Below are 559,668 nucleotides of genomic sequence, written 5' to 3'. Positions count from 1 at the left end.
TGGTGGCGGACGCCTGTAATATCAGCTACTCGGGAGGCTGAGGCAGGAGAATCCCTTGAACCCGGGAGGCAGAGGTTACAGTGAGCCAAGAAGCTGAGATTGCGAGAATCTGTCTCAAAAAAAAAAAAAAAAATTGGCTTTACTGTGGATACCTTGCAGTTTCCAATAACACAGAGAGACAAGTGGTAAAAAAAATCTGCACAGGACGGCCTGGCATGGTGGTTCACACCTGTAATCCCAGCACTTTGGGAGGCGGAGGCAGGAGAATGGCTTGAACCCAAGAGTTCAAGATCAGCCTGGGCAACATAGTGAGACCTTGTCTGTACAAAAAATAAACAAAATTAACCAGGCATGGTGGTCCACACCTGTGATCCCAGCTACTCAGGAGGCTGAGGTATGAGGATCACTTGAGCACCCGGAGATCAAGGCTGCAGTGAGATCATGCCACTGCACTCCAGCCTGGGCAACACAGCAGGACCCTGTACCCAAAGAGGGAAAAAAAAAAAAAAAAAAAAAAAAGAAGATAGTTAACAGAAAAACCAAACTCCGTAAAATGTTTCAAAGAGGTTTATTCTGAGCCCGTAGGAGTGACTGTAGCCTGGGGTAACAGTCTCGAGAAGTCTTGAGAAAGTGCACCAGAAGTGGTTGGGCTACATAGAGTTGGATTTTTTTTTTTTTTTTCTGAGACAGAGTCTCGTTCTGTCACCCAGGATGAGTGCAGTGACATGATCTCAGCTCACTGAAACTTTTGCCTCCCAGGTTCAAGTGATTCTCCTGCCTCAGCCTCCCGAGTAGCTGGGATTACAGGCACGTGCCACCACACCCAGCTGATATTTTATATTTTTGGTAGAGATGGGGTTTCACCATGTTGGACAGGTTGGTCTAGAACTACTAACCTCAAGTGATCCACCCGCCTCGGCCTCCCAAAATTCTGGGATTACAGGCGTGAGCCACTGCGCCTGGCCTACAGTTTGATTTTTTTTTTTTTTTTTTTTTTTTTTTGAGGTGGAGTCTCGCTCTGTCGCCCAGGCTGGAGTGCAGTGGCCAGATCTCAGCTCACTGCAAGCTCCGCCTCCCGGGTTCCCACCATTCTCCTGCCTCAGCCTCCCGCGTAGCTGGGACTACAGGCGCCCGCCACCTCGCCCGGCTAATTTTTTTGTATTTTTAGTAGAGACGGGGTTTCACTGTGTTAGCCAGGATGGTCTCGATCTCCTGACTTCGTGATCTGCCCGTCTCGGCCTCCCAAAGTGCTGGGATTACAAGCTTGAGCCACCGCGCCCGGCCTACAGTTTGATTTTATACATGGAAGGTATACATTGGTTTCATCTGAAAAGGTGGGATACCTTGAAGTAGGGGCTTACAAATCGTAAATAGATTCAGAGGTTTTTTTTTTTTTTTTTTTTTTTTTTTTTTTTTTTTTTGAGGCAGAGTCTTTCTGTCACCCAGCCTGGAATGCAGTGGCACAATCATAGCTCACGGCAACCTTGATTTCCTATGCTCAAGCAACCCTGTCTCAGCCTCCCAAGTAGCTGAGGCTATAGGAGCATGTCACCACACCCAGCTAATTTTTAAATTTTTTGTAGAGATGCGGTCTTGCCATGTTGTCCTGGCTGGTCTCCAACTCTTCAGCTCAAGCGATTTTCCTACCTTGGCCTCCCAAAGTACTAGGATTATAGGTGTGAGCCACCTTGTCTAGCCTGAGATTCTTTTTTCTTTCTTTTTTCTTTCTTTTTTTTTTTTTTTTTTTATGACGGAGTCTCACTCTGTCACCCAGGCTGGAGTGCAGTGATACGATCTCAGCTCACTGCAACCTCCACCTCCCGGGTTCAAGCGATTCTCCTGCCTCAGCCTCCCTAGTAACTGGGACCACAGGCACACACCACCACTCCTGGCTAATTTTTGTATTTTTAGTAGAGATGGGGTTTCACCCTGTTGGCCAGGCTGGTCTCAAACTCCTGACCTCAAGTGATCTGCCTACTCTGCCTCCCAAAGTACTGGAATTACAGGCGTGAGCCACCACACCTGGCCTACTCAGAGATTCTTTAATCTGCAATCGGTTAAAGGAACAAAACTTGGTCTAAAACCTTGGAGTTAGCAAAGGCCAGGCACAGTGGCTCACACCTGTAATCCCAGCACTGTAAGGGAGGCCGAGGAGAGTGGATCACTTGAGGTCAGGAGTTTGAGACCAGCCTGGTCAAAATGGTGAAAGCCTGTCTCTACTCAAAATACAAAAATTAGCTGGGGCGTGGTGGCGAACGCCTGTAGTCCCAGCTACTTAGGAGGCTGAGGCGAGAGGATCACTTAAACCTGGGAGGTGGAGCTTGCAGTGAGCTAAAATCACACCACTGCACTCCAGCCTGGATGACAGGGCAAGACTCTATCTCAATAAATATAAATAAATAAATAAATAACTTGGAGTTAGCAGAAAGGAATGTTTAAGCAGAGTCAGCCACAATATGACCTGTACAATATGATCAGGTTACAACGTGCTGGATGGCCCACAGGCATGACTTAGCCCTAGCCTGCCATAGCCTTATATCTTGTTTATAATTTGGTGTCTTATTGCTACAGAGTCTGTTTTATCAGCCTCCTGATCTCTATTTTATTGTTAATGCTGGTAAGTTGTGGCTCCGAAAGAGAGGAGATATAACAAGGTGTGTCCGACCTCCCTTCCCATGATGGCCAGGAACTCCATTTTACTTATTTATTTATTTATTTATTTATTTATTTATTTATTTAAGACAGAGTCTCGCTCTGTCACTCAGGCTGGAGTGCAGTGGTGGGATCTCAGCTCACTGCAGCCTCCACCTCCCAGGTTCAAGCGATTCTGCTGCCTCAGTCTCCTGAGCGGCTGGGATTACAGGCACCTGACACCATGCCCAGCTAATTTTTGTATTTTTAGGAGAGAGAGGGTTTCACCACGTTGGCCAGACTGGTCTCAAACTCCTGACCTCAAGTGATCTGCCCACCTCAGCCTCCCAAAGTGTTGGGATTACACTTGTGAGCCATCACGCATGGCCAGGAACTCAATTTTAAAGGTTTCTCTGGCGTCCTCTTCACCAAGTGGGGGTCTGCTCATTTGGTGGGGGGCTTAGGGTTTTTAGTTTACAGTGTCATATGCTTAATTCAACTTCTGAAATTATAGTTCGTTCGACTGTATTTAGTAAGCACCTGGCCAAAGGCTCTGTGGAGAGGTAACAGAACACAAGTGCAGGGCAAGGATGCCCATTTTGGAGCTGGCTGTGCCGCCCACCTGTCCTCTCAGGCAGGTCCCCATCTCTCTGAGCTTGGTTCCTGAGCCGTCACATGAGGATACGAATCCATTCCCTAACTGGGAAGATCAAGTAAGGATATACTTGAAAGGACTCTGAAAAGTCAGATTCTACAAACTGCTGTCTTATTCTACAGGGCAAGGCTGTGGGAGGAGACTTACTTTCACTCAGAAGCACAGCAACAGAAATTGCCTGGGGCACACAAAATTCCAGGGAGAGGATAGAGCCCAAACCTGAACTTGACCAAGCTGACCCAAGTCCTCACAGCAGTTTCGCTGACTCACCCTTCATGTGGGTCATGTAATTTAACCTTCTCTGCGTCGTATCTTCACATAATAACAGGAATAAGGGCCAGGCGCAGTGGCTCATGCCTGTGATCCCAGCACTTTGGGAGGCCAAGGCAGGTGGATCACCTGAGGTCGGGAGTTCAAGACCAGCCTGACCAACATGGAGAAACCCCATCTCTACTAAAAATACAAAATTAGCCGGGCATGGTGGCGCATGCCTGTAATCCCAGCTACTTGGGAGACTGAGGTGGGAGAATGGCTTGAACCCAGGAGGCAGAGGTTGTGGTGAGCCAAGATCAGGCCATTGCACTCCAGTCTGGGCAACAAGAGCGAAATTCCATCTCAAAAAAAAAAAAAAAAACAAAAAAACAAAAAACCGGGTAAGATTTGTTTCTTGCGTTTGGGGTAAGGTGTTTTATTTATTTATTTTTTTATTTTTTTTTTTTTGAGACAGAGTTTCACTCTTTTTTTTGCCCAGGCTGGAGTGCAATGGCGCGATCTCGGCTCACCGCAACCTCCGCCTCCCGGGTTCAAGCGATTCTCCTGCCTCAGCCTCCCAAGTAGCTAGGATTACAGGCATGTGCCACCACCGCGGCTAATTTTTTTTTGTATTTTTAGTAGAGACGGGGTTTCTCCATGTTGGTCAGGCTGGTCTTGAACTCCAGACCTCAGGTGATCCACCTGCCTCGGCCTCCCAAAGTGCTGGGATTACAAGCGTGAGCCACCGCACCCGGCCAAGGGTAAGGTGTTTTAGCAAGGATGAAGCACTCTGCCAAAGTGGGTAGTATTTCTTCACATCTGGCTAGGTGTGGTGGCTCATGCCTGTAATCCCAGCACTTTGAGAGGCCGAGGCTGGTGAATCGCTTGAGGTCAGGAGTTCAAGATCAGCCTAGCCAACATGGTGAAACCCCATCTCTACTAAAAAAAAAAAAATTAGCCAGGCATGGTGGCATACGCCTGTAGTCCCACTGCACTCCACCCTGGGTCAGAGTGAAACCCTGTCTCAAAAAAAGGTAAAAAAGGCCCAGGCACAGTGGCTCATGCCTGTAATCCCAGCACTTTGCAAGGCTGAGGCAGGCAGATCACTAGAGGCCAGGAGTTTAAGACCAACCTGTCCAAAACGTTAAATTCTGTCCCTACTAAAAATACAAAAAATTAGCCGGGAGTGGTGGCAGGCACTTGTAATCCCTGCTACTCAGGAGGCTGAGGCAGGAGAATCGCTTAAACCCAAGAGGCGGAGGCTGCAGTGAGCCGAGATCGCAACATTGCACTCTAGCCTGGGCAACAAGAACAAAACTCTGTCTCAAGAAAAAAAAGAGAGACACAGAGAAGTATTTCCTCGTGTCTCACCTAGTCAAAACCCAGGGCCCACATACCCTATCCCATGAGTGTGAGACGCTCACCCTGTCAACATAAGCATCACCTTAGTATCACCTCATTACCAATAGCAGCACAAGTCAAGTTAGAGGTGAAGCTCAGTTCACCAATCAGGTTATTCTAATTTGGATCAGTTAGAAGTTAGAAGGAAAGGCAGGAGAGGCCCAATATCTTGAAAACAATGCTCATTTGCATACATAAATACTTAATGGCCCAGCGTGAGTTCCATCAATACAGAGGTAGTGTGCATTCACTCCCCACAGTGTTCTGTGAATAGCTCTTCTCTTGGTGCTCTAAATTACGTTTCTCACGTTAACAAAAAGGACAGATGTGTAGAACAATCTATCAGAGGCAGTCATAAAAGTCTTTAAAGCCTCTGTCGCCAAAAAAGTGGTCCCTATCCAAACCCTAAGGGAGGGTTCCTGGATCTTACGCAGGAAGGAATTCAAGGCAAGTCACAGAGTGCAGTGAGAAGAGATCATTGGCCGGGCGCAGTGGCTCACACCTGTCATCCCAGCACTTTGGGAGGCCGAGGCGGGTGGATCACAAGGTCAGCAGTTCAAGACCAGCCTGGCCGACATGGTGAAACCCTGTCTCTAATAAAAATACAAAAATTAGCCGGGTGTGGTGGCAGGCGCCTGTAATACCAGCTTCTCAGGAGGCTGAGGCAGGATAATCACTTGAACCCAGGAGGCAGAGGTTGCAGTGAGCCAAGATTATACCACTGCACTCCAGCCTAGGTGACAGAGCAAGACTGCATCTCAAAAAAAAAAAAAAAAGGACACAGACAGAGAGAGATTATCTTTGAAAGCTACTCATTTTGCAAGTAAGCCTTACGATATAAAAAATAAAACTAATTTTTTTTTAAATAAATAAGTAAAGCTACTCAGTTAAGCAGGGTGTGGCGGCTCACATCTGTAATCCCAGGACTTTGGGAGGCTGAGATAGGGAGATCCCTGAAGCCCAGGAGTTTAAGACCAGCCTGGGCTACACAGCAAAACCCCATCTCCACAAAAAAATACAAAAAAAAATAGCTGGGCATTACTGTAACTACCCAATGGGCTCACCTTGCCCACGGCCTAGACAGAGCCAATTTATCAAGACAGGGGAACTGCAATACAGACAGTGTAATTCAGGCAGAGCTGGCTGTGCAGGAGACCGAAGTTTTATTATTACTCAGATCAGTCTCCCTGAGCATTCTGGGACCACAGTTTTTAATTCAGGATAATTTGGTGGGTGGGGGAAGGCCATTGAGTCAAGAGTGCTGACTGCTGGGTCAGAGATGAAATCATGCAGAACTGAAGCTGTCCTTTTGTGCTGGGGTCAATTCCCAGGTCAGGGGCCACAAGATCAGATGGGCCAGTTTACGGATCTGGGTGGTGCCAGATGACCCATCAAGTGCCGGGTCTGCAAAGTATCTCAAGCACTGATTTTAGGAGCAGTTTAAGGAGGGTCAGAATCTTGTATCCTCCAGCTGCATGACTCCTAAACCATAATTTCTAATCTCGTGGCTAATTTGTTAGTCTTACAAAGGCAGTCTAGTCTCCAGGCAAGAAGGAGCTTTGTTTTGGGAAAGGGGTGTTATCGTTATTGTTTTAAACTATAAACCAAGTTCCTTCCAAACTTAGTTCGGTCCTCGCCCAGGAATGAACAAGAACAGCTTGGAGATTCGAAGCAAGACGGAGTTGGTTAGGTCGGATCTCTTTCACTGTCTCAGCTATAATTTTGCCATGGCAGTTTCAATCTCTCGCTTTGGGTTTTTTGTTTGTTTGATTTGTCAGAGTCTCGCTCTGTCGTCCAGGCTGGAGTGCAGTGGCTCGATCTCGGCTTATTGCAACCTCTGTCTCCTGGCTCAGTCTCTCGAGTGGCTGGGACTACAGGCGCCCGCCACCACGCCCGACTAATTTTTTGTATTTTTAGTAGAGACAGAGTTTCACCATGTCAGCCAGGATGGTCTCAATCTCCTGACCTCGCTTTGGGTTTTATAACACCTTACTCTTAAGGTGTTGGCTAATGAGTATGGAAAAAGGGTAAAGACCGCTCTAACTTCTTCCTGCTGACCATGGGTGTGGTGGGGGTAGGTGTTGACCCCAGGGTGAGAGGAGTGGAACTCCTTTGCAATTGTCCAAGTGTACTCATGCAGTAGCTGGGATTATATAGGTGCGTGCCACCATGCCCAGCTAATTTTTGTATTTTTAGTAGATAGAGGGTTTCACCATGTTGGCCAGGCTGGTCTCGAACTCCTGACCTAAAGTGATCCGCTCACCTTAACCTCCCAAAGTGTTAAGCATGAGCCACTGTGCCCAGCCCAGTAATTGTCTCAGAGACATTTGAAACCAGAGTGACTCTATCTTGAATAGGGGGTGGGTAAAATGAGGCCAAGACCTACTGGGCTGCATTCCCAGGAGGTCAGGCATTCTTAGTCACAGGATGAGACAGGAGGTTGGCGGGGCTGGTATCACAAGATATAGGTCATAAAGACCCTGCTGATAAAAACAGGATGCAGTAAAGAAGCCAGCCAAACCCACCAAAACCAATGATGGGAACTAAAGTGACCTCTGGGCCAGACACAGTGGCTCACACCTGTAATCCCAGCACTTTGGGAAGCCGAGGCGGGTGGATCACCTGAGGTCAGGAGTTTGAGACCAGCCTGGTCAACATGGTGAAATCCTGTCTCTAGTAAAAATACAAAATTAGCCAGGGATGGCTATAATCCCAGCTACTGGGGAGCCTGAGAGAGAATTGCTTGAACCCGGGAGGCAGAAGTTGCAGTGAGCTGAATTGCGCCACTGCACTACAGCCTGGGTGACACAGCGAGACTCCATCTCAAAAAAAAAAAAAAAAAAAAAAAAAAAAAAAATTGACCTCTGGTAATTCTCACCGCTCATTATATGCTAATTATAATACATTAGCATGCTAAAAGACACTTCCACCAGCACCATGACAGTTTACAAATGCCATGGCAACATCCAGAAGTTACCCTATATGGTCTAAAAAGGGGAGGAACCCCCAATTCCAGGAATTGCTTACTCTTTTCCCGAAAACCAGAACTAATCCACCCCTTGTTTAGCATGCGATCAGGAAGTAACCATAAAAATGCTGCTCTGAGCCGGGTGCAGCTGCGCACCCTGTAATCCCAGCACTTTAGGAGGCTGAGGCCAGCGGATCACCTGAGGTCAGGAAATCGAGACCAGCCTGACCAACATAGTGAAACCCCATCTCTTCTAAAAATACAAAAACAATTAGCTGGGCATCATGGTGGGCGCCTCTAATCCCAGCTGCTCGGGAAGCTGAGGCAGGAGAATTGCTTGAACCCGGGAGGTGGAAGTTGCAGAGAGCTGAGATCGTGCCATTGCACTCCAGCCTGGGTGACAGAGCAAGACTCCGTCTCAAAAAAAAAAAAAAAAAAAAAAAATGCTGCTCTGCCTATACAGTTGCTATTATTTCCTTTTCTTCCTTCTTTCTTTTTTTTTTTTTTTTTCTTTTTTTGAGACTGTCTTGCTCTGTGCCCCTGGCTAGGAGTGCAGGCCATGCTCTCAGGTCACTGCAACCTCTGCCTCCTGGGCTCAAAGCTGGAACCACAGGTGCATGCTACCAAGCTTGGCTAATTTTTTAAGTGTTTTGTAGAGACAGGGTTTTGCCACGTTGGCCAGGCTGGTCTCGAACTCCAGGCCTCAAGTGATCCACTCTCCTCGGCCGCCCGAAGTGCTGGGATTACAGACATGAGGCACCACACTCGGCTGGAGTAGCCATTCTTTTATTCCTTTTTTTTTTTTTTTTTTTTGAGACGGTCTCCCTCTGTTGCTCAGGTTGAAGTGCAGTGTGCGATCTTGGCTCAAGTAGCTAGGATCACAGGCACGCGCTGCTGCGCCCAGCTGATTTTTATATTTTTGGTAGAGATGGGGTTTCACCATGTTGCCCAGGCTGGTCTTGAACTCCTGGCGTCAGGCGATCTGCCCACCTTGGCCTCCCAAAGTGCTAGGAATACAGGTGTGAGCCACCACACCCGGTCTGAGTTTGGTATTAATACAGGGATAAATACAGGAAATTCTAAGCATACCCTCTACACTGAAACATAGAAACACATCTTTTTTTTTTTTTTTTTTTTTTTTTTTTTTGAGACGGAGTCTCGCTCTGTCGCCCAGGCTGGAGTGCAGTGGCCGGATCTCAGCTCACTGCAAGCTCCACCTCCCGGGTTCACGCCATTCTCCTGCCTCAGCCTCCCGAGTAGCTGAGACTACAGGCGCCCGCCACCTCGCCCAGCTAGTTTTTGTATTTTTTTAGTAGAGACGGGGTTTCACAGGGTTAGCCAGGATGGTCTCGATCTCCTGACCTCGTGATCCGCCCATCTCAGCCTCCCAAAGTGCTGGGATTACAGGCTTGAGCCACCGCACCCGGCCAGAAACACATCTTAAGGTTATTTTACTGCAGTCAATCAGTTCTGTAGCAGCAAGAAAAGTGTATAGACAGCTATGCACTGCCCTCACTGTTCTGTAGCCAGAAAACAAATAATAATGTACCATTAAAGGGCTTTTTCAAACAGGTTATTATGTGTGTCATTTTCTTTCTTGAAAAAAAGATTAATAGCAACAACAATCCATTGCGAGTTGGCTATTTCCCACAGACAAATGGCCCCACCGATATAGAGAGACTACAGCACAAAGGAGAAGGCTGTTTAATTGGAAAGGATTTCATAGGTGACCATTACGAAGCCAATCCTTCCCTCCGTGCCATTTTAAGTGATTTCTTACTGGACACGTAAGCCAGCTTTTGGACTTGTTACCTCCCTTAAGGATACCACTTCAGTACTAGCTCTAAGAAAACCCTTTTAGCCAGCTACTTAGCAAAAAGAGAAAACAGAAAAACCAAAGGCTAAACCGGGCGCAGTGGCTCACACCTGTAATCCCATCATTTTGGGAGGCTGAGACAGGTGGATCACTTGATGCCAGGAGTTCGAGACCAGTCTGGTCAATATAGTGAAACTCGTCTCTACTAAAAATACAAAATGAGCCAGGAGTGGTGGTGGGTGCCTGTAATCCCAGCTACTTCGGAGGCTGAAGCAAGAGAATCACTTGAATCCAGGAGGTGGAGGTTGTGGTGAGCTGAGATTGTACCACAGTACTTCAGCCTGGGTGATGGAGGGAGACTCGATCTCAAAAAAGAAAAAAAAAAAAAAAAGGAAAGAAAAGGCTATAGGAGTGGCTGGAATAGCAAGAAGAAATGCAGGAGAAGTCATGGGGAAAGGGGGTATGAGATGATGCATCTGATCAGATAAAAAAACATGCTGGAGTTTCCTTTCCCCCAGTAGAAGATTTAGGTGACTTAAGTTTTAAGCTTTGGGCAAGCTTGGGGTGGGAACAAGGTGGGAGAAGAAAAATGCTTTGCAATAATGTTTAGGACACAGAGGTGTAATTCTGCAATATAATTAGGAACCAGGAGCCCAGCGCAGTGGCTCACGCCTGTAATTGCAGCACTTTGGGAGGCCAAGGTGGGTGGATCACTTGAGGTCAGGAAACCCCGTCTCTACTAAAAAGACAAAAAATTAGCCGGGTGCAGTGGCACACACCTGTAATCCCAGCTACTCAGGAGGCCAAGGCAGGAGAACTGCTTGAATCCAGGAGGGCAGAGGTTGCAGTGAGCCGACATGGCATCACTGCACTCCAGCCTAGGTGACAGTGCAAGACTCTGTCTCAAAAATAATAATGAGGCAGGGTGTGGTGGTTTACACCTGTAATCCCAGCACTTTGGGAGGCCGAGGCATGTGGATCACTTGAGGTCGGGAGTTCGAGACCAGCCTGGCCAACATGGTGAAAGTCCATCTCTACTAAAAACACAAAAATTAGCCCGGCATTGTGCTGAGCACCTATAATCCCAGCTACTTGGGAGAATGAGGCACGAGAGTTGCTTGAACTGGGATGCAGGGGTTACAGTGAGCCAAGATCATGACACTATACTCTAGCCTGAGTGACAGAGTGAGACTTTGTCTCAAGAGTTCCCTAAGTTTTAAATGTCCTCCAAGGTTCCTTCTGTGTCTGCATCTTATGATTCTGAATCTATTGCATTTCCGGTTTTTGGTTTTTTTTTTTTTTGAGATGGAGTTTCATTCTTGTTGCCCAGGCTGGAGTGCACCAGTGCAATCTCAGCTCACTGCAACCTCTGCCTCCTGGGTTCAAGCAATTCTCCCGTCTCAGCCTCTCGAGTAGCTGGGATTACAGGCATGTGCCACCATGCCTGGCTAGTTTTGTGGTTTTTGTAGAGACAGTTTTGCCATGTTGGTCAGGCTGGTCTCAAACTCCTGACCTCAGGTGATCCTCCTGCCTCAGCCTCCCAAAGCGCTGGGATTACAGGCATGAGCCACCGTGCCCAGCCTCGAATTCTTTCTTGTGTGAAATCCAAGAACCCTCTTTTGGGGTCTGCATCAGGATCCCTTTCTGCTAATGGTAGTCTTGTGGGACTGAGCCCTTACTTAACCTGTGGGGTCTGTGCTAACTCCCGGTAGTGTCAGGATTGAACTGAATTGTTGGACACCCAGCTGGTGTTGCAGAGTTGGCTGGTGTGGAAGGAAAACCCTCAGAGACTTGGTGTTGGAAGTCATCAGACTAGTCAATGTAGAGGATATTAGACTGTAGACTGTATGATGTAGACTGTAAATGACAGTCCTTCCCCCCCAAGAGTTAATGTAGTTGTGAGAACAAGAAAAATGTGGGTGGGGGGGAAGGAAGCAATGCAAGACGAGGCGTGATTCGGCCTGTGGGAACTTCAGTAAAGTCAGGTAAAAGCTGCTGTGGTCCAAAAACCACATAGGGAGGTGGGACTTATGCCAGGTCCTGAAGATAAATAGGATTTGGATAGAAGGAAGGAGAAAGAGAGGTCATTCCACAAAGAAATACAATATGAGCAAAGGCAGAGACGTTGAAACGAGAATACAGTAAATGTGTCTACAGAAAAGGGTATGTTTCGGAGACTAGCATGGTTTTGCAGTCTTGAAGTTTTGGTTTTGCATGGAGCAGGTATGGTTTTGCAGGATGAGGTTTTAGGAATTGTTCAGCGTCAGGCAAAGAAGTATGGGCCTGATCAGCCTGGTGCAATGACTCACGCCTGTAATCCCAGCACTTTGGGAGGCCGAGGCGGGTGGATCATGAGGACAGGAGATCGAGACCATCCTGGCTAACACAGTGAAACCGCGTCTCTACTAAAAATACAAAAAAATTAGCCGGGCGTGGTGGCGGGCGCCTGTAGTCCCAGCTACTAGGGAGGCGGAGGCAGGAGAATGGCGTGAACCCGGGAGGTGGAGCTTGCAGTGAGCTGAAATCGGGCCACTGCACTCTAGCCTGGGGGACAGAGCGAGACTCCATCTCAAAAAAAAAAAAAAAAAAAAAGGAAGTATGGGCCTGATCTGGTGGGAAATTAGAAAGCAACACCATTTCCTGAACGGAGAAATTTAATCAAAATTACAACATCCCTCATCTTCCACCTACTGTCAACATCATAATAGATGTGTAGCCATCCCAGTCATCCCTGAGATACCAAAACCCACAGATGCTCAAGTCCTTGATATAAAATAGCATAGTATTTGCATATAACCTACACACATCTTCCTGTATACTTTATAATTGTTTTTTTGGAGATGGAATCTCATTTTGTCACCCAGGCTGGAGTGCAGTGGTGCAATCTCAGCTCAATGCAAACTCCATCTCCCAGGTTCAAGCAATTCTCCTGCCTCAGCCTCCCAAGTAGTTGGGATTACAGGCTCACGCCACTACGTCTGGCTAATTTTTTATTATTATTATTATTATTTTTTAAATTTTTTTGGTAGAGACGGGTTTGGTAGAGAGCATTGCCATGTTGGCCATGCTAGTCTTGAACTCCTGACCCCAGGTGATCCGCCCACCTAAGACTCCTGAAGTGCTGGGATTACAGGCATGAGCCTGTAATTATTATAACTCTAGATTACTTACAATACCTAATACAACGTAAATGCTATGTAAATAGTTGTTATACGCTAGTTTAAGGACTCATAAGAAAAAAAGTCTGCACATGTTCAGTACAGATACAATTTTTTTCCCCATATTTTTGATCTGTGATTGTTTGAATCCACAATACAAAATAGTTATGGAGGAGTGACTGTGGTTAAGGGTATATTTTCGGCCAGGCGCGGTGGCTCACATTTGTAATCCCAACACCCTGGGAGGCCAAGGCAGGTGGATCATGAGGTCAGGAGTTTGAGACCAGCCTGGCTGGGATGGCGAAACCCCGTCTCTACTAAAAATACAAAAAAAAATTAGCTTGGCGTGGTGACGGGCACTTGTAATCCCAGCCACTCGGGAGGCTGAGGCAGGAGAATCGCTTGAACCTGGGAGGCGGAAGTTGCAGTGAGCCGAGATCGTGCCACTGCACTCCAGCCTGAGCGACAGAGTGAGACTCCGTTTCAAAAAAAAAGTACATTTTCTTCAGATGATTTTTTTTTTTTTTTTGAGACAGAGTCTTGCTCTTGTCCAGGCTGAAGCGCAATGGCGTGATCTTGGCTCACTGCAACCTCCGCTTACCAAGTTCAAGTGACTCTCCTGCCTCAGCCTCCCAAATAGCTAGGATCACTGGTGCATGCCACCACGCCTGGCTAATTTTTTTTTTTCTTTGAGACGGAGTCTCGCTCTTTCACCCAGGCTGGAGTGCAGTGGCGTGATCTTGGCTCACTGCACCCTCTGCCTCCTGGGTTCTAGCGATTCTCCTGCCTCAGTCTTCTGAGTGGCTGGGATTACAGGCGCATGCCACCACGCCCGGCTAATTTTTTAGTAGAGATGGGGTTTTGCCATGTTGGACAGGCTGGTCTCGAACTCCTGATCTTGGGATCCACCCGCCTCGGCCTCCTACAAGTGCTGGGATTACAAGCGTGAGCCACCACACCTGGACATAACTTTTGTATTTTTAGTAGAGACGGGGTTTCACCATGTTGGCCAGGCTGGTCTCGAACTCCTGACCTCAGGTAACCCACCCACCTCAGCCTCCCAAAGTGCTGGGATTACAGGTGTGAGCCACTGCGCCCAGCCCAGATGAGATTTTTTAAAAATCCATCTCTCCTTGTATTAGCCTGCTATTGCTGCTGTAGCAAATTCTCACACTGAGTGGCTTAAAGGCAACACAAATTTATTATCTTACACTTCTGGAGGTCCGAAGTCCAAGATGGGTCTGCTGGTGCTAAAAGTAAGGTGTCAGCAAGGCTGCTGCATTGCTCCTGGAGGCTCTAGGGGAGAAGCTGTTCCTTTGCCTCTTCCAGCTCCTAGTGGCCACCTAGATTCCATGGCTTATGGTCCCTTCCTTTGTCTTGAAAGCCAGCAGCAGTGACTGAATCTTTGTCCCACTGCATCACTTTGACTCTGACCCTGACCCTCCTGCCTCCATCTTCCACTTGTAAGGACCTGACATTATATTGGGCCCATTCAGGTAATTCCAGAGAATCTCCCCATCTCAAGGTGAGCTGATTAGCAGCCTTAATTGCACCTGCAACCTCAATCCGCCCCCCTTACCATGGAACTAACATATTAACAGGTTCCAGCAATTAGGACATGGACAAATTTAGGGGGGTCCTTATTCTGCACTTACCAGCTCTGCCATCTTGGACATGTTACTTGATCTCTCTGTGCCTTGGTTTTCTCATCTATAAAATGGGTATAAGGGTTTCTAGCTGATAATTACTTGTAACGTGCTTTAAAGAGAGCCTGGAAAAGAAAAGAAAAGAAAACTAAAAGAATGCCTAGACTGGGGACGGTGGCTCATGCCTGTAATCCTAACACTTCAGGAGGCTGAGATGGGCAAATCACTTGAAATCAGGAGCTCGAGACCAGCCTGGACAACATGATGAAACCCCCTCTCTACTAAAAATACACAAATTAGCTGGGCGTGGTGATGCACGCCTGTAATCCCAGCTACTCAAGAGGCTGAGGGAAGAGAATCGCTTGAACCCTAGAGGCGGAGGTTGCAGTGAGCCAAGATAGTTCCACTGCACTTCAGCCTGGCCAATAGAGTGAGACTGTCTCAAAAAAAAAAAAAAGAGTGCCTGGTATATAGGTAAGCACTCAATATATATTAGTGACGTCTCTAGCAGAGAAAATTCGCTTTGGAAGGTCAGGCCGTGGAGGGCACCATGGCACTGTATGAAATGTGCTGGGCTCATCTAGCATATTAAGGATTCAGTGTTGAACAGATGTGAATGCCCTGCACAGGACTATTCTTCTTTCACTGGTTTCAATGGTTTCTGATCCAGAAAGGTATAAAATGAAAGAGCTGATCTTTCGGGGTTGAGGGGAAAGAAAGAAAGAAAAGAAAAAACAAGCAAAAAACCAAAAACCAGCTGTACAGCAAACCCAAGGCACTTCATTCTGCAAAATAATGGGACAGGCCAAAATGGTTCCTAAGTCAAAGGGTTTGCCAGTGCCAAGGCAATGCTCTTTAGTGGAAAGCAAGCTCAGGCTGCCAAACAAATCATTTCCTGCAGAATAGGGTACAGCTTGGGGGGCAGCCACCTGTGGGAGGACAGCCAGCCCAGACAACCCGTGCGGCTCCCCCACGGCACACGGATTCAGCAGGCTACCTCCCCAGCGCGCCAACCACAGACATCACTCTGCTCCTCTTTCATTTGAATGGCTGTAACCACAAACAAAGAAGTAGAGAAGAAAACATCTGTCTTTTTCCTCAACATGTTCTCACAGTGTCTACAATATGAGTCATCAAACTGCTTTCGGTTCAGTCACAATTATCCCAAAAGATCCCTTTCTAAGATATAAAATTGAGAGAACTAAACCAATTAAAAAAAAAGTTAAACAGGCTTAGAATGTAAACAAAAAAGATGGAAGAATTGGAAATATCTGACAACATTTTCAGGAAGAAAAAGAAGGAGGACCTGTGAATTGAAACGAAGTCAAAAACAAATGCTCAAAGAAGCCTCCTCTGGACTAGACTTCTCTAAAGCTGCAATCTGCTTGTTATCTAAATTATCACACAGAAATAGGGCAGAACTACTCTTGATAAGAACATCAAAACTTTCAGATTTAATAGCAGCTCAGAAAACCAGTAAGTTAGCCCGATGCTGCAGGGAGGTGTCCATGGCACATTCAGACTATTTGCACACAAAGTTAAAAAGAAGGTCAAGTTTGATCTTCTACCTTAACACAAACACACAACCTAGTATTAAGATTTAGTATATTGCTGATCAAGAACCAAAAAACCCACAAAACACACAAAATGTCGAGTTAGAATGTTTCTTTTTTTTTTTTGAGATGGAGTCTGGCTCTGTCGCCCAGGCTGGAGTGCAATGGCACGATCTCGGCTCACTGCAACCTCCGCCTCCTGGGTTCAAGGAATTCTCCTGCCTCTGCCTCCCGAGGAGCTGGGACTACAGGCGTGCGCCACCACGCCTGGCTAATTTTTGTATTTTTAGTAGAGATGGGGTTTCACCATTTTGGCCAGGATGGTTTCAATCTCTTGACCTCATGATCCGCCTGCCTCGGCCTCCCAATGTGCTAGGATTTACAGGCGTGAGCCACCGTGCCCGGCAGAGTTAGAGTATTTATAGGGAGTATGTTTCCAATATCTATCAAGAAATATGAGTTATAGGCTGGGCGCTGTGGCTCATGCCTGTAATCCCAGCACTTTGGGAAGCTGAGGCAAGTGAATTGCTTGAGCCCAGGAGTTCAAGACCAGTGTGGCCAACACGGCAAAACCTGTGGTGGGTATGGCGGCGCGCACCTGTAATTCCAGCTATTCAGCTATTGAGGCACGAGAATCACTTGAACCCAGGAGGCAGAGGTTGCAGGCAGAGTTGTGATCACACCACTGCCCTCCAGCCTGGGCAACAGAGTGAGACGGTGTCTCAAAAAAAAAAAAAAAAAGAAAAAAAAGAAATATGAAGCCGAGCATGGTGGCTTATGCCTGAGGTCAGGAATTTGAGACAAGACTGGCCAACATGGTGAAACCCTGTCTCTACTAAAAACACAAAAATTAGCCAGGCATGGTGGCTCACACGTCAGGAGGCTGAGCCAGGAGGATCACTTGAACCCAGGAGGCAGAGGTTGTAGTGAGTCAAGGAGCCAAGATCACGCCACTGTACTCCAGCCTGGGCAACAGAGTGAGACTCTGTCTCAAAAAAAAAAAAAAGAAAAAAAGAAAGAAATACGAGTTTTAGAGAAAGGAGTTGTCTAATTATTTTACATGCTGGAAACCCAACCAAAATAACCCAAACGAACAAGCCAAAGTAATTATGTTACATTTTAATGAGAAATTAACTTTTCAAAGTTAACTATCTCTTAACCAATAAACATAATCCATATTCACAACCATGTTGATGAACAAAACCAAACCCTGTAAGATATTTAAAGAGGTTCATTCTGAGCCAGTATGAGTGACCATGGCTGGGAGAACAATCTCAAGAGGTCCTGAGAAAGTGTGGTCAGTTACAGCTTGGTTTCACACATTTAGGGAGACAAAAGTTGCAGGTCAAGATATAAATCAATACGTTAGAGTGGTAGTTAGGCAGAACTGGGCAGGGCAGGAGAGGGCCCCTACCAGGTCGTCAGGCAACCATCAGATGATGGTCAGGCAGTTGTTAAACTGTGTCTCTAAAATGATAATTGGTTGCAGCTGGTTCCAGGGACCCGCAGTCTCCCAGTAGATAGAAAATACCTGGAGCTAGTGATCAGCAGCTTCCTGATAAGATCTCAGGCGCTGGGCGAATCGGTTCACACATGTGCACTAAGAGGCAAAATGGGAGTTGAACTGGTATATGACCTTCCTCTGGGAATGTTCGACTGGTAAGAAAAAAATGCCTCAAATGAGCATACACACAACTTCAGTAAACACACTGCACATACGGTCCCTCCCAAGTGCTGGCAGGTCCCTGTGCACACAGACAGCCTGCCCCAAGGGGAAAATCAAGGGAGGAAAAACACAAACCCTGGAACCATGCCAATGTATAAAACCCCAAGTCCAAGGCTGAACAGGGCACTTGGATCCTCATGTTGCCCACTTGACCCTCTTCCAAGTGTACTTTCTTCCTTTCATTCCTGCTCTAAAACTTTTTCATTTTTCATTTTTAATTTTTTTGAGATGAAGTCTCTGTCCCCCAGGCTGGAGTGCAATGGTGTGATCTCGGCTCACGGCAACCTCCGCCCTCTGGGTTCAAGCGATTCTCCTGCTTCAGACTCCCCAGTAGCTGGGGTTACAGGCGTGCATTACTAGGCCCAGCTAATTTTTCTATTTTTAGTAGAGATGGGGTTTCACCATGTTGGCCAGGCTGGTCTTGAACTTCCGACCTCAGGTGATGCACCCGCCTCAGCCTCCCAAAATGCTGGGCTTACAGGCGTGAGCCACCATGTCCGATCTTATTTATTGATTGATTTATTGATTGAGACGGAGTCTCGCCCTGTCACCCAGGCTGGAGAGCAGTGGTGCAATCCTCTTCCCGGGTTCAAGTGATTACCCTGCCTCAGCCTCCCAAGTAGCTGGGACTACAGGTGCGTGCCACCATGCCTGGCTAATTGTTTTCTTGTTTTTAGTAGAGATGGGGTTTTGCCATGTTGGCCAGGCTGGTCTCGAACTACTGACCTCATGATCCACCCGCCTCGGCCTCCCAAAGTGCTGAGATTACAGGCATGAGCCACCACGCCCGGCCAGGAGTAAGAGTTTATTAAAAAGTTTGGCCAGGTGCGGTGGCTCATGCCTGTAATCCCAGCACTTTGGGAGGCAGAGGCAGGTGGATCACCTGAGATCAGGAGTTCGAGACCAGCCTGGTCAACATGGTGAAACCCCGTCTCTACTAAAAATACAAAAATTAGCCGGGCATGGTGGTGGGCGCCTGTAATCCCAACTACTCGGGAGGCTGAGGCAGAATAATTGCTTGAACCCGGGAGGCAGGGGTTGCAGGGAGCCGAGATCATGCCACTGCATTCCAGCCTGGGTGACACAGTAAGACTCTCAAAACAACAACAACAACAACAAAATATATACATATATATTTTGGGCTGGGCATGGTGTCTCATACCTATAATCCTAGCATTTTGGGAGGCTGAGGTGGTTGGATTGCCTGAGCTCAGCAGTTTGAAACCAGCCTGGACAACATGACAACACCCCATCTCTACTAAAAATACAAAAAATTAGCCAGGTGTGGTGGCATGCAACTGTAAACCTAGCTACACAGGAGGCTGAAGCATGAGAACCTCTTGAACCCAGGAGGTGGAGCTTGCAGTGAGCCAAGATCATGCCGCTGCATTCCAGCCTGGTGACAAGCCACTTCACTCCACTCTGTCTCAAAAAAAAAAAAAAAAAAAAACACGTATTTGGGGGTAAAATATTTGTATTTCCTTCAGGTCTCCCATCTGTCATGTGATGCTATACCAGAGTCAGGCTGGAACTTGTTATCTTATTGCTACAGAGTCTGTTCTGTCAGTCTTATGATTTCTGTTTTAATGTTAATACTAGTCAGTCGTGCCTAAACTCTGAAAAAGGTGGGTATAATAAGGCGGCTGACCTTCTTTCCCTGTCATGGCTGGGAACTGTTTTTCAGGTTTCTCCAGCATCCTCTGGACCCATTACGGGGTCTGTTCAGTCTGTTTGGGGTTGGGGGGTTAGGGTTTTATTTTTGGTTTTCATATCATTTCACTGCTGATTATATAACAAAACCTCATAGTATTATATTTACCCAACCATATGGCTGAAATTTGATCCAGCTTGACCAAGTCTTTCATTTTCTTAGAGGACCAAAAGTAACAGAACTAGACACTTAGGCCATACTGCAAAGAATATTTTCTTTCAATTACATAATGAATCTCTCAGTTTGAGAAAATAAGGAAGGATGTCCACATTCTACTGAAATCACTCACATCCAGTTGGGCATGGTGACTCACACCTGTAATCCTAGCACTTTGGGAGGCCAAGGTAGGTGGACCACCTGAGGTCAGGAGTTCAAGACAAGCCAGGCCAATATGGTGAAACCCCATCTCTACTAAACATACAAAAAATTAGCTGGGCGTGGTGGCGGGCACCTGTAATCCCAGCTACTCAGAAGGCTGAGGCAGGAAAATCGCTTGAACCCGGGAGGCGGAGGTTGCAGTGAGTCGAGATCACACCACTGCACTTCAGCCTGGGCAACGAGTGAAACTTCATCTCAAAAAAAAAGAAAAAAAAAGAAATCACTCACATCCTGTTATCCTTTGATACCTGTTATCCTTTGATATCTGTTTCTGGGAGTCATGCCTAGAAATAGGGGTTTGAGAGACATGAGAACCCTTGAGAATAATTTTGTTGTATTGATACAAAGCCTTCATGGGAAGATGTAGGATGGGGGAAACTAGAGATTCTCACCTATTAAAGTCATATACATAGCTTTCAAGAACAAGACAGAACAAATTTAAGAATTTGTGGCTCTAAAGGAAATGCCCTACAAAAATAAAACCAGGGCTAATGTCAAGGCTTTTTCCTCTATAGGATTTCCTCCATCATTTGTGATAGGAGGAAGTAATCTAACCTTGTTTATAAGCCCATTACGTAACACCAATTTGGCATCGTGCAGAAAAAAAGGTTAATACCACAGAAAAAATGGTTAATATCTATTGTTTGCAAGGTTGGTCCTGGGCTAGCCTCTGGGCTCAGAGTACTCCTCATCAACAGCTCACTGATAAGAGGGCTCAGTTTGCCTAGACTAGATAGTAAACACTGTGGCTAGCGGCCCGCACAGCCTGCACGGTGGTTCACACCTGTAATCCCAGCACTTTGGGAGGCCGAGGAGGGTGGATCATCTGAGGTCAGGAGTTTGGGACTGCCTGGCCAACATGGTGAAACCCCATCTCTACTAAAAACACAAAAATTAGCCCAGTGTGGTGGTGCGCCTATAAATCCCAGCTACTCGGGAGGCTGAGGTGGGAGAACTGCTTGAACCCGGGAGGCAGGGGCTGCAGTGAGCCAATATCGTGCCACTGTACTCCAGCCTGGGTGACAGAGTGAGACTCTGTGTCAGAAAACAAAAATACAAAAAACACTGTGGCTAATGCTAAATTAACACCTGCTTTCCTTCTGGAGTATGGAATTTTGGTACCAGCCAGGCAGAGGCTGCCTATGTGACCAGACTTCAGTAAAAACCTTTGGTGCTGTGTCTCTAGTGGGCCTTCCTGGACAGAAACATGGCATACACACACGTTTCTGCATCTTTGTTGCTGGGGGAAGAGTGTGTTCTGTGTGACTCCTCGGATTGGAGAGGGCATAGGAAGCCTGTGCCTGGATTCCTGCAGGCTCTGCTGAGTCCTTTTCCTTAATATCCAGCTGTGCATTCTGACTGCATCACTGTGAGTTCAACACGTGCTGAGACTTGTGAGTCCTAGTGAATCCCCAAGTTAAGAGGGGGTCCTTGGCCAGGCGCGGTGGCTTATGCCTGTAATCCCAGCACTTTGGGAAGCTGAGGTGGGCAGATCACTTGAGGTCAGTTCGAGACCAGCCTGGCCAACATGGCAAAACCCTGTATCTATTAAAAATACAAAAGTTAGCCGGGCATGGTGGTGCATGTCTGTAATTCCAGCTACTTAGGAAGGCTGAGGCAGGAGAATTGCTTGAATCCAGGAGGCGGAGGTTGCAGTGAGCTCAGATCGTGCCACTGTACTCCAGCCTGGGTGACAGAGCAACACTCTGTCTCAAAACAAAACAAAAAAAAAGCCAGGCGTGGTGGCTCACACCTGTAATCCCAGCACTTTGGAAGGCTGAGATGGGTGGATCACGAGGTCAGGAGATGGAGACCATTCTGGCTAACACGGTGAAACCCCGTCTCTACTAAAAATACAAAAATTAGCCGGGCGCAGTGGCAGGCGCCTGTAGTCCCAGCTACACGGGAGGTTGAGGCAGGAGAATGGCGTGAACCCGGGAGGCGGAGCTTGCAGTGAGTGGGGATCGTGCCACTGCACTCCAGCCTGGGTGACAGAGCGAGACTCCGTCTCAAAAAAAAAAAAAAACATGGAAGACCTCCAGGAGTGCTTGTGTCTCAAGGAACACCTTTTTTTTTTTTTTTTTTTGAGACGGAGTCTTGCTCTGTTGCCTATGCTGGAGTGCACTGGCTCAATCTCGGCTCACTGCAACCTCTGCCTTCCTGGTAAAAGCGATACTCATGCCTCAGCCTCCCGAGTAGGATTACAGGTGCCCACCACCACACGCAGCTAATTTTTGTATTTTTAGGAGACGGTATTTTACCATGTTGGCCAGGCTGGTCTCAAACTCCTGACCTCAGGTGATCCACCTGCCTTGGCCTCCCAAAGTGCTGGGATTACAGGCACGAGTCACCATGCCTAGCTGTTGTGATAAAATACTCATAAAATTTACCATCTTAACCATTTTGAAGTGTACAGTTCAGTGGCATTAAATACATTACAATGCTGTGCAACCATGACCACCGCCCATCTCCAGAACTCATCTTGCACAACAGAAACTTTGCACTCATTAAACACTAGGCTGGGCGCAGTGGCTCATGTCTGCAATCCCAGCACTTTGGGAGGCCGAGGTGGGTGGATCACTTGAGTCTAGGAGTTCAAGACTCCTAGGTCAGTTCGAGACCAGCCTGGCCAACATGGCGAAACCCTGTCTCTACTAAAAATACAAAAATTAGCCTGGCAACATGGTGAAACCCTGTCTTTACAAAAAATACAAAAAAATTACCTGGGTGTGGTGGGATGCGCCTGTGGTCCCAAGCTACTCAGGAGGCTGAGGTGGGAGGACTGCTTGAGGCCAGAAGTTGGAGGTAGAAGTGAGCTATGTTTGTGCCACTGCACTTCAGCCTGGGTGACAGAGCAAGACCCTGCCTCAAAAATAAAAAATGAAGACAATAAACACTACCTCCTCACTTTTCCGCCCCCACCAGCCCACCATTCTACATCTAACTCCATGGATTTGTCTACTCTAGGTACCTCATATAAATGAAATCAAGCAGTATTTGTCTTTGTGTGACTGGCTTATCTCACGCAGCACAATAATGTCCTCAAGGTCCATCTATGCTATAACATGTGCCCAAATTTCCTTCCTTTGAAGGCTGAATCATACTTCATTGTATGGACATACATTTGGTTCCATCCACTGACGAATATTTAGTTTCTTCCCACTGTTAGGTAATTGTGAATACTACTGCAGTGACTGTGGGTGAAAAAATATCTCTGAGACCCTTTCAACTATTTTGTGTATATGCCCAGAGTGAAACTGCTGGATCATATGTAATTCTATTTTTAGTTTGTTGAGAATAACTCTTTTTTTTTTTTTTGAGACGGAGTCTCACTCTGTTGCCCAGGCTGGAGTGCAGTGGTATGATCTCTGCTCGATATAACTTCTGTCTCCTGGGTTCCAGTGATTCTCCTGCCTCAGTCTCCTGATTAGCTGGGATTACAGGCACATGACACCACACGCAACTAATTTTTATATTTTTAGTAGAGACGGGGTTACACCATGTTGGCCAGCCAGACTGGTCTCGAACTCCTGACCTCAAGTGATCCACCTGCCTCAGCCTCCCAAAGTGTTGGAATTACAGGCGTGAGCCACCATACCCGACTTGAGGATAACTGTCTTCTACGGCTGAATACTATTCCATCATATGGAGAAATCACAGTTTGTTTATCCATTCTTTTTTTTTTTTTTGAGATGGAGTCTCACTCTGTCACCAGGCTGGAGTGCAGTGGCATGATCTCAGCTCACTGCAACCTCTGCCTCCCAGGTTCAAGCGATTCTCCTGCCTCAGCCTCCCAAATAGCTGGGACTACAGGCGTGCGCCACCATGCCCAGCTAATTTTTGTATTTTTAGTAGAGATGGGGTTTCACTGTGTTGGCCAGGATGGTCTCGATCTCTTAACCTCATGATCTGCCTGCCTTGGCCTCCCAAAGTGCTGGGATTGCAGGCGTGAGCCACCATGCCTGGCCTGTTTATCCATTCTTCTACAGATGAATAACTTGAGTTGTTTTGACATTTTGGCTATTGTGAATAATGCAGCTATGAATATGGGTGTACAAATATCACCTCAAGTCTGCTTTTAACTCTTTTATGTATATACTCAGAAGTGAAATTATTGGATCACACGGTATTTCTAATTTTTTGAGGAACTGCCATACTGTTTTCCCAGTGGCTTCACCATTGTACATTTCCACACACAGTGCACGAGGGTTTCAGTTTCTCCACATCCTTGCCAACACCTTTCTTTTTTCTTTTCTTTTTTTTTTTTTTTTTTTGGATAGCAGCCATCCCAATGGGTGTGAGGATACAAAAAACTTGACTATTAACGGAGACTTATTTGTACTTTTATGAACTTAAAAACTCCCAAGGGAATCGGGCATGGGAGCTCACACCTGTAATCCCAGCACTTTGGGAGGCCAAGGTGGGCAGATCACGTGAGCTCAGGAGTTCGAGACCAGCCTGGCCAACATGGTGAAATCTCATCTCTACTAAAAATACAAAAAATAAGTTAGCTGGGCATGGTGGCAGGCATCTGTAATCCCAGCTACTCGGGAGTCTGAGGCAGGAGAATCGTTTGTACCCAGGAGGCAGAGGTTGCAGTGAGCCGAGACTGTGCCATTGCACTCCAGCCTGGGCAACAAGAGTGAAACTCCATCTCAAAAAACAAAAGACTCCCAAGGGACTTACTATAAGTCAACAAACAACAAACCAACCAACCAACAAAAATTCCTAGAGGAAAGAAATCCTTTGTGTGGGCAGCCGAAGCCCAGGTTTAAAGGCCTTCAAGTTGGGGTATGGGAAAACTGGGGAGGGGAGGGGGAATGTTTTCATACTCACAGAGAAAAAACACCTGTGGTTCAATAAACGTTACTCAAGGTCTAAGCCAAATCTAAATATAGACAATACAAAACTTGCAGTAAAAGAGCAGGACATCCACACACACAAACAAGCACACACCCAATATGAAATTTGCAATAAAAGAGCAGGGCATCCACACACACAAACAACTACCGCATTTACTTAGCTACAAGCATGAAGACAAAAGTTTTGAACAGCATATATAAGACAAGCATAAAAATTAAACTATTTCATTGTCACATTTCGTCTTTTTAAAATTTTTTTTGAGCTGGAGTGCAGTGGCATGATCTTGGCTCACTGCAACCTCCACCTCATGGGTTCAAGCAATTCTCCTGCCTCAGCTTCCCGAGTAGTTGGGATTACAGGCGCCTGCCACCACGCGGCTAATTTTTGTATTCTTAGTAGAGATGGGGTTTCACCATGTTGGCCAGGCTGGTCTCGAACTCTTGACCTTGTGATCTGCCTGCCTCGGCCTCCCAAAGTGCTACGATTACAAGTGTGAGCCACCGTGCCTGGCCCCACATTTCATCTTTAACTCAAATAATGCAAAGAATTTAAAAGATGACCTTAATGTTATACAGTCATCTAAAGAGTTAACTAAGATCAAAACTATAGATATAAGAACTGAATAAAAGCAGCTGGGCGCGGTGGCTCACACCTGTAATCACGGCACTTTGGGAAGCTGAGGTGGGAGAATCATGAGGTCAAGAGTTCAAAATCAGCCTGGCCAACATGGTGAAGCCCTGTCTCTACTAAAAAATACAAAAATTAGCCAGGCATGGTGGTGTGCACCTGTAGTCCCAGCTACTCGGAAGGCTGAGGCAGCAGAATTGCTTGAACCCGGGATGTGGAGGTTGCAGTGAGCCGAGTTCATACCACTGCACTCCAGCCTGGACAACAGAGCGAGACTCTGTCTCAAAAAAAAAAAAAAAAAAAAGGCTGGGCGCAGTGGCTCAAGCCTGTAATTCCAGCACTTTGGGAGGCCGAAGTGGGCGGATCACCTGAGGTCAGGAGTTCAAGACCAGCCTGACCAACATGGAGAAACCCCATCTCTACTAAAAATACAGAATTAGCTGGGCGTGGTGGCACATGCCTGTAGTCCCAGCTACTTGGGAAGTTGAGGCAGGAGAATCGCTTGAACCTGGGAGGCAGAGGTTGCAGTGAGCTGAGTTCGTGCCATTGCATTCCAGCCTGGGCAACAAGAGTGAAACTCCGTCTCAAAAAAAAAAAAAAAAGAACTGAATAAAAGCAAAACAAACTCCCCACAGGGGGAAAAGAAAAAATAAAAAAGAAAGCATAGTAGCTCATTCCTGTAATCCCAGCACTTTGGAAGGCCGAGGCAGGAGGATCACTGGAGCCCAGGATTTCGAGGCCAGCCTGGGCAAGATAAGAAGACACTGTCTTTACAAAAAATAAAAAAAATTACCCAGGCATGGTGGTACATGCCTGTGGTCCTAGCTACTTGGGAGGCTGAGGCAGGAGTATTGCTTGAGCCCAGGAGGTCAAAACTGCAGTGAGTCATGATTCTGCCACTGTGATCCAGCCTGGGCAACAAAGTGAGACGCTGTCTCTAACAAAAAAGTGAGTACAAAACTGAAAATGAATACTACAGCACAAAGCAAGTAGGAGGCAACCTAGGAAAAGTTGCGTTCCTGCCATACTGCATACAGCACTTCACTCCATTTCCTTTCCCTGTTGACAATAATCACCAGGAATCCTAGGGGTGACAAGATGCCATGGCTTCCTCAGATTAAAATTCTCAGTGTCATTAACAGAGGTGGCTTCACCTCCTTCTGCCAGCAGGATTGTACAGATCCATTATGAGCAAACAGAACAAGGGCCTGGAGAATGCAGGGCTTGGGAAAAAGGACCCAGTTGTCACCTTCCATGTAAGTCTCATTGTGACAGGTGGCAAGGTGGGCAGCCTTGTAAGATGCTCCCCACCAATGCCCTCCCCTGAGGATAGGCTGGAACTAGTGACTGGCACCGAACAGACAGAGTGCAGCGGTGATGAAGTTATAAGAGACTGCAGCTTTTGTCCTGCTCTGCTCTCTCCGGCTGTCCTTGCTTGTGTCCTTTGATGGAGACAGCTGCCATGTTGTGGGCTGCCCTGAAGACTACTCCGTAGCAAGACGAAGGGCAGAGGGCAGTCTTTAGCCAATAGCCATAAGAAACCAAGACCCTTGGCCTGACAGCCTGTGAGGAACTGACTCCTGCAACAACTACATGAGTGAGCAGAGAAGCAGGCCCTCCCCCAGGGAAGCCTGGAACACACCTTCACTGCAGCCTGGAGGGACACTGCGCCCAGGACTCAGCTCAGCCATGCCCAGATTCCCGACCCACAGAAACTGTGATGAAATAGATGTGTGTTATTTTAAGTGGCTACGTTTTGCGGTAATTTGTTATGGCACATTAGAAAACTAATACACCTTGATAAATAATGTGCTTAAAGAGATAATAAATCACTACTTTTAAGTCTAAAAGGGCATTTGTAAATTATTTATATAGGATCGACTAAGCCAATGGAGGTTATATCAACTTCAAAAAGGAAAACCAGAATTTCAACATCTGGAACCACCGGGCGCAGTGGCTCATGCCTGTAATCCCAGCACTTTGGGAGGCTGAGGCAGGTGGATCGTGAGGTCAGGAGTTCGAGACCAGCCTGACCAACATGGTGAAACCCCATCTCTACTAAAAATACAAAAATTAGCCAGGTGTGGTGGCGCATGCCTGTAATCCCAGATACTCAGGAGGCTGAGACAGGAGAATCGAACCTGGGAGGTGGAGGCTGCAGTGAGCCGAGATTGCACCACTGCACTCTAGCCTGGATGACAGAGTGAGACGCTGTCTCAAAAAACAAACACACACACTCACACACACACACACACACACACACACACACCCCAGCCAAAAAAACAACAAAAAAAAGTGAGCTCTTGCTAGGTACAGTGGCTCTTGCTTATAATCCCCCCAGCACTTTGGGAGGCCATGGTGAGAGGATCACTTAAGCCCAGGAGTTCAAGATCAGCCTGAGCAACATAGGGAGACTGTCTCTACTAAGATTTTGAAAAAACAAAAAACTGAGCTCTCTCATTTACATGAAATGTTCAGAATAGGCAAATCTATAGAGACAGAAAGTAGATTCGTGGTTGCCATGCCAGATGAGAAGGAATGACTGCTGACAGGCAGCGACCGCTTTTTGGGGTAATAAAATGTCCTGGAATTAGATCATTGTGGTGGTTATGCAACCTTGTGAATGTACACTTTAAAATGGGACATTTTTACGGTTTCTGGATTTGATTTCAATGTAAAAAAAAAAAATTAAGTGAACTCTTTTTTTTTTTTTTTGAGACGGAGTCTCACTCTGTCGCCCAGGCTGGAGTGCAGTGGCCAGATCTCCGCTCACTGCAAGCTCCGCCTCCCGGGTTCACGCCATTCTCCTGCCTCAGCCTCCCGAGTAGCTGGGACTACAGGCGCCTGCCACCTCGCCCGGCTAGTTTTTATTTTTTAGTAGAGACGGGGTTTCACCGTGTTAGCCAGGATGGTCTCGATCTCCTGACCTCGTGATCCGCCCGTCTCGGCCTCCCAAAGTGCTGGGATTACAGGCTTGAGCCACCGAGCCCGGCCTAAGTGAACTCTTATGGAGGGAAGCTAACACTTCCATTTCAACATCTCCCCAAATAGTTATGCTCCATTCCCGCACACAAGATGATAGACTGGCACTGATCGAGGGGGACACATAAATGATGGCGTGACATTGGCCTGATGACACAGCTCAGATCTCACTCCAGGTTTGTTTGGGGGTTTCTGCATTGCATCTTTCCAGGAAAATTGCTAGCAAAAGTCCTCCCCCAGTAAATACATTTGTCTTTTTCAATGTTTTTGTTGTTATAGATGTTACATTCCTGTCCTTAAGACTTAAAGGACCGGGCGTGGTGGCTCACCCCTGTAATCCCAGCACTTTGGGAGGCGGAGGCAGGTGGATTGTGAGGTCAGGAGTTCGAGACCAGCCTGGCCAACATAGTGAAACACCATCTCTACTAAAAATACAAAAATTAGCCAGGTGTGGTAGCACCCACCTGTAATCCTAGCTAGCTGGGAGGCTGAAGCACGAGAATTGCTTGAACCCGGGAGGCAGAGGTTGCAATGAGCTGAGATTGCGCCACTGCACTCTAGCCTGGGCAAACAGAGTGAGACTCTGTCTCTAAATAAATAAATAAATAAATAAATAAAAATTTTAAAAAAGACTTAAGACAATTTTTACCTTATTTCATAATACTTAATTGGCCACTCCTTGCTATGAGCTGCAAGGTAAGAAAACTTATCAAACAAAACATTTACAGAGGAAGACATATTTTCAAAATCAAGATTTCATTTCAGCATCTTATTTGTTTTTCATTATTTTAAAAAATTATCATTATTATTCTTTTCTGTTTTTTTTTTCTTTTCTTTTCTTTTGAGATGGAGTTTCGCTCTTGTCACCCAGGCTGGAGTGCAATGGCACGATCTCAGCTCACTGCAACCTCTGCCTCCCAGGTACAAGCGAATTCTCTTACCTCAGCCTTCCTAGTAGCTAGGATTACAGGCATGCACCACCAAACCCAACAAATTTTTGTATTTTTAGTAGAGATGAGATTTCACCATGTTGGCCAGGCTGGTCTCAAACTCCTGACCAAAGGTGATCCACCCACCTCAGCCTCCCAAAGTGTTGGGATTATACGCATGAGCTACTGTGCCCGGCCTATTATTATTTTCAAGACAGGGTCTCACTCTGTTGCCCAGCCTGGAGTGCAGTGGTGTGATCATAGCTCACTACAGCCTCAAACTGCTAGGCTGAAGTGATCCTTCTGTCTCAGCTTCAAACTCCTGGGCTGAAGTGATCCTTCTGTCTCAGCCTCCCCAGCAGCTGGGAGTATAAGTGTGCACCACCACACCCAGCTTTGCTATTTATTTAAATGTCATTCCCCAACACATATCAGGAGTAACATATGCTTCCCATGATTACATAGCAAAACATACTCCATAGCCAGAAAAAATATTTATATGACATACGGCCTAGTATTCTAAATCAAGGCAGGATCTTCCAACACGAGCAGGAGGGAAAAGAAAACATGTACATTCTATAACATGATTATAAGAATTGAGATAGATGAAATGAAAAACAACATCTTTGAACAATTACAGTTGACAGAACAGCTTTCCCTTATTCCACTTGCTTTAAATAACTCATATCTGTAAACTTGAACACCAACTCTGGCTGATTGAACAGTCTTAATCCCTTGATTTTCCATACTGAACATCACCCAATATATAGTGAAGATCAAAGGCGACTTCTTCCACCAAGTTCTGTGTCCAGCTGTGTTTCTGAGGTCACACGTGTCCCCTCATGGACACCAGATCAGATACTTCGGTAGTCAGAGCCGCGGGCTACAAAGGCGGCAGCTTCCCATTCCACAGTGAAGAATGAAATTGTTCCAAAAAACCCAAATATCACCATGACCAGGAGTTGCCAGTGAAGAAGAAGGTAGTTGCTGTAGAAAAATGCCACGGCTGCGCAAATAGACTAAGAACAAACAAAACAAATCACAACAGGCACACCGGGGGCCATGCTGAGCCACAATTAGCCCCTAGCCCCACTCCTATCCGGCCCCAAGGACACCTGGAACTGGCAGTGCTTTCTATTCTTTCTGCATCTAGGTATGACTTCCTCAGTCACTGACTCACAAACATGCACCATAAATTCCTGCTACAATCCCTGGTATTTAAAACAGCATTTTGGCCAGGTGTGGTGGTTCATGCCACCCAACACTTTGGGAGGCCAAGGTGGGAGAAATGCTTGAGCCCGGAAGTTCAAGACCAGCCTGCACAACATGGCAAGACCCCATCTCTATAAAATAAAATAAAATGAAAAAAACCAGCATTTTGTGGAAAATTGGAGTAACAAGAATGTACAGAGTAAGAAATACACTTGTCTGTATTACGAGTGAATAGAATTCTGGTATCTAAGGAAGGAAATCTCTAATCAGAGCCATAGAGACCAGAACATAAAATCTGTTACACAAAAAATCTTACTGCTCATGGTTTCCTAATTCTATTCAAAAATCCTTTTAAATCCCCAACTTTTGTTTAAAAAACATAAGACAAAAGCAAAAAAAAAAAAGAAAAAAAAAGAAGAAACAAAAAAAATAAAATAAAATAAAATAAGAAACACAATCTAGCCAGGGCGGTGGCTCATGTTTATAATCCCAGGACTTTGCAGGGCCCAAGCGGGCGGATCACTTGAGGCCAGTAGTTTACGACCAGCCTGGCCAAAATGGCGAAACCTCATCTCTACCAAAAATATAAAAACTTAGCTGAACGTGGTAGTGCATGCCTGTAATCCCAGCTACTTGGGAGGCAGAGATTGCACTGAGCCAAGATCGTGCCACTGCACTCCAGTCTGGACTACAGAGTGAGACTGTTTTTTTTTTTTTTTTTTTTTTTTTTTTGAGACGGAGTCTCGCTCTGTCATCCAGGCTGAAGTGCAGTAGCTTGATCTCAGCTCACTGCAAGCTCCGCCTCCTGGGTTCACACCATTCTCCTGCCTCAGCCATCCGAGTAGCTGGGACTACAGGCACGTGCCACCACGCCCAGCTAATTTTTTTTATATTTTTAGTAGAGATGAGGTTTCACCATATTAGCCAGGATGGTCTCAATCTTGTGACCTTGTGATCTGCCCGCCTTGGCCTCCCAAAGTGCTGGGATTACAGGCTTGAGCCGTGGTGCCCGGCCGACTTTGTTTTAAAAAAAAAAAAAAAAAAAAAAACAGGCCACGTGCAGTGGCTCACATATATAATCCCCAGCACTTTGGCAGGCCAAGGCGGGTGGATCACCTGAGGTCAGAAGTTCAAGACCAGCCTGATCAACATGGTGAAACCCCACCTCTGCTAAAAAGAAAAAAAAAACCACAAAAATTAGCCAGGCGTGGTGGTGTGTGCCTGTAATCTCAGCTACTCGGGAGGTTAAGGCAGGAGAATTGCTTGAACCTGGAAGGCGGAGAATGCAGGGAGTCAAGATTGCGCTACTGCACTCCAGCCTGAGTGACAGAGAGAGACTATCAAAAAAATAAAAGGAAATAAAAATTAAAACCACGATACAAATAACCAAGAAAAACAAGGTAATACACAAAGGAAAGAGCCCTACGTCAAACACAGTCGCAATCTGAAGAGGTTACCTGAACAAACTTGAAGATGGCAAATGCTGGGGCACTGTCTTCAGAATACAGAAAGCCCAAGATACTAAGCAGCTGGGTATTAAAGCAGCTGTCTCCAAGGCCCAACAGAAAACTGCAGAGAATGGCAACTTCTTTGCTGAAGAAAACAAAAATCAATTTAGTATGAGCAATATCTGCTAGAGCCATTTAAAATATACAAGCAACCCACCCACAAAAGCATTCTACCTGCAAGTTTTAAATCCTATGAAACAAAAATAAAGACAAAGCTGGCGCAGTGGCTCATGCCTGGAATCCCAGCACTTTGGGAGGCTGAGGTGGGCAGATCACTTGAGGACAGGAGTTAGAGACCAGCCTGGCCAAGATGGCAAAACCCCACCTCTACTAAAAATACAAAAATTAGCTGAGCATAGTGGCGCGTGCCTGTAATGCCAACTACTCGGGAGGCTGAGGCAGAAGAATCACTTGAACCCCGGAGGCGGAAGTTGCAGTGAGTGGAGATCGCGCCACCTCAGGAGGCTGAGGCACCAGAATTGCTTGAACCTCAGAGGCGGAGGTTGCAGTGAGTGGAGATCACGCCACTTGCATTCTAGGCTTGCAGACAGAGTGGGACTCTGTCTCAAAAAAGATAATAAATAAATAAATAAATAAATAAAGACTAGAATTTATAAGGTAAGAATTTGTGCTCAAATGCACACACCTTTACATTCTAACAAACTCTGGTCTCACCCATTTGTGAAGAAAACGCAGGTTGAGTATCCCTTATCAAGACCAGAAGTGTTTCAAATCTTCTTTTCAGGTTTTGGAACACCTGCATTATACTGACCAGTTAGGTAATTTTAATCTGATAATCTGTAATCTGAAATGTTCTAATAAGCACCTCCCTTTGAGCATCATGTTGGCCCTCGAAAAGTTTCGGATTTTGGAGCATGTTGGATTTCAGATTTTCAGATGCGACATACTCAGTTTGTATAGTTTTGTGGGCTGGGCTCCCCTTGGATTTGTGGAGCTGGACACAAATGTCTGCATTTATAATGAACTTGAGAGTTGAGTGTACTAAACCAATATCCTCAAACGTTATATAAACTGCTCTGGAAGGACTGAATGGCCTCCCCAGTTGCCAGGTTTTCCCTCGCTCCTCTTTGATCTTCCTCCAGGCCCTAATATCTGGATATTTCACTGCTCAAGAAGCAGAGATAAAAAATTCAAATCAGATACTCATGTGCTCCTTCAAGGATCAAGAAAAACATTTAGTGGGGGAAGAGGTTACAACCAACCATTACAAAAATAACTTAGGATTCTCTAAGGATTCCTATTTAAACTCAGTCTGACTCCATGAACACTTGACAGATGACCTTAGAGAGACACCAGGCTCTCTGAAGAGGATTAACTGCTCCACTTTCAATATCTAGCCATCCGTTACCTCCCACCCGTCCTCAAGTGACTAGAGAAATGACAGCCACTATACCTGGATTTGATGTAAGCACTGCTGTCAGTTCCTTTAACAGGAGCAATCGGGGCATCTCCAGGCATGTTGAGAAATATTAGATAAAAAGCTATAAAGTGCACCAGGATGCCCAACAGCACAACTGGATTTCTACCAAAACGATTGTTCTTGCTCAGCAGGCCGAAGAGGCTTCCACCTACAAGTCAAGACGGCAGAAACATCACTAACGTTGCTGAAACATTACACACCCAGGCCTGAGCTATCCACCAAGGAGCCAAGGAATAAACATTCTCACTTGTTAAATTTCTTCAAAAAATCCAACACCTCAGCACTTGCAGACAATGATAATGATGACCAAGCATCAACGATTAGAACAAAAAAGTAAGGTATCAAAATGACTTGCATTTCTATCCAGGAACATTCTTGTATTTCTTCTCTGTGAATTATTGTACCCCGCAAGCTATCCCCTCTGACCTGTAGCTTATAACAGAAATAAAATAAGGACACAACTTGTCATTACGACCATGTTTTTGTTGTAATCATAGCCAAACAAGCCAAGGTATCACACTGAAAGGCAGTCATTATGGATTCTGAGAATTATGTGTGAGCTCCGAAGAGGAGTCGGAGAGGCCTTGGAAGACTCAGCAGCCAGAACAGCTAAGGATGTCTCAAGAGCTGACAGGAGAGTCCTCAACAGTGAGAAGGGAAGAACTCTGTAACTGAAAGGAGGAAGACTATGGGGCATGACCTTTACAATTTTTAAGTGATTTCTACCCCAGAAATCTATACCAGCAAACCTATATATCAAAAGTGAAGGATGGCTGGGTGCAGGGTCTCATGCCTGTAATCCCAGCATTTTGGGAGGCCAAGGTAGGAGAACTGCTTGAGACCAGGAGTTCCAAACCAGCCTCAGCAACACAGCAAGACTCTTTTATAAAAAAATAAAGAAAACATTGTATATATATTTTAAAAAGTGGGCCAGGTGTGGTGGCTCACACCTGTAATCCCAGCACTTTGGGAGGCCAAGGCGGGCAGATCACCTGAGGTCAGGAGTTCGAGACCAGCCTGGCCAACATGGTGAAACCCTGTCTCTACTAAAAATACAAAAATTAGCCAGGTGTGGTGGCACATGCCTGTAGTCCCAGCTACTTAAGAGGTGGAGGCAGGAGAATCACTTGAACCCGGGGGGCAGAGGTTGCAGTGAACCGAGATCACGCCATTGCACTCCAGCATGGACGCCACAGTGAGACTGTCTTAAAAAAATAAAAAAAATTTTAAAAATGAAAAAAGTTGCTGGGCGCAGTGGCTCATGCCTGTAATCCCAGCACTTTGGGAGGCCAAGGTGGGCAGATCATGAGGTCAAGAGATCGAGACCAGCCTGACCAACATGGTGAAACCTTGCCTCTACTAAAAATATAAAAATTAGCTGGGCGTGGTGGCATGCGCCTGTAGTCCCAGCCACTCAGGAGGCTGAGGCAGGAGAATCGCTTGAACTCAGGAGGCAGAAGCTGCAGTGAGCCAAGATTGCGCCACTGCACTCCAGCCTGGCAACCGAGCGAGACTCCGTCTGGGGGGAAAAAAAAAAATTAAAAAGTGAAGGTGAACAGCAAAAACAAAACAAAACAAAAAAACCCTGCCTAGAAAATGGGCAAAAGATATGCACATACATGTCACCAAAGGAGATATAAAGAGGATAAATAAACACATTAAAAGATGTTCAACATCATTACCCATTAAAGAAAGTAAAACCACAATGAAACATGACTACACATCTATCACAATCGCTAACATCAAAAATAGTGATAACACCAAATGCTGGCAAGGATTCAGAAAAACAGAACCACTCATACATTGCTGGTACAGCCACTCTGGAAAATATTTGGCAGTTCCTCTCAAGAGTAGGCAACAGAGGGAGAAAGAACCCAGGCGGAGCCCAGCAGCCTCCATGGATTGAAGAGACGGGGATGTGAATCTAGGGATATCAGGGTAACTAGAGTTCACAGACAACGGTATCAGAAAGGAGAGCGACACAGAAAAACAATTCCAGAGAGCTGCAGACAGTCCCCCTGACTCTTCAGCTGAGGACTGATCAGCACATAAAGGGAGCAAATTAGCAGAAGCCAGGGAAAGAACCAGCCAAGAGGATTAGTGGTACTAGGGCTCCGCCCTCGGCTGGGTATAGTGTCTGGCCCACCAGCCACTTAAAAGCTTATGATTCACAGGAACTGGGTGGAGCACACAGAAGGGTCTTCCCTTAGAAGCAGGAAATAATTAGCCCTAGACTGAGTAATGCTGCAGTCTTGCCCAACAAATCTTAAAAGGTATGTTGTTTTCAATGAAATGAACTACATCTAAGAACAAAGCTCAAAAATACTGACAGGAGGGCCGGGCGCGGTGGCTCATGCCTGTAATCCCAGCACTTTGGGAGGCCAAGGTGGGTGGATCAAGAGGTCAGGAGATCAAGACCAGCCTGGCCAACATGGTGAAACCCCATCTCTACCACAAATACAAAAATTAGCCAGGTGTGGTGGCGGGTGCCTGTAGTCCCAGCTACTTGGGAGGCTGAGGCAGGAGAATTGCTTGAACCCGGGAGGCGAAGGTTGCCGTGAGCCGAGACCGAGCCACTGTACTCTAGCCTGGGTGACAGAGCAAGACTCTGTCTTTAAAAAAAAAAGAAAAAGTAAAGAAGGGAAAGTGTTAACAATAGGTGAATCCTGTTAAAGGATATTCAGATGTTCTTTGCACTATTCTTATTTTTGCAATTTCTTTTTTTGTTTTGGTTTTTTGACTTTTTTGAGACAAAGTCTTGCTCTGTCGCCCAGGCTGGAGTGCAGTGGTGTGATCTGGGCTCACTGCAACCTCCCATTTCAGCCTCCCAAGTAGCTGGGACTACAGGAATACGCCACTACACCTGGCTAATTTTTGTACTTTTTTTGTAGAGATGGGGTTTTGCCATGTTGCCCAGGTTGGTCTCAAACTCCTGAGCTCAAGCAATCTGCCCACCTCAGCTTCCCAAAGCGCTAGGATTACAGGTGTGAGCACTGCACCTGGCCTATTTTTGCAATTTCTTATCAATTTGAAATTATTTTTTCAAAAAGGCAGGCAGCCTACAGAAAGTGAGTTTCTTCCCAGGTGGTCTACAGGCAGACACTAAACAAGCACTTACCAGACAGACTACCCTGCACCGACTCACCATGGCTAAGCTTCGTCTGCCATTTATATACCCTTAACTCCCAACATCAGTCTCCGGCCCACGAGTCCCTCCTGAGCATCAGCCTGCATTTCCCACTGGACACTTCTCTATTTGGGTGCCTCTCTGGTACTTAGAGGTGTTCAAAATCCCACTCAGCAGATCTCCCCAAACCCCATCTCCTACAGCATTTTCTCTGCCCAGGTTACTCTCATCAACCTGGTCATCATTCTAGACAACTCTCCTCACCCCGCCATGCAACCGGTGACTAAGTTCTGCTGAAACCATGTTCTCATTATTCATTCAACACATTTAACTCATCTATTGGATGCCCAATAATATAGACCTTGTCCTGCTCCAGGTGTTGGCAATAAGGCAGGGACCAAAAAACAAAAACAAACAAACCCTCCAAAGTCCACTTGACCCACGGTGCTTACCACTGCCTGACATGCAAAGTCTTCTGTTTTTATTGTCTGTGTTCTTCCTGAGTAGCATATAAGCTCTACGTGGGCAGGTGTTTTTGTCTGTTTTGTTGACATGACAGATTACAATAAATCTTTGTTGAAGTTCCTCATAGCTAACACAATATTCAATATACTGCAAGTGCTGAACAAATCTTTGTTGAATAAGAGTAACTAGTGGAGCATAATAAAAATATTTATTTGGTCTTTGCTGCTAGTTCTTGGCACAGAAATCCTAAAAGGTCTGGAATTTCCTCAGTGATATGAGGGACATTAGTTATTCAGAAGGAGCCACTTTCAATCATACCGAAGTTTATGTTAAGGGGGCAACTCTTGGGGACAGAGGGGTTGGCCTGCGATAGAGCTTCAGGATGGGGCTGGTTCCCAGAAAGACCAAGCCCTAAGCGCTGGAACTTCTAGGCCCCTTTCACTCCCCCTTCAGGGAGGGAAGGCTGGAGATTACATCAATCACCAATGGCCAATGATTGTTTTTTGTTGTTGTTGTTAAGAGACAGGGTCTCCTTATGTTGTCCAGGCTGGTCTCGAACTCCTGGGCTCAAGCAATCCTCCTACCTCGGCCTCCCAAAGTGCATGAGCCACTGCACCAGGCCATGTGGCCAATGATTTAATCAATCATGCCTATGTAACAGGATCTGCATAAATCCCCCTAAAAAGGGTTAGAGGAGCTTCTGGAGTGGTGAACCCAAAATCCATGGAGACAGAGGCTCCTGCACTTAGGGACCCTTTCAGACCCCACCCTTTGCACCTCCTCATCAGGCTGCTCATCTGTATCCTTTATAATAAACTCTAATAGTCAGGAGAGCATTTTCCTGAGTTCTGTGAGTTGCTCTAGGAAATTATCAAACCTGAAGGGGGAAGAGGGCTGTGGGAACCTCCAAATTTGTACCCAAGTCAGAGAGATGTGCCTGAGAGGCCTATGGACCCATGACTGTCTGTCTGTCTGTCTGTAGGACTGAACCCTTAAACCTGTGGAATCTGACGCTAACTCTGGATAGTTAAGTGTTAGAACAGGACTGAGCTGTTGGACACCCAGTTGGTGTCAGGGAATCAGAGAATCAGAGTCAGGAATTCCAAGACATTCTAAATATTTTAAGAGGAAAAGTGGGGAGACACTGTGTGTTTTCTAACACAGGGTTTCCATCTGTGAATTATTTTGCAAATGTTTCATAATTTAGTCATATTAGAATAGCAGTAATAGGCCGGGAGCGGTGGCTCACGCCTGTAATCCCAATACTTTGGGAGGCCGAGGAGGGCAGATCACGAGGTCAGGAGATAGAGACCATCCTGGCTAACACAGCGAAACCCCGTTTCTACTTAAAATACAAAAACAAAATTAGCCGGGCATGGTGGCAGGCACCTGTAGTCCCAGCTACTTGGGAGGCTGAGGCAGGAGAATGGCGTGAACCTGGGAGGCAGAGCTTGCAGTGAGCCGAGATCGCGCCACTGCAATCCAACTCTAGCCTAGGCGACAGAGTGAGACTCCGTCTCAAAAAAAGAAGAATAGCAATAATAGAAAAATAAAAACATACATGTTTGGGTAAAAATAAGTAGAAAAAAACAGAAATTCAAGGACAACGGTGAGGGGCACTTAAAATTTCTATTTTACCCATAATAAACCAATATTTTTTAATGCTTTTTTTTAAAAACCAACCTAAAATTTCTCCAATGCCGATGAAAATGCCAGAAAGTCCAATAAGGCTTTTCTCTTCTGCTCCAAATTTATTTATAGCACCAATACAGGTTCCATATACACCAGAGAAGAAAGTTAATTCCAGACCTTCAGTTAAAAAAAAAAAAGATGTAATTTATACATTCACATTTTTGTTTATCTTCCCATCTAGTAGTATCTGACAAAAGAATACTTGAGTAGTAAAACACACAAAACAAAACTCATAGAGACTGAAATATTAATCCCCAAGCAGAGCATAATTTGATGGATGTAACTGATGAAATGGAATTAGCTTCATGCTATGGACTAAATGTTTGTGTCCTCCGGAACTGTGAGAAATAAATGTCTGTTGTTTAAGCCACACAGTCTATGGAAATTTGTTATAGCAGCTAAAATTAAGATACCACAAGACGGCATCTGCCATATATTTCAGATAAAAGTATATAACTCAAATGAACAGATATCCTTATGTTAAAACCTATTACTCTCCATACAGATGGAGATGGGCAGAGGTGATAATTAACATAACTTTGTAATAGTGAAGACTAACGTGCTCATTAACCTTGTTAGTAGCTTTCCAAAGAAACATGAACATTCCTATTTTTTTCTGAGAGAGGGTCTCACTCTGTTGCCCAGGCTGGAGTGTAGTGGCGCTATCTCAGCTTACTGCAACCTCTGCCTCCCAGGTTCAAGCAATTCTCCCTGCCTCAGCCTCCCAAGTAGCTGGGATTACAGGCGTGCACCACCACACCAGGGTAATTTTTCCATTTTTAGGCATTTCACCGTGTTGGCCAGGCTGGTCTTGAACTCCTGACCCCATGTGATCTGCCCACCTCAGCCTCCCAAAGTGCTGGGATTACAGACATGAGCCACTGTGCCCGGCCCCTATTGGATTATATTCACACTGTAATGGAAAGCCAATACATACTATACAATGTGTCTTAAAAGCACCATAATGTTTTAATTAAACCCTTTTTTCTAGGAAAAGAAAATTCCTAAGATTAAAAAATTAGAGTAAATCAGTAGGGGACCTTGATTCCCTAATGCTACAAAACCTTAACTGTTAAAGATGTTTAATGTTTATTCTATTTCACCTAAAAATATGTTGCACATAAAAGGAAAAGAGCAAATTACAGCATTTTTAAAAAGAAAACAAATTTCCTTATCATTCTTGACTTACGGGTACTCCACCTGTTATCATACCACATTATGACATGCTTCTATTTCATTAGAAATTATTTTTATTTTATTTATTTTTTTTATTTTTTGAGACAGAGGTCTTACTCCCGTGGCCCAGGCTGGAGTATAGTGGTGCTATCTCAGATCATGCAACCTTGACTTCCTGAGCTCAGGTGATCCTCTGATCTCGGCCTCCTGAGTGGCCGGGGCTACAGGCATGCACCACCACACTTGGCTAATTTTTTGTATTTTTAGTAGATATGGGGTTTCGCCATGTTGCCCAGGCTGGTCTTGAACTCCTGGGCTCAAGCAATCCACCCACCTCAGCCTCCCAAAGTGCTGGGATTACAGGCATGAGCCACTACACCTGTCCAGAAATGATTTTAATCCATATAAAGTTACAGATTTCTTCATGGTGCTTTTCTGTAGTGCTCTGTGTTGCCCTAAAACCACTGGTCCCAATGAGCCATGTGTCTTGGTTTTTCTGAACCTTGTGCGGAATCCTTCCACATTGAATTTGGGCCAACCCTGTGATTTGCTGTCACCAACAGAATCCACTAGAAGTGATGTTGGGCTAGACTGCAGCCTGAGCTTTAAGAAAGTCTGGTATTCTTTCCCATTGCCTTTTTTGGAGCTATCAGTCCATTAACTAAGGTGTCTGGCTATACTGCCGGGTCACAAGGTGATCTTATAGAGGGGGTCGTGTAGATGGAGAGCAGCTCTGAGACTACACAAAAAGAGAGATACTCAGCCTTTCATCTGACCACAGTGAAGGCGACATGTGAAGGAAACCAGCCACAAGAGACCCCAAGTGACACCATTAGAAGAACCATTCACTGAGCCCAGTTAATGCACAGAATTGTGAGAAATAATAACGTGGCTATTGTCTTCAACCCCTTATTATCATTATGAAGCAAGAGAAAACAAGAAGAGTAATTCCATTACCTGTATAAGCAGTTGTGATACTAAGAAGGAGCATCTCCTTGGTGACACATAACTTAAAAGACTTTTCTGTAAAGAAAAAAATTTAAGAGTACTTAATTAGATTTTAGTTAATAAAACAAACATTCTAAAACAGTCCTTCAACCAAAACACCCCTTGTCAATAATGCCAGTAAACGAACACTTTGGGATAGAAGTTTCAGATTAAAATGCTTAAGGCATGCACTAAATTTGCCCTATAAATAAAATGCTTATTTCTTTTTTTTTTTTTTGAGACGGAGTCTTGCTCTGTCACCCAGGCTGGAGTGCAGTGGCCGGATCTCAGCTCACTGCAAGCTCCACCTCCCGGGTTCACGCCATTCTCCTGCCTCAGCCTCCCAAGTAGCTGGGACTACAGACGCCCGCCACCTCGCCCGGCTAGTTTTTCTGTATTTTTAGTAGAGACGGGGTTTCACCGTGTTAGCCAGGATGGTCTCGATCTCCTGACCTCGTGATCCGCCCGTCTCGGCCTCCCAAAGTGCTGGGATTACAGGCTTGAGCCACCGCGCCCGGCAAGTGCTTAAATATATTCTACAGTTGCATTTCCTCAGCACATTTTCCAGCTCGTATAACAAAAACATGAAAAGGAGGGAAAAAAAATAGAATCAAACAAAACAACAAAGTACTTCAAAAGGCATGATTAACTGTTAGGCTCTTGAGACAACCAACAATCAGCAAAGCACTGACTTCCCTAAAGAATTATCACGGAACAGCTTTAAGGTTGGACTCAAGATCAGAATCACAGGGCAGGTTTTTGGCCATACAGAAGCTGGGCACCACTTCCCAAGATTCTGACTCTGTAGCTCTGAGGGCTGAAACTTGCGTTGTGCATATTTGTTTCTAGTCACTTTAGTGTTTGTTTTTTACACTGTTTATTTAGTAGAAATCTGCAATGGATAATGCATTTCTAAAAACTCTGCATTTACCTGACTTTTTTGGAACCTATTCACATTTCATAATTTAAGGACCACTACTCTAGTACACAAAACTAACAGTGGATCCAGATTTTAATTGTGATTTATCTGCTGGCCACGAAACTTACCTAAATCACAAACACTGTCCTAAATCTCTGCATATGTAAGAAAGGATACTTTTTTCTCTAATTTCACTGAACTATACTAAGAATAAACATAAGAAGACATTTTTGACCAATCACTTTCAAGTATTTCCAGGAAAAAAATACACGACCAGTGCAAAGTTTAAAACAATACTTTTAACTTAAAAAACTGCACTAGCAAAGCATGTTCATTTTACTTTATTTATTTATTTAGTTTTTGTTTGTTTGTTTTGAGACAGTCTCACTTTGTCACCCAGGCTGGAGTACAGTGGCGCGATCTTGGCTCACTGCAGCCTCTTCCTCTAGGGTTAAAGCGATTCTCCTGCCTCAGCCTCCAGAGCAGCTGGGATTATAGGCGCATACCACCACGTCCAGCTAATTTTTTTGTACTTTTAGTAGAGACGGGGTTCTGCCATGTTGGCCAGGCTGGTCTCAAACTTCTGACCTCAGGTGATCCACCCACCTCGGCCTCCCAAAGTGCTAGGATCACAGGCGTGAGCCACCGCTCCTGGCCACATGTTCATTTAAGAATAATCAGAAGACTTAGTTAACACAAAGAAATTCTAAGAGATTATCTAGTATGATCCTATTATGACATATGCATGTCATTATATATTTGTACAAACCCATAAAACGTACCACACCAAGAGTGAATCCTAATGTAAACCATGGTCTTTATGTGATAACGACATATCAGTATTGGCTCATTATAACAAATGTGCTCTGGTGGGGAACATTAATAACAGAGGGAAGTTACGTATGTGTGGTATAGGGGCCACATAGGAACTCTATACTTTCTGCTCAGTCTAGCTATGAATTGTAAAACGATTTAAAACATAAAGTCTATTAAAAAAACCATCAATCTATTTGCAGAAATAGATTGATCCTAAAATTCATGGCCAGACCTGGTGGCTCATGCCTATAATCCCAACAATTTGGGAGGCTGACTTGGGAGAATCGCTTAGCTTTGGCAACATGGTGAAACTCTGTCTCTACAAAAAACTACAAAAATTAGCCAGGCATGGTGGTTCACACCTATAGTTCTAGCTACTTAGGAGACTGAGACGGGAGGATCGCTTGAGCCTGGGAGGTTGAGGCTGCAGTGAGCTCTGATCACGACACTGTACTCCACCCTGGGCGGCAGAGCAAGACTCTGTCTCAAAAAAAAAAAAAAAAAAAAAAAGGAAATCCAAGGGACCCACAACAGCCAAAATAATCTTGACAAATAACAAAGTTGGAGGATTCACACTTTCTGATTTCAAAACATACAGTAATCAGCACAGCATGGTACTGGCATAAGGATATATCTATCTATCTAGAGATAAACATTTATATTTATAGTCAATTGATTTTTGACAAGAGAGACCAAAAAACAGACTTTTCAGCAAACTGCGCAACTACAACAGGATACTGACGTGCAAAAGAATAAAGCTGGAGTCCTATCTCAAACCATATGTAAAAATTAACTGAAAATGAATCACAGACCCAAATGGAAGAGCTAAAACTAAAAAAACTCTTAGAAGAAAATATAGGAGTAAATTTTCAGGACCTGGGGTGAAGCAAAATCTTAGGACATCAAAAGCACACACAACAAGAGAAAAACTAAACAAACGGACTACATCAAAATTAAAAACTTTATCAAAGCCACAGTAAGACATCCCCTCACACCTGTTGGGATGGCTATTATCAAAAAGACAAAAGATAACAAGTGTTGGTGAGGATGTGGAGGAAAGAGAACCCTTGTCTGCTACTGGTGAGAATGTAAATTGGTACAGCGAATATGGAAAACAATATGGAAGGTCCTGAAAAAAACTAAAAACATGTTATGATTCAGCAATTCTACTTCTGGGCATATATCCAAAGGAAATGAAAGCAGTATCTCAAAGTGATAGCTGCACTCCCATGTTCATTACAGCACCATTATAGGTGTGTGTGTGTGTGTATTAATTATGTAGCAAAGACATGGAAACAACTAAGTGTCCTTAAACAGACGAATAAAGAAAATGTGGTATATACAATGGTATATTATTCAGCCTTATAAAAGGAAATCCTGCCATTTAGGGCAACATGGATGAACCTGGAGAGCATTACACTAAGTGAAATAAACCAGACACAGAAAGACCAATACTGCATGATCTTACTTAGATGTGGAATATTAAAAAGTTGAACTCATAGAAGCAGAGAGTAGCATAGTGGTTGCTGGGGCTGGAGGGTGGGGGAAATAGGGAGATGTTGATTAAAGAGTACAAAGTTTCCTTTAGGCAGGATGAGTGAGTTCTGAGGATCTAGTGTACAACTTGGTGTTGACAGTTAATAACACTCTATTGTACACTTGAAATTTGGTTGGAAAGTAGATCTTAAATATTCTCATTACACATGCAAAAAAAAAAAAAAAAAAGATAACCATGTGAGGTGATGGATATGTTAACAAACTTGAGTGTGACCATAATGTCACAATGTATACATATATCCAAACATGTTATGTTCTGGCGCCTGGCCAGAACTTTTATCTAGAGTATATAAAGAACTCTTACAACTCATTAATAAAAACAGAATCCAACTTAAAAACGGGCAAAGGATCTAACTAGGGCCGGGCGCAGCGGCTCAAGCCTGTAATCCCAGCACTTTGGGAGGCCGAGGCAGGTGGATCACTTGAGATCAGGAATTGAAGACCAGCCAGGCCAACATGGTGAAACCCCGTCTCTACTAAAAATACAAAAGTTAGGCAGGAGGGGTAGCACGCACCTGTAATCCCAGCTACTTGGGAGGCTGAGGCAGGAGAATCACTTCAACCTGGGAGGTGGAGGTTGCAGTGAGTTGAGATTGTGCCACTGCACTCCAGCCTGGGTGGCAGAGCAATACTCCATCTCAAAAAAAAAAAAAAAAAAAACCCACCGGAAAACAACTGCAGGCAGGTGGAAACAGTGGCAAACTCATCCTCTGCTAGTAGAAATGTAAAGTTGTGTAACAATCTGGCAGTTCCCCCACAGGCTAAGCAGTGAAATACCACATGAAGCAGCAATTCCACCATTCCTAGGTGTGCATCAAAGAGATCTGAAAACACATCCACACAAAAACCTGTACACGAACTTTATGTATTACTCACTGTGGGAGTCCAGTCAGGATGGAGAGGAAAATTATAAGACGCAAACCTTCTTGGAAGGCCTGGGGCATTTGCATAAGCTCCAGTAATAAACTTAGCTGAAGGAGCCTTGTCCCCTTAGTTAAATAAATTAGAGTAGAAACAAAGGAATGTGGGGAGTTTAAAAAAAAAAAAAAAAAAAGGAATGTGGGGAGTTTATCTAACTAGCTTGTTTACTCATGTGGTCCTAAGACTAACCTTTGATTTACCAGGGGTGCTTAATTGTTTTCTACTGGGGCAGTCCAACTGTTTTTCTTTTTTCTTTTTTCTTTTTTTTTTGGAGACAGTCTGGCTCAGTCGCCCAGGCTGCAGTGCTCACTGCAAGCTCCGCCTCCTTGGTTCACACCATTCTCCTGCCTCAGCCTCCCGAGTAGCTGGGACTTAGCTGGGACTACAGGTGCCCGCCACTAGGCCAGGCTAATTTTTTTGTATTTTTAGTAGAGACGGAGTTTCACCGTGTTAGCCAGGATGGTCTCCATCTCCAACTGTTTACAGCACTCTGTGTGGAGTCTCGTAAGCTGCCCGGATGCTCAAACTGGTAAAGCAGAATATCTGTGTGTCAGTGTACTTTATTCATCCGTTGTTGGGTCAGGGTCGGCAAGACAGACCCCTGAAACTCATAATACATAAAATATAGAAATGACTCAAATTTTATAATATATTGTGACATGAATGAGCCTTGAAACCATTATGTTAAAAGAAACCAGGCACAAAAGACCACATGTGGTATGATTCTATTTACATAAAATGTCCAGAATAGGCAAATCTATAGACAGAAAGTAGAGGAATGGTTGCAACAGTAGTGAAAGGGGAGAAAGTGGGAGTGCCTTAGGGCAGTTGGATTAGGAGGCTGGAATGAGAAGTGACTCTAACGTGCATAGGGAAAATGCTCTAAAATTGAGTAAAGTAATGGCTACGCAACTCTGAATATAATAACTCGTACTGAATTTGCAATGGATTCTTTAAATTGATTAAATGGGTGAACCATATGGTACATGGATTATATCTCAATTTAAAAAAGCAGAATCCAACACCTTAATGAGTCTCCTTCCAGACTTTTTCTATGCATTTTTCACAAAAACAAATTCTACTATATATACTCTATTTTATCATTTGTTTTCACATAACATACAGCAGAATTTTTTGAACATTCACAGAGATAATTTTTATGGCTGCCGGGCGCGGTGGCTCAAGCCTGTAATCCCAGCACTTTGGGAGGCCGAGACGGGCGGATCACGAGGTCAGGAGATCGAGACCATCCTGGCTAACACGGTGAAACCCCGTCTCTACTAAAAATACAAGAAAATTAGCCGGGCGAGGTGGCGGGCGCCTGTAGTCCCAGCTACTCAGGAGGCTGAGGCAGGAGAATGGCGTGAACCCGGGGGGGCGGAGCTTGCAGTGAGCCGAGATCGCGCAACTGCACTCCAGCCTGGGCGACAGAGCGAGACTCCATCTCAAAAAAAAAAAAAAAAAAAAAAAAAAAAAATTTTATGGCTAGGGTAATCTATTATACAGATATACTAATGTCTAACAGTTGAATACTTAAATTATTTCCAGTATCTCACTACTATAAACATCTTAGTAGCTAGATCTTACCACAATATTTAATTATTTCCTGAGGATAATCTTATTAGTGAAATTGGTTATTCCACTGGGGCAAAGGTTATAAATATTTTTATCGCTTTTGATACCTAATGACAAATCACTTTTTTATAAAGTAATACAAGTATATATCAGCAATGTAGTCTTCCCTGAGACGGAGTCTTGCTCTTGTCACCCAGGATGGAGTGCAATAGCATGATCTCAGCTCACTGCAACCTCTGCCTCCCAGGTTCAAGTGATTCTCCTGCCTCAGCCTCCTGAGTAGCTGGGATTACAGGTGTAAACCACCATGCCTGGCTAATTTTTGTATTTTTAATAGAGATGGGGTTTTGTCATGTTGGCCAGGCTGGTATCAAACTCCTGACCTCATGATCCGCCCACCTCAGCCTCTCAAAGTGCTGGGATTACAGGCGTGAGTCACTGTGCCCGGCCAACAATGTAGTCTTATGCATGTAATTACCTGTCCCCCCACCCATAATATTGAGAATTATGTTTTATCTTTTGAAATCCAATAGAAACGGTTTCTGGCCAGGCACAGTGGCTCACCACCATAATCCCAGCACTTTGGGAGGCAAAGGCGAGCAGATCACCTGAGGTCAGGAGTTCAAGACTAGCCTGGCCAACATGACAAAACCCCATTTCTACTAAAAATACAAAAATTAGCCAGGTGTGGTGGCGTTCACCTGTAATCTCAGCTACTCAGGAGCCTGAGGCAGGAGAATCCCTTGAACCCAAGAGGCGGAGGTTGCAGTAAGCCGAGATTGCACCACTGCATTCCAGCCTGGGTGACAAGAGCGAAACTCCCAAGACTCCGTTTTAAAAAAAAAAAAGAGAAAGAAAACTGTTTCTAATTTGCACTTTACTTACACAGTTGACCCTTGAACAACATAAGTTTGAACTTCAGGGATCCACTTCTGTGCAGACTTTCTTCTACCTCTGCCAACCCAGACAGCAAGACCAACCCCCTCCCTCCTCCTCCTTCTCAATGTGATGATGAAGATCCAGATGATCCACTTCCACTCAACAAAGAGTAAATATAGTTTCTCTTCCTTACAATTTTTTTCTTTTTTTTTTTTTTTGGAGACAGAGTTTTGCTCTTTTGCCCAGGCTGGAGGGAAGTGGCATGGCTCACTGCAACCTCTGCCCCGCCACCACCCCCACCCCAGGGTTCAAGCAATTCTCCTGCCTCAGCCTCCCAAGTAGCTGAGATTACAGGCACCCACCACCACGACCAGTTAATTTTTTTGTATTTTTATTAGAGATGGGGTTTCACCATCCTGGCCAGGTTGGTCTTGAACGCCTGACCTCATGATCCACCCGGGATTACAGGCATGAGCCACCACGCCTGGCCTGAGAACATTTTTTTGGCTGTTTTCAGACATTCATCCTAGCCGATGAACTTCAGCATTGCTTCCTCAAGATCAAAAAATAAATGTTTAAAAACTTTGCGAACATATTTCAGAAGCACACTAAACGTATAAATTCAGTTCGGAAATTAAGTGCTTTTAGATAGTATGTAGGAACCTTCTCTGTACAACATCCATCGTAGCCCCAACCACAAGAATGTCATGATTAATTAATAAATGAAGCACTAGCCACACACAGGTCACGTGAAGCCTTGCCATTCATTCTCCCTCTCTCCCTGTGCCTCTGGCTCCCTTGTTACCTCATGACCTCCTGTTGTGCCCCAATTGCCCAGGAACTGGCTCCTGAATCTACTTTCCCTGCAGCACCCTATGTGCCATACCTCATTTGGCTGCTGCCTTCCTTCTCCCTATTCAAACCCGACAGAACGATATCCTATGACAAATCAATCCTATCAAGTAACTGACCAGCTCCGTAATGCAAAGCGTGTGGCCCAAAATGTGTCAGTGCCTCCTTTTACAGACAAAATTGAGGCAAAGTCTGTCCAACTGTCTAGGTGAGATGTCCTGAATCTGGTGAACATTAAAGACAGCCAGAGGTGGAGCTATGATGGAGCAGCCTCACCATGGCTGGGGACACTATCCCATAAGCCAGGTCATCTACCTCCCTTTAATGACTCCGAGCTCACCAAGTAAGCCAATGTGGCTTTCTAGCCTGCTGACAACAAGAAGGAAATATCCATGAAAGGGCTCACTAAAAAATGTCAAGTGCCATCAAAAATGGTTAAATTGCCATTTCTATGAGTTTAGCTTGAGTCCTTTTCCCCTCCGGCCTCTGCGATCAATAATGGGTATTTTTTTTTTTTTTTTTTTTTTTTTTTTTTTCCCTGAGACGGAGTCTCACTCTGTCACCCAGGGTGGAGCGCAGCGGCACAATCTCGACTTACTGCAACCTCTGCCTCTCAGGCTCAAGCGATTCTCTAGCCTCAGCCTCCTGAGTAGCTGGGATTACAGGCACCCGCCACCATGCCTGGCTATTTTTGTATTTTCAGTAGAGACGGGGTTTCACCATGCTGGCCAGGCTGGTCTCGAATGTTGGACCTCAAGTGATCCTCCCACCTCAGCCTCCCAAAGTGATGGGATTACAGGCATGAGCCACTGCACCCAGCCTAATAATGGGTATTCTAACAGACAAGTTTCTAGGCCTGCAAAGATGAAAGCCAAACTTTTGACAGCGATTGACCTCGTATCTTGCTAAGGGAGTCAGAGTACAGTCCTTTTAATTATAATGTGTGACTCAATTTATAATTATAAATGTATTCCCGAGCTGGGTGTGGTGGCTTATGCCTATAATCCCAGCACTCTGGGAGGCCGAGGCGGGCGGATCACTTGAGGTCAGGAGTTTGAGACCAGCTGGCCAAAATGGAGAAACACTGTCTCTACTAACAAATACAAAACTTAGCTGGGCGTCGTGGCATGTGCCTATAGTCCCAGCTACTTGGGAGGTTGAGGCAGGAGAATCACTTGAACCCAGGAGGCAGAGGTTGCAGTGAGCCAAGATCATGCCAGTGCACTCCAGCCTGGGCAACAGAGCATGACTCTGTCTCAAAAAAAAAAAAAAAAAAAAAAAAGGCAGGGTACAGTGGCTCATGCCTGTAATCCCAGCAATTTGGGAGGCTGAGGCAGGTGGATCATCTGAGGTCGGGAGTTCAAGACCAGCCTGACCAAAACGGAGAAACCCCATCTCTACTAAAAGTACAAAAATTAGCCAGGTGTGGTGGCACATGCCTGTAATCCCAGCTACTTGGGAGGCTGAGGCAGGAGAATCGCTTGAAGCCAGGAGGTGGGGGTTGCGGTGAGCCAAGATCACACCATTGCACTCCAGCCTGGGCAACAAGAGCAAAACTTCATCTTAAAAAAAAATATATATATATATATACACACACACACACACACACACACGTACATATACATACATATACACATACATACATACATATATATAAAAAACTATGAATATATTCCTGAAACAATATACTATGTATAGAAGGCTCAGACTCTCATGCCCATAGACCCTTTCTAAAAAAAGAAGCTACAGGCATTCCTGGCCAAGAGTTAACATGCTTTGTGTCATCTGAGCCAGGCCATGGCTGATTAGATCAACAATTTGCACTTCAGCCCAAGGCAACCTAGAAACTAATCATAAGTGCTCAAGGGCCATAAGGGCCATATGTCATTAAGATCCTGTGGCCTACAATAGGCTTAATGAATACACATGGCCCCAAAAGGCTGCTCCCTTCTTGAGAATAACTGCCCCAGTCAGATTCCCTCTCCTGGGAAGACAAAGAAGCTGAGAGAGCCATAGGCAGAAGCAAAATGGACTCACTGGAAGTTTCTGAAGGAAATTATGAGAATCTGGCTCAAATCCCAACTCAGCCACCTACTAACTGGTTGACCTTGGGTAAATTATTTAATTTTTTCTTTTTTTTTTTTTTTTGAGACAGTCTCACAGCTGCCCAGGCTGGAGTGCAGTGGCGTGATCTCAGCTCAGGGCAACCTCCACTTCCTGGGTTCAGGCGATTCTCTTGCCTCAGTCTCCTGAATAGCTGGGACCACAGGCGTATGCCACCACACCTGACTAATTTTGTATTTTTAGTAGAGACAGGGTTTCGCCATGTTGGCCAGGCTGGTCTTGAACTCCTGACCTCAAGTGATCCACCCACCATGGCCTCCCAAAGTGCTGGGATTACAGGTGTGAGCTACTGTGCCTGGCCCCTAAATTACTTAATTTCTCTAAGCCTCAGTTTTCTGTTCTGTTAAACTGAGCCAATGATAGGTGTGTATTATATAATATATAACAGAATTGTGAAAATCACATAGAGTAAAAAACAAAGAATTCAGCAGAGTCTTTGGCCAGGAAGACTTCTCAATGCATGAACATGATTATTCGTACTACCTTCCGGGTCACTGGAGCTACTGCTTCGCTCCAACTAGCAAGCAATCTGCCTTTTTGTTGTTGTTTGTTTTTTGAGATGGAGTCTCCCTCTGTCACCCAGGCTGAAGTACAGTGGGGCAATCTCGGCTCAGTACAACCTCCACCTCCCAGGTTCAAGCGATTCTCCTGCCTCAGCCTCCTGAGTATCTGGGACTATAGGTGCACCCCACCACGCCCGGCTAATTTTTTACATTTTTAGTAGAGAAGGAGTTTCGCCATGTTGGCCAGACTGGTCTCGAACTCCTGACCTCAAGTGATCTGCCTGCCTTGGACTCCCAAAGTGCTGAGATAACAGGTGTGAGTCACTGCGCCCAGCCACAATCTGCTCTTAATTACCCTGCAAAAATCCCAGGAGATGCTTAACTCCAGGGAGAACCTGAGTGCTGTGCAGCCTCTTTCCACTTCCTTCACACACCTGGGCAGGTGGGCAGTCATACCATCATCCATCCCTCACAGCCCCCATGTTAGAGAGATGTTGATAAGGAAGATTAATATATTTCAGAGCAGCATACCTGGAAAAATGCAAACCCTGGGGTGTCATCAATCCAAAGTTACCAGGGAAATGGGGAAAGGCAAATGCGGAAGTTGTTCCTGAACAGTTCTTGCATTTCGGATACAGAAAATACTTACTAAAAGCATCTACCGCCTTTGTCAGATTGTTCTGGGCAGACCTGAGAAAATAAAATTTAAAAAAGTTTTTTCTTTTTGAAAATAAAACAACAAAAATACAATCACATTTTCATTTGTTTGTAAAAGCCCTGTCCTCTACCAGGTCTGAGATGCATTTCCAGTGACCTGAATGCTCCTTGCCCCAGGGTGTCCCTCATGGCCACGCCCTCGTTCCAGGTGTTTAAAGTCCCACCTGGGCACCTTTCTGTTAACTATGGAAGATGATTCTTTCAGATTACACTTACTGTACATGTTTATGCACGTCTTTCTCAGAAATCATACTTCAAGCAGTACAGAAATACTTTCTATTCTCTTACTTCCATTTTCTTTTTTTTTTTTTTTTTTGAGACAGGGTCGCACTCCGTCTCCCAGGCTGGAGGGCTGTGATGCAATCTCGGCTCACTGCAACCCCCACCTCACAGGCTCAGGTGATCCTCCCGCCATCGATCCTCCCACCTCAGCCTCCTGAGTAGCTGGGATTACAGGTGGGTCCCACCACACCCAGCTAATTTTTTGTAGTTTTGGTAGAGATGGGGTCTCACCATGTTGCCCAGGCTGGTCTTGAACTTCTGAGTTCAAGAGACCCACCTGCCTCAGCATCCTAAAGTGCTGGGATTACAGGCGTGAGCCACCACACCCGACCTATCCTGTTACCTTCAAACTGTGAAAATATCTGTGAGTATTCAATTTTCCATTGCCCTTACTATGAAAAATAAGTTCTTTGGCATTAAAACCCGTCAGAGACTTTTGTTATTTTCTGCATTCTGAGAGGTGGTTGCTTTGGATGTGGTATCATGAAGGCTTTCTTGAAGTTAGCTTTCATTCATCTCCTTGCTGCTATGACTGTTTGGGGATCGAGAACCAAGAGGCTTTGACAGGTACTGTACTCTCAATTGGCTTCACATCAAAATTCAAGCACTGACAGGTGACGACTGCTATGTGCTTTTTGATGAAGCATTTTTGGGAACTGGATGTCCTATAACCAACGTGTGTCAAGATTTTTCTTTTTTTAAATATGGAACACTTCACGAATTTGCACGTCATCCTTGTGCAGGGGCCATGCTAATCTCTGTATTGTTCCAATTTTAGTATTTGTGCTGCCAAAGTGACCACAAAATTTTTATATGTTATATGTTTCTATACCAACAGTGGCATCAAATCTCAGCTTTTAAAAGGGAAGGTTATTTTAAAATCTATACTAATATTTACCTCAGGAACATTACCAAGGCAAGGATTCATGCCTATCTCCTGTCCTGCTGAGAGAGGTGGGTCTTCACTGTAATCTGCAATTTCATTTATCCATACAAGGCAGGCCAAATCACAGACTTGGGCAGGGCTCAGTGGCTCACGCCTGGAATCCCACCACTTTGGGAGGCCAAGGCGGGCTGATCGCTTGAGGTCAGGAGTTTCAGATCAGCCTGGCCAAAATTGCAAAACCCTATCTCTACTAAAAATACAAAAAAATTTAGCAGGGTGTGGTGGTGCACCCCTGTAATCCCAGCTACTCAGGAGGCTGAGACATGAGAATCACTTGAACCCAGGAGGCGGAGGTTGCAGTGAACCGAGATCATGCCACTGCACTCCAGCGTGGGCAACAGAACAAGACTCCATCTCAAAACAAACAAAAAAAAAATCCCTGACTTTTCCAGTTTACCAAGACTACTGCCAAAACACTACTGTGTGCTTGAAATCACGCTCCAAAGCTTAAAACGCATTTTTCTTATTCATCCACCAAGATTGATGAAGTCAAGGAAGTGCCTAACATTAGATCATGTACATCCTATGCCTCATTTTCTCTTCAATGGGAAATGCAAGTGGGTTATATAAGGTGATATACAGAACAACTGCAGCTGTCTGAGGACTGAGCAACAACATGCCTAAGCTATAATACTGAGGATGGCAGAGTTCTTATTGATACCATTATCAATTTCATTAATCTGCAATGTTCATAAAGCAGACATTTCCTTCTATGAGTCCTTTGGAGAAATAAGTTTTTAATTATACTAGAATCATATTCAATAACACTCTTCAAAACCATGAATGCCCTCCTTGTGTCATGGCTGGGATGCACAATGATCTACTGGTTGAAACAAGGGCTTTCAGAGGCCTGGCTTTACCACTAATTAGTTGTGTGATTTTAGACAAGACAAGTGACTTCATTTCTCCAAGTATTATTTCCTCATTCATCAAATAGGGATGCTACGACTTACCTGTGAGAATTAAATAAGATGATGCAAGTTAAATATAATTGTTAATAAGATTACAAGAAAGTTTTTAAAAATATTTTTTCCTTAAATTTTTTTTTTTTTTTTTTTTTTTTTTGAGACAGAGTCTTGCTCCGTCGCCCAGGCTGGAGTGCAGTGGCGTGATCTCAGCTCACTGCAAGCTCCGCCTCCTGGGTTCATGCCATTCTCCTGCCTCAGCCTCCCCAGCATCTGGGACTACAGGCGCCCGCCATCACGCCCGGCTAATTTTTTTGTATTTTTAGTAGAGACAGGGTTTCACCGTGTTAGCCAGGATGGTCTTGATCTCCTGACCTTGTGATCCGCACGCCTCGGCCTCCCAAAGTGCTGGGATTACAGGTGTGAGCCACCGTGCCCGGCCTCCTTAAATTTTTAAAGATTTTCCTTTTTTTTTTTTTTGAGACCGAGTCTTGCTCTGTCATCCAGGCTGGAATGCTGGAATGCGCTGGCACAATCATGGCTCAATGTAGCCTTGACCTCCTGGGCTCAAGTGATCCTTCTGCCTCAGCCTCCCGAGTAACTGGGACTACAGGCATGCATTACCATGCCTGGCTAATTTTTAAATTTTTGCAGAGATAGCGCTCCACGAGGTTGCCAGGCTGCTCTGGAACTCTGGGCTCAGTGATCCTCTGACTTCAGCCTCCCAAAGTGTTGGGATTACAGGCGTGAACCACCACACCCCGCCTAGAAACTTTTTTTTTTTTTTTTGAGATGGAGTCTCCCTCTGTCGCCCAGGCTGGAGTGCAGTGGCGTGATCTCAGCTCACTGCAACCTCCACCTCAGGTTCATGACATTCTCCTGCCTCAGCCTCCCAAGTAGCTAGGACTACAGGTGCCCACCACCACGCCTGGCTAATTTTTTTTGTATTTTTAGTAGAGACGGGGTTTCACCATGTTAGCCAGGATGGTCTCGATCTCCTGACCTCATGATCTGCCTGCCTAAGCCTCCCAAAGTGCTGGGATTACAGGCATGAATCAATGTGCCCAGCCAAAAGATTTTTAAAAGATTACATTTCTCACCTGTAATCCCAGCACTCTGGGAGGCCAAGGCGGGTGGATCACTTGAGGTAAGGAGTTTGAGACCAGCCTGGCCAACATGGTGAAACCCCATCTCTACTAAAAATACAGAAATTAGCCAGGCGTGGCAGGCATCTGTAATCCCAGCTACCTGGGAGGCTGAGGCAGGAGAATCACTTGAACATGAGAGGTGGAGGTTGCAGAGAGCCAAGATCGTGACACTGCACTCCAGCCTGTGTGACAGAGCAAGACTCTGTATCAAAAAAAAAAAAAAAGATTACATTTCCTATTCTAACAGTCAAGTCTACTCCTGTATCTCTAAATGGCATTTTTACCAAAAAAATGAATGCAAAGGAGATCTCGTTAACTTAAGAAATAAAAGGAATCTAATGGTGATCCAATTAAGTTAAAAAATTACTAACGCACCGCCGGGCACGGTGGCTTATGCCTGTAATCCCAGCACTTTGGGAGGCTGAGGCAGGTGGATCACGAGGTCAGGAGATCGAGGCCATCCTGGCTAACATGGTGAAGGCATGTAGTAGGCACCTGTAGTCCCAGCTACTTGGGAGGCTGAGGCAGGAGAATGGCGTGAACCTGGAAGGTGGAGTTTGCAGTGAGCCGAGTTCGCGCCACTGCACTACAGCCTGGGTGACAGAGTGAGACTCCATCTCAAAAAAAAAAAAAAAAAAAAAATTACTAACACACAAAAAAATGGTATGCTCTAACCAGCAAGAAAACTTGTTTCCTCATCATAAAACTCACGCCTTCCCTGGAAGCAAATACTATTTAGATGACATTAATTGGTAGTACCCTCATTTTACACTTGGATAGGATTCCATGTAGGATTCTAATATTTTACCCTTCAGGCCCCAATTAACTGATTTATACTCTACAGACCACTAAAATACAATAATTCAGCTGCAAGTCACTTCCAATTTAATTCAGTGAGTTGTTTACCATTTAAGTTAGATCACTGTCAGTCCTCTCTCAAACCCTCCAATGGCTTACCATCCCACTCCAGGTAAAAGCCACACCTGGCTCACCTCTTTCAGGCCCTGGCTTAAATGTTACTTTCTCAGCCTTCCCAACTCTATAACTGCAACAACTCCCCTTCCACCCCCCTACTCTCATATTTCTCTATTACTTCTCTGCTTTTGGTTTTTGGTTTTTTTTTTTTGAGATGGAGTCTTGCTCTGTCACCCAGGCTAGAGTGCTGTGGCGCAATCTTGGCTCACTGCAACCTCTGACTCCCTGGTTCAAGCGATTCTCCTACCTCAGCCTCCTGAGTAGCTGGGATTACAGACACATGCCACCACACCCAGCTAATTTTTGTATTTTTAGTAGACATGGAGTTTCACCACGTTGGCCAGAATGGTCTCAATCTCCTGACCTCATGATCTGCCCGCCTCGGCCTCCCAAAGTGCTGGACTTACAGGCGTAAGCCACCGTGCCCAGCCTGCTTTATTTTTTTTATTTAAAGAAGCAGATGGAGATCAGCTACAGCATACATTGTTCCTTCTTTTTTTTTTTTTTTTTTTTTTTTTAGGCAGGGTCTCCCCCCGTCACCCAGGCTGGAGCGCGGTGGTATGATCATCTCGGCTCACTGCAACCTCCGCCTCCTGGGCTTATGTGATTCTCCCACCTCAGTCTCTCAAGTAGCTGGGAGAACAGATATGTGCCACCATGCCTGATTAATTTTTGTTTTTTTTTTTTTTTTGGTAGAGATGGTGTTTCACCATGTTGCTCAGGCTAATCTCAAATTCCTGGGCTCAAGCAATCCGTCCGTCTCGGCCTCCCAAAGTGCTATGATTTTTATTACCTGGAACAGGAACCACAGGACAAGCGTGGGCCATCGCATCCTTCCTGTGGCTCCTTTTTGGGGTAATAAAAGTATTCAAAAAATATTCTAAAATTGGTTTCAATGATGGATGCACAACTCTGTGAATATACTAAAAAGCACTGAAGTGTATACTTTAGATGGGTGAATTATACAGTATATGAGTTATATCTCAATAAAGCTATTTTTAAAACCTGCCTGTTTCTTTTCTCTCTGTCACCAACTAGAAAGTAAGCTCCATGAATGCATAAACTTCTGTTTTGTTTAGCACAATGCTTTGAATATCAGAGAACCTCAAATATAGGGAAAGGAAGAAAAGAAGGGAGAGAGGGAAGGGAAAGAAAGGATGAATGGAGGAAGGTAAGAAATGAAAGGATAGAGGGAGGAAAGAAGAGACGAAGAGAGGAAGGAAAGAATACAGGGAGGGAGGGGAGAAGGAGGATAGAGGTAACTGCCAATGAAGAAACACCTAGAGATCACCCAGCTAACAGGTCCTCAGAAATGTAAATTATGCACTTGAGACAGACGACAGTTTTTCTTTTCTTTTTTTTTTAAAGACAGGGTCTTGCTCTGTTGCCCAGGCTGGAGTGCAGCGGCGTCATCACAGCTCACTGAAGCCCTGAATCCCTTTGCTGAAGCTTCCCCCTACTCAGCCTCTCAAGTAGCTGGGACTACAGGCATGTACCACCACACCTGGCTCTTTTTTTTTTTAAGTAGAGACTAGGTCTTGCTGTGTTGCCCAGGCTGATTTCAACCCCCAGGGCTCAAGCAATCGTCTTGCCTCAGCCTCCCAAGGTGCTGGGATTACAGGCAGGAGCCACTGTGCCCAGCCAGAAGACAGACAGAGCTGTCTCTTTGGAGCTCTTCAAATCTTTCAAGTCTTCAAATCTTTTCCTGTGAGGCCTTTAGGTGGGAACCTTTAAAAGAGAATTCTACTTATACCCTCAACAGCTTCTAATCACACTAAGAAGAAAATGCAAACCTCCTTATCTTGGCTTACATAATCCGACCCTGCCTACTGCTTCCACTTTTTCCTTCTTGGAGCCCAGAGCCCACCACACCCTTCCCACTGCCTGGCTCTGGCAAAGGCCACCCGCTGACCTTCATGTCTCACCAGGCAGGTCTCCGGGAGCTATCCCACTCTCTACCCTCCTCCTCTCCATTCTTCCCCCCTTCCCTCCACTCTCCCCCTCTTTCACAGTCTTCCTAACGCTCACTTTGCTATTTTCTTACATGTGTATTGTCTACCACCCCCTCTAAAATTAAGTCCCATAAGAACAAGGACTTATCTGTCTTGTTCACGCCTATATCCCTCCGGCATAGAAGAGGGCTGCCACAAGTCTGTGCTATTTGTAGAACAAAGACACGGAAGTTCCAAATTTAGGAGACGATTCAGGAAGAGAGAATGCTACAAAGGCTGAGCAGTATTTCTAGAAGAGCACCTGCTCACAGTTACAGAACCCCTCACCCACCTCCCCAACTTGGCAGTTCCTTGAAAACAGGGATGGGCAGCATTTATCCTCTAGGACCAACACCAAACATGTGCTGACTGAATGGGGGGTCAGTTTTTGTTGAATTTGTGATATTCATCTTCACAGACTCCTTCTCTAATAACTACTGGTGTGTGCTTTAAAACAAAATGTTTTGCCAGGCACGGTGGCTCACTCCTGTAATTCCAGAACTTTGGGAGGCCAAGGCGGGTGGATCACGAGGTCAGGAGTTCGAGACCAGCCTGGTCAACATAGTGAAGCCCCATCTCTACTAAAAATACAAAAATTAGCCAGGTGTGGTGGCATGCGCCTGTAGTCCCAGCTACTCGGGAGGCTGAGGCGGGAGAAACGCTTGAACCTGGGAGGCAGAGGTTGCAGTGAGCCAAGACCACACCACTGCACTCCAGTCTGGAAGACAGAGTGAGACTCCATCTCAAAAAAAAAAAAAAAAGTTTCACCATGTTGCCCAGTCTGGTCTCAAACTCCTAAGCCCAAACAATCCACCTGCTTCGGCCTCCCAAAGTGCTCGAATTACAGGCGTGAGTGACTGTACCCAGCCCCAGGCACAGATGTTCTTAATGTGACCTACCCAGAATGATGACTCCTTCTCAAAAGGTTTACAATTTACTTTGCTTAGATCTGAAGAATCATTATCTATGGCAGCTATATCCTCAAGAAATGTAATTCTTAAATAATAAGATTTGAAAGTTGAAATTAGCCAGGCATGGTGGCACACGCCTGTAATCCCAGTTACTGAGGAAGCTGAGGCAGAAGACTCTCTTGAACCTGGGAGGCAGAGGTTGCAGTGAGCCGAGATCCCGCCACTGCACTACAGCCTGGGTGACAGAGCAAGACTTTGTCTCAAAAAAGCAAAAGCTGAAATTACTCCTTGATCCAGGGGCTGCAGAACAAATGTTGTTAGAAGGCATGAAAACAACATTCATCTGCTTGTACACCTCCAACAAAGCACTTGGCTGATCAGGTACATCGTCAATAAGCAGTAATATTTTGAGAAGAATCTTCTCTTCTGAGCAGTAGGTCTCAACAGTGGGCTTAAAATAGTCAATGAGCCATGCCGTAAACAAATGCGCTATCATCCAGGCTTTGTCATTCCATTTCTAGGGTCCAGGCAGATTTAGCATGATTCTTGAGGGCCACAGGGTTTCTGGAATGGTAAATGAGCACTGGCTTCCACTTCAAGTCGTTAGCTGTGTTAGCCAATAACAAGACTCGGCCTGTTCTTTGAAGGTTTAAAGCCAGGCATTAACTTCTCTCTAGCTATAAAATTCCTAGATGGCATCTTCTAATGTAAGACTGTTTGGTCTACATCGAAAACCTGTTGTTCAGTGCAGCTACCTTTGTCAATTATAATAATCAGATCTTCTGGATAACTTGCTGCAGCTTCTCCATCAGCACTTGCTGTTTCACTTGCACTTTGATGTCATGGAGATGTTTTCTTTCCTTGATTCTCACGAACCAACCTCTGCTAGCTTCACATTTTTCCTCTAAAGATTCTTCACGTCTCTCAGCCTTCACAGAATTGAAGAGAGGGCCTTGCTCTGGATTAGGCTTCAGAGAATGTTGTGGCTGGTTTGATCTTCTATCCAGACCACTAAAACTTTCTCCGTATCAGCAACAAGGCTGTTTCACTTTCTTATCATGAGTGTGTTCCCTGGCGTAGCTCTTTTGAGTCCCTTCAAAAACTTTTCCTTTGCATTCAGAACTTGGCTGTTTGGTACAAGAGGCATAGCTTTCAGCCTATCTCAGCTTTCTTCATGTCTTCCTTGCTAAGCTTAGTCATTTCTTTATTAGTCATTAGCCGGGTGTGGTGGTGCATGCCTGTAATCCCAGCTACTTGGCAGGCTGAGGAAGGAGAATTGCGTGAACCCGGGTGGCAGAGGTTGCAGTGAGCCGAGATCGTGCCACTGCGCTCCAGCCTGGGTGACAGAGCGAGACTCCATCTCAAAATAAATAAATAAGTAAATAAAGTGAGAGACATGCATCTCTTCCTTTCACTTTAACACATAGAGGCTATTGTAGGGTCATTAACTGGTCTAATTTCAATATTGCTGTGTCTCAGGAGAAGAGGGAGGGAGATGGGGGAATGGCCTGCAGTGGAACAGTCAGAATACACACAACACTGATCAGTTAAGTTCACCACCTTATATGGATCCGGATTGTGGTGCCCCAAAATAATTGCAATAGCAACATCAAAGATTACTGATCACATCTTGTAACAGATGTTATAAGATTATAACAGATGTCATAACGACGAAATGTTTGAAGTATTGTGAGAATTACCAAAATGTAACAGAGAGACACAAAGTGACCACACGCTGTTGGAAAAGTGGCATGGATAGAAAGACTTGCTCGATGCAGGGTTGCCACAAGCCTTCAATTTGTAAAAAAAAAAAACCCAGTGTTTGTGAAGCACAGTAAAGAGTAAGAAGGCAGGGCATGGCAACATATCCAGACCAAAGCACTGCCTTGCTTCTGCTTTACGCAAACTTACTGCAAATCTGGAGCATCTAATGCTCCTATGACCGGACAATTTTAGGCCCTTTCTGGATTACAAAGTCAGCATGGGATGCTCAATGCAAAAGTTTTAACAACAGATAAAATGCTGTAAGGCAATCTTAACAATTTATCAATTCACAAAGCAAAACAAAGGTGACAGATTAATTTCTCATCTCTCCTTCCTCAAATCTAAATGATACTGCAGATCACTAGCCTGTCATGCTTAAATAGTGTCACCTGCAACTGAAATGTGCTTAGGTAATTTACAATTTTTACAAAACACAGGGTTGTATACTTATTCCCCCATTTGGACTACTCTAGGGAAAACCACCCATGTAAGTTAGTGCAAGAGCCGGATACTATAAGCAAGAGCCTAGCGATAACTAAGGTTCATCTGTGACAACCATCACTGGCCCTGCCACTCACTCATACCACAAGAACAGGAAAACTTTAGAGCTGGATCACAGAAACAGTAACCAAGGTCAACACTGCCTTCTATTTTCTTGCCCATGAAAACATACTGATTGAGTGAGAAAGCTCAGGCCTGGAGACAGGTTAGGAATTGCTGCCACTGTCCAGGATCACATACACATCAGTGGCAAGGCCAGGAATAGACTCAAAATTCCCTGTGCACCTTTTCACCACCTCCCTTCCTCTGGTGACCTTTTTTTCCTTCCTCCCTCGCAGCTCCTCCTTTATTTTCTTCCTTTTCTTGCCTGTGGTAACATACAGAGAGTACTGGATATCACTTAGGGCTAAACAGGTGGGTAATCTCTAGACTAGATCTACTCAAAATCTATTTTAAAATAAAATGGAATGTTCCCAACATCTTACTCGTTGACTTCCATGTCCTGGTCATCAGAAGACTCATCTTCTCCTAGGACATTTTCAGAATCTGGTTTCCGAATGAGAAAGAACAGAACTGTCCCCACAAGGCTAATTACCGTCAGCGCAATAAACACTGTTCTTCGGTCACTCTCTAAGGAGAAAAAAGAAGAAACTAGATAGTATCGACCAAACAATTCCAGAATTAGTATCATGGTACAAGGGTTGCTTATAACTGTCAACACACTTTCTCGTTACATTTTTACTTTAATGCATCAGTAAAAACTTAGGAAAAGGAGATAAATAGGATACCTTCACCTTTGTCTTTCAGTTAGGGAAATACGAATAAGCAAAGAAAAACAGCACAAGAGCTTAATCGCCTTCTTTTAATCAAAGAAGGGTCCAGAGAAAACAACTGAGCATTCAGAAGTCTTCTGAGAACCATATACTCGTGCACAGTATTCTCGTATGCTTGTGCAGAGCATAACCTCCCCTTAGACCCTGAGATGCCACTTAAAGCATAGTCATAACCTATAATCCTAGTTTAATAATAGAAACCAAGCTGGGAGCGGTGGCTCAGGCCTGTAATACCAGCACTTTGGGAGGGTGAGGAGGGCAGATCACCTGAGGTCAGGAGTTTGAGACCAGCCTGACCAACGTGGAAAAACCGTCTCTACTGAAAATACAAAATTAGCTGGGAGTGGTGATGCAGGCCTGTAATCCTAGCCACTTGGGAGGCTGAGGCAGGAGAATTGCTTGAACCCAGGAGGCAGAGGTTGCAGTGAGCCAAGATAGCGCCATTGCACTCCAGCCTGGGTAGCAAGAGTGAAACTCTGTCTTAAAAATAATAATAATGAATAATATAAACCAAGGAAAAGGCTTACTAAAAGCTAAAATCTGCAAGAACTTGAGGTGTCAGGGTTCATGAGAACAATGCTTGAATAAAGCAATAATGGGTATTTCTGTATAACTCTTATTATGCTTTGAACATATCTGAATAAAGCAATGTGGATAAAACAAACCTGATATCTGAGTTTTCCCTTGCCAGGCAAAATATATGTAGAGATTTCCAAAGAACAAGCTGGGGGAAGAAAAGGGAGGATAGGATGTTGGGAAATTATTTTAATATTTATGGTTTTTTAAAAATAATTATTCCCATTATTTGTTGTAAGAGAGGGAGAGCCAAGGACATCATTTTTAAAGTATCTACCTGTCCTGGATCATTTAAAAGTATCAACTTCATCTGGACTCTGATAAACTTAATTGCCCCAGATGGAATTCAGACTCCTTCCATGTGACAGTAACCTGATTCAGAGGCACCCCTCAAAGAAGAATTGACTCACTTTGAAACATGTGATTTACTGCAACTCTGGAAATGAGTCCCTGGAAATAAGCTTAAGCTAAATTTTAAAGAATCTGTTTCCAAAAATCCATGATTTAGTTATCTGCATCTAATCAGATACTTTCTTTAGCATACTTTCCTGAAGAATCATTCACTTACACACTAGTTTCTTAATATATAACCGTTTAAAATGTAACATTTGCATTTGTTAAGCCTTGTCAAGGCCAAAATTTTAGGCACGGTTCATGAGGGTAATTCCTCAGGAGAGATTCCAGAAATCCAACAGTCAAGAGCAGAATAGCCATTTTGCTTTCTTCTTAAGAAAACATTAAGGCCAAACGTGGTGGTTCACGCCTGTAATCCCAACACTTTGGGAGCCCAAGGCGGGCGGATTACAAGGTCAGGAGTTCGAGACCAGCCCGGCCAACATAGTGAAACCCCGTCTCTACTAAAAATACAAAAAAAAAATTAGCCGGGTGTGGTGGCGGGCACCTATAATCCCAGCTACTCAGGAGGCTAAGGCAGGAGAATTGCTTGAGCCTGGGACGCAGAGGTTGCAGTGAGCCGAGATCACACCATTGCACTCCAGCCCAGGTGACAGTGTCAGACACCGTCTCATTAAAAAAAAAAAAAAAAAAATGGGCCGGGCACGGTGGCTCAAGCCTGTAATCCCAGCACTTTGGGAGGCCGAGATGGGCAGATCACGAGGTCAGGAGATCAAGACCATCCTGGCTAACATGGTGAAACCCCGTCTCTACTAAAAAACACAAAAAACTAGCCAGGCGAGGTGGCGGGCGCCTGTAGTCCCAGCTACTCGGGAGGCTGAGGCAGGAGAATGTCGTACACCCGGGCGGCGGAGCTTGCAGTGAGCTGAGATCCGGCCACTGCACTCCAGCCTGGGCGACAGATCGAGACTCCGTCTCAAAAAAAAAATTTTAGTATGCTATATTCAGTATTGGTATAAATAATCCTGAGTAGCTAGTGAGCCAGCATACTCAGCCATCATTACAAGCAATTCTATAAAATTGGAATCATGTCACATTTAGCTAGAACTTAAGTCACGTAACATGGAAGATCCAAATTGTCAAAGACCTAAAAAATGGTATGACAAAAAAAAAGAAGAAAGAAAGGAAAGACTGAACTTCAAAAGGGGAATTACCTAGACTGCAGAAGTGCCCAGAAAATTCCACTGTTTCTCCCAATGGTGTGCTCATCCGAATTTATTGTCAGGCAGTTTCCTTGTGCTGTCCAAAGCACTAAAATTCAACCCAAAAGTTTATCAAGAGAAAGAAATTCACTTAGAGTTACATACTAAACACATAAATAATACCCTTAGATAGGCCCCAGAAAAGAAAGCAGATAAGTTAAAAATCAAAATGCTTACCAGCAGCAGCAATTCCAATGAAAACAGAGGCTGTGTAGAAGGACCATGGGAAAGGCTGGATAAAAACGGCAATGTACATGCTAAAATATAACAGGTCAAGGTATTATAGTCAAACGATACCTGAAATAGAGTGCCAATTATGCCTTCTAGGAATCAGTTCTGACATTCTCTTCTTTTAAAACTCAACCTATAAAGGATCGCTCCAGTTTTGAAAAACGGAACACAATCAAGTTTCTCATTTCTTATTTAATTAATTTTTTTGAGACAGGGTCTCACTCTATTGCCTAGGCTGGAGTGCAGGGGCACCATCACAGCTCACTGCAACCTCCACCTCCTGGGCTCAAGTCATCCTCCCACCTCAGCCTCAAAAGTAGCTGGGACTACAGGCATGTGCCACCACACCCGGCTAATTTTTTTTTTATTTTGGTAGAGACGGGGTTTCACCATGTTGCCCAGGCTGGTCTCGAACTCCTGGACTCAAGTGATCCTTGGCTCAAGCAATACCTTGGCCTCCCAAAGTGTTGGGATTTACAGGTGGGAGCCACTGTGCCTGGCCCATAATTTATTATTTCAAATTTGTAAAATCAGACATTTTGCAGGTTTGCAGTGTTCTTTGCCAAGAGCTTAGCACATCATGGAACTATAGTTCTAGAGTTCAGAGAAACATTTAGTTATTTCATTTGAATCCCCACTTATTTTCAGTCAACTGACAGAAAATAAGATTATTTCATAGACGGTTCTTTTCAACCCTCATAGAAAGAGACTTTTGGATACTATTTTTATTAACAGTGAAACAAAAGCAGATATAGATACATCCTATCACATTAGAATATGATATCCCTCAGCAACAAGTGCTGAGCCAAAATTCCTAAAACACCACTTATATTTTATTCAGTCCAAGTCTATAAATTACTGTGAAAAGTTTACTATCTACTTGAAAGATCCTGAAAAGTGTTCTAATTAAATAAGTGCAAGATTACACTACTCACCTGTAAAATAAACCACTGGCAAACATAGAGAGTTGAGGTCCTACAATGGCAACCACTGACGGTGTAATCAAATTTGAAGCAGAGAACACTCCATAGATAATAGCCATGCTGCACATATAATACACAAATCGAAAAAAAAAAAAAGAACAAAGCCCTTGTACACTGTCACTTTTTAAAATCCATCTGAGTTTACAGATTTTACAATAAACACTCATATTCTTTAGTCAGAATTTATGATAGTCATATCATTAAATTCAATACCATATAAAAGTTTTCATTTGTACAAAATATTGAAGCCCCCCAACTGTGCCTTGGGATCAGTTTGCCTACAACAATACATTTTTTACATACTGGTAAGTCATAGTAATAGGAACTGTGCCAAGTACCTTATACATATTTTCTCTTTTAATCCTAGCAGCACTACAAAGAAGATATTGTTATTATCCTCATGTTAAAGAACAGAAAAAGGAAATACAGTGGGGTTAAGTAATTTGCCAAAAGTCCAGCTTTGTGGCTGGTGAATGTCCAGCCAGGATTGCACGATTCCAGAGGCCCTAGTCCACCAATCTACCCTACAAACTTAGCCTAGAACTCCTGGCAGCTTCATGACATTTCTCTGCTATAAATAACAGCACAGAGTTACAACTTGCTTGAGCCAGAATTTATTTAACTCAACCTAATGGTCTCACTTGAACATTACTCAGTTACTACTGACCCAGCCCTAGTACATACGTCTTGAATGAAGTGTGACTAAAACCATTTCAAAGGCCCTGAATTCATTTACTAGACACTATTCATAAATCCAAAGTAAATTATTCTTTGGTTTTTATGAATCTCTCAAATATCAAATGTGTTTTTGCATTTGTTCTTTAGAACACACATGAAGACAAAGAAGTACAAAAAGCTGTGCTACTAATCACTTAGAAAAACGGACAGTAACATCCCTTCATTCTCAAATATGACATACAAGGCTTAGGATAGGGATAAAGAACCAAGTATAAGTTATGGATTTGTTGGGAGTTGAGGGGGGTGCCATGATCCAATCTCTAACTCTAGAGAAATTAGGAACCTGTTTCTATAGCTCAATGTAGCCATTCCATGGCACGTATTTCAAAACGTGTTCTGCACAACAAATAATATGCAATTTTCATTTGTCAATTAAAAAATCTAATTTTAAAAAAGAAAAACCTGTTTGTGCATATATATCGGTACATATTACATTCCCAGCTCCAATCACAAGGTTCTAGTGACTTATGAAGATCTTTTCATTTTACCCATCTGTAAAATTGGGACTAAACACCTTAACGAAAATCTAAAAGCTCCTGACATACATATATTAATCGTTATGAAATTACAAAACCAGAAGAACCAAATGTTCAAGAATCACAACATCTTCTGTTCAGGACTAGGAATTCTAATCATGACAATACTAGAGTGCTTATTCAATGCCACGCACTGTGCCCAGAGACGCATTGTCTGAGCTAGGAAATTGGGCTCGTGGAAACACTTGCCTAAGATAACAGTGCAATAAATACCTTGTAAAGTCAGGATTTCAAAACTAGTGTCTAATTCCACAGGAAACCTAAACTCATCAACTTTATTCTCTCAGTCTAGGTACGGAGAAGAGAAAATGCAATCACCACTAATTCAATCGCAATATTCTATTGCTGGTGATTCTGATCAGATTTAAGCAACTACTGTTAAATATAAAACAAAATCAATCATACGGTACAATACCTGGTATATCCACTGCCGTGAAAATCTGTGCTATTTAAACTCCTGATGACAGTTTGCTGTGTGGAAGATAAAACTCATCAACGAAAACGTTTTCCAGTCTCCCTCCCCCACTTCGGAAGTGTGACTCCAAGTACTCAGCAAGAGAATAAAGTAAAAGTTCATAATGTACCTAACACTGAAGTCCATTATGAGAAAAGAAAAAGGACAACATAACTGGAGAAGGCAAACCAATGACAGGGACGGGGGAGGACAACCAGCTGTAACTACGCCTGGGTTTCCTTCCTTAACCATCCAAGTACTAAGGAAGAACTTAATGCAGACAAGAAATAAAATAGGTTAACATCCAAACCCCTAATCAAATCAGATAAACGGTAATGCTTAACTCCCCCATATAAGAGAATGTCTGACACAAGAAATCAAACCTAATCATAACAAATGAGGAAGCCTGGGTGGGAAAAATAAAAGATGCAATTAAAGCGCGCTATTAGATATAATTAACGTTTATTATCATTTCTGTAATGCATTATGATGGGCACTTCAAAGGAGGGAGGACAGATTCCAACTCACCGCCACATTTCCACAAGTTTGAAAGGCAGTGAACATAAACATAAAGGCAACTCCTAAAATAATGATGTTGAAAAGCTTTTTAGATTCCGGGGACATTTTGGCTCAGCTCTGCCGGAGGCAGCAGCCCAGGGCAGTCAGCTCTCCTCGGGGCGAAGCCACTGACAATCCTGGAGAAAGAAATGAGATGGTGAGTGGAGAAGGCAGATGCAGGAGCCAGGCGGCCAAGCTGTCAACTTCCAGTTCCTGGATCAGAATCCCAGGTTTAAGGCGCAGTTCTCCCCACCGGCAGTTAGAATATTCCTAAGAAGCGATCCGAGTACGGAAGAGCACAACCCCCGGCGAAGCCCCAAGAACGTGGCCGCTCCAGTTTGAGGGGCCCACGAAGGGGATTAAAGGGCCAAGGGCGAGCCCCAGCAGCCGGCGCGGCCCCGCCCTCCCGGCCTCACTCACTGCGGTCAGGCGACCGGGTCACCTGACCGCAGCATCGGCGCCGTCCGCTCGGCCCGCTGGGAAACGTAGTCCCGGATGGCCTGGCACGCGCAGGCGCTCCGCGAGGACTCCCCACCGCCAGGACGCAGAGCCGACTGAGCTCGCGGGCTCTGGCGAAAGGGAATTGGGAAGCAGACCCCGGCGAAGAGTAGTCAGGAGCTGTTGGACGGGGCCGAGAGACGACGTAGCGGAGTCTGAAGGGGCCGGGGTCACAGGGAGAGGCATATGAGGGCAGAAGCACCCTTCTCACAGACGGGGCTGACGGCTGAGCAAAAAAGGGGCGTGAACTTTGAGTATTGGCATGAAAAGAAGGTGGAGCCCAGATGGGGAGCACCTCCTCTTCCTCCTGCCCGAGCGGGTCGTTCGGCCTCCCAGGCGGAAAAAGCGTTTCGCGGGCTTTCCAACTGCCCGCTAATTCCCCTCCCCCTCCCTCCAGCCGTGACTCCGCGCTTTTTGGCCCGCCCGCCGGGCTGTGCGCAGGCGCTTCGGGTAGGGGCGGGGCGCGCGTCATGGACGTTACGGGGGGGGCACGGCAGGCCAATCAGAGGATTTCATTTCCGGGTGGCGCGGGCGCCATTTTGTGAGGAGCGATATAAACGGGCGCTGGGGCCGGCCACCCGCTCAGTTGTTGCTCAGGTGCGCTGGCTGGCGGAGCTTGTCAGCCCTGTTTTCCTGCAAGGCCTTTCCCAGCGTCCCCACGCGGAAAGCAACTGCCTAAGAGGCGCGGCGTCGCACCGCCCAGAGCTGAGGAAGTCGGCGCCAGTTCGTGGGGCTCCGGGCCGCCAGTCAGAGCCATGAGCTACGGTCGCCCCCCTCCCGATGTGGAGGGTATGACCTCCCTCAAGGTGGACAACCTGACCTACCGCACCTCGCCCGACACGCTGAGGCGCGTCTTCGAGAAGTACGGGCGCGTTGGCGACGTGTACATCCCGCGGGACCGCTACACCAAGGAGTCCCGCGGCTTCGCCTTCGTCCGCTTCCACGACAAGCGGGACGCCGAGGACGCTATGGATGCCATGGACGGAGCCGTGCTGGACGGCCGCGAGCTGCGGGTGCAAATGGCGCGCTACGGCCGCCCCCCGGACTCACACCACAGCCGCCGGGGACCGCCACCCCGCAGGTATGGGGGCGGTGGCTACGGACGCCGGAGCCGCAGGTAAACGGGGCTGAGGGGACCGCGGGAGGCGGGGCGGGGCGCGCGGGAGACCCGGGCGGCCTCACAAAGGTCCGCGGCGAAGCACGTGGTGCGGGCCCGGACGGGGCGGGGGCTGCACGCCGCGTCTCGGACCCTGCGGCCGCCCCGCGAGCTTCCGCCGTCTGCGACCCGGGAGTGGCCGGGGTGTGGGCGGCGCGGGGCGGAGGACCCCGCCTCGCGACTGGGGAAATGGCGTCTGGCGGCGAGATAATGGCGGCCTGGGCGGGAGCGCGCGGGCGGGGCCGGCCCCGCTGCCTGGAATTAACCCCGCTGTGCTTGCTCGTCCCGCCTGCAGCCCTAGGCGGCGTCGCCGCAGCCGATCCCGGAGTCGGAGCCGTTCCAGGTCCCGCAGCCGATCTCGCTACAGCCGCTCGAAGTCTCGGTCCCGCACTCGCTCTCGCTCTCGGTCGACCTCCAAGTCCAGATCCGCGCGAAGGTCCAAGTCCAAGTCCTCCTCGGTCTCCAGATCTCGCTCGCGGTCCAGGTCCCGATCTCGGTCCAGGAGTCCTCCGCCGGTGTCCAAGAGAGAATCCAAATCCAGGTCGCGATCGAAGAGTCCTCCTAAGAGTCCTGAAGAGGAAGGAGCGGTGTCCTCTTAAGAAAATGGTAATGTCTGGGAATCCGAGACACATAACCCTAATTCATAAATGGGATTTGGGGTAGGTCTTTTTGAGCCGTGTTAATGTAAGAATGACTCCTATCGTTAGGAGTGCTGCTCGGAGGTTACTCACCTTTGGGAGTAATACTGAAGAGAGGGGTCTGCAGAAAGGATGTGTATGAAGCTTAGATAATAATGGCTGTTTCATAAACTGTTTGAGACCTATTAATGAAAATGACTATTTCTTGCTGTTTTTATCCAACGTCTGCATTTTCCCCCTTTAAAGCTGCGGTCTCCTGTTTGATAAAAGAATATTGGCCAGTATTGCAGATTTTAACTGATTTGGCTGATCCTCCAGGGACCAGTTTCTGTGGGCGTGTATTGGAGCAGGTTTGTCTTTAAATGTTAAAGATGCACTATCCTCTTAGAGAAACAATCAGTTCAACTATTGTTGTACTGACTGGGACTTCATATTCTAATGGATGTGGCAAACGAATTGCAATAACAAGCAGTGAACATTTGGAACCCCAAAAGAAAGTTACAGGTATTGCACTGGGTGGGGAAAGGATAGTGTGTCTTTAACTCTTAAATTGTTTGGTCCTATTTTTTAAAAAGGAAAGGGCCCTAAGTAGCTCAGATATTAAAGTAGTATTCTCAATTACCAATGTTTCATTTGAAACAATTTATCTTAATGAAATATAGACCAATTCTCTGATTTCGAGTTGTTTTTGTTTGGATACAGCCCTTTTTTTTTTTTCTTTTTTTTTTTTTCTTTTTTTTTTTTTTTTCTTCCCCTTACCTTTCTTCACCTTGGTTATTTGGCCAGGAATATGTAAATTCAAACTTGTACATGCTGATGGTAGCCTTTGTGAAATTTTCCTAATTGGGCCTTTAAAAAACATGGCTGGGTGGAACATTTCTGTACCCTACTGGTTTCACCAGAGCCTTAGTAAGTACATGCCTGAAACTGAAACCATGTGCACTTTAATGGAAGGTGAGCTGAACTTCTTTGTTTTCAAACCTAGATGTATCGGCAAGCAGTGTAAACGGAGGACTTGGGGAAAAAGGACCACATACTCAGTCCATCGAAGAAGAGTCCTTGGAACAAGCAACTGGCTATTGAAAAGGTTATTTTGTAACATTTGTCTAACTTTTTACTTGTTTAAGCTTTGCCTCAGTTGGCAAACTTCATTTTATGTGCCATTTTGTTGCTGTTATTCAAATTTCTTGTAATTTAGTGAGGTGAACGACTTCAGATTTCATTATTGGATTTGGATATTTGAGGTAAAATTTCATTTTGTTACATAGTGCTGACTTTTTTTGTTTGAAATTAAACAGATTGGTAACCTAATTTGTGGCCTCCTGACTTTTAAGGAAAACGTGTGCAGCCATTACACACAGCCTAAAGCTGTCGAGAGATTGACTCAGCATTGCCTTCATTCCTTAAAATTAAAAACCTACAAAAGTTGGTGTAAATTTGTATATGTTATTTACCTTCAGATCTAAATGGTAATCTGAACCCAAATTTGTATAAAGACTTTTCAGGTGAAAAGACTTGATTTTTTGAAAGGATTGTTTATCAAACAGAATTCTAATCTCTTCTCTTATGTATTTTTGTGCACTAGGCGCAGTTGTGTAGCAGTTGAGTAATGCTGGTTAGCTGTTAAGGTGGCGTGTTGCAGTGCAGAGTGCTTGGCTGTTTCCTGTTTTCTCCCGATTGCTCCTGTGTAAAGATGCCTTGTCGTGCAGAAACAAATGGCTGTCCAGTTTATTAAAATGCCTGACAACTGCACTTCCAGTCACCCGGGCCTTGCATATAAATAACGGAGCATACAGTGAGCACATCTAGCTGATGATAAATACACCTTTTTTCCCTCTTACCCCTAAAAATGGTAAATCTGATCATATCTACATGTATGAACTTAACATGGAAAATGTTAAGGAAGCAAATGGTTGTAACTTTGTAAGTACTTATAACATGGTGTATCTTTTTGCTGATGAATATTCTGTATTATAACCATTGTTTCTGTAGTTTAATTAAAACATTTTCTTGGTGTTAGCTTTTCTCAGAATATGTCCTGGTCTTTTCTTCCCCCATTTATTTGAAGGAACTATGCAATTTTGTGATTGTTGCTGACTGCATAGTATGGAAGTGGACTGTTTAGTGCCTATCATTTCCTAAGTTAAAGTGGAAATGCCAGTTGAACACCTAAAAGCAATGCTTTAATGTGGCACTTTTCTTGAGGTTGTGATACCTCCTTCTCAACCTAATTTATATCCTATTTAATGACAAAGGAACAATCCAAGTACTTGTAATATGTATTTTAATTTTTGTTTCATATGAGTTAAAGTGTTGTCTAGGTGACATCAAAATCTGATGCAAACAGACTTGACCATCTTCAGACCCACTGCATTCTCAAGCTGAAGTGGTCTGCTCATAGTTTGTGTGCCAGGTTGCTCATCAGTACTGATATTGTCCCAGAACAGGTTGTAGGTGTAATTCAGAGACTGTCCTTTGCAAAGGAAATGACCAGCATTTCAACTGTATGTCTTCCTGGAAGGGCAGATTCTGCTATATCTTCTTTGTCTGCATCAAAAGATTCCAGAGGAATATGGACACATTTCATATCCCATTTGTAGAGTAAAGCTTCAAGTGACCAGTCAGCACTTAAAAAAAAAAAATAAATGGTTTTTTTAAAGTCATGCCTTTTCTGTTTTGCTTCAGATATATTTTATTAAATTATACATTGCATGGGTAGAGTAGAGTAAGGCTTAAGTTACATACAAAAAGTAAGCTAGGGTTTTCCATACTTGCCTTCTAACTTGATAAGTAGACCACAATTGGACCTTGGGGTTCTTGTGCATCAAAAAATATATTGTAGTTAAAATGTCTTCAAAATCTGAGAAGAAAGGATTTATGAATAGACTTTCATACAGCATCACTGGCCAAATGTACTATTGAGCCAAAAAAGTTTACCTTCTGGTTCAAAGAACACATCAGATGCAAGGATAATATCTTGTGGTGGTAGAGCCAGAAGATCCCAAGATACATGACCCCATGTTAGTCCTACCACCTGCAGCTGTGGCAGGTTATTCATTTGGCAGCTTTGCCGACAGACTTCCAGACAGTGAGGCAGTTCTGAGCTGTCTGACAGTATTACTTCTGCACCACATTTGGCAGCCAAAATTCCTGGAAGGCTCACTCCAGCTCCAATCTAGTAAGTTAGAAAAGATGGCATTTAACAATTATACTTGGAACTGCAAAAAATTGGGAATCTTAGTACTTTTTCATTCTTTCATTTTTAAGTAAGCATAGTCAATCTTTCTGGGTTTCTTTCTGTAAAATGTGTACCATAACTGAACATTACTATAAACATGGCAAAAGTGCATTCCTTATGAATCGACTGTGCTAAAGGGTAAAAGCTGAACCCTTCAATTTTAACATTAAAGGGCCATGTATCATAACTGGCAGTTAATTGTTACGCACACAGTAGTTTTGGGGCACTTGATTCCTCTGCCATGATTTCCAATTTTTGGTTTTTTTTGTTTTTCGTTTTTGAGTCTTGCTCTGTTTTTGTTTGTTTTGTTTTTGTTTGTTTTGTTTTTTGTTTTTGAGTCTTGCTCTGTTCCCCAGGCTGGAGTGCAGTGGTGCAATTTCAGCTCACCGCAACCTCTACTTTCCGGGTTCCAGTGATTCTCCTGCCTCAGCCTGCTGAGTAGCTGTCTACCAAGCCCAGCTAATTTTTTTTTTTTTTTTTTTTTTTTTTTTGAGACAAGTGTTTCATTCTTGTTGCCCAGGCTGGAGTTCAATCTTGGCTCGCTGCAATCTCCGCCTCCTGTGTTTGAGCAATTCTCCTGCCTCAGCCTCCCAAGTAGCTGGGATTACAGGCGTGCACCAAGCCCAGCTAATTTTACATTTCTTTAGTAGAGATGGGGTTTCTCCATGTTGGTCAGGCTGGTCTCGAACTCCAAACCTCAGGTGATCCACCTGTCTTGGCCTCCCAAAGAGCTGGGATTACAGGCGTGAGCCACCATGGCCAGCCACCCAGCTAGTATTTTATATTTTTTAGTAGAGACAGGGTTTCACCATGTTGGCCAGGCTGGTCTTGAACGCCTGACCTCAAGTGATCTGCCAGCCTCAGTCTCCCAAAGTGCTGGGATTACAGGCATAAGCCACAGCACTCGGCCTAGTTTTCACTTCTGTTAGCATGTTCTATAGTTGATTGCTCTTCTGTAGCTAAAACCTAACAGATCTGTAACATGGCTTTCTAGTAAAGATTTTCCAGTTGGGCCTTGAAAGTGGCAAGACGCTTTGTAGACACTAAGAAATAATACCAGAGAATGCCTTCATAAGTATTAGCATAAACAGAAGCTTCCCATTTTCCAGTTCAAGGAAGGACATAGAGATTAATTCTGAGTGCCTAGCAATTACAACTAGGGCCAGAGGTGTGTGCCAAATCCTACCCCTAATTTCATTTACTTGGTGTAGTAAAAGTTAAGAGTGGGATGTTAAGCTTCTGGTTTGTCTATTTAGCCTTTGGTCTTAAGTATGGTGTGAAAGTCTATTTCTGCAAATGTGGTAAAATTGGTTTTTCCAAGCCTTCACCAGTCTGAGGCCAGATAGGTTAGAAAGAGAATGGGATACATTTTTTACACTAATCTCAACATTTCCAAAAACAGAAAGGGCTATACTACGGTCTGAACGTTTGTGTTCACCCAAAATTCCTATGTTCAAATCCTAATTACCCATCTGATGTGAGCCTTGGGGGGCAATTACATAAAGGCAGAGTTCTCATGATTAGTGCCCCTATAAAAGGCCCTGGAGAGTTGCCTTGCTTCTTAAGGCACTTAAGAACACAGAGGGTACTGAACTAGAATTCTGGCCCTCACCAGACACTGAACCTGTAAGGACTTTGATCCTGGGACTTCACTGCCTCCAGAACTGAGACACAAATGTCTTTATTTTTAGATTTTTGAGATGCAGTCTTGCTCTGTCGCCCAGGCTGGAGTGCAGCGGCATGATCTCAGCTCACTCCAACTTCCACCTCCCGGGTTCAAGCGGTTCTCCTACCTCAGCTTCCTGAGTAGCTGGGACTACAGGCATGTGCCACCAGGCCTGGCTAATTTTTTCTATTTATAGTAAAAATGGGGTTTCACCATGTCGGCCAGGCTGGTCTTGAACTCCTGACCTCAGCTGATCTGCCCACATTGGCCTCCCAAATTGCTGGGATTACAGGCATGAGCCACGGTGCCCGGCCAGAGACATAAATTTCTGTTATTTATAAGCTACCCAGTTTATGGTATTTTGTTACAGCAACCTGAATGTAAAAAACCTGCATGACACTGCTGGGACACCTAAAACAATGGCCTTAAAGACTGCCACAGCCGTGGAAGGGATTCAGGGGCTTCATCTAGAATAGCGGTCAGCAAACTAAAGGGCTAGAGAGTAAATATTTTAGGTTTTGTGGTCCACCTATAGTCTCTAACACTTCTTTCTTTTTTCTTAGAGACAGGGTTTCACTATGTTGACCAGGGTGGTATCAAAATCCTGGGCTCAAGAGATCTTCCCACCTCAACCTTCCAAAGTACCAGGATTACAGGTGTGAGCCATCACACCCAGTGTCTTTTTTAAAAAACCACTTCTTTTTTTTTTTTTTTGAGATGGAGTCTTGCTCTGTTGCCCAGGCTGAAGGGCAATGGTGCGATCTTTGCTCACTGCAACCTCTGCCTCCAGGGTTCAAGCAATTCTCCTGTTTCAGCCTCCCAAGTAGCTGGGATTACAGGCATGCACCACTGTGCCTGGCTAATTTTTGTATTTTTAGTAGAGAAAGGGTTTCACCATGTTGGCCGGGCTGGTCTCAAACTCCTGACCTCAAATGATGCCCCCGCCTCGGCCTCCCAAAATGCTGGGATTACAGGCGTGAGCCACCGTGCCCAGCCAAAAAAACCACTTTTTAAATGAAAAAAGTTCCAGGATTATCTCTGTACCTTAAGACAAAAACAAAACATTCTTAGCTCACAGACCTTACAAACTAGTTAAATTACCCAATTTAAAAATACTTAACAAAAGCTAATAACAAGCAATATACACATGTAAACTTAACACATCTGAACATAACCCAGAACTCTGGAAACTTCAGGGGCATCTGTACCTCTAAGATGGCCTTGCCTGGCAGAGATCTTCTGTGAAACCAAAGGTACTGGGCCAGGACCACAGCACAGGGCCAAACATACATTCCATACTGGAGATGCAGGACCTGAAAAGAATGTTTTTGTGTGCCATAAATAATTTAGCTGCTGGAAGTTGGAATCATTTATACAGCAATTTCTGTCAGGCATTGGCATCCATTACAAAAATGGCAACCCTGTTCACCAATCCATGACCTTTGGGAATATAAAACTGCAATGCAATGTGATAGAAACTCTTGATAGCATTCTTCATTCAACAAGTGCTTCTAGTGTCAGAGTATCAGGGACCATTCTTAGACTGGGGATGTAGCTCTCCCTGAGCACATACCATACTGTAGAGAGACAGGCAACGAGCAAGCAAATAAGATAGTTTTAGTCAGGGGCCGGATGCGGTGGCTCACGCCTGTGATCCCAGCACTTTGGGAGGCTGAGGCAGGCGGATCACCTGAGGTCAGGAGTTTGAGACCAGCCAAATTAACACAGACCCCCCGTCTCTACTAAAAATACAAAAAAATTCGCCGGGCCTGGTGGCACGTGCCTGTAATCCCAGCGACTCGGGAGGCTGAGGCGGGAAAATCGCTTGAACACCGGAGGCGGAGGTTGCAATGAGCCGAGATTGCGCCACTGCACTCCAGCCTGGGAAACAGTGACACTACGTTTCAAAAAAAAAAAAAACACAGGCCGGGCGCGGTGGGTCACGCCTGTAATCCCAGCACTTTGGGAAGCCGAGGCGGGCGGATCATGAGGTCAGGAGATCGAGACCATCCTGGCTAACACGGTGAAACCCCGTCTCTACTAAAAAATACAAAAAAAATTAGCCGGGCGTGGTGGTGGGCGCCTGTAGTCCCAGCTACTCCGGAAGCTGAGGCAGGAGAATGGCGTGAACCCGGGAGGCGGAGCTTGCGGTGAGCCGAGATCATGCCACTGCACTCCAGTTTGGGTGACAGAGCAAGACTCCAACTCCAAAAAAAAAAAAAAAGAAAAGAGGCTTCTATTCTCACAGGCAGTACCATCACCCCCTACATTTAGGAGGAAATGCAAGTGTATTTAAACGTGAAGCCAGCCGGGCACGGTGGCTCACGCCTGTAATCCCAGCACTTTGGAAGGCCGAGGGGGGTGGATCACCTGAGGTCAGGAGTTCAAGACCAGCTTGGCCAACGTGGCAAAACCCCGTCTCTACTAAAAATACAAAAATTAGCCAGGCATGGTGGCGGGCGCCTGTAATCCCAGCTACTCGAGAGGCTGAGGCAGGAGAATCACTTGAACCCGGGAGGCGGAGGTTGCAGTGAGCCGAGATCGTGCCATTGCACTGCAGTCTGGGAGACAGAGCAAGACTCCGTCTCCAAAAAAAGAAAAGAAAAAAAAAATCCCTGAAGCCAGATTAGGTGTGGTGGCCGACGCCTGTAGTCTGTTACTTGAAAGGCTGAGGTGGGAGGATCACTTGAGCCCGAGGTTGAGGTTGCAGTGAGCCCACCACTGCACTCCAGGGCAAGAGAGCCAGCGTCTGGGTCAAAAACAATAAAACGTGAAGCTGTTTGGAGACAATCAGAAATAGCCTCCACTCCAATCTTTTGTTTTTTTCCCTCTTTTTGACAAGGTCTTGCTCTGTAGCTCATGCCTGAGTGCAGTGGCCTGATCGTAGCTCACAGCAGCCTTGACCTCTCTGGCTCAAGCAATCCTCCCACCTCAGCCTCCGGAATAGCTGGAACTACAGGCACACGCCACCATGCCTGACTAATTTTTCTATTTTTTGTAGAGACGTAGTATCACTATATCGCCCAGGCTGGTCTCAAACTCCTGGTCCCAAGCGATCCTCCCGCCTCTGCCTGCCATTTAACTTCTCTAAAGCTGTTTCTTTAGCATGGGACATGCCTCACAAGCTGCTGTTAAAACCAAATGAAATACAGCAACGTGAAAGTGCTTTGAAAAACCGAAGACAGGCAGGGCATGGTGGCTCACTCCTGTAATCCCAGCACTTAGGCAGGCGGGAGGATCACTTGAACCCAGGAGTTGGAGGTTGCAGTGAGCTGTGATCGCGCCACTGTGCTCCAGCCTGGGCGCCAGAGCGAGACAGTGTCTCAAAAAAAAGAAAATAAAAAGAATTATCATTGAGAGTTTTGTGGAGCTGTGAGTTTAGAGAAAGAAGCGAGGTCCAACCGAAAAAACTATTAGGGCACCAAATAAAACTGGAAACCCTGGTCCCAAAACTCACACAAAAGTGAGAGAGAAGGATGAATCAAGAAACCCTTGAACAAGATCAAAAGAAGCATTAGAGGTCAGTCAAGAATGTCACTTTCCTGGAAAGAGAGATTCGATGTGGAGAAAGCCGGCCCGGCGCGGAAGCTAACGCCTGTAATCCTAGCACTGTGGGAGGTCGAGGCGGGAGGATCACTTAAGCTTACAGTTCGAGACCAGCCTGACCAACATAGTGACCAGGGTCACTTCTTGGCAGTGTCTCCAAAATTCTTACTGAGAGACATTTAATGCACCGAAGGGACTCATATCCGACGTTTTCGCTCCGGGGGCCAACCTAAAGCAGGAAGCTGCGCAGCTGAGCGTCCGCATCCCGCCGTCCCTCAGGACCCCCGCCAAGTCAGCAGAGAACCGCTCTTGCCCTCAGGCGCCTCCCGGCGGGTGCTGCTGCACGCACCTGCGGGACATGGACCTCCAGGACGGCCCCGTCGGCTCCCGGGCCCGGCTCCTCCGAGAATCGAAAGCGCTGGGCCCGGACCCCCTGTCCTCGGAAATCGTGCTCGCTCAGGGGGGCATCGTTGGGCCCCGGGTGGGCGGGGGACCGTGGAAGGCTCCGGGCTGCCAGGCTGCGCAAGCGGGAAGCCCCCGGCCACGTGGCTCTAGCACCTGACTGCAAGAAAGGGAAAGCACGGCGCTGGTGATAACCCTGCCGCGCTGCAAGCGAAGAAACCCCGGAGCAAGGCGAAAGAGACACAGATTCGCAGGACTGGCAACCGGCGGCTGGCGCGACCGGAAGTGATGCGCACAGCGGACGCGCGGGAGGGGCGGGGCGGGGCGGGGCAGTGACGCAGCCGACGTGACCTTCCCAACATGGCGAAGGCCCGCCGTGTGTGAGGGCGGACCCCAGGGGCGCCGAAGCCAATGGCAGACCGCGAGAGGCGTGGGGGCGGGGAAGACAGCGGCCGCTTGCCCAACCCGAGACTCGGGAGGTGGCTGGGGAGTGAATTTTCTGGAAGGCGATTTTAAAGGCGCCGGGACTGAGCGAAGGGCGTTTTGGTGCTGCCGCCGTCGCCGCCGCCCAGGCCGGGGAGGGGTGCGTTAGTGGCAGGAAGCGGGCTGCGCCGAGGTCGTAGCGGAACCAGCTGGCGACCCCGCAGAATGAACCACAAGAGCAAGAAGCGCATCCGCGAGGCCAAGCGGAGTGCGCGGCCGGAGCTCAAGGACTCGCTGGATTGGACCCGGCACAACTACTACGAGAGCTTCTCGCTGAGCCCGGCGGCCGTGGCGGTGAGCGGGTCGGGCGGGGGTGGCCAGGCCGGGCATCGGCACCTCCAGCCGCTGCGCACTTTTCTCTGGGCCCGGGGCTGCCGTCGCCCCGAGCGCGGCACCCGGGACCTTGTAGAGGCTCAGCCGCACCCCGCGGAGTTTGGGGTCCCCGAGGCGCGGATTCCGGGGCGGGCCTGATTCCTTCCATGCTGTGGCCGCTCGTCTGCTCCGGCGGACGACGGGAGTCCCATGCCTGTGGCGCTCTCAACTAGAAGGCCGGTCGTCCCTGACTCCTTTGGGCGGCGGGTCCTCTCGGGGACCTGGCTGTCAAGGCTCTCGAGGGGGTGGCTGTAGGAACGACGTGGCCTCACGCACGCGCCGTCCCCCCACCCCGGAGGAGCCAGATGAGAGTCAACTTCCTTCGGTTTGCCATTACCAATTAGCCTTGGGGACACCTTTATCTGCCACTGGACTTCTTTTTTTTTTTTTTAACTGGACAGGTCTTTTCTAATTCCCTCAGGATAACGTGGAAAGGGCAGATGCTTTACAGCTGTCTGTGGAAGAGTTTGTGGAGCGGTATGAAAGACCTTACAAGCCCGTGGTTTTGTTGAATGCACAAGAGGGCTGGTCTGCGCAGGAGAAATGGACTCTGGAGCGCCTGAAAAGGAAATATCGGAACCAGAAGTTCAAGTGTGGTGAGGATAACGATGGCTACTCAGTGAAGATGAAGATGAAATACTACATTGAGTACATGGAGAGCACTCGAGATGACAGTCCCCTTTACATCTTTGACAGCAGCTATGGTGAACACCCTAAAAGAAGGAAACTTTTGGAAGACTACAAGGTGCCCAAGTTTTTCACTGATGACCTTTTCCAGTATGCTGGGGAGAAGCGCAGGCCTCCTTACAGGTAAAGTATTCTGCAGCTAAGTGGTTAAAATCTTTTTTTTTGAGACGGAGTTTCACTCTTGTTGCCCAGACTGCAGTGCAGTGTTGCGATCTCGGCTCCCGGCAATCTCCATCTCCCGGGTTCAAGCAATTATCCTGCCTCAGCCTCCTGAGTAATTGGGATTACAGGCATGCCCCACCAAGCCCAGTTAATTTTGTATTTTTAGTAGATACAGGGTTTCACCATGTTGGTCAGGCTGGTCTCGAACTCCTGACTTCAGGTGATCCGCCCGCCTCAGCCTCCCAAAGTGGTGCGATTGCAGGTGTGAGCTACGCGCCCGGCCTGTGGTTAAAATCTTATCTACAACAGCATTTGCTCACTGAGTTCAGTTGGTAATCTTTTTTCGAAACAGTGAGTACTCCCTCGGCTGTACATTGAACTCACTTAGGGAGCTCCTGAGGCCTGTCTGGGCCCTGCTGGGGAGACTGGTTTAATTCGGGTGATGCCTGGGCATCAGAATTTCTGAAAGCTCTTCAGAATTTCTGAAAACTCTTCAGGTGACCTGAATGTGCAGCTAAAGTTGAATCACTGATCTCTTTTTTTTTTTTTTTTTTTTTTTTTTTTTTGATATGGAGTCTTGCTCTATCGCCCAGGCTGGAGTGCAGTGGCGCGATCTCGGCTCATTGCAAGCTCCGCCTCCTGGGTTGACGCCATTCTCCTGCCTCAGCCTCTGGAGTAGCTGGGACTACAGGTGCCCGCCACCACACCCGGCTAATTTTTTTTTTTTTTTGTATTTTTAGTAGAGACGGGGTTTCACCATGTTAGCCAGGATGGTCTCGATCTCCTGACCTCGTGATCCGCCCGCCTCGGCCTCCCAAAGTGCTGGGATTACAGGCTTGAGCCACTGCGCCCAGCTGAACCACTGATCTCTAAGGGAAATTTTAATGAAGTCCAGCAATAAACCACATTAGTGATTTTTCTTTTTTTTTTTTTTTTTTTTTTTTGAGACGGACTCTCGCTCTGTCACCCAGGCTGGAGTGCAGTGGCCAGATCTCAGCTCACTGCAAGCTCCGCCTCCCGGGTTTATGCCATTCTCCTGCCTCAGCCTCCCCAGTAGGTGGGACTACAGGCGCCCACCACCTCGCCTGGCTAGTTTTTTTGTATTTTTTAGTAGAGAGGGGGTTTCACCGTGTTAGCCAGGATGGTCTCAATCTCCTGACCTCGTGATCTACCCGTCTCGGCCTCCCAAAGTGCTGGGATTACAGGCTTGAGCCACCGCGCCCGGCCTCTTTTCTTTTTTCTTTTTTTTTCTTTATTGAGATGGAGTCTCCCTCTGTCGCCCAGGCTGGAGTGCAGTGGCACGATCTTGGCTCACTGCAGCCTCCGCCCCCCGGGTTCAAGCAATCCTTCTGTCTCAGCCTCCTGAGTAGTTGGGGTTACAGGTGCCCACCACCACACCCAGCTAATTTTTGTATTTTTAGTAGAGATGGGGTTTCACCATATTGGTCAGCCTGGTCTCGAACTCCTGACCTCAGGTGATGCACCTGCCTCGGCCTCCCAAAGTGCTGGGATTATAGGCGTGAGCTACCGCCCCAGCTGATTTTTCTTATTTTGTTAGGAATCAGTCCATGAAAAATGCACTCAGTGTTGCTGCGTACCAGAATTTATATAATCTCTGAAATAAAGATGATATAATATATCACAAAATTAAAACCTGGCCAGGTGCCATGGCTCAACCCTGTTATTCCAGCACTTTGGGAGCCCAAGGTGGTTGATCACTTGAGGCCAGGAGTTCGAGACCAGCCTGACCAACATGGTGAAACCCTGCCTCTACTAAAAATACAAAAATTAGCCAGGCATGGTGGCATGCGCCTCTAATCCCAGCTACTCAGGAGGCAAAGGCAGGAGAATTGCATGAACCTGGGGAAGCAGAGGTTGCTGTCAGCCAAGATCACACCACTGCATTCCAGCCTGAGTGATAGAGCAAGACTCTCTCAAAAAAAAGAAAAACTAAAAACTTACTGTTTTGTGTGGTATATGTGTAACTAAATTACACTTCACATCTTGGATATCTCCATTCTGTAGGTGGTTTGTGATGGGGCCACCACGCTCTGGAACTGGGATTCACATCGACCCTCTGGGAACCAGTGCCTGGAATGCCTTAGTTCAGGGCCACAAGCGCTGGTGCCTGTTTCCTACTAGCACTCCCAGGGAACTCATCAAGGTGACCCGAGAGGAAGGAGGGAACCAGCAAGACGAAGCCATTACCTGGTTTAATGTTATTTATCCCCGAACACAGCTTCCAACCTGGCCACCTGAATTCAAACCCCTGGAAATCTTACAAAAACCAGGAGAGACTGTCTTTGTACCAGGTATAGATGAACTGGAAGAAAGTACATTCTTTGATTTCAATATTTTGTCATTTTGGAGCAGAACTGTTAGAGAGTGAGTCCAAAAAATCCTTTGGATGCTGCCTGGTAAATGAACTGGTACTTACCTCTGACAGTAATGTATCTATAGCGTCACATACTTGGGGAGCTCTTGTTCACATTTTACACGGCTGTAAAACTCTTGATAAACTATGTAGGCTGGTTGCGGTGGCTCACGCCTGTAATATCAGCACTTTGGGAGGCCGAAGTGGGTGGATCACTTGAGGTCAGGAGTTTAAGACCAGACTGGCCAACATGGTGAAACCCTGTCTCTACTAATAATACAGAAATTAACAAGGCGTGGTGGTGGGCGCCTGGTTAATCCCAGCTACTCAGGAGGCTGAGGCAGGAGAATCACTTGAACCCAGGAAGCGGAGGCTGCAGTGAGCTCAGATTGTGCCACTGCACTCCAGCCTGGGTGACAGAGCAAAACTCCGTCTCAAAAAACAAGTTGTATGTAAAGATACAACTTTATCTGCAGTAGTCACCTATTGTCTTTGTATATGGGTAGCGACTTGTTTGTGTTTCTGTAAATTGGGGTTTAATTCCTTTTTTTTTTTGAGATGGAGTCTCGCTCTGTCACCCAGGTTGGAGTGCAATGACACAATCTCGGCTCGCTGCAACCTCCGCCTGACAGGTTCAAGCGATTCTCTTGTCTCAGCCTCCCAAGTAGCTGGGAATACAGGCACATGCCTCCACGCCCAGCTAATTTTTTGTATTTTAGTAGAGATGGGGTTTCATCATGTTGCCCAGGCTGGTTTTGAACTCTTGAGCTCAGGCAATCCACCCACCTCAGCCTCCCAAAGTGCTAGGATTACAGGTGTGAGCCACCACCCCCAGCCAGGGTTTAATTCTGTAAATTGAGTTGGAGGTCTCACTGTTATCCAGGCTGGCCTCCTTGGTGCAAGCAAGCCTCCTGCCTCAGCCTCCCAAAGTGCTGCGATTATATGTGTGAACCACTAAGCCCAGCCTAAATTGGGTTTTTGATGCACTGTAGCACTGTCCAGGTTGAGTCAGGAAATCCCACACCAGACAACTGCACTTTGCTAAGTGAAGGAAAGTGAGCATATTTAAAGTAGGTGTCCTCTTCCTAGAAGCTGAAGAACTTTATGCTTTTGCACTTTTGGTCACAGCTTTGGATTAACAGGAGTGAACAAACTTTTTCTATAAAGGGCCAGGGAGTCAATATTTTAGGTGAGCCAGACTGTCACAACTACTTACCTCTGCCCTTGTAGCTGGAAAGCAGCCCTAGACAATCCGTCACCAGATGGGCATGGCTGTGCTCCAGTACAACTTGATTTACACAAACAAGTGATTTGCAATCCCTGGATCAGAAGGAACATTTACTACCCTGTATGTCTCTGTAGGCTCTCCCTTATGGATAGGAGTTCCCAATTTCTGGTGTGTGTGTTACACAGTAATTAGATAGGATCAAACCTTGTTTAACTGTTTTTATTTGTTGGATTTCAGGAGGGTGGTGGCATGTTGTCCTCAATCTCGACACTACTATCGCCATCACCCAAAATTTTGCCAGCAGCACCAACTTCCCTGTGGTATGGCACAAGACGGTAAGAGGGAGACCAAAGTTATCAAGGAAATGGTATAGGTGAGAGTCATTTTGTTGTTATTTCTGCTTGGTTTCAATTTCCACCCCAGAGATAAAATGGCGAGTCCACTGCTGCGATGTTGTGTGCGCATTGCAGACAGGCCTGGGCAGAGCTGGGGCTGCCGATCTTCTGGGTAGAGGAGAGAGGGGCCAAGGTCAGGACGAGTCCTCAGGGTGTTTGCCAGCCTCGAGGTGGCAGGGTGAGACTCTGCATGTTGAATCCAAGCCAGTCAGTCAAAACGTCATAATTGGGATTGTTTCTCATTTTGTTTTGTTTTTTGTTTTTCAAAGCTAGCGCTAGCTAATTTTATTTGGGTTTTATTTGGGTTATTTATTTTTCTTACCCAGAAGCATTTTTCCCATTTGAACTTAATACCTTGAGTTCTTATGAGTGAGGTGACTGCCCTGGAGACTTAGCTCCTCTGTTTATCCACAGAACAGATACAGCACGGGCAGCGGCAGTGCAAGCCACCCACAGCCACCCCGTGCCACTGTGTCCCAACCCTGACCTGGAGGGACCAGCTCTCGGGGTAAGAGAGGGATTCTGGCTTGTTCTGTGCTCAGCCTCCCTGCTGAGAGGGCCAGTAAGGGTGGTGGCTTCTGTTCTCCCTGGACTCTTGGGCATCTGAGGCCCACTTACCCCGCCCCATAGGCCACTGCGTGCTGCGATCTGGTCACACCGCAGGCCTTATCATACAACAGGCCTTTTGTCACTGGTTACAGTGGATGCCAGACAAGGTTTCTGAAGGGGAGGGCTGCTGCTCTTCAGTTTTACGATCCCAGTGAGGGGGGACCATCTCTGTTATTTGACACCTCGTATTTCTTACAAATCTAATTGTTTCTGCTCTTAGAAATAGAATCTAACCAATGCAGCTCTGATCATTATGTGCCGTGCTGTGGAAAGGAAAGATTTTTTAAAAATCAGCTGGGAGGGCCGGGCGCGGTGGCTCAAGCCTGTAATCCCAGCACTTTGGGAGGCCGAGATGGGCGGATCACGAGGTCAGGAGATCAAGACCATCCTGGCTAACACGGTGAAACCCCATCTCTACTAAAAAATACAAAAAACTAGCCGGGCAAGGTGGCAGGCGCCTGTAGTCCCAGCTACTCGGGAGGCTGAGGCAGGAGAATGGCGTGAACCTGGGAGGCGGAGCTTGCAGTGAGCTGAGATCCAGCCACTGCACTCCAGCCTGGGCGACAGAGCCAGACTCCGTCTCAAAAAAAAAAAAAAAAAAAAAAAAAAAATCAGCTGGGAAAGGTTCAGGAAATAAAACTAGGAAGAGAAACTTTTTCTCCCAGGGGAATAAAACTAAGACTAAAGGAAAATTGTGCCTCGTGTGTTGGTGGCATGGCTGGCTCATTTGTGCAGGTGGTAGTATATTGTGTGTAGTTAGCATAGTTTTCCTTGCAGAAAAACTCGGGCACCGTATTGGGTTTCTCTTGTTCCCAGCCTGGGGTTTTGTCCTCACCATTATACAGTACCCATTCTGAATGGACACACCTGGCATTCCCAGGTGTTTCTGAGAGACACAGGCCTCAACTCTAACTGAGTCTTTGTGAGTGGGTATGGCTGTCAGTGCACTGAGAACAACACTTCTTGCTTCTCAGGATCTTGAAGCAAGAGCACCCCGAGTTGGCAGTCCTGGCAGACTCGGTTGACCTTCAGGAGTCCACAGGGATAGCCTCCGACAGCTCCAGCGACTCTTCCAGCTCCTCCAGCTCCAGCTCGTCAGACTCCGACTCAGAGGTGAGGCCTTGCTCGCTCGCTGGCTGGCTCCTGGAGCCTCCAAGGCTCATGTCACTCAGTCACAACCAGGTGTGACTCTTCCTCCTCCTATCCAGGAGAAGGATATAGAAGTTTTTCCACCTTGTTCTAAGGGTTACAGTTGTCACCATTCCTGCTGAGTGGTGTATCTTGCCCATTTTACAGCTTCGCACATGTGCATGAATTATTTGTTTGTTTGTTTGTTTTGAGACTGAGTTTCGCCCTTGTTGCCCAGGGTGGAGTGCAATGGCGCGATCTCGGCTCACTGCAATCTCTGCCTCCCAAGTTCAAGTGATTCTCCTGCCTCAGCCTCCCTGGTAGCTGGGATTACAGGCGCGTGCCACCACACCCACTTTATTTTTTGTAATTTTAGTAGAGACTATAAACTCTATATACTTTAGGGCTGGGTGCGGTGGCTCAAGCCTGTAATCCCAGCACTTTGGGAGGCCGAGACGGGCGGATCACGAGGTCAGGAGATCAAGACCATCCTGGCTAACACGGTGAAACCCCGTCTCTACTAAAAAATACAAAAAACTAGCCGGGCGAGGTGGCGGGCGCCTGTAGTCCCAGCTACTTGGGAGGCTGAGGCAGGAGAATGGCGTGAACCCGGGAGGCGGAGCTTGCAGTGAGCCGAGATCCGGCCACTGCACTCCAGCCTGGGCGACAGAGCAAGACTCCGTCTCAAAAAAAAAAAAAAAAAAAAAAAAAACTCTATATACTTTAGTAGGGTTTCGCTATGTTGGCCAGGCCGGTCTCAAACTCCTGACCTCAGGTGATATCCGCCTCAGCCTCCCAAAGTGGTGGGATTACAGGCGTGAGCCACCATGCCCAGCTAAGAACTGTTAAAACAGCCTCGAGGTATCGGGTGTTTGGGGATTTAGTGAAGTAAATGGCTTAAGATGAAGTAGCAGTGTCAGATTTCAAACTCATCCTTCTGACCTCAAAGCTCATATGAAGAGTTTCCCCCATGGATGGTGAATTGTAAGCCTAGAAATTCAGCAAATCCAGTGACCTTAAACTTGAAGCTGACAGTAATACTGGGTGAGAGGGCCCTGCACCTCGAACAGGTGAAATTTCTATCTCAGCCTGGCACGGTAGCTCACGCCTGTCATCCTAGCATTTTGGGAGGCCAAAGTGGGTAGATTACTTGAGGTCAGGAGTTCAAGACCAGCCTGGCCAACATGATGAAATCCCATATCTACTAAAAATACAAAAATTAGTTGGGCATGGTGGTACACACCTATAATCCCAGCTACTCAGGAGGCTGAGGCGGGAGAATCGCTTGAACCCAGGAGATGAAGGCTACAGTGAACCAAGATCACACCACTGCACTCCAGCCTGGGCGACAGAGTGAGACTTTGTCTCAAAAAAAAAAAATTCTGTCTTTTCACACAGTCTACTGATTGAGTCTTTTCTCGTCAGGCGGGAAACGGGCTCTGGGAATGTTCAGTGCTGTACCTACTTCCTTTCATGCATCAGGCTCTGCTGGTAGAGTGAAATCTCATAATGCACTTTCAGAATTCTGACTAAAAGATTTTTACAATGGGTATCGTATTCAGACAAATAACTGCACCGTTAAGAGAACAGTGGGCCGGGCGCGGTGGCTCAAGCCTGTAATCCCAGCACTTTGGGAGGCCGAGGCGGGCGGATCACGAGGTCAGGAGATCGAGACCATCCTGGCTAACACGGTGAAACCCCGTCTCTACTAAAATACAAAAAACTAGCCGGGCGAGGTGGCGGGCGCCTGTAGTCCCAGCTACTCAGGAGGCTGAGGCAGGAGAATGGCGTAAACCCGGGAGGTGGAGCTTGCAGTGAGCTGAGATCTGGCCACTGCACTCCAGCCTGGGCGACAGAGCGAGACTCCGTCTCAAAAAAAAAAAAAAAAAAAGAGAACAGTGGAGGGATACTTGGCCTCTGAGGGAAGTTTGAAATTCTTAGGGAGCCAGGAACATCCAAAGAGGTGGCTATGAAGGCTGCATTGTGGAGCTCCCATAACGAGTGCTTTGCATCTGGGAGAAAGTGACCAATATCTGTGCTGTCTCCCGAGGTCAGAGGTTTGTTTAATGAAGAAGTGGGTTGCGTCCAGGTTGACTCCTTGTTTTCTGTCCTCCTGTGTCCAGTGCGAGTCTGGATCCGAGGGCGATGGGACAGTGCACCGCAGGAAGAAGAGGAGGACGTGTAGCATGGTGGGAAACGGGGACACCACCTCCCAGGACGACTGTGTCAGCAAAGAGCGCAGCTCCTCCAGGTGACCCAGCAAGGCTATTGTCTGTATGGAAGGACACGCTCGCGGCAAGGGCAGGGCCTGGGGAGGGCGGCCTGTCTAGTCCTGCAGACAAGGGGAGGCCTGACAGAGCCTGAGAATGAGGACGCCCTCGGCACGGGAACCCATTCACTTAGCGTTTGCTCCAGTAGCTTTCCCTCTGCTACCGACGCAGATAAACGCGGCTTGTTTTACTCAGAAAGGCAAGAGAATGTGAATGGTGCCAAAAAAACCCTTTATTTAATAAAAATTGAATCCATTTTCTATCTTGGAAATGTTTTCCTTTGAGAATACCAGAGCATTCCCTTATTGCTCTTCTCTTGATGGTCTTGAGGGAAAGCAGTGACTGCTGCTGCGCCTCCTTGACTGTGGAGTCGTCGTCCCAGCAGTGAAGGGAGAGCCATTGGAAAAGTCACCCGGCATCTTCTGCAGAACCTGAGGCATGGCCTCTTGCGTTTTCTCCCAGTTTGCCATTGCTGCTTGAGTGCTCAGCCAAATCAGACAGCAGCAGAGAACTCTGATATATCAAATCTTTCTGTTCTTTTTTTTTTTTTTTTTTTTTTTGAGACAGGGTCTCGCTCTGTTGCCCATGCTGGAGTGCAGTGGCATGACCATGGCTCACTGCAGCCTCAACCTTCCAGGCTCAAGCGATCCTCTTGCCTCAGCCTCCCAAGTAGCTGACTATAGATTCACCCCACCACACCCAGCTAATTTATTTATTTATTTATTTATTTATTTTGAGACAGAGTCTCGCTCTGTCGTCCGGGCTGGAGTGCAGTGGCGCGATCTCGGCTCACTGCAACCTCCACCTCCCAGGTTCAAGCAATTCTCCTGCCTCAGCCTCCTGAGTAGCTGGGATTACAGGCATGCGCCACCACGCCCGGCTAATTTTTTTTTTTATTTTTAGTAGAGGCAGAGTTTCACCATATTGGCCAGGCTGATCTCAAACTTCTGACCTTGTGATCCACCCACCTCGGCCTCCCAAAGTCCTAGGATTACAGATGTGAGCCACCGCGCCCGGCCAGCTAATTTTTATTACTATTTTTAGTAGTGACGAAGTCTCTCTGTGTTGCCCAGGTTGGTCTTGAATTCCTCGCCTCAAGTGATCCCCCCACCTCAGCCCCCCAAAGCAGTAGGATTATTACAAGCATGAGCCACCTCACACAGCTTTTATAAAAACTTAATCACATCTCCAAGTACAAGATTGGATCTAAATAAGTTAAAACTTAAACATCTATTTGCAAGCACCTGGGCATGTAACAGGTTCATAATGAAATTTGTTCACTCTCTGCATTTGTCTGCGGTCTTTAAATGCTACAGGTCTTTGATGTGCTGGTTGAAGTGTTAAGAGAGATTGTTGGAAGATAGTAAAATACTGAAGTTGAAGCTGGGCATGGTAGCTCAAGCCTGTAATCCCAGCACTTTGGGAGGCCAAGGCAGGAGGATTGCTTGAGCTCAGGAGTTCAAGACCACCTTGGAGAATACAGTGATACCCTGTCTTTAAAAAATATATATATATATATATATGTTTTAATACTGACGTTCACAGGATTTTGAATGTCTGAAGCCCTTGACTGCTGAAGGTGACATTCCTGTTACATTCTCTCCCCCAGCAGCCGAGTCTTTCTTAAATGCATTAGGGAAGTGCAGGACCCACAGTCCCTCCTATCGTGTATTCTCTATTCTCTGTGGGTTAGCTGAAATTCAACGGGGAAATTCAAGTGACTTAATCAAACTAGAATGTGCATTTCTCAACCTTTGATGTCCTTTCACAGCCATACTTAGACTCTTTTTGCCTTTTTAAATTGTTTCTATTATTATAGATTTATATCTGCACTTGATCTGTGACTTTGTAATTTGTAAGAAAACTCTGTAGAAAGCCCTGCCATGACTTCCACGTGGGGTCCCGGGGGTCCTGCTTTTAACATTGCCTTCCAGCTTTGCACCCAGCATGCTGTCTACGTGCTGATTACAGGCAGTTGTACTTTCCTTGGCAGGATTAGGGACACTTGTGGAGGCCGGGCTCACCCCTGAGCAGATAAAGAGACTCTCCCTGAGGTGGCTTCAGCGTAAGCTTTTGGCAGCCACCCAACTCAGTTCTCACGTCTTCTACTCCTACCTTCTCTGTCTTTGAATTTGGATATTCCTTCCCTGGTCCAAGCTCCTATCTTCAGTCAAATGCTGTTTTTACTGCTTCCTAAGGATAGATTATCAAGAAGTTTAACAGCTCGGCCAGCTCAGTGAAACACTGAAGCTAATGGGATGTTGGGTAAGAAGGTTCTGTGCCGTCTCATTGAAAACCGAGCCAGTCAACCACAAGGCTGGCGGGGTGTGATCCTTGTAACGTCTTGTTGTGTCTGTTACTCACGGATGTCGGTAAGGAGCTTCCACAGAGCCAGCTGTGTACCACAGAGACACTGAGAGTGGTGAGTGGACTTTGTGTGTGAGCCAATTATGTGTCGGAAGGACTTGGAGTCCGCCCTCCTTCCAGTATGTCACCATCAGCCCACAAATGCATTCAGTGGCAGTGACCCAGCACCATCACCCACTGCTCAGTCTGTCTTAGGATTCCTTATCTTTTTCTCCATCATCATAGAGACTGAAATTTCAGGGGTGTTTTTGTGTAGTATATTTTTTTGGGGGGGTGATACATTGGGATTTTTTGTTTGCATAGAGTGGGAATGGTGTGCAGTGTGCTCTTACCACAGAACTTAAAGTATGAATAGGCTCCATTCTTCCCCACCACGGGATCCCTAAGAAGCGCTCACTTTGCAAGGTACTCTGAGATTGGCGTTCCTCATTTGTTTGACCTACAGACGTTAAGTGGGTGGCTTGTGTTACACATGGGGAGTAAATTGGAGATGGCAGCTCTAGTCTTTGCGGTCTGTTGATACTTCTAAGTAACTGGATGACTTTTTGGGGATTGACCAGCAGGTGCCATCTCTTGCCCTCTTGATTCACCTGCTTGCCTTAATTTGTCCCTAAATTCAACTAAACTTAAATAAAAAATAAGAGGGGTTGTCAAGGCCATGGTGCCCACTTGGAAGCACTGCCTGGGCTGGAGCGTTGGAGGCATTGGCAGGCAGGTGGGAAGGAGCTCTCACTGCAGTGTTCACAGGCAGGGAGGCTGCGTGTGGATGCGTTAGAATTGTGTGCTGTTGCCTCTCAAAATATCCACTAGAAACAGGTGTAACCAGGAAAATACAGGTCTCTGCCCACTGTTATTAACAGACTGTCATTTCCTGACATTGGGTCATGTGGCTTTAGGAGGCTGGTTCTCTATTTTTGTCTTAGTTCAATTTTTTGCATCCTAAAATGCCAAACCCAGTATGTGGCTGGGTAGGTAGAACTGTGCTGCCTGCCTGCCATGGGGGCTGCTCTCCCGCCTTACCCTCACGCCCACAGCTCGCTTGGTTCCGTGGTGGGCACAAGATGTGTTTGGCTATAAAGTCAAACTCTGAATGTATAATCTCTTGGTAGTAACATCTGAGTGGTGTTGCTCCTCCTGCTTTTTAAAAAGACTTTTCTTGCCATCTACAAAAAGCTTTTTTCTTTTTCCCAGTATTGCTCCTGTGCTGCCATATTTGCCCTTTTTCCTTACCTTCCTCTCAATTTTCTATCAACCACTCCTCTAAACTTCAGTTTAAAATTAAAATAAAGTGGCCGGGCGCGGTGGCTCAAGCCTGTAATCCCAGCACTTTGGGAGGCCGAGACGGGCGGATCACGAGGTCAGGAGATCGAGACCATCCTGGCTAACACAGTGAAACCCCGTCTCTACTAAAAATACAAAAAACTTAGCCGGGCGAGGTGGCAGGCGCCTGTAGTCCCAGCTACTCGGGAGGCTGAGGCAGGAGAATGGCGTAAACCCGGGAGGCGGAGCTTGCGGTGAGCTGAGATCCGGCCACTGCATTCCAGCCTGGGTGACAGAGCGAGACTCCGTCTCAAAAAAAAAAAAATAAATAAATAAAATAAAATAAAATAAAGCCCAAAAAGGCTATTTGCCACCAGGGGGCGTGGTAGGACATGTTGCCAGTGGTCTGGCTTGTAGAGCAGAAATTTTGAATTTTAAAAATTAGCCACCCAGGCCAGGTGCAGTGGCTCACACCTGTAATCCCAACACTTTGGGAAGCTGAGGCAGGGGGATCGCTTGAGTCCAGGAGTTCAAGACCAGTCTGGGCAACATGGTGAGATCCCATCTCTCAAAAAAATAATCTAGAAAATAAAGATTAGCCACCCGGTTTTCCTTCTCCAGATGCTAAAGGTGATTCCTGTTTGGTAACAGTATTCCAGAAATGAGGGGAATAACATACCTGATAGGCCCAAGTCAGCTCTGGATAGTACATTGTCTGGATAGTACAGATTATGTGCTCCTGGGACATGCTTTGTTTATTCCTGCCAGGCCAGAAATTCAGCAGCCCTACCCCCTACCCTGCTTACTGTCACTGTGGGCTAGCCAGGCTCTCTGTTATGTAAGCACAGCAGGGGCAAGGTGGGGAAACCGTGTGTGAGAAAGGAGTGGCGTGGTGGCAGGTGGCCAGTGTAGGGTAGGAAGAGTGGGTACCCAGAGACCACTTGTTCAGAAGTTAACTCTTCTTCCCATCTGGCGTGAGTTACTCCATTGAAGGGTGCCAACAACAGTAAAGTGAAGGAGATAATGTTAGATTATTTTCAGGGATGATTCTCCAAGGTGACAGCAGATCTTAAAACCAAAGAGCTGGGTCCTGGAAGAAGGGGTCTTAGACTATTAACTTCTGATGGAAGGACCAGGGTGGGAGAGACATGAGTTGGGGACTGAGAACATCAGGAGGACCCTGGGTATGAGGACCTTTGGGGATGAGGCTTCACCATCAGCTGGAAGAATCCATGCTGTACACATGTACGTGCCTCTGCAGTTAGTGGTACTGGGATGTTTAGTGTGACATCCTTGAGGGGAGAGCCACTGAAAAGAGGAACATTATTCACATTTTGCTGTATCCTTGTAGCTGTCCGTGTCTTAATAATTCAAGCGTTGAATAGATGTTTGAGGGCCAGGCACTGCTCTTGAGGTGCTGGAGATGTGGTGACAAGCCCAGATCCCTGACAAGCTTAATGGACAGTGAATGTGCAGCTGTTCACAAGGCCGCTGGTGAGGGCAGGTAGAAGGAAGTGCAGACCTTCTTAAATGCAGGTGTACGGGCTCTACATGAAAGAGCGTAATTAACACCACTGTATACTTAAGGTAGTAACAGCTTCTTCGTAAAGTAGCAAAACTAAGGATCTGTGGAAAAGTTGCTGGTGCAAGTGCTTTACAAACTTACTAGAGACTCAGCCTTGGATTTAGGACTTTAAACAAGAGAATAGGATGGAACAAAATTTTTGCAGTAAATGTAAAAAATGCTGTGTAGGAGGTAGGCGTATAAGGATGCCCCAGCTGTAGGTTCTTTAGATTGTCTTTAGTATTTCCACAAGTAAGTTGTTTTTGATGCGTGTACTGGTATTGCTGGTAGATTTGAAGTGGAGTCTGGCAGCTTCTTCCACACTCCCCTCCCACTAGCTTGTGTCAAGGTGTGACATCCTATACAGCAAAACTAGATGAACTTATGCCCCCAGGCGGTGGCTCTCAACTTTCATTGTTAGTTTAGAAATTTTGGTCAGGTGCAGTAGCTCGCCCCTGTAATCCCAGCACTTTGGGAGGCCATGGCGGGTGGATCACTTGAGGTCAGGAGTTCAAGACCAGCCAGGCCAACATGGGGAAACCCCGTCTCTACTAAAAATACAAAAATTAGCCAGGCGTGGTGGCATGTGCCTGTAGTCCCAGCTACTCGGTCGGCTGAAGCAGGAGAATCACTTGAACCTGGGAGGCAGAGGTTGCAGTGAGCTGAGATCACACCACTGCACTCCAGCCTGGGCAACAGAGCGAGACTCTGTCTTTAAAAAAAAAAAAATTCATCTAAGCCCCAGTGAACCTCCTGGAAGGAGAGCTAGCCCTGGCCAGCTGTCTCCAAGGTGACTGGATGCTACAGAAGAACTGGGACTGTCTTCTGCGGACTCATGCCTCCTGGAGTTGTCAGAACACTGTCCTGTGTCTGTCTAGCCATGGGGTCTGCCATGAAATGCCTGTGGATCTGTCACTGGGTTGGTATTTTTAACTTTCACTTGGGTGAAACTTGTTCATCATTTTAAATAAAGCAACATGATTTGGAGTTGTGTTTTTGGCATTGTTTTGTCCTTATTTTCTTTCTTACTCATTTGAAAGTCAATAGAATGTACTTTGTCAGCAGAACAGGACTTTTTAAAAATGTATTTATACTTTAAAACAAAGAATGGGGCACAAAAGTAAGACCCTGGGCCAGAAGCGTAGACGCACACCTATAATCCCAGCTGCCCGAGAGGCTGAGGCCAGAGTGTCACTGGAGCCCAGGATTTCGAGGCTGCAGAAAGCTATGATCATGCCTGTGGATAGCCACTGCACTCCAGCCTGAGCAACATAGTGAGACCCTGTCTTTTTTAAAAAAAAGAAAAAAAAAAAGACCCAGTCTCTTTAAAAAAAAAGGAAAGAAAGAAAGAAAGGTCAGCTGGGCGCGAAAGCTCATGCCTGTAATCCCAGCATTTTGGGAGGCTGAGGCGGGCAGATTGCCTGAGGTCAGGAGTTCGAAACCAGTTGGACCAACATGGTGAAACCCTGTCTACTAAAAATAGAAAAAAAGTAGCCGGGCGTGGTGGTATGTACCTGTAATCCCAGCTACTCAGGCAGGAGTATCACTCGAACCCGGGAGGCGGAGGTTGCAATGAGCCAAGATCGTGCCACTGCACTCCAGCCTGGGCAACAGAGTAAGATCCATCTCAAATAAAAAAGAAAAGAAAGAAAAAAATAGTAAGGCCCATACACTGACTGAAAGTTCCACAGTGGTCAAAAGCTAGTTGCCCATAAATAAAGCCTATTTCACTTTTTTTTTTTTTTTTTTTTTTTGAGACGGAGTCTTGCTCTGTCTCCCAGGCTGGAGTGCAGTGGCGGATCTCGGCTTACTGCAAGCTCCGCCTCCCGGGTTCACGCCATTCTCCTGCCTCAGCCTCCCGAGTAGCTGGGACTACAGGCGCCCGCCACCGCGCCCGGCTAATTTTTTGTATTTTTAGTAGAGACAGGGTTTCACCGTGGTCTCGATCTCCTGACCTTGTGATCCGCCCACCTCGGCCTCCCAAAGTGCTGGGATTACAGGCGTGAGCCACCACGCCCGGCCACATTTTATAGTTGGGGGCTCTTTTCATCAACCACCACTAAAAGGAAATGCATGGCCCTTTTAATATCATGCAGTGCAGCAGAATTCAGCTCTCCCTGTTGCTGGGGGGTCTTGTTTGTATATCTTCATTTAAAAAGAAGCACTTCATCTCACATCTTGGTTTGTATCACAGATCAGCTCAGGCACTGTAATTTTCCCAAAAAAGTATTAAATGCATCCTCAGCAAAAACTGGAACCGTGTTTTTTTAACATTAGGCCTTATGTTTGGCATGATACCTGACATGCCCGTCTTGTGTTTATTTAAAATAACTAAAGAGTGGGTGGGGCGTGGTAGGAAAATATGTTTTTGGTTACAACGTGTTTATCTCAAAATCCACTGTTCAGCAACAGAGGCCTGGGAGGACCTGGAGAAACAAAAACAATAGCCTTCATTTCCTTCACTGCACCCTCCCACCCTGCATGCATTCTGGAATTGTGCAAAGAAGAAAGTCCGGTAGGAGGAATAGCGTTGACCAAGGACCTGCAGCTGAATTTCAGGTCTAGGGGCGGGGGAGCCATGTTATGTTACAGGGAGGCCTGTGTTGAAGACTGCTGGCCTCAGCGCCGAAGGGAGCATTCACTGGCTGGGATCTGGAGATGTCCTCTGTGAAAGTGCATTAAGGCAACCCTAAGGATTAAAAGCAACTCCTGACATGCCTATAAAAACGGCAGTGGCTAAACGTAATCCGGCTTTTCATTGTTTTACAAGGCAATCCAGGCTGCTGTTTCCATGAATCTTCCCGGGTTTGCTTGTCTCTCTGCATTCCCCAACTAGCACTGATATTTCCAAAATGCTCTAAGACGAACTGCTGTACCAAGGCCAAAGATGACAACCTCAGGGCACATCATACAGTATTTCAAATTGAACCTGAGTTAAATGTGCCCCAAAGCGTCAAGGCTGCCCAGGCTGGGCAGGGGTTGGCTCTCCTGTGCCTCCCAGGGGGTCAGGGCTCTGCCCCCCTACACCCCAGCTTACAGCCTGTGCGTCACCACCGGGGGCCGGAGGATGCCATGGGCGGGGCGCGGGCGACGGGGGCTCCGCCCCGGGGCGGGGCGCGGCGACCGGGCGCGGCGGGCTCCCTCGGGGTCCCAGCGGGCCGGCACTCGGCGGCCGCGGCGCAATGGAGGCGCCGGCCGAGCTACTGGCCGCGCTGCCTGCGCTGGCCACCGCGCTGGCCCTTCTGCTCGCCTGGCTGCTGGTGCGACGTGGGGCGACCGCGAGCCCGGAGCCTGCCTGCACGCCCCCGGAACCCGCGCCCCCGGCCGAGGCCACCAGGGCCCCAGCGCCGTCCCGCCCCTGCGCCCCCGAGCCGGCGGCCGCGTCCGCGGGGCCGGAGGAGCCTGGGGAGCCCGCGGGGCCGGGGGAGCCCGGGGAGCCTGCGGGACCCGGGGAGCCCGAAGGGCCAGGGGATCCCGCGGTGGCGTCAGCGGAGGCGGAGGAGCAGGCGGCGGAGGCGAGGCAGGTACGCACCGCGGCCCCCGCGGCCCTCTCCCCACCCCCGGGGCTCCAGCCGCCGCTGCCGTTCCCCGCCGAGCCAGGGAGCGGGACCGCAGCCTCCAGCCCAGGCTGCCCCCGGGAAGCGCAGAACCCTCGGCCCACAGGAAATGCAGGTCCCGCCATGCTAAGCCGCAGGCCCGCAAAGTCGCCGCCCTCCCCCAGAAAGTGTGGCGAGGGGCGACCCCGAAGGAGTTTGTTTGGAGGTGTTTTGCTCTCCCCTCACCTCGGCCTCTCCCAGCCCAGGGCGTGCTCCGCAGCTGCTGGCTCCCAGGCCTCGCGACGGGACTTGGAATTTTGCTCCACACCCACCTCTGACCCCTCCCGCCCACCGGTTCCCAAATCCACGTGCCTATGGCTTATTTCAAGGCCTGCCATGAGAGTTATCTTGATGTTTAAAAAGTAGTACTTTCGGGGGGCGAGGGAGGAAAGCTGGCTTTTCTTTTTCAGTCAGCTTGAAGTCAAGATTTCAGAGTCAGTGCTGTGGTGTTTTGTGAAGCCCGTAGGCTGAGACTGAAAGAAAAGGCACCCGAGCCCAGCAGTTCTTTTTATTGTCGTTTTAAGCTACACATCTCCTAACACCCTCCTACCCCCACTCCCCCGGGTTGTAGGTAAGCTGGGCCTGGAGTGAAGATGCAGGATAAAGCCCTCCTGGAACACCAGGGAGCACCCCAAAGCGGCCCTCCCTGCCTCTGCCCCAGGCCTCCCACCATGCTGTCCGTCAGCTCGGGCCCTGGCCACCCTGTCTTGCCTGTGGATATCAGGAGAGGAATCGGATTTCCCTCATCCACTCATCCTAGTCCCTACACTCTAGACTGGAAACCTGTGTGCTCATGTTCCCAGGAGTTCACCACGCTTGGCTGGTCCAGGCCACCGCCATGGTCTCCAGTCGGATTGTAATCCCTTGTTCTTACCCCTGAGCTCCTTTTCTTGGAAGGGAGGAGAGCCGGGATGCGCGTTGTCTGCGTGCCTACGTGCCCACTCTGTCCTGTGCTGGACACAATGGTTTACCCTGGAGAGAAGCCCTTCGGGGGAGGAGGAGGCAGCCAGGCTGTGCTCAGAGGCATTTCTCTTTGCTGAGTAAGTGCGCCAGACCCCATCTGAGCAGGCGCTTTGCTTGACAAGTGGGTGACTAATTGTGTCATTAGAGAGGATTCTAACCAGCCCGTTTAATGGGGTGGGGGATCGGGGGGCAAGCCCTGCCGTTCTTGCTTGAGGTGGGCTTGCAGACCTCAGGGGGTGATGGGGGAGGGGGGCGGTTCGGACATGTGCTGACCTGTTGTGTTTGCTCCCATATTTGGGATTCCTGCCTCCGTCGAGGTCTCGCGGGAGCAGGAGAGGCCTTTAGACAGTTCTGGAGCCGTCATGCACCCTCAGTCAGTCAGCCCTGGCCTTACAGGGCTGTCCCTTTATCACCCACACCAGGCTCTGGACTGAAGTGCAGAATGTCCTTTAGCAGCGCCCTGTCTTATCTCAATCCTGTGGGGCACGACGCTTGAAGAACTTTTTACAAGGCTTTCAGCTCTCAGCACATGATACCTACAGGAATAGGTTCATTGGTGTTTAAATAGGGCCCCTCGCATAATTTTCCTCTGTCTGGGCGAATGCACGTCCTCTGAGGCTGAATGGGTGCTCTGAAGGACAAGGCAGTACAGGGGTTCACATGCCAGCCAGCCCCCATAACATAGGTGCCAGTGAGGATGACTTGAGGCTTGTGTTTGTCCTCCCGGTAAAGCATCCTCCAGAGGGAACCCACCCAACAGGAGAATTCGACTGAAGTTAGTGTCCTTCCCCTTTGGGCTCCAGTCCCCAGGCCTTCCTGAGCTGGCCAAAGCTCCCCCAAAACTCCTGCCTGCAAACATTAAGCCAGGTGCTGTGGGGACACAGATACTGTGTCATCCCACCCACTCCCAGTGGTGGCATTACTTAAGAAGCTGCTTAGAAATTGTCTTAATGAGCTTCAAGTCAGTGACAAGTAAAAAAAAAAAAAAAAGGAAAAGAAATTGTCCTGAAGTGTACTCCAGCATTTCCAAGAGCTTCCAGTGCTTTCTTCTGATGATCACACTGCTGGGGCTTGGAGGACAGATCAGGAAAAAGGCCCCCTGGGGAAGACAACTCAAATCGGGGTTGGGAAGTAGGGTGATACCCTCTGCCAGCCTCCTTCTTCCTCCCTCCCTCCCTCCCTAAGCAAACCCCATCAACAGCAAGGGAGGAGGGTAACACCACCTGCTGTTAGCTCGGAAGTCACTGCCCTGGGGAGCAGCGTGTAACTCACCTCTCCCCTCCCTCTTCATTTTCCATTAACTGCTTCCTTTCTAATCCAGTCCTCTCCCTTCCCAAGGATGCCTGGGCTGGCTGGGGCAGCTGCTGCCACCGACTACAAAGCTGATTATTGAGAGGATCTCTCACCCCGGGAAGCAGCCTTCAGCTGCTGTTGGGGATCACTCAGGAGCGTCCCCTAGGTGCACGGTACCCTCTTTGGCCAAGGACAAAGTAGTGGGGAGGGGCCACTGTAGGCTGAGACCCTGAAAATGGACCAAAGAAATGGGGATGAGATCAGTGCAGCCTCCCCAGGGCAGCACGGGCCAGGGCAGGGAGGCTGAGAAGAAGCAGAAAGATACTGCTAGAACCTCTTTTTCTTTCTCTCCTAAGGATTAGCGAGGGGTGGGCTGTGAGGAAGCATTACAGGCAAGTCCTGTTCACACAAAGAATCATGAGCCAACGAAGTCAAGAACAAGAGCTGGCCTCTTTTCAGGCCAGGACTCAGGGCTTTCTTGGTGCTCTTGTGTAGGTTGGGGTTTTAGGATTGCCAGGCCTCTTACCTAATGGAGTTGTGGATTCGAGCAAGGCTGGATGGTTGGATTCCCAAACAGTGGTCATTGGCAAAGCGTCAAGGGTCATTTGAATAGCACTAGAGTTAAATCTCTTGTCTGTGCCAGGACTCAAGTATCTCGGCACTTGGGGCCTATCTCTGCTCAAAGACAGACTAGAGGCCAGGCACGATGGCTGAAGCCCGTAATCCCAACATTTTGGGAGGCTGAGGTGGGAGGATCACCTGAGGTCAGGAGTTCGAGACCAGCCTGGCCAACATGGCAAAACCCTGTCTCTACTAAAAATACAGAAATTAGCCAGGCATGGTGGGGGGCGCCTGTAATCCCAGCTACTCAGGAAGCTGAGGCAGGAGAATCACTTGAACCCAGGAGGCTGTGGTTGCAGTTGAGCCAAGATTGTGCCATTGCACTCCAGCCTGGGTGACAGAGCAAGACTCTGTCTCAAAAAAAAAAAAAAAAAGACAGAGTAGGGACTTCCTGCAAGGCAGTGGGCCGGTGTCATGCACAGAGAGACTCTTCTAGATTTAATTGGGATTTAGGAGATTAAAGCAATATGACACATAAATACAATCTTGATCCTTGATTGGATTCTCGATCAGGGATGGGAGTAGGGAGCTATAAAAGACACACTGGAGATAATTGAGACATTTTTTAAATAAATGGGTGTGTTAGGTAAGCTTATTGAATCAACGCTGAATATTTTGTGTACAATACCGGCAGATGGCTGTGTAAACAATGGCCTTATCCTTAGGAAGATGCATGCTGAAACATTTTGGGATGTGGGTGTGTATGGAGAGAGAGAGAATGCAAAGATGGCAAAATGTTAACAACTGGTGAATCTAGGTGAAGGGTGTGTGGTATTCATTGTATTATTCTTTCAACTTTTCTGTAGGTTTGGAATTTTTCAAAAGAGAATGTTGAAACAAAGAAGCCCAGTGGGAAATTTCTTGGGAAAGGGGTTGATTTTTTAGCCACTCTGGTGGTGGTGGTCTGAGTGGGTAGCACAGCCTCCATCTGTCTGTCTTCACCATGTGACTTGGGCCTGGTCCCCTGAAGTCATCCTGCTGTCAGGTCCACCTGTGTCCTCTGCCCTCACCAACCTGTTCACCATAGGTGTGGGCTCTGGAAGCTGCGGAGACCCCAGCCTTCCCAGAATGACCCAGGAGCGGGTGAACTTCCCCATCATCTGTCCTGCGTTTGTGATGGCAGTGTGGGCCTTTGTGATGGCAGTGTGGTCCTACTTTCTGTTCTCTTAGCAAAATCTCAGAAGCCAAGTAGTGGAGGGCCAAGCAGATATTTGCCAGTTGTTTATATCACTTTAGGTCCTTGTCTTTAAGCAGCTTAGGCTGATATATCAAAATACCACAGACTGGGTTGCTTAAACAACAGGCATTATTGCCTACACTTTTGGAGGCTGGGAAGTCCAAGATGAGGTATTGGCAGATTCTGGTTTTGGTGAGGGCTCTCTTTTTGACTTGCAGACAGCCACCTTCTTGCTGTACTTTCACATGCCAGAGGGAGAGGAATGTCTCTTCCTCTTCTTATCAGGGCCCTCATAGCATTGTAGGGGCGCCACCATCGTGACCTCATCTAAATCTCATCTCCCAAAGGCCCCCACCTCCAAATACCATCACACTGGGGGTTAAGGCTTCAACAGATGGATTTGCAGGGGACACAAATATTTAGTCCAGAACAGGCCCAGTGACTTACTGGGGAAAAAAACTAGAAATAATCCAGATGTTCATTAATTAGCACATTGGATTCATTAGCAAATTAGTATGAAATAAGTAAAAAGGTAGAACGTAAAATATTGCATTCACAATAATTATAATGATATAGAGCAACTGAATAGAAGATGCCTTGGAGGGCTGTCAGTGGACTTCTATATTCAGTAGTTCCAGTGGGTATTTTTTTGTAAAGTTGTTTGAGCGCATAACTTAATTTTTTTCCACATATGAAAGAAGTCCAGGGGCTTTCCTAATAGCTAAACTTTGTTCTTTCCGAGAGAAAGAGTCTTGGTTACAGACTCATGTCAGCTAGAATTTTCTGCTTAGCAAGGAGTACGTTTTTAAAGAATATGTCTTGAGAAAAAAGCCACCTAGCTTTGGAGAGCTAGAAATGAAATGGTGAGCATGCAAACAGTTTCTGTTTTGTAGCCCTGCTCTTTCCCAGTCAGTCCAAACCACAGTGTGGGAGGAGGGAGACCAGCCTGGGCCTCTGGTGGACAGTCTTCCGGAGAAATGCCAGATCCCTGATGGTTAGGAGTATTTCTGAAACAACCTGCATTTGGCCACACTGGGCTTGCCACTGTTAAGGACAGATGTATGGAACAGGACGAGGAGATCAGGTTCAGAAGCCCCTTCTCTAAGGGGGCCTCATGCAAAGCTCTTTCCAGCATTCTTTTTTTGTTTTTGAAATGGAGTTTTGCTCTTGTCACAAAGGAGTGCAGTGGCGCAATCTCAGTTCACTGCAACCTCCACCTCCCGGGTTCCAGCAATATTCCTGCCTCAGCCTCATGAGTAGCTGGCATTACAGGCATGCACCACTATGTTTGGCTAATTTTTGTATTTTTAGTAGAGATGAGGTTTTACCATGTTGGCCAGGCTGGTCTTGAACTCCTGGCCTCAATGATCCTCCTGCTTCGGCCTCCCAAAGTGCTGGGATTACAGGCGGGAGTCATCACGCCCAGCCCTGTTTTCGGCATTCTTACTGCTTGCTGCTTGGTCAAAAGACTGGAAAGGGCCAAGCGCAGTAGCACTTTGGGAGGCCAAGGCGGGAGGATCACTTGAGTTATGAAAGTAGAGCCTGCAGTGAGCTGTGAAAGCACCACTGCACTCCAGTCTGGGTAGCAAGACCCTGTCTCAAAAAAAAGAAAAAAAAAGAAAAAACTGAAAAGGAAGCTGGAGGGTGCTGCAGCAGTCATTCTAGTCATTGTGTCCCTTGCTGCGGGGCAGTAGAAGCAATGCTGTTTTCTTTTTCTTTTTTTTTGGAGACAGAGTTTCCCTCTGTTACCCAGGCTGGAGTGCAGTGGTGCAATCTCAGCTCACTGCAACCTCTGCCTCCTGGGTTCAAGTGATCCTCCTGCTTGCCTCAGCCTCCTGAGTAGCTGGGATTACAGGTGGCCACCACCACGCCCGGCTATGATGCTGTTTTCTGGAGACAGGGTTACATTGGCTAAAAAATGGCTACATGAGATTTAATGGCTCAGAGAAAACCCATTGCAGGACTTATGGAACTTGTTTGTCTTCAACTGTTGCCTCTGAATTGCCGTAGGACTTACAGAAGTGATTGTCCACTTTCCAGGCATCAGCTCCAGTTTTTCTGTTTGTTTTTTTCAATGTGTCCTTTTTTTTTTTTTTTTTTTTTTTGACCTAGGGCCTCGGCTGGTGCAATGGTGTTGGGTTATCAGAATTTGTTGACATTAGTGTCACTAAACTTGATATACAACCCCCTACTGCTAAAGTTAACTGGCTTTAAAAAAAAAAAAAAAAAAAAACAGGTTCTCACTCTGTCACCCAGGCTGGAGTGCAGTGGCACAGTGTCAGTTCACTGCAACCTCTGCCTGCTAGGCTCAAGCCATCCTCCTACCTCAGCCTCCCGAGTAGCTGGGACCACAGGCACGCACCACTACACCTGGATAAATTTTGTATTTTTTGTAGAGATGGGGTTTTGCCATGTTGCCCAGGTTGGTCTCAAAGTGCTGAGCTCAAGCAATCTGCCAACCGCTGCCTCCCAAAGTGCTGGGATTACAGGTGCGAGCCACTGCGCTCAACCCTTCAGCTCCAGTTTTGTGGCCTGTGTATGTGTGTATTTAATGTTTTCAAGTGAGAACTCCTTGCACACATTTATAACCCGCTGACCAACCTGACGTCTGGGTGAGACAACCCTGGCAGATTCTCAGCAAGGACCTTCTTGTGTGATGACCTTGGTATTAATCGCTTTTCTCCTGGCCTGATTCTTATTTGCTGAGGACTCAGAGTCTGAGATAAATCTTGCTGTTTTGAAACAAGGTCTGGTTCTGTCACCCAGGCTGCAGTGCCGTGGTGCAATCTCAGCTCACTGCAACCTCCACCTCCTGGGCTCAAGCCGTCCTCCCACCTTAAGAGAAGAAAATGCCACCAGCCCAGTGGGGTTCTGCTGGAGATCTACTATGGAGTAGCAAACGCTACTCCATAGTCAAGTCAGCCATTAGCCTTTCATGAAGTTATTCCTATGGTAAGGGCTCCTCAAGATATATGTGTGTGTGTGTGTGTGTGTGTGTGTGTGTGTGTGTATGTGTGTGTGTGTGTGTGTGTGTTTTAAGAGGGAGTGTCGCTCTGTCACCCTGGCTGGAGTGCAGTGGCGCAGTCTCAGCTCACTACAACCTACCCCTCCCAGGTTCCAGCGATTCTCCTGCCTCAGGCTCCCAAGTAGCTGGGATTACAGGCGCCTACCACCACATCCAGCTAATTTTTGTATTTTTAGTAGACACAAGGTTTCGCGGGTTACAGGCCAGGCTGGCCTCAAACTCCTGCCCTCAAGCGATGCACTTGCCTTGGCCTCCCAAAGTGCTGGGATTACAGGCGTGAGCCACTGCACCCGGCCCTCAAGAGATTTTAAAAACTGACCACCTGCCTTCTTCTTCTTTTATTTGTTTATTTAGAGAACCAGGCTGGGGTGCATTGGCGCAATCATAGCTCACTGCAGCCTTGACCTCTTGGGCTCAAGGGGTCCTCATGCCTCAGCCTCCTGAATAGCTGGGACTGCAGGTGCACACCACCACACCCAGCTAATTTTTTAACTTTTTGTAGAGATGGTGTCTTGCTGTGTTGCCCAGGCCTGGTCTTGAACTCCTGGCCTCAGTCCAGCCTCCTGCCTCTGCCTCCTGAGGCTCTGGGATTACAGATGTGAACTGCTGTGCCCAACCCTTATCTTCTGTTACTATATTTAAAGCTGGTCGTGGTCAAAATTGTTCAACCTGGTTTTCCCCAATAAGATTATGCCATTTTCTCCAACCCTCTTCCATCGGATTTTATTCATCTCTTAGTTTTCTTCTCTGTCATATATTTTCTCTATCCCAAAATGTAGCGCCTAGAATTCGACCTGATATTCCCTGACAGGGGTTGCGGAGAGTACAGATTGCTGCCCAAGAGTGTTTTGTCTTTTTTTTTTTTTTTTTTTTTTTTTCCTTTTTGTGGAGAACGGGGTGTCGCTATATTACCCAGGCAGGTCTCGAACTCCTGGGCTCAAGCTGTCCTCACCGCGCCCGGCCCCAAGGGCGTTTTGTTGTTGTTGTTTTCCTTTTTTGTTTTTTAAATGAAGCTTTTGATGTCCTCTAAATCCTCTTTGTAGGAACTTGCCAAAAACTGTTAATCTGATAGGATTGAATCTGGCATGCTCCAGTCATCTGAGCAAGAGAGTTTGTTTAGGGCTTGTGAATGTGCCCTTGATTGGGATGTGAGGTTGGAATGCAGGACGACGCTTTTAGTCTGGACATTGGAACACAGCGGTGGGCCCTAGGCGGGGGTGGGGCCCGGATGGGGTCATGCTCCTTGCAGAAACAGTGATCCGGTCTCTCCCCAGACACCCCCACCTGCAACATACTCCCTCCTTGTCAGCTGCTTCCCCAGCACACTCCCTCTGCTCTTTGCCCTGCTAGAAGAGCTCATGCCCATACTATCCACTGCAGGACTCCTGGACCAGGCCCGCCTTGCTGCCTTCAGAACACACCTGCCGCCCCATCCTCCTGATCAACAGCTGATGGTGCCCACATCTATACGCCCAGCTCTCGCCTCCCCTGATCTCCCTGGCCCCTGGCTTGTGTATGTGCACCTCAGCCCAGCACGCTGACCAGTGCCTCATTTCTGCTGCCCCCACCCGGCATTCCTCATCTCACCCCGGATCCACCCCCAACGCTCAGCTGCTCAGACCAAAGGCCCAGGCTCGTCCTTGTCGTCCTGCCTCCCTCTCGCCCTGAAGACCTGCTGTCTGCAGTTCTGGTCACCTCTCTCCAGAGTGTGTCCCGAGAGCAGCCCTCCCTCCTCCCATCTTTCTGGCGCCTGCTTCCGTGGCTGTTTGGTGACCTCCTCACTGGTCTCCCTGTTTCCCATCCTCCCCACCCCTGCCAGGCTCTCCCAACAACCAGCATGACCTTCCTAGCACAGCACCCCCAACAGCCCCTGCTCACAGCCCTCCACGTGCAATTCCAAACGTCCCACAGCCCCAGGCCCAGGAACACCCTGCCTACTCGGGCTCTACTCCCAGCCCTCTGCGGCCACAGATTCCTTTCTGGTGCTTAGACCTGCCAGCCCTGCATCCACGTCAGGACCCTGCCCAGCACACCCCTCCCTGCCTGAGCCTCCACGCAGTCAGTCCTCACCTCTCTCCGTGTCCTTGCCCCAGTGAGCGGATGTAAAGTACCCCGCCCCGCCCCCCTGCCCGCCCACTCTCTCTCCAGTGCATCGTCGCGTTGGGCTTTCTTCATAGCCCTTCGTCCGGTCTGAGGTCATCTTTTATTTCAGTGCGCGTTGTCTGCCGCAGTGGAACGCCTGCTCCGGAGAGCAGGGCCCTTGCCCGCCACGTCCCAGCTCCTGCAACAGGCCCGCACGCAGTAGGCACCTGTTGAGTAAATACACCGCATGCCACAAAAAAGAAAGAACGGAAATCGCTGTGGGCTCCTGCCTAGAGGCAGGGCCTGTCTCTTTGTCTCCCACCTGGGGCAGCAGGAAGGCATCTTGCTTCTCTCCCTGCCCAGGCCTCTAGCCCAGTGCTCTGCACAGCCGCCTGCAGTTCTTGCCCTCGAGCTGTGTGTTACGCCTCAGAGAGGAAGACTGCTCGGTAAGGTAGTGAGTTCCCTGTGCCGGAAGTGTTCAAACAGAGATGGATACCAGCAGTTCATCCCAGGTTCCCTCAGCAAGTGTTTTTCCTTAGGCGAAAGCCACATTAGGTCAGTGGTTTTCCAACATTTTGTAAAACACTGGATCCTGGCCGTGTCTGGTGGCTCATGCCTGTAATCCCAGCACTTTGGGAGGCTGAGGCGAGCAGATCACCTGAAGTCAGGAGTTCGAGACCAGCCTGGCCAACATGGCAAAACCCAGTCTGTACTAAAAATACAAAAAGCCAGGTGTGGTGGCACATGCCTGTAATCCCTACTTGGGACTAATCAGCTACTTGGGAGGCTGAGGCGGGAAAATCGCTTGAACCCAGGAGGTAGAGGTTGCAGTGAGCCGAGATTGTGCCACTGCACTCCAGCCTGGGTGACGGCGTGAGACTCCGTCTCAAAAGTAAATAAATAAATAATAATAATAAAACACTGGATCCCTTCTTGCCTCTTCAGTGTCACATGGAAGCCCAGGACATAAAGCAAAAACAGAGCTGCTCTGGGTGGCAGTCTAGGCTCCTTTTACTCTGTCTGCTCCTCCTTGCAGCAGTCTCTGCAAACCTAGAGTAGAGTTAAAGGGCCTCCAAATCAGGTCCTGTGACCTTGGGGGACCCCTGCCCAGACAGAGGAAGGAGAAGGGTGCAGAGGTGAATGTGGAACGACAGATCACGTTCTTGAGGCCATGGTGCAAACAGCACCCCGAGTCCCAGCCCACCACCCCCACCTAGTGGCACCCCCGGTTCTTAGCCATCAAGGAGAGAGACCTCACCCAATCTGATGGCAGGAGAATCTGAAAGTAGAACTTGGAGAAACAGAGATTATTATATTGAAATTGAACAAGGTTGGGCAATGTAGGCAGGTGGCATGGGTTTTGAGCAGGAAAAGCATTATGAAGCTAGCATTTGAAGATATTCTTAAAGCTGGATGAGGGCTGGGTGTGGTGGCTCATGCCTGTAATCCCAGCACTTTGGGAAGTTGAGGCAGGAGAATGGCTTGAGCCCAGGAGTTTGAGACCACCCTGAGCAACATAGTGAGACCCAATCTCTTCAAAAAATAAGAAAACTAGCTGGGAGTTGTGGCACATGCCTGTGATCCCAGCTACTTAGGAGGCTGATGGTGGAGGATTGCTTAAGCCCAGGGAGGTTGAGGCTGCAGTGAGCCATGATTGAAACACTGCATTCCAGCCTGGGATACAGAATGAGACCATCTCCCAAAAAAGGATGAATTGGAGGAGAGCAGATGTAGGTGCCACATGAAGTCATCGAGTAGTTGTAGCAGGAGAACAGAGAATAAAGGGGTGAAGCCAGAAGCCTGTTGGAGTGAAGGGGAGACTCTAGAATTCAGAATAGAAGGGAAGTCAGTGCCCGGTACGGTGACTCATGCCTGTAATCCCAGCACTTTGGGAGGCCGAGGCGGGCGGATCACTTGAGGTCAAGAGTTTGAGACCAGCCTGGCCAATATGGCAAAGCCCTGTCTACTAAAAATACAAAAATTAGCTAGGGGTGGTGGCATGCACCTGTAATTCCAGCTACTCGGGAGGCTAAGGCAGGAGAATCTCTTGAACCCGGGAGGCAGAGGTTGCAGTGAGCAGAGATCGCACCATTGCATCCCTGCCTGGGCAACAGAGCGAAACTCTATCTCAAAAGAAAGAAAAAAAAAAGGAAGGAGATCAGGTTGGAATCAACATTCCCAGGCCATGTTAAGGTATCAGAGATGCTGTGGCTGCCAAGAAAAACTGGACAAGTGAGGGGGTCAGTTTGAGACTTGGGTTTCTAGGTTCTGGACAGAAGTTCCTGGGACATGTCTCATCCAGGTGCAAATACGGATTTAGAGAGTGGAGCCTGTGTGTCCCCAGCCTGGAGTTGTAGTTTGGAGGAGGAGATGGCTGAGTTGTTTTGCTAGGTGTGGAGGAACAGTGGTGACCCCTGCCCCAGCCTGTCCTCCCTGCCCACCACCAAGCCCCCAGAGCTGATGCCAGCTGGGCTTTGCTGCTCGCCCTGCAGCTGATGCTCCCCCCACCCCCATTGCAAAAGATGAGCAGCCGATTGGCTAATGGAGTCCTTCTGGAAGGAGTGAGAGCATTGTCAGGCACTCTGGAGGCAGCCCTGGGCCTGGCCCATTCTGGGGTGGGGGAGGCCTTTTGTCGCCTTCCTGTTATTTCTGTCCTTGCCTGCCGCAGGCAGGGGAGGGACAGATGCCCTCTCGGGAGTTAGGAATGGCCTGCCTCCTGGAGCCACTGTCCTCTAAAGTCATTCTGGATTAGCCAGCGGGATTGGTGCAGCACAGCAGGCAGCAGCTCTGGTGGCCACAGGGCCACAACAGACCCTCTTTGCACTGCCCCATAGCAGAACCATCTCCTTGGGTAGCTGACACACAGACAGAAATCTGTCTCTATCACTGTCTGTCTCTCTGTTGTGTTTCTGTCTCTCCCCCGCCTCCCTTCTCTTATCTAGCCCTCTCTTCTCTCACCTCCCACCTCCCCTCTCTCCCTCTCCCGACTTCAGCACTTTGCATCACGCTTGAATCAGTTTGAATCAGCCAGGGCAGCCATAAATGGCAGCGTGCAGCCTGCAGGGCATGAGCTTGGTTCACTGTCTCTCCCAGCTACTGCAGCCTGGCCGGGCCCCTCAGCTTGGCCTCCGGGGCACCCTGGTCCTAGGCTCCTGGCACTGGGGAGGCCGTCAGGAGGCACGTCCCCTTTGCCTTCCCCCTCCTGCCTCCATCTCCTCCATGGGAGGGAAAAGCTGAGTTAGAAAATTATCCCAGAACATGACATTAAAACATGGTCTCTATTCAGTCATAAAATGCTGAGGCTCTGGTCAGTGAAGTGATGGAGCTTGGGCTCAGCCCAGCCTGCCCTGGGGACCAACCAGCTGCCTGTCTCAGTTCACTCTTTCCATGAAATTGATTGACTTTCATCAGAAACATGATGTATTCGTTTGCCAGAGCTGCTACAACAAAACGCCACAAACTGGGCACCTCCAGCAACAGACGTTTCTTTTCCCAGAATTCTGCAGACTGGAGGGCCAAGTTCAAGGTGGCCGCAGGTTTGGGTCCTCCTAAGCCCTGTCTCCCTGGCTTGCAGTTGGCCTCCTTCTCTGCCTCCTCACATGGTCTTTCCTCCGTGCACTCACAACCCTTGTGTCTGTGTGTGTGTTCAAGTTTCCTCTTATAAGGAAGCAGTCCTTGGGTGAGGCCCACCCTGATGGCCTCATTCTAACCTAATCACCTCTTTAAAGGCCGTGTTTCCCAATAGAATCAAGCTGAGAGGTAGCTGGGGCTAAGTCTTCAGCATATGAATTGGGGCGTGGAACACAGTTCAGCCCATGAGCCGAGTAGCCTGAACACTCCTGGGACCAAGGGCATGGACAGGAACTCCGCAGTGATGAGGGCCTTGGGTGAGGTTTGAGTCAGCGCTCGAGCAGCTGCTCAGTTCCGTTTCCTTTAAGACCCCAGGAAGAATCAGCTGCATACTCTGTTGGAAAGGATCCTGGTTGCGCCCAGCATGGCACAGCTGCCTCATGGTGGGAAGGACTCAGACCATGAGACCCTGGAGAGATTGCCTTTGGCCGGCCACACCTTTACTGATTCATTCAGCACTGAGCTGAAGACCAGATGCCTTTAGCATCACAGTGTGGGCCTTTACCGTCTCTCCCCTGAGCCCCGTACCCTCTTCTCATAGTTCCTCCTGCCTCTTCTCTTGCCCCTATTGCGATCCTCCCACCTCAGTCTCCCAGGTGCGCTCTCATTCTGTTTGTCCCTATTTATTTTTTTGTTTGTTAAAAAATTTTGTATTGATACCTGTTTTTTATTTTTATTTATTTTTTTTAGAGGCAGGGTCTCCCTCTGTCACTCAGTTGGAGTGCAGTAACACCGTCATAGCTCACTGCAGCCTTAAACTCCTGGACTCAAGCAATCTTCCCACCTCAGCCTCCCAAGTGCCTGGGGCTACAAGCACATGCCACCACCCCGGCTAATTTAACTTTTTGTAGAGTTGGGGGGTCTCACTTCATTACCCAGGTTGGTCTCGAACTCCTGGCCTCAAGCAACCCTCCCACCTCGGCCTCCTAAAGTACTGGCATTACAGGTGTGAGCCACCACGCCTAGCCTTGTCTGTCCCTGTTTGAAAGCTTCAGGTGGTTTCTCACTTCCTGAAGAATGAAACCAAATGCTTTAGTGTCCTGTATATGATCTCTGTGGTTGCAGACCCTGCATTTCTGTGCAGTTTCTTTCTTTCTTTCTTTCTTTCTGTCTGTCTGTCTGTCTGTCTGTCTGTCTTTCTGTATTTTTAGTAGAGACGGGGTTTCATTGTGTTAGCCGGGATGGTCTCGATCTCCTGACCTCGTGATCCACCCACCTCGGCCTCCCAAAGTGCTGGGATTACAGGCAAGAGCCACCGCACCTGACCTCTTCCTTTTTTCTTTTTGAGACAGAGTTACACTCTGTCACCCAGGCTGGAATGCAGTGGCACAATCTCGGCTTACTGCAACCTCTGCCTCCCGGGTTAAAGAGATTCTCCTGCCTCAGCCTCCCGAGTAGCTGGGATTACAGGCAGGCACCACCACGCCCCGCTAATTTTTTATTTTTTTAGTAGGGGGGGGGTCTCACCATGTTGGCCAAGCTGGTCTCGAACTCCTGGCCTCAAATGATCCACCTGCCTTAGTCTCCCAAAGTGCTGGGATTACAGGCAATAAGCCACCACACCTAGCCTCTGCACACTATTTCTGACCATGTCACACCCACCCTGCAATCATACCCAAGTCTGTGGAGTCATTGGAAGAGCCGAGGTGTTCCGTGCCTCCATGCCTTTACATGGGCTGTACACTCTGCCCAGATGCCCTTCTCTCTGCATCTGCCTGGCAAGCCCATCTTGGACCCAGTATGACTTTCTCATCCACTCTAAGGCCTTGCCTGCTCCCCGCAGACACAGCTGAGCTCCCTTTCCTCCAGGCCCCCACCGTGCACATTCCTGAAAACATAGCTGCAAACTTGAATGTGCCAAAGCGGAAGGAAAGACAGACATGCCATGAGGGAAGCACGAAGGTGAAATCCTTAGTGCCAGCTCTCTGTTGGGCACAGCCTTAGACAATGGAGCTCTGGTATTTCACATGAGGTTTTGCTTTATCCCTTCCCATCCCGTTGCACACACACCTGAGGCTGAAGAGCCACCTCTTGCGGAAGGGTTTGTGTCTTTGTCTCCATTGCACTGTGTCTGAAACTGGCACTTCTTACTACTGGAGTTAGCACTTTCACTTTTCTGTTGTGTACACACTTTTATAAAATCAGGGCAAAATGAAATCGACACTGGTGGTTTTTTTGTTTTGTTTTTGAGATGGAGTTTCACTCTTGTCGCCCAGGCTGGAATGCAATGGCGTGATCTTGGCTCACTGCAACCCCCGCCTCCCAGGTTCAAGCGATTCTCCTGACTCAGCTTCCCAAGTAGCTGGGATTACAGGCGCCTGCCACCACACCCAGCTAATTTTTTAGTAGACACAGGGTTTCACTTTGTTGGCCAGGCTGGTCTCGAACTCCTAACCTCAGGCAATCCATCCACCTCAGCCTCCCAAAGTGCTGGGATTACAGGCATGAGCCACCGTACCTGGCCCCCATTATTTTTTTTAAAAGTAAAACACAGCCGAGAGCAGGGAGGCTGAGGCAGGCGGATCCCTTGGGCCCAGGAGTTCAAGACCAGCCTGGGCAACATGGCAAAACTTCATCTATACCAAAAATAAACAAATTAGCCAAGCCTCATGGCCTGTGTCTGTAGTCCCGGGTACTAGGAAAGCTGTGGTAGGAGGATTGACGGAGCCTGGAAGGTCAAGGATGCAGTGAGCCGAGATGGCATCACTGTAACCCCAGCCTGGGTGACAGTAAGACCCGGTCTCAGTAATAACAATAATAATAATTGGAATTCGTTCAGTTATTATTAGTATATTCTCTAAAAGCCTAACAAGTTACCCAGGTAAAAGAATGTTATTTCCAGTAGAAGCCCAGGTGTGAGGCTCTGGGATGCCTCCATGGGGTACAGTTTGATAACTACTCTGAAAAAAACGTTCCATGGCTATCCAACCCTTGACCTCGGTGGAGCTGAAATTTGATGCAGGCAAATTTGAGATGTTCTTGGCCTGCAAAGGGTGAATATGGTGAGTGGTGGACAGGAGAGGTGTCAGTGGATGGTGGACACGGTGGTCCAGGGGCTGTGGGAGTTGGAATGGAGCGGCTCTTAGGCAGGATGGAACGGCCTCAAGACAAGCACACGGTGGGAAGGGGCCTCTCCAATGAGACTCTCCACCCGGGCCCACTCTAGGCCACTCACTGCTCTGGGCCCAGAGGGTCCTTGTCCCCCAAGCAGAAATTGGGCTCCTGGGCCTGTGCCCTTGCCCATCCAGATAAGTAGATGGAAGGGGGAGGGTTTGGCTGCCCCAGCTGGGGCCACAGGATTCAAGGGGCAATTTCCAAAAGAATAGGGGATTTCTGCAGAGACAAAAAACAAACTAAATGGCCCATTCAGCAGTGTTTTCAAACTTTTTTTTTATTAGGTGTCACTATAAGAAAGAAATTTTAAATTACCTCGTGTATATAAAGTCACACAACTACACCAGAAGTTTTTTGTTGTGTTGTTATTTTGTTTTCTTTTGTTTGAGATAGGCTTTCACTCTTTCACCTAGGCTGGAGTGCAGTGGTGTGATCTCGGCTCACTACAGCCTTGACCTCCTGGGCTCAAGTGATCCTCCCACCTCAGCCTCAGCTGGGACCACAGACACATCCCACCATGCCCAGCTAATTTTTGTAGAAATGAGGTTTTGGCCAGGCGCAGTGGCTCACGCCTGTAATCCCAGCACTTTGGGAGGCCGAGGCGGGCGGATCACAAGGTCAGGAGATTGAGACCATCCTGGCTAACACAGTGAAACCCCGTCTCTACTAAAAATACAAAAAAAAAAAATAACCAGATGTGGTGGTGGGCGCCTGTAGTCCCAGCTACTCAGGAGGCTGAGGTGTGAACCCGGGAGGCGGAGCTTGCGGTGAGCCCAGGTTGCGCCACTACACTCCAGCCTGGGCGACAGAGCAAGACTCCATCTCAAAAAAGGAGAAATGAGGTTTTGACATGTTGCCCAGGGCAGTCTCAAACTCCTGTGCTCAAGCAGTCCACTTACCTTAGCCTCCCAAAGTGCTGGGATTACAGGCATGAGCCACAGCGCCCAGCCTCGGCTTCCGTTTCATTCTGGGATACAGGGGTGTCCCCAGAATCTTAGTGCAGTTTTAATAACTTCAGACGTTTAAATGTACAAACCTACAAAACATCAGTTGAATATTTACTTATTTAAATTTCTTTTCCACTTAGTTTCCTGACAGTCAAGTGCTAGATTTTTCATTTTAATTCTCTGCATGTGCCAGTGTCTGGATGGACAGGCAGGCAAAGGAGCCCTTACCTGGGTTAATTGACCTCCCTTGAGGTCAGTGGCCTGATTGTCACCTCCCTTGAGGTCACATGTGCACCAAATCCAGTTCTTTAGAACATGGTGAGGCTGGAATCACCAGTGTTACCTTTTCTTGTTGCTGACCAACAGTCGATAAAAGGTTTTTCGAAGTTTGAAAACCAACTAGAGCCATGTATCGCACTGGGGGGGTATTGTAAGAATCTGAGTAAGAAATATCAAGGTATTTTAAATGTAAATAACCTTTCAAATGTCATTTTTTTGTACATTTGTAGTATCTATACTCCTAAAGTTATTAAAGCTTCAAACTTCACCAAGACTTTGGTAGCCCATTTTTTTTTTTTTTCCACAATACTAATAAGGCCTTCTCATTTGCTTTCCTGACCCAGCAATGGGTCACGACCACAGCTTTTTAAAAATCAGACTTCCAGGCCAGGCGTGGTGGCTCACACCTATAATCCCAGCACTTTGGGAGGCCGAGACGGGCGGATCACCTGAGGTTGGGAGTTCAAGACCAGCCTGACCAACACGGAGAAACCCCATCTCTACTAAAAACACAAAAATTAACTGGGTGTGGTGGCGCATGCCTGTAGTCCCAGCTACTCGGGAGGCTGAAGCTGGAGAATTGCTTGAACCCGGGAGGTGGAGGTTGCAGTGAGCCAAGATTGCGTCATTGCGCTCCAACCTGGGCAGCAAGAGCGAAACTCCATCTCAAAAAAGAAAAAAAAAATCAGACTTCCAAAGTGAAGTACAGTTTCATGTGTGTGTGTGTGTGTGTGCATGCGCACGTGTATGCGTGCGTGTGTGTGAGACAGGGTCTCATTCTTGCCCAGGCTGGAGTGCAGTGGCACCCCCATGGCTTACTACAGCCTCAACCTCTTAGGCCCCAGCGACCCTCCTGCCTTGGCCTCTCAAAGTGCTGTGATTACAGGTATGAGCCCCTGTGCCTGGCCCAAAATCTAAATGTATACCAGCCTCTCTCTGGTCAGGAGGGCTTGGGCACGTCAGCTGATACCGGGTCCTCTGGGGATACGGATCTGCCCCGGCTCATGGACTCCTCGCCCTGGAGTGCAATTATTTGTTTGTCTTTCCTACTGGACTACGAGCTCCATAAGGCAGGGACTGTGCTCATTGTTGCTGTTGTTTATCATTTAATCTTTGTGTCCCTTGCACATAATAGGAGAACTGGCCTTCTGTCTATTCTTGATATTGGGCTTATTTCTGGGGCCCTGCCCTGAATAGGTCAGTGGCTGTTTGTCAGTCATTAAAGAAAGACATCAACCATGAGAAAAACCAACTGTTTTTCTGTTCATGCACGTAACACTCCACAGAACCCTTCACTTCTGATACCGAATATGCAGGCAGCCTCACCCCTACAAGCAGCGCATTCTCCAGCCACCCAGATGCCAAGTGTGTGTCCTCCACTTCAACCCTGACCCTAACTCCCCGGAATCAGGGCAGACCCCACAGGTCAGGGCCCAGTCCCACAGACTGCCCCCCACTTCAGGGGCCCATCACACGTATCAGGTGCCCTCGTTCCTCACACTTTGGTCCTACTTGGGTACAACTCAGGGGTTCCATGAACCCCTCCTCAAGTTCAGTACTTGCTATGGCGTACCACAGAGCTCAGGGAAACACTTACGTTAACTGGTTTATTAGAAAGGAAATGATAAAGGCTACAGATGAACAGCCAGATGGAGGTACCTAAGTAGAGTGAGGTCCAGTAGGTCCTGGATGCAGCAGCTTCTGTCCCCATGGAGTTGGGGTATGCCACTCTCCGTGCACGGGAATGCATTCAGCAGCCTGGAAGCTCTCCAAACCCTATAGGGATGTTGACGGAGGCCTCATCACATAGGCGTCATTGATTCTTAACTCAGTCTCCAGCTCCTCTCCAGTCTCTGGAGGAAGCTGGGTGGGGGCGGGGCTGAAAGTTCCAAGCTTCTCATTGCAGCTTGATCTGTCTGGTGATCAGCCCACCCAGGAGCCCACCCGGAGTCACCTCATTAGAACAAAAGACACTCCTATCACCCAGGAAATTCCAACGGATTTAGGAGCTCTGTGCCAGGGACTGAGATCAAAACCAAATGTTAAAACAAAACATGCTCCTAGCACCCCTGTAACTTAGGAAATTCAAGGGATTTAGGAGCTCAGTGTCAGGGCTGGGCATGGTGGCATGCACCTGTGATCCCACTCCAGAGGCAGAGGCAGGAGGATCGCTTGAGCCCTGGAGGTCGAGACTGCAGTAAGCTGTGATTGCACCACTGCACTCCAGTCTGGGTGACAGAGCAAGACCCTGTCTCAAAAGACAAACAGACAAAATAAAAACTGTGTCAATAACTGGGGGCAGAAATATATATATTTAGGATGTTACGGTCGTTCTTTCTACTTTTTTTTTTTCCAAGTGATCCTTCTGCCTCAGCCTCCTGAATAGGTGGGATCACAGGGGCGTGCCACCTATGCACGGCTAATTTTTAAATTTTTAGTAGAGGCGAGGTGTGTACTATGTTACCAGGCTGGTCTCGAACTTCTGGGCTTAAGCCGCCCTCCCACCTCAGCCTCCCAAAGTGCTGAGATTGCAGGCATGAGCCCCCACACCTGGCCTCTTACTTTTTCTTTTTTTTCCCTCTTTTTTAGAATATATAAGAAAATAAAGAAAAAATGGGGTCTTTGGATCTCACTGTCCAAAGATGCCATTAGCATTTAAAAAATATATTCAGTCATTCATGCATATTAATGGAAAGTCCAAATTATACTGAAATGTGTAAGATGGAAAGGAAAAGCTGCCCCCCAGTCTCCTCTCCCGAGAGGTAGCCACTGCTGACGGTTTCTCGTGGGCCCTTCCAGAAAACAAACCTCTTCTCTGCATTTTCAAGCACATGCATCCCCTTCCACTTTGCCACTTACAGCAAGATGACTATGCTGCTCACGTGGGGCTGCTGCTTGCATTTTTCCCTCAGTGTATCTTGATGCACTTTTCACATCAGTACCTATCAACGCCTCCTTTTTTCTTCTTTTATTAAGATGGAGTCTTGCTGTGTCACCCAGACTGGAGTGCAGTGGCACGATCTCGGCTCACTGCAACCTCTGCCTCCTGGATTTAAGTGATTCTCCTGCCTCAACCTCCCGAGTAGCTGGAGTTAAAGGCACCTGCCACAATACCTGGCTAATTTTTTTGTGTTTTCAGTAGAAACAGGGTTTTGCCCTGTTGGCCAGGCTGGTCTCGAACTCCCAACCTCAGGTGATCCACCCACCTCGGCCTCCCAAAGTTCTGGGATTACAGGTGTGAACCACTGTGCCCAGCCCCCAATTCTGTCTTTTCAACTGCACGCTGTCAGAGTCATTATATAAAAATCCTGATGGACATTTCTCCAGTCTGGAGCAGATGCCTAGAAGTGAGTTTGCTGTGTCAAATGGAGTGGCTCCTCTTCCTGCCCTCTGAAGAGGCCTGCCTATCCCAACCTTAGCCACAAAGATACTTTGCTGTGCAAAATTTGGGAAATATCAGGACACCCAAGCACCGCTTCGCCATAGATAGCACTGAGTCTTTGTGTACAAACTGCGAAACGGGGAAGAGACCCTGTCACCTGTGCAGCTCCCCCCAGGTGGCATTTTGTGTAGTCAAGAGAGTGGCACAGTGGCTCACTCCTGTAATCCCAACACTTTGGGAGACCGAGGCAGGTGAATCACCTGAGGTCAGGGGTTCGAGACCAGCCTGGCAAACATGGCGACACGCCATCTCTACTAAAAACACAAAAAAATAAGCAGGGCGTGGGTGGCGGGCGCCCGTAATCCCAGCTACTTGGGAGGCTGAGGCAGGAGAATCGCTTAAACCCAGGAGGCAGAGGTTGCAGTGAGCTGAGATCGCGCCACTGCACGCTAGCCTGGGCAACAAGAGCCAAAACTCTGTCTCAAAAAAAAACTCAGAAAAAAACAAAAAACAAACAAAAAGTCACTCAGAGGAGCTCAAGGTCCCTCTGGGTTTGCCACTTCCGACCCGCCATGGGGCTTGTAAAACCTTTGCCTCCCAGCACAGCTCCATGTTTTGTCAGGAGCCTCCCCGTGAGCTGCCAGCGCTGGCTGGGCTCCATGGATCAGCTGGGGCTACCCATTCATTCATTTCCATATCTACCCACTGGGCTTCCAAGTTGAAGTTCCTGGGGCCGCGTGTCCCCTCCCCACGACCTTCAATCCCACAGAGCCCATGGGCACGGCACGTCGCTCTCATCCTCTGACATTCCTGCATGCTGAAGTCACTTCTTCCTTCCACCAAGGCCATCCCGGGCCATTCCTCCGATCATCTGTTTATTGTGTCTCTGTGTGGGAGAGAACTGGCTGAAGAGGTGGGGCTCCAGTTTTGGAACATGGACACTGAGAGAGTTGGGGATGGAAAACAACATAGAAGGAAGCAAAGGCAGAGGCTGCGATGGCCATGATGCCTGGCCCTGGTCCCAGATACCCCAGCCAGCTTTTCTCTTGCACCCTTTGTCTACTCACCGCAGCGACACAGTGGGAGTCCCGGGCCCACTTCTCCAAATGGCACACAGATGCCTCAAAAGGCACCCACCTGGGAAAGGCCAAGGCCGAGGGCTTGGGGTCACAGTCAAGAACACGCCTCAGCTCAGCATTTGTGAGCCGAGTCACCTTGGTCCATCATTTGTGCACAGCCCCCACCTGCTGGTTGACCATGACCACAGGGCAGGCACTGCTGCAGGGCATGGACAGGCTGGACCTTCGAGGCCCTCGTCTGTCTCCCCTACCTTCTGCCCCCTCCCCCACCACTTCCCATCACCCAGTCTGTGCCAAGGGCACTGACCCTGTCCTTGTCTTGCAGAAAGAGGAGCAGGACTTGGATGGTGAGACGGGGCCATCATCGGCAGGGCCTGAGGAGGACGACGGTGAGTGGGACCTCTGTGCTCATGAGGGGGCCTGACCATGTCGGGGGTGGCCTGTGCCCTGCTGGGGATCCCAGGAGCTGGGGTTCAAGTGCCAGGGGGAGGGATGGGGTGGGACAGTGGCCTGAGTGGGGCACTGAGAGGTGGAGTTGCACCATGGATGTCCTGCCCTGGCCTGCCTGGACTTTGGGGCCCCCTCACACTCCCTTGGACTTTGGGGTTTGGCTTTCCCATCCCAGGGGCCCCTCTTGAGAACACACTACGTGCCCTGCCCGGCTCTGTCCCGCGCTGCCTCCTAACTCCCCTCTTGTGACCACACTGTACATTTCACGATTCTCTCCAAACATCTCTGACCTATTTTACTGAGACGAAAACCACTCACACGGCCTCCCCCGTGCCTTCTTCGTAATGAAGGCCCCGGGAGGGGACACGCCTGCTTTCTGAGCAGCTCTGGCTGACTGGCCACAGGCCTCAGCCATGAGACTGAGAGGAGAAAGGGAGTGGCCGAGAACAGGGGAGACACGGCCAGATCTGACCCGGCCAGGACAGAGACAGAACAAAACGCGGAGTGGCTTCTGCTGGGTCTGTCCGCTGATTTCTCTAGAAAAGAAAGCGGAGGCAGACATGCAAGATGTCAGCGTTTGTTGCCTCTGTATGGCAAGCACAGGGAGGATTAGTGCTTTCTGCATTTTTGTATGTTTGAAATATTTCATAATTTTAAAAAAGCAAGACTGTTGCCGTGACCTTAAGTCGGCTGCTGGCAGGAGCAGTGGAAAGAGAGAGTTTCAGGAATGCAGGAACCAGCTCCTGCGGGCAGGCTGGGCTGGGGTGCAGAGCTGCCCCTGAGGCCGTGCCTTGGTTTCATCAGCACAGCCTGGAGCAGGAGGGGAGACTGAAGCTTGGGTGCAGGCGGTGGACTGCAGGTGGGGACATTAGTCCCTTACCAGGAAGTACCCTTGCTCCCTGCTTTTGGGGACGGGGGACTCACTGCAGCCGTGGCCCTGGCATCTGTCCCTGCCACGTGGCCTGAGACAGCTGAAGGGATGCAGGGATCCTGTTAGTGACTTGGGGACACGGGAAGGAGGCTCGCAGACCCCTCTCCCTGGTGTAGCTGCCAGAGGGCCCAGCCCCCCAGGGCTGTCACCAGCCTCCCTCCTTATCTGCACTGCTGCGCCTGCACATCCCCCACCCCCAGCGCCTCCTGCCACCTTAGCCTCCTGCCATCTCTAGCTAGGCAGGGAAAGGAAAGGTTTATGGCTCCAGCTGTTGGAAGACTGTGTGAGCAGCCCCCAGCCCCTCTGCAGTACGAGGCAGCCTCAGAGGCTAATTGATTAGTGTCGCTAAAATGACTTCCCTGAGCGACTCGTGGATTCACAGGAGACTGGAGGAAGAAACCTCCCCCGTCCCTCAGAGGCTGTCACATTGAACCCTCCTGGCCTAGGAAAATTGGATGTGCTGCCTGGTGCACTGCCTGGGATTGAGTGAAATCCTTTTCAAGCCGTTTGTTCTGTCTGGCTCAGAAAACAAAACTAATCAGACTTGCTCCATAAATTGAAACCTAAGACTGGGGCCAGGCTGGCAGGATTTTGTATGTTTTCTTTTTGGGAGGGATATTGGGGGGATACTGGAGTCTCACTCTGTTGCCCAGGCTGGAGTGCAATGGCACGATCTTGGCTCACTGCAACCTCCGCCTCCGAGGTTCAAGCTGTTCTCCTGCCTCAGCCTCCTGAGTGGCTGGGATTACAGGCATGCGCCACCACGCCCAGCTAATTTTTGTATTTTTAAAAGAGACAGGGTTTCACCATGTTGCCCAGGCTGGTCTTGAATTCCTGGCCTCAAGTGATCCACCTGCCTCGGCCTCCCAAAGTGCTGGGATTACCGGCGTGAGCCAGTGCACCCAGCCAGATGTTTGGGTTCTGAATTCACATCTAGAACCTTCTTCCTCTCACCCTGAGAGCCCTTCGTCTCCCCATCGGTCTGCATCAGCCTATCTGGTAGCATGAGGGCTGCAAGCTAGAGGGGAGGGGCCTGGCTTTTCAGGCTGTTGGACAGGATGTGGAGGGACAGAGAGGGCAGCACTTCCACAATAGCAGCTGAGGAGCTCTCTACACCTCCCTCACTGGGTCCTTTAGTTAGTGGAGGTCGATAAGAGGCCAGCCAGCTCTGCCCGATACTTGTGGATTCAGGAACCAAGAGGTTGCTCCCCCACGAGGCTTTTCCCTCTGGGAGGTCAGCTTTTCTCTCCTCACCATGGCTCATGCGCCCGGAGCCTGTGTCCACTCCAGGCCACAGGTCCTGGCTTACTCTGTGCCCACCACCTACTTGTCCATGTGCCCTCTTCAGGCCTCAAGATCTGCCTCTTTTTTGCAGTCAGTGATGGGGTGTCTGCCCTCGGGGACTGGCAAATCAGGCTCTGCCTCTTCAGCAGTACACAAGTCAAACCCGCCGTGGCAAATCCCGCATCCCTGGCCTGGCCACTGTGGGCTGCCTGAATGCGTGTTTTCTGATTATCAATAGCCACAGGGGTTGGGGGGACGACACAAGCCTCCCCACACCCAGGCAAGCGCGGTGTGTGTTCCGAGATGAGCTGTGCTCTGCTTGCCGGAGCTGTTGCCTGTGAGCTCAGTATCCGAGAGGACCCGGCAGGGCCAGGGCAGACAGAGCACTGCAGATGCCGGGAGGGAGGGACGCGGTGTCTGGAGACAGCCGTGGACCAGGAGCGGGACCGCTTTCTCTCTGGCTGTCTCGTTGTAGGATTTAAGGGAAAGCTATGGAATGAGAGGGGGTATAGGCGCTGGGGTGAGAAGATGCTCTGACAGCCGGATGCGGCCTCTGCCTGAGGTCTTCCTTTTTAAACCTAGGGAAAGGGGGCCGGGGTTTGTGGGGGCCCAGCCTCTACAGCACTCCCTGGCACTGACCGGGTCCCCTCTCCGCAGGAGAAGGCTTCTCCTTCAAATACAGCCCCGGGAAGCTGAGGGGAAACCAGTACAAGAAGATGATGACCAAAGAGGAGCTGGAGGAGGAGCAGAGGTAGGCTGCAGCCCCTTTGCTGGTGCCTGGCGGGCTCTTAGGGGAGGGGGGTGCTCCTCTGAGCCCTTCATGTTCTGCCTCTTGGCAGAAGGGCGCAGAAAGGAGGTGGGGCTCCTACAAACTCTGCCCAACCACTGCCCCACCTTCGCAGTTTAGTTCTTTCCTGCCCTGATCAGCCAGGCTCGTGCGCCCCAGAACCCCTACCTGGCACTGACCAGGAGAAGGTCACTGGTGATGGGGGACACAGAGCCCATTTACTGAACCCCCCACCCCCTCCACACCGCACTGCTCCCGTCTAAAGAAATCAGACGCCAGGAAAGAGCCTGGAGCAGACCTGGCTGCCACTCACACACGGAGTCCCCAGCAGAGCTGATTTCTTGATTTCTCCTTCGGGACACAGCGGGTTCTTGGTGCCCCTCATTCAGCGGCCTCCCAGGCTGGGGCCTGCAGCAGCGCCTCGTCGCTCCGGGCGGTGCAGCTGTGGCTTCTCGTTGTTGGAACTGGCTCCCCCTTCCCATCTGGACACCCCCTGCACACCCACTGGGCTCCCCTCCACATTTTCCCTCCACTCCATCCTGCCGGGTGGGGAAGGGGTGCACTGGGTGCGGTGGGACAGCTGGGGAGGCCTCGGCAGACGGACAGGCATTTGCAGAGAGACAGTTGTTTGCACCAGGCCCAGCAGGCTCCTGGTGCTCACCCACATTGCTGCCCTTCTGCAGCGTGGCCTGGAGTCCTAGGTGGTAGCTGTGCCACTTTCCAAGCCTGGTGACCCAGAGCAGCTCGTGGGAGTCACCCCCTACTTGTCAGCAGAAGCCAGCAGTCTAGGGTCTGAGCGGAAGGGGAGGTTTATGATTTTGGAATCAGAACTCAACTGCCCTTTCATGACTGCGTGCGAGGCCACCCACCAGGCAGCCCTCTAATCTCAGAGCTGCTCTGCTGGTGACAGGCCCTGTCTCCCCTCCCGGTGCTGGCATCAGCTCTCTCGACCCTTAGCAGGAAGGCTCTTCACCCTGGCTGGGTGGGGGGCGGGCAGTGTAAGCACAGCCAGGAGGAAGAGCCCTGGCAGGAGCCCCAAGTCCTCAGGTGCTGAGGATGCTGCCTCTTGGCATGACCAGGTTTGCTGCATTTATATTTCAGGATTGAGCTGACCTCTGACCTCACTTCCCTGTAGCAAGTTCCTTAGGTCCTGAGCCACAAATATTCTTGCAAATCCTTTTGGTAAGGACACTGATTTCTTAGACTAGTGGCGCTCCCCTCCTACTGCGTGCTAACGTGCCCCCAACACAACTGACGCGGCCTCAACCTCCCCTCCTCCATCGCCTTCATAACCGATTAATACATTTCCCACCTGAGCCCTTCTCATTCTTCTCAAGCACGAGGAATCACTGGCAGAAAAGGCCCCGTCTGGGGGCAGAGGTTCCTGGAGGGGAGTTAAGTCCCTGAGTTCCTAGAGGCGGCCTAATGGGCCAGTGGGTTGGGGTGCTAGTGCCCCCTTGCAAGGCTGGGAGAACTGTCACCCTAGGACCTCAGGCTTCGGGAATGTGGATGTCGTCACCCTGCCGCCTTGGGTCTCACCCTGAGAAGGTGAGGCAGCTTCTGCACAGTGCACAGCAGATATCCTCACAGCGGTCCATGCTCCCAAGCTGTGAGACAGGCAGGTTCTTATGATCAGGGCAAGGATTAGCAGACGACAGCCAGGCCACATCTGATCCCCCACCTGCCTGTGTCAACCCAGCGTGGCAGGAACAGCAACACCCATTTTCCTGTGGTCTGTGCCCCTTTGTGCCACAGTGGCCGAGGTGAGTCACTGCAGCAGAGACCACACACTCCCCCAAATCGAAATAGTATCTGGCTCCTCGCAGAAAAAGGTTGCAGTCCTTGGACAGAGGCTAGAGGGGGCTGGACACAACTGCCAGCCCTTGAAAGTCCCTGGGGACAGAGGCTGCTCAGGCAGATGGATCTGGAGGGCCTCTTAGAACAAGAAAGACCAGGCCTCAGGCTAGGGGTGAAACTGCCACTACCACCCACGTCCAGAGCTGGGACCTTGGCAGTGGGGAGGGAAAATCCCTTCCCCTTATTTTCAGAGAGTAGACCCTGTGCTGCCCATCCCTCCCCACTGGATCTTCGGAGGTCTCTAGACCACCATCCCACACTTGGCTGTTCCATGGGATCGAGACTGTGCCTGAGGTGCTGCTCCTGGGACGAGGGAAGACTCCTTGACTCCTCTGCACGCTGCAGTTACCACTTTGTGCCCTGAATTGAGAAGGAGGGGCCGGAGGACTTCTTGGGGCAGGACTGGAGTTCACGTTCATTCCCATCACTGCCCAGCCCGCATGCTCCCTGTGGCTCCCAGGCATGCTGGTGGCATCTGCTTGCTCCCCCACACCTCTGCCCCCTGCATGTGGTCGCCCCTCGCAGCATTGCGTGGGGTCCCCACGGCTCCACACCACGCTGTCCTCACACGGTGATGCTTGGGGTTGCAGAGGCTGGTCAGTTTGGCTTTGGCTTTTCATCTTCAGCATGGTGGTTCTCATGGGGATGGGGAGCGCTGGCAGCTGTGAAGACAGTTCCGGTCCCAGCCGAGTCCGGGGAACCGCCCTAGAATCATCAGTATGAAAAATAACATGCCTGTTATTATCAAACCACTAAAACCACAGGCCAGCTAGCAGGGTGCTGTCCCTCCACCTGTCAGGTTCTGCCCTCCCAGAGGCCCTCCGTGCCTCTGATGCCTTTCCCAGCTCTCAGGGTCCACAGTCGAGTTGCAGCTAAAAGCTGCATGGCCCCTGACTTTACTGACTCAGCCAACAGATCGCATCTAGAACCTGAAGCTTTAGTGGTTGCCGGTTCCAACACTCCCCAGGAGCCTCAATTCACAGGCTTTCATGACAATTAGGAAGTGGGACTGGAAGCAGGAGGTCCCAAATTAGTTCCACCACATGCTGAAGTGGGCAGTCTCATCCTTGAACTACTCACAGATCAAATTCCTTCCGCCTGGGGCCAGAAAGCAGTCAGGTCTGTAAATCCAGAGGCGGCTGCTGCTTAAGATCCCTCTTGCCGCGTCTGCCGGCCTCCTCAGCTCTCCCCTCGGGCCGGAGGTTCACACACTTCATGCCTCTGGTGGCGTCCCTGGGTTCTGCTGAAGCTGATGTGGGAGGTGCCACCTCCAGTTTCACAGTGTGGCTAGGACAGTGGGCTTGCAGGCTGGTGACAGCTCCCCTGAGCAAGAGGCCTCCTCCTCCTCCTCCCCCAGAGCTAGGGAAGCTGGCAGGGCTTGGCTGGCTTCGCAGCTTGGCAGGAGAGAGAAAAGGCACGGCTGTCAGCTCCTCTCCATCACTTCTTCCCACCTTCTGGTCTCAGAGGGAAAAGGAACCCAGGCTGTAGACTATACTGACTCTGATAGATCAGGACCCACCCCTCCATTTGAGGTCTGCAGGGCTGTTTTGACTCCTCTGGAAATGGACATAACTCTAGAGGAAGGTGATAGTGTGATAAAACAGGGAAGGAGAGGAGGCGGCCAAGGAACCACAGCTGTGGGGTAGTTCTGGTTCTTCTATCTGATGTGTGCAAGAAACGACAGAAACAATAGACCGGACAGTGTGAATTTCCAGCTCAGGCTGGAAATGCGTGCTGTGACCACCAGGAGAGGGCGCCAGAGGGACAAGCTCAGACCTGCTGCTTTCTCAGTGGTCTCAGGGCTGGCGATGTGCCTTGGTTCATAAAAGATGGGCACACTGTTGGCTCCATCTGGAAGCTTGCATCCTAGGATGCCAATATCCCCCGAGGGGACAAAACTCAGCCAGCGGGAATGGGAAATTATCTAGGGTGATAGGAATATTGTCAGCACAGCCACACAACCCAAGATCAGAAAGGCCCTTGGCAACTCAACTGCTCCAGTTCCTTCCTTAAGTACCCTGCAGAGGCTGAACAGGTCTGTGGGCTGCAAGGTTCTGTGCGGGGTCAAGGGGAGCTCTGCGAGCTCTGGCCAGCTTTGCGGCACAGACCGTCTTGCCGCAAGCGATGAGAAGCAAATCAGCAGTGGTTTGAGACACCAGAGTCTAGCGCAGCTTCTGCAATTCCAAACATTCTCCTTCCTCGACCCCATTTCCCCCTTTCCTCGCCCATGGTGCAGGATGGAATGAGTAAAATAAATTATCTTTTTCTCCCCATTTCTCTTTACAGAACTGAAGAATAACGAAGTTATCCTTAGCGTCCTCCTAAAGGCTTTTCCTTTTGGCATCTTAAAAGCTTGAGAGATAAAATGGAAACCCCAGAGAGGAGTCTGGCAGGCTCCCAGGGTGCATGCTGCCTTCGTAAATCTGCTGAGCTCTAGACCCTCAATCAGGACTTGTCCCTTGGCTAGCAGGATCCTGGGAACACCTTTGGCCCTGCCCTGTAGCGAGATGTTCATGTCCATTTCTGTGGGTCACTTTGTTAAGCTGAAGCGTTTTAAGAGTTTGAGCTCAGACCCTGGACTGGGATTTTTCTTATCACTCAAACTTGCTATCCACACACCCTGCACACCTTAGATAAAACAAACATTTAAAAAGCAGAGTTCACTTTCACTCCAGTGCCCCCATTTTGTCCTCACTGAAGCCAAACCACAAAAGACTTTGAGGAATGAGAGACAAATGAGGTAGAGCTCACCTGTGCTCACCAGCTCGGTCAGAGTGGTCAGCCGACCCCTTTCCCTGGGAACCCCACCTCTCTCTCTGGCTAGCATGGTTGTTGGGGGTGAGATGCCATATTGATTAGAAGGCAGCAAAGAACCAGTACCAGGAATTGACTTGACCATTCCCCTTACTTTTCATCTAGAGAAATCTTGGATTCAGCCCATTTATTGCTAAGACACCTTTTCACTGACGTTCTTACCAGCTCAGCCAAATCTCCACTCTGCTATAGCAGAAGCAATAATGTTGCTTTAAAAAGATTTCTTGACTATGCCTTTTCTTAGAAAGGTTGATAGATTAGTTGGAACTTCAGATCATCAGATCAGTCTCAGATTCGTTTCTTGGAATTTTATATTTGACAGTATTTATACTATACCAAACTCATTTGCAGTTCTTAGGTTTGTTGGTTAAAACATTTTTTTAAAGCAGTAAGTTTATAGAAAATGTTTTCATTTAATGGAAGGCTGGGGAATGTCCAGCATCAGCCCCTATGGCATGCATTCCCAGTGGCTTTCTCCATCTCAGCCTGAAACCTTTGGTTCAGGGCTTAGGGGAGAACAGGCCACATGGCAACAGCCACATAGTCATTGCCTTCAACACAGAGCCACGGGGTGAATGGATGTACTTCTGTGTCCCCAAACAGCAATAGTCATGCCCTTGTCCAGGCTGGGATCTAATTGATACAATAGGTCGTTGACTCCCTCCCAGTAGAGCTATCTAGGTTTGTCTGGAAAATTTCCCACCATGGCTTATAGGCACCACACCTCATGTACTCCTGATGGCTTGGATCTCTGTATTCAGCCTTTGTTCAGTCCAATAAACTTTGAGTAGATGATCTCAATTACTGTGTGTTTTTTCAGTTTGCTTTGTTTAAAAAAAAAAAAAACCCTTTTGAACCCATTAAAATTTGACCTCTCTTTCATTTTGATGCCTCGTACTCTGCAGCAGAGGACAAAGCCATCCATCCACCCTGCTAAAAATACGCAGTCACCACAGCTGTCTGAACCACGTGACATGATCTGTGTTCACTCAGGGACATGTGGATTGTGCTTGCATCACAGAACTCAGCACACCCTTTCTGTTCACAGGAATTCCTCTTTCTTCTTTTCTTGAGACAGGGCCTCCGTCTGTCGCCCAAGCTGGAATGCAGTGGTGCAGTCACAGAGCTCACTGTGGCCTTGACCTCCTGGGCTTAAGTGATCCTCCCGTCTCAGCCTCCCAGGTAGCTGGGACTACAGGTGCTCACCACCACGCCTGGCTAATTGTTTTATAGAGACAGGGTCTGACTATGTTGCCCAGGCTGGTCTCAAACTCCTGGGCTCAAGTGATCTTCCTATCTTGGCCTTCTAAAGTGCCAGGATTACAGGCATGAGCCACTGCACCTGACCCTCTTCCTTCTTACAGGAGGCACAAAGCACACATCATAGGCTGCTGCTTCTCAGACAGGGGAACCAACTGTAGACGCAACTTTCCCAGAGGACAAGGGAGGCTGGGAAGTGGGGCTTCAGTATTTCAACTGCTAGATGCTGCTCTAGACAGAAACCTCTGCAGGATGGAAGATGCACGGTGAGGAGAGGAGGGAAGGGTGAACCAGAAGGAATATGGTAGCAAAAGTATGGGAGCGAATGTGGAGACCACCCCTCCAGGCAGCGTTGGGGATGCCAGTGGCCCAGGGTATGCTGAGGTCCTGCAGTCGCAGAGCCTGTAACGTGCGTACAGCTGACCCAGCTGCAGGGAGGGGCTGAGAGGCCCGATGCTGCGATGTGGTTTGCATTCTCTGAAGGCACTGAGCCCGTGGTGTGGTGTGGAGGGCAGGAACTGCAGAAACCAGGAGAGTGAGATGCAGCCAACATGCAGTGCCCAGCTGGGCTGAGGAGCACAGGGCACCAGAGCAGAACGAACAACAAACATACGGCTCCCTGGGTTCGGCAGCCGCCTCGCCCCACCTCAGGTGTTTGTGCTGCAGGAGTTGTCCTGTGCTGGTCAGATGGTGTAGCTGAGCCTCATAAAGATAACAAGACATTGCTCCCAGCACAAACATTTAGGCCAGTCTTCCTCCACACCCATCCCTTGGTAAAAGGGGCAGGGCCGCCGCCTGCCATAGGGTATCCTTGTGCAGATTAGGAAAAGGCACCCCCCTTTCTCTGGGCAGTGAAACCCCACAGGCTGCCCTCCTCGCTCCTTTGCCAAGCACCGTCTTGCACACATCTATATGCTCCCCGATTTCCCAGCTGATGTTTTTTCTTTCTCCACTTTCGGCTCATTCCTCTCAAAGAAGGCTGTTTCTAACCTAGTTCTTCATAGTACTACCTCAAGCCGTTTCATGGAGCCTATCTTCTTCCTCATTACGTCACTGTGGGATGTGCAGTCAACAATCAAATGAGGCCCAAAGGGAAACTGAGGCATAGAGCACCTAAGTGATACCTGGGGTCCCCAAACCTCCCCGGCAAACCTGAGATTTCGCATCCCAGCTTTTAGAGCCCTCAAAAGTTGCGTGTGTCAGACCCAACCAGTTCCTATGTTCTAAGCGGGTTTTATTTATTTTCATTTTCTTCTTGTTCTGTAAAGCAACCACAGCCACACAGGAGAGAGGAGAGTCCCAATTCTGCCGGCTGCACACAGGCTGTCTCTCTCCCCAGTGGGCTAGGAGCACCTTCTTCCTCTTTGTCCTTTCTTCTCGACAGAGTTCAGAAGGAACAGCTGGCTGCCATCTTCAAGCTCATGAAAGACAATAAGGAGACGTTTGGCGAGATGTCCGATGGCGACGTGCAGGAGCAGCTCCGGCTATACGACATGTAGACTGCGCCCATGGGATGCACAGTGGCCATGCCTGACGCTGTCCCCACCCCTGCCGCACCCCCTTGTTCTTTCCAGACTTCTGTAGGCCTAATTTGCCCTTATAAACATAGATGCAGGCGTACATTCTATACGTACTTGCCCAGTTCTTGCAATGTGTATATTACTTTACAGGAATCAAAACTGTTTTCTCGGAGGACAAAGCCCCTGACCCCTCTGGCTTCTGCTTGCTGGTGAGGTTCCAGCTGTTATGGGGCTCTGAGACCCTCTCCTGATCCAAATCTTTTTTTGTTTGTTTGAGATGGAGTCTCACTCTGTTGCCCAGGCTGGAGTGCAATGGCGTGATCTCAGCTCACTGCAATCTCCACCTCCCAGATTCAGGTGATTCTCCTGCCTCAACCTCCCCAGTAGCTGGGATTACAGGCATGTACCACTACGCCCAGCTAATTTTGTATTTCTAGTAGAGATGGGGTTTCACCATGTTGGCCAGGCTGGTCTCAAACTCCTGAGCTCAGGTGATCCACCCACCTCAGCCTCCCAAAGTGTTGGGATTACAGGCATGAGTCACTTTGCCCAGCCAATAACTACACTCTTATTCTGCCTTATGAGGATTTCTGGAAGCTTCTGTAATTGTAGGGAAGCAAGCTGTAGGGGAGCATTCTGCCTTTTTTTTTTTTTTTTTTTTTTTTTTTAGAAACAAGGTCTCATTCTGTCACCCAGGCTGGAGTGCCATGGTGCCATCATGACTCAATGCAGCCTTGACCTCCCAGGCCCACAAAATCCTCCTGCTTCGGCATGAGTAACTGGGACTACAGGTGTGTACCACCACACTCAGCTAAAGAAAAGCGTTCTTTTCTTTTCTTTTTTGAGACAGAGTCTCGCTCTGGTGCCTGGTCACTGCTTGAACGCTTCACCTTCTGGGTTCAAGCGATTCTCCTGCCTCAGCCTTCCTAGTAGCTGGGATTACAGGCATGCGCCACAACACCCAGCAAATTTTTGTATTTTTAGTAGAGACGGAGTTTCACCATGTTGGCCAGGCTGGTCTCGAACTCCTGACCTCAGGTGAGCCACCTGCCTCGGCCTCCCAAAGTGCTAGGATTACAGGTGTGAGCCACTGTGCCCAGCCAGGAGCGCTCTTTTAGCAAAAAGTCTAATTCAGAGACTCACCTTTCATCCTGGCACTAAACAATGGTACTAGAGGTAAGATCTGCCAAGAATTTCTCTCACTTAAGCAGAATACTTACTTTAAATCTAATTAGGCAAGACTTATTTGAGTACTTGCCTAATTATATTTAATTAGAACTATGCTAGACACTGTAGACAGAAGAAATAAAACACCCCACCTGGTCCTTACCTTTCAGCAGGTTAAAGGCCTTTAGGGAAGAAAAGCCCATGGGCAGGGAAAGAGATGTCACCAGAAAGCATTCAATAAAATGCCAAAGTGATCTTACAGAACAGTGCCTGTGACACCGGAGGGGATTGTTCTGTCTTTGTGAGTGAACATACAATGATGGGGATAACTGGTCCTTCACACCATGCAGGTCCCATTTCTGATCACCCCACTGGCAGAACAATTCACAGTTCTTGAGCAAACTGAGTTAGGGAGGGTATGCTAAAGACAGAACCTATGCAAGTTCTTAGAAATAGTTTTTGTTTGCTGAAATAAAGCTCAATCAACACACAACATGAAAAAAAGTGGAGCACTGGCATTTCCATGCCTCATGCGCACCATCACGAGGTTAACTTCCCGCCATTGCCTCTTGCCTGCCAGGGGTTTTTCAGAAGCCCCTCTCTGTTCCACCCTTTTGCTTCTTTGCTGACCATTCACTCTCTGTGTCTGTTGTTGGATCCAAATATGAGTGTTTGTCTTTTGTGGTGAATGCTTTTTTCCTTCTTGAAATTGTTTTAATGTGTTTTGTCAAAAGCATTTAACCATGTTATGATTTAAGAATTCTTTGTTCACTTGAGGTCAGGAGTTCAAGACCAGCCTGGCCAACATGGCAAAACCCTGTCTCTACTAAAAATACAAAAATTAGCCCAGCATCCCCTGAACAAATGACCATCTGGAGGAGAAGGTAACTGCATTTCATTGGGGATCTGTGATAAAAGGGAGCATCGGTGTTGGGGAGACACCTGTTCCACCTGAGTTTCCTATGAGGTCCAGGACAGGGCTTGGTGGGCACTCGGAAGCCAGTGTCTGAAGTGCTCAGCATCCTCCTCTTCCTCGGTGGTAGGTGTCTACTGCCCAGGCCCCACCCCTGGCCGTGGACACTTCATGGAAACACTGCTGGTTTGCTATGGTGTTGGGTGGCTCTTGTCTATTCCCCATAAGTGCTGGCCTCTGTTGACACCATTTCTGCCACCTCATCTGAGATTGCTCTCATCAGCTCACAGAGATTCAGTTCAGAGAATGAACCAAATCTAAGCTAAAAAGCATAAAGGAGGGCAGAAAGAAACAGCAGGGTGGGAGAAAGAGCGCACACACCGCGGGAAAGATGTCCACCTGGCAGCCACATCACAGAATCACCAGTATGTACGTCACTGCCACCAAGAACCTAGAACCACAGAGGCCTACAGAAGCCAATCCCAGTGGAACTCTCTCCGGGTGCAGGGGCTGAGAGAACCTAAAACATTCAGGTGGCCAGAGCTTCTTTCCAGAGATGGGAACCAGTCTCAAAGCCTTTGCATCTCTCCCCTGCCCTCCCTCCATCACTCTGCTGAGAACTCTGCCCCGGGCTGGCCTGCTGACATGACACGAATAGCAGTGGCCTGTCACTCGTCAGTATCTGCAGTTCTGTTTACCAAAGCCTGCTTGCTAGAGGCTTGTCAGGGCCTCCTTCCCTCAAAGTGTCCATTGTACCTCCATCTGGATACAATTAGCTGGCTCCCCTCTTCCTGGACTGACGGTAACCACCTTTTCCAATGACCCTGAAGAAAACACACAATCTAAGCTGCTTTACAAGTAAACCCTACAACTGGACAAATTTTCTATCAACCCCCAGTACCCCTCTCTGCTGTGGCTGATTTGTTACTGGTTTTCTTTTTTTTTTTTTTTTTTTCAATTTGAAAACGTAAATAATTATACTAAGACTAGATCACTCTGAGATTGTTTTATTCTAATTTATCCTAAGGACCTGCCTGTACTTAAAGCCTGATACAAAGCCCAAGTTGACCTACTGGGCAGCTCTCTGGGCCTGGAAGGAAGAGCACATGACAAGGCTTCAACAGTACAGCCTGGCTAGGTCCAGGCAGACCATGACTTCTGAAGGCAACAGCATGGTCCACATGGAATCAGGCTGCTGAAGAACAGCAGCGAGAGGCTGCCTCTGAATCACATCTGCAGGGTCACCTGGGCCTGGTGGAGGCCCACAGTCACCCATTAGGCCCCAGTATCCTATGTGGGAGTATCCATGTCTAGTCTCTACTTCTCACTGCAGGAGAGGTGGCAGATGAGGAGGTTTCCTACTTTAAAGCAGGTAGAAGTTGTTTCCTTTCTTCCCTCCTCACAGCCTGGAGGGGGAGGTTGTGCCCAGCCTGATAGCAGCTGCCTTGCCCAAGATTACATCCTGTTCTGGGGGCAGCCCACCTCCAAACCAAGTCACTGGTGGGGTACAAAGGCCTGCCTTGTCTGCCAAAAGGACAGTGCTGATGGACCATTCCAGTTCTAGAGTTCCCAAAGAGATGTCTTTTTGGAGAGGGGCAGGGTACCAGAAATCCTTCACTCAGGCTATAGCAGGGCCTCCAGTTACAAGTAACTTGAGTCCCACCCAGCCAAACATGCCTTTCCGGGTCTAGTGCTGGGTTGCAGAACAGGAAACCTGGCAAATTCCTATTGCCACAGATATTTTTTACTATTATTATTGTCACCTTATTTTTCTATTGGTGGAAACCCTCTAGGGCTTCCACCAGATTCTCCACCTTTATGCTATCATTTTTATCAGTTTTGGTTTTATTGTTTCAGTGCTGCTTCTTGCTAACGGTAGCAGCCAATATACATCATCTCTGGCGACAGATCACGCCATAGAAAATACTGTCGTTTTCCTCATTTTTCTTAACGCCACAGAGTCAGCCGGGCTGTAGTACCAGCCCGGATGTACCAGTTTACTCAGCCATTCCCCCTCTCATGGACATCTGCATGGTTTCCAGTCTTGCAAATTTATATAGTGCCGCTACAAATAAAAGCTGGCGTGTATGCTGTTTCATGTTTGTGTAAATTTACTTTCAGAGTAGATTCTACAGGTGGATTGCGGGTCAAAGGTAAATTTGCACTCCCTCCCAGCAATGCAGGGCAGATCAAGTTCCTGTATTGTCCTTAACAGTGTACTTTGTTAAACTTTTGGATTTTTGACAATCTAATGGATCAGAAGCCTTAGCTCAATGAAGTTTTGTTTCTTTTCTTTTTTTTTTTTTTTTTTTTTGAGACAGAGTCTTGCTCTGTCGCCCAGGCTGGAGTGCAGTGGCCGGATCTCGGCTCACTGCAAGCTCCGCCTCCCGGGTTCCCGCCATTCTCCTGCTTTTCAGCCTCCCGAGTAGCTGGGTCTACAGGCGCCGGCCACCTCGCCCGGCTAATTTCTTGTATTTTTAGTAGAGACGGGGTTTCACTGTGTTAGCCAGGCTGGTCTCGATCTGCTGACCTCGTGATCCGCCCGCCTCGGCCTCCCAAAGTGCTGGGATTACAGGCGTGAGCCACCGCGCCCGGCCTCAGTGAGGTGTTCGTTTGCATTCTTCTGATTATGAAAAAGGCTGAGCGCCCACTTAAATGTTTAGGGGCCCCTTGCATTTTTTTTCCTGTAAACTGTCCACTCATGTCTTGTCCCATTAAATACCATCCATCTAATCTCCGCTTTAGCTCACTGAGTTGCGCATATTTCTGACGATCTTGGCGGTAATCTGGGCTCAGCGCGGTAGTTCTCCAACTCTGAGGCTGCACGGGGAGGGAGTGCTTTGACGAAGGTAACGAAAGAGAATCTGAGTCATTCCAGGGAAAGCCTACTAAAATCAGGAGGCTTTATGAGAGCCAAAATACTAACTTTCAAAAAAACAAAAATACTCCCAAACTTCACCGGCAGCAGCTTTACTTACGTGTTATTTTATCTACGGTGCCCATTTTATCTACCGTGGGGACCACCACATGGAGAAAACCACCCACCCGCGAAGTGAACCAATCACAGCCATAGCGCCGGTGTCGCTCTGCGGCATTTCAGTGGTTCAAGCACCTGCCAATCTGCCGCGAAGCCAAAGGCCTTGATTTGTGGCCATTGGGTACCGCATCCTTCCATCTTCCCCACCTCAATCCCACCTCACGCGGAGGGTGGAAAGCCCCGGATGTCCGACCACACCCAAGGCCGCGTTTACTCAGTGATTGACAAGGGCCATCGTCCAATGAGGAATGCGGCGCGGCCCGGGCGGCCCTGCAGTAGGCACGCGCCTGGCGCCTCAGCCGTAGAAGTGGTCGGGCGTTTGTGGCCCAGCCTATGCTAAGGCCGGCTTGCTGGGGTTCCTCACGGCCGGGTGAGCGACCCCCGGGCTGCCTGGGAGCCGGAACCGAGCCGAACCGAGCACAGGTGGACTGGCCGGCAGCTGCCGCTGCTCTGCTCTAGCCGAGAGATTCGCGCATGCAGCGAATCCCCGGCCGCGTCGAGCTGTGGCCTGGCGTGCGGTGCCTGCCCGAGGCTGGCTCCTGAGTGCCACTCGCGGGACAGGGCCCCGCGTCCCGCATTCGCAAGGTGGGACTAGGGGAGGGTTTTTGTTTTTTTTTCTTTCCCTGCCTCAGGTTTCTTAGTACAAATAACACAGGAGGACCCCACCCCATACAGACGGCAGCCGGGTGGGGGGGGGTCGCTCCAGTCCTCCTGTCCTCACGTTGGCAGACAGAAACATCTACTCCTTAGCCTTTGTAGGGGCCTGGGCACCTTTGGGAGCCTGAGCTGGAACTGAAGCTGGAGCTGCAGCTCGGGCCTTGGTTTGATCCTTGGCCTCGGCCTTTGGCCCGCACAGCCTGAGCCCCTAGGCAAGGCGGGCGCGAGCACGCTTCCCAAGCTTGGAGTGGGCAGTGTTGTGCTTCTTGGCAAAGCGCATGTTCCTCAGGAACTTGGGGTCCACCCCCCTTAAGAGATTCGTATCTTTGTGATCTGGGTTTCTTGATACCATTTCTGTGCCATTTTCGGCACTGGTTGGGTGTGGTGTGGTTCTTAGACTTGGCCATGTTTGCATCTTAAGCGGCGGCTCCCAAAGCGCCTAGAACTGGGAGCTCTTTTTTTTTTTTCTTTTCTTTTTTTTTTGAGACGACGTTGTCTCCCTCTGTCGCCCGGGTTGGAGTGCAGTGGTGCGATCTCGGCTCACTGCAACCTCTGCCAGCGGGTTAAAGCGATTCTTCTACCTCAGCCTCCAGAGTGGCTGGGACTACAGGCGTTCGCCACCACGCCCTGCTAATTTTTGTATTTTTGGTAGAGACAGGGTTTCACCATGTTGGCCAGGCGGGTCTCGAACATCTGACCTCAAGTGATCCGCCAGCCTTGGCCTCCCAAAGTGCTGGGATTACAGGCGTGAGCCACCGTGCCCGGCCTGGGGGAGCATTTCTTGAGCTCCGCAAACGGGCTTTGGGCACCAAGCTGGGCCCCGGAATACAAAGATGAGGTGAAACTAGTCCCTGCCCTCTAAGACACCCGTGTCTCCACCTTCCTCCCCCTGACGCTCCCAGGCTTGCCCTCGAGCAGATTCGGAGGGTGGCCCAGGGTTTCAGATGGTGGTACTGCAGCTGGACCCAAGACACACAGACACACAGACAGACACACACACACACACGCACCCCTTGCTTTTCACATTCCCTATTGTCCCAGGCCTAAGGTAAAAGCCAGCAGTTCTGTACACGCCCAGCTTCACATCTTCAGGTGGGCTGGCAGTCACACCTTCCCTCACCTGTGCTTGCCCTTTCAAGTCCTGCTGCAGGCACCTCAGCTGGGCTTTACCAGAGCAGGCTGAGTACAGGCTGAGTGCCTGTGAAATGGGTTGGACTTACCATTCGGCCAAGTGATCACATTGTTTCCTTTTCTCCACCCAGTTGTGGCCCCCTGCAGGCTCCACATCCCAGGGGGTGGCCCCACCAAACTGGAATCTTTGGTCCTGATGGTGGCCTGGGTCCTCTACAGGTGAAAATTCCTCAGACCAGAGTTGCTGAACTGTGTTAAATAACTCAGTCTGCAATCAGGGTTTTTGAAAATCTCCCTTTTCTCATTCCTTTAAGTACTTTAATTACTTTGTGGCTCTCGCTAAGATGGGACAGGCTATGCTCACAGACTGTAGACACTCATTTCCTTCAATGGTTCACATTCACCTCGGGACTGCCATAGGTGGTGTCTTTGGTTCTCTTTGTACTCAGCTTCAATGATACTGCAAGTTAAATTTCAGAAGAGGAGGCAGCTGGCAAGGGGAATAAAATTAAGAAAATTGTTCCAGGAAGAAAAGGTTCAATGAAAGAAATGGGAGAAAGGGGGCAAAGCACAGAGGATTCAGATTTGAATATTGAATGGTGTGAATTGGCCCATTTACTCTCAGACATTTATTGAGCCTGTCTTCATGCAAAACACTATGGTAAGTGACATAATGCAGAACGAACTCGACTTGGTTTCTACTTGCAAGGCAAGGTGACAGGAAGGTTGGATAACTTTTTGGAGTGCATGCCAAGTGCCCTGCAGAGCGCTGTGCTGTGTGCCTTGCAAATAAATGTTCTCTCATTAATCTTCACTCCTCTATAAAGGCTGTAACATTCTTTTACAGATGAAGAAAACAAAACTCTAAACATTGAATAAGAATAAAGGAGCAAAAGATCTAAACAGACATTTTCTCAGAAAAGATATACAAATAGCCTATAAGCACATGAAAAGATGCTCAACATGTCAATCAAATGCAAATCAAAAACTGCAACAATGAGACACCACTTTACATCGCGAGGATGGCTGTAATAAAAAAGATAATAACAAGTGGTGGAGAAGTGGAGGAATTGGAACCCTCACACTCTTCATGGAAATGTAAAATGGTGCAGCTGCTTTGGAAAACTGGCAGTTTATCCCAATATTAAAGTGATACCAAATGCTGCAGCAATTCCATTCTTAGGTGTATACACAAAAGAATATATATGTACTCTTAGGCGTATACCTATGAAAACATTGTACATGGGTGCTTAGAGCAGCATTATTCATGATTTGCCAAAAAGAGGAAATAATAGCTAAAAGATGGCCGGGTTCAGTGGTTCACGCCTGTCATCCCAGCACTTTGGGAGGCCAAGGTGGGCAGATCACCTGAGGTCAGGAGTTCAAGACCAGCCTGGCCAACGTGATGAAACTCCTTCTCTGCTAAAAAAAAAAAATACAAAAACAAAACCCAAAATAACAGCAACAAAAAACTAGCCAGGCGTGATAGTGTGCCTGTAATCCCAGCTACTGCAGAGACTAAAGCAGGAGAATCACTTGAACCCAGTAGGCAGAGGTTGCAGTGAGCCAAAATTGTGCCATTGCACTCCAACCTGGGTGACAGATGGAGACTCTGTCTCAAAAAATAAAAATAAAAAATAAAAGGTGGAAAGAACATCCATCAACTGGATGCATGGATAAACAAAATGTGATCTATCCACATCATGGAATATTCAACAGTAATAAGGAATGAAGTACTGATACATTCTGTAACATGGATGAACCTAGAAAACATCATGCTGAGTGACAGAAGTCAGACACAAACACCACATAGTGTATGATTCCATATACATGAAATGTCCAGAATAGCCAAATCTATAGAGACAGAAAGTAGATGTATGGTTGCCAGAGGCTGGGGGTGGGGTGGAGGGAAGAGAAGTGCCCGCTAATGGGTACAGGGATAAAAACCCAAAATGTTCTAAAATGATTAGAGTGATGGTTGCACAACTCTGAATGGACAAAAAGCCACTGAATTATATGCTTTAAATAGATTAATTGTATGGTATATGAATTATATCTCAATAAAGCATGTATTTACCTATGTATATACATACATATAGCATTGAAGATAAAAGATCCCAGTCAGCATGGCACCATAAGCACATATTGTGGTCTCTCCTTGGGACTTTTTCTTTTTGTTTTGAAACAGAATCTCGCTTTGACACCCAGGCTGGACTGCAGTGGTGCAATCTCCCCTCACTGCAACCTCCACCTCCTAGGTTCAAGCGATTCTCCTGCCTCAGTCTCCTGGGTAGCTGGGATTACAGGCACGCACCACCACACCAGGCTAATTTTTGTATTTTTTGTAGAGACAGGGTTTCACCGTGTTGGCCAGGCTGGTCTCAAACTCCTGACCTCAAATGATCCTTCCACCTTCACATCCCAAAGTGCTAGGATTACAGGCATGAGTCATCGCACCCAGCCCCCTTTGGCCTCTTGAGAGGAATTTTATTTGTTTTTTCATCTGTAACCATGAGAGAAAAGAAGGTATAATGATAACAACCAATGTTTATTGTTCGCTGTGTGTCTGGCTCTGGGATAAAAACTTTATGTTCTTTTTTTTTTTTTTTAGATGAAGTGTCTGTCGCCCAGGCTGGAGTGCAGTGGTGCAATCTTGGCTCACTGCAACCTCTGCCTTCCAGGATTCAAACAGTTTTCGTGCATCATCCTCCCGAGTAGCTGGGATTACAGGCATGCCTGGCTAATTTTTGTATTTTTAGTAGAAACAGGGTTTCACCATGTTGGCCAGGCTGGTCTTGAACTTCAGACCTCAAGTGATCTGTCCGCCTCGACCTCCCAAAGTGCTGGGATTACAGGCGTAAGCCACAGCGCCCGGCTTAGAACTTTATGTTCTATGTGATTTAGTTCTTGTGAGAAACATGATATGTGGCAGGTTGAGTCCCCAGGAAGCCAACTGAGATGGAGGTCGGCATGTAAGAGGTTTGTTAGGGGTGCTCCCAGGTCAAGACCTGCAGGAGGAGGAGGAAAGGGAGAGGACTCAGCGCAGGGAGGAGGGAGAGCTGTGATGCAGTAGAGGCTGAGCAGACACTGTGGGGAGTCATTTTGAAACTACTCTCTCCACTGAAGTAGCACCCCCACCCCCCATAGATGCTGACAGTGGAGACTTTTTGACAGCAGCACTCCCAGAAATGGGGGAAAGATCCTTAAAGATCCTTCATTCCTAATGAGAGTTATGGGTGGCACAGCAAAGTATCCACTATGATTATTAGTGTTAGCATCTTTTTTTTTTTTTTTTTTTTTTTTTTTGGTAAGCAGGACCTTGCTCTACTGCCCAGGCTGCAGTGCAGTGGCACCATCACAGCTCACTGCAGCCTCAATCTCCTTGGCTCAAGTGATTCTCCCACCTCGGCCTCCCAAAATGCTGCGATTACAGTTATGAACCACCACACCTGACCTCTGCATTTTACAGGTAAGAAAATCCAAGCATAGAGAAGCTAAGTAACTAGCCCAACTTAGTGAATAAGAAGCAGGAGGCATTCAAATCCACTCTGCGTGGTGCAGAACTGGGGGCTGTTAGCTTTGAGGCTGTGCTGCTTCCACCCTGAGGAGTCCTTGAGAGGCATGAAGAAGGGAACCCCTGTCCAGGCATACCGAAGAGGACTGCCCCCTCTAGGGGGGCTGCACAGCTGGGAGTGAGGGATCCCTGGAGCACAGACCTGTTGGGACAACTGCCTACTTGCTAGAGGTATCAGGCCAGTGGATCCTACACAACCCACAAGGCTTTGGATCTGCCAAAAAGCAAGCAGCCCTCATCTTACCCTCAGCGAGATAAACCAGACACAAGAGGACAGATATCCTATGATTCCACTCATACAAGGTATCTAGATTGGACAAATTCATACAGACAGAAAGTTAAAGGGTAATTGTCAGGGGTTGAGAGGAGGGGAAACTGGAGAGTTATTATCTTTTTTTTTTTTTTTTTTTTTTAGACACAGTCTTGCTCTGTTGTCCAGGCTGGAGTGCAGTGGTGTGATCTCGGTTCACTGCAATCCCCGCCTCCCAGGTTCAAGCCATTCTCGTGCCTCAAGTTCCAGAGTAGCTGGGATTACAGGCACGTGCCGCCACACTTGGCTAATTTTTGTATTTTTAGTAGAGATGGGGTTTCACCATGTTGGCCAGGCTGGCCTCAAATTCCTGACCTCAAGTGATACATCCACCTCGGCCTCCCAAAGTGCTGGGATTATAGGCGTGAGCCACTGCACCTGGCGTGGATAGTTGTTGTCTAATGGCTAAAGAGTTTCAGTTGGGGAAGATGAAAAAGTTCTGGGGATGGATGGTGGCGATGGTTGCACAACAATGTGAATGTATGTTATCCACTGAAGGAGTTAAGGATGATCAACCTGAAAATATGCAGACTGGGGCCAGGTGCAGTGGCTCATGCCTGTAATCCCAAGAGTTTGGGAGGCTGAAGCGGTAGGATTACTTGAGCCCAGGAATTCAAAACCAGCCTGGGCAATAGAGGGACCTCAACTCTACAAAAAAAAAAAATTTTTTTTTTAAATTAACTGAGAGTGGTGGCACATGCTTGTAGTCTCAGCTACCTGGGAAGGCTGAAGTGGAAGGATTGCTTGAGCCCAGGAGGACACAGCTGCAGTAAGCCGTGACCAGCTACACTCCAGCTTGAGTGGCAGAGCGAGACCCTGTCTCAAAAAAGAAAAATGTTGGTCCGGCGCTGTGGCTCACGCCTGTAATCCCAACACTATGGGAGGCCCAGGCGGGTGGATCACGAGGTCAGGAGATCGAGACCATCCTGGCTAACATGGTGAAACCCCGTCTCTACTAAAAAAAAAAAAAAAATGCAAAATATTAGCCGGGCGTGGCGGCGGGTGCCTGTAGTCCCAGCTACTTGGGAGCCTGAGGCAGGAGAATGGTGTGAACCTGGAAGGCGGAGCTTGCAGTGAGCCGAGATCACGCCACTGCACTCCAGCCTGGGCGACTAAGCAAGAAAAAAAATGCAGATTTAGTAAACTGATTATTTCAGATTGAAGGCATTTGAGAAACTGCGGTTGCAGTTCATCACAGCAGAAAAAAAATTATACACACACAAAAATGTCTAGGTTTTGTTTACCTGGGTATTTTATTTTCTATTTTAAATTGCAAAGAAAGAAAAGAACATAGCAAAGGGTATGAAAATTCATCAAAGCAAATGGCCAATAAATATGAAAAAAGATTATCAACCTCAGTAATCAGACAAATGCAAATGAAAGCAATAATCTTTTTTAAAATTTTTAAATCATCAGAGCAGCAAAATATTGAAAGGTTGATAATGTCATATTTTGTTAAGGGTATAGGAAAAGCCATATTACAATCTGCTAATGGTAATATAATATAATTATTAAAATTGTATCAAATAACTTTAATAAATGGTCATGTAATTTTATATAATTTATTAAAATTTAAATAAGATACGCTATGATGCAATAATCCTACCTATATCTGCCCTAGAGAAATGTTTTGGAGTCCATGGAAATATGTCCAAGGATGTTCACAACAGCATCTGTGTGATAAGAAAAATTAGGAACAGCCTAACATACAGGCTATTACGCAGCAGTGAGTAGCAGTTAGCAGCAGTTAAAAGGGATGAACCCATGCTACCTACCTACAAGGAAAGATCCTTAAGACACATGGTTGGCCAGGTGCGGTGGCTCACCTCTGTAATCCCAGCACTTTGGGAGGCCGAGGTAGGCGGATGACGAGGTCAGGAGTTTGAGACCAGCCTGGCTAACATGGTGAAACCCCATCTCTACTAAAAATACAAAAATTAGCTGGGTGTGTTGGCGGGTAACTGTAAGTCCAGCTACTCAGGAGGCTGAGGCAGGAGAATCTCTTGAACCCAGGAGACGGAGGTTGCAGTGAGCCAAGGTCCCCAGCCTGGGTGACAGAGCAAGACTCTGTCTCAAAAAAAAAGGAAATAAGATAATCTAAATTGCAGTCTTGGTGGAGTGCAGTGGCTGACGCCTATGGCAGAAGGATCACTTGAGTGGAGGAGTTCAAGACCAGCCTGGGCAATGAAGTCTACAAAAAATAAACAATTTAGCTGGACGTTGTGGTGCTGCTGTAGTTCCAGCTATTTGGGAGGCTGAGGGGGAAGGATTGTTTGAGCCCAAGAGTTTGACGCTGCAGTGAGCTATGATTAAGCCATTGCACTCCAACCTGGGTGACAGAGGAGACAGTGTTTCTAAAATAAGAGCATTTTTAAAAAACATAATCACCATATAATTGTCACCCTTAATACATGTAATAATTCCTTAATGTCATTTATTATCTGGTTATTGAAATTGGTTGGTTTAGGGCGCAGTGGCTTGTACCTGTAATCCAGCACTTGAGCTCAGGAGTTCGAGACCAGCCTGGGCAGCATGGTGAAACCGCGCCTCTACTAAAAATACAAAAATTAGCCAGGTATAGTGGTGCGTGCCTATAGTCCCAGCTACTTGGGAGGCTGGGGCAAAAGCATCGCTTGAACTTGGGAGGCAGAGGTTGCAGTAAGCCAAGATTGCACCACTACACTCCAGCCTGGGTGACAGAGTGAGACTCTGTCTGAAAAAAAAATTTTTTTAAATAAGAAATTGGTCGGTTTATTCAAATCAGAATCCAAACAAGAGTCACCCATTGCAATTAGTTGTGCCTCCAAGTCTCTTTTATTCACAACGGTCTTCTCGTCTTTTTTTTTTTTTTTTTTGAGACGGAGTTTCGCTCTTGGTGCCCAGACTGGAGTGCAATGGCACAATCTCAGCTCACTGCAAAGTTCACCTCCTGGGTTCAAGCAATTCTCCTGCCTTGGCCTCCTGAGTAGCTGGGATTACAGGCATGTACCACCACACCTGGCTAATTTTTGTATTTTTAGTAGAGACGGGTTTTCACCATGTTGGCCAGGCTGGTCTTGAACTCCTGACCTCAGGTGATCCACCCACCTCAGCCTCCCAAGTGCTGGGATTACAGGCGTAAGCCACCACGCCCAGCCTCCTTTGTTAATTTTTTTTTAGTTTGAAATAAGACTTACAGAAAAGTTGCAAGGTTAATACAACAGACTCCCATATGCCCTTTATCCAGATTCCCCAGTTGTTAGCATTTTACCACATTTGTTTAATTATTTTTCTCTCATATATAGGCATACATACATATATCATTTTAGCCACTTGAGAATGAATCGCAACAGTGTCCCTTTCCTCTAAATATTGGAGTAAAGAACAGAACATACTGTTAAATAGTCATGAGCAATGATCAATATTAGGAAACTTATATTCATACAATTCTATTATTTAATCTATGAGTTATTCATACTTTGCCAGTTGACCAACAATGTCCTTAATTAAAAAAAAAAGTCTGTTCCAGGACCTAATCCATGATTAAACACTGCATTTATCTCTGTGTCTTTAGTTTCACTTACTCTGGAACAGCTCCTCAGTCTCTGTCTTTCATGACCTTGACATTTCCTAAGAGTACAGGCCAGTTATTTAATAGATTCTGTGAACTTGGAACAAATTTGTCTTTGATAATTTCTTGCTCTCTGTCATAACAGGATGCCCCACACCCATGTACATTTCCTGGTCCTGATTCTCAACGACCATTTCTTGCATGGGAAAGAAATGGGACCTGAGGCCAGGCAAGGTAACTCACACCTGTAATCCCAGAACTTCGGGAGACTGAGGCGGGCAGATCACCTGAGGTCAGGAGTTTGAGACCAGCTTGGCCAACATGATGAAACCCTGTCTCTACTAAAAATACAAAAACTAGCCAGGCACAGTGGTGAGTACCTGTCATCCCAGTCACTCAGGAGGCTGAGGCAGGAGAATCGCTTGAACCTGGGAGGTGGAGGCTGCAATGAACCGAGATCACACCACTGCACTCCAGCCTGGGCCATAGTGCAAGACTCCATCTCAAAAAAAAAAAAAAGGGACCTAAATCCTGATGATAGAGCTATTGATTGGGGTGAGATGCAAGTGGGGACTGGGGTTGCAACCAGCTGAGCATCCCGGGACTGCCTCTCCTCCAGCCCTGGAGACTCCTCATTCTGGGGAATGGCAGCTTCATGCTGGTCTCTGTGGATGAGTTTCTCATGCCTGGGTGACACCAAGGTAGAGCGGGGAACCTGCAGACCTCGTCCCCTGCATAGTTCTGGGTGTGGCTCATCCAGGATAACCCTCGAATTTCCTCATACCCGTTTTTTTTATGACAGATTTTATTGCATTTTAGGGCTTGAGAGGTTTACTTGTTTTTTCTTTTTTTTTTTTTTTTTTTTTTGAGACGGAGTCTCGCTCTGCCACCCAGGCTGGAGTGCAGTGGCCGGATCTCAGCTCACTGCAAGCTCCGCCTCCCGGGTTCCCGCCATTCTCCTGCCTCAGCCTCCCGAGTAGCTGGGACTACAGGCGCCCGCCACCTCGCCCGGCTAGTTTTTTGTAGTTTTTAGTAGAGACGGGGTTTCACAGTGTCAGCCAGGATGGTCTCGATCTCCTGACCTCGTGATCTGCCCGTCTCGGCCTCCCAAAGTGCTGGGATTACAGGCTTGAGCCACCGCGCCCGGCCTTACTTGTTTTTTCTTATCTAATATTATTGATTTACTGTAACCACTAGCAGGGCAAACACAAAATTGGGGCATCCACATGCTGTCAAGGAGGTGTCAAAATATGTGATAAACATAGAGTAACCCAGCAAAACAACTCAGACTATAATTACACAGTGAACGCACCCTGCTGCAGAGGGCTTGCTCTGTCCCAGGCGGTACGGGTGGCTGCTCATCCATGGAGACGATTGTTCTTGGCAGGTCCTTCCTGCGGGGATGGATGCAGGGCAGAGGGTTACTGACTCACAGAGAATGGCTGCACTCACTGGCAAAATCCTCTCTCTGATTTTTGTGAATGTTCTCACAGAAGAAATTCCTGAGTGATCTGCAGTCTCAGGGCTAGATTCCTACCACTACGCAATTCCTGGGCCACAGCTCCCAAGGAAACAGGGAGTCTGCAGGAACAGGTCAATAACACTGTTGCACCCCTGGTTTCTGAGTGTTCCAAACAGAAGGGTAGCAGAAAGTGCTGCAGGGCTGTTCGGGAAGAGGGCCTCAGGACAGAACTGCCAGTGTCAGAGAAGAGGCGGACTGGGGACATCAAAGGAGAGGGGAAAATGTATCCAGACAGGAATCTAAGTGCAGTTGTTTTCTTGAGAAGTCTCACCTCACTGAGACCTCACCTGAACATGAAACCATTTTCTTTTTCTTTCTTTTTTTATTTTTGAGATGGGGTCTGGCTGTTGCCCAGGCTGGAGTGCAGTGGGGTGATCTTGACTCACTGCAACCTCTGCCTCCTGGGCTTAAGCCATCCTCCCATCTCAGCCTCCCGAGTACCTGTAGTAAGGCACACACCATCATGCCCGGCTAATTTTTGTATTTGTAGAGATGGGGTTTTGGCCGGGCATGGGGGCCCACCCCTGTAATCCCAGCACTTTGGGAGGCTGAGGTGGGCAGATCACTTCAGGTCAGGAGTTCAAGGTCAACCTGTCCAATGTGGTGAAATCCCATCTCTACTAAACATATAAAAATTAGCCAGGCATGATGGTGGGCACCTGTAATCTCAGCTACTCAGGAAACTGAGGCAGGAGAATCGCTGGAACCCAGGAGGTAGAGGTTGCAGTGAGCCAAGATCACGCTACTGTACTCCAGCCTAGGCGTCGGACTGAGACGCTGTCTCAAAAAAGAAAACAAAAAACAAGAGATGGTGTTTTGCCATGTTTCCCAAGCTTGTCTTGAACTCCTGTGCTCAAGCAATCTGCCTTCTTTGGCCTCTCAAAGTGCTGGGATTCCAGGCATGAGCCATGGTACCCAGCCCATTTTCTATTTTCTAATCACTGCTTCCAATCACTCTATGCCAACTCCCTTCAGTCCTTTAGCAATATCTTGGGCAGATTCATCACTTTAGCCTGGTAAAGCTCAGACCAGCCCTGTTTCAAGCCCCACTCACATATCTGGTTCACAGTGCTTCACCTCCTCTTCCCAGCACAAGCTGGGCACTCACACTGCTTGCTGGGAGAATGAGGAGATTGGGGAGTGGGCCTGGTCCAGTTCTGTGATACCTGCTGCCTCCTCTCTTTACAAGGCCTCGTTTCCTAACTGCCCTGGTGTAGAGAGCAGGAAATGGAAGTGGTCAGGACACGGAAGAAGGCAGCAGAGGTGTCTTAATGTAGCTGGCTATAGGTCCAAGGTGAGGAGGCCCTAGATCCAGATGGACTTGGTTCCATCTATTACTGCTGGCCTCTGTGGATAGGGTGGGCTCTGCATAGATGGTGTCCCCTCTTTAACAAAGCCCTGCTCAGAAAACCCAGCCTAGTCTTCCCTGGCCCCACCAGGAAATCTACTTTCCAATCTCCAGAGGGGGGTCCTATTATTTGTTGCAGAGGCCACCTGGACAGCATGTGAGCTCTGCCCTTCCTCTCAACTTTGTGCTTCTTCCTATGGAGACGTTGAGGCTTTTCTGCACCTTCCAAAGGTCATGGGAGATGGCCTGGGGGTGCCCCCTTCTTGTTCAACTCAGACAAGGTTTTCGAACCCTGCCAGCACGGGCCGCGCTCGTGGATAGGTAGACTGCCTTCAGCAATCACAGCACTGTCAATGCTTGATTCCATTTCTAAATCTGTTTCCCAGGCTGGTCTGGAACTCCTAAATCTGGGCCACAGGCATAAAAGAAGCTGCATGTAATTAGTTTGCTTCTTTCCATAGACCTGTTTGTTGAAATGGAGTATTCTTCTGGCAAATCATCACATAGAAAACGCGGTGGGTACAAAGGGCCCAGATGGAAAGCCTGAAGAAAAAAACAAACTCTTTTTTGGTCTGATTTGGGTAGAAATGATATTCCGAAGCAGAATATCAGTTGCAAAGAGATCATTATCCTCACTCCCTAAGTAAATATCCAGGGGACAGACATTCTTTTAATCTTGGACGATTTTCACAAGCTGTATACCTCTGGGGATATTGACAAAGACATTTTCTTTTTTTTTTTTTTTTTTTTTTGAGACGGAGTCTCGCTCTGTCGCCCAGGCTGGAGTGCAGTGGCCGGATCTCAGCTCACTGCAAGCTCCGCCTCCCGGGTTCACGCCATTCTCCTGCCTCAGCCTCCAGAGTAGCTGGGACTACAGGCGCCCGCCACCTCGCCCGGCTAGTTTTTTGTATTTTTTAGTAGAGACGGGGTTTCACCGGGTTAGCCAGGATGGTCTCGATCTCCTGACCTTGTGATCCGCCCGTCTTGGCCTCCCAAAGTGCTGGGATTACAGGCTTGAGCCACCGCGCCCGGCGACATTTTCAACAGAACAAAAATCAATGATAATTATAGTTTGTGGCCTTTGAAGCAAAATAAAATGAGACCTATCAAGACACACCAAATCATTTACACCCCTTTTAAAACCAGTAAGAAGGCTAGTATGTCCAGGACAATAGCAAACTAGGGGCCTCAAAACATGTTTTTGGTCAGGCACAGTGGCTCACGCCTGTAATCCCAGCACTTTGGGAGGCCGAGGTGGGCAGATCACCTGAGGTCAGGAGTTCAAGGCCAGCCTGGGCAACATGGTGAAACCCTGTCTCTACTAAAAATACAAAAATTAGCCAGGCATAGTGGCAGATGCCTATAGTCACAGCTGCCCGTGAGGCTGAGGCAGGAGGATCACTTGAACCCAGGAGGCAGAGTTTGCAGTGAGCCGAGATTGCGCCACTGTACTCCAGCCTGGGCAATAGAGTGAGACTCCATTTCAAAAAAAAAAAGAAAACAAATCTGGTTGTTTAAGAGTCTGGGACCTCCCCCTTCTCTCTCTCTCTTACTCCTGCTTTCTCCTTGTGATGCGCCTGTTTCCCTTCGCCTTATGCCATGACTGTAAGCCACCTGAGGGGCTCATCAGAAGCAGATGCTGGCACCAAGCTTCTTATACAGAATCCAGAACCATGAGCAAATTAAACCTTTTTTCTTTATACATTACCCAGCCTTTATAAATTTCTCATGGCTTACTTCCTCCTTTTACCTGGTCACTTCCTCAGAGAGGCCTTCCCTAACCACAGCTCTTACTCCATGCTTCATTTTTCTTATTTGTTTGTTTATTTATTGAGACAGAGTCCCATTCTCTCGCCCAGGCTGGAGTGCAATGGTTTGATCATAGCTCACTGCAGCCTCCAACTCCTCAGCTCAAGCAATCCTCCTGCCTCAGCCTCCCCAGCAACAGGCACCACAGGCATGAGCCACCACACCCAACCCATTTTTTAAATTTTATGCACAGATAGGGTCTTACTATGTTGTCCAGGCTAGTCTCAAACTCCTGGACTCAAGCGATCTTTCTGCCTCCGCCTCCCAAAGTGCTGGGATTACAGTCATGAGCCTTGGTGCCCTGCCACACGTTTTTCTTCAGAGCATGGATTATTATCTGTCTAATTGATTCTCCACTGTCTCTGTTCTAGGAGCTTACCTCAATGAAGGCAGGACTGCTATATTTTGTTCATCACTATGTCCACGGCACCAATAGTGCCTGGTGTTGGAGAAATAATCATTAAAAATAAGTCTCCTGCTACTCCAGAAAACTGCTCCACAAAGGCGCCTTTAGCACACAGCTAGTATTATTGCTACTACCTTTTAATGTGGAGCGCTTCACAAATGTGCCTGTCATCCTTGCACAGGGGTCATGCTAATTTTCTCTGTGTGGTTCCAATTTTAGTATATCTGCTGCCAAAGCAGGCACAGCACAGGTTATTAATATTGCAGGCTAAGTACAATGTGGCCATTAATTTTCAACCCTTCCTCTCTGGGGACTGGTGGCCAGGGTAGAGTTTTCCTGCTAGAATCTCATCCTCTGCCTTTCGTGTGCTGATGCCCCGTGTTACTCCGTGAGCCTCACTGGCCAGGTAGGGAACACTGGATAGGGAACCTTCCAGTATCTGAGCTGGCCAAGTGCCCCTCCTCTGTGTCTCTACTGGCCCCGTGTGTTTTCTGTCACTCATTGATACAACAGTTTACAGTACTTACCCCAGGAGTTAGTATATAGTAAACTCTTAGGAAATGTGAACTGAATTAATTCACAAGCAAAACCTTTGAGTTCGTGTCACATTTCTTTTAGATTGCACCCATTACCACAATACTGGGCTGTGGTGTAGGCCTCCCTTGCTATCAAACTCATTCTTCTAAAAGGAGAGTACATGGGAAGGTGGAAGGACTTCCCATGTCCCAGGAAATGGTTGGCTATAATCTTAGAAAATGAACTAGGGCCCGGGCATGGTGGCTCACGCCCGTAATCCCAGCACTTTGGGAGGCCAAGGTGGGCAGATCACCTGAGGTCAGGAGTTTGAGACCAGCCTGGCCAACATGGGAAACCACTTCTCTACTGAAAATACAAAAATTGGCTGGGCGTAGTGGCGCACGCCTGTAATCCCAGCTGTTTGGGAGGCTGAGACAGGAGAATTGCTTGAACTCGAGAGGCAATGGTTGCAGTGAGCCAAGATGGCACCACTGCACTCCAGCATGGGCAACAGAGCGAGACTTCCATCTCAAAAAAAAGAAAATGAGGCCAAGCGTGGTGGCTCATGCCTGTAATCCCAGCACTTTGGGAGGCCGAGGTGGGCGGATCACCTGAGGTTAGGAGTTCAAGACCAGCCTGGCCAACATGGTGAAATCCCATCTCTATTAAAAATACGAAAATTAGCCAGGCATGGTGGCGCATGCCTATAGTCCCAACTACTTGGGAGGCTGAGGCAGAAGAATCGCTTGAACCCGGGAAGTGGAGGTTGCAGTGAGGCGAAATCGCGCCACCGCACTCCAGCTTGGGCAACAGAGCAAGACTCCGCCTCAAAAAAAAAAGAAAATGAACTAGGGTTCTTTGGTCATTATTAGAGCCTTAGGAGAACAAGAAATATGGCAATTGTATTCAGAGACCAAAGAAATGTTGTCAAACAAGTCTATTAGGGCCTGTCTGACTTTTTCAGCTACCTGAAAGACCAGCTGCTGCAGCCCAAAGGGACTTAAATCAGCCGCCCAGCCCAGGTTCAGTCTTCCAAGTCAGCCACACCCGACGATCACGACCATCCAGGAGGTAGAACGGTCTGTAAGGAGGAAATACCAGAAAGCTCACTTAATATTGAATCCTTGCCTAGGGCACCTTAATTATCTACTCCTTTATTAAACAACAGAGTTGCAAATTAATATCTTTTCTGTTTTTACCAGTTGGCATTATTTTTGCCTTTGTGTTACTATGCAAATATTCTAAGAAATAGATATGCCTGTTGAGCCTGTTACAAGGACAAATATTGCAGTTTTAGGAGCCAGGGGCATTGTTAGAATTGTTAGAAACAAGAAAAAAGAAAACACTGGCCGAAGAGGAGTGTAAAACTCTTTCACCTTTATACTTGCACAAGAAGAGTGCCATTCCTGGACTTCGCACTTTAGAAAACCCCAAATCACAGATGTACAAATGGAAAATTACTAAAGAACAACAGGAACCTGGCCGGGCGCGGTGGCTCAAGCCTGTAATCCCAGCACTCTGGGAGGCCCAGGCGGGCGGATCACGAGGTCAGGAGATCCAGACGATCCTGGCAAACATGGTGAAACCCCGTCTCTACTAAAAATACAAAACATTAGCCGGGCGTGGTGGCGGGTGCCTGTAGTCTCAGCTAGTCGGAAGGCTGAGGCAGAAGAATGGCGTGAACCCGGGAGACAGAGCTTGCAGTGAGCCAAGATCGAGCCACTGCACTCCAGCCTGGATGAAAGAGCAAGACTCTGTCTCAGAAAAATAAAAAATGAACAGCAGGCACTTACGTTGCTTGGATCTGGTGAACGGTGATAGTGCGGCACAATCTAGAGCCTTCGACACAGGCATTTGTGACTCACACTGTTCAGGCCCCAGAAAAAGGCTTCTCCACATCACTTGCCCTATGTCTTCAGAATCAAAGGTGACAGTGTCTGGCTGCTATCTAGATTTGTGGGTTCTTCGGAGGCAAGCACTGACTCAAGATGTGGGAAGAATGTGAGCAGCACAGGTGCTTGGTAATAAAAAGAACTAATTAATAAGCTTGTCAATTCCTACTTTCAGAGAGCAGAAATACAAATGATTTTTGTATAACAAAACACATTTCCCTACTCTTTTTTTTGAGACAGAGTCTCGCTCTATTGTCCAGGCTGAAGTACAATGGCATGATCTCAGCTCACTGCAACCTCTGCCACCTGGGTTCAAGCAGTTCTCCTGCCTCAGCCTCCCAAGTAGCTGGGATTACAGGCGTGCACCACCACACCCAGCTAATTTCATATTTTTAGTAGAGATGGTGTTTCACCATGTTGGCCAGGCTGGTCTTGAACTCTTGACCTCAGGTGATCTGCCCACCATGGCCCACCAAAGTGCTGGGATTACAGGCGTGAGCCACCGCGACCAGCCACATTTTCCCACTTGTATTGATTGTCCAATTCCTGATTCTGGAAGTACTCCCAAATCAGTGCAATATTTGTCACAGTTCTAAAGAATATTTGTGGCTACACGTGGTAGCTCACACCTGTAATCCCAGCACTTTGGGATGCCAAGGCACGAGGACTGCTTGAGCCAAGGAGCTCCAGACGAGCCCGGGAAACAGACTGAGACTCTGTCTCTACAAAATTTAAAAAATTAAATTAAACTAAATTTTGCAATAGTAAAAACCTCATATCACTTCTAGGTTTGGATAAATTGGATCTAGATGTAATGTGTGAAATGTGATGCCATTTCTTTATGTTGGCAACTAGATGGACATTGAACACTAAAATTGTGGACAGTTTCTTTTTGCATAAAAATATTTTTACAGGCTATACCTTGTTTTATTGCATTTCACTGTATTTTGCAGATAGTGCTGTTTTACAAGCTGAAGGTTTACAGCAACCCTCCATCAAGTAAGTCTATTGGCCTCATGTTTTCAACAGCAAGTGCTCTACTTCATGTCTGTGTCACATTTTGGTAATTCTTGCCATATTTCAAACTTTTTCTTTCTTTTTTCTTTTTTTCTTTTCTTCTTTTTTTTTTTTTTAGACAGAGTCTCGCTCTGTCGCCCAGGCTGCAATGCAGTGACGTGATCTCGGCTCACTGCAACCTCTACCTCCTGGGTTCAAAGGATTCCTCAGCCTCAGCCTCCCGAGTAAATGGAACTACAGGTGCATGCCACCACGCCTGACTAATTTTTGTATTTTTAGTAAAGACAGGGTTTCACCATGTTGGCCAGGCTGGTCTCAAACTCCTGACCTCAAGTGATCTGCCCGCCTCGGCCTCCCAAAGTGTTAGGATTACAGGCATGAACCACTGCACCCGGCCACCAAACTTTTTCTTTTTCTTTTTCTTTTCTTTTCTTTTTTTTTTTTTTGAGATGGAGTCTCACTCTATCGCCCAGGCTGGAGTGCAGTGGTGCCATCTTGGCTCACTACAACCTCTGCCTCCCTGGTTCAAGTGATTTTCCTGCCTCAGCCTCCCAAGTAGCTGGGATTACAGGCACGTGGCCCCACGCCTGGCTAATTTTTTGTATTTTTAGTACAGATGGGGTTTCACCATCTTGGCCAGGTTGGTTTTGAACACCTGACCTTGTCATCCACCTGCCTCGGCCTCCTAAAGTGTTGGGATTACAGGCATGAACCACCGTGCCCGACCCAAACTTTTTTCATTATTATTATATTTGTTATGGTAATCTATGATCAGTAATCTTTGATGTTCCTATTGTAATTCTGGGGGGCACCAGGAACCATGCCCAGTAAGACGGCAAAACTTAATAAATATTGTTGTCTGACTGCTCAAGTGAAAGGAAGAATCATGCGTCTCTTGCTTTCAGTCAAAAGCTAGAAATGATTAAATTAGAAATGAAGAAGGCATGTAGAAACCTGAAACAGGCTAATAGCTAGGCCTCTTGCACCAATTAGCCAAGCTGTTAATTCAAAGGAAAAATTTTTGAAGGAAATTAGAAGTGCCACTCCATGGAACACATAAACGATAAGAAAGTGAAACATGGCTGGGCACGGCAGCTTGGCTGGGCACAGTGGCTCACACCTGTAATCCCAGTACTTTGGGAGGCCAAGGTGGGTGGGCAGGTCACTTGAGGTCAGGAGTTCGAGACTAGCCTAGACAACATGGCAAAACTCCATCTCTACTAAAAATACAAAAAAAATTTAGCTGGGTATGGTGGTGCACACCTATAATCCCAGCTACTCTGGAGGCTGATGCACAAGAATCGCCTGAACTGAAGTGGAGGTTTCAGTGAGCCAAGATTGTGCCACTGTACTCCAGCCTGGGCAATAGAGCAAGAATCTATTTAAAAAAAAAAAAAAAAAGAAAGAAAGAAAGTGAAACAGTCTTATAGCTGTTACAAAGAAAGTTTAGTGGTCTGGATAGAAGATCCAGCCAGCTACAATATTCCCTGAAGCCATAGCCTATTCTGGAGCAAGGCTGGAACTCTCTTCAGTTCCATGAAGGCTAAGAGAGGTGAGGAAGCTGCAGAAAGAAGTTAGAAGCTAGCAGAGGTTGGTTCATAAAGATTACGGAAAGAAGCCATCTCCATAAATGAAAATGCAAGGTAAAACAGCAAGTTTGGCTGTAGAACCTGTAGCATGTTATCCAGATCTAGCTAAGATCATTGATGAAGGTGGCTACAGTAAATAACAGATTTTCAATTTAGAAGAAACAGCCTTACATTGGAAGATGCCATCCAGGACTTTTCTAGCTAGAAAGGAGTTAATGCCTGGTTTCAAAGCTTCAAAGTACAGGCTGACTTGTTAGGGGCTAATGCAGTTGGTGACTTTTAAGTTGAAGTCACTGCTTATTTACCATTCCAAAAATCCTGTGGCTCATAAGAATCATGCTAAAGCTACTCTGCCTGTGCTCTGGAAGTGGAATGACAAAGCCTGCATGACAGCACATCTCATTTAGAGAATGATTTACTGAATATATATATATAGAAGGAGTCTCACTCTGTCGCCCATGCTGGATCTTGGCTTACTGCAACCTCCACTTCCCGAATTCAAGTGACTCTCCTGCCTCAGACTCCCAGGTAGCTGGGATTACAGGCGCATGCCACCATGCCTGGCTAATTTTTTGTATTTTTAGTAGAGATGGGTTTCACCGTGTTAGCCAGGATTGTCTTGATCACCTGACCTTGTGATCTGCCCACCTCAGCCTCCCAAAGTGCTGGGATTACAGGCGTGAGTCACCGCACCCAGCCAGATTTACTGAATATTTTAAGCCCACTGTTGAGACCTACTGCTAAGAAGAAGAGACTCTTTTGAAAATATTACTGCTCATTGACAATGTACCTGGTCACCCAAGAGCTCTGATGTAGATATACAAGAAAATTAATGTTTTCATGCCTGTTAACACAACGTTCATTCTGCAGCCCATGGAATAAGGAGTAATATTAACTTTCAAGTCTTCTTATTCAAGCAATATATTTTGTAAGGATATAGCTGCCATAGATAGTGATTTGTCTGATGGATCTAGGCAAAGTAAGTTGAAAACCTTCTAGAAAGGATTCATCATTTTAGAGTCCCTGAAGAACATTCATGATTTGTGGCTAGAGGTCAAAATATCAACATTAACAGGAGTTTGGAAGAAGTTGGTTCCAACCTTGGTGGATGACTTTGAGGGACTTAAGACTTCAGTAGAAGAAGTCACCGCAGATGTGGTATAAACAGCAAGAGAAGCAGAATTAGAGGTGGAACCTGAAGATGTGGCTGAGTTGCTGCAATCTCATGATCAAACTTCTATGGATAAGAAGTTGCTGCTTATGCATGCACCAAGAGGGTTTCTTGAGGTGGAATCTACTCCTGGTGAAGATCCTGTGAACACTGTTGAAATGAAAACAGCCCCCGCTGGCTGCTCTGAAAAGCCATGTTTGCATTGTTCCTCGTCTGACTCCTTGGTTCCTCCTCCACCACGGACTCCAGCAGCTTTATTGCCAGAGTCCTGGAATTCTTGCTTTCTTTTTAATCCCCTGCACTGGATCACCGGCGTGCCCCACCATGTCAGATGCAGCCATAGACACCAACTCCAAGATCACCACCAGGGACTTAAAGGAGAAGAAGAAAGTTGTGGAGGAGGTGGAAATGGAAGAGATGCCTCTGCTAACGGGAACGCTAATGAGGAAAATTGGGAGCAGGAGGCTGACAATGAGGTAGATGAAGAAGAAGAAAGTGATGGTGAGGAAGAAGATGGAGATGAAGACGAGGAAGCTGAGTTTGCTACAGGCAAGTGGGCAGCTGAAGATGATGAGGATGATGATGTCAATAGCAAGAAGCAGAAGACTGATGAGGACGACTAGACAGCAAAAAAGGAAACATTAAACTAAAAAAAAAAAAAAAATGGCTGCGACCTAGTCATCCTCCACTTCCCATCTCAGAATCCAAATGTAGTCACCTTCAAGTAGAGAGACCGCCTGCAGACGACACGCGCTCTCTACCACACAACCCAAACCATGAGAATTTGCAACAGGGGAGGAAAAAAGAACCAAAACTTCCAAGGCCCTGCTTTTTTTCTTCAAAGTACTTTAAATGCAGCCATAAAAAAGAATGAGTTCATGTCCTTTGCAGGGACATGGATGAAGCTGGAAGTCATCATTCTTAGCAAACTAACACAGGAATAGAAAACCAAACACCACACGTTCTCACTCACAAGTGGGAGTTGAACAATGAGAACACATGGACACAAGGAGGGGAACATCACACACCGGGGCCTTTCGGGGCGGGGATGGGGGGTGGGGGAGGGGGAGGGAGAGCATTAGGACAAATACCTAATGCATGCAGGGCTTAAAACCTACATGACAGGTTGATGCGTGCAGCAAAGCACCATGGCACACGTATACCTATGTAACAAACCTGCACGTTCTGCACATGTATCCCAGAACTTAAAATAAAATTTAAAAAATTTTTTAAATTAAAAAATCTTGTTATAGGAATATTACTATGATTATTAGTATAAATTCACCTCCATAAAAAATACTTAAAAAGGAAATTTGTATTTTTTACTTACATTTTATATTTTTGTACATATTGTTAGGGTCAGCCGTTTTTTGTGAGATAGTTTCTCTCCTTGTCCCCCAGGCTGGAGTGCAGTGGCATGGTCTCAGCTCACTGCAACCTCTGCCTCCCAGGTTCAAGCAATCCTCCTACCTCAGCCTCCCAAGCAGCTGGGTTTACAGGCGTAAGCTACAGCACCTGGCCTAGGGTCACCCATTTTTTTTCTTTTTTTTTTGAGACGTGATCTTAGATAACCAAACCAACCTTTGGAACATTCTCTGTCCTACTTCTGACTTTACTTATGGCGTGACCATGTTCATTATAATTTCAAAGGAGCAAAAAAACTTGAAAAAAAAAAAAAAGACAATAGAAAAACAATCTTACTCTGAGCATTCCGGTAACTTGTTTGTGTATGTACTTAGTTTGTATGAGATGGTTAAAAAGGCTAAAGATAAAAAATTTCTTTTTTTTTTTTTCCTTTCTTGTCTATAAAGTTGCCGCGTTTGTTTGTGTGTGTGTGTGTGTGTGTGTGTGTGTGTGTGTGTGTGTGTTTTGGTCTGTTTGATATACGTGTGAAACAATGTTGTCCAACAATAAACAGGAATTTTATTTTGCTGAGTTGTTCTTAAAAAAGAAAAGAAATGAAAACAAAGAATAAGTAATATTACATAAACTTAGTCCATAAAGCGGCAGCAGGGTTCGATAGGATTTACTTCAATTTTTTTTTTTTTTTTTTTTTTTTTTTGAGACGGAGTCTCGCTCTGTCGCCCAGGCTGGAGTGCAGTGGCCGGATCTCAGCTCACTGCAAGCTCCGCCTCCCGGGTTCAGGCCATTCTCCTGCCTCAACCTCCGGAGTAGCTGGGACTACAGGCGCCCGCCACCTCGCCCGGCTAGTTTTTTGTATTTTTAGTAAAGACGGGGTTTCACCATGTTAGCCAGGATGGTCTCGATCTCCTGACCTTGTGATCCGCCCGTCTCGGCCTCCCAAAGTGCTGGGATTACAGGCTTGAGCCACCGCGCCCGGCCGATTTACTTCAATTTTGAAAGAATTTCTACTATGGATGGGCAAAATGGCATCAAACATCACGTTACAGAGAAAACTTTCAATCTGTGCAGCAAGTTTTACTGTTGTCTTATTTTATTTTATTTTATTTTTTTGAGACGGAGTCTCATTCTGTCACCCAGGCTGGAGCGCAGTGGTGCGATCTCAGCTCACTGCCATCTCTGCCTCCTGGGTTCAAGCAATTCCCCTGCCTCAGCCTCCAGAGTAGCTGGGATTACAGGCGCCCGCCACCACGCCAGGCTACTTTTTGTATTTTTAGTAGAGTGGGGTTTCACCATGTTGGCCAGGCTGGTCTCAAACTCCTGACCTCAAGTGATCCGCCTGCCTTGGCTTCTCAAAGTGCTGGGATTACAGGTGTGAGCCACCATACCCGGCTATAAAGTGTTTTTATTTTTTTATTTATTTATTTTTGAGATGGAGTCTGGCTCTGTACCCCAGGCTGGAGTGCGGTGGTGCGATCTCGGCTCACTGCAAGCTCCGCCTCCCGCGTTCGCACCATTCTCCTGCCTCAGCCTCCTGAGTAGCTGGGACTACAGGCACCCGCCACCATGCCGGGCTAATTTTTTGTATTTTTAGTAGAGACGGGGTTTCACTGTGTTAGCCAGGATGGTCTCAGTCTTCTGACCTCGTGATCCACCCGCCTCGGCCTCCCAAAGTGCTGGGATTACAGGCATGAGCCACTGCGCCCGGCCTGTAAAGTGTTTTTAAATTAACACATGTACATTGGTATTTTAGACATAATGCTATTGCACACAAAAGAAAACATTATAGTGGCTGGGAACGGTGGCTCACGCCTGTTTCCAGCACTTTGGGAGGCTGAAGCGAGTGGATCACCTGAGGTCAGGAGTTCGAGAAAGGCCTGGCCAACATGGCAAAACCCTGTCCCTACTGAAAATACAAAAAGTAGCCGGGCATGGTGATGGACACCCTGTAATCCCAGCTACTCGGGAGGCTTTGGCAGGAGAATCACTTGAACCCAGGAGGCGGAGGTTGTAGTGAGCTGAGACTGTGCCACTGCACTTCAGCCTGGGCAACAGAAGTGAAATTCAGTCAAAAAGAAAGGAGAGAAAGAGAGAAAGACAGAGAGAAAGAGAAAGAGAAAGAGAAAGAAAGAAAGAAAGAAAGAAAGAAAGAAAGAAAGAAAGAAAGAAAGAAAGAAAGAAAGAAAGAAAGAAAGAAAGAAAGAAAGAGAAAGGAAAGAAAGAAAAAGAAAGAAAGAAAGAAAGAAAGAGAAAGGAAAGAAAGAAAAAGAAAGGAAGGAAGGAAAAGAAAGGGAAGCAGGGAGGGAGGGAGGGAGGAAGGAAGGAAAAAAGAAAGAAGGAAAGGAAGGAGAAGGGAGGGAGGGAGGAAGGAACTAAGGAAGGAAGGAAAGGGAAAAGAAAAGAAAGGAAAGGAAAGGAAAAGAAAGAAGGGAGGGAGGAAGGGAGGGAAGGAAGGAAGGAAGGAAGGAAGGAAGGAAGGAAGGAAGGAAGGAAGGAAGGAAGGAAGGAAGGCAGGCCGGCTGAAAACATTACAGTGTAAACATAGCTTGTATAAAAAAATTTCTGTTACTCACTTTGCTGCAATTGCAGTGGTCTAGAATCAAACCCACAATATCTCCAAGGTATGCTTTTAAAATATTTAATTACATTTTCAAAATCAAATTTAAAATTTCGGTTTTATTTAAGTAACTTTGACTTAAAATTTGATATGTAACTTTTATATGCTAAAACATATGTGTGGGGACAAAAGCGACTTTATTTTAAATGCTAATCTGCCTACCTACCCTGAGTCAGAGAATGCCTTCCAAATGTCTAGTTGATGTATTACTCTTTAGGTAGGAACACCTATTCATCTTAACTTTCACTTTTCCTTCAAGACAATCCGAGATGCTGTTGCAGACATCACAGGTATAGTGATACTCATAGCCACCTACACATTCCTTCCAGAGCACATATACTTTTCCCCAAGACAGAAGCCCTAGATTTCAGGGGTTGCAGTGTAGAGATCTACATGTCTGTGGTCCCCCCAAGACCATGCTTTTCTGTCTGTAAATTTACCCAGTAAGACATCCTATGCTGAAAAACGATTTGTCTGCCTCCTCCTCTGGTTGATTGACTCCTTTCAATCAACCAGGTTGCTTTGTAGATATGGCCCTTTCATGGAACAATAGGCCACATGGCCTTCTTTTATGCTCATATCATTCCACCACAAGAGTTATGGGTAGACCATCTGAGACAGCTATGTGAGGAACTCAGCAGTCCTTTCCCTATAGAAGAGCCATTTAATTGGTGAAAATTATTTGTTTGTTTGTTTGTTTGAGACAGGGTCTGGCTCTGTCACCTAGGCTGGAGTGCAGTGGTGCCATCTCAGCTCACTGCAGACTTGATCTCCCAGGTTCAAGTGACCCTTCCACCTCAGTCCCCCAAGTAGCTGGGACTACAGGTATGCACCACCATGCCCAGCTAATTTTTGTACTTCTTATAGAGACAGGGTTTCACCATGTTGCCCGGGCTGGTCTCCAACTCCTGGGCTCAAGTGATCCTCCCACATCAGCCTCCCAAAGTGCTGGGATTACAGGTGTGGGCCACTGCACCTGACCTAATTGGTGAAAATTATTTAAATAATTAAAATAAAATTATGTTGTCCTAAGGACATACCGCAAATGAAGAAATATTTATTCAAGAAAATCTCCTGAATCCCAGTAAGGATAAAGAGTCTGTGGCACCTGAGTCACATCCCCCTCCTATCTTCTTCCTAAGCAGGTGTGGCTTCCCAAGAAGATGGGGGGCTCCCTCTGCCTCCACTCCAGGCTACAGTTTCACTCTAAGAAGGGCATGCCACTGGTGTCTCTCATCTCTCCCAGCTCTGTGCTGCAAAAACTGTATTCCATGCAGGTGTGGCCAAGAGGGCTGGGGCTCCCTTTCCCGACCCAGAGCCCACTTGTAGGGTGGAAACTGTACCAGACACAGTGGTTAAGAAACTCAGCAGAAGGCCGGGTGCAGTGACTCACACCTGTAATCCCAGCACTTTGGGAGGCCGAGGTGGGTGGATCATGAGGTCAAGAGACTGAGATCATCCTGGCCAACATGTGAAACCCTGTCTCTACTGAAAATACAAAAATTAGCTGGGTGTGGTGGCACACGCCTGAAGTCCCAGCTACTCAGGAGGCTGAGGCAGGAGAATCATTTGAACGCGGGAGGCAGAGGTTGCAGTGAGCCAAGATCGCGCTACTGCAGTCCAGCTTGGTGACAGAGAGAGACTCCATTTCAAAAAAAAAAGAGAAAAGAAAGAAACTCAGCAGAAACATCAGAAATTGTACACTCTGCACACAAAACCAGGAAATAGGCTTCATAGAATTAGTTCAGAATTAAATAAACAAATGCCCAAACAACAGTTCCACCAAGCCCCAATGTAGTGGGGAATTCAGCATCTAGAGTTGCTACAATATATTATCTAAAATGTCTGGTTTTCAACAAAAACTTATGACATGCAAAGAAACTGTGACAAATACACAGGAAAAAAAGTCAGGCAATAAAAAGTGCTTTTGAAGGGACCTAAATGTTGGACACATTGGAAAAAGACTTCAAAGCAGCTATTATAAATATGTTTTAAAAATCGAAGTAGACCAGGCATAGTGGTTCACGCCCGTAATCTCAGTGCTTCAGGAGTTCTAGGCAGGAGGATTGCTTAAGGCCAGGAGTTCAAGACCAGCCTGGGCAACACAGTGAAAACCTGTTTCTACAAAATATATATATATATATATATATATATATATATATATATATATATTTTTTTTTTTTTTTTTTTAATAAATTAGCCTGTAGCCCTAACTACTAGGGAGGTTGGGGAGAAAGGATCACGTGAGGCCAGGAGTTCAAGGTTATAGTGACCTACCATTGCACCACCGCACTTCAGCCTGAGTGACAGAGCAAGACCTTGTCTCCAAAAAAAAAAAAAAAAAAAAAAAGTTTTTAATGTAAACCATGTTTAAAGAATTAAAGAGGCCGGGCGCGGTGGCTCAAGCCTGTAATCCCAGCACTTTGGGAGGCCGAGACGGGCGGATCACGAGGTCAGGAGATCGAGACCATCCTGGCTAACACAGTGAAACCCCGTCTCTACTAAAAATACAAAAAATTAGCCGGGCGAGGTGGCGGGGGCCTGTAGTCCCAGCTATGCGGGAGGCTGAGGCAGGAGAATGGCGGGAACCCGGGAGGCGGAGCTTGCAGTGAGCTGAGATCCGGCCACTGCACTCCAGCCTGGGCGACAGAGCGAGACTCCGCCTCAAAAAAAAAAAAAAAAAAGAATTAAAGAAAGCCATGGTAATAATGACTCATGAAGAATGTTAACTAAAAAGATATAAAAAAAATTCTTAAGTAAATGGAAATTCTAAAGTTGAAAAATAATCAAAATGAAAAATTCACTAGAGGGGATCTGTAGTAGATTTGAGTTGGCAGAAGGAAGAATCAGCCAACATGAAGACAGATTAACAGAGATGAAGAACACTAAGAAAAATAATAAGTAAAAATGAACCGAGCCTCAGAGAAATGTAGAATACTGTTAAGCACACCAACATACTCATCCTAGGAAAGAATGCTCAAGAGGCAGAGATAGAAAAAAATATTCAGACAAATAATACCTGAAAAATTCTGAAATTTGTTGAAAAACACTAATACGTAGATCCAAGAAACTCCAAGTGAATAAATGCAAGGAGACCCATACAGACACATCGCAGTCAAAATATTGAAAGCCAGAGATAGAGAAAAATCTTGAAAACAGCAAAAGAAAAACAATCTAAATTACTTTGTGCTCATGCACTTCTCTTTTGAATTGGTTATTATATCTGCCTGGTTCTCTCATGAGTAGAATCAAATCTTTAGCACATTTTTATGTCCTATGTCTATCTGAGTAATGATTTTACCTTTTACAGAAAAATTATCTTTTAATAAGTCTTATCTGCATGTAAGTTCTCTCATGTCCCATCAGCTGATATATACTAAAGTTCAAAGACTAAAGTTCAAAGCTTTAGTTTAAAAAGGAGAAAAAGTTTTTGCCATTGAGCTTAAGAGAATAAAATAAAATAATAAAATAATAAAAAGGAGAGAAAAGTAGATCTTACCAAACACAAAATTGTGATGATGTTTAAAAAATAATTGGCGGCTGGGCATGGCGGCTCATACACGTGACTCACACGAAGTGCTCCCAGCACTTTGGGAGGCTGAAGTGGGGTCGCTTGAGACCAAGACCAGACTGCACAACATAACAAGACCTCCCCGCCCAATCTCTACAAAAAAAATGTTGCCAGGTGTGATGGCACGTACCTGTAATCCCAGCTACTTTTGAGGGAGGCTGCCACAGGAGGATCTTGTGAGCTCAGGAGTTCAAGGCTTCAGTGAACTATGATTGCACCACTGCACTCCAGCCTGGGTGACAGAAAGAGGCCTTGTTTCGAAAAACAAAAACAAAACAAATGGAAAGTCAATTTATCCTAAAACATACACTTCTCTGGATCCCACATTCTGCCCAGGCACATGCTACAGCAGCAGTGGGCTGGAACCTGAGAACCAGGAAACTCGGACTCTGGATTATCCTGCCACACCAGCTGGCCTCAAAGTCTTCAAGTTCAACCTGCCTCTTAATGTGGTGAGAGGGACAGATTGTCCACAGTAGCTCAGCTTGCACCCAGGAGCTCAAGTGGATCTCCACGCCCTGCGGAAGGCAGCGAGCACCGAGAGCCAGTGCCTTCTTCAGAACATAGGGTGCGATGAAAGAGATACTGTGTTTAGTCACACCAGTGCTGTGAGTAAGAAAATGCCTTTTCACTGTGCACTTTATTTGCATAGCGTTGCAAGCAGGCACCAAGATACAGGAATATAATTGTACATGTCAAGTGCATAAGGGAACCTAGGATAAGGGGCCAGTTAGGACAAAGAGTTATGACTTGTACAGATCCATTCAGAAAATGTTTATAGAGTTAATGTACGAGTGTCTGTAGGTTAGGCACAGTGAGAGAGAAAGAGAGAGGCTGAGTCAGTACTAACAGAGATGTTTCTCCTTGCTACCAGCCCATGCCTTGGAACAGAGCTGTGAGTTGCAGTGTATGGTAGGGGATAAAGGAAGCCATCAGTCGTCTGTATTACTCTCAGCTGCTCAGACGTATGTTCCTGCCGTTTTCGTCCTCCCTGAGGATGGTGGTTTAATCATTTATTGGTGCATGCCATGGGTGAAGGCCAAGAGCCTTGTGTACAGAACTGAAAACTGTACATTAGGAGAAACGCCCACTGCCAGGTGTGAACAACAAGCCCAGACCCCAAAACCTTTCCCACAGTTCAACACGCTGGACAATATTTTTATAAAATGACTAACCCACAGTACTTTACGGAGGGCTGCTTCTCTGAATTTTTTAAGTTTTCTACAAATGGTCTTGATGTTTTTCCTCTGAGGTGTACTTTTTTTTCCCAAGAATTATGTGGGTTTTGTTTTGCATTGCTTTGATCAAGGTAGAGTGAATGATTTCTCGTAGGTGCTACTAAGCAGTGGGTAAGAATACAATCGGCCGGGCACAGTGGCTCACACCTGTAATCCTAGCACTTTGGGAGGCCGAGGTGGGTGGATCACGAGGTCAGGAGATTGAGACCATCCTGGCCAGCATGGTCTGGATGTGAAACTCCGTCTCTACTAAAAGTACAAAAATTAACCACGCGTGGTGGTGGGTGCCTGTAGTCCCAGCTATTCGGGAGGCTGAGGCAGGAGAATCACTTGAGGCCGGGAGGCGGAGGTTGCAGTGAACCAAGATTGTACCAGTGCACTCCAGCCTGGTGACAGAGTGAGATTCTGTCTCAAAAAAAAAAAAAAGAGAAAAGAAAAGAAAAATGCAATCACGGCCGGGTGTGGTGGCTGATGCCTGTAATCCCAGCTTTTTGTGAGGCTGAGGTGGGAGGATCACTTAAGTCCAGGAGTTTGAGACCAGCCTGGGCAACATACTGAGACCCATCTCTATTTCTTAAAAAAAGAATGCAACCTCCAGGTCAGTTGGATCTGGACCCCAAGCCAGTGGCTCGCCGTGTGATCTTGGGCTGGCAGTTTGTTCTTGGAGGCCGTTTCCTCCTCTGTGAAATGGAGATGATGACGGCACCCAGCCCCTAGAGTGGCTGTGAGGGTTTCATGAGTGCCTGTGAAGACTCACCAGTGCCCGGCTCAGAGCGAGCCCTCATACGTGCTGGTCATTGTTGTAATGGTCATGATTTCAGATGAGAAACAGGGAAGGTTGAGCTAAAGTGTTGAACATGTGTGTTGGGTGCCTACCACAAACAAAGCATTGTCCATGGCGGCCTCAAGGTGTCTTCATGATAATCCCACAAGGAAGATAACTGCTTTTTCCATTTATATGGAGGCAGATGGGTTAAGTAACCTGACCAAGATGAGATCGCATATAATGTGGTTATTTTTCTCATAAAGCTTGACTTTCAGATATTGGCTTCAGAGACAAAGACAAGGAAGGTGAACGTGTTTGAACATAAGGAGTTTCCCTTCCTTCAAGCCACGCCAGCCTATAAGCCTTTATAAAGCAGTGAAGGCGGTTCCTCCCTTCCCTGGCAGAGACTGATAAACTCAGCACTTGCCGGAGTGGCTCATTGTTAAGACAAAGAGTGTGCACTTCCCGGCCAGGAAACCTGAGCGGTGAGACTCCCAGCTGCCTACATCAAGGCCCCAGGACATGCAGAACCTTCCTCTAGAACCCGACCCACTGCCATGAGGTCCTGCCTGTGGAGATGCAGGCACCTGAGCCAAGGCATCCAGTGGTCCTTGCTCCTGGCTCTCCTGGTCTTCTTTCTCTTCGCCTTGCCCTCCTTTATTAAGGAGCCTCAAACAAAGCCTTCCAGGTAAGATTCTCATCCTTTCCACTCCTCTTATTTCATTCATTTGAGGAAACAGAAAAATGATAGCCCAGGGAGGACAGGGAAAGTCTGAGCCACCTGTGTGTCCACACGGGAGTGTCAGGGGTCAGGAATGTTCTCAAGAACCACTGGGAAGAAAGACTAATGGGAAGACTTGCAGGGAACAGAAGGGGTGGCAGTGGGGAACTAAGACGCCATAGGATGAACATGTCCAGATACCATGGGACCCGTACAGGAGTTTGAGAACTGATGGGTTAGGTCTGCAGAGTGCAGACAGAAGACATGACTGCTTTCCCCTCTGGGACTGTGAGTAATGGCAGCAGCATTGGGTTAGTTCTTACATGCCATTCTCTATGTCCTGAAGCGAAAGAGCCATCCTGTGTTCCACTTGTTTCAGACCCGGACTCACCCTTAGTTTGTGGGTAAAATGGAGGGCCTCCCTCTTAGGGAGGCAGTTTCAATTGTGGACACCAAGTTAATCTTTCAAAAAAACCTTCTAGACCATTTTTCTTAGAAAATACACACATCTCCAGCAGTAAGAGGCCCTTTTCTTTTCTTTTCTTTTCTTTTCTTCTCTTTTGTTTTTGAGACAGAGTCTCACTGTGTTGCCCAGGCTGGAATGCAGTGGCGTGATCTTGGCTCACTGCAACCTCCACCCCCCAGGTTCAAGCCTCAGCTTCCTGAGTAGCTGGGACTACAGGCGCATACCACCAGGCCTGGCTAAGTTTTTGTATTTTTAGTAGAGACAGGGTTTCACCATGTTGGCCAGGCTGGTCTTGAACTCCTGACCTCAAGTGATCTACCCACCTCGGCCTCTCAAAGCACTGGGATGACAGGCGTGAGCCACTGTGCCCAGCCAATAATTTCATTTTACTGTTCTTAAACGTTGAAAGTAATGCAGGTTCTCGTAGAGTTAAAAAAATATATACAGAAAGGTGAAGCAGGAAGTGAGTCTCCCTATTATACCTCCACTTCTGTCCGCTCTTCAAGGTGAGCACTCTTGACACTTGAAGGTACACGGAATTCTATTATTATGCAGCTAACACTGCTACAGTATTTACTATGTGCCAGCCCCTGTTCTAAATGCTTGATGTACGTTAACTCACTAATTCTCATTGTTAAGAGGACACTGAGACACACAGAACTGAAGTGATTCTTCTAAGATCACCCTGCTAGTATGTGGCAGGGCCAAGATTCAAAACCAGGCATTCTGGTGCCATACCCTGTGCTCATTACCTTTATGCTATACAAGCCAGATAGATAGATAGATAGATAGATAGATAGATAGATAGATAGATAGGTAGATAGGCAGATAGATGGACAGATAGATGGATAGATGGATAGATAGATATCTACATATAGCATATAGATATACATACTATATATGCTATATATTGATATACTATATGTCAATATGTAGCATGAGACATATGTATATATAGATATTGTATATAGAGAGATCGACATATACACACATATATATCACATATATATCATATAGATTTACAGATATATGCATAAGAAAGTTATATATATATCTCATATATATGTATATATACATATATATGTATCTCATGCTATATATTGTCCCACAGGTTGACCTTGTAAGTCACACTATATCATGGACATCTTTCCATGTCGGGACATACAGGTCTACTCTCTTCTTTGAACAGTTGCTTAGCATTCCACAGGATAGGTACCGTTTACTTAACCAACCCCTATCAAGTTTCTCACATACCTTTGAGCACTTGCGTAAGTGATTTCTGGGTAGATTTCTCGAAGTGGAATTGCCAAGACAATGGATATGTTTACATGAAATGTCAATGGACACCACTGAATCGTTCTCTCAGAATGCTACACCAACAGGTGTGAGTTCACTTTACCTCCCAGGACCACACTGGCTTTCATTAAGGTTTTGAAGGTTTAATCATCTGATAGGTGAAAGTGTTTCTCTTTTTAATTTGCATTTCTCAGATCACTGATGAATTTGAGGATCTTAACTTTATTAGTCATTTGTATTTTTCCATGAATGACCTGTTCATATCTTTTTTTTTTTTTTTAAGTTATTTATCTTTTTCATATTTGTAGGAGCTTTTTGTGTATTAGGGATGTTAACCTTTTTTTAATCATATATGTTACAATACTTCAAAATGCAGTGGGATAATTTAGGAATCAGAGAGACCGAGGGGTTGAGGAGGATTTATTATTATTATTTAGGTGCACCGGCTCAGATTAACATCCAAAAAAAACTGAGCCCCAAACAAAGAGTCAGGTTACCTTTTAAGCATTTTTTGGGGCTGGGGGAGATCTGTGCAGGGGGAAGCGTATTACAGAAGCAAGAAACAAAGTCAATTGAGACATGCATTACATCATTTCTTACTTTTCAAGGAGAAATATGTTTTACGACTTGAGTTTATTTGCCTAGTGACCTTGCAGCTGCACAGCTAGAGAAACAGGGTCTTTGCCATGCCTGGGAAAGGAGAGATAAGGCTCACTAGCCACAGTCAGAAAAACAGGCAGTTAATTTTTAGAGAATTCCACCTCTTTTTCTTTCTTAGGGGGAATTGGGGTTTTTTTTTTACATACATCTGAGTTTTTGCTTACACATTCTTTAATTTCTTTTAATTCCTGTTTCAAAATATCTTGTTCAGCCTGACATTTGTTCAGTTGTATTTCATTGTTTGTGATATCGTATGTCACACAGAAGTCTCTCTTTTCCTTTATGGTCAGTGGACTTCGTGCAATTTTTAGGAAGGTCATTCCCACCCCTAACATTATATACATTTTCTTTTACACTTTCTACTGATATTTCTGTACTTTTGTTCTTTAAGCTTAATAGGAATCCATCAGAAATTTACTTTTGTGGCCGGGCGCGGTGGCTCAAGCCTGTAATCCCAGCACTTTGGGAGGCCGAGACGGGCGGATCACGAGGTCAGGAGATCGAGACCATCCTGGCTAACATGGTGAAACCCCGTCTCTACTAAAAAATACAAAAAACTAGCCGGGCGAAGTGGCGGGCGCCTGTGGTCCCAGCTACTCGGGAGGCTGAGGCAGGAGAATGGTGTGAACCCGGGAGGTGGAGCTTGCAGTGAGCTGAGATCCGGCCACTGCACTCCAGCCTGGGTGACAGAGCCAGACTCAGTCTCAAACAAAAAAAAAAAAAAAAAGAAATTTACTTTTGTGTATGATGTGAATATAGGTTTGTGTTTGTTGGAACTCTTGATTGCAACTGACAAAAACCCAAGACAAGCTAGCTTAGATAAGATGACAGGGGAGGAGAGAAGCTCAGAGGGTTAGAGTCCTTCTGGGGCGACGTTTTGGGGTGGGAGTGGGCTGCCCGAGAGTCACTCATAGTGACCGGGCCTGGCCTTTCCAGCAGATACCACATGCCCTGGAGTTGAGGGGCAAATGTTAAGTAGAGTGGCGTCTGGTTCTGGTCTAGAGATTTCTGAAGGCAGGAAGTTGTTGGAACTGTCCACAATGTAATGTACCTGGGAAGAGACAGAACCACCCTGCCCCTCCCTCCCAGGTCTTCACAGCCCAGAAGGCAGTGGAAGGGAAGTTCAGCGCTTCCTGGTGGGAGGGCAGAGGCCACAGTCCTCACCTGCCCAGTTACCTGCTGGAGCAGTAATGGGACACTCACTCCAGAACAGTGTTGGGGACACTAAATGCCGCAGGGGGCAGTGGGAGACGTGATCCTAGAAAGGACCCTCCTGCGGGGATTCTCAGTGTAAAGGAGAACCCCTCCCCAGAGAAACCACATTTACTAATGTGCAGAGACCACCAAGTGCGCAGGGGCCCCCAACATCAGACAGAAGCTGAATGAACCTCAGGGCAGGCAGGGACCCCCAGCCCCACCCTCCAAGACAGGCGCTCACTTAAGTAACCATACAGGAGGAGTTACAACTTGAAAAAAGAGGGGGAGTTTTCTTTTACTGCCCCCCTCTCTCCAGCTCCCCCAATCTCCCCCTCATCTCATCCCCCATGTCTCCTACCCCCACTCCCCACCTCCAGCAGCCAAGGTCTGAGCTCTGGCCTGGCTGGCTTGGTGGAATAAAAGAGTTTAGAGCCAGGTAGAGCAGCTAGTGTGTGTGTGTGTGTTTATCATGTAATTACATGAATTTGTGAGATTACATGAATTATGTAATTTCTTTTATTTATTTATTTTTCAAGATGGAGTCTGACTCTGTCGCCCAGGCTGGAGTGCAGTGGTGCGATCTTGGCTTATTGCAACCTCACCTCCCAGGTTCAAGCGATTATCCTGCCTCAGCCTCCAGAGTATCTGGAACTACAGACGCACACCACCATGCCCGGCTAATTATTGTATTTTTAGTGGAGACGGGGTTTCGCCATATTGGCCAGGCTGGTCCTGAATTCCTGGCCTCAAGCGATCTACCTGCCTCAGCCTCCCAAAGTGGTGGGATCACAGGCATGAGTGACTGAGCCTGGCCAGCATTGTCTTATTGTCTGTGTTTCCTCAGTGCTTTGAACAGGGCCTGGACCCAGTGAAGGTGCTTTATAAAATGCTTGTTGATGAAAGAATGAATTTGTCACCTTAAAAAACATGCCAAAACGTTTAAACTTTATGGCTCTCAAAAACTTTAGAGTAAGGGAGTTAACTTGAGTAAATTCATGCTTTATGTAGAGTACTCTGTCAATAGATTACAGGATGGATGATCGGGGGAACGTGGTTTTAGAGGGGATAGTTCAGAGGCCATTGCAATGGTTTAGGATAGCATTAATAAGACCTCGAGCAAGGACAGTGTGAATAGGAAGAAAGGACTGAGAAGAAGTCAGATCAGCTGGACTTGGCAACAAATAGGATGGTGGGAGGAGTGTAGCAGAAGAACTTCAAGACAATTCTATGAGGTCGGGCACAGTGGCTCACGCCTGTAATCCCAGCACTTTGGGAGGCCGAGGCGAGCGGATCACCTGAGGTCAGGAGTTCGAGACCAGCCTGACCAACATGGTGAAACCCTGTCTCTCCTAAAAAATACAAAAATTAGCCAGGCATGGTCCGGTGCCTGTAATTCCAGCTACTTGGGAGACTGAGGCAGGGAGAATTGCCTGAATCCGGGAGGCGGAGCTTGCTGTGAGCCAAGAGCGTGCCATGGTACTCCAGCCTGGGCAGCAAGAGTGAAACTCTATCTAAAAAAAATAATAGTAATAATTAATAAATAAATAAAAACACAAAAATTAGCCAGGCGTGGTGGCGGTTGCCTGTAATCCCAGCTACTCAGGAGGCTATTATCGCTTTTATCACAGAGAATCGCTTGAACTCAGGAGGCAAAGGTTGCAGTGAGCTAAGATTGCTCCACTGCAGTGCAGCCTGGGTGACACAGCAAGACTCTGTCTCAAAAAAATAAAAATAAAAAAGCCAATTCTGTGATTTCAAACCCATCGGGCTATCTCTCATATCATCTTAGACACACCCACGTGCATCATGTGTTCACTGATGTGTAGATGTCATCTAAGACTATGTCTCTGCTTGGCTTCCATCATCCAGTGTAAATGTTTTGGAAGACCTATGCTTGTTTTAGCTTTGGAGATGGCAATTAAGAGTGAGCTGTAAAAACAGACCTGCGGGTTCTGTTTGTCAGTTTCTTGCTGTCACTTTATTTTCTCCAGTCTGGCCAGCATGGCAAAAATTCCATCTTTACTAAAAATATGAAAATTAGCCGGGCACGGTGGCGCGTACATGGAATCCCAGGTACTCAGGGGGTTGAGGCAGGAGAATCGCTCGAACCTCGGTTTCCAGTGAGCCGAGATCATGCCACTGCACTCTAGCCTGGACAACAGAGTGAGGCTCTGTGTCCAAAAAGAAAAGAAAAGAACTTTATTTTCTATCACCTCCTGATTGCTGATTCTGAACTCCCATCCACCAAGCTTCAGGAAAACTTAATCTCAGTTGTTCCTGCTCCTCTGCAGGATGGTATTAAGGGCTCTAGTTCAGCTGATGCCGTGCCAAGGCATGAGAGTGGGTTGCTGACTCTTAGCTATTGAGTCGCTGCTGAAACAGTCATTGTTCCTGCTGCTTGGCTCTTTCAGGTCCACCTGGCTTATATGTGAGAGACTTTTCTTTTTTTTTTCTTTTTTTGAAACGGAGTCTCGCTCTGTTGTCCAGGCTGGAGTGCAGTGGTGCGATCTCGGCTCAGTGTGAGACTTTTCTGACACTGTCTGTGGTCCTCTCTTCCTAGGCTCAGGATTCATTTTTTTTTCAGGGGTCTTGTTAGACCCTTGGAACACTGCCAGGAAGCAGGGTCCTCTGACCTTGGTACCCACAGATCCTTCCTTCTCTCATTCCCGCCACCCAGCAGAGTAAATCTTTCCAGGGAAAGGGCAATGGTAGGAGGAAGTAATAAAGTCCTTCCCTCATAACTTCTCCAAGATTGATCTGTTTCACTACATCTTGAACGTGGAACCGAATCTTAACTGCTGGGGGCATGGGAGTGGGGTGGAGAGGGAAACAATTAAATAACATTTCAAAATATTATATAATTATATTCAAACGCATGACAGGCATAGAAAAGGGATCCAGCTGTTCATGCCCTGAGGTACTAACAAGAGATTCTTTGAAGGGACTGGGATAATAGGAGGTTGCTATCCTTTCATGTTTGAAAGCAGCTTCTGCTTGTTCCGTAATAAGCACACATTGCTTTTATAAAAATAAAAATAATTCATAAAAGTTCACTTCTGAAGACTCAGGAGAGAAAGACTCAGCTTAGGTAACCCCTCCATACCAAAGTATCCCCCGAGCAGAACTGCCTCCCTAGGCTGTCACCACAGCCTTGCATACATATGACTAATATCATCATACCGATGACACTTTAAGGCAGCTCATTATACTCATGTCTGTTTCTCTTATAGACTGTGAGCCTCTTAACACCAGTGACCATTGCTTTTTTAACTTTAATCTCTAGCAGATACCTCTGCATGCCTGACATGCATGGCTACTCAATGAATATTGCAGAATAAACATTGCATTGTGTTTTCAAACTCTCGTAGAACTTTCCATAAGGTGTCTCATTTAGTTAGTTTGTTGTTGTTGTTGTTGTTTTGAGACAGAGTCTCTCTTTGCTGTCCAGACTGGAATGCAGTGGTGCGATCTCTGCTCACTGCAACCTCCACCTCCCAGGCACAAGCAATTCTCCTGCCTCAGCCTCCTGAGTAGCTGGGATGACAGGCATGCACCACCACACCCAGCTTATGTTTGTATTTTTAGTAGAGACAGGGTTTCACTGTGTTGGCCAGGCTGGTCTCGAATTCCTGACCTCAAGTGATCTGCCTGCTTCAGCCTCCCAAAGTGCTGGGATTACAGGCATGAGCCACCACGCCTGACCTGTTTGTGTATTTTACAGGCAGAGGACATCTAACTTTCAAACCAGCTGACTGGCATTCTGGCCCACAGTGAGTTCAGCTAGGTGAAGGGCATCTCTTAGAATGCTGGGGACCCATCTGTTCAGGGGGAGCACTGGAAGGTGGATCCAGCCACTGAAGTATGATGAGCAGCAACTGACTCATTTTTCCTGTTTTCTCTCAAGTCTCAGACCATAACATCCCCACTAGGATCTCACCACTAAGACTGAGGTGGCTGAAAACCACCACACAGGCTTTGATTTCAAAAAAGAACACTCAGAATACAAGAGAATATGGATTTCTGCCATTTTTTCCAGTATACAAAGGGAATTGAGGCAATCATATAGCTTTTAGTCACAGAAGCAGCATATAGACACATCCAAAGTCAAAGTAAAGTTGTAAAAATAAAGCATTCATTTGCTTTTAGAAAACTTTCAGGATTTTCCAAGGAAAATAAACTTTGGAGTTTGTTTTTTGTTTTTGTTTTTTTGAGACAGAGTCTTGCTGTGTCACTCAGGCTGGAGTGCAGTGGTGCAATCTCAGCTCACTGCAACCTCTGCCTCCTGAGTTCAAGTGATTCTCCTGCCTCAGCCTCCCAAGTAGCTAGGTTTACAGGTGCCCACCACCATGCCCAGCTAATTTTTATATTTTTAGTAGAGACGGGGTTTCACCATGTTGGCCAGGCTGGTCTCGAACTCCTGACTTCAGGTGATCCGCCTCCCCGCCTTGGCCTCCCAAAGTGCTGGGACTACAGGTGTGAGTCTCCACACCCAGCCAACTTTGGAGTTTGAAAAGAAAAGCAGAATATGGCTGGTTTCTATTTCACATGAGACAGGAGACCCTGAGCGCTGATCAAACACCAAAAGGGGGCTGGAATAGCCTCCGTGGATACCAGGGAGTCCTGGAAACTCCAGGCCCGGCTAACAACATGGGGCACAGGAGGCAGGAGCAGTTGAAGGTAGAGAGCTCCGCAGCAGGGAGTGGAGAGAGACACAGGGCAGAGCGAAGGGATGGTTTGTCTTCCTTTCAAGGAGAAGCAGCAACAAAGCTGTGGGAACCAAATATGAAACCTGGAAGAGGAAAGCTTGCCCAGCCTGGGGGCCTGAGATAAAATGAGGACAAAGTTGATGGTGGGGACTGAGAGAGACCCCAGGAGTTAGGGACGTGAACAGAGGCGAATCTGTGTGACCAGCCATTCGCCACATACCAGGCGCAACTCACCTGCAGCCACTTCCAGTCTCCGTGCCATAGAAGGCGGGAGCCCAGGTGAAAAATTATTTACAGAATCAAAGGAATCTTTTCAGCTCTTTTCTTATCCTCCATAAAATAATCTTCTACTCCTACTGGCTTTATTAGTCAGTGACCTTTGATTGCGGTATTTTTTTCAAATTTCAGTTTCAGCCTCTTCAATATCCTAGTCAACTTCAACATTTCTGTGTTATCTCTTGTACTATATTCTTGGAAAATACCGCTCTCTGGCCAATAGGTGTGTCATGGCTGCAGGCATAAATGAACTTTGAACCTTTTGCCACATCTTCACTTCCAGGTATTTCCAGGTAAGGAAATGCCTATCTCAACACCCACACCCCTTGGTGATGTGCACTTAAGAATATAGAAGGTAGCTGGGCCTGGTGGCGCATGCACCTGTAGTCCCAGCTACTCAGGAGGCCAAGGCAGGAGACTCATTTGAGCCCGGGAGGTCGAGGCTGCAATGAGCTGTGAACACGCCACTGCCCTCCAGCCTAGGCAACAGAGACTCAGTCTCAAAAAAAAAAAAAAGGAAAAAATATATATACAGAGAGGGAGGAGGTTGCCAAATAATTATTTTCCTGTTTCTTTGTGCAATTCTTGTTCATGATAAATCGATTGATTATTATTACTATTTGAGATGGAGTTTCACTCTTGTTGCCCAGGCTGGAATGCAATGGCATGATCTCGGCTCACCGCAACCTCCGCCTCCCACGTTCAAGCAATTCTCCGGCCTCAGCCTCCCAAGTAGCTGGGATTACAGGCATGTGCCACCATGTCCAGCTAATTTTGTATTTTTAGTAGAGATGGTGTTTCTCCATGCTGGTCAGGCTGGTCTCAAACTCCCCACCTCACGTGATCCACCCACCTTGGCCTCCCAAAGTGCTGGGATTACAGGTGTGAGCCACCATGCCTGGCCATTATTATTATTTTTTAATTGAGACAGAGTCTTGCTCTGTCGCCCAGGCTGGAGTGCAATAGCACAATCTCGACTCATTGCAACCTCTGCTGCCCAGTGTGCCTCAGCCTCCCAAGTAGCTGGGACTACAGGTGCGTGCCACCACGCCTGACTAATTTTTTTTGTATTTTTAGTAGAGACGGGGCTTCACCATGTTGGCCAGGCTGGTCTTGAACTCCTGACCTCAGGTGATCTGCCCGCCTCGGCCTCCCAAAATGCTGGCACTACAGGCATGAGCCACCTCACCCAGCCAATAAATTCATTTATTAAAGTACATTTTATATTTTTACTTCCCCAGTAGATTACGATTATGCAGGTAAGTTGCTTTTTGCTTGGGTATGATCCATGATTAATTTTCCTGTGCCTCCGGACTAGAAGTCATTAATGGAAAAAAGCCTTCCCACACCCCAGCCTACCTCACAGGGTCAGACCACACAGGGCCGAACACGTTGAATACAGGGCACTCAGCATATGGACACAATGTGAGCATTTAGTAAATACCATGCATGAGAATAAGGAAATGCCTCTCTCAACACCCCAGCCCTAGCAATCAGAGGTGTATTTAATTATAGGGAATTAAATGAAACTTAATTACATAATTTTGTCACTACCTGGGTTATTGCTGTGACTTCCTGCAAAACCCGAACGAGTCACCAATCAATTGTGGATTTGTGGTGGAAGAGGGCTTCCAGGAGTCACTGCACCATTCCTGCCGCCAGACAGGGCTCCAGAGAGGAGTGCCTTACCTCTTCAGGGTCACTTTGACCACTAAGCAGACGGCCAGCTGTCCGTGCTATGTGGCTTGAGATGTGTGATGTCAAAAACTACCCCCTGCCTCCTCATGTCTCCCCGCCACGGCCAAGTTAAGGGGCCTGCCAGCCAGGCAGCTACGTCCATGAAAATGTTCGAGATAGGGAAAATGTCGTTCAGCAGAATTCCTCTCTGCAGAGTGCTGCCGGAGTTTGGAAGGGAAGTTTCCATAGGCTTCTTGAGGTTGGGGATTGGGAAATGAATCTACCAAGAGGCTTTGCTGGGTAACAAGAGCTGTTTGTTAAACCGAGTGAACAGCTTGGATTTTGCTGAATGGCCCAAGCGAGCTTGGGGCTTACACTGAGTAGTCAGACCAAGAGGAGTGGCAAGCCTCACACCCGCCCGCCCACAGCACTCAGACCTTCTACCAGGCAAATGTGGAATGAATTGATCAAGAATGTGTTCTTCACTCACTCAGGTTTTTCACTCTGTGTTGAGTGGCATTCTTTCAGAATGGATACTTTGGGGGTGTCTTCCCAGTTCATGAACCAATAACCCCCTCTTCCTCTTAAAAGTGTCCTCCTCCCATGCACAGAGTGAGCCCCAGAATGTCACATAGTATGTGACCAAGACTCCTGGAAAGGGATGGAGATAGGACCCAAGGGGGCCACAGTCTTCTCCTGCAAGAGTGAAAAATTGGGAGCAAAGAGAGTCCACAGTCCCCAGCACAGGTGTTATGGGATGGCAATCTTCCCCCAGCCCGTGGGCTGGAGAGCAGAGGAGACCTGTCTGCAGAGACAGAAAGAAAGAGAAGAAGAAAGCTGATTCAGAGGGAGAGGTGAGATGGAGATAAAGTCTTAGAGAGAGATTCCTGGTTCCAAGCCCTCCCAGAGGCTCAACTACTTCCTGCTCTTGGGTTCCTTAAAACACTTTCTATTCTTATAATAAATTTTTCCTTTTCTTTTTCTTAGTTGAAACTGAAAAATACAGAAAGAATTAGGGTTTGAAGCCCATTAGCCTTTTTGGGATGCTCCATATCTCAGTCCAACCCTGCCCTGAGGCCCATCTCTCCTTTCTGGTCAGAAATCTCTCTCATCCAAGCTACTTCTCTGAGTCATATAACAAAGGCAGAGGCATTTTCTAAGCAAGTCCAGTTAAAAATGTGTGTGTTTAGGCCAGATGCGGTGTCTCACGCCTGTAATACCAACACTCTGGTAGGCCAAGGCCAGAGGATCACTTGAGGTGAGGAATTTGAGACCAGCCTGGGCAACACAGTGAGACCCAGTCTCTAAAAACACAGACGCGCACACGCGCACACACACCGCCCCCGCCCCGCCTCCACATACACACAGATTAGCTGGGCATGGTGGTGCATGCCTGTAGTCCCAGCTACTTGAGAGGCTGAGGCCAGAGGATCGCTTGAGCCCAGGAGTTTGAGGCTGCAGTAAGCTATGATGTGCTACTGCACTCCAACCTGGGTGACAGAGAAAGACCCTGTCTCTTAAAGAAAAAAAAAAAAGGTTGGGGGCGGTGGCTCGCACCTGTAAAATACCAGCACTTTGGGAGGCCGAAGAGGGCAGATCATGAGATCAAGAGATCAAGACCATTCTGGCCAACATGGTGAAACCCCATCTCTACTAAAAATACAAAAAGAAAATTAGCCAAGCATGGTGGCATGCGCCTGTAATCCCAGCTACTCGGAAGGCTAAGGCTGGGGAATTGTTTGAATCAGAGAGGTGGAGGGTGCAGTGAACTGAGATCGCGTCACTGCACTCCAGCTTGGGCGACAGAACCAGACTCCATCTCAAAAAAAAAAAGGTGTTTCAAGGAGGAAGGATCCCTGGGAGGTAAGGAGGAAGAACTGTCAGCTGTCAGCCCTTTCCTAACACCCCTGGGAAATTTAGGCTTCAGTTTCAAGGTCAGAATAGAGATTGCCCCCACTGGAAACCCTGAATAAATGTGTTGCTCTGAGGCTGAGAAAGGCTGGAAATACCAGCTAGGGTCAGCTGCAGCTCAGGCGGGGAGGCCCTAATGGAGGAAGGGCTCGCCTAGGTAATCATCCTGCTTCCAATATTGCCTTGGCCGGCCCTGCGTTTCTCCAGTGATCAACAACCTTTGTTTCCTGCCTTAAATAACAATAATCGTGTATTACATAGGTCCAAGGTCTGTGCCTTATTCAAATTTGTATTCCCAGTGCCTGCACAGCACACTGCACAGAATAGACATTTAGTAAACGTTTGTTGGATAAGATGCTCTCCTGTATGTCCTACGTACGTATCTCAAATTCTATTCCGCTTTTGTCTGAATCTATTTTCTGGCCGGGCGCAGTGGCTCACACCTATCATCCCAATACTTTGGGAGGCCGAGGCAGGTTGATCACTGGGCAGGTCAGGAGTTTGAGATCAGCCTGGCCAATTTGGTGAAACCCCCATCTCTACTAAAAATACAAAAATTAGCCAGGCTGGTGGCAGGCTACTCGGGACAGGAGAATCACTTGAACCCAGGAGATGGAGGTTGCAGTGAGCTGAGATTGCACTACTGCACTCCAGCCTGGATGACACAGCAAGACTCTGTCTCAAAAAAATAAAAAAAATAAAAAAAAAAAAACTACTTATGCTTCTGACCTGTTTCCACAATCTTCAGCCTTCATCAAAGGTTATCTCTGTCCCTAGGCATCAACGCACAGAGAACATTAAAGAAAGGTCTCCACAGTCCCTGGCAAAGCCTAAGTCCCAGGCACCCGCAAGAGCAAGGAGGACAACCATCTATGCAGAGCCAGTGCCAGAGAACAATACCCTCAACATGCAAACCCAGCCCAAAGCCCACACCACCGGAGACACAGGAAAGGAGGCCAACCAGACACCACCGGAGGAGCAGGACAAGGCGCCCGACGCAGCACAGACGGCAGCATGGAAGAGCCCAGAAAAAGAGAAAACCACAGTGAACACACTGTCACCCAGAGGGCAAGAAGCAGGGATGGCCTCTGGCAGGACAGAGGCACAGTCATGGAAGAGCCAGGACACAAAGACGACCCAAGGAAATGGGGGCCAGACCAGGAAGCTGACGGCCACCAGGACGGTGTCGGTGAAGCACCAGGGCAAAGCGGCGACCACGGCCAAGACGCTCATTCCCAAAAGTCGGCCGCTTATGCTGGCCCCCACAGGAGCAGTGTCAACAAGGACAAGACAGAAAGGACTGACCACGGCAGTCATCCCACCCAAGGAGAAGAAAGCTCAGGTCACCCCACCCCCTGCCCCTTTCCAGAGCCCCACGACGCACAGAAACCAAAGCCTGAAGGCTGCCAACTTCAAGTCTGAGCCTCGGTGGGATTTTGAGGAAAAATACAGCTTCGAAATAGGAGGCCTTCAGACGGTGAGTTTTTGCCACCACCCCTTCCCTCTGACTCCCATGCCCACCCTCTCCTCAGCTCCTGGGCTCTGCTTCTAGATTTGGTCTTGTCCTGCCCCAAGCTCATTATGAGGCAGAGCTCAGCCCTACAAGACTCTGCCCCACCCATCCTTCCAATGATGGCCACAATGGGGGAGAGGAGCAGCAGGCTCCGGACCCCTGGTGTGAACGGCATAAGCGGGGTGAGTGAGATAGGACCTGCCCTGGAGCTCCTGAGGCCTGGAGGTCACCCATCTGGGGTAACAGAGTGTGATCTACTCTGGGGCTTGGCCCCTGAATCCCCATCCTCTCGCAGGGGCTGCAGGGGAGGGACTCACAGACAAGGATACCCCAAGCTCACGCCTAGCTCTGGCCTCCAGGAATGCCTTGTCTTCCCTGCAAAGCCAATTCCACAGCCTTCACTCTCTCCCAACCCTAAGGAAACAGTCTGACTTAACCACACCCGCCCACATGGTCCTTCTCACCTGTCCTTGCACAGAGGGGCAGTATCCAAAATGTGTATGTTGCTGGGTATACGCCTGCAGTCCCAGCTACTCAGGAGGCTGAGGCAGGAGGGTCACTTGAGGTTAAAGTGAGCTATGATGGTACCACTGCACTCCAGCCTGGGCAACAGAGTGAGACCCTGCCGCGAAGAAGGAATGATCAACGGAAGGAAGGAAGGAAGGGAGGGAGGCAGGGAGGGAGGGAGGGAGGGAGAAGGCCCACAAAATGCACACATTTATACACATATGACTGCAAGCATGGCCCTGACAGCACACCGGACACATGCCACATTCCCAAGATGCGGCCCCTCTCACACTTACAAAGGTGCATTTGCCTTGACGGCCGAGAACACCCATTTTCCAGAACCCTCAGGACCAAAATGAGCCCAGACAATGGGGAGGGGAGGGTGAGCAGACCCTCAGAACAGGATGGAAGAGGTAGCAGAGGCTGTGCCTTCCAAACTGTGAGCCCCAGCCCTTCTTGCAGTGGTGCAGCTCCCGGCCGATGGCCTGAGTCTCTCCCTTCCTGGCTTCGTCCTCCTACATATAGACTTGCCCTGACTCCGTGAAGATCAAAGCCTCCAGGTCGCTGTGGCTCCAGAAACTCTTTCTGCCCAACCTTACTCTCTTCCTGGACTCCAGACACTTCAACCGGAGTGAGTGGGACCGCCTGGAACACTTTGCACCACCCTTTGGCTTCATGGAGCTCAACTACTCCTGTGAGTCCTCACCCCAGGGGAGGGTGTGCAGTAGGCCGGGGCAGAGGGCAGAGGGCAGAGGGCAGCTGGCTTTCTGGTCCGCCTCTTCCCTGGGGTTGGCCAGACCTGGGAGGAATGAAGGGTCAGACTCTTGTCCCTCCCAGGGCTCTGAATACAGCACCCCCACTCTTGTTCCAGTGGTGCAGAAGGTCGTGACACGCTTCCCTCCAGTGCCCCAGCAGCAGCTGCTCCTGGCCAGCCTCCCTGCTGGGAGCCGCCGGTGCATCACCTGTGCCGTGGTGGGCAATGGGGGCATCCTGAACAACTCCCACATGGGCCAGGAGATAGACAGTCATGACTACGTGTTCCGGTAAGCTGTCCCCACCCAAGCTCCCCTCTCCAGCCCCTCTCCAGCCCCTCTCCTGCTCCTCTCCTGCCCCTCTCCAGCCCCTCTCCTGCCCCTCTCCTGCCCCTCTCCTGCTCCTCTCCAGCCCCTCTCCTGCCCCTCTCCTGCCCCTCTCCTGCCCCTCTCCTGCCCCTCTCCTGCCCCTCTCCTGCTCCTCTCCTGCCCCTCTCCTGCCCCTCTCCTGCTCCTCTCCAGCCCCTCTCCTGCTCCTCTCCAGCCCCTCTCCTGCCCCTCTCCTGCTCCTCTCCAGCCCCTCTCCTGCTCCTCTCCTGCCCCTCTCCTGCTCCTCTCCAGCCCCTCTCCAGCCCCTCTCCTGCTCCTCTCCTGCTCCTCTCCTGCCCCTCTCCTGCTCCTCTCCTGCCCCTCTCCTGCTCCTCTCCTGCAGACAGGGACTCTTCTGAGAGACCCCTAGGATGTTCCATGGCTGCATCTGGAAGGTGGAATTCCTGGGCTCTCCAGAGAATTTCAGCACGTAACTGCTACCTCCCCCATTTCTCCTTCCTTTCCCCATCCACCTACACAAATCTCCCTCCTCTGCTCACCTGTTCCATCTGATTGTATCTTTCTGCACAGATTGAGCGGAGCTCTCATTAAAGGCTACGAACAGGATGTGGGGACTCGGACATCCTTCTACGGCTTTACTGCCTTCTCCCTGACCCAGTCACTCCTTATATTGGGCAATCGGGGCTTCAAGAACGTGCCTCTCGGGATGGTGAGCAAAGAGGAAGGAGCCTGGCCACAGCCAGACTCTGGATGAGGGAGCGCACAGGGGAGAAGCGAGAGGAGAGGCTTTCCTCCGGATGGAGTCTGCATGAAAGGGCAGGAGTGGGGAGGACAGTGAGACCAGTCCAGGGGAGAGCAAGTGGGCAGTTGGAGTCAGAGCTGGGCCCCAGCTGGTTGTCCTGAGGCAGGACTTTTGGGCCACTCCCTGTCCTTGGTCCTCAGGACGTCCGCTACTTGCACTTCCTGGAAGGCACCCGGGACTATGAGTGGCTGGAAGCGCTGCTTATGAATCAGACGGTGACGTCAAAAAACCTTTTCTGGTTCAGGTACCCATTTTCCTCCCGCCCTCCCCTTATCCCAGCCTGAGTCATGTCGTGAGTGGCTCTAAAGGGTTGGACAGGTGGGGACAGCCTTAGCTATCACCTGGAGATGGGATACCAGTCATGCTCATGACCCTGACTTGGCCCACCCCAGGCCAGGTAAGGGAGCTGGGTCTGAATGGCGCCTTCCTAACCACAGGCACAGACCCCAGGAAGCTTTTCGGGAAGCCCTGCACATGGACAGGTACCTGTTGCTGCACCCAGACTTTCTCCGATACATGAAGAACAGGTTAGAGCAGAAAGCACATGACACGTAGCCCAGGTCCCTGTTATCCTTGCAGCCTCCTGACAGTTGGGGGCTTGGGGCATTTCACAGGTTTCTGAGGTCTAAGACCCTGGATGGTGCCCACTGGAGGATATACCGCCCCACCACTGGGGCCCTCCTGCTGCTCACTGCCCTTCAGCTCTGTGACCAGGTAAGGCTCCACTGCAGCTACAGAAATACCTGAAGAAACAGCTCTGGGGCTATTCCTGGGCCTGCTCAGCACAGGACAATGGATGGGCTGGGCGCACAGCCCTGGTGGGAAGGAGGGTGGGCATGAGTATGGGTGCATGCAGTTATGTGTGCGTGTCCAGGGACCTGCACCCAGACCCCTAGGGATGGTGCCGGGGAAAAGAGCCCCCACCCCTCAACACAGAATTAGCCATGAGAAGAAGCCTGGGCGACAGCAGCTACAAGCCCTGTTTCTCCTCCAACCTTGATGTAGGTGAGTGCCTATGGCTTCATCACCGAGGGCCACGAGCGCTTTTCTGATCACTACTATGATACATCATGGAAGCGGCTGATCTTTTACATAAATCATGACTTCAAGCTGGAGAGAGAAGTCTGGAAGCGGCTACACGATGAAGGGATAATCTGGCTATACCAGCGTCCCGGTCCTGGAACTACCAAAGCCAAGAACTGACCGGGGCCTGGGCTGCTGTGGTCTCCTTGCCCGCTCCAAGGCACAGGATACAGTGGGACTCTTGAGACTCTTTGATCATTTCCCAGGGCTCAGACCAAGCTCCAAGCCCTTCAGGAGTTCCAAGGGAACACAGCTCTCTCAAGATGGCAAATGGCTAAGTAAGAGTCTGAAGTTCTTCAGTACACGGCTGTCGGTCCTGGTGGAGATTCCTGAGGCCAGGGATTTTTAACTGAATGGGGTGATGAGTGGTGGATACCACAATTCCTGGTGAAAAACACTCTTCCAGCCCAAAAGCTTCTTGATGCAGAGAAAAGAGCCTGGATTTACAGAAACATATAGATCTAGTTTGAATTCCAGACCGAGTTTGCAGTTGTGAAATCTTGAAGGTATTACTTAACTTCACTACAGATTGTCTAGAAGATCTTTCTAGGGGTTATCTGATTCTAGAAGGGTCTATACCTGTCCTTGTCTTTAAGCTATTTGACAGCTCTACGTGTTGTAGAAAACTGATAATAATACAAATGATTGTTGTCCATGGAAATGCAAATAAATTTTGTACAGTGAAGGTGCACCTTAGTTGTCACTCCGTGGATAGGGACCAGTTTTCCACGTGGTCCCTTTCATTCTTCTATTCTCCCCATTAACCTGCTTTCTTTCTCAAACCCCCACGACGAGAACTGAGCTAAGCCAAAGACATTTCAGTTCATCTTACCCTTTGAGCTCTATCTGCATGATTTGGACTCTGGAGCCTGGAAAAACCCCTAACAATTCTAAATAAAATAAAGTGGCCAAGCATGGTGGCCTGTAATCCCAGCACTTTGGAGGCCGAGGCAGGCAGATCACTTGAGGCCAGGAGATCGAGACCAGCCTGGCCAACATGGTGAAACCCCATCTCTACTAAAAATACAAAAGTAAGCCGGGCGTGGTGGTGGGCGCCTGTAATCCCAGCTACTCGGGAGGCTGAGACAGGAGAATCACTTGAACCTAGGAGGCGGAGGTTGCAGTGAGCTGAGATTGCACCACTGCACTCCAGCCTGGGCGTCAGAGAGAGACTCCGTCTCAAAAAATAATAAAAAATAATAATAATAACAAATAAATACATAAGCAAATAGAATAAAGGACCCTTGATAGGAGAGTGGAAGCGAGACAGAGGAGCTACCCTTTAGACTTCATGGTAGAGGGGACCAATGGGACAGGGATTTGCTTTGCACTAAAAGGGTGCAGTGCCAGCTCCGGGCGGCAGGTGGCGGCAGCTCGGCGCCCTGTTGTTCGCGGGGCCCTGTCCTCCGCGGCACCCCAGGCTCCTTAGTTCTGCACACGGGTGGAAGGAAGCGCCACCCACGTGCAGAACTCCGCCACTGTGGCTTCTATACACCGAGAACCTTGGGATGGACAGAGCCGATTTGGCAGGGCGCTGATCGGGGGTGCGCTTGGCGATGAAGGGCCATTGGCGCCGCTGCCGCAGGTGCTTTCGCTCCGGCGCCTCCAAAGGAGGAGCTAGTGCGCGTGGGCCGGGCGGCGGTCAGCCTCTGCCCCGCAACCTGAAGGACGGAGCTGCGTGCGGGGCTGAGAGAGGTGCCGGCAGCGAGCGGAGAGTGAGCCGAAGACGCGAGGCTCTAACCATCAGGCCCAGGGGCGACAGGCCGGAGGGGGGACCGGACGGGGTCCGGGAGTTTGCAAGGGGTTGTGGGGAGGGGGAGCGGCTCTCTGCTGGCAGCTGAAGGTCGGATCCGCCCGGTTCGCCCCCTTCCCGGTGCCCTGCACCCTGCAAGAGGCGGGTGGGCCCCGGACCACCCCGGGGAGACCAGGCCAGGGGCGTTTGCAGCCTAACCACAGCTTCTCTGGTCTAAAGAGCAATAAATGCTTTTCCCCCACAAAGCTCTAGTCACAACGACTTTGACAGGGTGGACGCCACATCAGGTCAGAGCAGGAGAGAAAATGAGTAGCCACGGGCAGAGAGCCCCTTACCCCCATATTGGCCTCCTCAAATTTAAACTCAGGCTACCTAAACTTAAGGACTGAGCCTCACTGAGTGCTACTCCGGGTCCAAAGTGGAATACACTGATGGGTTAGCTCACTCTGCTAGTATAAGCCAATAGAATTAGAAAAGATAGGTCAATTAGAGGCATAAGAATTAGAAGAGGAAAACTGTAATAGGCTACATATTATAGTAAGTTAGCAGGATATAAGATTAGCATATGGAAATCAATAACTCATAAACATAAATAATAATCAAGTAGAGGATATAATGTAGAGAAAACCCATTTACAAGAGCAACAATGTCTGTATGAGGAAAACATTAAAACACTCCTGAAAGACACAGAAGTAGATCTGAATAAGCCAAGTCATCTTATGTTCTTGGAAAAGATGACTCAATATCATAAATATGTCAGTTCTCGGCAAGTTAATTAATAAACAATATAATTCCAATAAAATGCCAAAACATTTTTTCTAGAGCCTAAACTGATACACATATTCATATGGAGGATAAAAATGTAAGAAGAGCTAGGAATACCTGCGAAAGAAAAGCTATGAGACGTCTACCTCTACCAAATATTCAGACATACTATAAAGTCTCTATAATTAAAACAGTGTGGTACTGAAGCAGGAACAGACAGATCAGTGGAATGGAATAGAAGGTCCAGAAATAGACCCAAGCCCTGTGATTAACGGTGCTCAGATAGCCAGGTGGTCATTTAGAAAGAAATCAAACTAGGTCTGTAACTCCCATCAACAATTAAATTCCAGATGGTTCGGAGATCTAAATGTAAAAAAATGCAATGACGGAGGCCGAGGCAGGCGGATCACAAGGTCAGGAGTTCGAGACCAGCCTGGCCAATATGGTGAAACGCTATCTCTAATAAAAACACAAAAAATTAGCCAGGCCTGGTGGCACATGCCTGTAAACCCAGCTACTCAGGAGGCTGAGGCAGGAGAATCACTTGAACCCAGGAGGCGGAGGTTGCAGAGAGCAGAGATCGCAACATTGCACTCCAGCCTGGGTGACAGAGCAAGACTGTCTCAAAAAAAAAAAAAAAGAAAAGAAAAGAAAGAAAGAAATGACAAGAGTTCTAAGAATTCATAGGTAAGTAGCTCTTTGACCAGAATGTAAGAAAAAGATTTCTAATTAGGACTCACAATCCAAAGGCAATATAAGACTGGTAAATTTTACTACATAAAATTAATAAAATGGGCCAGGCACAGTGGCTCATGCCTATAATCCCAGCACTTTGGGAGGCCAAGGTGGGCGGATCATGAGGTCAAGAGATCGAGACCATCCTGGCCAACATGGTGAAACCCTATCTCTACTAAAAATACAGAAATTAGCCGGGCATGGTGGTGCATACCTGTAGTCCCAGCTACTCAGGAGCCTGAGGCAGGAGAATTGCTTGAACCCGGGAAGCCGAGGTTGCAGTGAGCCTAGATGCATTTCAGCCTGGTAACAGAGCGAGACTCCGTCTCAAAAAAAAAAAAAAAAGAACACTAATAAAATGTTGCATGATGAAAAAAATCACCATGAGGTCAAAAGACAAAAAGTGGAAGAAAATATTTGCCACATATATCATGGATAAAGGATATATACATATAGTAAAGGACTTTGAGGAAAATAGACCAAAAACCAAATAGAAAAATAGGCAAAAAAAATATGAACAGCAACTCCCCAAAAAAGATGTAAAAATGATTCTCAGACATGTGAAAAAAATGTTCAGTTTGATTCATAGTAAGAAATGCAGGCCAGGCGCAGTGGCTTACTCCTGTAATCCCAGGACTTTGGGAGGTTGAGGCAGGAGGCTCACTAGAGGCCAGGATTTCAAGACCAGCCTGGGCAACATAACAAGACCCCCGTCTCTATTAAACAAAAACAAAAACAAGGAAAAAAAAGAAAAGAAAAGAAAACCTTTAAACAAATTAAATTTAGAAGATTTGTTGAGCAAAGAAACAATGAATCAGGCAGCACTCTGAACCAGTAAAGGTTCAGAGAGCTCTACCCAGCGACCTGGGTAGGCAGTACTTATAGACAGAAAAGGGAAGTGATGTACAGAAACAGCTGGATCAGGCCGGGCGCAGTGGCTCATGTCGGTAATGCCAACACTTTGGGAGGCGCGGATCACCTGAGATCGAGAGTTCAAGGCCAGCCTGACCAACATGAAGAAACCCTGTCTCCACTAAAAATACAAAATTAGCCAGGCGTGATGGCACGTGCCTGTAATCCCAGCTACTCAGGAGGCTGAGGCAGGAGAATCGCTTGAACCCAAGGGGCAGAGGTTGCAGTGAGCCGAGATCGAGCCATTGCACTCCAGCCTGGGTGACAGACCAAGACTCTGTATAAAAAATTAAAATTAAAATTAAAAAAAATTTTAGGCCGGGCGCGGTGGCTCAAGCCTGTAATCCCAGCACTTTGGGAGGCCGAGGCGGGCGGATCACGAGGTCAGGAGATCGAGACCATCCTGGCTAACACAATGAAACCCCGTCTCCACTAAAAATACAAAAAAATTAGCCGGGCGTGGTGGCGGCGCCTGTAGTCCCAGCTACTCGGGAGGCTGAGGCAGGAGAATGGCGGGAACCCGGGAGGCGGAGCTTGCAGTGAGCCGAGATCGCGCCACTGCACTCCAGCCTGGGCGAGAGAGCGAGACTCCGCCTCAAAAAAAAAAAAAAAAAAATTTAAAAACCCAACAATATTAAAACCTAATTCATAACCCCACAGAAGGGGCAAAACAATATTTCAATTATATATCCTCAGAATAAAGACAAAAAGGATAACAAACATTGAACTCTAGTTGGTGGGGAGGTTTGTTTTTCACACTGCTTTATCATTCTGAAGCCACTTTCAATGAATTGTAGGATTCTACAAATAAGAAAATATGTTAAGGAAAATGGGACTCCTGTGTCTCATTGTCAAAAAAAGTTACAATTATGGAAAGAGGCAAGACGATAATGAACAATGAACCCTCGGCGTTGGACTAGAATTGAAGGTATCAGTATGAACTTGTGGTTTTAGATCTAAGGAAGAAATCTATGGGTGGGGATCTGCCTATAAACATGCACACACGTATACATGTATTCCCTGGATCTGTCAAGGAATAGAGTCCAGAATCAACGAAACTCCGTTAACAGTGAGCACGTGTAATCTTGGGTTCCTAGATAGCATTCTTCACTATAAGCAACCAGGACTTCTTAGAGAGAAATGGCTGATTCCAGGGCTGGGGCAGGGAAGGTACAAAATGAACCTGGAACATTTTGTTGTTCTAGAAAGTAAGGAAGTGCTTAAAGAATGGGACACATCAAAAGAACACAGAAGTCAGCCTGAAGACGCTCCACTGGCTCAATACAAGATTATTTGAGAATGAAAATTGGTAATGATGGTAATGAATTTCAACACATTCAACAAATGGTAATCTAGGAGTCCATACTGATACAAATAAATACATACACACATACATAAGAAAGAAAATCTTTTTCTTTTGAGGCAGGATCTCACTCTGTCATCGAGACTGGAGTGCAGTGGCGTGATCTCAGCGCCCTGCAACCTCCACCTCCTAGGTTCAAGCAATCCTCCCACCTCAGCCTCCTGAGTAGCTGGGACTACAGGCATGCACCACCAGGCCTGGCTAATTTTTTTTTTTTTTTTTTTTTTTTTTTTTTTTTTGAGATGGAGTCTTGCTCTGTCACCCAGGCTGGAGTGCAGTGGCATGATTTCAGCTCACTGCAACCTCCACCTCCTGGGCTCAAGTGATTCTCCTGCCTCAGCTCCTGAGTAGTTGGGACTACAGGCGCCTGCCAACCCGCCTGGCTAATTTTTTTGTATTTTTTAGTAGAGACGGAGTTTCACTCTATTGCCCAGGCTGGTCTTGAACTCCTGGGCTCAAATGATCCACCCATCTCAGCCTCCCAAAGTGCTGGGATTACAGACATGAACCATTGTGCCCAGCCAAAAAATCTGTAGCTTTAAATGCAGTTCAAGATCAACCTAAAATTACATACACATTTTCCACGAATTATCTTCCCTATTGATAAACTGTTTTTTCTGTCCTCCAGATGGTTTGTACAATAAAGGGGAAGATTAAGGAATCTCTCTGAAACTGTCTGAAACATGACACACAAGTTGGCAAATTCATGTCCTGCCAGCCTGCCCCACACCCGCATTCTCCTCAACCCTTCTAGCTGTGTCTGCTTCTTCCCTACAAACATAGGAAGAAATAGAAGTCTGGAGGGAATAATAATAGCCGGATACCCCATACTGATGGCCTGATGAAACCACCTGCTTATTGTCTGACCCGCTTTTCATCCGTGAATACATACAAATGTGGCTCTGTTCATTAGCATTAAGCAACCAAGAACCGGGAAATCTTGGTTGCTAAAATCAAAGACGATGACAAGCTTTGCTGTTTGAAGTCACATTCGTGAGAATGGAACAAGCCATTCTTGCCCAGAGGATGCAACATCCCACTCTTGCCTCGGCAGCATGCGGGTCCTTTGACACAGAGAAAAGCCCCAATCCCAACCCAGGTGCAGAGCTTCAGATAACCAGAATGAGCACAACATTCTACATTTTTCTTAACTATGTCAAACAAACAGGACTTTGAGTCAATTTTGAGGACCAGGCCTTCAACTCCAGTCTGAAGTTATTCATCCAGCAAATTTCTTTTTCTTTTATTCTTCTTCTTCTTTTTTTTTTTTTTCTTTTTGAGACAGGGTCTTGCTCTGTTGCCCAGGCTGGAGTGCAGTGGCATGATCACAGCTCACTGCAGCCTTGACCTCCTGGGCTCAAGTGACCCTCTCACCCCAGCCTCCTGAGCAGCTGAGATCACAGGTGCATGTCACGACACCTGATAATTTTTTAAAACTTTTTGTAGAGACAAGCTCTCACTATATTTGTTTTAAACCTATCAAATAACTGGTTCATTTACGTTTTACCGCCATTCCATCCTTCCCCAAATCCTATAACCAATAACCACATGTCCCTTATTTTGCATGGGGAGGCAGCCCACAGTGCCTCTAGTGTGAACCAGTAACTCCCCTGCTAGAATAAGCTAATGAATCTAATTTGTGGACATATGGACATGTCCCCATGGTCTTTATCAGATGAGTTTGACCACATCACTGGAGAGAACTACCACAAGCCAAGACTCCAGGTCTCTCCCATTCTCCTCCCAAACGCTGTACGCAGCATGGCCTATGACTGTGGTGAAGGCACCGAAAGACTGAGGTTCCCCAAGAAATACAGTGTGGCAGGCCAGAGGATGCCACTCCAAAACATGCAGGCTTGTTGAACTGAGGGCCGTTCTGAAGCAGCAGGTCCAGAAAGCTCTGCCCACCCTGTTTGCCTAAAAGCAGGACAAGGCCCAGCGTGGTGGACCACACCTGTAATCCCAGCACTTAGGAAGGCCGAGGTGGGCGGATCGCCTGAGGTCAGGAGTCCGAGACCAGCCTGGCCAACATGGCGAAACCCCGTCTCTACTAAAAATACAAAAATTAGCTGGGCGTGGTTGCGGGTGCCTGTAATCCCAGCTACTCAGGAGGCTGAAGCAGAACTGCTTGAACCCGGGAGGCAGAGGTTGCAGTGAGCCAATATTGTGCCACTGCACTCCAGCTTGGGTGACAAAGCAAGACTCTGTCTCAATAATAATAATATAATAATAATAATAATAATAATAAAAGCAGGACATCAATTTACAGAGACAGAAGCTATCCTGCTCCCCTTTCTACCACGGAGAGCAAAGCTGAAACACTGAGGACATCTTTGTGCTCTTGTGGGCCTGGAGCCAGCTCCAGAGGCATCCACAGGAACAGGCTTCCCCAACCAGTCTGCACCTGCCAGCTCTGTGCCTTCCCCAAGGGGCTGCCCCTCGACACCCAAAGTCCTCTTCCCTGGTAACTTCTCTAAAGATGTACTGTTCTCCAGCCGGGTGCAGTGCATCACACCTGTAATCCCAGTTCTTTGGGAGGCTGAGGCGGGTGGATCACGAGGTCAGGAGTTCGAGACCAGCCTAACCAACACGGTGAAACCCCATCTCTACTAAAAATGCAAAACTTAGCTAGGCATGGTGGCGGGCACTTGTAATCCCAGCTACTCAGCAGGCTGAGGCAGGAGAATCGCTTGAACCCGGGAGGTGGAGATTGCAGTGAGCCGAGATCGCACCATTGCACTCCAGCCTGGCCAACAGAGTGAGACTTAGTCTCAAAAAAAAAAAAAAAAAAAAAAAAGATATACTGTTCTGTGTGGAAGATGCCACATGAGCTGGGATTCAAAGCCACTTCTTTGAGAACCAGGCACTCCCAAGGCGTCTCCCGTGCGCACAGGAAATGTGCATGTTGATGAACCTCTGTCTTTCTCTTGTTTTTGGGGATGTTGTTGTCGTTGTTTGAGACAGGGTCTCGCTCTTTCTCTTGTTTTTTTGGTTTGTGTTTTTCTGAGACAGAGTCTTGCTCTGTTGCCCAGGCTGGAGTGCAATGGTATAATCTTGGCTCACTGCAACCTCCACCTCCTGGGTTCAAGCGATCCTCCTGCCTCAGCCTCCCAAGTAGCTGGAATTACAGGTGTGTGCCACCACATCAGGCTAAATTTTGTATATTTAGTAGGGACAGGGTTTCACCATGTTGGCCAGGCCAGTCTCGAACTGCTGACCTCAAGTGATCTGCCCACCTTGGCCTCCCAAAATGCTGGGATTACAGGTATGAGCCACCACGCCTGGCCTTGTCTTTCCCTTGTTAATCTGTCTTTTTATTCCAGGAGGCCAGCTCAGCTAAGAACTTATGAGAGGTAAAGGAAAAAAATGTTTATTCTTCCCCTACAACAGCTATGCTGAATTCCAGCATAGTAAACAGAGCCCCTGTTCCTCCAGGAAAACGTCACTTTTGGAAGTCAGGTGTTAAAAGCACAGACAGGCAGCTCCCGGCTCTACAGCGGAAGCCCAAACGCCTCCAGGGTTTTCCATTCATATTCCTTTACCACCTGTTCACGGATCTTGTCTCCGCAGCATATGTCAAGGCTGTTTTTCTGGGAAGGGAAATACAAAAAAGGGAGACAATTTTATCCTTTTTTTTTTTTTTTTTTTTGCAAAGTCTTCATCTCTGCTCACTGAGACCTGATGTGGCAGCCACCACCAGCCTCCCGGGCGGGAAAGCCATGCGCCAGAGGGCCCCCTCTGAGATGCTCAAAGTCCGCGTTCCTACAGAGCTCCTTGGCAGCTGTCTCTCTGTACTTGTACAAATGGAATTCAAATTCTTTGTACATCTGGTTATTCTGCTTCTCATCGGGATTGAGGGAAGGTGAGAGCACCTGGCAGCTGAGGAATTCTAGAAGAATCCTGTCAGGTCCAGAAGTCTTAGTAAAGCCACCCTGGAGGTTATAATCTCAGTTACTCAGAAAGGGAAATTAGGAAAGGCACTCGGGTGATTTGTTCTAGGTTGAGGTGTAAAACCCGCCTCCACCTTTGATGGGAAATTCCAAAAACCTCTAAATCCCCCCCAGAGCCACTCTGGGACATCGGAAGTGGTCAGCTCAGGAGCTTCAGAGACTGCCGGTCTCCTTCCAGTCTAGAGGGGGAGATGACTGTCGCTCAAACCTGCAGCCAATCAGGTCCCACTCCTTTACTTGACCAGTTAAAGAAAAAAGGCCCAGAAGTCACAGTGAGAGCCCCATCCCAAGCCTTTCTGTGATTGACAGGAGCCTCGTCCAATGAGAAGCGAGCCATGGTTATCCCTGGCACGTGCAGTCAGCACGGCGGAACAGTCCCCTGGTCTCAGAGGCAAAAAAAGGCAGTGACTCGCAAGTGGCAGGGTCCTTGAGTTGTTCGGTGCACCTGCCTCTCCTCGGCCCCTGGCCCTTGGAGGCCCTCCTAGAGACTGAGGGCCATGCCTCTCTCCTAGCTCCTGGTGCCCTCGCTACCTCTCCAACCTCTGCCTCCACCAGCTCCCTGGTGTGTGTTCATGCTCCAATTTCCCTCTTTCTGTAAGGCCTCCGGTCATTGGATTTGGGCCCAAACGAATCCACTGTGCCCTCATTTCAACTTGATTACATCGGCAAAGACCCTGTAAGGTCATATTCACAGGTTCTGAGCAGACGTGAATTTTGGGCAAAAATTCACATGGGCAGTTATGTGGGACCCATTCACCACCACCCTTGCCAGGGCCTTAGAACTGATAACCCAGTACTTTAACCACTGGAACTGGGTCTACAACAACATAATAGATCAGGATGAAAAGAAATTGAGTAAATTAAAGGGAGACGCATATTCCTATAGTGGCAAATGGGGGCAATGAGCGAACATTCTTCCACTGTGTTCCCAAAATCCATCTACAAAGAGAGAGAGGCAGAGAGAGATAGAGAAAGATAGAAGTAGTAAGGAAAAAAACAGTGTACCCTATTCCTTTAAAAGCCAGGGTAAATTTACAACCTATAATTGATCATTGAAGGTCTTCTCCTTGACCCTACAACACTCCATTACTACCTTGTTGTCACTGTAAACAAGAGTGTAGCCCAAAAGCACTGAGGCCACTGACAACCAGTAGCCTTCCTATCAAAAATCCTTAACCCAGGAACCCCTGCATGGGCCAAATGCATTCAGTCAGTAGCGGCAACTGCTTTGCTAAATGTAAAAAAACAACCTTTAGAGGAAACCTCATTGTGAGCACACCTCACCAGTTCAGAACTATCCTAAGTCAAAAAGCAAAAATGTCGCTTACTAAGTCAAAAATCTTAAAGTATAGGTCTATTATGTTAGAAAAGGGTGATTTAACATTAACCACTGAAAATTCCCTTAACCCAGCAGGTTTCCTAACAGAGGATTTAAATCTTAATTACCATACAAAGGTACAACCAGACCTAAGAGGAATTCCCTTCAGGACAGGATGGATAGATGGCTCCTCCCAGGTGATCGAGGAGAAAAAAACACAATGGGTATTCAGTAATTGTTAGGGAAACTCTTTGTAGAAGCAGAGTTAGAAAAATTGCCTAATAACTGGTCTGCTCAAATGTGCGAGCTGCTTGCACTCAGCCAAGCCTTAAACTACTTACAGAATCAAAAAATTGTGTCTCAATCCTGACCCAAAAGGTTACCTACACCCTCTCTGAAATGAATTTGCATAAGAACTGTTGTTTATGGGAATGCATCTTGATGGGGCAGCTGGGTTGTTATGAAATACTCAGGAACCCAGCCCAGCTCTAGGACTCACCCCTGAGAACAAGGCAATGTTGGGCAAGCTGGTAAAGGACCACTAGAATCCAGCAGCCCCCTTTCTTTGTGGTCAAGAGAGGTGGAAAAATGGGTACAGGACTGCTACATCAGTGAGCGTAACTAATCCGATAAGCAGAGGTCCATGGGTGGTTACGCACCCTGGAAAGGAATAAGCATTAGGACCATAGAGGACACGCTAGGACTAATGCTCATCGGAAAATGACCAGGGGTGCTGGCATCCCTATGTTCTTTTTTCAGATGGGAAACGTTTTCCCCCAGGCAAAATGCCCCTAAGATGTATTCTGGAGAATTCAGCCCAGTCAGAGTGTATATACCTTTTTCCCTGTCAGACTTGAAGCAAATTAAAATAGACCTAGGTAAATTCTCAGATAATCCTGATGGCTACATTGATGTTTTACAAGGGTTAGGACAATCCTTTGATCTGACATGGAGAGATACAATGTTACTGCTAAGTCAGACACTAACCCCAAATGCGGGAAGCGCCGCCATAACTGCAGCCTGAGAGTTTGGCGATCTCTGGTATCTCAGTCAGGTCAATGATAGGATGACAACAGATGAAAGAGAACGATTCCCCACAGGCCAGCAGGCAGTTCCCTGTGTAGACCCTCATTGGGACACAGAATCAGAACATGGAAATTGGTGCCACAAACATTGACTAACTTGCGTGCTAGAAGGACTAAGGAAAACTAGGAAAAAGCCTATAAATTATTCAGTGATGTCCAGTATAACACAGGGGAAGGAAGAAAATCCTACTGCTTTTCTGGAGAGACTAAGGGAGGCATTGAGGAAGCACACCTCTCTGTCACCTGACTCTACTGAAGGCCAACTAATCTGAAAGGATAAGTTTACCAGTCAGCTACAGACATTAGGAAAAAAACTTCAAAACTCCGCCTTAGGCCCGGAACAAAACTTAGAAACCCTACTGAACTTGGCAACCTCAGTATTTTATAATAGAGATCAGGAGCAGCAGGCGGAACAGGACAAACAGGATAAAAAAATAAAGGCCACTGCTTTAGTCATGGCCCTCAGGCAAGCGGACTTTGGAGGCTCTGGAACAGGGAAAGGCTGGAAAAATCAAATGCCTAATAGCACTTGCTTCCAGTGCGGTCTACAAGGACACTTTAAAAAAGATTGTCCGAATAGAAGTAAGCCGCCCCCTCATCCATGCACCTTATGTCAAGGGAATCACTGGAAGGCCCACTGCTCCCGGGGACAAAGGTTCTCTGAGTCAGAAGCCACTAACCAGATGATCCAGCAGCAGGACTGAGGGTGCCCAGGGCAAGCACCAGCCCATGCCATCACCCTCACAGAGCCCAGGGTAAGCTTGACCATTGAGGGCCAGGGGGTTAACTGTCTCCTGGACACTGGTGCTGCCTTCTCAGTCTTACTTTTCTGTCCCGGACAACTGCTCTCCAGATGTGTCACTATCCGACGGGTCCTAGGATGAGCAATCACTAGATACTTCTCCCAGCCACTAAGTTGTGACTGGGGAACTTTACTCTCTTCATATGCCTTTCTAATTGTGCCTGAAAGCCCCACTCCTTTGTTAGGGAGAGACATCCTAGCAAAAGCTGGGGCCATTATACACTAGAATTAGGAGAAGGAAAAAGGATAAATATCTATACAGACTCTAAGTATGCTTACCTATACCTCCACGCCCACACAGCAATATGGAGAGAAAGGGAATTCCTAACTTCCGAGGGAACACCTATGAAACATCAGGAAGCCATTAGGAGATTATTATTGGCTGTACAGAAACCTAAAGAGGTGGCAGTCTTACTGCCAGGGTCATCAGAAAGGAAAGGGAAACAGAAGGGAACCGCCAAGCAGATATTGAAGCCAAAAGAGCTGCAAGGCAGGACCCTCCATTAGAAATCCTTACAGAAGGACCCCTAGTATTGGGGTAATCCCCTCCAGGAAACCAAGCCCCAGCACTCAGCAGGAGAAATAGAATGGGGAAGCTCATGAGGACATAGTTTCCTCCCCTCAGGATGGCTAGCCATCAAAGAAGGAAAAATACTTTTGCCTGCAGCTAACCAATAGATATTACTTAAAACCCTTCACCAAACCTTTCACTTAGGCATTGATAGCACCCATCAGATGGCCAAATCATTATTTACTGGACCACACCTTTTCAAAACTGTCAAGCAGATAGTCAGGGCCTGTGAAGTGTGCCAAAGAAATAATCGCCTGCACTTCAGACCATACATTTCAACCTCCTTCTATCTGTAACCTCCTTCTTAAGTCTGTCTCTTCCAAAATCGAAGCCATAAAACTACCAATCATTCTTCAAATGGAGCCCCAGATGCAGTCCATGGCTAAGATCTACCGCAGACCCCTGGACCAGCCTGCTAGCCCATGCTCCAATGTTAGTGACATCCAAGGCACCCCTCCCGAGGAAATCTCAACTGCACAACCCCTGCTACGCCCCAATTCAGCAGGAAGCAGTTAGAGTGGTCGTCAGCCAACCTCCCCAACAGCACTTGGGTTTTCCTGCTGAGAGGGGGGACTGAGAGACAGGACTAGCTGGATTTCCTAGGCCAACTAAGAATTCCTAAATGTAGCTGGGAAAGGTGACTGCACCTATCTTTAAACACAGGGCTTGTAACTCACCTCACACCCAACCAGTCAGGTAGTAAAGAGGGCTCACTAAAATACAAATTGGGCTAAAGCAGGAGGTAAAGAAATAGTCAAATCATATATCGCCTGAGAGCACAGGGCGAGGGAAAATGATCGGGATATAAACCCAGGCATTTCAGCAGGGAGTGGCAACCCCCTTTGGGTCCCCTCCCATTGTTTGGGAGCTCTGTTTTCACTTTGTTAAATCTTGCAACTGCACACTCTTCTGGTCCGTGTTTGTTACTGCTTGAGCTGAGCTTTCGCTCACCGTCCACCACTGCTGTTCACCACCGTCCCAGACCCACTGTTGACTCTGGGCAGGGTGTCTGCTGCATTTCTGATCCAACGAGGCACCCGTTGCTGCTCCCAGTCGGGCTAAAGGCTCACCATTGCTCCTGCACAGCTAAGTCCCAGGTTCGTCCTGATTGAGCTGAACACTAGTCACTGGGTTTCACGATTCTCTTCCATGACCCACGGCTTCTAATAGAGCTATACCACTCACCGCATGGCCCAAGGTTCCATTCCTTGGAATCCGTGAGGCCAAGAACCCCAGGTCAGAGAACAAAAGGCTTGCTGCAATCTTGGGAGCAGCCCGCCCCCGTCTTGGGAGCTCTAAGAACAAAGACCTGCCTGTAACAGAGTGACGTGGTGTGATCACAGCTCACTGCAGCCTCAATCTCCTGGGCTCAAGCCACCCTCCCACCTCAACCTCCTGAGTAGCTGGGATCACAGGTGCACGCCACCATGCCTGGATAATGTTTTAAAATAAAGCATAAGGAGGCCATCACTCTGTTTCCCAGGCTGGTCTCAAACTCCGTGGCTCAAGCAATCCTCCTGCCTCAGCCTCCCAAAGTTCTGGGATTATTGGCATGAGTCACTGCTCAGGGTCTTTATTCAACAAATTTCTGTTCAGTGCCTGTCCTGTGCCAGGCTGGGCAAGGTGCTGAAAACTGATTAGGAAGGCATACAGTTCCTGTCCTCATAGACTCACTCACATCTAAGGGAAGGCAGACAGTTAAGCTAAGCGTGCAGTGTGATGCAATTGGGGAGGGGCAGGGAGCTGTAAGAATAAATAGCAAGAAGATAGTGGTTACAGTTTCACAACGTGAATATACCAAACAATCACCTGAATTACACAACCTAAAAACGCAACAAACATCTTATCTGTGTTCTTGGGAAATAAGGAGAATCTTTTAAAATGCTTTAGTACATAAGACCCACTGTAATAAAGATGCAAAAAATGGAATCTTCCCACCCCGTCGCACATCACTACAGACATCTAACAGATTATCTTACACGTCAGGCAGGAAGAAAACAGAACACATTATCATTTAGCGTATTCATCAGCTACACTCATTTTATTAACTTGTGCTTCAGAAGCTTACCAAGAAAGAGCTGGTGGCATAACAGGGGTGCAATTAATGCTACCATCTAGGACACTGTCCAAAGAAACACACAAGATTGGGGGAAGGTGGAATAAGGCACCTGCTTCTGAGAAGGATCATTGTCTTCGGCCTCAAAAAAAGATGACATCTCTTTAGTTAGCGTTTCTATTTTTTTTTTTTTTTTTTTTTTTTTTTGAGACGGAGTCTTGCTCTGTAGCCCGGGCTGGAGTGCAGTGGCCGGATCTCAGCTCACTGCAAGCTCCGCCTCCCGGGTTTAGGCCATTCTCCTGCCTCAGCCTCCGGAGTAGCTGGGACTACAGGCGCCCGCCACCTCGCCCGGCTAGTTTTTTGTATTTTTAGTAGAGACGAGGTTTCACGGTGTTAGCCAGGATGGTCTCGATCTCCTGACCTCGTGATCCGCCCATCTCGGCCTCCCAAAGTGCTGGGATTACAGGCTTGAGCCACCGCGCCCGGCCTAGTTAGCGTTTCTAATAGCATAGTTCCACAACTTCCTGAATACTATCAAAAGCAGAACTCTGGCTGGTGTGAAGAACAGACTATTGCCCGGGACCCACCCAAATGCCCTTTACCAGAAAGCAAAACACTACCCAGCCTAATGGCTGACACCTGTGACCTTCTCTGGAGGCTCCTGGAGAGCCTCTCGCCCTGACACGCTTGGGACATTCCACCGCATCCCCACTCCTGGGGAGCTGATGTCCTACTTAAGGGGTACAAAAGGTGACAGGACAATTCCGTGTTGGGATCTAGCTTGAGATCCTGGCAGTTCCGGCCGAGCCTTTCACCTGAGACTTCGCTTGATTATCTTTTTCTTCTCTCCTTTATAGGTGTTTCCTGACCAGCCCTGCCTCAGTGAACCACATGCCCCAAATTCCTGGCTTAGGCTCTGCTTCTGGGAGAGGCCACCTAATACGGAGGCCTTTCTGGGTGTTTTTAACTCACACAGTTGCCTCTAGTTCTGGGAGTAAGTCCAACCCTGAACCGGACATCCCTTTCTTATATAAGGTCACATGGTATTATCTAGTCTCTTTCTTGCTATGAAAACTCTACCAGAAATACATTTAGAACTGGCTTTCTCAGAAGCCTAGTTCTCTCATAAATTTGAAATAAAATTTGGACAGGAACATATAATCTGTTCAATAAAAGAAGCTGCCATAAAATATAGCGCCCACTCTGGCCAGATGTGGTGGCTCATGCCTGGAATCCCAACACTTTGGGAGACAGAAGTGGGAGGATCACCTGAGGTCAGGAGTTTGAGACCAGCTTGGCCAACATAACGAAACCTGTCTCTTCTAAAAGTACAAAGAATTAGCCGAGCGTGGTGGTGAGCACCTGTAATCCCAGCTACTTGGGAGGCTGAGGCAAGAGAATCGCTTGAACCTGGGAGGCAGAGGTTGCAGTGAGCTAAGATAGTGCCACTACACTCCAGCCTGGGTGACAGAGCGAGAATCCATCTAAAAAACAAACAAACAAACAAAAAACCATAGCTCCCACTCTGGTCAGGTATGGAGGCTCACACCTGTAATCCCAACATTTTGGGAGGCTGAGGGGGAAGGATTACTTGAGACCAGCCTGGGCAATATGGCAAAACCCCTTCACTATTATTTAAAAAAAAAAAAAAAGTAGATGGGGCACAGTGGCTCACACATGTAATCCCAGCACTTTGGGATGCCAAGGTGCGAGGATCATTTGAGGTCAGGAGTTCGAGACCAGCCTGGCCAACATGGTGAAACCCCGTCTCTACTAAAAATACAAAAATTAGCTGGGTGTGGTGGCAGACACAAGTAATCCCAGCTACACAGGAGGCTGAGGCGGGAGAATCTCCTGAGCCTGGGAAGCAAAGGTTGTAGTGAGCAGAGACTACGTCTAAAAAAAAAAAAATTAACTTTGTAAAACAAAAAAAATTTTTTTTTTTTTTGAGATAGAGTCTCACTCTTGCCATCCGGGCTAGAGTGCAATGGTGTGATCTTGGCTCACTGCAACCTCTGCCTCCTGTGTTCAAGCAATTCTCCTGCCTCAGCCTCCTGAGCAGCTGGGATCACAGGCGTGCACCATGCCCGGCTAATTTTTGTATTTTTAGTAGGGACGGAGTTTCACCATCTCAGCCAGGCTCGTCTTGAACTCCTGACCTCAAGCGATCTGCCCGCCTCGGCCTCCCATAGTGCTGGGATTACAGGTGTGAGCCACCGTGCCCAGCCTAAGATCGGCAGTTTTTGATCTTGTTCTTTTTTGCAGTGAGGAATCAGGTGGGGCTTTTCGAAGCTTCTAACAGTGAGAGTAGGCAAAGGTCCAAAAGTTGCTGCTGGGTTGAGGGTGCATTGGAGAGATCAAGAGAGATTCAGAAGCAGGACAGATGTTTGTGTTAGTAATGTTAGGGGCACTTCAACCAGAGTGACTCCATCTTGAATAGGGACTGGGTAAAATGAGGTTGAGACTTGCTGGCTGCATTCCTAGGGGGTTAGACATTCTTAGTTACAGGTTGAGATAGGAGCTCACTAGATACAGGTCACAAAGACCCTGCTGATAAAACAGGATGCCGCAAAGAAGCCAGCCAAAACCAAGATGGCAACAAAAGTAACCTCTAGTAGTCCTCACTGCTCATTATATGCTAATTATCATGTATCAGCGTGCTAAAAGACATTCCCACCAGCACCACGACAGCTTAGAAATGCCACAGCAATGTCCGGAAGTTACCCTGTATGGTCTAAAAGGGGGAGGAACCCTCATTTCCAAAAAATCCCCACCCCTTTCCTGGAAAACATAATAATCCACCCCTCGTTTAGCATATGATCAAGAGATAACCATAAAAATAGCCACCCATTGGGAGGCCAAGGGCAGGCGGATCATGAGGTCAGGAGATCAAGACCATCCTGGCTAACATGGTGAAACCCCATCTCCACTAGAAATACAAAAAAAAAAAAAAGCCACCCAGCAGCTCCTGGGGCTGCTCCGCCTATGGAATAGTTATTCTTTTGTTTCTTTACTTCTCTAACAAACTTGCTTTCACTTTACTCTGGACTCACCCCAAATTCTTTATTGCATGAGATCCCAGAACCCTCTCTTGGGGTCTGGATTGGGACCCCCTTCCAGTGACAGTAATGGAAAGTCTAAAGTGTACTCAGAGGATAGTGTTGCATTCATGCTGGTTCTCCATGGCAGTCCTCACATGTCCTGTTGACTGTATGTATTTATTTTTGACAGAAGGTCTCACCGTGTCACCCAGGCTGGAGTGCAGTGGCGCTGTCACGGCTCTCTGCAGCCTCGAACTCCTGGGCTCAAACGATCCTCCCACCTTAGCTTCCTGCGCATGTGCCACCACACCCTGTTAATTTTTTTTCTCTCTTTTTGGTAGAGACAAGGTCTCATGATGTCGCCTAGGCTGGTCTTGAACTATTGGGCTCAAGCGATCGGCCTCCCAAAGCACTGGGATTAATGGCATAAACCACTGTTCCCCGCCTTGACTGTATTTAAAAGAAAGCTTAAAGTCAAACATTGTGTTCACAGAAGGAGAAAAGTATACTTTACCAAGCTTGAGCATTTATACTTATCTACAAAATTGTTTGCAAATCAGTTTATACAAAAATGTGTCATTCTCTGGATTATCACATACTGGGTGGACACAAAGAATAGTTCTGTGCTGGCACTGGGGAACTGGGAACCAGAGGCCTGACCCTGACCCCCTTCACATACACACACACACACATGCACACACACACACACACACACACTCACACACACACACTCACACACACACCAGCTTCCTCAGAATCTCAAGGCAGGTTGGGTGCAGTGGCTCACACCTGTAATCCTAGCACTTTGGAAGGCCAAGGCAGATGGATTCCTTGAGCTCAGGAGTTCAAGACCAGCCTGGGCAACATGGCAAAACCCCATCTCTACTGAAAATACAAAAGTTAGCCAGGCATGGTGGTGTGCGTCTGTAGTCCTAGCTACTCAGGAGGCTGAGGTGGGAGGATAGCTTGAGCCCAGGAGTTCAAGACAGCAGTGAGCCATGATCGTGGCGCCACTGTACTCCAGCCTGGGTGACAGAGTAAGACCCTGTCCCCCCAGCTCCCCTCAAAAAAAAAATAAATAAAATAACTCAAGGCAAACAGCACACCCAGGGTGATGCATGATATGGTGTCTACCCTTAGCTGAGCACGAGGGCAGAAAGAAACAGGGTCTGCACGCCCTACCATTTCGCGTAAGCACAGCACTCCTGAGCGTAGGAGGAGATGAAAGACAAACTCTTGACACAGCCAACCCCAGGCATGGGTGGAGAATTCCTCTCTTACAGATTCATCGTACTTATCTAACCTTGCTCGTTGTTTCAGGGGTGTCAGAAAACAGCAATGAGTATCATTGTCTCAGAGTCAGGGGCTAGTGAAATCAGGACCATGTCAAGCGATGCAATTTGGGTCCGGAAGAGACGCTTGGCAAGAAAGGGGTTTGGGTCAAGGGAATAGGTATGTTTCTTACTTAGGCAGACACCATTTAGACAACCAGAGCACAGTCATGCGTCACAGTGCTTAGCTGGGCATGGAGACACACATCACTTCTGGCTGGGGGCATCTGTGAACGTATAAACATACCCATACATCTCATAAGAACCTCGTCCTCTTGCCAAATTGTCCTCCAGCCTCTAATGTTAGAAACAAGAGAGAGTTCAATGTTAGGCTAATTCTCTTTCCCTTTTAAGGAGATGCTCTTGCCCTTGGAAGCTTGCAACATTTCCTCTTTTTTGTTTATTTATTTATTTTTTTGAGATGGAGTTTCCCTCTCGTCGCCCAGCCTAGAGTGCAGTCGTGTGATCTCGGCTCACTGCAACCTCCACCTCCCTGGTTCAAGCGATTCTCCTGCCTCACCCTCCTGAGTAGCTGGGATTACAGGTGTGCGCCACCATGCCCAGCTAATTTTTGTATTTTTAGTACAGACGAGGTTTCACCATGTTGGCCAGGCTGGTCTCAAACTCCTGACCTCAGGTGATTGGCCTGCCTCAGCCTCCCAAAGTGCTGGGATTCCAGGCGTGAGCCACTGAGCCTGGCAAGGACACTTACTATTATTTGATTAAAGTTCCCATCTGGTCCCTTCCTCATTCTCCTTCAGTAGAGGGCAGTTCTGGGTGTCTCCCTTCCTTTGGTTGTGCAGTCCTCCCAAATTAGTCACTGTCTTTTAACCTGCTTACAGCTTTGTATTTCCCCAGCAACCAGGTCCAGCATCTAGAGTTTCTCAAGAAGTGATGTGATGGCCAGGCACGGTGGCTTATGCCTGTCATCTCTTTGGGTGTCTGAGGCAGACAGATCGCTTGAACCCAGGAGTTTGAGACCAGCCTGGGCAACATGGCGAAACCCTATCTCTACAAAAAAATACAAAAAACTAGCCGAGTGTGGTGGTGCGTACCTTAGTCCCAGCTACTCAATAGGCTGAGGCAGGAGGATGATTGAGCTTGGGAGGTCAAGGTTACAGTGAGCTGTGATGGCACCACTGTAAGGCAGCCTGGGAGACAGAGTAAGAGCTTGATTCAGGAAAAAAAAAAAAAAGAGAGAGAGAAGTGATATAAGAAATAATGGTTTCATCTTTGTGGGTAAGGGATAAACAAACAGCACGTCATGAGGTGCCTGCTGGAGCCCAGGAAGAAAATGCCACCACTCCTGGGGCTCCCCAGGTGTAAGCAGCAGCTCTACCCTAAAGACAGGGCCCAAGAACAACCTCACTACCTGTGAAGCTGCCCTCCAAGTCTTCCAAAATCTGAAGGTTTAAAACAATGACCGTGTATCTGCTTATGATTTTATAGATCAGCGATTTGTGCTGGGATCAGCTTCTTTCTGCTCCGGCGTGGCGTTTCCTATGCAGCTGCCGACGTTCAGCAGGTGGGTAAACAGACTCAGCCTCTTGTTAGGAGGAGTGATAAAGTCACATTGCAAAGAAGTGTGCGTTCAATGCCAATGCCATCTTTGTCAGCAGTCCAACAGATCTGGTGACACCAGGTTTGCATGCAGAGTCCAGCTCTTACCCTGTCCGATGCCTGGCAGTGTAGTTCTTCCTCCACAAAGAGCCCAGTCTTTCTCAAGGCCTAGGTCTGTCCCCGACACATCACTTTTCAGTCTGCTCAGGACTGTATCAGCCAACGTTTGTATAACACTTCCTGTTTCCAGAACTGTTGCAAGCACATTTAATGAGCACAGCAATCCTCATGAAGTTGGTACTATCATCATTTCTGTGCTATAGGTGAGGAAACCGACGCATAGAGAGTCTAAGTAATTTCCCCTGGGTTCACATGGTTAACAAATACAGCTGAGATTGTTGGGCTTTGGAGTCCACTCTCTTAAGTGCTCTACTGCTGTTTGGTGTGTTTGAAGCTCAGAGATGTTCAAAGTGTTCTCTTCCTTGGCATTCCTTCCCCCTTCCTTTTTTATTCCAAGGGAACCCAGCTAAGGGATTCTTGGGGAACAGTGGCTGTAGCAGATGTCCCTGACTCTCTCTGTCCCTACAACTGCCTCTCTGAAGTAAGACAGCAGCCAGGGAGGCAATCACACAGGACTTGGCAAGTACATCTGAGATCCAGGGCTCCCTGGGGAAAGGAGCAGGTGAGGACTTGCTTTGTTTTGGTGCTGAGGTGGGAGACTGTCACTAGGGACCAGCAGCAGAAAGGAGAGCTTGCCTGGTCTTGCATTCCGGGGAAACATGCAGCCTCTGGGAGTTTCCCAAGAGGACTCAGCCAGAGTAGACTGGAGGCTGGGGAGGCATGCACAGCTTCAGAGTACCAGCTGGAGGTCACTGGGTGGCACTGCCCTCACCACACACCCATGCCTACACACACATACGATCTCAGTTACGTCCTCTGTTTCTTAATCCAGTTCTCAGTGCTTTCATAGAGTATAAAGTTGACTTCAAATAAGTGATCATGTGACCAGGCAGTGAGACTGGCATCCGAGATCTTGCCGCTGGAACTGTCCATTTGGGACAACACCATTGTATTGCTGCCACCAGGGATCTGCCACCAGCCCAGTGGACTCTTGATCTATCCATGCACAGTTGTAAGAAACTCTGTTTATCTTGGCCAGGTGCAGTGGCTCATGCCTGTAATCCCAGCAGTCTGGGAGGCAGAGGTGAGCAGATCACAAGATCAAGAGATTAAGACCATCCTGGCTACCACGGTGAAACCCCATCTCTACTAAAAATTAAAAAAAAAAATTAGCCGGGAGCAGTGGTAGGAACCTGTAGTCCCAGCTACTCAGGAGGCTGAGGCAGGAGAATGGCGTGAACCCGAGAGGCGGAAGTTGTAGTGAGCTGACATCGTGCCACTGCACTCCAGCCGGGGTGACAGAGCAAGACTCTGTCTCAAAAAAAAAAAAAGAAAAAAGAAACTCTGTTTATCTCTGCATCTCTGTATCAATCTCTCAAGATTCGAAGTCCCAGGAGCACCCAGGTGGCAGACGCTGCCCTGTGCTTGTGTTCTGGCTGCCATGAGCAGGGAGAGGGCCATCAGTCCTTCAGCTTCCCTGGCAGGAGGGGGACCCTTCCCTCTATGTATTCAACAATTGCAAACACTATCATGTTGTGCAACCATCACCACTGTCCATCTCCAGAACTGTTTCATCATGCATAACAGAAACTTTGTACTCATTAAACACTAGGCCAGACACCGTAGCTCATGCCTGTACTTTGGGAAGCCAAGGCAGGTGGATCACTTGAGCACAGGAGTTCGAGACCAGCCTGGCCAACATGGTGAAACCCCGTCTCTACCAAAACTACATAAAAATTAGCCAGGCCTGGTGGCATGCGCCTGTGGTCCCAGCTACTCCTTGGGAGACTGAGGTGGAGGGATCACTTGACTCTGGGAGGTTGAGGCTGCAGTGAGCTGTGGTCGTACCCCTACACTCCAGCCTAGAGAACAACAGAGCAAGACTCCATCACTAAAAAATAAATAAATAAATAAATAATTTTTTTTTTTGAGACGGAGTCTCGGTCTGTTACTCAGGCTGGAGTGCAGTGGCACAATCTCGGCTCACTGCAACCCCCACCTCCCTGGTTCAAGCGATTCTCCTGCCTCAACCTCCTGAGTAGCTGGGATTACAGGCACGCGCCATCGCACCCAGCTAATTTTTGTATTTTTAGTAGAGATGGGGTTTCACCATGTTGCTCAGGCTGGTCTTGAACTCCTGACCTTGTGATCCGCCCGCCTCGGCCTCCCAAAGTGCTGGGATTACAGGCATGAGCCACTGCGCCCGGCCTAAAATATATAAATTTAAAAATGAATTTAGCAAGATCTCAAAACACAGATAATTACACAAACCATTGCATTTCTATATATCAGCAATGAAAAAAATAAAGAAATGAAACTTTAAAAACAAGGTTGTTTACAATAACATCAAAAAGCACCAAACAGGGGGCGGGTGCAGGCGCGGAATCTTTCCCATGTCCCCCTGTTGGAGCCCGGCGAGCCGCACGAAGGGGAAGGTAGAATTAGAAGATCATGTGATGTTGGAGTAGGGGGATTTATCTTGGTGACTTTGGGAAGCTGGTTTCATTGGAGGTATAATTATGCAAAGCAAAGAATCCAGGAAAGAATTGCCAGAGAAGGAATGAAAAATAAGATCTATGAAACCACCCACTTTGATCCTGAAAGAAAACCAACGGCAACAGCAGCAATCAAACAGGGTATAGAAAACCAGACCCCCTGAAGTCAGCGTGAACGAAGCTAAGATCAATGACATAAGACATTTTATGGACAATAAGTTCTTAATCAAGTAAATAAAGTATGTTTAAGTTGAAAAAAAAAAAAGGACCAAATGCCTAGGTATACATTTACGGAAAAATGAGCACAATTGCATACTGAAAACTATGAAATATTATTGAGAAATTCACCCAAATACATGGAACTATATATAATGTTTCTAGATATCCCATTTACCCAAATTAATCTATAATGTGATCCCAACCAAATCCCAACAGGATTTTTGTAGAAATAACAAGTGGCTTCTAAAACATTTGGAACTGCAAAAGGCCAAGAATAGCCAAGGCAATACTGAAGAAATCCCACAAAGCCAGAGGCCTTACATCACCAGATATCCAGATGTTTACATAGCTACAGTAATGAAGGCAATGTGGTGTTGCCACAATGATAGACTGACCCAAGGAAAGCAGTAGTGTCCAGACAAGATGAAGAAAACTAAGAGAACCGTCCCCAGAACTACCCTGAAAGAATAACTAAAGGAAGCTCTTTGAACAGGAAGGAAATGATAAAAGAAGAAAACATGGAACATGGGGAATAAAGAAAACAATGGAGCCGGGTGTGGTGGCGGCCAAAGCGGGTGGATCACTTAAGGCCAAGAGTTCAAGACCAACCTGGCCAACATGGTGAAACCCCATCTCTACTAAAAATACAAAAATTATCTGGGTGTGGTGGTGCACACCTGTAATCCCAGCTACTCGGAAGGTTGAGGCGAGAGAATCGCTTGAACCCGGGAGGCAGAGGTTACAGTAAGCTGAGATCATGCCACTGCACACCAGCCTGGGTGACAGAGTGAGACTCTGTCTCTTTTTTTTTTTTTTTTTTTGAGACGGAGTCTCGCTGTGTCGCCCAGGCTGGAGTGCAGTGGCCGGATCTCAGCTCACTGCAAGCTCTGCCTCCCGGGTTTTTACGCCATTCTCCTGCCTCAGCCTCCCGAGTAGCCGGGACTACAGGCGCCCGCCACCTCGCCCGGCTAGTTTTTTGTATTTTTTAGTAGAGACGGGGTTTCACCGTGTTAGCCAGGATGGTCTCGAACTCCTGACCTCATGATCCGCCCGTCTCGGCCTCCCAAAGTGCTGGGATTACAGGCTTGAGCCACCGCACCCGGCCGACTCTGTCTCTTAAAAAACAAACAAACAACAAACAAAAACAGAATGCTAAAAGTAAAATAACCTACAGGAAGGCAGGAGAAAAAGGTGATGGTAGGGCAGGTAGAGGGTGGAGGGAAGAAATAGCAAGCCAGGCAAAGAGGAACGCAGAAGCAAGAATGGGGTGAGACAGCAACATGCACATGTGGGGCCTACAAGACAGTAGGTGATGCTGTTGCAGAAAATATAAGGCAAGAATCTTACTAGAGCAGCAGGCGAGGTCCAGCTCACTGGGAGCCATGAATGAGAGGTGTCAGAGCTCGGGCTTATTTTCTAGATGCTGGGCCTGAGGACAAAATTCAACTTGTGAATTCCCTGTGAGAATTTTGTTTTTCAAAATCAGTAGGCCCCAGCTACTCTCCTGCTATTTCATCTACACAGAGTCTGCCACTTTCAAATCTTCCAGCTGAGCCTTTGGCATTTACCTCCACACTTTGAAATTACATGTGTGCATTGACAATTATGTTTTAGATATCTACCAATGTCTCCCAGGGAAGATGAGGATCCGGCTCCCAGCCCTGCCCCACCCTCTCACACGTGCACATTTCCTTCGTACGCATTTCCTACACACGTTTTTCCTCTGCTCTCACTCAACAACAATCAACACAGAAGACTTCTGTGACCAGATGTGTGCGGATCTCTCCCTGCCAACAAGCAGGCAATCAATTCTGCAGCGGACACCAGCTGGGTGTCCTCTAATTCAGTTCACTTCTGAGACCATCTGCCTGGAGACGGCATCAGACCACGGGTTGAGGGCTCAGTCACACAAGACTGCTCCCTCCCACTTCCAATTCCCATCGCAACCCCCAGCGGTTGTGTTACTTGTGCTACTGACTAACTGGCTATACATTTGGGTTCCCATGACTCACTCCTCAAGTTCAATTAAATTGCTAGAGCAGCTCACAGAGGCAGGAAACACTTAAGTTTACCAGTTTAATTGTAAAGGACACAGATGAAGAAATGCATAGGGCAAGGTATGAGGAAGAGACACGCAGCTTCCATGCCCTTCCTGGGCACCCCACCCTCCTGGAACTTCCACATGCTCCGCTATCCAGAAACTCCCCAAACTCTGTCTTCTTGGGCCTTCTATGAAGGCTTCATTGGATAGGCACGATTGACAACCGTGTAGAATTGAGATTAAACAAAAATGGTTTGACCGGGCATAGTGGCTCATACCTGTAATCCCAGCACTTTGGGAGGCCAAGGCAGGTGGATCACCTGAGGTCAGGAGTTTGAGACCAGACTGGCCAACATGGTGAAACCCCATCTCTATTAAAAATACAAAAATAGCTGCAGGTGGTGGCACACACCTGTAATCTCAGCTGCTTGGAAGGCTGGGGCAGTAGAATTGCTTGAACCCAGGAGGCAGAGGTTGCAGTCAGTCAAGATCATGCCACTGCACTCCAGCCTGGGCAACAGGAGGGAAACTCGGTTTCAAAAAAAAATTAGCTTCTCATTTATGATAAAATAACGTTTTTTTTTTCAAAATGTTGACATTTTCAAGAAGTTAAAAAAAAAGTCTTCCCATTAATGAGTATACAGAAAAAAATAAAAAAGAAACTTCTTAAACCCTGAAAAGCAGTAGGTTCTAACTGTGTGAATCACAAGTGCTAATAATCCATTTTCTGACTGATCTAGAATATCCGGTTCATATTCAAATTTAAGCCATCAACTGTATTTTCTTTTTCCAAACTCGGTTTCTACTCAGCTTCAACTCAATACATAAATTTGTCTTTTTATAAACTCTTGAAATACAACTGAAACAATTTTCATCATTGCTTTTCTTCATAAAATAATTAATCATCTAAAAATGGTTTTGATTGAAATGACAGAAACAACCTCTGATACATAATTAGAACATCTAATACATTTTGATTCGGAACTTGCTTGACATTCATGCCAATTTCAGATACTGAGAAATAAACTGATTTTAGTAAAAATGTGTTTTTACAAAATGCTTACACATGGTTGTTTTAGAACATACAGTACTTGAAGTTTTGATATCTTGGTTTTGCAAATCCGTAATCCATAGTTCATCTTATGTGAAAAGCATGTATATATACTTTTAAAGCCTTTGATTGAAGTTAAGGATAACTTTATAGTTTTAAAATATCTAATGAAGCATATTTCAGCTAAAAAGAAAAATTTACGTTTTTATTAGGGAAAATTTCAAATATATACAAAAGTAGAGACAATATTGTAATGAACCCTCATATGCCCATTATGCAGCCCCAACAATGATCCACTCACAGCCAATTCATTTCATCTGTGTCCCCAGCCACTCTCCACTTCCGGCCCAGACTTGGTTATTTTTAAAGAATCCCATATATCATATTCTTTTGTTTGTAAATATTCAGTATGCATTACTAACAATAAGAACACTTTTTTTTTTTTTTTTTTGAGATGGAGTCTCGCTCTGTCGCCCAGGCTGGAGTGCAGTGGCCGGATCTCAGCTCACTGCAAGCTCCGCCTCCCGGGTTTACGCCATTCTCCTGCCTCAGCCTCCCGAGTAGCTGGGACTACAGGCGTCCGCCACATCGCCCGGCTAGTTTTTTGTATTTTTTAGTAGAGACGGGGTTTCACCGTGTTAGGCAGGATGGTCTCGATCTCCTGACCTCGTGATCCACCCGTCTCGGCCTCCCAAAGTCCTGGGATTACAGGCTTGAGCCACCACGCCCGGCAAGAACACTTTTTTAAAATAACCATAATGCTACTATCACACATTTTCTTTCTTTCTTTCTTTTCTTTTGAGACAGAGTCTCACTCTGTCTCATAGGTTAGAGTGCAGTGGCGTGATCTCGGCTTACTGCAACCTCCGCCTCCTGGGTTCAAGCGATTCTCCTGTCTCAGCCTCCTGAGTAGCTGGGATTACAGGCACCCGCTAACACCCCAGGCTAAATTTTGCATTTTTAGTAGAGACGGGGTTTCGCCATATTGGCCAGGCTGGTCTCAAACTCCTGACTTCAGGTGATCTGCCTGCCTCGGCCTCCCAAAGTGTTGGGATGACAGGTGTGAACCACTGCACCCAGCCTCTTTCTTTTTTAAAATAGAGATGGAGTCTCATTAGGTTGCCCTGGCTGGTCTCAAACTCCTCGGCTCAAGATATCATCTCGCCTCTGCCTCCCAAAGTGCTGAATTACAGTGTGAGCCACCACACCTTGCCACACATTTTAAAAGTTAACAATTCCTTAGATTTATCAAACATCCAGCTCAATTTTCCTGATTCAAAAAATAGAATTTTAAGATGACAAATCAATGAGGAAGTCAACATTACATTAAAAACCATTGCAGCCAGGCACGGTGGCTCACGCCTGTAATCCCAACACTTTGGGAGGCCAAGGCAGGTGGATCACTTGAGGTCAGGAGTTCGAGACCAGCCTGGCCAACATGGTGAAACCCCATCTCTAGTAAAAATACAAAAATGAGCCGGGTGTGGTGGCGAGCACCTGTAATCCCAGCTACTCTGGAGGCTACGGAAGGAGAATCGCTTGAGCCCAGAAGGTCGAGGCTGCAGTGAGCCAAGAGTGTGCCACTTCACTCTAGCCTGGGCAACAGAGTGAGACTGTCTCAAAAAAAAAAAAAAAATTGCAAAAGATGGACTTCCAGCATGAGAACGCTGCAGCCCCACTTTCCAGGGAAAGTGGACTCCAACCTGGTCAACATGGCAAAACCCTGTCTCTACCAAAAATACAAAAATTAACCAGGTGTGGTGGCACGTGCCTAGACACTTCTAAGTAAACAAAAAGAGGATTTATTGCTAGCAGACACACATTACAAGAAATATTAAAGGAATCTTCAGGCTGAAAGAAGATGGTAATTCAAATACACATGAGACAAAAAAAAAAAAAAAACACCTCTGGTAAAGGAAATTCTGTAATTATAAAAAACAGTATAATTTTATAATTATATATTATATAATTATATTTACATACAGTCATCCCTTATTATACATGGGGGATTGGTTCCAGGACTGCCTGTATAACCAAACCAAATCCGCACATACTCAAGTCCCATAGTTAGCACTGAAAAACCCATGAAAAGTTGGCCCTCTGTGTATGCAAGACCCTGTCTGTGCGAAAATAAAAATAAATTAGACGGGTAGAGTGGCACATGCCTATACCCCTGGTTCCTCGGGAGGCTAAGGCAGGAGGATCACTTGAGCGCAGGAGTTTAAGACTGCAGGAGCCGGGCATGGTGGCTCAAGCCTGTAATCCCAGCACTTTGCGAGGCCGAGGTAGGCAAATCACAAGGTCAGGAGATCGAGACCATCCTGGCTAACATGGTGAAATCCCATCTCTACTAAAAATACAAAAAATTAGCTGGGTGTGATGGCACACACCTGTGATCCCAGCTACTTGGGCGGCAGAGGCAGAGAATCGCTTGAACCCGGGAGGTGGAGGTTGCAGTGAGCCGAGGTCATGCCACTACACTCCAGCTTGGGCAACAGAGTGACACTCATCTCAAAAAAAAAAAAAAAAAAAGACTGCAGGATCCATGATTGCACCACTGCACTACAGCCTGGACAACAAGAGTGAGACTCTGACTTAAAAAAAAATAACAAGAAAGAAAGAAAAAAGTAATGCAGGGCTCCAGGGATGGCTGTATACATAGCTGAACAGGTGTGCAGCTGATAGAGATCTGGGCCTCAGATGGAGACCAATTCAGGAGTCACAAACAGAAAGCTGGTTGTTGAAACCATGAGAGCAAAGAGTTGCAAGCTGGAGTTACTGGGAGCTAAGTGTCAAATTCAGAGAGACAGATGCAGCAGAATTAGAACTGGAAAATGTGGACTCCCTTTGGAAGGATGATTGCTAGTGACTTCAGTGGGTACAATTTCAATGGCATGGTAGGTAAGGAAGTCAGATGCAAAAAGAAGTGGAGACAGAATAGACTCTCTACCAAGAACTTGAACGAAAGAAAAAGAGAATAACTACGAAGGGGGCCAGCTCAATGGCATTTTTTGTTTGTTTTGCTTCGCTTTGCTTTTTAGGATGAGCTATTTGGGGCATATTCGAAGGCTGTGATAAGGACCTTGCAGAGGGCGCAGGCAGGGCTGCTGAAGCAAGAGCTGAAGAGTAGCCGGGCGCGGTGGCTCACGCCTGTAATCCCAGCACTTTGGGAGGCCGAGGCGGGCGGATCACAAGGTCAGGAGATTGAGACCACGGTGAAACCCCGTTTCTACTAAAAATACAAAAAAAATTAGCCGGGCGCGGTGGCGGGCGCCTGTAGTCCCAGCTACTCAGGAGGCTGAGGCAGGAGAATGGCGTGAACCCGGGAGGCGGAGCTTGCAGTGAGCCGAGATTGCGCCACTGCACTCCAGCCTGGGCGACAGAGCGAGACTCTGTCTCAAAAAAAAAAAAAAGAGCTGAAGAGTGGGAGGTCACAGTGAAGAGGCTGGCTGTCCCTGGGAAGAGGAGAGTCTGGAGCAATAAGGTGAGGGTGCATGGGCATGATCATGCTGTGAGCAGAGGACTAACTGCCCTTTTGTTCCGGGCTCTTTTCAAGAATGTTGGTATAGGCCGGGTGTGGTGGCTCATTCCTGTAATCCCAGCACTTTGGGAGGCCGAGACGGGCAGATCACGAGGTCAGGAGATCGAGACCATCCTGGCTAACATGGTGAAACCCGTCTCTACTAAAAATACAAAAAACTAGCCGGGTGTGGTGGTGGGTGCCTGTAGTCCCAGCTACTCAGGAGGCTGAGGCAGGAGAACGGCGTGAACCCAGGAGGCGGAGCTTGCAGTGAGCCGAGATTGCGCCATTGCACCCTAACCTGGGTGACAGAGCGAGACTCTGTCAAAAAAAAAAAAAAAAAAAAAAGAACGTTGGTATAGCAAACTGCCTTGGAAGATAAAGATAGTGCCTCCCTCTGGAGCAGAGGGCCCATTTCCTCACTGTCCAACATAATAAAGATAATGTCTCCCTCTTAGACAAGGGCAGGTTTGCTTGCAGCCCATTATAAAAGATTGTGGTTCCTTTATCTCAGGGATTCTCAGCTGTCCTGCAATGGCATGGTAGGTAGGTTGTGTGTGCAACACCCACCTGGGCCTCTCTGTCTGACCCTCATGGGGCTTGAGGAGTAAAGAGAAGTGACACAAACATGATGTCTATGTTGCTTGCTGCACCATGAATAATAAAGTCCTTCGTCTCTGATCCAGTAGTCTTGTGTCTTCTACCAGCATCCACAGAACTATGGCAGGCTCATTGGTTAGCTTGTAAGTAGAGCAAAATCTGCACAGTTCTTAACAAAAGATGACTTTGAACTTAAGGGCATGGGAAGTTGAAGGTCACTCCTGATGGGCTCCATTTTCTCACAGGTATGGCTGGGAAAAGAGGAGGCTTGAGGAAAGAAGTAAGTTCTAGAATCATTGTTGAGCAGGAGAGAAGCTGGAGCTGAGCAAGGATAAGGAAATGGCTGATGTTGAGAGCCAGCTGAGGCCAAACTTGTGTTCCCAATTCACTCTGGAATGAGCTACCCCCTGCCCACAACCCCCACGGCACTCAGCCAGGCCAGGGGCAGGCAGCACAGGAGAGGCAGAGGCAAGAGTGAATCCAGGTCAGAGTTTTGCTGGGCAGAAAGCCAGGAACATGAGAATCTGGGTTACTGATGCGGGAGTAGCTCAGATTATAACCCAGGGAGTCCTGCCTAGATAGGAAAGAAAGCTGCTGAGAGAGGATTGGCCCACTGGGAGAAAATGGAAGGATGGAGACCCTGGAGGTCCTGTGAGGCTGAAGATGGGAGGAAGGAGAACTCCAGGTGTGTGGATAGGAGACTTTGGTGTGAGGGGAGTACTGCCATTTAAGACACTGGAGGTGGACCCGGATCATTAACACAGATGGGGGGGTTAACTCCCACACAGGAGGAGAGGACTCTCTCCCCAACCCTTAAGACTGGAGTCCTGAGGCCTGGTGCAGTGGCTAGGGCATGTAATTCCAGCCATTTGGGAGGCCTAGGTAGGCAGATCACCTGAGGTCAGGAGTTTGAGACCAGCCTGGCCAACATGGTGAAACCCCCCTCCCAACTAAAAATACAAAAAAATTAGCCAGGTGTGGTGGTGCACTCCTGCTGTAATCCCAGCTACTGGGGAGGCTGAGACAGGAGAATCACTTGAACCCAGGAGGTGGAGGTTGCAGTGAGCCGAGATCACGCCACTGCACTCCAGCCTGGGTGACAGAGTGAGACTCCGTCTCAAAAAAAAAAAAAAGACTGGAGTCCTGGCAGGGAGAGGCTGGGCTGTGGTGGGGGCCAAGTTTGTAGGTGGAAAGTTAAATAAATTACTAATGAATGATTCTCCTTTTCTCCATGAAGTAGAAGGTAAGGCACTTACTGAGAACAAGGACTAGGAGGGGGATTTATGGGCACAGAGAGGGTCTGAGGAAATGTGAGAAGCCAATGATCAGGGGATAAGTAACATCTACAGGAATTTTGACAAGCAAATCCATAAAGATTGAAATGAAAGTCTTGACACCATCAATTCCAAGTAGTGCCCATCTGCAGGGTAGCAAGGTAAGCCTGGCTCTGCTGAGCAGTCTTGGGGTGAAGGAAAGAACTGGCGGCCCAATCTGAGTGACCTCCAGTGACCCTGACTTGGTAGGAGAACTGAGCCTGGATGGACTGAATGGCCATTCCTGACCACAGGCCCAGGCCCTGGGAGGTTTTCGGGAAGCCTTGCAATCGGACAGGTACCTGTTGCTGCACCCAGACTTCCTCGGATACATGAAGAACAGATTAGAGCAGAAAGCACGTGACACGGTAGCGTAGGTCCTTCTCATCCTTGCAGCCTCCTGACAGTTAGGGGTCTGGGGCATGTCACAGCTTTCTGAATAGTGCCCACTGGAGCACACCAATCTCACCCACCACTCACTGCCTGGGAGTGCTCCACTTAGCACGGGGGCTGAGCTTCCCAGCCCTTTCTGATGCTGGAGCCTGCTAGACCAGGGGTCCCCAATCCCAAGCCTGGTCCGCGACCTGTTAGGAACCCTGCCTCGCAGCAGGAGGTGAGTGGCGGGCGAAGGAGTATTACCGCCTGAGCTCCGCCTCCTTCAGATCAGCCGCAGCATTAGTCTCAAAGGAGCGCGAACCCTTTTGTGAACTGCGCATGCCAGGAATCTAGGTTGCGGGCTCCTTATAAGAGAATCTTTTTTTTTTTTTTTTTTTTTTTTTGAGACGGAGTCTCGCTCTGTCGCCCAGGCTGGAGTGCAGTGGCCGGATCTCAGCTCATTGCAAGCTCCGCCTCCCAGGTTTACGCCATTCTCCTGCCTCAGCCTCCCGAGTAGCTGGGACTACAGGCGCCCGCCACCTCACCCGGCTAGTTTTTTTTTGTATTTTTTAGTAGAGACGGGGTTTCACCGTATTTAGCCAGGCTGGTCTCGATCTCCTGACCTTGTGATCCGCCCGTCTCGGCCTCCCAAAGTGCTGGGATTACAGGCTTGAGCCACCGCGCCCGGCCTGAGAATCTTAACTCATGTCTGATGATCTGAGGCGGAACAGTTTCATCCCCAACCCCCCCACCCCCACCCCTGTCCGTGGAAAAACTGTCTTCCAGGAAACCAGTCCCTGGTACCAACAAGTTTGGGAACCTGCTGTGCTGAAGCTTTCAGGTGGTCTGACTGGCCTCGTTCTGTGAAAGGAACTCAATGAGATTGAGGGGACTGGCCACCCTGGATGGTCACCAAATAAGCGCTGACAGCCTCAGTTTCCCCACGCAACACATCAGGGCAGGCTCCCCCCTCACCCCCTTTTGCCCTCTCTACCGCCAGCCCAGAGACTGAGCTCTTGGGGTTTGCTCCTTCATCCTGCCCGCCCCCTCCCAGCTGTCCTGGTGTCCGCAGACTGACAGGTCTGAGGGTCCTTTGGAGTGCGCCGGGCAGATCTCCCGGCCGCCGCCCACCCAACACGGAGTCTGGAAGTCGAGTGCCTGGCCCGGAGAGAGCAGAGCGCAGCCAGCGCGGCAGGTGGTGGCGTCTACCCGCACCTAGCCAAACCCGGACCGCGCGAGGAAAGCGCCCTGACCAAGCCGAGACTGGCGGCCTCCCGGGGCTGGGCGCTGGAGAGAGCGCAGTTGCAGGAGTGGCCGCTGCCGAAGTCCCCGGGCAGGGGGCAGGGCCAGAGGATTGCACGTTCCGGGTGCCGGGGCGACACTCTCGCCCCAGGGGACTCGCCGCCCAGCCCCCGAGGGTGCAGGAGCGTCTGGCCGCTCACCTGGGGCCGAGAGGGAGCTGCCGGGCGGGGAGGTGCCGCAGGCACCAGGCGGGCAGGGCGGGGCAGGACAGGACGGCCGCCTCCGCAAGTGCCACCCGGCCCACCCGGGCCTCTCCCTTCTGCCCAGGACGTCGGCGGCCGGGGCGCTCGCGGGCCGGGGCTATATGGGGCTCCCGCGCGGGCCGTTCTTCTGGCTGCTGCTGCTGCTCACGGCTGCCTGCTCGGGGCTTCTCTTTGCTCTGTACTTCTCGGCGGTGCAGCGGTACCCGGGGCCCGCGGCCAGAGCCAGGTAGGGGCTGCCGCGCGCAGAGCGGGAGGGCGTGGGGGCGACCAGGACGCGGGGAGGGCGCCCAGCCCAGGGCTCCCCGGCGGCCCGCAGTCCTCAGCCCAACCTCTGCGTCGACCCTTCTGGGGCAGCTCTCAGCAAGAACTCGGGCCGCGGCCCTTTATCGCCAGAACCCCCTCCCAGCCTTAACCTCGTGCTGCCCGGACCCCGCGGCCTTTGCCTGGGTCCAAGGAAGACCTCGCCCCTGCACCCTTGTTGGTGAAGTCCTCCCCCGCATGATGAGTACACTTTCTATTGTAGAAATCTACCCCGAAGCAGATAAAAACTTCCTTTTTTGTCGGGAACTCTCCCTCGGTAACGTCAGATACTGCTTTTTGGGCAGGGACCCAAGTCTCCGGTTTCCAACTTCGTGGGGACCCTCGGCCCGGCCGCGGTCAGTCGCCTTTCCCGCCCGCTGCAGTCTCTGCCCGCCTCGCGCCCGCTCCCTTCTCCCCGGCCTCTGCTCTCGGTATCTAAGAGGCGGGCGCCGGGGGGAACAAGGGGCGACTTCTGGCTCCATCCGCGCTCTCCCCGCGGCGCCTGCTGCGCTGCACTCCCTCCTCCTCCCTGGGCACTTTCCTCTCCTGGGTGCCCCAAGAGGAGAACCTGGGAGCCGGCCTCTAGCAGGTGGTGGTTCCAGTGTCTGAAGAAGCCGCAAAACGATTTCGCTTAGCCTAAAAAAAGCGGACCAAGCCGTGGGAAGTCTGGGTTTGGGAGGAGGGAAGGGGCCGGCAGCCTCAGGGAGAGGCCTGCAGCCCCAGCCTTTCCCTTTCTGGCGCTTTTCCATCTGTGCACTCCCCACCAACCTTGCTGGGGGCCTAACGGGATGAAAACAAAGTAAGTATCTGGTCTCCACAGATGCAGTCAAAGGACACACCAAAAGTCGCAGAAGAATGTGAAACAGCTTGCCAGTGATCAGGAGTCCAGCGCTCTTAGAACAAAGGGTGTTCTAGCGGCGCCACCTGAAGTTCCTACATCTCCTTGTAGTCAGAATTGCGTAATGAGGGTACGAAACCTGACAAGGACTGAAGGCATTAAGAAAGAGGATCCTTGGCACCCCATGGCGACTTACGCCTGTAGTCCCAGCACTCTGGGAGGCCGAGGTGGGAGGATTGCTTGAGGCCAGGAATTCGAGGCTGTGAGCTGTGATTGCATTACTGCCTTCCAGCCTGGGCGACAGAGCGAGACCCTGTCTCAAAAGAAAAGGAATCCATGGCCGGGCGCGGTGGCTCAAGCCTGTAATCCCAGCACTTTGGGAGGCCGAGGCGGGCGGATCACGAGGTCAGGAGATGGAGACCATCCTGGCTAACACGGTGAAATCCCATCTCTACCAAAAATACAAAAATTATCTGGGCATGGTGGTGCATGCCTGTGCTTCCATCTATTTGGGGAACTGACGGAGAGGATCCCTTGAGCCCAGGAGGTCGAGGCTGCAGTGAGCTGTGATCGCACCACTGCACTCCAACCTGGGCAATACAGGGAGGTCCTGTCTCAAAATAATAATAATAATAATAAGTTCAAGGTGATGGAAACGCTAATTAGCTGGTTTGCTTATTACACATCGCATACACGTATTGAAATACCACACTGTGGCAGGGCGCGGTAGCTCACGCCTGTAATCTCAGCACTTTGGGAGGCCGAGGCGGGCGGATCACGAGGTCAGGAGATGGAGACCATCCTGGCTAACACGGTGAAATCCCATCTCTACTAAAAAACACAAAAAATTAAAAGGCGTGGTGGTGGGCGCCTGTAATCCCAGCTACTGTTGAGGCTGGGGCAGGAGAATGGTGTGAACCCGGGAGGCGGAGCTTGCAGCGAGCCGAGATGGGGCCACTGCACTCCTGCCTGGGCGACAGAGCAAGACTCTGTCTCCAAAAAAAAAAAAAAAAATCACACTGTACCCTGTACATATGCACAAGTATGTGCCAATTAAAAATAATTTTATAAAAAGGAAGAGACCTCATCTAGCAGCTCAGCCCCACTCTGCATGTGACATCCTGCCCCACCAACACCAAGGCCCTTGGGCTGCTCTGGACCACTGCCTATGGGGTAGCCCTGCTCCACAAGGAGCAGAAAAAAAAAAAAAAAAGGTCTTCACCAAACGTGGTTCCTCGACCTTGGACTTCTCAGCCTCCATAACTGTAAGAAATGAATTCCTTTTCTTATAAAAATAATCTTTTGGGGACAGTCTCAATCTGTCACCCAGGCTGGAGTTCAGTGGGTCTGTCTTGGCTCACTGTAACCTCCACCTCCTGAGCTAAAATGATTCTCCCACCTCAGTCTCCTGAGTAATACATTTTTTTTTTAAACACAAAATTATTTCAAGGTATCTAATACAACTTTAAGTATGAAGTTTACTATACTTCTATTATAATGCAACAATGTTTTTTTGTTTTGTTTTTTAAAAAAGATCTTTCCTCTTTTCAAAATGTAGTATGACTCAAGCACCTGGCCCTTTCCTGCTGTTTCACTATATTTGCACTGTAGCTTAAACCCCAGTGCGAGGCAGGTCAGGACTCAGCCTTGCTGTGAGAGGTGGATATTTAGTCTGGGAGAGATTGGGAGGTGGATGGCATTCTGGGCAGAGCCAGCAGGCCACATGAGCTTCCCCAGCTAGGGACTGCAAATGGACATCCTGGCTACAGGGGACAGTCCAGGAAGATGGGCAGCTGGGACAGGTTCTACAGAGCCCAAGGAGGGGGCTCTTTAGTGCAGATTAGAATGGAGCCCAGTCTGGGAATTTCCTCATGGCAGAATCTGGATCAGTGGGTCCCACACATGGGGATTTCTATTAAATGTTGTTGTTGTTGTTTAATAGAAGAGACAGTGAGAATCAACATAAGGCTGCCAGTTACTATCCATTGTCAACGCTGTTTTTAAAAGGAGAACATTCTAGGGCTAAGTATTAAGAATATGAAGGCCGGGTACGGTGGCTCATGCCTGTAATCCTAGCACTTTGGGAGGCCGAGGCAGACAGATTGCTTGAGCCCAGGAGTTTGAGACCAGCCTGAGCAACATGGCAAAACCCTGTTTCTACTAAAAATACCAACAACAACAACAAAATAGCCAGGCATGGTGACTCATGCCTGTGGCCTCAGCTACTTGGGGGGCTGAGATGGGAGGATTAGCCCAGGAGGTTGAGGCTGCAGTGAGCCAAGATCTTGCTGCTGCACTCCAGCCTGAGTGACAAAGTGAGATCCTGTCTTTAAAAAAAAAAAAAAAGGCCAGGTGCAGTGACTCATGCCTGTAATCCCAATACTCCGGGAGGCTGAGGCGGGCGGATCACAAGGTGAAGAGATCAAGACCATCCTGGCCAACATGGTGAAATTCGTCTCTACTAAAAATACAAAACTTAGCTGGGTGTGGTGGCAGGCACCTGTAGTCCCAGCTACTTGGGAGGCTGAGGCAGGAGAATCGCTTGAACCCAGGAGGTGGAGGTTGCAGTGGGCCGAAGTGTGCCACTGTACTACTCCAGCCTAGTGACAGAGAGAGACTCCGGCAAAAAAAAAAAAGTATATGATCTAAATTGTGAGTAGAATTAGCGTTCTGAAAAACGCAGCACATGGTCCGCGTATCTCCTCAGTCTGGTTAAACCTCCCAGAAGGGCATGTGCAGGCTGGCCCCCTTCCTACGCCCTCCCACGTGCCCCAGGCACTTGGATTCCTGAGAGGGAGGGGCTGGAAGGATCGGTGGGAGCATGTCTGGGAGAAGTTGCTGAGCACTAGGGATGCTCTGAAGTCGCACCAGGCCTCCCTGAGGATAGGGAGTTCAGGGCAGCAAAACTGAACTTGGACATTCCCCATCACCTCCCTTGCAGCTCTACCCGCCCCCACCCGCCCCCACCGGCCCCCACCGCTCCACTTCTCAACTCCACCCTCTTCCGCAGCTCCTCTGTCAGGCTTTCCAGCCTGGCTGCACAGCAGAATCACCTGGTTAGGGTGGGAGGGTAGGGATTAGACTCACCAGTGCCCGCCCCCCACTCCAGAACAATCAGATCAGAATCTCAGGAGTCAGGGCTGAACAATGGGGTTTTTCAAACCTCCCTGGGGGGTTTCATAGGCAACTAGTCTGAGCACCACTGTCCTAGTTCCTTCTCAGAGGGGGTCAGATTGTGCTCATGAGCAGGAACTATGGGATTATGTGGGCGGACAGGTGGACAGTCCAAGGGGGCAAGAGAGGGATGGGGGAAAGAATCAACCCTGCTCTTTCTGTGCCATCCCTCCAGGGTTTTATAGGAAACCTGGAAACCAAAGGGAGGCCAGATCCCGGGTTCCCTTGTGGCTCAGCCACCTCAGCACCTAGAAGCAGGCAACAAGAGACCTTTGTTTCTCTTGCAAGCTGCCAACTCAGTGTCCCCTGCACCTGCTCCCTGTGGCTGCTGGGGTGAAGGGAGGGGTCTGAGAGAAGCCTGGCCACCCTTTGGAAAGGGTAAGGACCCCTGTTCCTTCCTTCATGTTTTCCTTCTGCTCTGATTCAGGGGCCACCTAGTGCCTGGGAATTGGGCATTGGGAGGGGACAGGAACACTATCCCCTTACTGCCCTCTAGAAGGGACACTAATAATAGAGGCTGACACAGCAAGATCCTTTCTCTTCCTCCTTTAGGAGGTAATAATAGCTAACATTTCGAGGACACTTTTTTCTTTTTGAGATGGAGTTTCGCTCTTTCACCCAGACTGGAGTGCAGTGGTGCGATCTCTGCTCACCGCGACCCCCACCTTCCGGTTTCAAGTGATTCTCCTGCCTCAGCTTCCCGAGTAGCTGGGATTACAGGCATGTGCCAACACGCCTGGCTAATTTTTGCATTTTTAGTAGAGATGGGGTTTCACCATGTTGGCCAGGTTGGTCTCAAACTCCTGACCTCGTGATCCGCCCGCCTCAGCCTCCCAAAGTACTGGGGTTATAGGAGTGAGCCACCGTGCCTGGCCACCTAGAGGACACTTTTTATATGTGCTAACATACACTCTGTTTGAATCCTCCTAACAATCCAAGGAGCTCAATATGATTATCCCTATTGTATAGATGCAGAGACTGAGGTTCTGAGAAGTTCAGCAACTGCCCAAGATCACACAGCAGCCAAGTGGTGGAGTCAGGTTGCAAACCCAGGAAGTGAGGTTTCAGAGCTGTCTTAGTCTGTTTTGTGCTGCTATCACAGAACACCTGAGTTGGATCATTTACAAAAAACAGAGATTTACCTCTTATGGTTCTGGAGGCTGCGAAGTCCCAGGTCATGGGGTCTGTGTCTGGAGAGGGCCTTCTTGCTGCATCCTCATAGATGGAAGGCAGAAAGGCAAGAGAGCACGTATGCTCCAGAGAAGAGAGGCTGGATTCATCCTTGTATCAGGAATCCACTCCCACAATAACTAACCCAACTCTTGCAATAACCAAATTAATCCATTCATGAAGGCAGAGCCCAAGTGACCTAATCACCCCTTAAAGTTCTCACCTCTCAACACTGTTGCATTGGGGATTAAGTTTCCAACACATAAACTTTGAGGGACTCATTCAAACCATAGCAAGAGCCATAACCTTAACCAGGATTGTACTTCAGGGTTGGTGGGCATGACCCACACAAAGGGGAACGGAGGCCCAGTCATCTCAGACCTAATGCCTACCTCTGGGGCCCTGTCAGGGAGATCCTTCAGATGGTCACAGTTCCAGGTGGCTGGCAATCTTTTTTTTTTTTTTTTTTTTTTTTTGAGACGGAGTCTCGCTTTGTCGCCCAGGCTGGAGTGCAGTGGCCGGATCTCAGCTCACTGCAAGCTCCGCCTCCCGGGTTTACGCCATTCTCCTGCCTCAGCCTCCCGAGTAGCTGGGACTACAGGCGCCCACCACCTCGCCCGGCTAGTTTTTTTTTGTATTTTTAGTAGAGACGGGGTTTCACCATATTAGCCAGGATGGTCTCGATCTCCTGACCTCGTGATCCGCCTGTCTCGGCCTCCCAAAGTGCTGGGATTACAGGCTTCAGCCACCGCGCCCGGCCAATCTTTTTTATTTTCATATATTTTAAACCACCATCTCACTGTTCTATAAACTCCACATTTCTGCCAGTTGCTGAGGGATGTCTTGATCTCTGAGTTTACACAGTGAAGTAAACCTAAGAAAGTGACAGTATCCTGTGTGCCTAAAGAGAAAAGACATGGCAAGAATAAGAGCACAGAGCTGGGCGCAGTGGCTCACGCCTGTAATCCCAGCACTTTGGGAGGCCACGGTGAGCAGATCACCTGAAGTAGGGAGTTGGAGACCAGCCTGACCAATATGGAGAAACCCCATCCCTACTAAAAATACAAAACTAGCTGGGCATGGTGGCGCATGCCTGTAATCCCAGCTACTCAGGAGGCTGAGGCAGGAGAATCACTTGAACCCGGGAGGCGGAAGTTGCAGTGAGCCAAGGTTGTGCCACTGCACTCCAGCCTGGGTGACAAGAGCGAAACTCCATCTCAAAAAAACAAACAACAACAACAACAAAAAGAATAAGAGTACAGAAGTGAAAAAATCAAAATAACAAACAGGCTTTTTTTTTTTTTTTTTTTTTTGAGAGACGGTCTCACTGTCACCTAGGCTACAGTACAGTGGCACAATTATGTTCACCGCAGCCTTGACCCCTGGTCTCAAACAATCTTCTTGCCTCAACTTCCTGAGTAGCTAGGACTACAGGTGCCTGCCACCATGCCCAGCTAATTTTTTAAATTTTGTAAACATGAGATCTCGCTATGTTGCCCAGGTTGGTCTCCAACCCCTGGTCCCAAGTGATCCTCCCGCCTCAGTCTCCCAAAGCACTGGGATTACAGGTGTGAGCCACCACGATAGGCACAGACAAATTTTGTCTGCCCCTAGAGCTAAGGGAGTCAGTCAGTCCAAAAGCTTCCAAGGGGTAGGTCAGAGCTGCTGACCCCTGCTTTTTTTCTACTTTTTCCCCCAGGGACACCACATCATTTCAAGCAGTCTTGCAACCCAAGGCATCGAATTCTTGGACAGGAAAGGTACAGTGGTCGACTACCCTGTGGCAGTTTTGAGCACCCTCAGATTAGTGGGGAGGAGGGAAGAAGAGCGAACAAGAACATTCTCATGAGATTGCTGGGCAGGAGCTCTTCGGAACGCCCTAAGTTACGAGCTGAGCATCCATCCCTTCAGGGCCGCTCAGACCTGACTAATAGGGTTTCTTGTGGCCCAACAGCAGGGAAAGATGAATAAATATATACTCATGGGGTGTAGCCAGCTGAACAGTTCTTTGGAGTCTTAAGATTGTATCTTAAATAGTCCTGTGAATTTTATATTCTACTCCTCAAAATATCTACTTCGTATAAAAGTCACATTTAAACTGCTCACCCTGGAGCAAACTCCAAGCTCTGGAAAGATGCCCTTGCTTGCCCAGAAGGTTTGAGAAGCTTCAGGGCCCTGCCTCATAACTGTAAGTAACAGACAGCGTTGATTTGGGGACTTTACCTGTGTTCTCTCACTGAAGCCTCATAGCAACCCTAGAATGTGGCCCTTACAAATGAGCAAAATGAGGCACCAAGAAGTTAAGTACCCCGCTTAGGTAGTAAGAGGTAGTCCTGGGGTTTGAGCCTCTTGTCTAGAACCTGGCTCAGAACCATTGTGCAATACAGCCTCCCCCACCCCACCCCACTCCACCCCACCCTGGCTCCATGTGCTGCCGTTAATCAGGATGATGACTGTGTTGTTCTGGATTAATACAGGCTTAAGAGGTGTTTTCCATGCCCAAGAGACTAAACTGGGACATGTTGACTGGGGCCTCAGGGAGAAAGATTTCACTGCATGCTAGAGCTTAGTGACAGCCAAGTTGTTCAGAGACACAGCAAGTAGCCCTGGGCAGGTGATGGGGGCCCTGTCTTAAGAACAGAGGCCGCTGGACGCAGTGGCTCACACCTGTAATCCCAGCATTTTGGGAGGCCGAGGCAGGCGGATTGCCTGAGTTCAGGAGTTCGAGACCAGCCTGGGCAACACAGTGAAACCCCGTCTCTACTAAAATACAAAAAATTAGCCGGGCATGGCAGCGGGCACCTATAATCCTAGCTACTTGGGAGGCTGAGGCAGGAGAGTTGCTTGAACCCGCGAGGTAGAGGTTGCAGTGAGCCAAGATCGTGCCACTGCACTCCACCCTGGGAGACAGAGTGAGACTCCGTCTCCAAAATAAACAAATAAATAAATAAATAAATACAGAGGCCAGTGGATACTTGACTGGCAGGTTGAAGAGAGACCTCCAGCACCTTAGGAGTGCTTGGACCAGGTCATCTTCAAGCTTCCTGAAGTCTTTTCTACCTTGACCCTTGAGCTGTTCGATGCTAATTGACATACGTCCCCACCTGGTCTAAAACAAAGGGTTTGAGGTGGCTTTTGGACACATATTAGAAGGCAAAAATGGCTAGGTGCAGTGGCTCACGCCTGTAATCTCAGCACTTTGGGAGGCCAAGGTGGGTGGATCACCTGAGGTCAGGTGTTTGAGACCAGCCTGGTCAACAAGGTGAAATCCCATCTCTACTAAAAATATAAAAATTAGCCAGGCATGGTGGTGGACACTTACAATCCTAGCTACTAGGGAGGCTGAAGCAGGAGAATTGCTTGAACCTGGGAGGTGGATGTTGCAGTGAGCCGAGATCGCTCCACTGCACTCCAGTCTGGGCAACAGAGCAACACTCTTGTCTAAAAAAAAAAAAAGGGCACAAACATAAAATACAATAAAATGAGGAAATGAGGGAAGGAGAAGAAGTAAAGAAATGAAAATAAGACAATGTAAAATAAGCGCAGGAAAAAATGTGTCACAAAGTGGGAGACATGTCATATATCTAGCTCTGAGCTTCCTGGTGGTCAGAGCTAAGAAGGAAACTTTGACACCACATCCATGGGATAAACGCAAGCCAGCTGTCAGTTCTGCTATAATGCTTACTTTGAAATTGTTAATTTGGTCCAGGCACAGTGGCTCACGCCTGTAATCCCAGCACTTTGGGAGGCCGAGGTGGGTGGATCACCTGAGATCAGGAGTGTGAGACCAGTCTGGTCAACATAGTGAAACCTCATCTCTACTAAAAATACAAAAAATTAGCCGGGCGCGGTGGCGGGCGCCTGTAATCCCAGCTACTCAGGAGGCTGAGGCAGGAGAATGGCGGGAACCCGGGAGGCGGAGCTTGCAGTGAGATGAGATCACACCATTGTACTCCAGCCTGGGCAACAGCGTGAGACTCCGTCTCAAAAAAAAAAAAAAAAGAAAAGAAAAATAAATTGTTAGTTTGTTCCAACAAGATTGACATATTAGGGGCCGGACCCGGTGGCTCACGCCTGTAATCCCAGCACTTTGGGAGGCCGAGGAGGGCAGATCACAAGGTCAGGAGATTGAGACCATCCTGGCTAACACGGTGAAACCCCGCCTCTACTAAAATTACAAAAAGTTAGCTAGGCATGGTGACAGGCACCTGTAATCCCAGCTACTCGGGAGGCTGAGGCAGGAGAATGGCGTGAACCCGGGAGGCGGAGCTTGCAGTGAGCTAAGATAGCGCCACTGCACTCCAGCCTGGGTGACAGAGTGAGACTCTGTCTCAAAAAAAAAAAAAAAAAGAAATGACATATTAGGAAACAATCTGAGCATCACATAAATTTTGCATTTTCTTTTTTTTTTTCTTGAGATGGAGTTTCGTTCTTGTTGCCCAGGCTACTGTAGCCATCTTGGCTCACTGCAGCCTCCACCTCCCAGGTTCAAGTGATTCTCGTGCCTCAGCCTCCCAAGTAGCTGGAATTACAAGCATGTGCCACCACGCCAGGCTAATTTTGTATTTTTAGCACAGATGGGGTTTCACCACGTTGCTCAGGCTGGTCTCAAATCCCTGAACATAGGTGGATCCACCCGCCTCTGCTTCCCAAAGTGCTGGGATTATAGGCATAAGCCACTGTGCCCAGCCTGGATTTTCTTTTGAGTGATTTTGTCAGTGAAAACTCTAGATTAACATAGAAACCACACCCAACTCAGCAGAGCCACGCAAGAATACACAAAAAGTATTTTTTTGTGTATGCGCACCTGAGATCTCCATCAGCTTCACTGAGTGTGTTATAAGTTCACCTGCCCTAGTGAGCCTGGTGGCACAATTCCCTCCGATTTCAGACAACCTTCTTTCCACCATTTCACAATATCACACAAACTGCCCCCTTCCGACACCCACTTCCACTCCCACTTCCACATCCATCTCAAGTATTCCTTAACCATGGGACATCCATAAAACTGTGCTTCTGTCTTTCTTCGATTTGTATCTTTGGTTTTATGCATTCCTGACAGCTTTTCAGTGTTATGTCACTCATCCCATTTTCTCATAAGTCCATGGTTTTTCGTTTTGCCATTGTTGTTGTTTTGTTTTGTTTTTGAGATGGGGTCTCACTCTGTTGTCCAGGCTGGAGTGCAGTCTCAATAGCTCACTGCAGCATCAATCTCCCAGGCTCAAGCAATCCTTCCACCTCAGCTTCCCAAGTAGCTGGGACCACAGGCCTGGGCCACCATGCCTGGCTAATTAAAAAAATTTTTTTTGCAGACATGGGGTCTTGTTATGTTATGGAAACTCCTGGCCTCAAGTTATCCTCCCGCCTTGACCTCCCAAAGTGCTGGCATTACAGGGGTGAGCCCCCATGCCCGGCTGCCCCATGGTCATGGTTGCATAGCTTTGCACAGCATGGTGATATTCAGCCACTCACAAGTTGCATTATAGCAGAAATTACTGTACAGCTATTTCCTGCTTTGCCCTTTGATCAAACCAATGGCTTAACAAAGAGCCCCATTCAGGAGTAATAGAAGGCCTGCCCAGGCCATGACTGTGTATGATTCTGACCTTGTGAGATCATGGGCAGACAAGGCTGGGGCCTGTTTCCTGACCTCACCCTCCCTCAAGGCCCACAAGTACAGAGGTGCTGTGTTCCTTCCCTGTAGCTGCTGGAACAAATGATCACAGCCTGGGGGGCTTCAATCCACAGAAATTGAATCGTCACAGTTCTGGAGCCCAGAAGCCCAGAATCAAGGTGCTGGCAGGGCCACGCTGCCTCTGAAGGCTGGAAGAAAGCCTCTCCTGCCTTTCCCCAGCTCTGGCAGCTCCACGTCCTCTTTGGTTTGTGGCGCATCGCACAGATCTCTGCTTCATCATCACTTGGCCTCCTTATAAGGATGCTAGTTAGGGCCCGACCTCACCCTATATGACCTTCTCTTAACTAACTCCATCTCCAAAGACCCTAGATCCAACTAAGGTCACATTCCAAGGCTCTGGGTAATGAATTTTGGGGGGACACTTCTACGCCCTAAAGGCACCACTGGAAAGAAAGACCACGGATCTTCCTGGCAGCCTGTTCACACGCAAATCACACAGCAAGTACCAGCAGGGTTAGGGTTTACATCCAGGTGATGGCCTCAGCCCAGCCCAGGCTGAAACTCCTCCACCAAAGGGCAGGCAGGTCAGACCCACGCATCAGAAAATGCCCCAGAGTTCGCTCAAGTGTGAGGTGAAGGAGTATGAGGCCAGAGCCATCAGGCCAAGGGGACGTGGCCTCTGGGAGAAGAGCTAGGCAGGCTAAATCCAGAAAGTTCCCAGACCCCCTAGAAGCCAGCTCAGTTCAAAAATGCAAGGATGGCCCTGATCTGGAGGGGACAGGGCAGGCCTTCCCTCCCAACTCCCAACTACCCTGCAGGGTCTGCGGGGAGTCCCACCCACCCCAGCCCCCACCTAACAAGGCTCAGCCCCCACCTTCTCACCCACAGGGCCAGGCCTGCCGACACCTGCTTCACCTGGCCATTCAGCGGCACCCCCACTTCCGTGGCCTGTTCAATTTCTCTGTTCCAGTGCTGCTGTGGGGGGAACTCTTCACCCCAGAGCTCTGGGACCGCCTGAGCCAACACAAAGCCCCGTATGGCTGGCGGGGGCTCTCTTACCAAGGTAATCCAGGCCCACTGTCTCTCACCTGCCTTCTCTCAGCTTCCTGCTCTTGGCCCTGAGGTAGGCCAGGCCTCCCTACCCTCATAGCACTGGTGATACAGGGCCTCTCTGTCCCCCTCTCCTCCCAGAAGCCCCAGCTATGCAACTCCTGCCTCACCTCCCTCCTTCGTCCAAGCACCCAGGGGTCAGTGAGAGGCCTGGGGCTGCCCCCGCCAGCAGCCCTCACCGACCTGGGGCCTCCCTGGCAAGAAAGGCTGCAGCGTCCAATGGTGGCCGAGGAAAGAGGCTGTGGGGCCTCAAACCACCTCACTCACGGTTGCTGCTGCAGGAACTCCCACACCGCAGGCCCAGAGCCCCCTTTACATTACACTTGCACCCAAACCCCCACTGGCCTCCGATTCTTTTCTTTTGCAATATACAGTCTTTTTTATTTTTGAGACGAGTCTTGCTCTGTCATTCAGGTTGGAGTGCAATGGCACAATCTTGGCTCATTGCAATCTCCACCTCCCGGGTTCAAGTGATCCTTGCGTCTCAGCCTCCCAAGTAGCTGGGATTACAGGCATGCCCACCACACCTGGCTAATTTTTGTATTTTTAGTAGAGTCAGGGTTTCACCATGTTGCCCAGGCTGGTCTCGAACTCCTGGCCTCAAGTGATCTGCCCGCCTCACCCTCCCAAAGTTCTGGGATTACAGGCATCAGCCACCATGCCCGGCCCAGTCTTTTTAAAGCTCTGAGCCCACTTCTCTAGGAATAGTCTTAAGAGGATAAGTTATTCGGGTTAAGACAAGTGAAGGCCGCCAAGCCCCCTCTTCCACTGTCAGCTTTTCTGTTCTCCCCCGCCCAGACATCTCCTTCCCCTCCCGCCCTCTGTGCTTCTTGGGAGGAGCTGGGGTCAGGCCTCAGGGGACATGGGGCACCAGAACCAGCCTAGGGAAGGCCCCAGGTGCCCCGATGCCAGCCCTTCTTATGGCTGCTCCCCATCTGCACCCACAGCCATCGCCTCCACCCTGAGCCTTCTGAACAGCTCAGAGAACGCCAAGCTGTTCGCTCCGCCCAGGGACTCCCCTCCAAAGTGTATCCGGTGTGCTGTGGTGGGCAACGGAGGCATTCTGAATGGGTCCCGCCAGGGTCCCAACATCGATGCCCATGACTATGTGTTCAGGTATGAGGGGCACGGGCTGGGGAGGGGCGGGAGGGAGAGTTGCCCGGAGGGTGGGGGGGTCTCCCCCAGGGGCAATGGGCTATGGCAGCAGTGACCTGGGCAGCTCAGCAGTTGTGACGGGCACATGGACATGGACAAGGCAAACACAAACAGTAGGCCCTGAGGACAGAGCATGGGTGCCCGTGCAGGGGACCCGGGAGGAAGCAGCCGCCAGGGCCACCTCTACCTACTCACAGGGCATCACCCCTTGAGGTCTGGAGGAGTGGGATTCTGGCTGACAAGTGGGCACTGGTACTGCCGTGGGCAGGAGTGGTTGTACAGAGGCTGGGGGGACAGGCCAGGCAGAGCCGTGGAGATGGAAGCAGAACAGACGGCCCTGGTGTAATCACAGACACTGACAGGATTCTGTGCCGACCAGACTCAATGGAGCTGTGATCAAAGGCTTCGAGCGCGATGTGGGCACCAAGACTTCCTTCTATGGTTTCACTGTGAACACGATGAAGAATTCCCTTGTCTCCTACTGGAACCTGGGCTTCACCTCCGTGCCACAAGGACAGGTGAGGCCTCTGGCAGGCATGCCATTATAGTTAACAATGGCATCATTGTTCCTGGAGTCCCCTCAGTGGGGGGCCACGGGGCTCACACACCCTGGTCCAGTGGGTGCAGAGGGTGTGCTAGGACTCTGGATACACAAGATGGCCACTGAAGATGAGGGGGGATCTGGTCCCGGACTCCCTGCGGATTCAGGCGGCACAGGACTCCTCTGCAGCATGGGACATGAATGGCTAGCATTTACCGAATGCTTACGACTTGCCAGGAACTTTACAGAGACCGTGCAACCCATGGTTTCACTGGTGAGGGAATAAAAGCCTGGCACCTTTCATTCAGTGAGTCAGCGGTAGGGTCAGGATTTGAACCCAGAGTACCCCCCACCTTGAGAGTTGGCATTCTTTGGGGAGCTCAGCCTGTCCTAGCGATTCCCAGGGGAAGGGGATTTATGGAGTTCCTCCTCTGTTCCTAGCATGTTACAGGGCACACACACGGTCACCACAGCAGCCCTCAGTGGGACCCTTGTCCCCATTTCCAGATGACAAAGCAGAGACGCTGAGAGGTTCAGGAACGTGTCCAAGGTCACCCAGCTGGAACCATCTAGATGTAGGCCCCTCTGACCCGAGCCCTGGCGTTGTTTCCATTTCCCCACATTGGCCCCTGGAAGAATGTGGTGTGGCCTCTCGAAATCTCACAATAGCCCTGTATAGGAAACTGAGGGTCAGAGACACTGAGGGACATGCACCAGGTGGCAGCCAGTGCGTGGGAGCCAGCATCTGGCCCTACCTGCTGGCCTCCAGGTTCCTCCACCCACACCCAGGGGCCGTAACTCAAAGCTTCCCTCCTCAGGTGCTGTGGGTGCCACATGCAGGGTTAGGGGGATCCTAGGAAAAGGGAATCTGCAGTGCTGAAGGAAGCTGAGCTGGGTTTCTAGAAGCTTCTTCCCCTGACCAGGGGCTTAAGGAGTGTCCTACCATAGTGTCTACGCCATACTGAGTCCTCACACTAGAACCTCTCTTCCGTGAAGTGGAACAAAATGGAGCAGCTTTAGACTTTTTTTGTTTTTGCTTTGAGACGGAGTCTCCCTCTGTCACCCAGGCTGGAGTGCAATGGTATGATCTCAGCTCACTGCAACCTCTGGCTCCTGGGTTCAAGTGATTCTCCTGCCTCAGCCTCTCAACAAGCTGAGATTACAGGCACGCACCACCATGCCTGGCTAATTTTTATATTTTTAGTGGAGACGGGGTTTCACCATGTTGGCCAGGCTGGTCTTGAACTCCTGACCTCACATGATCTGTCCGCCTCGGCCTCCCCAAATTGTTGGGATCATAGGCGTGAGCCACCGTGCCCGGCCTCAGTTTTGGTGTAGCCACAGTACACGTATGAGTTATCTATTACTGTGTAACAGATGACCTCAAAACTTGGTGACTTTAAACAACAAACATCTTGTGGTTTCAATGGGTCAGGAATTTTGGCTCAGGTGACGGAGATGATGGGCTGCATCGTCTGAGAGACCCAAAAGCTTGACTGGGGCTGACATCAAGGCGGCGTCTCACAGGCCCTTGCCACTTGGGGCCCCCTGTAGGCTGAGTGTCCTCACGACATGGCAGCTAACTTCATCCAGAGTGAGTGATCTGAGAACGTAAAGGAAGCCACAGCACCTTTTATGACCTAGTCTCTAAGCCACGCACCATCACTTTCCTTTTCATCAGAAAAGGCCTGTGTATGCGTCCCTAAGTCCAGCCCATACTCTAGGGGAAGGCAATTGGGTGCCACCTCCTGAAGGAGCATTAGGGGATTTGCAGGCCTACATTGAAACCAGTACCGTACCTCTGGGTGGGAATGAAAGTTATTTAAGGGAAATTCTCCGGTCGGCTCAGCAGGCAAGGTTGGGTGGAGGGCTGTCCACACGGAGGAGCTAAGCATGGCCTGGTTCCCCTCTGGGCTCATTGTCTCTATTCTGACAGGACCTGCAGTATATCTTCATCCCCTCAGACATCCGCGACTATGTGATGCTGAGATCAGCCATTCTGGGCGTGCCTGTCCCTGAGGGCCTAGATAAAGGGGACAGGTGAGCAGCCAGGCCATGGTGGTGTGGGGCGTGGTGGAGGGGCAGGGGCGCTATGGTTGTCTCCCTTTTGCTCCCAGGGCCCATCATGGGGTAAGAGGAGGTGGGTGAAGGGCAGCAAGAAAAGCCCTAAGAATTCAATCATCCCCAATTATTCACGTAACTCAGCACTGGGAAATTCTACTTTCTGTCCACCCCCGGAAAGCCCAGGTGACCCTCCGGGTTCCCAGTAGCCCTCTGGGGTGGTGGGCTCGGGGCGGGAGAGGCAGCTTTTCTGAATGGGACGAGCAGGTCTGGCTCCTCGGCTTCAGGCTGTGCTCTCCCTGCCCAGCCCGGCTGCCCCCGGCAGCTCCAGGTCACAAACTGGGCAGGGTCTGCCGTCCCATTGAGCACACTGTGCTGGAAGCCAGTCGGGGCCAGTCTGTGCCCCTCCTCCTGGTGGGCATCCGTCCCAGGGTCATGCCTGTGACACGGGAGAGCAGACTCAAGGCCCAGCATCCTGAGAGGCGGAAACAATGGGCCCTTTGTCTTCTTTCCCACCTTCCTGCACAGCAGGCCTGGGTCCAGCTCTCTTGAGCCACCACCTGACCCTCATCTGAACCTCCTCCCGGGGGTTCTGAGATAATTTCTTGTCCCTGAGATCAGGTCCCTAAAAATCAACACCACTGCTGTGGCCCAGACAACCAGCCCTATCTCTGGGGTCTCCCTGAGGACATCTCGCCCACCCCCACAGAGCGGCTTTACAGGTGGTCCTTACGGGTTAAGGGCTCTAAAGCCAGGCCCACCCCGCCCCCCACCCTGGTGATTACCCAACAATTGCTTCCACTGCTGGTCTGAGCTGGGCTTTGTGACACGCTGGGCTTGGGCTCTTGGGGCTGCCTCAGAGACATCGGGTGGACCTAAGCCTCCCCAACACCAATGAGCTCCCCTTCCCACACCCCTAATCCGTCCCCTACCCAGTCTCCCTCCCAGTCCCGTTCCAATAGCATTGTCACCCCTCCAGGCCAGCAGCCTCACGAGAGCTCAGCCCCTTCCCCGACTCGGGGCTCTTCCTCCCGGCCCCCCTCCCACCCTCCCACCCCAAGTGCCTCACAGCCCTCTTCCCGGACTTCCTCCCTGAACCCCAGTCCTCAGGTCCAACATGTGCCCCGCGGGGCCGCCCAATCCCCCACCCCACCCACCTCCAAATCTCCCTCCCAGTCTGGTTTCAAATCCCTCTCTCGAAACCCTTCCCTAACCCCCACTGTGCCCCCCAAGTCCTTCTACAGCCCTGCCCCCTCATCTTCCTATATCGGACCAATTCAGAACATCCCATCCTATATCACCCCCTATGTGCCCCGCTTTCTGAAGGAGCCCCCCTTTTTCCAGCCCCCCACAGCACCACTTCCCCAAAACCCATGCTTTGCCTGTCCCTCTCCCTGCCCTGCCCGGAAGCCCCCACCCCCTCCTGACTCGCTCTACTTACCTCTCCTTCCCCCGCCCCCCCACCACCCCCAGTTTCACTGCCCCTTCCCAACTCCCCCCGGTCTGTTCATGCCCCCCTCCTCTCTCTCCTACACCCCACCCGTGGAGGTCCTGGTGAGCGGGAAGCCACATGTGGTCCCCACCGTGCTGCCTGCCACCTTCTACACCCCCTTCTCCCGCTACTACTCCCAGCCCCGCTCCTACCGCTCAGGGTACCGCGGCTACTCTGGCACCCTGACCCTCCCCTCCATCTCCCCCTTGCAATACGACGGCTCTGGGCGCTCTGTCCACTTCTATCATGGGTCCTAGGCCGCATACTTATTTTGGACCAGAAGCTTCTGCCAGTAAATTCAAGCTGCTACATCCGGACCTCATCAGCTACCTGACAAAAAGGTACGGAGTGGGGTGCCTGAAGAACAGCGTCCCTTTCCTTCCCGCTTTTACATACCCACCCTACATCCAGGCAGAGCCCTCCCACGAGCCCCACGCACTGACCAATAACCAGAGCTCCAATGTCCCGAGTGCTGTGTGCGAAGCACTGTCACTTCATTTACTGTTTCATTTAGCACCTTGATAGAGGGAGTGTGATATATGTCAGTCCCCAGGAAATGGACAGGAAACTCAGGATAACTCAAGGTGTATTTACTAGGAACTGTTCACAAAGGCAGACTGGGAATTGGGGGCCATAACGTGCACAGCAGCACTGGGGCTGTCAGCAGCAGGCCATCAGAATCTTCAGGCCCAAACACACCGACACAAGGTGCGGGGAGGGACCCAGGCAACAGCCTCCACCCCTCCCCTCCCTTCCTTCCCTCCTGCCAGGAGTTCTCAATATAGATGTGCATATGGCCCTCGTCCAGGGTTGTTGAAAGGGTGGTGGGGGCAAGTGCCATCAGTGGGTAGAGGCCAGGGATGCTGCTGAACGTCCCCGTTTAGCAACAAAGCAGCACCTGGCCCCAAACATCAACAGCACTGAGACCGAGAAACCCTGCTGTGGACCAGAGGCTCGAATCCCAGGGCAGGGAGCTGTTGGAGAGGGGTGAGTGAATCTAGGGAGGTAAATGAAGCCCCTCCAACTAGTCCCATGCTACAGAGGAAGACAGGCTCAGAGAAGTCAGGTGATCGGCCTGGCACAGCTTGATGTCAACTCAGGCCTGAGGGCAGAGCCGGTAGTCACACCCCGGCCTCACTCTTGGACTGTGTGGGTCCAGTCACAGGGTCTGAGCTCCCTGTCCCTCACACGGTATTTCTACTTAATCAATATGTGGGGTAGAGAGAAACCGCAGTCTCAGGCTAAATTAACAGGCCACCTATGCCCTTGGCAGTGTGGTTACTTAGTAGCTTGGGGTGAAAACAGGCTGTTGCCGAAAGGGGGAAGGATTTCACCTGTGGTTCCTCTTTCTCACCCCCCACCTTACCTAAGGTCTCAAAGATCTTTGCATTTAGTCTGCTTGGACCAAATAAAGAACTGATAGGAGTAAAAGGCCCTGAGTTTTTGAAGTTTTCCCACCTATCTGAATGTGTAGTTGTGAAGTGTGATGATACAACCATCAAGCTAGTGAGCTGAAACGTCTTTTTGCTTCCAGGTTCTTGAAATCAAAGTTGATTAACACCAATTTTGGAGACCTATATATGCCTAGTACCGGGGCTCTCATGCTGCTGACAGCTTTGCATACTTGTGACCAGGTAAGAGGCCTTCTCTTCCAGAAGCCCATGCCGGCAGAACATAGAACAGAACCCTGCAGGATCCCCTGATACCCCTTACCCTCGGACCTGGGACTCTTGGCCTCTGTTCACGGAATCCCCAGCTCCAATAGTGCTGCCGGTGCTGCCCACTTCCTTGCCCACCACCCAGGGCCCTTTGAAGGGCAGGCAGGTCCTGGACCAGCCTTGCCTTGGCTCCTGACATCTTCCCCAGGCTTCCTTCTTTCGCTCTTCTCCAAGGCAGCCACTCAATATGGTATTTAAGGCTCAAATCATCAAACTGCCCTTGTGAAAGCCAATCTCCTCAACACACTGGGCTGAATAAGGACATTCTTTTATGGGGACATCCCAGAGCGGGGGTGGGGCAGTAGGTTTAGCCTCCCACACACAAACACACAAATACTTGGAAAGCACCTAAGAGTCATTCCTGATGGGATGTGGCCCATGTGAACCTCGTGGAGGCAGGGGCCAAGCAGCAGCTTTCAAGGAGAGGCCATGGCCCATGTTAAGCTGCTACGGAGAGCTGGAGGCCAAACGCCACTCCATGTCTCAGGCCTGTATCTTTTCCCTCTTTTTTCTTTTTTGAGACAGGGTCTCAACTCTGTTGCTCAGGCTTAAGTGCAGTGGTGTGATGATCCCCAAGTAGCTGGGATCACAGGCAGGTACCGCCACGTCCGGCTCATTTTTTTTTTTTTTTTTTAACTTTTTGTAGAGACGGGGTCTCACCATGTTCCCCAGGCTGGTCTCAAACTTCCAAGCTCAAGTGATCCTCCCACCTCAGCTTCCCAGCATTGGGATTACAGGCATGAGCCACCATACCGGGCCTTTTCCTATTTTAATGCAGGAGTGTCTTGACTGCAGTCCCCAATTAGGATGGGGAGAGAGTAGTAATGGGCTTTTGCATCCACCCTCCAGTTCCAAACCCAGCTCTGGCAATCACCAGCTATGCGACGTGGGGACACAGTGAGTCACCCCTGAATCCATCTCGCCACTTGCTAAGTGGGAATAAGCCCTAGACCATTATCCTCACCTCAGCAGGGGGACACCTTTCTAAACTTATGTCACTTCACACTAGATGCTCAACAAATACTAATCCAATGACTCTCCTTGCCCAGGTCAGTGCCTATGGATTCATCACAAGCAACTACTGGAAATTTTCCGACCACTATTTCGAAAGAAAAATGAAGCCATTGATATTCTATGCAAACCACGATCTGTCCCTGGAAGCTGCCCTGTGGAGAGACCTACACAACGCTGGCATCCTTCGGCTGTACCAGCGCTGATCCCAAGGCACTGAACCCTTTGCTTCTTCAAGACTTGCGGCCCTGATCCTCTCAAGTGGCCAAAAGCTTTTTTCTTAACTTTTCAATCTTCACCTTCCTTTCTTTCCAACAGAGGGCACTGGGGTGAATTCACGACTATCATCGAGGTCTGTTCAATCCAGGACACCCCAGCTTGTCCTTGGCTCATCCAAGAAAACTCCTCTATGCACCTAAAACAACACATCTCAATCTTGGCCAAGGGAAAATGGGCTGCTTTGCTGGATTTGCACCGAGCAACTTTAGGAAATGTCGGTGGAGTGTTCACCAAGATCAAACAGCAGTACCGGTGAAAGGCAAACACACAAGCTCCAGCCCAAATCCTCCTGGTGGCGCATCCTACCCCAGAGGCTAAAGTGATTCAAGGACTCCAGGACACCTCTTAAGAGCCTTTCTAAGAACATGATAGGCTTACTTCTGCTCCATAATAAAGTGGGAGAAAAAAGAATGTAACTTAAGACTAGATAACTGTGTACCTGATGGACCATTTTCTTTTTTTTGGCTGGGTCGAGAAATCATATAAAATGCAGGGTGTTCAGCATGGAGGTCACTCTCAGAACACTGGGAGGGTCTGGCACTCGATGGGGGTTAGTTGCTTGGCAGCCTGCCTGCCACTGAGGGAAGTCCCATTAGAGACGTATTCCCACCTTGTCACCAACAGGATGATGTTACCAGGTAATAAACCCTCATCCTTGTATCTTGGCTTCGGTAAATTTGAACTTAGCTGACGGTAGTTTCCTAATTTTATTTTAAGTGGCTTTAAAGAAGTCTCATCCAAGTTATCACACAGCACTTAACCCAGCCCTGGGATTTACTGTCTTGATGAGTAAATGGCTCTGCACAGTCTGAGATGCTTCAGTGTGCAAGGCAGCAGCGGGGGGAAGGTCTTCACAGGGACAGATGGCAAGAGACTTCCCGAGGCACATCAATCATGTTGGTCAATTTAGGGCACGGTCTGGTTCTGTAGCTTTGAAAGGCTGATTCTATTAGCACACTTTACAAGAGGGATGGGGATTAACTCAGTCACCAGAAACGAAATACCCCTTCAGAAATTCAGAGACCTCTGATGAACAGAACAGACGTTTGGGCTTTAATTGCTAAAGCAGCTACCTACTTGGGGAAACCATGGCATTCTGCTGCCTGGACAGCAGGAATTAAGATTTCAGAGTTGCTGGCACCAGAACAGAGCCTCTCAGCTCGCTTCACCTTGGCAACCTTAAACAGTGCCTCTTTGGTCTCCATGATAGCAGTATGTTCCTTTGGATAGAATACTTAGTTTGGAAAGAATGTAGTCAAATGTGGGATATGTAAGCACCCCTCAACGGTCACAATCCATCCTAGTATCTTATATAGTGATTTTTTTTTTTTAATTTATTGGACTTATGGTTCCTCGTGGCTGGGAAGGCCTCACGATCACGGCGGAAGGTGAAAGCCACGTCTCACATGGCAGCAGATAAAAGGAAAAAAAGGTAGTGATCTTTTAGCAAAAAACCTGAGACTGGTAGTGGGCTTGGAGCCAGAGGATCGCTTGAGTCCAGGAGTTCGAGACCAGCCAGGGTAACAAACTGAGACCCCCAACTTTAAAATTAAAAAACAAAAGAAAAAATAGCTGGGTGTGGTGGCTCACACCTATAATCCTAGCACCTGGGGAGGCCAAGGCGGGTGGATTGCCTGAGCTCAGAAGTTCGAGACCAACCTGGGCAACATGGTTGAAACCCTGTCTCTACTAAAACATAAAAAATTAGCCAGGTGTGGTGGCATGCACCTGTAGTCTCAGTTACTCCGGAGGCTGAGGCACAAGAATTGCTTGAACCTGGGAGGTAGAGGTTGCAGAGATCATGCCACTGCACTCTCAGCCTGGGCGACAGAGCAAGACTGTCTCAAAAACAAAAAACAAACAAAAAAAATTTGTCTCAAAAAAATGAAAAAAATTTAAATTTAAATTAAAAAAAAAAAAAAAAGGTTGGGCATGGTGGCTCATGCCTGTAATTTCAGCACTTTGGGAGGCTGAGGCAGGCAGATCACGAGGTCAGGAGATAGAGACCATCCTGGCCAACATGGTGAAATCCCGTCTCTACTAAAGAAGGTACGCGCCTGTAGTCTCAGCACTCAGGAGGCTGAGCCAAGAGAATTGATTGAACCTGAGAGGCGGAGGCTGCAGTTAGCTGAGATTACACCACTGCACTCCAGCCTGGTGACAGAGTGGAACTCCGTTTCAAAAAATAAATAAAATAAACTAAAATAAAAAAGAGCAAAAATATAAAATGTTAAAAAAAAAAAAAAAAAAGGAAAAAGGAACCTGATAGCCTTGGTGAGTCAACACTGGATATCTTCTGACCATTATTTGAAACAAAAAAGGAAACCACTGATATTCTATGCAAAGACCTGTTCCTGGAAGCCACTCTGTGGAGACACCAGGAGAACTTTTCTCAGTCCTTCATTGATTTGAAGTAAAAGTGCTAAAGCAATGTTTGTGGGTGGCAACCCATTAGCAGATCACAAAATCAATGTAGTGGGTAACTGAAAAAGAGAAAACACAAGATGGTATCCTGTGTAACTGGGGTTAAGCGTTACTCTCTGAAACTCACGGCATCGGTTTCCTCTTAGGCTCTTCCAACACAGTATAATCACGTTCATTTCAGTTTACAATCCTTGCAGTCCCATCGAATTGTGAGATTATACCCAGGTCATCCACAGTGGAGGTCTGAAAATGTTCTTAGTTGTACTCTAATTTCACTAACTGCCAAAAGCTTTTCCAGAATAATCTCAGTCACTTCATTCCTTTAAAGATGAAGCCCGAAGAAGGCATGGCGATTACTTTAGAGGAACAATTAGCAGCAGAGGCAGGGCTGTGCTGATCCCATCTGGCATGGCTAGTAGCTAACCTATAAAACAGGAGAATAATTTGAAGTAACAGCCAAGGAAGTGACTCAAAACTGAATGCTATGTAACAACTAATTTGGGAGAAAAAGGCAGTCAGTCTAAGAGCACTCATTCTCACCACCAGCAGGCATGTGTGCGTTGGGGGAGCATAACGGGGCACTATCACATCATTTTGGTGCAGGCTGGTGGGGATCCAGGATGACTCATTTTAAGGAGACAGTACCTCTGAGGGAGCAGTTGCTGGTAAGAGGCCAGTAAACAACTCTGGATATAAACATTTCAAGTCAAATCTTATGGTTTATTTGAGTTCTGTAGCCAAGTCCACTCAGCAGACAATAACCACTTGATAAGCTGCCCTTTTCACTGTTTTACTTGCAGGCTGTAAACTACTGGGGCCAGTTTTTAGGCTCATTAAATCTAACCCAGAATACAGCTTCTTTGGTGTCCAGCAAAAACACAACCTTAAATACAAAGAGTTTGCACACACCTCCCATTTCAACAGAAAAGAAAGGCAATCTGTGTGCACTTCAAGCCTGGCATTCAAATGGGAACAAAGCCGGGCACCCCACCCTCCAGCACCACTTGGCTTCTTTCTTGCTCACACACCAGTCCTGACATTCAGACAGGATCTAAGCTACAAACTCAGGAGACCTCCCTGGCGTCCTTAACAAAGCACATAGAAACCAAACAGCAGTGGTTTCCCCTAAATGTCAGGACCCTGGAGCAGAGGCAAGGTCAGAGTCGTCAAGCATGCTCACTGCCACAAGCTGGCATACATCCTACATTCCACTCTGTTTCTAAGAGCACATTCATTTTCTTGAAATAAGTAACAAACACTTTCATTCCACAATAAGGGCATAAATCAAATCCTGGCTACTTGTGCATTTCCGCCACCTCATACAGCCTGTACCCTCAGAGCCATAATCAAGGGACTAGAGAAAGCAGGGCAACCACACACTTGCTTTTCACGTTTTAGAGGAATGATGCTCTAGACTGGGCTCTCAGCAGGATATGCTGAGGAGAAAAAAGGGGGGAAAAAACATGGAGCCAAACCCTTAAGCCTCAGAATAGATGATTTCCCTCAGTCCAGATTTTCAGACAGGGATAACTAACCATCATAGGCTTGTGGGACTTCTTAGGGATATGAAAGATGTAAAAACAAAGCTTACAGGCCGGGCGCGGTGGCTCACGCCTGTAATCCCAGCACTTTGGGAGGCCGAGGCGGGCGGATCACAAGGTCAGGAGATCGAGACCACGGTGAAACCCCGTCTCTACTAAAAATACAAAAAAAATGAGCCGGGCGCAGTGGCGGGTGCCTGTAGTCCCAGCTACTCGGGAGGCTGGGGCAGGAGAATGGCGTGAACCCAGGAGGCGGAGCTTGCAGTGAGCCAGGATCGCGCCACTGCACTCCAGCTTGGGCGACAGAGCAAGACTCCGTCTCAAAACAAACAAACAAACAAACAAACAAAAAAAACAAAAAACAAAGCTTACAAACAGGAAAGCAATCATTTCACCTGTTTCCAGCAAAGCAGTTCAGTTTTGTCTCTTATTGCGGATACCTAGCAACAAAACGCCACCAAAGTCTCCCTGCCCCTTGGCATCCATTGCTTTAAGTCCAGAGCAGGGGAAGCAAAAAAGATTACCACTCCCCCAAACCAAGCCTGTTTACCAGTTCGTCTACTTACATGCATTAAAGACATGGCAATTTGGGTCCGGGTCCAGGTCCCGGTTCAGGGCAGCTGCCACAATGTGGCTACTAGAGGATCCTTTTCCGGTCTCGGAAACTGATGCTCACTGCACCTGGGAAGAAGAGAAATTAAGAAAAAAAACTACTTAAGAAGATACACGCAGAGTAACTCTCAAGCAGCTTAAAATTTCTGTAAGGCAAACTTGGGAAACTGAGATTCAGATATTCAAAGTCCACACTGAAAGGCCTTTCTTTGCCTTCAGACAGGGATAACTTGACATCATCATGGACTCAGCTCCCCTCAACCTGCTGGCCCATGGCACTAACAGCCATAGCACATGCAAACTATTTTTTTATCAAATTGTTCACTTCCCTCACGCAAACTCTGCAGAGCAAGCATGTGACTTTCAGTTTTGTTTTGTTGTTTTTCTTGAAACAGTTTCACTCTTGTTGCCCAGGCTGGAGTGCAATGACCCAATCTCAGTTCACTGCAACCTCCACCTCCTGGGTTCAAGTGATTCTCCTGCCTCAGCCTCCCAAGTAAGCTGGGATTATAAGCATGCGCCACCACGCCAGGCCAATTTTGTATTTTTAGTAGAGATGGGGTTTCTCCATGTTGGTCAGGCTGGTCTTGAACGCCCGACCTCAGGTGATCGACTTGCCTCGGCCTCCCAAAGTGCTGGGATTACAAGTGTCAGCCACCGCACCCTCCAGGCTTTCAGTTTTTTAAGACAGAGGATTAGAGGTTTGCCCAAGAGCTACTTAAAAATAGCCAGCACTACAATCTCACTATAATAAAATCCTTGCACTAAAAACAGATCAGATCATCTAATTCAAGCTTGTCTAACCCACAGCCTGCATGTGGCTCAGGACGGCTTTGAATGCAGCCCAACACAAATTTGTAAACTTTCTTACAACATCATGAGATTTTTTTTTAGCCCATCAGCCATCATTAGTATATTTTATGTGTGGCCCAAGACAATTCTTCCAATGTGGCACAGGGAAGCCAAAAGATGACACCCCTGATCTAGTTACTACCCATTTGCTCTTGGACTGGCCACATGATTCCCAGACTCCACCCCAGAGCCATTCTCACCCATGCCTGGAGCTGAGGCCCAGGAATGTGTATATTTTAACACTTTATAGGTGGTTCTGATGTAATAGTCAGGTTTTGAAATCACTAACCCTGTTTCACAGATGAAGAAATAAGACTCTGGTGAGAAAACAGGCTGAGACTAAAGCCCAGATCTAGTTAGCCTAATGTGTGGTATACAGGAGTTTCTCAACCTCAGCTCTACTGACATACTGGGTGGATCAATTATTCCTCATGCAGGCTGTCGTGTGCATTGTAGGGTATCTATTTATTTATTTAGTTTCGCTCTTGTCACCCAGACTGGAGTACAATGGTGCGATCTCAGCTCACTGCAAATTCTGCCTCCTAGGTTCAAGAGATTCTCCTGCCTTAGTCTCCTGAGTAGCTGGGATTATAGGTGCCCACCACCACACCCAGCTAATTTTTGTATTTTTAGTAGAGACAATGTTTCACCATGTTTGCCAGGCTGGTCTCGAACTCCTGACCTCAGGTAATCCACCCACCTCGGCGTCCCAAAGTGCTGGAATTACAGGCATGAGATAAATATCCAGGCCCGGCCAGGATATTTATTAATAGCAGCATTCACCGGAGGCCAGGAACACCATCCCTCCCCAGTTGAGAACTGCCAGTCTAACTCAGTAACTGCTTGTATAACTTTGGGCAAGAGAACTCTCTAAGCCTCACTTTTACTTACTTAACAGCAGAGTGGGGGAAAAAATTTACCTCACATGGGGTTGATATTAGAAATACTATTTATGGCCGGGCACGGTGGCTCACGCCTGTAATCCCAGCACTTTGTGAGGCTGAGGCAGGCAGATCACCTGAGGTCGGGAGTTCGAGACCAGCCTGACCAACATGGAGAAATTCCCCAGCTACTTGGGAGGCTGAGGCAGGAGACTAGCTTGAACCCGGGAGGCAGAGGTTACTCTGAGTCAGGATTGCACCATCGCACTCCAGCCTGGGCAACAAGAGCAAAACTCTATTTCAAAACAAACAAACAAACAAACAAAAAATACTCTTTGTGAGAGTGCTTGGCAAGGACCCTAGCAAAAGGAATTCCATACTACTTCCATTATCTGGGCAAACATAACCCTGGAAGACCAACACATCCCCAAAACTAACAAACCAATACTTAAAGGGGACCATAAGCATACTCAAGTCTATGAAAGAATTTAAAATCTCACCATTTAAAGAAACTTCATCATGAAGATCCTTACACTCAACACCTTAAGGTGATGGGTTTTCACATGACTGTTTCCAAGGCCACAGCCAACACCTTTAATCTAAAAGAGAAGGATAACAGGCTTCATTCTAACAGAAACCACCTTAAGGTTTATTCTCCAGATCTGTATTAAACGGCTGAGCCTCAGCGAGTCAGACCTCCTCACAAAAGATACCATTTCAGACAGGGATAACTTTAGATCATCCTCAGCTCAGACAATAACAAAGATGCCTAAATCCCAGCAATCCAAAATTCATTTGCCACGTCTTTCCATCCCTGCATGCCCTAACAAGGATCCACGTTGGTTACAGTGACATCTAGTGGCCCCAAATTACACGGGCACAGACCCTACTCATTTTTATCATTAAAATAATTAGTATTCTGAATTCTGAGTAACTTCTTACCATAGCTGGCTTGTATGTCAACATGTATTCTCACACTTGAACTTCAGAATAAAGCAGGACGTGAACGTATGTGATAGCACCATCTGTGCTTTCTCATTTTTGGTGACCACTCAGGCCTTGCCTGAACCCATTCTTACTCATGTTAGGGCTCCATCCATTACTCTGCTCCTTCAACCTGGAGCTCTGCTTTTCACCGTCTCTGCAGATGCCAAACAAAGAAAGGCCTCTGGGGAAGGAAAAAAGGCTCGTTGTTAAAACTACGGCTTTCCAGAAGAAGTTTACAATCCTATTGATTCCCATCTGTAAAGTTAAATATAAACTACCGATCGGGGCCGTCCTCAAGGCACTCCAAGTGGAATCACGTCTTCACACGTTAACACTCCTGATGCTGAATTAAGAACCACCATCGTCAGAGTTTGCCCGTGCGCGGGCACCGAAGACCCCCGGGCGTGCACGCTCAGCACACGCGCGCCGGAGGCGCACGGGGCTGCCCAGGTTGTCAGGCCCCGCTCCCCCGCAGAAGCCGGCCCTATGACGCCTAGGACGGGCTTGAGCTCTCTCCCTTCACGTAACACTTTCTCGCCGTTTGGAAAGCATTTTCTCATCCAGTACTTCTAACCCTCCTAATCACCCTACCAGAGAGAAACGAGCTTATCGTCACCACTTCGTCTCTGAGGAAGGGAGGCCAAGTGTGTTAGTGTCGTGTCAAGGAAGACCCCGTTTTCCCACTCAGGCAGCCTTACCATCATCACTAAAGGCCTGAAGCTGCTCGCCGTGCTCAACACCAACGCCAGTAGCCATGTCTTCCAGCCACGCGGCCGACCTCGAAAAGAACGCGAGACCGCGCCTGCGCACAAGTCTTCTCGGCAAGCTCTCTCCGGAACTCTCGCGATGTTGAGAAAGGGCTGATGGGAAATGTAGTTCAAAACTGCAGTCGCTGGGGGCTGGCCGCGTCCTCAGCGCGACCCTGGAGCTGGGGGTAAGATGGTGGCCGCCACCAGGGGCAGTGGAGGGTCGGAGTGGGAAACCAGGCCTATAAAGAACCACGGCTGTCAGAAAACGAAGCTGGAGGTTCACTTCTGCCAGAAAGTCATTGAGCATCAGCACCGGTTGTCCCTGGTCGAGACTGGGGAAGCACAGAAAGTTCGAGGGGCCAGGGACGGATGAGGAAACCGGGGCTTGGCCGAATATCTTTTTTAATTGCTCTGCGGATTATATTTGGGGGAGGATAGGGGCATTTGGAGTGGTTCGCTGGGTTAGTGAAGAGGAGAGATTCCAAGGGAATCGTTCAACCTCCCGCTCAGGTGTTTTTAAGATTGGGGCGAGGCCGGTGAGGCCGAGGCGCGGGCGGCAGGGGGCGCTCGAGAGCGACGGGGTTCCGCCTCCGCGGCTGCCCGAGGGTCCGGGCCGAGTGTGCTTTTCATTCCGAGAAGAGAAAAAAAGGCAAGTGTCACGAGTTGAATTACGAAAAGAACGGAGAATGATGTAACACCCACTGCTCTTCTGGGTGTTATTTTTGAGGCAACCACTTTGGCTTCATTTTTTTTTTTTTTGGTTTCTGGGTTTTCTTGGTTTGTTTTTGAGACGGGGTTTCACCCTGGCACGCAGGCTGGAGTGCAGTGGTGCAGTCATAACTTATTGCAGCCTCGACGTCCCGGGCTCAAGTGGTCCTCCTGCCTCAGCCTCCCAAGTGGCCAGGGTGACAGGCGAGCACCACCACGCCCAGCTGATTATTTTTATTTTGCAGAGATGAGGTCTCACTGTGTTGCCCGGGTTGGTCTCAAACTCCTGGCCTCAAGCAACCCTCCTGTTTTGGCCTCCCAAAGTGCTGGGATTACAAAGGTGAGCCACTGCGCCCGGTCTGGCTTCATTTTTGAAATAAAAATAAGGCAAAAATGACAACAATCAGGGCCAGAATTTGCACCTATTTGAAAGCTAGTTTAAATTTGCAAGACCAAGAGCCTTTTCTCCATTCCAGTCTCCCCGTTCTCATCCACCCATTAACAGTGATCTCTGTGGCCTTCGGTGTGGATTATATTGTCCTGCAGATGGTAACATGTTGCAGATACTTATTTTCAAATTACCACATTTGTTTATGTTTACCTCCTTTCATTTGATTGTCAACTCTTCAAGAGCTTTTTATTTTAATTTTTTTATTATTATTATTTTTTGAGATGGAGTTTCGCTCTTGTTGCCCAGGCTGGAATGCAATGGCGCGATCTCGGCTCACCACAACCTCCGCCTCCCAAGTTCAAGTGATTCTCCTGCTTCAGCCTCCCGAGTAGCTGGGATTACAGGCATGCGCCACCACGCCCAGCTAATTTTGTATTTTTAGTAGAGACGGGGTTTCTCCATGTCAGGCTGGTCTCAAACTCCCGACCTCAGGTGATCCACCCGCCTCGGCCTCCCAAAGTGCCGGGATTACAGGTGTGAGCCACCACGCCCAGCCTCTTTTTTTTTTTCTTTTTAATTTCTTAACAGTGCAGGGTTTGGTGTTTACCTGCTATGCTAACAGTAAGTCTTCACAAATAATCATTAATTCATTCAGCAGTAATTCTGGCCATTGGGTTTCTCTACCTTACCCTTGAAGACACATCATTTTGTGTAATACTGAAAGGAAGAACGTGTTCTGTCCCTGCAAACATAGTTCCTTTCCTTTGAGACTTGCAGTGGGAATTCTAAGTGTGAATTTTCCAAAAGCTGCTAGCGGGCTGGTGACCTGCTGTAGACAAAATAGTAATGAGAGCTAATACTTCATAGCACTTACCAGGTGCCACTCCTTACATTGATTTCTGTACATGTATGAACTCGTTTAATCCTCACAATGCAGTGAAGTACTACTGTCAGAGGCACTGGAAACAGAGAACTCCATCTTGAATAGGAGCTGGGTGAAATGAAGCTGAGACTTACTGGGCTGTATTCCCGGACAGTTAAGGCATTCTAAGTCACAGGATGAGATAGGAGGTTGGCACGAGATACAGGTCATAAAGACCTTGCTGATAAAACAGGTTGCAGTAAAGAAGTCCGCCAAACCAAAACCACAATGGCAGTAAGAGTGACCTCTGGTCGTCCTCACTGCTACACTCCCACTAGCGCCATGACAGTTTACAAATGCCATGGCAACCTTATGAAGTTACCCTATATGGTCTAAAAATGGGAGGCATGAATAATCCACCCCTTGTTTAGGATATAATCAAGAAATAACCATAAAAAATGGGAAACCAGTAGCCCTCAGGGCTGCTCTGTGGAGTAGCCTTTTTGTTTGTTTGTTTGTTTGTTTGAGACAGAGTCTCGCTCTGTCACCCAGGCTGCAGTGGTGCTGTAACCTCCGCCTCCCGGGTTCAAGCCATTCTCCTGCTTCAGCCTCCCAAGTAGCTGGATTACAGGTGCACGCCACCACGCCTGGCTAATTTTTGTATTTTTAGTAGTGATAGGGTTTCACCATGTTGGCCAGGCTGGTGTTGAATTCCTGACCTCAAATGATCTGCCTGCCTCAGCCTCCCAAAGTGCTAGGATTACAGGCCTGAGCCACCATGCCCGGCCAAGTAGCCATTCTTTTATTCCTTTACTTTTCTAATAAACTTGCTTTCACTTTATAGACTCACCCCAAATTCTTTCTTGCTCAAGATCCAAGAACCCTCTTTTGGGACCTGGATCAGGACTCCTCTCTGGTAACACTATCACTGTTCCCATTTTACGGATAAGGAAACAGTAGCACTGGGAAATTCGGTAACTTGCCCAAATTCACTTAACCAGTAATGGCAGGGTCAGACTTTGCTCCCAGCCTGTAGAATCCATGCTTTTTCCACTAATGAATAAGGTGACCTTATGTATAAGGACTTTTGTTTTGGGGGAGGAAGGGAGAAGGAAGAAGATTTTCATGTGTTTGTAGGGGTAGTTGGGGACAAAATCAGAAATGAGGTTGAAAGGAGGAACAGTGGGCACCTGCTCTGCCATTTGAGCCACTTCATGGCAGGAAGAGTGAGGATGGGAGGCTGCAGAGCTGATGTGTGGAAGATGGAGGCTCCGGGCTCTAGCAGGGCTATATTGGGCCTGGATGCCACCCAGTGTATAGTGAGGGCCATTCTTTATAGCTCCTCACTCCTCGCTCCGCCGCAGGCCACCAAGTCGCCTTCACACCTGACTGGACACTGCTTCCCCAACGGCAGCTTCATGGCAGATAGGGATGCCAGGGCAGCTGGGCAGTGGCCAAGAGGCTGGAGTGAAATACAATGAGAGGCCTTGTGCCTCAGCACATGTAAAGTACACTGTGTAGCCAACCCAGAAATAACTGGGGAGACTTCAGAGAATGTATCAGAATTCCTGAATGAGCTGGCAAGGGCTCAGAGCTGTTGAGACTGAAATGTGGATGTTACTGTGATCTCATTTGCACTCGTTGCTGGTGAGAGCTAGGACATTTGAGTTTTACCTACCGTGGAATTATTATGCAGCCATTATACCAGGCTAGTGCAGACCTCTATTTATTGACATGGAAAGAGTCACAGTCTAGTGACCCTTTACAAACAGGAAGGCAGAAGTCCCCAGCGCTTTTCAGGGACCCAGGCTCTGAGTACAAAGGGAGAATTCAGTCAACTGGCCTATTGTGTTGGGGTGGTCACTGACGGGGTTTAAGACATGGTATCTGAAACCCACAGTAATAGAAAACAGTCTTTGGGCTGGTCGCAGTGGCTCACGCCTATAATCCCAACACTTTGGTTGGCCAAGGCAGGAGGATTGCTTGAGCCCAGGAGTTCAAGACCAGCCTGAGCAACATAGGGAGACCTCCATCTCTATAAATAAAAAATTAAAAATGAAAAACAGCCAGGTGTGGTGGCACATGCCTGTGGCCCGAGCTGGATGGGAGGCTGAGGTGGGAGGATTGCTGGGGCCCGTGAGATTGAGGCTGTGCAGTGAGCCATGATTGCATCACTGCCCTCCAGCCTGGGTGACAGAGCAAGATCTTGTCTCAAAAAATAAATACATAAAAATAAAGAAAACAGTCTTTAGAATATTGAGGTTAATTTCTCTACCCAGAAAGCAATCTTTAATTGTATTAATAAGAACACAAAAGAAGGTAGGTAGTATCCCAAGCAGCTGACTGCTTACATTTGGAACGGTGGCAGCAGCGGCATCACAGGAAGCACATCTGTATGTCAGGCACTGTTAGCGGCTAGTCTCTTCCTCCATCTGATGAACCTAGGCTCTGTTCAGCTGCTGGGCAAGGGTCTGCTTCAGCAGGGGCAAGCCCCTCCCTAGCCCCCAGGGGCAAATCTTCATTCATCTGTACCAGACATGGTCAGTCTATTCCCTTCGCTGGAAATTGTTTTGGGAAAGGGTCTCCGATGCAATTCTGGCCAAGTTTGGGAAAGTTTTCCTGCTTTTAAAAACAACAGCCTTTTTTCTGGCTTTGGGACACTGTGAAGAAGTGATGCTGGGCCTGCTGGAGCCATCTTGCATCTGCAAGGCTTCCATTAAGTAGGAGCTGAAGGACTGCGATGGCAGAGTAGAGAGAAGAAAGAACATGAGTCCTCAGTGATGCTGCTGACCTGCAGAAGCCGCCAGTCCCGACACCCCTGAACTTCAGACCTCTTGTTTTGATTCAGAGACACATTTGTACATTTCATATATATACACACACACACATACATATATATATACACACACACACACACACATATATATACACACATATACATATATGGGTTTTTTTTCTTTTTTTGAGACAGAGCTTTGCTCTTGTCACCCAGGCTGGAATGCAGTGGCATGATCTCGGCTCACTGCAACCTCCCTCCACGTCCTGGGTTCTTGTGATTCTCCTACCTCAGCCTCCCAAGTAGCTGGAATTACAGGCATGCACCACCACGCCCAGCTAATTTTCGTATTTTTAACAGAGACAGCATTTCACCATCCTGGCCAGGCTAGTCTTGAACTCCTGACCTCAGGTAACTCGCCCACCTCAGCCTCCCGAAGTGCTGGGATCACAAACATGAGCCACCACAGCCGGTTGCATTTTCACGTTCTTAAATGCAGATGTGTCTTGCAAGCAATGGCATCTCAGTTTGAGTGAATTACAAAATGTGAGATTTTAGGCCGGGCACAGTGGCTCACGCCTGTAATCCCAGCACTTTGGGAGGCCGAGGCAGGCGGATCACGAGGTCAGGAGATTGAGACCATCCTAGCTAACACGGTGAAACCCCGTTTCTACTAAAAATGCAAAAAAAATTGGCCGGGTGTGGTGGGGGGTGCCTGTAGTCCCAGCTACTCTGGAGGCTGAGGCAGGGGAATGGCTTGAACTCGGGAGGCGGAGCTTGCAATGAGCGGAGATCGCACCACTGCACTCTAGCCTGGGTGACAGAGCAAGACTCCATCTCAAAAAAAAAAAAAAAAAGTGAGATTTAAAAAAGAAATCTTATTAAGTCATTTTAAGTTGGGTGTTCTATTTCAGTCAAATCATCCTAAATGATATTTTAAAAATAATTCTTCCCAGAAGAATGGATCATGGCAGAATACAGAAAATGAGCTGATGTGTGCAAGCGTCCTTTCTGAAGTAACAACAGCTATGTGTATATGAAATGTTTACTCTGTGGTAGGTACTCTGGAAGCACCTTTTATTCACTGTCTCATCTGATTCTCATGACAGCCCTGTCATTATCACCGCCCCCCCCCTTCCCATTTCGCAGCTGAGGAAGTCAAGGTGCAGAAAGGTTAAAGGAATTCATAAGTGAAGCACTGAGATCTGAACTCAAACAATCCAGCTAAAAACTCATGGTCTCAGCCACCATGCTGTGTTGCCTTAAAAAATTACACTATGACAGTGGAACATTTTTGCTTAACTCCAGAGACTTTAATTCACCCACCTAGAAAACCTGTCATGAAAACATAGAGGATTTTTTTCCTGAGAGTTCTTAGGACCATGAAACAGTGTTGCAAATCCTGTTCAGAAATCTGGGACCATGCAGATGACCAGGCAGATGGAAGAAAAGTAAAAATATAAAAATAAAAAACAAAACCTGGGATCAATGCTTTCAAGTTTCACGTAGCTTTAACTTTCTGGAGGAGGAGAAATACGACACAGACCCTATGCATTGAGAATAGATGGCGTTGGAGTTGTGGATTGTCTGTGCTTGCCAAACAGCATCCAGGAAGAAAAGCAATGCATTTGACTTCCCTGCTTGGCAGAGCCACTGCCTCTAGAGTATTACTCAAAAACTCATTTTTTTAAAATAAAAATAAATGAATTTGTAGACGATATAATGTTCCATGGATCTCTTCTGTTATTTCCTGGGCATGTCTCTCCATGCCCAGAAACCTTGCCTTCTCACAGCTGTTGCATAACCTTTGCTTGTGGTGGTGTTTGTTCCTGTTGCCTTGAAAGTCCCTTCGCTGCATTCTCTTCTCTGCTCAGCAAATTCCAGCTTCTACTTAAATACCTCCTCTGCGAAGTTTTGACTGAGATGCTGCAACAATTCCCGAGCTGTTTCCTCGTGGCACCTTCCTGGTGGCAGGTGGATTAGCACATTGTCTGCAACCCAGGACGACCTGGAGGAAAGTCCCAGCTCTACTGATTCTAACTGAGTAACCTTGGCAAAAGTCACCTCACTTCTCTCTGAGTCTTATTTTCTCATCTGTAAAATGAGGAGGAGGTCCTCATCATCCAAACATCATGGGACTTCGTTAGGTCAGTGCTTTGGAGCACTTAGCACAGCGCCTGGCACAAGGTAAGCACTTGATAAATGGGAGTTCGTGTTATTTCAGCATACTTTGAATACTCATCCCACTGTTTTATGATGATTTGTTTGCATGTCTGGCTTTTCTGCTAGACGATGAGTAAAACAAGCATCAATCTTCATTCTTGTTTTGTTTCTAACTCTAAATCATCTTTATTCTGGTGTAACTTACATACAATACAGTATAACCATTCACAATGTATGGTTCATTAGTCCAATAAGTGTATAGACCCATGTAACCACAATCCCAGTTAAGATTTAGAACATTTTTGTCACCTCAAAAGCACCTTCTTAGGTGGGGTGCAGCACTTCGGGAGGCCGAGGCCGGTGGATCACCTGAGGTCAGGAGTCCGAGACCAGCCTGGCCAACGTGGTGAAACCCCGTCTCTACTAAAAATACAAAAAATTAGCCAGGCATGGTGGTGGGCACCTGTAATCCCAGCTACTTAGAAGGCTGAGGCAGGAGAATTGCTTGAACCCAGGAGGTGAGGTTGCAGTGAGCCAAGATTGCACCATTGCACTCCAGCTTAGGTGACAAGAGCAAAACTCCATCTCAAAAACAACAACAACAACAACAAAAACCTTCTAGGCCGGGCACGGTGGTTCATGCCTGTAATCCTAGCACTTTGGGAGGCCGAGGCAGGCAGATCACTTGAGGTCAGGAGTTCAAGACCAGCCTGGCCAATATGATGAAACCCTGTCTCAACTAAAAATACAAAAATTAGCTGGGCGTGATGGTGCATGCCAATAATCCCTGCTACTGAGGAGGTGAAGGTTGTAGTGAGTTGAGATTGCACCACTGCACTCCAGCCTGGTCGACAAAGTAAGACTCCGTCTTACTTTGCAGTCAACAAAACAAAACTTCTTACCCTTGCAGTCAACCCCCACGATATCTAACCCCAGCCCCAGTCAACCACTGATGCCTTCTGTCACTAACAGTCGGGTTCTGCCTGTCCTAGAATTCCATGCACATGTCATCATCACACAGTAGCTGCTCTTTTGTGTCTGGCTTCTCTCAGTTTACCCATGTCGTTGGCATCAGCAGTTCATTTCCTTTTCATTGCTAAGGATTATTCTATCTTAATATATCTCAGTGTGTTTATTCCCATGTTGAGGAATATTTGCATTGTTTCCAGTTTGTAGCTATTACTAATAAAGCTGCCATGAACATCTTTGCAGTCTTTTTTGTGGATGTAAGTTTTCATTCCTCTGGGATAACTTTATAAGAAACCGCCATGCTGGTTTCCCAAGTGGTTGTAACACTTCACCAGTCCCCAGCCGTGTATGACAGGGTCACATTTTGGACAGTACTTACTATGGTCAGCCTTCAGCTTTAACCATTCTGGTGGGCAGGTAGTGGTATATCATTGGGCTTTTGATTTGCATGTGAAACATCTTTCTTTCCCAAAGTGCTGGTATTACAGGCGTGAGCCACCGCCCCCAGCCGCATGTTGAACATCTTTCTATGTATTTTAGCTGTATGTATATTTTTTGTTGTAGTGTCTATTAAAACCTTTGCCCGTTTTTTATTGGGCTGTCTTATTATCGAATTGTAAAAGTGCTTTATGTATTGCGGATACTAGTCCTTTCTCAGATTTTTGTTTGGCAAATATTTATTCCCGGTGTTTCCAAGAGCAGAGGTTTAATTTTGATAAAGTCCAGTGTATTAATTTTCTTTTCTGGTTAGTGCTTTTTGTATCCTGTTGAAAGGACCTTTCTTTCTCCATTGGATTACCTTTGCTGCATCTGTTTTTGGATTCCATTGATCTGTGTGTATATCCTTACGAATCTCACACTGTCTTGACCTCTGATTCTGTCTCCTCCTCACCTTAGCAAAGCCACTGTGGTCCACTTGGGTTTCCCCTCCCCAGGGCACAGTCAGGGAACTGTCTCCAGGCAGAAGCTGAGGCAGTCATGGGGTCACTGTCCTGTGTGCTGCCTGTTGTCAAGTGTCTGTTTCTTATATCTTGCCCAGTTTTCTGGTTGTTTGTGGCAGGTCTTAATCCGTTTCTGGATCCACAGTCCCTGGCACACAGCACCTCCAGACACAGTTCATTATAGTCGCTTTCGATTGGGAAAATCAGTGGGGCTCCCAGAGAGCTTCTGGTCCATCCCCTTCATTTTACTAAACAGCTCTTTTCCTGAGGAGATCATTAGTCCTTTATATCTTCACTCCAGCACACCTGGGCTTGACAAATATTTATCAAATGAGGAAACCGAGGTCTGGAGAACAAAAGGTCACAGGGATAGGCAGGGTTGGGCTGGCAGAACTAGGCCACCTAGGCTGGGGCCTTCCTATAGGACCAGCTGGCAGGGCAGGGTCTGTCTCTCCTCGAGTGTCACTCCTGACACCTGACACAGGGTTTGCACATTGCAGGTTCCCAGGACACACTTGTTAAATAAATGACCAAATTAACACATTTATTTCTTTTAATGCTGAGTTCAAATGGCTTCTACCTCTGCATATGATATTGTGTGTATGTTTGTGTATGTGTATGTTTCTGTGTGTGTCTGTGTGCATATGTATGTGTGTTTATGTGTATCTGTGTATATGTGTGTGTGTGTATCTGTATGTTATGTGTCTATATGTGTATATGTCTGTATGTGTGTGTCTGTGCATATGGGTGTATGTCTGTATGTGTATGTGTGAATGTGTGTGTGTATGCATGTGTATCTGTGATTGTGTGTGTCTGTGTCTGTGTGTGTATGTGTGTATGTCTGTGTATGTGTGAATGTGTGTGTATGTGTGTGTGAATGTGTGTGTGTATGCATATGTCTATGTGTGAATATGTGTGTTATGTGTGTCTGTGTATGTCTGTGTGTATGTGTATGTATGTAAATGTATATGTGTCTGTGTATGTGTGAATGTGTCTGTGTGTGTGAATGTGTGTGTATGTGTGTGTGAATGTGTATGTGTATGTATATGTCTATGTGTGAATGTGTGTTATGTGTGTCTGTGTATGTCTGTATGTGTATGTGTGTGGATATATATATGTGTATGTCTGTGTATGTGTGTGTGAATGTGTGTGTGTGTGTATGTGTCTGTGTATGTATGTGTATGTTTGTATATGTGTATGTCTGTGCACGCGTGTGTGTGTGAATGTATGTGTTTCTGTGTATCAATGTGTTTGTATGTGTGAATGTATGTGTCTCTGTGTGTGAATGTGTGTGTATGTGTGAATGTGTGTGTGTGTGTTCACATAGGGATAGGATTGGCCTCTCCTACCCAGGCTCACAGGCTGAGTCTGTTAGTAAATTTTTAAAAATTTTCTCAGCCCCCCACTACAGTCGTAATCCCCACTAGGGGGCACATGTGTCCCACAGAGAGGGTCTGTGCTCCTTAGGCACAAGGACTGGCTGCCAGCTGTCAGCGGATCCCCCTCAAACCACCTCCTCGGTCTCCATGCCCTGCACCCTCCTCCTGCAAAAACAAATCAAAACAGCCTTCCTCACCAGGCTCCCGTCTCCAGCTGGGCTGCTAGCTACCGTCCTGTCCTCTCCCCAGGGCCTGCCCCTGGCTGAAGGAGGCAACAGAGTGGCAGTGGCAGTGGCAGTGGCAGTGACTATGGGTGATGACCTCGCTGTCTGTCATCCCTGCCAGGGGCCACCACGTCCTCCCTGTGGAAGACTGGGGGATCCTAAAGGGGCAGCTGTCCTCTCCCCCTCACCTGGCAGGCAAGAACCAGCCTCTCAGGGCCCAGAGTCTGGTCTGCCCTTGAATGTGAGTTTCTGAAGACAGAACAGTGGTGATGACCCTGGCCAACACCAGCCCACCTGCAAAGGCAGGGCAGGCAGGCCCACAGCTCCATTCCTTGTGCCTTGTAGACAGGTCACAACCAGAATTTCCTCACGGCCCCCACCTCGAGACTCGGCCCCCTCTATCCCAAGCTTTGGCATCAAATTTCCCAGGCTCAGGTCCTGGCTTCGCTGCCAGCTATGAGTGACCTTAAGCAAGTTCGGTGAACCTCACTTTCCTTATTGGATAAACGATAACCATTCCTGCCGCATAAATGAAACAGTGCGTAAAATACAGCAGCTGGCACAGTGCCTAGCACATAGTAAGCGCCCAATGCATGTTAGTGGTTATTAATCATACGGTTAGTATCTTCATTATATTAACATAAGCTTCCGTGCGAACCACTTTGATGTTCTTCTGAGGTTCACAAAGAAGCATTATCTTCTTCTAGCTCTAGGTCTTGGGCTTCTTCCCAACAGCAGAGGGGCTACGGGAGCCTGAGGAACCAGCAGGGTTCGCTCTCTCGCCATCATGCCTGTCTCAAAGCGGGCACCGTGCCCTACCCATCTAGTCTCGGCCCAGCACCTCTGCTGTTTGCCCTTGCCCAGGACTGTCTGTGCACCCACACACACACACACAACCAGACACACACAACCACACACACACACACAACCGCACACTTGGAGTGGGTGGGTACTCCCCAGGGTGACAGTGGACAGCCACAGCTGTGGTGGCTACTTCCCTCACCCCCACCATACCCCCGCCACCTCATTAGTTCCCTGGTCATGCTCCAGTCTCCAGGAGAGACTGGCAGCCACCCTGAGCCTCAGTCGCAGGAGCAGCACCTCCCTGCTCCTGGCTGCTGCCCTCAGCCGCCCTGCAGCTCCAAGCAGCCTTTCCCTGTCACTCAGTCTCCCCCAGCAGAGAGATTAGCATTCACACGGAGGAAGGCACCACAGCAGGGCAGCGCCTCCCATCTTGTCAAGGAGCTAAGGTTCATTCCGGAAGCAGAGCCAGCTGGGAGTGGCGGTGTCCAGGTCAAGGCCCCACTGGAGGTTGGGACACGGTTCTGGGCACGGAGAGGTAGAGGTGGTCTTCTCCAGTACAGGCTTAGAGGGGGCTTCCCCACCCCAGCAATGCCACCCTCTGCCATCCTCTAGTCTGTTGCAGAACTACTGGTCACCCAGCTCTGTGTATGTGGAGAAACAGCAGGAAGGACCACAGAGTGAGGATGTGAGGAACTCTAGCCATCCTGAATCTACCACTGTTCAGTAATTTACAGTTCAAACTGGATTGTGCCAGCTCACATATATGGGACACTTACCCAACGTGCTAAACATCTTCCATGCATTATCTAATCAACCCTTACAACAACTCTAAGACACAGATACCAGTAGGATCTGCATCCTACAGCTAAAGAAACTGAGGCACAGAGGTGTTCAGAAACCCAGGCCACAGAGGTAGGATGTCCTGGTGGAACAAGGTTCACACCCAGGAGCTCTAACTCTGGACACCTTGCTCTCGGACTCTGTTATTTCACAGTAGCCAGCACCCTGGACCAGAAGGGACCCCACCCTTTGCCTCAGCTCTCCCTCTGTAGTTGTCCTTTATTTGCCCTCTCCCAAGCCGCTGAGCACGCCTGCTCCCATTCCCAAGCAACGGCTCTTTGCAAGGAAAGGGAGGAAAAAGGACTCAGCCAAAGGACTCAGCCTCCGTGGGGACAGTGTCGTAGTCAGGATTTAAGCAATTCCCCCATTTGGAGGTCCACCCTTGCCCTGAGCTTCACACTAACCCCTGTGATGGGAGCCAGTGGGCCGAGGAAGGGGCACCCAGGTCCCAGGAGCCTTCTGTGGGGAGCTCTAGGCTGAGAGAGGCAACTTTCTGCAGCAGAAGCTGCAAATGTACAGATTGCGCAGAGAGCCCAGGGGTGGGAGAGGCCCCGGGAATAAGAGGCGAGCGTGGGCTGGGTGTGCGGGGAAGGTGTAAACACAATCTGCTCCCACCAAAGCCAGCCTGCTCCCTGGGGGAGACAGCCCCCCCACCCAGCCCACATGGCACCCCAGCTGCCCAGGCAACCTCCAAGCCCAGGTAACTACAGCCCCTCTGGCCGCCAGCAGCCCCTTCCTCCCTCTTTCCCGCCCTTCATCTGGATGGGATCCCTGGAGCAGCCACCGCCTCCGGTGCAGGTTCTTGGAACAGGGCTGTGGAGGGGCGCTGCCCTGGGGAGGTGCATCTGGGCCATAAGCCAGCTCCATGACCTTGGCCTGGCAATTCCTCACACCAGTGGAAGGAGATGGGCAACTTGGAAATGGCAGCAAGGATGAGGTGACAGGAACATGGCAAATAGATTAGAGAATAAATGCAGATAGGATCGGGGAACACAGACGGGGTCCCAGGAACAGTGCCCTCTGGCTCTCAGCCTGACAGGCCTGTCACCGGGAAGGCCGATGCCTCCAAAGAGAGGGACAGGCTGACAGGAGCTGAGACAGACGGTCACAGGCTCACGGCCTGGGTCAGGCTGGCGCTGTGGCTTTGCCTCTGCAGGCTCCTTCCCTAGTGTGACTTTCCCCCTGCCTCCTGCCTGCCCTACTTTGAGAGGCTCCCACAGAACTGCCTTTGCACACATCCCAGCCAGGCTCCCCGAGGTACCAGCAGCCCCTCCCCAGCGGGGTACACCTCCTCCCCCACCCTGAGCACCTCCCCAGCGGTTCCCTCTCCTCTGTGGCATCCCTCACCCTTTCCCTTCCCTCCCTTCAGAGGCGGAGCGGCGGCTGAGGTGCTGCTGTCTAGAGAACTCCATCTCCTACTGCCTGGAAGTCAAGGGCAAGGGCCAGCCAGGCAGAGACAACACCACTGGGCTGGGAGGGGGCTGGCTGGGGAGGAGAGACGTGTGTGCACAGAGGCACGGGGGGCTTCTGAAGACTAATAGCTGTGAGATGTCTGGAGCAGCTGCCTGCAGGGTCTGCGCCTGGATCTGGGAGCAGAAGCGGAAATCTGCTTTTATCTCTGCTCAGGATCGCGCAGGATTGGAAAAAGAGAAATGGCAGAGCAGCTGGGGGCAAAGAAGGCAGCCGCCGGGACTGAGCATCAGCAAATTGACAAAAACAAGTGTCAGGGTTTTTCCTTCCCACACGCTACTGCCCGTTTGGAACACACGCGCTCGCGCACATACAGAAAACACATTCGGAGGACAAGCTGTCAGTTGCTCCCATCCAGCTGCAGGCAGACATGTCACAGATCCAACTGGCATTTCTTATTGATAATTTCAGCAGAGCAGCCAGTGACAGGATGAGCTCTGGGAACTGGGGAAAGGCAAATGACACAGAAGCAAGTGCGGCTGTGGCAAACTGACACCAGCACCTCGGACCACAAGCGGAGGCTTAACAGAATAGCTCCTGGGCTGACAGGCAGTCAGCCAGGCCAGCAAACCACCCCCAACCCGTGCAAACTGTGTTGGGTTCCAGGGGGAGGCCGCCTGCCATGGTGGGTAGGAGCGTGGGCCCTGCAGCTCCAGTGTGAGCCTGGGAGCCTCCACTTCCTAGCTAGGTGACGTTGGGCAAATTATTTAACCTCTCTCTGTGTTTTCCCATTTAGAAATTGTGGATAATAACATTACCAGGCTCTGTGGGTGACTGAGGATTAAATTACAGAATGAATGGAAGCCCTTGCTTAGTAAACGTGAGCTATCAGCTGTCCCTTGCTCCTGGGGTCTCCTCACTCCTTATTTATTCCTACCTCTTGCCTGGGCTGCTGGCTGCCCCGGAATCAGCCTGGTGGACCCAGCAAGTCCCTCACCCTAGGTTTTCTCAGGCTTAGCAGTCCCTCAAAGAAGCCTCAGGAGCTCAGAGGGAAGGAAGCCCGTAACAGAACAGTGAGCACGTCTGCTCTTTCTGCCAGGCCCAGCCAGGTCCTGCTCAGGAGCCCATACCCAGGGCCTGGGGGAAGGGGAGACTGGCATCTACCTTCTCTAGTGCTGCTTCCCCCCATTCTCCCTCTTGCTGCTGCTCCGGCTCCCACAGCATCCTCCTGGGCTAGGGGACGAACCAGGACCTGAGCTGAAACAGAACACCGAACAGATCAGCACTTCTCCCACACCTGGGGATGAGACTTGCATTTCAGAGTGGATGTCCCAGAACACCGCCTCTCCCTTGGACGCCCTCTGACACTGCCCTCATGCCCCAGCACGACCGCCCTGCCATCCCCAAGCCTAGAAAATATGGTCAAACCACACCTGGTTCTCTTCAAACTAACCCTTGCCCCATTGCCTGGAACACAACAGGCTCAAGGTAGCAGCCAAAGGCACGAGTCCATCTGCCTACCCTGAACCTCCGTCAGTGACCAAAAGAGCTGAACACTGCCTGCTATCCTCCCACATGGCCGGGCCTTGCCTATTTCTTCCTGCCTGTCCCCAGCCTTGCCCTCTGCCCTCCCCAGCTCCCAGCCCTGCCCTACCTGCCTGGGCCAGCTGATCCCAGTCTCTGGGCCTGAGCCCCACCTGCAGAGGTGAGGGCTTACTTCAGAGGTTCTTTCTCCCTAAACAGAGGAAAGCACTGGGTCAGGATTGAAGGGCATGACCTTCCCATGTTTCTGACTCTCCTATTCCTCCTCCTCCCATCCCTATCAATTCACCCCAATATTCAGGGGCAGGACCACCTAAGGAATCAGTTGGCATTTAGGACAGTGTGACTGGAGAGTAGAAATGTCATCCCCACCGCCAGCCCTCCACGGCAGCCACCATCAGCAGGTGGTTCCTCGATGTCAGACCAATTTTTCCAGTTAACTGGGTCCCAGGGAGTTAATAGGCAACTGCTTCCTTCTGGCTAAGTCACGCCAGGCCTGGCCTGGCCAGATGGTCCTCAGATTTGGCCTTTTCTCTCCTGCCAGGAGGTCCAGGTCCATTTCATGTAGAAGAGACCCTGCCTGGAAGTCAGGGGCCTGAACGTCCCGCATTAACCACAAATGAGATAGATGATCGGGAGCAAGCCACCTAAATCTCCCTGTCCCTCCGTTTCCACAACCATTAACCAAAGATTAAAACCACATGTCCTGCCAATCCTCTGGGGTCACTGAGCCTTCCAAGTGAGTTAATATATAAGAAACCTCTGGAGAAAACTAAAGCACAGGTCCTGAGCATGAAACAAGACAGCTGCTAGCATTTATGGAGCAATCACTCTGCACCCTCACCAAAACCTGGCAACCACTCTGTTATTAATCCTAGTTTACATATAAATAAACCGATTGTTTTTGTAAATGTCCCCCATAGTCTTTCCATTAGTAAGAGGGAAGCCAGGATTTAAATTATCCCTGCCCCACTCCAGACCTGGGCTCAATAGCGTGGACCACTTAGCATTTGAGGGCCTCCTATCAGGGGAGGCCCAGGGGTGGTCATTTTAGCTGATTTAACTAATGATATCAATCAGGCTCTATTATGATGATCCCAGCTGGCCTATCGAGTTGAGGTGTCACAAAAATGCCGCCGTTTCCTGTACAGGCCCAGGGCTTCCCATTGGGCCTTCTGATCATCAGAATCTCAGGACTCAGAATCCCAGGACTCAGATGACAGGAGACAGAAAGACTGAAGTTCTCTCGATTGCCAGTTTCCGCATATCAAAGGGACACATTGCTGGCAGGTCCCCACTCAGACATGGATGGTCACAGTACCCGCCACCTGAGTCCTCCCTGTGTGGAGACACCCTCCTACCAGTGGGCCCTGACCCAAAGATGTCATCGGATCTTTTTTACTCTTTGTTTCACTGGGAGCAAAAAAGTCACTCTTCAGACAGGTCTCCCATGCTAGGTGAGTCCATAGGCACAGAAGGAACCGTTCATGCACTGGAACGTCATAAAGATTTGCTGATTTTTTCCAGTGTTTCGTTGGGATAGGCACCCCTATCATCAAACGACACTGGGCACCCAGGGAAGGAAAAGTCTGGAAGTTCCCCCAACTTCACCCCCTAAAGACCACATGGCTCCAGCCTAGGGAAGAGTTAACTTTCTGGCCACTGGAGACAGCGTCCTGCCCGCAGGGGCTACCCAGCCAATGGCACTCAATGCTGATGATGTCATGCTCCTCCCGCGCCTTCTATTGGGGACTGGACAGCGAATCCTGCTGGAGGCTCAGGCAGCGGAGCCGAGGCGGGGCGGGGGCAGAGGAGGAGGAGGGGGAAGGGCAAGGAAAGGCGAGCAAAGCCACACAGAGCTACTCCTGCCTCATCCCTCCCTCCACTTCCCTGTGCCTTCCGACAGAAGGTGCCCCGGGGGACCGCCCCTTACTGGAGATAGAAAAACAGCGGCTTTGGTCCAGAGGAGCGGGCTGAGGGCTCCCATTCCCAATCGCAGAAAACAGACATCCAGCCTGCCCACCAGGTGGACAGGGAGCAGGGTGCCTAGGGCAAGGGCCAGGATAGGGTGCACGCACAGGCGGGCAGACAGGCACACACGTGCACCCCCAGGCGTGCACAGCCGCAGCTTCCTTGGCAGCACCCTCCCTCCCCCAGCCCAGACTCCTGCCTTACCTGCCTGAGGACTGAGGGTCTGCGTCCACGCTGCTGCCCCTAGCTGCCCCATCCACGTCGCTGGGCTCTCTGTGGGAGCAAGAGTAGGCAGGAAGAGCTGTGGCTGTGCCCAGTCCCTCCCTGTCCCTCCACAGGTCCCGGCCGTATTGGGCTATGGGACTGGAGGCTGCAACTAGAGCCTTTGAAGCTATAAGTTCCCCTGCTCTGAGACTGAGCTCTCAAGGGTTCCTCAAAATGCCCTCCCAGCCCCCCTGAAGGTCCAGGCAGCCTCTGCCCACCTTCAGCTTGGTGGCAGCCCAGCCCCATGGTTCCCCCCAACCACCACCAACCGCCAGCCATAGCCCGGTCAGTTTCTCACGGTTGGACTCGGTTGGCAAATCGGCGGCGCCAGAGCATGGCCAGGGTGCTGAGCAGGAAAAGGGTGGTGCACATGGCGCAGCTGCCCCATCCCCTCCCAGACCAAGTCTGCAGAAGGCCACAGGCGAGGGGCCAAAATGGCCCCAGCCAGCTCTCAGGAGCCACTGCCGTCTGTCCTGCGGTTCCTGCTGGGGATGGATTAGGAGGCTCAAGCTGATTAGTGGGTCAGCGGCCGCGACCTTGTGAGGACTGATTAAGCTCGCTGGGCCCAGGTTCTCCCCTCCAGCGGTAGGGTCAAGGCGTGGAGTGTGGCATTGAGCACGTATTCGGAGTGTCGATCTGATGAGACGGGGCCTTGCTTGCAAGGAGCTGCCAGTCTAGACAAATGTGCTGTGAAGTACAATGACTGCAGTAGAGTGACCCAGGAGTAATTCAAGGCGCCTACAGGGCACTTTCAGAGTTGCAGGCATCAGGGCAAGGGCCTAAAGAGGACCAAGGGCATCTGAATTTGCAGTGCGCAAGGCAGAGGAGCCCTCAGACAGAAGATGCTGCCGAAGCTACTGACATGAAAGCATGGAGCATCTGCCAGTAACTGCAAGGTGAGTGGAGGTGAAGCAATGATGTCACCGTGGAAGCATCAGGAGAGGAGGAAGAAAGGGGAGGGATATTCGAGAATGAAGCCAGAGAGATAGGGGAGACTCAACAGTGAAGGGCTGGCAGTTTTACCCTCTGGACAATCCTCTCCAAACTTTGCTGATTACACACCCTCTTCAGTAAAAGGCAGGATTCAAGTGTGCATTCACAAAATAGATAGGGGCAGCCACTTACAAATTATAGGCTAGACTACTATACAGATTCATTCCTACACCATACGACTACATTACATTTGCAAAGGATGAGATATAAAATTTCTCCTATTTTTTTGGCCGGGCGCGGTGGCTCAAGCCTGTAATCCCAGCACTTTGGGAGGCCGAGACGGGCGGATCACGAGGTCAGGAGATCGAGACCATCCTGGTTAACACGGTGAAACCCCGTCTCTACTAAAAAATACAAAAAATTAGCCGGGCGCGGTGGTGGGCGCCTGTAGTCCCAGCTACTCGGGAGGCTGAGGCAGGAGAATGGCGTGAACCCGGGAGGCGGAGCTTGCAGTGAGCTGAGATCCCGCCACTGCACTCCAGCCCAGGCGACAGAGCGAGACTCTGTCTCAAAAAAAAAAAAAAAAAAAAAAAAATTTCTCCTATTTTCTTTCCACATCCCAAGGGGACCTGTTGGGCAGCCACTTGGTCACACCAACTTTGGGAAACTGTTGGGTGTGTATGTGGAGCATGGAGCCAGCCATGGCCATGCTGAGACATGGGTCTGGGAGTGATGTAAGAATCTGAACCCACCCACTCCCCTCCACCCCCTCCAAGACCCCCCAGGAGGCATTAGATTTTCCTTCCCTCAGCAAGGGGGAAGCAGTGTCAGAGGCACTGCCCCAAGGTCCCCCAGGCACCTGAACCCTGAGCTCCCAGGAAGGGCCCAGGCTGCAACTGAGGCTGGCCAGGGTGAGTTCTCCTTGCCTCCCCCGGACCTTAAAGTCAGATTTTAAGAATAAATACACGGGCCGGGCGCGGTGGCTCAAGCCTGTAATCCCAGCACTTTGGGAGGCCGAGACGGGCGGATCACGAGCTCAGGAGATCGAGACCATCCTGGCTAACACGGTGAAACCCCGTCTCTACTAAAAATACAAAAAACTAGCCGGGCGAGGTGGCGGGCGCCTGTAGTCCCAGCTACTCGGGAGACTGAGGCAGGAGAATGGCATAAACCTGGGAGGCGGAGCTTGCAGTGAGCTGAGATCCGGCCACTGTACTCCAACCTGGGCGGCAGAGCGAGACTCCGTCTCAAAACAAAAACAAAAACAAAAACAAAACAAAAAAAAAAAGAATAAATACACGAACCATAGCGAAAGCGCAGAGCCAACCCTTAGCAATGCTCGGGCAATGGGACATCAAGTCTTGAGCGAGGACAAGGGTCACCGGGAGCCTGAGTGACATCTCTTCCTGACACTGCCAGGTCCTGTCTGGCCTCAGGCTGTCCCCAGGACTGAGCAGCCGCTGCAGGGCAGCCACCATGGGATTCTCCCCCACCTCTGGCCCAATCTCACACTGCCCTGGACAGGGCCCACCAAGAGGAAGGATTTGCTTCCCCTAGGCCCAGAATGGGGCCTTTGGTGCTGGCTGAGGTGTCCCCAGCGGCCTGCGGCTTCCTCAAGACTTTTCGACCGCCAGGTCCTTCTGCCCTATCCGGTGCCTCTCCAGACTTCCTCCGCCACTAGCTGGGCCAGAATTCAGGGCAGCGCCTGGTTCTTGCCTGTCCGTGTCATTCATAAGCCACGGGGGACTTCTGGCCGCCGCCGCCGCGTGCGTGCACCAAGGGCATGGCGGTGCTGGGGGGTAGGAAAGGGGGAGCAGGCCTCTGGCGCCCGAGGTCGGAGGTGCGCTCAAGTTCCGACAGCCGGGGCGGTGGGAGGGTGGGGGGAACGACCCGTGCTAACCCCTCAGAGCCTGGGCGTCCAGAGCTGTGGGAGTGGCGCCGCGGCCCCCAGCTGCTGGCTCGGGGGCTGGGGGAGAGGCCCGGGCGAGGGGAGCCCAGCTCGGTCCGCGGCGGCCGCCGGAGGGGCTCGCGTTCGCCCACACGGGCGGGCTGGCGGTCGGCCTTGCCGCGAAAGCTCGAGAGTGTTGGACTTTAAGTCAGTTCCCCGCCGCAGGAAGGGTCTGCACGCGCACACACGCGACGCCGCAAGCATTGGGACCCGGGACCCAGCGCTCCCAGCTCGCGCCCGCCCCGGCGCACTCCTGTGCGGCCCGCGCCGCCCAGCGCCGCGTGACCGCCCATTCCTCCGGGGACCCCCAGCGCCCCGGCCACACCTACCCGAGCCCCGCCCCGCGGTGCAACTCCGCCGTGGCCTGCGGGTGGGCGGGCGGCAGTCGCATCGCCCCCACCCCGAGCAGCCTTCACCTTGCCGGCATTGGCTCACCCACACGGGGCTGGGGGTTTGGAGCGGATTTGTTTTTTTAAACATTTTCCAGCAGACCACATCCCCGCCCCCCCGCTGGCGGTCCCCCGCCCCCCGCACATATACCCTGCACACACGCACGCACACACACACACACCCGGCGCGCACAGACACACGCTCCCTCCCTCCGCGCTCTACCCCTCGCCCGCCCGCCGCGCACGCAGCCGGCCCCGGCTCCCGGCGCCCCGCGCCCCGCGCCCAGCGCCCCGCGCCCCGCCACCGCTGCCGCCGAGCAAAGCCGGGCTGGGCTTGGAGCTCCTCATGGAGAAAGTGCCAGGCGAGATGGAGATCGAGCGCAGGGAGCGGAGCGAGGAGCTGTCCGAGGCGGAGAGGAAGGCGGTGCAGGCTACGTGGGCCCGGCTCTATGCCAACTGCGAGGACGTGGGGGTGGCCATCCTGGTGAGGTAGGTGTCGCCCGGGGCCCGGCCGGGCCCTGGGCAGGGAGGGCGGTAGCGGCTCCGGGCAGAGGCGGGCTGGGCCCGGGTCCGAGCTCCAGCGCCACCTCCCCAGCCGCGAATGGGGCCGGTCTGAGGTCGGCGGGGCAGGCAGCGTGGGGCGCCGTGGGGTGAGCCTTCCCTGGCTCCGGCGAGGTGCTCACCAGGAACTAGGAACCAGATGCAGGAGAGCACCTCGGTCCTCCTCCTCTCCCCGGCCTCAGAACTCCTTGCTGGGCCAGCGACCCCAGACACCCAGCCAAGCTGTCAGACACACACATTTTTCTGGCCTTTCAAAGGGAGTAGCAGGGGCTCCCCATTTTAGAGATGGGAAAACCGAGGCTCAACTCAGAAGGGGGACAAAGAGGAGCAGACCCCTGTCTCCAGCTCCGCCGCTTGCCGGATTCAAAGCCTCTTGGAAGAACAGAGAGCAAAGAGCAGAGGTTGAGAAGGAGGAGAGCACGGGGGTCCAGTGTTCCCAGCGGCCCTCTTCCTGCTGGACGGCATGGGCCAGCAGGAGCTCCCAGGGCAGGCACAGGTGAGTGGAGAAGCAAACAGTCCCCTAGGATACAATCCCTGCTGAGTTAGGAGGGTGAGGGGAAGAAGAGAGAAGCTTGAGGAGACAGGGCCTAAAAACCCCCCACCTAGGGAGGAAATGCAGTGGTTTGGGCTTAGGGGTCATTCAGGCACCACATGCCCCTGAGAAACCCACAAACAGAGAGCACCCCGTTCTTCACACACCTGCGCATAGAGCACACACACCATCCTCATAGAGGTGATGTGTCCAAGCCTCGAAAGCTAGTCACTGACTCTAGCTACAAATCCATGCTCTCTTCCCACACGTGCTGGTCCCTGGGGGTGCAGGCAGAGGAGCCCCAGACCATGCTCACCCTCAAGCCCCTGTTCCTCTGTTCCAGGCAGAGGAAAGTGGTCAAATCTAGGACAGAGTAGGGCAGCCTTGTCATGTGCAGACGGGGTGAAGCCTCGCTCTGGAAGGGCAGCTTTAGTGCATGCCTGACTCCCAGGCCAGCTCCGTCTCCAGCTTCTTCTCCCTGTGGCCTCTCCCAAGCCTAGGACCTATCCAGTTCCACCATGATATGCCCTGATTCCAACTCAGAAGCAGATTTTGGTGGAAAAAGAGCAGGAAGCCTTTCTAAGGGTTCTAAGGAGTTACAGGAGCGCTCCTGAGGATAGGGCAGCTATCTCAGCAGCCCCCAGGCCCAGCAACACAGCTGGGAGTGGCAGGAAGCTAAGAGGGACATTGGGATACTAGGGCCTCAGACGCTCGGAACCACCGATCCCCACACGTGCTGGCACCCATACAAGCACACAGTGGGTAGCAGAGCCACAGACGCGCCAGACTGCATCCTCGGAGGGCGCCGTCAGCCACGTGTCAGCACCTGCAGCCCACCGGCCTCGCATGCATCTGGCACACTCATGTGTCACCATGAAGAAGTGAGGCAGGGTCTTCAGGACCTTGGAGGTTTTCTGTCCCAACCCCTGCCATGTACCTGTGCGGATACGTGGAGGAAGGGCTCACCATCCGCATCTCGGGGCACCACTGACCCTCCCCAGGAAGGGGACCAGGGAAGGGCACATGCCAAGGGGGAAATGAAACACTGAGACCAGGGCCATGTCTGGGCAGTCCGAGTTTCCAGCAAGGATTTCTTTCTCTCTCTACATCCCTCTTCCAGTTCCCCACTCCTGTCTCGCAGAGGGGCCTGGGCCTGGGCTGGGGGAGGTCATTACCAATGCGCTCAGTGCCCAGAGTAACCCCTCACTACTCTGACTCCACTTCTGTGTGGACCAGAGCCCAGCCCCAGGACAGCCTGGCCCAGCTTTGTCTCAGCCACTCCCTGCCAGCCCAAGCGCCGCAGGGCTTTGCTTTCCTTTTTCTCTCCTCCTGTCTCTGTCCAGGGCCTGGGCAGTGGGGGAAGGGGAGGAAAGGGGCATAAGGGCTCCTGAAGGTCCCTCCTCAGATCCTAGGCCCGTCAGTCTTGACACAGCGCCCTGTCTTCCCACACACAACGTACACATCCTCAAGGTCAAGGCCCCAGCTGCAGCCCTCTGGCCAGCACTCTCACCTCTGCCCTCTCCACTGCGCCAGGCCAGTGCCGTCAGCCCTTATGAGCCTGCAGGGCAGGAGGGAGGCAGCTGCACCTCCACATCCCCAACCTGGAGAAGTTGCCACGTTGGTGGGGGTGGAGGAGGCGTTGCTTTTGGAGCCTGAGGCAGACCCCACACTTCCATTCCCTGCCAAGGAGGAGACCAAGAGGGAACACCCACCCTCCCTCCTGGTTGTAACTCTGACACCTTCCTCCTCACACTCAGACAGGCCTATTTCAGGCTCTCTTGGAAGCCCAGATGTCTCTGGGAGCTGAGAAACTCCCCAGGGCTGGCTGTGGAGACTCCTCCCTGGCAGCACAGGCTGAGATCGGGAGGGTCTCAGGTGGAAACACCACGGAGCCAGGAGGAAGGAGCCAGGCACATGGGCCCCAGGGGTGACAGAACCATGGAGGGTCTGGGTGGGGGCTCCCTGAGACTGTCATTCCTCAGGGCCACAACCCGGTGGTGGGTGTTGAGGCAGGAGACACCTGGTTCCCAGGCCACGATCCCCTGGCACAGCTGTCTCTCCAGGCAGTGTGGGAAACTGTCAAAGTAGGGCCTGCCTGGGCCCTTTCCTGGCACTGCCATCTACTTCAGTGGGCAATCTTGGACATCAATTCCTAATTCATAGGATGGGGATTAAAACAGTGCCTATCTCAGGAGAGAATTGCAAGGATTCGTGAGATCATACAGTAAGTGCTCAATAAATGTTCCCTGTTCTTTCCTCATCAGTAAAATAGAAGTAATACCTGCTTAGCTGTGGCAATTAAATACAGTAACAGGCTGGGCACGGTGGCTCACACCTGTAATCCCAGCACTTTGGGAGGCTGAGGTAGGCAGATCACCGGAGGTCAGGAGTTCACCACCAGCCTGGCCAGCATGGTGAAACCCTGTCTCTACTAAAAAGACAAAAATTAGCCAGGTGTGGTGGCGGGTACCTGTAATCCCAGCTAACTTGGGAGTCTGAGGCAGGAGAATCCCTTGAACCCGGTAGGCAGAGGTTGCAGTGGGCCAAGATTGCGCCATTGCACTCCAGCCTGGACAACAGAGTAAGATTCTGTCTAAAAAAGAAAAAAGAAAAGAAAAAGTACAAAAACATTGTAACACATCAGGCAAATATATATATATCATTGTTAATATTTTGTGTCAGGGTCTTGCTCTGTTACCCAAGCTGGAGTGCAGTGGTGCCATCAAGGTTCACTGCAGCCTCCAATCCTGGGCTCATGATGCGATCGGATCTTCCTGCTGCAGCCTCCCAAGTAGCTAGGAGTACAGACGGTCACCACCACACCCAGCCAATTTCTTTCTTTTTTTCTGGAGACAGGATCTCACTATGTTGCCCAGGCTGGTCTCGAACTCCTGGCCTCAAGTGATTTTCCTGCCTTGGCCTCCCAGAGTTCTGGGATTACAGGCATAAGCCACCACACCTGGCCTTTTATTATTATTATTATCATTATTTCTTTTGATTAAGGGTCTCACTCTGTCACCCAGGCTGGAGTGCAATGGCACGATCTTGGCTCCCTGCAGCCTTGCCCTCCTGGGTTCAAGTGATCCTCTCACTTTAGACTCCTGAGTAGCTGGAATCAAAGGTGTGCACCACCATACGTGGCTAATTTTTTGTATTTTGTAGAGACAGGGTTTGCCACATTGCCCAGGCTGGTCTCAAACGCCTGAGCTCGAGCAGTCCACCCGCCTTGGCGTCGTAAAGTGCTAGAATTACAGGCGTGAGCCACCGTGCCCGGCCATATCATTATTTTTTATTGCAATTGTAAAACCTCCAAAGTTTGAGATGCTCGTTTAAGTCCAAATTGGGTTTTTCACATTTGTCCCTCATTACAGTGCTTCTCCAGAAAATTCAATGTATTTTCAAACCCATCGCCTCACGTGTCCTCACCCGTGTATCCATGAAGCAGTAAGTGCAGCCCTCCTCTCGCCCTTCTGCAGACAGGGAGCTTGTGAAGCAGTTTGCCCAAGATCACAGTTGGCCTCTGGGAGGGGCCCTCCTGAGTCTCCACGCAGACTGTGCCCTGGTCACTGTGCAAACTTCCCCCGCCAATAGCAGCTCCACCACCAGCAGGGACGACCCGGCCAGATGCCCTCTCCACATCTGTTCTAGCCCTCACATCTGAGACTCGACTCCTGGCCAAAGGGCTGCTTCCGCAAATTATCAGCTCTCTCTGATCACAAAGGGGACACATGAAGGGGCAGAACAACCTGGAAGAACAGGTCCAGGACACTCCATACATTTTCTGGGGATTCACTTAAGTTATGTAAGTTCTGATTGAGTCCATGCCCATGTCTCACATGATGTCCAGCCTCGACAGGGAGAGGAGGTACAAAAGTCATTGTCGGCCGGGCGTGGTGGCTCACACCTGTAATCCCAGCACTCTGGGAGGCTGAGGCAGGCGGATTACCTGAGGTCAGGAATTTGAGACCAGCCTCCAACATGGTGAAACCCCATCTCTACTAAAAATACAAAAAATTAGCTAGCCGGGCGTGGTGATGGATGCCTCTAGTTCCAACTACTCAGGAAGCTGAGGCAAGAGAATCACTTGAACCCAGGAGGCAGAGGTTGCAGTGAGCCAAGATTGCACCACTGCACTCCAGCCTGGTCTCTACTAAAAATACAAAAAATTAGCCAGGAGTGGTGACAGATGCCTGTAGTCCCAGCTACTCAGGAAGCTGAGGCAAGAGAATCACTTGAACCCAGGAGGCAGAGGTTGCAGTGAGCCAAGATTGCACCACTGCACTCCAGCCTGGACAACAGAGTGAGACTCCATCTCAAAAAAAAAAAAAAAAAAGCCGTCATTTTCCACACTGCAGTGCCCCAGCTAGGGCAGGGGGTCAGAGGGTGCGTGAGAGCCTTGGGATCCCGTCTGACAGGCTGGAAGGAGGGTAGGGAAGGTCACCTGAGTGGTGCCAATGGCCTCGGGGGCAAAGCATTTCGCCTGGGCCAGTCTGCTCCAGGTAAGGCATGTCTGACACAGGAAAAAGGTAGTAGAAAGGAATGTGGCTCACCTGAGGAACATTTTCCCAACGGTAAGTAAAGCCACTGAGCCAGGACAGGGATGATGTGAGTATAGTGGGGAATGTGGACATGAGTTTGAAGAAGTGGGTGGGGGACAGTTCAGAAGTCTGGAATGCCCGGTTAAGGAGTTTCGCTTTGGCAGACAATAGGGAGCCATTGAATGTTTTTGAGCATGAGCATGACTTCATGAAAGCAGTATTTTGGGAGAATCAGAACAGTTTCAGACCAACTGGAGAGGATTTAATTTCAGATCAACTCATGGTTCCAGAACCTGAGCTCTTACCCTCTCAGCTATGACTAGAGCAGGCCCTGAAGAGGGTGTAGAGTTTGGGAAGGAAGCAAGAAGCGAGGAAGACAGAGGCCTGGGAGAGGAAGCCACCAGCCTGAGCAAGCCTGGCAGATAGACACGGCCAGACTTGGTAGGGGTGAGCCAGCTTGGCCAGAGCGAGGAGGGTCTATGCTGAGGTCTACGGATGGTAGTGAAAACAGTGATGGTGCAGGGGTGGGGGAGACTGGGGTCCACTTATTCAGCCCCCACTGTCCTGGCAGCTTCAGGGTGGGCCCGAGGCAGCCTCCAGCTTCAGCGACCACCCCTGTTCCTCTTGTCAGGTTCTTTGTGAACTTCCCCTCGGCCAAGCAGTACTTCAGCCAGTTCAAGCACATGGAGGAACCCCTGGAGATGGAGCGGAGCCCCCAGCTGCGGAAGCACGCCTGCCGAGTCATGGGGGCCCTCAACACTGTCGTGGAGAACCTGCACGACCCCGACAAGGTGTCCTCTGTGCTGGCCCTTGTGGGGAAAGCCCATGCCCTCAAGCACAAGGTGGAGCCAGTATACTTCAAGGTATGCGCCCTGATCTGCTGCAGAGCCACCACCGCCCACACCTCATGGCCATCTGCAGCTCGAAGGCTCTGGGAGGGCTCCCTGGGGCAGCAGAGGTGATCCCACGAGTGGCTGCGAGAGGGAGGGGCAGTGCCTGGCAGCAGGATGGAGGGGCTCAGTCCAGGGCAACCCTTGTCCTGAGAGCACTGGGTTCCCAAAGCTGGCAGACTGTTGTGTTAAGAATGATCCTCTTGGCCGGGCGCAGTGGCTCAAGCCTGTAATCCCAGCACTTTGGGAGGCCGAGACGGGCGGATCACGAGGTCAGGAGATCGAGACCATCCTGGCTAACATGGTGAAACCCCGTCTCTACTAAAAAATACAAAAAAAAAAAAACCTAGCCGGGCGAGGTGGCGGGCGCCTGTAGTCCCAGCTACTCGGGAGGCTGAGGCAGGAGAATGGCGTAAACCCAGGAGGCGGAGCTTGTAGTGAGCCGAGATGGTGCCACTGCACTCCAGCCTGGGCGACAGAGCGAGACTCTGTCTCAAAAAAAAAAAAAAAAAAAAAAGAATGATCCTCTTGGCCATACATGGGGCAGAGGGGCCCGGGGGTTGTGGGACGCAGGGTGCCCAGGCGTTCACTCCCCCTTCCTCCCTTTGCCCCCAGATCCTCTCTGGGGTCATTCTGGAGGTGGTCGCCGAGGAATTTGCCAATGACTTCCCACCTGAGACGCAGAGAGCCTGGGCCAAGCTGCGTGGCCTCATCTACAGCCACGTGACCGCTGCCTACAAGGAAGTGGGCTGGGTGCAGCAGGTCCCCAACGCCACCACGTGAGGAGGCGGGCGAGGGTGGGCTGGGCAGCCTCCCCACCATGTCCTATCCTGTCCCATCTGTCCTGGGGCCCTGGGGCTGACCACCTGGGCAGGCACACTTGAGGCAGGCCAACTCTGGGGTCTGACATGTAAGAACAGGCATAACAGGAAAAGGCCTTCAAGATGGCTCCCCTGTGACTTCAGGCTGCGCAGAGCCATGGGCCCTGAGCAAAAATCCTCCCAAAGAGCCTTCCCCTTCCCTAGAGCTAGGGAGTGCTCAGAGCACCCAAAGCCACAGCTGCCCAGGCAGAGAGGAGCCAGAGGCTCCCGGCGGGAAGGTCCAATCGTCAGGCTTAGAGGCAGCCCAGGCCAGCCCAGCCACTTCCTCCCTGGGTGCCAATCCTCCCTGGGTGCCAATCACAAGGGGCTGTTTTCTCATCTCATGCCGACCAGTGCTGCTAAATGCCCTCTGCCTCAACAGGGCTAGAGCCAGGAGGATCACGAGGACACATACACACACACATGCCCCAGCCCACGAGGGAGCTACATGGGTGTCACTCACACGCACACAAGTAAGGGGATGTTTACTTCCAGGCTGACCTGGAGGCTGGGCTTCCAGTTCTGGGCCCAGGAGGTGGCTCAAGGAGGGTGGCCGCCCTCTGTGACTCCTGCTGACTCGGAGCGTGAGGGGAGGGCTAGCCCCCAGACGTGGCGGTTGGGAACACTCAGCCTCCCTGGGCCCCCAAGGGGAGGCTGACTCTGGGAGCTGAATGGAGAGGCGGAGGCAAGGCTGGAGTAGGAAGGAGCGAGAGGAGCGGAGGCGGGAATGGGAAGCAGGGGTCAGCCAGCAGCCCGGGACACGCGTGGTAGAGAAACATTCCCAGCAGTTTCCCATGGAAAAGGCGGCGTCTCCCGCCGGGCTCCGCACGGGCCCCCAAGACTGCCGGCCCTCCTGTTCACAGGCACAGCTCCTGGAGGAGGTCCCCTGAGGGCAGCTGGGGACGCCAGGCCTCCTGCCCTTCCTGCTGCTGACCACACTGGCCCCGGGCTGGCTCCTGCTCCCCTCCCCCTTCTCCCGTCAGCACCACCCCAAGAGAGTGGAGTCCTCGGGAACTGCTGGCTGGAGCCAAGCCAACTCCAGATGTGCACAGCTGGGCCCTGGCCTGCCTGAGACCTGGGAGTCAATGGGAAACAAGCAGATGCTGGCCCACCAGAGGAGGGCACTGGCAGAGCGTGGAGAGTTGTGGTTGCCTCCTCACCCCCCACCAGCTGTCACCCAGAGGGTCCAGGGAAAAGACAGGGGAAGAGGAGGGGAGGGGGCTTGCTTGCCCTCCCACCCCTTTCCCCAGGCAGGCTCTGCTGCCAAAGATGAGTTTGTTTACAGCCAGGACACAAGACTTCCTGCTTCCAGAGAAAAGGGCTTTTTTACAAGGGCCAAGAGGGACTGGAAAGAGCTGGCTGGGCGCGAGCCCCAGTGAATCAGAAACACATGGCCCAAGTTCCCCAGCACGCTGCCCATCCTGCCCTCCCCACCCTGCCCTAGGGACTAAGATCTCTCCAAACCCCAAACATTTTGAAACTGCCGAAGTCTCCTCCGCCCACTTCTGCTCCTTGTGGACTGAATGGAGATGGGCTACCGTGGAAACTGACACTCCATGGGGGTTAGCTCCCAGCCGTCAAGTGGTGGGGTTGCCCCACATCCCTTTACATCCTCTAGCCCACCCCTAGTGTCCCTGGCCTGAGCCTGCAGAGCCTCTGGCTGCCAGGGTCCCCATGGGCTCGAGGGTAGGACAGAGTTACAGAGCAGAGTCCTAGAAGGCCCTCGCCCAACTTCTCTTATCAGGGAAGCAGGGGTGGGCCAGGCGTCACCGTTTATTGAGCCGTCTCTGCTCCAGGGTGTGCGCCTTTGCGTGGGTGGGGGCGGGGGGGCACGATGATTGCAGTGGGGGCTGTGTGTACCGAGAATACGAGAATACACATGGGTGGCCCGAGGAGGGACGAGACAGGCCCAACAGAATGCACCACATTTCAGAATTAATGGAAAAAGCTCACATTGGTATGGTGCTATGCAGTTTGTGAAACACTTTTTTACCCAGTTTGTCACAAGACAGACATTATTCACATTTTAGAGAAAAAGATCCGGAGCTCCCATGGGCCAGTAGACTTGCCTGAGATCACACAGCAGGTTCGTAGCAGGACGGAGACTAGAACTTGGGTCTCACGGTTGCTTTCAACTGCACTGTGCCGGCTCTCTTGGCAGGAAGTGAGCCTCACCAGCCCCAGGTCCTCCCCCTTTCCCCCGAGGGTCCTTCCCTGCCTCTAGTAACGTATGTCCTTCCCTTCCTATCTCGTCCACAGCCCACCGGCCACACTGCCCTCTTCGGGGCCGTAGGATCCCTCCCTCCACCCCCCTCCCTGGCAGCACCTTGAGCAGAAGGCCGAGTTCTGAAGACCCCCCTTGATGCTCCATTTCTGGGTGCCAAGGAAGCTGGAGGAATCCCTGACTCAACTTCCCCGAAGGAGGCCTCTGTGGTGGCCACGGTCCCCTGCCTGGAGCTGCCGGGAGGCGGCGCTGGCTGCCTGGATGCTGACCCCAGTGCGGCGGGCAGGGTGGGGGACCCTTCCTCCTCGCAGAGCGGGGCCCACTCTTCTTAGCTTTTCTACTCACTGTTAGAGGGACCTAGCTGAGCGGCTGGCGGGAAGCGGGACAGGTCTAGGAGTCCCTTGGGGAATAAACCAGCCCCGTTTCTATCAGCCCAGCCGGCATGCAGGTCTGCACATCACCATCTAGAGTATCACGCACACATCTACCATATATACAGATATATTCTATATACGAGCTATATATAAATATATATATATACATATATATACACACACGTACATATCTAGAATGTGTATCCACGGGGCCCAGAAGCCTCGGTTCGGCCCCCACCTGTGAGTGGGGCAGGGAGCGGTTCCGGTTGTGCAGAGAACAGAGTGTTCTGGCAAAGAGGAAATCCCGAAGCAGCGCAGAGGACCTGGGCCTGGAGGGGCAGGGCTGGGGCAACCCGGCTTGGCGGCAAAGCCCAGCCCTTCTCAGACCAGCTCCCCACATTCCTGAATTCCACTTCCAGGCAGAAAGGAGTGGGCTCCCCCTACTCCCTCAGAGGAACTGACTCACTGACTGCCCTAGAATGGGCAAGGGCAGAGCGAAGTTCTGGATGGGATGACTGCACTAGGGGAGGGGCCTCCGTCCAGAAACCTCGACCGCCAGCTCCACCTGCCTTGGCCACCAGGGTAGCCCCGGGGAATCCGGGCTGCTGGGCAGCAGGTTGGCGGGACCACATGCCTGGGTCTCACCCTCAGCCCCGAGGGCCGAGGGCTTTCCCCACCCCCTTCTCCTCCTGGCCGGCAGTCGGCCCTGTCTATTTATGTGCGCCAGCCGTGCTGGGGGGCCCCCATGTGTGCCCCTTGGTCACATGTATCGTCTCCAAGGATGTTTTGCTGCTGTGGCTACTATGCCTGTGTCCCCTCCTGGCCCATCCTCATCTTCATCTGTGTAACTGCCTGTTCTCCTTTTCTAGTTTCTGATGTTTGTAACCAGACCCAGCTGTGTCATTAAACAGACCTGTTCTTGCTGTACCTGTGCACACTCGTGCAGTCTGTTCCTGCCACCTGCCCTCACCTCTGTCCCCCATCCCTGGTTCTGGGCTCCAGCCTTTTTCTTGAAAGTCCTCCCCTGACCTCCCACACCAAGGGTACCCCATCCCCTGTCCCACACCAAGGGCACCCCATCCCCTGTCCCACACCAAGGGCACCCCATCCCCTGTCCCACACCAAGGGCACCCCATCCCCTGTCCCACACCAAGGGCGCCCCATCCCCTGTCCCACACCAAGGGCGCCCCATCCCCTGTCCCACACCAAGGGCGCCCCATCCCCTGTCCCACACCAAGGGCGCCCCATCCCCTGTCCCACACCAAGGGCGCCCCATCACCTGTGTCTCACCTTTGGCTCCCCCTGGGCTTCTCTCTAAATTGGGGATTAAGATTGCTGTGGGTTCCTCACCTGGTTCATCAGGAACACAGAGCTGGAAACTGGAACTGGGGTTTTGTGGGGGCTGGGGGAGGTCAGCCTTGTTAAAAGGTCAGGAGACAAGGCCGGGCGCGATGCCTCATGCCTGTAATCCAGGCACTTTGGGAGGCCAAGGCGGGCGGATCACTTGAGGTCAGGAGATCAAGACCCTCCTGGCTGACGTGGTGAAACCCCATCTCTACTAAAAATACAAAAATTAGCCGGGCGTGGTGGCGCGCACCTGTAGTCCCGCTACTCAAGAGGCTGAGGCAGGAGAATCGCTTGAACCCAGGAGGAGGAGGTTGCAGTGAGCCGAGATAGCGCCTCTGCCTCTGTGACAGAGCAAGACTCCGTCTCAACAACAACAACAAGAAGTCAGGAGATTTTTAAGGTTTGGTTCTGGAAATCTCCTCCCAGCAAGAGTACAATAGGGAGGAAGGAATCAGAGGTGAGATATCCACACAAAAGGGCCCTGTTTGTCCCAGAACTTTAGTGATAGAGCCAAGGATTGAACCTTGACCTTCTTTCTTTTAGACGGAGTTTCGCTGTTGTTGCCCAGGCTGGAGTGCAATGGTGCGATCTCGGCTCACCGCAACCTCTGCCTCATGGGTTCAAGCGATTCTCTTACCTCAGCCTCTCAAGTAGCTGGAATTACAGGCATGCACCACCATGCCCGGCTAATTTTTGTATTTTTTAGTAGAGACGGGGTTTCAGCATGTTGGCCAGTATGGTCTTGATCTCCTGACTTCAGGTAATTCGCCCACCTCAGCCTCCCAAAGTGCTGGGATTACAGGCGTGAGCCACCGCACCTGGCCTGAACCTTGACCTTCTAGACCTGAACACGGGAGGCTGTGCACAGGCAGAGCTGAGGGCCCAGCCCTGCTGCTCAAATTATATGCGGTAGATCAGCCCTTGGGTGTTTGAGAAAGGAAGCCTGCTTTCATCAGCCTTAAACCCCCAACACCTTCCCTGAGCTCTCAGCTCCCAGACCCCTTCCCCAGCCCTCTATCCCTCACCTCATAGCCTGCTGGGTCAGGCCTGCCCAGCCCCCACCCAATGATGGAGGCGGCAGCAGCAGCAGCTCCCTGAGAAGGGACCATGAGGTCACCAGCCCCGGGTGGGCTGCAGGAGAAGCAGGAAACAGCCTCTGCCCCTTGGGAGGCCTGCGGGCTGCCTGGGAAGACTCAGCTGACACGCAGGAAGAATCTTGTCTCCCAGACCATGAACTCCTTGAGTGCAGCCTCCGCCTTTGTCTCCTGGGCCTGGCACAGGGGAGGAACTAAGTAGAAATCCAAAGAATCAATAAATAACCACTCTTAGAAAGCAAGACAAGTACCCGGCACGGGCCAAGAGTGAGCTGTGTGAACTAAAACGGTGCAGGGCAGAGAGGACAGTGCAGGTCCAGCCTTCCCAGGAAGGCAATGCCAGAAGACAGCGTGCTGGCTCTGGGCCCAGACTCCATCTCTCACTGCTATGCGACCTTGGGTAAGTCACGCAGCCTTTCTGAGCCACAGTCACCTCTAACTTCATGTTCACTCACTGCAGGAGTGGTGCATGCCTGTAATTCCAGCACTTTGAGAGGCCGAGGCAGACGGATCACTTGAGGTGGATCACTTGAGGTCAGGAGTTCGAGACCAGCCTGGCCAACATGGTGAAACGCTGTCTCTACTGAAACCCTGTCTCTACTAAAAATGCAAAAATTAGCCAGGTGTGATGGCGGGCGCCTGTGATCCCAGCTACTCAGGAGGCTGAGGGAGGAGAATCACTTGAACTCAGGAGGAGGAGGCTATAGTGAGCTGAGATCGCACCATTGCACTCCAGCCTGGGCGACAGAATGAGACTCTGTCTCAAAAAAAAAAAAAAAGAAAGAAAGAAAGAAAGAAAGAGAAAAGAGAAGAGGCTGGGCATGGTGGCTCATGCCTGTAATCCCAGCACGTTGGGAGGCTGAGGCAGGCGGATCACGAGGTCAGGAGTTCGAGACCAGCCTGGCCAACATGGTGACACCCCATCTCTACTAAAAATACAAAAATTAGCCAGGCGTGGTGGCAGGCAAGGCAAGACTCCATCTCAAAAAAAAAAAAAAAAAAAAAAAGAAAGAAAGAAAAGAAAGAAAAGAAAAGAAATAGAAGGAACCCAGGGGAGCTTCCAAGTCCTGGGCCCAGGGCCCCTGGTGGGCCCAGGAAAGCCAGAGCTGGAACCAGAGTCAATGGGGGCCATAGAGCCATGGGTCGTAGGGACTATCGGAGGAAAAGGGGCATCTGAGGTCGGGGGTAGGGGAGACCATCTGGGAAGAAAGCCCGCCCTCCTCATTTCACATCACTTGGCTTGAGAATGGTGAAGGGGCTTCTGAACTCATCAAAACTGGAGTCCTTCGGGAATGTGGCCCTTCTGGAAGGTTCTCCCTGCTCTCCACTCCCAACAGAGAGGACACCGGCAATTAGTGAATCAGCCAGACCCGGGCTGGTGATGCTACTTGGACCTGGGGCAAACAAGATACCCAAGAGGCCTTGCTGGGGGAAGGCGTGGTATTCTCTAGGGGCTATGCCTGGGTGCAGGGGACTAGTGGGTAAGGAGCAACATCTGGTCTTTGGTTTTGTTCTCTACACCCAGAGTTAGCTATCTCTCCCAAGTGGGAGCAAGTGGGTCAGCTCCCCGGGCGAGCTGGGGCTGTGAGCGACGTGGGCGTCAGGAACTGGGGTGCACCGCGGCTTCTTCCCTGGCAAAACGGTTTCTGGCGGCGCAGGCCCACAGCGTCCCCTGCTGGCCGCGGAGGGCTCCTCACCCGGGAGCCGCCGCCTGAGCTGCGGACCCCGTTACCTTCCTGGGGTGACCACTTCCTCCCTCGTTTTCGGAAGCTGCAGCCAGGCTGCAGCCTGAGACCAAGGAAGCTGGAGGAATCCTTTCCCAGTTTATCTGCAGGAGAAGGAAGTGGAGGATTCTCTGTGCAGCCTCAGGACGCTCAGGAAAATGTCACCTCCATAGTTGGAACCAAGTGGAAAAAGTTAATAAATGGTCAATTTTTTTTTAAAGAACGCCTGTAATCCCAGCACTTTGGAAGGCCGAGGTGGGAGAATTGCCTGAGCGCAGGAGGTCAAGGCTACAGTGAGGTGTGATCGTGCTGTAGTACTCTAGCCTGGGCAATAGAACAAGACCCCATCTCAAAACATAAAGTAAAATGATTTTTTCTGGGCCGGGCGCAGTGGCTCACCCTTGCAATCCCAGCACTTTGGGAGGCTGAGGCAGGCAAATCATGAGGTCAGGAGATCAAGACCATCCTGGCTAACACCGTGAAGCCCTATCTCTACTAAAACTACAAAAATTAGTCAGGCGTGGTGGCACAAGCCTGTAGTCCCAGCTACTCAGGAGGTTTAGGCAGGAGAATCGCTTGAACCCAGGAGGTGGAGGTTGCAGTGAGCTGAGATCATGACACTGCACTCCAGCCTGGGCGACAGAGGGAGACTCTGTCTCAAAAAAAAAAAAGTAAAATCAATTTTTTTTCATCATTGATTTTTTTTTTTTTTTTTGAGACAGAGTCTCGCTCTGTCGCCCAGGCTGGAGTGCTGTGGCCGGATCTCAGCTCACTGCAAGCTCCGCCTCCCGGGTTCCCGCCATTCTCCTGCCTCAGCCTCCCGAGTAGCTGGGACTACAGGCACCCGCCACCTCGCCCGGCTAGTTTTTTGTATTTTTTAGTAGAGACGGGGTTTCACCGTGTTAGCCAGGATGGTCTCGATCTCCTGACCTCCTGATCCGCCCGTCTCGGCCTCCCAAAGTGCTGGGATTACAGGCTTGAGCCACCGCGCCCAGCCCATCATTGATATTTTTGTGTTAACATTGATTTTTTAAAATATTGTATTCCAATATTATTTCTCTTGATTACTAGGCCCCTTAAATTTTGGGCCCCAGGCCAGTGCCTCACTCGCCACACCCTATTCCAGGTTCTGTCTCATTGTAGTGTCTTATTGTAGTGCGTTCAAGGGACCCCAGCTGAAGAGCACTCATTTTTAAATCTTATTTATTTAATTTGAGACACTGTCTGGCTCTGTTGTCCAGGCTGGAGTGCAGTGTTGCGATCACAGCTCACTGTAACCTCAAACTCCTGGACTCAAGTGATCCTCCCTCCTCAGCCTCCCAAAGTGCTGATATTATAGACATGAGCCACCATGCCCAGCACACACTCTTCTTGACCTCCAGAAAGTCGCCCCCACTCACCCACTGGGCAGCAGGTTTCATAGTTGCTCATTGGATGGCTTTGCTAAAAGAATTGATTTTAGCAGGGTATGAGTTTGGACTCAGCCCTTAGGGCTGAAGACACTGGGGCAGGAGCTTTTGGTGGCAAGGAGCAAAGGCCTATTTGGGCTCCCAAAGTGAGGGTGGGAAGGCTGAGCACGGCGGCTCACGCCTGTAATTCCAGCACTTTGGGAAGCCGAGGTGGGAGGATCACCTGAGGTCAGGAGTTTGATACCAGCCTGCCCAATATGATGAAACCGTATGTACTAAAAATACAAAAGTGTTAGCCAGGCGTGGTCGTGGGCGCCTGTAATCCCAGCTACTCAGGAGGCTGAGGCAGGAGAATCGCTTGAGCCCAGGAGACAGAGGTTGCAGTGAGCCAAGATAGCGCCAGTGCACTCCAACCTGGGTGACAGAGTGAGACTGTCTCAAAAAACAAAAAACAAAACAAAACAAAACAAACAAACTGAGGATGGGGAGTGCACAGTAAAGACATGCTTGAAAATAAGGGAGTCCAGTCTCTGGGGATCAGGGAAAGCCACATGACCCAGCCTTGCTGGAAGGAGAGACCGGTGCAGCTGCCCAGGAGCCTGGGAACTGAACAGCGGACTAGGGGAAGGCAACTCCCAGCCCAACCATCTGACCGTCTGATAAATATCAGGACTCCCACTGTCTCTTGCGCACCCCTACTGCAGCCTTAAGTCCCTGGGACCCCACTCATGTTGAGCGGGCTTCTCCACTTTCCCTTCCTTCCATCACGGAGTGACCAGCTCTCAATCTCCTCTGTGAAAAAACGCTGTAGAAACACTGTTGGAACCAGCCTTTCTCAGCGGCTGGGGTGGACAAAGCTCTCATCGGAGGCCACCCTGTAAGCCTGCCTGGGGCCCACCCGAGGTCTGATCAGCCCCGGCCGCCCAGAAACTGCCCCCACTACTGCACCAGTACCAAGGTCCCATCTCACTATTTCCTGGGGAAGAACAGAGACACCTCGGGGTCTCACTCTGTTGCCCAGGCTGGAGTGCAGTGGCGAAATCTCGGGTCACTGTAACCTCCACTTCCTGGGCTCAAGCAATCCTCCCACTTCAGTCTCCCAAGTAGCTGGGACTATAGGCACGCGCCACCATGCCTGGCTAATTTTTGTATTTTTTGTAGAGATGGGTTTTTGCCGTGTTGCCCAGGCTGGTCTTGAACTACTGGGCTCAAGCAATCCACCCTTCTCAGCCTCCCAAAGTGCTGGGATTACAGGTGTGAACCGCGGCGCCGACAGTTTTAACTTATTCATCATAGGACCCTCTGCCCCCACCCCACAGCAACCTGCTGCAGTCCTACTGGCCCGTCCACCCGACTTTGTTCATTCCTTCTACTGCCCTGGTTGCTTCAGGCCTAAGCCCAGGGTGGCCTCTGTGCCTTCCCCAGTCCATCCTGCACAGGCCGCCAGCTCTGTGGCCACTACTGCTCCTGTTCCAGGATCTCCACTGGCTCCAGGTCACCTCCCGAAGATAGTCTGAGCGCCTCAGCCATCGAGGGCCCCAAGACCTGGCACCAACACACTTCCCTGGTCTTACCTGGCTTGTTCTCCATCACAGATTTGACTTTCTCTAGCTCCCGGTCTCTGCTCACTCGCCCCCAGGGTCTCCACCGCTGACACGGTCTTCCTTCCTCATGGAGCCTTGAGCCGCTCTGCGCCCTCTTTCTCAGAACCTTCCTTGAAGCCCCTTCTGGACAAGCGCCCTCCTCTGTGGTGTCCACGCCCATGTACGCAACCTCCCTCTTCTCTCATGGAGAGGTTTGAGAGGAGAAACAGGACCTCATTTAGTCTCTATTTTTTTTTTTTTTTGGGAGACAGAGTCTCACTCTATTGTCCAGCCTGCAGTGCATTGGTGCGATCTCGGCTCACTGCAACCTCTGCCCACTGGGTTCAAGTGATTCTTCTACCTCAGCCTCTCACATAGCTGGAATTACAGGCGTGTGCCACTGCACCTAGCTAGTTTTTGTAGTTTTAGTAGAAACGGGGTTTTACCATGTTGGCCAGGCTGGTCTCAAACTCCTGACCTCATAGGTCAGGATCCTCCCGCTTCGCCCTCCCAAAGTGCTGGGACTACAGGCATGAGCCACCTCACCCAGCCAGTCTCTTTAAATAATAGTGATGGGGTCTCACTATGCTGCCCAAGCCGACCTGGATCTCCTGGGCTTAAACGATCCTCCCACCTCTGCCTCTCAAGTAGCTGGGAATACAGACAGGAGCCACCACGCCCGGTTTAATGTGATTTACTGATGGATGGGATGTGAGGGGTGAAAGAGAGGACAGTTGAGGAGGACTCCACGGCTTCTGGCCTGTTTAACTTGGCAAACAGAGTCGCCACTTTCGAGGGGAAATAGCCAGGGGAGAGGAGGCTTTGGCAGAGGTTCCGCTTTGTCCACACAAAGCATGAGGGGTCCAGGAAGCAACTGGAGGCTTCATCCTGAATCAGGACGGAGATGTCAGGGCTGGGATTTAAATTTGGGATTGGATGAGCTCACTGAGAAAAGAGTGTGGGAAGAGAAGAGGGGCGATGACAGAGTCCTGGAGCCATCAACTTTGAGGCCGGAATAAAGGGATCAGGGAGAGGGAGGATCAGGAGAGGGAGGATTAGGAAGGGGGAGGATCAAGGAGATGGGGGGATAGGAAGGATCAGGCAGAGGGGGCACCAGTGAGGGGCGAATGAGGGAGAAGGGGGACTAGGGAGAGGGCAAGGAGAAGGAGGACCAGGGAGAGAGGGAAGCAGGGTGAGGAGATGCCAGGTGGAGGAAGGATGTGGGGCGGAAGCCGGGGGATAGGGGATCAGAAGGAGGAGGTCAGTGGGAGGGAAGCCAGGGGGATAGGGGATCAGAAGGAGGAGGTCAGTGGGAGGGAAGCCAGGGGGATAGGGGATCAGAAGGAGGAGGTCAGTGGGAGGGAGGATGGGGGAGGGGGCATCATGGAGCGTAGGGGCCAGGGAGCAGGAGGAAAACCAGGAGGCTGCAAGGAGAGCATTTTGGGGCAGTGGGCAGCTGTGTGGGCGCTCTACTTAGGTCCAGAGCGGTGAGGACAGATGGCAGGGTGGTGCCTGGGACTGTGACCTGGCTGGTTCAGAGACTGGAGGGGAGAGGTCTGGGTGGGAAGTATGGGTAAAGGATGATGGTCAGGGAGAGATAGGAGGCTGAGATGCAGGAGGACTTGGGGTCAGGAGAGGGAGATGCCAGCCCCTCTGTGTGGCCTGACCCCTGACAGAGAGAGAGAGAGAGAGAGAGAGAGAGAGAGAGAGAGAGAGAGAGAGGAGAGAGATGACAATGCAGGGGATCAGGAGCAGGGGCTGGAGGGAAGTCCTCAAGAAAGAAAAGGAGGGGATACTGGCCTGGTGTGATGGCTCACACCTGTTAATTCCAGCACTTTGGGAGGCCAAGATGGGAAGGTCGAGAGGTCAGGAGTTCGAGATCAGCCTGGCCAATATGGTGAAACCTCATCTCTACTAAAAATACCAAAATTAACTGGGTGTGGTGGCGCACGTCTGTGATCCCAGCTACTCAGGAGGCTGAGGCAGGAGAATCACTTGAACCGCAGAGGCGGAGCTTGCAGTGAGCTGAGATGGCACCACTGTACTCCAGCCTCTGTGACAGAGCAAGACTCCATCTAAAAAAAAAAAAAAAGGGGGATGTCTTCATCCATCTGAGCTTCCCTAACAATGTTCCATAAACCAGGTGCCTGGACTGCTTATAAACAATAGAAATGTATTTCACACAGTTCTGGAGGCTGGGAGGTCCAAGACCAAGGAGGTTTCTAGTCGGTGTCTGGTGAGGACCCACTTGCTTATCCACAGAGGGCACCTTCTTGCTGTCCTCACCTGGTGGAAGGGCAAGGGTCTCTCTGAGAGGGCCTCTTTTATAAGGGCACTAATCCCATTCGTGAGGACACGCTAATGACCTAACTCCCTTCCAGAGATTTCGCCTCCTAACACCATCACCTGGGGGTTAATTACAACGTGGCCGGGCGCGGTGGCTCAAGCCTGTAATCCCAGCACTTTGGGAGGCCGAGGCGGGCGGATCACAAGGTCAGGAGATCGAGACCACAGTGAAACCCCGTCTCTACTAAAAAAAATACAAAAAATTAGCCGGGCGCGGTGGCGGGCGCCTGTAGTCCCAGCTACTCAGGAGGCTGAGGCAGGAGAATGGCGGGAACCCGGGAGGCGGAGCTTGCAGTGAGCCGAGATCGCGCCACTGCACTCCAGCCTGGGCAACAGCGTGAGACTCCATCTCAAAAAAATAAATAAATAAAAAATAAAATAAAATGCAAGACCCCATCTTAAAAAAAAAAAAAAAATTAAACATTGCTCTCCAGCCTGAGCAATACAGAGAGACCCCATCTTAATAAAATAAAAAATAAAAAATAAAAAAATTGTTTTCCAAGACAGAGTCTCACTCTGTAGCCTAGGCTGGAGTGTAGTGGCACAATTTAGGCTCACTGCAACCTCCACCTCCTGGGTTCAAGCAATTCTCCTGCTTCAGCCTCCCGAGTAGCTGTGATTACAGGAACCAGCCACCATGCCCAACTAATTTTTGTATTTTTAGTAGAGATGGGGTTTTACCATGTTGGCCAGGCTGGTCTCGAACTCCTGACCTCGTGATCTGCCTGACTTAGCCTCACGAAGTGTTGGGATTACAGGCGTGAGCCACCGCGCCTGGCCAAAAAATTATTTAACACAGTTTTTTGTTTTTCTTTTTGTTTTAGAGACAGGGTCTCACTCTGTCACCCAGGCTGGAGTATGGTGGTGCAATCACAGCTCACTGCAGCCTCGACCTCCAGGGCTCAGCCTCCTGAGTAGCTGAGCCTCCTGAGTAGCTGAGACTACAGGCGTATGTACACCACAGTGCCTGGCCTTATACAAAGTTTTTGAAGTAGCATTCCTGGGAATTCTATATGATTACAAAGGCAATATGTATAAGATGACAGCAAGAGTGAAAAAAAAAAAAAACAGGCTGGGCGCGGTCGCTAACGCCTGTAATCCCAGCACTTTGGGAGGCCGAGATGGGCAGATTACCTGAGGTCGGGGGTTCAAGACCAGCCTGGCCAATATGGTGAAACCCTGTCTCTACTAAAAATACAAAAATTAGCTGGGCATGGTGTCAAGTGGCTATAGTCCCAGCTACTTGGGAGGCTGAGGCAGGAGAATCGCTTGAACCCGGGAGGCGGAGGTTGAAGTAAGCCAAGATCGCACCACTGCACTCCAGTCTGGGTAACAGAGCAAGACTCCGTCTCAAACAACAACAACAAAACAAAGGCAGCCGGGTGCGGTGGCTCAGGCCTGTAATCCCAGCACTTCAGGAGTGTGAAGTAGGCAGATCACAAGGTCAGGAGTTCGAGACCAGCCTGGTCTCGAACATAGTGAAACCCCATCTCTACTAAAAATACAAAAATTAGCTGGGTGTGGTGGCAGGTGCCTGTAATTCCAGCTACTCAGGAGGCTGAGGCAGGAGAATTGCTTAAAAACCCGGGGGCGAAGGTTGCAGTGAGTCAAGATCACACCACTGTACTCCAGCCTGGGCAACAGAGCAAGACTCTGTCTCAGAAAAAAAAAAAAAAAAAAAAAAAAAAAACATTGCAGGAAATTTGAGGGGGAAAGAAAAGCACAAAGGGAGGTATCCAGGAAGCGGTTGGAGACTGGTCTGAAGCAGGACAGAAGTCAGGGCTGTGACAATAAAAGTCCCCTATGATCCCTCCACCTGAGAGTCCCTGTCAGTGTTTTCCTGTAAATACTGGCAGTGGTTTTCCTGTGCACGCGCACATTTTACGCGGCACACACACTACATTTTATGTTACTCCAGGATCTTAGCACGCATATTGGTTTTAGTGAAGAAGCCTCCAGCAGTTTCGCAAGTGAGTGGGTTTCGGTTCAGGTCACACGGGGATGATAGTAGCAGTTGACTCAGTGGCAGCGCATGTGGGTCTGACAAGTTCCCAAGGCTTTCTGGCTGGTCCCCAGTTTAGTGTGAAATGAGCCAGGAAAGAAAGCTATCATCTCTCCCGGCGACTGCAAAGCCTCCTCCCAGTTGTCGGCCTCCGCTCTGCCCTCCCACGTTGTGGTCTCCACGCAGGGCCCAGGAAATGCTTTCATCATATGAATCAGATCGCGTGGACTCCTCCCTGTCCCATCAAAACCCTGCCCTAGCTTACTGAAGTCACAGCCAAACAGAAAACAGAGTCCCGGCCTGGCTCACTAGCCCGCCTGGGTTGGCCCGGGCCATCTTTCCAGGCTGATTTCTCCTCCTGGTTCCCCTTCTCGCCTTCTTTTTTTTTTTTTTTTTTTTTTTTGTGAGACAGAGTCTCACTCTGTAGCCCAGGCTGGAGTGCAGTGGCATGATCTCAGCTCACTGCAACCTCTGCCTCCCAGGTTCAAGTGATTCTCCTGCCTCAGCCTTCTGAGTAGCTGGGACTACAGGGCGAGCTACCACACCCGGCTAATTTTTGTATTTATAGTAGAAATGGGGTTTCACCATGTTGGTCAGGCTAGTCTTGAACTCCTAACCTCCGGTGATCCACCCACTTCAGCCTCCCAAAGTGCTGGGATTACAGGTGTGAGCCACTGTGCCCGGCCTAATGCAGTATCTCTCTCTCTCTTTTTTTTTTTTTTTTTTTTTGAGACAGAGTCTTGCTCTGTCACCCAGGCTGGAGTGCAGTGGTGTGATCTCGGCTCATTGCAACCTCTACCTCCCAGGCTCAAGCAATTCTCCTGCCTCAGCTGCCCGAGTAGCTGGGATTACAGGCACCTGCCACCACGCCCAGCTAATTTTTGTATTTTTAGTAGAGACAGGGTTTCACTGTGTTGGCCAGGCTGGTCTCGAACTCCTGACCTCAAGTGATCCACCTGCCTTTGCCTCCCAAAGTACTGGGATTACAGGTGTGAGCCACCACGTCTGGCGACAGTAACTCTTAAAATCAAAATTAGCCGGGTACAGTGGCTCACACGCATAGCCCCAGCTACTTGGGAGGCTGAGGTGGGAGAATCACTTGAGCCTAGGAATTTGAGACCAGCCTGGGCAACATAGCAAGACTCTCTCTCAAAAAACAAAACAAACAACAACAAAAATACACTCCCCCCACCAAAATCCATGATGAAAAAAATGCCAAAATTTTAAATACAGTGAGGATCCCTTTTCCCCGTCCCTCTATCCTCACTGTCTGGCCCTCCTGCCCACAGCCCACACTTGGGAAATATGGCTGAATGAATTAGAAGAGCAGGGGAAGAAACTGAACATAAGTCAGGCGGAGGCAAAGAGCAAGAAGCAAGTGGGGTGGCTCATGGGGACTGCTCAATGAGACCTCCCACCCGGGGATCAGGCTGGGGTCCTGAGGAGCCCCCTTCCCCTGCCTGGCTAGCAGGTCCTGAAAGAAGTGAAGGAAGAGACCGGCTGGGGGCCCCATGATGGGGCAGGGACCTGGGGGTTCTGCCTCCAGGAGAGCCGGGAGCGCAGGCCAGAAAAGCCTGTTACAACTATAATCCCAGCCTTTGGGAGGCTGAGGCAGGTGGATCACCTGAGGTCAGGTGTTTGAGACCAGCCTGGCCAACATGGCAAAACCCTGTCTCTAATAAAAATACAAAAATTAGCTGTGCATGGTGATGGGTGCCTATAATCTCAGCTATTTAGGAGGCTGAGGCAGGAGAATTGCTTGAACCCAAGAGGCAGAGGTTGCAGTGAGCCAAGATTATGCCACTGCACTCCAGCCTGGGCGGCGAGCAGACTCCATTTCAAAAAAAAAAAACCCAGCAGAAATTGATTATCTCAGGGTGCTGGAGGCCACAGGTCTGAAGTCAAGGTGGGGGCCAGGGCCACGCTCCCTCCGAAGCCTCTGGGAAGGATCCTTCCTCACCTCTGCCAGCCTTTGGTGGCCCCAGGAGCTCTTGGCCCGGGCCAGCGTCACTCCAGCCTCTGTCTCCGCAGTCATGTGGCCTTCCCTGTGCATTGCTCTTGTCTCAAGTCTCTCTCTGTGTTTGTCTTCTAAGGACACATGTCACTGGATTTAGGGCTCACCCTCAATCTGGGATGGTCTCATCTTGAGACCCTCAGCTTAGTCACATCTGCAATGACCTTTTTCCAAAAAGGTCACATGCACAGGTTCCTGGGACTCATATCTCTGGGGGCCACCATTTAGCCCACTACCCTTGTGGACTGGGAGGAAGGAGCCAGGGAAGAGGCAGGGATCTGCCACCCAGAGTTCCTTCCCCCTCCTCCTCTTGAGCCCTTTGGGAGCTGGGCCCTTCTGATCTGGGTGCCAGAGCAGACAGGTAGGGCCTGCCCGAGGAAGCATCCATCCCCAAGGACGAAGAACATAGTAAGCAAACATGTGAACAGTGGATTGAGTTCAGACGAGCAAGGACAGAGTCCCCGAGGTAGGGAGGGGCTGTTCCGGATGGGCCTCATCTGTTCTCCTCCATCACCCTCTGAGATGCACCTCATGACCTCATCTTACAGCCAAACGGCTGGGCTCATCAACAAGTCGCCCATGGCCATGGAGCAAGGCAGGAGCCACAGGCTGACCCCAAAGTCCCAGCCTCTCCCACAGTCCCCACCATTACAGAGAAGCAGAGAGGAGACAGCAGGGCAGGAAGCCATTGCTCTGGCCCAGGCTCCCTGTGGCCTCCCTGGTGGTCTCCAAGGTCACCCCCTACAGTCCAGGCTCCATCCAGCAAAGCTTTCTTCAGGAAAATCGACCTCCTCAGCCCCTGCTCAAACCTTCCAAAGGCCCCACACCAGCAGCAGCTGACGGTGAAGGATGATGAGGGTGGTGAGAGCAGCTGGGATCTGAGGCTGGAAGAGCACAGGGGTGTGATCGAGGGGGATCGGTGACAAGAGACTTCTGTTCCCAGCTTCTTACCCGGGAGTGACGTCTGGACCAAGGGAGAAAGGGAGGGCCCAGACGTCGGTGGCAGCTTGGGAGGTGAGATGGGACCCAGCCTCTGCCTCCCCTACCCTCTGAGAGCCTTGGGAGAGAAGCCTTGGAAGAGCCTCTTCTATTTCTCCTTGGTGACGGTGGAGCCAGCAAAGCAGTGTCTAAGGCTGCTTGGTTTTAGACTGGTCCCGAGAGACCCAGACGGGCTCCAATCTCCCTGGACTTGCTGTGCAACCGGGAGCCAGCCTCTCACCATCTCTGTGAAAGCTTGGTTACCTGCTGGCTTTGGGTTACCTGCTGTTCCTTCTGCTGAACCCAGTGCCCCCACGCACGACTCCCCGGGAGTTAGGATGAGGGATCCTAGGGAGCAGAAAGCCCAGGGGGCCAGCACCCCCCACCCAGGCTGTTGCCCAGGCTGGTCTCCAACTCCTGGGTTCAAGTAATCCTCCTGCCTCAGCTTTCCAAGTAGCTGGGATGACAATGTCATTTATTTTAAAATACAAATTTAAATTATTAGCATGAATTTTACTGTTCATCTTTATATTGCGCAATGCCAGTTTTTACACACAAATAGAAGAACATTGAATTCTTAATGCAGAATCAGCAGAATTACACAATTGGTATTTCATAGCTCGTACATGCGTCTGTTGTTCTTACCACAGCAGTGGAAACGCTGCACAAAACTAACTCACCTGTTTTTATTTCACTTTTGTTTTTGTTTTTGAGACGGAGTCTCACTCTATTGCCCAGGCTGGAGTACAGTAGCACAATCTCAGCTCACTGCAACCTCCACCTCCTGGGTTCAAGCGATTCTCCTGCCTCAGCCTCCAGAGTAGCTGGGACTACAGGCATACACCACCACACCCAGCTAGTTTTTGTATTTTTAGTGGAGACAGGGTGTTGCCATGTTGGCCAGGCTGGTCTCAAACTCCTGACCTCAGGTGATCTGCCCACCTTGGCCTCCCAAAGTGCTGGGATTACAGGCGTGAGCCACCGAGCCCCGCCTTTATTTCACTTCTTGATTCTTCCAACACTCCAGGGAAGCCAGTGGCTTCCTTAACTCCCTTACCTTGTATGCACGTTGAATCTTGCTAGACTCCCACCCAACCTAGGTCCGCCAGACCACTGTGCCATGGGCATGGAGAACGCTGTATGAAAGTCCAGCCGGGCGCGGTGGCTCAAGCCTGTAATCCCAGCACTTTGGGAGGCCGAGGCGGGCGGATCACGAGGTCAGGAGATCGAGACCATCCTGGCTAACACAGTGAAACCCCGTCTCCACTAAAAATACAAAAAAAATTAGCCGGGCGTGGTGGCGGCGCCTGTAGTCCCAGCTACTCGGGAGGCTGAGGCAGGAGAATGGCGGGAACCCGGGAGGCGGAGCTTGCAGTGAGCCGAGATCGCGCCACTGCACTCCAGCCTGGGCGACAGAGCGAGACTCCGCCTCAAAAAAAAAAAAAAAAAAAAAAAAAAGAAAGTCCAGTGGATGTCGGCTGTGGATAGGGTGCATGCCCCACTGTCCAGCTGGACTTCACTATAAGACACAAGTTCAATGAAAAAATGATTACGAATTCCAATATGGCGATAGCAGAGCATTAAACCAAGCACAGAGGCTTCTGAGCCCGGAGTCCTGTGCTACTGCCCAGCTGACACTCCCATATAGCGTCCCTGTCTCTGGACAGCTGCCAGTAGGGAAAGAAAACCTCAATCCAACAGGCCAGAGAGACACTGAATCCTGTCACCGCGCGAGTGTCCCCCAGTCAAGTCTCCAGATGACTGTAGACTCAGCCGACACCTCGTTGACAGACAGCCTATGAGAGACCCTGAGCCCAAGGACCCAGCTAAGCCACGCCCAGTTTCCTGGACCCACAGGAACTCTGTGATAATAAACATGTGCTGTTTCAAGCAGCTAAGTTTTGGGATACATTGTTTGGCAGCCAGAAATACCTAATACCTCTGGCATTCTTCTGTAAAGCAAGCATTCCTTCCTCAACCCGGACTATTCTGCTGCTTCGAAATACAGTTTCTACTGGAAAGGCAGGATAGATGCTAAATTTTTTTGCCTCTCTGGGCCCGATAATTTTTTTTTTTTTAAGAGGTAGGATCTTGCTCTCTGGCTTGGGCTAGAATGCAGTGGCACAATCATGGCTCGTTGCAACCTCAAACTCCTGGGCTCAAGTGATCCTCCTGTCTCAGCCTCCTGAGTAGCTAGGACAATGGATGCACGTCACCATCTTCGACTAATTTCTCTTTCTTTCTTTTTTCTTTCTTTCTTTCTTTCTTTCTTTCTTTCTTTCTTTCTTTCTTTCTTTCTTTCTTTGTCTCTTTCTCTCTCTCTTTCTTTCTCTCTCTCTCTTTCTTCCTTTCTCTCTCTCTCTTTCTTCCTTTCTCTCTCTCTTTTTCTTCCTTCCTTCCTTTCTTTCTTTCTTTCTCTCTTTCTCTCTTTCTCTCTTTCTCTCTTTCTTTCTTTCTTTCTTTCAGAAACTGAGTCTTGCTATGCTGCCCGGGATGGTCTCAAACTCCTGAGCACAAGTGCTCCTCTCACCTCAGCTTCCCTAAGTGCTGGGATTACCTGCCACTGTGTCTGGCCAAGACTTTGGTTGAATAAATGCTTCGGTGGGGTCCCAAGAGTTTTTCTGGATTTCTCCAGTTTGAGTGTCTCAGGAACAAACGAATTTTATTTTTATTTTATTTTACTATTTATTATTATTATTTTTTTGAGATAGAGTCTCGCTCTGTCACCCAGGCTGGAGTGCAGTGGGGCAATCTTGGCTCACTGCAAGCTCCGCCTCCCAGGTTCATGTCGTTCTCCTGCCTCAGCATCCTGAGTAGCTGGGACTCCAGGTGCCCACCACCTCGCCCAGCTAATTTTTTTGCATTTTTAGTAGAGACAGGATTTCACCGTGTTAGCCAGGATGGTCTTAATCTCCTGACCTTGTGATTCGCCTGCCTCGGAATCCCAAAGTGCTGGGATTACAGGCGTGAGCCACCACGCCTGGCCAGTCATTTTTCTTTTTGATGTTCAAATTGTTACAACTTGGTCAGTGGGAGTCCCTTTCAGCTAGCTCCTGTGTCTTTTTGACATGGCTCCATTAATCTTTTAAAGCTTCCTTCTTTCTACTGCAAACAGTATATGCCAGGCTCCCCATGCACTTGCCTGGCCCTGGCCCTGGCCCTGACCCTGGAGCCAGCCACTTCCCCAGGGAGCCACTTCCCCAGGGTTCCTTGAGTGGCCCCTGCCATTCAGACATGGAGATCTGGTTGCTAGGGATCATCACAGATTTAATTTACATCTCCCTAATTACTAGTGAGGTTGGATATCTTCTATATTCATTGATCATTTTTACTTATTCTTCTGTGAATGGTCTGTTCTTACCCTTTCTACCAAATTTCTATTAGATTTTTTTGTAATTTTTTTTTTTTTTTTTTTTTTTTTTTTTTGAGACAGAGTTTCACTCTTGTTGCCCAGGCTGAAATGCAATGGTGTGATCTCGGCTCACTGCAACCTCCGCCTCCTGGGTTCAAGCGATTCTTCTGCCTCAGCCTCCCGAGTAGCTGGGATTATAGGCACCCACCACCACACTCGGCTAATTTTTTTATATTTTTAGTAGAGATAGGATTGCACTATCCAGGCTGGTCTTGAACTCCTGACCTCAGGTGATCCACTTGCCTCAGACTCCCAAAGTGTTGGGATTATAGGCGTGAACCACCACACCAGGCCTTATTTTGTAATTTTTATTTTTATTTTATTTTATTTTTTGAGACAGGGTCTTGCTTAGTAGCCCAGGCTGGAATGCAGTAGCTCGATCTCAGCTCAATGCCACCTCCCCCTTCCTAATCCTCCCTCCCCGCATCCTCCCTCTCCCTGGTCCCTTTATTCTGGCCTCAAAGCTGATGGCTCCAGGGCTCTGTCCTCGCCCCTCTTCTCTTCCCACACTCTTTTCTCAGTGAGCTCATCCAATCCCAAATTTAAATCCCAGCCCTGACATCTCCGTCCTGATTCAGGCTGAAGCCTCCAGTTGCTTCCTGGACCCCTCACACTTCGTGTGGACAAAGCGGAACCTCTGCCAAAGCCTCCTCTCCCCTGGCTATTTCCCCTCGAAAGTGGTGACTCCGTTTGCCAATTTAAACAAGCCAGAAGCCCTGGAGTCCTCTTCAACTGTCCTCTCTTTCACCCCTCGCATCCCATCCATCAGTGAATCATGTTAGGCAGGGCACGGTGGCTCGCCCTTGTATTCCCAGCTACTTGAGAGGTGGAGGCAGGAGGATTGTTTAAGCCCAGGAATTGAGGCCAGCCTGGGCAACAGAGCGAGACCCCATCACTATTATTTTTTTTAGAGACTAGGGCCGGGCGCGGTGGCTCACGCCTGTAATCCCAGCACTTTGGGAGGCCGAGGCGAGTGGATCACGAGATCAGGAGATCGAGACCATCCTGGCTAACACGGTGAAACCCCGTCTCTATTAAAAATACAAAAAATTAGCCAGGCGTGGTGGCGGGCGCCTGTAGTCCCAGCTACTTGGGAGGCCGAGGCAGGAGAATGGTGTGAACCTAGGAGGCAGACCTTGCAGTAAGCCAAGATTGCACCACTGCACGCCAGCCTGGGAGACAGAGCCAGACTCTGTCTCAAAAAAAAAAAAAAAAAAAAAAAAAGAGACTAAATGAGGTCCTGTTTCTCCTCTCAAACCTCTCCATGAGAGAAGAGGGAGGTTGCGTACATGGGTGTGGACACCACAGAGGAGGGCGCTTGTCCAGAAGGGGCTTCAAGGAAGGTTCTGAGAAAGAGGGCGCAGAGCGGCTCGAGGCTCCTCCGTGAGGCAGGGAGACCATGTCAGTGGTGGAGACCCGGGGGCAAGTGAGCAGAGACCGGGAGCTAGAGAAAGTCAAATCTGTGATGGAGAACAAGCCAGGTAAGACCAGGGAAGTGTGTTGGTGCCAGGTCCTGGGGCCCTCGATGGCTGAGGTGCTCGGACTGTCTTTGGGAGGTGACCTGGAGCCAGTGGAGATCCTGGAACAGGAGCAGTAGTGGCCACAGAGCTGGCGGCCTATGCAGGATGGACTGGGGAAGGCACAGAGGCCACCCCGGGCTTACACCTGAAGCAACCAGGGCAACTGAAGAAACGGAAGGAGTCGGGCGGACGGGCCAGTAGGACTGCAGCTGGTTGCTGTGGCAGGGGGACAGAGGGTCCTAAGATGAATAAGTTAAAACTGTCAGCGCCGCGGCTCACACCTGTAATCCCAGCACTTTGGGAGGCCAAGAAGGGTGGATCACTTGAACCTAAAAGTTCAAGACCAACCTGGGTAACATAGTAAGACCCCATCTCTACAAAAATATGAAAATTAGACGGCTTTTTTTTTTTTTTTTTTGGTAGAGATGGCGTCTGCCCACATTGCCCAGGCTGATCTCGAACTCCTGGCCTCAAGTGATCCTCCCGCCTCAGCCTCCCAAAGTACTGGGATTATAGGCATGGGCCACCTCGCCCAGCTGTTTGGATTTTAACGTTGTCTGCGGTGCTTTTTGTGGCACGGAAGTTGGTGGCATTTATGTTAATCTGTCGATCTTCTGGTTTATGGCTTCTGGGTGGCATGTTTCTAGGACAGCCTCAGTATTCCAAAGTTAAGTAACTTGCTTAACCTCATGAGCTAATTATTGATGAGTTGGGTGTACCTGAGCATTTGTGTGCCCCCGAGGCCAGCGCCATTCTCCCGGGCCTCGCTCTCCTCCCAGGGTGACCGAGGCCTCCAAGGTTGGGGAGGGAGATACAGCAGTGATGGGCGCCTGAAAGATGAGCACAGCTGGGCTGAGCAGGTGACAGGGGCTCTGAAATAGCTTTCAAAGTCCATTCCCAAGGGCTGGTGGGAATGATCGAGCCCTGGCTGAGACTAGGATGACCCAGTGGAGGGCTGATGGTGGGGTGAGAATACTGGTGAGGAGCAATCTGCTGGCAGGCAGGTGGAGATGGATTTCAAGGGCACCATGAGGAAGGAATAGCACCAGGAGGAAACAGCTGAAAAGTATCTCTGGGCCTAAGGAGTCTGACCACATCCACCTCCTCCCCAGCACCTGGGAATGACAGGCATTCTGGCTTCTCCCCTGGTGGCAGGCAGCTCCCAGGGTGCCTAAGGGTCTGGTGGCCCATGGACCCCGGGAGAGAGAAGGTCACTCACTGGTGCCCTCCCGGCCATGATGTCGTAAAGGCAAGCAGGGTGGCAAGGAGAGGCGTTACAGAGGCTTTGGCATCTTGCTAACCACTGATGAGTCCTGTTAAGAGTGAGCCTGTGCCCCTGTGCCCTTAACCTTCGGGCTGGACTGCCAGGATATCTGGTGAGAAAGCAGGTGCGGGGAGCACTAAGACTGCAGCTTCCCCAGGTTCCCCAGACCAGGTGGGTTCCTTGGTGCAGTACCTCTTCTCGCCACCAGATGGCAACGCCGCACCATCAATCGCTGTGGCCCTGCCGGCAAGATCCTGTGGTTCCTTTCTCCGGGGCTCCCACCTGGTCCCACTCCCGCCGCCGACTCTCCCTGCTGGAGGCCCAGGAGTAAGGGGAGGTAAATTCATCTATGCATATGGAGAGGAAGTCTGGGGGCTTGTGTCAGCTAAATTCCGAAGAGAGGAGATGCTCTTCTCATCCCTCCCCCTACTCTGCTCCCCCAGCCACTCCCCTGGCCCCTCTCACCTGGTCTCCCCACTTTTGCCCAAACCCATCTGTTCTAAGCACAGCCAGAATGGGCCTTCGGAAAGATGGGAATGGTCCGCCGGGATGGCTGGAAAGAGTCTGGGTGTGGGGCCCAGCACTCAGCCCTGCTCTCTCTCACCACCTGTGCCGTCTTGGGCACAGTCCTACACTTCTCTGAACCTTGACCAGGAAGTCAGCATCCAGCATCCTTTCATTCAAAATATTCACTGTTTTTTGTTTGTTTGTTTTTTTGTTTTGTTTTGTTTTGTTTTGAGATGGTGTCTCACTCTGTCACCCAGGCTGGAGTGCAGTGGCACGATCTCGGCTCACTGCAAGCTCCACCTCCTGGGTTCACGCCATTCTCCTGCCTCAGCCTCCCGAGTAGCTGGAACTACAGGCGCCCGCCACCACGCCCGGCTAATTTTTTTTTTTGTATTTTAATAGAGACAGGGTTTCACCGTGTTAGCCAGGATGGTCTCGATCTCCTGACCTCGTGATCCGCCCGTCTCAGCCTCCCAAAGTGCTGGGATTACAGGCGTGAGCCACCACGGCCGGCCGACAGTGTTTTTCACTTCTTTCCTTTTTCTTTTTCTTTGCTTTTTTTTTTTTTTTTTGAGACAGAGTTTCCCTCTTGTTGCCCAGGCTGGAGTGCAGTGGTGCGATCTCAGCTCACTGCAACCTCTGCCTCCCGGGTTCAAGCGATTCTCCTGCCTTAGCCTCCCAAGTAACTGGGATTACAGGCATGTGCACCACGCCTGGCTAATTTTGTATTTTTAGTAGAGACGGGGTTTCTCCTTGTTGGTCAGGCTGGTCTCGAACTCCCGACCTCAGGTGATCTGCCTTGCCTTGGTCTCTTAAAGTTCTGGGATTACAGGCATGAGCCACTGAGCCTGGCCGACAGTGTTTTTCTTTAAGTTATAAAAGTAAAATATGCAAAGTGTATTCCCCCAACACTTTGGGAGGCCAAAGCAGGATCACTTGAATACAGGAGTTTGAGGCCAGCCTGAGCAACGTAGTGAAACTCCGCCACCATCACCCGCCCCCCATCTCTACAAAAAAAAAAAAATATATATTAGCCAGGAAGGATGGTGTGCACCTATAGTCCCAGCTACTCAGGAGGCTGAAGTGGGAGGATCACTTGAGCCCCAGAGGTCGAGGCTGCAGTAAGCCGTGAGTATACTATACTCCAGCCTGGGTGACACCAAAACCCCGTCTCAAAACAAAAAAAACAAAGAGTTTAGACAGTGTTTCTCTTTAAGTTATATAAGTAATATATGCACATGATACAAAATGAAAAGCAAGTGCCTCTCTCCCCCTAACCCCTGCAGGGTTACCCCACAAATATCCTTCCAGAAAGTTTTTGTGGATCTACCAACATATATATGTCTGTTCTATTTAAATTTAGGTAAATGGGATTACACTAAACATGCAGCTTGCTTTTTTAAACTTACTATAAGTTGGAGATAATTCCTTTATCAGTACATGGATAGCTGCCTCATTGCTTTTAACAGCTGTGTCACATTATCACAAATATACCCCTGGCCTATTTAACACTCTTCCCTCTCTAGCCTCACAGGTGCGTGTTGCTGCAGCCAAGGCTGTGATCAGCATCCCTGCACCTATGTGGCCGGGCAGCATGCCATATTTGCATGGGACAAATCCCTGACACTAGCTTAAACACCACCATGAATCCCTCCCCTCCTGGGGACTCCTACAGAGCTTCCAGTAGAGCTCCAGGAGAGAGGACCCAGCTCAGGCGTTTGTAGCGTGTTTGTTAGTCTAAAGTCAGATCGTGACTGAGTTTAAACCCCAGCTGCTCCCCTCACATCGCCCTCTGCCTCAGTTTTCTCATCCCTAAAATGGGGATGATCATAATGGTGCCCACTTCATAGACCAGTACCGCAGATTATATAGACTAAAGCACTTTGGAATGGCTAGCTGCTGTCACCCCTCCTGTTACAGTATTGAGTTCCAACGTCTCCCTGTAGAATGCTGGCACTTTGTGGGCAGACCCTGGTTTTGTTCCTGTCTGCACATAAGCCTGGAATATGCTGGTCGCACAATAAATGGTCCCTTACATTTGTTATTAGGAGCAACCCGCAGCTTTGGCCCACTCCCCCTCCTTCCAGCCTGTGCCCTCCTTGTGGCCCCAAAGCTGGGGAGGAGAGATGCATCTCTCAGGATAATCCCCAGCAGCCAGGTGCTCCCCACCTCCACCGGGGTCAGCAGTAAACACCAGAGTCCTTGGGTTGGGGGGCAGGGTGGCTCAGGAGCTCTCTACGGTCCAGAGGTTTTGCCTTGGCCCTGACACCCCCACCCCCGCCCCTCCAAGGCTGAGTCTCTTCAAACTCTGCTTCTCCTGGCCTGGCCTCCTGGAGCGGGACAGGCGAGATGATAAGCAATGGGGCTGAGAACGGGGCATCCAGACCTTGGAGTTCGGTCCTAGCTGCCCTGGCCAAGGTTTTGTTTGTCTAGTCCCAAGAGTCAGGCCCTTGGAGTCCAGGGAAGAGAGAAGGAACCACCTGGGCAGATAGACCCAAGTCAAGGGGCCAGGTGTCGCCAGCGTCCCCAGTCTCCAGTCTGGCTCTGGCCCACATGGCAGCTGGAAGGGCCAGAGCTGGGTGGGTTCTGTCAATGCTTCTACGGGGCGTTTGCGGGGGTGGGGGCGGCAGGAGTCAAAAATGTTGGCCTTAGCTACAGGGCAAATGCAGATAGGACCTCCACGGAGAGCCTGTTCCCAACCCAAGGGCACAGCAGAGCTAGGGGAGAGGCCTCGGGGTCCAGGAGGGAGAGGTGTTCAGGCCCAGCTTCCCGGGTACAGTGTGACTAGAGACTAAAAAGGTCAAGGGAACAGGCCCACCTGGCCTGAGGATGAGGGCGCTGGAGGAAGGGGATGGGAGATTGGGTGCTTTTTCTTGAGGGGGAGGGGCGACTTAAAGACAGCAATCCAGACCTAGATGACGTGTTTGGTCTGGGGTGGAGTGAGGACGCTAAGAGAGAAAGGACGGCGCCCTGAAGAGACCAGCTCGGGCGAAAACAAGGCTCTGCCCAGGCGGGGACCCAGCTGGGTGGAAGGCGGAGGCGGGAACCCAGGAAGCAGACAGAGCAAAGGCTGCGTCCGGCAGGCCCCGCCCCCCGGAGCCCGGCCCCGCCCCCCGGAGCCCGGCCCCGCCCCCCGGAGCCCGGCCCCGCCCCCCGACCGCCCGCGCGCAGGTAGGGAAGAGGCGGAGCGCCGCCGCCCCGCCCCCGAGGAGCCACCGCCCAGCCGCTCGCAGGCGCCGCACGGAGCTGAGTCCCGGGGACTTGGGGCCGCAGGGAGGTGAGCGCGGGGGGACGAGCGGGGCAGGGCTCACGGCAGCCCAGCCACAGGCGCTGGAAGGGTCTCGAGGTTGTGCCCGAGCCTGCCCTGGAGCGGTGGTGCGCGGCCAGGGAGGGTGCCCTGTGCCCGGTGCCCGCCCTGCGGAGCGCCTGGGTCCCACGTGGGCCCGGCTGGAGGCCCGGGCTGGCTCGGAAGGCGCCGGCGGGGCCGCTGAACCCGGTCTGCTGGCCCCTAGGGCTCGGCTCGAACAGGACGCCTAAGGGGTCCTTGGGTAACGGGGCGCCAGATGTAGGGGCAAGACGATTGGGCAGAGGTTTAAACCTCCGGAGGAAGAGAGGGAACTGCGCAGGGCAGTGCCGCCTGCGTCCCAGAAGTGCCTGCAGTTCAGACCCTTCTCTCCCCTCCGTTTTCTCCCGGGAGAGCACCGGGCAATTTGAGGCCGAAGTTTGTTGGTTGAGCCGGCCAAGGTGGAAACAGGTGCGGGGATGGGGATGAGGGAGCCGGACTCACACAGCGGGGCTGGACCGGAGCTCAGAAATTGGGCCCAGGAGTCCTGACTTCTGGATGGAGGGGCTGGGGAAGGTTGGCTTGGGCTTGCCTTTTACCTATTTGACCCCTCGGATGTTCCCCCAGGGCATTGGGTTAGAGACGGATGAGTCCCCTAGGGTACAGACCCCGCCCCACTCCCACGCCAGGGCGCAAAGGAAGCCTAGGTTTTGGTCCTGCCCCATTCCATAAAAGATTAACGGAGGGGGCTCTAAGGTTGGAGCTACTGAGAGGGTGGCAGCGGGTGTGTCTGAGGAGCAGAAGGCGGGGGGAGCTGACCCCACATGGGGAGGGGCTGCTATTGCCTGGGCGGCTGGCATCAGGCCCCCAGTGTGTGCCATTTGCTGGTAAAATAACGAGACCAGCATCTGTCTTATTTGACCATCACTGTCTGTAGGGCAGGGAGTGGAGTGGAAAGGGAGGCGTGTTTTAGAGCAGTGGTTCTCAACCAGGGGCGACTTTGCTTGCCACGGGATATTTGGCAATGTTGGAGTGATTTTGGGTGTCACACACATGGGAGGGGAAGTGAGTGTTGTTACTGGCAGGTAGTGGGTAGAGGCCAGGGACGCCACCAGACATCTTCAGGGCACAGGACAGTCCGCACAATGAGGAATTATCCAGCCCAAAGTGCTGTGCTGTGCTGTGCTGTGCTGTGGCTGGGAAACCCTGCGCAGCACCTGGTCGGTCAGGTTCCTTCTCAATGATGCTCCCTCACTGGGGAAACTACCTCAGTTTTCCCGAGTGGTTAGAAGAGGAACTTGAAATAAACCTGAATGAGATAAGGGGTAAGGCAGTGTGAGGACACTTATTCCCCTTGCAAGAGTCCTCCTTTGGTGCCATGAGCCACCACTGTTCCCCATCTCCACTGGCCCTGCAGGAAGCTGGTCTGGGTGCTGTGGGGTAGAGGTTGGGAACAGGGGACCCCTTCGCAGCCCAGGCCTGGAGTGCCTAACCCCAGGGCAGTCTCCCAGGAAGGCTGGGCCGAGGCAGCCCTTGAGCTCAAATATCCCTGGGCTGGAAGGGTGGGCAAAGGATGAACTCTGTTCCCATAGATTTTCCCAAAGCTGAATTGCTGAGGCTGGCATGGGTGCCTGATACCATGTGACCTGCTGGAATTTTCCCTTCTGAACTCACACCTAACTCCTCCAATGATGTACACCTTTTGAAAGCGACATCCAAAGAGTATCAGGGCTCCTAATTCCTGGAAGCTCCCCAGGCTGCTTTCCTCCTGCAATAAAGAGGGCACCCTGGGTTAGCGGACGAGCCCTGGAGTGGGTCCAGCTGCTGGCGGGGTGGGAGCACCCTGCCTGTGGTGTTAGCAGAGGTGAAAGATGGGAGACATCAAAGCACAGGCCAGGCGGCCCCCCGGTAGGGATGACTCAGAGTTGTTTGTGTTGAGCTGGAGGAATGTAGTTCCAGTTTTCTGGCAACAAGGAGGGGTGGCTGGCACGGTGGGAGAGGATCGGATGAAGCAGCCGCGTCCGTGCCCAGGAGCCAGAGCCACTTCGCTGCCCTCCCTCCCCGTTTTCTTGCAGTAGCCATCACACCCATCTGTTCACTTCTGGACTCGGCCTTCTTGCCTGGGAACCCTGGTGGAGGTTTTCGAGCCTGGCTTCTTTTTGCTGGTGTTGGTGGGGTTTTGTTTGTTTGTTTTTGTTTTTATTTTTGTTTTTTTGGTCTCTCGACTGTAAAAGGCCGAAGTGAAACTCCCACCTTTTCATTTGCACAAAAAACAAAAGTGGCCTCCATTGCTGTGAGCCTCTTGAGGGACAGGGCTGAGCACCCAGACTTAGACAAAGTTGTTCAGAAAGTCAGCAGTGGAGCTCAGGTGTGAACCCAGTTGCCCACCCTCAGGCCCAGCCCAAGAGCCCCACAAACAAACCCTCAGTGACTCCTACCTGTCTATATCTGGTGTAGACACACACACACACACACAGACACAGACACACACACAGAAACACAGACACACACAGAAACACACACAGAGACAGACACACATACACACAGAAACACACACAGACTCACACAGAAACACACACAGACTCACACAGAAACACACACAGACTCACACAGAAACACACACACACACAGACACTCTCTCTCCAGCTCAGGAGGGGGACTTTTGTTCCTGTAAGAGGAGGAAAAAATTACACTACAAATGCTTTGGGTGACGCACCTGGGACCCGAGTCCTGCTCTGGGGTCAGTGGTGCTGTTTTGGCTGTGACCTCAGCTCTGGATACTGTGGTGGCCTCTCCACCAAGGTTTCTGTCCTCCTTGCTGTGTAAACTCTGCCCCAGACAAGGTGACAGATGACAGCAGAAGTCAAGGAGCTGCGCACACCTACCCGTGAGTGTCCGAGTGGCATGGCTCAGCCGCCTGGTGCTTCCCTTTGGGCCTGGCCCCCGCCTGCCGCTGGCACAGCACAGGGAAGACGTGTGCCCTCCTGGCTGCCTCTCCCCCTCCACACTCTCCTCAGATCTCTGTGCCACGCACTCTGGAGCAGGCCTCGGCACTGCCCTGTCTGCCCCAGGGGGTTTCCAGAGTGAGCTCACGCATCTGCACTGGCTGCACTGGCTGTCGGAAGCGGCTCCCGGTTTCCTATCCAGCTGAGCCAGGCTGGGGGAGGAGTGGCGGGGACGTCTGCGCCTGCCCAAGTGCAGGCTGACCTCGGCAGTGATAGTGGCTAGTCAGGGACAGCTCTCAGGGCACGGGCGGCTTCACAGGGAAACCAAGCCTGCCTGGAACATCGTTTTGCCTCCCAGGAGACCTGGATGGGTGTAAAGAAAAACACATTTTCTGGGAAGTACAAAGCGCCACCGTGTCCACGGCCCCTCCTTCGGCAAATGTATCCGGGCGCCCAGCTGGGAGTTGTTTGTGGTCCAAAAGCCACTGGAAGGCAGTTCCAGCCCCAATGCCCGGCTCCTCCAGGAAAGTGGTTTCAGCCCAGTGGGCAGCGCGGGAGGTGGGCCGGAGACACTGTTTGGAGTGTGAGGGGAACCTTGTGACCCGTGGAAAAGGATGGAGGAGGATTCCAAACTTCAGGAGCTGGGCCAAGGCCCAGGGGCTGCTGGGCACGGTCATCCATGTGTGTGCTCAATAGGATGGGGTCACTTAACTAGTCTGTGCCTCAGTTTCCCCAGCTGCACAGTGGAGTCACTAACAGTAATCTACCTGGAGGGTTGCGTGAGGTGAGGATTCCCGTGGTGAAGGTGTACAGCCTTCAGTGCAGTGCCCGGCCATGGCAGGAGCAGTGAGGGGAGCCGTCGTGATAATGGTGTTAGGGTGGCTTCAGGTAGGGGCATGGCTGCCAGTCCATAGCACAGCCTTGGGAGATGGCCAAGGCCCTGCCTCATGGGCTGTCAAGGACTAGACGGGAACATGCATATGGAGCAGTGGCACTGTTGTTGTTGTTATTGTTATTCCGTAGGAGTGTGTCTGGGGTAGGGGGACCTCAGTGCCTTGGTGACCAAGGGAAACGAGGGTGGGTTTCCATCTGGGCATGAACTGTTGACCTCTGCCCGGGGGTTTTCCTGGCCTGCCAGTGTGTGTGTCACTGACGGTGGGGTGGGGAGCAGATCATGGAGCTGGTGCCCCTCAGCTGTTCTTTCCCTGGCGTAGGTTCCTGGGGCTGGGAGCAGGGTAAAGCTACCTCAAGTCTTGGTTTTCTCCTCTGCCTCCCCCGTGTGGCCCCCAACCCTGTGCTAGCAGGTGGTGCGGGGATGGCTTCCTGCCCTGATCTCCGCCAAGGCTCCCCAGGTTGTCAGCTCCATGTAGCCATAAGAAGATCTGGGGCCGAGTGCAGTGGCTCATGCCTGTAATCCCAGCACTTTGGGAGGCTGAAGCGGGCGGTCACAAGGTCAGGAGATGGGGACCATCCTGGCTAACACGGTGAAACTCCGTCTCTACTAAAAATACAAAAAATTAGCTGGGTGTGGTGGCAAGTACCTGTGGTCCCAGTTACTCGGGAGGCTGAGGCAGGAGAATCGCTTGAACTCAGAAGGCGGAAGTTGCAGTGAGCCAAGATCACACCACTGCACTCCAGCCTGGGCGGCAGGGCGAGACTCCATCTCAAAAAAAAAAAAAAAAAAAAAGAGAGCGATCTGGAAGAGGAGGATTGAGGATGTGCTGTGGGGTTTGGAGTGGAAACAGGACTTTGAACCCTGGCCTAAGCCCCTTTTGACCTTGCCCGCCCGTGAGGATGATGACAGCTGCCTGTCACCCTCAGCCTCAACTAAATGAGCTCATGTTTGTAAAAGTCTTTTGCAAGCCGAGCAGTGCCACCCAGGCACTTAGGTGCTGTCCCTTCTTCATGAATTAAAGGCCTTTGCACGCGGGACTCACTCCAGCACCCCAAACACTCAGAGTCCTCACCCGTTCTTTTTCCCCTGCCCCTCACCAGTTCCAGGGTGGCAGGAGGCTGCAGAGTGTGGAGGTTAAGAGCGCAGGGCCGGCCGGGCGCGGTGGCTCAAGCCTGTAATCCCAGCACTTTGGGAGGCCGAGACGGGCGGATCACGAGGTCAGGAGATCGAGACCATCCTGGCTAACACGGTGAAACCCCGTCTCTACTAAAAAATACAAAAAAACTAGCCGGGCGAGGTGGCGGGCGCCTGTAGTCCCAGCTACTCGGGAGGCTGAGGCAGGAGAATGGCGTGAACCCAGGAGGCGGAGCTTGCAGTGAGCCTAGATCGGGCCACTGCACTCCAGTATGGGCAAGAGTGCCAGACTCCGCCTCAAAAAAAAAAAAAAAAAAAAGAGCGCAGGGCCCTGGCTGGGGTTGTAGCCCCACCACTCCCTAATTGTGGGACCTTGGATAGGTGACTTCATCTCTCTGAGCCTCAGTTTCCCCACCTGTCGAATAGAGATCTATCCTGTGGGGCTCACAGATCTATCCCCTGTGGGGCTCACGGCTCAGATAGAGACTAAGTGAGCGATGGTGGCAGAGCTCAGCCAGGAATAAAAGAAGCTTCCAACTGGGCGTTGGGTGTGTGCCAGGCAGCGTCCATTCATATCTGCTGTCATCTTCCCCGGCTCCCTCCATGGTGGGGCGTCACCGCATCTCACAGCAGAGGAGGCAGGCTCTGCAGCACCCACTTGCCCAAAGTCTCCCAGCAGGTAGGTGGCCAAGGCAGGTTTGAGTCCTGTCTCTGGCCCCTTGTTCCTCCTCATTCCTCAGCAAGAGAGCCCCACGCTGCCCCAAAGCAAGGTGCGGGCCATGAGCGGTTGGCTTTGCAGGCCTGCTTGGGACGAGCAACCTGGTGGGCTGGTGTCCAAGTGTCCTGAAACCCTGGCAGCCACTGGGACTAGGGCCAGCCTCTTCCCTGGGAAGCAGGGAGCCCCAGGGCAAGAATCTGGGAAATTAGGTTTATTGGTTCCTTAATGACTGTTTACAAGCTCAGAAGTGTCTGCCTGGCATTTTCCTCCCTGCTGAGGGGCTCCATGCAGCCAGGGGCAGAACTGGGTCTCCAGAAGTGCTCTGAGTGTGTCAAGGTGCGGGCCAGGGCCGCCGTCAGCTCCCTGGGCTCTGCATGCTCACACCCAGCCAGCCCAGGCCTATTTCTGGCTGGGTGACACTGGGCAAGGTGCTTACCTCTCTGTGCAGTAAGTGAGACCTCGCACCTCAGCTGAGCTGCTCCTGGGGTAAGCCCGCATTCATGGTGATGTAGTCACCTAGATCTTAGACCCTGGGAGGATACTAGCATCCTATGCATACACAGACTAAGGCTCAGAGATGTTCAGTGGCTTGCCTAAGATCACACAGCAGTTAGAGATGGGCCTATGACCCTGTCTTCCGCTATCAGGCCAGATTTTCACCATCTGGAGGCAGGTGGAAATCGGGCAGGCTCCTACTTTGTAAGCGCAGGACAGAGCCCTGTCTGTGTACATGGGGCAGTCACAAATGGAAATGGCCTGGTCACACCTTAGTGTCAAGGAGCTCCAGCAGGAGTGAACCGGACCTCTCACGCAGACCCCAGGCTGCATCCCATCCTGCCCCAACCGCTGGGCTTGTGCTGGACCGCCGCTGCTTCCAACGGCCGTGAAAACTCGGCTGCCGGGATGCAGACAGGCGGACTTTCATGAGTGTTTGCAGCAAAGGGCAGTTCCCACCGTGCCTGTGTTGCTGTGGCACCGTGTGGTGCACACCCCACCCTGGAAACCCTCCAGTGTCCTGGTGTCTGACCCCAAATGGACAGGGCCTTTTGGGCCCCAGGGGCCACTTCTAACTCCTCCCCTTTACAACGATGCTGAGGGAGCAGGAGAACTGGGGTCCGGCGGCTGCGCGTGCCCCCTTCCCTTCATTGCCCCGAAGCCTGCAGTCCAGCCCCAGGCTCGGGAGCGGCTGCATCTTCCCTGGGATGTGGAAGGCACCTGTATCCCTGCCCAGCTGCTGCCACTTGCCTGCCTCCGCCAGCAGCTTTGTTTTGTTTTGTTTTGTTTGTGTGTTTTTTGAGATGGAGTCTTGCTCTGTCGCCCAGGCTGGAGGGCAGTGGCGTGATCTCAGCTAACTTCAACCTCCGCCTCCCAGGTTCAAGTGATTCTCCTGCCTCAGCCTCCTGAGTAGCTGGGATTACAGGCACCCGCCACCACGCTTGGCTAATTTTTGTATTTTTAGTAGAGATGGGGTTTTACCATGTTGGCCAGGCTAGTCTAGAACTCCTGACCTCGGGTGATCCGCCCACCTCAGTCTCCCAAAGTGCTGGGATTACAGGCGTGAGCCACTGTGCCCAGCCTCCACCAGCAGCTTTTGAAATCCAGAAATTTCCAGGGGAGGGCACTGTGGTGGGTGGGGCCTGGCACTGTGTCCAGCTCAAGAGGCCTGGCTGCACTGCCACCTCCTTTGATGCCCTCCCCTGTATCTTGCCAGCAACTGCTGCACCTTGGGCTTTGGGGATGCAGGGCTCGGGCACCCCCAGCTCAGCCTGCTTCCTGGACCAGGAACCCCAGCAGAGGAGGGGCGTTTGTATCTCTGCCATCCCTGCTGGCAACGGGTCCTGAGAAAACCCAGATGGTTGGTGCAGAGGGGGCATGAGGCTGCACCACCCTAAGAACATGACATGTCACCCCCCAGCCCCCCGCAACACACACACGCAGGTTCACACCCTCATACCCTGATCTTGGTGGCTCCCTGGAGCGCAGCGCCCGCTTCCCGTGTCTGTGGTTGGCTTATGACACCCCAGCCACTCTAACCAGGTTAAAGGGAGCCCAGAGCCTGGGGCCTGATGGGAAAAAGCCCAAAGAAGTCAGGGAATGGTCAAGCCCCTGAACCTGCCCCTGGGGGTTCTTGATCTTCTGAACTGAGTTTGGGGCAAGCCCTGGAGGGGTGAGGAGGAGAAAGAAACGGCTCTCTGGGCCAGGGCCTGCTGTTAGTGGGATGTCTGGGGAGGTGTGTGAACCCACAGGCCGTTTTGTTTCTCTCCATCAGCGGCTGTGGGCTGAAGCATGTACCGGCGGAGTGGGTTGAGATCGTGTCTGCGCCCACTTACCACCAGCTCTGGCCTCTGGGGAGGTGGTGCTGAGAGGGAGGGAGAGCAGCTCCTGTTTGGCTCCTGGAGACAGACAGCTAGGTGTCCCACCCTTAGAGTCCCCAGCCCCCTCTCCCCTCTGCTAACTCTGCCGGTGGAGCTCACGCCGCAGCTCCTGCCAGCCCTGCCCTCCTGTTTTGTCTCTCATGACTCTCCCCAAATCCTGCCCCCAGGCCCCCAGCCAGCCTTCTTGCCACTTTCCTGCCCTTTACTCTTGCCCCTTCTACCTCTTGCCAGGGCAAGGAAGTGTGCAGGGCGGCGTCACTGGCTACGTGAGGCCCAGCTTGGGGATGCATGGGGAGATGTGAGGACAGCTGTCCCATGAGCTGTCCTTCCGGGCCTCTGGGGCTGGAGAAACCCCGGGGTCAGCAGAACTACGGGTTTTACTGGGGATTGCACACTGGGTGAGGCCCAGCTTCCTCTTTGCCGCTTTCTAAAAATGCCCTGGTTCCCAGCAGGGCCACAGGCAGGAAAAATGAGTTTCAGTTTCTATGGCAGGGAAGCTGGGGAGAGAAGCAGTTTCCTCGTCCCCAGCCCTCACCCTGGCATCCTGTGATTCAACCGGGAAGACGTGGCCCCAAGCCTCCCACCACCCTCCTTCTGTCCTGACTGCCCACTCCCAGGGACGCCAGGTGACTCGCTTCACCCACCCGCAGCTCCGGAGCCAGGCTGGAAGCAGCTTCCGGCCCAGGGGGTGGTTCCCCACTTCCTCTCTTCAGGTGGCTAGAGCCCCTCCCTTCAGGAGGTCCCCTAAACTTCCTGGTCATATCCAGTGGGTAATAGTGGTCTCCCTCTTTCTTGTCTGGAGGGGAAGAGGCTGCTTACTCCTTATCCAAGGGCCTGTCCCACCCCTTTGTCCCCATTTCTGGCCACATGCAGGCTAAGCCCTTGCATCAAGCCTCTGCCTGTTTCCCTCTGGGCTGCACCTGCCACGCTCTCCCTGCCCCGCCCCCTAAAGCTCATAGAGCCCAGGGCTTGTGGGGACTGCACCCTTCATTAGCAAGACTCGGAGCCTCTAGAAACCCACTTGTGTGGGGGTGGGGAGTGTAGGGAGGTTGGTGGCACCAGGTGGAGAGAGAAAGGGAACTGCACCTGGGGGAGGTGGGAGGGGCAGTAGGCTGGGCCTGCCTGAAGGAGTGTGGCTTGTACAGTCCGCATGGTGGGGGGACCCTTGTACCCTGCCTGGGCTGGCTGGTAGGGCTCTGTTGGGGACCTCCCTGGGGGTGGCCTTGCTTACCCAGCTGTGCAGGACAGGCTTGGTTGGGAGTGCCCAGCCCCACCCTTTGTGGGGAAACCGGATTCTCTGGGCAGCAGTGGTAAATGGTGTCTGAGTCTGCATTTCTGTTGGATGTGCCTGAGCTCCGCTGCTGCTAGCTGGGTTATGCTATCTCCAGAGCTATCTGCAGTGGGGGAGGCCCTGAGCCTGGGCAGGGGAGTGTGCAGAGGCCTCAACCCATGGGACCTGGGGGGGATCTGAACTCTGCACTTCACTTTGTCTCAGAATTTCCCCGCCCCACCCTAAAGGAGGAGGAAATAGAATCTGTCCCACCCTAAGCCCCAGTCCCTCTCCCCAGGTCCCTTTGGCATCTCCCAGCTGGGCTGGGGCTGAAGGCCCTTCTCTGGGGTTGGCCACAGTGAGGTCAGGATCTGGCTGGGCAGGTGGCAGTGCTCCGCCTGTGGGCTGGGTGCGGAGGTGGGCCTGGGGGTCTTAGAGAGACAGCGGCGGATGTGACTGCGGGCCAGGAGGAAGCCTGGTCCCAGGGTGTCACCATTTCCCCTGCAGTGAGCAAGCATTTCTAGGGCTCGGAGACAAGTGCCGTGTGGGGCGGCTCCAGCTCGCCAGGACTTTTTTTCTGTCTGGTTCCTGCCATCTGGACTTGAGCCATGCTGAAGGCCAGAGTGGGTCTAACAGTCCCCACTCCTTTCCCCGTTGAGCCCCAAGGAGGGGACTGGGCTTTTGCACCCCTACCCCAATTTCTGCACGAGTTGGAGGCCGTTGATCTCAATGGTGGAAAGCGGCTGGTGCAATCATGCTTTCACACTCCGTGTTTAGGCTTCATAGGTGTCAAAGCTGGGCCATGACCTTATCCCATTCCCTCAGAGAAGGGAACTGAGGCGGGAGAGTGTAGCTGCTGTCAGGCCGCCACCCAGGCCTCTTGTGCTCTGTGGTTCAGACAGTGCTCCTGATGCCAGGCTCCCGCCCAGGAAGATGTGCCCACCCGCCTTGGACCTGTCTCTGCTCTCTGGTCTCAGACCACCTCTCTTTGGAACCCCCACCCCCCCACGGATTGCCCTGGGGCTGACCAGGCTCTCCTCTCCCTCAGTGTGGGTTTTGGGAGCCTCTGTCATCAGGAGGTTGGCACAGATGCCAGCAGTGCAGCGGATCCTGGGCGGGGGTCTCAGCTGGGATGGCCTGGCCTTGGGATAGGGAGGCTGGCTGGGCAGAACCCCAGAACCAAAAGCAGTGCCTGCGGCGGGCTAGGGAGCTAGGTGGGGAGTCTAGTGGGGAGGTCCACTGGATGCTCATCCTGGCACAGCATGTAGCGTCCTCCATCCTGGCCCTGCTGAGGGGGCACAGCCAGCAGGGTGGGAGCTCTCAGTGGAGCCCTGCAGAGGGGGCTGCCTCCTGGAGCAGCTGCAGGATGGGGGAGACCACTTCTCTCCAGGGCTGCTATGGACTGACTGACCACCCCCATCCCCACCCTCTCACTAGCTTCTGCTTCCCATTCAGTCAGCCATTGATGAGGGCCCCCTGGTTGCAGAATCCTGGGCTGCCCGGGGTTGGGTAGGGGACTCCGACACGTAGGTAAATCTGCGAGATGGCGGAGAGAGCAGGCAATAAAGTGACTGATTCTCTCTGGAGGTGACGTTTCACTTTCCTAGTTGGGCTTGGCCAGGCAGGGAAGGTGGAGCCTTGTGTGCCAGGCGCAACACTTCAGATGACAGGAGGTGAGAGCTTGGGGATGGCACAGGGATGTGGTTTGTCTGGTGAGGGCGTGGCAGGGAGGGCCGGCCTGAAGGGACCTCCAGGGAGGTGTGATCAGATCTGAGTTCCAGAAAGATCCTACCTGCTTGGCAACCTTAACTGAACTGGAGTCTGGAGGCCCCACCCTTGCACCCGGCTCCTTCCACTACTTGCCTCCCATCCCCCAGTGCCAGTTCCCCAGGGCAGTGCCCTCCCCATGCCCTCTTGGTGTACCCTGGTCCCAAAGGAGACCAAACTATGAACTTTTCCTGCAGAGGTCCCAGGTGAGGCTGTTGTCTTGGAGCTGTCCCCAGAGCAGGCTCAGGACGAGGGGACCTGGCCACAGCTTCAACCGAGTGGGGTCCCGGTGTGGCTGCCAGGGCTCCTTGGCACCAACCCAGCCCAGTGGATTGATCTCTGAGGACCTCGTCATACTCGGCCGGGCAGTCTGCCCGGGGTGGGTGGGGTCAGGACTCCCTAGCACTTCGGGATGGAAGGAGGTGAAGCCAGCACTGCTAGCCTTAAAGAAACGGGAGACATCCTAGCTCTGCCTCAATAGTTCTCCTCTGCACCCAGCATTCTGCTCCCCAAATGTCCCAAATATGCAGGGGGTCAAGGAACATTGCTTGATGGAATCACTGGGGGGCCTGGGCTACTCCCCAGCCTCTGATTTGCCCCATAGCGGCCCCTTAGGCACCTCTGGGGACCCCCAGGCCTCTGAGGAGCTTTGTTTGGAAAGCACTGGAATGCTGGACCAAGTTCCCTCTCTGGCTCCCTGAGAGGGGGGTCTTCTAGCCCCAGTCTTAGGGCAGGAGGGAGCCCGTCCCCTAGGAGCCCCCAGGCCCCGGAGCCAGACATCGGGCCTCCTATGCACCTCCCATAGCACCCTTTCTTGGCTATGTGAGCTTGGGCAAGTTACTGAACCCCTCTGAGCCTCCATTCACCATCTACAGAATGGAAGAAACACTAACGTCTCCCTGGAAGGTGTTTTGAAGGGTAATGCGTATAAAGGCCCAAACAAGGCCCAGCACAGTTAAGGACTTAATCCTGCCTGGCCTCGAGAGGGATTCCGGCACCTTGGGGTTCCCCTCAAAGGAGGACCTGGTCAGGACGTCTTAAAAACAAACAGGAATGCCCCTGGGTTTCGTGCTTTAAAATGGTTGATTTTATGTTGTATGGCTTTTAACTTCAATAAATTACTAATCAAAGCAACAAAACACTTCCAGATCATTTGAACTTTGCCTTAAGTATCAGTAGGCAGCTAGTAATTTCTGGACTTTGAAAGTTAAATATGTGGGGTTCTTTTGTTTTGTTTTGTTTTGTTTCAAGACTGAGTCTTGCTCTGTCACCCAGGCCGGAGTGCAGTGGTGGGATCTCAGCTCACTGCAACCTCTACCTCCCAGATTCAAGCAATTCTCTTGCTTCACCTTTCCTAGTAGCTGGGATTACAGGCATGTACCACCACGCCTGGCTAGTTATTTCGTTGTTTTTTTTTTTTGGTTTTGGTTTTGAGACAGTCTCGCACTGTTGCCCGGGCTGGAGTGCAATGGCACGATCTCAGCTCACTGCAACCTCTGCCTCCCATGTTTAAGTGATTCTCCTGCCTCAGCCTACTGAATAGCTGGGATTATAGGCGCCTGCCACCACACCTGGCTAATTTTTTGTATTTTTAGTAGAGATGGGGTTTCACTATGTTGGCCAGACTGGTCTCGAACTCTTGACCTCATGATCCACCCGCCTTAGCCTCCCAAAGTGCTGGGATTACAGGCATGAGCCACTGCACCCAGCCCTGGCTACTTTTTGAATTCTTAGTAGAGATGGGGTTTCACCATATTGGCCAGGCTGGTCTCGAACTCTTGACCTCATAATCTGCCCACCTCGGCCTCCCAAAGTGCTGGGATTACAGGCGTGAGCCCCTGCACCCAGCCTGAAAATACGTGGTTTTGTTTGTTTGTTTTTTGAGACAGAGTCTCCTTGTCGCCCAGGCTGGAGTGCAATGGCACAATCTCGACTCACTGCAACCTCCGCCTCCCAGGTTCAAGCAATTCTCCTGCCCCAACCTCCCGAGTAGCTGGTACTAAAGGTGTGCACCACCATGCCCAGCTAATTTTTGTATTTTTAGTAGAGATGGGTTTTCACCATGTTAGCCAGGCTGATCTCGAACTCCTGACCTCAGGTGATCTACCTGCCTCAGACTCCCAAAGTGCTGGGATTACAGGTGTGAGCTACTGCACCTGGCCGAAAGTTAAATGTTTCTGTACCATTCAAGTAATATTGAGAAAAATAACAGGGGCCATCTTGACTTTAATGTCCCATTCCAATCAGGTTCTCAGACCAGAGGACTGTTGTGAGGTGATTGGCTGTAAATACCCTGAGGCCAGTGCCCCTTGCTGCTTGGCACTCGGAGAAGCCTGATTAGCACCTTTAATCCCTCACCAGTAAGGCAGGTGGAATTGGCCCCATTTTACAGATGGGAAGACTGAGGTCAGGAAGGTTAAAGCACTCAGTGGTGGGCATGCTCCCTGGAACCGGCTCTCCTTTCTTCCAGCTGTGAGTGCCCAGGAAGCTGCACCACATGGCCTGGAGCTGTCTATCCGTCCTTGCAGCCACCTATCTGTCCGTCTGCCCTTCCACAGACTGAGGCTTGACGCCGGAGCATCTGTACAGAGCAAGGAGAAGACAAGAACATGCTCTAAAGCCCTTCACAGCAAGACCCAGGAAGCCACAGGCAAACTCAGACTCGAAGGTAGGAAGCTGGGCGGCTGGGTGGCTGGACCCAGGGCACTGGCTGCTGTGGCCACGTCCAGATGCCTCCTGCGGGGCCCACACTCTCTATCTGAACAGCGGTGGACAGTGAATGAAGCAAGTTAATTCAGGGAGCGACAGGGAAGAATAAGGGCAGGGAAGGGATGGGCGCAGTGGCTCACGCCTGTAATCCCAGCGTTTTGGGAGGCCGAGGTGAGTGGATCACCTGAGGTCAGGAGTTCAAGACTGGCCTGACCAACACGGCAAAACCCCATCTCTACTAAATATACAAAAAAATTAGCTGGGCATGGTGGCATGCACCTGTAGTCCCAGCTGCTTGGGAGGCTGAGGCAGGAGAATCGCTCGAACCTGGGAGGCAGAGGTTGCAGTGAGCCGAGATCATGCCACGGCACTCCAGCCTGGGCTACAGAGTGAGACTGCGTCTCAAAAAAAAAAAAAATTGCCAGGCACGCTGGCTCACACCTGTAATCCGAGCACTTTGGGAGGCCGAGGCAGGTGGATCACCTGAGGTCGGGAGTTTGAGACCAGCCTGACCAACGTGAAGAAACCTGGTCTCTATTAAAATTATAAAATTAGCTGGGCATGGTAGTGCATACGTGTAATCCCAGCTATTCGGGAGGCTGAGACAGGAGAATTGCTTGAACCCAGGAGGCAGAGGCTGCAGTGAGCCGAGATTGTGCCATTGCATGCCACCCTGGGCAACAAGAACAAAACTCCATCTCAAAAAAAAGAAAAAAAAAAAACAGGAAGGGAGGTGAGGTGGGACCGGCACTGCTCAAGGTGGGGCAGGAGGGCACTTGAACTGCAACGCGGAGGCTAAGAAGAGCCAGCCCCTCCGCTGTGTGATGGTCTGGGACAGTGACTGGACTGGCTCATTCAGAGGCCCAACATTATGGAGCACCTGCTTCACTGAGAGAGAATTCACACACCAGTCGATTCACCCATTTAAAGTGTACCATCAGTGTTTTTATTTATTTATTTATTTATTTATTTATTTTATTTTATTTTTTTATTTTTTTTTTTTTTTGAGACGGAGTCTCGCTCTGTCGCCCAGGCTGGAGTGCAGTGGCGCGATCTCGGCTCACTGCAAGCTCCGCCTCCTGGGTGTACGCCATTCTCCTGCCTCAGCCTCCTGAGTAGCTGGGACTACAGGCGCCCGCCACCGCGCCCGGCTAATTTTTTGTATTTTTAGTAGAGACGGGGTTTCACCGTGGTCTCGATCTCCTGACCTTGTGATCCGCCCACCTCGGCCTCCCAAAGTGCTGGGATTACAGGCGTGAGCCACCGCGCCCGGCCTTATTTATTTATTTTTTGAGACAGGGTCTCACTCTGTTGTCCAGGCTGGAGTGCAGTGGCGAGATCATGGCTCACTGCAGCCTCGACCTTCCAAGCTCAAGCCATCCCTCTGCCTCAGCCTCCTGAGTAGCTGGGACTATATGCATGCACCACCATATCTGGCTAATTTTTAAATTTTTTTGTACAGATGGAGTCTCACTATGTTGCCCAGGCTGGTCTCGAACTCCTGGGCTCAAGTGATCTTCCTGCCTCAAACTCTCAAATTGCTGGGATTACAGGCATGAACCACCGCTCCCAACCCTCCGTAGTTTTAATGTATTCACAGACGCTGGGCACGGTGGCTCACACTTGTAATCTCAGCACTTTGAGAGGCTGAAGCAAACTTGAGGTCAGGAGTTCCAGAATAGCCTGGCCAACATGGTGAAACCCCATCTCTACTAAAGATACAAAAATTACCCGGGCGTGGTGGCTTACGCCTGTATTCCCAGCTACTCGGGAGGCCGAGGCAGGAGAATCGCTTGAACCTGGGAAGCGGAGGTTGGCAGTGAGTCAAAATCGCACCACTGCACTCTAGTCTGGGTGACAGAGCAAGACTCTGTCTCAAAAAAATATATGTGTGTGTGTGTATATATGTACATATTTATACATATTCACATACAAAACCATCACCACAGTTTTAGATTGCTTTCATCACCCCCTAATGAAAGCCTGCACCCTTTAGCTGTCACCCCCCACCCAGTCCCCACCTTCCCAGCCCTAAGAACCACTACCCTGCTTCTGTCTGCAGATTTCCCTATTCTATTCTGGGCTTTCATATGAATGGACTCATGCAGAGGTGGCCACCGTGACTGGCTCCTGTCCCTGGGCACAATGTTCTCAAGGCCCGCCCATGTTGTAGCTTTATTGGGACTTCCTTTCGTGGCTGAAGGATGCTCCATTGTGTGGCTCAATCACATTTTATATTTGTGCCTTCATCTGCTGACGAGCACTTGTGCTGTTTCCCTGCTCGGGCTCTGCAGAGCCGTGCTGCCGGGCACTTCCTGTCCAGGTTTCTGTGTGGACACAGTGCTTCAGTGTGTGAAGCCATCTGCTCTTTTTTTTTTTTTTTTTCCTGAGACGGAGTCTCACTCTGTCACCTAGGCTGGAGTGCAGTGGTGAGATCTCGGCTCACCACTAACTCGGCCTCCCGGATTCAAGCGATGCTCCTGCCTCAGCCTCCAGAGTAGCTAGGATTACAGGGATGCGCCACCACGCCCAGCTAATGTTTTTTGTATTTTTAGTAGAGATAGGCTTTCTCCATGTTGGTCAGGCTGGTATCGAACTCCCGACCTCAGGTGATCCGCCCACCTCTGCCTCCCAAAGTGCTGGGATTACAGGCGTGAGCCACTGCGCCCAGCCACAGCTGGGGGTTTTAACAAGAAGACGGTCATGGGGCAGAGCAAGAGATGAAAGGAAGGCAATGAAACAGGCAGAGGTGTTAATTCTGGTGGAGTCAGAGGGGAATTGGGGACTGGCGGCATATGCACAGGAAAGCCCCAGATGGAGTACTGGGCAAGAGCTCTGAAATTCGGTGTGCGCTTACCCTTCAATCCAGCCATTCTCCTTCCAGAACTTGATCTTGTAATACTAAAACAAGCACATGTGGTGTATGCAAGGGTGTTAGTTGCAACATCAGACCCATGTCTCAAATTCTGGAAACATCCTAAATAACCAGCAATCCGGACTTAAGTAAATCTTGGTGCATTCCACTCTATGAAATCTTTGTATTCATCAAAAAAGACAGAGGCCTAGGGCCAGGCATGGTGGTTCACACCTGTAATCCCAGCACTTTGGGAGGCCGAGACAGGTGGATCACCTGAGGTCAGGAGTTCAAGACCAGCCTGACCAACATGGAGAAACCCCATCTCTACTAAAAATACAAAGTTAGCCGGGCATGGTGGCCCATGCCTGTAATCCCAGCTACTCAGGAGGCGGAGGCAGGAGAATCACTTGAACCTGGGAGGCGGAGGTTGCGGTGAGCCGAGATCACGCCACTACACTCCAACCTGGGTGACAGAGTGAGACCCCATCTTAAAAAAAAAAAAAAAAGGTGTATCTGTATGTGTTAACAGAAAAATTTGTCTACAATGCAGATAAAATGATAGAGTGTGGGCAGGGCATGGTGGCTTACACCTGTAACCCCAGCTACTTGGGATGCTGAGGCGGGAGAATTGCTTGAACCTGGGAGGCGGAGGGTGCAATGAGCCAAGATCACACCACTGCACTCCAGCCTGGGCAACAGAGTGAGATCCTGTCTCAAAAAACAAAAAAAAAAGTTACGAGTATGTGTAAAATTTTGAAGTATGTAGTTTCCAGGCCCAGAGAGGCCTTCCAGAGGGTAGAGGGAAAGGTGGGTCACGTGCTCATGTGCTGCTTTATAGAATACTGAATTTTTTTTTCTTTTTGTTGAGATGGAGTCTCTCACTGTCACCCAGCCTGGAGTGCAATGGCACAATCTTGGCTCACTGCAACCTCCGCCTCCCGCGTTCAAGCAATTCTCCTGCCTCAGCCTCCCAAGTAGCTGGGAGTACAGGCGCCCACCACCACGCCCGGCTAATTTTTTGTGTTTTTAGTAGAGAAGGGGTTTTACCGTGTTGGCCAGGCTGGTCTCGAACTCCTGACCTCGTGATCTGCCCGCCTCAGCCTCCCAAAGTGTTGGGATTACAGGCGTGAGCTAGTGTGCCCAGCTGAATTTTTTTTTTCTTTGAGACGGAGTCTTACTCTGTCGCCCAGGCTAGAATGCAGTGCTATGACCTTGGCTCACAGCAATCCCTGCCTCTCATGTTCAGGCGATTCTCCTGCCTCAGCCTCCCGAGTAGTTGGAACTACAGGCATGAGGCACTATGCCTGGCTGATTTTTGTATTTTGGTAGAGATGGAGATTCACTCTGTTGGCCAGGCTAGTCTCGAACTCTTGGCCTCAAGTGATCCATCCACCTCAGCCTCCCAAAGTGTTGGAATTATAGGTGTGAGCCACTGCACCCGGCTGTGTGATTTTTTTTTTTTTCAATGAGCATATGCCACTTTTATTGTTAAACAATGTTCTCACTATGGGGGAAAAAGTGCCAGACAGGTGGCAGTTTTAGTTATCTTTTTTTTTTTTTTTTTTGAGACATTGTCTAGCTCTGTCGCCCAGGCTGGAGCGCAGTGGCATGATCTTGGCTTACTGCAACCTCTGCCTCCTGGGTTCAAGCAATTCTCATGCCTCAGCCTCCCAAGTAGCTGGGGATTATAGGCATGTGCCACCACTCCTAGCTAATTTTGTATTTTTAGTAGAGACGTGGTTTTACCACATTGACCAGGCTGGTCTCAAACTCCTGACCTGAGGTGATCTACCTGCCTCGGCCTCCCAAAGTGCTAGGATTACAGGCAGGAGCCACGCGCCCAGCCAGTTTTAGTTCTCTTTGAAAACTGAACTGGGGCTGGGCACAGTGAGCTTGTACCTGTAATCCCAGCACTTGGGAGGCTGAGGCAGGCAGATGGCTTAAGCCCAGGAGTTCCCGACCAGCCTGGCTAACATGGAGAGACCCCACCTCTACAGAAAAAAAGACAAGAAAAATAAACTGGGTGACCTTGGGGGACAGGGACCAGTATGGTAGGTTTCTCATCTCTTGGCCCACCTCGGCCTCCCAAAGTGCTAGTATTGCAGGCGTGAGCCACCGTCCCTGGCCTGCATCTTTGTGTTCTTTTCAGGCTTTGTTTCTTGCCTGGAGCGGAGAGATCAGAAATTGAATGAAGTAGTAAGTTGAGGACCTCCCAGACCCATATGGTCCGGGATGCAAATGATGTTCAGAAATAGACTTCACTCCAACCACTGGGCATGAGGTTCAGCCTGGTTCAGGCTGGGTTTAGTCCCCAGGGATGTTTGTTTTTGTTTTTTTTTTTTTTTTTTTTTTTTTGTGTGTGTGTGTGTGTGTGTGTGTGTGTGTGTGTGTGTGTGTGTGTATGTGTGTGTTGTTTTCAGAGTCTTGCTCTGTTGCCAGGCTGGAGTGCAGTGGCACGATCTCAGCTCACTGCAACTTCTGCCTCCTGGGTTCAAGCCCTTCTGCCCCAGCCTTCCGAGTAGTTGGGATCACAGGCGTGAGCCACCACGCCTGGCCCCGCAGAGATGTTTGAGCCAACTTTAGGCAGGTTGGTTCTCGGTCTGCGCTGCGTGCCCTGGCGTCAGGGTCCTGACACCCCGCCACCCCTTCCACCACCCACCGCTGCTCTCTCGGTCTCCATTCCAGCCCTCCCACCGCCTGCCCACAATGGCCTCTGCTGACAAGAATGGCGGGAGCGTGTCCTCTGTGTCCAGCAGCCGCCTGCAGAGCCGGAAGCCACCCAACCTCTCCATCACCATCCCGCCACCCGAGAAAGAGAACCAGGCCCCTGGCGAGCAGGACAGCATGCTGCCTGAGGTAAGGGGGCTGGCCTGGGGGCTCACTGTCCTGCCACAGGCAACAGATGTGCCCATGTGACACCTTCTGGACAGTTTCACTTCCCAGAGGGGCTCCTTCCTGAGCCATAGCTGCTGCCTGTGCAGCCCTTGACTCGGGCCCCACCCCCTCCTTCCTGGGCCCGAAATATCACAGGGAGTAAGGCCAGGAACCGGGCTCACTCTCACCATGGTCAGAGGCACATAGGAAGGCCAAGAAAGGGCTTGCTGGTAACCCTGGGGCCCTGGCTGTTTTCATTTCACCCCCTAGGCCTGGACTCTTGGTCTCTCTTCTGAGGGCTGGGGGCTTTCTTTGCCATGGGTAAGCAGGGGACAGTGTCTCCCTGGCATCAGCAGCCCGCCTAGGCAGTGCCCACTTCCTGTGAGAGGACGAAAACGAATCAGTGTTTCCGACAGTCTGGTCTAGTGCCCCATAAAGAGCTCATTGAAAACAGGCTTGTAGCAGCGTGGGCTTCCTGCACAGCCTGGAGTATAAAGGGAAGCGATGTTAACGCCCCCCACTCACCCGAGAGCTCTGCAGAAGACACAGCAGCAGGCAGGAGGGGAGGGACTGGATGAGGAGTTGGGAAAACACTTGGTGGGATTGATGGAGAAACGTTAGACAATGGCGATTTTAAATTCAGAATGAGGCTGGGTGCGGTCGCCTCGTGCCTGTAATCTCATCACTTGGGGAGGCTGAGGCAGCCAGATCACTTGCGCCCAGGAGCTCAAGACCAGACTAGGCAACACAGCAAGACCCTGTCTCTGCAAAAAAAAAAAAAAAAAAAAAAAAAAAAAAACAAAAAGAGCTGGGTGTGGTGGCACATGCCTGTAATCCCAGCTAGTTAGGACACTGAAGTAGAAGGCTTGCTTGAGCCTGGGAGGTCGAGGCTCCAGTGAGCTATGATGGTGCCACTGCCCTCCAACCTGGGCAACAGAGCAAGACTCTGTCCCAAAAAAATATATATATAGTCCGGGCATGGTGGCTCATGCCTGTAATCCCAGCACTTTGGGAGGCTGAGGCAGGCGGATCACTTGAAGTCAGAAGTTCGAGACCAACCTGGCCAACATGGTGAAACCCTGTGTCTACTAAAAATACAAAAATTAGCCGGGTGTGGTGGCACATGCCTGTAGTCCCAGCTACTCAGGAGGCAGAAGAATCGCTTGAACCTGAGAGGCGGAGGTTGCAGTGAGTCGAGATCACACCACTGCACTCCAGCCTGGACAATAGAGCAAGACTCCATCTCAAAAAAAAAAAAATACACACACACACACACACACACACACATACATTTATATATATTTCCAAATGAAAGCAGATTGGGGCATAAATCGGGGTTGAGGTGTGTTCTCAGGGTTTTCAGAATGGGAGGCTAAAGAAAAGCCAGCCCAGGACCTGGGCTGCACACACCACCACCTGCCCTCCCTCCTTCCTCCCCAAGAGGAAGAACCCAGCCTACTTGAAGAGCGTCAGCCTCCAGGAGCCACGCAGCCGATGGCAGGAGAGCTCAGAGAAGCGCCCCGGCTTCCGCCGCCAGGCCTCGCTGTCCCAGAGCATCCGCAAGTGAGCCCCCCTACACCCAAGCCCAGCACCCCCCACCCAGTGACCTATGGATTCTTGGTGCCTGGACGTTATTGGGCCCGGTCCCTGCGTCCCCTCTCTGGAAGGAGGAGGCGGGCATTAATGAGCAATGTCTCCCTGCGACCTAATATCATGGTATAGATGGGGAAGTGGGTATGTGCCTTGTGGAATGTCACGGTGTGGAGGCTGAGAGGCTTCGAGGAGCTGGGTGGATCAGTGTGGAGGTGCCTGGGGCCCTAGCCTGGCTCCTCATGCTCCACTCATCCCCTGCTTCTGCTCTTCTGGTCACTGGGCTCCAGCCAGGGGCCTCACAGGCAGATGCACCCCCACCTCCCTGCAGGCATGCGGGCACACACGTGCCATCACCCCTTCTGCACACTCACATGCACAGGCTCAGACAGGCACATGCCCACCTGTCCCTTGTCTGCTTCCGCAGGGGCGCAGCCCAGTGGTTTGGAGTCAGTGGCGACTGGGAGGGGCAGCGGCAGCAGTGGCAGCGCCGTAGCCTGCACCACTGCAGCGTGCGCTACGGCCGCCTGAAGGCCTCGTGCCAGCGTGACCTGGAGCTCCCCAGCCAGGAGGCACCATCTTTCCAAGGCACTGAGTCCCCAAAGCCCTGCAAGATGCCCAAGGTGGGATCCATGGGAAAGGGGGCAGGGGTGGGGACCCTAGTGGCTCTGCTCACCACCCCGCTCCCTTCTAGATTGTGGATCCGCTCACCACCCCGCTCCCTTCCAGATTGTGGATCCGCTGGCCCGGGGCCGGGCCTTCCGCCACCCAGAGGAGATGGACAGGCCCCACGCCCCGCACCCGCCACTGACCCCCGGAGTCCTGTCCCTCACCTCCTTCACCAGCGTTCGCTCTGGCTACTCCCACCTGCCGCGCCGCAAGAGAATGTCTGTGGCCCACATGAGCTTTCAAGCTGCTGCTGCCCTCCTCAAGGTACAGGGCTCCCTGCAGGGCCCCCACCTCTGCCCAGCCTCCCTCCCTTGCCCCTCCCTTCCACTCCTCATAGTAGCATCCCCTAAAGCTCACCTGGGTATCTGCCTTCGGTGCCAAGGACAGTGGATGTGCTGGGATCCCTGGGCAAAGAGGGACCCTGAAGCCCAGCACCCAGGCGTCCATCCTTCTGTCTTAAATCTTGTGTGACCCCCTGCCACATTTTGGAACCTGGTCTCTGTGCTGACTCTTAAGCTGGGGAGGTGGGAAGGGAGATATGCACTCGCTCCTCACCCACCCGGGTTTTCCGAGTCCCTGTTATGTGCTGGGCACCGGGTGCAGAGCCATCGCCATCCTGGCTGAGCTCGCAACCCAGGGTGAGAGGGTCACCATTCAGGGTGGTCAGTTTGGGAGAGCGGCTGGTATCAGGGAAGACACTGAGTTAAGCCCAGAAAAAAACAAAGAGATGTTCACTAGGGAAGGAGGGGAACAGAATTCTCAGCAGAGGGAATGGCCTGTGCAAGGGCCAGGAGCCCAGAGGAAGTGCAGTGTTTTGAGGGAGCAGCAGGCGGTTTGATGCGGTTTTAGTGAGGCGTGGTTATGGGAGCTGTGGCAGGAGATGGGGTCAGAAAGGTGGGCAGGGGCCTGGTATTCCATGCCAAGAAACAGGACAAGGAGACATGGCCTGAGCCTCGGGAGTGAGGGTATAGAATGTGGGTTGCTTTGAGTGTTAGGGTACCAGCAGCCCAAGGCAGAGGGGCAGCAGGGACCAAGGGAAAGGTGACTCCAAACTGTGCCAAGAGTGGTGTGCCAGCAGAAGCTGGTGCCTCATTTCCTGGCATTCCAGTCTCAGGAGCTCCTCTTGCCCGTTTAGCTTGCAGAACCTCCATGCTTTGGGCAGTATCCCTCCTCCCAAGGCGCTGCCTGCAGGCGGATGGGCTTGATGATTCCTTCGGTGTTGGGGCTGGGGGCCCAGGTGGCCAGGCTCTGGTCCTGATGGCTGTGCTTCTGCCCGTGCACAGGGGCGCTCGGTGCTGGATGCCACCGGACAGCAGTGCCGGGTGATTAAGCGCAGCTTTGCCTTCCCGAGCTTCCTGGAGGAGGATGCGGTCGATGGGGCAGACACGTTTGACTCCTCGTTTTTTAGTAAGGCAAGCATGGGGTGTGGGCCCTCAGGGACAGCAGCGGTGGGGTGGGGTGGGGTGGCCTGGGAGCTGGGTGAGGTGACTTTGGCCTTGATCATGTTCAGGAACCCCTGAGCGACCCAGAGGCCCACTGGTGGGATGTGGCATGGTCCTGTGTGAAGCTGCTGGGCCCCCGTCTTTCTCTTGGGTAGGGCGAAGACCTGCGGTGGGGCACAGTGCCACCCGGGAAAGTCACCACTGGGGCCGACGGGCATGTGGCTTCCTGCTTCATTGTGAAGAGCCTGTCGGTTCAGCTGTGTCCTGCCCTTGAATTGAGGTGCTGGGAGGCTGTGTGTGGGACAGACTCCTTACACTGTATTTTCATGTCCCCCACCCCAGGAAGAAATGAGCTCCATGCCCGATGATGTCTTTGAGTCCCCCCCACTCTCTGCCAGCTACTTCCGAGGGATCCCACGCTCAGCCTCCCCTGTCTCCCCCGATGGGGTGCAAATCCCTCTGTGAGTGCTGGACAGAGTCCCTCCTCCAGGCCAGCCACCAGCCTGGCCCCCAAGCCCCTTCTGAGCTGCCCTGGTGGGGTCTGGGAGTGTTTTGGTGGGGGTATCAGGCTGAAAGCCACCATCCCCACCAGGAAGGAGTGTGGCCGAGCCCCAGTCCCTGGGCCCCGGCGCGGCAAGCGCATCGCCTCCAAGGTGAAGCACTTTGCCTTTGATCGGAAGAAGCGGCACTACGGCCTGGGCGTGGTGGGCAACTGGCTGAACCGCAGCTACCGCCGCAGCATCAGCAGCACCGTACAGCGGCAGCTGGAGAGCTTCGACAGCCACCGGTGAGGCGGCGCCCTGGAGTCTACAGGAGGGCCTGGAAGCTTCCAGATTCCTCTGGGCCCTCCTAAAGCGCTCCCTTACTCATTCAGCAGGTGTTTCATGAGTACCTCCTGCGGGTCAGGAGTGTAGCGACAAGCTCAAAGGCGCACCCTGTCCTAAGGGTTGTGCACATGACCTGGGAAGGGCCTGGAGTGTTTGCTGCTTCTCCTCCACCCCATGCTTTCTGAGCCTGTGTCCTCAGCCTTGCTCCCTAACAGCAGTCAGTCAACAAATGTTCATTGAGTGTCACTGCCTGCAGGCCCTGAAATGGAGCCCCCAGAGGGTGCAGTGGGGAGGGCAGGGTGAGTCAGAGGCCAGTTAGAAGCTGGGGCCGGGGCTGGGCGCCATGGCTCACACTTGTAATTATTAGCACTTTGGGAGGCTGAGTCAGGAGGATTGCTTGAGCCTAGGAGGTTGAGACCAACCTGGGCAACATAGTGAGACCCTACTTCTACTTTAAAAGAAGAAGCTGGGGCTGGGAGGGAGGGGACTCTGGGAGAGGCTGTGCAGAGCCCTTGAGGAAGAACAGGGCATCTGATCTGCAGCAGCCCAATAAACACTGGGCCCAAATTAGAAAATAACAAGCAGGCAGGGGGCGGTGGCTCACGCCTATAATCCCAGCACTTTGGGAGACCGAGGTGGGTGGATCACCTGAGGTCAGGAGTTCAAGACCAGCCTGGCAAATACTAAAAACACAAAAAATTAGGTGGGCGTGGTGGCAGGTGCCTATAATCCCAGCTACTCAGGCTTGAGGCAGGAAAATCACTTGAACCCGGGAGGCAGAGGTTGCAGTGAGCTGAGCTGAGATCGTACCATTGTACTCCAGCTTGGGCAATAAGAGCGAAATTCCGTCTCAAAAAAAAAAAGAGAAAGAAAGAAAAAGAAAACAAGGGCCAGGCGCGGTGGCTCAAGCCTGTAATCCCAGCACTTTGGGAGGCCGAGATGGGTGGATCATGAGGTCAAGAGATCGAGACCATCCTGGCTAACACAGTGAAACCCCGTCTCTACGAAAAAATACAAAAAACTAGCCGGGCGAGGTGGCGGCGCCTGTAGTCCCAGCTACTCGGGAGGCTGAGGCAGGAGAATGGCGGGAACCCGGGAGGCAGAGCTTGCAGTGAGCCGAGATCACGCCACTGCACTCCAGCCTGGGCAACAGAGCGAGACTCCGTCTCAAAAAAAAAAAAAAAAAGAAAAAGAAAACAAGCAATGGCCAGGCACGGTGGCTCACACCTGTAATCCCAGCACTTTGGGAGGCCTAGGTGGGCCTATCATCTGCGGAGGTCAAGAGTTCGAGACCAACCTGGCCAACACAGTGAAACCCAGTCTCTACTAAAAAGACAAAAAAAAGTTAGCTGGGTATGGTGGGAGCCTGTAATCCCAGCTACTCGGGAGGCTGAGGCAGGAGAATCGCTTGAACCCAGGAGGCGGAGCTTGCAGTGAGCCGAGATCATGCCACTGCACTCCAGCCTGGGTGACAGAGGGAGACTCCGTCTTTCTCTCTCTCTCTCTCTTTCTGTCTATCTATCTCTCTATCTATCTATCTATTTATCTATCTAGCTATATGTATATAAAATAACAAGCAATGAAAGGTGTGGTGGGTGTCCTGGAGGAGGACAGAGAGGGAGAGTGAACAGCTGGTAGGGAGGGGGCGTGGTCAGGACAAACTGGTGTCCTGTGGAAAGGCCCCGGGGCTGCAAGGGCAAAGTGCCTCCCAGGAAATGCAGGCAAAGAGACCAGCGAGGTGGTCGGGCAGGCAAAGCTTTGCAGCCAGCAAGAGGGGGTGATTTTGGAATTTGTCTCAAGGCCAGTGGAAAGCTATCAAAGGGTTTTAAGCCAGGAGAGAGATGCTTGGAGGCTCATCTTAAAAGTTGCTCTGGTTTCAGATGAGTTGACAGGGCAGAGCAGGGAGCCCAGGTGAGCCATGCGACTGGGCCAGGGTGGCCCCGTGGCTGGGACTGGGGGTTGGAATAGGAGCTCGGCTCGGCTGACCTGAGGCCTCTCTGCACAGGCCCTACTTCACCTACTGGCTGACCTTCGTCCATGTCATCATCACGCTGCTGGTGATTTGCACGTATGGCATCGCACCCGTGGGCTTTGCCCAGCATGTCACCACCCAGCTGGTGAGTCGGGTCGGGCTCCATGCTGGGGATCCCAGCCTCCCCCAGGAGGCCTCAGCATCGTAGGTACCTAATCCCTCCCACCGCAACAATCTGGCCCCAGCAGGGCGGTGCTCAGGCTCGCCATAGCCTGGCCCCTTCCTGGAGGCTCTTCCCTGGGGACAGCTGCCGCAGCCCCCCATGCCCAGGGCTCACACTGTTCTGAGGCTTCCTCTGCACTACCTCCGTGACAGGTGCTGCGGAACAAAGGTGTGTACGAGAGCGTGAAGTACATCCAGCAGGAGAACTTCTGGATCGGCCCCAGCTCGGTGAGGGCCCAGGCTGGGGGACATCATCTGAGCCAGGAGTCCCTGTGCCCTGTCACCCCCAGCTGGGCAGGTGGGCTCCTCACCTACATGCAGGCCCCTCATCAAGGGGAGACTCTGCGGGGCAGAGGTGGAGTGATGGACCCTTTCCAGGTCTGGGGCTCAAACTCACTCTCTCCTTCCCCTCCCTTTCCCTTCCCCAGATTGACCTGATCCACCTGGGGGCCAAGTTCTCGCCTTGCATCCGGAAGGACCGGCAGATCGAGCAGCTGGTGCTGCGGGAGCGAGACCTGGAGCGGGACTCGGGCTGCTGCGTCCAGAACGACCACTCGGGCTGCATCCAGACCCAGCGGAAGGACTGCTCGGTGGGGGCAGGCCCTCCCTCCCTCCCCTGCCAGACCCTGGTCCCAGACTAACTCCACTTGCCCTGGCCTGGTGGACGGGCCTTTCAAGGGCAGTGACCACGTTCCCTCATTCCCGCCCCATCCTTCCCAGACCCCCCCAGATGAGACTGAGCCCTGGGGAGATGGGAAAAGCCTCTGTCCTTGCCCACTCCAGTGGAGGTGACCTGGCCCTGGCATGACCGACCAGTCCTCTTCCGCCCTCCAGGAGACTTTGGCCACTTTTGTCAAGTGGCAGGATGACACTGGGCCCACCATGGACAAGTCTGATCTGGGCCAGAAGCGGACTTCGGGAGCTGTCTGCCACCAGGACCCCAGGTAGGGCCTGGAGCCTCTGCTGGGCCTGAGGGTCAGGCATAGCCAAGCCATCTGAGCCACCCACAGGGAGGTGAGTAGGTGGATGTGGCAGGCTGGGTGTGCCACAGCCCAATCTGAACCCTGTCTCCAGGACCTGCGAGGAGCCAGCCTCCAGCGGTGCCCACATCTGGCCCGATGACATCACTAAGTGGCCGGTGAGTGAGTGTCCCTGGCGGGGAGTGGTCCGGGAAGGTCAGGGACGGGGGACCTGCCTGCTGCACAGCCCACCCCCCTGCCGGTGCCCCTCCTGGCAGATCTGCACAGAGCAGGCCAGGAGTAATCACACAGGCTTCCTGCACATGGACTGCGAGATCAAGGGCCGCCCCTGCTGCATTGGCACCAAGGGCAGGTGAGCGACCTGGGACCTGGCCTCAGCCATCCCACCGCCCCCTGAGCTGCGGCTTCCTGTAGGCCCTCTGCTCTTCCACCGTCACCACCTACAACCGCTGGGCTGATGCCCTCCGATGGCTGTCCTTCCCTCCCCTGCTCTGGGGCTACCCATGGTGTGAGCTGGAGGAAGGGAGCTTGCTCCAGAGTGGAAGGCTCTGGAAGGGGCATCCCCCTTCCTGCCAGCGATGCCTGCTGTAGCCAGGTGCTGGGTTCTGGGCAAGGTGGGCAGCGGTTATTCGGCGCCCTGATGTCCCCTCTTGCCTCACCACCCCACCCCAGCTGTGAGATCACCACCCGGGAATACTGTGAATTCATGCACGGCTATTTCCATGAAGAAGCAACGCTCTGCTCCCAGGTGAGGCGAGGCAGGCCTGGGGTAGTGGAGAAGAGAACGATGGACATGGAAGCCTGCTAGGGCTGGGGCTCACACACTCCCTCCCATGTCGGGGCCTCAGACTCAGCCTGCTTCTGGGGCGCTGAGCACTGTACGCCCACCCCCAGGTGCACTGCTTGGACAAGGTGTGTGGGCTGCTGCCCTTCCTCAATCCTGAGGTCCCAGATCAGTTCTACAGGCTCTGGCTGTCTCTTTTCCTACACGCTGGGTAAGAGGTTCCTCACTGCCCCCGAACCCGACCCCTGTGATGGCTGCCCAGCGAGACCCCTGGGGAAAGGTTCCTGGGCCAGGGCATGGCCGGCCCAACCCACCGAAGCTTACTGCTCCTGAAGTGCCTGGCTGAAGGCCGCTGCCTGGTGTGTCCCTCCCCCAGCGTGGTGCACTGCCTCGTGTCTGTGGTCTTTCAAATGACCATCCTGAGGGACCTGGAGAAGCTGGCCGGCTGGCACCGTATCGCCATCATCTTCATCCTCAGCGGCATCACAGGCAACCTCGCCAGCGCCATCTTCCTCCCATACCGGGCAGAGGTAAGGATGTGGAGGACGGGACCCCTTCTGCACACAGGGGGCCAGCCCTGCTGCTTCTGTTCCACCCACCTGGGATCTGCCAGAGGGACACGGGGCCCCTCCTGTGCTGGGCTCCACAGAGGATGGACAGCTAAGCTGGGGGCTTACTGGCTGGTCTCTTAATCCCAGCAAGAGGGAAGAGTGATGCTCTTGAGTCACCCTGTCCCTCTGCCACCTCATTTTTCTTCATAACCGTGCCCACTGCCCGACAGTATGCCAGGTATCTAGGTCGAGCGGTAGGAAATGGCCTCGTGTGCCGTCAGCAGTCTGATCAGTTCCACCTGACTGATCTAGCTTGTTCAGTGTCCGTCCTCTCCCCACCATGTGCGGCCTGGAACAGGCTTGTCTGTCTTGCTTACTCCTGTGGACCCACACCAGGCATGTACACAGTAGGCACTCAGTGTTTGCTGAAAGAATGGGTGGAGCAGGCCCAGCTTTGGTCCAGCAGCTCCAGCTGACCCCCTGCCGCTCAGCCTTGCCTGCCAGGGAGGAGCTGATGGATGGGGTGACCCAGGGTGCAGGCCCGGCCCAGGCCGCCCACCTGATGCCTGAAGCCGCGTCTCCCCTGCCCCACCCCAGGTGGGCCCGGCCGGCTCACAGTTCGGCCTCCTCGCCTGCCTCTTTGTGGAGCTCTTCCAGAGCTGGCCGCTGCTGGAGAGGCCCTGGAAGGCCTTCCTCAACCTCTCGGCCATTGTGCTCTTCCTGTTCATCTGTGGCCTCCTGCCCTGGATCGACAACATTGCCCACATCTTCGGCTTCCTCAGTGGCCTGCTGCTGGCCTTCGCCTTCCTGCCCTACATCACCTTTGGGACCAGCGACAAGTACCGCAAGCGGGCACTCATCCTGGTGTCGCTGCTGGCCTTCGCTGGCCTTTTTGCCGCCCTCGTGCTCTGGCTGTACATCTACCCCATTAACTGGCCCTGGATCGAGCACCTCACTTGCTTCCCCTTCACCAGCCGCTTCTGTGAGAAGTACGAGCTGGACCAGGTGCTGCACTGACCGCTGGGCCACACGCTGCCCCTCAGCACTGCTGGCACAGGGTCTGCCTGCGAGGGCTGCCCTCTGCAGAGCGCCCTGCGTGCCAGAGAACCAGAGACCCAAGACAGGGCCCGGGCTCTGGAACCGGGTCCTGCCCTGCCAGGCGAGGCTGACTTCACATGAGATGGTTGATTAAGGTGGGATTTTTCGGGGGCGTGAGGCCTGTGTGATCCTGGCCTAAGCTCGGGCACACCCAAGGCACCTGCCTCTCTGAGCCTTGGGTTCCAGGTCCTAACATCCTGTTCCCCGCTGGGACCACCTCCTGGGGCCGGGTCCTTTTCTTCCCAGGGTCCTCAGCGCTGTCTCTGCTGGTGCCTTCTCCCCCACTACTACTGGAGTGTGCCCTCGCTGGGGACGTGGCTGTGCCCTCAGTTGCCCCAAGCGCTGAGTGCCCACCATGCCCCTTCCTGTTTCTCCTCCTTCCTCTGCCCTGTGAGCTGGCGGGGAGCTGGCGGGGAAGGGAGATCCACAAGGCTCTCAGATGGGACAATGTGGGAAAGGCTTTGGCCATGGTCTGGGGGCAGAGAACAAGCGAGGAGACACAAGCAGACCTCAGGTAGAATGAGACTGGGCGGAGCCACCCTAGGGCCTGCTCCCAGGGGGGTACTCGAGGCACATCAGGCCCATTTTTTACCAGTTTATATCATGGTCTTCATTTTTAAAAGTAACGCTAACTTTGTACGGATGATGTCTCATGGATTAAATAATATTCTTTATGGCAGTATTGTCTTCAACGGAGACCTCAGGTCGCATGAAACTAAGATTTGGGGGTGAGGGGTCAGCCATCAGCAGCTCAGAGACAGCGGTTTGGCCCAGTGGACAGCAGAAAACCTGTGGAGCATCTTGGGGATTTAGTTGGGCCAGAAAGCAGACTGGGGTCACGTGGAGACCCCAGGGGTCCACTTGGGACGGCTGGGTTGAATCCTTAGGCCCCTGGGGTTCCCACTCCCACCTGCTCTGCCTTGGCTCCAGGGCAGGGAGGGGGCTGCCTGGGCCCAGGGTGGCCTGCCCTGATGGGGATGGCGCTGAGGAGAACTTGTCCTGTTACCCCACCTGGGGACGAGTCCACTCCCTGTACCGGTGCCTCACCCACCACACTGAGGAGCGGCACAGGGTGTGACCACTTGATTACCATGGGCAGAGGGCCCTGCACCAGCTTCCCTGCCCCAAGCTGCCTCCGCAGCACAGGCCTCCCGCCTCTGCCCCATCTGCTCCCCACTATCCCCCATTCCAGTGGCTAAGAGTGAGAAAGGGCATCCACGAGGCTGGGGAGAATAAGGACCCCCCTTGAGCAATGGGCTCCTGTCAGGATGCTGCCTTGGTGCCTTTGCCCACCTGCCAGGAGGAGGAAAGGAGCCAGGGAACCCACAGCGCCTCCCATTGTCCCCACTTACCAACCCAGCCCAGTCTCAGGTACAGAGTTCAGAACACAGGAGGTCCAGAGGCCTCGTGGGAACAGACAGGACACACCACTCCAGCTCGGGCTGTGAGAAGCCACCCCATCTCCTCTTTATTTAGCCCTCCTCTCTCCACTCTGGAAACTGCTGTCTCCATGCTCAGCTGAGCTAAGGGGCCCAGGGCAGAGACGGGGATCACGTTGGCAGCCAGGTGGGCAGCCCAGTTCAGCAGCCGCTGTTCCTGCGCAGGAAGGGGTGGCCCTGCAGGGAGCAGTGGAGCTCCGTGAAGCTGAGGGAGCCCACGGTGATGGCGCAGGGGCCCATGGCGTGGAAGCCGAACCTCTCATAGAAGGGTACCAGCGCGTCCTCGCACATGAGCGCGGCCCGGTGCACAGCCGGCTGGCTGCCCAGGTGGTGCAGGTAGCGCCACAGCAGGATGGGGCCCCTGCCCTGCTGCCGGAAGGCGCAGTGCACGGCCAGCACGTGCAGGTGGGCTATGTGGCCCCCAGGCCTGTGCATCGTCAGTGACTCCTGGAGGTGAGCAAGGGACGAGAGCCCAGGTCACTTCTGCTGATGCGTGCTCCTCCCCAGCCACCGACCCAGGCAGGGAGCAGGTGTCCCCTCGGTGCCTGTGGTCAGGGCTCCCGCCCCAGCCAAGGAGGTCCCCAAATTTTGAGCCATACCCCCATCCCCATGGAGAAAACGTGAAAACCCAGAACGCCTTGCCCTGGGAGGGAGCTGTGGCCTATACTCATCTCTCCAGTTCTGGAGGAAGAAATCCCAGCCCCTGGGCTCCCCTCCCCACCGTCTGGCTGACCTCTGTCTTCAAAGGCCTCCCTGGAGCTGGGCGTCACAGCCCCATCCTCACCTGCATGAGTCTGTCCTTGTCCCAGAGTGAGCCGATGATGAAGGCCACAAGGCAGCCCTCCTCGAACCAGCCCAGGGACAGCTCCGGACACAGGGTCAGGAAGTGCCGGATCTCATCCAGGTACAGGGGGCAGACACCCAAGACGGAGATGAAGGCTGTGGCAGGAGGCTCAGGTGGGCAACTGGTAGTCGCTGTGCCTCACATCCACTGTCTGCTGCACCCCGAGTGTCTACTCAAATGCCCCATTCCCCCCAAGAAAATGGGGTTTAGGGCTGCTGTTTCCTCCACTTTCTTGAGCGCACACATGGTCTGATACTCTGGGACCCAGCCTCCAAGACAGGAGACTCAAGGGTCTCCTCCCCACAGGATAACTGGACTGGAGTGGAGCTTCCCTCTGACCCTGTGCGGGGCCACTCACCTTCACGCTCGATCTCAAAGGCGCTGATGGCGTCCTCCGGGGTGAGGCAGCGAAACTCGCTGGCAGGGAGCGTGTGGCGCCGCTGACAGCTCGAGATCGCAGGCGGCAGACGCGGGGCCTCGGGTTTCAGGGGGTGGGTGCTCTGTGTGGACATCCTGGCCACTGGTGCCTCCCTGGGGCACCCCACCTTTGGAAGTGGCCTCCTAAGCCACGGAGGGCCTCCCAGCACCTGTTGGAGAACAGCAAGGGGCAGGGGTCTGATCCTCATCTCCAGGGAGTCTGGCCCCACACTGTGCATCTGGCCTCTTTTATAGCAGGAACTGGGGTGGAGCCAGCCCCCAAATCAATGGGCACATTCCCCGGGTACCTGGTCTTCAAGGCTGTTACCAGGCACTACAAACATTGGCACTGTCTCCCCACCTTTCCCTCGCAGCCAGAAGGATCCCTGGAGGTCTGTCCCCTTGCAGACCTGCAGACACTGGTCTCAGGTGCCTTCTGGGTGCTTCTGAGCCCCAGAGATGGTGGCAGGGATGAGCAGGGCTCCGTGGAGCCTGGGGCACCCCAACCCTGCTGCCCACAGCAGGGAGGCAGGACTCCTGACCCTCCACTGACCACATCTAATGCAGCTGTGCAGTGGGTGGGCCCCCGGGTCCCCCACACCACCATTCATGTGGTTTATCTTACCTCCCCAGAGGGAGGCTTCTGGTTTTCTGGGTGCAAGATGCTGTGGCGGAGAGCTTTTTAGGTAGTCTCAGCCCTTGGTCCTAGAGAAAAAGCCCCTTAATCCCCTTAGGGAGCCTCTATTTCTATCCAGATGGCCTCAGACTGGGCCACACATATGCAGGATTTGTGGTGGGGGGTGGGGAGGTTAGAGGGAGCCGGGGGCTGCAGAGGGCCTGGGGGATGGGGAGGAACAGGCAAGGAGGATGCATAGGATACCCCCTGCCCCACACGTCCAGCTCATCGGACATGCCTCTCTGGGCACTCTTGTCTCCCAAGACACCCTGCAAATTTACAGTTCTTAGAGGAGGCCATCCCTCCCTCCACCTTCCAAGACACTTAATAAACTCCATGACTTCCATGTTTCCCTCCATGTCTAGAAGCTCCAAGCAGGGAAGCTCCTGTTCCTGAAGGCTGAGAGCCAGGAGCTGGGGTTCCACCTACCTGGGCTGTGGAGAGGGCACCGTGTTCCCTCCACAAAGCCAGTGGCCCTGGGGACCTGTCCGCGGGCACAGGAACCAGGAAAATCCAGGACTCCTGGCTGCAAGGCTGTAGTAGCAGATGTTACCAGGGCAGCCTGTGGTGCTGTTCTCAGAGGTTTCTAATCCCCCCCACCCCACCTCTCAAGCTATCCCAGGCAGGATGACGCCAACAGGGCTCTGGCAGCCTCTGCCCCTGCCTTGCTGAAGGGAAACGTCAGCTCTGGTGCCCTGGGCACAGAAGGGATTACCAGAGGCTGACTGAGGCCCCAGGGTTTGGGGAAGAGAGCATGGGGCTTAGCCTCAGGGGTCCAGCTCTAATCCCTGCTCTGTCACCGACTGGCTGGGCACCAGCGATTTCCCCCTCTGTCCCTTGGAGTCTTGGACAAGCCCACCTCTTATGTGGGAGAGGGGGTGGGAATTCAAGCTACCAATTTGTGCACTTTAAGTATGTTCTACTTCAAGTTTACTTAAATATTCAGGAGGTTGCTCTACCAAACATCTCAACTACAAAGCTCTCTGACTGCCATTGACCTTGGTTCCACCCATTCCCATGGCTGCCCGGGCCTTGGCACCTGGTGCTGGCGTTCCCTCGGGATGCAGGCCCCTCTCCCAGTCAGCCCTGACTACCCCCTGCCCTCCAGCTCACGCCCCATCCTGCGCCCCTTAGCTTTTCTCTCACCGGCACCTGCCCAACCCCCCAGGCCCCTGCCGCGCCAGCGCCTGCCTCTCCGCCCCATCCAGCAGTGCAGATCCCCTGTCCATCTCAGGCTCCTGGGGGTTCTGAAGGTTGCGTCTCACAGGTGCACTCTTTTGACCCCCCACAGAGGAAGCTTTCGCTCCTACCCACAGTTTGGGACAGACCTCTGAGGGTCCTTCCTGTCCTGGCAGCCTGTGAGCGCCACTGCTTACAGCACTTGCTACGTGCTGGGCCCTGGATACGTGTCTCCTTTAATCCACACGGAAGCCCGGTCAAATGAGTATTAACCGTATGTTATAGAGAAGGAAACCGAGGCACAGACAGGTTCAGTAACCTGCTCAGAGCCATCCAACAAGTGAAGTGGGAGGGGCAAAACCTCCTGACATGCACAGCCACTGCTGCGCTGGTGGGACTCACTGCATCTCACAATGAGACTCCTGGTTCCTGTCTTCATGATTCTCCTGCTGGGTTTCAGTGTCCTCACAGGTGCACTCTTTCAAACCCCCGCAGAGGAAGCTCCTGTTCCTACCCACACGGTTTGGGACACAGCCTCTGACCGTGGAGTGACCCCATCCCAGTGCCCCCGCCCACCCACCACCTGCACTCCTCCTGTCTCTGGGTCCCCGTCTCCCAGGGCCCTTCTCGGCTCTCTGAGGCCCACCTGCCTGCTAGAAGGGACCCTCGACAGACCTCTCAGGACCAACCAGAAACCTCCTTGGGCTCGGTTTGGCGGGGTGATCATGTCCAAGACCTCAGCTGGGCATCCCCACCTTCAATCCAGAGTTCCCCAAAAGGCCTCTTCTCTCCCTTCATAGACTCTGTGGCTCCATGGCACCCCCTGGTGGCCAATCCTAATCACAGCCACTTGGCAATGCCTGAGAAGAGCCTGCTGTTCAATCGGCCTCTCCCTTTGCTGACTTCCACATGGCCCTGTTCTTTCTGGACAACACCCTAGAGGTCTAGAACCTCAGAGAACAGGATGAAGCAGTAAGCCAGGCATAGTGGCTCACCCCTGTAATCCCAGCACTTTGGGAGACAGAGGTGGGAGGATGGCTTGAGCCGGAGAGGTCAAGGCTGCAGTGAGCCAAGACTGCGCCACTGCACTCCAGCCTGGGCAACAGAGCGAGACCCTGTCTCAGAAAAATACAAATACAAATAAATTTTTTTAAAGATGAGGCGGTCTGTTAAACATGGTGAAACGGGGAAGTTCAAACCCTTGTGGGACAGGAGAGGGGACAGAAAGGGAGGGCAGGGTGATCGCTGGGACCTTTGTCCTAGTCAACAGGAAGAAAACCACACGTCACCACCAATGAGAAGGAAAATTAGGAGGGTGAGGGGCCCACAGGGTGATGGGTACAGATAGAAAGAGATCCCTGGGCCTGGGCATAGTGGCTCACACCTGTAATCCCAGCACTTTGGGAGGCCAAGGCAGGAGGATCACTTGAGCCCAGGAGTTTGAGACCAGCCTAGGCAATATAGCAAGATCCCCATCTCTACAAAAAATTTAAAAATCAGCCAAGTATGGTGGCACACACCTGTAGCCCCAACTACTTGGGAGGCTGAGGTGGGAAGATCACTTGAGCCTAGGTGGTTGAGGCTGCAGTGATATGCCCCTGCACTCCAGCCTGGGTGACTGAGCAAGATGTTGTCTCAAAAAAAAAAAAAAAAAAAAAAGACTCCTGACCTCAGGTGGGCTCTAAAAAGAAGCACCTCCAAGGTCATCCTCACACCAGGGACACTGATTGACCGAGTCTTGTCCTGCTTCTGCAGTTAGAGCGCTGGCAATGTCTCTGGTGACTGCCTCTCAGGTGGATCTTGGGGATGGAGGGGAGAATGTGTCCTTTGCCCCCCAAGTCATACCTGTTCAGTCACTCTAGACAGCTGATAAACACCTAACCTGATGGGCAAGGCTGGGCGCCATGGCTCACGCCTGTAATCCCAGCACTTTGGAAGGCCGAGGTGGGTGGATCACCTGAGGTCAAGAGTTCGAGACCAGCCTGGCCAATATGGTGAAACTCCGTCTCTACTGAAAATACAAAAAATTAGCCGGGTGTGGTGGTGAGTGCTTGTAATCCCAGCCACTTGGGAAGCTGAGGCAGGAGAATCGCTTGAATCAGGGAGGCGGAGGTTGCAGTGAGCCAAGATCATGCCATCGCACTCCAGCCTGGGCAACAAGAGTGAAACTGTCATCTCAAAAATAAAAATGTAGATACAGACAGGGAGAAGATGGCATCTGTATGTTTCCCACGGGTGCTGTAACACAAACTGGATGACTTTAAACCACAGAAATGGCTGGACATGGTGGCTCATGCTTGTAAACCCAGCACCTTGGGAGGCCGAGGTTTTTTGTGCCCGGCCTCTCCCTCCAGCAGCAGCTCACTTGAAAGTCCTGTATCCACGACTCCCCCACCCCGACTCCCTTCCCAGTGTGTACCATGCCACCCTGCCTCACCCATGATGGCTCCCCTCAGGGGTCCCTCTGTCTCTCCACCTAGCCTGGCCTCTTTTGGTCTCCCAGACAGGTTTACACATTTCAGATGCCAGATGGGGTTCAGTTTTCTGCCAAAAGGCTCTTTGGTCCCATGAAAATAATGGTCTGTGACTGGGCTTCCACTTCGAGACTCCAGAATAGTCTTTTTTTTTTTTTTTGAGATGGAGTCTTGCTGTGTGGCCCAGGCTGGAGTGCAGTGGCACGATCTCGGCTCACTGCAAGCTCCGCTTCCCAGGTTCAAGCAATTCTCCTGCCTTAGCCTCCCAAGTAGCTGGGATTACAGGCACACACCTCCACGCCTGGCTAACTTTCTGTATTTTTCCTAGAGATGGACTTTCACTGTGTTGGTCAGGCTGGTCTCGAACTCCTGATCTCAGGTGATCCACCTGCCTCAGCCTCTCAAAGTGCCGGGATTACAGGTGTGAGCCACCGCGCCCAGGCAGGACTCCAGAATATTCTATAGCAGTTTGGAGATGGGTTGTCCAGGGCACAGAGAACTCCCAGGGGCCATGCTACCTAACTCCCCACCTGCCCTGGCAGAGCCGCACTTCTGACCCATCAGAGCCCCCATCCCACTCCTAATCAGATGTGGCGAGGATGATGACGACAGTTATTCAGCGGATAACTGATGTCATGGCAGTAAAAGAAGGTTCTGAGGGGATGTGCGTCACCACAGGAAAGCTGAGAACCAAGCTTTCGGGATGACCACTGTTAGCAGGGAAAAGAGTTATTAACAGGAACGCAGGTGAAGTCATAAGAAGGGAAGAACCCAGGGGAGAATGTCCAAGAAATGGGGCAGTTAGAGCCTGAAATGCCACAAAGAATGGAGAACAGATCTCAGATTCTGCCAACAGGGAGGCTCTGATGACCTTTAAGAATCCTTCCAGAAAAGGCCAGGCACAGCGGCTCACACCTGTAATCCCAGCACTTTGGGAGGCTGAGGTGGGTGGATAGCTTGAGGTCAGGAGTTCAATACCAGTCTGGCCAACATGGTGAAACCCCGTCTCTACTAAAAATACAAAAATTAGCTGGGTGTGGTGGTGGGTGCCTGTAATCCCAGCTACTCGGGAGGCTGAGGCAAGAGAATTGCTGGAACCTGGGAGGCGGAGTTTGCAGTGAGCCAAGATTACACCACTGCACTCCAACCTGGGCCACAGAGCGAGACTGTATCTCAGGAAAAAAAAAAAAAAAAAAAAAGGAGTCCTTCCAGAAGGGAGAAATGGGTGGAGAGGCCATATGCAGAGGAGTGGCCCTAATGGTGACAATGAGAGGTGGAGGGCAGAGGCCATTGAATAAAGGCACACTGACCCGTCGCCACGGCCGGGGGTTGGAGAAGACCTCCCCACAGACCCCACCCCATCCCGGGCGCCGAGCCTGCCACAGCTGCTGATGCACCCGGAGAGCCTGGTGCAGGGGCAGTGAGCATCCCGCCGGGCCCGGTGCAGAAGCCCCAGACCTGGAATCTGAGAGCTTCCGGCATGGGGACACACCCGCTCCCCTCCGTGTGTCAGCTGCCCAGTTTCACTTCCAGACTGAAGGGACTGAAGGGAGCCCATTTGGGGCAGACCAAGGAGTGGGCCCCATGGCCATGTCCCAGGGACACCTTGACGATGCCTCTGAGACCCCAGTTTTCCATGCAGAGCAGTTGAGAGGCCCAGCGTGCAGGAAGCACAGCCCTCTCTTCAGGCTCTTGTGCAGTGGCTGCATTTTCTGGTGGTTTTGATGGTCACTTTCTCTCTCAACTCCTCCCCTGCACTTAAGGTCCGCCCCACAGACCTGGCACTGAGCACATCTTGCCTTTACGCCTTTACCTTTCCAGCCTGAGTCCTGCCGTGTGGCAGGCTCCCCAGGGGATGAGAGATGGAGAGCTGTGTGCGGGAAGTTTACTGGGGTGAGGTCTCATGAGCAACCCCTGTCGTGGAGCAGGGCAGACGGCTGGGCAGTGGAAGCTGAGCTGTGATGGTGCAGCTGTAACCGAGGCCTTGGCCCATCTCCTGAGGAGCCTCAGACCTGGGAAGCCCTTCTGGACCCGCCTCTTTGTCCTGCATCAACCTTGGGTGAAGCAGCTTGCTTCACTGAGGGCAGTTGCAGGAGAACCCAGCTGGGAGCCGTCAGCCATCCTGCCCACTGCGGGTAAGAGCCCTGAATCACTTTCTCCAAGCTTCCAAGTACCAGGGTCCTTGCCAGGGTGATAAATTCTGTAACAGGGAAAAGAGCTCCCACACCAACACATGTTCGTTATCCAACTTTATGCTCTGACCCCCTTGGCCCAGCCAGCATTCTCTGATTCCAGTCCCCACTCTCCTGGCTCTAGCTGGGACCTGCAGCTCCTTCAGGACAGAGCCTCCTTCCTCCCTCAGCCGACCCAGCACTTCACCAGTGGGTGAGGTTGCAATTTAGCCCTAGTTACTGGCCTAGTGCAAGAAGAGGAGGTGCAGTGTATACTCAGGGTTGGGGAGGGGATAGTACCTGTCTCCTGAGGAAGAGGCATTGTCCCCAAGGAAGGAGGGGCACTAATTTCTGTCCCTGGATGTCTCCCACTTCTCCCCAGGGGCCTCCTCTGTATAGCTGACTCATTAAGGTTGGGAATTCAACCTGCTCTCAGGCTCTGCCACGCTGACTTCTCTCTGTTCCTTAACTTCAGGAGGTGAGTTTCTTTACATGCTGCCAAGGAGGCCCTCTGCTTTTCCACTTTGCCTTCAAGCAGCGATTCTTCACCCCCAGCCTCTGACTGTCTTTCTCCCCTGCACTGACTGCCCCAACAACCATCCAGTTCCCCAGTCCTTACACTTACTCCATCCCTGTACCTGTCAGACATCTGAGATGTTGCACCCACCGCTGATTTATTTTTTTCTCTCTTTCTTTCTTTCTTCTGCCTTCCCTTCCCTTTCTTTCCTTCCTTCCTTCCTTCGTTCCTTCCTTCCTCTCTCTTTCTCTCTTTCTTTCTTTATTTTTTGATGGAGGCTTGCTCTCTCACCCAGGCAGGAGTGCAATGGCACAATCTCAGTTCACCAAACTCCGCTTCCCGGGTTCAAGTAATTCTGCCTCAGTCTCCCAAGTAGCTGGGATTACAGGTGCCCACCACCACACCCGGCTAACTTTTGCATTTTTAGTAGAGACGGGGTTTCACCATGTTGGCCAGGCTTTGTGCCCCTTACAGACAGTCAGTGGATGGGGGAGGCATCTTCTTTCAGCCAAGGGCAGTGTTTGGAGAGGAAGGGGATGGGGAGGTACACCACAGCATCCACTACACACCTGTCCCCGCAAGAGGCTTATGCACCCCTGGAAAACAGAGGCTGGGTTGAGAATGTGGCATCGTGCCACCCACAGAGCAGGTGCCTATCAGCTAGGGGCAGAGTCTCCTGTTTTTTTGTTTTGTTTTTTGTTTGTTTTGTTTTGTTTTGCTTTGTTTGAGATGGAGTCTCACTCTGTCTCCCAGGCTGGAGTGCAGTGGCGTGATCTAGGTTCACTGCAACCCCTGCCTCCTGGCTTCAAGCAATTCTCCTGCCTCAGCCTCCTGAGTAACTGGGATTACAGGGGCATGCCGCCACGCCTGGCTATTTTTTGTATTTTTAGTAGAGACGGGGTTTCACCATGTTGGCCAGGCTGGTCTCAAACTCCTGACCTCAAACGATCCACCCCAACTCAGCCTCCCAAATTGTTGGGATTATAGGCGTGAGCCACCACGTCCGGCCCAGAGTCTTCTGTTGAGGAGGGTGGCACTTAGGGATGAGTGGGACCCTGCCTCATTTGGGGCTCAATATCTGCCGTATTAGATAGGCTTACCTCAGGAAACTTCCAGACCATTCTGGAATGGAGGCATCAAAATTACCCAGGTGTAGTGGTGGGCGTTTGTAATCCCAGCTATTCAGAAGGCTGAGGCACGAGAATCTCTTGAACCCGGGATGCGGAGGTTACAGTAAGCCAGGATCCTGCCAGGACACTCAAGCCTGAGCAACAGAGAGAGACTCTGTCTCAAAAAAAAAAAAAAGAAAAAAAAGATCCTGAGGCTGGAGCACAGAGCACTCCATGCTGGAAGCAGAGGGTAGGAGGGCTTGGAAGGATTGGATCAGCTTATGAAAGGCCACATGCCTTCTTGTGTGGACCCTGGGGAGCCACAGAAAGAAATAAAGCCAAGAGTCCAATGACCATGTTTGCATTTTCAATCACCCTGGGAACAAGGCAGCAGATAGATTAGACAGCCTGGGGCTTGGTGAGGGGACTACAGCCGAGGTCTAGGAAAGAGATGGAGATCAATTCGTAACAAAAGCTAATGTTATCAGGCCTGCCATTGTGCAGTCACTGGGCAAAGCACGTTATATTCAGCTGGTCAGTTACAGTCTCCACAGTCCTATGAAGTAGGTACTATTATTATTCCCACCTTACAGAAAGGAAACTGAGGCTTAGAGGGTGAAATAACTTGCCCAAGGTCACATAGTGACCAGCAGCAGCACAAGCTTCAAACCCAGGTCCCTGTGACTCCGGAAGCTCACTCTCAGCCACTGTACCTCCCACCTCCCCACCTCTCCATGGATCCGCCCCCCTGGTGGAGCACTTCTGGACAGGAAGGGTGTGGAAAGGCAGTGGAGGGGCCAAGACCCAGGCATTGATTGTGTGTGGAGCTTAAGAGTGAGGGCTGACGGCCGTGCGCAGTGGCTCACGCCTGTAATCCCAGCACTTTGGGAGGCCTAGGCGGGTGGATCACGAGGTCAGGAGATAGAGACCATCCTGGCTAACACGGTGAAACCCCATCTCTACTAAAAATACAAAAAATTATCCGGGTATGGTAGCAGGCGCCTGTAGTCCCAGCTACTCGGGAGGTTGAGGCAGGAGAATGGCATGAACCCGGGAGGTGGAGCTTACAGTGAGCCGAGATTGCGCCACTGCACTCCAGCCTGGGTGACAGAGCGAGACTGCATCTCAAAAAAAAAAAAAAAAAAAAGAGTGAGGGGCTGACCCTCAGGTGGCCAGCTCAGCACCCAGGTAGGTGACACTGCCATCAATCAGGATGAGGACTCTGGGAGAAGAAACTATTTGAGGAAAAGATGATGAGTCTACTTTGTATCTATGACTGGTTACATCCAGGAAGCACCTACGAATCTGGAGCTGTGGGAGGTGGCAGTGGATAGGCTGGTATATTGTTCTTGAAGCTGGTCCAGCAGATTCACTGTGCCTCGCCCTGTATCTTCAGGAAGGAGGGAAACAGGACGAGCCTGGTGATCCTGGGCTGTCACTATTGCTCAAACTTGTCACTGTTGCCCCAGCACAAAGTGTTTTGCCCAGTGGATTGCAACCTCCCCTCACAGTAGGAGTCAGAATGGCCAAGGGTCAGCTGGGCTGGGTCCTGATCCTGACTGTACTGCAGAGTGACCTTGGGCAAGTCCCACAGTTCTCCCAGGGCACCTGTGCAAGGAGCAGGTGAGGCTCCAGGAACGAGAAGGGCCCTTTTAACTCCAAAAGCCTTGAGCAGCATTCAGCTGGAGCCTCAGAGGCATTTCTTCAGCCAGCCACATGAGGCTGTGGGGGGCTTCCCAAGGCAGCTCACCTCCCACCCCACCCTCCAGCTGAAGTCTCCAGTGCCTAAGGCTCCCTAGCACCCCCAAACACCTGCTCCAGAGTGGAAGGAGCTCTTTGGGCCAGGCTGAAATCACTTGCACAACAATGGAGAGGCCAAGCAGGCTCCTACAGAGGGCAGTGTTGGGCCTGAGCACACTTTGTGGGTCCAGAGAAGTGCCCCAGTGGCTGATTAAGATAGGGACGAGACAGGGCCTGCTTCGCTGAGTTCAGTTCACTCTGCTGCTGGCTCTGCCGCCTCCTGCACACCACCCACCCCACTTAGCAAAGGGAGAGGCCAGACCAGCTCACTTTCTGGCAAGCACATTTATAAATAAGTGAAATTCTCCCACGAAATAGCTCTATTTCCCAGGAAAGGCTGGGTGATGGGGCCATGATTGGAGAGGGTTTCTTCATTAGGGAATCAAGTTTTTTCCTCCTTCCTACACCTCAACAATGATGAAAATAAAAACTAAGCAGCGGCTTCCGTCCACGCTTACCCTGCTAGCCAGCCTGAGTGTATGGAGACTGTGGCTGGGGGCTCAGGGTCTGGGAAGGAGACAAGCCTCAAACTTTATCCAGAGCATCTTGGGTCTGAGTGAAGTCACTGAAAGACACCATTGGATGGGTAGGAATTTACTGAGTCTCATTCTCTAAAGTAGCTCAGATGCAGTTGAAACTGGGGGTACTTGAAAGGATTTGGAGCAGCCAAAGAGGGCAGCTCTGTCCCAGCTTCTTCAACTTTTGGGTGTTTGTCAAACAAAGGATAGGAAACTGACAGAATGGATGTACAGGTTCTCAGGCCTTTGACATTCACTAATATGATAATTTTCTTTTTTTTTTTTTTCAAGACGGAGTCTTGCTCTGTCGCCCAGGCTGAAGTGCAGAGGCACAATCTTAGCTCACTGAAACCTCCACCTCCTGGGTTCAAGCAATTCTCCAGCCTCAGCCTCCCGAGTTGCTGGGATTTCAGGCGCATGCCACCAAGCCTGGCTAATTTTTGTATATTTAGTAGAGATGGGGTTTTGCCGTGTCGGCCAGGTCTCAAGCTCCTGACCTCAGGTGATGCACCTGCTTTGGCCTCCCAAAATGCTGGGATTACAGGCGTGAACCACTGTATGGGCCTAGCTTAATATGACACATTATTGAGCTCCATCCCTATGCCAGGCACTGTCCTAGGCACCAGAGTTACACACACAAATACAACATGGTGCACATGCTTAAGGGTTTAGTCTAGTGAGGGAGAGATCGGCATGTGAAATCAAGGACTCTTACCTACAACCTGGCAGTTTTCTGATAATCTATGTAAAGCACTTAGTAGAGTACCTGGCATGAAGTTACAGCTCAATAAGTGATAGCTATTATTAGCCATTATTACAAGAAGCCGCAGAATAAACACAACACATCGTCCAGGAGTGTCAATATTACTCAAAGATTCAGGACAAAAAGGCATTAGTTTTTACATTAAAACAACAAACATAGGCATACTCCGGAGTACAATGCAAAACTCACTTGATTTTTTGACATCAAAAGCAGATTTGAGACCGGGTACGGTGGCTCACGCCTGTAATCCCAACACTTTGGGAGGGCAAGGCGGGAGGATCATTTGAGGTCAGAAGTTTGAGACTAGCCTGGCCAACATGGTAACACCCATAGCCAGGTATGGTGGTGGGCGCCTGTAATCCCAGCTACTCAGGAGGCTGAGGCAAGAGAATCGCTGGAACCTGGGAGGTGGAGGTTGCAGTGAGTCAAGATGACGCCACTGCACTTCAGCATGGGCGACAGAGTGAGACTCTGCCACGAAAAAAAAAAAGCGGATTTGAGGTCTGCACTGCCCCATCCCCTCGTGGGACACATAGACACATGGACTCCCTGCTACGATCAGGCGTTCTTCCGAGGGAAGCCTAAAGAAACAGCGTAACTAGAAAAGCCCCTGCCCTTGGCGTGGGGAGACTCCCCAGGTTACTACCTGTTACCTTAGGCACCAAATTCCTTGGGCCCTGTTTCTTCATTGGTAAAATGAGGTTAAAACCCTCTATATCCAAGATTGTGATAACAGATGAGATAATGTTCGTGGAAGTACCTGGTACAATGCCTGGTCAATAATATGTGCTTAATAAATGCTATGTTGGCTGGGCGCAGTGGTTCACGCCTGTAATCCCAGCACTCTGGGAAGCCGAGGCGGGTGGATCACAAGGTCAGGAGATCAAGACCATCCTGGCTAACATGGTGAAACCCCATCTCTCCTAAAAATACAAAAAAATTAGCTGGGCGTGGTGGTGGGCGCCTGTAGTCCCAGATACTCGAGAGGCTGAGGCAGGAGAATGGCATGAACCTGGGAGGCGGGGCTTGCAGTGAGCCGAGATCAGGCCACTGCACTCCAGCTGGGCAACAGAGCAAGACTCTGTCTCAAAAAAAAAATAAATAAATAAAAATAAATAAATAAATGCTATGTTATCAGGTGGCAAGAAAACAGTGCTGAAAGGGTCATGGGAGGCAGAACAGAAGCTACTATGTTACTGCTGTTTAATCCCCAGGTCTCTACAGGAGAGGGAGTAGGGACCTGCGTCCTTACAGCAATGATTCCAGGTGGCCATTTGCCACTGTGGTCTGGGATGGGAAGGCCATGATTTGAGAACCCAGTCTTGCCCCAAAATCATATCCTATCTCCCCTTCAGCTCATTCAGCTCCTGTTTGTTCTGTATCATAGTACATAAATTTTCTAAGATTTGGGTCCATTGACAACCACCCTGATCCCAATATTACATCAATACTCTATTAGTACTTGGCCTAGGACATCTTAAATACTTAGGCTGCCATCTGTTTTGTGCATGTTCTTTTTTTTTTTTTTTTTTTTTTTTTTCTGAGATGGATTTTTGCTCTTGTTGCCCAGGCTGGAGTTCAATGGTTCAATCTCGGCTCACCACAACCTCCGCCTCCCAGGTTCAAGTGATTCTCCTGCCTCAGCCTCCTGAGTAGCTGGGATTACAGGCATGGGCCACCATGCCTGGCTAATTTTGTATTTTTAGTAGAGATGGGGTTTCTCCACGTTGGTTAGGCTGGTCTGGAACTCCCGACCTCAGGTGATCCGCCCGCCTAGGCCTCCCAAAGTGCTGGGATTACAGGCATGAGCCACTGTGCCCGACCTTGTTCATGTTCTTTTAACTTTTCTCCCTTTTTTTTTTTTTTTTTTTTGAGAAAGAGTCTCGCTCTGTCACCCAGGCTGGAATGCAGTGGTGTTCTTGGCTCACTGTAACCTCCTGCTCCCGGGTTAGAGCGATTCTCCTGCCTCAGCCTCCCGAGTAGCTGGGACTACAGGCATGCGCCACCACGCCTGGTTAATTTTGTGTTTTTAGTAGAGACGGTGTTTCACCATGTTGGCCAGGGTGCTCTTCAACTGCTGACCTCAAATGATCCATCTGCCTCGGCCTCCCAAAGTGCTGGAATTACAGGTGTGAGCCACCACGCCCAGCCAACTTTTCTATGAATGTAGTTCTGTATCTTCAGGATCCTGTAAACAACCCAAAGAACTGGGATTCTGCCTTCTTTGAAGAATCTAAATACTGTAATATCAATCCAACTTACTAGTCTTTCATTGATGATCGTGTAGAAAAATGTGGAAAAAGTGATGTTGACTGAGAAGGGTTAGGGCCAGATCTTGTTTTCCTTAACAATCTATTATAAATCTGTCCTCTGAGAATGTATCTAAACCCTTTGAAACTTAGGTGACACGTTAAATTAGAGTTACTTTTTTTCTTTTGAGATGGAGTCTCACTCTGTGGCCCAGGCTGGAGTACAGTGGCGTGATGTAGGCTCACTGCAACCTCCAACCCCCAGGTTCAAGTGATTCTCGTGTCTCAGCCTCCCAGGTAGCTGGAATTACAGGCGCCTGCCACCATACCCCGCTAATTTTTGTATTTTTAGTAGACATGGGGTTTTGCCATGTTGGCCAGGCCAGTTTTTTTTTGTTTTTTGTTTTTTGTTTTTGAGACGGAGTCTTGCTCTGTGGCCCAGGCTGGAGTGCAGTGGCCGGATCTCGGCTCACTGCAAGCTCCGCCTCCCGGGTTCACGCCATTCTCCTGCCTCAGCCTCCCGAGTAGCTGGGACTACAGACGCCCGCCACCTCGCTTGGCTAATTTTTTTGTATTTTTTAGTAGAGATGGGGTTTCACCATGTTAGCCAAGATGGTCTCGATCTCCTGACCTCGTGATCCACCCGTCTCGGCCTCCCAAAGTGCTGGGATTACAGGCTTGAGCCACCGTGCCCGTCCAGGCCAGTTTTGAACTCCTGACCCCAACTAATCCACCCGCCTCAGCCTCCCAAAATGTTGAGATTTCAGGTGTGAGCCACTGCACCCAGCCTAGAGTTACTTTTCTTTTTTTTGAGACGGAATCTCACTCTGTTGCCCAGGCTGGAGTGCAGTGCAGTGGTGCAATCAAGGCTCACTGCAACCTCTGCTCCCCGGGTTCAAGTGATTCTCCTGCCTCAGCCTTCCAAGTAGCTGGGATTACAGGCGCCTGCCACTGCGCCGGCTAATTTTTGTATTTTTAGTAGAGACAGGGTTTCACCATCTTGGCCAGGCTGGTCTTGAACTCTTGATCTCGTGATCCACCTGCCTCGGCCTCCCAAAGTGCTGGGATTACAGGCATGAGCCACCGTGTCCAGTCTTTTTTTTTTTTTTGAGACAGAGTCCTGCTCTGTCGCCCAGGCTGGAGTTTAGTGGCATGATCTTGGCTCACTGCAACCTCCACCTCCTGGGTTCAAGCGATTCTCTTGCCTTAGCTTCCTGAGTAGCTGCGATTACAGGCACGTGCCACCACACCCAGCTAATTTTTTTTTTTTTTGAGACGGAGTCTCGCTCTATTGCCCAGGCTGGAGTGCAGTGGCATGATCTTAGCTCACTGAAACTTCCGCCTCCCAGATTCAAGCAATTCTCCTGCCTCAGCCTCCCAAGTAGCTGGGACTACAGGCACATGCCACCATGCCCAGCTAATTTTTCTACTTTTAGTAGAGAAGGGGTTTCACTATGTTGGCCAGGCCAGTCTCGAACTCCTGACCTTAGGTGATCCATCCACTTCTGCCTCCCAAAGTGCTGGGATTACAGGCATGAGCCACCTGCGCCCGGCCCTAGAGTTACTTTTTATATTTTATTTATTTATTTATTTTGAGACAGAGTCTCACTCTGTTGCCCAGGGTGGAGCGCAGTGGCTTAATCTGGGCTCACTGCAACCTCAGCCTCCCAGATGCAAGCTATTCGCCTGCCTCAGCCTCCTGAGTAGCTGGGACTACAGGCACACGCCACCACGCCCAGCTATTTTTAAATTAAATTAAATTAAATTAAATTAAATTTTTTTTGTATTTTTAGTAGACACGCAGTTTCTCCATGTTGGCCAGGATGGTCTGATCTCTTGACCTCGTGATCCGTCCACCTCGGCCTCCCAAAGTGCTGGAATTACAGGAGTGAGCTGCCGCGCCCGGACTCCTTTTTATATTTTAAAATGACAATTTGGAGCAGACCATAACAGTTCTGCCAGTCTGGAATTTAATCCAGGCAGGGGGGTTGGAAATAGTACAATGGTTAAGCTTATTGAAGGAGCTAAATGCCAGGCACTGTTCTACTTCATGTAATCCTCCCAATTGCCCAGTGAGATGAGTACTGCTATTATCATCCCTATTTCACAGATGAGAAAATTAAGGTGAAACTAAGTTAATCAGTGTGCCTATTTTTACAGATTAGTAAGTGGCAATGCCAAAAATTGGAATCCATGGCCCCCACTCTTAGCTACCTCACTATACTACCTCTTGCCATTCATTCTTGGCTTCAGGGAGCTTTGAACTCATCTAAATGGATCTATACCCAAACCATTGGGGCCACTGATCCTTTTATTCCCTTTCTCTGGGCCTCCTTCACCAGTTCCTGGGTCAATTCCTGAGGGGTTATGACGTTCCAAACTGCTTGGAATTCCCGAATACGGTGCATTATACATATGCTCTATACACATCTATTATAGCCTTACAAGTTGGGGTTGTTTTTTATCTATTTAATGTGTATTTGTTTTGTCTCCCCAACTAGACTGGAAACACCTCGAGGACAGGGACAGTATCTTTCTCTTTCTGCAACCCTCGCAGTGCCTGGGGGCTAGGCTAGGACGCCAAGGGAGCTCATCAAAAGTTGTTGACAGGCTCTCCACCATCCTGTGCCTCACCCCGACCACTCCCCTCTGCCTCGGTGGCCACTCCACTTCCTCCTCCCGGCCCGCCCCTTCTCTTTCCCTTTAGTTTAATCCTGTCTGGCCTCGACCCCACTTAGTGGATTCCATTCTGCCCCCGCCTCCCGCGGCATCTTCAGCGTCCCCTAGCGACGAGGCGGTGGCTCCTAGCAACTGCATCCCGGCTCCCTGACGACGGCGCCACGCAGGGACACGTCAGCGCGCCATGGCCCCGCCCCCGGCGCCCGCTGGTCCCGCCTCCCCGCGCCTCGTTCGCCGCCGCTGCCGCCGCCGCCGCCCGGGACTCGCGCAGAGCAGTTATGGCGGATCCCGCAGCCCCCACGCCCGCAGCTCCTGCTCCCGCCCAGGCCCCGGCTCCAGCCCCGGAGGCGATCCCGGCCCCAGCCGCAGCCCCTGTCCCGGCGCCGGCGCCCGCCTCGGACTCGGCCTCTGGGCCGTCCTCGGACTCCGGCCCCGAAGCCGGCTCGCAGCGCCTGCTGTTTTCTCACGACCTGGTGTCGGGCCGTTACCGGGGCTCCGTGCACTTCGGGCTGGTGCGCCTCATCCACGGCGAGGACTCAGACTCGGAGGGCGAGGAGGAGGGCCGCGGCAGCTCGGGGTGCTCCGAGGCCGGGGGCGCGGGCCACGAGGAGGGCCGGGCCAGCCCGCTGCGCCGCGGCTACGTGCGCGTCCAGTGGTACCCGGAGGGCGTCAAGCAGCATGTGAAGGAGACCAAGGTGCGGCGGGCGGGGGCTGGGCGGCGCGGGAGGCAGGGGGTCGGCGGCCGGGCCGAGGCCAGGGAGGGACGGCATCGGGGCCCTGCCCGGAGAGGTGCCACTGCAGTGGCCGAGGCAGGAGGACAGCCCCAGTGGAGGGTACACTCCATGCAAAGTCATTGCAGCAGCTCTGGGCGCACACACCAGCCGGGCACTGCTGGCCCGGGACCGGGCGGGCGCTGGGCTTCCCGACTTGAGGGGACTTCTAAGCCATGCTATGCTGTGGTGTCGACCTCGAGATTTGGAAACGTGGACCGACTCCCGTGGGGACTCCTCAGGCCCTGGGGCGCGTTCGGCATTACACCAGTGCGGCGTTTTGCTGACCCCCAAGGAGCTCGGTGCTGCATTGTGCATCCAGAAATGAAGGCCGTGCCGGGTCCATGCAGGGAGGGGTTGTGGGCATTCCAAAACAAAGATAGAGGTGAAAATCCCAGCCGAACCCAAGAAGTTCACTAGCTTACAGGCTGCATTATGGTCAAGCCACCCAGTCTCTTTTTGTTTTACCCTGCTGCCTCATTTTAATTGCTACAGGGAACTTTGTGAGTAAAAACATTAGCAATCAGAGCCGCGATATGAATAGTACTGGGGGGTGGGGGGAATTCTGACAGCTGCGACCCGGATTGAGACTTCTTGAAAAAAATATTCCAGAACCTTAGGTAGAGGGGAGTCACCAATTTGGAAACCTGAAGGGTTTTTCTTGACCTGAGGCTGTTAAGCAGACATCTGACTCCCATATGGTTTTTGGGGTGATGCTAGTGAATATAGCAGTTTTACAAAACAAAGAGGCTTGCCGTCATAAACCCGAAACCTTGAACCCGAGTTGGTTTGGTGGCTTGTTTTCCGGAATGTGAATTCCTATCAGTAATTGACACACACACACACCCCTGTATCTCATACCCCTTCTTCCTCTCCTACTTCTCCTCCCCTTCAAGAAAACATTTCTAAGCAGGAATCAGGCCTACACTGTTTTAGGTCCTTGGGAGGTTGAGAGGTCTGATTTCAGGGGAGGGCACTTTGGAAGTTGATCTGGGTTTCTCACACAGTGGGAGACAAAGACTACAGAGGAATGGGGCTTCATACCAAACTACAAAGAGGGGGTCTGTGACAACGGCTTGAGAAGGAAGAAGGCCCCACTCCAGAGAAGAGCCCGTGATCCATTTCCTAGCGGCAGAAGTGACTACTGATACCAGCAGTCTTTTTGTTGGGGATGCACGTACATCCACAGACACAAATCCACACACAGGACCCTGCTTTCCCTCAGAGAAATGCGAATCAGGCAACAGCTCTGAGATTTGGAAGGAAAATTATCAGTCCATTTACAAGAGTATTTGGAAAATATTACTTGTGCAGCAGAATGCTGATTAAAAATTACCCAGTATTGTGTCAGGAAAAGAGGGTTATTGCTGTGTACTGTGTGACACCATTGCTGGTGTCTTTCTGTGAGTTTTTGAGAATGTTTTTCACCACCCGTCTACTCGAGAGGTTTGTAACTTTTGGAACGTAACTCATTTGACTGCAGCATCCTCTGTGTTGTGGCCTCCTGCCCTGGGACTCAGGGGGAGGCAGGCCCAGCTCACTACTGGGAGCCGCCATGTTTATCAGTTGTCGTTCCCCTCCGTCTTGACTCTGGTGGTTAACTTTGTTTACAGTTATGTTCTGTCTGCCTCCTGCACCATGTGTAATTATACAGAGTTTGACTTGAACTACCTATTTTGGAGTAAAATCGAAAACAAAGGCTGGGCGCGGTGGCTCATGCGTGTAATCCCAGCACTTCGGGAGGCCGAGGTGGGTGGATCACCTGAGGTCAGGAGTTCAAGACCAACCTGACCAACATGGAGAAACCCCGTCTCTACTAAAAACACAAAATTAGCCATGCTTGGTGGCACAGGCCTGTAACCCCAGCTGCTCAGGAGGCTGAGGCAGGAGAATTGCTTGAAACCGGGAGGTGGAGGTTGCGGTGAGCTGAGATGGTGCCATTGCACTCCAACCTGGGCAACAAGAGTGAAACTCTTTCTCGAAAGAAAAGAAAAAAAAAACTTTGAGGGACCACTTTGGATAGATTTTACAGCTGGCCTCCTGTGACTTGCTTTGAATTTGTTGAAATCTGTTTTGTGGCTCGGTGGTGGTGGTTTGTCATTGTAGCTTCTGGGCTTAGCAAAAGCCAAGGGACATAGGAATTCCAAGGAAGTGGTGGAATGGAATGCTCATTTATGGGTGGCAAGATCCAGTTCTTTTAGGATTTAGAATAGGTTTGTTTTGGAGGGTGGAGTTTATACCTGATAGGTAGCTCTGTTACCATGAGCTATAGACACAGGTGACTGATTAGCTGAATGTTTACTGGTCTGTTGCTGACCACCACGCAGAGTGGTAGGGTGGGTCCTGGGGCCTTGCAGCACTGTGGCTTAGGATGATTTTTCTTCTCACCTCCTGCTCCTTATAAATTCCATCAAGGTGATAGTTTGCTGTAGAGGAAAAATCGTTAGACCGAGATTGACTCATCTAGTTTTGAGATTTCAGAACCCAATTATTGGTAGAATAATGGAGTGGCAGTTGTTTTTTTTTTTTAAGTTACTGGTTGGTTTATTATTTTTGAGATGGGGTCTCACTATGTTGCTCAGGTGGCCTGGAATTCCTGGTCTCACACAATCCTCCTGCCTCAGCCTCTCAGGTAGCTGGGACTACATTAGTGATGGTTTTGATAAACTTTTTATTTATTTATTTATTTATTTTTGAGACGGAGTTTTGCTCTTGTTGCCCAGGCTAGAGTGCAATGGCGCCAGCTCGGCTCACTGCTCCCTCTGCCTCCTGGGTTCAAGCAATTCTCCTACCTCAGCCTCCTGAGTAGCTAGGGTTACAGGCATGCGCCACCACGCCCGGCTAATTTTTTGTATTTTTAGTAGAGATGAAGTTTCTCCATGGTGGTCAGGCTGGTCTCGAACTCCTGACCTCCGGTGATCCGCCCGTCTCGGCCTCCCAAAGTGCTGAGATTACAGGCGTGAGCCACCGCGCCCGCCGAAATTTATTTTTTAATAAGCTGCTACCTATTGAAATTTTTTTTGTGTGAGTTTCTTTTTTAAACAGAGTCTCTCTCTGTCACCCAGGCTGGAGTGCAGTGGCATGATCTCGGCTCATTACAACCTCAGCTTCCTGGGTTCAAGTGATTCTTGTGCCTCAGCCTCCCGCATAACTGGGATTACGGGCATGTGCCATCATACTCAGCTAATTTTTGTATTTTTAGTGGAGACGGCAGTTTGCCGTTTTGGCCAGGCTAGTTTTGAACTTATGGCCTCCAGTGATCCACCCGCCTTGGCCTCGTGAAGTGCTGGAATTACACGCCTAAGTCACCGTGCCTCGCCCCATTGAAATTTTTTAATAGTATCTAATATGGAGTGTTTCATCGGGTGTGGTGTATTTTTGTAGTTTTCTCTGTAAGTTGGAGGGCAATGAGTAAAGGCTTAGTCTTAGTCTCAAATTTTTAGTGAACAAGTTTACAAAGAGATGAAGAGACTGGGCAGCAAGTCATGTCCTTTCCCTGCTGCCTTCTTGAAAATAGCAACAGAAACAAAGTAAATTCTTCCATGAAGCTATGGAATTTATGGTTGTTTCTGAGGCTTCCAGCCACCAAAATTAAGCTTCTTAAGGACTCAAAAGGAGCAAGTGGCCAGTGCCTCATATGCTCCTTCCTTTCTCCAGTCTTCTGACCTCTTCAGTGAGGTAGCCCATTTCTCCACTTGAAACTGTCCATCTGGCCACGGATCTCCTTAGAGGAGGCTTGCCCCTTCCCCATCACCAGTCATCCTTTGAATAAAATTTTGTAATAAAGCCAAATGCCCGCAGCCACTTAAACCTTCATAGGCACTGGCTAGACATGGGGGGTCCTTCTGGTCTCCACCTGTCACGGTTGGGCAGAACGGCCCCCTGCGAGGAAGGGAGCAGGACTGCTGTCGGTCAGTTCAAGCTCAGTCTTCATTTTGGAGGCGAAGTGTTTATGCTTTAGCTTTCTTGTGCTTTTTCATGTCTTTTGCATTGCCTTTTAAGTTGCCATGACATTCAGAGTTTCACCAGGTTTGAGATATAGTGCCTCTAAATTAGGGCTGTCTGTGATCACCCTGCTTTTATGAGGCTGTGTGTGTGAAACATCCCTGATGACAGGTCCCTCGGGAATTGGCTTTGCAGTTTATTTTTGGCTCCTACGCTGGCCAGCATTTCCATGGGGAAGCTATTTAGGTGTAGCATCATGGCACGTGAAGTTTGTCTCACTTGTCCGGGTGCCGGGCCCATTAAAAGCAATTGTTCTTAGTGATGTAATATAAAGAAGTTATATAAGGTTAACCAAGATGCAGGACTAAGTGAATCTAAATTGCATTTTATTCAGATAGGATCACAGCACTTGTAGACTCTCAACAGCTGTCCTGTGATTTTATTCTTTGTCCCTTGATTTTCCCCCTTCTAGCCCTCAGGCCTCAATGCCCTGATGGTGCTTCTGTCTGGCTGCTGCCTGACTCAAGGGCACTTTCCTCAGATGAGGGGTGTGTGTTTTGTACTGTGATTGGAAGCCAAAACCCTTGGGTGCTCTTCCTGGTTGTCATCTACTCTGAATGACCTTGACCAAGTCACTGCCTCATTTTCTCCCTCTGCAATAAAATAAGAGGTCTGTCTTCCTAACCCCTGATATGAGCCGGCACAGATGGAATAACCAGAAGTGTAGCTAGGTCGAGCCTAGGAGGGCCACTTGGTTATTAGCAGACAGCATTCTGATGTCTGTCAGAGAGAGCCAGCCCTGCGCCTTCAGGAGATCACTTCCAGGAGACAGAGGGTGGTGCTGCACCAAAGAGGCAGCTCGGGAAGCAAAAGGTGCACGAGGCGGTTTGTGAGGAAGGGGGTTGTTTCAGGGGCACAGGAATTCCTAATGGCTCATGTTGCTAGTGACCAGGTGGATTATAGGTTTGACTTTATTAAACCTCTTCTAGAAATACTCATGAACTTCCTACCTCTGTTACTTTATAAGAAATTCAGTAATGCACATTTAAAGTAACCCCAGCCATCCTCCAGGAGGGGGATAGAATGAGTGAGTATGTATGTGTGTATGTTTCCAGAGTCTGAAAAGTCTCTTGAAATTCCCAAGACTGATAATGAGATTATGAATTACAAGGATGATAGAGTATTGCTTTTGTATTTTAAGGTAATAAGAGCAGTCATGATACAGGATACTGTTACTGTGGGCGAGGCACTGTTAATGCTTCAGATGTTTTACTTAACTCTCACAACAACCCTGTGGTGCTGTTACTAGCCCCATATGCCAGAGCAGGAAGCTGAGGAACAGAGAGGTTAAGTAAATTGCCCAGTGTCTCAGTGGAGGAATCTGAATGCAAATTGAACTAAATGTACTTTATTCTCACCTGAGAATACTTAAATTCAGGATTCATAGATCATTACTATACGTGACCGAGTGCCCTGATCCAACATGAATCACAGGCCCTGTGGTTAGCATTAATCATCCCCTCTTTAAACAGTTGAAAGTCTTAGTGTAATAGGAGGTACTACAAGTGAGGAGGGAGGAAGGCACAGGATGTTGGGATGGGTAGAAGTTGTGCCAGTGGGCAGGCAGGAGGGAGGGAGATGATGGGTAGGGAGCAGGACGGGAGGAACACTGCGTTCGTGCTGGCGGTGTGCTTCTGCTCTTCCACACTTTTCATTCCCTGACCCCTCAGTCATTCTCAGAATAACTGTCAAAAACACGTTGCATTTCTAGAGAACCTTTGAATGACCCTCAGTGTTGAATGAAGCAACCTCTGTAGTCTGATTCATTCCAACACTGAACTACAGTTGAGTTTTATTCCCCAACTCCACCTCCTAGAGCAAAACAAGTGTGCAGACACTCCACATAACTGGCGTTTCCGTGTCGTCTCAGAAGTGGTCAGCATTAGGAGCTCCAACTTGACCTCTGTCCCCTCTGCTGCTGTCATCCTCCGGCTGGGAATGCTGAGTCATGAGACAGGTTCAGGAAGGATTCCTTGGAGAGACTGAGTTCCGCCTCAATTTCAGTTTCTGTTCCCTTCAGTTTCCGTGTGTTTTCACTTTAGAACATTAGAGGCCTTTTGCACCTTCCCCATCTCTACTTCACTTTTATCCCTGTTTCTGTTTTTTTGTTTGTTTGTTTGTTTTTTCATTTTCCTGTTATACTAAGAGGAACTTTTTCTCTTTTTTACTACTTAACCCACCATTGGGCCTCATGGAATCCAATGGAACCTGTTTGGGGCCAGCACTTTTTAAAAGGGTGCAATTGTCGTGTGTAACATGAATTGCCAGCACAACAGTCCTGGGCATGTGATCAGTGTCAGCTGCCCCTGGTGGTCGGTCGGTCCCCTCAGAGTTGGAGTCAGGGTGGTTTTCTGTGACATGTGGGTTTTCACCCAGGAGGATGTGATCTGTGCTTCTATTCTGATAGAAGCTTTTGGAGTTTCCTTGCCCAAGGCTTAGCCTGCTTCTGTATGGCGATGGGGAGTTGCTGATTTAAAATGATAATCAAAAGGGGGAAAGGTACAATCAGGAATGTCTGTAATGCGCTTTCCAGTTTACAAGAGGCTGTCATTTACCTCACTTAATAGGATCTCAGGGGTTTTGTTTGTTTGTTTGTTTTTTTGATACGGAGTCTTGCTCTGTCGCCCAGGCTGGAGTACAGTGGCACGATCTCGGCTCACTGCAAGCTCCGCCTCCCAGGTCCATGCCATTCTGCCTCAGCCTCCCGAGTAGCTGGGACTAAAGGTGGCCGCCAGCATGCCTGGCTAATTTTTTTTTTTGTTGTTGTATTTTTAGTAGAGACGGGGTTTCACCACGTTAGCCAGGATGGTCTCGATCTCCTGACCTCGTGATCTGCCCGCCACGGCCTCCCAGAGTGCTGGGATTACAGGCGTGAGCCACCGTGCCTGGTCAGATCTCAGTATTTTTAACTGTAGCTCCTTCCTGAGGCTCCACTTGCCCCGTCAATGGGTGCCAGTCCAGGAGAAGGTCATGGTTTAAATGCTGCCCATCCACATTTGCAGCTCTTACTGAGCAGGAGTGCCCATTCAGAATTGCTTCAGTTTCTGACATTCCAGCCAGCCTCGGGGGGACAATGTCAGGAGCCTCTTGACGTGTGTGGTTACAGCCAGGGAAGAGCTTATTGGAATTTGTTGTAGTTGAGAATAAAATTGAATTGTGTTACTGGATAACCCTCTGGATTTATCTACTTCAAGTTATTTGCTCTTGTTTCGTTCGTTAGCTATACTCTGTGGTTGAGGATTTAATGTCCTTCAACCCAGGCTGACTGTATTGAATGGATCCTTGGGTCAGCTTTGTCCAGGTCACCCCTAGACACAGGTAGGCTGTGTTCTCCTGAAGCAGTATTGTGAAAAGCAAATTTTTATGGTTTAAGCATTGCAGTCGATTGACGTACCACTCAGAAGTATTCAGTGGGCAATAAGGATTGGAATGAATGTCCTTTTTGGGTTTAATCTGGTTCTTTGGTTGGGGGATTTTGAGTTAGCTTGCATTTTTAGAGAGGCCACAGCAACATTTAATATTCTACAGCTAAGTCAAAGGAGTAAGACATTCTTCAGGTCACTTTTGGTTTAAATTGATAGCATAACTATACCTGGGAAACCGTCTATGATGATTTAAAGTAAAAAAAATAAATAAATAAAAATTAAGATACTGAGTCATGCTTGGGGAAAAAAAAAAAAAAAAAAGGCAGTCAGTCCTACCCAACAATGAGATGAAAATTCCCAGCTAGCATTGACAGAGAGATTTCCTGCAGGCACCCTTAAAAAGAGAGGCCTTCATTTGCATCCTGCAAGAGAGCTGGTCTTTTCACACTCAGCAGCTCCTGTGATGTTCTGCCTCCTCTTTGTAATTCTGGTCCTATTTGTGGGAGCTCCCTCTGGAAGAGGGCAGTTGAAGATAGATACCTTGACTGGCAGATTCAGTGGACTGTGTGTGTGGTCGCCCTGGTGCAGGTGGGAAGTGTAGACACACAAATACGTCTCCAGGGAGCATCAGGACTTTACATGTGCAGTGCTGAAAGCATCCTGGTATTCATGTGCTCTGTTTTATTACTTAAGGGATTTTGAGGGCCCTGAAGGTTGATGACATCATCTTCAAGCCAAGGAAGAAAGCATCTCTCTGGTCCTCCAGTGTGCTTGTGGGTCATCCCAGTCCAGTACGGGGGGAAATGGATGTCTGCCTCCATTTCCTTGTGACCTGCTCTCCCCTTCAGTCATTTTCTGTCTGGCCTCTCACACCACTGAGTGTGATGGCTCCCCTGAAGGTCACAAATGACTAGTGAATTTCTGGTCACTGCATTTGCTGACATTTTCTCAGTCCTTGTCCTCCTTTTGATCCATCAGCCTTATGCTCTGTCACCCGGGCTGGAATGCAGTGGCATAATCACAGCTTACTGCAGCCTCCACCTCCTGGGCTCAGGCAGTGCTCCCACCTCAGCCTCCAGTGCAGCTGGAACTACACACTCGGCTTTTAAAAATGTTTTTGTAGAAACAGGGTCTCACCATGGTATTGGCCAGGCTGGTCTCGAACTCCTGACCTCAAGTGATCCTCCCACCCCGGCTTTCCAAAGTATTGGGATTACAGGTGTGAGCCATGGTGCCTAGCTGATCTCGCCACCATTTTTTTTTTTTTTTTTTTTTTTTTGAGACGGAGTCTCACTCTGTCCCCCAGGCTGGAGTGCAATGGTGCAATCTCGGCTCACTGCAACCTCCGCCTTCTGGGTTCTAGCGATTCTCCTGCCTCAGCCTCCCAAGTAGCTGGGATAACAGGCTCCCGCCACCATATCTGGCTAATTTTTGTCTTTTTAGCAGAGACAGGGTTTCACCATATTGGTCAGGCCAGTCTCGAACTCCTGACCTCAAGTGATGCATCTGCCTCAGCCTCCCAAAGTGCTGGGATTACAGGCATGAGCTACTGCGCCCAGGCCGACTATGCCCTCTTAAAGATGTTTCCTTCCCTGGGGTTCTGTTATACCAGACTATACCAAATGTTTCTCTTTTTTGCCTTTTGTCTTCCTCTTACCCGTAGATGTGCAGCTTTTCCAAAGACCTGTCTTTTCTTCATCTCTTCCTCCCCAGTTTTTTGGAGTGACCTCCGTGCCTGTAGCTGCATCTGGTACCTGTATTTAGATGACTTCCACATTGACATCACATGCCCAGCTGCTTACTTGATAGCTCCATCGTGCCATGTAGACTTCATAGGTATAAAATCTTGTGATTGTGACTGCCCTTCCCATCCTCAAGTCTGTGGATTAAAAAAAAAAAAAAAAATCTGGCTGGGCACAGTGGCTCACACCTGTAATCCCAGCACTTTGGGAGGTCAAAGTGGGTGGATCACTTGAGGTCAGGAGTTCGAGACCAGTCTAGCCAACATGGTGAAACTCTGTCTCTATTAAAAGTACAAAAATTAGCTGAGCATGGTGGCGGGTGCTTGTGATCCCAGCTACTCAGGGGGCTGAGGCAGGAGAATTGCTTGAACCCAGGAGGCAGAGGTTGCCGTGAGCCAAGATCGTGCCCCAGCACTCCAGCATGGGTGACAGAGCGAGACTCTATCTCGAGGAAAAAAGATATATATATATTCCCCAACTTTTTTGTTTTTGGTTCTAAACCCAGGACCCAACTTTTTAATAGGAAAAAATGTTGACCATACCAAAATGTGGAAAGCCAGTAATTGCTAACTCCCAACCATTATGAGTCAGCAGTTGTTAACATCCTGCCATATTTGCTTTATCTGCATGTTTATGTAAATATATTTCCTCCTGAGTTATGTCTGGTACTAATTCCTGCTAAGTTGTGACAGACAGGATAGCACTTCACCCCTAAATACCTAAGCTTGAATCTTCTAAATGTTAGAGCATTTAGGGTCATTTTTAATTTACCCGTTTGGCCCTCATTCTAACCTGTCATCAGTTCTTTGAGAGGCCTCTTGCATCCTGTGCCTGCGTTTCTCTTTTACAACCCTGGTTTGCTCTCTGCTTGCCTCATACCTGCACTGTGTAGCCTTCTTCCTGGTCTCCCTGCCTCTAGTGCCTGTTTCAACCAGTGAACAGCGCTGCCCCCAACTGACCTCCCAAGGCCTGACCTCCCAAGTGATCGCCTAGATTGCATCAGGACCCAGCCTCTGATCATGCTTTGGTTGTCATTCAGGGCCCTTCACCTACACTTCCTGCCCTATCTCCTGCCTCTTCAGTTGACTCCAGCCGATCTGACTGCTTTTCCCCAACTCACTTGTGCTGTTCCCTTCCTCTCATGCCCCATGACACACCCACATTCTCTCTCCTGGATGGGAAGCTCCTTGAGAAACAGAGACAGCAAATCCTAAAGCTTGTGTGCTATCATACACATGCAGATTCTTGGGAAACATCTTCATGAATGACCAAAGTTTGCTCCCTCCCACTTACCTACAAATAGTATTCTTAGTCTTCTTCCAGATGCCTTGTGGTCTTTGCTGGAGCTGTGTGGGCCCCTTACTAGACCACTGTGTCTCCCACCCTGCGTACTAGGTGTGTTGACCATGTACGGTAATTTATTGCCCAAGCTGGGTTCTTTTGAGAGTACTATGAATAATTACTCCAGGACTGGGACATATGGGCATCCTAATACTAGGAAGAGCAGATTAATCAGAGTACACCATATTGTAGTTACTATTTTGGCAACTTCCGTCGGGGGCTCCCCAAGCAGACTATGTGCATTGTGCACTAGGCTAGAGCTGGCTAGAGCTCGTGTCACCTGTGGTCAAAATGAAGCTGCTTCTGGCTGCATTTCCCTGTAAGAACCCTACCAAAAGCACTTGACAAATGGCAGATTCCACACATGTGGGTTTCCTGAATGGTTATCAGCACCCAGTCCTCACCTTGGGAGGATGGCTAAGTATGAACAAGGCTCTCTATTGGAAAAAGAATGCCCACCCAACTGCACATGAACCAGGAATGCAGCTTAGGCTACACGCACTCTGCCTGTACCAAGACCCTTGGGGGCGGGGCCTGGAGTTGCAGTGGCTACACCAGGCCTATTACTTCGAAGGAGTCAGGAACGTCTTTTGAAAGTAGATATAACCACCCCTGTTTATCAGTGGAGGGGGGTGGGGAAGTGAAGAGAGCATGAATAAATGGATTCTAGTCCAGCACTTTTCTAAGGTGAATGCCGCATGCTATTACCTAGGGTGTCCTAATGCAAATTGTCCTAATTCCATTGGGCTGAAGAATCTGTGTGTCTAACAAACTCCCAGTGACATTGACACGGCTGGCTGGGACTGCCCTTTGAAGTGCATTGGTATGGGCCCTTCCAAACCTCGTTGATGTCAGTGGGTTCAGTTTTAGTATATCTTTGGTTTGAGGCCTTTTTTCTCCCCTCTGCTTATTCTTCTTGCGCCAGTGTTAATGAACCGGAATTGTCCAAAGGTGGGCTGCAGGAGGGGCAGGAAAGGATAAGGCGGCCTCATCATCCGCCAGTGCTTTAGTGTTAGAAAGGCTTGCCTCCTTCTCCCTCCCCATTGCTTGCTGGTGGTTGTTATCAATGCACTGCTGTTGCTAAGAAGTTTCATTTGATTTCATTTCATTTTGGGATGCAAATATGATAGTTGTTGTGAGTATAACACACCCAATCCAAGAGGAAAATGATTATTCAGCATTTTAATGAAATTGCTGTCTTTTATCCAGCCAATGTCAATGGATTCCTGCTGTGAGCCAGGCCATGTTAACTCACACTTTACCTGTGTCATCTCACTTCCCCTAAAGTGGCCAGTGCCCCATTTTAGAGAAGGAAAGACTGAAACCCAGAGAAAGCTTTTAACTCACCAAGGCCACATAGCAAGTGAGAGGCCAACCCAAATTCAAACTTAGGCCAGTTTGTGCTGCCCAAGGGCAGGTTCTCTTCACTGACTACGTGGGTGCCCCCTGCACTGGGCGGGGTGCTGTGGGGAGAGAGACACCCCCACACAGGCCCTGCTCTGTAGATTAGCGGCCAGTAGAAGTTTCTGTAAAGGGCCAGATGATAAATATCCTAGTGTTGCAGTCTATACTGTCTCCTTCACAATGACTCAGCTTTGCCATTTCATTATAGCACAAAAGCATTCAAGGCAGTAAGCAAATGAATGGGCATGGCCATGTTCCAGTGAAATTTTATTTTTAAGAAACAGGCAGTAGGCTGGACATGACCCGCAGGCTGTAGTTTTCCCACCTCTGCTCTAGAAGGATCCTGAAAAATGGAGGTATAATGTGAGCCACAGCTGAAAAAAGTAAATAGAGGCCAGGCATGGTGGCTCACGCCTATAATCCCAACACTTTGGGAGGCCAGGCCAGGCGGATCACTTGAGGCCAGGAGTTCGAGACCAGCCTGGGCAACGTGGTGAAACCCCATCTCTTCAAAAAATACAAAAATTATCTGGGCGTGGTAGCTCACGCCTATAGTCCCAGCTACTCAGGAGACTGAGGTGAGAGGATCGTTTAGTCCTGGAAGTCAAGGCGGCAGTGAGCCGTGATCGTGCCACCACAATTGCATTTTAGCCTAGGCAACAGAGCAAGACCCTGTCTCAAAAAAAGAAAGAGACAGATGAAATTAATTTTAATATGTTTTACTTAATCCAGTGTATTCAAAATATTATATCAACATATAACTCATGAGAAGTACTAATGAGAGGCTGTGCGTTCCTTTTCCATAGTGGCTACTGGATTGGGTAGCACTGCTTCAGAAACTTAGGTAGGAGAGGGAACCATCGCTCTGATCCCCTACTCAGCTGTTTTCCCCTCATAGCACCTAGCATTACCTGAGATTATTGTTTTTTTTTTGTTTTTTTTTGTTTTTTTTTGTTTTTTTTTTTTTGAGACAGAGTCTCGCTCTGTCGCCCAGGCTGGAGTGCAGTGGTGCGATCTCGGCTCACTGCAAGCTCCGCCTCCCGGGTTCACGCCATTCTCCTGCCTCAGCCTCCCGAGTAGCTGGGACTACAGGCGCCCACAACCGCGCCCGGCTAATTTTTTGTATTTTTAGTAGAGACGGGGTTTCACCGTGGTCTCGATCTCCTGACCTTGTGATCCGCCCGCCTCGGCCTCCCAAAGTGCTGGGATTACAGGCGTGAGCCACCGCGCCCGGCCGAGATTATTGTTATACTACTTCACGTCCTGTTTACCGTCCCCCAGCCAGAAGGTAAGAGAAGCACAGAAGCATCTCGGTCACTGCTGTATCCTCAGTGACTGGCCCAAAGTAGGTGCCAGGAGAGATTCGTTTAGTGAGCACTTGGGAAATGGCAGATTGTACACATGCAAATGAGTGGAATTAGTGAGTGAATGACTGATGCACGTAAGGGAGCGAGAGCCTAGTTCCACGTGCAGGACACAGTTAAGATGCTGAGGGATGTGGTGGGGAGCATTAGGAGATGCTATCATGGAGGTGGCTTTTGAGTTCACTCTTGAAAGGTAAGAGCTTGGAATAGCAGCAGTGGAGGGCAGGGCATCCTGGGCGGGAAGTCCAGTGTGCATAAAGGCAAGAGAGGCAGGAGGTTCACTTCAGTGATTCCAGACTTAGGCCTCAGAACTTCTTTAACTTAAAAATCATTGAGGACCCCAATAATTTTTTAGCTTTGTGAGCTTTTACTTATATGGGTTGTTTCTATTAACATCTACCATTTAAGAAAACAAACTTAAAAACCGAGAATACCTGGGCATACATTCTGTTAGCCATCAGAGTAGTGACGTCACACATCATGTAGCCTCTGGAAAATTCCACTGCAAACTTTTGAGAGGATGAGAGGAAAAAAGACAAATAACGTCTTAGTCTTGTTATAGAAAATTTTTGACTTTGGACCTCCTGAAAGGGTGTTAGGGATCCCTCTGTCATATTTTGAGGACCACTGAGCTAGATAGAGGTGGGGTGGAAGAAGTCAGATGAGAGAGTGCTGGCAGGCGAGGCTGGACAGGACTGTAAATAATGTTCACAGCAAAGATTTGTTGGTGCCTGCCACATTCTAGGCACAGTCACTGGAGAACCCTGTGAAATAGGTGTTCTTACTTCACAGATGAGGTGAGGTTAAGGCAGTAAGCAGAAAGGCTTGGGTTAAAGCCAGGCAAGCACCCCCATACCATGCCATCAGCTGCCCCTGGAAAGACCACTAGTGTCGTGCTTGCTGTGTGTGTGCAGGTCTTTGGATGACTGGCTCAGGAGTTGGGATTTGTTTTTTACATAAAGAGGACTCACATCAGAGTTTGCAATGGGTGGTTTGGCACCAGTTTACAAGGTGGAATGTGGGGAGTTAGGAAGCCTGGAGGCCAGTTAGGAGGATTTTATGGAGCAGGTGAGTTGTGTCCTCTGTGCCCTCAGTGTGCATGGTGTCACCTATGCATGCATGGCGTGAAATGCTAGAGTTGCTGACTTCTCACACAAAATGACCCGTGAGTGTGAACAAACATCTTCATTCCATATTCAGTGGAAGAAGCAGTGATCTGTTCCAGTGCAAGAGAAAACACTGGTTATGTTGGACTTACTGATGGGTTTAAGGGATTTTTCAAGGATAATTTTAATGATGTTCAACTTAGTACCTAACCCCCCAGTAAAATCTGAAATCTGCTGTATCTAAGAGAACAGTAATAAAGCTTTCTATTATTAGAGTAGTGAGGTAGAGAGGAAGGTGAAGTGGTTGGAGAAGGTTTCTTAGGTGGGTTACAAAGGTGTGAAGGACGTTTGAGGAGTAACAGGTAAAGTGTGCATTTCACAGCCTGGCACATACAGCTGAGCCGGGGTGCACTGGGGAGGTGGGAGCAGGAGTAGGGACATTAGTGTGCCAGGGCTTTGAGATGATCAGAAGAGCGACGAGGAGGCTTTAAGTTGTTTTTTTTTTTAATTGTAGCAAAATATGCATAACAAAATTTACCATTTTAGCCATTTTTAAATAAACAGTTCAGTGACATTAAGTACATTCCCATTGTTGTGCAACCATCCCCACCATCCACCCCAGAACTTTTCATCATTCTCCACTGAAACTCTGTCTCCATTAAATAATAACTCCTCAAACCATTAAGTTTTATAGCTTTTAGAAAAACCTTTTCTAAAAGCAGTAGATGTAGACATGTGGTCACCTACAAAAAGGCAGTAAGAAGAGGGAAGCATGGCAGAGACTCAAGCTTCTCATGAGCATGGCCAGGTGGCTGGTCCTGCCAGTAATAGCTGTGTGGACAGAGGAGTGTGGAGGGAGATTCCGTTTTGAACACATTGCGAATTAGATGCCTAGAAGCATCCAGGCAACGAGAAACATCTCCCTTTGAAGCGTGTATTTAGCTTGTTCCCCATCTTCCTTTAATTCTTATTGCTGTCATATTTCATGCCCTCATAATTGCAGTTTCTAAACAAACATTTTTTAGATTTATAGAACAGTTTCAAAGATCATACAGAAAGTCCTCGTATCCCCTTCACTCAGTTTTCCCTAATGTTCACATCTTACATATCATGATATATATTTGTCAAAAGTAAAAAAATTAACATTGAGCCAGGCACAGTGACACGTGCTTGTAGTCCCAGCTGCTCAGGAGGTTGAGGCCACAGGGAGGATCGCTGGGTCCAGGAGTTCAAAGCCAGCCTGGGCAATGTGGTGAGACCGCATCTCACAAAAAAGATACTGACATCAGCCACATACTGTTATCTAAACTGTACACTTTTATTTGGATTCGTTTTCCACTAGTGGCCTATTTCTCTTCCAGGATCCAATCCAGGATACTACATTGCATTTAGCATAATTGCCTTTGGTTTTTTTTTTTTTTTTTTTTTGAGAGGGAGTCTTGCTCTGTCGCCCAGGCTGGAGGGCAGTGGCACGATCTCAGCTCACTGCAAACTCCACCTCCCGGGTTCATGCTATTCTCCTGCCTCAGCCTCCTGAGTAGCTAGGATTACAGACGCCTACCACCATGCCAGCTAATTTTTTTTTTTTTTTTTTTTTTTTTTTTTGCATTTTTAGTAGAAACAGGGTTTCACCATGTTGGCCAGCTGTTCTGGAACTCCTAACCTCAAGTGATCTGCCTACCTCAACCTCCCAAAGGCATGAGCCACTGCACCCAGCCTAGCATAATTGCCTTTTGAATTTTGAAATAAATGCTCCTTGTTGATCTTTCATTAATCCCCATTTTATACTCTGTCCTAAGAGGAGTTACCTTTTTTGAATTTTGTTCAGAAGGAGGGTGCTGGCCAGTGGCTTTTGATGTCAGGGCAAGGGGTCAAGTAAGATGCTTTGTAAAGAGAGGCAGTTCAGGAGTTGTGAGGAACCTTGGATAGCACTTTTGAGTAGAGTGGTGGCTGGACACCAGAGCAGCAGCAGGTGAGGGAGAGCGTGCAGAGCAAGGCAGGGGCCTGGAGGCATCGGCCAGGCTCTCCGGGATTCAGGGTCCGGCAAGAAGGGAAAGTCCCAGGTTTCATAGTCTGATCTTCAGTCTCTGACAATCCAGCACCAAAGAAAAATTGCTGGAGTCATTCTCTGATTTGTCTTAGATTTATAGCTTTATTCCTGATTGGTCTATTATTTATATACATAATACAAAAGTGTACAAGAACATAGGAGAGGCGGGTAAAAAACGTCTCCCATAATTCTCCCACTCAGGGAGAACTTCTCTTTATTATTTCAGTGGATGGCTGTTCTAGTCTTTTATTTTTTATTTGTTTGTTTATTTATTTATTTATTTTTGAGATGGAGTTTTGCTCTTGTTGCCCAGGCTGGAGTGCAATGGTACTATCTCGGCTCACTGCAACCTCTGCCTCCCAGGTTCGAGCAATTCTCCTGCCTCAGCCTTCTGAGTAGCTGGGACTACAGGTGCACACCGCCATGCCCGGCTAATGTTTTGTATTTTAGTAGAGACGGGCTTTCACCATGTTGCCCAGGCTGGTCTCGAACTCCTGAGCTCAGGTGATCCACCCACGTTGGCCTCCCCAAGTGCTAGGATTATAGGCATGAGCCACCGCACCGGGCCTAACGATGATGAGAATTTGATGTGACATCTGCAGGATCCCCAGCTAGTCAGCAGCATCTAGAGGGCTGGAACTCTGGCCAGCTGACTGGGCCTTTTGCTAACTATTTTCTGTCTCCTCTGTGCTGGGGTGTCCCTGAGCTTTTCAGGACAGGCTGGTCTGTTGTGCCTTCAGCTCAGGGAATGCAGCTCCCAAGCATAGGACTGGACTGAGAGGCGTTAGGTGAGCCAGAGGAGGCCTCAGTCACGGGGCTCAGAGTGGGCATGTAGACCTGGGATTGCTTAGTGCCTATGACTAGAAAAGACAGAATCCTGTAGAGTTACTGGGAATTGCATGAGATCCCCTTTGAGAGGGCGCAGCACAGCACCTGACCAGTGGTCACTGCTGCTGGGGGAGTAGTTTAGCTCTGCCTGTTTCCCTATTGTTTAGAAGCCCATGTAGTAAACATGAGGGGGAATATTGCAAATTAGCTTGTCTGCCTCATAAGGCCAACTTTTTTTTTTTTTTTTTTTTTTTTTTGAGACGGAGTCTCACTCTGTCGCCCGGGCTGGAGTACAGTGGCCGGATCTCAGCTCACTGCAAGCTCCGCCTCCCGGGTTTACGTCATTCTCCTGCCTCAGCCTCCCGAGTAGCTGGGACTATAGGCGCCCGCCACCTCGCCCGGCTAGTTTTTTGTATTTTTTTAGTAGAGACGGGGTTTCACTGTGTTAGCCAGGATGGTCTCGATCTCCTGGCCTCGTGATCCGCCCGTCTCGGCCTCCCAAAGTGCTGGGATTACAGGCTTGAGCCACCGCGCCCGGATAAGGCCGACTTTAAAACTAAATCTTAATCTTTGTGTGTGTGTATCTATCTATATACTTGAACAGATAATATATGCAAATATCACAACATTCAAAAGGTTTAAACAAATATATAGTGAAATGTTTGTCTCCCGCCTACCATTTCCACTCCCCAGGGATAGCCACTGTGAACAAATTCTATGTGTGTGAGTGTACCTTTTTTGTATTTTAGCTTTTTACATGAATAGTAACTTTCTGTACAGCTGCTCTGTATTTGGCAGGTCAGAGCTTTGGATTCACACAAACCTGGATCTGGATCCTGACCTTCCTGTTTGCTTCGTGGTGGCTCACAGCTGGCTTGGTGCATCTCATTCCTCAGTGCCTCGCCAGGCACGTCACCTCCCCTTTCCTCTCCTCAGTGTTGTCCTTTGTGCCAGGCTGTTGGGCTAAATCCAGCCTAGTGTGCCACTGCAGGGAGAGCCCAGCTCTGCTGTTTGGGAGATAGGGTAGGAATCCATGATCTCTGGGTGGGCGCGCCCAAGCCCCTCTATTAGGGCAGGGTTTTCTCAGTAGCCAGAGGTACCATCGATGGGGGTAGAAGGAGTATAACAGAGGTATTTGACTCAAAAAACCTCTGTGAAGGCAGAGACAAAGTTTTTTGTTTTTTAAAGCTTAAGTGAAAAAGCATTTCCAGAACATCCCAGGTGCCTTTGGACTTCACTCCTGACCTGTGCCCTGTCAGAATTGCTTAGTTTGTGTTAGTAGCATGGGACCGCCCTGAGCTCCTTGCAGAAGCCAAGGCAAGACTCTAAAAGGACCCTCCACAACCCAAAAGCAAACCATGGCCATACAAGGTGGGTTCTGTTGCCTTTCCCCAGGACAAGGAGTCACCCTAATTCATGCTTCAGCTCCCTGTTTATGTGATTCCTGTGAGACATGTCTCAGGTAACACAGTTCATGGCAGGACTATTGGTGTGTCCTTTACAGTTTCCAGGAAGATAAATGTGCCCTATGATTTCCAGGGTAGGACTGTGTTTCCTACACGTTGAGGTTTCCTTCCTCTCCGTTTCTCCCATAGACACTTGCCCCTAACACTTTCCTCTTCTGTGCTGGGAATATCAGAATAGGAAGGAGTTTTCAGCCACAGTGTGGTCATTGCAGGTGGGCTCCTCATCTGAGCCTCTGAGATAGGACTTGTGTGCTGGGTTTCCATGTATGTTTAGGTCTATAGTGGTAGTGGTAGGACTGGAGGGGATCCTCGGCGTGATTTTGCTGGAGCCCCCCCCCCTTTTTTTTTTTTTTTGAGACGGAGTCTCGCTCTGTCGCCTGGGCTGGAGTACAGTGGTGCAATCTCAGCTCACTGCAAGCTCCGCCTCCCGGGTTCACGGCATTCTCCTGCCTCAGCCTCCTGAGTAGCTGGGACTACAGGCGCCCGCCACCACGCCTAGCTAATTTTTTGTGTTTTTAGTGGAGACAGAATTTCACAGTGTTAGCTAGGATGGTCTCAATCTCCTGACCTTGTGATCCGCCTGCCTCAGCCTCCCAAAGTGCTGGGATTACAGGCATAAACCACCGTGCCCAGCCTGGAGCCCCTTATTTTATTGTCGGGCCCAGAGAGGCTAAGTGGTTAAGATTGATGGAAGCCACAGACAAAGAAAACAGACTTCTTTCTTAGGAAAGAAAAGTCCATAGGAGGACACTCATCTAATTTCTAAGAGTAGAAGATGTTAGGAGGGCTGGTTTTTGTTGTCTGATGAGTATAGTTTGAGATAAGTTCTGGTATTTGACTTGAAAAATAGAATTGATAACACAGAGGATTTACAGGAAACACTGTAGCTGGGCCTGTAGGTGCTCACCGCCACGCCTGGCTAATTTTCATTTCTTTTTAAGTTTTTTGTAGAGTCACCATCTCACTATGTTGCCCAGGCTGATCTCAAACTCCTGTCCTCAAGCGATCCTCCTACCTTGGCCTGCCAAAGTGCTGGGATTACAGGCTGGAATGCAGTGGTGCGATACTCGGCCTCCTGGGTTCAAACGATCGAGACCCCATCTCTTGGGGAAAAAAAAAGATTTATTGAGACAATTCACATACCATACAATTCGCCTTTTTAAAGTGTGCAGTTCGAGTGGTTTTTAGTATACTCAAACAGTTGTGCAGTCATCACCGCTATCTAATTTTAGAGCATTTTCATCACCCTAAAAAGAAACCTCATACCCATTAGTAGTCACACCATATTCCCCTGCACCCCCCCAACTCCTGGAAGCCATGTTCTGTCTCTGTGGGTTTGGCTGTTTTGGACATTTCATATAAATGGAAGCATACTAGATGTGGCCTTCGTGACTGATTTCTTTTATTTAACATGATGTTGTCAAGGTTCATCCGTGTTGTAGCATGTATCAGTACTTCATTTGCTTTTATTGTTGAATAATATTCTCTCATATGGATGGGTCACATTTTGTATATCCATTCATCAGTTGATGGACATTTGTTGTTGTGTCATTTTCACTCTTTGGCTATTCCGAATAATGCTGCTATGAGCATTCAAGTCCACGTTTTTGTGTGAACATATATTTTCAATTCCCTTGGGTATTATACCCAGGAGAGAACTTGTTGAGTCATATGGTAGGTAAATCCATGTTTAGCATTTTGAGCAACTGCCAAATGGCTTTCTGAAGTGACTGCGCCGTTTTACATACCCACCAGCAATGTTGGTGGGTTCCAGTTTCTTCACATCCTCACCAATGCTTGTGATTGTCACTTTGTTTGTAGCCATCCAATGGGCATGCATGGGTATTGCATTGTGATTTGGCGTGCATTCCTAGTGATGAGTGATGCTGAACATCTTTTTCATGTGCTTATTGGCCATGTGTGTATCTTTGGATAAATGTTTATTCAAATAAGTCCTGTGCTTATTTTTGAACTGAGTTTTCTGTTGATCTGCTTATTACACCCTGCATTTGGATCTTCCCTCTCTCCCATGGAGTCTGGCAGGTGGGCCACCTCTTGTGGCAGGTGCCTGTCAGTGTCATTGGGATCTGTGCTAGCCATCTTGCCTTATGTTGGGATTTAACCCCCTTTCGTATTTAAGTATGCTTAAGACCCTTAGAAACTGAAAGGGCTTTAAGTCCTAAGTCTTTCCAGGAACAGAGTTGTAATTGTTTTAAATCTGGGGCTCCGCAAGCATCCTAGGATGAGAAAGGGGTTGCTAAATAGGTTTTCTTGGACAGTGGGCAAGCTTTCAAATATTTACCAGTGACATGTACTGTGGCATGCTGGGTATAAGTCTTTTTTTTTTTTTTTTTTTTCTGGAGACGGAGTCTCGCTCTGTCGCCCAGGCTGGAGTGCAGTGGCCGGATCTCGGCTCACTGCAAGCTCCGTCTCCCGGGTTCACGCCATTCTCCTGCCTCAGCCTCCCGAGTAGCTGGGACTACAGGCGCCCGCCACCTCGCCCGGCTAGTTTTTTGTATTTTTTAGTAGAGACGGGGTTTCACTGTGTTAGCCAGAATGGTCTCGATCTCCTGACCTCATGATCCGCCCGTCTCGGCCTCCCAAAGTGCTGGGATTACAGGCTTGAGCCACCGCGCCCGGCCGGTATGTCTTTCTAAGGTGGAGACCATACAATCTTTTTCTTTTGAGTCTCTCTCATAGTACAATTATAGTACTTCTTATGCAGTGGGATGATGAAATATTCATTGATTGACAGGAACATACTTTGATAACTGAGTCCTTTCTGTAGCAGTTTGACGGGTCTAAGACATGGTTGTGCCGAAATGTGTGTGAGAGTGTCTGGTGTGTGTGCCTGGCGATAGGGGGCCCTGAGTTTCCAAAGCCTCTTGGCTGCTGCCGCCTCACAGATTCTCCATGCTGTGTGGCTGTCTGCTGAGGGGCACATGTGCTGCTATTTATGTTTGGTGACTTTCTCAGTGATTGTTTTTAGTTTAGCCTTTTAAGAATCTGATCTAATTTTGTGGGTGTGTAAAGTGTTGATTTATCCATGCCTGCTGCATGACACTGACGGTGAGTGTCTTCCACCCTCAGCCTGGATCAGTTCTGACTGTCATGGTTGGATCACAGTAGTCCGTGGGACTTAAAATTTTTTTAACATCTGAAACAAAAAGCCATTTGTAGGAGCGGATGTGTGGCCCTTTCAGGTGCCTGGGGGAGTTTCTAATGGAGCTATTCTTTTTAAAAATTTTTTCTTCTTAATTTTACTTTTTCATAGAGATGGATTCTTGGCCTTGTTGCCCAGGCTGTTCTCAAACTCCTGGTTTCAAGCAGTCCTCCCACCTAGGCTTCCCAACTCCTGAGATGACAGGTGTGAACCACAGTGTCTGGCCCTAATAGTTATTCTTTCTTTTCCCTGCCCACCATTTCACATCTCAGAACAGCAACACGAGGAGAGTCCATCAAAATGAATTGGCGAGTAGGTGAATGTCTGAACTAAGGGTAGCTAATTTTTGAATTTGTGATTTCCTGTTTTTTGTTGACTTTTTTTTTCTTTTTTTTTTTTTGAGACAGAGTGCCCTGTCGCCCAGGCTGGAGTGCAGTGGGTGAATCTCAGCTCACTGCAACCTCCGCCTCCCAGATTCAAACAATTCTCCTGCCTCAGCCTCCTTAGTAGCTGGGATTACAGGCACGCGCCAGCATGCCCAGCTAATTTTTTTTTTGTATTTTTAGTAGAGGCGGGATTTCACCATGTTGGCCAGGCTGGTCTTGAACTCCTGACCACAAGTGATCCACCCGCCTCAGCCTCCCTAAGTGCTGGGATTATCGGCGTGAGCCACCGTGCCCAGCTTTTGTTGACTTACTACTTTTCCTTCATCTTCAGATCTAGTTGTATATAAGTACTTTGCGAAATAAAGATTAAAAACCTCTGGTTGCCTCTTTTCTGCCTGGAACCATGGAGGGTGTTGAAGAGAAGAAGAAGGTTCCTGCTGTGCCAGAAACCCTTAAGAAAAAGTGAAGGAATTTCACAGAGCTAAAGATCAAGCGCCTGAGAAAGAAGTTTGCCCAAAAGATGCTTCAAAAGGCAAGGAGGAAACTTCTGCATGAAAAAGCGAAGCGCTGTCACAAGGAATCTAGGCAGATGTACAGAACCGAAATTTGAAAGGCTGGGATGACGAGAAAAGCTAGCAGCTTCTTTGTGCCTGCAGAACGCGAATTGGCATTTGTCATCAGGGTCAGAGGTATCAGTGGTGTGAGCCCAAAGGGCCATAAGGTGTTGCAGCTTCTTTGCCTTTGTCAGATCTTTAATGGAACCTTTGTGAAGCTCAGCAAGCCTTCAGTTAACGTGCTGAGGATTGTAGAACCATGTATTACAAGGAGGAACCCAAATCTGAAATCAGTAAACGAACCAATCTACAAGTATGGCTATGGCAAAATTAATAAGAAGTGAATTGCTTTGACAGATAACATTTTGATTGCTCAGTCTCGTGGTAAATATGGCATCATCTGCATGGAGGATCTGATTCATGAGCTCTATACTGTTGGAAAACGTTTCAAAGAAGCAGACAACTTTCTATGGCCCTTCAAGTTACCCTCTCCACAAGGTGGAATGAAGAAAAAGACCACCCATTTTATAGAAGGTGGAGCTGCTGCCAACAGGGAGGACCAGATCCACAGGCTGCTTAGAAGAATGAACTGCGGTGTCTACCATGATTATTTTTCCAATCTGGTCAGTTAATAAATAATACCTGATCTCAAATTGGAAAAAAAAAAAAAAATCTCCGGTTAGCATTCTTTAGGTAAACACGGTAGGTTGAACATACTCATATAAATCTACTTTCCCTAGAAACTCTGCTAAAATAAGAGCAAAATAATTGTTTTTAAATGTATAAACCCATAAGGACACAGAATGGGAGAGAAAACAATAACAAACAAAAGATCTTCAATTTCTAGAAGGTGGAAGATGAACAGAAGACTGAGCAGAGCGGAAGCTGAAATGTTGGTACCTGCGGAAAAACACCAAGGAAAAGCGCTTTAGAAAGCACCAGGAAGTAGAGGCACCTGGTGACACTCAACGTGGGAATAGGGTTTCGGCCGAAAATCAGAGGGATTATGATTAGTTGACAGTCTCTATAGGGAGGAATTAAACTTCCCCAGTCATCTCTCTTAATTCTGCAAACGAGAAAATACTCAATCTCCTTTGCTGGCGAATGAGAGAGTAGACGCTTATACGCCAGATTGAGGTGCCTTGGGCAGAGCAAGGGGCAGGGTATTGCTGGACTGAAAGAGGGATTCATGAACGTCCGCACACTAAAAGAGCAAATCCCAGCCATGCTCCTGCCTGCTCCTGGAGTGCTGAGGCCATGCATGAGGCATGGCATTGGATTCCAGTCTGGAAAAAATGAGCATGTCAGAAACAAGACCTGCCATTGCCAGCATTACCAGCATGTAGTGGCTTCATAGCAGTGGCCAGCTTTCTACTCCATCTAATGTGGTCCTCACCTGTCCAGAGCCTTGCTCATGTTCGCAAGGTTTCCATCATCATCTTATTGCCTCAACTTTTTAAACCTTTTATTTTTTATGTTTATTTTTTTGAGACAGAGTCTCACTCTGTCACCCAGGCTGGAATGCAGTGGCATAATCTTGGCTCACTGCAACCTCTGCCTCCCAGGCTGAAGCACTCCTCCCATCTTAGCCTCCCAAGTAGCTGGGATTACAGCCATGTGCCACCACTCCCAGCTAATTAGTGTATTTTTTGTCGAGATGAGGTTTTGCCATGTTGCCTAGGCAGGTTTCAAACTCCTGAGCTCAAGTGATCTGCCCTCCTCAGCCTCACAAAGTGCTGGGATTACAGGCATGAGCCACCATGCCCAGCCTAACTTTTTATTTTGAAATAATTCTAGATTCATAGGAAGTTGCAAACATAGTAGAGGGCTAGCTGAACACAGTGGCTCATGCCTGTAATCCCAGCACTTTGGAAGGCCAAGGCGGGCAGATCACGAGGTCAGGAGTTCGAGACCAGCCTGGCCAACATGGTTAAACCCCATCTCTACTAAAAATACAAAAATTAGCCGGGCATGGTGGCATGTGCCTGTAATCCCAGCTACGCGGGAGGCTGAGGCAGGATAATTGCTTGAACCCAGGAGGCAGAAGTTGCAGTGAGCCAAGATCATGACACTGCACTCCAGCCTGGGTGACAGAGCAAGACTCCATCTCCAAAAAAAATAGTAGAGGGATCCCCTCTACCCTTCATGCAGTTTCCCTTGATGGTCACGTCTTATATAATCATAGACAGTATCAAAACCAGGAAATTGACATGGGTACACAATACGTGCATACGGTTCCACACCCTTTATCACATGTGTGGATGCATGTAACCACGTGAAACAGCAATCAGGATCCACAACTCTTCCATCACCACAGAGATCTCTTATTGCCTCACTTTTAAGTAGGAATGGATGCCAAGAACCACTGGATATAGTCAGAAAGCTTCCAACATGAAAGGTAGAGGCCAGAGAAAGCAAAAAGAAAAATTATCTCCGAGGAATCAGAGCTGATTCAGGCAGGAGAAAGCCTTAAAGCACATGGCGAATATACTCAGAAAGAAGAGCCAATATTTTATCCATGAAATAAAAAGTTACTATAAAAATCAGAACAGGAAAGAGGTCTTGGAAATTAAAACCATTACTTTTTTCTTTGAAGTTGACGAAGGCTCCCAGGAAACAGATTAAAAACGTCTGACATCTAGTCTATAAAGAGAGAAAGGGAAAAGTAAAGACCATAATGTATCAGAGAAACAAGAATTGTTTCAGAATGGACAGTCATAAGTTTCAAAAATGGCAAATGGAAAATGTCCTGTGGCACACTCTGTGATTCCAGAGCACTGGGCATAAAGCTTCCGAAGAGCAAAAGCAGGTCATGTACAAAAGATTGGGAATGAAGATGGATCGGAATTTTCAACCTCATTGGAAGCCAGAAGACAATGGAGTGGATTTCCTGTTTCAGTGACATGGTAGATCGAGCTAAAGTAGAATTGCTCCCATTACAATCACTTAAAATGCTATATAAGCTATAACGAGAATAAGAAAGAAAAACAGAACCAAAAGCAAAGCAGGAGTATAAAGCCAGAGCAGAGTAGGCAGCTCTGGGGAGGGGCAGGGTGGGTTCACTGGACCCCAAAATCGATCCTAACCGTAATAGAGGTTTGGATTTGCATGAACATGTAAAGCATGGAATTGAAACCGAAATCTCCTCAAAGCCATTCCCAGGTAAAAGGGATACAAGAAAATTTCCCCCATGGGATCAGAAAAATGTTAAGGAAGCTGATCATTGCCCCACACTCCGGATGGTGTTGGAGGAAGTCTTCTGTGAGCAGTGGAAAACATCCAAGTTCAAAGGAGTCTGTGTTTATAACACCCACATGTGGCAGGAATGCCCGAGCTGGCACCAGAACAGCCAGCAGACCAGCAATAACCCCTGAAGCTCCTTGCTTGCAGAGCAAAGGCAGAACTTTTCTAGAGTGACCCTTGCACAGTACAGGCCTCTTGGAATCCTAGGATGCCCACAGATGATGAGCTTGTTCTAGGAAATTACCAAGCATGTAGAAATTAGAACGTGAATCAGCGATCACAACACACACAGGATTCTTCAACGTGGGAATTCAAATAGTAGAAGAGATTATAATAGAATGTCTAAAGTGATTGAAGGGCTAAAAGAAGGAATAGATGTCAAGAGAAAGAATAAGACAGAATACATTTTAAAAGGCATTATTTTTTAAAGAATCAAATAAAGCCTCTAGAATGAAAACATTGAGTTAAAAACCTAATGGAAATGTTGAACACGAGATAGCATAAATTTTCAAGAGAGAATTATAGGAACTGGAAAATAGATCTGGAGAAGTTAGTTAGAATTCTGCACAGAGATAAAAGAGATGTTTGTGAAGAAGAGATGTTACAAACATGGAGGGTGGTGTGAGAGGGCCCGGCGGGAAAAATAGCATCCTAAAGGCAGCTTGAGAAGAAAGGCAGGTTACCCCGCAGGTTCAACAGTGGAACTCAGCAAATGCTAAGTAGCAACAGTAGAGGCCATAAGGAAAGAAAATCTTCAGTGTGCTAAAGAAAATCAGTTGGTGGCTTAGTTTTCAGCAGCCAGCCAGCTTAAATTATCATTCAATAGTGAGACAAATAAGGACATTTTCACAGGAGGAAAAAAAAAACTGTATTTACTAAGAGACCTTCGCTGTACTTCAGGAAGAAGGAAGTAAGGAGAAAGGAGGGATGCGGACAGTAATGGTATCCAGAGGCGTTGGGAAGTGCAGGTAAATCTGAATAAGCATTTGCTTATGAAAGTGATCGTCACTAATTTGGAGAGGATTAAAAACCAAAATCCCAACAAAAAATGGAAATCAATGAGGGGGTGATTTGAATGAACACACTCTTAAGTTCTTTGAACCGTTTGGGAAGTGTAGGAGGGATATTGATTGACTTCAAACTTTCTGAGTCAAGTAGACATGTTCCAATTTTAAGGGTAACCACTAAAAGAATAGAAATAGGGTTTAAAACTTTCAAACTCACAGAGGGGAAAAATATGGAATTTTAGAACTAGGTCATTTGTCTAGAAGAAAGAGAGCAAAGAAAAATTATGGTAGCCAGAAAGCCCTAAAGGTAATAGAAATAAATCCACATGGATCACAATGAACATAAACAGATTATATGTGCCCGTTAAGACAGGTTCTCAGACTGGAAGACAGCAGAGCAAATCCTACAACATTCTGAGAGAATTCCATATCCAGCCCAACTGCGTCAATAGAATAGAAAAAAGTTCTTTTGGCTGGGCATGGTGGTTCACGCCTGTAATCCCAGCACTTTGGGAAGCCAGGACAGGAGGATTGCTTGAGCCCCGTTCGAGACCAGCCTGGGAAACATGGCAAAACCCTGTCTCTACAAAAAAATACAAAAATTATCCGAGCGTGGTGGTGTGCGTCTGTGGTCCCAGCTCCTCAGGAGGCTGAGGTAAGAGGATCACTTGAGCCCAGGAGGTTGAGGCTGCAGTAAGCCATGATCACACCACTGCACCCCAGCCTGGGTGACAGAGTAAGACCCTGTCTCCAAAAAAAAAAAAGTTCCTTTTAGGCATGTAAGGGCTGGAAAATAAGTGCCTCCCATGAACTTCTTGTGGGGAAGGGATAGAAGGAATGGTTCTTCACCAAAACCAGGGAATTTCCCAGGATCCAGGAAACGGGATCCAAAACAGGTGAGCAGCAGAGGAAAGTCTGAGTTAGAGAGACAGGGTGGAATTCTGCAGGAGGGAGAGAGATTCGACAAGAAAAAGAGACAAAGCCCAAGGACACCTGATCGGTAATTTGTAGGTAATTTGAAGATGTTTAGAAAAGTTATGGATAGGTATTTGACAAAAGTATCAATATGTACATAGTTGTGTGAGGACAATTAATGCAGTGGAACTTTTGGAAGGATGGAGTACAGGAAAAAGGCGTCAGAGGGGAGGGTAAGAGTTAGGTCATCAGGCTGGGCGTGGTGACTCACGCCTGTAATCCCAGCACTTTGGGAGGCCGAGGCGGGCAGATCACGAGATCAGGAGATCGAGACCGTCCTGGCTAACATGGTGAAACCCTGTCTCTACTAAAAATACAAAAAAAAAATTTGCCAGGCGCGGTGGCTCAAGCCTGTAATCCCAGCACTTTGGGAGGCCTAGACGGGCAGATCACAAGGTCAGGAGATCGAGACCATCTGGCTAACACGGTGAAACCCCATCTCTACTAAAAAAATACAAAAAAAAAACCTAGTCCGGCGAGGTGGCGGGCGTCTGTAGTCCCAACTATTCGGGAGGCTGAGGCAGGAGAATGGCGTAAACCCGGAAGGCGGAACTTGCAGTGAGCCGAGATCCGGCCACTGCACTCCAGCCTGGGCGACAGAGCGAGACTCCGTCTCAAAAAAGAAAAAAAAATTAGCCAGGCGTGGTGGCGGGCGGCTGTAGTCCCAGCTACTCAGGAGGTTGAGGCAGGAGAATGGCGTGAACCTGGGAGGCAGAGCTTGCAGTGAGCCGAGATCGCGCCACTGCACTCCAGCCTGGGCAACAGAGCGAGACTCTGTCTAAAAAACAAACAAAACAAAGAGGTCATCAGGTACCAAAACAGGACATCAGTAGATAATGTCTATAATAAGTTAGGAATTAGAGGTGCAAGCCTGTTGTTTATATGTATGGAGGTAAATACTCAAACAGCCAAGAAATTAGAAAGTATTTGCTTCAAAAGAGCACAGTTGAGAGAGTAAGATGGGGACTGCCTTTTTTTGTTAAGCCTTTTAGTACTGTGTTTTTTTTAAACTTAGGCCTGCGTTACTTTGATACAATAAAGCTAAACTAAGCTAAACTATTATTTTAAAGAATACAATATAAGCCAAGTAGGTCCTTTAAAATTTTTTAGTGACCACATTTTTTTCTTTTACTTTTTTTTTTTTTTCTGTGAAAAGGACCTTGAGAAGTGGCCACATTTTAAAAACATTGAAAGAAACAGGTGAAATTAATTTTGGAGGTGGTGGTGGAAGGGGTCTTGCTCTGTTGCCCGGGCTGGAGTGCAGTGGCTCGATCATAACTCATTGTAATCTCAAACTCCTGCTCCTGGCTTAAGGGATCCTGCTGCCTTTTTTTTTTTTTTTTTTTTTTTTTTATGTAGAGATGGGGTCTTCCTATGTTGCCCAGGCTGGTCTTGAACTCCTGGCCTCAGGCAGTCCTCCCACTTGGCCTCCCCAAGTACTGGAATTACAGACATAAACCACCTCACTCAGCCAGAAATTAATTTTAATGTTTTATTTAACCCTGTATGTATCCAGGATATAATTTCAAAATGTAATGAATATAAAAAATATTAGTGGGCTAGGCGCGGTGGCTCACGCCTATAATGCCAGCACTTTGGGAGGCCGAAGTGGGCGGATCATGTGAGGTCAGGAGTTCGAGACCAGCCTGGCCAACATGGTTAAACCCTATCTCTACTAAAAATACAAAAAATTAGCAGGGTGTGGTGGCTCACACCTGTAATCGCAACTACTTGGGAGCCTGAGGCAGGAGAATCGCTTGAACTCGGGAGGTGGAGGTTGCAGTGAGCTGAGATCATGCCACTGCAGGCAGGAGCCTGGGCAACAGAGCAAGTCTACTCTCATGAATGAATGAATGAATGAGTGAGTGAATGAATGAATGAATGTCTCTTAAACTGTAGTTCTACGTAGATTCCTGGAATTCAGTCCTCAGTTTTAAATCAACAGAGAGCCATGCAGTGGTGTGGGTTTTATAAGGGTGCTAAGGTTGTTTTGTGTTTTAAAGTTATTGGCAGTCGGCCGGGCGCGGTGGCTCAAGCCTGTAATCCCAGCACTTTGGGAGGCCGAGACGGGCGGATCACGAGGTCGGGAGATCGAGACCATCCTGGCTAACACGGTAAAACCCCGTCTCTACTAAAAAAAAAAAATACAAAAAACTAGCCGGGCGAGGTGGTGGGCGCCTGTAGTCCCAGCTACTCGGGAGGCTGAGGCAGGAGAATGGCGTGAACCCGGGAGGCGGAGCTTGCAGTGAGCTGAGATCCGGCCACTGCACTCCAGCCTGGGCGACAGAGCGAGACTCCGTCTCAAAAAAAAAAAAAAAAAAAAAAGTTATTGGCAGTCAATCCACACCCCCCTCCATTTTTTGTTGCCTTGTTTTTTATATAACTCTCTGAGGATCCTGAAAGTCCCGGTCCATTTGGTGGATTTACACACACACAAACACACACATCCCCCCAAATAATCCCCCGCATGGTTCCTTTTCAACTCCTCCCACTTTTCACCCCTTCTAAAAAAGATCCAGTTTCACAAAAGCCACCACTGAGACTGTAGGTCCAGTGTTTGAGCCAGGAATGAAGGAAGTGTCTCGAGCTGACCACAAGCATGGAAGGGTGGGTGCCTCCCCATCCTCTGCCTCCTGATTGATCTCACTCCTCCCACTCCAAGATCCTGGCAAGGGCACAGGCCTGTGGCCCTGAGCACATCACTGTATGCAATGCCATATCCAGTGCTATGGACACCCATCAGAACTGTCACATCAGACTGACAGACTGCCATTGGTGGGGTTTGGGAGCTGATCTGTTGGGCCAGAATGTTGACCAAAGGTGGTGTGCAAATACTTGTGAGCCTCCCATGCACATGTACTCTGCCAGCCACGAGAGACTAAGAGGTATGATACAACCCTGTCCCTGAGCAGCCTGTAGTCTAGGGGAGAGGGCAGTCGTGCATGAAAAGTGGCTATCAGCAGGACATCTGGTTCTGGTAGCGTGTGGCACAGTTAGGAGTAGTAGCAGAGGCGCTGCCTGCCATCAAAGTGATGGTGATTGTGTGTTGTACACTGGGCTTACCAACTGAAGGATTTCCAGCTGCCATTTAGAAAATCCAACCTGCAGATCAGGCACGGTGGCTCACGCCTATAATCCCAGCACTTTGGGAGACCAAGGCGGGTGGATCACCTCAAGTCAAGAGTTCGAAACCGTCTTGATCAACATGGTGAAACCCCATCTCTACTAAAAATAAAAAAATTATCCGGGCATAGTGATGCATGCCTGTAATCCCGGCTACTTGGGAGGCTGAGACAGGAGAATCGCTTGAACCTAGGAGACAGAGGTTGCAGTGAGCCTAGATTGTGCCATTGCACTCCAGCTTGGGCAACAAGAGTGAAATTCTGTCTCAAAAATAAAAGGCCAGGTTTGGTGGCTCACGCCTATAATCCCAGCACTTTGGGAGGCCGAGGCAGACGGATCACGAGGTCAGAGATCGAGACCATCCTGGCTAACATGGCGAAACCCCGTTTCTACTAAAAATACAAAAAATATTAGCCGGGCGTGGTGGCAGGTGCCTGTAGTCCCAGCTACTTGGGAGGCTGAGGCAGGAGAATGGCGTGAACCCGGGAGGTGAAGCTTGCAGTGAGTGGAGATCACGGCAGTGCACTCCAGCCTGGGCGACAGAGCGAGACTCCATCTCAAAAAAAAAAAAAAGAAAGAAAACACAACCTGCTGGAAGTAGCTGAGAGCCTCCTAGTGTGAAGAGAGGTCTCCTCTCCTGTGTTCTGGTTCCTTTGTGGACATTGTGCCGTAGACCACCTCTATCGATTATGTCCCCAACCTGAATCTTCAGACTCTCCCTTGGCAGCTTCCCGCCTGACCCTATTATTATTTATTTATTTATTTAGAGACAGAGTCTCCCTCTGTCACCCAGGCTGAAGTGCAGTGGCACGATCTTGGCTCACTGCAAGCTCCGCCTCCCAGGTTTAAGCGATTCTCCTGCCTCAGCCTCCCTGGTAGCTGGGACTATAGGTAGGTGCCACCACGCCTGGCTAATTTTTTGTATTTTTAGTAGAGACGGGGTTTCACCATGTTAGCCAGGATGGTCTCGATCTCCTGACCTCATGATCCCCCCACCTCGGCCTCCCAAAGTGCTGGGATTGCAGGCATGAGCCACCGCTCCTGGCCCCCATTTTTATTTTTACTGTATTTATTTTTTAGAGATAGAGTCTTACTCTGTCACCCAACTGGAGTGCATTGGCATGATCAGGGCTCACTGCAGCATTGAATTCCTGGGCTTAAGCAATCCTCCCACCTCAGCCTCTTGTGAGTAGCTGGGGCTCCAGGTGCGCACCACCATGCCCAGCTTGACCCTATTTTTAATGTCTTGAAGAGAGACCCTTCCTCAGCCCACATCCATCTCTCACCTGCCTCTTCCTCCTTTTCCTGCTCTTCAGCCATAGTTCCTGAATGAGCTCCACCTTGTGATTCCTATTTCCTGCATTGCCAAGATGTTCTCCAGGCCCCGCCCCTGGGGCTTCTGCCCACGCCACCAATTGGGACCACTGAGGCCAGATTAGCAGGGACACTTCCCCGTAGCACTGGATCTCTCAGCAGCATCAGGCATTGCTGACCACTCCTTTCTTGACACTTGTTCTGAATTCCCATGACCCTTCCTGCAGCTCTCTCTAGTGACTCCTCGGAGGCACCCTTCTGTGTTCCAGGCACTTGCTGGGGTGCAGTGGTGCGTAGTGCCTGCCCTTGTGGGGTTCACATTTTAACCCCCATGGGGCACACAGAGAGTGGCAGCGGTATGCAGGGACTCCAGATGTGGGAACAGTAAGTGCTGTGAAGAAAAATAAAGCAGGTAGATAGAGAATGAGGAGGAGCAATTCCAGACATGGTGGCCAGAGAAGCCCTTCTGAGGAGGTGACATCTGAGCAGAAACTTGGGTGCAGCTATCTGGGGGAACATGTGAGCCATGACTGTTCCCCATGGTGGCCACACCTCCCCCAGCCTGGTGTGTCTCGGCACCATTGAGGACAGAACCTCCGTCCTGCTGGGACTCCTGCAGGACTGTCTCATGTTCTTGATGTTTCATTGGCATCTGGCACAGCGTCTGCCCATCCAGTGGTTATTCAGTTTGCTGAATGAGTAAGGGAACAACTGAATGAATGGTCTACAGTGTATGATGAATGGGAGGAAGAGGTCACTGGGGGCCCAGACCTTATGACAGAGCAGTTTGTATCCCTGTCAAGCCCTTGCTGGAAGAGAGATGGGACTTGAGCTCAGCCTGGGAAAAGCCAGGTTAAGGTGAGCCCCCCTTTGCCCATGCCCTCTCCCCATGTCGTTCATTTAGGTCGTACTTCTGCACATCATCTTCCCTTTCAGGACCACTCAGTCTGTGCATGAGTGAGTGACTGAAACAGTTGGGAGCCACTGAGGAAAAGCTGGAGAGAGAGGCCACGAGAACTAGCATTTTGGGCTTACTTAGGACATGTCCCATTACTTACCACACATAGAGGTCTCAAAAACATCACCACAGGCCTGCCTGACCCTCCTGTGGCTTGGTTGTCCCTTAAAGATTGAGACATCTCCATCTTCCCATTTTCTTCCACCTGGGATTTGTGGTCCTTGAACACGCTGGATGCAGATCCATTGGAGAGGGGATGGGTCCTCAGATGCAGTCTGGTGGCATCTTGTCTTCTCCAGACTCCTGGCCAGCGACTTGTTGACTTCCTCCTGGGATCCAGGGACTGGGGGAAATAGAGCCAGCCAGGATGGGAGAAATGGGAAGCATATGACTTTTACTCTATGAAAGAAAGCCCTTCTCTGCCAGGGGTCCCAAGGCATCAGTTACTAGTTGTAATGGATCTCAAATGGTGCTAATTACTCCATCCCTGGGAAAATAGAAAATAGTCACTCAGGGCCGGGTGTGGTGGTTCATGCCTGTAATCCCAGCACTTTGGGAGGCCGAGGTGGGCGGATCACCTGAGGTCGGAAATGCAAGACCAGCCTGACCTATGTGGAGAAACCCCGTCTCTACTAAAAATACAAAATTAGTTGGGCGTGGTGGCAGATGCCTGTAATCCCAGCTACTTGGGAGGCTGAGGCTGTGGTGAGCTGAGATTGCGCCGTCGCACTCCAGCCTGGGCAACAAGAGTGAAACTCTGTCTCAAAAAAAAAAGAAAAAAGAAAATAGTCACTCGGCCGGGCGCGGTGGCTCAAGCCTGTAATCCCAGCACTTTGGGAGGCCAAGACGGGCGGATCACGAGGTCAGGAGATCGAGACCATGCTGGTTAACACGGTGAAACCCCGTCTCTACTAAAAAATACAAAAAATTAGCCGGGCGCGGTGGTGGGCGCCTGTAGTCCCAGCTACTCAGGAGGCTGAGGCAGGAGAATGGCGTGAACCCGGGAGGCGGAGCTTGCAGTGAGCTGAGATCCGGCCACTGCACTCCAGCCCGGGCGACAGAGTGAGACTCTGTCTCAAAAAAAAAAAAAAAAAGAAAATAGTCACTCAAATCATGTTCCATGTTCTGGTGGCTTTAATGTGGGTGACTCCAGTGTTTCAGTGTCAGCCATGAGCGCTGACAGCAGGCTGTCGCTTCTTTCTGCAGTATTTCCCTACAGTTGAGTTCAGCTATAGGGAGCTCACTGTAGCTGTGAGTTTCCCATTTCCTGTCAGAGGGGCAAGGGCCTGTTGGAGCGAAGTCTGCAGTACTGATGGACTGCACCCACTTAGCAAATGAGCGGTGCTGAGTCCTGTTCACTTTCCCATCCATGCCTTTTACCAGGAACTCAGCCCAGATACATCATGCTATGTGTTTATATTTATTTTTGTTGGAAATCTTGGCTTAGAAGGCAGGCTACCTGAGCCTGTCCTGACCTAGTTGCAGGAATGTGGGGGGCTGAAGAAAGGGAGGACTCCTACTGTCAAGGTTAGCATTTGGGAGTCTAGGGGGGTGAGTGACAAGGCTGTCCCTGCCGACCCACTGGGGTCAGCCTGTCTCTGCAGTTTTCTGTGGCCACAGACATGAAGAGTGTGTGGCAGGCCGATTTAGAATGCTGCCAGGACCGGCACCTAGTGGTGCAAGACCCCAGCTTGCACTTGATCCCAGGGCTCTCGTATCTCTTCCTCCTTGGTTTCCCACGCCTTTACCAAGCTCCTGCTTCTCTGTGAAAAAGAAATGTCTGCAGCGCCCCAGCCCAGTTTGTTTCGGAAAGATGTAATTACAGAGTTGTAAGGAGTGGAGAATCAGCAATGTTTTGACATAGTCATTCCAGGGTGGGTCATGAAACCTGCCGGTGCCTCTGGGGTAGATTCTCCTGGCCTGCTTGTGGGGTTGCTCGGTGGTGTGTTTGGGGGAAGATGTGGGCGAGTCTGTAACATTTCTGGCCACTGGGATTGATCTGAAATCACAGGTATTAGGAATACAAAACGATGCAGGAAGCCAGGACCACTGTGGGAAGATAGGCCCCCCTGCTCTTCCATAGCCGCCTGCTCCCACTTCAGTGGGAACCTGGCCCCCGGGGAAAGAACTGGCCTTGGATCAGGGCTCTCATGTGTTATTTTTACTGCCTTTTCCTACCATATTTGCATTTTTAAAAATAGCACTGCTGAGTGGCTCCTTTTCAGCATGAGTCTGCCTGGGAAGGTACGGTGCATTTGCAGAGTGTGGCTATTGATTAGCAGCCAAGCCTTGGCATTTGGGAGTGTGGCGTGAAGAGGGCCGCTGCGGCGCTGGGTAGGGGTGAGGCTCCGGATCATGAGCTGCGGCAAGAGTGAGGCAGCAGCTTTCTGCTGCCCCAAGGTTATGTCATGCTTCTGTGCATTCGCAGTTGCAGGGAGGTGATAAAAGAGGGGCAGGGAGCACCAGAGTCCCGAGGGCCATGGCCAAGGAATGGGGCCAAGCGGGCATGCCTCCTTCTGCCGGCATGCTTCTTTCTCAGACTCTGAGTTTCCTTGTGGGTAGAACCACACTTTCACACCACCTGCTCCCATCTGGTCACAGCTCTGAGCATCGGGTTCTCAGGGCCACAGCATGGCCTTCCTGCCTGGAAGTCTTTAAGGTGGCGAAACCATGTCCCCCAGGTTCCCAAGGATGCGTGCTGGCAGGATCTGCTCTTTGCCACAGTGACAGCAGCTGGCCCGGGGCCTTGTTCTTGTCAGTGTGGAAACCGGCCCAGGCTGGGATCTGGACCACCTGAGCAGAGGTGGGTCAAGGTTGAGGCTGTATCAGTTTGAGGACCTGGTGCCTCTGTGTCTTTCCCAAGGGCTGGACCACAGGAAGGGTGTGTCAGGGAGTGCTGAAGGGTGGGCATCAGTCAACTCTCGCTTTCTTAGTTATTTTCAGTCACCTTACTTTTATACCTTGATCCCTGGATTTCACTTAAAATGTGTTTTCTGTTTTTTTCTTCATTACACCCCCATATCAGCAGTAAACTTAAAAACATTTTTTTTTAATTCAAAACAAATATTCCTAAGTAGTCAGAGTATATTTTGTTTTAGGAGAAAGGGATTTTTTTTTTTTTTTTGAAATAGGGTGTTACTCTGTCACCCAGGCCGGAGTGCAGTGGTGCGATCGTGGCTTACTGTAGCCTTGATCCTCTCACCGGAGCCCCCCAAGTAGCTGGGACAATGAGCATAAGCCATCAGGCCTAATTTAAAAAAAAAAAAATTCTGTAGAGATAGGGTCTCACTAGGTTGCCCAGTCTGGCTCTCGAACTCCTAGGCTTAAGTGATTCTCAAAGCTCAGCCTCTCAAAGTACTGGTATTACAGCATGAGTCACCGTGGCAGTCAGAAGTTGAACTCTTTTAACTATCAGATTAACCTAGGGAACATTAATGTCTCCACCCAGAGATTCATTCAGTGGGTTTGGGTTGAAAAATCAAATCCGTGTTTTTCACAGATGTTGAATCCGTGTTTTTCAAGCTGATAACTGCCTTAAAACCTGTTCCTCCTTCCAAGGGGCCTGTGGAGGCTGCACCATTTTCCACTGCTTCATAGACTTTTGCTCTCAGCACTGCTGAATTGAATATCTAGACTTCCTCCAACTGTTAACTTCCACCGGTTGCCCTTCAGAGACCAGCACAGGGTGCAGACAGCCAAATGCTGCCTCACAGTTGCTGGTTGTAAGGCATGGCTCCTAGAAGAGGGTGTCCTATAGTCCAAGTACAGTTTGGTCTGTTACTTTCAGGAATTGTGTACCTCCTTCAGGACTGTGATAAAATGAGTTTCTGCGTGAGGCCAGGAGAGCCCTCCAGGAGACTCTGGGCTCCTAGAAGAGGGAAGTTTTATGCATAATTGTATGGAAAAAATTATCAGAAGGCTGGGGTTCCAGGTCTCACATGCTGGTGTCTGTTCTATTGTCCCTTCTTCAGGGCACCCCAGGGCAGTGTGGGGCAGCTATCCCAGTCCCCAGGATGGGACTGGGTGTAGGCCTACTCCACGCGTCCCACCTCTGTGACCTCCCCGGTGCCTTCCTCCTGAGGTGGTGAAGGGCATTGAACCTCATCTGCCCACTTCTCCACCTCCACTTCTCTCAAGGCGCAACAGCAACAAGCAGCTCATCTGAGTGCAGTGAGCCAGGACTCAAATACCAACTGAAAGAGCACCATCATGGAGACTGGGAGGAGTTTCTGCCCACTTCTGCAGGTGCAGTGAGGCATTCGTCTCTTCACCCAGACGTCTCTTCACGGACGTCTGTTTCCTGCCCCTTGACCTGCTCAGCATTCTTTCCTCCTGCAGTCGAAGGCACTCTCTGCCAGGTGTTTTAGTGATGGCCTCTAAAGACCCAGCTTAGTTCAGCCCCCATGCACTCTCATTTGGCCTCCAACCATGTCCTCTTATCACTAGGGGTGGGTGTGTCCCCACTCATAAAAAGGAGGGGGCAGAGAATGTTGATCATATTAACAAGGAGGTAGTTAACACTGTAAGATTTCCTGTTGGTTCCCTTCAGATAGCTCTCCCAGCGTATCTAAAATCCCCTCACTTTACTAATACATCTAAATCCTGATGTGCCCGTACATGAAATTTTGCATTGTGTTCTGTTCTTTGTAAATGTTATTGTCTTCTCCAGGGAAGATGTCCTCGTCTAGGGACCTGCCCTGGTGTCCCAGCCGTGCGGGCCTCCTTGGGCCATGCTGCCCAGGGATGTCGTTGCCATTTGGCTGGCATGCTCTGACGGTCAGTGGGGATGCCCACATGTGAAGAGCAGAAGCCTGCCCCTGAGTCAGGAAGAGGTGCCAGGCAGGTGGAAATCAGGGCCCCAGGAGGCGTTTAGGGGACAAGCTCTGGAGCTGTAGCTGGAAGGGCCTGGAGCTCATTCACCTCAGTGTTGCCCACTGAGCTGATGAGGCATCTGGTGCCCAGAGAGGTGACATGACTCTAGCACACACAGCTGGGGAGTGGCGACTCTGTGGCCCCTGCAGGACCTGGTCTCTGTGCCCGGAAGCTTATACTCCACATCTCTGTCCCCTGCAGCGTGTAGCCTCCACGTGACCAGCTGCAGCTTTGCCTCACTGCACCTGCAGAAGTGGGCAGAAACTCCTCCCAGTCTCCATGATGGTGCTGTTGTAGTTAGTATTTGAGTCCTGGCTCACTGTCCTGAGATGAGCTGCTTGTTGCTATTGTGCCTTGGGAGAGATGGAGGTGGAAAGGTGGGCAGTTGAGGGTCTTGGGACCTAATGATCCAGCCAAGAAGTGACATTTTGGTCAACTCCCACTCTCCAGGCCAACTGGTGTCCCAGTGATGCCAGCATCCCAGGATGGTGTTCATTTCGTCTGCCTTGAAATAGTAAGTGCAGGTGTTTGAGAAGCACGGGGAGGTGGTGTGGGCTCAGCAAGGTGGTGTCTTTTCCACGTGAGGTCTGTCATGGCTGAGAGCAGGCCCTGCCCCACTTCTTGGACACAGCCCCTTCAAGGGCTCCTCTTCTCCTGGGGAGCATAGCTACAGGGGAACACCGCTGTTTCCCCAAAACTAGAATTTTCCCAGAAGCAGCTCAGAGGGATGCAGTCCCTTTTAGCTGTTTCTCGGGGGGTGTGCATCAGAATCATTTGGGGAACTTTTTCAGTTGATTCCCAGGCAGCAGGTCTGGGGCCTGAGAGTCTGCATTTCCAGCAAGCTGAGGGAAGATGCTGGGCTGCCAGTCCAGGGCCACACTTTCTATATATATAGAGAGAAAGAGTCTCACTCTGTTGCTCAAGCTGTAGTGCAGTGGTGCGATCTCAGCGCACTGCAACCTCAGCCTCCTGGGTTCAAGCAATTCTCCTGCCTCAGCCTCCTGAGTAGCTGGGATTACAGGTATGCACCACCACGCCCAGCTAATTTTTGTATTTTTAGTAGAGACAGGGTTTCACCATGTTGGCCAGGCTGGTCTCTAACTCCTGACCTCAAGTGATCCACCCACCTCGCCCTCCCAAAGTGCTGGGATTACAGGCGTGAGCCACGTTGCCAGGCCCAGGGCCACACTTGAATGGCAGCATGGTTCCAGTTGGTCCAGGGGTAGCAAGGGCCATGCTCAGGGACCAGACAGGTCAAATGAGGAAGGACAGGTGAGCAAAATAAAGGCTCTGGAGTCCTGGCACTTGGGTGACCTTAGGCAGGTCACTTACCTCTGCAAGCCACCCAGTCTGCTGTGGAGTGAGAGCAAGAGTGGCCCCTCCTCCATGGGGTCACATGGTTGGAAGAGGCGGTGCACGTGGGGTTCTTTCCTGGCGGGCTCCCTCAGGGTCAATTGGTGTGATTAGCAGCCTGGGCCCTCATTCCGTTGCTCCCTCAGGGTCAGTTGGTGTGATTAGCAGCCTGGGCCCTCATTCCGTGAGCTAACATGGCATCAGACACTAAGGGGTGTGGAGGCTGTGAACTTCTCTGTGTCTGGCCAACTGGCCGACTCTTTTCTTTCAGGGATGCCCGGCAGCCACAGGACCGCAGCCTGTATCTGAAATGGAGCAGTCCAGGCCCACTGGTTAGGCAGTGATATCCCAGTCAGGCCTGACAAGAACAGGACATGAAATCGTGCTGATCACTGTTCTGCCTTTTACTTATACTTTTGAGGAAGGAGGCTGCCTTCTCCTAAAGATGCCCATCTGTCCCCTCCCTTCAAATGCAGGAGGCCTGGGCTGTTCTTGTCTTTTTTTAAGCCAGGTTGACAAACCGAGAGCCAAGCCAAGGGGTGCAGGCTGGCTCCCAGCTCCTGCTGCCAACTGCACATATTGCATATCAAACACCGCAGCATCTGCAGAGACCAGCCCGCTGGCCCCCTGCCAGGCCGATCTCTGCAGTCCTTCCCCATCACTTAGCAGGCAGTTGGATTCAGTCCCCTTTCTCTGTCCCTCGGGCAGGCTCTGCCTCCAGGCCATTCCAGCAAGCTGGCGAGCTGTAACCGAGTTTCCAGGCGTTGATGCAGCGGCACTGCATTGCCCGGCCTGAGAGTCTGCAATGAAATCAGAGAGGATGTCAGGGATGAGGGCGTGGGGGCTGTCCCTGGTGTGCAGTTCCCCTGCAACCCGGGGCCGCTTGCCTTCCCCTGCTGCCACCCAGAAACAGGACTCAGTTTCTGTTCCCCCCACCCAGCTTAGTGCTCTATTTACTTGTATATAACTGTTTTCAGGTGTAATTTCATTTTATCTCCCTCATCTCAGTGTAAGTTCTAGAGAGCTAATGCCCATTCTTAATTACATATTTGTATTCTTGTCTTGTCCTAAGTCTATAGAAAATACTCAAAAACTATTGAATCAGTTAACAGTCAGCACAGCTTCTCTGTTGAATGGCTTCCATAGCTCATGATTGACAGAATTTTCCAGCTAGGGGCACCGGAGGTTCTCCCTCCCCTTCCCCAGGCATGTGAGGCCCCCTGGCCATTTGTGCTTTGCTGGTAAAACCTTCTGTCCTCAGGTGGGCAGTGAGCTGATTGCTGGGTTATCAGGGCTCAGCCACGTGGTGGTCAACTGCTCTGAGAAAGTCCTCACACTGGCACCAGCCGGAGTTACTGACCAGTCGTATCCTCAAATTCAGTCCAAACTGGAAACTCAGGCTTAGGAGGAGGCTGGAAGAGGAGTCCAGCTCCAACAGGAGGCCCCATTTTCTGCCTCTCCTAGTTTTACTGTTTGAGCCCATTTAGTAGCATTTGAAGTCAGGTCAGAAAGTTAAAGTTCCTCACCCTAAAAGTGCCTGAGTGTGACTGTGTGGGTCTTGGGTTTTGTGTTGGTTTGTGTGTTTTTTGGTTCCAAGACCAGCTTCTGATGAGAGGGATGTCTTCCCTCTGATGTAACTGCCCTGAAGCCTGGCTAGAGAGGACCGAGAGTCGGCGCAGGTGCTGGGTAGAGAATTCAGTAGAATGGAGATTCTCCAGCTTCTCAGCAGTCACCCACAGTAAAATACAATTTTATATCATGACCCAGGACACATATATGTTATATATGCAACTGAAAGGATTTTTTCAAAGTATTTTAACTGCAATTACTTTTGTGCTAACCTAATAGTACTTATTCTCACCACATGTATATTAATGCACTCAGATTTTTTTTTCCAGTGTTGACCATGACCCACTAAATTGGTTCCATAACCGACTAACGGGTCACAACACATGGTTTGAAAAAAAGTACTGCTTTGGGGAATGTGCCATTCTAAGATTTCCGCAGCTTTTTCAGAAATCCACACTGGGATAAACTTTCCAATCTGATGTAAGTAGCTTCTCAGGTCATCAAGCTGCATTAACATTGTGTGATGGGGCTGAATGTCACTGACCCTTACTTCCTCCACCCCATCTCTACATCAGATTCTTGCAAAATCTTTAAAGACAATATATGTACCTTATTTTATGTTTATATTCTTGTCTAGCCTTGAATCTGTAGGAATCACTAAAAAAATGGGATCCTAGGCTTCAGCAAGGTTTCCTGCTTCCACCCCCCAAAACTGAGTTGAGTTTTTTTGTTTTGTTTTGTTTTTGAGGCAGAGTCTCACCCTGTCTTCTGGTCACCCAGGCTGGAGTGCAATGGTGCAATCTTGGCTCACTGCAACCTCCGACTCCCGGGTTCAAACGATTCTCCTGCCTCAGCCTCCTGAGTAGCTGGGATTACAGGTGCCCACCCCCATGCCCAGCTAATTTTTGCATTTTTAGTAGAGACCATGTTGGCCAGGCTGGTCTCGAACTCCTAACCTCGTGATCCGACTGCCTCAGCCTCCCAAAGCACTGGGATTACAGGCGTGAGCCACTGCGCCCGGCCGAGTTGGGTTTCTTAGTCTGAAAAATATCTATATGTGCACTAACACACGTGACCCCTGTCTTGGACTATAGTGGCACCACATCTGTGCTGACAGTGGAGTGGGCACACGACAGCAAGGAGCTAGACCCTTCAAACTCAGGGACAACCGAAGAGCCAAAGGGGCCTCAGCTGGGACAGGAGGGGAGGGAGGGAGGCTGGTTAGGAGCCCCTGAGGTCCCCAGCACAATTGGAAGCTCTGTCTCTCCCACACCCCCAGTTGACCACTGTCAATTTCACTCTTTTTCCATACACCTAGGACTCAGACCCCGCTCAGACTATAAGAGATGGGGGGTCAGGGGAAGGGTGGGGGAGTGGCATTTCTCAGATTGTTTTTACTCTTTGGGAAGTATCAAGTTGGAATTTAGGAATTTCCAGTGCTGGTCTAACCTCATCTTCCTTTTAGGAATCTGGTCTTTGAGTCCTGGCCTAGGTCAACAGCTTCAGTCCTATGTGTGGCTGCTGGACCTTCAGAGGTCTAGGGTCTGACTCCGTCCTACAAAGGGAAAGCCTCATTCTTTGAACACAAATCCAAGTCAGGAACCATTGCAAGCTGACCTGTTCTCTACACACTCACCAGGGACATAGTGTGGGGCTGGCCGTCCGCTTGTCCTTGAGGTCCCAGGCTGTCTGCGAAGCCTCAGTGAGCACTTGGCGTGACCTTTTCTGTTTGAGACTACTCCAGGCTGTAAGCTGAAAACCTAGTGTTGGGCCAGGCACAGCGGCTCACGCCTGTAATCCCAGCACTTTGGGAGGCTGAGGCAAGAGGTCCCTTGAACTCAGGAGTTCAAGAGCAGCCTGGGCAACATGGTGAAACCCTGTCTCTACAAAAAAATAAAATTAGCCAGGTGGTGGCATGCGCCTATAGTCCCAGCTACTCGGGAAGCTGAGGCAGGAGGATTACTTGAGCCCAGGTGGTTGAGGCCGCAGTGAGCCCTGCTTGCGCCACTGTCCTCCAACCTGGGTGACAGAGTGAGACCCTGTCTCAAGAAAAAAAAAAAAAATCTGGTATTGATTACATCGCTAACCTCCGAAGAGGTGGGGTTGTTTTTTCCTCTGGGATTAAAAGAGAGCACCCATGTCTCCTCCGGTGTGGCCTTCCCTGATGTCTGACACCTGGAGATGACTGTGGCAAGTGCTTAGGCTCCATGCAGGCCGCTTCTTTTGGACTTCCTCCAGCTCTCCTTTTTGAACTGGGAGCCCCTTTAGTGTTCAGATGCTGGTGCTAGTGGCCAGGCACAAAGCTGCCTTTTGCCTTGGGGTAAGGGCATGGCCTCCAGGGAGCAGCCCAGCCTTTAGGAGCCACCCACTCCTACAGGGACATGACATTCAAAATCACTTGAAAGTAGCTTCTTGGCCAGGTGTAGTGGCTCACACCTGTAATCCCAACACTTTGGTGGCAGGAGGATTGCTTGAGCCCAGGAATTTGAGACCAGCTTGGATAACCTGCCAAAACCCTGTCTCTATAAAAAATACAAAAATCAGCCAAGCATGGTGGCGTACACCTGTAGTCCCAGCTACTCAGGACACAGGTGGGAGTATTACCTGGGAGATGGAGGGTGCAGTGAGCCATGATTGCTCTCCAGCCTGGGCGACAGAGTGAAACCCTGCCCTTCCCACCCACCCACTCCCCACCCCGCCCCCTCACCAAAAAAAAGTAGCTTCTTTATTTAGCTTCTTTGTATTTTCAACATGTTGATCAGCCTCAGTTTGTGTTTTCTATTCCTGGAACACTTTATACAGTGAATTCGGATTCCACCTGGTCAGTCAAGGTCAATGTTATGAATGAGGGTCTGGACCGGGAGCTGCAGGAGGAGCTGGTTGCTTTTGCCGTGTTGTCAGGGATCAGCCTCAAGATTGCAGCTCAGAGAAGCAGCATGCGCCTTGGGAGTCAGGCAGCCGTGGAGGAGAGTGCTCCTGGCAGGAGAGGCCCCCAGTGAGTTTCCCTGACTCCTGAATGCCTGCTCTAAGTGGCCCCCAGCAGAGCTTCAGGGAGCTCAAATAGGGCAGAACAGAAGCGCCCAGCCTCCTGCCACGTTGCTTACTGCCCTGGCATTGTCCCTCACCCTCACTTGCCATTTGATTGATTTCCTACTTGGTACACCCAGAGGCTGGTCCGCAGACCCACCTTCTCCACCATTGTTTGGGTCTCAGCACCTGCGTCTCCAGAGCACCTTCAGGGCTTCTCAGCTGTGGCACTGCGGGTGCGTTGGTCATGCCATTCTTTGCTGAGGGTTGTCCTGTGCACTGCAAGATGCTCAGCATTCTGGCTTCTGCCCACTAGATACCAGAACCCCACCACCACCCTTTATGACCACTGAAAGTGTCTCCAGACATTGCCAAATGTCCTTTGAGAAGCAAAATTACCCCTAGGTGAGAACCACTGGTCTAACTGGCCTCTGCTCCCTCTCTCAGCACGTTCCCTGCCCAAAAATCAGGTGATCTTTTGGATATCACCATCAGGCAGGGCTCTGAGTGGAGGCCTTCAGGGACTTCCATCTTGCTCAGGATACAATCTCACGCCCTCCCTATGGCTCTCTAAGGCCTGAATAACCGGGCTCCATGCCTTCTGCCTTCTTGAAGCCCTGCCAGCCCGTGCTGGTCACTCCGCCCAGCACCTTGACAGCTACTCCTCTCTGCTTGGTAAGCTCACTCCCCATCTCATCCCGATCTCTGGTTCAGCATCACCCTGGAGGGGCCTTTCCTGACCACCCATTTAAAATTCCTCACTGTGCTTTCCTCCTGCTGGCCCCCATGTGGCCTAGTTTTTCTTTGTGGCACTTGGTACCACCTTCCCTGCGTCTCTGTCTACATCCCACCTGCAGGAGAATGGGCGCTTAGCATGTGCCAGAATCCCTCTCTTTGGAGGGCAGCTGTGTTGTTTGCTGCTCCTGTTTCCAGTGGAAGCACAAAGGATGTCGGTCCTGGGTTCCACTGGGCAGCCCCACTGTCACGTCACATGTGTGCAAAGTAGTGTGTGTTTGCCGGGTGTGGAGGCTCACGCCTGTAAGCCACTGAGGCTGAGGAGGGTGGATCACGAGGTCAGGAGTTGAGACCAGCCTGACCAACATGGTGAAACCCCATCTCTACTAGAAATACAAAAATTAGCTGGGCATGGTGGTATGTGCCTGTAATCCCACTACTCAGGAGCCTGAGGCAGGAGAATCGCTTGAACCACAGAGGTAGAGGTTGCAGTGAGCCGAGGTCGTGCCACTGCAATCCAGCCTGGGTGACAAAGCGAGACTCTGTCTCAAAAAAAAAAAAAGGTAGTGTGTGTTCATTTTAAACCAGCCACCACCCCTTCTGGCTTAGAGACACTGTTAGCATTTTGGTATCTTATCTTGTCCTTTTTCTGTTCAGAAATCTCTGATAGTTACAACTTTTAAGAAATGTTAAACAATAGGCCGGATGCGGCAGCTCATGCCTGTAATCCCAGCACTTTGGGAGGCTGAGGCGGGTGGATCACGAGGTCGGGAGATCGAGAGCATCCTGGCTAACACGGTGAAAGCCCATCTCTACTAAAAATACAAAAAATTAGCCAGGCATGGTAGCAGGCGCCTGTAGTCCCAGCTACTTGGGAGGCTGAGGCAGGAGAATGGCATGAACCCGGGAGACGGAGCTTGCAGTGAGCTGAGATCACGCCACTGCACTCCAGCCTGGGCAAAAGAAGGAGATTCTGTCTCAAAAAAAAAAAAAAGGAAATGTTAGACAATAAATAGCTTACTAACTCACATTATTTAGAATTTCAGAGCCCATGAGGACAGTTGAAATCTCTTCACCTCCCGACCCCAGATCCCCTCCTAGTAACAATTTTTTTAAAACTATAAGCAAGGCACCTCTTAACAGTAGGGATTGGGTTTATTCCACGGTTTAGTTTTGTTCACAAATCTGGTGTTTTCCCAGAGTGGACACAGTGCCCTCTAGTGTTCACCTGCCAGCCGGCTGGCACCTGTCATTTGCTCTTTGGAGGTAGAAGGGGAAGTGGAGGGCAAACTGTGCCCAGCAGGCATCTGCAGTCAGTGGCCACCACTGCTGCCTTCCACTTGCCCCAGAAATGAAGAGAGTGTTCATTTCTTTCATAAGCAGAAGAAACACTGTCTTTAAATGTGTAGACCGCCAGAAGTCTTTTCCTGTCTCTGTAGCTCTGGGGAGAGATGAGCTTTTTTATGTGGTTAAGAGAACGGACTCTGGGGCCAGACTGCCTGAGTTCAGGTCCCAGCTCCACTACTTATGAGCTTGATGACATTGAATGTGTTGCTTATTTTCTCTGTCTCAGTTTGCGTATCTGCGAAATGAGCATGGTAGTGAGGTGCTTCATGGGTTGTGGAGCACCTCATGGGTGAAAGCAGCGAAGCATCTGGAGAACTGTCTGGCAGGTAGGAAGCACCTGGTTAGCATGAGGCGGAAAACTCCAGAGCTCTTGCGTTCACCAGGAGCACAACGGTTCCTTCCTGACAGGGGCACTGACAGGCTTTGTGAGGCAGGTCGTGCACATGGGGCAGGGAGAGGAGGACGTTTGGAGGGAGCTGTTCAGTGGAGTGGCTTACAGATGGGGGGGTGTGGGCTTATTTGGAGAAATCCAGTGCCCAGTATAGGTGGGGTACAGGAAGTTAGGAAGGAAAGTCATGAGAGCCTCCCAAGTCATCCTAAGTCCTTCCAGATGCCATTGTCTCAGGTTCTAATTCCCAGTGGAAGGGAGCGTAGCCACCATGTTAGCATCACCCAGCCCCTTGTCACTCCCGGTCTGCTCCCAGCACCATCAGGGCTTTGGAGAAACGTAATGCCTTGTCATAGAAAGGTCAGAAGAGCCCCCGGAGGCAGCGTCCTGGTGGGGTGGAGCTGCTCTTGTCTGGAGACCCCATGGGAAGAATGGCGTTTGCTTCCAGGCTCCCTCTCCTGGGAGCACTGGGCACTGCCTGCCCTGCCAGCCTCTGGCCTTGCCACGATGCCAGTTTTCACCAGCTGTTTTTTTCTGCTTCAGCCTCAGAGTTGACACCTCAGTTTCCCCTGCATTCCTGAGGGTCCAGTTAGGCTGAACAGAGTGTCCCATCAGTGCCTGCCCTGATTTAGGTCTGTGTCTGCGCTGTTCTTGCCTCCTTTCCTGGCTGCTCTCTCAGGGACCCCCAAGTGGTGGAGGCAGCAGCCCTCCCGCCACACATGGCGCAGTCCCCCTTGCATTGGAGTCTGCTGTCCTGCAGCTTCTGGCTTCTCTGGGAGCAATTGTGGCTTTCTGAAGTCTAAAATGGGAGCAGGGGATTAAGATAGGGTGGGGCAGCGCAAAAAATACCATGTCTCAGAGTGGAGATTTGGGCACAGAGGGTTACAGCACAGAATGTTCTTTGAGTTAGAAAAGTGGCACCGTTACGCCAACATGCCCCTGCAGCCTCCTGGGGTCTTGAAGCAGAGATAAGGAGAGCCTGACCTTTCAGGGGTCTTCACCCCGCAGCTCACAGGGCTGGTGATCACAGCTGCCGGCCTTGCTGAGCACCTACTCTGTACCGTGCACCTTGTGCCACCTGTGGTCCGCTGCCTTGGTGACTCCGCCTCAGCCATGCTGAGACGGCTGCCGTCATCCCTCCTTCCACGTGTCGGCAGGAGTGGTTTGCCTGACTTTCCTGTGTCTGACTCGAGAACGCTGCATTTACTGGGCTCGTTGTCATTTGAAACTTGGGATCATACCTGGATGCAGTGGCTCATGCCTGTAATCCCAGCACTTTGGGAGGCTGAGGCAGGCGGATCACAAGGTCAGGAGTTCGAGACCAGCCTGGCCAACATGGGGAAGCCCCATCTCTACTAAAAATACAAAAATTAGCCGGGTGTGGTGGCACGTGCCTGCAGTCTCACCTACTTGGGAGGCTGAGGCAGGAGAATTGCTTGAACCTGGGAGGCGAAGGTTACTGTGAGCCCGAGACTGTGCCATTGCACTCCAGTCTGGGCAATACAGCAAGACTCCATCTCAATAAAAAAACAAACAAACAAAACTTGGGCTCATGAGTTCCTGTGGGACTCTCTGCACTGCTGGTTGGTGCTGGGCTCCATTGCTTTTCTTTCCTTTTTTTGTGAGTCATGTTCTTCTACTAACAGAGTTTGTTTTAGTTGTCGTTGCCAGCAATTAAGTGACCCTGAGCCAGTGTCTTCCTTTTTCAGTGACTTGGTTCTCCTTTCTTGGTGGTGAACTCTCGGTGCCCCCAGGTCAAGGAGGAGTGTCTGGTTGGCTATTTGAGGAAACCGCTCTCCAGCCATGTGGTTTGGGGTCTTGGAGGTGGACACACACACAGACCCGTCCCTGATTATGACTCAGTGAAGAACCATTGAGGAGCTGCCCCAGGTTGGAGGAACCAGCTAAAAAAGAAGGCAGGCTGGCCTGGTGGGAGGCCAGGCTGAGGCCTCCTGCCTGGGCTGTTGGGAGATGGAGCAGCAGGAGGCAGCAGCCGCTGCCAGTTGTGCATAAAGGGACAATCAGGTGCTCGTGCAGTTGGCCGGGCTCCAAGAGCCAACCATCCTGAGGGTTACTTAGCAGCCTGCAGGGCTCCAAGCACAGCAGATAAGGCGCAGGCCGCAGCTGGTCAGGAGGATAACCCAGATTAGAACGTGGTGTCCGGTGATAGCCAGGCTTCAGGGTGACCCACCGCAGCCCGGTGTCCTGCTCCTCCCCCAGCCCACTCTCCCTCAGCACTGATCAGCTAGGGCAGGCACTTGCAGAGGGCAGAAAAAAGATTTAACGCAAAGCAAATGTTTTGCTCTCTGTAGAATGGGCTGTTAAATCCTTCATTAAAGTGAGACCTTATGTGATCTGTCATTGAGCCCCACTGTTCAGCGTGAGGAAGGATACCCCCGGCGAGCCGAGTGTTTGCCTTTGGTGGGCGAGACAGTGACCAGAGGGGCCCCAGGAGGCCTGTGGGCAATGACGCACTCCGCCTTGGTTCGCGGTGCTGGTCGGAGGTGTGTGCGGTCTGTGAAAATGCTGCTAGCCGAACGCTTAGGATTTGTGCACTTAACAGTGTGGATGTGACACTTCAGAAGAAGTTGGAAGAAAACCGTATTCTGTGGTGGCTTTAGAGCCCATTCTCTCACATCTCTCACATTTCCATTCTTTTACAGCTGAAACTAGAGGACCGTTCTGTGGTGCCCCGAGATGTGGTCCGGCACATGCGATCCACCGTGAGTCCTGCGTCCCGGGCCTGGGGTGCAGCCACCTTAGGGACTTGAGCCTGCCCACCTTGTGCTCTGTATGTGGGAGAGCTGGCCAGCTCTGCAGGGGGCGTGCTGGGGTTGCCTGGGCTGGGTCTCCCATGGTGACCAGGGCTGCTGCACCGTGGGACTTGCATATGCCTCCTCCCTCCCCCAGGACAGTCAGTGTGGCACGGTGATCGACGTCAACATCGACTGCGCCGTCAAGCTCATCGGCACCAACTGCATCATCTATCCTGTAAACAGCAAGGACCTACAGCACATCTGGGTGAGCCAGCCCTGTCTTCTCATCATGCTTTCTGGGCCCTCTGGTTCTCTCGGCGGCACGACCTGTGCGCTACAGCCTCCTCCCTGCTCTTGCCAAGCACAGCCTTCCTGGGTCAGAAGGCAGAGCACAGCAGCCAGCTGGCTCCTATAGCCTTGTTTTCCCTGCTTTCAAGTAAGCCATTTAGATGTGAGGTCAGGACGTGCCCTTCCCCAACCCCAGCATAGGCTACCAGTGTGGTTATCTTTAAGTGTTTTCCTTTCTCCTCTAATATTTCTTTTTAAAAAATTAATTATTTCCAATAATTTATTTTTTTAATGATTTTAAACTTACCAAAAGTTGTAAATTCCTTTGTCCCTCTCATCTGGGTTCCTCAGCTGTTAAGATTTCACTCCATTTGCTCCATCACCTTCCCTCCCTCCTTCTCCCCGAGATCCCCCTCCAGTCTTTTTTATTCCCAAAACATTTGAGAGCAAGCTATAGATATGATGCCCTGTCACCCACCCCCAAATACACACACCTCTTGTGTGTTTTCCAAAAATACGGACAGCCTCCTGCGTAACCACCATATGACCCCCAGATTGAGAAGTGGACGTTGATAATTACTGTCCAGTCCACAGACCACATGCAGTTGTCCCAACACTACTCTTTTCTTTGTGGATGCAGGACCCAATTCAGGAACACATCTTGCATTGAGTTGTCATCTCTTCGTTTTCTCTCCAATCTGGAATCGTTTCCCAGCCTTTCTTTGTCTTCCATGCCCTGAACAGTGATGCATTCAGTAACTTGACCCTCAGCCTGGGTCTGTCTGGTGTTGCCTCATGCCCACGTGTTCTTTGCAGACCCGCCGCAGAGCTCTGCCCTGGTCCATGGTACCCCATAGCCAAAGTGCTGGGGTTGTTCACTTTGACTCCTGGTCATGTTGTTGTCCACCAGATCTCTCCACCATAAACTCACCATTTACCCCCTTTAAGTGATTGTATTTTGTGGGAACATAGTCCCAGATTATGTCTATACCCTGTCATTTGTCAAACTGAAATCCACCAGCTTTGGCGTCCATTCACAGTCCTGCCTGCACCAGCCATTGCTCTGATTTTGCTAAATGGTGGTTTTATGACTCCCTTGTTCCCCCTCATTTCTTTTAGCTGGCATTCTGCTCTGTAGAAGAGCTTTATCTTCTGCCCCATTTATGTATTCATTTTTTTTTTATCAGTATGAACTTAGAGATTTCTGTTTTATTCATTGGTTATAATTAATTACTACTATTATCTGTTCTGTTGTTTAGATGGTCCCAGATTTAGCCAGTGGGAGCCACTTCAAGCTAGCTTTCATGTCCTTCTCACATGGCCCTTTCTGTTGGTTTTTTAAGCACTTTCTTTCTTTCTGGCATGAGGTGTGCCAGGCTCATCTTGTACTCTTTGTGGTCCAGCCCCAGAATCAACCATTTCTCCAAGAAGCCTCATTGCTTTCAGAGAATGGTATTTTTAAAACCCAAGATCTGGATGCTAGGTGTACTCATTGCTACTTGGCCCTTTTGGGACACACTAGGAAATACAGATGTATTACATGTATACACACATCTAAATATATCACTGCCTGCTGTATGTGTATATTAAAATATATGAGTTCAGGCAGAGTTCACGGGTGCGGTGGCTCACGCCTATAATCCCAACACTTTGAGAGGCTGAGGCAGATGGATCACTTGAGCTCAAGAGTTTAAGACCAGCCTGGGCAACATGGTGAAACCCCATCTCAACCAAAAAAAATATGAAAAAATTGGCCAGGCCTGGTGATACATGCCTATAGTCCCAGCTACTCAGAAGACTAAGGTGGGAGAGTCACTTGAGCCCATAGATGGAGGTTACATTGAGCCAAGATCACACCATGCATTCCAGTCTGGGCAATAGAGCAAGACCCTGTCTCTAAAAAAATAAAAATAAAGTAAAATAAAATATGTGAGTTAATCCTGATACATCCACTTCCACCTAAACACCTCAGACTCCTCTTCCTTCTCCTCCTTCCTGCTCCCTTTCTGTTAGTAAACACCTGGGCACCTTCTCTAACAGTGAGGGCCTTGGCTCTCGATATCCTTGATGTGTTAACGTATTTACTCAGAGCACTATCCATATAGCCATCCCCCAGTGGTGTGGCTGCCTCCTCTGCCTGCCACCTCCACAGCCTACTTGCCAGGTGTCCTGTGTCCATGGTTGTCCCATGTCCATGGATGCCATCAGGCCTCTGCCCCTGCATCACCCACCCCGTTCCCTCCAGGCAGCCCCACAGCCACCACCACTTCCTCCTCACTGGGAAGAGCAGCTGGGATGCAGCCTAGAACTTGTAGGGAGGGCCTGCTGCTGCAGCTGTTTAGGGCTAGTAGCCAACCGGTCCAGACAATGAGCTGTCTAGATCCTCCCGCTTCCTGTCTCAGTGGGGCATAGAGGAATCTGTGCCCTGGACATGAACATTGTCTGCTGTGTCTCACTGCCCCTGCCCCCTTGGTCTGCAGCCCTTCATGTATGGGGACTACATTGCCTATGACTGCTGGCTGGGGAAGGTCTACGACTTGAAGAACCAGATCATCCTGAAGCTATCCAACGGTGCCAGGTAGAGTCTCACCACCAGAGAGCCATCGGCTTGGGAAGGACAGCCTCTTGGAAAAAGGGGAGGAGGAGGGTGTTTCCTCCTAGGGACAGTGATGACAGGTTTGATCAAGAGCAGTGACAGATGTTGCAGGCATCCAGGGCCTGCAAATCAGGGCCTAACCCTGTACCATTCTCCTTATCTGCCGTGGCCTAATTCTGTTGCTGTTTCTGATCTGTCCTGGCATAGGGAGAAACATTTTCATTGAGGGTATCTGCTGGAGGCTGATGCTTTACTTGAGGCACTGTGAGGGTGCTGAGCAAGCACTCCAATGGCACTTGGGGTCTTGTTCATTGTGGGAGAGTTTCTTGTACTACCTCGGGCTGTTAATGGTTGAAGACAAATTGTGCTATTTAGGGCATGTGACACATTGGCATCTCAGGATTGCAACTGTTTGGTACTCCCTGTGTCCCCTGGTGGAGACTAAACCTCTGTTCTGTTTTAGGTGCTCCATGAACACAGAAGATGGCGCCAAGCTCTACGACGTCTGCCCGCACGTCAGCGACTCGGTAGTGTGCTCCATCTAGGCCGGCACCCTTCTCTGATTGTTCAGTCCTCTGGAAGGAGGACTTCTTAGCAAAGAGCTTGTAGCTGGACCCAGCTAAACAAGAGCGGTTTCCTAGAAAAGGGGCGGGTGCACGCCAGAGGATCTAAAAGTTTGGGTATAGGCAGAAAATATTAGAACCTTTTTTTTTTTTTTTTTTCTTTGAGACGGAGTCTCACTCTGTTTCCCAGGCTGGAGTGCAGTCGTGCGATCTTGGCTCACTACAACGTCAGCCTCTTGAGTAACTGGGATTACAGGCATGCGCCACCACGCCCGGCTAATTTTTATATTTTTAGTAGAGATGAGGTTTCACCATGTTGGCCAGGCTGGTCTTGAACTCTTGACCTTGGGTGATCTGCCCACCTCAGCCTCCCAAAGTGCTGGGATTACAGGCATGAGCCACTGCGCCCACAGTATTAGAACTTTTATTTGCATTTTTGTTAGCTTTTTTCTCGTCCTTTAAGGTCCCACTTTGTCTCTCAGTACAGGATGATGTAGTAGTTATAATAGTACGTGGACACACACGGCAAACAAGTAGATATACAGGGGGTGTGTGAGCAAACAGGTTTCAGGACCGCTGCTCTCTGGAGCCTTGTTCCTCAGCGTGTGAGCCCTTGACCAAGGAGCATGGAATGAGTCACCTATGTTTGAACAAGGGTGCCAGGTGACCTCTGCGGACCCGGGGTTTGGGAAGCGCTGATCTGGAGCCACAGGACTTGTTTTAGGGCGTGTGGGGCCTGTGTGTGAGTGGGCTTCTGCAGGTGGGCAGCCAGCAGGCACAGGCGTGGAGAGCACGGTCACCCGAGGAGACACCGCTCACAGGGACTTTCCTCTGGCCCCACATCCTGCAGGGTCTCTTCTTTGACGATTCCTACGGCTTCTACCCAGGCCAGGTGCTCATTGGCCCTGCCAAGATCTTCTCCAGCGTCCAGTGGCTGTCAGGTGTCAAGCCTGTGCTCAGCACCAAGAGCAAGTTCCGAGTGGTGGTGGAAGAGGTGGGTCCGGGCCCAGGGGCAGGAAACCGAATCCTTGACCTCCGCACCCCGGAGCTGAGCTGCTGCCCCTTTCCTGCCCGCTCTGAGGGTTGAGCCCCACTTTTTGGCATCTGGACCCTGTTGATCTCAAAGGGCTTTGAGGATAAAGGGAACCCAGGCTCTGGTCATAGTGACCAAAAGACAGACGTCCCCCAGCCCAGCCTGTACAGGCTGAGCAAGGTGGGAGGGTGGCAAGTGGCAGTTCCAGTGGCCCCTGGCTGGTGTGAGCAGTGACACGGGTCCTGGGCATTGGGTGTGGGCCGTGGTTACAGTTGGGGTCTGCTCTGATGTGTCTGTACTTGGTGCTACACTAGGAAGATCAGTTTCCTGCTCTGGAGGTCGAGTGGGCTTTGGGCAACTGGCTAAAGAGAGTGCTGTCAGAGCCTGCCCTGACTGGCGTGTCCCACCTGCCATCCCCAGGTGCAGGTTGTAGAGTTGAAAGTTACATGGATTACCAAAAGTTTCTGTCCAGGGGGCACGGACAGCGTCAGCCCCCCACCCTCTGTCATCACCCAGGAAAACCTTGGCAGGTGAGCACGCCCTTACTGCCAGCAACCCAGGGGCACGCGCGGAACAGGCCTCTGGGCCCTGGCCACATGCCCGGGGAGGCTCAAGAACACTGCTGGCCTCCCAGGAGTCCAGCTCAGCTCACCCCTGCTTCTTTCCCAACCAGGGTGAAGCGTCTCGGATGCTTTGACCATGCTCAGCGGCAGCTTGGGGAGCGCTGTCTGTATGTCTTCCCAGCCAAGGTAGAGCCAGCCAAGATTGCCTGGGAATGTCCAGAAAAAAACTGCGCCCAGGGGGAGGGCTCTATGGCCAAGAAGGTATGTCCTTGGGGTTGGGGGTTGGTGGGCATTTGAGGAACTGGCCTTGAGCCATTTCCATGGCCAAAAAGGACAGTCTGTGCTTTAGGCCTTGGGGGGCAGCCCTGATGACCCTTGCCGGCTACTCAGGTGTATACAACTGTCATCCCCCCAGCCTGAGATGCCTAGGGCCAGGCCTGCCCAGGTGCACCTCACAGCCCTGTCCTCTCTGCTCCGCCCTTGCAGGTGAAGCGCCTGTTGAAGAAGCAGGTTGTGCGGATCATGTCGTGCTCCCCAGACACCCAGTGTTCCCGGGACCATTCCATGGAAGACCCAGACAAGAAGGGGGAAACTAAAGCCAAGAGTGAAGCAGAGTCTGCCAGTCCCGAGGAGACGCCTGATGGCTCTGCCAGTCCAGTGGAGATGCAGGACGAAGGTGCAGAGGAGCCCCACGAGGCAGGAGAGCAGCTGCCCCCATTCCTGCTAAAAGAAGGCAGAGATGACAGGCTGCACTCGGCAGAGCAGGACGCAGATGATGAGGCTGCTGACGACACGGACGACACCAGCTCAGTGACCTCCTCTGCCAGCTCCACCACTTCCTCCCAGAGCGGCAGTGGCACGAGTCGCAAAAAGAGCATCCCCTTGTCCATCAAGAACTTAAAGCGCAAACACAAGAGGAAGAAGAATAAAATCACTCGAGATTTCAAGCCAGGGGACAGGTAAACTCAGAGTTGTGCCCCTCCCCAGCGGCGTCAGCGTGAAGCCAGGCAGAGTGCGTGTCCCCTGGGTGTGCGTGCCTGTGCTCGCACACACACCTCTGCATGCCTTGTAGTGGCTCAGGGACGCCCATCCGAGACAGCGTAGGTGCCTGGGGTAGGCCCTGGTGGAAAGCGGAGACTGAGGAGTGGTGCAGAGGGTGGGATGGTGGTGGCCTTAAGCTTGGCCTTCTGGGAACACATTTGCCTGAGCTCTCCCAAGTGGGTCTCGTTCTCAGAGAGTGCATGGCCTCGGAACCCTGGGTGAGCTTCCTGTGCACCAGAAACTCATCCTGCCAACTTGGGATTCGGAGTTTCAGGTTACTAAGCCCACAGGGACAGGAAGGGACAAAAAGATTCTCTGCCCTTTCCGTGGGCGGGGGTGGCGTTTGCATGGTCTGCTGACTGGCCTGCATCCGGCAGGGTGGCAGTGGAGGTGGTGACCACGATGACCTCAGCCGACGTGATGTGGCAGGATGGCTCTGTGGAATGCAACATCCGCTCCAACGACCTCTTTCCTGTGCACCACCTGGACAACAACGAGTTCTGCCCCGGAGACTTCGTGGTAGATAAGCGAGGTAGTGCCAGCTCTGGAAGGGCAGCCAGCAGGGTGGTTGCCAGTGAGGGCCCAGGTTGGGGCTTGTGGAGAATGGGCAGTGGATCTGGGGTCAGAGCTAAAATGAGGTCCAGAAGGGGACTGCCCTCATGAAGGGGTCTCACCACTTCCAAGATGGGGGAAGGTCACAGTTTGCACCCTGCACTGGCTTGAGATGTCGGCTCCTTAGCCGGGATCCCTTAGCTAGTCACATCCCTTCCTCTGGTTCCCTAGTCCAGAGCTGTCCAGACCCTGCTGTCTACGGCGTGGTACAGTCTGGGGACCACCTCGGCCGCACCTGCATGGTGAAGTGGTTCAAGCTGCGGCCGAGTGGGGACGACGTGGAGGTGTGTGCAGCCCCTACTGCTTTCTTCAGGTGGGCTCTGGGGTTAGGTGTAGGACCCGTAGCTCATGACAACCTGTCCTGTGCCACAGCTGATTGGAGAAGAGGAAGACGTGAGTGTTTACGACATTGCTGACCACCCTGACTTTAGGTTCCGTACAACTGACATCGTCATCCGCATCGGCAATACTGAGGACGGGGCTCCTCACAAGGAGGATGAGGTGTGCCTTCCAATTCAAGTTCTGGATCGCTGCTCACTGCCCTGTGCACCAGCTGCAGTCCCTGATGCTGCCACCAGGTGGCTCTAGGAGACAAGACCTGAAAGTCCTCTGGGCTCAGTGTCCCCAGGGCAGCTGCCCCAAAGTCAACCTGCTGCTCAGCCCTAGCAGCTGCAGAAGGACTTGTTTCCCTGCCTCGCTTCTGGGGTCAGGCTTCTTCAGCTGCCGCTGGTTACGTTTACCAGAGGAGCTAAGTTCTTGTCACGAGCTGGGTGGGCATGATGTCAGTCACTGCAGAGCACAGGAGGGGCTGGGGAGCTGGAGCTTGAGCTGGACCCCCTGACTTTGTCCCCTTTGCCCAGCAGCCATCGGTGGGCCAGGTGGCCCGTGTGGACGTCAGCAGCAAGGTGGAGGTGGTGTGGGCTGACAACTCAAAGACCATCATCCTGCCCCAGGTGAGGCTCTGGCAAGACCCCCCACTGGGCTTGTGACTATGGCAGCTTGGGCTGGGGACCATAGTCGTGTAGCCGGAAGATGGGCTCTCAGGTCTTCCTGGTGAGATCTCAGCGAAAGCATGAGGGGGCAAGGCAGGCATTCCACACAGCCCTTGGTGCAGGGTTGGGGGCAGCCCGCAGTTGGCCCACCAGCCTCGCTTCTCCCAGCAGTCTCTTCCCGGCCATCCATCGCTGGTGCATGTAGACTTTCACAGACCTCCAGGATTTTCCTGGATTGTCAGCTCACTGTGTTGCGAAGAATGCAAGTTCCCTCCTAAAAGGAGATGGAAACTTTCCTACCACCCTTTCTAGAAAGCTCTAACAGAGAAGGAGAGAAAGGAGCTGGTGCAGTTCTAACCCCAGCTGCTGGGTCCTGAGCAGAAGAGTACATGGGCTCTCCTTCCCTCGCCTCCTGGTTGGAGCCACACAGCCCAGCTTTCCTCTCCTGGTCCACACAGGGGCGGGAGTGGGAGTGGGAATGGCTTGCCCCATCACCTTAACGGCCATTCCAGGGAAGGCAGCAAGATGTGTCGGCCCTTCCACATGTCCCCTCCTGTCATATGTTCCCAGCTCCCAGCACAGCCCCACACAGGCCTCCTTGGCTGTATCATCAGCTGACCCTGAGCTTTTCAGGTGTAGGGCTGGGCCTGCCAAGGTCCCCTACTGCCTTGGGCAGATGCTGACCAAGTGCACAGAGCAGGAGCAGAGGCTGGAACAGACCACTGGCTGGGGCTTTGGGTCCGGCTTAGGGGTGGCACAGGTGAAGGGCCTCTCCCAGAGACCTAGGGACTGCAAAATCCAGAGCAGAGGGCGGGGAAAGAATGGAATGAGGTTGCCAAGGCCTCATGAGCCCAGTCCCCATCAGCTGTGAGGATCATGGATCCCCAGAGCTCCTCCTTAGTGGTGGGGAGGTGACTTCCTGTCTGCATTACCCTGGCACTTCCTTCTGCCCCCAGCACTTGTACAACATCGAGTCTGAGATTGAGGAGTCAGACTACGATTCGGTAGAAGGCAGCACCAGCGGGGCATCCTCGGATGAATGGGAAGATGATAGTGACAGCTGGGAGACGGACAATGGGCTGGTGGAGGATGAGCACCCCAAGATAGAGGAGCCCCCCATCCTACCCCTAGAGCAGCCAGCGGCCCCTGAGGAGGACAAGGGAGTGGTGATCAGTGAAGAGGCAGCCACAGCTGCTGTCCAAGGGGCTGTGGCCATGGCCGCCCCCATGGCCGGGCTGATGGAGAAGGCTGGCAAGGACGGGCCACCCAAGAGCTTCCGGGAGTTGAAAGAGGCCATCAAAATCCTGGAAAGCCTCAAGAACATGACCGTGGAGCAGCTGCTGACAGGCTCGCCCACCTCTCCGACTGTGGAGCCTGAGAAGCCAACTCGGGAGAAGAAGTTTCTAGATGACATTAAGAAGCTACAGGAAAACCTCAAGAAGACCCTGGACAATGTGGCCATTGCAGAGGAGGAGAAGATGGAGGCAGTGCCCGACGTAGAGCGCAAGGAGGACAAGCCCGAGGGGCAGTCACCTGTGAAGGCTGAGTGGCCCAGCGAGACCCCGGTGCTCTGCCAGCAGTGTGGTGGCAAGCCTGGTGTCACCTTCACCAGCGCCAAGGGCGAGGTCTTCTCCGTGCTGGAGTTTGCACCCTGTGAGTCAGCCCTTGCCCGGTCTTCGCCTTCCCCGCCTTCTCAGGGCTCCTGTTTGTGTCACCAGATCTGGGTGCAGGGTGGTTAGTCCCCTTGCCGGCCCCCAGCTACTGCCCCCAAACCATTTCACTGTGTGATCACAGTGCTGAGGCCAGGAGCGGCGAGTGGGAAGTCTGTGGGTGTGTTCACCTTTCCAGTCAGGTTTGCAGATGGAGCTCCAGGGCCTCTCCGTGAGGGACTGACTGTTCTCTTTCCCCCTCTAGCAAATCATTCTTTTCAGAAAATTGAGTTCCAGCCTCCAGAAGCCAAGAAGTTCTTCAGCACAGTGCGGAAGGAGATGGCGCTGCTGGCTACCTCGCTGCCTGAGGGCATCATGGTCAAGACTTTTGAAGACAGAATGGCAAGTAGGCTTGGCATGGGCAGGTGCAGATGTGCTTTGTGGGCCAGTGCCCAAGAGGTCACCAACCTTGGGTCCCCAAACCTCTGGGGCTGACTGGCACCTGCGAAGACATTCACCCACCCACCTTTTACAGGGGCGGTCACAGGCTCAGTCAGGTAAGGGCTGTCTCAGCCGTGTGTCCAGGCCAGATGGTTCTTTTTTTCCTCCCTCCTTTAAAAAATTACTTTGAAATAGACTGGGTGCGGTCGCTCACAACTGTAATCCCAGCACTTTGGGAAGCCGAGGCAGGTGGATCACCTGAGGTCAGAAGTTCGAGACCAGCCTGACCAACCTGGTGAAACCTCGTTCCTACTAAAAATACAAAAATTAGTCAGATGTGGTGGCGGGCGCCTGTAATCCCAGCTACTCGGGAGGCTGAGGCAGGAGAATCACTTGAACCGGGGAGGCAGAGGTTGCAGTGAGCTGACATTGCGCCACTGCACTCCAGCCTGGACAACAGAGTGAGACTCCCATCTCAAAAAAAAAAAAAAAAAATTACTTTGGAATTAATTATATTATGGTTACTCCTCAAGCCTACTTTTCTTTTTGAAAAATTAAAACATTACAGATCCTTTGAGTGGAAATGGAAGAGCTAAAGTTGCCTTTGACCAGCCCTCACTTCTGTTTCTCCCCGAATCATAGGCCTCTTCCCACACCCAGAGGATTTTTAGAAGTTTAGTGGGTCTCCTTCCAAACGGATGACCTTTTTTTATATTTTTACATTTTTTATACACTCTCATATTTTCACATTCTCATATGTCACCATAAGTACATGGTATTTTGTATGATTTGTTTACACACAGAGTATGTCATTGTACACATCATCTCTAATTTGCTTAAGACCAACCCTTGTTGATTCATATGATCTAGTTTCTTCCTTTTTACCTGCAAAATAGGACAACAGCATGTGGCCACACCACATTCCATTTTCCCACTCCTCTGTTTATGGCCGGGGCCTAGTGTCTCTGAGTCATGTTTACTGAGGCAGCGGTGAGTGCCTCCTCCAGGAACAGGCAGGCCCGTTTGCCTGCCACCTTGGTTACTCAACATTCCCTTACTGGGCCTGTGCAGCGAGCCAGGCACCATGCTAGACTCTGAATATGAGCCTGAGGCCCCAGTTCTGGCCCTGTCCTGGAAGGGAGTAAAGAAAAGAAAGAGCAGGGATCCTGAGAGCAGCCAAGCGAGGCACTGTTGAGGTGGGCCCGGAGTAGCCACAACCCTGGAACAGGGCTAGGCAGAACCCTAAGTCCCAGTGCTGCTGGAGATTCTTAATAACGCTTTTGGTTTATTCTTGGGTTGTAGTAAAATTCCTTTTGAAAATCCTATTCTGTCTCAGCTCTGCTGAGGGAAGACAGGAACAGTATTTTTTATTTTGTTCTGTTTTCCCCACATCTCACTCAGGAGAAGAAAAGTAGTGCATTCTCTGAAGGCTCCCAGGGTGGCACCAGTAAGAGCATGTGCAGAGATTCCCTCACCCCAGCTGGCGCTCTGCCCTCCCTGCTTCTCAGCTCATCACTGACATCGCCCATTTCCCTGGCAGTTGAGATCCCACACACACACGTATGCACACACATGCACGCAACTAGATGCACAGATTCCAGATGTCTGTGGAGCGGTGGTCTCCCAAAGCCTCCCTTGCAGTTCAGACCCTCACTGTCAGCTTCTGGTTGTGAGACCATCCCCCTTCCCCAGGCCTCACCAGCCTGGAACTGTCTTTCAGCTTGAAACTGCTTGTACTACTTGCCTTGTTGGAGATAAGGGTTGGAGCAGGTGTTTAGAGGAGTTGTTTTGTTTCGTTTTTAAAAGACAGGGTTGGCCGGATGCGGTGGCTCACACCTGTAATCCCAGCACTTTGGGAGGCCGAGGCGGGCAGATCACGAGGTCAGGAGTTCGAGACCAGCCTGACCAACATGGTGAAACCCCATCTCTATTAAAATACAAAAAATTAGCCAGGCGTGGTGGCAGGCGCCTGTAATCCCAGATACCCGGGAGGCTGAGGCAGAGAATCGCTTGAACCTGGGAGGTGGAGGTTGAAGTGAGCCAAGATCTCGCCATTGCACTCCAGCCTGGGTGACAGCTACACTCTATATCTCAAAAAAATATATAAACAAAAAAATAAAAGATAGGGTCTCGCTCTGTTGCCCAGGCTGGAGTGCAGTGGTGTGATCATAGCTCACTGCAGCCTCAACCTTCTGGACTCAAGTGATCCTCCCATCCAAGCTTCTTGAGTAGCTGGGACTACAGGTATGCACCACCATGCCCAGCTAATTTTTTATTTTTGGTAGAGATAGGGTCTCACTATATTGCCTAGGTTAGTCTTGAACTCCTGACCTCAAGCAGTCCTCCCACCTTGGCCTCCCAAAAGTGCTGGGATTACAGGTGTGAGCCACCATATCTGACTGAGGAATACAATCTTTTTTTTTTTTTTTTTTTTTTTTTTGAGATGGAGTCTCACTGTCACCCAGGCTAGAGTACAATGGCGCGATCTCGGCTCACTGCAACCTCCACCTCCGGGTTGAAGCAATTCTCCCACCTCAGCCTCCCGAGGAGCTGGGACTGCAGGCACGTGCCACCACGCCTGGCTAATTTTTGTATTTTTATTAGAGACAGGGTTTCACCATGTTGGCCAGACTGCTCTTGAACTCCTGACCTCGAGATCCGCCCGTCTCGGCCTCCCAAAATTCTGGGATTACAGGCACGAGCCACTGCACCCAGCTGGAATACAGTCTTAAAGTAATGATTCATGAGGAAAAACACCTGATAAGATAAAAACTCATTTCGAGTATTTCTCTTAGCCAAGGTTCAAAGACTCCAGGCAAGAGCCGGGCACGTGACTGCTCGGGGCTGTAAACCCCAGCACTTTGGGAGGCCAAGGCAGGTGGATCACTTGAGCCCAGGAGTTTGAGACTAACCTAGGCAACATAGTGAGACCCTGTCTCTACACAAAATAAAAAAGTCAGCTGGGCGTGGTGGCCCACACTGTAGTCCCAGCTACTTGGGAGGCTGCAGTGAGCTATTATCGCACTAGTGTACTCCAGCCTGGGGGATAGAGCAAGACCCTGTCTCAAAAAAAAAAAAAAAAAAAAAAAAAGATTCCAGGCTGTTCTGCAGAGAGAGATTTGTGCTTAGCTTCTCCACTGCTGGTGGCGTCTGGAGTCCCAGGTGCTGCTCATCCTGCGTGATCTGCACAGTGTCCTGGGAAAGAGCAGGTGCAGATGCGGATGCCACATGTAGGACACCCCTTTCCACCCCTGCCAACCTTGGCCTCCCTCCCTCCCTACCTAGGACCTCTTCTCAGCCCTCATCAAGGGCCCCACTCGAACCCCCTACGAAGATGGCCTCTACTTGTTTGACATCCAGCTCCCCAACATCTACCCAGCCGTGCCCCCCCACTTCTGCTACCTCTCCCAATGCAGTGGCCGCCTGAACCCCAACCTGTATGACAATGGGAAGGTGTGCGTCAGCCTCCTGGGCACCTGGATTGGAAAGGTGAGTATAGTGCCAGGCCCCCAGCCAAGAAGGAGGAAGAGCCAGTGGGGGATAGGGGCCTGGGGAACAGAATTGATGGTGCCCTGTGTGTTTCAGGGGACAGAGAGGTGGACGAGCAAGTCCAGCCTTCTCCAGGTGCTCATCTCCATCCAAGGTACAGTTGGGCTGAAGCGGGGGTGCGGACAAGGGAGGACCAGTGGAGGGAAGTGACTCTGATGGTCCCCTGGCAGGTGGAGGGTAGGCCTGCATGGTGGGCTTCTCTCGCCCACTGAGGGAAGCTGTCCCTCCCCCACAGGTCTCATCCTGGTAAATGAACCATACTACAACGAAGCTGGCTTCGACAGTGACCGGGGCCTGCAGGAAGGCTATGAGAACAGTCGCTGCTACAATGAGATGGCGCTGATCCGCGTGGTGCAATCCATGACCCAGCTGGTGCGGCGGCCCCCCGAGGTCTTTGAGCAGGAGATCAGGCAACACTTTAGCACTGGTGGCTGGCGGCTGGTGAACCGCATCGAGTCCTGGCTGGAAACCCATGCCCTGCTGGAGAAGGCCCAGGCGCTGCCCAACGGGGTCCCCAAAGCCAGCAGCTCACCAGAGCCCCCAGCTGTAGCCGAGCTCTCAGACTCCGGCCAACAAGAACCTGAGGATGGAGGGCCAGCCCCAGGAGAGGTCTCCCAGGGTTCAGACTCAGAGGGCGGTGCCCAGGGCCTGGCCTCAGCTAGCAGGGACCACACAGACCAGACTTCGGAGACCGCACCAGACGCATCAGTGCCACCCAGTGTCAAACCAAAGAAGCGGAGAAAGAGCTACCGGAGCTTCTTACCTGAGAAGAGTGGCTACCCTGACATCGGCTTCCCCCTCTTCCCACTTTCCAAGGGTTTCATCAAGAGCATCCGGGGTGTCCTGACGCAGTTCCGGGCTGCGCTGCTAGAGGCAGGCATGCCGGAGTGCACAGAGGACAAGTAGCTGCCAGGTGCGGAGGAAGGAGCATCGCCGTGGGAGAGGCCAGCCGCCGCTTGCTCACTCCCCGCCGGAATCGCCCCTCTTCCCATGCCCCTCTGTCCCCACTGCAAACCCCTCATTGCCCTCTTCTCCCCAAGGTGAGTTTGATGCTGAAGTGCAAGAAGTGTGTTGAGATGCCGCCGTTTCTATTCTGAAGCGAGCTTTCAACAGGTGGGTCCCCCGTGGCAAAGAAAATCGGAACCCTATTGCCGATTTTCCATTTGTCACCCCAGCAGAATGTCCCGGCACTTGCTCCCTTGCTGTCCCTTCTCAGGTCAGAGGTGGGTGTTCCAGGGCCTGCCGCGGAGCTCTCTGGGCCGGTGCCCTGCAGACCCGCAGGAGAGCACATGTGCCTTGCATGAAGTGTGGGTTGCGCCAACAATTCCCCTGGTCCCTTTCAACCTCTTAAGTTCAACTTGAGCCTCCGTGTGTCCTAGACCCTCCTGCTGCCACCGCCACCAGGTCCTCCCTAGTCCCCCAGCGTCAACACTATACCTTGGGAGTTGTAGCTGCTGTCACTGACTCCTGGCTATACATGGCCTGTCGACCACATTATAACCCTCAGGTCTGTTGAACTTGCTCTCTAAGAGAGGTTGGGACCAGGCTAGGTTCAGGGTGACGCCCAGGAGAGGTGGTGGCCTTCACACATGCACATGGAGTGAGGACCAGGGAGCTGTGGGGAAAGCAACAGCTGTAGGTGCCTTGCTCTTCTGTTGGAGGCTGCTGGGGGCAAGAGCAGCTGCACAAGGCCAGGGCAAGTGCTAGGGCCCCTCCCCTATCACATGGTCACACTGGGACGTGGCGTGCAGCTCACTGAACTCCAAGCGAGCCAGCCCTCTCTTGGACTAGAAGGCCTACTGTCAGCCCTTCGCTTACAAACTGCAGGCTCAATCCAGAAGGGGACGGCCGGCGGGGGCTCTCCTAGTGCCCAGAGACAGGCCCAGAGGTTTACAAGTTTTCTAAGCTTTTGATAATGTGAAGCTCCAGGCCAAGAGGATGCTGTTGAGCACATTGCAGCTATGTAATTTTTGGTGTATGTATGTAATATTTAAGGTTGGAAAAAAACTCAAAAGCAAAGATATTAACTCTTATTAGAAAAAAAGACAAAAAAAAGCCAAAGCATGATGCGTCTTGTCAGCCTTAAGTGGGCTCCACACCTGTGCTGTGCTGTGACCGCCCAGCCAGCAGAGCTGCCGGAGGACGGAGCTGGAACACACACCATGGCATTTGGAGCCGAGTCAGTATCTTGTTTGAGAAACACCCGGAGTGACTGGTGGGGCTGTGCTTCCCAGTGCATTGTACATGTGGAGATGTGAATGCCTACTGCTTACAATATCTGTATAAAGTGCTGTGTGATTAAACTTTTTTTTACTTGCTTTTTTTTTTTTTTTTTTTTTTTTGGGTTGGCTCATTAACAAGACAAGGTGACACCATTAAACCTCCCTCTGCCATTCATCTGGGCTCCGTTGCCTTTCTTCCTCTCTGGGGCACTGTGTGCTTGTGTCCCTCACACACACCCTTCCTGGGGAAGGAAAGACCTTGTTGCCAGGGAAGGCATGTGGCAGTGGGTCCTAGTTTTCCTGGCCAGGTGGGGGCCACTGTGAGCAGCACCCCCCACCTGCCCACGCTGCCCTCCGCCTGCCAGATCTGCTTGCATGCCTTTTGTACTTCCTGTCCTGGAGCAGTCCTCTGGCCTCTTCCTGGCTGGTGGTGTGCTCCTTAAGAGCCAGCTTAGAGCGGCCTTCCAGTGGCTGTAGTCTCCAGAGACCTACAACTGACCAGTTCAGCTCCTTCCAGATTCTGGGAGAGCTGACGTCATAGCACCTGGTGGTGGACAGGTGCCACATCTCCTGGACCCTAAGCCAAAATGGTTACCCAGTTTATGAGACTTGCATGCATTCTTCCCTGCCGCAGTCTTTCCACTCCTGCCTGGCACTCCTCCACGAGGACAGGTGGGGAAGGGAGGTGGCTGAGGGAGGCTGGGGGAACCCTAGACCCCTCATTGGTGGGGATGACAGACTCCTTTTAAAAAGGTAAGATACTGACCGGGTGCGGTGGCTCACAACTGTAATCCCAGCACTTTGGGAGACAGAGGCAGGCAGATCATTTGAGGTCAGGGGTTTGAGACCAGCCTGACCAACATGGTAAAACCCCATCTCTACTAAAAATACAAAAATTAGCCAGGCATGGTGGCGCACACCTGTAATTCAAGCTACTCAGGAGGCTGAGGCACAAGAATCACTTGAACCCAGGAGGGTTTTTTTTTTTTTTGCAGTGAGCAAAAAAAAAAAAAAGGCAAGATACTGCCATTTTTTACTTCTGAAGTCTCCTGCACCTTGCCAATTTTGGGGAGTGGCGGGGGTAGTGTTTTTATTTTGTTTTTGAGACATTCTCACTCTGACACCCAGGCTGGATTGCAGTGGCGTGTTCTCAGCTCACTGCCGCCTTAACCTTCTGGGCTCAAGTGATTCTCCTGCCTCAGCCTCCCAAGTAGCTGGACTACAGGTGCCCATCACCACACCCTAATGTTTGTATTTTTTGTAGAGACGGGATTTCACCATGTTGCCGAGGCTGGTCTCAAACTCCTGGGCTCAAGTGATTCACACGCCTCGGCCTCCCAAAGTGCTGGGATTACAGGCATGAGCCACCGTGCCTGGCCCATCGGTTTTCTAATGCCCTTAACTCAGATATTTTCCCTTTCCTGCTAAATCTACATGGGGCTCTGATGAGATTTTCTGGGACTAGCTGGTTGTGTGGCCCTAGCTGAGACATGCCAGGTCCAAGCTGCAGCCTGTGTGTGGTCAGGCAGCTGGCTGAACTCTGAGGCTGCTTCAGGCTGGAGGTACTGTAATTATCAGGGTAGTAGAGGCACCCCCCACCGTTAGGCTGAACCAGCTCTGGGCCTGAGTCCCCCACCAGAGTGACTATGCCTGAGGCCAATAAAATCCATTGTCCATCCCAGGGGGCAGTATTGGCCATCATTAACATTAAATTCTATAGTCCTGGCCAGAGCAAGAACCCATTCTCTCCCCAGTCACCAGGACAGGACCAGCAGGCTGAGAATGTCACTTTATTTGGATTTGGTTCATGGGGTGGGGGTCCTAGAACAAATTGGAAGGCCTTACACAGGCAGCTGGGCCCAGCCAGCTGGGCTCCTGACCCCAGGACCTCATTCTGGCCTGTCCCCCCAAAGCATAGCTTCCACCTTCTCACCCTTCTCCAGAGGAGTCTCCTCCACCCCACAGGAGCTTTGGACAGGCCCTGCAGCCCTGGGGAAGGAGGAAGGGTCCTGCAAGTAGACACTAAGGCACAGCGTGGCCCAGGGGTCATAAGGGCTCTTCTGGAGGTGGCGTCTGCTGGGGCTTCCAGCTGGGCAGGGGCTCCACGCAATCACTGACCATCCAGAAGTAGTTTGGGTGCACCTGGCCCTGCACAGCCTCGCTAACCATCAATTCCCCATCCACTGTAAACACACCTCTCCCACCCTCGGGCTCTAAGCGGAAGGCGACCACAGGCATGTATACCAAGTAAGGGCATTCATATTCCATATGCCTGCCCTTCTCCATGGCCAGGAAGAGGCGCAGCAGCATGGCCCGAGACACTCCCGCCCGCACATAGAACAGATGCATGACACCAGCTGCACAGCGGCCCATGGGTGCCGCAAACATCTCGCTGCCCAGGTGCGAGTGCAGCAGCGCTAGCACCAGCACGAAATCCTGGTCGGGCACCACTGTCCAGTGAGAGGGCACTGGCTCCTCCAATGGCACAAGGTGTGCATCTACGGGGCCCTGCTGGACCACAACGGGGGAAGCAGATGTCTTAGAGCCGGCTCTTCCTACAGGGAGGTAGGCCAGTCGGCCACGGTAAGTGCGCAGGGCTGCCAGACGCAGGAAGGTGCCCAGAGTGAAGCGCATCTCCCCCAGGCGCCGATACTTCTCACTCTCTAGGTCCACATCAGCAATGAAGCCCCAGGCCAGGCTTAGCACAGAGAAGAGGCGCAGCCCCGAAGCCGTGTGCAGAGACAGCAAGTTCATGGGCGACAGCAGCCGGCGGCACAGCAACCGCGTGCAGTTGGTCAGGAGGTCTTCATTGGTGACCTGCTCATAGCTGCAGGGGGAAACGGTCAGATGAGGCAGGACAGGAGCCCCCATGCATCCCCCCCTTCCTCCTCCCTGGGAGTGGGAGCCGGCAAAGCGCCATGTGGTCCCTGGGGAGTTGGCAGGGCTGATAGGTGACAGATGGAGCAAATGGAAGCAGTCAGTTGGGGTCACCAGGAGAGGGCCCCAAGACTAAGGGAGAAGGGGAAATGGAAATGACCTCAGCCTATGGGAACTTAGACAAGAAAACCCCGCAGTAGAGGGGCACAGACTGGAAACAGGCCCACTCTGGCCCTGGGCTCTCACCCAGCATAATGGTTCAAGGAAGCTGCCAGCGCGTTGCCAGAGCCTGCTGGGAGGCTACACAGGGGCTTCTGGATGGCGGTCTCCCAGTCAGGCCGCTCCATGAGCCCGTTCACCACCTGTTGAAGCACACGTGGCCTCAGCCCGGGTAGCACAGCACCAAGTCCCAGGCCAAGCCGCATGCCAAGCCGCGCGGTGCGGTCCTCACCTCGTGCATCAGTCCGTCTCCAGACATTACCACCAGAGCGTCCCAGCGGCCCAGCTCCTCCGACCGCACCAGCTCCCGCGCATGGTTCCGCCGCTCTGCAGGGAGACCGGCAGCCATCAGGACTGGGGGTCCCGACAGGGGATGCTCCCAGAACCCCCTCGAGAGGTACTCACCAGTGAGCATCAGCGTGAAGGAGATTTCAGCCTCAGCCAAAAGGGGCTGCACGTGACTCCGGAAGAGCTGCAGGGCCTTGCCCTTGCCGCCACGCGGGTTCAGCAGCACCAGCACGCGGCAGGACCGCGGGAGCACGCCCCGGGGGCCGCCCGCTGAGAAAACAAACCCGAAGAGGCCGCGTCCGCAACCGACCACTAGGGGGCTACGGGTAACAACGGGGCACTGGTGTGGGAACGTGGTGTCCGCAACACCCGGGTAATTTGACCCTGGCCAGAGGAGCAGCCTCTGCTGGGAGCCCTGGGGTAGGGACGCGGCGCTCCTGCCACCCCCTTCCTTGGCTCAGACGCGGCCGGCTTCTGGCCTCGTGAGGGATAGTGTTTCTCTCGATCGTCCACACCCCCGTTCGTCCAGCTGGGCGTTCCATCATTCCTGGCGAGGAACAGGAATCCCCCTACAGCCCTTCCCAGCAGGGACCCCACAAACCTGGATCCATAACCTCGACCCGTGGCTCCCTCTGCCGGGGGGTCCCTGGCGCTGTCGGGGCACTGCCCGTGGCGGCGGCTCCTGCCTTCAGCTCCTTATCGGTGCTGCCCAGGCGGGCGTCGCAGGGCCGGCTGTGGGGCTCGCCCTCCCCGTCCGGAGCCGTGGCTGTAGGAGCACCGGCGTCATTCCCTGCGGCGGCTGGATCTGAGGTAGAGAAGACAGCGCTGGCGGAGTCCGGAGCCGCAGCTCCCAAAGGCGGGGAGGGCCCGACTAAATCCCGGGACCACGCGCGGGGAGTTGCGCGCTCCCGCATCGCCCGAAGCCCGTGGGGCGGGGCCCTAGGTTCCCGGGACGTCCAGAGAGCTGAGGTCTGGTGCCTCCGAGGGCGCCCCCGTCGTGTGACTAAGCCTCCAACCCCGGAGGAGAAGAGCGCCTGCTCCGGGGCTTTCCTCCCTGGGGCTTCGGGTTCGGTTCCGGCCGACGGATGAGTCAGAGCCTCCGACGGACTAGCTCCTCACCCCTCGGGGCTGCCAGGGGGAGGGGAGCCCAGCTGCGTAAAAATCCCAGAACTTGAGCGGACATTGCTGGGACGAAGTTCTGGGCAAGGATCCCGGCCCCAGCCAGTCAGGTTGCCGTGTCCCCTGCCCAGAGTTCCAGAGCGGTGGGAGCCGCGGCGCGCTCCTCCTGGGGCCCCGTTCCGTTGGGACGCGCGCGGCGCTCGTGGGAGCCGCTCCAGGGCCGCGCGCGTACCGAACCCGAGCCGGGCCACCAGCTGCCGCCTGCTCTCGCCCAAGCGACAAGTGGCCCAGTTCCCCGAGGCCCCGCGAGGGCGGGCCGCAGAGGAGCCACGAGCGGCGCGAAGGCAGGGTGGGCGGCCCTACCCAGTCGGTCCGGTTTGCTGGGGAGGCGCCACCGCCGTTCCCTACGGTGGCCTGGGGCGGAAAGCAGCTCGTCCCAAGCTCAGCCCACGTCTGAGGGACTGGAGCGCCCCGCTGGAGTGGACTCCCCGGCCTCGCTCCCTCCGGCCTCAAACTTTTCGCTCAACTTTGCAGCCGGCGCCGCGGTGCGGGGAAGGCGCTGAGCCTCGGCGCCGGCCTGGCTCCGCCCCGCGCTCCCGGGGGTGGAACCTGAGCCCGACGCGGCCTCGGACTCCGCCCGCCCCCGGCCTCAGCGCGCCGCCTCCGGCATGGCCCGCGCACACGGCCGGGCCACGCGCTGGTTCCCACCGGGGTCCTAGGAAGCGGCAAGCGCGCCCCCGCCGCTCGTCCTAGGCGTCTGGCGAGAAGGCGGCGCCGCGGCCCGGCCGGGTGAGCTGCGGCGACTGGCAACGAGGCGCGGAGTCCTGGGCCCGGCCGCGAGCGCAGTGTCTGGGGCGCGCGAAAGTGACCGCGGCGCAGGCGGAGGCGTGGGCTGCGCGCGAACTCGTGTCGGAGCGAGCGCCGGGCGCGCGCGGTTCCGCTCTCCCAGGAGACCCTTGGCTTCACCTCGACGCCACGACCTTGCCGCTCCGGGTGCTGCCGGAGCCGGGATGCAGCGCCCTTTTCGCGCTCTGCCCCAGCCCACCCGGAATTCGAAGCCCGCACGACACCCGGTGCGCCTCCCCAGGCCCGGGCGTCTCGCCTGCCGCCCGCCAGCTTCCCTTTTTCTTCCTCCCCGGCTCTCCCACGGAGGTTATTTTTAACTTCCCGACGCCGCAGCTGGGCCACCGAGCCCGAGGCCGCCTAGCGCGCTGTCCGGGGCAGAGGAGGCGACAGGCCGAGGGCTCCGAACCGGAGAGGAGCCTTGACAGTGTAGATGGGCCTAGGGGCCCCCGTCGGGATTGGAAAGCCAAGCATGGGGCACGTGCCCCCCGCCCCCTCTGGCTCAGCGTGAAAAAGGGGTGCCGGAAACACGCTCAGAAGTTGTCACCTCCTTGGAGGCCGATGGGGACGCGCTTGTCAGTGTGTTTGTGATACACTTATCGCGGCAAGCCACAGAACGTGTCCGCGAGCACCTCGAGTTAGATCCCTGGGGGGTTACGAAGGACACGGAGGAAGAAGTTGCCAAGGCCCATTGGTGACCTGCCCAGGTAGGGCCAGAGTTAGGAGAACCCAAGCCCCTGCGGGAGGCTGCGGGGCTCGCGCGCCCCCGCCGGCACCACCCGCCCCCACACACCTCTCTCATCGCTTCTTAAAAGTCGAGAAGAGGCAGGTCCGGGAGGAGCACGCAGCCAATTAGCCGGGCGGCACCCTGAACTCCGGCACGCCTCCGCGGTGTCTTCTCCGGGAGGACCCAGGCAGCTCGGCCCCGTTTCCCAACACTTGGGGGGTCAGACGGGCGGTACCCGAGAGTCCCCGGGCGGGTGGGGGGGGCACAGGCTGGGACGCGGGGTCCCTGGGGCCGCAGCTCCGCGCGCGTCTCGGCGGGTGCGCCTTCGCCCTGCGCGGCCCCCGGGCAGTCCCCGCTGGGTCCAGAGCGTCCCGAGCGCATTACGGTAAGGTGACTCAGCGACGCGCTCACGGGTCGAAAAACTCCGAGAAACAGGAACGAGGGGAGGGAGCACGGGCGTCATTCCCGACTCATGGCGTTGCGGCTCGTGTCGACTGATGGTCCTGCACCTCTGGGCCCCACCCCCACCCCCTCCCCCCAGGAATCCGGCGCGGGCGGGGTATGGAGCGCTGCAGCCGCAGTGCCGCGGTCGTGCGCTGCGGGGACGCGAGCGGCTGCGGGGACGCGAGCGGCTGCGGGGACGCGAGCGGCTGCGGGGACGCGAGCGGCTGCGGGGACGCGAGCGGCTGCGGGGACGCGAGCGGCTGCGGGGACGCGAGCGGCTGCGGGAGGAGGGGGCTCCGCGCGGGAGCCCAGGACCAGATCCGTCCGCCCCTCCCCTCTCCTTTTCCTTCTTCCCGTCCTCTCCCACCAGCGAGTGTAGGGTCCAGACGTGGGCTTTGGTGCCCAGAAGACGCGAATCGGAGGCTGTGCTCCCGGAGATCTCAGCCTTCGAGGGGACTAGCTGCGGAGACTAGCTGGGGCAGCCTTCCCCTTCTGCTCCCTGCTCCGGAGAGCATTTCCACCAAATCTGAAAAGCTCGGTCATTAGCCATAGTCTGAAGAGGGAAAACTGAGGCACAGGGAAGCACTGTGAGTTCGTCGTGATAAAGCCCACCTGGTTTAGGGTCCCCCCCTTTTTTTTTCCCTCCTGAGGCCCCAGAAAGGTCGGATCCTGCGCCTCCAGACCCACTACCACCAGCCTTGAGTCCGCGGAGCGGGCGGGGGCGGGGTTGACTGCAAACTGAGTTGGCCAGGGGAGGCGGGGCAGCCTGCTGGGCTCTTTATCCAACAGCCTCGGGGCCCCAGCTCCCCTCCTGGCTCTGGAAGGCCCCGCGGGAGGGAAGCGAAGGGCAAAGCCCTCTGGCCCCGGTTCCAGGCCGCACAATGGGTCCTCTGTCCTCCCTGGCGCCTAACCCCCTGCCCCCCTCACCTCCAAGGCCTTTGCCCCCCACATTCTTGTCATTCACTTCCCCCCACCCAGGCTGCCTTTCTCCAGACCCTTTTCCCCTTCTCCCTTTCTAAAGAATTTGATCCTGTCTCCAGAAACTCCCCCAGCTGCATCCCTGCTCGGAGAAGCAGGGTTGGCCAAGAGCAAGACGGTTCCCCTTCCCACAGTTGCGGGTAGGGGGGCAGGCACTTGGATCTCTCAAGCTGCCAGCTTGGCCCGTTTCCCACTGTACTTTACTTCCTTTTTTAAGAGAGAAAAAAGGACAAGGTGGGGAGGGGGTGGGGGGGACCGAAACCCTGAGAGGTGAAGAGACTTGCACAAGCTTCCAACCAGTTCCCCACAAAGCAGAGAAGCAAACCCATGAGCTCAGACCCCACGCTGAGAAGCCAAGTCCAGCCAGAGCTCACTTCTGGGCCTCTCTGTATCCCAGGCTGTTTCTCCCTGAAGGGCAGGTATCTGGCGATCTGGTGCTTGGTGGATTGCTTGCCGCAGAGCTGTGGAGTCCCCCTGAGAAAGAGGCAGCAGGCCGGGCCCAGTGGCTCCCGCCTGTAATCCCAGCACTTTGGGAGGCCGACGTGGGCGGATCACCTGAGATGGGGGTTTGAGACCAGCCTGACCAACGTAGAGAAATCCATCTCAAAGCCCGTCTCTACTAAAAATACAAAATGGCCGGGTGTGGTGGCACATGCCTGTAATCCCAGCTACTTGGGAGGCTGAGGCAGGAGAATTGCTTGAACCCAGGAGGCGGAGGTTGTGGTGAGCTGAGATCGTGCCATTGCACTCCAGCCTGGGTGACAGAGCAAAACTCCATCTCAAAAAAAGAAAGGAAGGAAGGAAAAGAGAAAGAAAGAAAAGAAAAGAAAGGAAAGAAAGATGAAGCTCCAAGCCCTCCCCAGACTTCATCCTGAGCCTGGAAACAGCTGGGCCGCCGCGGCAGAGGTCTGATTTGATCACAAACCCAGAGCTTGGCTTGCAGGTAATCTGTCTCACAGGTGGGAGACTTTTTCTATCTTTCCCAGCCTCCCCCTCCTTGTGGGCAGCCTCCCCAGGGAGACACACCTGAGAACCCCCTTTTTTCTTTTCCAGAGAAAGAAAGCACGCATTCACCCGGCCTGGCCCTAGCTCTCCAGAAACTTGGAGTCAAGGCTGCCAGATGGCAAATTACTTGCTTTTATGAGGAGAGGATTCCTGCCTTCTCACCCTTCCCTGAAGCTACCTTCCCCAAGAGATTTCAGCTCCCTAATTGCATGGCCTCAAGGCCTTCCTTGACCTCAACTTCTTTCCTTTCTTTTTTTTTTTTTTTTTTTTGAGACAGAGTCTTGCTCTATTGCCCAGGCTGAGGCTGGAGTGCAGTGGTGCGATCTTGGCTCACTGCGACCTCCGCCTCCCGGTTTCAAGCAATACTCCTGCCTCAGCCTCCCGAATAGCTGTGATTACAGGCGTGAGCCACTGCACCTAGCTAATTTTTGTTTTTTTAGTAGAGATGGGGTTTCACCATGTTGGCCAAGCTGGTCTCAAATTCCTGACCTCAAGTGATCCGCCTGCCTCGGCCTCCCAAAGTGCTGGGGTTATAGGCAGGAGCCACCACTCTGGTTTTTCCCTTTTTATGGTATTTTACTGCCTGGGAGGTTGCAAGGACCAGGGAAGGGAGGTTCTAGCTCACAAGCTCTTTTTAAGAGCTTAGGGGCCAGGCACAGTGGCTCACGTCTGTAATCCCAGCACTTTGGGAGGCCAAGGCGGGTGGATCATGAGGTCAGGAGATCAAGACCATCCTGGCCAACATGGTGAAACCCCAGTCTCTACTGAAAATACAAAAATTAGCTGTGTGTGGTGGCGTGTGCCTGTAGTCCCAGCTTCTTGGGAGGCTGAGGCAGGAGAATTGCTTGAACCCGGGAGGTGGAGGTTGCAGTGAGCTGAGATGGTACCACTGCACTCCTGCCTGGGGACAGAGCAAGACTACATCTCAAAAAAAACAAAACAAAACAAAAAAAAACTTAGGTCTAGCCGGGCGCAGTGGCTCATGCCTGTAATCCCAGCACTTTGGGAGGCTCAGGCAGGTGGATCACAAGGTCAGGAGTTTGAGACCAGCCTGGCCAAGATGGTGAAACCCTATCTCTACTACAAATACAAAAATTAGCTGGGTATGGTGGTGTGCACCTGTAGTCCCAGCTACTCAAGAGGCTGAGACAGGAGAATTGCTTGAACCCAGGAGGCAGAGGTTGCAGAGAATCAAGGTCGTACCACTGCACTGCAGCCTGGGCGACAGAGCAAGACTCCGTCTCAAAAAAGAAAAAGAAAAAAAAAGCTTAGCGCTGTCCCCGCATGGCTTTCCATTCCCAGTTTCCTAGATATCATTTCCAGGTCAGCCATGCCAGGCATTGGGGTGGAGGGGGTGCCACATGCCACACATGGCCACATGTGGCGATCCAGAGGACCAGACTGGTCATGCAGGATTCTTGGCTGCTTGCAGGGAGTGTGTGCTTTGCCCAAGTTTCTGTTTCTCCCCAGTGGTTGGACTACTATGAATGTGTGGTGGGGTGACCCTAGCTCTGTCCCTTGGGTGGTTTCCTTGTCTTTGTCCTCCTTGCTGAGGCTGGAGACCCAGGTCTCTTCTGGGCCTCTGGGCTCTGCCTGCCACATGCCCTCACCTCCAGGCTGCTGACTGTGGCTGCAATTCAGGGCGATTATCTTAGGAGCCCTCTCCGAAGGTGAGGGCTCTGCAGGTGGCGACCTGCAGCCCTACCCACTCCACTTGTCTCAGCTGCCTGCCCAGCATCTGTAGGCATTTGTATTAGTGTCCAGGTGGCTTAGACAACCTGTCTCACAGTTTTGGAGGTTGGGAAATCTGCGATCATGGTGTTGGCGAGATTGGTTCCTTCTGAGGCTGTGACTCTGTCCCAGGCCTGTGTCCTGGTGGTTTGCCAATAGCCTTTGGTCATCCGTGACTTGCTGCTGCATCGTCCCAGTCTCTGCCTTCACCCTCAGAGGGCCCTCTCGCTGGGAAAGAGTTGGAACTTGTTCTGTAGGGCCCATGAGCCTGTTCTTTTTCTACTACAAATGACTTGGAGGGAAAACCAGTGAGTTATTAGGGCCCTAGTGTGAATTAGTGTTTCATGGGGGGTTTTTTTGTTTTTTTTGTTTTTTGAAACAGGGTCGTACATCCTCGTCACCCAAGCTGGAGTGCAGTGGCACAGTCACAGCTCACTGCAGCCTCGACCTCCTAGGCTCAAGTGATCCTCCCACTTCCATCCCCTTTAGTAGCTGAGACTATAGGTGCATGCCACCAAGCCCAGCCAATTTTGTTTTTTGTTTTTTGTAGAGACACGGTCTCCCTGTGTTGCCCAGGCTGATCTCAAACACCTGGGCTTAAGTAATCATCCCACCTCAGATGCCCAAAGCGCTGGGATTACAGGCATGAGCCACTGCACCTGGCCAGCGTTTCATGTTTTGAATGAAAAGATGTAACAATACCAGGTGTCTTGATAAAGGATAGTGTAGTCTCCTAAGGGTATAGGAGGAAAGGGGTTTCTGGCTGCCAGGCCTCCATCCTCCCAGGCTTGCCAAGGTGTGATTTACTGGGAGGAGTTGTTTATGCGTGTGCTGGCAGCCGGACTTCCTGTGCTCCCGCTCCCTTGACTTTCAGATGTTATCTTACACCTTGCGTATGGCATTCTCAGCTTCCTGAGCAGATGGGTTTCTTGCCCAGTCTTTGGAATAGCAAAGCTGAGTGTTGTGTTGGATGGTGTATTAGGTTCCTATTGCTACACACAATTGAAACAACACAGATTTTTTATCTTGCATTTCTGGAGGTCAGAAGTATTAGGATGGTTGCTAATACCATTACTTTTAATGCCAAAAACCGCAATTTCCCCAGGCCAGGCGCAGTGGCTCACGCCTGTAATCCCAGCACTTTGGGAGGTCAAGGTGGGTGGATCATCTGAGGTCAGGAGTTCAAGACCAACCTGGCCAACATAGTGACACCTCCTCTCTACTAAAAACTACAAAAATTAGCTGGGTGTGGTGGTGCACACCTGTAGTCCCAGCTATTTGGGAGGCTGAGGCAAGAAAATAGCTTGAACCTGGGAGGCGGAGGTTGCCATGAGCCTGAGATCACGCCACTGCACTCCAGCCTGGGCAGCAGAGTGAGACTGTGTCTCAAAAAAACAAACAGGCCGGGCAGAGTGGCTCGCTCGGTAATCCCAGCACTTTGGGAGGCCAAGGCAGGTGGATCACCTGAGGTCAGGAGTTTGAGACCAGCCTGGCCAACATAGTGAGTGAAACCCCATCTCTACTAAAAATAAAAAATTAGCTGGGCATGATGGCATGTGCCTGTAGTCCCAGCTACTCGGGAAACTGAGGCAGGAGAATCTCTTGAACCCAGGAGGCGGAGGTTGCAGTGAGCTGAGATCGCGCCACTGCACTCCAGCCTGGGCGACAGAGTGAGACTCCGTCAAAAAATAAAAATAAAATTTAAAAAACCCCGCAGTTCCTTGTGCACCAGCCTAATATAAAATGAACTGCAGGGCTGTGTTCCCCTGACTTTTCTAGCTTCTAGAAGCCACCTGCATCCCTTGACTCAGGGCCCCTTCGTTTACCTCCAGAGCCGGCAACGTAGCGTCTTCCAGTCTATTTCTGTGTGACCTCTGCTCCCATTGACACAACTCCTCTGACTCTGACCTTCCTGCCTTCCTCATATAAGGACCCTGTGATGACATTCACCCCACCTAGAGAACCCAGGACAATCTCCCCTTCTCAAAATCCGTAATCACATCTGCAAAATCCCTCTTGCCATAGAGGGTAACGCGCACTCACAAGTTCCAGTGATGATGACGTGGACATCTTCGAGGGGTTTTGCCAACCACAGATGAGTAGGGATATTTAGCCTGGGAACAGTGGCTTTTGGGCTCCAGAACCTTCATTTCTGACTCCTACCCCCTCCCCAGCTCTACCCAAATGAACACAAACCAGGAACATGCCTTCCACCAAAGCAGCATTTGTGGAGTGAGGCTGGGGTGAAGACATGTTCCTGTAGACTTTGTGGTGTTTGGTTTATCCAGCAGAAGCCCCTACAAAGAAAATTGGTTTCCATTTTTGAAAATGACCCTAAAGGGAGAAATTGGCAACTTTGCTAAACGTAGTAATTACAGGATCGCAAAACCCCAACTTTGCACCTGAGGAAGGGGTGGAAGCAGAGCAGCCCATCCATCTGCAGCCTGGGAGAATTCCCCACACTGCCTTGCAGGAAGGGCTTGCTGTTGGCACAGGCCCCCTGGGCACGAAATGGAGGTGGGAAGTGTGTGGCCCTCCCAGGTCCTGTCCTGTGCCAGGCTGGACCAGGCCGGCCACACTGAGAACCACAGCCAGCAGAAAGAGCCATTCACTGGAAACGGTTCACAGACCCGCGCTGACATTAACTCCCATGTGGGCCCAAAGTGGGCTCTGGTCTGGTCAATATCCAATCCCACATCCTGGATACTGATGAGGGGAGAGGCGGGTCCCCTTCTGCTGAGGCTACAGCCAGCACCCCCATTCCACCCCACTCCGCTTTTGTGTTTACCCCCGTGGGTATCCTGGTTCAGAGACCTCAAGGGAAGAGAAGCCCAACAGCTGTGTGTCAGAATACCTCAGGCAGTTCCCAAAAGGAAAGCTAGGAAGCAGGAGCCAGCACCTCTGCACAGGGAGCAGGAAGGCGGAGCTGCGTTGATCTCTTAGCAGCCAAGCTGGAGCATCAGGCTGACGGGATGGGTGTGTGCAGTTTTCCAGGGGCTTTTTGTTTTGCAATGTTTTCCACTTTCACATTTCTGAAAAGCTAAAATGTAACCTTGGGTGGGTCCCAAAGCAAACAGACAGCGGGCTGAATGTGGCCCCGGGCCAGGCAGGGGATTTGCACTAACGGCCTGGGCTGTTTCCACCCACCTGAGGGTGGACCCCCATCCGCGCTAAGGGATGGTGAAGTCCTTTGTCACCCTGGTCACAAACAAGCCCAAGCTTCCTTTGGAGACACCCAGTTGAGGCGCCCGGCTGGCCACCCAGGAGGTTCACTCCTTTCCTCTATTTTTTTTTTTTTTTTTTGAGGCGGAGTCTCGCTCTGTCGCCCAGCCCAGGCTGGAGTGCAGTGGCGCGATCTCGGCTCACTGCAAGCTCCGCCTCCCGGGTTCACGCCATTCTCCTGCCTCAGCCTCCCGAGTAGCTGGGACTACAGGCGCCCACAACCGCGCCCGGCTAATTTTTTATATTTTTAGTAGAGACGGGGTTTCACCGTGGTCTCGATCTCCTGACCTTGTGATCCGCCCGTCTCGGCCTCCCAAAGTGCTGGGATTACAGGCGTGAGCCACCGCGCCCGGCCTTATTTTTTTTTTCCCCCCGAGATGGAGTCTTGCTCTGTCACCCAGGCTGGAGTGCAGTGGCGCAGTTTTGGCTCACTGCAACCTCCGTCTCCTGGGTTCAAGCAATTCTCCTGCCTTAGCCTCCTTAGTAGCTGGGATTATAGGCACACGCGGCGCCTGGCTAATTTTTTTTTTTTTTTTTTTTTTTTTTTTTTTTTTTTTTGAGACGGAGTCTCGCTCTGTCGCCCAGGCTGGAGTGCAGTGGCCGGATCTCGGCTCACTGCAAGCTCCGCCTCCCAGGTTCACGCCATTCTCCTGCCTCAGCCTCCGAGTAGCTGGGACTACAGGCGCCTGCCACCACGCCCGGCTAGTTTTTTGTATTTTTTAGTAGAGACGGGGCTTCACCGTGTTAGCCAGGATGGTCTCGATCTCCTGACCTCGTGATCCACCTGTCTCGGCCTCCCAAAGTGCTGGGATTACAGGCTTGAGCCACAGCGCCCGGCCCCCCGCTAATTTTTATATTTTTAGTAGAGACGGTGTTTCACCATGTTGGTCAGGCTGGTCTCGAACTCCTGACCTTGTGATCCGCCCGCCTTGGCCTCCCAAAGTGCTGGGATTACGGGCATGAGCCACCGCCCCCCACCCCACCCCTTTCCTCTTTTACCTAAACATGCAGCCGCTCGGATTGATGCCAATTGGTGGAGGGACTTGGGGGCAAGGGAGGGTGTGGACGTCCTATTTCGACAAGCTGGAAAAAGACATGGAGCCTGGAGCAGGGATTGCCCTCCCCTTTGCTCATTACCACATGCCAAAAAATAGAAATTCCCCTTCCCTGGAGGCTTCTCTTCTGAAGGTCAAACCCTTCAATTCTTTCCAGACACAACCCTGGTAATTTAAGTAATGATTAGACAGGATGGGCTGGAGAGCTGGGGCTGGGGAGGGGCGCTTAGGACAAGGGACGCCTAATTCCAGGCTGGTGCCCATGAGCCTTTGTGCAGCTACAGGAGTGACGTTAGGCTGATCTGACAGGAGAGCTGTTTGAGACAGCAGAGTTCCTTGTTCTCTTTGCTCATTGCCCTAAAGTCCCGATCATGGCAACGTGACTGGCATCTTGAGAATGAGTTAAGATGTCATTTTTCTTTCAAGGCACCATTTGATGATCCTAGCCGTCCCTGAAACTCACCATTTTGAAACTGAATGGGTAAGCAAGTGATTACCTTTATAGGTGCTGGGGAGTTTGATTTTTTTTGTTTTATATATATATATGAAAAACATATATAATAGATTTTATATAATAGATTATATATATTATGTGTCTATTATATATGTTATAAGATATAATAGATACATAATATATAACATGACATATATAACATATAATATATAACATATATATTATATATGCATGCCTTGGGGTATCAGAGACATTAAAAAATTAAACTTGCTGGTCCCCTGAGGTCAGGAGTTCAAGACTAGCCTGACCAACAGGGAGAAACCCTGTATCTACTAGAAATACAAAAATTAGTTGGAAGTGGTGGCAGCCACCTGTAATCTCAGCTACTTGGGAGGCTGAGGCTGGAGAATCGCTTGAATCCAGGAGATGGAGGTTGCAGTGAGTCAAAATCGCACCACCGCACTCCAGCCTGAGCGACAGAGTGAGACTCTGTCTCAAAAAAATATATATATAATGGCCAGGTGCGGTGGCTCATGCCTGTAATCCCAGCACTTTGGGAGGCCAAGGCGGGTGGATCACGAGGTCAGGAAATCGATACCATCCTGGCTAACGTGGTGAAACCCCATTTCTACTAAAAATACAAAAAAAAAAAAAAAAAAAAACCCAGCAGTGGTGGCGGGTGCCTGTAGTCCCAGCTACTCGGGAGGCTGAGGCAGGAGAAGTGCTTGAATCCAGGAGGTGGAGGTTGTGGTGAGCCGAGATCGCGCCATTGCACTCCAGCCTGGGCAACAAGAGCAAAACTCTGTCTCAAAAAAATAAAATTGAAAGGGCCGGGAGAGTGCCCCTTCCTGAGCAATGAGGAGCATACAAGCAGCTGGAGGACATACCTTTTCTATTCTCTTTTTGCATCTTCCCTAGAACTATAATCAGGAAGGTTCTGCACACAAAAATCCTCAAGAAATGCCTGCAGGCTGACCTCTTCCATCTGAATCGCTGGCAGATGCAGCAGAGCACCCCAGGGAGGGAGCCGGGTGCACTGCAGCAATGGAGAGCCAGGAAGGGCAGTGTCCCACACTCCAGCTCCTCCTGATGGGTCCCTTGAGGGACAGATGGTCCCGATGCAGAGTTAAAAAGACACATCAGTCTTCCGAATGACTCTGCATGGCCTAGAAAAGTCTATAGCGTCAGAACTTGCGGCATTTGCAAACAAGCACAAACCACTGAAGACTGGGTGTGGTGGCTCACACCTGTAATCCCAGCACTTTGGGAGGCCGAGGCAGGTGGATCACCTGAGGTCGGGAATTCGAGACCAGCCTGGCCAACATGGAGAAACCCCGTCTCTACTAAAAATACAAAATTAACTGGGTGTGGTGGCACATGCCTGTAACCCCAGCTACTCGGGAGGCTGAGGCAGGAGAATCGCTTGAACCCGGGAAGTGGAGGTTGAAGTGAGCCGAGATTGCGCCAGTGCACTCCAGCCTGGGCAACAAGAGCGAAACTCCGCCTTAAAAATAAAAAAAAAAAGACTGAGTTCCAATTGCCGTGTGACAAGTATCTGCCATTACTTGACTCTCAGATTGAGAACTTTGAGCTTCTAAAGAAAGAAAATACCTAATAACTGCAAAAGATGATAAACTCAGGGTCGGCTCTGCCTCCTTTCAGCTCTTGGCAGGCGTAAGTGTCATTCCTAAGGGGAGAGGCAGGTGCAGTCTCACTAGCTGATCTGTTACCTCAATTTGCAGCCTTTAGTAGTGTAGGAGCCACACTGCCTGGGAAAGGCTGAGCGGGAGCCGGGAGCCACAGCCAAGCCCAGGACACAGTGGCCTGAGTCTTTTTTTTTTTTTTTTTTTTTTTTGAGACAGGGTCTTGCTCTGTCACCCCAGGCTGGAGTGCAGTGGCGCCATCTCAGCTCACTGCAACCTCCACCTCAAATCTTTTTTTTTCTTCAGATGGGGTCTCACTCTGTCACCCAGGCTGGAGTGCAGTAGCGCGATCTCAGCTCACTGCAACTTCCACCTCCTGGGCCCAGGCAATCCTTCCACCTCAGCTTCCTGAGTAGCTGGGACTACAGTCACGCACCACAACCCCCAGCTACTTTTTTGTAATTTTGTCTTTTTTCTAGAGACTGGGTCTCACTCTGTTAGCCAGACTAGTCTCGAACTCCTGGACTCAAGCAATCTGCCCACTTGGGCCTCCCAAAGTGCTGGGATTACAGGCATGAGTCATACCTGATCAATTTAGTTTTTAAAAGCATGGTTGGAGCCAGGCGCAGTGGCTCACGCCTGTAATCCCAGCACTTTGGGAGGCCAAGGCGGGCAGATCACGAGGTCAGGAGTTTGAGACCAGCCTGGCCAACATGGTGAAACCCCGTCTCTACTAAAAATACAAAAATTAGCTGGGCATAGTGGTACGCGCCTGTAGTCGCAGCTACTTGGGAGGCCGAGGCAGGAGAATTGCTTGAACCCAGAAGTCGGAGGTCGTGGTGAGCTGAGACTGTGCCACTGCACTCCATCCTGAGCAACAGAGCGAGACTCTGTCTCAAAAAAAAAAAAAAAAGCATGGTTGGGTGGCTGTCTGGGTGATGGCTGCTGCGGAGGGCAGTGTGGCAGGAGGTTTCTCATCTGCAAGGACCCTGAGCAGAACAGCAGGAGCCTAATTCTAGTTCGAAACCAACAGCGTGCATGTCATGCATGCTCAAAGAAGGCTGGCTGGCATGTCACCCGTGAAAATGGTCTTCACAGACGTGGAAAACTAAGCCAGTTTTACCAACCAGTGCTTGAGAAAAATGTCTTTTAGAATGAGAGACTCAGATTCCTTAAAAAATTAAACATAGGATTACTATATGACCTAATAATTCCACTTCTAGTTCTGCTCTGTACCTAAGAGAGATAAAAACATGTCCCCACAAAAACTTGTCCAGGAACGTTCACAGAAGCATCATTCACAATAGTCGAGAGGTGGAAACAACCCAAATGTTGATGGATGACTGGATAAAGAAAATGTGGCCTATTCACACAGTGGAATATTATTTGTCCATAGAAAAGAATGAGGTCCTGACACATGCTACAGCATGAATGAACCTCAAAAACATGATGCAGAGTGAGAGTCCAGATGCAAAAGGTCACCTATTGTATGAGTCAATTTATACGAAATGTCCAGAATAAGCAAATTTATAGACAGAAGGCAAGTTGGTGGTTGCCAGAGACTGGGGAGAGGGAGAATGAGGTAGAACTGCTTACAGGGTATGGAATTTCCTTTTGGGGTGATGAAGATGTTTCGAAATTACATAGACGTAGTGGTTTCACAATATTGTGAGTGTACTTAATGCCACTGATTGCGCACTTTAAGATGTTACATGAATTTCACCACAGATTTTCTTTTTCTTTTGTTTTGTGTTTATTTTCATTTATTTATTTATTTATTTTTGAGACGGAGTCTCGCTCTGTTGCCCAGGCTGGAGTGCAGCGGCAACATCTCGGCTCACTGCCAGCTCCGCTTCTTGGGTTCACGCCATTCTCCTGCCTCAGCCTCCTGAGCAGCTGGGACTACAGTCGTCCACCACCACGCCCGGCTAATTTTTTGTGTTTTTAGTAGAGACAGGGTTTCACTGTGCTAGCCAGGATGGTCTTGATCTCCTGACCCCGTGATCCACCCGCCTCGGCCTCCCAAAGTGCTGGAATTACAGGCGTGAGCCACCACGCCCGGCTTTATTTATTTTTTTTTTTTTGAGATGTAGTTTTGCTCTTGTTACCCAAGCTGGAGTGCAGTGGCTCAATTTCGGCTGACTTAAACCTCCACCTCCCGGGTTCAAGCAATTCTCCCACCTCAGCCTCCTGAGTAGCTGGGATTTTAGGCGTGCGCCACCATGCCCAGCTAATTCTGGATTTTTAGTAGAGGTGGGGTTTCATCATGTTGGCCAGGCTGGTCTCGAACTCCTGACCTCAAGTGATCTGCCTACATGGCCTCCCAAAGTGCTAGGATTACAGGTGTGAGCCACCGCGCCCCCTTTTTTTTTTTTTTTTTTTTTTTGAGACAGAGTCTCGCTCTGTCACCCAGGCTGGAGTGCAGTGGCCGGATCTCAGCTCACTGCAAGCTCCACCTCCCGGGTTCACGCCATTCTCCTGCCTCAGCCTCCCAAGTAGCTGGGACTACAGGCGCCCGCCACCTTACCCGGTTACTTTTTTGTATTTTTAGTAGAGACGGGGTTTCACCGGGTTAGCCAGGATGGTCTCGATCTCCTGACCTCGTGATCCGCCCGTCTCAGCCTCCCAAAGTGCTGGGATTACAGGCATGAGCCACCGCGCCCGGCCTCTTTTTTTTTTTTTTTTAAAGACAGAAAAAAAAAAAAGAAAGAAATTGGTTTGGTAATAAATGGCTTCTGTTCAAAAAAAGAAAAAAGACAGAGTCTCATTCTTTCCCCAGGCTGGAGTACAGTGGTATAATCACGGCTCACTGCAACCTCTGCCTTCCAGGTTCAAGTGATTCTCCTGCCTCATTTTCCCGAATAGCTGGGACTACAGGCTGTGTGTCACCATGCCCGGCTAATTTTTATATTTTTAGTAGAGACTAAAACTGGTCTCAAACTCCTGAACTCAGGCGATCTAGCCACCTCGGCCTCCCGAAGTGCTGGGATTACAGGTGTGAACCGCCTCGCCCAGCCCATTTCTTTGTTTTTATTATTATTATTATTTTTTTACTGCTCCATAGACAGAGCTGTGGCTCACGCCTATAATCCCAGCACTTTGGGAGTCCAAGGCAGGCGGATCACCTGAGGTTAAGAGTTTGAGACCAGCCTGGCCAACATGGTGAAACCCTGTCTCTACAAAAATACAAAAATCAGCTGGGCATGGTGGCATATACCTGTAATCCCAGCTACTCCAGAGGCTGAGGAAGAAGAATCGCTGGAACCTGGGAAGCGGACGTTGCAGTGAGCCAAGATCGTGCCATTCCACTCCAGCCTGAGCGACAGAGCAAGACTCCATCTAAAAAAAAAAAAAAAAAAGGCCGGGCGCGGTGGCTCAACCCTGTAATCCCAGCACTTTGGGAGGCCGAGACGGGCGGATCACGAGGTCAGGAGATCGAGACCATCCTGGCTAACATGGTGAAACCCCGTCTCTACTAAAAGATACAAAAAATTAGCCGGGCGAGGTGGTGGTCGCCTGTAGTCCCAGCTACTCGGGAGGCTGAGGCAGGAGAATGGCGTAAACCCGGGAGGCGGAGCTTGCAGTGAGCTGAGATTGTGCCACTGCACCCCAGCCTGGGCGACAGAGCAAGACTCTGTATCAAAAAAAAAAAAACAAAAAACAATGCATCCTAGAAACCTCTCGTGCCCCCTACCAGTTACTCCCCCCTGCCCCAAGGGTAACCACTTATGTTATGTATTATTATATTTGGGGGAAAAAAGACTTACTTAATCAGCCTATAGTCCCAGCTACTCAGGAGGTGGAGGCAGGAGGATTGCTTGAGCCTGGGAGGTCGAGGTTTCAGTGAGCTATGATCCTGCCACTGCACTCCAGCCTGGGCAACAGAGGGAGACCCTGTCTTAAAACAAAACAAAACAAAAAAGTAAAAATAAGCCGGGTGTGATAACTCACGCCTGTAACCCCAGCACTTTGGGAGGCTGAGGCGGGAGGATCACCTGAGGTCGGGAGTTCAAGACCAGCCTGACCAACATGGAGAAACCCCGTCTCTACTAAAAATACAAAATTAGCTGGGCGTGGTAGCACATGGCTGTAATCCCAGCTACCCAGGAGGATGAGGCAGGAGAATCACTTGAACCCAGGAGGTGGAGGTTGCGGTGAGCCAAGATCGCGCCATTGTACTCCAGCCTGGGCAACAAGAGTGACACTCCGTCTCAAAAAGAAAAAAATTTAAAAAGTAGAAATGTTGAAAAGCCTTCTTTTCTTTGTGGCTGGGACATGGTAAGTACTAAGAGGACGCCTAAGTGAGTTTGGCCTCGGGCTATTCCTTAAGAAAGCTGCTTTCTGGGGAGAAGGCAACAGGGGGATCAAGCAAGGGTGCCTGCCTAGGGAACGGCTGAGGGCCACATCTACTTCCGGGGTCATTTAGCACTGAGGTTCCCAACTAGGGAGCACGGCAGGAATCACCTGCAGAGCCTGTGCCCCACTGCCAATGACTGTGACTTCACTGCTCTGGAATTTTTCATTTTCTTTCTTTCTTTTTTTTTTTTTTATTTTTGAGACAGGGTCTCTGTCACCCAGGCAGGAGTGCAGAGGCACAAACACAGTTCACTGCAGCCTCAACCTCCTGGGCTCAAGTGATCCTCCCACCTCAGCTTCCCGAGTAGCTGGGACCACAGGGTCATGCCACTGTGCCCATTTTTTTTTTTTTTTTTTGGTAGAGACAGAGTCTCACTATGTGGCCCAGGCTGGCCTTGAACTCTTGAGCTCAAGTGATCCTCCCACCACAGCCTCCCAAAGTACTGGGATTATAGACATGAGCCACTGTACTCAGCCTGGTCTGGAATTTTCCAGAGTTCCCCAGTGATTCTAATGCGTAGACAAGTTTGGGAACTACTGACTTAGTATAAAGGAAGGCTGTTTTCCAAGTAGGTGAACAAACTAAATAAGGACTCAGGGAGATTTCTGTAATTGCCTCAGAAAACTTCTTGAAAGGCATCAGGCCGTGCACAGTGGCTCACACCTGTAATCCCAACACTTTGGGAGGCTGAGGTGGGCGAATCACCTGAGATCGGGAGTTCGAGACCAGCCTGGCCAACATGGCGAAACCCCGTCTCTACTAAAAATACAAAACTTAGCCCAGCGTGGTGGTGGGCGCCTGTAATCCCTCCTATTCAGGAGGCTGAGGCAGGAGAATTGCCTGAATCTGGGAGGTGGAGGCTGCAGTCAGCTCAGATGGCACCACTGTACTCCAGTCTGGGTGACAAGAGCAAAACTCTTGTCTTAAAAAAAGAAAAAAATTTTGGCCGGGCGCAGTGGCTCAAGCCTGTAATCCCAGCACTTTGGGAGGCCGAGACGGGCGGATCACAAGGTCAGGAGATCAAGACCATCCTGGCTAACACGGTGAAACCCCGTCTCTACTAAAAAATACAAAAACCTAGCCGGGCGAGGTGGCGGGCATCTGTAGTCCCAGCTACTCGGGAGGCTGAGGCAGGAGAATGGCGTGAACCCGGGAGGCGGAGCTTGCAGTGAGCTGAGATCCGGCCACTGCGCTCCAGTCTGGGCGACAAAGCGAGACTCTGTCTCAACAAAAAAAAAAAAAGAAAAAAAAAGAAAAAAAAAAGAAAGGCATTAGGAACTATAGTGATCCCAGTGACTATTTCACATCTGGAAATGAACCAGGCATAGTGCAGAAATGACACGTACTATTATAATCTCTCCCCACATCCTCCCGGACACCGACGTGGGAATGTGGGAACAGTGACAGCGCTGGCTGCCACCCAGGCTTTACGAGGAGTGAGGCCAGGCCTGGCTTTGCTGTTCCTACAGTGGCTCCCGCTAGGTGGTGTCAAAGCAGGTGCTCTTGTGAATTAAAAAAAAAAAAAAACTAAATTAAATCCTATTTCCCTGTTGAACAGTAATACAATTTTGAAAATGCATTTTTCTTAAGAGCCAATTGGTATTTAATTACTGGGGGATTCTATTTTCCCTGGTGTGTAAAATGAAGATAAACTTACCTTCCTACCATGAGGACTTTGAGACCGCACCCTGGTGGCCAGCTAGGATGTGAGCCTGGAATTTTCCTGCTGCCTCCGCCTCTTGCCGCACTGTTATTTTCCAATATGGGTTAAGTTTCTAAGAACCTGACCATGTTTCCATGGTGGTGGTTTTGGAATAGCAGCTTGAAATGTGTGAAGGAATGGGAAAGACAAGAGGAGAAGGAAGGAGAAAGGCATGGGCCAGTGGGGAAGGGGAAGGAGGTGCTGGGAAGCTCTTAGGTCAGGGTGACCTGGCTTAGGAATTGACTCTATGCACAGTCTGGAACTTGGGCTCATAACAGTGTCCGACTTGTGTCTTTCCACCAGCCCTGATATCCCATTTGTGTGAACCCTTCCTGGATAATCACTAGAAAGACAATTTTTCATCCAAGAAAAGAGCATATGTTTCTGAAAGCACTTGACTCCCTGGGGAAGCGTTCACATTATCTGCTTCTGAGTAATGAACTATCCTAAAGTGCAGTGGCCTGAAGCAGTAATTTACTAACCCCCACTGTGGGCTGCTGGCTGATGGGTCTCAGCTGGGTGGCTCTCACTTGGGGTCTCTGGTGGTTGCGGCGTCAGCAGGGTGAAACATCTGAGACGGGTTGCTGGCCAGAGTGTGGCCCCCCGTGTGACATGGCGGCAAGGCTCTAGGAGGGAATGTCCCAGGAGCAGTCAGTCCAGGAGACCCAGGCCGAAGCTGCGAGGCTTCTCATGCCTGAGGTTCGGTCATCCCAGAATGTCCCTCCTGCCACATTTTGGTGAAGCAAGTCACTGAGACCAACCCAGATTTCAGGGACAGGAATTAGAACCCCCATCGCCTTGTGAGGAGCAGTTCATGCTCTGTCGCCCAGGGTAGAGTGCAGTGGCACAGTCTTAGCTCACTGTAACCTCCAACTCCTGGGCTCAAGCAATCCTCCCGCCTCACCTCCTCAGAAGTTGGGACTACAGGCACGCACCACCACCCCCAGCTCACTCCTCTCTCAATACAAGCAGCTAACGTTTATCCAGCTCTTGTTTTGTGCTGGCACTGGCCTAAGCAATGCACATATGTAGCCAGTTTCGTGAAGGACACACGTCCTGTTAAAGTGAACATTAAGAAAAGGTTTAGTTTTCTCTGATAAACACCATCAGCTTTGTTTGTTTGTTCGAAATCCCCATTTCCACGGAGCATAAGATTCCCTGCGAGGGCACTCAGTATGATTCCACATTTTTCTAGTCATGTTTTGCTATTAAGACAGCCAGTCGCAGTGGCTCACGCCTGTAATCCCAGCACTTCGGGATGCCAAGGTGGGCAGATCACTTGAGGTCAGGAGTTCAAGACCAGCCTGGCCAACATGGTGAAACCCCATCGCTACTGAAAAGACAAAAATTAGCACAGGGTGTGGAGGTGCATACCTGTAATTCCAGCTACTCAGGAGGCTGAAGCATGAGAATCACTTGAACCAGAGAGACGGAGGTTGCAGTGAGCCAAGATCGCACCACCGCACTCCAGCCTGAACAACAGAGTGAGACTCTGTCTCAAAAAAAAAATGAAAAAAAAAAAAAAAGTCAATCCTGTCTCAAAAGACCCTGATCCCCTCCCAGCACAGGCGCCAACACTGGGGTGAGGACACCGCACGTCTCTGCCCTACCACCCTGTCCCTGTGCTGATTCTGTGAGGCTGTGTCAGGAAGGAGAGAAATGGAAAGTAGACGTGTTTCCCGCGGTTCCTGGTGGGTAGTGGCTCTGCTTTCCCCTTGCTGGGGGCTTTGTTGCAGAGACCAGGCTATCTCCAGTTCAGCACTGTTGATGTTTGGGGCCGGCTCATTCTCTGCAGCAGGGGCCTGTGCGTGCACTGTTCCTCAGCGTCCCTGGCTTCTGCTCACCAGATGCCAGTAGCAGCCCCCAAGTTGTGACAACCAAAAATGTCTCTGGACTTTGCCAAATGCCCCTGCAGGACACACTTACCACTGATTGAGAGCCAGGCCTCTACTGATTTGTCGTGGCCAAGGGACAGCTGCTCAGGCCTGCTGATGAGAGGCTGTCTCCTAAGCGGCTCCCCTGGGTGACGCGTTCTGCTGACTCTAGGAGGTGGCCTCACACCATATTGCTCTGAGAGGGTACCCCCACCCCCAGTCCCGTAATCCGCAGGACTGGGACTCCCATACTCTGGATTCGACCATACTCTAGACTCGACTCTGGGCCTGAAGGTACAGCGTCCATCTTCTGAAGGGGACCAGGTGCGGTGGCTCATGCCTGTAATCCCAGCACTTTGGGAGGCCGAGGTGGGCCGATCATTTGAGGTCAGGAGTTCAAGACCAGCCTGACCAACAGGATGAAAACCTGTCTCCACTAAAAATACAAAAATTAGCCAGGCGTCATGGCCCACACCTGTAATCCCAGCTGCTTAGGAGGCTGAGGCAGGAGAATAATTTGAACCTGGGAGGTGGAGTGCGGGGCGGGGGGGAGGGGGGGAGGGGGGGTCTGTCCCGCAGACCCTGACCCAACGATGGATGAATAATGTACACTGACACAGATATTCTGCTTGTCAGTCCGGCTAAGGGTCCAGGCCCCTCACAGACACCAAGGAAGGTGCTGTAAAGAATAGCAGCCATGGTCTCGACTCACTGACCCTCCTGGCATTTATTCAGGACACATTAAATGACCAAGTAAACACCACTAGAAGGTAATTACCATTGCTGACCCCCCAAGTAGAGAGCAATCTTGCACCCATAGATGGTCAAAGGTTAGTCTTAGGACCACAAAAGTAAACAAGCTATTTAGATAGACTCCTCTACATTCCTATGTTAATTACCCTTGCTATAGCTCAAAGAGGATTAGGCTGCCTTCAGCCATAACTCTATTTTAAGGCTTTTGCAAAAACCTGCAGGCCTTCCAAGAAAGTTTGTGTTTATTTTACAATTTCTCCCACCATCCTGACTGAACCCCTACAGTGCAGGTTGCAGTGAACGGAGATTGTGCCACTGCACTCCAGCCTGAGCTACAGAGTGAGACTGGTCTCAAAAAACAAACAAACAAACAAACAAAAATAACTTCTGAAGGGATGGGTGGTCCCAGCTCAGTACTTTCCACACCTCAGGAGCCCCAGGGCAGAACAGCCAGTGCACAGCCAAGAAGACAGCCAGCTGGGACAGAGGTGTGCTTCCTTGCCCTCCCACACACTCGACAGACAGTGATTCCACTGTGTCCCCAACTCCCACAACCTCCATCTGGTTTCTTTTTTTTTTTTTTTTTTGAGACGGAGTCTCGCTCTGCCGCCCAGGCTGGAGTGCAGTGGCCTGATCTCAGCTCACTGCAAGCTCCGCCTCCCGGGTTCACGCCATTCTCCTGCCTCAGCCTCCTGAGTAGCTGGGACTACAGGCGCCCGCCACTGCGCCCGGCTAGTTTTTTGTATTTTTTAGTAGAGACGGGGTTTCACCGTGTTAGCCAGGATGGTCTCGATCTCCTGACCTCGTGATCCGCCCATCTCGGCCTCCCAAAGTGCTGGGATTACAGGCTTGAGCCACCGCGCCCGGCTCTCCATCTGGTTTCAAGAGAAACCAGTCAAGTCCTCTCAAAAGAGTGAGGCTTTACCGGGCACGGTGACTCACTCCTGTAATCCTAGCACTTTGGGAGGCCAAGGCAAACAGATCACTTTAGATCAGGAGTTGGAGACCAACCTGACCAACACGGTGAAACCCCGTCTCTACTAAAAACACAAAAATTAATTGGGTGTAGTGGCGGGCACCTGTAATCCCAGCTGCTCAGGAGGCTGAGGCAGGAGAATCACTTGAAACTGGGAGGTGGAGGTTGCAGTGAGTCGAGATCACGCCATTGGACTCCAGCCTGGGTGATAGACCGAGACCCTGTCTAAAAAAAAAAAAAAAAAAAAAGGCCGGGTGTGGTGGCTCGCACTTTGGGAGGCCGAGGCAGGCGGATTACGAGGTGAGGAGATCGAGACCATCCTGGCTAACACGGTGAAACCCTGTATCCACTAAAAATACAAAAAATTAGCCAGACATGGTGCCGGACGCCTGTAGTCCCAGCTACTCGAGAGGCTGAGGCAGGAGAATGGCATGAACCCGGGAGGCAGAGCTTGCAGTGAGCTGAGATCGCACCACTGCACTCCAGCCTGGGCAACAGAGTGAGACTCTGTCTCAAAAAAAAAAAAAAAAAAAAAGAAACAGTGAGGCTTGCTTGGGCATGGTGGCTCACACCTGTAATCCTAGTACTTTGGGAAGCCGAGGAAGGCTGATCACCCTAGATCAGGTGAGAGAGAGAAAGAGAAAAATGAGGGGCTTGGGCGGGGTGGCTCACATCTGTAATTCCAGCACTTTGGAAGGTCGAGGTGGGTGGATCACCTGAGGTCAGAAGTTCAAGACCAGCCTGACCAACATGGTGAAACGCCGTCTCTACTAAAATTACAAATATTAGTCAGGTGTGGTGGCAGGTGCCTACAATCCCAGCTACCCAGGAGGATGAGCAGGAGAATCACTTGAATCTGCGGGGTGGAGGTTGCAGTGAGTTGAGATCGCGCCATTCATTCCAGCCTGGGTGAAAGAGTGAAACTCCATCTCAAAAAAAAAAAAAAAAAGATTGAGACCTTTTGTCACAGACACTGGCTGTCTCCAAAAGGTGGCCCCTTCCCTCACTTCCCTCCCTCCTTCTTTCAGGGAAGGTGCAATGACATTTAACACCAACTACCCGGGGTTCGGCCGCAGGTGACAGGTGGCAGCCACCTTCCTCCACAGGACAGCCCTCACTTCAGACACCAGCTATAAGTTCAGGGTCCTCACTTTTGACCAGATGACCTCAAATTCAGAGGTTCCCACCACCCCCTCAGATTCATAATTGATTAGAATGACTCACAGCACTCAGGTAAATGCTGAAGTTTATTTACGGTTTTATTACAGCGAAAGAACACGAATCAGAACCAGCCACAGCTAGGAAGCACTGGGCCAGGGCTGGGTGGGTCCCCGGTGCAAAGCGCTGTTATCCTCAGGGACACTTTAACCCTCCTGGTACCTCCACGTGTGACAATACACAGAGCATCGCTAACCAGGGAAGTCCACCCGAGCCTCCTTGTAGAGTCACCTTGGGGTTTTATATGCAGGCATGATGGAGGAATCATTCACTACCCACTGAACTCAAACTCCAGCCCCTCCGTCCCCGGAAGCCAGGCTGATAACAAGTGGCTCAAAGACCCAACCTTCTAATTTTTTTGTCTTCTTCTTTCTGCTATTTTTTTGTTTGTTTGTTTGTTTGAGACAGGTTGTTGCTCTGTTGTTCAGGCTGGAGTGCAGTGGTGGGATCACGGCTCACTGCAGCCTCAAACTCCTGGGCTCAAGTGATCCTCCCTTATGATCCCTCTTATGGGACCATAAACGTGTACCACCACACCCAGCTAATTTAAAAAAATTTTTTGAGACAAGGCCTCTTTTGTTTTGAGACAAGGGCTCCCTCTGTCGCCCAGGCTGGAGTGCAGTGGCAGGATCATAGCTCACTGTAGCCTCAATCACCTTCCATCACCCAGGCTCCAGAGCCACAGCCTTCTATTCTCACAGTTGGTCTTCCTGGACCTTGAGTCATTTGCATAAACTACTGGGTGTCCTCCAAGGCCCGATCATGACTAACACAGACACTACTGTCACTCAGGAAATTCCGAGGATTTAGAAGTTACCTCCAAGGAACCAGGGACAAAAGCCAGTGGAATTCTCAATTCCACACAGGATTGACAGTGTCAGGGCTGAGAGGTATCTCCCAGTCAGTCCCCTCAGTGGGTGGTTCCCTGAACCAATAATTGGGGGTGTATTTTATTCTCAGCAGTGAGCTCTCATAATTCCTGGAAAACATGAAGGACCGCACAGGGCACCTCACTCCTCCTTGTCATCCACTCTCCATCTCATTTAGCTCTCACAGCAACCTCCAGGCAGGCTCAGGCATAAGCCACTGTACCCAGCTTTTTTTTTTTTTTTTTGAGACAGAGTCTCGATCTGTTGCCCAGGCTAGAGTGCAGTGGTGTAATCTCTGCAACCTCTACTTCCTGGGTTCAAGCGATTCTCCTGCCTCAGCCTCCCAGGTAGCTGGGATTACAGGCTCACACCACCACACCCAGCTAATTTTTTGTATTTTTAGTAGAGATGGGGTTTCGCCATGTTGTCCCGGCTGGTCTCAAACTCCTGACCTCAAGTGATCTGCCCGCCTCGGCCTCCCAAAGTGCTGGGATTACAGGCGTGAGCCATTGTGCCCGGCCTAAGGCTTGATTTTATACATTTTAGGAAGACAAGTTACAGGAAAAGACATAAATGGACGGAGGTAAGGTATACTTTGGCTGGGCCCAGGAAGGTGGGACATCTTGAAGGGGGGGGTGGTTTCCAGGTCATAGGTAGATTTAAACATTTGCTAATTGGCAATTGGTTGAAAAGGTTAAGCTCTGCCTGAAGAGCTGAAATCAGCTTGAGTTACGGTAAGTGGCGGGCAGTTGTGGATGCCAAAGTTCTTCTCCTGTAGATGAAGCCCTTCAGGTAGCAGGCTTCCGAGAGAAGAGATGTGAACGTCACAGGTGCCAGCCTCTCCAGAGAGACCTGAGAAGGGAAGGGGATTCTCTACAGAACACAGATTTCCCCCATAAAAGAAAGCTTTGCAGGGCCATTTCAAAATATGTCGAAGAAATGTATTTTGGGAGACCAGGCGAGGTGGCTCAGGCCTGTAATCCCAGCACTTTGGGAGGCCAAGGTGGGTGGATCACCTGAGGTCAAGAGTTCAAGACTAGCCTGGCCACCATGGTGAAACCCCGTCTCTACTAAAAATACAAAAATTAGCTGGGCGTGGTGGCGAGTGCCTGTAATCCCACTACTAGGGTGGCTGAGGCAGGAGGCCAAGTTTACAGTGAGCTGAGATCGCGCCATTGCACTCCAGTCTAGACGACAAGAGCGAAGCTCCATCCCCCCAAAAAAAAGAAAGAAAGAAATATATTTTGGGATAAAATCCTTTTGTTACTGGTGGAGGATGTCCAGGTTCTTGGTGTCTTAAAGAATTGTACAAAACTCACAAAAAAAGAAAAGAATAAAGCAACAAAAGCAGAGACTTATTGAAAACAAAAGTACAGGCCGGGCATGGTGGCTCATGCCTGTAATCCCTGCAGCACTTTGGGAGGCCAAGGCAGGAAGATCACTTGGGGCCAGGAGTTCAAGACCAGCCTGGCCAAAATGGTGAAACCCTGTCTCTACTAAAAATACAAAAATTAGGCCAGGTGCAGTGGCTCACACCAGTAATCCCAGCACTTTGGGAGGCCAAGGAAGGCAGATCACGAGATTAGGAGTTCAAAATCAACCTGGCCAATATGGTGAAACCCCATCTCTACTAAAAATACAAAAATTAGCTGGGCATGGTGGCGGGCGCCTGTAGTTCCAGCTACTCCGGAGGCTGAGGCAGAAGAATTGCTTGAACCCAAGAGGTGGAGGTCAGCATTGAGCTGAGATTATGCAACTACACTCCACCCTGGGCAACAGACCGAGACTCTGTCTCAAAAACAAAACAAAACAAAACAAAACAAAACAAAAATTATCCGGGAGTGGTGGCGATGCCTATAATTCCAGCTACTCAGGAGGCTGAGACATGAGAATACTCTGTCTCAAAAAAAAAGAAAAGAAAAGAGGCCAGGTGCCGTAGCTCAAGCCTGTAATCCCAGCACTTTGGGAGGCCGAGACGGGCGGATCACCAGGTCAGGAGATCGAGACCATCTTGGCTAACATGGTGAAACCCCGTCTCTACTAAAAAATACAAAAAAACTAGCCGGGTGAGGTGGCGAGCTGTAGGCCCAGCTACTCGGGAGGCTGAGGCAGGAGAATGGCGTGAACCCGGGATGCGGAGCTTGCAGTGAGCCGAGATCCGGCCACTGCATTCCAGCCTGGGCGACAGAGCGAGACTCCGTCTCAAAAAAAAAAAAAAAAAAAAAGAAAGAAAAGAAAAAAAAGAAAGTACACTCCACAGGGTGGGAGCAGCCCGAGCATAGGGGCTAATTTTGGGGGGTTTAAATAACCTCTAGCAGTTTCCATTGGTTACTTGGTGTACGCCCTATGTAAATGAAGGGATTAAGTAAAGTTACAAAGTCATTCACTCGGTGAGCACCCTTTGTAAATGGAGAGGATATTTCCTGTCATAGCTGAAGTGTTTCCATTTGATTCATTTCTAGGAAGTCCTTAGATTCTCTGCTTCCAGAACCTATTCTCCTGTCTCACTTTTATTGCCCTTTTTTTTTAAAAAAAAAAAAGAGACAGTGTCACAGCTCACGGCATCCTCAACCTCCTGCGCTCAAGGGATCCTCCCACCTCAGCTTCCCAATTAGCTGGGAATACAGGCATGAACCACCATGCCCGGCTAACTTTTGTGTTTTTTGTAGAGATGGGGTTTCACCATGTTGCCCAGGTTGGTCTTGAATTCTGGGCTCAAGCCATCCACTCGCCTTGGCCTCCCAAAGTGCTGAGATTACAGGCATGAACCACCATGCCCGGCCTTTATTTATTTATTTTTATTATTTTATTTTATTTTTTTTTTGAGACAGGGTTTTGCTCTTGTTGCCCAGGCTGGAGTACAGTGGCGCCATCTCAGCTCACTGCAACCTCCGCCTCCCGGCTTCAAGCAGTTCTCCTGCCTCAGCCTCAGCCCCCCAAGTAGCTGGAATTGCAGGCATCCACTACGACGCCCAGCTAATTTTTTTTTTTTTTTTTTTTTTTTTTTGAGACGGAGTCTTGCTCTGTAGCCCGGGCTGGAGTGCAGTGGCCGGATCTCAGCTCACTGCAAGCTCCGCCTCCCGGGTTTACGCCATTCTCCTGCCTCAGCCTCCGGAGTAGCTGGGACTACAGGCGCCCGCCACCTCGCCCGGCTAGTTTTTTGTATTTTTAGTAGAGACGGGGTTTCACGGTGTTAGCCAGGATGGTCTCGATCTCCTGACCTCGTGATCCGCCCGTCTCGGCCTCCCAAAGTGCTGGGATTACAGGCTTGAGCCACCGCGCCCGGCCTAATTTTTTGTATTTTTAGTAAAGATAGGTTTCACCATGTTGGCCAGGCTGGTCTTAAACTTCTGACCTCAGGTGATCTACCTGCCTCGGCCTCCCAAGGGAGGCTGGGATTACAGATGTGAGCCACCATGCCCAGCCCATAGCTACCTTTGGACATTTGCATTGTTTGGGGGTTTTTAGCTCTCGTAGACCTGGACCCCCTTGAACTGACAAATTTGGCACACTTGAGCCAAGAACCTTGTGACTTCCTGAATCATTTGCCTCCTGAGTTGTTATAATGTCTCCTTAGTGTTTGCCTTCTGCCTTCTCAGCCCCTACGGCCCTGGCCTTTTTCCTTGCTCCATTTCTTCCACTTCCACCCCATCTTGCCAGTGCCACTATGAATCTGGCCACAGGGGCAAGGAAGCACGTCATTTGACAGGAGCTTCTGCGATGCACAGAGAGAAGGCACTAGAAGCCCCTCGAGGGTTTCCACTTGAACCAAAGTCTTCAGTGATGTTCGGGCATTTCAGACACCCTCAAATGCCTCCAAAGACTCTCACCAAGAGCCACTGAAACCAAGGCATAGGTGGGGTTGAGGGCTCAGTGCCTTGCGATTCCATTTCGGATTTTCCAGCGACCAGCCCAGCAGCTGCTGCCTACCACTGTCCTTGTTGAAGCTGGGAAGGGTCACTCCCAGCAGGCTTGGCTCTGTCTGCCTGTTTTTTGCTCCTGCCCCCAGCATGGTTTCTGGTACCCTATAGAGAGAATCAGCTTAGAGATCCAAGTTGGTATTATTTTTAGAAATAAAGATCACTCAGTCCCAGCTTGCTGAGGCTTGTTTGGAGAATGAAAACAGGGAAAGGCCTCATATTTTTCCAAAGTTCAAGTTCAAGTGGTGCAACGTGGATGCAAAACTTCTGAATTATTGCCTGAAATGTTCCCTTTCCTTGCAAAGACTGACCTTGTCTTCCAATTAGTTCCTCCCTTGGGGACAGGGCTGAGCAACCCTAAACACACCCCTCTTTGTCTTGTCCTGTTTGTTCCTGGACAATATTTCATGCCAAATCTGTACTTATGCCACCGTTTGTCTTCTAGTTTCTAGTACAGAGGAGATCTTTCCATAATTCATGCTGAAACTGGCCCGGTTAACAAGCAGCTCATTTTTTAAAACTTGAAAACTGAAATCGGGTTGGAGATGCAAAATGTCACTTTGTGGAGGCACAGCTGTCTTCAATCTTGCGGGAGGTGTCCAGCGGGTCTGGAGCCTCAAGAGTCAGCCTAGTCTTATAAAGACAAACGGTAAAAAAACAAAACTGGTCAAGTGAAGTCTCACTTCAAACGTCAAAAAAGACATGTTAAGGCTGGGCATGGTGGCTCATGCCTGTAATCCCAGCACTTTGGGAGGCTGAGGTGGGCGGATCACAAGGTCAGGAGTTGGACCAGCCTGCCCAATATGGTGAAACTCCGTGTCTACTAAAAATACAAAAATTACCCAGGCGTGGTGGCGCATGCCCGTAATCCCAGCTACTTGGGAGGCTGAGGCAGGAGAATTGCTTGAACCCAGGAGGCAGAGGTTGTAGTGAGCTGAGATCGTGCCATTGCACTCCAGCCTGGGCGACAAGAGCGCAACTTCGTTTCAAAAAAAGAAAAAATCCCTCACCCATCAGTAAAAATGAAGACTCTGTGAAAGTTGTCAGAAGCAAAATTGAATCACTTGTGTTAAAACAAAACAAAAAACTCTGACAAATAGAGCTAGGAAGGCTATAAAGAGAAGATTCTTATGCATAAATGCCAGATAACAAAAACTATCGCAGAAGACGCAGCAACAATCACAACCTTGCACAAAGGCCACTGAAATCTTACACAAAAAATACTTCTGCGAGGACATCTGCCCAGCAACTGCCTGTACGACCTGGCACTGGGTCACACTTGTTGTTGATCCTTGTAGCCAAGGAAAATTATCCCCAAACAATTGTGTAATCCCCCTCAATCTTCCTCTAAAAACGTTTGTCCTCCTTTACCTCGTTGGATACACACATAGTTTACTATGGTACACATATTCCCATTGTCATGCCCAATCCCGAATAAATGTTGCTTTATTTCAGAGAGTCTCTCTCTCTCTCTCTCTCTTTTTTTTTTTTTTTTTTTTTTGAGACAGAGTCTCACTCTGTTGCCCAGGCTGGAGTGCAATGGGGCGATCTTGGCTCACCGCAACCTCAGCCTCTCGGATTCAAGCGATTCTCCTGCCCCAGTCTCACTAGCAGCTGGGATTACAGGCGGATGCCACGACACCCAGCTAATTTTTGTGTTTTTAGTAGAGACAGGCTTTCACCATGTTGGTCAGGCTGGTCCCGAACTCCTGACCTCAGGTGATCTGCCTGCCTCAGCCTCCCAAAGTGCTGGAATTACAGGCATGAGCCACCATGCCGGGCCATAAATTCTGTTTAACAAGATCAAATCTGACTCCAAGTCCTCTGCCGGGACTGGTACATAAAAGAGCCCCAGGGCCTACCCCAGTTCCTGAGCTTCAAGGAGAGCCTCTGGTCTTCATTCTTTCCTCATCTTTATGAGAGTCCCCAGGGTACTTGCTAGAGTCCCCACCTCCTCGTCCAACTGTCCCTTCAACTTGTGAGGACTCCCTTTCTCCAAAGCTGGAGCACTCAGGGACACTCCAGTTCTTGCCTTTGTGAATTTAGGCTTTCAATAATAAAAGCCTCAATTCCAGCTGCTTGGGAGCATCATTTGAGCCCAGGAGTTTGAGTTCAGCCTGGGCAACATAGTGAGACCCTGTCTCTTAAAAAATAAATAAATAAAAATAATAAAAGCCTCTTAAGGGAGTTTCAGGTCCTCAGAACATGATCCTGTGTGCCTTCTTTCTCTTCAGACATGCAGGAAAATATGACTCAGATAATGCCTAAGTCAGGTTATTTTGCCACTTTCTTCATGAACATTTCCCCATCATCAATGATTTTTTCTCCCTTCCTTCCTTCCTTCCTTCCTTCCTTCCTTCCTTCCTTCCTTCCTTCCTTCCTTCCTTCCTTCCTTCCTTTCTTTCTTTCTTTCTTTCTTTCCTTCCTTCTTTCTTTTGAGACAGTCTTGCTCTGTCCCAGGCTGGAGTGCAATGGTGTGGTCTCGGCTCACTGCAACCTCCACCTCCCAGGTTCAAGTGATTCTTGTGCCTCAGCCTTCTGAGTAGCTGGGACTACAGGCGCGCAACAGCACACCAAGCTAATTTTTGTATTTTTAGTAGAGATGGGCTTTCACTATGTTGGCCAGGATGGTCTCAATCTCTTGACCTTGTGATCTGCCCACCTCGGCCTCCCAAAGTGCTGGGATTACAGGTGTGAGCCACTGTGCCCAACCTGGTTTTTTTTTTGGTTTTTTTTTTGAGACGTAGACTCACTCTGTCGCCCAGGCTGGAGTGCAGTGGCACGATCTCGGCTCACTGCAACCCTGCCTCCTAGGTTCACGCCATTCTCCTGCCTCAGCCTCCCAAGTAGCTGGGACTACAGGCACCCACCACCACGCCTGGCTAATTTTTTTTTTTGTATTTTTAGTAGAGACGGGGTTTCACTGTGTTAGCCAGGATGGTCTCCATCTCCTGACCTCGCTACCCGCCCAACTCGGCCTCCCAAAGTGCTGGGATTACAGGTGTGAGCGACCGCACCCGGCCTGTTTTTTTTTTTTTTTTTTTTTTTGAGACGAGGTCTCACTCTGTTGCCCAGGCTGGAGTGCAGTGGCACAATCTTGGTTCACTACAACCTCCACCTCCCAGGTTCAAGCGATTCTCCTGCCTCAGCCTCCCAAGTAGCTGGGATTACAGGTGCTTGCCACCACACCTGGCTAATTGTGTGTGTGTGTGTGTGTGTGTGAGAGAGAGAGAGAGAGAGAGAGAGAGAGAGAGAGAGAGAGACGGAGTCTTGCTCTGTTGCCAGGATGGAGTGCAGTGGCATGATCTTGGCTCACTGTAACCTCCACCTCCTGAGCTCAAACGATTCTCCTGCCTCAGCCTCCTGAGTAGGTGGGATTACAGGTGTGCGCCACAACGTCTGGCTAATTTTTTGTATTATTAGTAGAGATGGGGTTTCACAGCTACCTTGCCGGCCATAGAGTCAGGGTTTCACCATGTTGGCCAGGCTGGTCTTGAATTCCTGACCTCGTGATCCACCCACCGCAGCCTCCCAAAGTGCTGGGATTACAGGCATAAGCCACCATGCCTAGTGTGATTTTTGTATTTTTAGTAGAGACAGTGTTTTGCCACATTGGCCAGGCTTGTCTCAAACTCTTGACCTCAGGTGATCCACCCACCTCAGCCTCCCGAAGTGCTGGGATTAGAGGAGTGAGCCACCACGCTCAGTCAACACCTGGCTAATTTTTTTTTTTTTTTTTTGAGACGGAGTCTCGCTCTATCGCCCAGGCTGGAGTGCAGTGGCGCGATCTCGGCTCACTGCAAGCTCCGCCTCCCGGGTTCACGCCATTCTCCTGCCTCAGCCTCCCGAGTAGCTGGGACTACAGGCGCCCACAACCGCGCCCGGCTAATTTTTTGTATTTTTAGTAGAGACGGGGTTTCACCGTGGTCTCGATCTCCTGACCTTGTGATCCGCCCGCCTCGGCCTCCCAAAGTGCTGGGATTACAGGCGTGAGCCACCGCACCTGGCTAATTTTTGTATTTTTAGTAGAGATTGGGTTTCACCATGTTGCCCAGGCTGGTCTCGAACTCCTGACCTCAAATTATCCATCCGCCTCGGCCTCCCAAAGTGCTGGGATTACAGGCATGAGCTACTGCACCCAGCCTGTTCCCCCTGGCTTTTCTTTTTTGAGACAGAGTCTCACCCTGTCGCCCAGGCTGCAGTGCAGTGGCAAGGTCTCAGCTCACTGCAAGGTCTGCCTCCCGGGTTCATGCCATTCTCCTGCCTCAGCCTCTCGAGTAGCTGGGACTACAGGCACACGCCACCACGCCCGGCTAATTTTTTGTATTTTTAGTAGAGACGGGTTTTTACCATGTTAGCCAGGATGGTCTCAATCTCCTGACCTCATGATCTGCCCGCCTCGGCCTCCCAAAGTGTTGGGATTACAGGTGTGAGCCACCGCGCCTGGCCTGTTCCCCACTTTGAAGAAGGTATCAAGATTTTTGTCAGGGTCCATGAGCTGGATATGTGTGCAGTAGTTAAATAATTCGGCCTAGGCTGTGTACACACTGTCCTTCTTTTTTTTTGAGACGGAGTCTCACTCTGTCCCCCAGGCTGGCACCATCTCGGCTCACTGCAAGCTCCGCCTCCTTGGTTCACACCATTCTCCTGCCTCAGCCCCCAGTAGCTGGGACTACAGGTGCCCGCCACCACACCCGGCTAATGTTTTTGTGTTTTTAGTAGAGAGGCTAATGTTTTTGTGTTTTTAGTAGAGACGGGGTTTCACAGTGTTAGCCGGGATGGTCTCGATCTCCTGACCTCATGATCTGCCCGCCTCAGCCTCCCACAGTGCTGGGATTACAGGGTTGAGCCAACGCGCCAGGCCTTTTTTTTTTTTTTTTTTCTAGAGAGCTATTGGAATAGGGACCAGGCTGGTGCAGCCTCAGGGCAGCTCAACTTCCAAATCCTGTAGCTTCAGGCTTGTGGTCCTTCATGACATGCTGAGTCACAATCTACTGCTCCCTCAAACCCTATGTCACTACAAGCAGAGTCTCTAAAGGACATTCTCAGATGATGGTACTGTAAATGTGTGAGGCACCTCTCCTCCCCTCAATTTCTGGTGCAGCTGATAACCAGAGACCTCAAATGCTTCCCTGGGCTTTACTTTCTACTTCAAGAAGTACTGATTGCGGGCCTCTGGAGCCCACACACTGCCCTAGACACTGGGAAACACGGAGCACTCAGGAATACACGATCTTGGCGGGGCGTGATGGCTAAGGCCTGTAATGTTGGCATTTTGAATGACTGAGGCGGGAGGATGGCTTGAGCCCGGGAGGTAGAGGCTGCAGTGAGCCGTGATCACGCCGCTGCACTCCAGCCTGGACGACAGAGCGAGACCCTATTTCAAAAAATAAATAAATAAATAATAATAATAATTTAAAAAAAGGAACTCACAATGTGGCCGTAAAAGGGGTTACATCCTAGTTGGGAAAACAGATGTTTGCAAAGGTGAATAAATATGCAAGAATCAAAATAACAACAACAACAACAACAAAAATTTAAAAAATGCAAGCACCTACATGTGGCACAGTCCCGCGGGCTGGGTGGCTTCTGTGGTTGAGGTCACCCAGAAAGATTGTGGAGCAGACGCATCGTGAGTGGGTCTTGGAGGGGTGGTGCATATGGAAAGAGGGGAAGGAGGGCTTTTTTTTTTTTTTTTTTTTTGAGACGGAGTCTCGTTCTGTCGCCCAGGCTGGAGTGCAGTGGTGCGATCTCTGCTCACTGCAACCTCCGCCTACCGGGTTCAAGCAACTCTCCTGCCTCAGCCTCCTGAGTAGCTGGGATTACAGGTGCGCGCCACTACGTCCAGCTAATTTTTGTATTTTTAGTAGAGACGGGGGTTTCACCATGGTGGTCAGGCTGGTCTCGAACCCCTGACCTCGTGATCCACCCACCTCGGCCTCCCAAAGTGCTAGGATTACAAGCGTGAGCCACCGCGCCTGGCCCAAAGGAGGGCTTTTATGATTGAAAGCGAATACCGGCAAGAGGGCCTTTGGCACGTTCAGGGAATCTTGCCTTACACGCAGACACAGGGTTGGGGATCTGTTCGGAAACGCCTGAAAGATCAGGCTCAGCAGAACACCACTTTTCAGTATTCAGTACTGACGCTTCAGTACTGCGGTCAACCAGCTGGAAAGAACCCCGCCCTCCACTTTTCAAATTAATCTCAGGCCGGCGCACGCGCCTCGGGGGTCGGGCACTGTACTACCATAGACATGCAGAGCTAGATCGTCTACCTCCTCGGAGGCGGACATGTTGGGTCCTGGCCAAAAAAGTTGGAAACAGCTGGAGCCACTACCGAGGTAGGATGCTCCTCCCAAGAAGGTGAGACCGAAAGAGCTCCCGTGGAAGCGGTCAAAGCAGGGGTGGAGCGAACCTGTGACACGCCCCATCGGCAGAACAGGCTTTTAGAGAGTCGCCCGGCTCCCTGCCCTCATCCGAGATGGCTGCCTGAGGGCGCTCTAGCCGACACTCCTCGGATGCCCGGAGGGGGCGGTGGCCTTGTCTCTGGCTCTCAGGCGGCGGCGCGGGGCGCAGCAAACGCTCGGCAGCTGCAGTCCGTGGTGTGGGGTACGCAAGGGTGCGGACCTCGGAGCTCTCCCAGCCTGCGCCGTTTCTCAGCGCCTTCCCCACCCGAACCGGGGTCTCGCGGTTGGAAACGCTCCGGGTGCAGGCCCGCGCGGGGCCGGCCGTAACCGCGCCGCGGGCCGGACGATGCCCAAGAAGCTGCTGCTGTTGCCCCCGCTCTCCGCGTCCTCGGCTTTCCGTGTCCCGCGCGCCCGCCCCGCTCCCCCGCCGGCCATGAATGCCGCTCGCACCGGCTACCGAGTCTTCTCGGCCAACTCCACGGCCGCCTGCACGGAGCTGGCCAAGCGCATCACAGAGTAAGGGGGCGGCGGGAGGGCCGGGCCGGGGGCGGCGGCGCCTCGCTCGCCTTCGCGCCCCGAGGTACCCACTCCCCTCCACCCGCCCCACCTCCTGCACCTGGGCGGGAGGCGCGGGCCTGTCCTTTCCCAGCCGGACAAACCTTGGAGGTGACGGAAACCAGAACCCGCCTCCCAGCTGGGAGGCTTGGGGCGGACTCTCGGTGACCTCAGCCCCCGCCCCGTGACTGGGTCCGCGGCCTACCTGCCTTTCGTCTCCGCACTCCCACACTCCGGGGCGGGTTGAGCTTTCTGGAGCTCCCAAAGTGCGTGCCTTGGGGAGAGGGGCTCTGGTCTTGGCTCCCTTTCCCACGGCTGGAGTTGACCTGGGAATCTGACCGCCGCCACTCTCGAGTCTCCCTGCAGTGAGACTCGTGGTTGTGACTTGGGGGACCCGACGCGGCGGGTGCGGCCGCAGAGCAAAGGTGTGGGGACTGGTAGCGTGAAGAAGGCAATTCCAGGGAGGCAGATGGGCCGGAGCTGGTGGTAGAAATGACAGGCCTGACCCTGCTTTGCTTGGGATAAGCAAAGTCATGTGTGTCTTTAACCCAAGGAAGGCCCTGGTCTCAAGTCGCCTTTGGGGTCTGACAGCTCTGAGATGCCTTCCCACCCTTGCCACTTACTAGCTCTGTCACTGGGCAAGAGACTTGATTTCCCTGAACCTCATCTGTGAAATGGGCATGATTCTGTCTGTTGGCCAAGAATATTGTGAGTATGACCGGGATAATGTAGTAGTAGTATCTGGTTCTAGCAGAGCAGGGCTCATAGTGGCCCTCTGAATACCTGTTTACTAAATGGCCTCTTTTCTTTTTATTTATTTCTTTATTTTGAGATGGAGTCTTGCTCTGTCGCCCAGGCTGGGTGCAGTGGCGCTATCTCGCTCCCTGCAACCTCTGCTTCCCAGGTTCAAGGGATTTTCCTGCCTCAGCCTCCCAAGTAGCTGGGACTACAGACGCGTGCCACCACACCCGGCTAATATTTTTGTATTTTTAGTAGAGGTGGAGTTTCACCATGTTGGCCAGGCTGGTTTCGAACTCCCCCTGACCTCGTGATCCGCCCGCCTCGGCCTCCCAAAGTGCTGGGATTACAGGCGTGAGCCACTGTGCCCGGTTAAATGGCCTCTTTTCTAGTTGGCTCTTTTGGAGAATCCCAGAGCTCTGATATAAAGGAGGAGCCTTATATGTCCTTTCCACATACACTTGTTAGAAATCAAAGACAAAGCCTGTAATCCCAGCACTTTGGGAGGCCGAGACAGGCGGATCACGAGGTCAGGAGATCGAGACCATCCTGGCTAATACGGTGAAACCCCTTCTCTACTAAAAAATACAAACAAACAAACAAACAAAAAAAAACTAGCCGGGCGAGGTGGCGGGCGCCTGTAGTCCCAGCTACTCAGGAGGCTGAGGCAGGAGAATGGCATAAACCCGGGAGGCGGAGCTTGCAGTGAGCTGAGATCCGGCCACTGCACTCCAGCCTGGGTGACAGAGCAAGACTCCGTCTCAAAAAAAAAAAAAAAAGATATCAAAGACAAAATGAATAGCTCATCTTTTAATATTTAAAGTCATTTTCACATCTTAAACAGTTTTTATAGAGTTACTTCGTTAAATTTTTAGGGTTGATAAATAATTGCAGGGATATATTTTAAACTTCTTGGGGGAAATGTAGAAGAAAGGGAAAACTTTAGTCATTTTTTTCAGCTCTGCCTGTTTTTTTTAATAGTTGGAGTTTGGAGATTGGAAGAATGTTAAAAAAAACAAATCAATCCTTTTGCAGTCTACTGCCTAGTTTCTATTTCTAACCCCTGATTATTTGTCTTTCTTTTTGAGGCCAGTGAAAACACTGACTTTAAAGGAAGCTTCTGTGTGTATCTAGTGGTTCAGATTTACCCCACCTGACCTTGAGGGAGAGCAGAGGGGAGCAGGGCACATTTTAAAAGTCAGTGAGGGTTTTTTTTTTGGTTTTAGATTATTTCCTGGCAAATTCCAGAAAGGTTTTGAATTACTATCAATGATACATATTCATAAATACTTCCCTTATTTTATCTGTTTTATTTATTTTGAGACAATCTTGCTGTGTCACCCAGGCTGGAGTGCAGTGGTGCCATCTTGGCTCAGTGCAACCTCCACCTCCCAAGTTCCAGCGATTGTCCTGCCTCAGCCTCCCAAGTAGCTGGGATTACAGGTGCCGACAGCACACGTGGCTAATTTTCGTATTTTTAGTAGAGACCAGTTGGTTTCATCTTGTTGGCCAGGCTGGTCTCAAACTCCTGACCTCAGGCGATCTGGGATTATAGGCATGAGCCACTATGCGCGGCCAGTAAGATTTTATTTTACAAGAAGGTTGTTTGCCCCTGAACAAAGTTTGATCAGTAGATTACTTAACCCCTGAAGTTATGATATTGTATTTCCATGATTTCTTTCAGACTGTCTAAACTTCAAACAAGGATCTTCAAACTTTTTTGATTGTGAACTTTAATCAATAAAATAGTTAGATACATGACCTTCCCAGGATATGTGAAAGTTACATGTATTTTGTTACCTGCCGCGCCCCAACCTGGTATCCTTAATCCAGCTTCCACACTTAGCAACTTTTTGGTAATCTTGTCTCTATCATGCTTTTTTTTGAGGTGGGGGAGATGCTGGAGTATTGTTTGTTTTTGAGAAGAGTCTCCCTCTGTCGCCAAGCTGGATTGCAGTGGCGTGATCTCAGCTCACTGCAGCCTCCACCTCCCGGGTTCAAGCGATTCTTTTGCCTCAGCCTCAGCCTCTCAAGTAGCTGGCACTACAGGCGTGTGCCATTACGTCCAGCTAATTTTTTTTTTTTTTGTATTTTTTTTTTTTTTTTTGAGACGGAGTCTCGCTCTGTCTCCCAGGCTGGAGTGCAGTGGCCGGATCTCAGCTCACTGCAAGCTCCGCCTCCTGAGTTTACGCCATTCTCCTGCCTCAGCCTCGCGAGTAGCTGGGACTACAGGCGCCCGCCACCTCGCCCGGCTAGTTTTTTGTATTTTTTAGTAGAGACGGGGTTTCACCGTGTCAGCCAGGATGGTCTCGATCTCCTGACCTCGTGATCCGCCCGTCTCGGCCTCCCAAAGTGCTGGGATTACAGGCTTGAGCCACCGCGCCCGGCCCTTTTTTTGTATTTTTAATGGAGATAGGGTTTCACCGTGTTGGCCAGGATGGTCTCGATCTCTTGACCTCGTGATCCGCCCGCCTTGGCTTCCCAAAGTGCTGGGATTACAGGCATGAGCCACTGTGCCTGGCCTGGAGTATTTTTAAAAATTGTTATATACATAACATAAAGTTTACTGTTTTTTTTTTTTTTTTTTTTGAGACGGAGTTTTGCTCTTGTTGCCCAGACTGGAGTGCAATGGCGCCGTCTTGGCTTACCCACAATCTCTTCCTCCTGAGTTACAAGTGATTCTCCTGCCTCAGCCTCCCAAGTAACTGGGATTACAGGCATGCGCCACCACACCTGGCTAATTTTGTATTTTTAGTAGAGATAGGGTTTCTCTGTGTTAGTCAGGCTGGTCTCGAACTCCCAACCTCAGGTGATCCACCTACCTTGGCCTCCTGAAGTGCTGGGATTAGAGACATGAGCCACTGCGCCTGGCCTACCTTTTTAACCATTTTCAAGTGTACACTTCAGTGGCAGTAACTACATTCACAGTGTTGCACAACCATCACCACTATTCATTTCCAGAACTTTTCATCATCCCAAACAGAAACTCTGTACCCATTAAATATTAACTCCCCATTCTCCCCTCCCCGCATTCCCTGGTAGCCTCTGTTCTACTTTGTCTCTGTGAATTGCCTATTCTCTGGACTTCATACAAAAGGAATCATACAGCATTTCTCTGTTTGTGTCTAGCTTATTTTCCTCAGCATACGTTTCCCAAGGCTCACTCGTATCATAGCACATACCAGAATTTATTCTTTTTTTAAGGCCAAATAATATTCCATTGTATGTGTATACCTGGCTGAAGTTTTGTTTTTTTTTTTTTTTGAGGCAGAGTCTTGCTTTGTCACCCAGGCTGGAGTGCAGTGGCACAATCTTGGCTCACTGCAGTCCCTGCCTCCCGGTTCAAGTGATTCTCGTGTCTTAGCTCCCAAGTAGCTGGGATTACAGGCACTCACCACCACACTCAGCTAATTTTTGTATTTTTGGTAGAGACGGGGTTTTTCCATGTTGCCCAGGTGGGTCTTGAACTCCGGGCCTCAAGTGATCCGCCCACCTTGGCCTCCCAAAATGCTGGGATTACAATCATTGAACCACTGAGCCTGGCCTGACTGGAGATTTTTATTTTATTTTTATTATTATTATTTTTTGGAGATGGAGTTTCGCTCCTGTTGCCCGGGCTGGAGTGCGATGGTGCGATCTTGGCTCACTGCAACCTCTGCCTCCTGGATTCCGGCAATTCTCCTGTTTCAGCCTCCTGAGTAGCTGGGATTATAGGCGCCTGCCACCACACCCAGCTAATTTTTCTATTTTTTGTAAAGATGGGGTTTTATTGTATTGGTCAGGCTGATCTCGAACTCCTGACTTCAGGTGATCCGTCTGCCTCCCAAAGTGCTGGGATTACAGACGTGAGCCACCGCGCCCGGCCTGGAGTATTTTTAAATAGATTCCCTTACATCATATCATTTCTCTTGTAAAAATAGTAATGCTTACTAATCAGGACTTAAAACTTCACACTACTATTAATTCCTTAATATTACGTAGTATCTAGTCTTTGTCCATATTTCTCTGATTATTTTTTAAAATGGCTTTTTTTTTTTTTGAGACGGAGTTTCGCTCTTGTTGCCCAGGCTGGAGTGCCACAGCATGATCTTAGCTCACTGCAACCTCCGCCTCCTAGGTTCAAGCAATTCTCCTGCCTCAGCCTCCTTAGTAGCTGGGATTACAGGCATGTGCCACCAGGCCCAGCTGATTCTGTATTTTTAGCAGAGACAGAGTTTTTCCGTATTGATCAGGCTGGTCTCGAACTCCCGACCTCAGGTTATCCGCCCGCCTCGGTCTCCCAAAGTGCTGGGATTACAGGCATGAGCCACTGTGCCTGGCCAAAAATGGGTTTTCATACTTGGTTTATTCTAAGCAGGATCCAAACAAGATCCACACCACAGGCCGGGCGCGGTGGCTCAAGCCTGTAATCCCAGCACTTTGGGAGGCCGAGACGGGCGGATCACGAGGTCAGGAGTTCGAGACCATCCTGGCTAACACTGTGAAACCCCGTCTCTACTAAAAAATACAAAAAACTAGCCGGGCGAGGTGGCGGGCGCCTGTAGTCCCGGCTACTCGGGAGGCTGAGGCAGGAGAATGGCGTAAAAACCCGGGAGGCAGAGCTTGCAGTGAGCTGAGATCCGGCCACTGCACTCCAGCCTGGGTGGCAGAGCGAGACTCTGTCTCAAAAAAAAAAAAAAAAAAAAAAAAAAAAAGATCCACACCACATTTGGTCAATGGTGCTGAAGCCTCTTTCTCTATGCTTTTGATAATTGAGGCATTTATCTCTGGCGTGTGTTACTGAAATCGTTGCTAGTAACCAAGTACTTGGAAGTGATTTTCCAAGAAAATTACTATTCAAAGAACAATGGACCAGACATAACCATGGGTTGTGAGCTCCGTCTGGTAAAGCAGTATGTATGTTACAGTGTGGTGAGCTGCTTATGGAGTGACAGCAGAATTTTAGTTCAATGAATTAGATTTTCTAAATTATTTTTTGGAAAGAGTGCCAGCTTAGTTATTTGAGTCTTTTTGTTAGACATATGCATATAAACTGGAATTTTTTTAAAGAGAGAAATCTTGGCTGGGCGCGGTGGCTCACGCCTGTAATCCCAGCGCTTTGGGAGGCCGAGGCGGGCGGATCACAAGGTCAGGAGATCGAGACCACGGTGAAACCCCGTCTTTACTAAAAATACAAAAAATTAGCTGGGCGCGGTTGTGGGCGCCTGTAGTCCCAGCTACTCGGGAGGCTGAGGCAGGAGAATGGCGTGAACCCGGGAGGCGGAGCTTGCAATGAGCCGAGATCACGCCACTGCACTCCAGCCTGGGCGACAGGGCGAGACTCCGTCTCAAAAAAAAAAAAAAAAAAAAAAAAGAGAGAAATCTTAATTTCCCTTTTTTGTTCTTTTTGGTCTATAGGCGCCTTGGTGCTGAATTGGGGAAGTCTGTTGTATATCAAGAAACCAATGGAGGTAAGTTAAAATTATTTCTTTTTTTTAAAAATTTTTTATTTATTTAGTTTTTTCGAGACAGAGCCTCACTGTGTCGCCAAGGCTGGAGTGCAGTGGCACGATCTTGGCTCACTGCAACCTCTGCCTCCCAGGTTCAAGCAATTCTTTTGCCTCAGCCTCCTAAGTAGCTGGGTTTACAGACACCCGCCACCACACCCGGCTAATTTTTATATTTTTAGTAGAGATGGGGTTTCACCATGTTGGCCAGGCTGGCCTTGAACTCCTTACCTCAGGTGATCTGCCCACCTCGGCCTCTCAAAGTACTGGGATTACAGGCATGAGCCACTGTGCCCAGCCTTTATTTATTTATTTATTTTTATTAAGATGGGGTCTCACTATGTTGGCCAGGCTGGTTTTGAACTCCTGAGCTCAAGCAGTCTTCCCGCCCCAGCTTCCCAAAGTGCTGGGATTACAGGCGTGAGCCACTGTGCTCGGCTTCCACCATGGTATTTCTAAAATGCAAATATTTTTTCTTACTACTGCTTCCTTACTCCTGCCCTCTAGGCTGGAGTCCAGTCTTTTTAGCAATTACATGGGGCCCTTTGGGAATCCAGATTCTACCCCTTTACCTGCCTCATCTTTGATCCATCCATTACCACATCTTGTGTGCTCTGACTTGGGAATACTTGTTAAATCTAACCTCTTCTCACAGCCTCTGCTGCTCCCACTCCAGTCCAGCCTGCCATTTGCTGCTTGCTAGACATCTTCCAAAACAGCTGCCGTGGCCTCCCCGTGGCCACTCCTGCCCTGCCATGGTTTTCTTCACACAGTAGCCAGTAGTCTTTTTATTTTTTTTTTTATTTATTTTTATTTATTTTTATTTATTTTTTTTTGAGACGGAGTCTTGCTCTGTCACCCAGGCTGGAGTGCAGTGGCCGGATCTCAGCTCACTGCAAGCTCCACCTCCCGGGTTCATGCCATTCTCCTGCCTCAGCCTCCCAAGTAGCTGGGACTACAGACGCCCGCCACCTCGCCCGGCTAGTTTTTTTGTATTTTTAGTAGAGACGGGGTTTCACCGTGTTAGCCAGGATGGTCTCGATCTCCTGACCTCGTGATCCGCCCGTCTCGGCCTCCCAAAGTGCTGGGATTACAGGCTTGAGCCACCGCACCCGGCCAACCAGTAGTCTTTTTAAAACAAGTAGATGAAACCCTTCCCAAACTCAAATCTTCCAGTGGGTTTCCTATAACTGCTAGAATAAATTCCACTCTTTAGTGAATAAGAAATGAAATCCAAAGTCCTGCAAGTCCTGGTCCCTTGGCTCACTGACTTCCTGTCTCTCTCTTTCCCCTCAGTCTCTCTGCTTTCTAAGTAGACTAACTGCCTGCGCCTCTGCTTGGCACGCTCGGATCCACATCTTCCTGAGTCCTGAACCCCCTTCTGCACTGCTCGTTCTGGATTGCAGTGAGGCCCTTGTTTCCAGCCCCATTGTTCTCTCTCCTTCGTCACAGCTATAGCATCTCCGGCATGCTGGGCCTGAGGGTTTGCTGGCCTTGGTGTCGTATCATGTCTCTTGAGTCAGTCTTTGTCCCTTCGTCCAAGTCCTGCATTTTGTGGTTCCCAGTACAGTTCCCGACATGGAGGAGGCGTCAGCATTTGTTTAAAAAATAATAAGGATGGGCCGGGCGCGGTGGCTCAAGCCTGTAATCCCAGCACTTTGGGAGGCCAAGACGGGCGGATCACGAGGTCAGGAGATCGAGACCGTTCTGGCTAACACGGTGAAACCCCGTCTCTACTAAAAAATACAAAAAACTAGCCGGGCGAGGTGGCGGGAGCCTGTAGTCCCAGCTACTCCGGAGGCTGAGGCAGGAGAATGGCATAAACCTGGGAGGCGGGGCCGGGCGCGGTGGCTCAAGCCTGTAATCCCAGCACTTTGGGAGGCCGAGACGGGCGGATCACGAGGTCAGGAGATCGAGACCATCCTGGCTAACATGGTGAAACCCCGTCTCTACTAAAAAATACAAAAAAAACTAGCCGGGCGAGGTGGCGGGCGCCTGTAGTCCCAGCTACTCGGGAGGCTGAGGCAGGAGAATGGCATAAACCCGGGAGGCGGAGCTTGCAGTGAGCTGAGATCCGGCCACTGCACTCCAGCCTGGGAGACAGAGCAAAACTCCGCCTCAAAAAAAAAAAAAAAAAAAAAAACCGGGGAGGCGGAACTTGCAGTGAGCTGTGATCCGGCCACTGCACTCCAGCCTGGGCAACAGAGCCAGACTCCGTCTCAAAAAAATAATAATAATAATAAGGATGTTAATCTTTGGCCTCTTTGTTTACCTTTTATTTTTTATTTTTTGAGATGGAGTCTTGCTCCATTGCCCAGGCTGGAATGCAGTGGCCCAGTCTAGGCTCACTGCAAGCTCCATGCCCCGGGTTCACGCCATTCTTCTGCCTCCGCCTCCCGAGTAGCTGGGACTACAGGCGCCCGCCACCACGCCCGGCTAATGTTTTGTATTTTTATTAGAGACAGAGTTTCACTGTGTTAGCCAGGATGGTCTCGATCTCTTGACCTCATGATCCACCCGCCTCGGCCTCCCAAAGTGCCAGGATTACAGGCGTGAGCCACCGTGCGCGGCCTGTGTCTTTATTTTGATAACATGTTGTTGTTTTATTGTTGCTTTTGACCCTGAGACTTTATGCTGAACTGTTGGTTAGTTTTGTCTTCTATTTTAGGGGACTTATTTTCCTCGAGTTTGACTTTTTTTTTTTTTTTTTTTTTTTTTTGAGACGGAGTCTCACTTTGTGGTCCAGGCTGGAGTGCAGTGGCCGGATCTCAGCTCACTGCAAGCTCCGCCTCCCGGGTTTACGCCATTCTCCTGCCTCAGCCTCCCGAGTAGCTGGGACTACAGGCACCCGCCACCTCGCCCGGCTAGTTTTTTGTATTTTTTAGTAGAGACGGGGTTTCACCGTGTTAGCCAGGATGGTCTCGATCTCCTGACCTCGTGATCCGCCCATCTCGGCCTCCCAAAGTGCTGGGATTACAGGCTTGAGCCACCGCGCCCGGCTTTTTTTTTTTTTGAGACGGAGTCTCACGCTGTTGCCCAGGCTGGAGTGCAGTGGCGCGATCTCGGCTCACTGCAAGCTCCGCCTCCCGGGTTCCCGCCATTCTCCTGCCTCAGCCTCCTGAGTAGCTGGGACTACAGGCGCCCGCCACCGTGCCCGGCTAATTTTTTGTATTTTTAGTAGAGACGGGGTTTCACTGTGGTCTCGATCTCCTGACCTTGTGATCCGCCCGCCTCGGCCTCCCAAAGTGCTGGGATTACAGGCTTGAGCCACCGCGCCCGGCCAACTTTTTTTTTTTTGAGACGGAATCTCGCTCGGTCGCCCGGGCTGGAGTGCAGTGACACCATCTCGGCTCACTGCAACCTTCGCCTCCCCGGTTCAAGCAATTCTCCTGCCTCAGCCTTCCAAGTAGCTGGGATTACAGACATGCGCCACCACGCACGGCTAGTTTTTGTATTTTTAGTAGAGACAGGGTTTCACCCTGTTGGCCGGGCTGGTCTTGAACTCCTAACCTCAAATGATCTCTCTGCCTTGACCTCCTGAAGTGCTGGGATTACAGGTGTGAGCCACCACATCTGGCCCTTTTTTTTTTCAAATCAAACTGTGTTCAGTTTTTTTTTTTCTTTTTTTTGAGACGGAGTTTCGCTCTTGTTTCCCAGGCTAGAGTGCAATGGTGCCATCTCGGCTCACTGCAACCTCCACCGCCCGGGTTCTAGCGATTCTCCTGTCTCAGCCTCCCAAGTAGCTGGGATTACAGGCATGTGCCACCACACCCAGCTAATTTTATTTTTAGTATGGACAGGGTTTCTCCATGTTGGTCAGGCTGGTCTCGAACTCCCGACCTCAGGTGATCTGCCTGCCTTGGCCTCCCAAAGTGCTGGGATTACAGGCGTGAGCCACTGCGCCCAGCTGTATTCAGTTTTCTTAAAGATATTTTCTTTTTTTTTTTTTTTTGAGACGGAGTCTCACTCTGTCACCCAGGCTGGAGTACAGTGGCACGATCTCAGCTCACTGCAAGCTCTGCCTCCTGGGTTCATGCCATTCTTCTGCTTCAGCCTCCCGAGTAGCTGGGACTACAGGCACCCGCCACCATGCCCAGCTAATTTTGTTTTTATTTGTATTTTTAGTAGAGACGGTGTTTCACTGTGTCAGCCAGGATGGTCTCGATCTCCTGACCTCGTGATCCGCCCTCCTTAGCCTCCCAAAGTGCTGGAATTACAGGCATGAGCCACACTGCCCGGCCTTTAAAGATACTTTCTTTTTTTTTTTTTTTTTTTTTTGAGACGGAGTCTCGCTCTGTCGCCCAGGCTGGAGTGCAGTGGCGCGATCTCGGCTCACTGCAAGCTCCGCCTCCCGAGTTCACGCCATTCTCCTGCCTCAGCCTCCCGAGTAGCTGGGACTACAGGCGCCCACAACCGCGCCCGGCTAATTTTTTGTATTTTTAGTAGAGACGGGGTTTCACCGTGGTCTCGATCTCCTGACCTTGTGATCCGCCCGCCTCGGCCTCCCAAAGTGCTGGGATTACAGGCGTGAGCCACCGCGCCCGGCTAAAGATACTTTCAATATACAATCATGGTATTTCAGGCAGGACATGGGCAGACAATCATTAACAGCATATAATAACTTTCTTTTTTTTTTTTGTTTTTGAGATAGAGTCTTGCTGTGTCCCCTGGGCTGGAGTGCAGTGGCGTGATCTCAGCTTACTGCAGTCTCCACCTCCCAGGTTCGAGCAATTCTCCTGCCTTAGCCTCTCGAACAGCTGGGATTACAGGCATGTGCAGCCACGCCTGGCTAATTTTTGTATTTTTAGTAGAGACAGGGTTTCGCCATGTTGGTCAGGTTGGTCTTGAACTCCTGACCACAGGTGATCCGCCCACCTCAGTCTCCCCAAGTGCTGGGATTATAGGCATGAGCCACTGCGCCTGGCCCAATAACTTTCAAACTCCCCTTTTCAATGAACTACCAAAAGTCAGAAAGTCACTGTAAAACCCAGTGAACATTTAGCATGTTTAACAACTTTTCACGAGCTGACCCTGACTTTCAGGAAGTGAATTGAAAATGGCAGAATTTATCTGAAGATCCACAGTGTAGAAACGGAACCACTGCTCTTTTGAGGGGCGCCATGTCAGTGGCATCACTGGAAGGTGCAGATTGCCTGACACACTGGAAATCAATTATGGGGAGTCAGGTCCCAGCAGTGTCTGGCTTTAAGGGATTTAAGTCTATGCTGAAAGGTGGAAAGGGAGAAGAGGACATAGACATGAATTTGTCTTTTCAGACCACGAGGCTTTTGTGTGCTGAGGTGGCCATGTGTGTCAAACTCAGGGGACCCCTCCTCCTGGGAGCTGAGAGGAAGTCTCAAAACTAGAAGGGGCCGGGCGCGGTGGCTTACGCCTGTAATCCCAGCACTTTGGGAGGCCAAGGCGGGTGGATCACCTGAGGTCGGGAGTTCGAGACCAGCCTGACCAACATGGAGAAACCCCATCTCTACTAAAAATAGAAAATTAGCCGGGCATGGTGGCACATGCCTGTAATCCCAGTTACTAGGGAGGCCGAGGCAGGAGAATCGCTTGAAGCTGGGAGGCAGAGGCTGCGGTGAGCCGAGATCGCGCCATTGCACTCCAGCCTGGGCAACAAAAGCAAAACTCTGTCTCAAAAAAACCAAAACAACAACAACAAAAAAAAAACTGGAAGGGAAAGGTGCTTTCCCCACATCAATCCAGCTTTGGAGACATTCTATTCATGACATGTGCCCCTTCCCCCAAAACAACAATGAAGTGTTCTGTGTGCTAACAACATAGCTTAGAAAAAAAAATTCTGCATTTTTATAAAACTTGATAAAAAATAGTATTTCAAACTGTACAGTCACCAGACATACACAGTTGTCAAAAATGCACTCACTTCCCTCGGCATCTCCAGCAGGTGCCTGGTCTGTTCAGGCATCTCCACTTTGTGTAGAGTCATTCCCCTCCTTGCCAGCGTCAGCTTTTCCCTTTTTCCCTTTGGGTACCTTCTCTCCCTTCTTTGCAGCGGCCTCTTTAGGCCTGGGCTCTGTCTTTGGAGGAGCAGGTTTAGCAGACAGCCTCACGGATCTTCTCTGTGGTTCGTCCTTCACCTTGGCCTCACCTTCCTTAGCATCCCCTTCAGCCTTTCTCTTGGGCATGGTGGCAGCAAAAGCGGCCAGATGCAGGCACTGGGAGCGGCAGTGCACAGACTGCGGTCAGTCTGGGGGTCGTTCTTGCTTCCTCGTCTTCATACTGCTCTGAGATTTATTGTTTTGCACCAGATTAAATGTTGGTTTAGATTAATCTTTACTCCCTCCAAATGTTATCTAACTGTTGCATCATGAGTGCTTTGCTTTTCTGCTTGCTTTCTTTTTTTTTTTTTCCCAGACAAGGTCTCTGTTGCCCAGGCTGGAGTGCAGTGGCACAGTTTCAGCTCATGCTGCAGCCACGACCTTCTCTGGCTCAGGTGATCCTCCCACTGGGACTACAGGCACCTGCCACCATGCCGGCTAATTATTTTTTTTTTGAGATAGAATCTTGCTCTGTCGCCCAGACTGGAGTGCAGTGGCACGATTATGGCTCACTGCAACCTCCGCCTCCCGGGTTCAAGTGATTCTCCTGCCTCAGCCTCCTGAGTAGCTGGGACTACAGTCACGTGCCACCACGCCTGGCTAATTTTTGTATTTTTAGTAGAGATGGTTTTTCACCATATTGGCCAGGCTGGTCTTGAAGAACTCTTGACCTTGTGATCCACCCACCTCGGCCTCCCAAAGTGCTGGGATTACAGGCATGAACCACTGCGCCTGGCCCTTGCTAATTCTTGTATTTTTAAAATTTTTTATTTATGTATTTATTTATTTTTGAGACAGAGTCTTGCTCTGTTGTCCAGGTTGGAGTGCAATGGCACAATCTTGGCTCACTGCAACCTCCACCTCCTAGGTTCAAGCAGTTCTTCCGCTCAGCCTCTTGAGTAGCTGGGATTCCAGGCGCCTGCCACCATGCCCGGCTAATTTTTGTATTTTTAGTAGAGACAGGGTTTCACCATGTTGACCAGGCTGGTTTCGAACTCCTGACCTCAAGTGATCCGCCCACCTTGGCCTCCCAAAGTGCTGGGATTACAGGCGTAAGCCACCATGCCCAGCTAATTCTTGTATTTTTTGTAGAGACAGGATTTTGTCATGTTGCTTAGGCTGTTCTTGAACTCTGGTGCTCAAGTGATCTCCTTTCCTTGGCCCTCCCAAAGTGCTAGGATTACAGGCATGTGCCACTGTGCCTGGCATGAAGTGCTTTTTTTTTTCTTTTTTCTCCTTTTTACACATAGGAGCTTTTCTTAAAACTTTAGAACATTTTTATTTTTCAGAAACAAGAGTTGAAATAAAAGAATCTGTTCGTGGCCAAGATATTTTCATTATACAGACAATACCCAGGTAAGAGGACTGACTACTTTATCTCTTTTCTATAAAAACCTTAACAATATAATTGATTATCTTTTCATATGAAGAACAACTTAGTGTTTTTAAAAGTTTTTTTTGTTTGTTTGTTTTTGTTTTTGTTTTTGTTTTTTGAGACGGAGTCTCGCTCTGTCGCCCAGGCTGGAGTGCAGTGGCCGGATCTCAGCTCACTGCAAGCTCCGCCTCCTGGGTTCACGCCATTCTCCTGACTCAGCCTCCCGAGTAGCTGGGACTATAGGCGCCCGCCACCTCGCCCGGCTAGTTTTTTGTATTTTTTTTAGTAGAGACGGGGTTTCACCGTGTTAGCCAGGATGATCTCGATCTCCTGACCTCGTGATCCGCCCGTCTCGGCCTCCCAAAGTGCTGGGATTACAGGCTTGAGCCACCGCGCCCGGCCGTTTTTAAAAGTTATACATTCAGACTGGGCATGGTAATCCCAGCACTTTGGGAGGCCGAGGCGGGCGAATCATGAGGTCAGGAGATCGAGACCATCCTGCCTAACACGGTGAAACCCTGTCTCTACTAAAAAATACAAAAAAAATTAGCCGGGCGAGGTGGCGGGTGCCTGTAGTCCCAGCTACTCGGGAGGCTGAGGCAGGAGAATGGCGTGAACCTGGGAGGTGGAGCTTGCAGTGAGCTGAGATCGCACCACTGCACTCCATCCTGGGCGACAGAGTGAGACTCTGTCTCAAAAAAAAAAAAAAAAGAAAAAAGTTATACACTCAAGCCAGGCATGTGGCTCACGCCTGTAATCCCATCACTTAGGGAGGCCGAGGTGGGTGGATCACGACGTCAGGAGTCCGAGACCAGCCTGACCTATATGTTGAAACCCCGTCTCCGTTAAAAATACAAAAATTAGCCAGGCATGGTGGTGTGTACCTATAGTCCCAGGTGTTTGAGAGGCTAAGGCAGGAGAAGTGCTTGAACCCAGGAGGCGGAGGTGAGCTGAGATCGCACCACTGCACTCCAGCCTGGGCGACAGAGTGAGACTCGTCTCATCAAAGGAAAAAAAAAAGTTATACATTCATTTGCATGTGAAACTAAATGCTTCCCCAAATACAATTACTGTCTTCTGGAATTCCTGCCGTTTGTCACGCTGTACTGTTACCTGTGTACTTCTCTGCAGGCTTTTTTTTTTGAGACAGAGTCTTACTCTGTCGCCCAGGCTGGAGTGCAGTGGCACAGTCTTGGCTCACTGTAGTCTCTACCTCCTGGGTTCAAGTGATTCTCCTGCCTCAGCCTCCCCCGTAGGTGGGATTACAGGTGCCGACCACCATGTCCGGTTAATTTTTGTATTTTAGTAGAGACATGGTTTCACTATGTTGGCCAGGCTAGTCTTGAACTCCTGGCCTTGAGTGATCCGCCCACCTCAGCCTCCCAAAGTTTTGGGATTACAGGCGTGAGCCACCACTCCCCAACCTTTAAACTCCTCAAGGACAAAGTGTTTTCCCATGGTTTGCACTGACCCTAGGCCAGTGTCTGTCAGCTCAGCTCTGCTGAAAAGCTTCTAGTTGTTAAGTGTGGTGCATAACTGCTCCTGGTTCATGCCCATCAAGACAGGTTTTTGCACTGCATTTTATCTTGCACTGTGGCCTGTTTCTAGCCTATCTCTGTTTCAGAGAGCATCGTCCTTGCTTCCCTGAGGGCAGGGGACTGACGCCTGGGGAATCCTGGCCTGGGAGCGTCCATGCTTCTATATGGGACTATCTCCTCATCGCCTCACAGGGAGTGGGCAGTTACACCATCTGTGTCTCTGAAAAATCCAGACCTTCATGTCCTGATCAGTTTACATTGCCCAGACTATATTAGTCATAAGAATGGCACTGAGTGCCACTAGTGTGCTGGATGCTTTTTATGTTTCATTTTTGTTTGTTTTGTTTTTTTGAGACGGAGTCTCACTCTGTTGCCTAGGCTGGAGGGCAGTGGTGTGATCTTGACTCACTGCAACCTCCACTTCCCGGGTTCAAGTGATTCTACCTCAGCCTTCTGAGTATCTGGGATTACAGGCGCCTACCACCATGCCCAGGTAATTTTTTTGTATTTTTAGTAGTGATGGGGTTTTACCATGTTGGCCAGGCTGGTCTCAAACTCCTGGCTTCAAGTGATCCATCTGCCTCAGTCTCCCAAAGTGCTGAGATTACAGGCGTGAGCCACTGCGCCCGGCCCTATTCAGTCTTCTTTAGTTTGGAGCAGTTCCTCACAGCCTTTCCTTGACTTTCTTTTTTTTTTTTTTTTGAGACAGGGTCTTGCTCTGTTACTCATGTAGGAATGCAGTTGCATGATCATGACTCACTGCAGCCTTAAGCTCCTGAACTCAAGCGATCCTCCCACCTCAGCCTCACTAGTAGCTGGGACCATAAGCGTGTGCCACCATCCTGGGCTAATTTTTGTATTTTTAGTAGAGATGAGGTTTTGCCATGTTGCCCAGGCTAGTCTTGAACTACTGGACTCAGAAGTGATCCACTCACCTCAGCCTCCCAAAGTGCTGGGATTACAGACATGAGCCACCACACCCGGCTTTGACTTTGAAAACTTTGACACATTTGAAGACCGTGACATTTTACCAATTACTTTGTCGAATGTCCCTCAATTTGGGTTTCACCATGATGGCTCTTTCACTATGATGAGATTCATGTACCTTGGAAGGAAGATGTGTTTCCATTGTCTTCCTGCTGCTTCATGGCAACTTGTGTGGATGCATCGGTTTATTCATTGTCTCGTGTGTCAGTTTCTAGTCTTATGCTGACACAATAGAGGCTCTTGTGAGCCTCATCGTATGTACATCATGTTGTCCGTGTTTCAGGTATATCTGTAGGAAGATCCTAAGGAATTTCTGATTGTGAGGGTCCATTCCCTGTGGTATTGAGGGAAGGGGCTGCATTGCCCTCATTGAGGATGTACTAATTCACATTTTCTTCAGCAGTTTTGGTTTTATATTGTTTGCCTCCTGGTGACTGGAGTCTTTTTTGCCCGGTAGTTTTGTTTGACTCTCCATCTTTTTTTTTTTTTTTTTTTTTTTGAGATGGAGTCTTGCTCTGTTGCCCGAGCTGGAGTGCAGTGGCACGATCTCGGCTCACTGCAAGCTCTGCCTCCCGGGTTCACTCCATTTTCCTCCCTTGGCCTCCCGAGTAGCTGGGAGTACAGGCGCCCGCCACCGCGCTCAGCTAATTTTGTGTATTTTTAGTAGAGACGGGGTTTCACTGTGTTAGTCAGGATGGTCTTGATTTCCTGACATCGTGATCCGCCCACCTCGGCCTCCCAAAGTGCTGGGATTACAGGTGTGAGCCACTGCACCTGGCCTGACTCTCCATCTTATAAATAAGGGGAAGACCTGAGGGGCTTGCCTAGGGGTACAGTGCCTGTCGGAAGGGGGAGCTTTGGCACACCACATAGCTGTTCCCTGGCCGTCTGTGATTATCCTGGGTTTTGTTGGTAGTGAATAGTAAGGTTACTTTGTCATCGCTATTTTTGCTGCATTCTTGAGTTCCTTAGGGCATAGGAAAGGGCCACATGTGACCCTAGGTCCATGGTTTGGCCACCTTAGATGACTGAGAGCTCTCTACTAGTTGGTGGAAGGGTGCAGAGTAATAGACCATGGTCTTTGTAGCCATGGGTTGGCCAGGTTTGTCACTAATCCTCCAAGAAATATTGGGGTCTGATTCTAAAAGCAGTATTGATTGGTGAAGTCTCTTTACTACCCTAATCGAATTTGTGATAACGAAAGGATTTGTCATGTGAAGAGTTATCATTAAGAAATCTCAGGCCGGGCGTGGTGGCTCAAGCCTGTAATCCCAGCACTTTGGGAGGCCGAGACGGGCGGATCACGAGGTCAGGAGATCAAGACCATTCTGGCTAACACGGTGAAACCCCGTCTCTACTAAAAAATACAAAAAACTAGCCGGGCACGGTGGCGGGCGCCTGTAGTCCCAGCTACTCGAGAGGCTGAGGCAGGAGAATGGCGAGGACCCAGGAGGCGGAGCTTGCAGCAAGCTGAGATCCGGCCACTGCACTCCAGCCTGGGCGACAGAGCGAGACTCCGTCTCAAAAAAAAAAAAAAGAAAAAAAAAAGAAATCTCGTTGGCCAGGTACAGTGACTCACGCTTGTAATTCCAGGACGTTGAGACACTAAAGGCGGGAAGGTCACTTGAGTCCGAGATGGCTTGAGAACAGCCTGGGCAACATAGTGAGACTCCATCTCTACAAATAAAATTTGAAAATTAGCCAGGTATGGTGGTGTGCACCTATAGTCCCAGCTACTCCAGAGGTTGAGTTGGGAGGATCACTTGAGCCTGGGCAGTCAGGGCTACAGTGAGCTGTGATTGCACTACTGCACTCCAGTCTGGGCAACAGAGCCAGATCTTAGCTCAAAAAAAAAAAAAAAAAAAAAAGTCAAATTGTTAACACTCACTAGTTTGTCGGTCTGCATTGTAACCTGGAATTTCAGTCAGACTTCTCCAGGAAAAGACTGAACTGAGTCAGTGCCTGATCAGAGCAGTTCTCCTCTGGCACATGAGCAGCTGTGCTCTTGGCACTTTTGTTTTGTTACATGTATTTAGAGATCGTATATGAGTTAGGAGAAGCTAAGAGGTTAGAACCTCCTCACGTCTGATACCCCATTTTGTTAGATAGTCCAATAGTCCCCAACCTTTTTGGCACCAGGGACTAGTTTTGTGAAAGACAGTTTTTCTTTCTTTTTTTTTTTTTTGAGACAGAGTCTCACTCTGTCGCCCAGGCTGGAGTGCAATGGCGCGCTCTTGGTTCACTGCAAACCCCACCACAACCCCCGCCTCCCGGATTCAAGTGATTGTCCTGCCTCAGCCTCCTGAGTAGCTGGGATTACAGGCATGTGCCACCATGCCTGGCTAATTTTGTATTTTTAGTAGTGACAGGGTTTCTCCATGTTGCTCGGGCTGGTCTTGAACTCCCAACCTCAAGTGATCTGCCCGCCTCGGCCTGCCAAAGTGCTGGGATTACGGGCTTGAGCCACCGCGCTGGGCCGTTCGTGGTTATCTCAAACTAGTCAAGCATAGAAACAGCATATTGTTAATGTCCTTTGTGATAAAAAGTTGAATTTTATAAAATTCTTGACTTTGATATTACATGGTAACCAAGAGTGCTCAATATAAGTATTTAATACATGCAATCTAGAGTGATGCTGGGGGCAGTAAAGACTGAACTTGACAAATGAAGGATCATCAGTGTGCAAGTGTCTTCCAGGGAAGGGACAAAAGAAGCATGAAAAAATGAGCTAGTTAATAGCAAATTGGGAAGCACAGTTTTTCTCACTCGTACCTTGAGTATGAGAAAATTTGACCATGGTCAGGTATGGTGGCTCATGCCTGTAATCATAGCACTTCAGGAGGCCAAGGTGAAAGGATAGCTTGAGGCCAGGAGTTTGAGACCAGCCTAAGCAATATACTAAGACCCTGTGTCTATTTTTGTTTGTTTGTTTGTTTTTGAGACAAGGCGTTGTTCTGTTACACAGGCTGGAGTGCAGTGGCACGATCTCGGCTCACTGCAGCCTCCACCTCCCAGGCTCAAGTGATTCTCCTGTCTTAGCACCCACCGTCTTATCCTCCCAAGTTGCTGGGGCTATAGGCACATGCCACCACACATGGCAAATTTTGTATTTTTGGTAGAGACAGGATTTTGCCATGTTGCCCGGGCTGGTCTCAATCTCCTGAGCTCAGGTGATCCACTTGCCCCAACCTCCCAAGGTGCTTGGATTACATGCATGAGGCACTGTGCTAGGCTTTTATTTATTTATTTATTTATTTATTTTATTTTATTTTATTTTATTTTATTTTTTTTGAGAAGGAGTCTGGCTCTGTGGCCCGGGCTGGAGTGCAGTGGCCAGATCTCAGCTCACTGCAAGCTCCGCCTTCCGGGTTTACGCCATTCTCCTGCCTCAGCCTCCCGAGTAGCTGGGAACACAGACGCCCGCCACCTCGCCCGGCTAGTTTTTTGTATTTTTTAGTAGAGACGGGGTTTCACCGTGTTAGCCAGGATGGTCTCGATCTCCTGACCTCGTGATCCGCCCGTCTCGGCCTCCCAAAGTGCTGGGATTACAGGCTTGAGCCACCGCGCCCGGCCGCTAGGCTTTTATTTAAAAGAAAAAAGGGCCGGGTATGGTGGCTCACGCCTGTAATTCCAGCACTTTGGGAGGCCGAGGCGGGCAGATCACGAGGTCAGAAGATCGAGACCATCCTGACTAATACAGTGAAACCCCGCCTCTACTAAAAATACAAAAAATTAGCCGGGCATAGTGGCGGGAGCCTGTAGTCCCAGCTACTGGGGAGGCTGAGGCAGGAGAATGGCATGAACCCAGGAGGCGGAGCTTGAGGTGAGCCCAGATCGCGCCACTGCACTCCAGCCTGGGCGAAAGGGCGAGACTCTGTCTCAAAAAAAAAAAAAAAAAGAAAAACGAAATTTTGACCAAAGGAAGAAGTAGTGAGCACTTCATGGAGTTGCAGCAAAGAGACAGTCTTGTATAATAACAATGACAATTTTACATGCATGTCAACATGGAAAGGCACCTTTCCTGTTGAAAAAGGCACATAGGTATAAATGAGTACTTCTGAAAACCAGAACCCTGTCCTGAAGATGGTGAAGTTCCTTTATGTGTATTTGGTGTTGAGATTATTTAAAAGCTGCAAGTCTCTTCCCAGTGGTTCAGTTTAAGAGCATCAAAGCAAAAATATCACCGGGCATTTCCTCTGTCTTTTAAGCTGATAGGGATGGAAGAAGAAAGGAAAAATTTGGAAAAAAGACAGAGGATGGATGTGTTGTTTTGTGCGCGTGTGCAGCCCATAAAGAAGGTTATTAGGTTTGTCACAATAAACTAGTTCTTTTTTGTTGTTGTTTTGAGACGGAGGCTTGCTGTGTTGCCCAGGCTGGGGTGCAATGGCGCGATCTCAGCCCACTGCAACCTCTGCCTCCCAGGTTCAAGCAATTCTCCTGCCTCAGCCTCCGGAGTAGCTGGGATTATAGGCGTGTGCCACCACAGTCAGCTGATTTTTGTATTTTTAGTAGAGACGGGGTTTTGCCATGTTACCCAGGCTGGTCTCAAACTCCTGACCTCAGGTGATCCACCTGCCTTGGCCTCCCAAAGTACTCACAGACGTAAGCCACCATGCCCAGCCAATAAACTAGTTCTTGTAGTGCTTGAGTACTGGATACTTTAGTACCAACTAAAGAACAGAGATAATTTAATTTAATTTAATTTAATTTAATTTAATTTAATTTTTTTTTTTTGAGACGAGTTTCTCTCTTGTTGCCCAGGCTGAGTGCAGTGGTATGACCTCGGCTTACTGCAAACTCCGCCTCCCAGGTTCAAGTGATTCTCCTGCCTGAGCCTCACGAGTAGCTGGGATTACAGGCATGCACCACCATGCCCAGCTAATTTTGTATTTTTAGTAGAGATGGGGTTTCACCATATTGGCCAGGCTGGTTTTGAACCCCTGACCTCAGGTGATCCACCCACCTCGGCCTCCCAAAGTGCTGGGATTACAGGCATGAGCCACTGTGCCTGGCCCAATTTTTTATTTTATTTTATTTTATATTTTATATTCTGTTTTATTAATTTATTTTATTTTTTGAGACAGAATCTTGCTCTGTTGCCCAGGTTGGAGTGCAGTGGCACAATCTCAGCTTACTGCAATTTCTGCCTCCTGGGTTCAAGCAATTCTCCTGTCTCAGCTTCCCAAGTAGCTGGGATTACAGATGTGCACCACCACACCCAGCTAATTTTTGTATTTTTAGTAGAGATGGGGTTTCTCCATGTTGCCTAGGCTGGTCTCGAACTCCTGACCTCAGGTGATTCACCTGCCTCGGCCTCCAAAATGTTAGGATTACAGGCGTGAGCCGCTGTGCCCGATCTGGTTTTTTTTTTTTTTTTTTTTTTTTTTTTTTTTTTTTTTTTTGAGACGGAGTCTTGCTCTGTCCCCCAGGCTGGAGTGCAGTGGCGCGATCTCGGCTCACTGCAAGCTTCAGCTCACTTCAAGCTCCGCCTCGTGGGTTCACACCATTCTCCTGCCTCAGCCTCCCGAGTAGCTGGGACTACAGGCGCCTGCCACCACACCCGGCTAATTTTTTTGTATTTTTAGTAGAGACGGGGTTTCACCGTGTTAGCCAGGATGGTTTCGATCTCCTGACCTCGTGATCCGCCTGCCTTGGCCTCCCAAAGTGCTGGGATTACAGGCTTGAGCCACCGCGCCCGGCCTCGATCTGGTTTTTTAATATTATCTGCAGTTACATAGATGAAGGAATATATTTTACAGGTTTTTCTGTTGTTAGGAGGAAGGGGGCATTGCCTAAAGTAATAAGGCTAATTTTAGGCAAACAGACCAAAGCTTAGTCATTAAGCTTATTGCCTTCGGAGCTGTTGTTCTAAAATAACATAGATCCCTTTTTTTGGTTCTGTTTTTGCTTGGAATAGCTTTGGAACTACCGCTTCCAAACTTGCAGCATATTTCTTTTGACTGTTCTAATAATAGCAAATTTTTGGTCTTTGACGATAGGTTTAATTTTTGGAAATGACAAAAAGCCATTCAGAACAAAATGATTATTTTGGGTAATTGAACTGTGTGATACTCAAAAGATTTTCCAGATATACCAAGCAATGGAACTAAGTAAAATATGAAGCTTAAGTATATTTCAAAGGATAATTTTTATGTTTACGTACAAGTTCTAGTGTGTTGATTATGAAGCTTATAAAGTACATTTTAAAGGATAATTTTTGTGTTTATGTACAAGTTCTAGTGTGTTGATGTAAAGTAAGAGGACTCATTAACATAACATTTACAGCTGGGCACGGAGGCCCACGCCTGTAATCTCAGCACTTTGAGAGGCCGAGGCAGGCGGATCAGTTGAGGTCAGGAGTTTGAGACCAGCCTAGCCAACACGGTGAAACCCCGTCTCTACTGAAAACACAAAAAAATTAGCCAGGCATGGTGGCGGGTGCCTGTAATCCCAGATATTCAGAAGGCTGAGGTGGGAGAATCGATTGAACCTGGAAGGCAGAGGTTGCAGTGAGCCAAGATGGTGCTACTGCACTCTAGCCTTTCAGCCTGGGTGACAGTGACCCAGTTTCAAAACAACAACAACAACAAATTTACAACTGCTGCAGATGATTAATTGTTACAGTTGGGAGGAGGGTAAATTCTCCCCCATTACTTCCAGCTATGGTGTTGGTCTCTCTTTTGGAAGCCTGGCTAGTTTAATGAATGCGTATACATACCATGCCTATTTCCTCACCTCAGGTTAGTTTTTGCCTGTCCAAAATGCTAGAGCAGTAAGGTCTGGGCTTAATATAGGATGTGGTTTTCTTAGGGGAAAGAAAAGTAGTTGGTTGGCTGGGCATGGTGGCTTAAGCCGTACTGCCAGCACTTTGGGAAGCCAAGGCAGGAGGATCGCCTGAGCCCAGGAGTACAAGACCAGCCTGGGCAACATGGTGAGACCTTTCTCTATTTAAAAAAAAAGAAAGGGCCGGGCGCGGTGGCTCACACGTGTAATCCCAGCACTTTGGGAGGCTGAGGCAGGCGGATCACAAGGTCAGGAGATCGAGACCACGGTGAAACCCCGTCTCTACTAAAAATAGAAAAAATTAGCCAGGTGCGGTGGCAGGTGCCTGTAGTCCCAGCTACTCGGGAGGCTGAGGCAGGAGAATGGCCTGAACCCAGGAGATGGAGCTTGCAGTGAGCCGAGATCGTGCCACTGCACTCCAGCCTGGGGGACAGAGCAAGACTCTGTCTCCAAAAAAAAAAAAAAAAAAAAGAAGAAAGAAAAGTAGTTGGTAAAACAATTAAGAATGTGCTACTTAGAGATAAAGACTACAAGAGCTAGCCAGGGTGTCTTGGAACATTCTCAGGGAACAGATAAACAAAGCAGAGACTGCCAGCCAATTTCTCTTCACCCTGCTAGTTCACAGAGTAACTGCCTGGTGTCCGATTTGTCCAGTGTCTCTCAGTGAAGCCAGTGTGACAAAGCCCCTTTTGTCACCTTTCTGACCAATAAGGGGTGAGGTGTGGGGCTTTCTTTAGCCCTGGGCTGGAGGATGTTGAATTTTCCCTTGGAAAAATGGAAAATAAAAACCTCATGGAAAATTGCTCTTTTTTTTTTTTGAGATGGAGTTTCGCTCTTGTTGCACAGGCTAGAGTGCAATGGCATGATGTTGGCTCACCACAACCTCCATCTCCCAGGTTCAAGCTATTCTCCTGCCTCAGCCTTCTGAGTAGCTGGGATTACAGGCATGCGACACCAGGCCCGGCTAATTTTGTATTTTTAGTAGGGATGGGCGTTTCTCCATGTTGGTCAGGCTGGTCTCAAACTCCTGACCCAGGTGATCTGCCTGCCTTAAGCCTTCCAAAGTGTTGGGATTACAGGTGTGAGCCACTGCACCTGGCTTTTTTTTTTTTTTTTTTGAGAAGGAGTCTTGCTCTGTAGCACAGGCTGGAGTGCAGTGGTATGATGTCGGCTCACTGCAACCTCCGCCTCCCAGGTTCAAACAATTCTCCTGCCTCAGCCTCTCAAGTAGCTGGGATTACAGGCACCTGCAACCATGCCCAGCTATTTAATTTTTAGTAGAGACGGGCTTTCACCATGTTGGTCAGGCTGGTCTCCAACTCCTGACCTCAGGTAATCCACCTGCCTTGGCCTCTCAAAGTGTTGGGATTACAGGCATGAGCCACTGTGTCCAGCCCAGAAATTGCTTATTAATGAAAGAAACATTACCCTGAAATCAAGACTTCTCAAAAATTGTTTATCTTGTTCATTAATGTTTTACTATCTGGGCCTCCCTTGTGCTTTGTTCTCCAAAACTCATGGTATCATACACTTGGGTATTTTACTTGATTTTGTTTTTATTTTTTTGTGTGTGTTTTTTGAGAGATGGTGTCTCACTGTTGCCCAGGTTGGAATGCAGTGGCACAGTCACGGCTCATTATAGCCTTTAACTCCTGGGCTTGAGGGATCCTCCCACCTCAGCCTCCTGAATAGCTAGGACTACAGGTGAGCACCACTGTGCCTGGCTGATTTTTAAATTTTATTTTATTTGTAGAGACAAGGTCTTGCTGTGTTGCCCAGGCTGGTATCAAACTCCTGGCTTCAAGCAGTACTCCTGCCTTGGCCTCCCAAAGTGCTGGGATTACAAGCATAAGCTACTGCCCTTGGTCCACTTGTGTATTGTCTATGACAAAGACAGCTAAAAACCCACTACTTGAGGCTGGGTGTGGTGGCTCATGCCTATAATCCCAGCACTTTGGGAGGCTGAGGTGGGTGGGTCAGCTGAGGTCAGGAGTTCGAGACCAGCCTGGCCAACATGGTGAAACCCCATCTCTACTAAAAATACAAAAATTAGCTGGGTGTGGTGGCGGGTGCCTGTAATCTCCGCTTCTTGAGAGGCTGAGGCAGGAGAATTGCTTGAACCCGGGAGGCAGAGGTTGCAGTCAGCCGAGATTGTACCATTGTACTCCATCCTGGGTGACAAAAATGAATTTCCATCTCCAAAACAAAACAAACAAACAAAAAACCACACTACTTGAACAGATAACGCTTACAGAAGCTACTAAATTAACTGACTCCAAACACATTGTGGGTATTGGGATCTGGTTTATGAAGCCACAGCAAGCCTGGGTATGGTGGCTCATGCCTGTAATCCCAATACTTTGGGAGGCTGAGATGGGAAGATTGCATGAACCCAGGAGTTCAGCACCAGCCGGGGCAATATAGTGAGACCCTGTCTCTTACAAAAAAGAAAAGAAAAGAAAATCTTTTAAACAAAAAGTCTCGGCCGGGCGCGGTGGCTCAAGCCTGTAATCCCAGCACTTTGGGAGGCCGAGATGGGTGGATCACGAGGTCAGGAGATCGAGACCATCCTGGCTAACACGGTGAAACCCCGTCTCTACTAAAAAATACAAAAAACTAGCCAGGCGAGGGGGCGGGCGCCTGTAGTGCCAGCTACTCGGGAGGCTGAGGCAGGAGAATGGCGTGAACCCAGGAGGCGGAGCTTGCAGTGAGCTGAGATCCGGCCACTGCACTCCAGCCTGGGCCACAGAGCGAGACTCCGTCTCAAAAAAAAAAAAAAAAAAAAAGTCTCTGGGAAGGGGACCACACATTCTTGCATGAGTCAGATGTGCTCCTTCTTGGGAAGAATGATTACCTCGAGAGTGGTCCCAGATGGCCTCTGGCGTTCCCTAGAGGTGGTCTGCCTTGTTTACCTACCACAGTGCTTGACTCAAGTTGCCCATTAAATATGTGTTGCATGGATGATGAACTAAAATTGACTATTATGAATTCCCAAGTTCCTCGAAAGTGTTTGATAATTGCTTTGATTCTACCAAAGATTATCTGACCTTTTGATGCCAGACTTGGCATTATTAATTTGGAAGGCTGAAGGAGAAAAATGCTCCAATTTATTGAGAGGGGGAAAAAAAAGGTAACTGGAAAATAATGGAAATGGATTAGCAGTCTCAAAGGAATATCTTAGTTGTCTTGAAGTTGAGCCCTGCATCAGTCTCCTCAGGGAGAAATGTTTTTTGTTTGTTTTTGGTTTTGTTTTTTTTTTTTTTTTTGAGACGGAGTCTCGCTCTGCCGCCCAGGCTGGAGTGCAGTGGCCGGATCTCAGCTCACTGCAAGCTCCGCCTCCCGGGTTCACGCCATTCTCCTGCCTCAGCCTCCCGAGTAGTTGGGACTACGGGCGCCCGCCACCTCGCCCGGCTAGTTTTTTGTATTTTTTAGTAGAGACGGATTTCACCGTGTTAGCCAGGATGGTCTCGATCTCCTGACCTCGTGATCCGCCCGTCTCGGCCTCCCAAAGTGCTGTGTTTTTGTTTTTTTTTGTTTTTGTTTTTTTAAATCACAGAATGCTTGCATTCGTTAAGAAAAATCTAAATTACAAGGGTGAAATTGGAAGTTCCAGGAGTTGAACCTGGAAGTGGAAAACATTGTCAGAATAAAAGGATGTCCTTGAAATCGCTCACTCCCACTCTGCCTTAGAGAGAAGTGTCAACATAAATTGTAAGAGACTGGGAGGAAATGGCTCGATTACCCTTCAAGCCAGAAGGCATCTCTTGCTGAGTATTTCATTCAGTCACCTATTCAGCAAACGTTAACTCTGTGTATGGCAGGCTTTCCACTTTGCTGTAATGAGGGCAGCATCACCTACATGTCAGTGTAGAGCTGATAATTGTTCAAGAATGGGTACCTGAAGAACCTGCTGCCATGGGTATGAACTGAGGACATGGGGAAGGGGAAGGAGATACAGTCTTGACCCTCACCCCCGCCCCAAGATGGGGATGTTTGAGGATGCGTGGATAGTCCAGGGAAGAGCAGGAGGAAGCTAACGTGAGAAGTGAATACTGAGAGAGCGTCCTGGAAGGATTTCAAGGCTCTCTCACCCATTTTTAAAGGCAGAGCCTGACTGGGAATGGTGGTGCATGCCTATAATCCCAGTGCTTTGATAGGCTGAGGTGGGAGCATCACTTGAGCCCAGGAGTTCGAGGCTGCAGTGAGCTATGATTGTACCACTGCACTCCAGCCTGGGTGACAGGGGTGAGACCATTTCTTAGTAAGTGAGTAAGTGAGTGAATCAATGAATGAATACAGAGTCTACATTAGGTTTGATTATCCTTGGCAAAAGCTAACAATCTAAATTTATAATCACTGGAAGTAGCCTTTCCTTCTACTATCTTTCAGATTCATGTTTCATTTTTTGTCTCTCAGGGTAATCTTTGTCAGGAATTTATATGTCAGGGAAGGAAGGGTCCAGGGAGTTTTGTTTTGTTTTTTGAGACAGAGTCTCACTCTGTCGTCCAGGCTGGAGTGCAGTGGCGCGATCTCGTCTCACTGCAACCTCCACCTCCCAGGGTCAAGTGATTCTCCTGCCTCAGCCTCCCCAGTAGCTGGGACTACAGGCGTGTGCCACTATGCCCAGCTAATTTTTATATTTTTAGTAGAGACAGGGTTTCATAATGTTGGCCAGGCTGGTCTCAAACTCGTGACCTCAGGTGATCTGCCTGCCTCGGCCTCCGAAAGTGCTGGGATTACAGGCGTGAGTCACTGTATCCAGCATCTAGGGAGGTTTTTGAAAATTAAGTTCTCACTGGGCACAGTGGCTCATGCCTGTAATCCCAGCACTTTGGGAGGCTGAGGCAGTTGGATCACCTGAGGTCCAGAGTTTGAGACCAGCCTGGCCAACATGGTAAAACCCCGTCTCTACTAAAAATACAAAAGTAGCTGCGTGTGGTGGTGCATGCCTGTAATCCTAGTTACTTGGGAGGCTGAGACAGGAGAATTGCTTGCACCTGGGAGGCGGAGGTTGCAGTGAGCTGAGATCATGCCACTGCACTCCAGCCTGGGCGACAGAGTGAGACTCCGTCTCAAAAAAAGAAAAAAATTATGTTCCAAGACCTCACCACACCCAATGAGAAGAAAGACCAAATCTTTCTGTTAATGGCAGCTAAATGGAAGGGCAGGTGGGTTCTTGGCATTCATACTGGCCTAAGCCCAAATCCCTGGGAGGCTGCCAGCAGGTGTTGGGTAACTCTGGTCACCAGCAGTTGCTTCAGATGCCACTGCAGTAACCCCGTATGACACACGAGAGACCCAGGCAAATGTGAGAGTGGGTTAACTATGCTGTGAATAGGAGTAACCTCAGATGAAAGCTGGGGCTTACTCAGCTACAAAAAGTTGGAAAGCTTCCCCTGCCTTCATGAGGTACCATTGTAAGCTAGTATGATGGTAAAATTCCCACAACACCCGTCTGGCTGCCCATGTTAAGTTGATAAAGTCAAGATCTTTTCTATAAATGGAGTTAATCCCCAAATACAAATTTGGACTGTTTCAGAGATGTGAATACAGCTGTGATGGAGTTGCTCATCATGGCTTACGCACTGAAGACTGCCTGTGCCAGGAATATTATTGGGGTCATCCCCTACTTCCCCTACAGCAAGCAGAGCAAGATGAGGAAGAGAGGTTCCATTGTGTGCAAGCTGCTAGCATCCATGCTGGCAAAAGCAGGTGAGTGTGCGCCGGGGCCCTGGGGTTCCAGCATGATCCTTTAGGGCGCTTTCCTAGTCGGGCTTAGTTCATACCTCAGATACCCAATTTGGGATCTGAGTGTTTGTTTCCTTTTGAACAGTTTTGGCTAAGGATATGTGAGCTTGGTTAGAAATTCTGTTTTTTCCCTTATTCGCTTCGTCTTACTTTAGAATACCATTGCTTTAGTGTCTTCTCTTCTCTGTCATCTGTCATATATCTTCTATTTCATCTTGTCATCGTTAAATTCTTAGCTGGCAGTCTTGGCATTCTTATGTGATCTTTTGATCTTCAGGTCTGGATTTCTGTACCTGCTTTGTTAGCTAAATTCCATTTTTGTTCATAGTATTCAAGCTGGATTTTCTTTTACTACCTCTCCCCCACCTTTGCCTTTCTACATAGCAGCTCATTTTCATTGCTTTATTCTCCTTATGTAGCGGGGGCACACTTTCTGGCCTGTAAATCAATGTAGTATTTTACATTTGGGTTTCTATTCATCTGATGTCTATTCTAAAACTTTAACATGTATTTATGTCCTCAGAATGAAATGTATGGTCCTCCCTCGATATCCTTGTAGGATTGGTTCCAGGAACCTATCTCCCCCTTCCCCGGCTCCTCAGCAGATACCAAAACCCAAAGATACTCAAGTCTTTCATATAAAATGCCATAGTATTTGCATATAACCAACACAATCATCTGGAGATTATTTATAAATACCGAATACCGTATAAATACTATGTAAATTGTTGTTATAACTGTCATTATTTAGGGAATAATGACGAGAAAAAAAATTTCATACCTGCTCAGTACAGACACAACCATTGTAGGCCTAACTACATTTTCAGTCTGTGTTTGGTTGAATCCCCACGTGGAACTCGTAGATCCAGATGGTCAACTGTATGTGAATTTCCTTCTGTCCAAAAAAGTATAATATTTCTGGAAAGAACAAGTAATACTGGTTCTATGCTCTGGAAGTTTTGCTGTGACCTTTGACCATTTGCAATGTGTTTATATATGTACCTTTTCCTCTTCAGTACTCTTGATTATAAGAGGATCTCTTCACTGTTTTTCTATAAGAGTACTTGAAACATTCTTTATCACATACAGAAATTATTCTAAACTTCAATATCTTTGTGTTACATGAGTTTCTTTTCTTCTAATATGTATATTTGTTTTTGTGTTCTTACTACTTTTTGCCTTCGCTGCAGTTCTTTATCCTTTCTTTCAAGATTCTTTAATAAAGGCCTTACTGTTTTTTACATCTCTTTGATATTAATTCCATATTCATAGTTTTGCTTCTGCCACATTATTCTTTTCTCAATTTTCTGGACCAAGCCAATAGTCAGTAATTCCTACTTTCTCAGCTTTAGTTCTTTGTCCATGTGGAAGGTTGTAGCCTTCTCTACATTGGAAAGTTGTGGTCTTCTCCACATTAAGGCTTTATTAAAGTTAACAATCAAGCCTGTGATTGCAGTGCTTAATCACAGCACCCCCTGTCTTCAGTCTGCTGGTAGGAAGCAGGAGTTGAGCATGTAGTTTAGGTCCACTGTAGCCATTAACCTGTAGGGGTGAACTTTGTAATTTTTTGTTTTAAAATTTCAGGTTTAACTCACATTATCACTATGGATCTTCATCAAAAGGAAATACAAGGCTTTTTCAGCTTTCCCGTGGACAACCTTAGAGCCTCACCTTTCCTGCTTCAGTATATCCAGGAAGAAGTGAGGAACCACCAGCAAACACCCCATTGTCCTCAAAAGAGATCTTATTTAGTTTTTCTCTGGTATCAGATTTCGATATTGAAAGGCGCATCAAATGAGTTCTCCCTTAAGTCGCAATGCCTGAGGCAGCAGACAGGGTCAGCTTTAGTCGTGGAGGATCATAGCTTTAAAAGACACTAAAAATGGATTTTTTTTCCTACGTATCTTTAGCAATTTGCTTATGTTTTCTAAAATGAAGGTTTTAATAAGAATTATTTTTTTAAAATTCTTGATGGAGTGCTTTTTGCAATGATGTTAATTGATAAATATTGAAAAATCTAAAACTTGTGGCTAAAATTCTAGCATATTTGATGACTAGTTTGGATCATTGTTATAAGAACTTGAATACCAGCATCCAGGTGTTATTTTCTGATAACTTTTCAGTATTTTCTATTTTTCCTTCAAATCTAGATTCCAAATTACAGAAATGCAGTCATTGTAGCTAAGTCTCCTGATGCTGCAAAGAGGTAAGTAAGCTAGACATGGGTCCTGATCCCTCCTGAGTGCTCCCAAAGCCAGAATGAGCTGCTTTGGAATCCAGAGGCTGTCACTCGTGGCCTGTGAAAACCCATTGGCTCTCATGTTAACCCCTTCCTCGTTGCCATGTCCCATGCCACACACAGCTTTATCTCCAGCCTCCAGACAACACACATGATTGCTGAGTTGCTCAGCTTTCCTCTGGGAAAACAAAGTTCCTTCAAGTTCCCAGAGAAAGGAAATCAATGAGGCTATGAGCATTTTTCAGCGAGTCTCACTCTGTCGCCCAGGCTGGAGTGCAATGGCTTGATCTCGGCTCACTGCAACCTCTGCCTCCTGGGTTCAATTCAAGCACATCTCCTGCCCCAGCCTCCCCAGTAGCTGGGATTACAGGCACCTGCCACCACTCCTGGCTCATTTTTTGTATTTTTAGTAGAGACGGGGTTTCACCGTGTTCACCAGACTAGTCTTGAACTCCTGACCTCAGGTGATCTGTCCACCTCGGTCTCTAAAAGTACTGGGATTACAGGCGTGAGCCACTGTGCCCGGCCCAGGCAATGGTTTTTAACGTTGTTCTCTCTTCTGAAGATGACTATTAAGAATATTGGACAAAGGATAGAATCAAAATTATCTAGAATCAGATCTGGGCGGGGTGGCTTACGCCTGTAATTCCAGCACTTTGGGAGGCCAAAGCGGGAGATCGCTTGAGCCCAGGGGTTCAAGACTGGCCTGGGTAACATAGTGAGACCCTGTCTCTACAAAAATACAAAAATTAGCCAGTTGTGATAACATATTCCTGTGGTCCCAGCTACTTGGGAGGTTGAGCTGGGAGGATCACCTGAGCCCCAGGAGGTTGAGGCTGCGGTGAGCCATGTTGATGCCACTGCACTCCAGCCTGGGTGACAGTGAGACTTTGTCTCAAAAAAAAAAAAAAAAGTATCTAGAATCAGATAAAATCCCAGACGCTAACTCATGTGCCCTTTGAGGCATTTACATTCTGACCTGGGCCTCACATTCTCATTTATATAAATAATGCCTTTGCATGTCCCTGAAATGTTACATATTTTCATTTTGTGGTTAAAAAGTGATGCAGTAGTGATATGTGGGATTTCTTCCTGTCAGTTTCACCATTTCCCTTTGTCCTTCTAGGGCCCAGTCCTATGCGGAGAGACTGCGTCTGGGTTTGGCTGTCATCCACGGGGAAGCTCAGTGCACGGAACTGGACATGGACGATGGTCGTCACTCCCCACCTATGGTCAAAAATGCGACTGTGCACCCGGGCCTGGAGTTACCGTGTAAGATGAGCTCTGTGTTTTTATTTTAGTTGTAAATTGAAGAAAGTTTTTTTTTGTTTTTATTGTTGTTGTTTTGTTTTGTTTTGTTTTTGAGACGGAGTCTCACTCTGTCGCCCAGGCTGGAGTGCGGTGGCGTGATCTCGGCTCACTGCAACCTCAGCCTCCTGGGTTCAAGCAATTCTCCTGCCTCAGCCTCCTGAGTGGCTGGGATTACAGGTGTGTGCCACCACCCCCAGCTAAAAATGTATTTTTAGTAGAGACAGGATTTCACCATGTTGACCAGGCTGGTCTCAAACTCCAGACCTCATGATCTGCTTGCCTTGGCCTCCAGAGTGGTGGAATTACAGGCATGATCCTCTGCGCCTGGCCCTGAAGAAAGTTTTAAGTAGTCTGAATGACTAGGAGTTACCGACTATGTAGATATATGCTGTCTTGTTGTATTTAAATAATGGAATGGTATTTGCTATCCTCCGCCTTTTTTATGTTTTGAGAAAGGATTTCACTCTGTTGCTCAGCCTGGAGTACAGTGGCACAGTCATGGCTCACTGCAGCCTCAACCTCCTGGGCGCAAGTGATTCTCCCACCTCCACCTCCTGGGTAGCTGGGACTCTAGGGGTACACTACCATGCCTGGACAGTTTTCTTTTTTTTTTAATAGAGACGGGGTCTCCCTACATTACCCAGGCTGGTTTGGAACTTCTGTGCTCAAACAGTCCTGCTGTCCTGACCTCCCAAAATGCCAAGATTACATAAGATTATGGATGTGAGCCACCATACCAGGCCCGATTTCCTCTTTTGTAAAAGGGAGTTGTGTTGTACGCATTTGTAGACTGTGTATGGACAGTTCTGCGTAGCACTCAGCATTCAGACAATATTCGATAATTTTTGCTTTAGTAAAAAAGTTGTATGTGATGGTGTGAAATCTTAAGCTTTTATATTATGGTAAGCTGGGTGACATCTGTTGATCAAATACCAGGCTTTGGGGATCAGGTAACTTTTATTTGTATTTATTTATTTATTTTGAGATAGAGTCTTGCTCTGTCGCCAGGCTGGAGTGCAGTGGTGCAATCTTGGCTCACTACAACCTCCTCCTCTCGGGTTCAAGCGCTTCTCCTGCCTCAGTCTCCCCAGTAGCTGGAACTATAGGTGCGTGCCAACACGCCCAGCTAATTTTTGTGTTTTTATTATTTATTTATTTATTTATTTTTCGAGATGGAGTCTCGCTCTGTCGCCCAGGCTGGAGTGCAGTGACGCGATCTCGGCTCACTGCAGGCTCCACCTCCCGGGTTCACGCCATTCTCCTGCCTCAGCCTCCCGAGTAGCTGGGACTACAGGCGCCCATCACCACGCCCGGCTAATTTTTTGTATTTTTAGTAGAGACGGGGCTTCACCGTGTTAGCCAGGATGGTCTTGATCTCCTGACCTCGTGATCCACCTGCCTCGGCCTCCCAAAGTGCTGGGATTACAGGCGTGAGCCACTGCGCCCGGCTGATTTTTGTATTTTTAGTAGAGACGAAGTTTCACCTTATTGGCCAGGATGTTCTCTATCTCTTGACATTGTGATCCGCCTGCCTTGGCCTCCCAAAGTGCTGGGATTACAGGCGTGAGCCACTGCACCTGGCCTATTTTTATTTTTTTTAATTTTGTTTAAGACTGAACTCGTAGGCCTGGCGTGGTGGCTCACGCCTGTAATCCCAGCACTTTGGGAGGCCGAGGCGGGCGGATCACGAGGTCAGGAGATCGAGACCATCCTGGCTAACACGGTGAAACCCCGTCTCTACTAAAAAAAATACAAAAAACTAGCCGGGCAAGGTGGCGGGCGCCTGTAGTCCCAGCTACTCGGGAGGCTGAGGCAGGAGAATGGCGTGAACCCGGGAGACGGAGCTTGCAGTGAGCCGAGATCGTGCCACTGCACTCCAGCCTGGGTGACAGAGCGAGACTCTGTCTCAAAAAAAAAAATAAAAAAAAGAAGAATAGTACAGATTTCCAGCATATGCTCTTCACTCAGAGTTCCCAAATTTAACATTTATATACTTGGGTTTTTTTTCACCATTTGAGGGTGAGTAGCAGACGTAATGTCCCTTCATTCCTCAATACCTACATGTACATATATAAAGACAAAAGACTCTTTTATATAACCAGAGTATCATTGTCAGACCTAGGAAGCTAACATTGCTATAACAGTGTAATTTACAGACTTTACTTAGGTTTCACCAGTGGTCCCAGCAGTGTCCTTTAGAGCAAAAGAATAAACTTGTTTTCTTGTCCAAGACCTAACCCAGGATCACACATTGCATTTACTTGTCATTTCTTTTTAGTCTCATTTAATCTGGAATGGCTGCTCTATTCTTTGTTTTTCTTATGACCTTGATACTTTTGAACAGTGCGATCAAGTGATTTTGTAGACTATCCCTTAATTGGGGCTTGTTTATGTCCTCAGGATTAGATTCAGGTTATGCATTTTTGGCAGAAAATCACGGAAAACATGTGATGTGTCCCATTACTGGTGACGTGCATTCTGATAAGTTGGTTAAGGTTTCTGTGGCAGGTTTCTCCACTGTAAAGTTATTCTTTTTTTTTTTTTCCCCCTTTGTAATTAAGACTATGTTTTAACTGTAAATATTCCATTCAAAAAAAAAAATTAGCTGGCTGTGGTGGTGGGCGCTGTAGTCCCAGCTACACAGGAGGCTGAGGCAGGAGAATGGTGTGAACCCGGGGGGGCGGAGCTTGCAGTGAGCCAAGATCGCACCACTGCACTCCAACCTGGACGACAGAGCGAGACTGTCTCAAAAAAAAAAAAAAGTCAACCAGGTAATGTGCTGATGTTCTAACAAGGTTCAAGGGTAGCACATCTCACATGTGAGCGTGAACACCCAATGATCACACTTAGGAACTATAAAAGGATCTGTCTGATAGCATTTTACCCAGAAGAAAGAACTACTTTCTCTCTCTCTCTTTTTTTTTTTTAGACAAGAATCTCACTCTGTCACCCAGGCTGGAGTGCAGTCACCATTTCGGCTCACTGCAACCTCTGCCTCCTGGGTTCAAGCAATTCTCCTGCCTCGGCCTCCTGAGTAGATGGGATTACAGATGATTACAGATGTGTGTCACCATGCCTAGCTAATTTTTGTATTATTAGTAGAGATGGGGTTTCACCATGTCAGCCAGGCTGGTCTCGATCTCCTGACCTCAGATGATCTACCCGGCTTTGGCCTCCAAAAGTGCTGGGATTACAGGTGTGAGCCACCATGCCTGGCCGAAAGAACTACTTTCAAAATTGTAGTTGCTTTTCTCAAACCCTGCCACTGTGTTACCAAATAATTTTTGTAATACTTCTAAATCCTTGTTTTCATTTCAGCAGTGTTCACAGCATCTTCGCCAGCAGTAGATTCATCTCAAAAAAAAAAAAAAAACCCACTTTCTTTGCTTATCCATAAAAGCAACAATCCTTCTCCATTACAGTTTTATCATAAGATTGAAGCAGCCCAGTCACAGCTTCAGGTTCCATTTCTAATTCTAGTTCTTTTGCTATTTCCACCACATCTGCAGTTACTTCTACCATGGAGGCCCTAAGCTCCTCAGAGTCATCCATGAGGGTTAGAACCAACTTCTTCCAAACTCCTGTTAATGTTGATATTTTGACCTCCTCCCCTGAATCATGAATATTCTTCATGGCATCTAGAATGGTGCATCCTTTCCAGAGATTTTCAATTTACTTTGTCTGGATCCTTCAGAGGAATCACTATCTATGGCATCTATTGTCTTATAAAATGCATTTCTTTTTTTTCTTTCTTTTTTTTTTGATACAGAGTCTTGCTCTGTCACCCAGGTACAGTGGTACGACCTTGGCTCACTGCAACCTCCGCTTTCCTGGTTCAAGTGATTCTTGTGCCTCATTCTCTCGAATTTCTGGGATTGCAGGTGTGCCCCACCATGCCCAGCTGATTTTTGTATTTTTAATAGAGACAGGGTGTCACCATGTTGGCCAGGCTGGTCTCAAACTCCTGACCTCAGGTGATCTGCCTGCCTCGGCCTCCCAAAGTGCTGGGATTATAGGAGTGAGACACCACGCCCAGCCAAATGGATTTCTTTTTATTTTATTTTAGAGGCGGGGTCTCTGTCTGCTGTCCGGGCTGGAGTACAGTGACAGGGTCTCCCTCTGTCGCCCAGACATGGAGTGCAGTGGTGCAACCACTGCTCACTGCAGCTTCTATCTCCTTAGGCTTAGGTGATCCTCCCACCTCAGCCTCCCGAGTAGCTTGGAAGCTGGGACAACAGGTGCGTGCCACCACACCTAACTAATTTTTGTAGAAATGGGGTTTTGCCATGTTGTCCAGGCTGGTCTTGAACTCCTGGGCTCAAGCAATCAACCCACCTTGGCCTCCCAAAGTGCTAGGATTAGAGGTATGAGCCACTGTGCCTAGCACACAGCTAATTTTTAGAAATTTTTAGTAGAGGCGGGGTCTTGTCTTGTTGTCCAGGCTGGTATCGAATTCATTGGCTCAAGTAATCCTCCCACCTCAGCCTGTATTCTTGACAGTGTGGGAGGGTGAGGTGGGAGGATCACCTTACTATTATTACTTTTTTTTTTTTTTTTTTGAGATGGAGTCTCGCTCTGTCACCCAGGCTGGAGTGCAGTGGCACAGTCTTGGCTCACTGCAACCTCCTCATCCCGGGTTCATGCCATTCTCCTGCCTCAGCCTCCTGAGTAGCTGGGACTACAGGCGCCTGTCACCACGCCCGGCTAATTTTTTGTATTTTTAGTAGAGACGGGGTTTCACTGTGTTAGCCAGGATAGTCTCAATCTCCTGACCTTGTGATCCGCCCACCTCGGCCTCCTCCCAAAGTGCTAGAATTACAGGTGTGAGCCACCGCGCCTGGCCTATTATTACTGCTAATAATAAGACTTGGAAGTTGAAATTACTCCTTGATCAATGGGCTGCAGAATGGATGTTGTATTAGTGGGCATGAAACCAATGCAAATCTCCTTGTATATCTCCGTCAGAGCTGTTGAAAGACTATTGTTTGAGATATATATATATACATATATATATATGTTTTGAGATGGAGTCTTGCTGTGTTGCCCAGGCTGGAGTGCAGTGGCACAATCTTGGCTCACCACAACCTTCACCTCCCAGTTTCAAGCGATTCTCCTGCCTCAGCCTCCTGAGTAACTGGGATTACAGGCATGCACCACCATGGCTGGCTAATTTTGTATTTTTAGTAGAGATGAGGTTTCACCATGTTGGTCAGGCTGGTCATTAACTCCTGACCTCAAGTGATCTGACTGCCTCGGCCTCCCAAAGTGCTAGGATTACATGTGTGAGCCACTACGCCTGGCCTGTTGTTTGATATTGTTTGAACTTTTATCTTTTTTTTTTTTTTTTTTTTTTTTGAGACGGAGTCTCGCTCTGTCGCCCAGGCTGGAGTGCAGTGGCGCGATCTCGGCTCACTGCAAGCTCCGCCTCCCGGGTTCACGCCATTCTCCTGCCTCAGCCTCCCGAGTAGCTGGGACTACAGGCGCCCACAACCGCGCCCGGCTAATTTTTTGTATTTTTAGTAGAGACGGGGTTTCACCGTGGTCTCGATCTCCTGACCTTGTGATCCGCCCGCCTCGGCCTCCCAAAGTGCTGGGATTACAGGCGTGAGCCACCGCGCCCGGCCTGTTTGAACTTTTATCAATTATCTTGGTTAGATCTTGTGAGTAACTTATTGCAGCTTCTACATGAGCACTTACTACTTCACCTTGCACTCTTAGGTTACGGAAATGGCTTCTTTCCTTAAACTTCACGAACCAACCTTGCTCTGGATTAGGCTTTGGCTTAAGGGAATTTTGTGGCTGGTTTGATCTTCTATCCAGATCACTCAGATTTCTCTGGTTCCGTAATAAGGCTGTTTTGTTTTCTCATCATTCGTGTGTTCCCTGGAGTCAAATTTTTAATATCCTTCATGAACTTTTCCTTTGCATTCACAACCTGGCTGTTTGACTAAAGAGGTTTAGCTTTTGGCTCTCGACACCCTAAGCTTGATTATTTGTAGCTTTTGATTTAAAGTGAGAGACATGGGGCTCTTCCTTTCACTTGAACACTTACAGGCCATTGGAGGGTTATTGGCCTAATTTCAATATGTTGTATCTCAGGGAATAGGGAGGTCCAACAAGAGGAAGAGAGACGGGAACAGCAGGTCAGTGGAGCAGTCAGAATACACATTTACTAAGTTTGCTGTCTTTTTTTTTTTTTTTCCAGTGACAGAATTTTGCTCTGGATCTCAGCTCACTGCAACCTCCGCCTCCCGGGTCCAAGTAATTCTCCTGCCTCAGCCTCCTGAGTAACTGGGATTACAGGCGCGCTCTACCACACCTGGCTAATTTTTGTATTTTTAGTAAAGACAGGGTTTCACCATGTTGGTCAGGCTGGTCTTGAACTCCTGACCTCATGATTCACCTGCCTCGGCCTCCCAAAGTGCTGGGATTACAGGTGTGAGCCACCACTGCACCCAGCCAGTTTGCTGTCTTATGTGATCTTGGTTCATGCTGCCCCAAAACAATTGCAGTAGTAATATCAAAGATCACTGGTTACAGATACCAGAAAAAACGTAACAATAATGAAAAAAGTGGAAATACTGCAAGAATTACCAAAATGTGACACAGAAACATGAAATGAGCACATACTGTTAGAAAAATGGCTCCCAGGCTGGGCACGGTGGCTCATGCTTGTAGTCCCAACACTTTGGGAGGCCAGAGTGGCAGGATCACTTGAGCCCAGGAGTTCGAGACCAGCCTGGGCAACATGGCGAAATCTTGTCTCTACAAAAAGTACAAAAAATTAGCCAGGTGTTGCATGCACCTGTGGTCCCAGCTATTCGGCAGGCTGAGGTGGGAGGTTCCCTTGAGCCCAGGAGGCAGAGGTTGCAGTGAGACGAGATCGAACCACTGCACTCCAGCCTGGGTTATAGAGCGAGACCCTGTCTTTAAAAAAAGGAAAAAAAAGAGAGAGAGAGAGAAAAATGGCGCCCGTAGACTTGCTTGACACAGGGTTGCCACAAACTTCAATTTGTAAAAATTGTATTATCTGGTAATCTAGCACTTTGGGAGGCCGAGGTGGGCGCATCAACTGAGGTCAGGAGCTCGAGACTCACCTGGCCAACATGGTGAAACCCTGTCTCTACTAGAAATACAAAAAAAAAAATTAGCCAGGCATGGTGGTGTGTGCCTGTAGTCCCAGCTACTTGGGAGGCTGAATCAGGAGAATCACTTGAACCTGGGAGGCAGAGGTTGGAGTGAACCGAGATCGTGCCACTGCACTCCAACCTGGGCAACAAAGAGCCGAGCCCTGCCCTGCCCTGCCCTGCGCACAGTGGCACCATCTTGGCTCGCTGCAACGTTTGCTTTCCAGGTTCAAGTGATTCTTGTGACTCAATCTCTCAAGTTTCTGGGATTATGGGCGTGCCCCACCACGCCCGGCTAATTTTTGTGTTTTTAGTAGAGACAGGGTTTCGCCATATTGGCCAGACTGGTCTCCAACTCCTGACCTCAGGTGATCCGCCTGCCTTGGCCTCCCAAAGTGCTGGGATTGCAGATGTGAGCCTCCACACCCAGCCTACTTTTATTTTAATGCTCAGTTTGTCTCATATTTGGCCAGAGAGAGCTCCTTCCAGCTGCCTCCTGTGTTCTTTTGGCATGTCCCCATCACTTTTGGAGACTCCCTTACTTTTCTGCTGTTACTACGCCCCGTGTTCATCTTGTAATTTCTTTTTTTTTTTTTTTGAGACGGAGTCTCGCTTTGTCACCCAGGCTGGAGTGCAGTGGCGCGATCTCGGCTCACTGCAAGCCCCGCCTCCCGGGTTCCCGCCATTCTCCTGCCTCAGCCTCCCGAGTAGCTGGGACTACAGGCGCCCGCCACCACGCCCGGCTAATTTTTTGTATTTTTAGTAGAGACGGGGTTTCACTGGGTTAGCCAGGATGGTCTCGATCTCCTGACCTCGTGATCCGCCCATCTCGGCCTCCCAAAGTGCTGGGATTACAGGCTTGAGCCACCGCGCCCGGCCTCATCTTGTAATTTCTTAGCACTGTACTTGGCCATTTCTCCAAGGAGCCCTTATACCTTTAGTTGGAGAATGGTATTTATTTATTTTTAAAAATCAGTCAGGCCAGGCACAGTGGCTCACGCCTGTAATCCCAGCACTTTGGGAGGCTGAGGAGGGCGGATCACGAGGTCAGCCTGGCCAACATGGTGAAACCCCATCTCTACTAAAAATACAAAAATTAACCAAGCATGGTGGTGGTCACCTGTAATCCCAGCTACTTAGGAGGCTGAGGCAGGAGAATCGCTTGAACCCAGGAGGCGGAGGTTGCAGTGAGCCAAGATGGTGCCACTGTATTCCAGCCTGGGTGACAGAGCAAGACTCGGTCTAGGAAAAAAAATAAATCAGTCAGGTTTAGCAGTGCTGGAATGTATGCCAACTTTTTTTTTTTTTTTTTTTTTTTTAAGACGGAGTCTCGCTCTGTCGCCCAGGCTGGAGTGCAGTGGCCAGATCTCAGCTCACTGCAAGCTCCGCCTCCCGGGTTTACGCCATTCTCCTGCCTCAGCCTCCCGAGTAGCTGGGACTACAGGCGCCTGCCACCTCACCCAGCTAGTTTTTTTGTATTTTTTTTTTAAGTAGAGACGGGGTTTCACCGGGTTAGCCAGGATGGTCTCGATCTCCTGACCTCGTGATCCGCCCGTCTCGGCCTCCCAAAGTGCTGGGATTACAGGCTTGAGCCACCGTGCCCGGCCGTATGCCAACTTTTTAGTAACACTAATATTAGTAAGTATTGATAACCCATTAGCATCAGACCAGCTGAGAATGGTATTTAGAAACCAAGATTTGGGGCCGGGCGTGGTGGCTCATGCCTATAATCCCAACCTTTGGGAGGCCAAGGCAGGCGGATCACGAGGTCAGATCAAGACCATCCTGGCTGACACGGTGAAACCCCATCTCTACTAAAAATACAAAAAATTAGCCGGGTGTGGTGACGGGCGCCTGTAGTCCCAGCTACTCGGGAGACTGAGGCAGAAGAATGGCATGAACCCGGAGGCAGAGCATGCAGTGAGCGGAGATCGCGCCACTGCACTCCAGCCTGGGCGACAGAGCGAGACTCCGTCTCAAAAAAAAAAAAAAAAGAAACCAAGATTTGGGTTCAGGGTGGACATGCTCAGTTGCCAGATGTTACTACCTGTGAGTAACCTTGACTTTATGTCCTTTTGTAAGCGGCTGAGTATGTTGTAGGATAATGACCAAGAAATAGGCTGGTTGTGGTGGCTCACACCTGTAATCCCAGCACTTTGGGAGGCCTAAGCAGACAGATCACGAGGTCAGGAGTTCGAGACCAGCCTGACCAACATGGTGAAACCTGTCTCTACTAAAAACACAAAAATTAGCCAGGCGTGGTGGCACACATCTGTAATCCCAGCTGCTTGGAAGGCTGAAGCAGGAGAATTGCTTGAACCTGAGAGACGGAGGTTGCAGTGAGCTGAGATCACGCCACTGTACTCCAGCCTGGGTGACAGAGTGATACTCCTATCTCAAAAGAAAAAAAAAAAAAAAAAAAAGACCGAGAAATAAAATTACTGGGTCAGAGGTTACTTTGATAGATGTTGTATTATCAGAGTATTTTATATGGTGAGATTATTTATTCTGAGGATGTTGCTTTGTTGCTTAATGGTCGTAACCATGGTTTTCCTGGCAGTCATCTTTATGAGTCATAGGAAAAGAACTGCATTACTTCTAGACATACTGGTGTGTTTACATTGCAGCTTCCACAGTTATCATCACATTGTTTTGTGTGACTCTAATAGGCTTAGCCAAGAAAATTCTGAAAAAATTATTTCTTGTATGTGTAATAAATTGCGCCTCCTAAATTAAATATGCTTTACATCTGTATGTCAGTTATCCAGTGTGTTCCAGTGGTTCATTTGTTGGTAATTTAGTTTAAGATCTTAGAATGGTTATGACAGAATAAATATTCAACCTGAGAACCTTTGCATTTTTTAGGGAGATGAACTATTTTATTTTCCTCAAATCCATTCTTTTTTTTTTTGAGATAGAGTCTTGCTCTGTCACCCAGACTAGAGTGCAGTGGTGCGATTCCAGCTCACTGCCACCTCCACCTCCCGGGTTCAAGTGATTCCCCTGCCTCATCCTCCCAAGTAGCTGGGATTACAGGTGCCTGACACTGCCCCCAGCTAATTTTTTTGTATTCTTAGTAGAGACGGGGTTTCACCATCTTGGCCAGGCTGGTCTCGAACTGCTGACCTCGTGATCCCCCTGCCTTGGCCTCTCAAAGTGCTGGGATTACAGGTGTGAGCCACCGCACCTGGCCAAACCCATTATTTAGAGCACTACTTCTTGCCCACGGGTGAGTTTTGCCTCACAGTGGATATTTGGCAATGTCTGGAGATGTTTCTGGTTGTCACAACCATGGGAGCTGGGGTGCTGCTGGCATCTCGTAGGTAAAGGCCATGATGCTCAGCATCCTACAGTGCGATAATCACCTAGTCCAAAATGTCAGAAGTGCTAAGGTTGAGAAGCTCATTTTAGAGTAATTTGTTAAAAGAGAAGTTGTATGAATGAAGGAGTGAAACCTTAAATCTTTTCCATCTTATAGGTAGGCTTGGTACAGATGATGGGCAAGGGCATCTAACAAACTTGAAAAGATTTTATGTCGGGGGTTCTGCTAAAGAAGACTACATTTGCCACAGGGGTGAAAAGTAAGAGTTTGGATCACAAAAGTGAGAGGAGGTGACTTTTCCTGGCTTGTTAATTTCACAAGTGAAGATGCGGTTTTCACCACTGAAGTGAAAACAGACATTGGCACCTCTTGAGCATCTGTTAAATGTAAATTTTGATTTGTTTGCATGTAGATAGGGGTTGTGAGCTTGAAATCAGTTCATTTCTGTTCTACAGAAGACCTCATTTTATTTCCTCATCTAATTTATTTGTTTATTTTTCTGAGATGGAGTCTCATTCTGTCACCCAGACTGGAGTGCAGTGGGCGATCTCAGCCCACTGCAACCTCCGCTTCCCGGGTTCAAGCAATTCTCCTGCCTCAGCCTCCCAAGTAGCTGGGTTTATGAGCGTGAGCCACCACACTCAGCTAATTTTTGTATTTGTTTTGTTTTGTTCTTGTTTTGAGACGGAGTTTTGCTTTTTGTTGCCCAGGCTGGAGTGCAGTGGTGTGAACTTGGCTCACTGCAACCTCTGCCTTTGGGGTTCAAATGATTCTCCTACCTTAGCCTCCTGAGTAGCTGGGATTACAGGCATTCACCACCACGCCTGACTAATTTTGTATTTTTAGTAGAGATGGAGTTTCTCTGTGTTGGTCAGGCTGGTCTCGAACACCTGACCTCAGGGTGATCCACCTGGCTTGGCCTCCCAAAGTGCTGGGATTACAGGCATGAGCCACCACGCCTGACTTTTTTTTTTTTTTTCTTTTCTTTTTTCTTTGAGACAGAGTCTTGCTCTGTTGGCCAGGCTGGAGTGCAGTGGCACGATGTCAGCTCACTCCAACCTCCACCTCCTAGGCTCAAGCAGTTCTTCTGCCTCAGCCTCCCAAGTAGCTGGGATTACAGGTGTGTGCCACCACGCCCAGCTAATTTTTTTTTTTTTTTTTTTTTTGAGACGGAGTCTGGCTCTGTCGCCCAGGCTGGAGTGCAGTGGCGCGATCTCGGCTCACTGCAAGCTCTGCCTCCCAGGTTCACGCCATTCTCCTGCCTCAGCCTCCCGAGTAGCTGGGACTATAGGCGCCCACAACCGTGCCCGGCTAATTTTTTGTATTTTTAGTAGAGATGGGGTTTCACCGTGGTCTCGATCTCCTGACCTCGTGATCCGCCCGCCTCGGCCTCCCAAAGTGCTGGGATTACAGGCGTGAGCCACCGCGCCCGGCTATTTTTGTATTTTTAGTAGAGACAGAGTTTCACCATGTTGACCAGGCTGGTCTCAAACTCCTGATCTCAGGTAATCCGCCCGTCTCGACCTCCAAAAGTGCTGGGATTACAGGCATGAGCCACCATGCCCGGCCTCTTGTTTTTTTGAGATGGAGTCTCGCCCTGTCACCTAGGCTGGAGTGTAGTGGTACAATCTCGGCTCACTGCAACCTCCGGCTCCTGGGCTCAAGGGAACCTCCCACCTCAACCTCCCTAGTAGCGGGGATTACAGGTGTGCACCACCACGCCTGGCTAATTTTTGTATTTTTAGTAGAGAAGTGGTTTTGCCATGTTGCCAGGCTGGTCTTCAACTCCTGACCTCAGGTGATCTGCCCGCTTCAGCCTCCCAAAGTGTTACGTTCACGGGCATGAGCCACCATGCCCAGCCACTCATCTCTTTCTAATGTCAGTTTGTTGATATGGTTTGCCATTTCATTGAACTAGAAGTAGACAAAGGTCAAAATGGGTAAGGAATGAATTTGCTCATAGTTCTTTTTTGCTGTTTACTTTAGCAGAGGAAGGTTTGGTTAATTGGCTCCCAGGAAAGAGTAAACGTGTGCACATGTGTGCAGGTGCTTGTACTTGTGATGGAAGCGTTCGTGAGGTAAGGAGGGTTGTCAGCGCAGCTTTACTTTACCTGGAAAATGCTACCTTTAAAAGCAAAAGACGGCCGGGCGCGGTGGCTCAAGCCTGTAATCCCAGCACTTTGGGAGGCCGAGACGGGTGGATCACAAGGTCAGGAGATCGAGACCATCCTGGCTAACACGGTGAAACCCCGTCTCTACTAAAAAATACAGAAAACTAGCCGGGCGCGGTGGCGGGCGCCTGTAGTCCCAACTACTCGGGAGGCTGAGGCAGGAGAATGGCGTGAACCCGGGAGGCGGAGCTTGCAGTGAGCTGAGATCTGGCCACTGCACTCCAGCCTGGGCGGCAGAGCGAGACTCCGTCTCAAAAAAAAAAAGCAAAAGACAACTTCCTGCTTCCTTCATAAAAACATTGCATATCATTTGATGAATTGGAGACATTTTCACTGCAGTTGATGTAGTTTTCACAGTGATTTCTGGCCACAAGTAAGGTTGCACAATTCATTTTATTCATGGATTAGATTTTGTTTGATAAAATGGACAGAGAGAGCAGAATCTAAACTTAGGGTAGTTTTAGCACTCTATTCTTGACCTTGTATGAAAACTGGAATTTTTAGTGTTTTATTTTTTGGGTAAGCTATTCAGAAACTGTTGGCCTGTGAGGTACTAGTCATTTTTTTCTACCCTGTAGTAATAAAGTCTGTCTCTGTTTTGTGGCAGCCACTAAATTATGTGTTCACTTTTATCCAGAACCTAAAGGCAGTATCAGCAGGGAATGAGTATAGTGGGCAGGAAGCCTTTCTTTTTATCCTTTTTTAGCCTCCCTCCTAGCTGTGCTTAGGTTTTTCGTATGAAACTAACAATAGTTCTTTGCAGGAGGTAGGGTTGCAAAAAAGTAAACACAAATACTGTGATGTTTTCTGTATCAAACTAGAGCTGAATTTCCATTGATATTTGATGGAGGGGTATTGGCTTGCAATATTTCTTTTTTTTTTTTTTTTTTTGAGACAGGAGTCTTGCCCTGTTTCCCAGGCTGGTGTGCAGTGGTGTTATCTCAGTTCACTGCAACCTTTGCCTCCTGGGTTCAAGCAAGTCTTGTCTCAGTCTCCCGAGTAGCTAGGATTACAGGCATGTGCCACCATGCCTGGCTAATTTTTATATTTTTAGTAGAGACAGAGTTTCACCATGTTAGCCAGGCTGGTCTAGAACTCCTGACCTCAGGTGATATGCCTGCCTTAGCCTCTCCAAAGTGCTGAGATTACAGGCATGAGCCACCACGCCCAGCTGAAAAGGAACCACATCTCTTTAAGAAGCGGGTAGGTTGGTCAGGCACGGTGGTTCATGCCTGTAATCCCAGCACTTTGGGAGGCCGAGACAGGTCAATCAGTTGAGGTCAGGAGTTTGAGACCAGCCTGGCCAACATGGTGAAACCCTGTCTCTGCTAAAAATACAAAAAATTACCCAGCTGGTGGCGTGCTCTGTAATCCCAGCTACTCAGGGGGCTAAAGCAGGAGAATCACTTGAGCCCGGGAGGCGGAGGTTGCAGTGAGCTGAGATCATGCCACTGCACTCCAACCTGGGAGAGAGAGTGAGAATCTGTCTCAAAAAAAAAAAAAAAAAAAAAAACCCAAAACGGATAGGTCAACATAACTGTCTATTTACATGGTTTAAAAACAGAATCTCAGGAAGCTGCTCCTAATGGTGGTGGTTTGAAACCCCCCTCCCCCCCATTTTAAGTGATTTTATATACAAAGTCTTCTTTTCTTGCCCAAATTCAAGAAGTTGTCTTTGTTTCTACGATGTGAAATCAGGAAATACACGTCTGTCGAGATGTATAAAGTAGTGCTGAATTTCAGCTCAGCTGATTTGCCAATATACAGAGAAAAACACCTGTTCTTTGAGATACACAGTGCCTACTGGTGGAAATCAGCCAAAATTGTTTTTTGGTAGTCACCAAACTCTGTTACCCTGGATTTTATTCTCTTTCGCTTCCCCCACTACTAGCCTAATAAATATTTCAGAATAATAATAACAAAGTTTAAAGAAGGAATACTTAGCCTATTCTTCTGAAATAGTCTTTGTTTTTCTTCTCTGTTTACTGACCTCCTTTTGAGGATAAAATCTTATTTCCTTTCTTTATCCTGTAGTTTCCTTTGTACACTCATAGCCTTTCTTCAGATGCAGATTTTGTAGTCAGATAAAAGTCTCTACTTTAAGCACTAATTAAATCAGGAAAAGATGATGGGCCTGGAGTTATTGTCTTCAAGTTCCTGATTTTGAGGAAACTCTGATTATGTCAGCAGTGCAGTTATCTGATAGTAAGGTTACACTGTCCAAATAAGGTGACTTTGGAAGAAAGTAACATAAAGCCATCTCATGATCTGGCAGCCTTTCGCAGTTTCGCTTTCTGCAGAGCGGCATTCCTTCTGACTGTCTCCGCCAGCCTCCATGAGAGTGGGGTTTCTGTCTGCACAGCATTGCAGTGCAGCCTCTCCGTGTTGGCAGAATCTTCCATGCTGTGCTGGTTCATTGTCTTTCCAGCTGTGCTGTGCACTGTGCTGGTTGCTGAGCTCCTGAGACCGGGCTCGTCTCAACTGAGAAGTGCTGTGTGTATAAAACACACACCAAGTAGAGAAGACTTGATAGGAAAAAAGTGTAAGGCTGGGTGTGGTGGCTCATGCCTGTAATCCTAGCACTTTTGGGAGGCTGAGGTAGGAGGATTATTTGCGTCCAGTTTGAGACAAGCCTGGGCAATATAGCAAGATCCCCTCTGAAAAAAAAAAAAGTGTAAAACATCTCATTAATAAATTTTTATATCAGGCTGGGTGTGGTGGCTCACGCCTGTAATCCCAGCGCTTCGGGAGGCTGAGGCAGGTGGATCACCTGAGGTCAGGAGTTTGAGACCAACCTGACCAACATGGAGAAACCCCGTTTCTACTAAAAATACAAAACTCAGCTGGGTGTGGTGGCGGATGCCTGTAATCCCAGCTACTTGGGAGGCTGAGGCAGAATTGCTTGAACCCAGGAGGCAGAGGTTGCAGTGAGCCAAGATCGTGCCATTGCACTCCAGCCTGGGCAAAAGAGTGAAACTCCATCTCAATACATACATACATACATACATACATACATACATTTTTATATCAGTTACATGTCAAAATTATAATATTTTGGGAATTACATAATCTGTTTTTAATGTGGCTACTAGAAAATTCAAAGTAACATGTATGGCGTGCCTTCTATTTCTTTTGGCCAATGCTGCTGTTTCTGAGAGATTGCAGATTCATGGAGGGGGAATCTGCGTGGTTGGTTGGTTTTTTGCCTGTATAGTGGTTGTGCCACCATTTCCAGAGAATGAGGTTATGATTACATTTCTCTAGTGATACATGAATGACTGAGATCTTGTAATTTGTTTTGTTTTGCTAGTGATGATGGCCAAAGAGAAGCCACCGATAACTGTAGTTGGAGATGTTGGAGGCCGCATCGCAATCATCGTGGTATGGTTATGTGTCATCCATTTGCAGAGGTGACACTCCTGGCTCTTGGTCAGTAGGTTGTCCACTCTGGGACTGTATTTCTAGGAACGATGATCTAAATGGATCCACATATCCTTTCTCACCCGAACTCCCTTGTGCCAAGTGGCAGAACCCTCTATCCAGGTGAACACACATCAAAGTATAACCTACAGATAGGAAATGAGCACAGTACTCCCATGAGAAAATTCAGCACCTTCACCTTCATCATGTGGATTCTAGGTTCTTTAAACCAGCTCACCTAATCATGCTTGAGCATTAGAGCCGAAAGATGAACCGAAGATGAGCTATTCCATTTTCACGACTAAGAATGGATGTCCCCGTGCAGACTCGTTCTGTATGTTGACATAGTTTTTTTTTCCTAGCTCTAAATATCTGCTGACTAGTGGGTCACGAGTCCTTTGCTGTAGCACACTTTATTTCAGTTTTCTTCTCATGTCACGTTCTATTTGGAAAAAAAAATAAATGGAACGCTGGCTATGTGGGATTCACCAGAAATGTGACACAGGAAAGTGAGTGTTGGCAGTCCCCAGCTCCAGCCGTAACGTCACAGGCGCTTGGCTGCGCCCTCCTCTGACAGACACACAAGGTACTGTCAGGTACTTCTGTTACCATTTCTGGATGCTCAGTCTTTGACCTAGGCACACAGCTCTGATTTTCCATCGGAAATCCTCTGAAACTGAGTGCAGGAAAGAGGAGAGCAGTGTGTGCATTGACAGTCTGGCTAGAGGGTGTTTCCTTGCATACCAGCTCACTCTGTTCTCCTCCCAGGATGACATTATTGACGACGTGGAGAGTTTTGTTGCTGCCGCAGAGATCCTGAAAGAGAGAGGCGCCTACAAGATCTATGTCATGGCCACCCACGGCATCCTGTCTGCAGAGGCCCCCCGCCTGATTGAGGAATCCTCCGTAGATGAGGTTGGGCTGCTTCTAAATCTTGAGCCAAGATTTGCTGCTGTGTTTTCTGGGAATAAGATTCAGTCAATACTAAATTGCTTAATCTGTCTATAGCTTTTCTAACTTTTGCCGTCTAGCAGTTTGTTGGGACAGATACATGTTTAGGAATACAGATAGTCTGCGACTTACCATGGTTCAACTTAGAATTTTTTGACTTTATGATGATGCAAAACCATCGCAATTACAATGTAATGTATAGTATTCGTTAAATTACTTGAGGTATTCAACACTTTAAAATAGTAGCTTTTATTGGCCGGGCGCGGTGGCTCAAGCCTGTAATCCCAGCACTTTGGGAGGCCGAGGTGGGCGGATCACAAGGTCAGGAGATCGAGACCACAGTGAAACCCCGTCTCTACTAAAAATACAAAAAATTAGCCGGGCGCGGTGGCGGGCGCCTGTAGTCCCAGCTACTCAGGAGGCTGAGGCAGGAGAATGGCGTGAACCCAGGAGGCGGAGCTTGCAGTGAGCCGAGATCACGCCACTGCACTCCAGCCTGGGCAACAGCGTGAGACTCCGTCTCAAAAAAAAAAAAAAAATAGTAGCTTTTATTATAAAATGAAAGCCTTTGCCCTAGATGATTTTGCCAACTACAGTCTAATGTAACTGTTCTGGGCATATTTAAGTTAATGATGTTCAGTAGGTTAGGTGTATTAAATGCTTTTTTTTTTTTTTTTTTTTTTTTTTTGAGATGGAGTCTTTGTCACCCAGGCTGGAGTGCAGTGTTCCAATCTCGACTCGCTGCAACCTCTGCCTCCCGGATTCAAGTGATTCTCTTGCCTCAGTCTCCCAAGTAACTGGGATTACATGTGCCCGCCACCAGGCCTGATTAATTTTTGTATTTTTAGTAGAAACGGGGTTTCACTATGTTGGCCAGGCTGGTGTCAAACTCCTGACCTCAGGTGATCCGCCCGCCTCGGCCTCCCAAAGTGCCAGGATTACAAGCATGAGCCACTGTGCCCGGCCTAAATGCATTTTCTACTTAAAATATTTTCAACTTATAATGATGTGTTTATCCAGACGTAACCCTATCATAAGTTGAGGGTTATGTTGAGAGTCTGTGTATGTCTATTTACATAACAATTTGCCTGGGTACTTTAATTTGACATCCTAGGAGCGTTTCTCTTGAGGCTGGAATTCTTCCCTTATGATCTGAGAGTTCTGCATAGCACTGGGGCTCACTGTTTCTGTGTGGAGACCATGCCATTCCTGAGATTTTCGTCTTTTGTTCTGAGGCCATGTAACTTTTCCTTTGCATAAAATTAGTTAAGTTTGGTTTATAAAAACTATACTCAGTGGAACAAGGTTTTGTAGTTTGGAACTTAGGCTGTGGGGACTCAGTGTTAGATAAACTTTTCTGTGTAACCAGTTTGAAACACACTTCAGTAACAGTGTTTGTTTTCCATCACTGTGTGACTAGGTGGTGGTGACGAATACTGTCCCTCATGAGGTTCAGAAGCTGCAATGTCCCAAGATAAAGACTGTGGATATCAGTTTGATTCTTTCTGAAGCCATTCGGAGAATCCACAACGGAGAGTCCATGGCCTACCTTTTCCGAAACATCACTGTGGATGACTAACTTTCACGAGGGTCTCGACCCTGGACCTCCTGAGGGAAACATGGAAAAAGCAGTGCCATGAGTGATACAGTGTTTCCTTGCAAGGGAGGACTGGAAACAGCCTGGAGTTAGATAGTCTCTCCTGCCCGGATTGATGGGTAGGAGGGATTGAAAGAGTCAGGAAGAAGACGGAGCTAATGGATAAATGTCATAACATGGCCTTATATCTCTGCTGTCATCAGCCCTGATCCTTAAAAGTTCTAGCTGCTTTCCTGAAAATAATCTGAAAATCTTATTGATACTAAAGAGGAGTTAAAGGCACATAAAGTCTTAACTCTATAATGTTCATTTAGTTGTTTCAGCTCCAGGGAAATGGAGGTATTGATGTTGAACCTGGTTAGGGAAGCTGAGCGCCTGTGGCTCTGTTGCTATCCAGTTGGCCTCTCCCAAATCAACTTCAGGTCTTTTATAGAGAATCGTATTTTTCTTTCAGAAATTGTTATGCCTACAGCCATTGAAAAATGAAGCATTCATGTTGTTACATCTTCCAAGGATGTCAGATTAGAAAATAGCATCCCACCTCTGGAAATCTGAGTGGCTCTGAAGTTGCAAATAAAAGAATTTGTTGTCTTGCTGGTCTTTTCATTAGATGGCAGAAGACCGTAGTTACAGAACAGCAGTCAGGTCTGTGGCTGGACACACTTTCCCAGGTTCTGCCCTCTTCCTAAGTGTTGAAGCTGAATCCTTGTTGAATACTATATTTTACATCTAAATTAAAAAAAAAAAAAAATAGGCTGGGTGTGGTGGCTCACACCTATAATCTGAACACTTTGGGAGGCTGAAGCAAGGAGGATTGCTTGAGCCCAGGAGTTTGAGACCAGCCTGGGAAACATGGCGAAATCTCCCCATCTCTACAAAAAGTACAAAAATTAGCCAGGCATAGGTAGCGTGTACCTGTAGTTCCAGCTACCTTGAGAGGCTGAGGTGGGAGGATTGCCTGAGTCAAGGAGGCTGAAGCTGCAGTGAACTATGATTGTACCACTGCCGTCCATCGTGGGTGACAGAGCAACACCCTGTCTCAAAAAAAAAAAAAGGCCAGGGATGGTGTCTTAACGCCTGTAATCCCTGCACTTTGGGAGGCTAAGGCAAGTAGATCACCTGAGGTCAGGAGTTTGAGACCAGCCTGGCCAACATGGCAAAACCCCATCTCTACTAAAAATACAAAAATTAGCCCAGCTAAGTTAAAAGCGTAAGTGCATAAAAGACTGCAAAGAGGCCGGGCGTGGTGGCTCACGTCTGTAATCCCAGCACTTTGGGAGGCTGAGGCGGGCGGATCACGTGAGGTCAGGAGTTTGAGACCAGTCTGCCAGTCTGGCCAATATGGTGAAACCCCGTCTCTACTAAAAATACAAAAATTAGCCAGGTGTTGGCAGGGAGGTACACACCTGTAATCCCAGCTATTCGGGAGGGTGAGGCAGGAGAATTAATTGGTTGAACCCGAGAGGCGGAGATTGCAGTGAGCTGAGATTGTGCCACTGCATTCCAGCCCAAGCGACAGAGCAAGATTCCATCTCAAAAAAAAAAAACCTGCAAAGAACTAGTTATTTTGATAACCCTTTAAAGGCCTACTGTGTACCAAGTTACTGGAATATGATGATCGAAAATCCTTCAATTAAATAAACTACTACTCAGGCTGAAGTAAAAAATCTGAACTTGAACAGTAGTTAAAGTAGTACAGTTATTTCTTCCAATCCATGGGGGATTGGTTTCAGGACTCAGCCTCCTGCCCATGGATGTGCAAGTCCCTGATAGAAAATGGTGTAGTATCTGCATATAATCTATGCACATCCTGGATGACGTATAATACCTACGGGAATATCCATCCTGTGTAAATGGTTGTCATGCTGTATTGTTTAGAGAATCATGACAGGAATCTGTACGTGTTCAATCCTGGTTGGTTAAATCTGCAGATGCAGAGCTTGTGGAGGAGGCTGGCTATGCATGGCACATGCTCATAGGTTCTCTTTAAGTAGCTTTGCTGTGCTTCTGTTAGGAAGTTTTATTTTTTTATTTTTATTTATGTATTTATTTATTTATTTATTTATTTTATTTATTTTTTTTTTTGAGACGGAGTCTCGCTCTGTCGCCCAGGCTGGAGTGCAGTGGCCGGATCTCAGCTCACTGCAAGCTCCCCCTCCCGGGTTCACGCCATTCTCCTGCCTCAGCCTCCCGAGCAGCTGGGACTACAGGCGCCCGCCACCTCGCCCGGCTAGTTTTTTTGTATTTTTTAGTAGAGACGGGGTTTCACCATGTTAGCCAGGATGGTCTCGATCTCCTGACCTCGTGATCCGCCCGCCTCGGCCTCCCAAAGTGCTGGGATTACAGGCTTGAGCCACCGCGCCCGGCCAGGAAGTTTTATTTATGTTTTTGGAAAGAATCTGGTACGGGGAAGTCATGCCTCGATTGTTAACACCAGATTTGTCTCGTGCTGTTTAATCCTGCTTTGTAAGGAGCTGAAGCATGGGTGCTTGACCAGGTGAGTTTTTAAAAATTTATTTATTTATTTATTTATTTATTTATTTTTGAGAAGGAGTCTCGCACTGTCACCCAGGCTGGAGTGCAATGGCGCAATCTCGGCTGGGCTCACTGCAACCTCTGCCTCTCGGGTTCATGCCCAGTCTGCCATATATTAATTGATCTCAAAAAACGGCCAGGCTTGGTGGCTCACACCTGTAATTCCAGCACTTTGGCAGGCCGAGGCGGGTGGATCACCTGAGGTTAGGAGTTCAAGACCAGCCTGGCCAACATAGTGAAACCCCGCCTCTGCTTAAAATACAATAAATTAGCTGGGCATGGTACCACGTGTCTGTAATCCCAGCTACTCGGGAGGCTGAGGCAGGAGAACTGCGTGAACCCAGGAGGCAGAGGTTGCAGTGAGCCGAGATCGGCCATTGCACTCCAGCCTGGGCCACAGTGCGAAACTGTCTCAAAAGTAAAAAAAAAAATTATGGCAGCACAGAAAAAAAATGGCCACCAAATAGTCGTCCGGTGGCTAATTTGAACTGCCTGAGTAGCAGGCTGTCTTTTCCAAGTTGCTTCGCCTTTGATTGAAGGAAATATGTGGACTGTCTGCAGGGGAACAAGGCCCCAGGATTGCATCCCTTAGACACGGGGTCACCACTGTGGAATGGACGCAGCTGATGACACAAAGCATGGTTGCCAGGAAACCCTCAAGTCTTTCTGTCCTTATGTGGCCCCGCCAAGAGTGAGTGAATCCTGGCCTTTCTAGGTTAAGAGGATGGATGGGGTCGAGCTGGATCTTTGGAGGCCGCCTCGGCCCTTGTTGCCGAGGCTCCCCTTGTGATCCCTGTGGTGGCCTTGGCTTCCTCTCTGGGGCTCGCAGCGAGGGCGTGTTCTTAGTGGAATCTTCAGGGCACGCGGGGGCCCCCACGTTTCAGACGTCCGCCGGCACGGGGCCTGGGAGTCCAGGGCTCCAGCTGGGGGACCCGAGGCCGGCGACAGACAGCGGAGGGGTGGCCATCGCGGACCCCGCCGGGGAACGGAGGCGCGGATTCCCCGGAGGCAGGAGCTCCGCCCAGTGACTCGCCCAGCGCCGCTGGACCCGGGGCAGGGGCGCCCCGAGGACCTCGCAGGGCCCCTGAAAGGCCCGAAGGCGCAGCGCGCAGTGAGCAGGAAGTGGTGGGTCGGCGCCCCGCGGCAGCGCACAGCTCTTGACAGCCACGATGCCGCCCGCGACCACGGTCTCCCTCCGGGAGCTGGCGGACCTCTCCATCGGCACCCCGGAGGTGGGCGCCGTCAACTTCACGGCCCTGCACACGCTCATCGTGGCCATGCTCAAGAACCTCGACCTCCAAAATACCCGGATCGACTTCCAGGCCCCGTCGCCAGAGCCCAGCCGCTTGCTGCTGTCCGCCCGGAGCTCGCTGAGCACCCCACACCTGCCCGCGCCCAAGGAGGCGCCCAAGGAGGCTCCCAAGGGGGCGCCCCGGGAGAAGCGCAGGGGCGTGGGTCGGGTGCCTCCATCAGCGCTGGAGAGCCAAGTGAAGGACCTGGGTGGCCAGGTGGAGGACCTGAGCAAGCAGCTCAAGCGCGTGGACAGCCAGATGCAGGGCATTGCCACTCACGTGCAGCGCTTCTCTCAGGCCAGTGGGCTCGATCTGGCCTCGCAAGAGTGGCCGGAGGAGCAGGAGGTGGCCATGCAGGTGCTCGATAGGGTGCGGACTGGGAGTATCTTGAAGGACGCCGCCGAGGAGCTCAGCTTTGCCAGGGTGAGGGCGCACGTGGAGGCACGTGGAGGCACGCGCAGGCCGTCTCCCTCCTCCAGGCCGCCCTCCAGGCCTAGCCGAGTCCCCACCCACCGTGGAGGGGCAAGCGGTGGTTTGGACGGAGGGGATGGGGACCGAGGAGGTGCTAGGCCTCAGTGCGACTGGCTAGATAGAGTGGCCCATGCTCTATCTTGCAGTCCATGGGGCTGCTTTAAGATGTCATGCAAGACCTGAAAACCCTAAAAGAAAGCCACCGAAAGGCACAGGGCCTCCCCGGGCTGGAGGGGCCTGAGGACCCCACCTCCCGAGCCTAGTGGCCCCATCCCACCCCACTCCTTCCTAGCCCCTGTTTACAAGAGAGGTTTGCCCACCACTTACCAGACATCCAAGGACCAGAGCTGGCCCAGAGTGGGGCCCACAACTTCTCAGAAGATTGTTAGAGTGAATTCCCTTTTTAAAAAGAATAAAGACATAAAGAGATAGGCACTGAGGACAAAGGCTCCCAGAGAAGGGGAGTCAGGATGGAGAGTTGGACCTCAGCTCCCTGTGGCCATGACACAAGCTATAGCAGTCAGGGGACAGTTTCACTTGGACTTTTTTGTTTTCTTTTGTTTTGAGACAGAGTCTCACTCTGTCACCCAGGCTGAAGTGCCGTGGTGCAGTCTCGGCTCACTGCAACCTCCGCCTACCGGACTCAAGTGATTCTCCTGCCTCAGCCTCCCGAGTAGCTAGGATTATAGGCACGTGCCACCATGCCCGGCTAATTTTTGTAGTTTTAGTAGAGATGGGGTTTCACCATGTTGGCCGGGCTGGTCTCAAACTCCTGACCTCAAGTGATCTGCCCTCCTTGGCCTCCCAAAGTGCTGGGATTACAGGCATGAGCCACTGAGCCCTACTTTCAACTGGACTTTTGTTTTCTTGGAGGGACAAGTGCATATAATCATTGAGCACAAGTAGTATCCAGTGAACAGCAGGAAGCAACACAGGTCAGCGCCGGGAGGTAATAGACACGTGCATGTCTCAGAGCCACCTTAGGTTGGTCCTGAAAGAAAAAGCAGAAGCAACTAGGAAGGCAGCTGGACAGGGAGGCCAAGAGACAGGAGGGGAAAAAGAGGCTGGGAAGAGGCAGGAGGAAGAGGCCAAGCCCTAGCAGGGGAGCCCTGGCCGCTCATGCCCTCCTGCCATATCACCCCAGGTCTCGAGACCCCAGCACCAATTCACTTTTGCTCTGGGAAGCAAGTTTGCTTTCCTTTTCAAACTTTAAAGTGTGGTAGGGTTTTTTTTTGTTTTCTTTTTTTTTTTTTTTTTTGAGACAGTCTCACTCTGTCACCCAGATGGAGTCCAGTGGCGTGTTGTTGGCTCACTGCAACTCCATCTCCTGGGTTCAAGGAATTCTCCTGCCTCAGTCTCCCTAGTAGCTAGGATTATAGGTGCATACCACCACACCCAGCTAATTTTTGTACTTTTAGTAGAGATGGGGTTTTACCATGTTGGCCAGGCTGGTCTCGAACTCCTGACCTAAAGTGATCCTCCTGCCTCGGCCTCCCAAAGTGTTGGGATTACAGGCAAGAGCTGCTGCTCCTGGCCTTTTAATTTGTAGCTAATCTTAGATTCTACAAGTTTGCAAAAGTTATAAAAAACAAGTTTTATTTTTATTAATATATTCTTTCTTAATCCCAAATATGATAGTAAGCACCTTATGTTGTAGCGATTTGCTTTGGTTCTTTTGAGGTGCTTTTCTCTTTAGACAGCACCCATGTTCAGCTACTGTTGAGGTACCTGGCACCACCTGCAAGGCAAGGTGGGCCTCATCCTACAGGCTTTCATGAGTGGATTGGAGCAAACTGAATCCCAGGACCAGAGGATCCCATCCCTGCAGCAGCACTTACTCTTACTGTGCTACCAGCCAGGCCCCCCACTGCATCTCACTTCCCTTCCTGCACTTGGCTGGGAAAAGATCCAGGAGCCTGGGCTGACTGGCCAGGTAAAAACCAGGTAGAAGGCAGGGGCTCCTGCCTGTAATCCCAGCACTGTGGGAGGCCGAGGCTGGAGGATTGCTTGGACCCAGGAGTTCGAGACCAGCTTGGGCAACATGGCAAGATCTTATCTCTACAAAAAAGTGTTTAAAATTAGCTGGACGTGGTGGTGCATGCCTGAAGTACCAGCTACTCAGGAGGCTGAGGTGGGAGGATTGCTTGAGCCTGAGAGGTCAAGGCTGCAGTGAGCTGTGGTGGCCCCATTGCACTGCAGCCTGGGTGACAGAGCAAGACCCTGTCTCAAAAAAAAAAAAAGGAAACCAAAAAACCCCCCAAAAAACTCAAGTAGAAGAAACCCTCCCTTTCCATAAGAGCCACACGCATTCCCCCTTTCCTTGTCTCCTGGCACTGAGTCACTGTGTGTGCGAGTATGCGTGTGTGTGTGAGTGTGAGAGTGTGTGTGTGCACATGTGAGTGTGCATGGGTAGGGGCCGCTGTCATTCTCCTTTCCTGAACTCTTCTTCTAGGTAATTTTACAGCGGGTTGATGAACTAGAGAAGCTATTCAAAGATCGGGAACAATTCCTGGTAATACCAGCCAGTTCCATGGGAAGGGGCTCTCCAGGGGGCTGGCCCTCTCTCAGCGTGGCCCTCTTTCCAGGGCTTGTCCATCCAGGGCAGGCAGTGTGTGCCTTCTGCCTCTCAAGTCTCTGCCCCTGGGTTGGAGGGGAATCTGTCTCATCCCTGCCCAGTGCTCTACGGGTGCTCACATGGAACAGAGGACTGTCTTCCCGACCTTCACTGGTCACTTGAAGGGTGATGAATTCTCCTTGGGCCTGGGGCTGGGGCTGGGAAGGATCCACCCAGATCCTGTTAGACCAAGTCTGTCCCTAAAGCTTCTTGGGATTAATCGAGGGGTGTATGTGTGTGTGTCTTGTCTGTCACTGTCAGGAACTAGTCAGCCGGAAGCTGAGTTTGGTTCCTGGTGCGGAAGAAGTCACCATGGTCACCTGGGAAGAGCTGGAGCAGGCAATTACGGACGGCTGGAGAGCCTCACAAGCGGTGAACTAGTGGGGGCCAGGGCCGTGGGGTGGGGCTCCCCAGAACCTCTCACTTTGTACAGTTGCACGGGATTCTGTTCTACGGATGTTCATAATTTGCAAGTTTCATTGATATGGGTATTTTAAATGGTTTTTCCAATCTTAAGAACAAGGTAGGCTGGGCGCGGTAGCTCAAGCCTGTAATCCCAGCACTTTGGGAGGCCGAGACGGGTGGATCATGAGGTTAGGAGATCGAGACCATCCTGGCTAACACGGTGAAACCCCGTCTCTACAAAAAAATACAAAAAACTAGCTGGGCGAGGTGGCGGGCACCTGTAGTCCCAGCTACTCGGGAGGCTGAGGCAGGAGAATGGCGTGAAACCAGGAGGCGGAGCCTGCAGTGAGCTGAGATCTGGCCACTGCACTCCAGCCTGGGCGACAGAGCGAGACTCCGTCTCAAAAAAAAAAAAAAAGAACAAGATAACATTCACGTGTGAATAACATGCGTCCCTAGAAACGGACGTGCGTTAATGATTTGGCTAGCCATTAGCAAATTGCCTTCCATGGCTGCTGTTCCAATATAGACCCCCACCAGCAATGGGAGAGAGAGCTTATTCCCTGACATTCCCCCAGCCCTGTATATTGGCACCCAATTTTTTGCGCTTTGCCAACCCACTGGATCAACAGAAAGGTTGAAAAAGAATGTAGTTGCCGGGCACGGTGGCTCAAGCCTGTAATCCCAGCACTTTGGGAGGCCGAGATGGGTGGATCACGAGGTCAGGAGATCGAGACCATCCTGCCTGACACGGTGAAACCCCGTCTCTACTAAAAAATACAAAAAAACTAGCCGGGTGAGGTGGTGGGCGCCTGTAGTCCCAGCTACTCGGGAGGCTGAGGCAGGAGAATGGCGTGAACCCGGGAGGCGGAGCTTGCAGTGAGCCGAGATCACGCCACTGCACTCCAGCCTGGGCGGCAGAGCGAGACTCTGTCTCAAAAAACAAAAAAAAAGAAAAAGAAAAAGAGTGTAGTTGTTATTTGCTTTTGTAGCTTTTCTTTTTCTTTTTTTTTTTTTTTTGAGACGGAGTCTTGCTCTGTAGCCCGGGCTGGAGTGCAGTGGCCGGATCTCAGCTCACTGCAAGCTCCGCCTCCCAGGTTTATGCCATTCTCCTGCCTCAGCCTCCGGAGTAGCTGGGACTACAGGCGCCCGCCACCTCGCCCGGCTAGTTTTTTGTATTTTTAGTAGAGACGGGGTTTCACGGTGTTAGCCAGGATGGTCTCGATCTCCTGACCTCGTGATTCGCCCGTCTCGGCCTCCCAAAGTGCTGGGATTACAGGCTTGAGCCACCGCGCCCGGCCTTTTGTAGCTTTTCAAACTTTCTTTACAGTCTGTCTTGAAATGCAGGGATCTTTCTTTATTAGTGGGCCATGGTGACAGATCCTGGAAATAAAACCTCTGTAGGGGGCCCTTTGCTGGTGGCGATTTTTTTTTTTTTTTTTTTTTTTGAGACAGAGTGTTGCTCTATCGCCCAGGCTGGAGTGCAGTGGCACGATCCGGTTCACTGCAAGCTCCGCCTCCCAGGTTCATGCCATTCTCCTGCCTCAGCCTCCCAAGCAGTTGGGACTACAGGCGCCCACCACCACGCCCGGCTAATTTCTTTTTGTATTTTTAGTAGAGACGGGGTTTCACAGTATTAGCCAGGAAGGTCTCGATATCCTGACCTCGTGATCCGCCCGCCTCCGCCTCCCAAAGTATTGGGATTACAGACGTGAGCCACCGCGCCCGGCCGCTGGTGGTGACTTTTGCATAAAGGCATGCATCTGTCTGTCTTGAGACTGTACAGATGACCAAATTGTTTTCCAGTCGCCAACCTACCTTCACCTGAATAAAATCAAGCTGGATATGTTCAAATGGCCCTCAAAGATGAGGCTTAACTTCCCTTTTGGTCTTGACATCCATCCCTCCTGCTGGCTTTGGCCAAGTGGGTTATCAAAACAATCAAGTCAACTTTGAGGGCCATTTGAAAATGTAGACAGAAGCGAGGTGAAGAGTAAAGCTTTTGGTGCCACCAAATGGCCATCTTGGGGAGCGCCAAATATCTGGGGACAAAAAGACAACCTGGATCTCCAGGACGTTTCCTGATTTCAGGGCTCATTCTCAGAGGAAAGCGGCATCAGAAAGATGTTGCAAGAGGGGCGGGTCTCGATGGCTCCAGCCTGTAATCCCAGCACTTGGGAAACCGAAGCGGGCAGATCACTTGCATCCAGGAGTTCTAGCCCAGCCTGGACAACATGGTGAAACCCTGTTGATACCAAAAATACAAAAATTAGCTGGGCGTGGTGGTGCACGCCTGTAATCTCAGTTACTCGGGAGCTTGAGGCAGGAGAATCGCTTGAACCTGGGAGGCGGAGGTTGCAGTGAGCTGAGATTGCATCACTGCACTCTAGACTGGGTCACAAGAGCGAGAACTCCATCTCAGAAAAGAAAAGTAGGTAAACTGGAATGCAGTGCCTAAGGAGGAAAAAGGGGACAGTGTCCGCTTCCTGTGGCTGTTCCAACAAATGACGAGAGACTGATCTGTGTGGCTTAAATAAAACCACACAGATCTGTTATCTTACAGTTCGGGAGGACACAAGGCCAGTACCAGTTTCACTGAGCAGAAGTCAAGGTGTTGGCAGGGCTGGTTTCCTCTGGCAGCTCTAGGGGGAGAATCCATTTCCTGGTCATTTTCAGCCTCTGAGTGTGGCCGGCAGCCCCTGGTTCTGGCCACATCAGCTTCAGCCTCCTTCTTGTAAGGACCTTTGTGACTTCATCACTGCATCCACCTGGATAATCCGGGATACTCCCTTCGTCTCAAGATCCTTAACTGTACCTGCAAAGTCCCTTTTGCCACGTAAGGTAATGCTCCCAGGTTCAGGGGATGGGCATATGGATATCTTTGGGAGCTCATATTCAGCACACCATAATGACTAAAACCAAAATAATGGTTTTTCAGAACAAACACCTTAAAGTTCTAGACAAATGGACATGACAGCTACAGAGGTTGGCGGGGGGGAACGGGGTCCTAGAAAGGTCGGTACAGTTTTCATTAAGGGTATCAGATGAGACTCCTGTCATTTCTGAGGATGACAGGAATTAGAAATAATGAGTGCCCTCATTATGAGCTCAAGTGATCCACCCATCTCGGCCTCCCAAAGGGCTGGGATTACAGGCATGAGCTACCGCCCTGGCCTATCATATACTTTTGTTCAAGATTTTGGCTCATTTGTTGTAATGTTAGGGCATGTTAAAGAAAAAAAAATTATTTTTGAGACAGTCTTGCTCTGCTGCCCAGGCTGGAGTGCAGTGGCACCATAGGGGCTTACTGCAACCTCCATCTCCTGGACTCAAGTGATCCTCCCACCTCAGCCTCCTGAGTACCTGGGACTACAGGTGCATGCCACCACACCTGGCTAATATTTTGTATTTTTGAGACAGAGTCTTGCTCTGTTGCCCAGGCTGGAGTGCAGTGGCATGATCTTGGCTCACTGCAACCTCCACCTCCCGAGCTCAACTGATTCTCCTGCCTCAGCCTCCTGAATAGCTGGAATTACAGGTACCCATCACCACGCCTGGCTAATTTTTTGTATTTTTAGTAAAGATGGGGTTTCACCGTGTTGGCCAGGCTGGTCTTGAACTCCTGACCTCAGGTGATCCACCCACCTTGGCCTCCCAAACTGCTGGGATTACAGGTGTGAGCAACTATGCCCAGCCATATTTTGTAGAGAGTTTTCGCTATGTTGCCCAGGCTGGTCTCAAACTCCTGGCCTCGAGCAGTCTGACAGCCTTGGCTTCCCACAGTGCTGGGATTGAGCCACTGCACCCAGTCTCAGTCCTGGCCCTCCACTCATGATGCAGGCACACCGCACAGTTTCCATAAAGTCACCACTGTCTGCCAAAACCCATAACTGCCTTTAACACCCAGTTTCAAAATCCTTATTTTACGTTTCTGCTAAAGGACTCCACCAACCATGCAGGCAGGTCAAATTGGTCTCAGGTCAAATTGGTCTCAGGTGTGCTGTATGTGCTTAACTGGGGCTAGTGGCACTCCCCCACTGCTTTCATCCTGGTCTGTGCGAGGGCTGAACTGGCCACTACCAGAGCTTGTTCTCTTGCTTCTCAACAATCTTTTAATATTTATAGTTATCCTCAATTGCTTTTGGAGTTGTTCATAATTATGAGCAATAATCAAACGCAGATGCTTTCTTACCTCCGGAGAAGTAAAAATGTTTGAAGGTGTTTATGCTTATGTGTGAGCCTCAAGGTGTCTGCTGCCTGGACCCCGAGAAGATGTACTGCTCAGTAAAAACAGTATGATAGTGGCATGTGCAAAAAAGCTTTGGCTTGAAAAAAGTGAAAGTAGAGGCCACTTTTTTCTAGTCCATTCCTTTTGTGTTCAGGGTCCTCTTGCAATATCGTTTAGTTTTGTTTTTTGAGACAGTGTCTTGCTTTGTTGCCCAGGCTAGAGTGCAGTGGCTCAATCTTGGCTCACTGCAACGTTCACCTCCTGGGTTCAAACGATTCTCCTGCCTCAGTCTCCCGAGTAGCTGAGATTACAGGCGCCCGCCACTACGCCTGGCTAATTTTTGTATTTTTAGTAGGGACAGGGTTTCTCCATGTTGTCCAGGCTGGGCTCGATCTCCTGACCTCAGGTGATCCGCCCGCCTCGGCTTCCCAAAGAGGTTGCCCAGCCCCACTTGCAACATCTTTCTGATGCCGCTTTCCTCTGAGAATGAGCCCTGAAATCAGGAAACGTCCTGGAGATCCAGGTTGTCTTTTGTACCCAGATATTTGGCGCTCCTCAAGATGGCCACTTGGTGGCGCCAAAAGCTTTACTCCTCACCTCGCTTCTGTCTACATTTTCAAATGGCCCTCAAAGTTGACTTGATTGTTTTGATAACCCACTTGGCCAAAGCCAGCAGGAGGGATGTCAAGACCAAAAGGGAAGTTAAGCCTCATCTTTGAGGGCCATTTGAACATATCCAGCTTGATTTTATTCAGGTGAAGGTAGGTTGGGGATCGGAAAACAATTTGGTCTTCCGTACCAGACAGACAGATGCATGCCTGTGTGCCAACGTTGCCACCAGCAAAGGGCCCCCTACAGAGGTTTTATTTCCAGAGTCTGTCACCATGGCCCACTCATAAGGAAAGATCCCTGCATTTCAGGACAGACTGTAAAGAAAGTTTGAAAAGCTACAAAAGCAAATAAAAACTACACTCAGGGCCGGGGGGAGTGGCTCACACCTATAATTCCAGCACTTTGGGAGGCCGAGGCAAGGGATCACTTGAGGTCAGGAGTTTGAGACTAACCTGACCAATATGATGAAGCCCCATCTCTACTAAAAATACAAAAATTACCTGGGCGTGGTGGCACGTGCCTGTAATCCCAGGTACTCGGGAGGCTGAGGCAGGAGAATCACTTGAATCCAGGAGGCAGAGGTTGCAGTAAGCCGAGACCGTGCCACTGAACTCCGGCCTGGGCAACAGAGGGAGACTGTCTTAAAAAAAAAAAAAAAAAAAAAGACCAAGAAGTCGGGCATGGTTGCTCATGCCTTTAATCCTAGTGCTTTGGGAGGTCAAGGTGGGAGAAGTGCTTGAGGCCAGGAGTTTGAGACCAGCCTGGGCAACATATTGAGACCCCATCTGTACAAAAAAAATTTTTTTTTTTTTTTGAGATGGAGTCTGGCTCTGTCGCCCAGGCTGGAGTGCGGTGGCCGGATCTCAGCTCACTGCAAGCTCCACCTCCCAGGTTTATGCCATTCTCCTGCCTCAGCCTCCCGAGTAGCTGGGACTACAGGCGCCCGCCACCTCGCCCGGCTAGTTTTTTGTATTTTTTAGTAGAGACGGGGTTTCACCGTGTTAGCCAGGATGGTCTCGATCTCCTGACCTCGTGATCCGCCTGTCTCGGCCTCCCAAAGTGCTGGGATTACAGGCTTGAGCCACTGCGTCCGGCCTACAAAAAATTTTTAAAAGGCCAGTTGCGTGGCCAGGTGCAGTGGCTCACGCCTGTAATCCCAGCACATTGGGAGGCCGAGGTGGGCAGATCACGAGGTCAGGAGATCGAGATCATCCTGGCTAAGACGTGAAACCCTATCTCTACTAAAAATAAAAAATTAGCTGGGCGTGGTGGCAGGTGCCTGTAGTCCCCAGCTACTTGGGAAGCTGAGGCAGGAGAAAGGTGTGAACCCGGGAGGCGGAGCTTTCAGTGAGTCAAGATCACGCCACTGCACTCCAGCCTGGGCGACAGAGTGAGACTCCGTCTCAAAAAAAAAAAAAAAAAAAAAAAAAAAAAAAAAAATTAGCCAGAAGGCCAGGCAGCGTGGCTCATGCCTGTAATCCCAGCACTTTGGAAGGCCGAGGTGGATGGATCACCTGAAGTCAGGAGTTCAAGACCAGCCTGGCCTACGTGGTGAAACCCTATTGCTACTAAGAACTCAAAAAATTAGCCAGGCATGGTGGTGCGTGCCTGTGATCCCAACTACTCAGGAGGCTGAGGCACTTGAACCTTGGGGGCGGAGGTTTCCATGAGCTGAGACTGTGCCACTGCACTCCAGCCTGGGCGACAGAGCAAGACTCTATCTCAAAAAAAAAAAAAAAAAAAAAAAAAAAAAGTGAGACTCCCAAGTAGTCCTAGCTACTTGGGAGGCTGAAGGGTGAGGCTTGCTTGAGCCCAGGAGTTAAAGGTTGCAGTGAGCTGTGATTGTGCCGCTGCACTCCAGACTGAGTGACAGCGAGACCCTGTGTCTAAAGTGTGTGCTTGTGTGTGTGGAGCCATAATAACTGTTTTTGTTTTTGTTTTTGAGACTGAGTCTGGCTCTGTCGCCCAGGCTGGAGTGCAGTGGCCGGATCTCAGCTCACTGCAAGCTCCGCCTCCCGGGTTTATGCCATTCTCCTGCCTCAGCCCCCCGAGTAGCTGGGACCACAGGCGCCCGCCACTTCGCCCGGCTAGTTTTTTGTATTTTTTAGTAGAGACGGGGTTTCACCGTGTTAGCCAGGATGGTCTCGATCTCCTGACCTCGTGATCCGCCCGTCTCGGCCTCCCAAAGTGCTGGGATTACAGGCTTGAGCCACTGCGCCCGGCCCAATAACTGTTTTAATAGCCATCTATGCTAATTCTAACACAGATGCCAGTGCTGAGTTGGTCTCAATTGGTTGAGTTATCTCCTCATTATGGGTCATATCTTCCTGCCTCTTTGTATGCCTGGCAATCTTTGATTGGGTGCCAGCCATTGTGACTTTTCCTTTCCTGCATCGGATGTTAGCTATTTTTGTATTTTTTTTTTCTTTTGAGATGGAGTCTTGCTCTGTCCCCCAGGCTGGAGCGCAGTGGCATAATCTCGGCTCACTACAAACTCCGCCTCCCGGGTTCAAGCGATTCTCCTACCTCAGCCTCCTGAGTATCTGGGATTACAGGTGTGCGCCACCATACCTGGCTAATCTTTGTATTTTTAGTAGAGACCCCTGTCTCTTTCACCATGTTGGCCAGGCTGGTCCCGAACTCCTACACTCAGGTGATCCGCCCACGTTGGTCTCCCAAAGTGTTGAGATTACAGGTGTGAGCCACATTTTCTTGAGCCTTTTTCCCCAAGTACACAGCTACTTAAAAACAGTTTGATTGTTTCAGGCCTTGCTTTTATGATTTTATGATTTGTTAGGTGGGCCCTTAGGTGTGTTCAGTCTAGGGCTGATTATTCTCCACTTCTGAGGCAACACTTTTCCGAGTACACTCTGCTCTGTGCTACTTGAATGATGAGTTTTGCCAAACTGGTTGATAAAAACAGGCGCTATTCCCAGCCCATGGCAGTCGGGGCACTGCTTCTTCAAGCCCTGCAGATGGTTCTTTCCCCAATCTTGGGACATCTTCCCACATGCATGTGCCCATCAAATGTGTGCCAATCACTCGGAGGGGAACCTCCACAGACCTCTGGAGTGGGCTTTCTGTCATCTCCCTTCTTTCTGATTAATTTTTCTTTTTGAGACAGAGCCATGCTCTGTCACCCAGGCTGGAGTGCAGCGGCATGATCTCAGCTCACTGCAACCTCCACCTCCTGGGTTTAAGTGATTCTCCTGCCTCAGCCTCCCAAGTAGCTGCGACTACAGGCATGTGCGACCATGCCTGGCTAATTTTTGTATTTTTAGTAGAGATAGGGTTTTGCCTTGTTGGCCAGGCTGGTCTCAAACTCCTAACCTCAGGTGATCCACCTGCCTCAGCCTCCCAAAGTTCTGGGATTACAGGCATGAGCCACCACGCCTGGGTAACTCGTTTCTTTCTGGTACTCTATCCTGTGACCTTCAGTTGCCTGAATCTCCCTGAATGCTCAGTTCTGTCTCCTCAACTCAGAGAGTCTGCTGGGCTCCACCTCAATTCCCCCTCCCTGCACTGCAGTCTGGAAGCGCCAGCGAGGCAGAAAGCCGGGGTGATGCAGGGTTCCCAGTTTTCTTTTTTTTTTTTTTTTTTTTTTTTGAGATGGAGTCTCACGCTGTTGCCCAGGCTGGAGTGCAGTGGCGCGATCTCGGCTCACTGCAAGCTCCGCCTCCCGGGTTCCCGCCATTCTCCTGCCTCAGCCTCCTGAGTAGCTGGGACTACAGGCGCCCGCCACCACGCCCGGCTAATTTTTTGTATTTTTAGTAGAGACGGGGTTTCACTGTGGTCTCGATCTCCTGACCTTGTGATCCGCCCGCCTCGGCCTCCCAAAGTGCTGGGATTACAGGCTTGAGCCACCGCGCCCGGCCTGGGTTCCCAGTTTTCATGTCTCCACCTCTTGGGGATTACTGTCCTTCATAACTTGATATCCGGTATCTAGGAAACCACTGTTTCACAGCTGTTGTTGGGGTTTTTTTGGTTTTTGTTTTTGTGTTTTTGAGACAGAGTCTCGCTCTGTCACCCAGGCTGGAGTACAGTGGCGCTATCTTGGCTCGCTGCAACCTCCGCCTCCCGGGTTCAAGCAGTTCTTCTGCCTTAGCCTCCTAAGTAGCTGGGATTACATGCATGTGCTGCTACACCCAGCTAGTTTTTATATTATTAGTAGAGATGGGGCTTCACCATGTTGGTCAGGCTGGTCTTGAACTCCTGACCTCGTGATCCACCCACATCGGCCTCCCAAAGTGCTGGGATTACAGGCGTGAGCCACTGCACCCAGCCTCAGTTTTGTTTTTTCTTGTTACGGACAGGAGGGTAAATCCAGCCCCTGTTACTTCATCTTGGCTGGAAACGGAAGTGGTTCATTCTTTTCATGGATTAATAGCATCTACTGTATTGGTGACCAGAAATATCTCAGTCCCTTATTGATGATATAGCTTATCAACGATGCTGTAGACCCCATCATTGTATGTAAAGCTTGGCATCCTTTGGTGAGGATTCAGAGAAAATTCCTATCTGTGGAGTTTCTGGGTCCATCAGTTTGCATGTTTACATTTTATTTATTTATTTATTTATTTTTGAGATGGTGTCTTGCTGTGTTGCACGGGCTGGAGTGCAGTGGCATGATCTCGGCTCACTGCACCCTCTGCCTTTTGGGTTCAAGGGATTCTCCTGAGTAGCTGGGATTACAGGTGTGCAGTACCAAGCCTGGCTAATATTTTTGTATTTTCAGTAGAGACCAGGTTTCACCATGTTGGTCAGGCTGGTCTCGAACTCCTGATCTCAAGTGATCCACCCGCCTCGGCCTCCTGTCAGTGTGTTTCTTTATGTCAAGCTTAGCTTTTAGGACCAGAGGGCTTTTTTCTCCAGGGTCCCTAAATCATCCTAGTCAGAACTTCCAGATTTCCTTTCTTCCCGCTCTGATAGTGAATATTTTGACTGTTATTGATTTCCTTCTTCCTCTCCAACCAGGGCTCAGAAACAGTTATGGGATTTTCTAAGCGCAGAGGGTTCACTTCCTTAACATCACCTGATGGGACTCTAAGCGGAGCCTCTACCAAGCAACCAAGTATTGACCAGGCTCTGGATTCTGCCGGTGGTCTTGGCCCGGATCAGACTGCATCAGGATCTGGTGGCGCAGCACACCCCTCTGAGGGGGTTATCAGTAGGGAACAAAGCAGGGGCCCCTCTGGCACTGGTAGACAGCAGCAGCCGAGGGCCCGTGATGAAGCTGGCATGCCACGACTCCATCAGTCTTCTGTACTGCAATTCAAACCAGACTCAGATCGTCGCAGGAGTAGAGAGAAGCTTACCTCGACACTTCCAAGAAGAGATGAACGAGATGCACGTCCTGGTCCAGTTCAACAGGACTTAACCTCAGCCAGGGAGCAGCCCAGTAGGGTGCCTGCTAGCCAGAGTCAGGTCCATCTAAGGTCAGATCGCCGTGGGTTCGAACCAACTGGCATGGATCACCCGGGATTAGTGCATGCTGGCACTTACCTACATGGTGTGGTACCCCTCAGCATGGGTCAGCTTCGTGTGCCACCACCTGAAATGGATGATCAGGAATGGGGACGACTTGTCATGGATGAGCAACGTATGTTGCCACCATCAGTACCTGGCAGAGACCAGCAAGGATTGGAACTACCTAGCACAGACCAACATGGTCTGGTTTCAGTCGGTGCATATCAGCATGGTATGGTACTTCCTGGCATAGACCAACGCAGTATGGAACCACTTGGCATGGATCAGCGTGGATTTATAATATCAGGCATGGGTCAGCAAGGACTGGTAGCCCCTGGAGTGGACCAGCAAGGATTGATATTGCCTGTCATAGATCAACATGGACTGATTCTACCTTTTACAGACCAGCATGGTTTGGTATCACCTGGTATGATGCCAATTAGTGCAGATCAGCAAGGTTTTGTGCAGCCCAGTTTGGAAGCAACTGGCTTCATACAACCTGGCACAGAACAGCATGATTTGATCCAGTCTGGCAGATTTCAGCATGCTGTGGTGCAGCCTGGTGCATATCAGCCTGGCTTGGTCCAACCTGGTGCAGATCAGCGTGGTTTGGTCCGGCCTGGAATGGATCAGTCTGGTTTGGCCCAACCTGGTAGAGATCAGCATGGTTTGGTCCAATCTGGCACAGGTCAGGGTGGCTTGGTACAGCCTGGTGTAGATCAGCTTGGCATGGTCCAACCTGGTGCAGATCTGCATGGTTTGGTCCAGCCTGGAATGGATCAGTCTGGTTTGGCCCAACCTGGTAGAGATCAGCATGGTTTGGTCCAATCTGGCACAGGTCAGGGTGGCTTGGTACAGCCTGGTGTAGATCAGCCTGGCATGGTCCAACCTGGTGCAGATCAGCATGGTTTGGTGCAGATTGGTGCATATCAACCTGGTTTGGTACAGCCTGGCATGGATCAGCATGGTTTAATACAATCTGGTGCATTTCCCAGTGGCTGGATACAGCCTGATGTGTATCTACCTGGACTGGTACAGCCTGGTACATATCCACATGGTTTGGTACAGCCTGGTGCAGATCCACGTAGTTTGGTCCAACCTGGTATAGATCAACGTGGTTTGGTTCAGCTAGGAGCTGACCAATATGGTTTTGTGCAGCCTGGCATAGATCAGCTTGGTTTGGTGCAACGTGGTGCAGATCAGCAAGGTTTAGTCCAGTCTGGTGCAGTTCAGTATGGTGTGGTCCAACCTGGAATGGATCAGCATGGTTTGGCACAACCTGGTGCACTTCAGAGTAGTTTGGGGCAACCTGGTGCAGTTCAGCACGGTTTCGTCCAACCTGGAGTGGATCAGCGTGGTTTGGTACAACCTGATTCACTTCAGCGTGTCTTGGTACAACCTGGTGCAGTTCAGCCTGGTCTGGTCCAACCTGGAGTGGATCAGCATGGTTTGGTACAATCTGGTGCAGTTCAGCCTGGTCTGGTCCAACCTGGAGTGGATCAGCGTGGTTTGGTACAACCTGGTGCAGATCAGCGTGGTCTGGTCCAACCTGGAGTGGATCAGCGTGGTTTGGTACAACCTGGTGCAGATCAGCGTGGTCTGGTCCAACCTGGAGTGGATCAGCGTGGTTTGGTACAACCTGGTGCAGTTCAGCCTGGTCTCGTCCAACCTGGAGTGGATCAGCGTGGTTTGGTACAACCTGGTGCAGTTCAGCCTGGTCTGGTCCAACCTGGAGTGGATCAGCGTGGTTTGGTACAACCTGGTGCAGTTCAGCCTGGTCTGGTCCAACCTGGAGTGGATCAGCATGGTTTGGTGCAACCTGATTCACTTCAGCGTGCCTTGGTAAAACCTGGTGCAGTTCAGCCTGGTCTGGTCCAACCTGGAGTGGATCAGCATGGTTTGGTACAACCTGGTGCAGATCAGCCTGGTCTGGTCCAACCTGGAGTGGATCAGCGTGGTTTGGTACAACCTGGTGCAGATCAGAGTGGTTTGGCACAAGTTGGTGCAGTTCAGCATAGTTTGGTGCAACCTGGTGCGGATCAGCGTGGTTTGGGCCAACCTGGTACGGATGAGCGTGGTTTGGGCCAACCTGGTACGGATGAGCGTGGTTTGGTCCAACCTGGTGCGGATCAGCGTGGTTTGGGCCAACCCGGAGCGGATCAGCGTGGTTTGGGCCAACCTGGTATGGATGAGCATGGTTTGGTCCAACCTGGTGAAGTTCAGCGTGGTTTGGTCCAACCTGGAGTGGATCAGCGTGGTTTGGTCCAACCTGGTGAAGTTCAGCGTGGTTTGGTGCAACCTGGTGCGGATCAGCGTAGTTTGGTCCAACCTGGAGTGGATCAGCGTGGTTTGGTGCAACCTGGTGAAGTTCAGCGTGGTTTGGTCCAACCTGGAGTGGATCAGCGTGGTTTGGTCCAACCTGGTGAAGTTCAGCGTGGTTTGGTCCAACCTGGAGTGGATCAGCGTGGTTTGGTCCAACCTGGTGAAGTTCAGCGTGGCTTGGTCCAACCTGGAGTGGATCAGCGTGGTTTGGTGCAACCTGGTGAAGTTCAGCATGGTTTGGTGCAACCTGGTGCGGATCAGCGTGGTTTGGTCCAACCTGGAGTGGATCAGCGTGGTTTGGTGCAACCTGGTGAAGTTCAGCGTGGCTTGGTCCAACCTGGAGTGGATCAGCGTGGTTTGGTCCAACCTGGTGAAGTTCAGCGTGGTTTGGTCCAACCTGGTGCAGTTCAATATACTTTGATGCAACCTGGTGCAGTTCAGCGTAGTTTGGTGCAACCCGGTGCAGTTCAGCATGGTTTGGTCCAACCTGGAGTGGATCAGCGTGGTTTGGTCCCACCTGGTGCAGTTCAGCATGGTTTGGTCCAACCCGGAGTGGATCAGCGTGGTTTGGTCCCACCTGGTGCAGTTCAGCGTGGTTTGGTCCAACCCGGAGTGGATCAGCGTGGTTTGGTCCCATCTGGTGCAGTTCAGCGTGGTTTGGTCCAACCTGGAGTGGATCAGCGTGGTTTGGTCCAACCCGGAGTGGATCAGCGTGGTTTGGTCCAACCCGGAGTGGATCAGCGTGGTTTGGTCCAACCCGGAGTGGATCAGCGTGGCTTGGTCCAACCTGGTGCAGGTCAGCCTGGTTTGGTCCAGCCTGGTGCAGATCAACTTGGTATGGTGCAGCCTGGAATAGATCAGCAAGGTTTGGTGCAATCTCAGGCAGATCCACGTGGCTTGGTACAACCTGGTGCCTATCCTCTTGGTTTCGTCCAACCTGGTGTATATTTGCATGATTTGTCTCAACCTGGGACATATCCACATGGTTTGGTGCAGCCTGGAATGGAGCGGTATGGTTTGAGACAATCTGGTACATATCAGCCAGGCTTGACAGCACCAGGCACAAAGCTTCGTGGCTCTTCAACATTCCAGGCAGATTCTACAGGTTTTATATCAGCACGTCCATATCAACATGGTATGGTACCTCCTGGCAGAGAACAATATGGCCAGATGTCACCACTTCTAGCCAGTCAAGGTTTGGCATCACCTGGTATAGACCAAAGGAGTTTGGTACCACCAGAAACTTATCAGCAAGGTTTGATGCATCCTGGCACAGACCAGCATGGCCCAATACCATTGAGTACAGGTTTGGGATCTACACACCCAGATCAACAGCATTTGGCATCACTTGACCCAGGTAAGCATGAGCAGGTACATCCAGATGCAGCTCAGCACGGCTGTGCTTTCTCTCTCTCTCTCAGTCCTGATTCAATGTGTCCTGATTATGGTGGCCCAGGTTACCTCAGTGCTGATCAGCATGGCCAGGAAGGTTTGGATCCAAATAGAACACGAGCCTCGGACCAACCTGGAATTCCTGCCCAGAAGGCCCCAGGCCAAGATGTCACCCTTTTCAGGAGTCCAGACTCCCTCCACCGAGTCTCATCAGAAAAGAGCGAAGTCTCAAGTGAAGTCCTGAGTGAGCGACGCGATTCACTGTGTAGAATGAGTTCTAGTTTCCCCACGGCAGTGGAGACATTTCGTCTGCTGGGAGAGCTCAGTGGCCTCTATATGGGGCTGAAGGAGAGTATGAAGGATCTGGATGAGGAGCAGGCCGGCCAAACCGACATGGAGAAGATCCAGTTCCTGCTGGCACAGATGGGTGGGTGCTGCTTGCCGAGAGAGGAGAAACCACTATCTCTGTTCTCAGCTGGTTTCATCCTTTTCTTTCCCTGGTCTCAACTCCTGGCTGCTACACGTCTCCCTGAGTCTCTGAAAACAGCATGTCATTCAGAGCATGTCCCACAGCCTCCAGAGTCCAAAAAAATGGGTGGGCAAAGGAGAGAACTAAGCCCCAGGAGAGGAGTGGAATGGGTTCTTGTGGCTTTGTCAGGTTCTCTGCACAGCAGCTGGGGAAAGTGTCTGGTTATAGAAAGCAGTAGCATTCGGAGGTGGGCAGGAGAGAATGTTGAAGAATTAAACTTAACATTTTGACTGGGAGCAATGGCTCACACCTGTAATCCCAGCACCTTGGGAAGCAGAGCCGGATGGATAGCTTGAGGCCAAGAGTTCAAGACCAGCCTGGGCAACATGGCAAAATCCCATCTCTTAAAAAAAAAAAAAAAAAAAAAAAGGGCCGGGCGCGGTGGCTCAAGCCTGTAATCCCAGCACTTTGGGAGGCCGAGACGGACGGATCACGAGGTCAGGAGATCGAGACCATCCTGGCTAACACGGTGAAACCCTGTCTCTACTAAAAATTACAAAAAACTAGCCGGGTGGCCAGGCGCGGTCGAGACGGGCGGATCACGAGGTCAGGTGATCGAGACCATCCTGGCTAACACGGTGAAACTAAAAAATACAAAAAACTAGCCGGGCGAGGTGGCGGGCGCCTGTAGTCCCAGCTACTCGGGAGGCTGAGGCAGGAGAATGGCGTGAACCCGGGAGGCGGAGCTTGCAGTGAGCTGAGATCCGGCCACTGCACTCCAGCCCGGGCAGCAGAGCGAGACTCCGTCTCAAAAAAAAAAAAAAAAAAAACTAGCCGGGCGAGGTGGCGGGCGCCTGTAGTCCCAGCTACTTGGGAGGCTGAGGCAGGAGAATGGCGTAAACCCAGGAGGCGGAGCTTGCAGTGAGCTGAGATCCGGCCACTGCGCTCCAGCCTGGGCGACAGAGTGAGACTCCGTCTCAAAAAAAAAAAAAAAAAAAAAAAATAGCCAGGCGTGGTAGCACACACCTGTAGTCCCAGCTACTCGGGAAGCTGAGGTGGGAAGATTGTTTGAGCCAGGGAGGCAGAGGTTGCAGTGAACTGTGATTGCATCACTGCACTCCAGCCTGGGTGACAGAGCAAGACCCAGTCTCAAATAAAAACTTAACATTTGCCTGTTCCCAACTCCAAGCCCAGAGAGTAATTAAGATTGTTTGCAGTGGGTGGAATTCGTGAGTCAGTTGTCCCAGAGCCCTTTAGGATGTCAGGCATTAGGTGGATGTTTCATGGGCTAAGGACGGCTCTCTCTCCCTTCTTCCCACCCCACTTTCTCAGTCACCAGGAGACACAGGATACAGTGATAGGCCCTGCTGTCCTCTAGGGTAGCTTCAGTGTTGCAGGGGGTGGAAATGGAGATTGGGAGCCCACTAGAAATCTAACCCCTCTGATCATAAGGCCTCTGCTTTCCATAGTCAAAAGGACCGTACCTTCTGAACTGCAGGAGCAACTGAAGACCATAAAGACACTAGCCAAAGAAGTTCGGCAGGAAAAAGTAAAAGTAAGGAAGAGTCAACCCACTTTTTTTTTTTTTTTTTTTTTGAGACGGATTTGCCCTCTTGTCGCCCTGGCTGGAGTGCAGTGGCACCATCTTGGCGCACCGCAACCTCCACCTCCCGGGTTCAAGCGATTCTCATGCCTCAGCCTCCCGAGTAGCTGGGATTACAGGCATGTGCCACCATGCCCAGCTAATTTTGTATTATTTGTATTATTAGTAGAGATGGGGTTTCTCCATGTTGGTCAGGCTGGTCTTGAACTCCCGACCTCAGATGATCCGCCCACCTTGGCCTCCCAAAGTGCTGGGATTACAGGCGTGAGCCGCTGCGCCCAGCCCCCACTTTGTCTTTTAATGCTAATAATAGCACTTTCCATTTGTATTTTATGGATTAAATAGTCCTTTCTCTTACATTATTATCTAATTGGATCTTTGCAATCCTATCAGATAGGAAATGCACCTTGGGTATCATCATGCTCATTTCCTGGATCTAAAACCTGATGCTCAGGCTGGGCGCAGTGGCTCATGCCTATAATCCCAGCACTTTGGGAGGCCAAGGCAGGAGGATCACTTGAGCCCAGGAGCTCGAGACCAGCCTGGGCAACACAGCAAGGCCTTATCTCTACAAAAAATTTAAAAATTAGCCAGACATGGTGGTACATGCCTGTAGTCTCAGCTACTTGGGAGGCTGAGGCAGGAGGATCACTTGAGCCTGAGTTTGAGGCTGCAGTAAGCTATGATCACGCCACAGCACTCTAGGCTGAGTGAGAGGGCAAGACCCTGTCTCTAAAAAAAAATTTTTTTTAAACTGATGCTCAAAGCTATTATGATTCAGCTGAGCCAAATAATGATGGCTTTGCTCTTTTCATTATCTGTCGCAGCCTTGGAATCCAGTTTGTGAGATTTTCTGGGGCCACAGGTCATTGCAAGGGACTGCCAGATCCCTTCAGACATTCTCCTTTTTTTTTTTTTTTTGAGACGGAGTCTCGCTCTGTCGCCCAGGCTGGAGTGCAGTGGCCAGATCTCAGCTCACTGCAAGCTCCGCCTCCCGGGTTTACGCCATTCTCCTGCCTCAGCCTCCCGAGTAGCTGGGACTACAGGCGCCCGCCACCTCGCCCGGCTAGTTTTTTTTTTTGTATTTTTAGTAGAGACGGGGTTTCACCATGTTAGCCAGGATGGTCTCGATCTCCTGACCTTGTGATCCGCCCGTCTCAGCCTCCCAAAGTGCTGGGATTACAGGCTTGAGCCACCGCGCCCGGCCTTTTTTTTTTTTTTTTAATTGAGACAGAGTCTTGCCCTGTTGCCCAGGCTAGAGTGCAGTGATGTGATCTCGGCTCACTGCAACCTCTGCCCTCTGGGTTCAAGCTATTCTCGTGCCTCAGCCTCCCAGTTAGCTGGGATTACAGGCATATATGTTCATGCCCAGCTAATTTTTGTATTTTTAGTAGAGACAGGTTTCACCATGTTGGTCAGGCTTGTCTGGAACTCCTGACCTCATGTGATCCTCCCACCTCAGCCTCCCAAAGTGCTGGGATTACAGGTGTGACCCACCACGCCCGGCCCAGTCATTCTTTTTTTTTTTTTTTTCTTGCTCTGTCGCCCAGACTGGAGTTCGGTGGTGCAATCTCAGCTCACCGCAAGCTCCGCCTCCTGGGTTCATGCCATTCTCCTGCCTCAGCCTCCCGAGCAGCTGGGACTACAGGCGCCCACCACCATATCCGGCTAATTTTTTGTATTTTTAGTAGAGACGGGGTTTCACCGTGTTAGCCAGGATGGTCTCGATCTCCTGACCTCATGATCTGCCCGCCTTGGCCTCCCAAAGTGCTGGGATTACAGGTGTGAGCCACTGCACCCCGCCTTTTTTTTTTTTTTTAAGACTGATTCTTGCTCTATTGCCCAGGCTGGAGTGCAGTGTCACAATCTCACCTCACTGCAACCTCTGCCTCCTGGATTCAAATGATTCTCGTGTCTCAGCCTCCTGAGTAGCTGGTATTACAGGCGCCAGCTACCACGCCTGGCTAATTTTTGTATTTTTTAGTAGAGACGGGTTTCCCCTTGTTGGCAAGGCTGGTCTCGAACTCCTGACCTCAGGTGATCTGCCCACCTCAGCCTCTCAAAGTGCTGGGATTACAGGCGTGAGCCATCGTGCCTGGCCCAGTCATCCTCTTAATGCCAGCTTTCTACATCCATGGGATGGATGAATGGGCGGATGGATGTTCACAAGGGCTCCTGGCTTTTGTCGGAGAGGGTTAGGTTAGTAGAGGGAATGGGGAGGGCTGGCATGAGCTGCAAGGGCACACTTGGGAAGTGGGAGCTCAGGCCTGCCTGACCCTCCTCATTCACTGGGTTTGTAGGTGGAAAGGCTGCAAAGGATCCTGGAGGGGGAAGGGACTCAAGAAGCAGGGAAGGAACTGAAAGCTGGAGAGCTGAGATTACAGCTGGGTGTCCTCAGGTAACATACCCCAGCTAAGAGCAGCTGGTCCCCTGAAATCGTGAGTCTCAGCCAAGGAGATGATGGTGGCCAGTGGCTCCCTCCTGCCCCTGAATGGACCACTGTCTTTGGCCTGGATTGTGTCTGCTCTTCAGATTGTCCATGTCTAGTTCAAGGAACTGGTAGAAGCTCCCCAGGTTTTCAAAACAACTCAGGACCAGGTCTTGGAAAAGCAAAAATAAGCTTCTCAGACTCTGTCCCCAGTCGGAGGCTGAAGGAGACCACTTCTGATGACCCCTCTGAGCTCTCTCTTTGCAGTGCCCAGTCCCACCGCCCAGAAGCCTCCCAGGGCAGAGGCAGAGCCCCAGACTCCCTAGACAAAATCCAGGGGAGTGGAGTGGAGGGGGAGTGGGGTGGAGGGCGAGAGACCTCCAGCTGTATCTGCATCCCCCTGCGTCCCTGATGGTCCAGGCTCTGCATGGGTGGGCTCGGGTCTCTGGCCTGACTGTGGAGTCTGGCAGTCTCTTGTCGTGCACCACAGAGTCACCGTGGCTGACATTGAGAAGGAGCTGGCCGAGTTGAGGGAGAGCCAAGACAGGGGGAAGGCTGCCATGGAAAATTCTGTCTCCGAAGCCTCCCTTTACCTTCAGGACCAGGTAAGGATTCCCCACTCTTCAGCTCCAGGGACCAAGGGCCCTTCTCAGAGCTGGTTTGTCCCTGCCCTCCCACCTCTCATCAAAAACCAGGTCCCTCCCGTCCCCTGCGTGTGTGTGTGGTGTCTGTGTGTGTGTGTGTGTGTGTCTGTGTGTGTGTGTATGTCTGTGTGTGGTGTGTGTGTCTCTGTGTGTGTATGTATGTGTGGTGTGTGTGTGTGTGTGTGTGTGGTGTGTGTGTCTGTGTGTGTGGTGTGTATGTGTGGTGTGTGTGTGTCTCTGTGTGTGTGTGTATGTATGTGTGGTGTGTGTATGTGGTGTGTGTGTGTGTGTCTCTGTGTGTGTGTGGTGTGTGTGTGTGGTGTGTGTGTCTGTGTGTGTGTGTGTGTCTGTGTGTGTGGTGTGTGTGTCTCTGTGTGTGTGTGTATGTATGTGTGGTGTGTGTGTGTGTGTGGTGTGTGTGTCTGTGTGTGTGGTGTGTATGTGTGGTGTGTGTGTGTGTCTGTGTGTGTGGTGTGTGTGTGTGGTGTGTGGTGTGTGTGTGGTGTGTGTATTTCTGTGTGTGTGTGTATGGTGTGTGTGTGGTGTGTGTGTGTGTGGTGTGTGTGTCTGTGTGTGTGTATGTGTGGTGTGTGTGGTGTTTGTGTGTGTGTCTGTGTGTGTGTATGTGTGGTGTGTGTGGTGTGTGTGTGTGTGTGTCTGTGTGTGTGTATGTGTGGTGTGTGTGTGGTGTGTGTGTGTCTGTGTGTGTGTATGTGTGGTGTGTGTGTGGTGTGTGTGTGGTGTGTGTGTGTGTGTCTGTGTGTGTGTGTGGTGTGTGTGTCTCTGTGTGTGTATGTATGTGTGGTGTGTGTGTGTGTGTGTGGTGTGTGTGTGGTGTGTGTGTGTGTTTCTGTGTGTGTGTGTAGGTATGTGTGGTGTGTGTGTGTGGTGTGTGTGTGGTGTGTGTGTGGTGTGTGTGTGTCTTTGTGTGTGTGGTGTGTGTGTGTGGTGTGTGTGTCTCTGTGTGTGTGTGTATGTATGTGTGGTGTGTGTGTGTGGTGTGTGTGTCTCTGTGTGTGTGGTGTGTGTGTGGTGTGTGTGTCTGTGTGTGTGTATGTGTGGTGTGTGTGTCTGTGTGTGTGTATGTGTGGTGTGTGTGGTGTGTGTGTGTGTGTGTGTCTGTGTGTGTGTATGTGTGGTGTGTGTGTGGTGTGTGTGTGGTGTGTGTGTGGTGTGTGTGTGTCTGTGTGTGTGTATGTGTGGTGTGTGTGTGGTGTGTGTGTGTGTCTGTGTGTGTGTGTGGTGTGTGTCTCTGTGTGTGTGTGTATGTATGTGTGGTGTGTGTGTGTGGTGTGTGTGTGGTGTGTGTGTGGTGTGTGTGTGTCTTTGTGTGTGTGGTGTGTGTGTGTGGTGTGTGTGTCTCTGTGTGTGTGTGTATGTATGTGTGGTGTGTGTGTGTGGTGTGTGTGTGTCTGTGTGTGTGTGTGGTGTGTGTGTGGTGTGTCTGTGTGTGTGTGGTGTGTGTGTCTGTGTGTGTGTGGTGTGTGGTGTGTGTGTGGTGTGTGTGTGGTGTGTGTGTGTGTGTATGGTGTGTGTGTGGTGTGTGGGTGTGTGGTGTGTGTGTCTGTGTATGTGTGGTGTGTGTGGTGTGTGTGTGTGTGTGTCTGTGTGTGTGTGTGGTGTGTGTGTGGTGTGTGGGTGTGTGGTGTGTGTGTGGTGTGTGTGTCTGTGTGTGTGTATGTGTGGTGTGTGTGTGGTGTGTGTGTGTCTGTGTGTGTGTGGTGTGTGTGTGTCTGTGTGTGTGGTGTGTGGTGTGTGTGTGGTGTGTGTGTGTGTGTATGGTGTGTGTGTGGTGTGTGGGTGTGTGGTGTGTGTGTCTGTGTGTGTGTATGTGTGGTGTGTGTGGTGTGTGTGTGTGTGTGTCTGTGTGTATGTGTGGTGTGTGTGTGGTGTGTGTGTGTGGTGTGTGTGTGTGGTGTGTGTGTGTGGTGTGTGTGGTGTGTGTGTGTGTGTGTCTGTGTGTATGTGTGGTGTGTGTGTGGTGTGTGTGTGTCTGTGTGTGTGTGTCTGTGTGGTGTGTGTGTGGTGTGTGTGTGGTGTGTGTGTGTGGTGTGTGTGTGGTGTGTGTGTGTGTGGTGTGTGTGTGTGGTGTGTGTGTGTGGTGTGTGTGTGTGGTGTGTGTGTGTGGTGTGTATGTGTGGTGTGTGTGTGGTGTGTGTGTGTCTGTGTGTGTGTGTGTGGTGTGTGTGTGGTGTGTCTGTGTGTGTGTGTCTGTGTGGTGTGTGTGTGGTGTGTGTGTGTGTGGTGTGTGTGTGTGGTGTGTGTGTGTGGTGTGTGTGTGGTGTGTGGGTGTGTGGTGTGTGTGTGGTGTGTGTGTCTGTGTGTGTGTATGTGTGGTGTGTGTGTGGTGTGTGTGTGTCTGTGTGTGTGTGTGTATGGTGTGTGGTGTGTGTGTGTGGTGTGTGTGTGTGGTGTGTGTGTATGTGTGTGTGTATGTGTGGTGTGTGTATGGTGTGTGTGTGGTGTGTGGGTGTGTGGTGTGTGTGTCTGTGTCTGTGTGTCTGTGTGTGTGTGTGTATGCGTGTGTGTGTGTGTGGTGTGTGTGTGTGTGTGTGTGTGTATGGTGTGTGTGTGGTGTGTGGTGTGTGGTGTGTGTGTCTGTGTGTCTGTGTGTGTGTGTATGCGTGTGTGTGTGTGTGTGTGTGTGTGGTGTGTGGGCAGGGGGTGGGGGGGCCAGGGCGAATGTGTCCAGGATCCAGATCCCTCCTTATCCAAAGCCAGCTCTGAGTCCACAGGGGCAAGTGGCAAGGGAAAGGAACCCTTACAACACCTGTCTACCTCCCATTCGATCTTTCCCTATCTTTCTTTCTTTTTTTTTTTTTTTTTTGAGATGGAATTTCACTCTTGTCGTCCAGGCTGGAGTGCAGTGTCGTGATCTTGGCTCACTGCAACCTCTGCCTCCCAGGTTCAAGCGATTCTCCTGCCTAAGCATCCTGAGTAGCCAGGACTACAGGCATGTGCTACCACGCTCAGCTAATTTTTGTATTTTTGGTAGAGATGGGGTTTCACCATCTTGGCCAAGCTGGTCACGATCTTTGCCTATCTTCTTTATGATATAATTCATATATCAATACATTCACCCTTTTAAATTGAATAAGATAGTTTTTAGTACATTCACAAAGTTGTGCAGCTATCACCACAATCTAATTCCAAAACATTTAATCACCCCAGAAAGAAACCCTGTGACTCTTAGCAATCTCTCCCCATGCCCTTCTATCCCTCAGCCCCTGACAACCACGAATCTGCTTTCTGCCACTATGGATTTGTCTATTCTGGACATTTCATATAAATGGAATCATACAACATACGACTTTTGTATCTGGCTTCTTGCACTTAGCATGATGTTTTCAAGGCTCATCCACGTTGTAGCATGTGTCAATACTCCATTCTTTTTTCTGGCTTCATAGCATTCCATTCTGTGTCTGTGCCCCAATTTGTTTATCTAGTCATCAGTTGAAAGACATCTGGGTCGTTTCCATCCTTTGGCTATTATGAATAATGCTGCTGTGCACATTCATGTATAAGTTTTTTTTTTTTTTTTTTGAGACGGAGTCTCACTGTGTCACTCAGACTGGAATGCAGTGACTCGATCTTGGCTCACTGCAAGCTCCGCCTCCTGGGTTCACACCATTCTCCTGCCTCAGCCTCCCCAGTAGCTGGGACTACAGGTGCCCACCACCATGCCTGGATAATTTTAAAAAATATTTTTAGTAGAGACGGGGTTTCACTGCATTAGCCAGGATGGTCTCGATCTCCTGACCTTGTGATCTGCCCACCTCAGCCTCCCAAAGTGCTGGGATTATAGGCGTGAGCCACTGCACCTGGCCATAATAAGTTGTTTTTTTGTTGTTGTTGTTTTGTTTTGTTTTTGGAGATGGAGTTTTGCTCTTGTTATCCAGGCTGGAGGGCAATGGCGTGATCTTGGCTCACTGCAATCTCCAACTCCTGGGTTCAAGTGATTCTCTTGCCTCAGCCTCCCAAGTAGCTGGGATTACAGGTGCCCGCTACCACGCCCAGGTAATTTTGTATTTTTAGGAGAGATGGGGTTTCACCATGTTGGCCAGGCTTGTCTCGAACTCCTAACCTCAGGTGATCCGCCCGCCTCAGTCTCCCAAAGTCCTGGCCTGGCCTCATGTATAAGTTTTTGTGTGGGGCCAGATGCGGTGACTCACACCTGTAATCCCAGCACTTTGGGAGGACGAGGCAGGTAGATCATTTGAGGTCAGGAGTTGGAGAGCAGCCTGGCCAACAATGTGAAACCCCATCTCTACTAAAAATACAGAAAATAGGCCGGGCGTGGTGGCTCACGCCTGTAATCCCAGCACTTTGGGAGGCCGAGATGGGCGAATCACGAGGTCAGGAGTTCGAGACCAGCCTGACCAACATGGTGAAACCCCATCTCTACTAAAAAAATACAAAAATTAGCTGGGCATGGTGGCGCGTGCCTGTAATCCCAGCTACTCTGGAGGCTGAAGCAGGAGAATTGCTTGAATCCGGGGGGCGGAGGTTGCAGTGAGCAGAGATCACACCACTGTACTCCAGCCTGGGCGACAGGGTGAGGTGAGACTCCATCTCAAAAAAACAAAAACAAAAACAGAAAATAGCTGGGTGTGGTTGTGCACACCTGTAATCCCAGCTTCTTGGGAGGCTGAGGCAGGAGAATCACTTGAACCTGGGAGGCGGAGGTTGCAGTGAGCCATGATCATGCCACTGGATGCCAGCCTGGGTGACAGCAAGACCCTGTCTCAAAAAAAAAAAAAAAAAAATTTAGCCACCCTAGTGGGTGTGAGGTGGGATCGCATTAGAGTTTTGATTTGCATTTCCCTAGTGACCAAAGATGCTGAGCATCTTTTCGTGTGCTTTTTGGCCATTTGTATACTTTCTTTTTTTTTCTTTTTTTTTTTTTTTTTTGAGACAGAGTCATGCTCTGTTGCCCAGGCTGGAGTTCAGTGGCCGGATCTCAGCTCACTGAAAGCTCCGCCTCCCAGGTTCACGCCATTCTCCTGCCTCAGCCTCCCGAGTAGCTGGGACTATAGGCACCCGCCACCTCGCCCGGCTAGTTTTTTTTGTATTTTTTAGTAGAGACGGGGTTTCACCGTGTTATCCAGGATGGTCTCGATCTCCTGACCTCGTGATCCGCCCATCTCGGCCTCCCAAAGTGCTGGGATTACAGGCTTGAGCCACCGTGCCTGGCCTCTGTATACTTTCTTTAGAGATAAAATATACATATCTGTTCAAATCCTTCATCCATTTTTTCAGGTGAATTATTTGTCATTTTATTATTGAGTTGAAAGAGTTCTTTACATGTTCTGGATGCTAGGCTCTTATTTGATAGATGACTTGCAAATATTTTCTCCCATTCTGTGGGTCATCTTTTCATTTTCTTGACAGTGTCTGCCTTTAAGCCTTGCAATGCAATTCTTGGTCATTTTCTCACTAAGGAGTGTCTGAACCAGCAGCAGCCCTCTGAGTGCCCACAGAAGGACCACCTAGGAAAAGCCACTGGGCCAAGGGGGTTCATGTCAGGAACCTCTTTGTGCATTTTTTTTTTTTTTCTTGAGAAAGAGTTTTGCTCTGTTGCCCAGGCTGGAGTGCAGTGGCACCATCTCAGCTCACTGCATCTCCACCTCCTGGGTTCAAGTGATTCTCCTGTCTCGGACTCCTGGGTAGCTGGGACTACGGGTGCGCACTGCCACGCCCAGCTAATTTTTTTTGGATTTTTAGTAGAGACGGGGTTTCACCACATTGGTCAGGCCGGTCTTGAACTCCTGACCTCAGGTCATTCACCTGCCTCTGCCTCCCAAAGTGCTTGGATTATAGGCATGAGCCACTGCACCCCACTTTTTTTTTTTTTTTTTTGAGACAGAGTTTCGCTCTTGTTGCCCGGGCTGGAGTCCAATGGCATAATTTCAGCTCACTGAAACCTCTGTCTCCCGGGTTCAAGTGATTCTCCTGCCTCAGCCTCCCAAGCAGCTGAGGTTACAGGTGCCTGCCAGCACACCTGGCTAATTTTTGTATTTTTAGTAGAGATGGGGTTCACCATGTTGGTCAGGCTGGTCTTGAACTCCTGACCTCAGGTGATCCACCCACCTTGGCCTCCCAAAGTGCTCGGATTACAGGCGTGAGCCACGTGCCTGCCCACTTTGTGCTTTGAGCCACATTCCAGGCTCCCAAGTTACTGGAACTGTGGTGTGCATCATGTCATGACCCCAGGCCAGGTGTCCTGCCCGAAGAGCAGCTGGGAGTGTTTAAGAGTCACCTGTCAGTCCAAGCTCATGTCTGGCTGTCCCAGGACCACACTCAGGAGAGAATCCACTTCCTGTTGGGCTGGCCTAGCCTCCTTTTGCAGGCTTTTTTTGGAGGCCCCTGCTTCTACATGCTGCATCTTTAGCCACCTTGGCCTCCTGCCTCTCTCTGAACGCACTCCTATCTTTCCTGCTGTTCTTTACACAGATAGCTGTGGCTTAGTCTTAAGACTCCACTGAAATGCCCATGTTTCTGGGAGGCCTCTTCCACTTTTCCAGAGAGAACTGGCCGGTCCCTCTGCATCTGGGGCCCTCAGAGGTGCCTGCCTCCGGGCAGGCTCTTCTGGTTTTAAGTGGCAGCATCGCTGTGAGCCCACACAAGAGGGTGCTGCCCTGGGGATGTGCAGCTGTAGGCAGTGGAGGAAAAGGGAACTTCCAGGCCATGGGAGAAGGGCATGTCCGCCTGTCCCTCTGCATCTGCTTTTGTGGGTACCCGTGTCCCTCTCCTGACCCATCCTCTGAGCCCCCATGTCTCTCTCGCGTTCCACTCTCCATCCACCTTGCTCTCCTTCGTGCTCCACAGTGGCTGCCCCAGCCCTGCAGAGTCCTTTCTGCTCCATTACCCACTCCCAAGAGAGGAGCCTAGGTTGGCCCAGCCTCTCTTTTTGGACGGAGCATGTCCGTTCCCCCGGCATGTGAGCAAGAGCATGTGCAAGCCCCACACCTCACAGCCCCAGATCCCGGGGCGGGGCCTGTGTGTCATTAGGGTCCTCTGTATGTTTACGGCCCAGCTAACTGGCAGCAGCACTTTACGATTTAGCTAAAGAAGAGATATTCTCACACTAAGCCAAGCCGGTGGGCTGGCTGGAGAAAGCTCCAGAGGCCTTCCTCTGGCAAGGGCTTGGCTCAGCATTGACACTGTGCTCCCGGAGAACTCTCTCTACTCACCGTTTACTGGATAGATGCCCATGATGGCACATGCTCTGGGAGGCACTGAGGATGCAGCAACTGCCCAGGGCACAACAGGGAAGAGGCACACAGGCTAGGAGCAGTGCCAGCATGGGCAGAACGTGGCCATGACTGGCCTCACTGCCCTGCTGCTGCCATCTCTCCTGCATGCAGTTGGACAAGCTCAGGATGATCATTGAGAGCATGCTGACCTCCTCCTCCACGCTCCTGTCCATGAGCATGGCCCCGCACAAGGCCCACACCTTGGCTCCTGGCCAGATCGACCCTGAGGCCACCTGTCCAGCCTGCAGCCTGGATGTGGGCCATCAGGTCAGCATGCTGGTGCAGCGCTATGAGCAACTCCAAGACATGGTCAACAGCCTGGTCATCTCCCGACCCTCCAAGAAGGCCAAGCTTCAGAGACAGGTGGGGCTCTGCTTGCCTCCCTCCTGCTGCAACTGGACATGGCCCCACAGGGGAGGGTCACCCTGCTGCAGACCCACGGAAGTGGGGCGGGTGTTTGGACCTCAAGGTCAGCTCTCCATGGTGGAGCCCTTTAGCCAGATCCCACAAGAGTCCCTGGTCTTTCTGCAGGTCCACAGCAAGGGTAGCAGCAGAACTAGCTTTGGGGATAGGAGACCATGGGGAAGAGCTGGCTTGATGGGGTGGGACAGCACATGCTGGCTGAGGACAGATCAGTGCCCTTCGTGTGCCCTGGAAACACAGGCCCAACTGTAGGAGATGTTGGCTCCCTGGCACACGGGTCTTCCGACCCCTTCTCAATTTCCCTCCAAAGGGCAGGCTTGCTGGTGGGGGTGGGCACAGCCACAAGTCCTGGGTCCTGCCTCTTGGGCTGAGGGACTCAGATTTGGGCCAGGAGCACAGGGGAGAATAAAGCGTGCAGCCCAGCTCTCCAGTGCCCTGGGACAGCACATCACTCCTGAGCCTCCGTCACCTCTACTGACCCCCCACTGGCAAGCCAGGGTCCCGAGGCTAGTCCGTGGGGATGTAGGTGACTGACGCTTGTGTCCTGTGGGGGTGGACACCCAGAAAGGGCAGGCAGAGGGCCTTCTGCACTGTTAGTGGGAAATTGTTTTCCATTTTTTTTTTTTTTTTTTTTGAGACAGAGTCTTGCTCTGTCACCCAGGCTGGAGTGCAGTGGCTGTATCTCAGCTCATCGCAAGCTCCGCCTCCCGGGTTTAGGCCATTCTCTTGCCTCAGCCTCCCAAGTAGCTGGGACTACAGGCGCCCGCCACCTCGCCCGGCTAATTTTTTTGTATTTTTTTGGTAGAGACAGGGTTTCACCGTGTTAGCCAGGATGGTCTCGATCTCCTGACCTCATGATCCGCCTGTCTCGGCCTCCCAAAGTGCTGGGATTACAGGCTTGAGCCACCGCGCCCGGCCCCATTGTTGTTTTTGAGACAGGGTCTCCCTATGTTGCCCAGGCTGTTCTCGAACTCCTGGGCTCAAGTGATCCTCTTGCCTCGCCCCAGCTTCCCAAAGTGCCAGGATTACAGGCATGAGCCACCGTTCCCAGCCTTGGAGATGTTTTAAGGGCCAACTTACCTGGGGGCAGCAATACTAAGGCAGCAGGGGGTAGGATCGCGCCAGCAGCCTCCGAGAGCCTTCCCATCCCTCCTGCCGCAGGACGAGGAGCTGCTGGGCCGCGTGCAGAGTGCCATCCTGCAGGTGCAGGGCGACTGCGAGAAGCTTAACATCACCACCAGCAACCTCATCGAGGACCATCGGCAGAAACAGAAGGACATTGCTGTGAGTGGCCGCAGGGTGGCCGGGATGGGGCCGGGGCTCAGTGTGGTGCCGCAGCCCCGTAGCTGCTGGCTCTTTTTTCCTCTGTTCACTTGGCCTCCCCAGATGCTGTACCAGGGTCTGGAGAAGCTCGAAAAGGAAAAGGCCAACAGGGAGCACCTGGAGATGGAGATTGATGTGGTGGGTGCCAGGCCCCAGGGGCCACACTGTGTCCCAGGGCAGTCTCGCCGGCTGTTCTTTGAGAGACTGAGTGGAGGGAAGCTGGCAAGAGGAGTGTGGGCGCTCAGAAACCTGCCTGGTGTTAGGGGTTGACACCCCCAGGGAATGGGGCCCCTCCATGGCCATCTCCCAGATGCGGGGACCTCTGTCTGTCTCTGGGCAGAAAGCCGACAAGAGTGCTCTGGCCACCAAAGTGAGCCGTATCCAGTTTGATGCCACCACGGAGCAGCTGAACCACATGATGCAGGAGCTGGTGGCCAAGATGAGCGGGCAGGAGCAGGACTGGCAGAAGATGCTGGACAAGCTGCTCACAGAGATGGACAACAAGGTAAGGCAGGGGCATGGCGGGGCTCTCCATCCCACAGCCCTGCCTCCAGGATTGGGACAGCACCACCTTCTCCTGGGTCAGCCCCCTACCTGCTTCCTTAGAGGTCCCCTGGGCCCCCTTTCCCTGCCACAGCTGGACCGCCTGGAGCTGGACCCAGTGAAGCAGTTGCTGGAGGATCGGTGGAAATCACTGCGACAGCAGCTCAGGGAGCGCCCCCCACTCTACCAGGCAGACGAGGCGGCTGCCATGCGGAGGTGACACCTGGGAGGCAGGGGAGGAGGCTGGCACGCTCTTCGGAGGGTGAGGGCAGAGGGGGCTGGGGGTCCCCGGACAAAGAGCTCCTGCCGGCACGCAGCGGATCCTGCCCAGGACTGTCCCATGGTTGGAGGGACAGAATTTTAAGAGCTTGAAACACTCTTCTAGCTCAGGCCCCTTCGTATTACAGCAGAGAAAGGGAGGAGGGGAGGCTTAAGGCTCTCTGGGTTTGGCTGAGCTAAGCTGGGCCTTTGGGACAGGGAGAGGTCCTCAATACCCAGAGCTGAGACAGCTCCTGGGGGCCTGGCCTATAGGACCTGGCCCATGGTAGGCTTGAATTCCAGGATTCCCATTCGTGGCCGCCAGGGGGCCCCTGAGACTTGCACAGGGCACCCTCAGGGGCCCAAGGAAGCCTGCTGGCTTTGGGTTAGGGCAGGGAGGTCTGGGATGTGAGCCCGGAGGTGGGAGCAGATGGATTCTCAGGGAGCAGGGACAAGATCTGCACCCTGGTGGGCTGAGCTTCCAGCCTGCCTGGCCTGCAGGGTCGCAAGCCCTTCTGGGACTTCTGGGCAGAGCACTCACCCTGCGTGTACGTCCCATTCCTAACAGGCAGCTCCTGGCACATTTCCACTGCCTTTCATGTGACCGGCCCTTGGAGACACCTGTGACGGGACAGTGAGTGCCCACACCGCTGGCACACGGCCTTGCACGGCAGGGCTGTGTCTCCTCCCTTCTCCACCTGTGTCCACCTTTCTTTCATGCGTCTACTTTCAGCCCTTGCTCCCTCCCAGGCCGGGGGCGGTGGGAAGGTTCTTTAGGCAGGTGGATTTGGGGGACAGGACTTGTCCCACTCTGACTCGTCCCTTCTCCCTCTGTCCCTGCCCAGTGCCATCCCTGTGATCCCCGCGGGTCCAGGCCTACCTGGCCACCATTCCATCCGCCCCTACACGGTGTTTGAACTGGAGCAGGTCCGGCAGCATAGCCGCAAGTATGGGACAGCAGGGTCTGGGGCCAGGGCTCTGGATGGGGAAGGCAGAGGACAGGGGTGACTCCGGAGGGCCCGGCGGAACGTGACAGAAGGCAGCGCTGTGGCATAGTGTGGAGAGCCTCCTCCTTGGAGTGGGACAGTGGGGGCCGCAGGCCAATTTCTGAACTAGCTCCCTGGCAGTTCCCAGGGCATGAGAGTAGGAGGCAGACCTAGTCACACCTGCCTTTGGGAGTTACGGTGGGACTTTGTCAAGGTCACCAGCTGCCTCTGAGAGCTCCTCTACTTCTCGACCTCTTCCCCAGCCTTCAGCTGTCTCAGCAACCCCGGGATTAGAGCGGTCGGGGGAGGGTCCTGCATAGCTCAGCCGGAGGGTGGGCTCAGCCAACGAAGGAGGCTGGCGGTGGGCATCTCATGCTCCCTCCGGCTCCTGCCCGCCTCTCTGCTGCTCCCCTTCTCCGAAGGATGGGAGTTCATAGTTCAGAGGACTTCAGGCTGCTCTTTGAAGCCCTACGGGTTCCAGGTATGCGGGGCCAGGTGCGCCGAAATGGGAAGGCCCGGGGCTGCCCTCAGCTCCTCCGCCTGCAGGCAGCAGGGCTTTCGTCCATTTGGCTGGCCCGCACTTTCCCATCTGAGGAAAGCCTTCCCGGCAAGTCTGGCCCTCAGATGCTGTGGAAAGGGCTACTGCTGAGGGGTCAAGCTGCCCAGCGACCCCCACCCTCGGCCAAGAGCCCATGAGACTAGCTGGGTCCTGCACAAAAGGGACCCGGAACTGAAGGATTCGGCTTCCACAAGGTCAAGGCCCCCTCCATGGGCCGACCCTCCCTCTGTTCTGCTCACACCCTGCAGCCTCAAGCTGGGCGGTGCTTTCCCTCGGGGTGACCTGGCGCAGATGGAGCAGAGCGTGGGGCGCCTGCGCTCCATGCACTCCAAGATGCTGATGAATATCGAGAAGGTGCAGATCCACTTCGGGGGCTCCACCAAGGCCAGCAGCCAGATAATCCGCGAGCTGCTGCACTCCCAGTGCCTGGGCTCCCCCTGCTACAAACGGTACAAGAGAGGGGCGAGGCCATGGGCAGCAGGCGCCCAGCGACCAGGCTTGGCTTCTGCCCATGCACGGCTGTGCAGACAAATGCCTTGCCCCACTGCTGGGGAAGAAAAGGGAGTGTGTGTGTGTGTGAAAGTGTGGGCGAGGGGTGTCAGTGTGTAATGTGTGTAAGCCATGTGTCTATGGGTGTCAGTGTATGAGTGTGTAAGGGTGTGTATGAGTGCGTGTGTGTGAGTGGGTGTTTATGTGTGTGCATGTGTGGGTACGTGTGTATGAGTATGTGTGTGTATGTGTGTGTGCATGTGTATGAGTATGCGCGTGAGTACGTATCTTCGTATGTACATGTGTGTGAGGACCTGTGTGTATGTGTGTGTGAGACTGTGTGTATGAGTACGTGTGTGTGTGTGTGAGTGTATGGGTGTGTGTGCACACCTGTCCATGTGCACAGTCACTGGGGTGGCCCAGCCTCGCAGCTGCTCTGCCCCCGCCCACCTGTTCCTGGGCCCCGGCTGCCCTGCCTCCCAGCAGCCCCTGAAGAGAAGCTGCCCCACTTCCCTCTGGTCAGCCCCATCGTGGGTGAGTCCCAGGCCACATCCCTGGCAGTCTTCTCCCAATGACTCCATCCTGTTTTCATCACAGGGTGACAGATATGGCCGATTACACCTACTCAACTGTGCCCCGGCGCTGCGGGGGCAGCCACACCCTCACCTACCCCTACCACCGAAGCCGCCCGCAGCACCTACCCCGGGGCCTGTATCCCACCGAAGAGATCCAGATTGCCATGAAGGTCAGGGCTCTGCCTGGAGCCACCAGGGAGGGAGGCCCTGACACGGCTCCAGATTCCTCACAGTCATTCTCTAAAGCCACCAGAAGTCATCTCAGCCAGCCCTCTGCCTTGAGGCAATTCCTTAATCAGACCCAGTGAAAGCCTCAGGTTCTTACCCTTTTCTGGGAAGAAAGATTTATCCCGGCTGCCTGCCTGCCCAGCAGCATTCCGGCCTCCCAGGCCTCCAACCATGCCCCAGATACCATTTCATCTCCCTCTACCTTCTCGCTCCACCCTAGTGGAGGTGGGAAGAGAAAGCCGAAGGAGGTGTGGAAAAGAGAAAGCCTGAGTGACTGAGTGATTTGTGCCCCTTCTGGGAGGTGGGTAGGTGCTGTTACTGTCCCATTCCACAGAAGATGAAATAGGGACAGGGTTGCCACCCACATCTCTGGCTCCGGGTCCATGCCTTTGCCCTGCTCACGTGCGCTGTCATGGAGCTCGTGCACCTGGCCTCTGCATGGTGGCTGCTGGGCACAGGCCATGCCCGGGTCCCCAAGGGGCTCCCAGAGCCCCCCAGGAGGGTTCTGAGACCACAGTGCTCCGTGCTTCAGGCCTGTGTGGATGGGCCGGGGCCAGGGGGCTGTGGCCGCTACAATGGTGATGGTATCTGTCCACTTCTACAGCGTGATGAGGTGGACATCTTGGGCCTGGATGGCCACATTTACAAGGGACGGATGGACACAAGGCTGCCGGGCATCCTCAGCAAAGACAGTGAGTGGAGTCCAGAGGCCCCCAGGCGCCGCACTCGGGTCCAACAGGGTGTGCATCCATTGTGGGGCCTGGCACTTCTATGGGCCACTGGACCCTGGGTGTCTTCCTTCTCCACTCCCCTCACTCCAAATGTTCAGGTCTCTCGAGAAGCCACCAGGTAAATGTTCACAGGTGGAGGACAGCTGTCCAGCCTCAGCCATCAGCTGGGATGGGGTGGCCCCGTGTTTTCTTGCCAGCCTCCATCCCGGCTGCACTGCTGGGCTCTCCTGTCTTGGCCTCTGTCCACGGCATCATCAGGGCCCCCTCCTCCTTCAAAACTCAGCACAGTGCCCTCTGTTGAGCCCCACCACTTCAGCCCCCGAATGCCCGCCTCCCGTGGCAACGCCCGAAACCTGCTGTTGGTCACTTCCCATCATGCATTTAGCTGTGTATGCGCCTTTCTAGATGCCTCCCCTCCTGCCCTGGAAACCCCAGGTCAGAACTCACCCCTCACCTGGCACAGGGCTGACATGTGCAGGTCCTCCCCTGCACACTCCTCTGTGTGAGTGGGTGGGTTGGGTGGGTGGCTACGAGAATGAATGAAGACTGCTTCTCTGGGGCATAGCCACAAATTCAGAATGACGAGGACCCCACTCAGCTGAGGCTGGCCATGACCAGCAGCCCTGCAGCCCTCTCCCCACGCCCAGGGGTTCCCACAGAGCTCTTACCGCTGCCTCTGCACTGACCCTTCCCTCCTGCCCCCATCAGGCTCAGGGACCTCAAAGCGCAAGTCCCAGCAGCCCAGGCCCCACGTGCACAGGCCGCCATCCCTCGGCGGCAATGGCCACCTGCCCTCCCGGCCACAGAGTGCCCAGATGTCAGCTGGCAACATCTCAGGTAGCTTCCCTCTGGGTGGGGCATCCTGCCAGGCCTCCCTGCTGGCCCTGCCGGCCCCCTTTCCTGCCATGTAGGGCCATACCTTTATCTCCCCGGAGAGGGGAGGGCCTGGGAGCTGAAGGAGGTGTAGAAAAGAGAAAGCTGGGTGTGGAAAAGAGGACCCTGAGTGACTGAGTGATTCGTGCCCCTTCTGGGAGGTGGGTAGGTGCTGTTACTGTCCCATTCCACAGAAGATGAAATAGGGACAGGGTCGCCACCCACATCTCTGGCTCCAGGTCCATGCCCTTGCCCTGCTCACGTGCGCTGTCATGGAGCTCATGCGCCTGGCCTCTGCATGGTGGCTTCTGGGCACAGGCCATGCCCGGGACCCCAAGAGGCCCCTGACCCTGTCATGGAGGAACCTCTCTCTGCCGCCCGGCCTGGAAGATCCCTTGGGTCCTTGATCTCCCCAGGAGCTAAGTTGGGCCTGAAGGTCAGGGAGCTGTGGACCCCCAAGCTACGGGGCCATACAAGGCCCTGCAACCAGGAGGCTGGATCACTGCCAAGTGACCCTGGGCAAGGTCACTCTTGACAAGGGCTGTCCCCTCTCCAGACCTCAGTTTCCTCATCTGTCATCAAGGGGGTGCTGGTTTAGTGCTGCTTGGAGTTAGGGCCCCCCTGAGAATCTAGTGAAAGCTGCCGACCTTCCTCCTGTAAAACAGTATGCACCCACATTCCTTGTGAATGCCTGCGGGAGGTTCAGGGACCCCCCGCCCAGAGCCTGCACCCTCCCCTGCCCCTCAGCTAGATGCTCTCCAGCATCACTCCAGCCCTCAGTGAGGGCATGTGGCTGAGGGAGGAGGAAATCACAACAGAATAACTGGCTGTGGTGGTCATGGCACCTCGCCATCATCTAGGGCCCCCCACAGGCCAGGTAGTTTAGGAGCTTTATACGGACGGATGAACCACTTTTAATCCACGTACCAGCACTAAGAGGTAGGGACCATCGTTAGCACCACTTACAGCTGAGAAAACTGAGGCACAGAGAGGTGAAGGTCCTTGCTCCGGGTCACACAGCCAGGAAGCGGCAGAGCTGGAGTTCAAAGCCAAGCCCTCTGGCCCAGAGGCTGTTCTGGGAAGGACAAGTCTCAGTGGTGGACGGTGAGCACAGAACTGTCACCCTGGCTCCCAGAACTCTGTTTTCTTGGGAATACTTAGCTCACTTCTCCCAGTGTCTACTCTAAGGGCACTGAAAATGCTCTGGAAGCAGGAGAGAGGGACCGGTAGTCTCGGGAAAATTCCTGTGCCTGTTGGTGTGGATGTCTAGTGTCTGTATTAACAGGAAACAGTACCAAAGAGGCAGCTCTTGGCCCCTGCAGAAGGACACGTTTGCTTATTTTTCATTCACAAAGATCATGAAGGGTGCTTCACGACTGCTTAGGAGCTCAGATGGGCCTGCACCGTGCCCCCCGGCCCCGGCAGCTCCCCTCCAGCCTGTGTCAGCCCGGCCTGGTGAACAGAACTGCTGTCAACCTCCCTGGGCTTTGGGCAGGCTGCGGTGACCCCTGGTGGGTTTGGGAAATGTGTTGAGCAACCTCAGCCCCTCTGTCTTGCAGTTTCTTCGCATCAACAGAAAGCCAGACCTTCCTCCGAGGGCCGTCTCTCCCAGCCGAACACAGCCCACCCACCCAGCTCTGCCACGGTGGCAAACAGGGGGCTGGAGAGGCACATGGACATGCCTCCTGGGGAGGGGCTCGAGGAGCCCACGCGGGGGCCACGGTCCAGCACTGCTCAGTGAGCGGAGGTGTAAATAAATGTTCAGGAGGAAGTTTAGGTGCGGCGAGTCTTCTCTGACAGTCCTGGCTCAGGAAGATGGAGGGAAGGGGAAGTACCCGCTGCTGGCCAGGCAGCCCCCCCACGTGCCTCCAGACCACCCCCAGGCCTGCCCACTCAGTAGACCTTCTCTTGGACAGTGGATCTGGTTTGTAGCCTGAAAGTGAGTCCTCAGCTTCTGTTCTCCAAGGGCGCCAGGGCTTCGGGAGAGCTGGACACTGCACTGGGGACAGGGAGACTCCTGGCCCTGGGACCAGCTGGGCCAACGCTCACCCAACCAGCTCTCTCCTGGCCTCGGCTAGACCCGGGGTGCTCTGCCTTCTGGCCCTAGACCTGCCTTCTAGCCTGGGGGGCTGGGGCCCGAGCTGTCAGTGTCCAGCACTCTGGGCGTGAGGGTGGCAGCTGCCTGCTGCGCTCTTGCTGCTGGCTCAGGGTGGTTCCTGACCCCTGGTGTGGGATTCCAGGGAAGCAGTGCCAATGGCTGGAGGCTGGGCAGGTTTCTGTTTGCCGCCCTCTGCTGCTCTCCCTTGAGTGGGCTGCTGCAGAGACAGCCGGGGCCTGAAAGCTCAGACCAGGGGCTGCTGTGGCTGTGATGCAGTTTCCCCGTTCCCCTCCTAGAAAAAGACACCCAGGTGGTGGGTGGAGAGGTGGTGCGAGCCCGGTGCTTGTCGCTTGTCGTGATTTGCTTCCCTCTGCCCTAGCTCCGACACTTGCAGGCAAGGGGACTCACTAAAGGTCTTGGCAGGTGAAGGGACAGAGGCGTGCAGGTGGGACTGGGCTCCGGCCGGTGCAGCAACTGCTAGAGATGAGCCCCCATCACTGCTGCAACCCACTGGAAGCTCCTGGGGCCAAGGAGTCCCCTGACCTCCTGAGCTTGGACTCCAGCCAGATTCTAGGGGTCCCCCAGTAGATGAGAGTGGCCCCCCACCCTGAGGTTTATTTTTTTATTTTATTTTATTATTTTTTTTATTTTTTTGAGACGGAGTCTCGCTCTGTCGCCCAGGCTGGAGTGCAGTGGCGCGATCTCGGCTCACTGCAAGCTCCGCCTCCCGGGTTCACGCCATTCTCCTGCCTCAGCCTCCCAAGTAGCTGGGACTACAGGCGCCCACAACCGCGCCCGGCTAATTTTTTGTATTTTTAGTAGAGACGGGGTTTCACCGTGGTCTCGATCTCCTGACCTTGTGATCCGCCCGCCTCGGCCTCCCAAAGTGCTGGGATTACAGGTGTGAGCCACCGCGCCCGGCCCACCCTGAGGTTTATAAAGCCCTGAAGTCACCAAAGCCTTTCTGCCTCAGAGGCTCCCCCCTCAGAGAAAAGGAAGTGCTCAGAGTTGAGAACGGGGCTCCCCCCACCCCCAGTTCCCATCTCCCCAGTATGGGAAAGGGATGTCTGGGGCAAGAGGCCTGCTTTGGGGTGTGAGGAGACAAAATCACACAGGAAAGGAAAATGTGGCGACAAACAGCCCAGAAAAACGCTTCTGCCCCTGACCCCGGTGTGGGCAAAGTGGGGCAGGCTTGGCTGGGTTGGGTGGGCGCTTCCTCCTGGCCTGTTCTGCGGAGACCCAGGGAGTCTTCACGTAATGATGTCATGCTCAGAGCTGGACAGAAGAGAGGAGCTGCTCAGACAGCAGGCAGCCCTGGACCCCAGCCCCTTTCTCCCCAGGCAGGAGGTAGAGGCAGGGCCGCCCCTCCCCGGCTCCAGCTGGGCTCCTGTTGCTCTCGGCCCCACCCTGGCTGTGAAATGTCAGAAGGTCGGCTCAGTTTCCCGGGTCTAGAAGCCAAATTCACCAGCTTGGCAGGGAGGCGCAGCCCAGCCCTCCTCAACCAGGCCTTCCCCACACCCACAGAAGGGCCCGGAGCGACATTCCCTAAGCCAGCCAGGCCAACCCCCACCATTCCCGCACCTGGCATGGCCCACACCTGGGTGGACCCCGGCTCTGGCCCAGGCGGCCTGGGGACGTCACAGCCTAACCACCCACGTGCTGAGAGGGGCTGCCCCTTCCAGCCTGGGAAAGCACAGGTGGGCAGGGGCGGGGGGAGGGGGAGGAGTCTCAGGGGTTTCCAACCAGGAAACAAAACTGAAAGGACGAACCCAGCTTCCAAGTATGTCCGTGTCACGCAGGGGTGGAGGGGCAGTGGGGCCCGCCGTTCCGCTCCATTGGAGGAGGGGCTGCCCCACCGTGTGAGGGGCCCGAGGAGGCCGGGAGGCAGGATGCGGTGGGTGCGGGGCCTGGCCCCTCTTGACTTTCACTTCACTTCCGGCCTGAACCTCCAGAACCCTTGTCCTGCCTGTGTTCCAGCAGGACTTGGGGCCCCGCAGACCCCAGCAGAGGGCGAGGCAGGAGGACAGGACAGGAAGGGGCTGCCTGGACAGTGTGTGGCGGCAAAGGGCAGGGCTGGAGGAGGAATCCCAGCCACGTGGCCATCACCCCCATTAGCCAGGTGGACAGGCTCCCCACGCAGCTGACCTCCCACGCCTCAGGACCAGCTGAGGACGAGCTGCTAGGCCAGGAACTGGTAGCCGTGTCCCATGCTGACACCTACGGGGCTGTGGGAAGGGGGAATGGAAGCAGGCCCCTCTGGGGACCCGCCAGCCTTAACTGACCTTTGGGTCATGGCCCTCGACCCAAACGGACATACTGCCCTGGGAAGCTGAGGGGAGGAATATCAGAGATGAGCCCAGCTGGAAGATGCCTCCTGGGAGGGCCTGGGGGGCCATCAGGAGGCCCCCAGCTAGAAGGAAGCTCTCCCCACTGCAGATGGAAATGACTTCCAGCGCTCCTCCCTAGGACTCTGTGGGTGGGGGCTACACCGATGGGGCCAAGAAGGGACGGTCACAGCAACTCAGGATGGACCCCGGCCCCTCCCCATCCCCACACCAACCTGGACCATGCTGTCAAGAGCCCCTGGTGTGACCACCCCCCAGTAAAAAACATCCAGACCGGCCCAATGGCAAGAGACCCCCACCACCCCTTCTGAGGAGACTGCTTTTCCCACCAACGGAAATAAAAGCACCGCAAACCAGGGAAGTTAGAAAAGTCTCTTTTTAAGTTTTTAAATTAAAATTTCACCCTGGTGAGATGGGATTCTGATTTGGGAACTAAACCCAAAGGCAGGCTCTCCGCAGTGGGAGGGGCAGGGCGCCCAGGGCAGTCACGTCCCCTGCTGGGCAGAGCCTGACCTTTGACCTAAGTCAGCTCCTCAGTGCCACATCAGCCCTGCATTCAGCAGGAGACAGGTGACAAGAGCTATGGGGCCACAACCAGCAATCAGAGGTGGGGAAGAGGCCATGGGGAGAGAGAGCCCTGATACCAAGAGGGCCTTCCACAACTTTGGCTTCAGGCCCTCCCGGGACCTGCAGCCGCTATGTGGCTGCCCCGGTGACTGTGGGAGTGGGGTCCGCTTCCAGATTCCAGAAGGCATGGCTGTTAAACGAGGCAGCTGAGACACCTTGTGCCACAACATCACTCCATCGGCTCTGCAGCATGGCAGCCCTAGCCCCGAGCACCGCAGGTGTGCCAGGCCCATTCTCACGCACATTAGTTATATTTATATATTCATATATATTATAGTTATATATTAAAAACAGAGGAAAAACTTGCCTGAAAAACTCCTGAAGGACCCAAGTGGTCCAGGAAGTTTACTATCCCCCCCACCCACAAAAATTCTTTTATAAAATCTTCCAGTGCGATCTTCGGGAAACCCCCTGCCCTCCCCGGCTCCCCCCTCCCTGGCCCTCCTGTGTCCCCATAACCCTGGGCTGCCCCAGCTCCAGCCCAGCGCCCGGCGGCGTCCAGTCTCATCTCTGGCCGTCCATGGCCGCCATGGCTTTCTGCTGGGTGCCCCCCTGCTGTGCTCCTGGGGGCCACGTGGGCTGTGGGCGGTGGAGGTGGTGGAAGGTGGTGGGGGAGGAGGGTGGGATCCAGGGTGCCTGGTGGCTGGGCGGGGACGAGGCCCAGAAGGGGCTGAAGTTTGCAGGTGGGGAGCAGGCTGCTGCTGTCATGGGGCTGTTGCTGCTCTGCAGGCCCTCGGAGGCGCGGAGCTTGGAGAACATGGCCAGCGCGTCGGGGAAGTTGGGCGGCGTGGCAGGGGTGTTGCTGGGAGTGCACATCTGCAGGGAGAGAACACGGGTGTGGGGAGGCTGCCTCGAGGGTCCCCGAGCCACTGGATGGGGCTTACCCAGGTCAGCCACTCCTTTACTCCCATTTTTCAGCTTCATTCATTTTTGCACAAGCAGCTTCCATAGGACAAAAGCGCCCTCTCCCTGAGCCAATACGAACAAAACCCAAGAACCTTATCAAAACCAACAGTGTTTCACGAAATGACACCCTGAGGAGCATCCAAAGTGAATGGTTAATTGCACCCAGGAGCTAAGGTGTCAGATTCAAGTGAGAGGGCAGGGGGCAGCCCAGGACACCGCTGCTCCGCGCCTTCCCTGGCCAGGGAGAGCAGCTGGCTGCCCCACCAGCCACCCTCAGATGCTCCCAGGCTGCTGGGCAAGGGAGAACGGCCAGCGGGGAGGCTCTCCCTCCTGTGCCAACTCTGGAAAAGTTAAACCACCTTGGTGGATGGGTTCACACCATACTAAGGGTGACAGCCACCAGGCCTTGAAGGCTTTGCCTCCCTTATCTTTTTTTTTTTTTTTTTGAGACGGAGTCTCGCTGTGTCTCTCAGGCTGGAGTGCAGTGGCGCGATCTCCGCTCACTGCAAGCTCCGCCTCCCGGGTTTACGCCATTCTTCTGCCTCAGCCTCCCAAGTAGCTGGGACTACAGGCGCCCACCACCACGCCCGGCTAGTTTTTTGTATTTTTAGTAGAGACGGGGTTTCACCATGTTAGCCAGGATAGTCTCGATCTCCTGACCTTGTGATCCACCGCCTCGGCCTCCCAAAGTGCTGGGATTACAGGCTTGAGCCACCGCACCCGGTCAGCCTCCCTTATCTTTTAACAATGATACTTAATGGCTTCAATTATCCTCTCTTTATGACAAATTAGGAAACTGAGGCCCAGAAGTCAGTTGCCCGAAAATGCACCCACAACAGAGGGCAAGTTGAGAAGACGGACCTCCCCAGCTCCCAAGTCTGCAGGCCCAAGTTCTTAACATCTACTGGGCCACACTGCACAGACAGAGTCAAGAGCCCCTTTATATCTGGGCCCCCTGAGGACAGAAATCAGGGATTTCAGTGTCCTGTGTCTGTAGCCTCAGGCCGAACACACAGCTGGCCTGCCCTTGGCTGCAGGCTGGCAGTTTCTCAGTCTGTCCAGCCCCTCAGTCCTCTTCCTGGGGGTAGCTACAGTCCCCCATCTGCTGTCTTCTGCCACTACCCTGGGGGCAGGGGCTGGAGTGCCATCCAGGAGTACCTCGCCGGCAGCATGGGCAAGAGGCAACACAGAGAACAAGACCACACAAAACTGACTGGGACCTCAAAGCTGCTTTCTCCCTTTCCCAGGAAGCTACAGGAGTCCTTCTTCGAATTTCTCCTCATTTTAGCAACACTGGCCCCTCCCCCAAGCACAGGAGTCGGGGGAACAAGACTTGAGGGCTCTTCACCTTGAAAGAGGGAGCGTTGGCAAGGCACAGTGGCTCACGTCTGTAATCCCAGCACTTTGGGAGGCTGAGGTGGGAGGATTACCTGAGGTTAGGAGTTCAAGACCAGCCTGACCAACATGGTGAAACCCCGTCTCTATTAAAAATACAAAAATTAGCTGGGTGTGGTGATGGGTGTCTGTAATCCCAGCTATTTGGGAGGCTGAGGCAGGAGAATCACTTGAACCCGGGAGGTGGAGGCTGTAGTGAGCCCAGTTTGCGTCACTGCACTCCAGCCTGGGTGGCAGAGCAAAACTCCATCTCAAAAAAAAAGAGGGAGCTTTCACAGCCGGGGGCTGTGCGTGGGGGGGTGTAAGCTACATTGAAGGGGGCCACTCGTACACCCTGTCCACTGAGCCCCACACCATGTCAGCACCCAAGGCACCAAGGGAGCTCTGACCCTTGCCTTTCTAGGGGCCCTCAGGGGAGGCTGAAGGACTCAATGCAGAGGCCTGGCCCCACCCAGACCTTTCCCCTCCTCCCTCCACGACTCCCTGCCCCCCCCCCGCCTCTGGGGACGGCTTCTCGGCAGCAGGAAACAATGAATGAAGGGTGGGGGTGGAGGCCAATTGCATCACAGCATCGTGACCGACTTCCCCAGTTCCCTGAGCCAGCGAGGCCTGTCTCCTCAAACAGCCACGAGAGAACAGCAGGGATGATGGCTGGCAGGCCTGTGTCGGCCTGCCTGTGTGAGCTTGGGCAAGTTCCTGAACCTCTCTGGAGGTTCTCTCTGCTTTTGTAAAATCGGAGTTTTGAACCAGATGCGCCCCCTCGGCCAGTTCTCAAGAGAACCCAGTGTCCCCTGCACCCGCCTTGTCCTCCCACTTAAAGTCTGTGGTGCCTTTCTCGACTTCCAACTGGGAAACCCTCCTTATCAACTGGGAAGGTTCCAACTATGGGAATCTACAGTAATGTATGCGACAATCATTTATCAGTTACTCATGACTTCTGGTTTTGCCATTTTGCTGTTACTAGTCTCTAGTGTTTTTTTGTTTTGTTTTGTTTTTTGCTTTTAATCTTTTTCCTTTGACTTACTTTGTCTAAAAGAAATTGCCAGGCCGGGCGCGGTGGCTCATGCCTGTAATCCCTGCACTTTGGGAGGCTGAGGCAGATGGGCCACCTGAGGTTGGGAGTTCGAGACTAGCCTGACCAACATGGAGAAACCCCATCTCTACTAAAAATACAAAATTAGCCAGGTGTGGTGGCGTGTGCCTGTAATCCCAGCTACTTGGGAGGCTGAGGCAGGAGAATAGCTTGAACCTGGGAGGTGAAGGTTGCAGTGAGCCAAGATCACATCACTGTACTCCAGCCTAGTCAATAAGAGTAAATCTCCATCTCAAAAAAAAAAAAAAAAATAGAAAAAGAAAAAAAAAATAGAAAAGAAAATGCCAGCTGGGTGCGGTGGCTCACTCCTATAATCCCAGCACTTTGGGAGGCTGAGGTGGGAGGACAGCTTGAGGCCAGGAGTTTGAGACCAGCCTGGGCCACACAGAGAGACTTCTCCTGCCCCCGCCTTTCTCAAAATCAAAATTAGAAAAAAAAAAAAAAGAGAAACCACGAACTTTCCGAGAGCAGGGATGGTATCCTCCGCTGTGCCGCTAAGGCACTCAGACTTGGGCACTGATGGACACGCTGGTCATGTGTGTTACAAAACCTGCTGCTTTCCTTGAGGGATGCTTCAAAAGAGACTTACCATCTCCTTGGGATTTGCAGAGGAGAGGCAATAGGAACTAAACAGGATGCCATAGCAGCTCTTCCTGGGGAGCCTCCCTGTTCTCAGCCCCTCAGAATGGCTGTAGTATCTGGAAGTTCTGAGCTTTTTGGGATGGCCACAGCTGGTGAGAGGACACGTCAAGGATCCTCTGACAGGAGATGGCAGGGAGCTCCGAGGCTCAAGCACAGGCGGGTGCTTGGCCACTTCTCATGGTCAAGTGCAGGGGAGCGTGTCTCCTGGAGATGAAACCCTCTGGGGTTTCTAAGAGCCCTGTGGCCAGTACCACGCTCCCATCATACTCAAATGCCATTTTTGCTTGATTTATATACAGCATCAGCCATTCTGAGAAAAACTAGTTAAAAAGATCAAGACAGACCCCTCTACTTGTCCTCTGTGACTAGATGAAAACAGAGAGCCAAAGGCAAGGGCACCAAGTGTTAAAAATCCCAAAAATGTACCTAGAAGCCACAACAGCTCTCCTGGGGAACAATGTTTTAAGATCCCTATCGCTGAGCCCAGCCCCTCCTCCCCCAGCAGGTCCAATAGGTAACTAGCAGGGAAGGGTAGAGGAGGGATGTCCTGGGCCTCTAAGAAAGCAGGGTACCCCATGGCCAGGAGGGCAAAGGCTCAGGTCTGGGCCAGAATGATAAAGAAAGCAAATCCAGACCCGGACCACTTCTCGGTGTGCTGGGCTGGTAGAACTCAACACAGAAATTAAAGACACACTCCTGGCCTTATCTTGGGCCAAAATCTGTGTGTTCTCCTGGCTTGGGGGATGTATGTCCTTCCAACTTCCCAGTCCCCTTGGGCTTCGGAAGGGTGAACAGATCTTTGTGGCTAGAGCCCGGCTTCCTGAGCCAGGGTGGATTCATGCCTTTCCTGTTCCCTGTAGCGCTGGGTGTGTGTGTGTGGAGGGGGAGGGGGAAAACCACTCAACAGCACGAGGGGGTCCCTATAAACGCAAGCACCCCCAGCGCCCTCCCTGGGCCCTTCGCACGGGCTTCCCAGTGTCCCAGACGTCCGGGCATCACCCGAGCCCCCTCCTCATCCCCTGGCTCTGGGGTCCCCCAGCTCCTGAGCTCCTCGCCAGGCCCCCGGCCTTCTCCCCCTCCCTCCTACCCCCAACTTTGGCACCCCTTCCCCCCAGGGACCAGTGCCGGGCACCAGTCCCGAGGCCAAGCAGCAGCAGCCCGGGAGGCGGGCCTCAAAGTTGGAGGCGCCAGCGCCGGCCCGGGAGCCGCTCTTTCCTGGAAGACATTTTGGCTCTTTGTTTACATTCGCGGCGCGGCGCTCCCCGGCAACATGGCTGTCACCGTCGCGCTGACAGCGGCCCCGGCCCGCGCCCCTGCCCGCCGCCGCTTACCATCTGGTGGTGGTGGTGGCTGTTGGGAATGTTGGTTTCTTGGAAGAACGTGCTCAGCGCGGTCTGCGGACAAACAGGGCAGTGACACCGCGGGCCCGGCGGAGGCAGGAAACGCAGCGGCCGGGCCCCCCACCGGCTCCCCCCGCCTCCGCGCCCGGTCCGCGGCCCCCGACCCTCGGCTGCCCCACGTGCACGGGGAGCCGGTCCCGGCCCCAGCCCCGGTCCTGCTTAAGACCCGCTAGCGGGCGCCGATCGCCTTCCGGGCCAACGACAGGAGCGCTCCCCGCCCCCGCCGCCGCCCGGCGTCTCCGACCCCCGCGGCCCGGCCCCGCGGCAGCCAGGTTCGCACCTCGAACTGCCAGTGGGCGGCCTGCAGCAGCTGCTTCGCCTGGTCGGCCGCGCAGCCCGCGGCCAGCACGAACTGGTTGATCATGACCTGGTGCCGCAGCTCGTCCATGTTCACCGACATGGCGCGGCGCGGGGCCCGGCGGCTCCGGCCGGACGCAGACGCGGGGCTGCGCGGGCGCGGGAGGCCGGCCGCCCAGGGCTCCGGGGCTCGCGCTCACCGCCGCCGCCGCCGCTCCGCCGCCCGCTCCGCCGCCGCCCGCCCGGCGAATGTTGTGGTTCGGCTCCCGCAGCCCGGCCGACACCACAAACAACAGCGCGGGGCGGGGCTGGGCCGGCCCAACGTTCGGGGACCGCCGCTGATTGGCCGGGGCGCCGCTCCGCCAGCGCCCGGCTCCCGTAAGGACGTTCGATTCGAATCCTGCGGCCTGTGGGGCCCTCACTGTTTCTCTTTTCGCCCGGCCGCGCCCATTGGCGGAGCTCGGCGCCGTGGGGCTCCCCAGCATTGGCCGGCCGCTGTGTTTTGGCTCATCCGGCCTCGTGGTTGGTCACGGCCGGGCGTTCGGGGCGGGGCCGCGCGCGCTGATTGGCCTCCGTTGGTCCTGTTTGAACTCAACTTGAAAACCCAGAGTGCCTGCTGATTGGCCGAGGGCCCTCTGTTTGCTGTTGTAGGCTTGGGGGTGGTGCGGCCAAGTTCATTCATTACTTCATTGAAACAGAACATGCTCAGCTGGAAAAGCAAGACAGAGTGGCTTTGACTCATTTCCTCTGAAAGATGTGGTCATCTCGAGAAACAGAATGATCAAAATAGAAAACAGAGTCTTTGCAGCTGCTCAAGTCTCAAAAGCATGTAATTTTTAAAAATAACTTTCAAGCAGCCCAATTTTTCAAAAAAATCTTTTATTGAGACATAACGTACATTAGGAAAGTGCGATGTCGCAGGTACAGCTCCCAGACTTTTCACCAAGTGAACACCCAGATCAATTAACAGAACGTTACTTGCACCCTAAGAACCCGCGTCCTGCGCTCTTCTAATCACTACCCACCGCAAGGATCTAGCAGTCTTTTCTTAGTTTTTAGACCAAAGACTTTGCCCTCTGAAGATGGAAGCCAAGATTTATGTACCATAAATATGATATGCAAGGAAATATGCAAGGAAAAAAGTGAGACTTCCTCAGTGACCAATATCCCAAGCCAAGAATTTTTTCTTGTTAAATCGGTTGACCTAACTGAAGCTTTAATTTCTTTTTTTTTTCCTCTGGCTTGTCACGAAAGCTAAGATGAAGCTTTAATTTCTACCACGTTTTAAAAAAACAATGGGTGGCAGTAGGGGTGGAGTCTGGGGTTGGGGTGGCTTACACCTATAGTCCCAGCACTTTGGGAGGCCGAGACAGGAGGATAACTTGAGGCCAGGAGTTCAACACCAGCTTGGGCAACATAGCACAGACTCCATCTCTACCAAATAAAAACAAATAATAAACAGTGAGTGTTTCTGCAGAGATACTGTTTCTCAGTTGTAGCCCTTTAAAGCCCAAAATTTGGTGGTGGTTGTTAGATAGGGCTAGAGTGACATGATCATGGCTCACTGTAACCTCAAGCAATCCTCTTGCCTCAGCCTCTTGAGTAGCTGGGACTACAGGCACACACCACCATGCCTGACTAATTTTTGAATTTTTAGTAGAGATGAGATCTCACTATGTTGCCCAGGCCGGTCTTGAACTCCTGGACTAAAGTAATCCTCCTGCCTCAGCCTCCCAAAGCGCCGGGATTACAGGTGTGAGCCACCATACCTGGCCCCAAATTTGTTTATATGTGCTGAGCTTCCATCTTTTGGATTAGGGTTTGATCTTCAGGGCTGTGTTTGAGAATTGTGGGGGTAGGAAAAGAACTAGGAGTTTAAGCAGATTGGGGAAGGGGCAGAAGAGATTGGGAAGATAAATATTGTTAGGGATTCGCTGCTAAGAGTTTCTGTTTCAGGAGAACTTAGTGAGTTTTTTATCTGAACTACTAATTACAGAGTGTATTTTAACTAAAGGTCTGCAGAACAGAAGGAGGCTTATAATAAGAAAGCATGCCGTGGTTCTATCTTGACTTTGCCTACATTGGATTTAACTCCCTATCTAAGAAAACTTGACAATATGTGTTTTTAAAGTTTACAAAGAAGAAGAAGATTACAACTAATGTTAATGTTTCTGTACTGATGAAAAACAAATTCAGGTACTACAATGAGCTCATTCCATTTGGTTCGTTTTTTGTTTGTTTGTTTGTTTTGAAGGAGTAGGAGTCAGCTTTTTCCTGGGAATTGCCCTGAAGTACACATGGGCTGGGACCTGGTGTGTGGCTGGGGAGTCCAGTACAGCTTGCAGCCTTCCCGTCCAGTAACTGCAAGGTGAAAACAAAAGTGAGCAGCCGGCAGCATACATTGCCAGGCAGCTCAGGCCACAAGCAGCCCAGAAGAAGGAAGTACTGTCACTGTGGAGCTCCAGGTTTTCACAAGTACATGCGGGTGTCAAACATGTCAGGGCCGTGAGTAGGAGGGTCTACCCTGGGGAGAGACATTTCTGGATGTAGTGGAATGTCCCCTATGAGCCCGTAGGTCTTAATTCAGAAGTAAGTTCCCAAGGAAAGCAAGAGTCCAAAATTGCCAAACCTGTTATTTCCTGGATATGAAGGCAGTTTATCCAGTTTATGTAATGTTTAACAGTTGCAGGGCCCAGCTGTGGGTACCTGGGCGAGGCATGGAGGGCAAGGCCCCCAAGCCAGAGACTCAGGTTCTAGTTATCTTCTGTGGGCCTAAGGTCACTCAGGAAGAGGGAAGGAGAGCAACAGAGCCCGTGATTTGTGGTCCTGAGATGTGGAAGTGCTTAATCCACATTTTGGCTTCTGAG

The 559,668-nt window shown here is 50.3% G+C and overlaps 17 protein-coding genes, 4 long non-coding RNA genes and 5 other non-coding genes across 69 annotated transcripts; 12 read left to right on the top strand and 14 right to left on the bottom strand.

The window, feature by feature from the left end:
• Positions 1 to 29,685: 29,685 nt before the first annotated feature.
• Positions 29,686 to 69,181, bottom strand: LOC105469214 (major facilitator superfamily domain containing 11). 5 transcript variants are annotated; one of them, XM_071083629.1, is made up of 14 exons: positions 69,043 to 69,181; positions 67,686 to 67,852; positions 67,119 to 67,174; positions 65,382 to 65,489; positions 64,393 to 64,472; positions 64,168 to 64,264; positions 62,689 to 62,747; positions 61,676 to 61,820; positions 51,700 to 51,740; positions 40,875 to 40,940; positions 38,733 to 38,858; positions 33,431 to 33,605; positions 31,966 to 32,101; positions 29,686 to 30,315 (listed from the first exon to the last, which is right to left on the bottom strand). In XM_071083629.1, exons 2-14 carry the CDS (start codon positions 67,779 to 67,781, stop codon positions 30,151 to 30,153), a joined length of 1,350 nt encoding a protein of 449 aa, XP_070939730.1. In that variant the 5' UTR covers positions 67,782 to 67,852; positions 69,043 to 69,181; the 3' UTR covers positions 29,686 to 30,150. The 5 variants fall into 5 exon arrangements, with proteins under 5 accessions (XP_070939730.1, XP_070939729.1, XP_011718291.1 ...); XM_071083628.1 differs by having other exon boundaries at positions 69,038 to 69,176; XM_011719989.3 differs by lacking the exon at positions 69,043 to 69,181 and adding an exon at positions 68,158 to 68,483.
• Positions 52,748 to 52,851, bottom strand: LOC112424550 (U6 spliceosomal RNA). The gene has a single exon (XR_003015332.2). It is a non-coding gene; the product is annotated as a U6 spliceosomal RNA (small nuclear RNA).
• Positions 68,726 to 72,033, top strand: LOC105469215 (serine and arginine rich splicing factor 2). Of its 6 annotated transcripts, none has more exons than XR_979858.3 (4): positions 68,726 to 69,330; positions 69,665 to 69,975; positions 70,254 to 70,357; positions 70,993 to 72,033. XR_979858.3 is itself a non-coding variant. In XM_011719993.3 (3 exons), the coding sequence occupies exons 1-2, from the start codon at positions 68,969 to 68,971 to the stop codon at positions 69,966 to 69,968; spliced, it is 666 nt and encodes a 221-aa protein (XP_011718295.1). In that variant the 5' UTR covers positions 68,735 to 68,968; the 3' UTR covers positions 69,969 to 69,975; positions 70,993 to 72,033. The 6 variants fall into 6 exon arrangements, 2 of the variants coding, with proteins under 2 accessions (XP_011718294.1, XP_011718295.1); XR_979859.3 differs by having other exon boundaries at positions 68,727 to 69,330; positions 69,665 to 70,357; positions 70,993 to 71,094; positions 71,593 to 72,033; XR_979860.3 differs by lacking the exon at positions 70,254 to 70,357 and having other exon boundaries at positions 68,735 to 69,330; positions 70,993 to 71,094; positions 71,593 to 72,033.
• A 240-nt stretch (positions 72,034 to 72,273) lies between these two features.
• Positions 72,274 to 76,208, bottom strand: LOC105469216 (methyltransferase 23, arginine). The gene is made up of 4 exons (XM_011719997.3): positions 76,137 to 76,208; positions 72,945 to 73,182; positions 72,783 to 72,867; positions 72,274 to 72,634 (listed from the first exon to the last, which is right to left on the bottom strand). The coding sequence occupies exons 1-4, from the start codon at positions 76,206 to 76,208 to the stop codon at positions 72,469 to 72,471; spliced, it is 561 nt and encodes a 186-aa protein (XP_011718299.2). The 3' UTR covers positions 72,274 to 72,468.
• A 3,130-nt stretch (positions 76,209 to 79,338) lies between these two features.
• On the top strand, positions 79,339 to 94,751 carry LOC105469213 (jumonji domain containing 6, arginine demethylase and lysine hydroxylase). 3 transcript variants are annotated; one of them, XR_979855.2, is made up of 7 exons: positions 79,339 to 79,636; positions 80,136 to 80,524; positions 82,589 to 82,875; positions 84,403 to 84,538; positions 84,975 to 85,068; positions 86,144 to 86,282; positions 88,421 to 88,548. XR_979855.2 is itself a non-coding variant. In XM_011719984.2 (7 exons), the coding sequence occupies exons 1-7, from the start codon at positions 79,508 to 79,510 to the stop codon at positions 90,595 to 90,597; spliced, it is 1,245 nt and encodes a 414-aa protein (XP_011718286.1). In that variant the 5' UTR covers positions 79,343 to 79,507; the 3' UTR covers positions 90,598 to 94,751. The 3 variants fall into 3 exon arrangements, 2 of the variants coding, with proteins under 2 accessions (XP_070939731.1, XP_011718286.1); XM_011719984.2 differs by lacking the exon at positions 84,975 to 85,068 and adding an exon at positions 90,561 to 94,751 and having other exon boundaries at positions 79,343 to 79,636; XM_071083630.1 differs by lacking the exon at positions 88,421 to 88,548 and having other exon boundaries at positions 79,340 to 79,636; positions 84,980 to 85,068; positions 86,144 to 86,274.
• Positions 94,752 to 96,905: 2,154 nt separating this feature from the next.
• LOC105469212 (matrix remodeling associated 7) lies at positions 96,906 to 129,949 on the top strand. 3 transcript variants are annotated; one of them, XM_011719981.2, is made up of 5 exons: positions 96,908 to 97,282; positions 119,272 to 119,335; positions 122,269 to 122,362; positions 123,500 to 123,580; positions 126,542 to 127,870. In XM_011719981.2, the coding sequence occupies exons 1-4, from the start codon at positions 96,941 to 96,943 to the stop codon at positions 123,531 to 123,533; spliced, it is 534 nt and encodes a 177-aa protein (XP_011718283.2). In that variant the 5' UTR covers positions 96,908 to 96,940; the 3' UTR covers positions 123,534 to 123,580; positions 126,542 to 127,870. The 3 variants fall into 3 exon arrangements, with proteins under 3 accessions (XP_011718282.2, XP_011718283.2, XP_011718285.2); XM_011719980.3 differs by lacking the exons at positions 123,500 to 123,580; positions 126,542 to 127,870 and adding an exon at positions 129,714 to 129,949 and having other exon boundaries at positions 96,906 to 97,282; XM_011719983.2 differs by lacking the exon at positions 123,500 to 123,580 and having other exon boundaries at positions 96,911 to 97,282.
• Positions 129,950 to 140,093: 10,144 nt separating this feature from the next.
• On the top strand, positions 140,094 to 183,600 carry LOC105469211 (ST6 N-acetylgalactosaminide alpha-2,6-sialyltransferase 1). 2 transcript variants are annotated; one of them, XM_071083618.1, is made up of 10 exons: positions 140,094 to 140,223; positions 165,276 to 165,700; positions 178,700 to 179,399; positions 180,468 to 180,636; positions 180,814 to 180,985; positions 181,595 to 181,733; positions 181,967 to 182,070; positions 182,264 to 182,353; positions 182,441 to 182,540; positions 182,832 to 183,600. In XM_071083618.1, the coding sequence occupies exons 2-10, from the start codon at positions 165,570 to 165,572 to the stop codon at positions 183,027 to 183,029; spliced, it is 1,803 nt and encodes a 600-aa protein (XP_070939719.1). In that variant the 5' UTR covers positions 140,094 to 140,223; positions 165,276 to 165,569; the 3' UTR covers positions 183,030 to 183,600. The 2 variants fall into 2 exon arrangements, with proteins under 2 accessions (XP_070939719.1, XP_011718281.2); XM_011719979.3 differs by lacking the exon at positions 140,094 to 140,223 and adding an exon at positions 163,428 to 163,616.
• LOC105469204 (uncharacterized) lies at positions 145,019 to 245,979 on the bottom strand. Of its 3 annotated transcripts, XR_011616036.1 has the most exons (8): positions 245,870 to 245,979; positions 245,127 to 245,352; positions 244,685 to 244,783; positions 242,406 to 242,520; positions 240,426 to 240,722; positions 163,139 to 163,240; positions 150,758 to 150,870; positions 145,019 to 145,582 (listed from the first exon to the last, which is right to left on the bottom strand). It is a non-coding gene; the product is annotated as an uncharacterized lncRNA (long non-coding RNA). The 3 variants fall into 3 exon arrangements; XR_011616037.1 differs by lacking the exon at positions 163,139 to 163,240 and having other exon boundaries at positions 245,870 to 245,978; XR_979851.3 differs by lacking the exons at positions 145,019 to 145,582; positions 150,758 to 150,870; positions 163,139 to 163,240 and having other exon boundaries at positions 238,569 to 240,722; positions 245,870 to 245,976.
• LOC112424549 (U6 spliceosomal RNA) lies at positions 149,410 to 149,512 on the bottom strand. The gene has a single exon (XR_003015331.2). It is a non-coding gene; the product is annotated as a U6 spliceosomal RNA (small nuclear RNA).
• On the top strand, positions 217,439 to 238,290 carry LOC139355268 (ST6 N-acetylgalactosaminide alpha-2,6-sialyltransferase 2). 7 transcript variants are annotated; one of them, XM_024788920.2, is made up of 11 exons: positions 217,474 to 217,616; positions 224,572 to 224,632; positions 229,396 to 229,570; positions 230,565 to 230,733; positions 231,152 to 231,290; positions 233,250 to 233,353; positions 235,124 to 235,207; positions 236,401 to 236,500; positions 237,434 to 237,481; positions 237,634 to 237,808; positions 237,914 to 238,290. In XM_024788920.2, the coding sequence occupies exons 1-10, from the start codon at positions 217,492 to 217,494 to the stop codon at positions 237,799 to 237,801; spliced, it is 1,173 nt and encodes a 390-aa protein (XP_024644688.1). In that variant the 5' UTR covers positions 217,474 to 217,491; the 3' UTR covers positions 237,802 to 237,808; positions 237,914 to 238,290. The 7 variants fall into 7 exon arrangements, 6 of the variants coding, with proteins under 6 accessions (XP_011718278.1, XP_070939723.1, XP_070939720.1 ...); XR_011616033.1 differs by having other exon boundaries at positions 217,476 to 217,616; positions 237,363 to 237,481; XM_071083619.1 differs by having other exon boundaries at positions 217,473 to 217,616; positions 237,634 to 238,290.
• Positions 232,758 to 234,141, bottom strand: LOC139359689 (uncharacterized). Of its 2 annotated transcripts, none has more exons than XR_011616041.1 (3): positions 234,108 to 234,141; positions 233,113 to 233,336; positions 232,758 to 232,916 (listed from the first exon to the last, which is right to left on the bottom strand). It is a non-coding gene; the product is annotated as an uncharacterized lncRNA (long non-coding RNA). The 2 variants fall into 2 exon arrangements; XR_011616040.1 differs by lacking the exon at positions 234,108 to 234,141 and adding an exon at positions 233,515 to 233,966.
• On the top strand, positions 234,195 to 238,290 carry LOC105469208 (testis-specific serine/proline-rich protein). 2 transcript variants are annotated; one of them, XM_071083623.1, is made up of 4 exons: positions 234,195 to 235,207; positions 236,401 to 236,500; positions 237,363 to 237,481; positions 237,634 to 238,290. In XM_071083623.1, the coding sequence occupies exon 1, from the start codon at positions 234,269 to 234,271 to the stop codon at positions 235,121 to 235,123; it is 855 nt and encodes a 284-aa protein (XP_070939724.1). In that variant the 5' UTR covers positions 234,195 to 234,268; the 3' UTR covers positions 235,124 to 235,207; positions 236,401 to 236,500; positions 237,363 to 237,481; positions 237,634 to 238,290. The 2 variants fall into 2 exon arrangements, with proteins under 2 accessions (XP_070939724.1, XP_070939725.1); XM_071083624.1 differs by lacking the exon at positions 237,363 to 237,481.
• Positions 241,776 to 241,847, bottom strand: LOC112424539 (small nucleolar RNA R38). The gene has a single exon (XR_003015320.1). It is a non-coding gene; the product is annotated as a small nucleolar RNA R38 (small nucleolar RNA).
• LOC112424538 (small nucleolar RNA R38) lies at positions 244,860 to 244,937 on the bottom strand. The gene has a single exon (XR_003015319.1). It is a non-coding gene; the product is annotated as a small nucleolar RNA R38 (small nucleolar RNA).
• A 67-nt stretch (positions 245,980 to 246,046) lies between the features above and the next one.
• Positions 246,047 to 264,054, top strand: LOC139359688 (uncharacterized). 2 transcript variants are annotated; one of them, XR_011616038.1, is made up of 4 exons: positions 246,047 to 246,105; positions 246,874 to 246,968; positions 251,614 to 252,844; positions 263,976 to 264,054. It is a non-coding gene; the product is annotated as an uncharacterized lncRNA (long non-coding RNA). The 2 variants fall into 2 exon arrangements; XR_011616039.1 differs by lacking the exon at positions 246,874 to 246,968 and having other exon boundaries at positions 246,054 to 246,105.
• LOC105469205 (photoreceptor disc component) lies at positions 250,132 to 263,977 on the bottom strand. 7 transcript variants are annotated; one of them, XM_011719963.3, is made up of 5 exons: positions 263,463 to 263,977; positions 263,105 to 263,173; positions 261,042 to 261,122; positions 260,552 to 260,644; positions 250,132 to 250,616 (listed from the first exon to the last, which is right to left on the bottom strand). In XM_011719963.3, the coding sequence occupies exons 1-3, from the start codon at positions 263,534 to 263,536 to the stop codon at positions 261,101 to 261,103; spliced, it is 165 nt and encodes a 54-aa protein (XP_011718265.1). In that variant the 5' UTR covers positions 263,537 to 263,977; the 3' UTR covers positions 250,132 to 250,616; positions 260,552 to 260,644; positions 261,042 to 261,100. The 7 variants fall into 7 exon arrangements, 6 of the variants coding, with proteins under 6 accessions (XP_011718265.1, XP_011718264.1, XP_070939726.1 ...); XM_011719965.3 differs by lacking the exon at positions 250,132 to 250,616 and adding an exon at positions 255,062 to 259,891; XM_011719962.3 differs by lacking the exon at positions 261,042 to 261,122.
• A 2,551-nt stretch (positions 264,055 to 266,605) lies between the features above and the next one.
• On the top strand, positions 266,606 to 277,340 carry LOC105469206 (cytoglobin). The gene is made up of 4 exons (XM_011719969.3): positions 266,606 to 266,923; positions 272,697 to 272,928; positions 273,571 to 273,734; positions 276,075 to 277,340. Exons 1-4 carry the CDS (start codon positions 266,781 to 266,783, stop codon positions 276,106 to 276,108), a joined length of 573 nt encoding a protein of 190 aa, XP_011718271.1. The 5' UTR covers positions 266,606 to 266,780; the 3' UTR covers positions 276,109 to 277,340.
• Positions 277,341 to 279,147: 1,807 nt separating this feature from the next.
• LOC105469203 (rhomboid 5 homolog 2) lies at positions 279,148 to 331,249 on the top strand. 4 transcript variants are annotated; one of them, XM_011719956.3, is made up of 19 exons: positions 279,148 to 279,254; positions 314,471 to 314,668; positions 320,252 to 320,422; positions 321,882 to 322,003; positions 322,458 to 322,653; positions 322,760 to 322,963; positions 323,983 to 324,111; positions 324,484 to 324,602; positions 324,734 to 324,928; positions 326,974 to 327,085; positions 327,316 to 327,390; positions 327,591 to 327,752; positions 327,997 to 328,106; positions 328,237 to 328,300; positions 328,400 to 328,494; positions 328,815 to 328,890; positions 329,037 to 329,137; positions 329,303 to 329,456; positions 330,075 to 331,249. In XM_011719956.3, exons 3-19 carry the CDS (start codon positions 320,273 to 320,275, stop codon positions 330,492 to 330,494), a joined length of 2,484 nt encoding a protein of 827 aa, XP_011718258.2. In that variant the 5' UTR covers positions 279,148 to 279,254; positions 314,471 to 314,668; positions 320,252 to 320,272; the 3' UTR covers positions 330,495 to 331,249. The 4 variants fall into 4 exon arrangements, with proteins under 4 accessions (XP_011718258.2, XP_011718255.2, XP_011718261.2 ...); XM_011719953.3 differs by lacking the exon at positions 279,148 to 279,254 and adding an exon at positions 300,795 to 300,890; XM_011719959.3 differs by lacking the exon at positions 279,148 to 279,254 and adding an exon at positions 300,828 to 300,890 and having other exon boundaries at positions 314,559 to 314,668.
• A 763-nt stretch (positions 331,250 to 332,012) lies between these two features.
• LOC105469202 (aralkylamine N-acetyltransferase) lies at positions 332,013 to 350,033 on the bottom strand. 2 transcript variants are annotated; one of them, XM_071083617.1, is made up of 5 exons: positions 349,899 to 350,032; positions 341,393 to 341,576; positions 333,217 to 333,445; positions 332,799 to 332,953; positions 332,013 to 332,461 (listed from the first exon to the last, which is right to left on the bottom strand). In XM_071083617.1, the coding sequence occupies exons 2-5, from the start codon at positions 341,411 to 341,413 to the stop codon at positions 332,156 to 332,158; spliced, it is 711 nt and encodes a 236-aa protein (XP_070939718.1). In that variant the 5' UTR covers positions 341,414 to 341,576; positions 349,899 to 350,032; the 3' UTR covers positions 332,013 to 332,155. The 2 variants fall into 2 exon arrangements, with proteins under 2 accessions (XP_070939718.1, XP_024644686.2); XM_024788918.2 differs by lacking the exon at positions 341,393 to 341,576 and having other exon boundaries at positions 349,899 to 350,033.
• On the top strand, positions 349,647 to 415,266 carry LOC105469201 (ubiquitin conjugating enzyme E2 O). 3 transcript variants are annotated; one of them, XM_011719951.3, is made up of 18 exons: positions 349,647 to 350,105; positions 399,529 to 399,588; positions 399,776 to 399,886; positions 402,390 to 402,487; positions 402,969 to 403,032; positions 403,919 to 404,062; positions 404,522 to 404,631; positions 404,775 to 404,850; positions 405,151 to 405,623; positions 406,083 to 406,237; positions 406,489 to 406,601; positions 406,690 to 406,818; positions 407,178 to 407,270; positions 408,266 to 408,962; positions 409,224 to 409,360; positions 412,685 to 412,888; positions 412,985 to 413,042; positions 413,184 to 415,266. In XM_011719951.3, the coding sequence occupies exons 1-18, from the start codon at positions 349,689 to 349,691 to the stop codon at positions 413,852 to 413,854; spliced, it is 3,810 nt and encodes a 1,269-aa protein (XP_011718253.1). In that variant the 5' UTR covers positions 349,647 to 349,688; the 3' UTR covers positions 413,855 to 415,266. The 3 variants fall into 3 exon arrangements, with proteins under 3 accessions (XP_011718253.1, XP_011718251.1, XP_011718252.1); XM_011719949.3 differs by having other exon boundaries at positions 349,648 to 350,105; positions 404,775 to 404,925; XM_011719950.3 differs by having other exon boundaries at positions 349,649 to 350,105; positions 404,775 to 404,925; positions 407,181 to 407,270.
• Positions 415,267 to 416,947: 1,681 nt separating this feature from the next.
• Positions 416,948 to 421,730, bottom strand: LOC105469199 (sphingosine kinase 1). Of its 4 annotated transcripts, none has more exons than XM_011719946.3 (6): positions 421,310 to 421,730; positions 419,156 to 419,359; positions 418,672 to 418,824; positions 418,499 to 418,593; positions 418,294 to 418,409; positions 416,948 to 417,997 (listed from the first exon to the last, which is right to left on the bottom strand). In XM_011719946.3, the coding sequence occupies exons 2-6, from the start codon at positions 419,163 to 419,165 to the stop codon at positions 417,217 to 417,219; spliced, it is 1,155 nt and encodes a 384-aa protein (XP_011718248.2). In that variant the 5' UTR covers positions 419,166 to 419,359; positions 421,310 to 421,730; the 3' UTR covers positions 416,948 to 417,216. The 4 variants fall into 4 exon arrangements, with proteins under 4 accessions (XP_011718248.2, XP_011718247.2, XP_011718249.2 ...); XM_011719945.3 differs by lacking the exon at positions 421,310 to 421,730 and adding an exon at positions 420,037 to 420,273; XM_011719947.3 differs by lacking the exon at positions 421,310 to 421,730 and adding an exon at positions 419,674 to 419,982.
• A 32,263-nt stretch (positions 421,731 to 453,993) lies between these two features.
• On the top strand, positions 453,994 to 505,864 carry LOC105469198 (phosphoribosyl pyrophosphate synthetase associated protein 1). Of its 4 annotated transcripts, none has more exons than XM_071083612.1 (10): positions 453,994 to 454,367; positions 460,542 to 460,594; positions 467,994 to 468,060; positions 482,927 to 483,099; positions 484,720 to 484,835; positions 485,286 to 485,341; positions 486,501 to 486,646; positions 502,616 to 502,686; positions 503,494 to 503,640; positions 505,097 to 505,864. In XM_071083612.1, the coding sequence occupies exons 1-10, from the start codon at positions 454,198 to 454,200 to the stop codon at positions 505,253 to 505,255; spliced, it is 1,158 nt and encodes a 385-aa protein (XP_070939713.1). In that variant the 5' UTR covers positions 453,994 to 454,197; the 3' UTR covers positions 505,256 to 505,864. The 4 variants fall into 4 exon arrangements, with proteins under 4 accessions (XP_070939713.1, XP_070939715.1, XP_070939714.1 ...); XM_071083613.1 differs by lacking the exon at positions 453,994 to 454,367 and adding an exon at positions 454,940 to 455,114; XM_071083614.1 differs by lacking the exons at positions 453,994 to 454,367; positions 467,994 to 468,060 and adding an exon at positions 454,938 to 455,114.
• Positions 489,447 to 489,550, bottom strand: LOC139359704 (small nucleolar RNA U13). The gene has a single exon (XR_011616066.1). It is a non-coding gene; the product is annotated as a small nucleolar RNA U13 (small nucleolar RNA).
• A 1,971-nt stretch (positions 505,865 to 507,835) lies between the features above and the next one.
• Positions 507,836 to 547,774, top strand: LOC105469378 (glutamine rich 2). The gene is made up of 20 exons (XM_024788915.2): positions 507,836 to 509,523; positions 512,024 to 512,083; positions 512,447 to 512,557; positions 522,405 to 526,575; positions 526,675 to 527,037; positions 528,549 to 528,634; positions 530,983 to 531,080; positions 531,601 to 531,715; positions 539,122 to 539,373; positions 540,595 to 540,717; positions 540,820 to 540,894; positions 541,097 to 541,261; positions 541,394 to 541,515; positions 542,126 to 542,191; positions 542,403 to 542,504; positions 543,351 to 543,551; positions 544,189 to 544,336; positions 544,999 to 545,086; positions 545,834 to 545,962; positions 547,558 to 547,774. Exons 1-20 carry the CDS (start codon positions 508,978 to 508,980, stop codon positions 547,737 to 547,739), a joined length of 7,203 nt encoding a protein of 2,400 aa, XP_024644683.2. The 5' UTR covers positions 507,836 to 508,977; the 3' UTR covers positions 547,740 to 547,774.
• Positions 510,428 to 515,300, bottom strand: LOC139359687 (uncharacterized). The gene is made up of 3 exons (XR_011616031.1): positions 515,178 to 515,300; positions 514,652 to 514,835; positions 510,428 to 510,562 (listed from the first exon to the last, which is right to left on the bottom strand). It is a non-coding gene; the product is annotated as an uncharacterized lncRNA (long non-coding RNA).
• Positions 547,775 to 550,799: 3,025 nt separating the features above from the next.
• Positions 550,800 to 557,057, bottom strand: LOC105469197 (UBA like domain containing 2). Its single transcript, XM_071083615.1, has 3 exons — positions 556,785 to 557,057; positions 556,436 to 556,498; positions 550,800 to 551,884 (listed from the first exon to the last, which is right to left on the bottom strand). Exons 1-3 carry the CDS (start codon positions 556,902 to 556,904, stop codon positions 551,573 to 551,575), a joined length of 495 nt encoding a protein of 164 aa, XP_070939716.1. The 5' UTR covers positions 556,905 to 557,057; the 3' UTR covers positions 550,800 to 551,572.
• Between the last annotated feature and the right edge of the window lie 2,611 nt (positions 557,058 to 559,668).

The sequence above is a fragment of the Macaca nemestrina genome, chromosome 17, assembly GCF_043159975.1.
Source record: "Macaca nemestrina isolate mMacNem1 chromosome 17, mMacNem.hap1, whole genome shotgun sequence".
NCBI lineage: Eukaryota > Metazoa > Chordata > Mammalia > Primates > Cercopithecidae > Macaca > Macaca nemestrina.
This window is presented reverse-complemented; position numbering and strand designations above follow the sequence as displayed.

Coding starts and splice junctions, on each gene's coding strand:
- LOC105469214 (XM_071083629.1), bottom strand. CDS start 67,781: ATGTCCCCGGAATCTAAAAAGCTTTTCAACATCATTATTTTAGGAGTT. Junction 38,859..40,874: donor TATCACAACTGCTTATACAG/GTAATGGAATTA, acceptor TTTTAACTGAAG/GTCTGGAATTAACTTTCTTC. Junction 32,102..33,430: donor AGTGCTTACATCAAATCCAG/GTATAGTGGCTG, acceptor TGTTTTCTTCAG/CAAAGAAGTTGCCATTCTCT.
- LOC105469215 (XM_011719992.3), top strand. CDS start 68,969: ATGAGCTACGGTCGCCCCCCTCCCGATGTGGAGGGTATGACCTCCCTC. Junction 69,331..69,664: donor TACGGACGCCGGAGCCGCAG/GTAAACGGGGCT, acceptor TCCCGCCTGCAG/CCCTAGGCGGCGTCGCCGCA.
- LOC105469216 (XM_011719997.3), bottom strand. CDS start 76,208: ATGGAATGTATGTTTGGCCCTGTGCTGTGGTCCTGGCCCAGTACCTTT. Junction 73,183..76,136: donor TCACAGAAGATCTCTGCCAG/GCAAGGCCATCT, acceptor CTAACTTACTAG/ATTGGAGCTGGAGTGAGCCT. Junction 72,868..72,944: donor TGTGTTCTTTGAACCAGAAG/GTAAACTTTTTT, acceptor CTTTCTTCTCAG/ATTTTGAAGACATTTTAACT.
- LOC105469213 (XM_011719984.2), top strand. CDS start 79,508: ATGAACCACAAGAGCAAGAAGCGCATCCGCGAGGCCAAGCGGAGTGCG. Junction 79,637..80,135: donor TGAGCCCGGCGGCCGTGGCG/GTGAGCGGGTCG, acceptor TAATTCCCTCAG/GATAACGTGGAAAGGGCAGA. Junction 84,539..86,143: donor TTATCAAGGAAATGGTATAG/GTGAGAGTCATT, acceptor CTTGCTTCTCAG/GATCTTGAAGCAAGAGCACC.
- LOC105469212 (XM_011719980.3), top strand. CDS start 96,941: ATGGAGGCGCCGGCCGAGCTACTGGCCGCGCTGCCTGCGCTGGCCACC. Junction 97,283..119,271: donor AGGCGGCGGAGGCGAGGCAG/GTACGCACCGCG, acceptor CTTGTCTTGCAG/AAAGAGGAGCAGGACTTGGA. Junction 122,363..129,713: donor GAGCTGGAGGAGGAGCAGAG/GTAGGCTGCAGC, acceptor TCTTCTCGACAG/AGTTCAGAAGGAACAGCTGG.
- LOC105469211 (XM_071083618.1), top strand. CDS start 165,570: ATGAGGTCCTGCCTGTGGAGATGCAGGCACCTGAGCCAAGGCATCCAG. Junction 179,400..180,467: donor AAATAGGAGGCCTTCAGACG/GTGAGTTTTTGC, acceptor TCCTACATATAG/ACTTGCCCTGACTCCGTGAA. Junction 182,354..182,440: donor CTCCGATACATGAAGAACAG/GTTAGAGCAGAA, acceptor GGCATTTCACAG/GTTTCTGAGGTCTAAGACCC.
- LOC139355268 (XM_071083619.1), top strand. CDS start 217,492: ATGGGGCTCCCGCGCGGGCCGTTCTTCTGGCTGCTGCTGCTGCTCACG. Junction 224,633..229,395: donor CGAATTCTTGGACAGGAAAG/GTACAGTGGTCG, acceptor TCTCACCCACAG/GGCCAGGCCTGCCGACACCT. Junction 231,291..233,249: donor CCTCCGTGCCACAAGGACAG/GTGAGGCCTCTG, acceptor CTATTCTGACAG/GACCTGCAGTATATCTTCAT.
- LOC105469208 (XM_071083624.1), top strand. CDS start 234,269: ATGAGCTCCCCTTCCCACACCCCTAATCCGTCCCCTACCCAGTCTCCC.
- LOC105469205 (XM_011719962.3), bottom strand. CDS start 263,536: ATGTGCACCACCCTTTTCCTGCTCAGCACCCTGGCCATGCTCTGGCGC. Junction 263,174..263,462: donor TTTGCCAACCGAGTCCAACC/GTGAGAAACTGA, acceptor TTGCTCCCACAG/AGAGCCCAGCGACGTGGATG. Junction 260,645..263,104: donor GACCCTCAGTCCTCAGGCAG/GTAAGGCAGGAG, acceptor GTTCTGTTTCAG/CTCAGGTCCTGGTTCGTCCC.
- LOC105469206 (XM_011719969.3), top strand. CDS start 266,781: ATGGAGAAAGTGCCAGGCGAGATGGAGATCGAGCGCAGGGAGCGGAGC. Junction 272,929..273,570: donor TGGAGCCAGTATACTTCAAG/GTATGCGCCCTG, acceptor CTTTGCCCCCAG/ATCCTCTCTGGGGTCATTCT. Junction 273,735..276,074: donor CAGGTCCCCAACGCCACCAC/GTGAGGAGGCGG, acceptor TCTCGTCCACAG/CCCACCGGCCACACTGCCCT.
- LOC105469203 (XM_011719956.3), top strand. CDS start 320,273: ATGGCCTCTGCTGACAAGAATGGCGGGAGCGTGTCCTCTGTGTCCAGC. Junction 327,086..327,315: donor AGCATGTCACCACCCAGCTG/GTGAGTCGGGTC, acceptor CCTCCGTGACAG/GTGCTGCGGAACAAAGGTGT. Junction 328,495..328,814: donor TGCATTGGCACCAAGGGCAG/GTGAGCGACCTG, acceptor ACCCCACCCCAG/CTGTGAGATCACCACCCGGG.
- LOC105469202 (XM_071083617.1), bottom strand. CDS start 341,413: ATGGTCTGGAAGTTTCCTGAG. Junction 333,446..341,392: donor TGGTCTGGAAGTTTCCTGAG/GTAAGCCTATCT, acceptor GTTCTCCAACAG/GTGCTGGGAGGCCCTCCGTG. Junction 332,462..332,798: donor ACAAGGACAGACTCATGCAG/GTGAGGATGGGG, acceptor GCTCACCTCCAG/GAGTCACTGACGATGCACAG.
- LOC105469201 (XM_011719949.3), top strand. CDS start 349,689: ATGGCGGATCCCGCAGCCCCCACGCCCGCAGCTCCTGCTCCCGCCCAG. Junction 399,887..402,389: donor AGGACCTACAGCACATCTGG/GTGAGCCAGCCC, acceptor CTTGGTCTGCAG/CCCTTCATGTATGGGGACTA. Junction 407,271..408,265: donor AGACCATCATCCTGCCCCAG/GTGAGGCTCTGG, acceptor TTCTGCCCCCAG/CACTTGTACAACATCGAGTC.
- LOC105469199 (XM_024788916.2), bottom strand. CDS start 419,468: ATGCGGGAGCGCGCAACTCCCCGCGCGTGGTCCCGGGATTTAGTCGGG. Junction 418,825..419,155: donor GGTCGAGGTTATGGATCCAG/GTTTGTGGGGTC, acceptor TTGTTTTCTCAG/CGGGCGGCCCCCGGGGCGTG. Junction 417,998..418,293: donor TCCTTGAACCATTATGCTGG/GTGAGAGCCCAG, acceptor TTCCCCCTGCAG/CTATGAGCAGGTCACCAATG.
- LOC105469198 (XM_071083612.1), top strand. CDS start 454,198: ATGCCCAAGAAGCTGCTGCTGTTGCCCCCGCTCTCCGCGTCCTCGGCT. Junction 454,368..460,541: donor CTGGCCAAGCGCATCACAGA/GTAAGGGGGCGG, acceptor TTTGGTCTATAG/GCGCCTTGGTGCTGAATTGG. Junction 502,687..503,493: donor GCCGCATCGCAATCATCGTG/GTATGGTTATGT, acceptor TTCTCCTCCCAG/GATGACATTATTGACGACGT.
- LOC105469378 (XM_024788915.2), top strand. CDS start 508,978: ATGCCGCCCGCGACCACGGTCTCCCTCCGGGAGCTGGCGGACCTCTCC. Junction 509,524..512,023: donor AGGAGCTCAGCTTTGCCAGG/GTGAGGGCGCAC, acceptor CTCTTCTTCTAG/GTAATTTTACAGCGGGTTGA. Junction 542,192..542,402: donor GAGACACCTGTGACGGGACA/GTGAGTGCCCAC, acceptor GTCCCTGCCCAG/TGCCATCCCTGTGATCCCCG.
- LOC105469197 (XM_071083615.1), bottom strand. CDS start 556,904: ATGTCGGTGAACATGGACGAGCTGCGGCACCAGGTCATGATCAACCAG. Junction 556,499..556,784: donor CCGCCCACTGGCAGTTCGAG/GTGCGAACCTGG, acceptor GTTTGTCCGCAG/ACCGCGCTGAGCACGTTCTT. Junction 551,885..556,435: donor GCCACCACCACCACCAGATG/GTAAGCGGCGGC, acceptor CTCTCCCTGCAG/ATGTGCACTCCCAGCAACAC.